At 35.8% G+C, this 482,519-nt stretch overlaps 22 protein-coding genes across 35 annotated transcripts; 10 read left to right on the top strand and 12 right to left on the bottom strand.

Annotated features, from left to right (window-relative positions):
- The first annotated feature begins 998 nt into the window (after positions 1 to 998).
- Positions 999 to 9,366, top strand: LOC137389492 (ankyrin repeat and SAM domain-containing protein 3-like). Its single transcript, XM_068075507.1, has 11 exons — positions 999 to 1,195; positions 1,399 to 1,594; positions 1,730 to 1,851; positions 2,364 to 2,445; positions 3,556 to 3,694; positions 3,940 to 4,053; positions 4,456 to 4,527; positions 5,546 to 5,826; positions 6,487 to 6,684; positions 7,272 to 7,444; positions 8,242 to 9,366. Exons 1-11 carry the CDS (start codon positions 999 to 1,001, stop codon positions 8,492 to 8,494), a joined length of 1,827 nt encoding a protein of 608 aa, XP_067931608.1. The 3' UTR covers positions 8,495 to 9,366.
- Positions 9,367 to 9,369: 3 nt separating this feature from the next.
- Positions 9,370 to 21,049, bottom strand: LOC137390779 (alpha-2-macroglobulin-like protein 1). The gene is made up of 13 exons (XM_068077097.1): positions 20,855 to 21,049; positions 20,081 to 20,194; positions 18,665 to 18,821; positions 17,935 to 18,011; positions 16,648 to 16,845; positions 15,191 to 15,409; positions 14,635 to 14,762; positions 14,189 to 14,357; positions 13,443 to 13,545; positions 12,022 to 12,158; positions 11,243 to 11,369; positions 10,565 to 10,711; positions 9,370 to 9,521 (listed from the first exon to the last, which is right to left on the bottom strand). Exons 1-13 carry the CDS (start codon positions 21,047 to 21,049, stop codon positions 9,370 to 9,372), a joined length of 1,923 nt encoding a protein of 640 aa, XP_067933198.1.
- Positions 21,050 to 22,244: 1,195 nt separating this feature from the next.
- LOC137390778 (pregnancy zone protein-like) lies at positions 22,245 to 56,486 on the bottom strand. The gene is made up of 20 exons (XM_068077096.1): positions 56,453 to 56,486; positions 54,878 to 54,930; positions 53,932 to 54,004; positions 53,058 to 53,256; positions 52,464 to 52,578; positions 51,786 to 51,912; positions 50,085 to 50,194; positions 49,398 to 49,565; positions 47,945 to 48,145; positions 39,554 to 39,675; positions 34,077 to 34,120; positions 31,999 to 32,177; positions 31,616 to 31,809; positions 31,001 to 31,061; positions 29,203 to 29,350; positions 26,560 to 26,701; positions 24,985 to 25,213; positions 23,960 to 24,103; positions 23,580 to 23,742; positions 22,245 to 22,519 (listed from the first exon to the last, which is right to left on the bottom strand). The coding sequence occupies exons 1-20, from the start codon at positions 56,484 to 56,486 to the stop codon at positions 22,245 to 22,247; spliced, it is 2,781 nt and encodes a 926-aa protein (XP_067933197.1).
- Positions 56,487 to 71,236: 14,750 nt separating this feature from the next.
- Positions 71,237 to 91,606, top strand: LOC137391202 (uncharacterized). Its single transcript, XM_068077593.1, has 24 exons — positions 71,237 to 71,409; positions 72,829 to 72,888; positions 74,016 to 74,079; positions 74,555 to 74,665; positions 74,884 to 74,988; positions 76,171 to 76,305; positions 76,598 to 76,725; positions 77,839 to 78,010; positions 79,470 to 79,596; positions 79,871 to 79,950; positions 80,143 to 80,247; positions 80,745 to 80,871; positions 80,980 to 81,056; positions 81,344 to 81,586; positions 82,124 to 82,234; positions 84,908 to 85,128; positions 85,492 to 85,645; positions 86,124 to 86,282; positions 87,019 to 87,191; positions 88,391 to 88,471; positions 89,502 to 89,579; positions 89,855 to 90,048; positions 90,137 to 90,223; positions 91,079 to 91,606. Exons 1-24 carry the CDS (start codon positions 71,237 to 71,239, stop codon positions 91,342 to 91,344), a joined length of 3,231 nt encoding a protein of 1,076 aa, XP_067933694.1. The 3' UTR covers positions 91,345 to 91,606.
- A 393-nt stretch (positions 91,607 to 91,999) lies between these two features.
- LOC137391203 (RNA helicase Mov10l1-like) lies at positions 92,000 to 171,648 on the bottom strand. 4 transcript variants are annotated; one of them, XM_068077594.1, is made up of 22 exons: positions 171,625 to 171,648; positions 171,196 to 171,393; positions 170,763 to 170,868; positions 170,221 to 170,455; positions 169,616 to 169,708; positions 165,974 to 166,159; positions 163,371 to 163,583; positions 149,764 to 149,875; positions 148,282 to 148,380; positions 146,954 to 147,100; positions 146,402 to 146,493; positions 144,528 to 144,586; positions 124,848 to 125,027; positions 124,000 to 124,109; positions 118,900 to 118,977; positions 112,148 to 112,303; positions 107,950 to 108,180; positions 101,705 to 101,875; positions 95,063 to 95,200; positions 94,507 to 94,617; positions 92,603 to 92,752; positions 92,000 to 92,350 (listed from the first exon to the last, which is right to left on the bottom strand). In XM_068077594.1, exons 2-22 carry the CDS (start codon positions 171,316 to 171,318, stop codon positions 92,228 to 92,230), a joined length of 2,913 nt encoding a protein of 970 aa, XP_067933695.1. In that variant the 5' UTR covers positions 171,319 to 171,393; positions 171,625 to 171,648; the 3' UTR covers positions 92,000 to 92,227. The 4 variants fall into 4 exon arrangements, with proteins under 4 accessions (XP_067933695.1, XP_067933696.1, XP_067933698.1 ...); XM_068077595.1 differs by having other exon boundaries at positions 148,282 to 148,350; XM_068077597.1 differs by lacking the exon at positions 92,603 to 92,752.
- Positions 151,339 to 159,314, bottom strand: LOC137391207 (glutathione S-transferase 1-like). The gene is made up of 6 exons (XM_068077608.1): positions 159,219 to 159,314; positions 155,244 to 155,384; positions 154,918 to 155,010; positions 154,639 to 154,754; positions 154,443 to 154,535; positions 151,339 to 151,792 (listed from the first exon to the last, which is right to left on the bottom strand). Exons 2-6 carry the CDS (start codon positions 155,377 to 155,379, stop codon positions 151,628 to 151,630), a joined length of 603 nt encoding a protein of 200 aa, XP_067933709.1. The 5' UTR covers positions 155,380 to 155,384; positions 159,219 to 159,314; the 3' UTR covers positions 151,339 to 151,627.
- Positions 171,649 to 172,996: 1,348 nt separating the features above from the next.
- LOC137390777 (homeobox-like protein HDP1) lies at positions 172,997 to 173,542 on the bottom strand. The gene has a single exon (XM_068077095.1). It carries the CDS (start codon positions 173,540 to 173,542, stop codon positions 172,997 to 172,999), a length of 546 nt encoding a protein of 181 aa, XP_067933196.1.
- Positions 173,543 to 181,441: 7,899 nt separating this feature from the next.
- On the top strand, positions 181,442 to 219,385 carry LOC137391205 (glutathione S-transferase 1-like). 6 transcript variants are annotated; one of them, XM_068077604.1, is made up of 6 exons: positions 181,442 to 181,580; positions 182,621 to 182,760; positions 182,938 to 183,030; positions 217,875 to 217,990; positions 218,110 to 218,202; positions 219,014 to 219,385. In XM_068077604.1, exons 2-6 carry the CDS (start codon positions 182,625 to 182,627, stop codon positions 219,176 to 219,178), a joined length of 603 nt encoding a protein of 200 aa, XP_067933705.1. In that variant the 5' UTR covers positions 181,442 to 181,580; positions 182,621 to 182,624; the 3' UTR covers positions 219,179 to 219,385. The 6 variants fall into 6 exon arrangements, with proteins under 6 accessions (XP_067933705.1, XP_067933703.1, XP_067933706.1 ...); XM_068077602.1 differs by lacking the exons at positions 182,621 to 182,760; positions 182,938 to 183,030; positions 217,875 to 217,990; positions 218,110 to 218,202; positions 219,014 to 219,385 and adding exons at positions 197,898 to 198,037; positions 198,269 to 198,361; positions 198,840 to 198,955; positions 199,077 to 199,169; positions 202,273 to 202,717; XM_068077605.1 differs by lacking the exons at positions 217,875 to 217,990; positions 218,110 to 218,202; positions 219,014 to 219,385 and adding exons at positions 183,177 to 183,292; positions 183,408 to 183,500; positions 184,402 to 184,834 and having other exon boundaries at positions 181,467 to 181,580.
- On the top strand, positions 215,282 to 297,994 carry LOC137391210 (probable glutathione S-transferase 7). The gene is made up of 6 exons (XM_068077610.1): positions 215,282 to 215,373; positions 217,273 to 217,420; positions 217,637 to 217,729; positions 295,719 to 295,834; positions 295,929 to 296,021; positions 297,549 to 297,994. Exons 2-6 carry the CDS (start codon positions 217,285 to 217,287, stop codon positions 297,594 to 297,596), a joined length of 486 nt encoding a protein of 161 aa, XP_067933711.1. The 5' UTR covers positions 215,282 to 215,373; positions 217,273 to 217,284; the 3' UTR covers positions 297,597 to 297,994.
- Positions 221,538 to 224,495, bottom strand: LOC137391204 (glutathione S-transferase 1-like). Of its 3 annotated transcripts, none has more exons than XM_068077599.1 (6): positions 224,384 to 224,495; positions 223,850 to 223,996; positions 223,528 to 223,620; positions 223,271 to 223,386; positions 223,050 to 223,142; positions 221,538 to 222,270 (listed from the first exon to the last, which is right to left on the bottom strand). In XM_068077599.1, the coding sequence occupies exons 2-6, from the start codon at positions 223,983 to 223,985 to the stop codon at positions 222,106 to 222,108; spliced, it is 603 nt and encodes a 200-aa protein (XP_067933700.1). In that variant the 5' UTR covers positions 223,986 to 223,996; positions 224,384 to 224,495; the 3' UTR covers positions 221,538 to 222,105. The 3 variants fall into 3 exon arrangements, with proteins under 3 accessions (XP_067933700.1, XP_067933701.1, XP_067933699.1); XM_068077600.1 differs by having other exon boundaries at positions 223,850 to 223,992; positions 224,384 to 224,486; XM_068077598.1 differs by lacking the exon at positions 224,384 to 224,495 and having other exon boundaries at positions 223,850 to 224,015.
- On the top strand, positions 259,896 to 264,200 carry LOC137391206 (glutathione S-transferase 1-like). Its single transcript, XM_068077607.1, has 6 exons — positions 259,896 to 260,042; positions 261,880 to 262,022; positions 262,236 to 262,328; positions 262,474 to 262,589; positions 262,684 to 262,776; positions 263,593 to 264,200. The coding sequence occupies exons 2-6, from the start codon at positions 261,887 to 261,889 to the stop codon at positions 263,755 to 263,757; spliced, it is 603 nt and encodes a 200-aa protein (XP_067933708.1). The 5' UTR covers positions 259,896 to 260,042; positions 261,880 to 261,886; the 3' UTR covers positions 263,758 to 264,200.
- On the top strand, positions 282,451 to 286,388 carry LOC137391209 (glutathione S-transferase 1-like). Its single transcript, XM_068077609.1, has 6 exons — positions 282,451 to 282,497; positions 284,143 to 284,285; positions 284,496 to 284,588; positions 284,733 to 284,848; positions 284,942 to 285,034; positions 285,805 to 286,388. Exons 2-6 carry the CDS (start codon positions 284,150 to 284,152, stop codon positions 285,967 to 285,969), a joined length of 603 nt encoding a protein of 200 aa, XP_067933710.1. The 5' UTR covers positions 282,451 to 282,497; positions 284,143 to 284,149; the 3' UTR covers positions 285,970 to 286,388.
- A 14,125-nt stretch (positions 297,995 to 312,119) lies between the features above and the next one.
- Positions 312,120 to 316,825, bottom strand: LOC137389980 (hematopoietic prostaglandin D synthase-like). 2 transcript variants are annotated; one of them, XM_068076182.1, is made up of 6 exons: positions 315,019 to 315,076; positions 314,617 to 314,753; positions 314,226 to 314,318; positions 313,674 to 313,792; positions 312,627 to 312,719; positions 312,120 to 312,503 (listed from the first exon to the last, which is right to left on the bottom strand). In XM_068076182.1, exons 2-6 carry the CDS (start codon positions 314,750 to 314,752, stop codon positions 312,339 to 312,341), a joined length of 606 nt encoding a protein of 201 aa, XP_067932283.1. In that variant the 5' UTR covers position 314,753; positions 315,019 to 315,076; the 3' UTR covers positions 312,120 to 312,338. The 2 variants fall into 2 exon arrangements, with proteins under 2 accessions (XP_067932283.1, XP_067932282.1); XM_068076181.1 differs by lacking the exon at positions 315,019 to 315,076 and adding an exon at positions 316,688 to 316,825 and having other exon boundaries at positions 312,122 to 312,503.
- Positions 316,826 to 318,927: 2,102 nt separating this feature from the next.
- On the bottom strand, positions 318,928 to 324,218 carry LOC137389981 (hematopoietic prostaglandin D synthase-like). Its single transcript, XM_068076184.1, has 6 exons — positions 324,061 to 324,218; positions 323,366 to 323,520; positions 322,803 to 322,895; positions 321,382 to 321,500; positions 319,570 to 319,662; positions 318,928 to 319,356 (listed from the first exon to the last, which is right to left on the bottom strand). The coding sequence occupies exons 2-6, from the start codon at positions 323,499 to 323,501 to the stop codon at positions 319,192 to 319,194; spliced, it is 606 nt and encodes a 201-aa protein (XP_067932285.1). The 5' UTR covers positions 323,502 to 323,520; positions 324,061 to 324,218; the 3' UTR covers positions 318,928 to 319,191.
- A 16,400-nt stretch (positions 324,219 to 340,618) lies between these two features.
- LOC137390162 (diacylglycerol lipase-beta-like) lies at positions 340,619 to 367,560 on the bottom strand. Its single transcript, XM_068076442.1, has 14 exons — positions 367,422 to 367,560; positions 366,464 to 366,617; positions 365,745 to 365,955; positions 364,155 to 364,315; positions 363,675 to 363,798; positions 363,226 to 363,388; positions 362,683 to 362,809; positions 356,886 to 356,969; positions 356,066 to 356,218; positions 354,564 to 354,697; positions 353,334 to 353,475; positions 345,938 to 346,087; positions 341,924 to 342,033; positions 340,619 to 341,105 (listed from the first exon to the last, which is right to left on the bottom strand). The coding sequence occupies exons 1-14, from the start codon at positions 367,514 to 367,516 to the stop codon at positions 340,904 to 340,906; spliced, it is 2,010 nt and encodes a 669-aa protein (XP_067932543.1). The 5' UTR covers positions 367,517 to 367,560; the 3' UTR covers positions 340,619 to 340,903.
- A 9,732-nt stretch (positions 367,561 to 377,292) lies between these two features.
- LOC137391613 (AP-2 complex subunit beta-like) lies at positions 377,293 to 394,823 on the top strand. The gene is made up of 20 exons (XM_068078130.1): positions 377,293 to 377,395; positions 377,535 to 377,640; positions 379,241 to 379,376; positions 380,048 to 380,161; positions 380,485 to 380,616; positions 381,418 to 381,542; positions 381,745 to 381,880; positions 382,274 to 382,428; positions 382,678 to 382,818; positions 384,294 to 384,459; positions 384,703 to 384,894; positions 387,520 to 387,699; positions 387,823 to 388,004; positions 388,606 to 388,786; positions 389,774 to 389,878; positions 390,302 to 390,447; positions 390,580 to 390,709; positions 391,673 to 391,844; positions 394,132 to 394,286; positions 394,492 to 394,823. Exons 1-20 carry the CDS (start codon positions 377,359 to 377,361, stop codon positions 394,564 to 394,566), a joined length of 2,766 nt encoding a protein of 921 aa, XP_067934231.1. The 5' UTR covers positions 377,293 to 377,358; the 3' UTR covers positions 394,567 to 394,823.
- Positions 394,824 to 394,952: 129 nt separating this feature from the next.
- LOC137390775 (uncharacterized) lies at positions 394,953 to 418,938 on the bottom strand. The gene is made up of 23 exons (XM_068077094.1): positions 418,732 to 418,938; positions 417,046 to 417,248; positions 416,597 to 416,658; positions 416,031 to 416,137; positions 415,673 to 415,801; positions 415,068 to 415,211; positions 414,312 to 414,461; positions 412,692 to 412,769; positions 412,417 to 412,515; positions 406,725 to 406,817; positions 406,333 to 406,404; positions 405,108 to 405,169; positions 402,623 to 402,720; positions 401,757 to 401,877; positions 401,352 to 401,493; positions 400,554 to 400,739; positions 399,961 to 400,177; positions 398,794 to 398,908; positions 397,492 to 397,692; positions 397,098 to 397,236; positions 396,098 to 396,350; positions 395,632 to 395,868; positions 394,953 to 395,058 (listed from the first exon to the last, which is right to left on the bottom strand). Exons 1-23 carry the CDS (start codon positions 418,936 to 418,938, stop codon positions 394,976 to 394,978), a joined length of 3,198 nt encoding a protein of 1,065 aa, XP_067933195.1. The 3' UTR covers positions 394,953 to 394,975.
- On the bottom strand, positions 408,563 to 412,253 carry LOC137392218 (uncharacterized). The gene is made up of 4 exons (XM_068078875.1): positions 412,230 to 412,253; positions 411,746 to 411,866; positions 410,753 to 410,956; positions 408,563 to 408,729 (listed from the first exon to the last, which is right to left on the bottom strand). Exons 1-4 carry the CDS (start codon positions 412,251 to 412,253, stop codon positions 408,563 to 408,565), a joined length of 516 nt encoding a protein of 171 aa, XP_067934976.1.
- A 261-nt stretch (positions 418,939 to 419,199) lies between the features above and the next one.
- Positions 419,200 to 432,330, top strand: LOC137389732 (ubiquitin-conjugating enzyme E2 variant 2-like). Of its 2 annotated transcripts, none has more exons than XM_068075813.1 (5): positions 419,200 to 419,250; positions 427,084 to 427,226; positions 427,759 to 427,881; positions 430,004 to 430,152; positions 432,015 to 432,330. In XM_068075813.1, the coding sequence occupies exons 1-4, from the start codon at positions 419,232 to 419,234 to the stop codon at positions 430,145 to 430,147; spliced, it is 429 nt and encodes a 142-aa protein (XP_067931914.1). In that variant the 5' UTR covers positions 419,200 to 419,231; the 3' UTR covers positions 430,148 to 430,152; positions 432,015 to 432,330. The 2 variants fall into 2 exon arrangements, with proteins under 2 accessions (XP_067931914.1, XP_067931915.1); XM_068075814.1 differs by having other exon boundaries at positions 419,208 to 419,238.
- A 3,829-nt stretch (positions 432,331 to 436,159) lies between these two features.
- LOC137391814 (ras-related protein Rab-7a-like) lies at positions 436,160 to 444,829 on the bottom strand. Its single transcript, XM_068078349.1, has 5 exons — positions 444,689 to 444,829; positions 441,338 to 441,400; positions 440,289 to 440,415; positions 438,625 to 438,843; positions 436,160 to 436,867 (listed from the first exon to the last, which is right to left on the bottom strand). Exons 2-5 carry the CDS (start codon positions 441,388 to 441,390, stop codon positions 436,643 to 436,645), a joined length of 624 nt encoding a protein of 207 aa, XP_067934450.1. The 5' UTR covers positions 441,391 to 441,400; positions 444,689 to 444,829; the 3' UTR covers positions 436,160 to 436,642.
- Positions 444,830 to 445,033: 204 nt separating this feature from the next.
- Positions 445,034 to 473,578, top strand: LOC137390774 (nischarin-like). Its single transcript, XM_068077093.1, has 19 exons — positions 445,034 to 445,114; positions 448,889 to 448,972; positions 449,706 to 449,885; positions 450,730 to 450,871; positions 451,869 to 451,933; positions 452,221 to 452,316; positions 453,291 to 453,386; positions 455,183 to 455,320; positions 457,114 to 457,258; positions 458,560 to 458,669; positions 460,038 to 460,166; positions 462,891 to 462,995; positions 465,205 to 465,384; positions 467,557 to 467,726; positions 469,035 to 469,265; positions 469,587 to 470,196; positions 470,655 to 470,762; positions 470,949 to 471,902; positions 473,084 to 473,578. The coding sequence occupies exons 1-18, from the start codon at positions 445,034 to 445,036 to the stop codon at positions 471,876 to 471,878; spliced, it is 3,600 nt and encodes a 1,199-aa protein (XP_067933194.1). The 3' UTR covers positions 471,879 to 471,902; positions 473,084 to 473,578.
- A 228-nt stretch (positions 473,579 to 473,806) lies between these two features.
- Positions 473,807 to 479,114, top strand: LOC137391446 (sodium-dependent glucose transporter 1-like). Of its 2 annotated transcripts, XM_068077925.1 has the most exons (6): positions 473,807 to 473,925; positions 475,516 to 475,615; positions 475,909 to 476,035; positions 476,899 to 477,063; positions 477,515 to 478,185; positions 478,614 to 479,114. In XM_068077925.1, exons 1-6 carry the CDS (start codon positions 473,885 to 473,887, stop codon positions 478,983 to 478,985), a joined length of 1,476 nt encoding a protein of 491 aa, XP_067934026.1. In that variant the 5' UTR covers positions 473,807 to 473,884; the 3' UTR covers positions 478,986 to 479,114. The 2 variants fall into 2 exon arrangements, with proteins under 2 accessions (XP_067934026.1, XP_067934027.1); XM_068077926.1 differs by lacking the exon at positions 473,807 to 473,925 and having other exon boundaries at positions 475,536 to 475,619.
- Positions 479,115 to 482,519: the final 3,405 nt, after the last annotated feature.

Genomic DNA, 482,519 nt, shown 5'->3' with positions numbered 1-482,519 from the left:
CTCAATTTCAAATAATTCTAGTGGCATGGATCATCCAAGTTAAATATTTACTTATGTAGTTTTTTGTATAGCAGCATCATACTGACATACTTTTGTGACATAGTATTTTGGAAGAAATTCAATTCTGTTAATGCCTCATCTTCATTTAGCATTGTCTTTCAGACAGTGATGGTTTACTCTTAATTCGATACCAATGTTATAGATCCTAATATATATAAAGTTTATAGAATGTAGAAATATACTCTTACATTAATTGAAAGTTAATTGGAAAATATTTTTGATGAAAAATCCCATGTGAATGTTATATTGCACTCTGTGTCTCTCACAACGTGTATTAGCACGTTGTGTCAGATAGATGTAGGTTCTACCTTCTAAAAGGTTCAGTACTAATACAGTAGTAATTCAATCATTTGATTTTTGTGCTGTAGTTTGATTTAAAAGAACTCAAATAATTGTAGAATCACCGTAGATATTCTAGGTTCTAATAGTGATCCGGTTAGCCGATCTTTGCTGACTTTGGTCAAGAATTATTGTGGTTGTTCTAGGTCAGAATGATTTTTAGTAGGCTAGTATGCGAGACTCTGCTGAGCAGCCAGCGTAGCTCAAATATTTTAGCTATTATAAAGGTTGATCACAAACCTATTACTAAGTTTTGTTGTTGCGGTCATTCTATTTTGCTACAGAGGAGTTTGTTTGGTGTTCTAAAACTAATGGTTTGGCATAATAAAATAGGAAGTTGTAAGATATTTGTTATCGATCTTAGGATATTGTCACTAAAATGTTAGCGGCTGCAAACCGGTATATCTTTTCCTGGAATATGAAACTATTCAACTGACAGTTTTTAACAGTGCGTAACAACATTTACTACATTTTGAAATTAAAACATAATCTTTTAGAAATGATGCTATATGATTAACCAGTTTCGGCTTGTGTTTCACCTCGAAAACAGCTATGTAATGGCATCATTGATCACTTGGATGATATGTTTTATAGCGACAATGAGTGGTGTGACGTCTGCTCAGATGGCAGCCGCTGGGTCGGATGACTCTGGAGATTCTGACTTTTTCAACAGTAGTCTGTCAATATGGAGAGGGCCACGGCATTCACTGGAGGGCGAGTATGACCCGGTGCCACTTGACTTGCACACGGCCTGCAGTATCGGCAACTTTGACGTTGTCAGAATGTATACAAATAGGTAGGTCTCCTAATGCGTGAGACGGACACACTCTACTTAATCCGGGTTCATTAATCATTAATCTGGCTGAAGACCTATTAATGAGTTATATTTTGGTGGTTGCTAGGCGGAGAGGGAATGTATTGCCATGGCTAGAGTCTTCCTGCTTAATCATTAGATTGTGCATGGTGCTTTTTGTTTAGTTTTACCGGTTTTTGTTATAGTGAGGAGGATTTAAATGCCAAGAACAGCGGAGGCTACACACCACTCATGTACGCTGCCTACATCGGGCATGACAACATAGTCAACATGTTGATAGATGCTCAAGTGGATGTAAATCTGTCAAACAGCAAGGGCCACACTCCCCTCATGCTTGCAGCCAGCTGCGGCAATGAAAGTGTTTGCGAGTTTCTCAAGGATGTAAGTTGTGAAAGAAATACGAGCAATGTATTTGTTCATCCGATTACTAGGTATTTTAGAGAGCAGGTAACTCTAAGATAAATGCATCTGAGTCACAATGTTTTACATCTTATGTATTTGTTGACTGTTTGGCAGGCTGGTGCTGACATAGAGGCTCGTGATAACAAAGGCTGGACTGCCCTTTTTCATGCTACCTTCAATGGACACCAGAATCTCGTCAAGTTCCTGCTTGAGCGTGGAGCCAACATTAATGCAGTGTGAGCATTCAGCTGCAATAGTTATTGCCGTAGTTTTCCGCAGAACAACAATGGTTCAGTTACCTCTATTTTCTGCTAAGAGAACATGAAATAATGATGGTCTAACCTCGATATACATGTATCAGTGCCATAGGTGCTCAGAAGTCATATCTTATCTCACTCTAAGATGTGTAAAAGAATTTTTTTTGCCACTTTCATAGACATGAGATCTGAGTGTTGCTTGCAAAATGATTAGAGAGTTGAAATAAAATATCTTGAGTTGCTCACTTTCCTTTTTCCATGAGTTTGCAATGTCGATCCTTTTCCTCTCCAAATCTTTTTGTTTAGTTTCCCTTATTTTTACAGTATAGTAGTCAAATGTGAAAAACTTTACCATACAATTTGATATTAAACTTTATATAGACAATTTTTTAAATCATTGTGCTGCCATAAACACTGGTGTTTTGAGTGTATCAGTTCTCCATTAAATATCATTTCTACATTGAGATTGCAAAGACTATCTTTTATTGCAGAGAAACCAAGTATGGTTTTACGCCACTCATGCAGGCAGCTATTCATGGGCACGAGATCATTGCGCAATGTTTGCTACAGCAGGTAGGCCTTAAGAAATCTGAAACTTTTATGAATGGGACGTGTTTTACTGTTTGTGTGACTCACATTATTGGTGGGTTTGAATAAACAGTTGGTATTTGCTAATGATGCCGTTCTTGCCATTCTTAGTCACCAGTCACATTTTCAGTCTCCACGTTTTTATAAGTTGCAATCTTTTGAGTATTAAAAAGGTTTGTATGAAAATCATGTAAACTTCTGGTTTCCTTTGACTAAAACCCAGTCAAGTATAGTTTGAAGAACATTTTGCATGTAAATTTCTTTATTAATTTTTTGTAACAAACTGAGTAATAACGAGTGACACTAAATATTTGTAAATTACCTTTATTTAATGCTTCCTAAATCATTTGGTAAATTTGAATTGTGTCACTCGCTGCCTCCAGAGTTTACCACATAATTACATTGAACGTATACTTTGACAGCGCTGATAATTCCAATTTTAGAAATATTTTGATTTTAATTTCCTATAAAAATGCAAGCAAATTTCAAATAGGTACTTAAAGACCAAATTGCAACAATAAAAATATTTTGCATTTACAGATTTAGTGAATTTCTCTGTTTATTCACCAGAACAATCAAACGCTGGGCGAAGTCTTTTCACAGACTATGATAATCTCTTGTATAATTATAATTTATATATATAATATATATATAAGTAATTTAATATATAATTAAATAGCATAATTTATATATATATAATATATATATAAATTATGCTATTTAATTATATATTAAATTATTATATGATAATCTCTTGTATAATTAATTTGTCCATAAACGGAAACTTGTTTTTATGTCATTGCAAAAGAGAGCTTGGCACAACTGTTAGATCCTTCTAAATTATTCACCTGTTACCTATTATTCACTTACACCTGTTTTAATACTAGCTATCCTGCTCGAATGTGAACTTTATTACTCTAGAGCTTTTGATTGATTTTTATAATTTGAGGTTGGTTAAGCTGGAAAACAATTAACCAAGCTTAAATAGTGTAATTATATGTTGAAACACCTGCCTTCGGTAACTGCCGAGCCTCCAGTCGAATGATTCAGCTCGCCTCATTGGCTCCTAAAGTTATCTCCCCCGACTTGTTGCAGGGAGCAGAAATGGGATTAACTAGTAGAATGGGAGACACAGCAAGATCTTTGGCTATGAAAAAGAACTTCATAAAGATTGTCAGTCTCATAGATAACAAGGCGCTGTCACGTGTCAACCCGCTGTCACACGCTAGCTTTGGTAGGTGTCTCCATTGTATCTCTTCCTGCATCATTTTGCATATATGATGCGGGAAGAGATCTGGTTATTGCGATATATAGTTGACTGACAAGGATAAAATATTTAGACGAACAGGAGGAATTGGAGAGGATTTGAGATTAGACTGGCATGTGTCGCTGTCTGTGGGTGTCGCTGTCTATGGGTGTCGCTGTCTATGGAACTCTAGTCTGAATATCTCAGTATCTTTGTTTGTCCTTTTTCTATAGGTTCGGATGACAGTAGCTCAGATGATAATGCAGCGAAGGGGCGAGGGAAGACACCCAGACACAAAAGATTAAACATTAATGAAGGACCTGAGGCTCTTTCAAACATGAAACACTGTATGTAAAGTTGCTGCCTTGTACATGTAATCTGTTGGAGTAGCCAGTTTGCATTCTCTGTTATTCTCAATAGCCTCTGGTAACTATCTCTTTCACTTATCGCCCAAGTAGTTTTACAGATGTTGGGTTTATGATATATTTATAGTATAGTTATTTTTACATTTTTGCTCTTTTTATATTCTTTTATGTTTGTTAATAATTACTTTTTTTATGGCTGTTAACTTTTACATTTTCCTTGCTACTCGCAAAAAAGTTGGCATAAGAAGAGAACGGTGATATGCATGAAACCATTTAGGATTTAGTACCAATTCTTAATTGTGAACTTCCGATCGTCGCAACTCATCAATAGCAGTTGTATATAGTTAAAGCATTTGTCTTTACTGTGGATAAAATTTTTTGTAGCTAGTAAAGGGTATGTGACCTTCAGTGATCCAGTGTGTACAGACACTGTGCCAGCCGCACAGCCACCGAGAGGTAAAACTTCTCATTTTTTCTTCTCTGTTTAGACAGTCATATCAAAGCGATGACTCATTCCTTATTGACCAGACCATTTACGAAATGCTTAAAGTTAATCCTTGTTACATATTTCTGTTAATATATTTTTCTGCTGATATTTTGAAATGTGTCATGACTCCATTAAACAGTCTAAACTGGCCAACTCACTCTGCAGCACCCACAAATTTCTACATAATAGACGAGGTGTGTAATATTATAAATTAAAAATAAAAGTTAAATGCGCTGTATTTCAATTAGATGCTCTGATTATGCTTTAATTAAAGGTTGACTTGCAACAAAATTCACATTACAGTTATTTGGCATCAAAAGATTCACCATGTCTTACTCTGTTGTGTTGTAGGTGCAAAATATGTGGAAATGTGATTACAAGCTCTTAAAAGCTCAAAAACGAACAGTTAATCCCAGCCACACCCTTGTTATCCAAATATTGATAAAAACTGTTTCTTACATTTGCTCTCTAATTTTACTTATTTTGCATTATTGATTGTGATTATTGATTGTGATTATTGATTGTGTTGTTTCGTGTCAAATAAGTGATCACTGGAAAGGGATTATCAAGGAGGCAAACTATCCGTACTCTGATCATACATTTGTTCAAACTTTAGTTTACGTTAAAACTGTTAAACTTATTTGAAATTAGATCCCTACATATTTATGGGAGTTATCTTATCAATTCAGATCCTGAGATAGCTATGCGAGTTAATAGTCTTTAGTTTGTCATCATAGAGCTTGTCGATAGGTTGTAGCAGTTTCGCCAGTGATCGCAGTTGCTCTATTTATGTTGATGGGTATTTTTAAAAGGAAGTTGTAGTCTTGTGTGTCATCTCAAAGCAAGAGTGGTGTCATACATGCGTATTCTTGTTTATAAGTTTAGCTTATTGTTTTTGATAAGGCTATCCTGAAAACAAGCTCTGTTGTAAGCAAGCTATTATCATTGTACTATAGAGCAGTATCTACAGGCTGTAAACATTTGTAGATGATGGGAGATTCATAAGACCAAATATACATGGTGGTGTTTCTGGGGCGATGAGTCATCTCAACATTGGCAGTGAAGAGATGAAATCGGCTACTTCACGAAAGCCACAGGCAACCGCTTTTAAGCAGGCTACCCTGCCACCATCTACTACTAAGGTCATGCAAGTCTCTCCAACACCCAAGACATCGGCAGGCAGAGTCACCAACTTGCATGACTTGCTTGTACAACTCGGACTGGAGCATTATGAAAAGAAATTCGTTGAGCAAGATATAGACCTGGAGGTAGGAATACTTGGGCCAGCGGGATGTAGTAGCTGGAGGTTTCGGGTCTTTATTTGTTAAACATTTGAAATGCGCCACTCACTCAATTGCAATTTGACTGTCGACTTTCAAGCGTTCAATGCAGTTTAAATATAAATTATAACTACCTCAAACCAATGTAAGGAGCTTAGTTTTGCTGCTGCCACTGCCAGAAATCAGCTCAAGAATAAGACTTGATAAGTTCGATATACCTCTCTGCATAACTTAGTAGCATGATAACAGCTGTTGCTAGTTGCGTAAAACTGCATTCATGCTGTCTGATTGCTATTCTTTGCTCAAATTCTCTGAGTTTCCTCATGCTTTCAGCTAATTGGATGCCCTGGCAGAATCATTCTGTAATACTGCGTAACAAAATATTTATATACAGTATAGTCAACGCTGGACGTTCACCTAGTATTCATATATATAGTCAAACAGTTGAATTTTACAGGAGAATATGTTCCTTCAAAGGAGCAAAATGTGCTTTAAGATTTATTTTATGCCTTTAGACTTATTTTACGTTAACTTAAATAATTTGAACTAATGAAGCAGCAGTTGACATTGTGATGAATTTACATGTTGAATTTCAATCTGATGACAGTAGTTTTCATTCATATCTAGACAAATTAATGCTTGCGCCAGGTTTTCCTGACTCTCTCAGCGGATGACCTCAAGGAAGTAGGATTGGATAAGTTTGGTCCTCGAAGAAAGATGACTAACGCCATTGAGGGTTGGCATAAAGAGCATAACTCCGTGCTATCATCCGATAGCAAAGCCCTTGTAAGCCATATTGAAAAGCTGGAACTTGAATTGAAAGAGAGAAACTCACAACTCAATCAGGTGATCATGTTTTCCTAAACAACCTAGCAATAATATCAACAATATTCTATGAAGCATCGAGAAACAGGTCTGTTGAGAAATAGGAGATAGTTGTAATCTTTCTAAAGATACAATGTGCTTCAAAGGATTGTAACTGCAGTATGTCTGTGTTGATCGGAATATCAGGTTATATTTCCATGTGTAATGGCTTGTTGATGGTAGCATAGTAGCGGTTTTATGCAGTGGCAGTCGGAAACACGAGACATCTGTCTTAATTTTGTAAACCGAAAACGAAGAAAATCTGTTGCATTATCAACTATTATATTCTGTTGATTATAGCCACTTATTTTTCTAGTTTCATTCTCTAATTATGGAAGTCATAAAACAAAAAAGTCTATTATAATAGTGAAGCTGCCTCATATGTAATGTAGCCTATATCTCCTCTGTCTTTGTATAGCTTGTTGCATATAACAAATCAATTACTCATTTATGATCTTTTCTAAGGCTTGTTTTATGATTTATTTGCTTATGAAAATCATTGATTTTTTAGTACGCTTCCTTGGTCCTAGTTTTCTCAGTTTTGATGACTGATTTGTTTTGGTTTGCAGACATACACACAGTTACACCACTATCACAAGGAACTTGAGCATGAGAAGAATATCCGCTCACTCACGGAGAGTTATCTGCTCACGGAGAAAGCCCGCATGGACAAGCTTGTAGCACAAAGCAAGGAAATAAGGAGCCACTGTGTGAAGGCCCTCAAAAGCCATGGAAAAGTCAAGTGAGTCACAATGTCATTTTTAGTTGTAGGGATATACACTGATTGTAGGTGTCAGAGCTACGGGGCTATAGGTTTGAGTCCCCCCCCGCTTTTGGATATATAGCAAAGACTATAAAGTAGGTTTTTAGCTATCATTTGTTGTATATGTTCAAATCGGGCTCCTTTAAGGATCCTGCCTGTAGAGCAGCAAGAATTTCAAGAGAAAATAATTAATGCTTTCTGATGTACATATCCAGCCTTAGGGACAAAACTGAAACAGTTTTAGAAGAGAAGTTGGCTAATGACAGTTGTCATCTTACAATGCTAATGGTATATAATGCATGAATGTTTTGACAGCTGTTAACTTATCGTGAGTGTCAGGTGATAATTTAACTAAAGTTGAACTAAAATAAAAGGCAAACAAGATTGGCAAGATCCCAAAAGCTTAATAAATCTTTGTAGTCTTTCATTTAGAGATTTCATATTCTCTAATATTAGCTATAAGCATATTATTTTTGTTTGCCGCCTCCTTCGTTCGAGCTAACATGTTTTCAATACATATTTACATGCGCTGATATACGATGCTTGTTAAAGCATAATTTTTATTCTTAGCTCATTTGAAAGCGACACATATTTGTGATATGACAGTTACCATCTGTGTCCTTAGGCCTCCCTGGTAACCAGCAATATTTTACAGGAATCTTTGCAGTTGATCAAATTCAAGCATTTTTTTTGCTGTTTGTTTCCTCAAGTATTTTTTTCAGCTATTATAAGATCTGCCAATGACTCCTTAATGCTCATTTAACACTTTATTGTAGAACAATCCACCAGTTACTAAGGTCACGACAGGAGGATGGAACGGTGGTAGGAGCTGTACCTCCTCAGCTTCATGAAGCCCAATCTAGACTGACGGATGAGGCAACCAAAAAGCAGATAGCGATACTGACTGCTATGCCAACTAGGGAATTATGGGACTGTGTACAGAAGTCACTGGCAGAGGGATCCACTTCGGTAAACATGGCCATATTTAACCTTGACAAGGTTGGCACTGAACAGGATACTGGCTACTAGTGGCATAGAGATAGATACTTACCTCCAATTTATTCCATTTATTGTCTTGGTTTTGTTTTGTATTTTTAAAGTCGATCTGCCAAAAGTAGCTCATCATTTTCAATATTTTGCTACCGGCAAGCATGACTGAGAAAGGATAGTGCAGCAGGTCTTTTTGGCGTCGTATATTCAGATAACGAAGGGAAAGCGTTTACTGCTCGAAGCATTGTTGCTGTTAGCTCAGCGCTATGCAAACATGCAAACGGTAACAATTATGTATTTTATGTGTTGTACATGTATTTCTTTTACTTACCCAATTATCAGATCTCTCTCTTTGCTTTCAAAAACTTTATCCTTGTTTATTTACTGCATTCAGCTGATGGTCGACAATAATATCTTTGATAAATTGATTTTTTTCATCTAATTCACCTAATATTTCACTTGTGCAATAGTGTTACGCGTTCTTATGCAAGGTGCTTGATATAGCTGCGCAATATTTGTAATACCAACACCGACCAGTTGGCTACCTGATAGTGGTACATGATACGCCTCATATTTCCAGTATTTATTTTTTACCTATTTATCACTTTTCTGTTTACACTGTTTTTCTACTGTTTGCAATAGAATTTCTCGATTTTTCTATAGTTTATATGAACAAGGTCGGTGCACTTTTTGCATAACTATTATGGTTTTATTGCTGTAATTGCATATTTAAAAGTGTAAATCACAAACAGTACTGCTTGATGCCATTAATTGATTTCATATGAGTTGGTACGCTACAGATAACTTTAAAATAGACATAGATTATCAAAGCCAGCACAATGATGGACTATTTGTTGATATGAGTGAAGATCACTGTTGATAACAACACCGAAGTCCTTTCTTTCTAAACAATCTTAGTTCAGACATTGCTTAGTTACGGTGTTGATCTGTTTTTCAACAGCCTTTGTTAATGGTAAGACTGTTGATTCTCCATTAATCAGAATCGTCTCTCCATTTTTTATCTCTTTTTCCCAGTCACCCAATATCAGCAACTTGTCTTTCGCCACTACAATCGAAGACTACTTATTTGCAGTATACTATTATACTTATCTTGTTTATACTAGTTTCCTGACCTTACATTTGAGTTTAGCCAAACTATCAGATTGTGGCAGTTTATAGTCAGCTTCGTAAGGCTAGTCACAGCAGCTCTTACATACATAAATAAATGGATTCATGGCATTTTTCTATTTTTCATCACAGAGAATTGGTTGGAAGCCTAAAATATCTGGCAATACATTAAGATAATACATTTTGAAAGTTCCCTTATAGATTCCTCATACCTGGACACAATGAATGAATCGAGCAGCTGTTTTATCAATATAACAATTAAAAGCCATGAAGAATTTGCTTTTCAAACCAACCATCAATCTGGTGTTACTCACCGCTAGTTGTGTACAAAAACTGAAAGGTTTTGCAGGAATAAATTTTTGTAGCTCAATCTGAAACGACGTATCTGTGAGAGGTTACTACATCAGTCAATCACAGAGAATTGAATCATTTTGGATCTATGAAGCTTCACAGCCTCATTGATGAAACGAATTGGTTAATTTTATGGTGTTGAAAAAATGGATTAGAATGAATTACATTTTAAACAGTATTATGTTATGCAACAAGAAGCAGCATCACAGGCTTATCACTAATATTGTCACTAATAAGGAGGTACCCTCACAGCCTTGTCACTAATAAGGAGGTACCATCACAGCCTTGTCACTTATAAGGAGGTACCTTCACAGCCTTGTCACTTATAAGGAGGCACCCTCAAAGCCTTGTCACTTATAAGGGGGTATCATCACAGGCTTGTCACTAATAAGGAGGCACCCTCACAGCCTTGTCACTAATAAGGAGGCACCCTCACAGCCTTGTCACTTATAAGGAGGTGTCATCACAGCCATATCACTAATAAGGAGGCGCGTCAGAGGCTTGTCACTAATAAGGAGCCGCCGTCACAGGCTTGTCACTAATAACCATGCAGGCACCCTCACAGTCTTGTCACTAATAAGGAGACATCATCACTGGCTTGTCACTAATATTGAATTTGCAGTGTCTTACCCGCACTAAAAAGAGTGATGCATGAACAGTTCTGTGGAAGGGCATAGTTGATGTGACGCTTTCTAAACTTAGTTCTGCCACTTGGTCGCAAGTTGGCCATCACAGTTAGACGATAATTTGCCTTGGCACGCCAACTCACTTTGTAAGCTGCAAGATCAGACGATATCTTGCTGAATTTATTCAAGAATAAGCTTATTTCAATTAATCCTATTTGGAAATGCTGTTTTTGTTTTATTGTATAAATGTAGAATAATTGAGCCAAAGTCAAACTTTTGTAATTGTGAAGACAACTCTAATGATTAGATTCATGGTTCGAGTTATCTCTACAAAGAGATGCATGGTTGAAGGTGCTACCGACATTTTACACTAAATTTATTTTATAAAAACCCAGTTAAACCAGACATTTTTGCCATAAAGCTAAATATCAAACAACATTTTAAACACAAAGGTAAAGCTTGCTGCCAAAAAGTTCGTTGCCAGAAAATATCACAGTGCTTCCCATGGACATATATTAAATATTCTGAACAGACATCGATATTACTAAGTTTTACATCGGTGATGACCAGCGCACATGGATACGGAACCAAGTCAAGTATATTATGTATGTAACATGGGATATTGTTTCAGTTAGCTTCAAGCAAGTCGATGAGCTAGTAAAAGCAAATATTTGAGTGTTACCTTTCTTATAATCACAAATGCTGCTTGACACGATGAACTCTTCTGTCGATTTGTGGCACACTGGACAATTCACGGTTGTGGGCAATTCAATGAATGGACTCAAAGTCCTTTTTGGAGGTCGTAACGACTGTAACAAGAATGTAATAAAACAAACACAAATCAAATACCTACCTGTTAAATGCACAGAATGACAAGCCATGTAAGGACGATTGATTGACTCACTAATTGATTCTTTCATAAATAATTAGGTTTTGGAGATTTGAACTCGCCAGATTTGGAGAGGAGAGGTCTTAATCAAAAGCGGAGTATATGTTCATAAAAAATGAATATCACTGATTTAAAAAACCATTACTTAATAGTTAATTAACCAATTAATAGTAACCTTACATCAGACTTTTCAGCAACAGCATCAAAAAGGTTTGATAAAAGTGTTTCACTATGAGAAGCGGGTATACCACAGATGGCCAGAAGACCACAGAATATGATTAAATTCTGCTTATGATGAGACAATTTCTCGGATAATTAGACTGCGAAGTGGCTCATACATTTTAAGGCAAATTGCCCCAAATGGAGCAAATGTCTGATGTTGCAGAGAAATAGTAGATTAAAAAAACTATCTTAGAATATTTGATTATTTACCAAGGAGCCTGATATACGACAGTGCACTGATTTTACAAGAAATAGCCACAACGAACATCTTCAACATCAAGCTACAAAGCAGTACATCTCATTTATTTAGACTTTCAGTCTTATAGCTATGAGCTACAACTTGAACATACCATAGGCTGTCTTGCCTGACTTATGGAGTTCTCGAACTCCTCCCAGCTAATAACAGGCAAATCCTCCTTGGTGCTCGGTCTATCACTGACAGAGCAAAAATCAGAAAGAATGGAGTACTCTGCATCAGAGCTCAACTCTGCAAAAGGTCAGCATGACAAATTATTCATGTCTGTCCTTTTTACAGCCAGCTAAGGAAGCTGTGTTTGCACATGATATTTCCTACAGCTAATTACAATAAATAATTTAAAAAAATTACTGAAATAGAAAAGTGCATTCTTGCATCAAGTACTAGCACCCTGACAGTCTAGTGTGCCGTGAGAGATCGGCAGGTGCTGATAAAGCACAGACAATAAGGATGTGCACAATTATTTTAAAACACCAAGTTGATTGGCACAAGTGTAAGCGTCAGTATACCAAGCTGAATGTCATGAGTTCGAGTCCTGTTAACAGCAATATTTCACTCTAACTCTAACACCCTGGCTTCAAACAAACGGGCAGACAAACACCACTTTTGTTATGGTGAAAATTATAGCATAGGTTGGCCAGTTTTTGTGCTGTTTTGTTTTATATAAATGTTTAAACAATATGAGTATGTATTTTATTGCTTGAGAAAACAAGCACTATATTGCTCCTTGATTTGCCAATGAATGGAAAGGGTCAGTACAAACTGATTAGTTTATACAGAGTAAACATGAGGCAATTTATTCATCATGAAATATGAACCTGCTCAAAGGCAGGTTAACCAATAAGCACTTGCTGTAAATGATCAACACATTTGGTAACTAGTAAAACAACAAACTAGAACCATAAAGTATTAATATGTACTGCTAGTTCCTGCGAATTGCCCTGGTCTAGTAGTCATGTGATCATGTGCAGCTATCATGTGATCAACAGGTTGGGGTTCAACTCCCAGAAATGCCACTAGCGATAATAGGAATGGCTTCCAACTTTAAATTACCATCTGCAAGGCGGCATGTCCAGTCAACAAGGTTTCTTTGCGATTGGTCTCAAACGTGTTTAGCCAAGATTGCAAGGCAACTGTTTGTAGGACAATGCTCTTAAAACAAGCACAGACTCTGATAGTCAGCAAAGCAGACATCACACTCGTTGTGCAAGGAATCGAACGCACACTACGCATTATACATGTACTTTGTTTTACTTGTGCTTTGACTTTGGTCTCACCTGTTACTACACTTCACACACAACTAGGAGCCTAAAAAAGGCTAGGACAGAGATAGCGACAGTCTCTCTGCATGTTGTTACTTGTATGCGTACACATTAACTTCATGTATAAACATGTTGTACAAATATATACATTACTTTCATTGATGATATACTCGGTGTAATTATTTTGGTGTAGAGTAAAGGGAACTGGCAGTTTCCTTTAACCCCACCCTAGTTCAGTTAAAAAAGAATTTACCCTTTTGGTAGTAGTCATATACAGTGACAACCGCTGGCTTGGCATCGTCTATCTCCATTACTCTCTGTATCTCTATATTGAAACAGAGGCGAATTCGTGAAATCTAAAAACACCAACGCGTACTTTTACACTCTTGAGAATCTAGAGTCCATACACGCTAATCAATTAATAAAAATTAGCTATAGAATCAAAGTATCTACATTCGGATGTTTTTGAGATTAGGATGATAAATATGGCCTAATTGGATTACAAATATTTGATGAATATTCAATAACATGAACCAAATAAAGTGTAGAATTGTGAAACAAGTTTGTGAAAATATTTCTTATACACATAGATCCAAGAAAACTTTTGCTATACGTGAAACTGCAAGTTTTTCAGGATCCACTAGCTAAAAAGGTTCAAATAATTTATCCCTTGCATGGCCTGAGAACACGATTACTATAGGTATATGGTACACAATGGCCCTTCAGCCCTCAAGGTCACATGAGCCATGGTCACTTCCTGTTCAACAAGTTATAAACAAGGAACCTGAGATGTTCCAGGCAGACTTGTTTTAATATGGCTGTGAATCATCAGTTTTTGATCATGTGACCGATTTTCTTTTTCTAATTATCTAATACAACCCAACTACATGTATAGTTGCTCCGTGTCGATTGTTATTATAGAAATTAAGTCTCTGTAAAAATTACAGACAAAAATTAACTTCAACGATTATCCTAAGGGTTGTTTGTGGCATAACAAACCTGATCGAAGTATAGTTGAACAGCATTGTTTTTCTCAACATCATATCGCTTTAGCTGTACCCGGCGATTAGTGAGCAGTGACTTCAACTCGGCTGGATCGGCAGCCCAACCAGAGACCATACTGACTTTGATGACAGCCATATTTGTTGATAGCCCACTGCCTTCATACCTGCACAACAATAAACAACTCTTTACCCCTATAGACTCGAGCTAAATTTCGCAAAGCCTAAAGACTTATAGCAATTTCTTTAATTTCTGGACAAAGAAAAGCAGTTTTTCTTCCAAATGTTAAAAAGTGGGCTATGCAAAAAAAGTAGCAAAATTCTTTAAGTTAGGTGAATAAATGGTACAAATATGGCCATCACAATTCTACATCATAATTAGATTTAAATAATTTATTTACTTTTTAATAAAATATGTAATTAATATTATTTGAAATAGTGAACCTTGTGCAGATGTTCAGCTTCCTTCGTTTGCAAGGATTGTTTGAAAGATCAGATGCGAAATCATCAATCGAAATGGAGAATGCTGACTTCCTTAGTAAATCCGCAAATACGTTATACTTCACATGTGCCTGCAAAAATTATAATCAAGCTGTTAAAATAAGACCACTCTTGATTTGATGACAGGCTAGTATATGCATTAATCTTGAGGGTTGCATTCCCACAACTTCATCATCAAATACCAAAAAAGGTAAACATATCTAGATAAAAGGACTTTTTTGCTTTACTACTTAACCATGAAAGAATTAATGTTATAGATTTAACCGAGTCATTATTAGTACGATTTTGTGGACACTTTTCTACTGATCACTCCCTATTATGGGTTCATAAAAACCAGAGAATGTCAAAGTGGCGTTCAAATACACACTCTACTTCTGCACTGAGCTAGTTTATATTAGCGCACAAACAATGTTTTAGCAGAGCAAAACTTTTACGCGTTGCTACACGTGCGCATGCACACGCATTCACATCAACACAAAACATTAGAGCATAATATTACCTGAAACAGGAAGCACCCAACTCCGGTTGACATGACGCTGATAGGTGCCAGACGAGACATGGTCTCACTTTGCTGCACAAGACTGTTCTCCGCTTGCACAAGAAATGTGGTGAATGGAATCAGGCTATCGTTGAATCTAACTGACACAGCAATGTCTAGTTCATCTGTATAGAGGTACGAGGCATACTTGGCTAGTGCCTGCAGCCCGATTACTGTGTCCTGTAAAATCATAAAATAATGCTTATACTGTAACTTAAATCAAACCTATATTATCTAAACAGACCTTCATATACATATAGAGAGCTACGACCTCTACTTTCGCCATATTGAAATTGCTGGATTATGGCTCCACTGTTCTATGTCTTAGACAATATTACAAACTGACACTCTCGTACCCATGCTCATTGAAATGCACCAGAACATGGTTTTTAACTGCTGAATGAATTATGAGTATTAAATGATAATCCATTGTGTGAAATTTAACAGTCACATGGCATGGCAGAGAGACAACTCCTCACAGACCTGTAACCAAAGATGTCTAGGATTTGTTACTTGTTTATTTTTTTCGCAATGGCTAATGAATTTCTTGCTATGGCTCAAACTAGTATGCAAGGCATTTTTCAAAAACCTCTAAAATTGAAAAGACCTTATTTTAAAGGTTTTTGAATTATGAATTTTTGAATCTCAATTATTGTGTGAACCAGATAAACAGTTGTTTTTGGTTCCACTTTTCTCTTTTATCTTGCTAAAGTTGGTTAACTTTGGTTTAAGCTGTTGCTGATATAAATGTTTGAGACCAGGGTTTACACAGACTATATTGTTTTGGAGTCAATAAACATGGTCGCTGACCATTACTTAGTGAGCAATACAGTGATAGCAGAACCATAGATAGAGTGCGGTTTTGGGACAATGTGAACTTACTATACTAATTGATGCTCTTTATGCCAGAGATTCATACAGCTCAGCTGATTACCACAAGCTTTTCTGCCTGAGCCTGTAGAAAACTTGCTAGGAATGCTGTTTTAATTTTAAAGAGTTTTAACATTATTTAATTTCTAAAATCAATTGCATTCGTCTTTAGATATCAACGCAAAAGATTTTGTAAATACAGTGAGTTGTCTGCAGTGACAGTGTTTAAACATTTTATCAAACTCTTCCCAATATTTTAGCTTTAAACTTGATTTTTGCTTTTAATGCGCATTAACAACTCATGCCGATCCTAGAACGACTAAGTGTGCTTGAGTCTATTGACAAACATGAAATGAAGATTAATTAATAGTATAACAGGTTTTAAATGAACTTGGGAAAACTGAAATAAATTTTTCAATCATACCAGTAAGAGAGTGAAATGTGACTGCTACATTAAAAAAACCAATTCATGAAATTCATTTCAAACATGAAGCAAGCGAAATCAACTAGTTTTAAGAGCTGGATATAGTAGAACATGACCGACTAACTTGTGTGGATCCAAAACCACCATAAGAGTTACGCTGCTGTGAGAGCCACTTGACAATCGGAAGTCCGAGCGATACTTTCTCAGCATCACTCTTAGTCATTTGCAGGAGGGCGAGAAGGGCATAAGAAGTTGTCTCAACATCGGCTGATTTAGGTTGGTACCACCAAGTGCCATCCCCATCTTCCTCACTAGAGCTCACCTTCCACGACATAGTTGCTCCATCTATTGCATGACCAACTCATACTCAGTATCTGATTGCACACGCAAATAAAACTTTTTTTTAACTCTTCAAAGTTCTGTTGGTCTATGTTTAGCTCGTACAATCAGTTTACACCTTGTTGTTAAGCTGAATCTTTTGTGTGTAGCCATCGAATTTCAGGCCATTTAAAAGAAAATGTTTTTTGTAACTGACAAAAATGTACACACATTTGGGCATGCCTTGAAAAACATCTACGATCTCGACCAGTCATGTGATGGCGTATAAAATGAATTGAGCATTATTGTTTATAAAAGTCTAGCCAGTGTTCCTAATTGCTTGCAATCAATCACTCAATCAATCAATCACACTCTATTTCCAGAAAAAAACATCTTTTGTATGGAATATTTCGGTGGTACAATCGCGCAGGCACCAATTCCTCTTAGTGAAACTAGTGTGAGAATTAACCTTGAACGACAAACTTCACCATCACACAACAAAAATATTTTACTTTTTAGAAGTCTGCAAACTCATTGACAAAGTGATATTATGTAAAAAAATCAGTATTTTATCTGTTTAGACAACTGTGCAGCTTTATTCTAACTGAGAAACTGGGATAACTGAGAAATTCAGTTATCAGTCTTTGGCAAACACCTGCGGCATTTGTCAATATCAACATCAGAAAGTACCATCTTTCATTAATAAATTATCAGCCCTGCTTTCATTCCTAACTAGAACTCTCCCTGACAGTCGTTGAAGATCATAAGGTGCGCTAACAGAGCACTGAGAATAGCTGCATATTTTCACAATTACCATAAATTCCTGCATATAAGACGATACCATGTATAAGAAGCAGTGGATATTTGACCCCACAAACAATAAAAAACTGTGTAACTGTGTATAGGACGCATCTTAATTTTAGTCCTAAATTTCTATTAATTTTTATAGAAATGGTGGTGTTTCATATGAAGTCTCATGAAATCATTCGACATGTCGAATGATTGGTGACAGCGATCGGTGCTGATGTTAGACGCTTTTCGATGCCGTACAACCAATGATGTAAAATCAAAATTGAAGCAACGCATTACAGACCTCAACTTCATCCCCGGCAGCGAGACCAATATTCTGCAACCGATGTATGTCGTTGCGAATAAGCCATTCAAAGCAGCCTTAAAGCAGAAATGGGCCGAATGGATGGTTAATGGTGAGCATACTTTCACCAAGGGCGGCAACATGAGGAAAATCGACATGCCTACGATCTGCCAATGGTGACCACGAGGATAAATATTGTCAGATTGAAATTTTCATAATAAATTTTCGATATTATGATAAATTCATAATTTTTATAATAAAAGTATCCAATAAAGAAAATGCGTCGTATACGCAGGTATTTACAGTATTCTGAAATGTTGGAAAGTGTTTGATTAGTGCAGGTGTTAGAGTGTTGGTCTGTCATGCTGAATGTCATGAGTTGGAGTGCAATTGAAAGCAACCTTTTATCCCAACTTCTAACCTTGGCTTTGGACAAACAGATGGACGGACAGACACGAGCCTTATTATAGCAGAAATTATAAAACATACATTTTCGCAAAACCGTACCTTCCTCATATGAAAGCGTTACCATGCTCAACTGTGCTTGTCAAATTATTCAGACTAATGCTAAAAGTTATGGGCAAACAATAATTCTCGGGGAATGTCAAGTTAAAGATGACATGACTGAAGTTAGCAATTACTTTGAAATACTTTCAGTTTCAACAAAGACATGCTGACAATACCTGCATATAAGTAATTCAGCATTCATTAGCTAGTAGGTGTCATATACCTTGTATAGCTGCATCTAGTAGTTGATCATAGAGTGTCATGGTGTCGGGATGGTCAGAGTCGACAAGTGACATGGCATAGGTTACGAGGGCTAAAGTGTAGTTATTGGTCAGCGGTTGAATGAAGAGACACTGCCAAGCTTTGTTAACTGTATCATTCTATAATAAGATAACAATGCTATGTTCAGCCATGACAAAAAAGTTGCTATTACAACCAACAAATCTACAACAGCTTAAAGACAGAATCCATAATGAGGCCTGAAACTGAGGATGTTATAGGATTAGTTATGAGCTAATAATAAACTCTTTTATTATTTTTCTTACATATTTTATTATCTCAAAAACTAGACCATCAACCCATGTTCTAATTCAGCTCAGAAAGATAGGTGTAAAACAATAAAGATAAGATAACAGAAAGATAAGAGTACAAAAAGGTCTATCACTCTTCTACCAGAATTGCATATTGTCCATTTTGCTTCATGCTGTTCCAAGCTGGTGTTCCTTTGTATCCAAAAATGATGAAAAAAATTGGAGTGTTTTTAAAAATTATGCTTCAGGGTTATCCTACCCAATGTGTCTTAATGCTTACTGCTTAACCCTTCAATGCTAAGGAGCTAAATGTGTTTTTAAATATTTGCTGTCTAAAATATTCAAATCATATCTCCAACCTGCCTGACCATTCATTACATTCCTACTTACCTAAAAGAAACACTACACCTTATACCATACACAGACACCTTGCTAATCCATGTTATAGAACAGAGTTTAGCAAAAAGAGCTTTTTGCATCAATACATATAATTTAACTTACTATTTGTTTGGTTTTTGTCTCATGGTCTAATTTGCTTCAAATGACATAGACCGGTGTGAATACAGGTTAATATCTTTCTATACAAAGATTCACACAATGTGAGACTATAGTATCGAAGATTTTTTATTACGAATGTTTTTTATTTATTTGTGATTTATTTTCAACAACGAAAATTAGTCAAGCAAAAGAAAAAGCTAGAAGAGTGATAAAGCTCATAATACGCGATAGCATAGCCAGTCGTGGCGTTGGGCTTGTCGTGTAATCGACGTCAATTTTTATTTGTAATTAGGTTTTACTTACACTTGTTTGTTTGTACCTGAAGTACATCACACACAAGCAAAATTCTACAAGAAAACGCATACTATAGTTATTTTTAAATACATGTACACCAACTTCCTAGCTCCAGTGTACAGTTTGACTAAAGGAGTAGGATGACTATAACGGTTACCTATAACAAAATTTTCAAGTATCTCAACGCACAAGGAATTGGGTGTAATACCTCAGCCATACATCTCACAGGAAGGTCCCCAACACAATCACTCCACTGGCTATCACAAACCACAAAAACTGTGCAAAGGCTACTTTAGCTTTAGAGTGATAGAACTTACAGAAGCGTCCATCCCAGCTTCTAGCATGCTTATCAGTATATACGCAGTGAGAGCGGTAGAGTCCTGCCTCCGTCCCATTCCTCCCTGCATATACTTGCTGTGCACCAAGCCGACCTACAAGTATTATTTTGTAACAGTTACTAGTGTTCATATTTTTCAGTGTCTCCCAATTATTAATATGCTTGCAGATAAAATACAATTCTTTTTATTAGCATCTCTCTAATTAAGTTATCATGTGACCGCCATCTACGACCACAAAATGGCAAACTTCTAAATCGTTGATCTTGGTAAAAGATAAAGTACCAATATTCGTCTATTTGTTCTTGACACTTCACAAGATCTAAGTGTTTTTAGTTTAATAAATGACGTTTCATTTTGTGTGTTGGTGAACATCAGAGGTATAACTGTATTGTGTCTGCAAATTGTCCACCATCTTTCCTGCTTTGCGACATCGCGTTTATTTTTGGCCATTTCATTTTTCAATGTCAACTTCCTCCCATGAGCAATAATTTGTAGACAGGATCAATCTTTTAAGTTGGGTCATCGTAATTGCGCTGATCTAATCTCTGCCGATTTCTGCTAATGCGATGTCAGTCTATGACTATATGTTCATCGATATCTTGATCTATCAATTCTCTATTGATACGATTTGTGTCATGACTGCAACTTAATGGAGACATTCATTGTGATGGATACTTTACAATGCAGAACTTAACTACACGAACTCTCTCCCAATTACGGTGTGGTACAAAATGTCTGTATAAAAAGGTTTACCTGAGGGAAACAGCCGTTAGAATTCTGCTTACTCTCGAAGTACTCGATGCTCTCCTGTTGGAGTCTCGGATCAATGTAGATATAAGCAGAAGCTTGAGCGAAACACTTCACTACAAATGCTGTCAGCCAAATGCTGCCTTCTTCTCTACCAGGTCCAAATGCGCTGTAAGAGCCATCATCATGTCTGTAATTCATTTCCCTCTGATACCCTGTATGCAAATGTATTCAAGAAGATAAAACATGGACAAAACATAAGACAAATAGTATTTTAAAATTTAAATTTTTCTAATTAAAATCAAAAATTTCTAAATTTAAAAATCTTACTTTGCTAAATGTTTATTTCACATCATTTATACGTTATAAGATTTTTCATGGTTTGTATCCTCAGTTTTTATATGACAATTACAGGTTTTCAGGTTATTTTAACTTACGAACTTATGAAAAAGTTGCATACAACCTCTAACAATTATTCGAAAATATTATTGCTAGCTGCTTTTACAATCTTCCACCTAATATCTGTCTTCTTAACAGAGTAAAATATTTAAACACTATGTGTCAAACTATTTCTTTGATTTGATCGACTAACTACTGCCCTTTTTATGATCCTTTTATGACATAATTTGGGAAACATTTTCATTTGAAATGAAATTATTACCAATAAGGTAATATAACAATATTATTATCTTACTTTATTCACTCATTTATTATTATTGGTAATAACTAATAATATATTAGTTATTACCAATAAAAATACATGACTGACGCAGCCTTTCAGGTAATTTACCTTAGCCAGTCAGCAGTGGAACAAAAAAACCTTGTCGCTAGGCCATCTTTTTTATGATCATATATATATAAAGGACTGCAAGTTTAAATTTTGTATCGGCAAGATAATTTTCAATGAAATAACACAATGGAGTAGTTTAAATTATTTGACAAAATATTTTAATGAATCAAATATCTAAACTGAAAGAATTTATTATGATGGTTGACTCCAGTCATTACTGCTCAGAGAACACCCTTACAGCATTCCAGAATACCTGCTCAAAAACCTGCTAGTCTTGATATACTATAAACCATTACTTCAAACAATGTTTAAATTTGAGAATCATCAGATATGGTTTGTTTTATCCCCCATTTTACGCGTTTTTCAAAAAACTAATAGTTTAAAACTTGCCAGTATTCCTTAAGGCAGTGATTAAATAACAAACCTCATACACTCAAGTAATTCTACACATAATTATCAATGAAAAGATAAAACTATGTAGAACAAACGCTTCACAGGACAGTTGCATATGAGTCGAGCTAAGAGAGTGTTTTAAAAGATGTAAAAGCTTTTGTAAGTTTGTAAAACATGACTATGTTTACAGTACTTGCACTAGCATATTAAATTTCACTTACCTGACTGCATGTGAGTAACAGCTCGCTTGCGAACCTCCTCTGAATCTCGACCTTGACCTTCTAAGTACTGTAGTACAAATACATTGGGTGAGAAACCAACCATGTTCTGTTCACCGCAGCCATAAGGCATCCTAAGTAGATCATCCACATTATCAAGTGCTGGGCCCATCAAGTCACCAACCACAGAAATACTGGATCTGACTGAGTCAGGGACAACGAGATTTGAGTCTGGCAACGGTAACTCCACGTTTTTCATCTGAGATGCACCTAATCAGAAGAGTAGTGAAATATAAACAAGCCTTCAATCGGGTCCAGCTTGTACTTTGATAGTGTTTTTACCGTATTGAAATACATTAATTTATAAATTTATCATCGTGAAATCCGACACCAACACATCAATGAGTAAAATTAGTTGCTGGACAACCAGCACTCCGCAGTTTCCTTCTAAACCCCAGAGATATGAAACATACGCTTCATTATCTTTAACGGGGTAGCTAAACTAAAACAACAGTTACAAATTTAGTTTTAGTTTTGTCATCTGTCATGGACAACAATATTGAAGAAATCAATTTTATGAATTTTAATTCATTTTACTGAACAGCCTATCAGAGAACGTTGTTTAAGCAGCCATCATTTTATGTTAAATACTGTTTAACAAAAATCATTAGTATGAACCTGAAAGAAATTAAAAAGATTTTAAAAGCCAGTCTCCTGCAACAATAAGATTATTTTCAATGCATTGCATTTAAAACAAATCCAGCAGTTCTCAACATTTACATTAAAACAAATTACATGCATTTAAATAAAAGTGAAGACAACTTCAGCGTGTTTGTCCGTAACCAAAATAAAATATAAATAATATAACAATGAAGTACATCGACTTTGTCTTTTTTTAATTTTACTAATTGGGATTGAATAAATCTGTTATATGTTCTAATTGAAATAAACTAGTAAAACAATTTAGTGTCTAATACAAATTTAAACCTTGATCAATTGTCTTACTAGCACTGCTTTTGCAACAACAATAACTGAACCCGTTCAATTGTCTTTCATGCATGCGGAGCTGCATTCTTGAATGCTCAGGAACCAGACAGAGTTTTAAAACCAAATATGTTTGGCGACAGAGAATTAGTGTGCGGAGTTTGGACAAAATCAGTCAAAAATGTAGAAACACGTAGCGTTTACAAAAACTAACACCCAAGCAAACGTGTTCAGAGAAAGTGGAATTTATAAATAGAAATTTAGTTTTTTCAACACTGCCATGCTACAAGCTGCCTTAATACATACGTAACAAAGCTCATAGTATCTACAGACAGGTAGAGCTTACCAGAAGCAGACTGACAAATAAACTCGCTGACAGTATAATCTCTTGGTGCTCCCTCTGGCTCAACGATGAGCCCCTTGATTATAGCGTCCCTCACCCCCACTAGAGACTCGTCTATTGTCTTGTTATCACTGCACAGATCCGGCTCATTCTGGATGATTGTTGCCTAAAGGGAATCATTGCAGGATTTAAATTAGTTAAGTCATTATGAACAACTATTCGATATTGACAGCAGTGATAACTCTTATTTTTAACAAGTTTGAAGAAAGAGCAAAAGGAAGAGGAAAAAAGCTACATCCTCAGTTATATCTTTATGGAACTACAATTCCTTCGCAGAGCATTCATAATTGCTGATGTTATAAAGAGACAAAAAAAACTCGTACCGTGGCTGTGAGATTGACCAGTCCAATACTGCTGAGTACCACAGGGAAGGTGTGAGTAGCGGAGTCTTTGCTGCACACACATGTATTAATGGTAGACACTCCTTCCACGGAATATTCAGCTGAAGATTTTAGTCTAAGCTGCACCTAAAAAGGCATCAAATGGAATGATTACTTTTCAGCATTATGAAATTTATGAACATTTACATGTACAGTATGGAATGCTAAGGTAACATATGCTTAAAAACAAATGAAAATTTTCAAATATTTTTTAATACGTTAAATATTTAATGTACATGTTTAAGCCAAAAAGAACTGATGCGCTCCGTCCTTGTTTATGCGGTGAAGCTCACTGAGCCTGTTTATGAGATATGCTCTCCATATAAATTGTAACTAATCCCTCTATATCTAAGGAAATGAAAAGTAGACAATTCAAAGATGAGAAGCTCAGACAGGAAACAACAAAGATTGAATAGGGTTGTTGGTAAATAAAGACTTACATGTCTAGGAACTAAAGCTAGATTCTGTTCAGCTAATGAATCAATTGGCTTGAGAGTATGGGAGTACATGGAGTATACATATTAATAATATGTATTGATGTATCAATAATATTATTATATCTATAGTATTGATATATCAATGGTATTGCTCATCAATAGCATAGATGAATCAATACTATAGATATACCAATGCTATTGATTTATTAATGCTACTGATATAGCAATAGCAGTAATATATCAATAGATCTATTGATATACCAATAGATCTATTGATATATCAATAGATCTATTGATATATAAATAGATCTATTGATATATCAATAGATCTATTGATATATCAATAGACCTATTGATATATAAATAGATCTATTGATGATGTGTATATCATCAACAGATAATATTATCAATATTATCAATATTATCAATTATAATATTATATATATCAACATTGATAATATTAATAATGTGTATCCGAACATTCTAGACTCTCACACCATTCTTAGACGTGTAGAGTATGAAGCAACTCACAGGCAGACATGTATCCAAATAGTTGAACACTGACAGGGCTACTGGAATCGTTTCCCCTCTGATGGCTGAATACGGTAGAGTAGCGGAGGTAAAGAATGATTGATAAGTCGTGACACTCTGAGAAGGTGATACACCTAAACCTTCTTCCTCATTCAGGCATATGGCACTACCGACCCACTCAGTTATAGTATGTGGAAGTTCACTTTCTACCTCTACAAGGCCTTCTGAGCTGTAAACACATATAAACCAACTGACAGTTGTCTACCATTAAACAACCATTCTGCATTTGAGCTAAGAATGAAGACAGAGATGGGTTCCAAGTTGATTCTGGCTGAGAAAAGAAAAGAGAGAGCTGGAATTATGTAAAATAATTTTGACTAGTGGCTGTAATATATAGGTTAAAAGGTTGCCATCTATATTCATAAATACCACTGTGTCATTGTGTCTGTCTGTTAGTCTACATAAATTCTATGCTTTTCCGCATTTTTTGGCTAATTTCATCCAAATTTCACACATATATGCTTTGTACTATTAAACAAATCAAAAAAAATATTCGGCTTCAAAACTCCATCAGGTTCCTGAGAACCAGCTCCTAAAACACCTACCTGCAAGATATCTGGTTGAAAATATAAGAAATACTGGTAATGCCAGGCGCAAGCCTGGCATTACCAGTACAATGGGCAGTACCAGGTAAAATGGTCATTGTACTGGCTTTACCAGTACAATGGCAAGGTCAAACATCAAACTTGTTCCAGTACACAAGTACCTCACGGAGTTGCCTGCTCTTCAACCCAGACAGCAATATGCTTTCACTAACCGTGTTCAATCCAGCCATTCATTACAATACTAATTGAAAAGGCACTTTCTCAATCTAGAAGTCACTCGGAGAGTATTAAATTTACTACATCTGTTCACTGTGATAATTTTCTTTCTAGAACCACAGGCTAGCCTAGTTGCTAAGACATGTCACATATTTGACTGCTTAAATTTAACCAAAGTGGTACATTAGTTTCAATCTTATTTATATAAATGCTAATTTGTAATTTTAATTCAATTAAATTTTAATTTAATTGTTTTTCAATTCTGTTGACAAGAAATCTGTGATCTTTTTAAGTAAGTTGACTTATTGCTTGTATTATATTTATTTCACCAATATAATAATGGTGAAATAAATATATATTTATTTCACCATTTATTTTTACTTGGTGAAACAAAGTAATTCTTGGCTGTCTCATTTATATATAAGGTAAGACATTTATAAACACATATGGAAACCTGTAACAAACTTCAAATGACAGTTTCTCTCAACTATGCAATTTGATATCAAAATAATGGAAGGCCTTTAAGTGTGTTTACGGTTCTGGCTTTGCAAACCCTTGGATACATCCTCCTACATTTAAACTTGGAAGTTTCAGGTCTGCAGGCGTACGCTACTCAAGTTACTTAGGCCACTCAAAATCATTAGGTAATTATTTTATTACCCGTACAACGCCGGGTATTCAGGTAGTATGTCTATAAATATAGCAGCAAGAGACGCAACTACGAAACCGATGACTCTGTGGAAAAGCTACTCACTCTATCTCGATGAGGTCCCAGAGCCAAGTCTCCGGAAAATAGTCTCTTACAGTCAGAGATGGCAATCTCTCTCCATACAGCCTCTGTGTCATCGCCACGCCTCCTGTTGACATCGCTACCGGTGGCATAAACCTTTGGAGATCTAAAAAGTGTTACAGTTTGTACGGAAATGGTGAATGACCAGTAGTTAGATGTTGGTGATTGCATAAAGACCTTGACATTCAGTAAATCTGTTTTTGCAAAACCATAAATGGGATGTTTATGTATCAACTACATATCATAATAGTAACTTCAGCGGATGTCTAGTTTTGAATAAAACTAGCAACTGTGTCATTTCCTCTACTGATAACCTTACATTGCCAAAATCTACAGACCTTGACACATTTTCTCCTCCCTGACCTAACAAGATTCCAACTACTTTACTTATGTTTATACTGACAATAGGTAAATGCCCGGTGTTGACTGGGTACTAACAAAATCTTTGCGCATAAAATTTATTTTTATTTAACATATACAACATTTACCATTATGAATTTCAAACTTCATATCATGTAAAAAGTGTTTCTGTGCTGTGCCAATCAAGTAAGAGAAAAACTATACAATGAGTACATGGAAGTGCGTGTAAAAAAAAGGTTCCTGTTGAGGCAGAAGCTCGTAGCATTCAAAGTTTTGATGGATGATACTGGTACCTCGCGATACTGGTGTAAACGTAAAAATGAGATGTCAGACTTTCTTTGTCTGATACTTTGTCTGACCGAACGGAGAGAGAATGTAGAGGCAATTCCTAGTCCAAATAATACAATTGTTCACATGAAAAGCATTTAGCTTTTACAGATTTAACGAAACCGGAAATATGAGTGTAATGGCCCATTTCAAATAGAAACGGAACAATTGAAAACTGCAAATTAGAAAAACGAGTTAAAAAAACAATCTTAAAAAACAAATGCAAAAGGTAAAATTCATTAATTAATAAAAAAAGTGCACATTTAGCGCGTTCAATCGCGAAAAGGATATACAGTATATGATAAAAGCGATGAGTGTAGTAAGAACGACTTAGCCTTGTGGTTACGAGCGCTTGTTAGTAGACTTGCAATTTAAATGGCGTGAGTCCAAATTCAGCACGAATATGATTTTTCGTCGGTAAAGCTTTATCACTGTAACTGGAGAGATGACAAACTGAGATATATATATATATATATATATAATAGGACCGAGAGCATTCAATGTAGTTTCTAGTCATTTGAGAACAAGCTATATTTTTAATCTATATATATATATATATATATATATATATATATAAAACTCGGTATTTGTGTGTTCATCTGTGATTTAGTCTGCCTAGCTACAGCTATTAGTACCTACCAATAATGAATTCTTATTGCAAAAGATTAGATCTCGAAACCTCCTGTACACAAGGCAATGAACTGACCCATTAAGCTACGCGAGATGCAATTGATTCATTGAGAGATATGAGTGGTTATCTAGGTTAAAATACACATAGCACTCTGTCTTACGCAACGTCACTGAAGCTTGCTCTCACCTTTTGCCTTACGAAGTAAAACACTGTTTTTTTTGTCCTCACCATATAAGGCCAAAAAAACTTTCCAATTTTTCGCGCCATACGATATTAACAAAAATTCTATCGAAATTAAAAGTTGGCAGTCGGTGTGGTGATTACGTAGAAATAACGAAAATGCTGATATGATATTCACCAAAATATCTCCCACCTGAAAGAGATACGAAGCACGCTCTCCATTTCAGTTCAGCGCTACTCATTATAAGTTATAATAAAAATGAAACTGAAAACAGATAGATGGTAAAGTTTTAGCCGTTGACCGAGTTGAAGTCTAGTAAATTACATACTAAAACTTTAACTTTATGTATGTGTTTAGTAAGCTAAATTCATTTAAGTTAAATTCAATGTTTGTGTTATACATGTACATCTGTCTCGAAGGTAAGAACTCTCCTCAGTACGTACTGCACCTAGTACATTATAATGCTACATTTTATTGCAGATCATAAGATCATACCCACTAAATACACTAAGTTACTGTAGGTAACTATGGTTACGAGAATTAACATATTTTGTTACTAATTTTGAATATGTATAGGACATATTTAAAATTTTGATGATTATTATCAGGGTGTGTTTGTATTAGATAATTACTATGGCTTTCTATACTTCTTACGATGCCAACAATGAAAGGAATTAAAATCATATAATTGTATACCGAATAATTTTTCATTGTAATCGTAGCAAAACAGACTATATTTAGTCATTACTTGCTAATGATTTCACATTTACACACCTTTACAGATGTTCTATTTTTTTCTTAATTTATTTCACCTCACAAAACACCTTTTTTATGTTAAGAAATTTAAAAGTTACAGTTGTTTGAGAACCTTTACAGGTGTTTTATTTATTTTTTCTTTATTTATTTGAACTGCCCAAAACACTTTACTCATAATATGAAGTTTGAAAGTTAGAATGGTAACTATTGTTACATGTTAAATAAAATAAATTTTCTGTGCAAATACTATTTTATTACTCGGGCAACGCTGGGCATTTAGCTAGTACTAAATAAAACAGGCGAACTACGGCTTATTTTGCACACTACTATAAATAAATAAAAAGTACATTACATTGTGAACGAGTCTTAGTGTCGCAAGGTCTTGTCTCCAATGCTAAGTCTGACATGACAACTACGCCAGCCAAGTCAAAAGCTGTCTTTGAATCTTTGAGCTCTCTGGAGTATCGTGGAAATATTACCATTGACCTCTTCCATCTCTCCTTTGTGATAAAAAAATGAATGGGCCTATCATGTTCACTGCACAAGATTCTTGGCTTCGTATGACAACCATCCATTATTGAGTAGCACCATACATGTATATGTATATTATAAGTATCGCATTACATATATATGTAGCCTATTACATATATATGTATCATATTACATATATATGTAGCGCACTACATATATATGAAGCATATTACATGTATATGTACTCACACATGCATATACTTATACATATAATACATAACCTGACATACCCAAGTTGATCGTTAGTAAGTATATACTGCCCTATAAGCTCAGATGTTTTGTTTGCTAATTAACTTACTCATCAGAGCATTGGCTTCAACCCTAGTTGACCGGAGCAGGCCCATCATGACCTGTACTGGCCCATGCTGCCCCACACTGGCCCATGCTGACCCATACTGACCCATACTAGCCCATGCTGATCCATACTAGCCCATGCTGATCCATGCTAGCCCATGCTGACCCATACTGGCCCATGCTGATCCATACTAACCTATGCTGACCCATACTAACCTATGCCGATCCATACTAGCCCATGCTGCTCCACAATGGCCCATGCTGATCCATGCTAGCCCATGATAATCCATACTAGCCCATGCTGGCACATGCTGATCCATACTAGCCCATGCTAATCCATACTAGCCCATGCTGATCCATACTAGCCCATGCTGATGAATACTAGCACATGCTGATCCATATTAGCCCATGCTGACTTGTACTGGCCCATGCTGACCCATACTAGCCCATGCCAATCCATACTAGCCCATGATAATCCATACTAGCCCATGCTGATCCATACTAACCCATGATGATCCATACTAGCCCATGCCAATCCATACTAGCCCATAATAATCCATACTAGCCCATGATGACCCATACTAACCCATGATGATCCATACTAGCCCATGCTGATCCATACTAGCCCATGCTGATCCATACTAACCCATGCTGACCTGTACTGGCCCCTGCTGACCCATACTAGCCCATGCTGATTCATACTAGCCCATGCTGACCCATACTGGCCCATGCTGACCCATGCTGATCCATACTAGCCCATGCTAATCCATACTAGCCCATGCTGGCCCATGCTGATCCATACTAGCCCATGCTAATCCATACTAGCCCATGCTGATCCATACTAGCCCATGCTGATGAATACTAGCACATGCTGATCCATATTAGCCCATGCTGACTTGTACTGGCCCATGCTGACCCATACTAGCCCATACCAATCCATACTAGCCCATGATAATCCATACTAGCCCATGCTGATCCATACTAACCCATGATGATCCATACTAGCCCATGCCAATCCATACTAGCCCATAATAATCCATACTAGCCCATGATAACCCATACTAACCCATGATGATCCATACTAGCCCATGCTGATCCATACTAGCCCATGCTGATCCATACTAACCCATGCTGACCTGTACTGGCCCCTGCTGACCCATACTAGCCCATGCTGATTCATACTAGCCCATGCTGACCCATACTGGCCCATGCTGACCCATACTAGCCCATGCTGCCCCACATTGGCCCATGCTGATCCATACTAGCCCATGCTGCTGTATGTAAAAAAGCCAAAATGAGGTGAAAGACGTAGCATGATAACTTACAAGCTTGTTCTTAGACCCTGCCAACTTTTTCTCACAGTAGTTGTTGACATCATTGTAAGATCTGTAAAATATGTAAACAGCGTATAATAGCTGAATAACAATGATTACCCAATCAAGAATATTCAATTCTGAACATTATATCAAAAACAGAACTCGAGTTGCTGTAGTAGAAAACACATGAAGCTGAAGATTCCAAAAACCAACTTTTCATACTAGTCTGTACTGCCAAATTGATGCATGTTATCCATGGCCCTGAGGCTACAATTTTATAAACATTTCAGCTTCTCATTCAAGAAATAATGCAGAGCAACTGGTGAGCACCAAGTTGATAGGATGTTTGAGAATAACTAAAAGCCTGAGACAACCGGACTTAAACATTTCTCATATATTTCAATAAGCTCCACTGTTTGGAATGCTCCATCCCCATTGATGCTGTGTCAGAACCTGAAGTTATTCTATAAACTCTGCCCTTACGCCAAAATCAATGGGCAGTGCTGAAAAGCAGCTAAAAAAAACTAACCGTCAATCTCTTCACTATTTCACTTACGGTAGCCAAAAAATTGTGTAAGAGTTTAATATGCAAGGCTGTTATATAGAGACAGAATGCTGACTCACCCAGAGTTCAGACCAAGTGTGTAGTAGTTACGAAGGTTGGCAACTGCATCCTGGGTTAAATCTTCACTGTCTCCTTTCAAATAAACACTTTTGTCAACAACTTTATACGAGCAGAGAGAAAGTGGCGCCGCCTGCAATGAGACCTTAACATCTTCTCCAGGGTTTCCTCTCCTTTTGCTAAACTCCATGGACACCTGCAAAGTTGTTAAGCAAATCGTATTATACAGTTTAGACGTCTTAATCATCAAGGTTTATACCGAAAATACCAGTGGATGACCTTTAAGTTTTTCTAATAAGCTGCATATTTCAAAGTACAGCCTCCTACATAAAGATACACATTACAAAGAATTCTCCATTGAAACGGAAGGGGGCTCTGTATTCACCTTATTTGCGGTACAATAACTGACATCAACTTTAACTTGGTCAGCAACGACTTCTCCATCAGCCTTAATATAGTAAACAAGGATGCTTGTTGAAGGGAACATACTGGCTGTGATACCAACACTGATGTTAAGATGGCCATAGAAGTATGCAACATTTGTTGTGTTTTCATCTTTGTTGTCTAAAACAAACAATCAGATGTTAGACAAACAGCCAAAACTTTATGAAGTGGAGTGAGTAGAAACTAGCTTACCATATTTAGGGCTTGCTTAGGAATCTGAATACTGAACCTAGACTAGAATACTGAACCTAGGCTAGAATACTGAACCTAGACTAGAATCTTGAACCTAGACTAGAATACTGAACCTAGGCTAGAATACTGAACCTAGGCTAAAATACTGAACCTAGACTAGAATACTGAACCTAGGATAAAATATTGAACCTAGGCTAGAACACTGAACCTAGGCTAGAACAATGAACCTTGGCTAAAATACTGAACCTAGACTAAAATCTTGAACCTAAACTAGAATACTGAACCTAGGCTAGAATACTGAACCTAGACTAGAATACTGAACCTAGGCTGGAGTACTGAACCTAAGCTAGAATACTGAACCTAGACTAGAATACTGAACCTAGACTAGAATCTTGAACCTAGACTAGAATACTGAACCTAGACTAGAATACTGAACCTAGGCTAGAATACTGAACCTTAGCCTGTCTTGACAAATTGTTGTTTTAGCGGAGTTGTCCTCCGTTGAGCGGGTCGAGCCAAACAACAGCTTGTCACAAGATGCACTGCACCTGATGCATCAGCTGCACTGAAAGGGAGTTGTTCTCTTCCATCTATGCGGCTTGGCTGCGATGTTATGTCGGTCGCTCCATCAGTAATCATAACGGATTTCGCGCAAAGATTTATGTAGAAAAAAATAACGTAAAGACGTTCAACCCGAGACCAGTCTCTGCGGTGAACTTGAGTAGAACTTAAGAACTTAGGCAACAACAGCAACTAAACATGGTGTTATTTGTGCGCTCAGTCAGTTTTTTTTGTATTTTTGTATCAGTCAGTTTTATTTGTTCTTATTGATTTTATTTTTAATTTATTTTATTCTCAAGTTCTACTAAAGTTTACCAAAAAGACTGGTTTTTGGTTAAAGGTCTTTATGTTATTTTTTCTACATAAATTTTTGCGCGAAATCCGTTATGATTACTAATGGAGCGACCGACGTAACATCGCAGCTAAGCCGCATAGACGGAAGAGAACAACTCCCTTTTAGTGCAGCTGATGCATCAGGTGCAGTGCGTCTTGTGACAAGCTGTTTTTTGCTGCCGCGCTCGCCGGGAGACAACTCCGCAAAAACAACAGTTTGTCAAGACAGGCTCACTAAACTTAGGCTAGAATACTGAACCTAGACTAGAATACTGGACCTAGGCTGGAGTACTGAAGATAGGCTAGAATACTGAGCCTAGGCTAGAATACTGAGCCTAGGTTAAAATACTGAGCCTAGGCTAGAATATTGAACCTAGGCTAGAATAGTGAACCTAGGCTAGAATAGTGAACCTAGGCTAGAATACTGAACCTAGGCTAGAATACTGAGCCTAGGCTAGAATAGTGAACCTAGGCTAGAATAGTGAACCTAGGTTAGAATACTGAACCTAGGATAGAATACTGAGCCTAGGCTAAAATACTGTGCCTAGGCTAGAATACTGAACCTAGGCTAGAATACTGAACCTAGGCTAGAATACTGAACCTAGGCTAGAATACTGAACCTAGGCTAAAATACTGAACCTAAGCTAAAATACTGAACCTAGACTAGAATACTGAACCTAGGCTAGAATACTGAACTTAGGCTGGAGCACTGAACCTAGGCTAGAATACTGAACCTAGGCTAGAATACTGAACCTAGGTTAAAACACTGAACCTAGGCTAGAATACTGAGCCTAGGCTAGAATACTGAACCTAGGCTAGAATACTGAACCTAGACTAGAATACTGAACCTAAACTAGAATACTGAACTTAGGCTGGAGAACTGAACCTAGGCTAGAATACAACCAGAGGACAGAATAAAATGAGAAAACTGACCTTGACCAGAAGAATTAGTCAAATCTGGAGGAGACCAACGATACCTGGAGGCAAAAAATAATTGAGTCATACACAGCACGCTTATCCATTGAGATCTACACTACATCTACATGTACGTATGCAGTGTGTCACAGAAATTCTGGGCACAGAATTATTAGTTAGTTGATATATTAGAATAACTATTAGTGTTGTAGTAAGACAACTGTTACACCATGCCATTACAGATTGAGTTTGGGATCAGGCCTGCCAACCCCAAAGTGGGGAAAGGAATGAGAGTCTATTTTGGGGGCAATGAAAAACGCGAGGATTTGATAAGTGGGATAAATTTTTTGTAGCGTATAATAACACCACACCGAAAAATATTATAACTCCATATGGAAACCACATGTTGTGGAGGATGTTGATAGATGAGAATGCCACAAATATGTTTATACAAGCGTAGTTGTTTATTAGTAGTAAGTATATAATTACTACTTGAAGATTGGGGCAAAAACAGGTTTGCTAAATTTGCTAGGGTAAAAGAGGCACCTGCATGCCAAAGGGGTGAGATGCGCGAGGCATCGGGCAATTGCGTGTTTCTCACGCTCAATGCGTGAGAGTTGGCAGGCCTGTTTGGGATCTATAGTAGCATGTAGAATGATACCAAGGATGATTTTCGATTCCCTATGCAAAAGGTTTTCGCTGAATAAATGTACACGATAAGTAATCGTTTCGGTCTATGTGTATCCGTATCCCTAAACTTGGAAATATCCGCTCTATACTGCTTTCAATGACATGCAATCAGCAAACTAATAGTTAATCAAATCAAGAATGACCAGCACACAAAACTAATAAAGAAATTTTAGCGCTTGCTGATCTCGTCTGTTATCTGACAAATGATCGGTTATTTGACTGTAACTATTTAAATAGATCTCAGGCAATAGTTTTTAATGACGGGTCGAAAAACATACCCAACCCTGTACCATGTAGGAGAGAGACACGTGACTAAAACAAAAAACAAATGTGCTAGTTTGCAAAAAAACAGGCAACACCCACTATTTCGATATAATGTGTAAGGGAGAGTCCACAAGATTAATGAACAAAAATACTTCCATTTGCTGTTGCTCTAAAATTGATTGCTGGTACTCAATTGACAGGTACTCTGTCACAACATAGCTTGCTTTATAAGAAACTAGCTGCATTACCCGCCTACAGGAACAGATTCACGTGCAGCATAAGGTTTATTGAGAGTTGTCTTTCGTATTGTAAAACAACTCCAAATATGCAGTCTACTGAAATCGTTGTCCTTATCAGAGTAGGCATGCACATATACATGTCAATGTTGAGGAGAACAATAGAAATCTGCAATGTGTCTTACAGCTAGATGCGTGTAAAATCTAGTAAATATTCTAGATTCATGTCTAGATTCATGCTTGCGTTCATACCCGTCTATATTTGCAGTTCATTTACTTCTGCCGCTGAGCCCCCGCCTCGGCTGACCAGTCTTTACCCCCCGAGCAGTTGACAATTGCGCTCTTGCACCCGCCTCGCAATCAATCGGCCTGCGCGCCTCGCAATCAATCGCCTTGCACTCTCCTCGCAATCAATCACCTCGCACTCGCCTTGCAATCACCTCCCACTCGCCTCGCAATCAATCGCCTCACAATCAATCGCCTCACAATCAATCGCCTAGCACTCGCCTTGCAATCAATCACCTTGCACTCGCAACCAATCGTCTCGCAACCAATCGCCTCGCACTCGCAATCAATCGCCTAGCACTCAATCGCTTTGCAATCAATCGCCTCGCACTCGCCAACTCATTCATCCGGAAAGCCGCGCCTGGAGACTCTCGCTGTACTCGGGGTGAAAAAGGTCTCCTGCACATCCCCGAGTGACGCCACGGCCCCAAGCCTAGCTGTGCTACCCGGCGTTGCTCGGGTAGTAAACAAAGTCTTTGCACACAAAATTGATTTGTATTTAACTTATAACAACATTTGCCATTCTAACTTTCAAACTACATACCATGAGAGAAGTGTTTTGTGTAGTTGAAATAAATTAAGAAAGAAAATAAAACAACTTTAAAGGTTTTCAAACTTTTTCAAACAACTACAACTTTCAAACTTCATATCATGAGGAAAAGGTTTTCTGCCAGTCTAATAAATTAGAAAAAATAAAACTGTTGCAAAAGGGATTAGATGTAAATTTCAAATAATTAGCAAGTAATAGCTAAATTAAGTCGGTTTTGCAATAATTACAATAAAAGATGATACGGTAATGATCAAATTAATACAAACTGAGAAAACAGAATAAAATTCGTGAATATGTTGAATCAATAATAAAAATTCTTGCATAGAAGTGTGTGGGTATAACAAGGTTACTGTCCCACCAGAAACTATCCATCAATTCTTTGAATACGACGATACTAAAAATATGACAGAATATCATAGTATTTTGTAGTTGAAATTTTATTAGAACAATGTCTGCCAAAAATGGTTGAATAAAAAAATAATATTAATAATAAAGATTGGAAACTAATCAAGTAATAATAACAGTGATAGGAAAATGAATAATGTTTTAACTTCAAACACGATACTCAATTTATGTTTGAAAGAATGCAAGTTGAAATAATAACAACGATAAAACAAACTTTAAAAAACTTATATTATAAATTCAAAAGTCATAAGAAGTTTATAAATGTAATAAGATAATTTAAATTTATATATATATATATATATTTCTCAAAATATGCAAATGTATGTAAATATACAGTAAGAGTGGAGAATAACTGATACTTGCAATCTTACACGATAAATCTTACAGTAATCTTACAAATGTTTGTTGTAAAATGTGAAATTATTTACGAAAAACTAATTGGTTAGGTTTAAAAGGAAAGATATGTAAGCAATGATATACAGCCTCCCAAGAATAGCCGACGTCTATTATATGGGCGGGTTTAATGATAGAGCTCTGTAAGGATTGTGCTAGCCTGGGTTTCGGAGCAAACACAACTCTCGCGGGGCGGTTGCGTTGCTTTGTTAGGTTTTAGAAAACACTACTCGCTGTTATCGTTTCATTAGCTCATTCAGTCAGTAAACCAGCGGTTCACAATAGCAAACCTTGATTTTCTACAATGTAAGGGTGATACCTAACCAAAATAATAGATTCATGCAAAATAAAACATTTCAATTTACCTACTTTTAGTAATTTTAAAATTGGTAAAGGTCGTAGTATACGATTAAAGTTGAATATAATTCACCCGAAATTATGCGAACAACGGCCTTTTTTTCTTAGTTTTTGATTAATATTTTGCCACCCCTGATATAAAATGACAAAGTCTTTCATCGTTGTCACATTGTTTTACCTGGCCAATAAGATGGGACAGCAGGCAAAGCTATGCAGTGTAGTTTTCATACTCAAAATCTAAATACAGAACCGAATTTTGACTATTTTACGATTGTGACTATTAATATCACGAATGCTTGCGAATGGCAACTGACTGATCATAACGGTGACAATATTGGGATACTATATTTATTTGACAACAAAATGAATTTAACAGATCAGTAAAGTAACCACTATAGTTCATAATATCTGTAAATTTACAACGGGCTTTATTCAGTATATCTGTTTGTTCGGGTGCCGTGTTCGGGTTCATCCCAACAGAGCTCCATCATTGAACCCCCGCCCATATGAGAGCCGTCGGCTATCCTTGGGGGGCTATATATCATTGGTGTAAGCTAATACATCTAGCTGTACAACCCAGCGTTGCCCGAGTAATAAAAAAACAGAACAGAAAACTGATTTGTATTTAACATATAACAACATTTGCCATTCTACCTAAAACAACTGTAAAGGTTTTCAAACTTACTTTGCCAAAATACTTTTAACTTCATATCAAGAGAAAAATGTTTCGTGCAGGTCAAATAAATTTTAGAAATAAAATGACTATAAAAAGGTTTAGATGTAACAGTGAAATAATTAGCAAGTAATAGCTAAATTGAGTCTGTTTGGCTACGATTACAATATGAGATGATTCGGTAATGATACAATTAATACAAACTGAGAAAACAAAATAACATTCGTGAACACAGGTGTCCTTTAACGGGATATTGCCGAAGCCGAGGCCGGGCCATAGTCTACACGCACAAAAAACAACAAAGGTCCACGTAGTTATGAGCAAAGACAAAAATATCCACCCAAATATCTCACCAATACCATGAGCAGCACACACAAAAACTAAACCGATCGACAGAGCCACCCATCATGTCACAATATTCCAAGTTTCAAGTCATGTCTTGCACAACTCACCTTATGGTTCCTCAAAACTTGTCACAAAGTCCCTATTAATATGAGACTGTCCAATTGCTGTTTTAGAAATGGTCGCCGCTAGCTTAACCTAACGTCCTAATTCAACATTTCAGTAATTATCGAAGCATTGCTGAGTGCTCCCGAACTCTTTGATTTCCTCTTTTATCAATGCCCCGATAGTTACTGAAATGTTGAATCAGGACGTTAGGTTATGCTAGCGGCGACCATTTCTAAAACAGCAATTGGACAGTCTCATATTAATAGGGACTTTGTGACAAGTTTTGAGAAACCATAAGGTGAGTTGTGCAAGACATGACTTGAAACTTGGAATATTGTGACATGATGGGTGGCTCTGTTGATTGGTTTAGTTTTTGTGTGTGCTGCTCATGGGATTGGTGAGATATTTGGGTGGATACTTTTGTTTTTGCTCATAACTACGTGAACCTTTGTTGTTTTTTGTGCGAGTAGACTACGGCCTGGCCTCGGCAATATCCCGCTAAAGGACACCTGTGTTCGTGAATATGTTGAATTAATAATAGCAATTCTTGCATAGAAGTGTGTGTATAAAAAGTTAGAGTTCCACCAACAGCTATCCATCAAAACTCTGAATACGACGATATGTTATGTAAAAATAAAATATTGTAGTGTCTTTGTCCGATCGAAGGTGAGAGAATCTAAATGCTATTCCTACTTGAGATAATACAATTGTTCGCGTGAAAAGTAGTGACCTTAACAGCGATTTAGCAATTGAACCTTTAAAAAAGCCAGAAATAGAGGTTCACAAAAACGGCATCGTGTTTCATAGAGTTAATAAAATTTAATCGCCAAATTCTAATATCGAGAGAGTCTATTGTCGATATCGTTTTGCCGAAGACAAAGTAGCCCTAATAAGTCGAGGACAAAAAAGCATCGCGTGTCATGAAGCTAAAAGAAAGCCATAGAGTTATTACGCCATTTTTGTGTGAAAACGGCAAACGATGAATAGGTTATGTTATGTATAGAGGCGTGTGTGTACTAACCGGAGATTCCCGTTAATGCGCCCTAGATTGCTAGTAGCGGCTAATAGTCCGAAAAGTACGGTACTCTATAAGGCGGACACTCAATATCACACGCAGACAGACAAACAGACAACGACTGCCGTTTATATAGTAGATCAGCAGATAAGATGTTTGTAAATTGCTAATAATCACCTGCTGCTCCTATCTTCCGACCTGTTCCATGAAAAGAATGACTCGCCATCTCCTACTCTCCGATCTGTTTCTAATGAGATATTTTCCTGCGAATAGCTGATTATATCAGCAGGTCCAACCACCTATCAACATGTCACCTGGTTGAACTTAGAGAAGGTGGTAAAGAACAAAGGAAAACAATTGCATATTAATGCTTCTATTGCCTTGCGATAATCTGCATAATCTGAGAAATAACACTTTTTCTGCTATGCTCATGTGACCTACGGCTCTCTTACATAACCTACAGTCAGTGAAATATTACCTTTTCTGCTATGCTCATGTGGCCCACGGCTCTCCTACATAACCTCCAGTCAGTGAAATATTACCTTTTCTGCTATGCTCATGTGACCTACGGCTGTCCTACATAATCTCCAGTCAGTGAAATATTACCTTTTCTGCTATGCTCATGTGATCTACGGCTCTCCTACATAACCTCCAGTCAGTGAAATAATACCTTTTCTGCTATGATCATGTGGCCTACGGCTCTGCTACATAACCTCCAGTCAGTGAAATATTGTAAAGGTTTTGTGTGACCTTCACTTTTCCTCCACTAGTACAAGACTCGGTGCATGAGTTTATACATATATTTCTGCTTAGTTCATAAGTTGTACAACAATCATCAAGTAACAGGCAATGAACAGGCCCAGAACAGCTCTGCTCTTCTACAAAAATGTTTGAGCTTATATAGCTAGTAAGCTACGCCTTCGTTCTACTTGGCTGGGCACGGCTCGGCTCAGTCTTCACTCGGCACGGCTCTGGCTTGACTGAACTCTGACCTCATTATTTTGCCTGACTGAGCATAGCCCAGCTCAGCTTAGCTCAGCCCTAAGCTCAGCTCTCAGTGGATCACATTCCACAACACTCTCCCCTCCATTGGTGACCACAGTCTCCAATCTAGACCTTGGGAGAGAGCTTATGGTAACCACCCGGCAGACCTCCTCCTCTCCTGTCAGGGTTCTGTCCAGGTCCTCGTCATCTGCTTCGGAGACAGCTTCTCCGGGGCAGCTCGTGCTGGCTTCGGCAGTCGCCTCCCCCCACTCCTGATCCCTCTTAGTGGCTGCCACAACTACCGGCTCCGGTGCACCCAGTGCTTCCTCAGCTTCTTTCAAGCTAGTTGTGACCGAAGTCAACAACTCTTGTAGCGAGGTGTTACCTTCTCTGTCCATCTTTTCGAGTGCTCTAATGTCGTCCAGAGAAAATGAGTGTTTTAAAAGGAAAGCTTTGGTCGCGTCCGTGAGGACCGTTTTGCTGCCTTCCTGTTCGACCTCCGGACCATTTTCTGACAATTCCATGGAGTAGCCTACTCCATCTCCGTACCGTTCCGGCTTCCAGGTAGTCTGGGCCGGCCTCGGATTGTGCCAGACCGGAGTTGATTGGATTGCAGAGTTGATAGGATCTGGTGTTGTGGTCTCTTCGGTCTCTACCGGATTTGCTTCAGGTTCTCTCGAAACTTTTTCTCGTGTGGCCGGATTGATTCCCTCGGAACTCGGAGGGCGTCTTTGGCTTTCTTCTTCATCCGGTCCAGCCGGATTTTTTCCCGAAGTTATCTCCGCCCTCGTTTTTCTGCAGCTTCTAGTAGCAACATTTCCCAGCTGGGAGGTGGCATTATAGGTACAGGGTCTATTCTGACCTCGTCCTGAATCTTCTCCGGCCTGCTGGGTCGAGCTCCTTTCATGTTAGGACCCCTCCTTGGCTCCAAGGTGACCGGGGCTTGCCCCAACCTTTCTGGTCAGGCATGATAAGGTTTCAGCTTTCCTTCGCTCTGAATGGAAAACTGGCCCTGTCGTTCCACCAGATGTGTGGTTCCCCCAGGTCTTCAGGACCTGGTATGGTCCCACGAACTTCGCCTGCAGATGGGAATTTCTCCCCGTCTCCGGCGTTTATTCGTGAGCATACTCAGTCGCCTGGGGCGCACAGCAGTGGCTCCTCCCGGTCCTCCTGTCTCACCTCCATCTGACTTTGTCGTAGCGCCTCGTGCACCGACTGCATCCTCCGCTGCACCTTAAGGGCGTGCTCGTGGGCAGGAAAGAACTCGGTCGGTGGTGGTTGGCCTTCCAGCTGGTCCGGCAACCTCAGCTCCTGTCCCAACATCAACATGTTGGCTGTCTCTACGGTTGCGGAGTATGGGCTGCCTCAGTATGCCCTCACCAGCTGGAGAAGCAGCAGGTCCAACTCGTCCTGTCCCCGGGTCAAAAGTAGTGCCTTCAAGGAGTCCCCGAATCCCCGATTGTTCAATTCAACGATTTTGTTGGCTTGTGGGTGATAAGGAGTCGTATGGGTTTTCCCCACGTTCCAGAGTTGGCACAGTTCGGCCATCAGTTGGCTTTCAAACTGCGCTTCCTGGTCCGTGTGGATCTGCTCGGGTAACCCCAGGTAGCAGAAGACCCACTCATCCAGTGCATTTGCAACCATCGGGCCGTGGCGTCAGATAGTGCCAGTGCGTCCTGCCATCGGGTGAGGTGGTCGGTGAGAACCAGCACCCACTTGTCCCCCTGGGCGTAACCAGAAATGGCCCCACCAGGTCTACGGCCACTTTCTGCCAGGGTCGTCTGGCATAGAGCCTTCTTTTCCCTCCGGCCACCTTTGTCCCTCCATGCTTTGCGGCCTGACACACCTCACAACTCTTGATGAGCCGTCTGACTGTGGCCGTCAGTCCGGGCCAGTACCAAGTCAGCTGGAGGCAGCTTATCGTTCTTCCCACCCCAGAGTAAGCCAGGGCGTGCGTTTGTCGCACCGTTGTCTCCCGCATGGCCGGGGAGCCGATGGCGCACCATCTGGCGTGGCCCTGCAGGGCCACGCATGCTTCCAGCACACCGTCCTGTCACATGCGCAAGGAGCCTCGCATATGATGCAGGATATCCAGCTCTCTGCTCCCGACTTCCAGGTGTTCCGCAGGCACCTCTTCCCCTGTGGCTATGGCACGATACATGATGGCCATGGGTCTTTGTCTGGTGGCCTGTGTCCTTGCCAGCTCGCCCTTTAGTCCTGTTATCCCTGGTTTGGCCGGTAGCCCCTCAGAGGAACCTCCGGCACCCAGATTCAATCCCGCCACTGTTGGGGTGGGAGTCTCGTGCGAGTTGCCGGCCGGCTCATTGGGATATGTGAAGTTGCCCAGGGTCAATTCCACCCTGTCGAGAGCGGGAGTCCCATCCAGGCAACTGACCGGTACCCACGAGGCTAACGGCCCTTGTTCCCTTGCCAACTCCTTACGTGAGGGGCCCCATCCCTCTGCTCAATGCTTGAGCATTGCTGGCAGTCCTCGCAGGTTTGCCTGCTCAACCCATCTCCGTTCCTGTGGCGAGTCTCTGACCGATGCTCCAGGACGTAGCGGAACTCAGCCAGGATCTTTAGCCACCGGACTATTTGGTTCAAGGGTTCCCTCCTCCTGAATAGCCACCAGAGTGACGCGTGGTCCTTCCGCAGGAGGAACTCTTGGCCATACAAATACGGCCGAAAGTGCTTCACTGCTTTTACCACCACAAGTAGCTCCTGTCGAGTGATGCAGTAACTGCGTTCTGAGGGGGTGAGGGTCTTGCTGTAGTAGGCAATGACTCTCTCGCAGCCCTCCTGTACTTGGGACAGCCTGGCCCCCACTCCACATCCGCTGGCGTCTGTGTCCAGGATGTACTGCCTCCGGGGATCCGGGTAGCCCAAGATCGGGGCGGTGCTGATACTATCTTTCAGTGCGTTGAAGGCGATCTGTTTTTCTTCCGACCATCTCCAGGGCTTTCCTTTTGCAGTCAGTCGGTGCAAGGGATGCGCTATAGTGGCAAACTCCGGGATATATTGTCGGTAGTAGCCGACCGTCCCGAAGAATCCTTAGAGTTCTTTCACTCCGCGCGGGCTCGGCCATTCCGTGACTGCCTTCACCTTGTCGGGGTCTGTAGAGACTCCGTCCTGGCTTACTATGTGGCTCAGGTAGCGGATCTGGGGTTGCAATAATTTGCACTTGGACGACTTTAACTTTAGTCTGGCTTTGTGGAGGCTCTGGAAGACCTCCTCCAGTCGGTGCAGATGCGTATCGAAGTTCGGGGCGATGACTCTAATATCATTCAGATACAGTAGCAGCGTTCTCCAGTGGAGGCCGTGTAGCACACGTTCCACGAGTCTTTGGAAGGTGGCGAGGGCGGGGGTCAGTCCGAAAGGCAACACCTTCCATTTCCATAATCCGGACCGTGTCGAGAAGGCCGACTTCTTCTGGGCCTCTGCATCCAGGGGTACCTGCCAGTACCCGCTCACCAGGTCGAGCGTGCTGAAATAGCGGCTGCCGGATAGGGCGTCCAGACTGTCGTCGATCCTGGGTAGAGGGTAAGCGTTCTGTTCGGTGACGGCGTTTTGACACCGGTAGTCGATGCAGAAGCGCCACTTCTCATCCTTCTTCCGAACCAACACCACAGGGGAACTCCAAGCTCCTCCGGCTGGCTCGATCAGCCCCCGCTTGAGCAGATCCTGGACCTGCCTTTCGCCTCGGCCTCCTTCTCCGGTCCGAGTCTGTAGGAGGGTTGCCGGATTGGTCGGGTGCCCTCCTTAAGTGGAATGAAATGCTCCACCTCGGTGGTTCTTCTTACGTCGTCATCACCTGTACTGAACACGGTGGCATATCGACTCAGCAAGGAGGCCAACCTCGCCGTTTGACCCGTCCCCTTACAGTTCGGCTGGGCCGCCTGGAACAGTTCCTCAAGGTGAGCCGGCACTCCATTGATTGAAGTCGGACCAGCGTCACACAGTAAGGGATCGTCCTCTTCGATCTGCGGAGTCTCCATTCCCGTGTAAATGCCGATAGTGACTCCGGACCGGAAAGTCAATAGCCGTTCCGTAGTTTCCATGCAGCGAGTGATGACCTGTCCCCTGGGTCCTGGCTGATTCAAGCTACTTGCTATCCGAGGTCCGTCGAGAAATCCTTCGATCAGTCCCATGGGACAGTAACTTCGCGTGGTGATGCGACAGTGTATTGCCATCTCTGTCCGGGCGAGAACCACTACCCGCCTTATCACCTGTACCTATCTCTGTAGCAGCCGCCCATGTCGATCCATGCAGACCAGCCATCTGCCATCCACTCGGACCACCGGCTGCTCAAACTTGAGAGAGCACTGATGGGCCATGAAGAATGGCATTCCGAGTATGGCATCTTCGCTCAGACGGCTAACCACAAAAACTTCCTCTGTCTTTACATTCTTAAAGCGGATGGCCAGACGGATTATCCCGTAGAAGGGGAGCCGTGTTCCGTCAACCAATAGTCCATGGCTGTCACTCTCCTCGAGTTGGTCCCGTATGGCTCCTGGCAATCGGTCAAAGACCTGCTTATTGATCAGGTTTGCGGTGCATCCTGTGTCTAGAAGAAACTGGATGGGCCGCCCCTCCACTCTTCCTGGGAAGAAATAGCTGGTGGAGTGAGGTCGGCTGAGGGCTTGCGCCCTAGAGGTGTTTTCCAAGACATATTCCGGGAGGCCTGAGAGCCTTCCTTTCTGCGGCGGGGCGGGGTCGGTCTCTCTGGCCGTCCTACGTCCGGGGTAGACCCACGGTTCCTGTGATTGCCATCCTCAAGGCAGAGAAGGGGTCAGCCCTGCCGCCTTTAAGGCAGGCTTCCGACCATCCGGTCCAGTGGGGGTGGTTCTCGCTGTCTGGGCTGGAGGGAATTTGGGGGTCACCCTCCTTCATTTCGGGCTACGTCTCTGCCGTTCGCACGGAGGGGCGTAGGCGGTATCCGAGACAGTGGGAATGTCCAGATTGGTCTCACTCAAAGACTGGTTGTAGTTTCATGTCTCTACAGGCCTTTCCGTGCACGAGCTTTCCTCAGCCTAGTCCTTGCTGGTTGAGACCAACCGTCGGCTGTCACTGAATCCCGTGTAATCCTATTGTGTTTCAGGGGTTGTTTGGCCTTGGTACAGCCAGTAGTCGGAGCTACTGCTGTGGCCGTGTTTCGTTTCCCGAAGCTGGTTTGGTGTAGCTAAGGCAATTTTTCCATTCGTGCCCCGGTTGCCCACATTCCCAACAAAAGGTAGCTGGCTGGCTCCTCCTCTCGGTTGGAGTGTGAACCTGCTCCTAGAGCCATTCCACCTTGTCCGTGAGAGTTTGAACCAGCCAGGCTAGTTGTCCTATAACATCAGTTTCGGCTGAGTTCACCTGGTCGGAGGTTCCTCCTTCCAGAGTTCGTACAGAAGATCCAATGGATTTACGCTTGCCTCCTTGGATCTGGAGGTAGTCATTCCCGGCCTGTACAGCGTCAGCCAGCGTGGGTGTATGTACGGCCAACAGATGTCGCTGCAAGGCAGGGTCTCTTAGTGAGCTGCAGAAGGTCTCCATAGCCATACTATTTCGGTGTTGATTCGGCAGGTCCTCGTACACAATGCATACCAACCTCTCGACCTCCATAGTATGCTCCTGATGTGTCGTCCTTTCCTCTCGCCTAACAGCCTTGAGCTGCCTTAGCGCCTTCCTGGCGGATAGCCCGAATCTAGCCTGGAGGGCATTGAAAATGGCCTCCTGGTCCTCGGCTCATCCGCAGTCCTCAGCCTGTTCGCCCAGTGCTTCCCGGAGGTGCAATAGGTTTGATCCTTCCGTCCACTGGTTGGCGTCAGCTACCTCCGTGAAGCGAGTGATGAAGTACTCCACATCTCCCTTTCCAGCGTACTGGGGAGTCCTAAAATGTGGTGCCGGTTTCTGAGCCCTTGGCATCAGTAGTACTCGCTCTAGTGCCTCGACTAGAGGTCGGGTCCTGGGTCAGCACTTCTTGCTCTCCTATTGGCCATGTCTGGCTTTCAGTAGGTTTCTGCTCTCTTTCCTGAGCAGTGCCACTACTGTGTCCGTGGCTGTCGGCTCCTTTCCGGGTTTCTTCTTGTAAGAAGTTCTTCCGGTAGGAGCTTGCTGCCTCCTTAGGCAAGTCCTGTCGGAGCCTTTAGTAGGTTTCTGCTCCCGGAGTAATACATCCACTGGGTCCGATACTGCAGGGCTTTCCGCAGCTCTCTCTGGGTTTCTTCCCGTAGGAAGTTCTTCCAGTAGGAGCTCGCTGCCTCCTCAGGTATGTCCTGTCAGAGCTTTCAGTAGGTTTCTGTTCCCGGAGCAGTGCATCTACTGGGTCCGATACCGCAGGGCTTTCCACAGCTCTCTCTGGGTTTCTTCCTGTTGTCAGGAAGTTCTTCCAGTAGGAGCAGCGTCGCCATTTTTCAGGCAGCCCAGTTCATCCAGAGTTTATTAATCCTCCCAGTGTCCAGTGATCCTGATGCGAGTCCTGTGGTGGAGTTCTTGGGATCATCAGCGATCTCACTGCTGCCACCAGTGTAAAGGTTTCGTGCGACCTTCACTTTTCCTTCACTAGTACAAGATTCGGTGCATGAGTTTATACATATATGATATAAATCATACAATCTGTTACTTGATATATGATCAAGTAACAGGCAATGAACAGGCCCAGAACAGCTCTGCTCTTCCACACAAATGTTCAGCCTATATAGCTAGTAAGCTCCGCCTCCGTTCTACTTGGCTGGACCCGGCACGGCTTGGCTCAGTCTTCACTTGCACAGCTCTGGCTTGGCTGAACTCTGACCTCATTATTCTGCCTGACTGAGCACAGCCCGGCTCGGCTTAGCTCAGCCCTAAGCTCAGCTCTCAGTGGATCACATTCCACAACAATATTTCCTTTCTGCTATGATCATGTGACATACTGCTCTCCTATGCAGCCTACACACAGTGATCTCTCATTTTTCATGGTTAATCGGAACTGGTGCACCCTGTGAAAAGTGACAATCTGTGAAATAGGAGCTAATGTTTAAAGTCTTTCTAAACTTATAATATTTATTACTCGTATTTGTATTCGTATATAAATAGATAAATTGAAGCTTTCTTAATTGGCTTTCAGCTTATATTTTAACATCATTCCTTGTATTTCAAGTCAGAGAATGCACCTATGCTTTACGTTTGTAGCTTAGACTTGATCAGGTCTGAATACTCGTGATTAAGTGGGTTCAATGTGAGAAGGAAGTCACATATTTGTAAATATGAGTGAGATTTACATATTTTGTGTATTTTAGTTTCTTTTTTACTTATTTTTTTAATTTTAAATTCTGTAATGGATTTTTGCACTCAGCAAAGTATTGAAGCATTAAAAGTTGAACCGTGAAGTGAATATGACTGTATATCTATGCTGTCATCACTCACAATGTTAACATACATGTGTATACACCCTTTTTGACATTGAATAAAACGATCTCCTAGCTTGAGGAAAGCGACTAAGCACACAGAAACAATCCTTCATGTAGCCAATATCAAGTATAAGGATCACAAGTGACTGCATTCGACAAATGTAACAAGGGAGAACATCATATGTCAGTTGAGTAAAGGTTCGCTAACACTCACCAATATCGATAGGCTAACATTCTCCCGTCTGTTGGTAGTGTACACTAGTCCTAACTCAGCTTGTGCGTTACATGTGAGCTTTTGCTGCGGAGTCAGGAACAGCAGGTAGCTGCCACTGGGAGAGTACCACATGTGAAGATTCTTACTAGTGGAAGGACGTTGAAAATTGTGAGATGTTGATGGGTAGTCAACTGCTTCTGCCTGAGAGATTCAGCAGGTAAACTGTGTATGTTATAGGAAGGAATGAGAAGGACTTGAATAAGCAAGAGAAAAGAGAACACATCACAGCAGCTTATCTATTTATAGCTAACACGTGGCAGTGATAACTGATCGTCACAAAACGAGAAACAGATGAAATATTCCTGGGGAGTATAACAACAATCATACAGCTAAATTTTCTTTATGTAATTGTGTAAATGTAAATCAGCTTACACATTTCCAGCATTGATTTCTACTAAAACTTATATATCTTTTGAGTCAAATATGTCATTCACAATCCTGATAATTTGAAAAGATGATTAACCACAATTAACTTGTGTTAACCACAATATGGCTGCTACAAAAATGCAGTAACATTGAGCTCGACTGAAAAACCACTAGAGCTTATTCAAATCGAATGAAAATACACTTTTTGGCTTTTATTAGCTTTTCCCCACTCATTGTGGTGTCACTGCCGCCAGCCATATCTTGTACTAGTACTGACACTATAGGTAGTTAGTACTTATAACACTACCTATAGCGCCAGCACTAGCTACTTAGTGCTTATACTAACTACTATATTTAGTAAGTTAGTAGGATGACAAGAACAACTGTGGTTGGATGCCTTTACTAACACCACCAATTGGTGTGTTAGTAAAGTTCTCACCAGTTGTGAGATTTTTATCGCTGCCCTACTGATCGTAAGCCGGTGTACTAACCACGGCTCCTCCTTCGACTGAAAGGACAGTGGAGTTATAAAGAATTCATAAACGTTTGCGAGTTTTAAAAAAAGCAACTGTTCGCATCAATCTTCATGATAAATATGTCTCTTCTTTTACAAGCTGTTAAGTTAACCAGCTAGTTTAAACAGGTAATACAACAGCCAGACTGATGCTGATGATCTGTGTAGCGCGTTATGAGCGGTGCTAGGGCATGTCATCTTAAAGTGACCTGAAAGAAGTCGTTTGCCATATTTTGAGACAATTTCTCTACGATCACTAAGAGTGACAACACCAACACACTTTTACGGTAATTTTTAAACTTACCATAAAACCAGAAAGTTGTAAAATTTTCAATTATTGTGTGTTTTAGTGTAATGACAATACTTTCACTCTAATATCTGATTATCAATACTCTGTTACATCATAAGCATCTCACACTGTTGCCAGCGAGGTAAGTATACCTTACTAATCTCAAAGGTTTATAGTAAGAAGTTAAAAAATGAAACAAGACTTTGGAAGCGTGAAACACTCACAGTTAGCTGCAGAGAAGAGACTTTCTGGTCCAGAGGAGGAAGTGTAAACAAAACTTCTCCTTTCTCGTCACTCGTGTAGTATTTTGTGTATTTATATGTTGCATCACTTAGCGAGATGCTTATGTTCTTTCCGGCAGCGAGAGCTTTATCTCGATAGATTGCTAAGACCTGCAATCAATAACAACACTTTCTTAGTGAAGTTAAGTGAATGTTTTTCACTACAAACTATGTAATCTATTCAAGTAAAACTGTTTGTTTCGGGTTGATTTGACCTTGAACAAAATAAACTGTGAGGATGTGAGGATGCAAAGCTATGAGATGTTCAGACAGAATTTACTTTAAAGTATTTAATAAAATATGAAAAAGTACAAAATTAACCAAACATAAATTCTTTTAAAAGTCAGATTTTTATTTTTTTTAAATTTTCAAATCATTATAACAAATTCACAGAGAGTATGAGATAGTTCTAAAGGTTTAGAGAGCTCTAAAATATAGCATATAAGCAATAAGGCATTGAAATGCTAAAGCCTGATAAAAATGTGTTATTGAAAACACAACATGCGAGAGTAAAATAATTTGCTAATTCTGGGAGATAATAAAATTCATCCCAACCATTCCGCTCTCAGAGCCACAATATTATAAATGTTGGAATGAAGCACCAGTGATTAACTCTGATGATGTACAAACCTTGCCACTGTACTCTATGCCAGGCTTACACGAATCGCTCCCTTCTATAGATAGCTTGAGGTCATTGACTGAGAAGGAGTTTGCGGTGCGGGTAGCATTGATCATAACATCTAAAAATCAAATATTTCACATTAAAATAAAGTGAAACAAAATTAATATGAAAGCTTTCGACTACCTGACAGCATGCAGTAATGAATATTATTGATAATATGGCTGTGTTTAGAGTGACATACAAGATGATGTTTACATATGACTACATTATGTAGTTTGATGGGAAGCCTCGGTATCTGGCACAAATAACATCAGATGATATTTTAGATACGTATTAAATATAATGGTTGGTATTTTTCAATTAAACTCCTTGGCCTTGCCCAACAAAAACGTCAATCATGTCAACCAAAAACCTTGATCTTGTCAACCAAAAACCTTGATCTTGTCAACCAAAAACCTTGATCTTGTCAACCAAAAACCTTGATCTTGTCAACCAAAAACCTTGATCTTGTCAACCAAAAACCTTGATCTTGTCAACCAAAAACCTTGATCTTGTCAACCAAAAACCTTGATCTTGTCAACCAAAAACCTTGATCTTGCCAACCAAAAACCTTGATCTTGTCAACCAAAAACCTTGATCTTGTCAACCAAAAACCTTGATCTTGTCAACCAAAAACCTTGATCTTGTCAACCACAAACCTTGATCTTGTCAACCAAAAAACCTTGATCTTGTCAACCAAAAACCTTGATCTTGTCAACCAAAAACCTTGATCTTGTCAACCAAAAACCTTGATCTAACTTGCTCAATTACTCTATATTTCCATATCACAGTGACACAAGGGTATGATAATGTTATAGTGAGTGTAGCAAAAATCTCTTAAAACAAATATTGTTCATATTGTGAGAGAAGGATCATGGCATCTGAGAAGTTGGTACTGAGCTTCACTTTTTCAATCACCATATTTGATCAGACATCAAAAACAAAAGGCAACAAAACCGAAACTTATTCACATTTTTGTGTTCCAAATGTTATAATTCAAACAACAAACTAGATCATAGATTATTCATATTTAGTTAGAGACCAAATCAGAAAAGCATTGAGTCAAAAGTTAAGCTGATTGTCAATGTGTGGATTTGTGAGCAGCAATTCGTTCTAAAATTGAAATTTAGTGTTACATGTATGTAATGCTCTGTTCCCAGTACCTCAACCATAGACATCGGCAAGAACATGCAGGACTCATCAAGACAGATACTTCATGTACACGTTGTAGATAGAGTCCCAGCTCACATGCCATTTTCACATGAACATACGCACATAGGTATGTGTATGCACACTAGTGAGTGCATACAAATGCACACATAAACATACGCATATAGACATGTACACACACAAGTGAGCGCATACAAATGCACACACAAACATACGCATATAGACATGTACACACACAAGTGAGCGCATACAAATGCACACATAAACATACGCATATAGACATGTACACACACAAGTGAGCGCATACAACTGTACACATAAACATACGCATATAGACATGTACACACACAAGTGAGGGCATACAAATGCACACATAAACATACGCATATAGACATGTACACACACAAGTGAGCGCATACAAATGCACACATAAACATGCAAACGTATCCTTAACCTAATAATCTAACACTACAAGTCTTTCAAAGAGCATTTATGCTTACCTGTGCCCTTCTCTACGACATAACCATCATAAGCTAACTGAAGTCCCATCCAGGAAATTCCTTCTTTATCATAGCCCAAGCTCTCTCGGCTGATGTTCATATACGCACACCCATCCCGGTTATCCAACTATTGAATAAAGGAAGAAAGGCTTGAGAATTTTCACAGAAAAAATCCAAGGCATTATGATACTTACCCAGCTGATTGATTTATCTCCCCAATGATGAAGAATTCTACCTATTGGGTACAAAGCAAGGATTTCCTTTGTCAGTACACAATTGGAGTTACCTACTCATTGTCACATATGACCACGGTTTTCTCAGACACACTTGTAACATAGGCAATGCCCAAACTAAAGGTCGAACCTATCTACCCCGATTTAAACACTTTCATTTGCAAACAGATCTGAAGTAGATAGCAGAAGACAGGGTACCCATAATAAAGTAAAAGCTACAGTAGAAAGTGTGTATCAACGCTTTTGTGCCAGCTTAGAACATGAAGTACAGAGAATTTGGTGCACAGGCTATGAACCACATAGAGGTACAACTCCTGCTATGGTCAGTAGTATTCAACAAATTAAGTGCAAAACAGTGCAGTTAGATTTATCACAAAAAGGTGACAAGTTGACATATTACAGTTTTCTGTAACATAACAAGAGCTAAACAAATGCACTAAAATACCTCCACACTTCCAAAATAGCAGATGTTCTTTTCTGAAATTCTGTAATACCACCTGTTCTCTAGGAGACACGCCGAGACATCTGCATAGCCGCTCACAGGCTCTCCATATGTATACCTGTGAAGTTAGGGGGATACAGCATTTTAGTCCGTCATTTTAAGTATTTAGTGGCCAATCTTAAATGGTTTTAATGAACACTTTACAAACAATGCAATCAGCTTAAATGCAATGATTTGAATTAGCAGCTTGCAAGAAAAATAATCAGATTTTAGCCATGAATCAAAACCACATTATATGCTTCTACTTAGTGCAGATATAGCAACCAAATGTATCAACTTGTGGCTAATTTAATGATTTTGCTAAAGAAAAGCCAGTCCATATATTTGCATTGTAGCTTTTAAAATGTGTTGAATACAAAAATTAAAACTTTAGTCACTTTTAATGAGTCTATTAACATGAGCACAATAAAACTAGCAAATTAAATGAAACGCCTTCCTCACAGACTCTAGACGATGCATTGCCACCTCAACCGAGTAAAAATTTGAACTGTCTTCACAACATAATGTACTCCACAGCCGATGCAAAGATAAACTTACTTAGCGCAGATCTCGAGAGTTATGTAGGGGGTAGACAAAGTGACGTAAGCTGGGGGATTAATAATAACTTGAAACTTTGGAAGAACATATTCGGCTACGGTGAAAGTGTTATCCACTTGATAGTTCCTTCTTGTAGTGCTAATCCTCCAGATACCCAGCTCTGGTTCATCTGACAGCTGCAGTTGGAAATCACCCAAACCTGAATAACAAAAAGGTAAGGATTATAATAGGCTCAACATAACCGGCTCATTCACAACCAGCTGAGTCCTTTATTGACGAATAGTATTGGAGAAAAGACAATTACCAACAAAAATGTAGTATTTACTATTTACACACAAACACACTATTTTTTAAATCTTATAAATTTGATATTCGCGATGATGATGAAATAAGGTTGTGAACGTTGAGTACAAGATATAAACATTAAGGTTTGTGGAAAATAGCTCTAATGTAACTATAGCAGGCTCATGTACACTTTTAAAACAAAAGCTTATATCACCTTGTTTGCTGTTATGCAAACCAATCTACAAAGTGAACAGCCAATACTATGAACAATTATAATATGTATGATAGCAATATATAGTGTCATAATGTGAGTGAAAAACTTAATGTTGAAACACGCTGGTCAGCCATATGAAAGTGTCCACAACAAATATTCTAGCAAATAAAATCACACTTTCAGAACGCGACTCCACAAAAGGATTTTTTACTAGTACAGTTCGTTCAAAGAATACTGAACGTTTGTTTGTACGCTGTAGTAGGTGCTGGATGTTTGGCATAATCATCACAAGAGCTTATCTGAAATGACATCAACACTCATAACTAAAAGAGGAAGTATGTATTGTCATCACTGGTGAACACTGTAGAGTCTGACCTTTGTGAGTAACCACCTGAGTCCAATGACTGACTCGGGTTCCACTAGGAGTTTCCACTAGCACCTCATCAATCTACAGGCATAGTACCATGGCGTTTTACTAAAGTCGCAGTGCATGATAGTAATGCATTCTAACTGCTCCAATAGTAATGCATGCTGTACTCTAATAGTAATGTATCGTTAGTGATCTAATAGCAATGCACTCTCACTGCTCCAATAGAAATGCGCTCTCATTGCGACAATAGTAACGCACTTTTAAAGCTACATTTGTAATAACCTTTTGGTGTCATAATAGTAATGCACTTTGAGTGCTACAACTGTAATTTAGTGCTACAATAGCAATGTACTCTTACCGCTCTAATAGTAATACATTTTAGTGCGGCAATTGTAATGCACTTTTAGTGCCACAATAATAATGCATTTTAGTGCTACAATAGCAATACATTTTGGTTCTATAATTGTAATGCAGTTTTAGTGCCACAATAGTAATACACTTTTAGTGCTAAAATGGTAGTGCTCATTCAATGTGCAATTTAAACTATTTGAACTATTAGTGCTATAACAGCAATGTATTCTTAATTTTATAATACTGATACACTATTATATATAATATATTATTATACAAAAATGTGAAATGCTAAGTTAGACTTTGGCAGCAGTTCCGTAAAACAATAGCAAAACAAATTAATGATGAAGAGAGAAGATTACCAGAACTGAACAAAGCACGGCATTAATACACCAGCTGAAATATGTATTTGTATATAATACAAGTATTTTATTTTAATACATGTAATAATGTATTTTTATATATTTTATATAATCAATATAACATGCTTTCATTTTGTTATTTGGAAAGTTTATCAAATTTGTTAAATTATGAAACATATCAATGTGAACATGGAATACTTATTCAAGCTATAATATAACATGTAACCTTTTTACTTACGGAAGAAAGTATTGGCCGTAGCCTGCTGTCCACATAGAGCACTCTAAACTTCACTGCAATGAACATAAGTTTGGGGTATAAAACAGGATCTAAACATACACGATTACTTACCAGGATGCACACATACGCGGATGTTCATATCATATGACTAACAATGATTAACTACTGAGCACACAATTTACTCCATTCTCTAATCCAGTCTAACAGCATGATGACACCTGCACTATCTAGGACTCTAGGAAGAAGCACATGATGATACCTCCACTGTTTACACAAAAGCGCATGATGACACCTGCACTATCTAGGCAAAAGCACACGATGACACCTGCACTATCTAGGCAGAAGCACTGATGACACCTGCGCAGTCTAGGCAGAAGCACATGATGACACCTGCACTATCTAGGCAGAAGCACATGATGACACCTGCACTATCTAGGCAGAAGCACTGATGACACCTGCGCAGTCTAGGCAGAAGCACATGATGACACCTGCACTATCTAGGCAGAAGCACATGATGACACCTGCACTATCTAGGCAGAAGCACTGATGACACCTGCGCAGTCTAGGCAGAAGCACATAATGACACCTGCACTATCTAGGCAGAAGCACTGATGACACCTGCACTATCTAGGCAAAAGCACATGATGACACCTGCACTATCTAGGCAGAAGCACATGATGACACCTGCACTATCTAGGCAGAAGCACTGATGACACCTGCGCAGACTAGGCAGAAGCACATGATGACACCTGCACTATCTAGGCAGAAGCACTGATGACACCTGCACTATCTAGGCAGAAGCACTGATGACACCTGCACTATCTAGGCAGAAGCACATGATGACACCTGCACTATCTAGGCAGAAGCACATGATGACACCTGCACTATCTAGGCAGAAGCACTGATGACACCTGCACTATCTAGGCAGAAGCACTGATGACACCTGCACTATCTAGGCAGAAGCACATGATGACACCTGCACTATCTAGGCAGAAGCACATGATGACACCTGCACTATCTAGGCAGAAGCACTGATGACACCTGCACTATCTAGGCAGAAGCACATGATGACACCTGCACTATCTAGGCAGAAGCACATGATGACACCTGCACTATCTAGGCAGAAGCACTGATGACACCTGCACTATCTAGGCAGAAGCACATGGCTTGTATTAATATCATATAGTAATACTGACTATTGTTTAAATAATCACTTGAATTCCATTTACTGCATGTACATTTCCGTTCACCCAGTAGAAATGACAACAAAGCTAACTTGTTTACACCCAGATATTTCCGCCCAGTTACTTCTACTTTATCACCCTCAACAAACCACACAAGTTTGATGACTTAGCAGTCGTGGAGAGTAAGTAATTTTTTACCTAAAAACTTGAAAAAATAATTTCAAAATCTTTGCAAGTGTTCCACGTTACTAGAAAGTTACTGAACACAAATACTAAAAACAAGCGCATTCAAGCAGCTGAGCTGACAAGAAGAAAGCCTGTTTGATTGCTCATTGCTGCAACAGAATCTTAGACCTAAAATGAAAGTGTATTATTGGATTCTCTACAAAACCTGTCTGGCCTGGCTGGTAAATGGGCTTATCCATCTGTATGAATCCAAGGCCATCATCTAGAGGATAGACAAGAATAGCGAGGGTGCGACTGTCATTGAACCGGTAAGAGGTGGACTCCTGTAGACCGGATACTTCCAGTTTAGCGTTATAGGCATTCTTCAAGTCATCAGAGTTTAGCGTCAGAAAAGTGCACTCTCTGTGATCTGTGTAATAAAGTCGTAAACCATAGAAATATACCCATTGACTAACATACAAAGCATAGTGATAAAATAACAATATATAACATAAATCACTCTGAAGATAACGTCTGAGAATACAATCGTTTTAGCTGTTAGAGTTAAATGCAAAAAGGTGAATTCTGGGCATGGATTATTTCTACGGCATTTGTAAAACCAGATGACCTTTTATTATGATATTCCGATGTCCTAAATCCTTACTCTAGTAAGAGCTGTGTTTGTCTGTCTAGCACCATGATTAGAGTTTGGGATGAAACATCGCTTCATACAGGATTTGAACATGTTACATTCAGCTTAGCAGCCCGGCGCTCTAACACATGGGCTAATCTTCCATCTTGTAGCATTTCAGAATAATTGTGTACACACTTATTCTCTGTGCTTTATCAATACACCTGACGGTCTCTCATGACACACTAGACTGTTAGGGTACTAATTTAGATATGTATAAAATCACTGACTAACTAGTGTGAACCCTACAATCAGCACCATGTTAACACTAGTTAAAGTGATATGGACCAAACAATCAGCACCATATTAACACTAGTTAAAGTGAAATGGACCAAACAATCAGCACCATATTAACACTAGTTGAAGTGATATGGACCAAACAATCAGCACCATGTTAACACTAGTTAAAGTGATATGGACCAAACAATCCGCACCATGTTAACACTAGTTAAAGTGATATGGACCAAACAATCAGCACCATGTTAACACTAGTTAAAGTGATATGGACCAAACAATCCGCACCATGTTAACACTAGTTAAAGTGATATGGACCAAATAATCAGCACCATATTAACGCTAGTTTAAATGATGTGAACCCAACAATCAGTACCTGGTTCAGAAAAGATAAATCACAACTTCTAGTAGAATGTAATCATCACTGACTATCTGGCCAATTACTCAAGAAAAACATCCTGGTTTCTCTATTCAAGAATATAATCCATGTTTTAATAGATGAGTTAAGAAGGGGAGTGTGTCTAGCCTGACTGTCAGTCTCCTCCATCTTTACAACTGCTCCGAGCACACAACTCATTGTCGTTGTGTATCCATAAATTCAACTATTATATACATCAACTTCAAGTATAAACTATAGTAAATACATTGAAAGTTACTAACGATTAAGTGAAGGTTGAAGAGTGACTTGAACAGTCTGCACAACTTTTTCTTCTTCTCTCTTGGGAACGTTGGAGGAGTGACGAGGCGTTCTCGACTTAACAGCCAGCCTGATAGTCACATCTACCGGTTCCAGAGACTCCAAGTTATGCAGAGAGACACACACAGACTCTCCTCTATTTGGAATGAAGCGATTCGGCGCTGTGATGATGTAACCTCTACAAGGTCAGGTGCGCTATAATTGTTAGTGTGTCTAATAAGTTCATCAGAAATGGTAAAGATTTCACCAGAAGTGAATTTAGACAGTTTAAACAGATAATCTGCAATCATACATAATTTTACTTATCTATTCGACTAGATTATGTTCAGACACCCTTGCCTTAACTTAGTATTGCTTCTTAGAAGGAAACTCGTTAATTCAACTCTTGCCTCAACCATTTTACAGCTAATATGCCTATATATGCAAAAACAATGCATGACCTGACTAATCAAGTTATGTTAAACTCATGTGTTAACTCTTTCATAGAGTGGCTGACTTCTGATTTGTGATACATCCTGTTCACAGACATGAGCACCCTGACTGTAATCACAATATTTTGTTTTCTTCTATAAAAATAAATAAAACCAGTCACATATTGGTAGGTTGGTTTGTGGATGCAGTGTGCCTTCTAGGGCCTTATACGCTGCTCGAGTTGATATACTTACAAACTGCTGTCGTTAACACAAGTTATAGGATGAAAAATTTAACATAAACATAGATTGTTTGTTGTCACCAATGCTTACGAACATGTAATTATTATAAACACTCCCCTTCCTTTCTAACAGATAATCTATTTTAATGGGAATATCGAGTAACAGAAAAGTTTAAAAGATATGGTGCCAGTTATAAAACCATCAAACTGTTTCAAACACTAACTGTTTATATATCCTAACACTAAACAGAAAAATATTTATATTGAAGATGAAACTACATAAGACATATATGACCTCGTTGAAACATCTCTGCTGAAGGAGGTAAACAAAGTGACTATTTATCAGCTCCAAAATGGCTCACACACCTAACACAGCAGGCCAGCAATGAAATCATTTTCATAATCATTTAGAGCTACGTACCCGAGCAGAAGGTTGCATTGAATTGCGACCAGCCAGATATATTTCACGAGAGTTCTCATGGCAGTAGTTTTCCAAGATACGACCTTCTAGTTGAAGCGTATTTGTGATTATATCGCTGTCTGAGGTGCTTAGTTGCTTAACAGGTCACCATAAGAGGTCACTGTATGCTGCCGCGATGGATGACCTCTTGAGGTCAACTGGGAACACATGTTTCTTTGATTAAACTGATGAGACACAGGCCCTCTTATGTTTACATAAAGAGAAATGCAATCAGGAAGATTCGATCAGAACGGAGAATTGAATTTCTTGTTGACCAAAACATCAAATATTTAACTGTAGCGAGTTAGTTGTGGCAAGCACCAACCAGTACGGCCGGTCGGTTTTAGACTCGGTTGCTCTAAAACAACCGCAAAGATTCTGTAATGCAAAGATGATTCAATGAATAAAATGCATTCCAATGAACGTTTCATAATCAGTGAAATGTGACCTGAAGCAGAGGTCATGTTTGATCAATTGAAATTTATCGTTATTTGAAATCCGATACAGACAAAGTATACACCTATGAGTCACCTCGCCAGACTAATGCCTTAAAATTTAGATAAACAAGTGCTGTTACGATTGGTAGTCCATAACAATGTTTATACAGACGTCAGCAAAATTGTGACGCGCTGCTATTGAAGACAGTAAAAACAAACTTGCCCGCTGCATGCATTTGGGAGTTTTGGGAGCGCTAGTTTTCTAAAGATAACTCTTCGACTATTATATAAATAAGAGATGACATTACAGAAATAAAAATGGTACCTTATAGGCTACAGAACTTTTAATACAAAATATCAGCTAATAAGATTTTGCATTATTTTTTTCAAATGTCTGCTTTGCTCCCAAAAACAAAACACAAATGACTTCATGAACCAGATAGTATCATATACTTGAAATTTTCATGCAACATTTTTCAATATTATAACTACTGAGTAACTAAACTAAGATTATGCATGTCGATATTCACAAGAATATCTAAAATATGACAATTCCCTTAATGCAACCGAGCTTCTGCCAACAAAAGCCTTTCTTATCTTAACGTTAAAGATCAAGGAGCAATTTGATATGAGTTATGTCACCCTTTGTTTATGCATGGAGTGCAGTATGTGTCTATCACAGAGATGTTTAGTTCAGTTTAGTCTGTAGCATACACTTAAAATTCACACTTGAGAAATAAGCAAACACACCAAACAGCAACTACAAACGATGAGGATGTCAACGGGAAATAGCTGAATTAAGTGGCCGTTCTTCTAAACAAAGTAGTACACTTCTAGACAAAGTAGTACACTTCTAGACAAAGTAGTACACTTCTAGACAAAGTAGTACACTTCTTTCAAAAGTAGTTGTAAGACGCATTAGTTTAAATTTGCAAAAGAACGGCACTTTAAAGATTTTTGGAAGGCCAGACATAGCAGATATACCAGTCTTTCCTAAGGTAACAGACATTAATACAAATCATACAAATACATATGCATATCATCAAATACAAAGATAAAATAAACTATTTTACAGCTATATTTTGCTAAAATTAATGTCTGTTCGGAATTTAGAAAATTATGACGTTTTGATGATTTAAAAATGAACTCATAATGATATTAAAAGAGCACAATTACTTAGGTGTATTTTAAGCATGTTAAGGGTGTTCCGAATGGTACAAATTTGTTGGAATCAATAGACTGTTAGATACAGCTACTCCATGTCTGAACAATACATGTACTTTAGAATGTGTTTATATCGATGGCAGCCTTGGAGACATTCAAAACACTTACAAATCAGTATCAATAGAAATTATAGATTTTTAACAACATTTAATGCTAATGCCTACTATAACTAGTTGAATCAGAGCGGTAAACACAAAGACCAATGAAAAACTGACATTTTGGAATAGTGGTGCGAATAAAACTAAGGTAATAAAATGGAAACACTCCATCAGCACTTTGTTTTTGCAAAAAATGCAGTATTAGAAATTGGCACTTATTACCATCTCTCCTGTGATATTTGATCTATGTGGGAATGGTATACCAAACAATAAGGCTTGAGTTTGAACTAACAACTGAAGAACTATTAAATGCAAGAAATATGTTTGCATGTTTTTTACAAACAAAACTACAACATATCAAGTCAACTGTAGTTTTTTACACAGCTGAGACATGATAAAATCCTCCCTCGCTTTACAGGTAACACATAAGAAGTCATTCGTGAGTGTTGGCCATCTCTACATCTCCATTGTAATATAGAGTAGTCTACTAGTTACCTAGAGATCAATAGCAAGCTTGCCTGCCCAGCGCCTATACATTCTTCAAGTACTTCAAAAAACTTTTCTAATTATTACCTAGATAACATCAGACATAACTATACTGTTTATTTTCCTCTTTGCCAATGATTTGGCTATACATAGGATGTCAGGTGTTAAATTGTGGTAATAAAACGGCTTATGTTCAGTGATGTTATAAAATGCAGCATCCAGTAGTGTCAGGAGAGATATTGATGCTTGTTAGAGATACGAGCATACTTACTGGAATTGTGCCAAATTAACAAGGTGTAAAGTCAGAGATAGCTATGCATGTATATGGCTGACGGCTGGCAGAGCATAGTAGCCTACTGCTTAAACTTTTCATCTCAATTAAAACACTTGCAGACTGCATAACCCACTTACAGTGAGTTTTACATTTGATGTCTTCTTTAGCGCACACCACAAAATGAATCAAAGATTCTGTGTCCATATGTTTGCAGCAGTGTTTAAACTTTGTATCAAAAGGATGTTCCTAAACAAACTGCCGGTAGATAGATTGCTGAGACTGCCACCAGCTGACACAAGTCACACTTTATGGAATGATTCCTATTGAAGTGTAGTTCCATTACATTGGTTGACACAACTCTAAAGAAGGCTAGATGTAGTTGCGTCAAAAAAGTCAATTTAATGAAATTAGGACCCATAAAAGGCTAAAACATCAGCTACAATTTGATGCCATTTTTGTCTTTGTAGACCAACCCTGTCCAGAGATATATGCGTTTGAATGAGGCCCTCTTTTAAAAAGCTCACGTTCCAGCGGGTGCCTATTTCGTGACGTCACAAGCAAGGTATCTGAAACGAAACCACGAGCAATAAATATGAGGTCGATTCGTTAGCCAATCATGCGTGCGAAATTTTTATATAGGCCGTAATAAATGTTATCACTCGTAAAACGCGTTGTCTGTGATCTCGAAGATTCTCCTAATTAGAGAATTCATTCTCATTACTCGTTACTGATTCAACGCGTTTCAACAATTACTAAGTTATACATAGTTTTAAAATGGCTTCAAGTTCGAGCGACCGCTACTCAGAGTTATCTGAGCAACTTTTAGTAAAAGATTAGAGTAGACAGCCTATGGCCAAAGCTGACAGGCGTCAGCAGCATTTTGCTGCAGAAGAAGACAGAATGGAGTTAAATTACTTTAGAGTCTTCTATACTTGAGTAAATGTAATATTTTTTATAGTCATAAATACATATACTAATTAATAAAATGATAATTCTTTGCTATCTCCAATCATCGTTTCATAGCTTATCTGCCGTTTTACCTAGCTATAATAATTTTTTCGAATTTTCTTTGGTAAATTAGAGTCATGATTACAAATTATTTTCACTCGTAGGAAGTGGGTAAAATCAATTGATCATTGCAAATCTTTAATTTCCAGAACCAAAGCTTCGAATCGTTGGCTTGGCGTACTTGTGCCTTTATTAAATGTTTATTCGTTTTTAAAATTACACTCGCAATCTATTTAACTCCCAATTTGGAAGCTGTCAATAGATACGCTTTAGAATGACATATCTATGAATGACATATTTATTGCATCTACTTTGTTTACATTTACTTGTTTTACTGATTACAGAATGTTTATGTCGTCCCACCAGCCGAAGAAGCTTTGTCAGTGTGGAAACTGCCATAAAGGAGAAAGCGAGACTTGAATGCATGCTGGATAAGCCATGATGTTTTGTTTGAGTTTGTTGCAGTAGATGAATTTGTCTTATTGTATCAGCTAATACTATGTGAGTGGCCACGACTTGATGAATACTTTTAATAAAAGCTTTATGCCGAGATGAAAATATTTTTGCTTGTAAAAATTATATAATAAAATAATATTGTTGAAGATAATGCAAAACATGATTTGCAGAATATTGTAGTGAATCGGATATGGTATATGGGTGTCCGCAGAACTGGAGAATGTGAGTTCAAATCCAGTTTGCAGCAGACTTCTCATCCTTAAAACTCTATCCCTATCTATATTCTTTTCAAAGAGGTGGCTTGCTTATTAGACTTATTTAGTATTCGGTAAGAATACTACTAGTAAGAAACTATTACGTAGGCAATAGGTAATAGGCGACATAATGTGGGCGGGGCTTATGGGAGGCTGTATATCGTTTGTATGGGTAGCTGCAGAAGTGTGCTGATACAAAGACCGCGTTCTACATAAGTGACTTGACAGAATTACCGTAGACCGGTAGAATTGGTAGTCGGTACCCAAATGTTTACACAACATTTGGAGAAAGTGAGTAGAACAAATTTTCAATTTTCGTTATTTGAGGCCTTTGAAACATTCATAATAATGCATCTGTAGCAGGATTTAAAATTTTATTCTAGCCAACATGAGCAAATACAAAATAAGATATATGCCAATAGAGCCGCGTAAGACTAGACTTTTATCGCAAATACCCGATGTGAATACGAGAGATAGAGACAGGTTGCCAAACGCGTGACATCATTTTGGGCAAGTCTGGGCACGTTTTGGTGGCCTGAGCGTTTTTACGGCAATCAGATTTTTTTGGTTTTAATCTTCAAATATCTTGGCAATGCGATCGTGTAACACAACAAACAACATATCAGCTGATAGAGAAAAAAAATGCTTTCTTTTAAGATCAACTTAAATTTGACGCAACTACATCTTTAATGAGATGGATGAAAGCACTACTAGTGGCAAGGTAAAACAGGTACTAGTGGCAAGGTAAAACAGGTGCATTGGCAAGTAATGCACCCGTTTTACAATCAGTTGGTGTTGCCTGTTTCAGCGCACGTCGCTGATAAACCAAAGCAAAATTGGCACCAGCTAACTTTCAAGGAGGCGATAAGTGGCCAGTCATTGAACCAGTAGCTGAGAATAAGTACGACAAAGTAAAAGAAGCATCAACACATCTGTAGTATTCAACAAAATATTAAAAGGCAAACAACTGTTGGCGAGACAGTTCTGTCTCAGCTACTATGGAAAGGGCTTGGCAGATTCACTACTCTTTCCAGCAACTTTCTGTCATCAGCTGGCAGGAATTTATTGATCAGCTGACCATGTTGTAAGCTAACTAACTTATACCAGCTCCTGAGAGCCTCATATCAAAATAATGCTTTAAATGCTTAACAGCCAGAAATAACTGAGCATCCAGGAGTACTTGCTGACTGCGCAACTCAAATGTCAGATACTAGCATTGTTTTGTGGATATTTTCACTCATGTGCGATTCTATTGTAGAGACATCCTCATCCAAAAGGTAATGTCATGCAGACCTCAATCAAATCAGTAATATACAAGTCATGTTAAATTGAAAGTAAAGCCGTTATAAAACAATAACTAAGAATTGATATGACTGTAACTGGGCCTGTGTGATAATACACACATTTTGCACACAGACTTTCCATTTTGCATAATACTGGAATCATATGCAAAACTGTATCGGCAGCTGTCGTGTGTGAAAATGCTCTTATCATTAAAAAAATATGTTTCTAGTATATTTGATGTGGTACTAGTTATAAATGTAGTTATAATAACATAATAAGGTTTGAAACTAAACATTCAATATTACAGGCTAGTGTGGCTATGAGTAGTGTGAACAGCAATAAATTTAACAGTTATACTGAATGTTTAACTGATTTCCCTTGCCAGCTGCACATATAATGAAGGTCTCAGGTACTGAGGCGATTAGCAAAGTAGTAAATAACTAGGTTTAGGACAAGTTCTTTAGTTCCATTAACTTTCACATATGACTTTATCTACTAATGATTAGAGTTATGAATACTAGGGTTTTGAGTCTTTATATAACCTTGGTTTACAACAACTACCACAACTGACTGATGTACTGAACTGCGGTTAAGCCGATCAGCTTTCTCAGTTCAGTACACCAGCCATCTTGTTTCAGATTAACTTGTCCCTCCCTCTCTTGAGCTAGTTAAAGCAAATCTCAATGCCCAAAGCAACAGTAGGTTGGTGGTAATAGTAACTAATATTATTAAGAAATAATATGCTTTAACTAATGTTTATGTTAAATTCTTAAATATTTTATTGCTAAAACTCTCAGATAAACAATACTATCCAGTCAACATAGTCAACAGTCAGCATAACGAGAACTATATTACAACCCTGAATTTTTAAATAAATTTAACAATGTTGGATATATGCTCATTGCACTCATTGATATGTTTACTAGAGTTTGCAACTGGCTTTTTATGTATAATAGGAGTTCTGGGGACCGATCCATCATAAGCCGAGTTAAAATATTGCTAAGAATGCTATCAAATAATATGCTATAAATTTGCAAATTTATAAGTTATATAATAATCTATTAAATACTACAAATATATATACAAGAACAGATTACATAAACAAACAATAGTTATAATACATGCCGAAACAAAAATTAACATTTTTGAAACAAAAATATTTGCATCGTTTGCTCGGCCAGTTGTATTCTGATTGTTGCTTGTTGTTCTTCTGGCTGTTCAATACATTCCGCAATGTCTTCTGACCTCAACTCACTTTCTGCATTGCTGAATGAGTCCATATTAGCATCCAAACAATTTTTTGGCAAAGCAAAACTTTTACGCTTTGCATTTCACACAAATATTGATAAATCTTTAGCTGGAGGGGCTCTAAGCACAACTTTTAGACTAAAACTAGCCGTACATACACCATCATAAACGTAAACCATTTTTCACATATCGAAGTACCAAGACCGGGTTAAACAAGGAACTACTATTAGCCTGGTACAATTATTAACTATTTCTATAGTTAATAATTTCTATAGTTAATATTTCTATAGTTAGTTGCTTACAAAGTTTTAATAAAAATAACCAAAAAGCTTTAGAGTTGGAAAACAGTCTTCGATACGAACTGAAACAACAATAGAATTAATTATAATTCATGTAACCAAATCATTATTAGTACGATTTAATAGACACTTCTCTAATGATCACATGCTACTATAGGTACGTAAAAATCAAAGAATGTCAAAAAGCCGGTCAAATGGAGGCGGTGTTCAATTAAAGAGTGGCGTGCTATTTTTCAGCCCTTCTCCTATAGGGGTGGTTAAATAGAGATGGCGTTCAAATAAATGTAGCATTCAATTAGAGGTTTTACGGTATATATATATATATCTATATAACTGTCTATATCTATAAGATATATATATATCGTGTATCTACATATAAAAATTTAAGTGTCTACATGTATCTGTCGTTTGCATGTCCAGTTATAGCAATAAAGTTTTAGTAACAAAAAACTGCTTTGCACTAGAATTGAACTCGGTAATCCCAATTCTGCAAACAGATGTGCCACTTTGCCACACAGCCTACTTTCTACACTATGGAATAGTTGTGCACACACAAATTACAGCTGCCAATCTTTATTATCTATGCTTTAGCGAGCAGCGCTTGAACTAAGTTCCTAAAAGAAACATTTTACGAGAAGAAAGATATGCGCCTAGACTTCCCCAAAATACACTAAGTATATATAACATAAACTTAAATAAACTTATAGCACACACAGAAATAAACAAACACCTTCATTTAAGAGTTAGAATGGTGAATGTTGTAATGTCGATTAAACATAAATATTCTGTGCAAAGATGTTTTTATTACCTGTGCAACACCGGTTATTCATCTAGTACAGTGGAACCTCGGTTTTCGAACGACTCGCAGTTCGAACAAATCGGAGTCCGAACAAAAAATTCAAGAAATTCTTGTTTCGTAGTTCGAACAAAAATCGGAGTTCGAACGCCGGTACGACGCGTGTGTGCGTACATGAGGGTGGGATGCTGAGCGGCGTACGGGTGTAGATCGCTATCTCCGTGACCAACTGTTGTCGCATTGTCCGAGATTAAACAAATGTGTAGCAAATGGGCCGAGTTACAGAATTTCGTTGAACTTCACCACCCCGATAAAGCTGCAGCCACCAGAGTCATCAATGACTTTAACGACACTATCATGAACCACTTCCAAAAAGTGCTAAAAAGAAGGCAGAAGCAAGTGTCATTGGATAGATATTTTAAGAGAAAAGAACATCCTGTAGCCGAGTAAAAAATCCTATTCATAATTCTTTTCTTTATCCTTTTTTATTTTTACATGTTCATGTTAGCGTAATCTTTCGTATAGAAGATTACGACAACGCGAACGTAGAATTAGCCTGGGTTACATTTATGTTTATGTTATTTGTGTCTTTGCCATTTTGCTTAACATTTTCTGAGATATAAATTGCTTTTTATGTGTTGGTCAGCATTTTAATGTGCAATTTCATGCATAAAATAATGTATAAAATACTAAAAAGGTAAACATTCAGGGTGTTGGAACGGATTAAAACTTATATATATTAATCCTAATGGGAAAACCTGTTTCGGATCTCGAACAACTCAGTTTTCGACCAACCTTCTGGAACGGATTGTGTTCGAGAACCGAGGTTGCACTGTATATATATCTGACAGATTTGAATATAATTATGAAAATTACATTAAATTGACTAAATAGAAAGTGCTCAACAGGTTAATGGTGCTTGTGATGAAGCATAACAAAGTTCAAGTGTCTACTTATCTTTATTTCCAGCTACTCTCAGTTTCATGCATTGGCATTTCTCAGGCTGTATTAGCGCGAATGCATACACCATGGCGTCCTTTTTTTCTAAAACTGAGTCATCAGAGATTCAGTTTTAAAGAAAAAGGGCAACATCACGGCTGCAATTTTGCAACTAAACTAGCTCCAAAATTTGGCCCTACATTACTCTATCCACGGCAGCAACTTCAAATTATTTATTTATTCCCAATGCGCCTTATCTTCATAAATCTTTCTAACCTTGACTTAGACTTGCTATGCCATTTCTGTTTTAACGGTCATCCAGATAAGTTCCTTCAATTCGCCAACTACCTAGCTTTTACAGTTTTTATTTAGGGAAATTATAATTGTGTAGAAAGCAAAAATTGAGTTAGCAGGAAATGCATGCTACTATCTAACAACCTGTGATATGCTTGATATTGTAAACGCTTTCATCTATATCCTTGGCTTGCCATTTGTGAAACTTGTATTTGTTGATATTTGGCTACATAATTCACATAAACTCTGCCATAAGAGTAATTTTCAAATTAACATATTTAGTTAAGCTAGTGATGAGCCACTCATACTTTTAATGTTTTTGCACAAAAATAATTAGCCATAATCTATAGTTCACCAATCACCATATTTTTAATTTGAATACTGTAACCTAACTGTTTTAGAATCTTTACTATATAAGGTGATGCTTGATAGTCAGAAAAATCATCAGCTCTAAAAACTAGCAAATCACAATAATTTTTTTTTATTGCTCAAGAACCATCCATTTTTAAGGCTAAAAATGAAAAGTAGTTTTAGGTGCTGTTCTGGCCTCCAGCAACATATATGATTCATGGAGCATTCATTAGTCACCTCCATGTGAGCTATAGCGTTTGGCCTAAACTCCACAATAATCGCTAATGTTAAACAGCATTGGTATTTCTGTAATCGACATTCTTACATCCTGTCAACTTTTAGTGGTTTTATTACACTGGGGCAATGCTAGAGAGGTATAGCAATTAATCTAATTAGCTTGAGCAGCCAAAGGTTGGCATAAGATAAGTGTTATGAAACTGGATTTTTCTGACTTGCTAGCAATAGTGTGTATTGTGTGAATACAGTTTTATTGAATTTATGTATGCTCATTGACACTAGTGCTACAACTCAGCATTTTTTTATTGAATTAAGTACAAATGCCTAGATGGGTGGTAATGCCTGAACCTAAATAGCTTCTAACACAGACTGACTTCTGTATGAGTTTTATAAAAATAAGTAGTGTGACCACAACCCTCAAGTTTGCATGTTACAAATGACCTCTATATTACATATTCAATCAACTGAAGGTGAACAAAACAGGAGACTTGTATTTAAAAAAAAACTGCTTGATGGGAGGCCTAAACATGTTGGCAAAACAGTTAGCAGTGTGAACACACGATTTCCTTTTTGTTATTGCTTTAATCTGTCTCATAAGTAGACCACGATTAGTAGTGATGAGAAGACTGTTAGTGCAGACCTGCTGAGTAATTCTCTATTAAGGGGGTTCCACAAATTAGTAGGATTAGTAGTCAATTTCTGGCTTCTCTTTGGCCATTATTACTAACATAGACACTATGAAATTAATATCTATCTCAATTAGAATAAAATGAGGAAGCTAAAAACGAAGCTACATTGTTCATTTGCTTTTCACCTAGAGCAATAAACTGTTTCAATAACAGCCATTCTATTAGCACTTATGGTATGGCCCAAAGGTCGTCTAGTAATGTATCATTTGCTGTGCAAGTTGACAGTCTCCAGAGGCTCATTGGTCAATTGTTATGATGCTTAAAACAGAAGATCAATTGCGACTCTTCAGTTTGCACTTTGCTAGTTATATTGACCAATTGAAAACATAGAAAATTGCACCACTGCCAATGAAACACAAATGGGCCTCTCATTTTTCACATAGTTTATCATGTGGCTATGGTAGCCACAGAAGTTTGGATTAGCTCACTTTCCTCAGCCAAGTAGCTTCTAAAGCATTAAAAATCGGAACAATTGTGGCTAACATCATTTTGTCTGTATCACTAATATGCATGGTTAATTACACTGTGACAAATTATTACCAAATCGCTAAACACACTGCAAACTCATTGCACTGCAAATTTCTAAAATCAACCAATCGATAAGATGTAACAGGAATTGCATAGACTTCTTTATTTCAGATAAAGTTTGAATTACATAAATCAATAGAAGCAATTAATCAATCATATACAATGAAGGGCAAAGAAAAGTTGAAAAAAGTAAGCATTTGACTTAACCTAGCATATGGTATGCATCCAATTGGCAAAAAGATACAATTAAAATGAGCTTTGTTCACTCGGCAGTGCATAATAAATATCATTAGCCAATATGGTGAATTATGAATGTCTAAAAAAATGATAGCTAACTATTAATTGTTACCACCCTGTATACAGCATGAGCTGGTGATGTGAAAAACCTAGCAATTGTGACGCTGTGAAATGACTCAGCAAATTCAAGTTCGGTCTTTTGTTTCACTATTTACGACTATATATGACCCTTTAGAATTTACTAGCGACTGCCCTGCTAGCCTTCAGTTAGTTTTAGCATAAGTCTATTCAATCAAAGCTAGTGCTTAGTAGTAGTACAATGGCTAGTTTGCAGTTTAAATTGTAGCTGTTCTTATAGATAATAGTTTTACATGCCTAACCAAAAAAGCCTGGCTTCTACTCAAATGCACTATTGCCGGTACACTGAGTTTGATTCACATAATATATGCTTGCATAATCATTTATGACTAAAACACCCAAGTGGTCAATCTTTTAAAGGTTGATATAGTCAAAAGTTATTAGCCAACAGCTAAAATGGATATATTTTCGCTAAAACTTACAACCATGGTAAAAATTTCAATTGTAAATAAAGTTGAAAATGGCACAATCAACCACCCATAACCGCTAGCTTCAAATAATGCCGTTGTGTATTAAATGAATAACAGCGTGTTCTTCGTTTCGTACTACTTTTTGTCAAATTTTGCTTTACGATTTCAACTTTGTAAAGCACCACGACTTTATCTAAGCAGTGCATGGTTGATTAGTATTGACAGTATGTATTATAAAACAACTATGTGCATTATGAAACAACTCAAAGCGGTCGACAGATAATACACCAAACTTATTCTAGCACCAAGCGCCATCACAAGTTAGACGAAGTTTCCTATCCGAAGAAAACGTTTAACTTGATACGCGGTTAGAGTACTGGCACTGAGATAAAGCCTGTGACAATTGGTCGATTTCATCGTGTGCGACTAGTAATTGGACGTCCTGTTGCAACGGATATGGTCGCTAAGCAAACTGCCAAGGAGAGAGGTTAGAATACCATGTAGATGAAATTCGATGCGCTATTGTCAAAACTTGAAAAACATTATGTTGTACTAAGTAGCGTCGATATCTTATACATACCTGATAATCATGTCTTTGCGGACACGTGTAAACGGGTTTACAGCATGGGTAAATTTGCGTATGAGAGAATACAACGTATCACTTAGCAATGTGATGCTAGATTTGATGAATGGAACAAACCTGAAAACTTTAGTTGAAAGCATGACAGGAAGAGACATGGCTAATGTTCAATCGTTTGATGGGTAATATTATACTTTTCTTCCTTGTTTATGGTATCGTCCGTTAGACTTTTGTGTCTCTCGGTCACCATCTCTCCTCCGATACACTCTCACCACCTTTCTCTGTCAGGAGTTGCTTTTTCAGTCGTCTGTTTATTAAAACCCGTTTTCATAAACCATTAGTAATGCATTTTTTGTTGCTGTAAATTTCTTAGCTGTTCTGTACATCTTAGTAGTTTTTCATAGGGTAGATCCAATGATAAAAACCACCATTGATGTAGGGGGTTTATATCATTGGTAGATCTAATGGGGTCTTTTTTCATGGGGTCTAATTCCATCAAATGTCCATATAGCCTAAGTCTTCTTTTCAAAGAGATCTAATTCCAAGGGTTTTTTTCAGTACGTAGTTTTACAAAATTCTTGGTTAGAATCTGTCAAGGGTTTCTTATGGTAACTATCAATCACCTCAGGTGTACCCTTATTGACAGTCCAGGTTTCATTGTTATGTAGAGAAATGCTGGTGGTGTACACATTGAATGCTAGGAGTTTGATGTTTTTAGATAGTCTGTGAAATGCCATTTATAATTCTTCTTATTAGTGCAATCTTGTCTTTATCTTGTTTGTGACAAGGTGAGTTGTGAAGTATTTTAATTTTTTCGATTGGAACTCTTCCCATTATGCTTAGGTTACTCGGGTTTCTCTCTAAAATTGCCGAGGTGTTTTTAATGATATGGTTGCAATTTGCCCTTAACCAACAAACACCATCTGCAGAAGAATCAGTGCTTCATTACTCAGATGGTTTGTTGAGTTGCTTGTAAGAGCCAGTGCAAGCGGCTGACAGAATACTATATTGGAAAAAGACAATAGCTCTGTTAGATTTCTATATTGGTCGTGAAGGGTCTTTCTATCTGGCATCACTGTTAGTTCGAGATCTTTTATTAAGTCATCACTAGGTTGAGTCTATCTTCTCCTTCAACTCCTCTAATAATGATCCCTTCTCTATTCTATCCAAAGTTTGGCTCATGTCCGTCATTAGCAATTCGTTATACTACCAGTTGTTAATTTATTTATTTGATTTTTATGAAATCACATTAAGTGTGTTCTTCTGTTCTAATAGTTTTAGACTCGTAATATCATTAGCAGCACAAGCAGGCACTGTTTCTTTTGATGGTGCAAGCAGTTTATTTATCATTTAAGATATCAATTAACCCCAACACTATTTAGCAGGATATTTGATTCCCTTAAATCCTAAAAACCTTTTTTACTGATTAATGAATAATGGTTATGCAAGATGTATATTCATTTTGATAGTCCTTGAAAGGTTAGATTAAACTTTAAAGAGAATGTTAAAGACATCCACTAAAGAAGTATGCAGCTCTTCAAGTTTTTATACCAAATTTTACTATAATTGATGTGAAACTCATCTAAACTTTTCTTATACAGGTTGACACAGCAACAGAAAGTGACTAGGGCTGAATGGATCATCAGAGAACTAAAACAATGGTATGTTCTGCTTTTGTTCACAGGCATTGGTTTGTAAGTAGTTCATTGTTTGACGTAAAAGCGACTATATATTGTAAAAAGTGGCTTTGTTGATTCATTTTTGTTTCATGAGCTCAGAAACTTTTTTCTGCAACCAGTGTAATCAGTAGATCAGTCAGTAACTATTATACAGGGCAATGCTTGATTTGAGTGTAAGGCCACCTTTAAATGTTTTCATGCTTGTAGTTGTTTTACGATGTTCCAGAAAAAAAAGATTATTGTTTTCTGCGCCTGGCTAAATGCTTATGTACAACAATGCTGTTTATGTTCATAGTTATTTTATGTTCATAGTATATTCATATGTTCATTTATTTATGGTCATATTCATTTAACTGCTGGTATCCAGTTTTACATATCTATATATCAATATTGTATTAGTTTGTGACCGCTGAACATAGCTTATATAATCAGTTCACTTGCAACTATAAGTGTCTATACTTTCATACTGCTACTGTAATAGTAGCTCAAATCAAGGGAAGGTGATTGTGATTAAGTGCTGATTTGGTTCAATAAAATGGGGACAAGTCTATTTTTCAAAAATTAACTTTTTATTAATTCTATTTGCGCATAGATACATAAAAGACTTATATCTCTGCACAATAGTCATTGTTTAGATTTGTTACTAATTACTGTGCTGATTAAGTGCTGATTTGGTTCAATAAAATGTGGGACAAGTCTATTTTTCAAAAACTAACTTTTTATTAATTCTATTTGCGCATAGATACATAAAAGACTTACATCTCTGCACAATAGTAATTGTTTAGATTTGTTACTAATTACTATTAAGTAACGAATAGCTTACAGAAAGACCTCATATATAGTATAGTAGCTCTTTTTGCAATGTGATATATCAAGTGTTTTAGAGCTAAATCATCCATTTCTATGTAGTCATTCCAAATCTATGAAGTCAGAATACCTGTACTGTAACATATATTTATTATGTATCGTGTAATGTCATAGGATTATATAGTATGTGGCTTTAGTCAAGGAAATAATATTATCTTGCTAACCTTTTAGCTCGCCTTTGAAAAAAGTTCAGCTATATTGCCATGTTTGTGGTTATGTTAACTACGACATGTTTTTTACAGCAATGTAATTCCCTCAGATACATATGTAGATGCAAGACTATTTGCGATGCGCAGTGCTGACCATGTAAGTGTCTCCTGTCAAAGTAATACTTATCTTCTTATTTAGTATGAGAGTGACTTACTCTCTCTCTCTGTCGATATAAGACCTGCTGTGTGATTATCTGCTGACTACTTCAATCAATGTTGCTAATGCTTCGTCTCTTACCAACCCAATACATGTATTATCACTTATTATGGATTTATTCTCTCTTTCCCTTTCTATCTCCATGCGTATCAGGATACATAAGGATCCGCTGATACCAGTCATATCAGCTGTTGCGAGTTTATCAGCTGGGCTATTCATCAAATGAAATACAGACTTTTTTGTATAAAATAGTAAAGTTAAATTATTAACTTTTGTATTGTGACCTAGTTGTAAGGTTTCTGATAGAGACATTGGAGAATCTAGAGCAGTCAATCCATTTTGTATTTTAACAGGCACTGTCAGATGAACATCAACAAAGATGACTTGCTGTACAGTCATATGACATGTTTTGCAGGTGTTTGACATGCTATGGCGATTGGTCTGTCATGACATTTGGTTTGTCTGGGAACGAGCTGAATATCTTCAGCACTCTGATCCCGCAGTGTTGGTGCAGGCTTCCTTTAAGGTAAATCACTGCCTTTTTTGTCAATTGTTTGTTCGTAGAAGTTAATTTTGGTAGCAGAAGCTGTGAAAAAATGTTTTCCGTTTTTTAGTACATACATCTAGTCACTTGAACCTGATTAGGAAGTGAGTAAAAAAGATTGTGAGTATGGTATTTTATGTTTGTTGATGGCATTTTATCAGCACATAAAGTAACATTATACTAACCACGTCTTATTGCAGTGGGTTCCAGAGACTATCATCAGAAGGTCTGCAAAAAAGAAAAAAAGTGAATCATTACTGTCCGGGTTTGGTAGCTCAACTGGATCTAGTCCTGGCCCACCATCTGTGAGTCTCATGCTTATTGGCTATGTCATTTGACAGTCTTTCTCATTTATGTTCTTGCATTCATAAAATGGAAGACTAGGTGTAAAACTTTTTTTTTTGAACATTTTTTGACGAATGCTAAATTTTCTTAAACAAAACTTGATCTCACCTGCATTATTCATGAATTATTCGGTAAAGTACTGTACATCTGTTCATGCATATTTTACATCCGTAAGAGATTAGTGTTTACATTTCTTGAGTGAGAAGTGAGCATATCAATGCTTGCAATTATTCCTCGATTTTAATTGGCAGTTGGAAAGCATTATGTTTCATTGATACCATAATCTTTTTTTATGTTGTAAACACAGAGAATATAGTTTTACGATGTTATTAATATTTTTCACTCTATCTTCTTTTAAGAAATACTGCCACCTTGGTTAGGTTTTAACATTGCCCCACAAATAGCCTCGTGTTTACACTGCATTTAGAGGAAACTAATATGACACATTTTTAATTTTCTTTATTTGAGGCGTTTGAGACATTTATAATAATGTATCTGTAACTGGATTGAAAATTTTATCTTAGCAATCATGAGCAAATGCAAAATAAAATATACGCTAATAGAGCTGCGCAGGAGTAGACTTATCGCAATAGCCGATGTGAATATGAGAGATAGAGACAGACTGTTTCACTATATACATCATTTTGGGCAAGTCTAGGCGCTTCTTTTGTTTCTGAGCATTTTTACCGCGATCAATTTTGTCAAATTTAATCTTCAACTATCTTGACAATGAGATCGCCTAAAACAACAAACGACGTATTAACCGATAAAAAAATCAATAGCTTCTGTTAAATCCCACTAATATTTGAGGCAATCACATCTTTAAGATCAGATCAGCCTCATACTGTTGCTTGCATTTTATTGTTTAATGTTGGGGCACATTTATGATAAGACAAGTTTTGAAAAGATTTGTATGCATAAAAAATAATTGTTTTCTCAAGTGTTTTGTTTGTGATTCTTTGATTTTTTTCTAGAACTTAAAACTATCTGTTTAGTAGAATTAATCGAGTGTGAACAAAATTTGGTTGAATATAGTTGTATTATTATGTTCAATATAATATAGCTAGTTTGTCTGTTGATAAATGGTGTTGGAGGCATAATCGATATGCAGAAATTCCAACAGAGTTATCTTTTACCGCTAGTCACTATCCTCAGCCATGGGCATTGTGTGGCCTGACAGCGAATTGGTGAAAAGTTACAAGGCGAAATTGCCAGACAGAGACAAGTACCCAAAGGCTGATGAGTGCATCCTCGAGCTTGTCAACACACACCTTAAGGTTTAGTAGTAATTCTCTCTGTTATTCATCTCAACGTATAGTTCTAAATGTTCTATAACACTTGTATTCTTAATTTAAATATACTAGGAGTTGTCCATCCATGCTACTTTATTTCAACATTTTTCTATGTGTTGACTATTCAAGTCATAAAAAGGCTTGTACATGTAAAAGAATAAAATAAAAGTCATATTTAGTTTCTTAGTTTGTTCAATTAATGGTTCTCAATTGTTTGGGCTAAACTATACAGAGTCTGCCACGCTACGCAGAGTATGACTGTCTTGTACATCTGTAGAAGACACAGGAAGGTCAGAAGTTACTAGTAACATCTGCGGATGACATGGCTGATCACAGGGTTCTTTGCTGTCTCATCAACTCATTTGTGCCATTTACCTTCACTTCTGAAGTTCTTCCCAATGACAGGTACGGACGGCAGCATGATCAGTTTTTCTCTTCACCTTGCATATTGTATTCTATACCTGAATTGAATCGGGTGTAATTATTTTAATTTTTGTTATTATTGTTGTCAAGTCTTTTGGTGACTGTCTTTTACTTGCTATGGAGCTGCAATCATAAATTTAGCCTGTTTGTTCTTATTACATAACATGTACTGACTAGTAGTGAACATAGACATAGATCTCTTCAACATAGACTTGATATAGTAGCTATTGTTTTACTATTGATATCTTGAACCTTGTTGGCCAATGAGAATAGACAGCATAATCATTGCTGTTTATATTTTCCTTTTTCTACGATTTTTTATGTAACTGATCTGTTGCATTTTTTTGCTGTTTCATCAATTTCTGCAATTTTTGTCATTGTAACCTTTAATGTTTTTGATGTTTTAAGAGCAAAACATAAGGAATGTTTACTTTTGTTTTCTTTTTCCATCATCATAAATAGAAAACCTTTTATTAAAATTAAACATGATCTACATCTACCCGTTTTTATTTATAGTATGCAGTGTACAGTACAGTTTATGGTGTAAAATGTAAAATATTTTACCAAAGTTGATTTCTCGCCTTGGAATGGATTAAAATTTACTTACATTCATTCTAATGGGAAAAATTGTTTCGGATCTCCAACAACTCGATTTTTGAACCGAGGTTCCACTGTACATTGTTAAAATATACGCTTCGCTAAAAGTTATGAAGTTTTAAATTTACAGTGGTTTGAAAACATTTACAATTGTTCTATTTATTTTTAATTTAGTTGTCCCTCACAAAACATTTTCCTCATGATATGAAATTTGAAAGTTACAGTTATTTGACAAAGTTGGAAAACTTTTACAGTTGTTTTTATTTTCTCTTTTAATTTATTTCAACTGCACAAAACATTTTTCTCACGATATGTAATTTGAAAGTTAGAATGGCAAATTTTATATATGTTAAATGCAAATAAATTTTCTGTGCCAAGACCTTTTTACTACCTGGGCAACGCCCGGGTAGCACAGCTAGTCATTATATAATAGGCTTATAGATGTATTTGTTTCTATTGGCATGGCATTCTATGGAAAGCATTTATGCATTGATTTAGGTGGACAATCAACATCTGCTTGGAGACAGTCAACAAGATGTTTCATGGTGAATCAAGTTTCAATTCTGCTGACCTGGTAGAGGGAGACACAATGGCTATCTGTGCCTATTTTTGCTACTTTTTTATGATCGCCTACAAGTATCGACAAGCCAAGGCTGTGGTTGAACGCGTTGTGAGTAAAGATTGTTAGAGAGAGTCCTATTAATTTGTCAAGATAGCTGTACACAGTTAGATCTCAAATTCAGTTATCATTTATTTTATTTTCACTTGAGTCTCATCTCCCCGTGACTATTACTAACATGTCCTATCTACAATGTCCACATGTCCTATCTACACTGTCCACATGTACTAGCTACATTGTCCACATGTCCTATCAACACTGTCCACATGTCCTATCTACACTGTCCACATGTCCTATCTACACTGTCCACATGTACTAGCTACACTGTCCACATGTCCTATCTACAATGTCCACATGTCCTATCTACACTGTCCACATGTACTAGCTACATTGTCCACATGTCCTATCAACACTGTCCACATGTCCTATCTACACTGTCCACATGTCCTATCTACACTGTCCACATGTACTAGCTACACTGTCCACATGTCCTATCTACACTGTCCACATGTCCTATCTATACTGTCCACATGTCCTATCTACACTGTATACATGTACTAGCTACGCTGTCCACATGTCCACATCTACACTGTCCACATGTCTTTTCTACACTGTCCACATATCCTATCTACATTGTCCACAAGCCTTATCTACACTGTCCACATGTCCTATCTACACTGTCCACATGTACTAGCTACATTGTCCACATGTCCTATCAACACTGTCCACATGTCCTATCTACACTGTCCACATGTCCTATCTACACTGTCCACATGTACTAGCTACACTGTCCACATGTCCTATTTACACTGTCCACATGTCCTATCTATACTGTCCACATGTCCTATCTACACTGTATACATGTACTAGCTACGCTGTCCACATGTCCTATCTACACTGTCCACATGTCTTTTCTACACTGTCCGCATATCCTATCTACATTGTCCACAAACCCTATCTACACTGTCCACATGTCCTATCTACACTGTCCACATGTCCTATCTACACTGTCCACATGTCCTATCTACACTGTCCACATGTTCTATCTACACTGTCCACATGTCCTATCTACACTGTCTACATGTCTTATCTACACTGTCCACATGCCCTATCTACACTGTCCACATGTCCTATCTACACTGTCCACATGCCCTATCTACACTGTCCACATGTCCTATCTACACTGTCTACATGTCCTATCTACACTGTCCACATGTCTTATCTACACTGTCCACATGCCCTATCTATGCTGTCCAAATGTCTTATCTACACTGTCCATATGCCCTATCTACACTGTCCACATGTCCTATCTACACTGTCCACATGTCCTATCTACACGGTCTACATGTCCTATCTACACTGTCCACATGTCCTATTTACATGTCTTATCCACGTGTCCTATTCACATTGTCCACATGACCAGAAGAATATATTAGCTGTCAGCATATAGAATTATTATTGTATCATAGCTTTATAATTGAGATCTATAGGAGTGTTATTTATTTTATAGGATTTGATACATCAGATGGTGAGAGAGTGCCGCCACATTATTAGCCAAGTTCCTCCTAAATCTACCGATTCTTCTCATGCCAAACGCCATGAGGAAATCAGCCAGAAAATTGACAATTTTCATGAAGGTTGGTCCTTGCTAGATGCCGACAGGTAGTATGGTCCGTGCTAGATACAATTTAAACCCAAGTTAATGCTTACAGGTAGTAGGGTCCCTGCTAGATACAATTTAAAAACAAGTTAGTGTTACTTATTGTAATTTTCCATTTTTTCGTGGATAGCTTGCAGAAACCAACGCATGAGAACACCAGTAAGATCACAATGAGGCTGCAAATAAACTCCTTAACTAGGCTTATTGTTGATGATCCATAGTTAAATGTGCCGCTTTACTTCGTGTTGCAGAAGTTAAAGTGATTGAAACCAAGTTTGACCTTAAGTACTGCAGGAATTGGGTCGACCACGTGCTTCTCACTCAGACTGAGGTAGATTATTACACAGCGATGCACATATTACCTAAATGGGAAATAATTTAAATGAGTGTAATTTTCTGCAAAATATCTCTGCATTACGCTTTATCAAATGCAATTGCTTGATTTTAAGCCTTGGATTTTTTTTCAAAAGCCTTAGCTCCGCAGAGTCTTAGACCACACTTGGCATGTTTTGCAACATTTCAGATACACAAACTTATCAAGGCGAAGATTGCTGAGAGATTTGACACCGTGGAGGTGCCACGAAGCATAACCATCAATGACCTCTCCCTTGCTATGAACATAAACCTTGTAAGTTTTGCCTTTTTATGTTCGATGACAGTAAATCATATGTAGTCTTATCCTAAAACTTCTATTAAAAGTGTAACACTCATATAAGATGCCAGGAGTGTTTACTCATTTTTATGGCAAGATGAGATAACTCTAGCTATAATGACTGTTGATTATCAGTTTGATATCAATTCCATCCTTTTTGAACGAGCATTATTCTATTGCTATACCCTAACACGAGTATTGCAGCTTATACTGTTTTCTAATTAATTGACAGTTGTCTGGTTATAACATATTAATGCCTTTACTTAGATTGTGCAGTATAAAGGGCATAGGGTGCTGAGAAGGCTTGGACACTAGATTTTAGTAGCAACAAATGTATTAAAACTATAAAACGGACAAGAAACAAGCCGGTCTCTTATATCAGCTTGAACTTTTCCAAGCAGCATGCTATAATGTGTTGGCCAGCATAACCTGAAGATGGTTGTTACTACATGACTTATTCTATGCCGTTGTAGAGCTTGACGGGAGGTACTGCCTTCTACCACAGTACAGATAAGGAGCAGTGCTCTGAGTACAGAAAGGTAGTGCTGAGGCACAAAGAAACCAAAGAATATGTAGATGATTTCACTGCCAGGAACAAAGGTACACTACTTCTAAGCCGCACATGACATAATTCTAAAATCTTACTTTGGAGTTGCCTTTCCACTTAGTCTAATCATCTCATAGTTACATGTCTTCACGCTTTTGTAGAGCCTGTTAGAAAGCTGTTGGGTTTGAAGTTATTTGATGTGGTGGACATAAACCCAAGTGACTACCCTCATTATGATGTGAGTAATTGTCTTGTTTTGCCTGTGGTACAGAACTAGATTACTTGTTGGCTAAAAGTAGAATGAGGTTAGGTTTAGCAATAGCGATAAGATCGGCTAAGAGTTGTCATACTTGCACGACTATAATATAAAGTATTATTATAGTGTAATCTTGTGCATATGGATTATGGCAATATGTATTTATTCATATGAAAATTCTATATTAATAAAGAGGGAACCACAGAAATTGCCAAGTATGTTCGCATTTATAAACAAACCTACCTTATTATTTATCAATATGTTTGCAGTTCTTCTTTGAGGCTTCATCTCGGAATAAGGTTCTGAAGTCGGGATCAGTGATGCTATACCAGGTCTTTCCTGGTAATCATATCGCCTGGCACAAGCAGTGCCTTAAATCCATCAAGGAGAATGAAATAGACACCGTAAAAAATATGATAACCTTTTTTAAAACACAGCTATCTTTCATCAATGCCAAGGAAACCAACACAGGAAACACTGCCTTGCACTATGCGTGCAAGAATGGCTGCTATGTTAGTTACACCACAATAGTAATATAATTTCCTAATTATACTGCTGTTCGCTATATTTATGGAGTTGCAAGCAATTTTTATGCATTTATTTAAAGCAAGAAAAGCAACTAAAATAAGATTTTTTTTCTTTCACTACTCTTTCCTATTCAAACTATTGCCAGTTGATAGTTAATAATTACAAGTTTATTGTAATTTAGTCCATATTCAGACACTCTCAGAGATGAATCTTTTAAGTTGGTATTCTCTTTTTCTCAAAGCAGTTGGATCTCAGTCTTGTCAAAGAAATCAGCTGTTCAGGAATCATTAGAATTGTAATATATATTGAAGTATACAAAAACATATTTACTTAATGATTTACTATTGTGTGATGCGTGTTTTATAAAGGAAACAATGATAGGTAGGGTTTTGTTACGGTTTTGCTAATTGATGACATAATGGACAAAATTCACAGCCAAATTTTAAAACAGAATTATTTAGAACATTTTATTGTTTCCATAACTTTTGTTAAGATGGTAACAAACTTTTCTAAAATTGTAGAGTATCGCTTTGTACTTGTTGGAGAATGGAGCAAACATAAATGCTCTGAATGGATATCGACAGAGTCCACTCTTCTCAGCTGTTGAAGGAATGCAGAGGAAGATTTGTCGTGTAAGTAAACACTTGTAGCTGCTAGCTATAGCTTGTGGTTAATATCATGCATACGCTAGAGATGTCTTTTAGCTTACAGATAATAATTGTAGACTAGTTACTCGACTCAAAATACTAGTTGCATTGAATTAATCATACAGCAATGATCTATGAAAGATTTTAGAAGTTATTCCTGGCACCATTAGCTTTTTCCAATTAGCCAATAGGAGGAATTGTGTGGTCAGCAGGCATGATCGATCAAGTCTAGTTGTCCATAATTACATGTCCATCATGGCCAATGGCGACGGGTCCTATTTCCATATCTGTTGTCCGTAAGCACCTGTTTTAGGATAAACCCTCCATGTGTACCTTCTCAGTGTTGTGAGCATAGACCTAACTATTAACTATTAGTATATTAACTATACAGTAATACTTCAACTTACGAGTGCTCCAACGTACGAGAAACTTGAGATACGAGCCAGCTTTTAAGCAAGTTTTAGCACTAACATACGAGCCATGTTTGAGATACGAGCACGTGAGTCAGTTGCCAAGTATGCCGGAGGTGTTTTATGAGAACAGCATCACTCTGTATTTTTCAACTGCTCAGGTTATACTTTTGTACTGTTTTTGTGCGCGATTTTCAGTGCAGAATTATGTGAATTAAAAGTACAGTGCGTAGACCGAAAGTTTGCCAGTAAAATGAAAGATGAAATGCAAAAAAAAAGCAAATAATAACAATTGATATTAAACGGAAAATTATTGAAAAATATGTGAAATGTGTATGTGTGATTGAGCTAGCTCAGCAATATGACAGAAATACATCCACAATTATCAAACAGAAGGATTATATTAAGGGCATTTATTTAGTTCGCAGAAGGACTAACCATAGTTTCTAAACGGCGGAGCGGTCTTCACGACCGCTGATGGAGAGACTGCTCAGGCATTGGATAAAAGATAAACAATTGGCCGGTAACAGCGTAACTGAACGATGCTATGTGAAAAGGCCGGTGCTATCTATCAAAACTATAAACACTTGGACAAGTTGGCTAGTGGTCGTACATTAACCGTTTGTGACGACACCTGTGTTCGTCCTAATCGCAACATGTTGAAAAGGCGACAAAGACAAACGTTCTCAAATAGTTTTATCTTAAAACGGCCGGTTAGTTGTGAAAGCGAAACAAACAAAAATTAGCTAACCAGCGAGAAACTTCTAACTATGAACGCCGAAGAAATTTTAATTACGTTAAGTTGAAAATGACAGTTTGCTTTTAGGTTTGCTTCTAAGTTTGTCTTTTAAAACTGATAAAATCCAAATTTATCAAAGTCAACTGTTGTAATGAAGTATAACTCTCTATATAACTCTCTAGAATATCTCCCTCTCTGGCAAATACTAGTGTTAGCTGCTATTGTATGTGTTTAATTTTACATTTTAATTAGTCACATTTCCTTGCATTATTTTTTACTTGATGCTTTTTAAAATTTTGTGGTAAGTTAGGACAATAACCAACATGTTCTTTCTGTTACAATATCTTGTTTTGCGTGTTTTATTTGCATTTTTTTAGAGTATGGAAACTAGTCAATATATATTTAATTGTTTTATATATAAATAATTTGCACCAACATGCGAGTAAATTAACATACGAGCTCAGTCTCGGAACGCATTAAGCTCGTAAGTCGAAGTATGACTGTACTTATAGTTAATAGGTCTATGGTTGTGAGTAAAGTAATAGATTTAGTAGGCTAATGTTGTCTCACCTGTTGACACCTGTCTATATGAAATGCCTACTGATGAGGATGTCACACACACATAATTGTTAGTGAAGTCACTTTGAGAATCTTTTCATCCAGTATCTGAACCGCCACCATTTGATTTTGAGTATCTGTGTGATCTTGCTCATCATATATGCACAGAGCTTTCGAGTCGTAGCTCTGTAGACCATCCATGATTCTTACTATAGAGAAAGGCCTAGAATACTACTGCTTTGTATATTACGCCTTTGGTTTTGATAATTATGGCTTTGTTAATTATAACTATTGTTATACTATATAGAACATGCAAATGTGTAATGTCCTCATTGTTGAGCTCAGGTTCTTCTGTGTTTGGAATAAAATATGAAGCATTTTATTCCTTTAGAGGCTGTGCCTTCATGGTTATGTGACGACCTCTAGTCGTATTTTCTCAAATAAGATGAAGTCTAGACAAAAAGAAGTTTAACTCACAACCATTGCTTTCTGAGCTTCTCTGGTGTTCATAAAGTGATAATAACAGATAACTAGTTTGTAGTGTCTTTTCTTATTGTTTTTATTACTGAATAGGTGATAAAACCATTTAATTATTTGCATGCATATATGCTTTTCTGTACATGTGCATGCTCCAGTAACCATTGTAACATGGCTACTATAATGACAATTCCTTCAATGAATTGAACATATTTATAACATAGCTTTAATTACGTTGCTAATTACTGTAAAAGCAAATCTGTTCCTGTCATTTTTTCCCACTCTCTCTCCCCTGCCTTCTTTTCTTGCTCTCTCTCCTCCACTCTCTCCCCTCCTGCCCTCCAAGCTCTATCCCAACTACTCTTTCCTTCTTCCCTGCTTATGCTTATCTATCAAGATAATTTCAGTAGCAGCTATGCAATACAACTACTCTTGCATTAATGTGCAATCACAAATAACCATTCACACCTACAGCTGTTGATCGAGTGGGGATGCAATGTGAACGTCAGAGGAATTCGAGGAAACACAGCATTCGAGTCAATAAAAAATGATGAGTTTCGAGAAGACTTGACTCGCAAGTATGAGAGGCTCGCGACTGCGGTACCCAAGATAACAGATGGTGACATAGACGCGCTTAAGTCCCTTATAAAGGACCATGTCAGTGGTGTGAGCTCTTTTTGTACCCTCCGTAGCAGGTGAGAAACTCACAAGTACTAAGGCTATGGTTATAACAAGTCGTCAAGCTGGCCCATTCTGTGCTACATGTAATATCTTTAACGGGTGATATACTGCTAGGTGCTACTGTACTAATAATTTACATAAATGTAGATTTCAACAAGCTAACAATTTGAGGTATGCTGTTTCGATAAACCACTCTCATACACTGTCACATGTTGGAGCCTTTTCTATCTTTTACAATCTGTTCTTACAACAAAATACTTGAAATGGCTTCCTTATGCTTATCAGGACTACAAACAGTTCAATTACTACAATTCTCTTAAAGCCACTTGTCAAGCCGAAATTGAGTATAATTTATGCTAAGGCTCACTTGTTTGTAGATGTATAAATGGCAGCACATTGCTACATACAGCTGCCTACTTTGGATCAGTCGAGCTTGTCAAATCATTGCTCAGTCACAGGGTCGACGTGAACCTCACAGACTACAAGGGAGCCACTCCACTGCACAGAGTCCGCAATGTTGAGTGCCTTAAGGTAATCTATAAGTAGTGGTGCTCTTTGATAAACTCATTTTGCGATTTAATAAGACGCTAAAAACATAGTCTTGCAAAAAGAGAAAATCTTTTGGAGTTGTCTGCTTGTGCAAAACATTTCTCATGGACAGAAAATTCCTCATATTGTGACTGAGATTCTTCCAAGTGTACTAGGAGCTGACTAATCACCTTCCCATGTTTGGAAACAGCCGCTATCAAAACTGCTTCCATAACCAAATTTAGTTTTAAACAAAATTAAATAATATCTACTATTTACAAAAACATTTTTAATCTTACATGCAGCACAAAACCAAAGTTAAAAGAATTTAACACCAATCTCTCAAACGATAATCAGCTATAAAACCACGGTATTAAATTTCAACCGAATTTTGTGTTTATATAGTCATTTTTAAAGGTTTGGAAATATTTTATTATCTCTGCTGGGTTTTATTCTGCATACATTTCATTTTAAATGTAAGGCACTGACGGACGCTGGAGCTTTGATCAACACCATAGATGACGAGGGCAACTCTCCACTGCATGTGAAATGTTTTGGAGAAACAAACAAGCCCACCCAGCTAGAGTGTATTGAGATGTTGATAGAGAACAGAGCTCGACTGCTGGCTCGCAACCAGCGGGTATGTTTTCTGTTGTTCTGTTGTAACCTGTAGTCACTTTTTCAGACTAACAGTTGTACACTGAGCATTGATCATTAAATTACAGGCATTCACTCAAAATGTTATACCATCATACTGCAAATCTATTTTGATCAAATAAATAAAATGCGGCAAATAATTTTACATAGTGTCTCTTTTTCCTATATAACCAGTCAGTTGTAATTGTTATGCATGCACTCACTTGCTTTAATATATCAATTAATCTTTTTATTACTTTATTGGCAATAATTAATTATCAATAAATAATTAATGCCAATACACGTCATACAGGAATCATGAAAAGGGCAGTAGTTAGTCAATAAAATCAAATGAATGGTTTGACATATAGTGTTTAAATATCTTACTCTGTTAAGAGAATGCATATTAGGTGGAGCATTGTTGAAGGAGCTAACCATAATATTTTATAGATGATTTCTAAAGGTTGTATGCAATTTTTGTTACATCACATAAGTTGAAATGAGCAATAAGTCTGTAATTTTTATGTAAAAATTACAACACAAACCATAAAAGATCTTAATTTAGTTAATAGTTAATTTATATTGTTACATGTTATTATTCATGTATATTAAAATTTTGACATTTGCAGAAATATATTTTTTAATATTTATTTATTTATTATTGATGGCTGCAACTTCAACTAGTTGGGCACAAGTCGTCAAAGATTCTTACAAGAACTGCTAACACTCTGTTCTTGCAGTCGCTGCTGCCGATCCACTGCTGCGCCATGCAGGGTAGGATAGATGGAATAGAGATGCTGCTTAAATATGGCAATGATGAGATTCGAGAATCACTGGCGTCTCAAGACAATTCATCTCCTCCAAGCCTAATTTATTTGGCCATATCTAGTGACCATCTAGAGTGTGCCAAATGGTCAGTTTCATATATCTGGAGTTGTCTCATTTTGATACATCGAAAATATTGACTGATTGTGTGAGAGCTGCTCTGATAGTACTCGCAGCTATCAGATGTATCAAAGCACCTGTCAAACATCTATTTCATCCCTTTTGCTAACAATACCAGCTTTTCTAATTGTATGAGTTAAACTGACAGAAAGTCAAAGATAAAAGTGACAAGGTGCTACAGGTTGTTTATATTTTCAATGTTATTTAGATGATGCAACTGTAGAAAATTAGGATCCACCTTATGCGTAACAAAGTGTTTCAATTTACATACATGTATGTTATTTTAATGCTGCCACATGCCAATCGTAACATAAAACTATAGATAACGCTAACGCTCTCCTTTGAATAATGCTGATGCTCTCTGTTGGCAGACCCTTCTAGGACAAACTTCACATTAAACCTTAAAGATCAAAAAGTGCCTCTATGTGTCTAACCAATGATTCACTTTTTGATCTGAAAGTTTTAAAATGGGCAAACCTACCATCATTATTTACCATTGTAAATATCGCCTTCCGTAAAACATCTACGTCATGGCACTCTGTTTTTCAACCCTTCTCCATAGTGGCGTTTAATTAGAGGTGGTGTTCAAATGAAGGGCGGTGTTTGTGAATAGTATTTACATTATTCATCAAAATGCTTTAAAGTCTTCAGGTAAGATTGTAAACCTCATTTTGGGTGAATCTGAAAACAACAGATATGATTTAGACCTTCGTAACTTTGAATCTGTGTGTCGCTCTAATGATTGTGATGATTGATCTTCTCAGGTACACCGTTACTACAATCATGGTAGCCATTACAGCAACAATGAAAAAATTAATTGTTATTGATGTAACTGAGTCATTATTAGTACTATTTTGTGGACACTTTTTTACTGATCACTTTTATTTTGGGTTTGAAAAGATCAACGAATGTCAAAGAGGCTGGCAAATAGAGGAGACGTTCAATTAGAAGGTGTATTTTTTAACCCTGCTGCTATAGTGGCATTCTAATAGAGGTGGCATTCTATTAGAGGTGGCATTCAAATAAAGGTGGCATTTAAATAGAAGTTTTCTGGTATATTGTTCAATGCAAACATCACTATCATTGATGAAAGTCAGATTATATATCATAAACTGTTAACTATGGAGACGCGGTTGCTACTTATTACCAAGAATGTCTGTTGTGTAGGCTGCAGCAAGCAAACTTTGAGCTGAAAGAAGGAGAAGCGAATGCTCTTGTTGAAAAGGTCCTTACAGAAGTCATTAAAAGGTAAATAAAGTTATGAGTTTGATTCATGGACTTGTGACTGTGTCATTTATATTAGTTGCCACTTCAGAATCACCTCTATCGAAGCCTTAGTTCCAGGCGAATCAATCACTAGATCACAAATGTAGTTTTAAAATGGGTAGACCTACCATCAATGGCTGACATCCTTATTGAAAATTTTTTGAGATGGTTACCCAAACGCACAGAATGTTACAAGACCGGCTTCCATGTTAACTATTATACCTATAACTATTATACTCGCAACTATGTGATGGTAAATGAAATCAAGGAAGACCTAGACTCTGATATAAAGATGTAGCTAAAAGGAATTCAAAATGGAGGCAGATCAATACAAACTCACTAGATGATCACTAGTAATCAAGCTGAGTGGCGATCCGCTATCATATGTAAGCAAAAACCATAGACTGTCTTAGTCTCTTCAGCCGACTGCAAGGGATAGGTTACCCAGACTACCCAACCTCCGAGCAGCGATGTAGATCTCCTACTAAATTTCAAAGTAAATGTGTTTGTGAATCTTGATTGGTCAAGCCCACTTGATTGTTATATCACTGTATGATACTAACTAAAACTTATGTAACCTCTTGCAAACAATCTCACACTTACTTAACTTCTATTGGCAGTAGTAATCATCCACAAAATTATGTTTTTAATGTTTTTTTCATGACTTTTTCAATGAGGCCAAATTCTTTAGTTTGAAGCTTGTTTATCTTCTATTTTTATATGAAGGTGTGATATGCTTATGTAGTTGTCTTCTTTACGCTCTATGATTTTATTTCAGACCGTCTATTTCATAACAAGCTTGTATCACGGCATCAATAGACAGAGCAACAAATAATTTTTTGCTTTCAACAGTTGCTGAGGTCTTTTTGGTTACATAAAACTTTCTACACCATAGCTCAAACATTTTGTAAGCATTAGGTAATAGTCATGGCTGCTTACATGCATATGGGAGTCATTCCAATTGATGATGACAATATTGAATAATCACTATTCACATGATTTATATTTGTAGCAGCGAACAAGCCAATGTTTTGGAGTTTCTATTCGAGTGTGGAGCCACAGTTAACCCTGAGTTCTCTGGAGGAAATACGTGAGTATCCATTCCTCATGTGAACATCGCAATCCTGATTAGATGAACACACTCAACATAAGACATGACCCCCACTTGAACATTTTAGTTTGTTGAATGAATATGGTACACGAGTTACGATGTACTGTCACGCTTGGTTTACCGTTGAAGAGCCATAAAATGTATATTTTAAAAGTCAGTATGTACATTAAATTGAAACTTACATGCAATATGTATAGATACAGTTCTGACGGTATATTACACATTGTTCATATGTGATAATGTATATTTGGCAGGGCTGTTCATTTCGCAGCCATGATTCCTGCGTCTACAGATGTCTTAGAACTCCTGCTAAGCTATGGGGCGGATATTGATGCCCCCAACTCAGAGCACAGTACTCCACTATTCTTTAGCTGCCAAACAGACAACATGTTCGCTGCTAGTGTCCTCCTCTCTCGCGGTGCAGACTTCAGAAAAAGAAATAACAAAGGTCTCTCTATACTTTCAATTTTAGCATCCGATCAAACTGCTTTGTCAACTTCATCGTACAGGAAGTATGACAAATATTTTTGCTTTAGGTTTGACAGCTCTTGACCTTATCAATGACTTTGATGAGTGGATAGAATGTGGATTCTTTACAGAAGAGATTGTAGCCAGACTCAAAGGTTCGTCTTCAATCGCTTGTATGAACTTCGTCAGTCGGAGAGATGACCTTACTGTAGTCATAACTATAAAATATTCCACTAGTTTATTTTTATTAGATTTTGAAAATTACAAATTTTTTGCTATTTTATAAATATTTTATGTGAAGTTTTATTGAATTTAAAATGTCAGTTAGTCAATTAAATTTATTTCTTCAACAGAGTAATGTGTGTGTGTATTTTATTTCATCAATTAGTAGAAATATAATATTAAGCAAAATAAAGATATAGTTATAATATTGATTAAGCTAAACAAAGTAAATGAACGATCAGTTCCTACTTGTTAAGGCGTGATGAGACCCACATGCGCAGTAGCACTGCAGCTAGTCGATGCGCTGGGCTCACAGGAATTGGCAAACTCAAACAGCAGGTCTAGATTAATCTAGACTTAACAAATGGCTTTTAACTTTAACTCTAAAACTAGTAAACGCAAAGGTTTTGTGCAAGTGTATTAGAAGACTGTTCTATTGTGATGGTACTTTGCATTCGATTGTTTTTTGACCTGAAGCAGTATAAAATAATAATAATGCAAGTCTTCGAGGTGATGAATTCTTTTGGAATACTCAGTGGGTAGATGCTTAATATCTATGCACTGAGCATACCTCAGTATGGATATATATTGAGCAAACTGAGGTATATCTTCGCTCAGTTTGCTCAATATCTGATCAAACTGAGCAAACTCAATATCTTTGCTCGGTATTTTGCTGCTGTGTTATTCAGCTATAGTTGTGTTAGAATTGATACGGTAATTAAAATATAATTCACTCTACCACTTTCATTTTATTTTTGAATGATGCATTTTCATTGTATTTATTGCAGCTTATAGCCTGAAGCATTCTAGAGATTTGGTACGAGCTATTGGACAGAAGGTCTTCACAGGCTATGGCTCAACATCAAGAGGTACCTCGAGAACAATGAACGTTAGCAAGTCTCTGCTCAAACCTATCAGCCCACATCCCCTTCCCAATAGGTCAACCCGTCCCTTTTACATCACCAAGTCACTGCCAACATTGTTAGCGCTGCCACCCAAACCTGTGAAAAAGTATCCTGAACTCCTACCAAATGGTGGTTACCTTATGTTTTAGCCATTAATACAAGGTCTTCCATGCGTCACCATGAAGGACATTTACCACAAAAGTAATTACATATTTAATGACACTAAATTTTAGGCAAAGCTCGAGAGAGAGAGAGTGAGGAGAGAGTTGATTAGCTTTGGCTTGAGTTTAGCCGGCTACGTTATGGGGCAAACCAACATAAACAATTAAACGATTTGCTATTGAGGGTTTTACCCACAGTTTGGTCTCATTTTAGCACAGATATTGTTAAAATCTGAGTTGCATCTATTACTTTCACCCATTTCTTGAGCATATAATGCCAATCCAAGTATAGTAGCTAAGGCTAGATTTGCCACTCTTTGCATCATATGTCAGCTTATGCTCCAACGCTTGCTCTGAGGAACACTGTTTTCAACTTTTTCATTTTTCTATTAAGCTCCCACTTATGTTGACCTTTAACCTACCTCTAATTTTCCAGTTTGAACCTTTTGATGTTTCTTGATATCTTTATATGACTGTTTGTTTGGAATTATTAGCCATACAAGGTATTGTCCCCTCGTGATATTTTATAGATTACTATTGTAAGACAATCGATGTAGCTGTATTTGGAAAACTTTAAAACTATGCTATTATTTATCAGTGGTGTATATTGTGCAAAGAAAGATGAGTAACGATGTTTATTTTTATTATATTTAATAAACAATTTAACAAAATTGAACAGCATCAACATTATGCAGAGTGGCGGGTTCTGTACAACAACAACATCTGCTGAGGATGCAAGGCTTTTAACAATCAACAGCTAGCGCTTGCAAACATAACTTATAGAACTTGGTACAAAGTGACTGCGGAGGGGTTATGGTAGCACCCGTGGAATGATGGGTTAGAGTGTGTGCATACAAAGGGTGTAGATGGATTACCTTTGTTGCATAGCTCCACCCAGTTCATTTCCTTCAGTGCTAATAACAGGTTTGTGCGGTTTTCCAATGTAGCATCCATTCATATAACTGTAGTCAATCAATTTTTTCCAATACTCATCCTGTGCAGAAAACAATAGCAATACTCTTGGTTAAGTGTAACAACCATTAGTCATAGCTTCATGGTCTCACGTAAGTAAGAAATCATAGCCTGAGATTTTAGGTAAATGTAGCAATAGTCATAGCTTCGTATTTTGTAACAACCAGTAGTCAAAAGTATAATCAAGTGACTTCTACTTAAAGGCAATCTAACAAGAAGTTCCATATTTGAAGGTTAAGGGAAACCCAGTATGAATTCACACTATGCTACTGACCTGCCCCAAAACAGTGGGGTTGCCAACGACAACCAACAGCCCCTGAGCGCGACTGATGGTCACATTAAATCTCTTGCAATTGGACAAAAATCCAAGACTTTCATGACTCTTCCTTCCTAGTGTGTCTAGCTCATCTGGCCTTGACCTTACCTGCAGGAGATGTTCTGTATTACGAATTGTCTAGCTTTTACGAATATTCAACTAGTTAAATGCCGGGCTAATAATAAAAAAATAATAATAAATATTATTCGTTGCACGAATAGTAAAAAAATGTTGCATACAAAATTTATTTTTAATCTGATAAGTTTCTTTAGCTAATGAATTGGAGTAACTTGAGCTAGTACAAACCTTTACTATAATAAGAGCCATTATTATAACATATGCCAGCATTAGGGAAGAAAATTGAATCATGATCTTAAAGCGTTCTAGCTGAAGGGTGAGTATTTTAACCAATTGGCATTAAAGATTAGCAAGTGTAATAAGTATGATGTGCACAATTATTCCATTATATATGGCAGTATAGCCGCTTGGCCTAGTGGTTTAGGACGCCTGTCTGCAGACCTGGAGGTCCTGAGTTCAATGCAGTGCGAAGGGCATTTTTCATTCCTAAAACTTCATCGCTAAAACTGGACACACGAATGACAGATAAACAAACAAACAACAAATGAGGAGATTTATGTATATAGAAAGAACAAAGATGATACTTAATCTCCGTGTGATTGACACCCAGCTACACTAAGGTTGGAAAAAAGAACTAAGATATTAATGATAAATCACATCCGACCTATTAACTAAATGGTTGCATTGATCAGCTGATATCACATAATCATGAACCTAATATGAGCACATGGCTTCTTTCTTACATGACAGCAGTAGCTCAGTTGCTGCATGTAATCTTTAAGTGATACACCTAGAAATATTGTGGAAAATAGCTGGACTAGAAAAGACTTGCAATATATTTTTGTTTATGCTGATTACTCTGGTGGCGCAACTGAGTAATCTAGAGTGTAGTAATCGTGGATAATCTCGTGCAGCAGATTATCACACTTGCAGCGCTAGTCTCGGCGGCTTATAGTCACATAAAGCTGCATCACTGATGATTGCATTAAAATGGCCCCTCGTCATGCCATTTCGAAAGTACCAACCTTCTCTGTACATTGCATTTCGGGAAGGTTTTGCCTGCGGCTTGTTGCGAAAGTTGAACAGCGCTGAACTCTTGCGTTGACTGCCGGCAACTACCAGCGATACTCAGTGCGTAGGTTCCCATTTCACCGCCAATAACCTTGCGATCCAGTCACCATTGCATGCGGCGTATACGGGAACTAGGCTTTACATCTGAATTACAAATCAACAAGTAGCTTCCATAGGAATATGGAATAGAAATATATTCAAAGTTAGTAATACAGAATTTGCATTGAGCTGCAAATCATATACTTCATTTTGTTAGTTTAAAATTTTATCAATTGTGGATTGGACGCAGCAGAGAGACTCAGAGTGTTGTGTCAGTTATATAGAATACAGACACTTGAAGACAAGTGTAACCTGTAGCTATAACAATACTGACAGATTACGTATACTTTTGTTGTTATTTCAATTGGTACTCTGGCCGTCTCGTGTGCCATAGAAGATTGTCAGGTGTGCCGATAAAGCGCAGTGTATTCATTGTCGGACATTCAGTGGACATGTCGGAGATGTTCGGAAATGTCGGAGCGCAGTTGATTGGTGCAGACGTTAGAGTGTCGGGCTCGAAAGCCCAATATCATGAGTTCCAATCTCATGTGGTGCAATTTTTTTGCAGCCTCCAACCGTGACTTCAAACAGATGGATGGATGCGGCTCCTATTATAGTAAAGATTTATTTTTGTGATGAACTAAAAGATAAGACAATCCTTGAATATAACCTACTGTTGACACGAGGATTGCCATTCGTTCTTGACCCTGAAACTCTTCTACTGACCCAACTTTCACATCTCTGCTAATTCCTACACAGTCCATGAGCTGACGGATCTTCTCAACCTGCACATACATGTACATATACATGTATACACATGTACACGATGTACATATTTAGAATATGACAGTCAGAGTTTAAGTGGCGAGGAACAATGGTTATAGATAGTACATTTTAGACTATGCTGTTTGTCACAGGTTTGTTTATGAAGGAATAAGCAGTTGAAAGATTGCTGTCAGACGCATTCATGATGCACAAGAGATATTTATGTACAGAGTTGTGCATGCATTCACATATCTACAGTATAAAAATAACATTAATATTATACTTTCAGATATACATGTATATCACTATGTAGATGCATAACTACATCACCACACACATCGGATTACAGATGTACAATAGTATAGATGTCTGCGAGTACCAAATGTATGTATACAGATTGATATACAAACAAATATAAAGAGTATATACATTTAGATGTACTGTGATATACATGAACATACAGACCTGCTTTCTGTAAGGGGTAATAACTCCAATTTGTTCTGCTTGGCAGTAAGCTAACACTGCTTGGAGGTACTTGACAATCTGCACCACCTCAACAGCATTAAACCATGAAGGATTGTTTCCATCTCTCAGCTCCTCTCCCTATACACCAACGCTTGTGCATATTTATGAAAAACATGCGAGCACGCAGATATCTTATATAAAAAGGTCGAATAATTCCAGGCAACATTAGTCTTTTTTGTCTGACACATATTAAAATCCACGAAAATGGCCAACAAATCACATACATGTACTTATGTATTACTAGCAGTACGCCATGGATTTCCTTTATTTATAATCAGATAGACCACACACGAAGCACTTGTGCATGAAGTTTGGATGAAATAGGTCAAAGAATGTGGAGACGCATGTTTACGCAGACTAACAGACAGACAATGACAAAAGATTTAACAATATATATTTTGTAAATAACATATATTTTAGTGATTCGGAACCTAATTGACATGTAGTCCTATTAGTCATGTAGGATATTTGCATGTAACTGCAATTATATGATTTCAAGGCTTTAAGGCTTTTTATGAAAGTCAGAGCACTGTAGGCATAAACAGCTTAATGTTATATAGCTATCTAAGCCATTCTGTCGTTTTTGCCTCAGTTATGTGTTAACTCTCAGACTGTGAACAACACACAATAAATACATTATTTCAAGCACTACTCAATAAGTCTATACTATTTGACATGGTGTCAGGAGTAGGATCATAAGATTGCAACCGTTTTATTACAAGTGTGACATGGCTGAAGGAGGCTTAAGACCGCCAGGCAATTTTATTGTACAACAGTCTACTGGCAATCCAAGTGAGTCAAGTCGCAACTGGTCAGCATGGCTACAGCAATTTGACCTCTATATGATAGCTTCAGAAAAATCTACTAAAGACGAAGAAATACAAGTGGCGACATTGCTCACACTGCTTGGAGCACAGGGACAAGAACTCTTTCGTACATTTAACCTATCTGCTGAGAAGGCTAAAAAAATAACACCGGTCAAAGAAGCTTTCACAAAACATTTCGCACCTAGAGTTCGTGAGGAATTTGAAAGGTACAAATTTTACAGTAGAGTCCAGCAAGAAGGTGAGCCTTTTGACAAGTATGTTACAGTACTGAGAGACTTGCGGTCAACATGCAATTTTCATAAGGCGGAGAGTGACAAGGCACTAAGGGATAGGATTGTATTTGGAATAAATTCTGAGCGAGTGCGTGAAGAACTGCTTGGCGTTGATGGTGATTTAACATTAGCCAAATGTTTGGATATATGCCAGAGAGCAGAGGCTACTGCGAAATACATGCAAAGTATTAGAAATACGCCACCTGGTAACATTAATGCAATAGTCAACTGTGAGTCAGATGCTGACAGAACACATACACAAGGGGAAATGCCTGATCTCACTGTAAACGCATTAACGAGCAGACACAGCACCAATAGAAATCGGTGGCACACTGCAGCTAGTAATAACAGCCCCATTACCATGTCACTGGAAATCAGAAACTGTAAGTTCTGCAAAGGAAACCATGCTCGCCGTAACTGTCCAGCCTACGGCAAGCGCTGCAAAGACTGCCGAAAAATTGGTCACTATGCAAATTCCAAGGCCTGCAATGCTGACATTAAACCTATAGCCAGGGCTAATGAGGTGATTATTGCTGATGACAATGCTGCCTACACAATCAACATTACAGACATAACTGGTGAGGAATGGTTTATTGACGTTAAGTGTGAAAATCGACTAATACAGCTTAAAGTTGATACAGGGGCTTTATGTAATGTCATGCCAAAGTCTGTTTATTATTCTTTACAAGGTCAAAGCTCAAAGCTTCAACTGAGAAAACATAGTCAATCACTTGTCTTTTAGTGGACATAAATTGCATGTACTAGGGGTAGTATCACTGTCTATTGAATATCGTAATGTTTTTTCGGCACATGATTTTGTGGTGACAGACCATGAACTGGTAGCTCTGTTGGGTTTGCCTAGTAGCAAAACATTGGGTCTGGTGTGCACAGCTGATAGCATTACAAATAGCGTTGCATCACAGTATCCCAGCGTTTTTGATGGGATAGGCAAATTGCCTAGTAAACACGCTTTGAGACTGAAAGATAATTGTAAGCCTGTTGTACAATCTGCTAGGCGCGAGCCATTCAGGCTCAGAGAGCAACTCAAGTGTACGCTTTCTGAGATGGAAGACAATGGTACTATAGCTAAAGTGAGGGTGTCCACCGACTGGGTCCATCCAATTGTCAATGTCCATAAACCAAATGGCTCTCTTCGAATTTGTTTAGACCCTTCAGAGCTAAACAAATGCATTCGTAGAGAACATTTTGCTTTGCTGACAGTCACGGAGATATTTGCTAAACTGTCAAAATCTCGAATCTTTACCAGCTTGGACTGCGCATCAGGGTTTTTGCAGCTTGAGTTTGACCATAGTAGTAGCATGCTAACCACTTTTGCCACACCTTTTGGCCGATATAGATTCTTGAGGCTTCCCTATGGCATTAGCTCTGCGCCTGAGGTTTTTCATAGAACAGTGAGCGAGTTGTTTGGTGACATTGAGGGTGTTGAGGTGTATGTCGATGACCTGCTCGTGCATGCTCCTACTAAATCTAAACATGACAAACTTCTGGCTGCAGTGCTTGAGCGATGCAAGGCTGTCAATCTGAAGTTGAACTTGTCCAAATGTTTCTTTGAACGCACTGAACTAAAATACCTGGGCCATATATTAGGCAATGGGGTTATAAAAGCAGATCCTGCAAAAGTAGAGGCCATAGTGGCTATGCCCGACCTAGTTTGCAAAGAAGATGTTCGGCGGTTTTTAGGAATGGTCACTTACCTTTCAAAATTTTGTGATAATCTAGCTACTTTGACTACTCCACTCCGGGAGCTCACTAAAAAGAATTCTGTGTGGGAGTGGTCAGAGGTTCATAAACAAGCCTTTGAGTGCATAAAGTCAGTAATATCAAAAGGGCCAGCTTTGAGAATGTTTGACCCGGAAAAACCAGTGACTGTTTCGGTTGATAGTAGCCAAAATGGTGTGGGTGCAGTAATTCTGCAGGAGGGACAGCCAATAGAGTTTGCTAGTTGTGCACTTACTGACACACAGAAGGCTTATGCCCAAATAGAAAAAGAGTTTTTGGCTGTACAATTTGGCCTTCAGCGATTTCACCAGTATGTGTATGGGCAGGCAGTGACAGTGCAAACTGATCATATGCCACTTTTGGGTATCATGAGGAAAGGCCTGAATGACTTAACAGCAGGGTTACTGCGAATGAGATTACGCATGCAGCTTTATGACTTTGAATTAGTCTACGTGCCAGGCAAATCGTTGATTTTGGCAGACACATTTAGCAGGGCATACTTGAACAGGGTAGGTGAAAATTATGAAATCTATGATTTGAGAAACAATGAGCAAATACAAGCTGTCGTATATGGAATTTTGCCAAATGTGTTTTTCAGAGATAGACTGGTAGATATCACCAGCAAGGACCCTTCTATGGAGGTTCTCAAATCATATATTACAAAGGGGTAGCCAGCACATCGGAGGTTTTGCCTAGATGGAGTCAAACCATTCTGGAATCTGAAAAACGAGCTCACATGTAACAATGGCTTGATATTACGCAACAACCAAATAGTTATTCCTGCAGGAATGCGGAAAGAAATTCTTGACATCCTGCACATTGGGCATCTGGGCACTGTTAAGTGTATTGAGCGTGCAAAGAATTCGGCCAATAATTGGCCTGGCTACCTCGCACATGTAAAAGACATGGTTGATTCATGCTTTAGCTGCCAAGAGCATAGCCGAGCCAAATCACTACCGACAGTTGAGCCTTTTGAAGTGCCTGAATACCCAATGCAGTATGTGGCCACAGACATTTTCAATCTAAATGGCAAAGAATACCGGTAACTGTGGATAGATACTCAAAATGGCCAGATTGTTACGAGCTCAAAAATTCAAATTCTAGAACTGTGATCGAACTATTGCAGCGCCAATTTGCAAACTTTGGTAAGCCTGAGATCCTGCTGAGTGATAATGCACCGCAATACAGTTCCTACGAGTTTAGGTGTTTTGTTGAAGAAAATGATATCGAACACATAACCAGCAGCCCCTACTTTTCAAGGGCTAATGGGCTAGCAGAGCGCATGAACCAAACCATAAAGAACAGCCTCAGAAAAGCTTTAGAAACAGGCCAGACATTGTTAGACGTTTTAATGACCATCGGTTCAACACCCTTAGGTGATGGGCTGCCCACCCCAGCTGTGCTGTTGCAGTCTAGGAATTTACGAAACAAATTACACTTTTGCACAGAGCAGCTGCGCTATAAAAATCTAAACGCAAAGAACATTGATATCCTTTTAAGGAAGCGCCAGGGTCAAGATGTTTTTGGTAAAGCTAGCGATAAAACAATTGCTATGTTTAGTGATGGGGAACATGTATGGTGCAGAGTGGGTCATAGGCAATGGCTTCTAGCAAAAGTCATTGGCCATGCTGGAACGCCTCACAGTTTCCATGTCGAGCTGGAAGTGGGAAAGGTGGTTAGAAGAAATCAGTCATTCCTCAGGGCAAGAAAACAAAACTTGCTTCGCTATGATGTACGCTCAATGCCTAGAGCTAGTGAAAATTCTGGCCTGAACCACGAATTTTATAGACCAGCAAGTAGTGCTCCAACAGCCACCACCAATTCAAGTGAGACTGTACCAACCAGTGCGGCACAAATTACACACAATGCAAATGTCACTGTGACTAGGTCTGGCAGGGTATCGAAACCACCAATACGATATGGTCAAGACACTTAACATTAGCTATGGTTCGCATTAAGGATGCTTTATTATATTACATTACTTCTACAAAAACTGCACACATACTCATTATATGCTTCTTGTGGTTTTAATGTATGGTTACTCTTTCTTTCAAATCTAATAGCAGTTTGAGGTGTACATGCTGTAATTCTGAACATATCTCTTGTTGTTTTCTTTGGGAAAAGTATGATGACATGTAGTCCTATTAGTCATGTAGGATATTTGCGTGTAACTGCAATTATATGATTTCAAGGCTTTAAGGCTTTTTATGAAAGTCAGAGCACTGTAGGCATAAACAGCTTAATGTTAATTATATAGCTATCTAAGCTATCACAAATGAATTAAATTGAATTGATTCTTTGGCATCTTTTACTTACTGTAGAATTGTATTGATTAGGAGCTATTGATTAGAATTGTATTGATTAGGAGCTATTGATTAGAATTGTATTGATTAGGAGCATCCTGCCAATAAGAATTGAAACGAGTCAAAACTGTCACTATGCAGGAATTGACTCGATTCTCTATTTTCAATAAGCAAAATGACTCGAGTCAAAATGCACCAATGTTTCTCTTTATTATTACCGCGTTGACAGAAAATCCATCATGACCATGGATATCCTAAGTAACCCAACCTGTTACTTGATGTGTGCCAGAGTGAAGATGCCAGTGCAGTCCCATGTTGCCAGCCACACACGTTTTTACAAGACCTCAATATTATTGCGTATATTTTATTGGTCATTAATATGCACTACTCAATAATATATTATAGCTCTATGGTTTGCTTGCGTACTTACAATGAGCTTATTTGTAAGCGTCATAACTGACCCACTTTTATACCTATACAAAAACATTGATTACAGATTGCAGTGTTAACAGATTCGCACAAACTTTGCAACAATAAATTTAGGAAGTTAGGTTATCATTGTGCCAAAAATGAACCAGTTGCATAGTCTTTCCTTTACTGATGAAACAGCATAAAATCGTAGTTTCAAATTTTTTAAATTTTCGGTTTAGGACGAATAAAAGAGATATTGTAAACCCAAACATATTTCTGCTAATGAAATCCTTCAACACTGGACCAAAGATATTTTTGGCCACTACATCTTCATATTAGATAATGTGTGTCTGTGTTTTGGTCAAACTGCAACAACGAAAACGTTTTTCTTTTACAGCTAGTTTTTATACTATACTAGTACTAATGCAAAAATATTAAACATTTCTTTTGTTTTTCAAATGCATTGAGTCTTGTGCAGAATTTTTTGGCTGATTTCAAAAAAACTTTAAATTGAATTTATATGATAGAAACTCTGCTTTTACAACAAAAATATCAAGTGTATGCCAGCAAAAAAACTGTAGGCATGACTTAATCCCATCTGGAATTTAGCAATGAAATCTCTAATGAAATTGTTGATATTTGCTATACAAACAGACAATAGACTGAGCTAATGCGTGTAGCTAAACTAACGATTGTGGGTTATCGTTATTTTGATATATTTTTATAGGTCAACTTTTTTTAAAAATTGAAAAAAAATTGATCTTTTTATTTGTGAGAATTGAATTGAGTCATTGAAGTTAAAATAACCAAAGAATTGAGAGCTGAATTATGATGTTTTGCAATGAATTGTGAATTGATACGATTCTTACATGACAAATGATGCAAAGGAATTGGAAATTAAATCGTTAATTTTTTGATGAAAATTGAAATGACTCGAGTCAATTCTGAAAACCTTATGAACATCTTTAGAAATTTCCATGCAGTGAAGCAATGTTTCCCACATATATGCTGATATATTAAATTTTTTACCTGCACGCCATGAAAAATGATTGGTTTTCCAGCATTAGTGAGCTCTTTGATGTTCTCAAGTGAGAAAGCGGGGCCAACTGCGGCCATCACCAACTCGTTATTGTAGAAAAGCTCTGAATAGAGGGAGAGGAGAAATGGGTGAGCTCGGTAGTTCTTGACCAGCTTTGTGACCTGAATGGAATCAGCAGCCATCTTGATATGCAGACAAATAGGTATAGCTCATGACAGCTTTAAAAGTTCTCTAGGCCCATAGTGGCTATGATGAATGTTTTTTAGAAATGTATATAATGTGAGACTGACCAAAGAAGTCATTATTTGTTCAGCGTATTATTGCTGAAAATTATGAAATGGAATATCAATTATACAAAAATGTGTATTTTAACAATAGTACGTGTATTATAACAAAAATACGTGTATTATAGCAAAAGTATGTGTATTATAGCAACAGTAGATGTATTATAGCAATATCATGTGTATTATAGCAATAGTAGGTGTATTATAGCAATAGCAGGTGTATTATAGCAATAATGTGTATTATAGCAACAGTATGTGTATTATAGCAATACATGTGTATTATATCGATAGCCTGTGTATTATAGCAATAGCATGTGTATTATAGCAAGAGCATGTGTATTATAGCAATACATGTGTATTATAGCAATACATGTGTATTATAGCGATAGCCTGTGTATTACAGCAATAACATGTGTATTATAGCAATAGCATGTGTATTATAGCAATACATGTGTATTATAGCAATAGTATGTGTATTATAGCAATAGCCTGTATATAGCATGTATATTATAGCAATAGCCTGCGTATTATAGCAATAATCTAAATTTTTGAGACATTATTTTGAGCGGTTAAAATTAAAGTTTTTTACGCATTAAATCTGCATCATATAATCTGTATTAAATCTGCATCATATAATCTGTATTAAATCTGCATCATATAATCTGCATTAAATCTGCATCATATAATCTGCATTAAATCTGCATCATATAATCTGCATTAAATCTGCATCATATAATCTGTATTAAATCTGCATCATATAATCTGCATTAAATCTGCATCATATAATCTGCATTAAATCTGCATCATATAATCTGTATTAAATCTGCATCATATAATCTGCATTAAATCTGCATCATATAATCTGCATTAAATCTGCATCATATAATCTGCATTAAATCTGCATCATATAATCTGTATTAAATCTGCATCATATAATCTGCATTAAATCTGCATCATATAATCTGCATTAAATCTGCATCATATAATCTGCATTAAATCTGCATTAAATCTGCATCATATAATCTGCATTAAATCTGCATCATATAATCTGCATTAAATCTGCATTAAATCTGCATCATATAATCTGCATTAAATCTGCATCATATAATCTGCATTAAATCTGCATTAAATCTGCATCATATAATCTGTATTAAATCTGCATCATATAATCTGTATTAAATCTGCATCATATAATCTGCATTAAATCTGCATCATATAATCTGCATTAAATCTGCATTAAATCTGCATCATATAATCTGCATTAAATCTGCATCATATAATCTGCATCATATAATCTGTATTAAATCTGCATCATATAATCTGCATTAAATCTGCATCATATAATCTGCATTAAATCTGCATTAAATCTGCATCATATAATCTGTATTAAATCTGCATCATATAATCTGTATTAAATCTGCATCATATAATCTGCATTAAATCTGCATCATATAATCTGCATTAAATCTGCATCATATAATCTGCATTAAATCTGCATCATATAATCTGCATTAAATCTGCATCATATAATCTGTATTAAATCTGCATCATATAATCTGTATTAAATCTGCATCATATAATCTGCATTAAATCTGCATCATATAATCTGCATTAAATCTGCATCATATAATCTGCATCATATAATCTGTATTAAATCTGCATCATATAATCTGCATTAAATCTGCATCATATAATCTGTATTAAATCTGCATCATATAATCTGCATTAAATCTGCATCATATAATCTGCATTAAATCTGCATCATATAATCTGCATTAAATCTGCATCATATAATCTGCATTAAATCTGCATCATATAATCTGTATTAAATCTGCATCATATAATCTGCATTAAATCTGCATCATATAATCTGTATTAAATCTGCATCATATAATCTGCATTAAATCTGCATCATATAATCTGCATTAAATCTGCATCATATAATCTGTATTAAATCTGCATCATATAATCTGCATTAAATCTGCATCATATAATCTGCATTAAATCTGCATCATATAATCTGCATTAAATCTGCATCATATAATCTGCATTAAATCTGCATCATATAATCTGTATTAAATCTGCATCATATAATCTGCATTAAATCTGCATCATATAATCTGCATTAAATCTGCATCATATAATCTGTATTAAATCTGCATCATATAATCTGCATTAAATCTGCATCATATAATCTGCATTAAATCTGCATCATATAATCTGCATTAAATCTGCATCATATAATCTGTATTAAATCTGCATCATATAATCTGCATTAAATCTGCATCATATAATCTGCATTAAATCTGCATCATATAATCTGCATTAAATCTGCATCATATAATCTGCATTAAATCTGCATCATATAATCTGTATTAAATCTGCATCATATAATCTGCATTAAATCTGCATCATATAATCTGCATTAAATCTGCATCATATAATCTGCATTAAATCTGCATCATATAATCTGCATTAAATCTGCATTAAATCTGCATCATATAATCTGTATTAAATCTGCATCATATAATCTGTATTAAATCTGCATCATATAATCTGCATTAAATCTGCATCATATAATCTGCATTAAATCTGCATCATATAATCTGCATTAAATCTGCATCATATAATCTGCATTAAATCTGCATCATATAATCTGTATTAAATCTGCATCATATAATCTGTATTAAATCTGCATCATATAATCTGCATTAAATCTGCATCATATAATCTGCATTAAATCTGCATCATATAATCTGTATTAAATCTGCATCATATAATCTGCATTAAATCTGCATCATATAATCTGTATTAAATCTGCATCATATAATCTGTATTAAATCTGCATCATATAATCTGCATTAAATCTGCATCATATAATCTGTATTAAATCTGCATCATATAATCTGCATTAAATCTGCATCATATAATCTGTATTAAATCTGCATCATATAATCTGCATTAAATCTGCATCATATAATCTGCATTAAATCTGCATCATATAATCTGCATTAAATCTGCATCATATAATCTGCATTAAATCTGCATCATATAATCTGCATTAAATCTGCATCAAATCTGCATCATATAATCTGTATTAAATCTGCATCATATAATCTGCATTAAATCTGCATCATATAATCTGTATTAAATCTGCATCATATAATCTGCATTAAATCTGCATCATATAATCTGTATTAAATCTGCATCATATAATCTGCATTAAATCTGCATCATATAATCTGCATTAAATCTGCATCATATAATCTGCATTAAATCTGCATCATATAATCTGCATTAAATCTGCATCATATAATCTGTATTAAATCTGCATCATATAATCTGTATTAAATCTGCATCATATAATCTGTATTAAATCTGCATCATATAATCTGCATTAAATCTGCATCATATAATCTGTATTAAATCTGCATCATATAATCTGCATTAAATCTGCATCATATAATCTGTATTAAATCTGCATCATATAATCTGCATTAAATCTGCATCATATAATCTGTATTAAATCTGCATCATATAATCTGCATTAAATCTGCATCATATAATCTGCATTAAATCTGCATCATATAATCTGTATTAAATCTGCATCATATAATCTGCATTAAATCTGCATCATATAATCTGCATTAAATCTGCATCATATAATCTGTATTAAATCTGCATCATATAATCTGCATTAAATCTGCATCATATAATCTGCATTAAATCTGCATCATATAATCTGCATTAAATCTGCATCATATAATCTGTATTAAATCTGCATCATATAATCTGCATTAAATCTGCATCATATAATCTGTATTAAATCTGCATCATATAATCTGCATTAAATCTGCATCATATAATCTGCATTAAATCTGCATCATATAATCTGCATTAAATCTGCATCATATAATCTGCATTAAATCTGCATTAAATCTGCATCATATAATCTGTATTAAATCTGCATCATATAATCTGCATTAAATCTGCATCATATAATCTGCATTAAATCTGCATCATATAATCTGCATTAAATCTGCATCATATAATCTGCATTAAATCTGCATTAAATCTGCATCATATAATCTGTATTAAATCTGCATCATATAATCTGCATTAAATCTGCATCATATAATCTGCATTAAATCTGCATCATATAATCTGTATTAAATCTGCATCATATAATCTGTATTAAATCTGCATCATATAATCTGCATTAAATCTGCATCATATAATCTGCATTAAATCTGCATCATATAATCTGCATTAAATCTGCATTAAATCTGCATCATATAATCTGTATTAAATCTGCATCATATAATCTGCATTAAATCTGCATCATATAATCTGCATTAAATCTGCATCATATAATCTGCATTAAATCTGCATCATATAATCTGCATTAAATCTGCATCATATAATCTGCATTAAATCTGCATCATATAATCTGCATTAAATCTGCATTAAATCTGCATCATATAATCTGTATTAAATCTGCATCATATAATCTGCATTAAATCTGCATCATATAATCTGCATTAAATCTGCATCATATAATCTGCATTAAATCTGCATCATATAATCTGCATTAAATCTGTATTAAATCTGCATCATATAATCTGTATTAAATCTGCATCATATAATCTGCATTAAATCTGCATCATATAATCTGCATTAAATCTGCATCATATAATCTGCATTAAATCTGCATCATATAATCTGCATTAAATCTGCATCATATAATCTGCATTAAATCTGCATCATATAATCTGTATTAAATCTGCATCATATAATCTGTATTAAATCTGCATCATATAATCTGCATTAAATCTGCATTAAATCTGCATCATATAATCTGCATTAAATCTGCATCATATAATCTGCATTAAATCTGCATCATATAATCTGCATTGAATGGGTAGATTTTGTTGTTATTTATATACGGTGAACCCTCGTCATATAACATTGATCCTTTCCAGGGTTGGCATTGTAAGGCGAATATGTCTTATAGACGGGTATAGAAACCCATAGCAAATATCTAATGCAAACACTCCTTCGTAAAAAATATAAATTTTACATACGTACTCTACATTTAAGTAATTAGTAACAAAATAGTGTGTTAACCTTAGTAACTTTAGTTACCTACAGTAACATCAGTGTATTTAGTGGTTATGATCTGCAATAAAATGTAACATTACAATGTGCAGCAGGTACCGTAGGCGGCTCTTACCTCTGACAGGCGTATAACATAAACTTTGAATCTAACTTAAATTAATTTAGGTCACTAAACACACACTTGAAACTAAGTTTTTAGCATGTATTTTACTAAACTAGACTTCAATTTTGTCATTGTTTAAACTTTTATAACATATTTGTTTCCAGTTTTGTTTTCACCATAACTTATAACAAATAACGCTGAACTGAAAGAGCATCGTATTTCTTTCATGTGTTTTGGGTATGATTAGGCAAATAGCAAATCAGCATCTTCGTTTTTTTGAAGTAATCAGCACACTGACTGCCAAATTTGAACTTAGGGAAACATTTTTGTTGATGTTGTATGGTGAAAAAAAGTAGTATGGCGAGGATGAAAAAACATTGTGTGTCACATCGTAAGGCAAGAAAAACTTAGCAGGGACATTGTAATGGGGGTGCACTGTACGTGTAGTTGAACAAGTAAACAGCCAATCAGGTGCTCTACATTAACTTGAATACAGATACAAATCAGGTAACTTCCTTCAATTAGGTAACTCTCTGAGGGACTACAGATTACAACACGCAAGTAATAAGTAAGATCACAAGTAATAACTCGTGAATTTCCATTGGTTTATAAGCAAAAATCCATTATACAGAGAAGCATAGAAGGTAGTAACTGCGCCAAGACCTCCGAAAAACTACCAGAAAACATTACCTGGAGCAAAAAGTCAGCTGATACCATGTATACAACTTACTAAATTGGGATCATAGTAGCCTGTATCTCTAAAACTATCCTTCCGTGCATACGAGGGATGGGACATTGTACGCTCCAATAATGACACAGTAAGACCACAGGCTTCTGCTATTCTGGATTTGATCACAGCACCTAATTGCTTGTGATCCCCAGCAAGAACAACAGATGCTTCAGGGTTTGCAGCAACTAGGGCTATAGGAATTAGACATTCGGGCTCGCTTGCTTGGCCAGCCTGAAAACAATGCAGAAGCAGTGCTGACAATAACTAAGGCTGTCTATGATTGACAGAGTGGGCCAGCTACACTTCAAAACATTCTTCCATTTCAAAATCAGTTTGTCTGTAAATAAACGGAATTGAGTTTAAAAATCAAATGACAAAGAATTGAACAGTATGGTGAATTAGCCACATCAAGTTGGCTGTGATAAATTCTTTAATATGGCAGAGACAAGCTGATTTTCTCTCTGACAGTGCTCCTTCTCATTGGACAAATCGGAATAAATTCGTTAAGACTATTGTCAATTTAACATAGATATAAAAAAACATCAACGATATTTAATTTCCTGAGATATATTAAACTTTTAAAAATCTTTTATATTGATAATATTGATATATTGATAATGCAACTGTCTAAACGCCAGTTTTGAGTAGGCTTTATTGAATTGACATTTTTGAAATTATATTTCTATGTTCCAAGAAGCACTTTGATAATAAGCCATCCCTGAGTTCATACAAACATATTTCTCTCTATGAAGTTAACTAAACTTACAAGATACAAAGAATTGGTACACCATTGCAGGATTACAAGTGTACATGTATGTGCAACACAAGCAAACATCAGCAGTCGGTTATAAACTTATGTTAGAGATACTTACAAGATACAAAGAATTGGTACACCATTGCAGGATTACAAGTGTACATGTATGTGCAACACAAGCAAACATCAGCAGTCGGTTATAAACTTATGTTAGAGATACTTACAAGATACAAAGAGTTGGTACACCATTGCAGGATTACAAGTGTACATGTATGTGCAACACAAGCAAACATCAGCAGTCGGTTATAAACTTATGTTAGAGATACTTACAAGATACAAAGAATTGGTACACCATTGCAGGATTACAAGTGTACATGTATGTGCAACACAAGCAAACATCAGCAGTCGGTTATAAACTTATGTTAGAGATACTTACAAGATACAAAGAATTGGTACACCATTGCAGGATTACAAGTGTACATGTATGTGCAACACAAGCAAACATCAGCAGTCGGTTATAAACTTATGTTAGAGATACTTACAAGATACAAAGAATTGGTACACCATTGCAGGATTACAAGTGTACATGTATGTGCAACACAAGCAAACATCAGCAGTCGGTTATAAACTTATGTTAGAGATACTTACAAGATACAAAGAGTTGGTACACCATTGCAGGATTACAAGTGTACATGTATGTGCAACACAAGCAAACATCAGCAGTCGGTTATAAACTTATGTTAGAGATACTTACAAGATACAAAGAATTGGTACACCATTGCAGGATTACAAGTGTACATGTATGTGCAACACCAGCAAACATCAGCAGTCGGTTATAAACTTATGTTAGAGACACTTACAAGATACAAAGAGTTGGTACACCATTGCAGGATTACAAGTGTATATGTATGTGCAACACAAGCAAACATCAGCAGTCGGTTATAAACTTATGTTAGAGATACTTACAAGATACAAAGAGTTGGTACACCATTGCAGGATTACAAGTGTACATGTATGTGCAACACAAGCAAACATCAGCAGTCGGTTATAAACTTATGTTAGAGATACTTACAAGATACAAAGAGTTGGTACACCATTGCAGGATTACAAGTGTACATGTATGTGCAACACAAACAAACATCAGCAGTCGGTTATAAACTTATGTTAGAGATACTTACAAGATACAAAGAGTCGGTACACCATTGCAGGATTACAAGTGTACATGTATGTGCAACACAAGCAAACATCAGCAGTCGGTTATAAACTTATGTTAGAGATACTTACAAGATACAAAGAGTTGGTACACCATTGCAGGATTACAAGTGTACATGTATGTGCAACACAAGCAAACATCAGCAGTCGGTTATAAACTTATGTTAGAGATACTTACAAGATACAAAGAGTCGGTACACCATTGCAGGATTACAAGTGTACATGTATGTGCAACACAAGCAAACATCAGCAGTCGGTTATAAACTTATGTTAGAGATACTTACAAGATACAAAGAGTTGGTACACCATTGCAGGATTACAAGTGTACATGTATGTGCAACACAAACAGACATCAGCAGTCGGTTATAAACTTATGTTAGAGATACTTACAAGATACAAAGAATTGGTACACCATTGCAGGATTACAAGTGTACATGTATGTGCAACACAAGCAAACATCAGCAGTCGGTTATAAACTTATGTTAGAGATACTTACAAGATACAAAGAGTTGGTACACCATTGCAGGATTACAAGTGTACATGTATGTGCAACACAAACAAACATCAGCAGTCGGTTATAAACTTATGTTAGAGATACTTACAAGATACAAAGAATTGGTACACCATTGCAGGATTACAAGTGTACATGTATGTGCAACACAAACAAACATCAGCAGTCGGTTATAAACTTATGTTAGAGATACTTACAAGATACAAAGAGTCGGTACACCAGTGCAGGATTACAAGTGTACATGTATGTGCAACACAAGCAAACATCAGCAGTCGGTTATAAACTTATGTTAGAGATACTTACAAGATACAAAGAGTCGGTACACCATTGCAGGATTACAAGTGTACATGTATGTGCAACACAAGCAAACATCAGCAGTCGGTTATAAACTTATGTTAGAGATACTTACAAGATACAAAGAGTCGGTACACCATTGCAGGATTACAAGTGTACATGTATGTGCAACACAAGCAAACATCAGCAGTCGGTTATAAACTTATGTTAGAGATACTTACAAGATACAAAGAATCGGTACACCATTACAGGATTACAAGTGTACATGTATGTGCAACACAAGCAAACATCAGCAGTCGGTTATAAACTTATGTTAGAGATACTTACATTTAATAGAAATATATTTTAAAAACGCGAAAATACAATATGATATAAAATCAGACAAAGTCTGTGAGCTATATTATAATCTTATAGTACATATACAATGTACATCCATAATGATATATATGGTTATGTTGATTCCAGTGGCAGACTAGTATGAAGAATTTTATCTATGATTGTTTAGCTATTATTCTAGATATCTGCCTTCCAACCTTGCCAACGCTTTTCATCTCCTAGTCCTTTTATTCTGAATTGAACAGAGGACGATATATAGCTCCTGGAACCTGCGCAACTTATTGAGTTTGGGTTACTAGATACTAAAAGCGTATACAGTCATCTGTTGATTTAGATTGCGTTTTAGCTCCTGATTTAAGACAAATCAAGTGGTTAGAATTGGTGCTTGCTGCAGTCAATCAGCAATCACTATCACTAGGAATTATGGGATGGATGAGGCACAATGCTAGTACTACCATGAACTTCTGATTGTGTCAGCAGTTCCATCTGTCTGACTAATCCTAGTTTCTCTTGGGATAAATTGGGACAGATTAAATGCAGCAGTACAACTAGCCACAGGCAAGTTCCCTCTCGCTGCTATAGGCTAGACATGAAATGCCAATTATGACTGAACTCAGACTATGATCATATTGTTAGACTACATACCATATTAATGTGTTCAATCAATGGCCACTGACCTTTATAATTGGTCTGCATGTAAATACTCAACTTTCTCAATATTAGCCATTAGCTAATGAAGATGTTGAGTATATATTGACCTTCAGGTATAATTTGAATAGAAGTTGTCTTCTCTCGTTTGCAATCCTCAAAACTATTCACAAAAGCTATTTGTACAGCATCTTGTAATGACAACCAAGAGTTGTATCAGACAATCCCTTCATGCTATGAATACTGCTTCATCACTAACATTTAGAAAAACATCCATATTTCCTGGAGTAATGTTCAGCAACATTAACACAAGTTTGTTTTCAAAGTTCAACTAATACAGCAAACAAAGGATGATACCATCCAATACATCCATATATTAGTCAAAGATGTATAAGGGTGACACTGCGCGTCACCACAGATATACTGTGGTAGACTGAACTGACCTCATCTATGAAGACATGACTGAAGTGAGTCGTAGAGAGCCCTAGAGATAGGAACATTCCGGCACTTGAGCATGTGCTGATAATAACCCTATGCTCCGAGACCAGTTGCAAGTCAGTACCGTCCCGGCAGAGGGAACGAATCTCATCAGGGAGTGACTAAAGCAAACCATAGTAGAGAAATACTTACACATAAGTATGCAGTCCGGATGTGTATCTAACATTGAAGGGAAAGATTAAATGATACTGGACGGAATGTGATGGCACCCAGATCTGAATCGAATAGCTAATGAGTAAATTTAAAGCTGAACGCAGGACACTGGTAGAAACAACTGGCTGTGAAGGTGGAAGAATAATCAACACAAAGCTAAAATGAAAAAAGTTGATTTGTACGTAAGCGCCAGAGCCAATGAAAAAGAGGAGATAATAAAACGTCATTGTTGATGCTATGGAAGAATTAGGCCGCATCATATCATATCAAGTCATAATTCCCTTTTGCATTTGTCTTGTCACATGCTCTAATACCATGTTAACTAAGATTAGATTACAGAGCTAAAATCTCTGTGCATCGACTTTGTAAAAGATGCCCTATAGACATTGATCCTTAGGGTGTACACTCCTTACAGCTGCTCTTGTTGTATGACTAAGTACCTACTACTCAGCCAACAAGTCTATGTTCCAGCCATATTATGCCGTCAACAGCATCAACTCATGAAAAATGTAGCTTTATACATTATTTACGCAGAGGTGGCTGGGTCTTCCCGCCCTTCACTATTTCAAAATAGTGGATAGCAAAGAGAGTCACTAGTAGAAATAACTTATGATCTGAAAAGCAAACAATGTGTTTGTTCATCTATTGGAAGGTAACTACATGTATATCAACCCAGGCCTACAGTAAATCATGCATAACATACTAATAAAAAGCATTCATGAACATGAATTGCTACCTATGCACATTTAGCTTCAGCATTCTACATGCCAACTAGTTCATTCATTTTTGTTATTTTTTATTCAAATAGCAGAGATAGCATATCTTTTAATGTAGTCAGAAAAAGGCATCCAGTCACTGTGTATGACCAAAACTTGATTGTTCCTGCTTAAACGTGAACTTGTGATATCTGTCGATTGGCTTGTAGTACTTCCTTCATAAGATCAACACTTATTAAAAACAATGATGCCTCAGTCTGTGTATCGATGAACATCTAAGTAGCGGCGATCAACTGTGTGATCGACAATAGCGATCACACAGTCGATCACACATAACATCTCAGGTTGATAGTGTGGGTTGCAAACTTAAAAAACTACATTTTTATTGAGAACCTTTATTTTTTAACGTTTTAAAAAATACATCTTTTCTGCGTGTCCACAAGTTAAGCACTATATTTATCGCTTTGTAATGCTATCGCTGCTTTTTGACAGTAATCAGATTTTTCAAAGACAACTTCCTTCCATATGTAATATTATCTTGACAGGATCGATTGTTCAATTTGTATCACAAGAACTGTATTGACCCAATTTCTATCGATCTTTGTTGGTGCGAGGTCAGTCCATAGCTGTATTGTTTCTCAGTTCATAGCCATTGTTATAAATCAAATTTAGATTATAAAAATTGGCTCACTGTCATTAAATTAACACCCACTCTCATCACTCAAGTAGCACCCGCCCCTTCTGACTAATGAAACGTTAATCTCCACCTTTACGACTGACTACTGACTCACTAACTACTGGTTTATCCACCCACTATCCACCCCACCTTCCACCCACTTATCTTTTATTAGGATTCAATGAATCAGACGGTTCTCATATTTGCCAGAATTTTGCTCAGATAATAAGAGAAGTTTCCTGTTTTAAATGAACATTGGTTCACCGATGCCAGCTCATGAATAATCAACAAAGTATGTAGTTCCCTAGACACTCATAGAATATTACGCCTGACCTAGTGTAACTTCACCATCACTGTAATGCTAAAAGGCTCAGGGCACTGCCAAACCTTTTCTCTCGGCTCTAACAATTCAATCGGTATCACCTGTCTGGTTGAAATGAAAGGATCAAAATAATTGACTTAATCCTGCTTCGTCAGGTCATGGCTGTTTTGACAGTTTTGAAAATTTTCTTCAGAATCTACATACACATATACGACAATAAAACTGTGCTCACTTTGAGAAATATGGAACTCGATCGTCCTGCATGTGTGTGCGTGTGATACAACGCATTCTTAGCTATGATAAGGGAATAACAGCACAACTAGATAAGCCTTGTATTTTAGTAGCATGTCTTATGAAACTATACAGCAAGCGAAAGCAATGCCCTTGTTGCCAATACAGCGTATTAAGAGAGGTGACTCGTCATACCCATGTGATATCAAGCGCTGCCAACTCACATGAGGAATATGAGTCACTGCGGAGATACAAAAGTAAATCTTAACAACTGCCTAGCAGAGCGATTATTACGATGGCAGATCCTCTCAAATGCTCACTTAATCACTTTTGTGGATATAATAGTGATTGATATGGTGCCAGTTTAATGGCAATTTCCTAAATTTTCTCTAGTGCAACCTGGAAATATAACCTGCCAAAACATGCTACAGATTCCTTGATAAATCGCTCCATCAACTAAGTGAAGGGTGACCTCATTACATAGCTAATGATAGTTACCAGCTATTGTGTAATCAACATGAGGGCTTCCTCTATAAAGGGTTGCTTTATAAAGGGTTGCTTTATAAAGGATTGCTCTACGAAGGATTGCTCTACGAAGGGTTGCTCTACGAAGGGTTGCTCTACGAAGGGTTACTCTACGAAGGGTTGCTCTACGAAGGGTTGCTCTACGAAGGGTTGCTCTACGAAGGGTTGCTCTACGAAGGGTTGTTCTACGAAGAGTTGCTCTACGAAGGGTTGCTCTACGAAGGGTTGCTCTACGAAGGGTTGCTCTACGAAGGGTTGCTCTACGAAGGGTTGCTCTACGAAGGGTTGCTCTACGAAGGGTTGCTCTACGAAGGGTTGCTCTACGAAGGGTTGCTCTACGAAGGGTTGCTCTACGAAGGGTTGCTCTACGAAGGGTTGCTCTACGAAGGGTTGCTCTACGAAGGGTTGCTCTACGAAGGGTTGCTCTACGAAGGGTTGCTCTACGAAGGGTTGCTCTACGAAGGGTTGCTCTACGAAGGGTTGCTCTACGAAGGGTTGCTCTACGAAGGGTTGCTCTACGAAGGGTTGCTCTACGAAGGGTTGCTCTACGAAGGGTTGCTCTACGAAGGGTTGCTCTACGAAGGGTTGTTCTACGAAGGGTTGCTCTACGAAGGGTTGCTCTACGAAGGGTTACTCTACGAAGGGTTGCTCTACGAAGGGTTGCTCTACGAAGGGTTGCTCTACGAAGGGTTGCTCTACGAAGGGTTGCTCTACGAAGGGTTGCTCTACGAAGGGTTGCTCTACGAAGGGTTGCTCTACGAAGGGTTGCTCTACGAAGAGTTGCTCTACGAAGGGTTGCTCTACGAAGGGTTGCTCTACGAAGGGTTGCTCTACGAAGGGTTGCTCTACGAAGGGTTGCTCTACGAAGGGTTGCTCTACGAAGGGTTGCTCTACGAAGGGTTGCTCTACGAAGGGTTACTCTACGAAGGGTTGCTCTACGAAGGGTTGCTCTACGAAGGGTTGCTCTACGAAGGGTTGCTCTACGAAGGGTTGCTCTACGAAGGGTTGCTCTACGAAGGGTTGCTCTACGAAGAGTTGCTCTACGAAGGGTTGCTCTACGAAGAGTTGCTCTACGAAGGGTTGCTCTACGAAGGGTTGCTCTACGAAGGGTTGCTCTACGAAGGGTTGCTCTACGAAGGGTTGTTCTACGAAGGGTTGTTCTATGAAGGGTTGCTCTGAGCGTTTGTAGCATCTAGAGAAGCTACAAGCACTACCTCGTCAAACTGATGAGGTCACGGGCTAGCCGGGTCACGCACTCAAGGATTTTCGCCACGCACATACAAAACAAAAACAACAGGGTAGACCCACTTTTCGTGGTCTTCCGCACGAATATTCAAAAATACTAACAAATGTCAATTCAACCGGCCAAACACAACCTACAATTTGGTGAGCAACCTATTAATGTATCCGAATATCTCATATAAAAAAGGCCAACCAAGTTGCATAATGGTTAATACCCATCTTTTCTCTGGAAAAATACCTGCCCGCGATTTTTGGCCAAAAATAACCAGGGTTCATTATACACCAAAATGTCTCTTACGGGTTCCGGAAGTAGTCCGTTATTTAACATTATTGGGTGGGTCCATTGTTCCCGTACCGAAACTTAAACTATTTTTAAGCCAATCAAATTCACGTGCTGAATAAATCATGAGCGCGTAAATGAACTACTACAACTAGCGCGTAGGTATTGTATTGTGATTGGTTTACTTGTAGCTTCTATTCGGGGCAGGGTGTTTATATGAATGCCCGAACTTAATAAACAGAACGGGCTACCTCTGGAACCCGTGAGAGACATTTTGGTGTATAATGAACCCTGGTTATCCTTGGTCAAAAACCGCGGGCAGGCATATTTCCAGAGATAAAATGGGTATTAACCATTATGTAACTTGGTTGGCCTATTTTATATGAGATATTCGGATACATTAATTGGTTGCTCATCCATTAGTAGGTTGTGTTTGGCCAGTTGAATTGACATCTGTTAGTATTTTTGAATATTCGTGCGGAAGACCACGAAAAGTGGGTCTACCCTGTTGTTTTTGTTTTGTATGTGCGTGGCGAAAATCCTTGAGTGCGTGATTCGGCTAGCCCGTGGATGAGGTAGTGCTTGTAGTTTCTCTAACACAGTCGGTGTTAATCCACAATACATCTGTGATCACCTGTGATAACATTGTTCACAAACCCATGTGAGTTTGCTTCAGCGAGTAGTTTTCATTATACAATGCGGTCACTAAAATGATGAAATACTAGTCCAGCACCTACTACTGTATAGTCCCGCACCTACTACTGTATAGTCCCGCACCTACTACTGTATAGTCCCGCACCTACTACTGCATAGTCCCGCACCTACTACTGTATAGTCCCGCACCTACTACTGTATAGTCCTGCACCTACTACTGTATAGTCCAGCACCTACTACTGTATAGTCCCGCACCTACTACTGCATAGTCCAGCACCTACTACTGTATAGTCCCGCACCTACTACTGTATAGTCCCGCACCTACTACTGTATAGTCCAGCACCTACTACTGTATAGTCCCGCACCTACTACTGTATAGTCCCGCACCTACTACTGTATCATGAAAGAAGATATAAATTAGCAATCCACGACAGTCAATCACCGTCACCGACTGTTGTACATGCATGGCAAAATATCGGGAAAGTTTGACAGAAGTAATGTTTCCCGACATACGCCATCGATCTACGGTGCACATTGACGGCGAATAATCGCCGAGAGGGCAATGCTGACGCAAGGCGATACAGTGTGACCCAGAGTTTAACTAACAGAAAGGAGCTAGTGAAAAGTGGCAAGCATATGAGAAGGTGCATGATCAGTGGGACCAGTAGATAAACCTTAAATTTGCATTCAGCTCGAGTGTTAAATGAATAAGAGAGGTAAAAGGTACTTGTAAATGAAAAAAGCCTATTTTTCCGAGAATATGATATACACATATTATTTTTATGCTAAGGAAAAGAACATGCTAACTATTATGAATGCTGTTTTGTATGATAGACTCCTTTAAGAAAAAAGAAAATTTTTCAAATAACTGACAGTAGCAAATTAACTGTTGTACATTGTAGTCTATGTAATACTTAAAACAGGCCTCGTTGTACACGTATATTTGGCTTGCTCAAACTCCAAACTGTCTATTGCGATCTTATCTTATGAATCACTGCTAGCAGGTGAATGAACTATGAGACCAGATAGCTGAGCTTTATGTTACGACTCAGTTTGTCTGTTCACAGTATGTCCTGTGAACAGCAACTGCTGACAAATCATCAAAGCAGTTTTTATGACTTGCAAAGCTTTTTGAAAGTGATAATAAAATCTGTGGCCCATCTCTAAGAACTCCTATAACTGATGCCAGACATTCATAAAACTCATGGCTAGATGAGTCAATGTGTGAGGGTAAGATACCATACAGCAGACACTCCTACTACGTGAATAATCCGTTGTGAGAACTTTCAGATTCAGCGAATTCTAAATTAAACGAAGCGTAAAATACATGTATAATGTATATAGCCTTTACAAGACCTTCTCACACAGCCAAGAGCATAAAAGCATACATACACTTTCGATGTCAATTTAAATCGATTTTATACTTTTTCCCAATAAAAAGGTTTATGCTGTAAAAGAAAACAAAAGGAAAAAATAATGTATGTCGAAAGTAACGCAAAAAATTAAATATCCAGATACCCCTATACATCGTTTTCTCTCTAAATGTGGCAAAAGAGAAAATGACACTCATTATTCAAATCGGATTTGAGATCTTACAACAGCTCAACACTTCACATTATATGAAATTTCTTACGTAATAAATCCTAATTAATCTTAAATAATATGGTGCAAAAACTTTACATAAATTCTTTATATTCAGCTGAATTTGGGTAAAAGGATGTTTACATTATCAGTACGTCTTCTGTACAACCTTGCATCATAATGTAGACGCCTTAGGCTAACATCCCCTCTAATAATAGCTATCATTTAATTTAAAACATTCGCACCTCCTAGCAGATCGGCTACTTAACTTTCGCGAACAGCCTGTGTGTCTAACATAACGACGGGAGTTAACAAACCTCCTCTTGTCTGCTATAAGAGATGAGTCTTACGATGCTGTTATTCGCCCATTCATAGCCCTTCCTTAGCTGAACAGTCTGTAAAAGGTACGAGATACTAAATCAGTTGTCATGGATACAGATAAATAGATTCCTTCGCATTAATGAATGCAAATGGATTACAGATGTTATCAGTTAGATAGCATAACATTAAATTACCATGTTCAGGCAGGTATATGAGCCTTTCCAGCTAGATAGTATAACATTAAACCATAACTGTCACGAACAACTTCTATCGTACTTACTAGGTAAATCAGACACGCTGATTCCGATTTTGTATTCAAAATAAAGATTAGTCCACTAACCTTCAAAGTCATTTAGTCTTTTGTAAAGCGTTGCAATATCCGTTTCGAAAACAACACATTTGGCATTACAAGCTCCGCCCATAGATATGTGACGAAACCTAGCTTTTTCAGGAACAGAAGTTAGGAACGTTTAGTCCGATTTAGAATAATAGAGATGGGTGTCCTAAAACCCATTATTATCTAAATCCAGCCTGTAAAATAATTTCAGTTTTTTATGAAAGGTATATAAACTATTTAAAATTGCTCGTAGCTTGTTACATGACGTTTAAATGGGCTGAACGCCGAGAAAAATGACTCAAAAAGCGCGGTTTTATCACAAGCTAGCGTTGTTATCATGCTTTTTAAATATGCAATGCTAAATAGCTCATCTACCTTTCAGAAAAGGTTGATATTATTTTTAAGATTGAATTTAGATATTAATGGATTTTAAAACACCCATCTCTATTATTCTAAATCGATCTAAACATCCCTAAGTAACTTCTGTTCCTAAAAAGCTAGATTACGTCACGTATTTATGGGCGGAGTTTGTTATGCCGATCGTGTTGTTTTCGAGACCGATACTAAAACGCTGTAAAAAAGCCTTCATTGCTCTGAAAGTTAGTGGACTAATCTTTATTTTGAGTACAAAATCGGAATCAGCGTGTCCGATTTACCTAGTAAATACAATAAAAGTTGTTCGTGACAGTTATGGTTTAAATTACCATGTTCAAGTAGCAGGCTTTCATAGCTTTAAACAGTTAGATAGGATAGCATAAAACTACCGTGTTCAGGCAGCTATAGGAGCTTTTTCGATAGATAGCAACAATAATGATGACAATGATAACACTAAGCTGGACTAATGGGAAATACTAGTACAGAACATGGCAACATGTAAACTAGGATTTGAAACAATCATCATGTTTGCAGGCCTGTATTCCCTGGTTGCAAGTTGGGGCGGCAAAAGTTAGGTGACTAGTTATGAACATCTGGGGGTTTGGGAGAGGTGTAATCCTTTCATAGAATAAGGACCTTATAAGCATCAACAACCCTCAAAATATGCATAAATGCAATCAATTGTTAGCATCAAAATTTACATAAACATATGGTTTATGGTACATGGAAGGCAAAACTTTTTCTTTATTCAACGAACGGTAATAAAATTACGATATAAAGCTCATGACACTACAGATTTCTGTAAGGGAAATTGACAGAACAAGAGAATAGAATTACTTTTTTATTACAATAGCTCTTGTTCTGTCAAAGTGTCCATGGCAGAAATCCTTTACAACTGATTCTGTATCCATTTCAACATCTTTATATATGTGTAATATTAGAAGATTATTTAGACGATCCTGTCCCATAGTGCTCCTCATCGATTTTTTGATTCGGTTATGCTATGATAAGGAAAATGCAAGTTTGGGCTCTTCTTCACACCCCCACTATAAGCAAAAAAGTCCAGTTTCCGAGTCTTAACAAAGTCTCACAAGATCACTCATTTGGCGAGACCACCACGGAGACAATATAGAACGCTAATTGCTAGTAAATTAGTTGTTGGAAATTCCAAATGAATGAGCTTAGACTGCAATTCTTAGTACTTAGCCGCCAAAAATCACTAAAAAGTTGGGCGGCTCAGCCGGCCAGCCACCCCAGGAAATACGGGCCTGCATGTTTGAACCACAATGAAGTGTCAAGTATATTAATCTACACTGCTGATAACTTTGCTTATAGGTTCTGAGACATGGATGTCTACAGCCTGAAAACTGATGACCTGTATACATATGTAATGAGGCATTTATGATCAATCATGAGCATCTCATGGGAAGATAAGATCACCAATCCTCAAGTATTGGAATGATCAGGAGAACCATGACTCAAATCAACCTTATCTAAATGAGTTCAAGGTGATTTGGACATGTTGGCTCATGATCATTTTTCTTAAGAACTGATGCACTTCTAGTAGTTCTAGTTGAAGGAAGGAGAACGCAATCAGCGGAGACCTAAATGAAATCTTAAAGACACCAGCAATAGGAATATAAAGGAAAGGAACTGTAACAAATGGTAAACATTGACAAGAAGTAGAGTAGGCTGGAGATTTTGATTAAACCAAAACGATGAAAGTAATTTATGACCTTCTCCAAACAGTGACTCCAACAACTATAGTTAAAAGTTGTATTTCAGCTTTAAAGTGTTACAGTTGTAGGCCTACAGCAGAAGCATACATTTCAACTAGGCAGAGATAGAAATGACCATATTTGAACTGTCAGGTTGCTATGATAATGGTGACTTTAATAATTTAGTATTGCAGATGGATTTATATAATGTATTTAATTTGATGTTATATATAATTATCTGAAGTATTTATCATTAAGTTTGTGAGCGAATCAAACAAAATACTGAGTATTCTAGAGAGGATATTTACTAGTTGAACATATGATGATTTAGTTGAACATACTACGGTTTAGTTGAACATATGACATTTTAGTTGAACATATGACATTTTAGTTGAACATATGACATTTTAGTTGAACATACGACAGTTTAGTTGAACATATGACAGTTTAGTTGAACATATGATGATTTAGTTGAACATACTACGGTTTAGTTGAACATATGACATTTTAGTTGAACATATGACATTTTAGTTGAACATATGACATTTTAGTTGAACATATGACAGTTTAGTTGAACATATGACAGTTTAGTTGAACATATGATGATTTAGTTGAACATACTACGGTTTAGTTGAACATGTGACATTTTAGTTGAACATATGACATTTTAGTTGAACCTATGACATTTTAGCTGAACATATGGCAGTTTAGTTGAACATATGATGATTTAGTTGAGCATACTACGGTTTAGTTGAACATGTGATGATTTAGTTGAACATATGACGATTTAGTTAAACATATAACCCTTTAGTTGACCATATGACGGTTTAATTGAATATACTACGGTTTAGTTGAACTTATGAGTTTAGTTAAACATAATAATACTATGATGGTTAAATTGAGCATACAACGGTTTATTTGAGCATATGACATTTTAGTTGAACATATGACTGATGACATAAACTTGACATCTCTCCAATCCTATCATCATAATTAAAAGCTTTTGATGCTTAAGTAAAGAGACAGTTCGTCAATATAGTAGTCAGCAATCGCTACAACTCACCAGGGATAACGTGTTTGTCACAATTTCCATTTCCATAACATTTCCATAATTCATTTCCATTTCCATAACATTTCCATAATTTATTTCCATTTCCATAACATTTCCATAATTCATTTCCATATTATTTCCATTTCCATAACATTTCCATAATTTATTTCCATATTATTTCCATTTCCATAGCATTTCCATAATTCATTTCCATATTATTTCCATTTCCATAACATTTCCATAATATTTCCATTTCCATAATTCATTTGCATAGTTTTTTCCATTTCCATAATTTATTTCCATATTATTTCCATTTCCATAATATTTCCATAATTCATTTCCATATTATTTCCATTTCCATAACATTTCCATATGTCTAAAATAAAATTTCCATATCCATTTCCATAAAATTATGGAACTATTTATGTTTATGGAAATGGATATGGAAAAGTAAACATTTTCATAATATGTTTAGCGATCCCTGGTGTGTACGTAGGTGTGCGCGCTTGCTTGTCAAATGACCGTGTGTGTGCAATCGTCAACTTTTCCCAAACATGTGATTAATTTATACATAATATGAATATGATATTTGCTTGCTAATATACTTTATTTAAGGTCCAGGCAACATCAAAGCCGTATGCTGCCATTGCCTATAATTAAGCCAGAGACGATTTGAGATAGTTTCTTTCAGACTCCCTTAATAGTTTCTGTAATACCACTGATGTTAGCTGGGTTTGCGTGTTACCATTGTCTGTACATGTAGCCAAGTCCAGAGACAATTTGAGTTAATTTCTTCCAGACCCCTTTAATAGTTTCTGTAATACCACTGATCTTAGCTGTTTGTGTATTACCATTGTCTATTCATGTAGCCTAGTCTATACAATATAACTCCCCTCTGTTTATATCATGGATTACGTGTGTATGTTACAATTTCTATAATTCATTTCTATATTATTTGCATTTCCATAAAATTTCCATAATTTATTTCCATAATTTCCATATTATTTCCATTTCCATACCCTTTCCATAATTCATTTCCATATTATTTCCATTTCCATAATTCATTTCCATATTATTTCCATTTCCATAACATTTCCATAATTCATTTCCATATTTTTTTTCATTTCCATAACATTTCCATAATTTATTTTTATATTATTTCCATTTTCATAACATTTCCATAATTTATTTCCATAGTTTTTTCCATTTCCATAACATTTCCGTAATTTATTTCCATATTACTTCCATTTCCATAACATTTCCATAATTCATTTCCATAGTTTTTTCCATTTCCATAACATTTCCATAATTTATTTCCATATTATTTCCGTTTCCATAACATTTCCATAATTTATTTCCATATTATTTCCATTTCCATAATATTTTCATAATTCATTTCCATTTCCATAACATTTCCATAATTCATTTCCATATTTTTTCAATTTCCATAACATTTCCATAATTCATTTTCATATTATTTCCATTTCCATAACATTTCCATATTTCTAAAATAAAATTTCCATATCCATTTCCATAAAATTATGGAAATATTTATGTTTATGGAAATGGAAAAGTAAACATTTCCATAATATGTTTAGCAATCCCTGCAACTCACCAAGAGATCGGCAGCACTGTTAGATGGAGTGCAGATAAGAATCCTACTGCCTCTGATATTAGTAAACACTTGCAGTACACTTTCTACCAGAGTAACAGTTTTGCCTGTGCCTAGAATATCATATACGTACATATGATTATGGTTATGGCACTGAGTACAATCAGCATTGCATATAGGTCTTCATGGCTTGTATTCATGGCATGGTACTACATATAAAACATAGTATCCATGCAATGTATTGTACTACCCATGTATTATAGCAATTATGCATAGCATGATAATTCATATGCACTTTACTGGATATTGACTGCGTGGCAATGCATATACATTATAAAGTATGATACACTACACATATGAATTATGATACGCTACAAGTATATACTATACAGTATGATACACTACAAATATACATTATACATTTACGATATACTACACATACATTATACAGTACAATATACTGCACAGATACATTATAAAGTACAATATACTACACATATACAATATACAGATATATTACACAGATACATGATACAGTATAATATACTACACATATACATTATGCAGTACAATATACTACACATATACAATATACAGATATACTACACATATACATTATGCACTATAATATACTATACAAATACATTATGCAGTACAATATACTACACATACACATTATACACTATAATATACTATACAGATACATCATGCTGTACGATAACCACAACAGAGTAACAGCAGTGATTAAACATGCAAGTTGTACATAGCATCGTGAACAAAACATTTTTTTAAAGAGACAAATCTTTACTCTATGCGACGAGCATTGTGCATAACACTGAGGTTGAACTAACCTGGAGGACCAAAAATTATATATGGAAAAGGTCGACACTTGGCCTGCATAACTCTCTTGACAGCGAGTCTTTGCTGCTGGTTGAGCGATTTATTCACTAACCAGCTGTCATTGCAAACCTCCAGGGAGTCAACAAACTCCTGACAGCTGGCCTTTATAAAAACATTCCCTGAGAAAAGACCTGCAAATAAATGATAGCAAACGATGACAAGCAACCAGAAATGGTGACCAGTGATGGCAAGCCATGACAAGTGATGAAAAGTGAATATCAGCAATGACAAGTGAATACCAGTGATGACAAGTGATGACAATTGATGGCAAGTGATAACAAGTGACCTAGTTTTTTATGACAATAGCATGCGCAAAATCTTGCAGTTTGAGCAATGCGGGTTTACTCCAGGGATAGTAAGTTAACGACGTGAGATGAAGGCATAGGGGGTCATGATAAACAACAGGATCAGATTTAGAGGGCTCAAGCAGCCATTTTAGGTCCACGTAGTGACTTTTAGTAATTCTAAAGATATTTTCAAGTCCAGTGTGCTTAGTATTTGATGCTATTGACTTTGAAAGCATTGAAAACTTTCATGTATAAATTTTAAAACAATTTCAATTATAAAACACAACTTTTTAAATTATCTCAACTGAACATGGCTAACAGGTTAAAAACCTTGGGAGATACAGTCAAACATGGATAACTCGTCCACGGATAGCTCGAACACATGATTAATTCGAACATTTCCTTTGGTTCGTTCCCACGTAATGATAAATTGCTATAGATAACTCGAACTCAACACTGTTAATTCGAACTGTTTTTTTGCCCAATGGCTACCGAAACGGTTGTTATCGCTTTAGAAAATCACTTTATTCAAAGCCATAGAGGTAAACTTCATCTTTTCGTAATTCATAAGCGTCGTTATTACCACCATCGGCAAAATATTTTTGTCAACGACTTTTCTAAAGGTTTGGTGAAATTTGATTTATACTGCTATACGATGTGTAGCACGGGCTAGCCGGGCCACGCGCGCAAGGATTTTCGCCACGCACATACAAAACAAAAATCGCATGTTGTTTTTGTTTTGTATGTGCGTGGCGAAAATCCTTGAGTGCGTGACCCGGCTAGCCCGTGATGAATAGTTTTCCGACGTTGATTCCGTGTTGAATCAACGTCGGAATGTTGAATGTTTAAAACGTCTTAAAAATTGTTGTAATTAAACTTTAACGTTGTCTGAGCTACAAAAAACTATTCATCGTTTGACCTAAACACAGAATACGTGTGTACATTCAATAAATATCTATTAAAAAACGTGAGTGATATAGAATGTACGTAAAACCTCGTAAAACTTCTAATTGAACTGCCTCGGAGTGTTGCTCTTAACGAATCCCAGGTAAAGTAAGATAATCTTTGCATAAACTTCTAGAAAAAACGGCAAAATTGATCGTGGGTAAAACCCCAAAAGAAAAAAATGTCTTTTCTTTTGAGCATTTCAACAACGATCAAGTTTTGCCAATGTCAATCTGAAAAACGTGATGGCAATAACATCACCTCAAACAACAAACCAATCTCAAGTGATAGAAAAATCTCTATACTTTTTCATAAAAACGTTTTAAACTTTACATTAGAAGCATTTAATTTGAAACAAGCCATTTGTGCTTTTGATTTATATTATAGTTTGTATATGTACATGTATCTACTAATAAATAAGTAAATACATGGACTTGTGACAGTGCTCTGATAACTTGAACGCTCTGATAATTCGAACACTTTTGCTCGGTCCCTTGAAGTTCGAGTTATCCATGTTTGACTGTATGTTAAAAAGTAATGTATCTGTAAACTTCAGCAGTTAGAGAACAACTTTAAAACTAACCAGAACAGCGGAGAGAATGAGAAAATATTAGTGCAAAACAAATTTAGTGAGCTCTGCAGCGACTCCTATAACCCCTTGAAGATGCCAGTGATAACCATTGGCTATTGAAATCAGCTGACATGCTCCTGTCATAATCACGTTTAGTGGGATGGTCAGGAAGCCCCTAGCTACTCATTGCCATATTATTCATCAGAGCTTAATGAGTATAGTAATAATCTTTAGCATTCTTCATCAACAATTAGTTAATATTTCTAAGATGAACAGCAGCAAGATGATTAGCGAGAACTGTTCCTAAATACTCTAATTGCTGGGGACCTAAGCATGTATCTATGTAACTGCGGGGAGGTGCTGCAGGTGTTGCAGTAGTTTTGTAGCGTTGATATACTGCTTGAAGGCTACTGATCAAAAAGATCTACAAGTAGCTAGTAGATTCCTTAGCCTCCACTTTCAAAGTGTTATACATATCGCTGATGTAAAGATCGTAGAAATATTCTGAATACTAAACGCACTAGCGTACTGCAGGCTCATGTGAGAGAGTGTTTGTATCGGGTCGGTTGAATCAATACTTTTGCCCTGAGACACAAGGATACATTTGGATGGAAACAAATCACTTCATGATATAGAATTTATGAGCTCCAATGTAAAGTCTGAACATGCCTTTAAAACATGAATTTAGATTCTAACAATGTCTAGTTTGCTACAACTTCCGGAAAAGTTCTATTTCAACGCCATGGCGCTCCATTATTCAACCCTTTTTCTATAGTGGCATTCAAATAAAGGTGGCATTCAAATAGAGGTTTTACAGTATGTTTTGTTATTCTAATCTTCCAAGTCACAACATCTGTTCATTTTCAAAGCTCCGAAGAACTTTCCTCAATTAAACAACTTTTCTAGTGAAACCTAACCTGCTTTACCATTTTAATAAGTTGATACATCCAAGTAGCTCTAAGAGTTCTAAGTTTGAAATCAATGCTAGGCATAGACCTATTAACTATACTAGACTGGGCAATGCCAAGCTACGGTGTCCTACATAAATAGCCACATTCTTCGCGACGTAACGTCAACGCTTCGTTCACTTGCAGCTGGTCAGGCAAGTGAGTCGTCATTGTTTACATTGAAAGAATGGCAGAGACAGCTTTGTTGCTACATGTAATTTGACATAACTACTAAAGTACACAAGATATTGGTTTAAAATTTTAGATGCAAAGCTTATACACTATGCATTTCCTACCCTGCAAATTTGTAAACATAAAATTGAATATTTCATATGTAAAGTGCCAGTAAAAATATATATTGATCTATTCAAAAAATATTGCAAAATTATCAATGTTGCCCTATGCTATGGGCTAACATGTCCGATAGCTAGGTGTACAAATTGATTTCAAAGGCATACACACTGGTACATCGTACACTGATCGCAGTTGCCATGAACATAAATGTTGGGTCTTAGGTGTTATGCAAACAGCATCAGAAAAATCGTAGAAAACAAACGACAAATGGTACACTTTCCTAAACATATTGTGACAGGCTACACATGACTAAAGACGACCAGTCGGCTGAGCTTTGATCTAAGATTACGCTTGTTAGCTGCTACCTTTGTAGCCTCATAGTGAATTCTAATTCTGACATATCTGGATGTGATAGTTTTAATTAACGCTGCGCTGTGACTTGAGCATGGAAATTCCTGATGCAAATTGCTTTGTAAAACCAATGAAAGAGTCTTCGTGACTACCAGCTTGTGTATGTCTGCAGTGATTCCTTGTAAGTTGACACACTGCCATATGATCTGTTCTGAGCCTAGACATATCTTTGTGATGACAGGATGAGGTGTAAACAGACCACCTCCATATTTTACACTGATTAGTATCGCATCATCCCTGGTGCGTAAATCTGGACAGAAGGCTATAAAGCTGGTGCAATCATTGCAGTTGAGTTTTAAGCTCTGTACCACATAACCTGCTAAATAAATATCATATGTTAATATTATTATAAAAAGTGTATGTATCAACCGTAAAATAAATTTACCTACATCTCACTGATTTGCTGCAGTATTATTTCAAGCCACTCTGCTACCTGTATATCTGTTCTATACACTAACAATAAGTGAAAATAGCTAATACCAAAATACATGTACATACCTAAATCATGTACCACAATATGGGCACTCATGCAGTTTAGCACATACAGCAAGGCTGCAATGTGTGCCAGATCTTTTGTTTTGTAAAAAATTAGGAGGAATTGGTTGTATTTACCTACCGATGTACTCCACTATGTCCGAGACAGATTTTGACAGATCGATTTCCAGCCGTTTGCTTGATTCCAAATAATCATGGAAGTTATCGTCACTTTCTACATGAATTCTTCTTTGTTTATATGAGAGAAGTAGGGAGCAGGAGCCATCTGAGCTATCACAATCAAGACAGTTAGCACTCTGCTAGGTGTGATGTCTGTTTTCACTAGTCGAGCTTTCAGTGCAGATTTGAAGCTACAGACATCTGGATTATTGTTGAAACCTCCCTTGGCCAGAATCTTTGAGGGCAGTGTTTCTATATGCTCCTGTCCAAGCTTGTACAGAAGTAGATACTTGGCCTTGCTAAATGTTAGAAAAATTTAATTCCCTATTCCAAGGTACGAGGTACGCTTATGTAGAGGGTCAGGAATGATCTCTTCAGATTGCTTGGCGGCTGTTGGCTCTTCATAGCAAAGTGAAGGTTCCAGGACTGGCTCATCTCGGTCTGGTGGAGATGATTTAGATAGTGTTGGTCGGCATAACAGTCAGCTATGCTTTAGTTGAGTCGGTTGTAAATATTTTGGCAGAGAATCAAATACTCTTGGTACAGCAGTAGGCTTTAGTATGGCAGCCATCGTCAGACCAGGAGGTCTGCAGGAGATCACTGCCGAGCGCAGAGTATTTGGAAGGCATCCAGTCCTTACGTTTCACGGCGTCTATCCACTTGTTACATATGTCTCGGTGTTTTTCTTCCGATGGAAAGGTGTGGAAACTGAGTTAACTGTCTTTTGCTGGAGTATTAGAACAACCAAATGCACAGCAAAAGTTTTTACTCTTGTCCTGCAAAATAATCAGTAAATAATTGCATTCTTATACTCATAATCATATTATGAGTATATTATCATATACTCATAACTCATATATTCATAATCATATTATGAGTATATTATCATATACTCATAACTCATATATTCATAATTTTATTATGAGACCATCATAAAGTAAAAATCTTTTCGTTGGGTTTAACTACACTTCTAAATATAGCACAGCCATCACCATACTCATTTACTAGCCTATGTCCACCTGCCACGGTGATGAAAAACTTCATGAAATGGGCAACACTTCGTCTACTTCGTGGTTGGCACCTCTTTGTGCGAAGCAACTTTTCAAATATTAGTGCCAGCAATGAACTATAAGAAAACATTTTGGAAAAAACTATTATTTGTATGCATATCTCGGAAAAATCCGCAAGATTTCTTGCTCTTCATATCTAGGTACCTCTCACAACCACACTTGATAACAATTGGAGTAAAATTTACCTTTGAATCATTTCCAGTGCTGGTAGTTGCTCCACTCTCCATGGCTTCCTACTTGAAACTATGGCCTGGACTAGGCAAAGTGAACAAAGCAACAAAGTGAACATAAACCTATTTTCTGATGCTGTTTGCATAACACCTAAGACCCAACATTTATATTCATGGCAGACTGCAATCAGTGTACGATGCACCAGTGTGTATGCCTTTGAAATAAATTTGTACACCTAGCTATCTGACATGTTAGCCCATAGCATAGGGCAACATTGATAATTTTGCAATATTTTTTGAATAGATCAATATACATTTTTACTGGCACTTTATATATGAAATATTCAATTTTATGTTTACAAATTTGCAGGGTAGGAAATGCATAGTGTATAAGCTTTGCATCTAAAATTTTAAACCAATATCTTGTGTACTTTAGTAGTTATGTCAAATTACATGTAGCAACAAAGCTGTCTCTGTCATTTTTTTTAATGTAAACAATGATGACTCGCTTGCCTGACCAGCTGCAAGTGAACAAAGCGATGACGTTACGTCGTGAAGAATGTGGCTATTTAAGTAGGACACAATGCTGAGCCGTGATGCATTGGATTGCCCAGTCTAGTATAGTTAATAGGTCTATGATGCTAGGTAACTGATTTTCAATCTAGTCAGTTTTTGAGCCGAAGCAGGCCACAACCCTACTATCATGCCATGCCAGCTACCTTTTGCACCAAAATATCATGCCAAGATGTATTGGCACACATTAAAAATATAGCAGTGTCACACAAATCAAGAAACTAAGACCAAACTGAATATACTGAATGATATAGCACTGTATTGAAAAATAATGGCACGCAAAGGCAAGGTAACACGAGCTCTGAGATAGGAAGAATAATGACAAAGTGACATAAAGAGAAGTAGAATATAAGAGGTTTAGAATCTGAGCTAACTATCAATACTACAGTTCCTGTATCTTAGACATACTCATATGGCGGAGAATATATTAATGTTTCCTGAGTGTACAGCAAAGAAACATTCAGAAACTAAGCACAACTTCTGTCTTCTTCAAAGTTGCATCGAGTTATTAAACGGGTTAAATCATCTTTTGAAACTTGGTTCAGTGGAGATACGTCCCATCTGGTCGGCATTGCCACTTCACGATGTCCTCCTTTAGTAATTAAAGCCTTCGACAGACTGAAAGAGCCGATGCGACCATGCCAAACACGCTCATCGCACATGAGACAGTGCTGAAAGTAATGAGAGTGATGTAAATATCTTTATTCTCCTTAGAGCATGACGGCGCGAGTGGATTAAAATCTTTTCCACATGAGTAATATTTCAAGGCATAAATCCACAACATGGCAGCTGTAGCGCTGGCAGCCACCGTAGCGCCGATCAAATAGAACACTTCCATCTTTTTATTGTCTCCGCAGCACAATGTCATGACACCGAATATTCCGTTGACGACAACTAGGATACCGATTAGCACGGGTCCGAAGTCATTAGCCTTCTCTGCTTCAGATGAAGACTTGTTAATCGTGTCAGAGAAGTCCTTACCCACAAGTCCAATAATAATTACGCCGGCAACGATTTGAAATATACCGACTATCAGAAGAATTTTCGCCATGGTATCTTCTAATCTTGCACCCGCAGATTAATATGCCTAACTGCTTTTTTCAATCGCACTAACTTGCTACAGAGCTGCACTTTCCTTATATCCAACTGCTCCAGAATAAAAAGCCTTGGAATACGCAGTGCACTCAAGATTAGTGTCAGATAGGCAAAACACACAAACCCATTGGAGCGTAAAATCTTAATCACATTGGATCCAAAGCTAACACAATCTCATTGGCTTCCAGCTGCAAGCTGATAATGCTCTAGCAAATAATAAATTAGTAGCTGATCTGAATAGCATTCAGTTAAAAAAAATAATTGAGTGCAAAAACAACTTGCTTGTGAGGTATAGAATGTTTGAGGTGGAAGACACTCTTGTACAGCACAGCGGTTGATAGCCAACATGAAGGCTGTTCCCTGCCTTACGGCTCTTAAGAAAGACAGATGATGCCTTTAAGCACTACAGTTCTCAGTTTAATATATGTTAGCGTATAGCAGTCATATAGCTACTTGCAACCTACGTTGACATACAGTATACATATTGCTAATTTGCTATATGAGTGCAATATGTGTTGGTGTACAGCACCCTTGTAGCTACTTGCAACATATGTTGACATGCAGTATACATATACAGTCAAACATGGATAACTCGAACTTCACAAGACCGAGCAAAAGTGTTCGAATTATCAGAGCGTTCAAGTTATCAGAGCACTGTCACAAGTCCATGTATTTACTTATTTATTAGTAGATACATGTACATATACAAACTATAATATAAATCAAAAGCACAAATGACTTGTTTCGAATTAAATGCTTCTAATGTAAAGTTTAAAACGTTTTTATCAAAAAGTATAGAGATTTTTCTATCACTTGAGATTGGTTCATTGTTTGAGGTGATGTTATTGCCAGGACGTTTTTCAGATTGACATTGGCAAAACTTGATCGTTGTTGAAATGCTCAAAAGAAAAGACATTTTTTTCTTTTGGGGGTTTACCCACGATCAATTTTTCCGTTTTTTCTTGAAGTTTATGCAAAGATTACCTTACTTTACCTGGGATTCGTTAAGAGCAACACTCCGAGGCAGTTCAATTAGAAGTTTTACGAGGTTTTACGTACATTCTATATCACTCACGCTTTTTTAATAGATACTTATTGAATGTACACACGTATTCTGTGTTTAGGTCAAACGATGAATAGTGTTTTGTAGCTAAGACAACGTATACGTTTAATTACAACAATTTTTAAGACGTTTTAAACATTCAATATTCCAACGTTGATTCAACATGGAATCAACGTCGGAAAACTATTCATCACGGGCTAGCTGGGTTACGCCACGCACTCAAGGATTTTCGCCATGCACATACAAAACAAAAACAACATGCGATTTTTGTTTTGTATGTGCGTGGCGAAAATCCTTGCACGCGTGACCCGGCTAGCCCGTGCTATTCATCGTATAGCAGTATAAATCAAATTTCACCAAACCTTTAGAAAAGTCGTTGACAAAAATATTTTGCCGATGGTGGTAATAACAACGATTATGAATTACGAAAAGATGAGGTTTAGCTCTATGGCTTTGAATAAAGTGATTTTCTAAAGCGATAACAACCGTTTCGGTAGCCGTTGGGCAAAAAAACAGTTCGAATTAACAGTGTTGAGTTCAAGTTATATATAGAAATTTATCATTACGTGGGAACGGACCAAAGAAACCGTTCGAATTAACCATGTGTTCGAGCTATCCGTGGGCGAATTATCCATGTTTGACTGTATCTAATTTGCTATATGAGTGAAATATACGTTAGCGTATAGCACTCATATAGCTAGTTGCTATATATATTAATATATAGTACATATGTAGCTAATTTGATATATGAGTGCAAACTATGTTCAGGCGTATAGTAGTCATACAGACAGCCGCTGTATGTATTCGTGTATAGTACTCATATAATTGCCATATGAGTGGTATATGTGCTAGCATATAGCACCCACATTAGTTGTTGCTATATGTGTTAGCATATAGCACCCATATTAGTTGTTGCTATATGTGTTAGCATATAGCACCCATATTAGTTGTTGCTATATGTGTTAGCATATAGCACCCATATTAGTTGTTGCTATATGCTAACACATATAGCACCCATATTAGTTGTTGCTATATGCTAACACATATAGCACCCATATTAGTTGTTGCTATATGTGTTAGCATATAGCACCCATATTAGTTGTTGCTATATGTGTTAGCATATAGCACCCATATTAGTTGTTGCTATATGTGTTAGTGTATAAAAATTTCCCACACCCGACTATCCTTAATACTCTGTACATGCGCTAAGCTTTATTTTCAGGATTTTAAAAATTATGTGTAAATAGTAATAATAGAAAATAAGTTTAAATAACTACACATTATGCATGTAACGAAATATAAAAACCCCAAGTAGGTGGGATGGATGACACGAAAAGATCTATTAATAGTGCGCTGACAACTTCGGAGTTGTCTGACCAGTACCTATGTGTATGTGACGAAATGGGGCAAATGCCTTCCGTGTTCAAAAAACTATTATTAAAATAAAGAATTCTATTAAGGTAAAGATAAATTTAACGGTAGATTTATTTAGAGTTCCTATAGATGTCTCAAGCAGCTTAGAGTCTTCCAACTAAAGAATGGCGTTAACAGAACAACCTGATAGTGATGCAGATAGCTACCATTGAAATGATGAGTATGTCAACACTGCGAGCCACTCAAACATTTGGACCATCCAAACTCAAATCCAGCAAATAATAGTGGAAAGACAACTCCATTTTTTATTTTTTAGCTTCTAAAAGATGCTGCAAGTAATGGTAGTAGATGGTGGTAGTCACTAGAACAGACTGTATACATCTTCTAGTTTAAACAATCAACATGTGACTGAATGAAGGTCAAATTGAGTGAATAAATACAACCTTCAAGCTACGCCTTACATCAGCAAGTCAGTGTACACATGTCATGTGACACATGAGTTTACTAGCTGTACCTCATCAAGTCAGTGTACGCATGTCATGTGACACATGAGTTTACTAGCTGTACCTCATCAAGTCAGTGTACACATGTCATGTGACACATGAGTTTACTAGCTGTACCTCATCAAGTCAGTGTACACATGCCATGTGACACATGAGTTTACTAGCTGTACCTCATCAAGCCAATGTACACATGTCATGTGACACATGAGTTTACTAGCTTACCTCAGCAAGTCAGCGTACACATGTCAAGTGACACATGAGTTTACTAGGTGAATCTCATCAAGTCAGTGTAGGCTTTATTTTTAACCCTTCTCCTATAGTGGCATTCAAATAAAGGTGGTGTTCAAATAGAGGTTTTATGGTATGTTCCGTTATTCTAATCATCTAAGTCACAGCATCTGTTCATTTCAAGGTTCCAAAAAATTACATAACTTTTCTAGCAAAACCTAACCTGCCTCACCACTTTAATAAGTTCACACATTCAAGTAGCTCCAAGAGTTGTAAGTTTGAAATCAATGCTAGTTAACTGATTTTCAATCTAGTCAGTTTTTGAGCGAAGCAGGCCACAACCTTATACTATTCTGCCATGCCAGCTACCTTTTGCACCAAAATATCATACCAAGATGTATTGGCACACTTGAAAAATATAGCAGTTTCGCACAAATCAAGAAACTAAGACCAAACTGAATATACTGAATAATATAGCACTGTATTGAAAAATAATGGCACACAAAGGCAAGGTAAGGCAAGGCAACAAGAGCTCTGAGATAGGAAGAATAATGACAAAGTGACATAAAAAGAAGTAGAATATAAGAGGTTTAAAATCTGAGCTAACTATCAATACTACAGTTCCTGTATCATAGACATACTCATATGGCGGAGAATATATTAATGTTTCCTGAGTGAACAGCAAAGAAACATTCGGAAACTAAGTACAACTTCTGTCTTCTTCAAAGTCGCATCGAGTTACTCAACGAGTTAAATTATCTTTTGAAACTTGGTTCAGTGGAGATGCGTCACATCTGGTCGGCATTGCCGCTTCACGATGTCCTCCTTTAGTAATTAGAGCCTGCGACAGACTGAAAGAGCCGATGCGACCATGCCAAACACACTCATCGCACACGAGACAGTGCTGAAGGTAATGAGAGTGATGTAAATATCTTTAGTCTCCTTAGAGCATACCCTGAATGTTTTTCCACATGTGTTATATTTCAAGCCATAAATCCACAACATGGCGGCTGTAGCGCTGGCAGCCACCGTAGCTCCGATCAAATAGAACACTTCCATCTTTTTGTTGTCTCCGCAGCACAATGTCATGACACCGAATATTCCGTTGACGACAACTAGAATACCGATTAGCACGGGTCCGAAGGCATTAGCCTTTTCTGCTTCAGTTGGAGAGATGATCCCGTTAGTCGTGTCATAGTAGTCTTTACCCACAAGTCCAACAATAACTCCGCCAGCAATGATTTGAAGTATACCGATTATCACAAGAATTTTCGCCATGGTATTTTCTAATCTTGCACCCGCAGATTAATATGCCTAACTGCTTTTTTCAATCGCACTAACTTGCTACAGAGCTGCACTTTCTTTATATATAATTGCTCCACAAAAAGCTTTAGACTATGCAGTGCATTCAAGACTAGGGTCGGATAGGCAAAACACACAAGCCCATTAAAGCATAGAATCCTTATCACATTGGATCCAAAGCTAACACAATCTCATTGTCTTACAACTGAAAGCCGATAATGCACTCGCAAATAATAGATTAACAGAATCTGATCTAGAATAATATATTAGCCTCCGAACTGAATAGAAATCAGTTTCGAAGAAAAACAATGGAGTGCAAAAACAACTTGCTTGTGGGGTATAGAATTTTTGAGGTGGAAGACACTCTTGTACAGCACAGCGGTTGATAGCCAACATGAAGGCTGTTCTCTGCCTTACGGCTCTTAAGAATGACAGATGATGCCTTTAAGCACTACAGTCCTCAGTCCCATATAGCTACATGCAACATACGCTGACATATAGGACACATATAGCCAATTGCTATATGAGCGCAATAAACATTTGCATTTAGCACTTATATAGCTAGTTAATATTTGCATTAGCGTATTGTACTTGCGTAGCTCGTTAGACGAGTGCTATATGTTTAACTGTATAGTAGTCATACAGATAGCTACTGTATGTATTAGTGTTTGTACTCATATAATTGCCATAAGAGTGATATATGTGTTACTATAAAGCACCCATATTAGTTGTTGCTATATGTGTTAATGTATAAAAATTTCCCACACCCGACTATCCTTAATACTCCGTACATGCGCTAAGCTTTCTCTTGAAGGTTGACTTGCAACAAAATTCACATTACAGTTATTTGGTATCAAAAGATTCACCATGTCTTACTCTGTTGTGTTGTAGGTGCAAAATATATGGCAATGTGATTACAAGCTCTTAAAAGCTAAAAAACGAAAAGCCGCCGTAGATTGGAATCATTTTATTTCTCTGACGCAGTCATTACATTTGGTTATTGTTTTGTCACGTGATGTTCTCACGTGAATTGAAAAGCCAATAAAAAGCTCAATATAAAACTTCTCGTAGCACTAGTTTATGACAAACACTTCGGGTTTTACCAAAGACCCCGTATCAAATATAGATACTCGCTACCTTACAGTTTTGTTTCGGCTTGGTCTAATCGTCTAGTCGTAATCTGATCATGTGACCCATACTTCGTGATTAATTTCTGCAGCATTTTTCGATTATCACAGGTGACCAACAGGCTCGTCATGTTTATCAGACAATGATATGTACTCCTTCGAGCTAAGGTTAAAAAGTTAAACGATTTTTTACGGTAGGTTATAAGATATCAGTGCTGAAAGTGACAACATTACAATGACGATGAAATGTCATGAACAATGACTGATGAATGAATGAAATGAACAATAGACGCGTAAGAACAATAGACATGGTTTTATTGAATGCGTGAAGTATATCTGTAAAAATATTTCGACGAATAAGGTTGCTTGAAAGTGTAAACAGAAGCCATCTCATACAACTACGCCCCATTTGAACCGTTTTGGAAAGAGAATCTAAACTACGGCAGTCTCGTGTGGCTGCGATTAACTGTTCGTTTTTTTAGCTTTTAAAAGCTTGTAATCACATTTCCACATATTTTGCACCTACAACGCAGCAAAGTAAGACATGGTGAATCTTTTGATACCAAATAACTGTAATATGAATTTTGTTGCAAGTCAACCTTTAAGGTTTTTAGAAAATTACATGTAAATAGTGATTATGGAAAATAACTACCCACTATACGTGTAACAAAATATAAAAACCCCAAGAAGTAGAGGTGGAACGAGACAGGCTTTTTAAGTTCGAGACGAGACTCGAGACACTGTCTTGTAAAAATTCGAGACTCGAGACACGAGACAGTAAAATAATGAGCATTTGGTGATGATTTCACTACACAAGGACTAGCGTACCTGATATATAAAATTGATAAACCTCTTTTTAAATTAAATTTTCACCTGGTGTAAACGATTTGAATACAACATTTTAATAGCAATATGCATGTATTTTTTGTAAACAAAAGTAACACAAACAGCTCTAAAACAGCGAAGTTATATATTTCTAAAAATTTTGAGCTTGATTGATAATAATTATTATAAACATATTGCTTTATACATGTATATTTTTACCATCTATTGAATAGGTTTTACTTTTTAACGTAATAAAATTTGCAATGAAACCGATAGCAGTCGCTCTACAAAGAAGTACCACAACTAAAAGAACACACGATAACACTTTCATTCTTATTGTTTCATTTATGTTAAGTTTTGTTTGTGTATTAACTGTAGTATGTGAATTATATTTAAATTGTACTCATGAAATTATATGAATTACGGTACCGTATATATTTTTATATTGAACTAACGAAAATGTCATTGTTCCCCGAACACGGACTATGGTCGACACGGCCTTTAGTTCGTTTCTCCGTGTCTGGGCAAGTTTTACCCGCAATTGGTAGTATATAAAAAAGGTCCGAATTTTATGATGGGCAGTTGGTATTTGGACACGATACGATAAAATACAGTCATCTTACCTGCAACAGTCTTATTTATTAAATCGATTATTCGGAGGGTAATTGGATACCACCCGGTATCTGTTTTAAGGACACCGAACCGGACTACAATATATTAACAGGGCCGTTGTCCGGACTACATGATTACATGTTAAAACATGACTTTTGCGCCTGCGCGAAAAGCTATGTTTTAACAGGCTTTTCGCGCAGGCGCTTTAGTTCTATTTCTTGTCTCGAGTTTGGCAATAGTTAGGTCGAGACGAGACCGATACGAGACAGGTCGATACTCGAGATGTCTCGTGTCTCGTTCCACCTCTACCAAGTAGGTGAAATGAATGGCATGAAAAGATCTATTAATTGTGCCTTGACAACTTCGGAGTTGTCTGACCAGTACCTATGTGTATATGCAATCCATCGTTTTTTTACGTCATCAAGCCGTTTGCACACGCGGTCATTCACGAAAAAGCGGCCATATTTGTAGAAAACGATCGTCATTTTCTTATTTAATAGTATTTTTTGGTGTTGTTTTGATTCTATAATAAAGAAATTGCAAAAAAGAATCGTTTTTAAAAATTCATTGCAAAAGCTTCGTGTTTTTAACAATGAAATTTGTCTACAAAGATGGCCGACAACGATAGAATGACGCAATGAAAAAATGAAGGGTAGGACGCAATAGGGCAAATGCCTACCGTGTTCAAAAAACTATTATTAAAATAAAGAATTCTATAAGGTAAATATAAATTTAATGGTAGATTTATTTAGAGTTCCTAGATGTCTCAAGCAGCAGAGAGTCTTCCAACAAGAGAATGGCGTTAACAGAACAAATTGATAGTGATGCAGATAGCTACCACTGAAATGATGAGTATGTCAACACTGCGTACCACTCAAACACTTGGACCATCAAAACTGAGTTAACACCCAGCAAACAATAGCTGAGAAAGACAGCTCCATCTTCGGGTAATAAGTCTTTGGACAGAAAAATTATTTGTATTTAAAATATAACAACATTTGTCATTCTAACTGTCAAACTACATATTGTGCAAAAAGTGTTTTGTGTAGTTGAAATAAATTAAGAGGGAAAATAAAAACAACTGTAAAGGTTTTCAGACTTTGTCAAACAACTGCAACTTTGAAACTTCATAACACGAGAAAAATGTTTTGTGCAGGTCAAATATGTTAAAAAATATGACAAAGAAAAAAGGGTTCAAATGTAAATTCATGTGAAATAATTAGCAAGTAATAGCTAAATTAAGTCTGTTTTGCTACGATTACAATAAAAGTTGGTTCAGTAATGATACTATTTATACGAACTGAGAAAACAAATTAAAAACCCTGAATATGTTGAATTAATAATAACAATTGCTTATTTGGTTCCTAAGGTTACTGTTCCACTAGAAGCTATCCATCAAAACTTTGAATATGAAGATACTGGTACCTCTCGATACTGGTACAAATGTAAAAAGGAGATATCGTGCTGTCTTTGTCTGACCGAACGGAGAGAGAATGTCGTGGCTCTTCCTATGAAGATGATACAACTGACCGAGTAAAAAGAATTGGCCTTGACCATAATATAGCAATTGAACCTTACAAAAAACCGAAATTAGAAGTTCAACAAAACACAAAAAAAGCATCGTATTTCATAGAGTTAATAGAATTCATAGCTTCAAATAACGTCATTTAGCGTGTGCATACGGTATATGGTATACGATAATGTCTTTAATCAATACGCCTTGTATAGCTCAGTGGTAGAGTGCGTGGATAAATAACTTCATTCGCCGTGAGTTTAAATCCATCGCAACGCGTAATTTTATTTCCAATATTTTAATAGCTATAGCTGGACAATCCCACGCACACCATGACCAACTTTGAAAAATATACATATATATAGATGCTGCAAGTAGTGGTAGTCACTGGGACAAACTGTATACTTCTTCTAGTTTAAATAGTCAACACGTGACTGAATGAAGGTCAAAATTGAGTGAATAAATACAACCTTCAAGCTACGCCTTATCTCATCAAGTCAGTGTACACATGTCATGTGATACACGAGTTTACTAGCTGTACCTCATCAAGTCAGTGTACACATGTCAAGTGACACATGAGTTTACTAGCTGTACCTCATTAAATCAGTGTACACATGTCATGTAATACACGAGTTTACTGGCTGTACCTCAGCAAGTCAGTGTACACATGTCATGTGACACATGAGTTTACTAGCTGTACCTCAGCAAGTCAGTGTACACATGTCATGTAATACACGAGTTCACTGGCTGTACCTCAGCAAGTCAGTGTACACATGTCATGTGACACATGAGTTTACTAGCTGTACCTCAGCAAGTCAGTGTACACATGTCATGTGATACATGAGTTTACTAGCTGTACCTCAGCAAGTCAGTGTACACATGTCATGTGATACATGAGTTTACTAGCTGTACCTCATCAAGTCAGTGTACACATGTCATGTGACACATGAGTTTACTAGCTGTACCTCAGCAAGTCAGTGTACACATGTCATGTGACACATGAGTTTACTAGCTGTACCTCAGCAAGTCAGTGTACACATGTCATGTGATACATGAGTTTACTAGCTGTACCTCAGCAAGTCAGTGTACACATGTCATGTGATACATGAGTTTACTAGCTGTACCTCATCAAGTCAGTGTACACATGTCATGTGACACATGAGCTTACTAGCTGTACCTCAGCAAGTCAGTGTACACATGTCATGTAATACACGAGTTCACTGGCTGTACCTCAGCAAGTCAGTGTACACATGTCATGTGACACATGAGTTTACTAGCTGCACCTCATCAAGTCAGTGTACACATGTCATGTGATACATGAGTTTACTAGCTGTACCTCATCAAGTCAGTGTACACATGTCATGTGACACATGAGTTTACTAGCTGTACCTCAGCAAGTCAGTGTACACATGTCATGTAATACACGAGTTCACTGGCTGTACCTCAGCAAGTCAGTGTACACATGTCATGTGATACATGAGTTTACTAGCTGTACCTCAGCAAGTCAGTGTACACATGTCATGTGATACATGAGTTTACTAGCTGTACCTCATCAAGTCAGTGTACACATGTCATGTGACACATGAGCTTACTAGCTGTACCTCAGCAAGTCAGTGTACACATGTCATGTAATACACGAGTTCACTGGCTGTACCTCAGCAAGTCAGTGTACACATGTCATGTGATACATGAGTTTACTAGCTGTACCTCATCAAGTCAGTGTACACATGTCATGTGATACATGAGTTTACTAGCTGTACCTCATCAAGTCAGTGTACACATGTCATGTGACACATGAGCTTACTAGCTGTACCTCAAAAGGGCAGGGCATACATGTGGTATGACAAGTTATTTTATTAGCAACATGCTACCATAACTTTGTGTTGATGTTAGCTTTCCATAAGTTTTCCATAGTTTTCCGTATGATAACTTCACATACTTACAAATAAGTGAAAATACTGCTGCATGTGTGGCTGTATCTGTACTTTTGGCATTACTAAAATATTTTATTTTTTTTCAAATTTCAAAAAATAATATTTTAACAAACTAATGTAACTCCATCAGTAAAAAAGGTCTGAGAATACTCTGTTAGGTATTGTATCATCTACTTTGCATTTACCAGACACTTTTTTACCTAGCCAATTGCGAAGAAAGACTGCTTAAAAACATTTTTCTAGCTACAGCTGAAGCGGTGATGCTAACCTAATCAATATAAGCAGGTATAAAATACTTTCACTATGGCAACGACCTTTTCCTGCCAGCTGGCCGACCCACGAACACCTCCATTGGCCATCGAGCAGTGTAAAACATTCTAAAATATGTCTTTATGTAGGCTCATGGTTACGCAATAGCTGCATAATTCCATAAATAGTGAGTTATACACAGCTATAGAGCAACATCGCAGTCTAGCTAAAAAATGGTAATGTATGAAATTGTTTCCTCACCCCAACGTTGCCTCAACCCATACTATACCACTACCAAAATGATTCTAACACCCTGAAACCTTGTCTCATGTCCATATGTATTTTTAGTCCCAAGTAGCACCCAGCAACTAAGCCGAAGCTTTCTTAACCCTTTCGCGGGCAAATTTTCAGGACTATATCAGACCCCCTGGGCAAATTAATTTTCCGGAAAATCAATTTCTTTTAAAAGGTTTATACACTCTTTTGTATGTTATTGTGTGCATATATCTATGTATAAACATGCAAATGTATACATGTATATGTCCAGATATATATATATAATATAAATGAATAAAAATGTATAACATAAAAATATTTATATATCTAGATCTACCAAGATAAATATATATATTGTATATCTTTTTATGATGCAAGTGTACACTTTAATAAGCACAATTTCTGTATAATATTTCCAGAAGCATTCTCCTTTAAAAAGGCCTACATCACAGTCTTTGGACCATGTGCTTATTCCTGTCTTTTTGTACCAATCACACAGCATCTACTGGGGTAAATACTGGACCTGTCACTACTACAAACTGATGAATGGCAGGAGATTTATCTATTTTTATATTGGTAATATTCTTCCAGGCACTGGCATCACCCCACCCACCTCATCATCATTACTGCTACCAGATTTTTCATCAATATCACTTCCAGATGTAAAATAATTACAATCACAATTTGAACCTGATTCATTGTCATCTCTGGCTACTAAATCTAAAAAGTCACAGTCAGCCGCGATTCTCTTAGTAACTCTGGTTACTAGTACTTGCTGTATTAGAATAATCACGGAGAGTTCTCTTAGAAGTCGTCATGACGATAAACTAAAATAAAACTTGCGAAGCTTTCAGTAAATAACGGCTAAAACAGAAGCAAAATGAAAAAAATAATTAAAAATTATTTAGAACGGTTTTCTAATTTTTTTTCCAATTTTTATTTATTTATTACTGCTAAAACGATCGTTTTGTGCAAATAGAAAATTTTTTTTAGAGACTAACCGAAGCCAATATATCGTAGCTTGCTATCGATCAAAAAAGTAAACAAAAAACGGCATTTAGTTAACCAAAAGCCGCAACAAAAGAAATATGTTTCTATGACGACAAAAATGTCGCCCTGCCCATTTGAAGGAGTATCGCGAAGCGACTAAAATGTCGCTTTGCCCGCGAAAGGGTTAATGTTCAAAACTAAAACGATTACTGACCGAAGTTCGAACTGAACAATAACCTTTGTAAACAAACAATGACAGTGAGAAAATGAGTGACGATGGCACTTGCTAGATAAAGCACTTATCCAACAAACTCCCCAAAGACTTAAGCAATCCCAGAAACAAACGATGTTTAGGGCCATTTTTACTTTTCAGCAACGAAACAAGCTGAATAAAATATGTCATGCTTTTGCTATTGAACCGAATTGAGCTCACGCTTTGGCAGCGGGTGAGTAAACTAAATTATGTAGCTCGAAGAGTTTTTATTCAAGCTTATCGATATTGGAAACTCTAGCTTGGTTGCCATGGTGCAATCTCTTAAACACGGAGTCGAGACTAGCTTTTCAATGGCTTCAAGAACTAACAAGAATTTTAATATTTCCAATGTTTTCATTTCTTACCTGGCCAATTCATCTCGTAAACTCGATTGACAGCAGCGTGCATTCTTCGAAACGTACTTCTACAAAAAAAAGAGGAAAAAGAGCTTTCACAGTCATACAAAGAAATCGACCAACCTCATAGAGACTCTACTCAATATGCGTGCAAGCCACTACTGTTGTATAAATGATTGGGGGCAAAATCTCCTGACAAAGGATGTAATACAAATAGAGGCATGCTGAGAGCCAGAATTTGAGCTCGCCCAACTCAGGGATGTTAGAGACCAGTTTATAGTGAAAGCAATTGAAGTAGTCGACACTATGTTTAACAGACATGTGTCTTATTTGGCTTACGTCGACTCTAACATATCGTTTAAGGCGATACAGAAGCCACATGCTTATCGGATAAGATTCTTCAGTAGCAAAAAACTCCATAACTCATAATGTTTGGGTTTCAATCACTATCTGGGAGCACGGAATCTACCAGTACATGTATTAATATTTGTCATAGTATTAATTTCCTAAAAACATAAATGATAACAACATATTAGAAATCAGCAATATGCATACAAGAATGAGACGATAAATACAAAAGAAATCGTGAGGTGTCTGAGTATGTTGACTACTTGCATACATGTACATGTATTTAACGGAGCCAGAGATGAAGATGCAGTACAAAATACAACATACAGCTAACGATGTTGACCACCCAGTCGAGTAGTGCAAGATCAATGACAGCAGAAATAACGACTTCACAGTGCAGTTTATAGCTTTGATAGCATGTTGAGAATTATACAATATATAGATACTGTACATGTATTTTTGGGTTTTTATGATTATTTTACCAAGTGTTCCAACTTGTGCATAAAAATACAATTTTTCCAACATACAGCATAAATTCTGTTCATTAGTTTTTGCGTTATTGACTCAAGGCTAGAAATACATCTCTCAGAAATACCAAAGTTCAAAGGGTTATATGATGTATTGCAGACTGCTGTTACAAAAGGAGTGATACACTAAAGTTCACCAAGTTTACCAAAGAATATTGTTCTATAAGGAACTTTAGAGCAACACATTTTCTACCAATAATCAATTGATTGGTCATTAACATGCATCGGAAACAGCTACTGCACCTCTTGTTTCCAACAGTATAAAAGCAATAGTTCAATAGCATACAGCTGAATTGTGCTCTTGGTGAGTGATAAGGTGGTGTATTCGATTACAGAATACGAAAGTGTCAAAGACAAATGAGGAAGTATTTGCGAACAATGTGTGAAAATGATACGCTCAAAAATCAACCAGTTTTATGCAAAACCCCCAACAAGCTAGCAGTGATTAAAGCAAAAGATTCCGGAATATAAATATCTAAACTGCAACAACCAGAGTTTGCGAAGAGCTACCACACGTGTTCAAACTGAATTTAGAAAATTAATATTGTTTGAGCTATTTTTTTATTACTGTCGCAAAATTCCATTTACAGCTTTCTGAATCACAATTGAAACAGCTGTTTATGAAGACATATATTGAACCAATTGAACATTCACAAATAATAAATCATCCAATCAAAAAGGTCTTAGTTTTTTTGTTCTTTAACTCTTCAATTCAATTCTTTGGTTGAAAGATCTTATGCCTCAGTTACTTGGGCTGCCTTGACCAAACAAAACCTCTGACTTGAGAAATTATACTTGCTTTGTAAACCCCTAAATTGACAGCAAGTTCTAGTCAGCAGCCACGCAGCGGTATTTTTTTTAGCTGTGTGAGCATGCAACGTTAGCATTACCAACTATACGCTTTGTAATTGTAGCATTGCATGCTGCCGCAATCCAAAATTAAAAAACGCTGAGCTTGAGCCAATTAATAGCAATGTTCTTACGATACCACATTTAACTACAACTCACCTACTGACATGAAAGATGACAGAACATTCATCCTCATTGTAGCTGTCATGAAAAGATGGATGAAACTTGACATAAATCATATCAGATCTGATCTGGAAATATAGTAAAGTATATTAAAACTATCACGGAAAACACAAAGCCTTATGATTACAAATATAGAAATGTAGAAATCTTCTGACAAGCTAATGAGCCAGTTACAACTTTGTTGTATTAATAGTTTCAAGTTTGTGAGTTGGCAAAGCATTCAGCTAACATTTTAAACATATAATATTTTCGGTATGTTCAAAAGCGTAACCAATAATATAAGTGTTTGAAGGTTAAAAGGAAATATTATAACAGTAGTCAAAAGTTAAACACAAAGAAGACAACTCCCAGTCCTGGTTTAGTTTTTTAATACGTGACAGCGTGTGAACAAAAGTTTATATCAATGTAAACCTAAAATAAACAACCTTTTAAATTTTTATATTTCCTTAAAATATATGAATAGATGTTTGCATCTCAGTTTTGAGTTACATAGACAGCTAATAGTCTGATGGAATATGTCCTACATACATCATGAATGTAGCCGTCATATGCAAGGTCCTGAATATGACTGTTGACTCCAGCTGAAAGTTTGTCTCCAACCATCAACTTGGGCTGCCCATCAGATAGCCCCTCAACCACTAAACACAGATAGCCTCCTTTCCTTTCGAATATCGCCTGAACACCCGCAAACAACATATTATTATTATTGTTATAATTGTTATACGTGCAGACCAAACAGCACTAACATACATGTAGTGCTGTTTGGTCCAATGAGTGAGGACACTCCTTCATACCTCAAATACTCTTAGCAAGACACACAAATGATGAGCTCAGTAGTGTACAGACTCTCTTCCCCTCATTCTAATACATATTCTGAGGTGGAAGTAGCACTAAGAAAGCTCTGATATTAAAATAGCCAAGTTGGGCAGTAGGTTAAAACCCATGGATTGTAGACTAAGAGACCTGCAGTCAAGGTCATTGTGACTCCTCGTCATAGTACACCGGTGCGTGTCATGTACACACAGAGGGAGCTGCTGCCATATCAGTAGAAATTTAAATTAGATTTTCAGAGTTCGAGCCTATGATTCAAGTTTATTGCCATGTTCAAAGTAAAATAATATAAAACAATGAATTTAGTCTATAAGTCAACCCTAAGCAACCAAAAAGGTGGTAATAAATGTATTAGCTACATGGTGTAAAACCTACATGTAAATTACCTGCCTAAACCCAGATATTTTAGCAATGCTATGAAAAGTTTGAGAATTCATGGCACCAGTTCTTAGCTACTTGGCTATCATACCAGTTTTGAGGGTTTCTATTCAAAAACACAAGTTATATCAAGGTGCCCTGACTTGGAATATTTTTATTAAAATAGATACTGTTCTGTTTGCCAAAAAGTTATTTCTTTTTTGTGATAATAGCAAGTAGTGACTTGCCTCATCTCAACCTACATGTACATGTATTTGTGATGCCTCAAAATATCTAGAACGGTCATCAATAAAATACATCATTCTACCAATGAAGAGTGGAAAGTGTGTGAGGTGATTGATAGTAAATATGTTAGAGTCAGAACTGTGAGTTTCATAGAGTAAAACTACTGCTATAGTATTTTAGACAAAAAGGTACAAGCAAGCATTAGGTCAATGAATGTTATGGTCAAACAAATTAATCCCTTCAATTGCAGAATCACACAAAATTTAACTTACTGCTTCCAATGTGCTATTACAGAGCTACATGTGTACATCATCAGATACATCATGCCGCACACCATTACAATCATCAGTTGATTAACACTAATGTCATGTACATTGTGACTACAGAGTGTTTGCCTAGCATCATCACAGCTAAATATTTACCTCGGGTATATCAAACATTCGAAGCTCGATTTCAGCATTGATCTCCTCCAAGAACAGTAGTACAGACATCTTGGATATATAATTATGATAAGATAACTCCTGTTAACATACACATATGCGGTATTAGAATATAATTTTACATAAAACAAACTTACATATATTATTAGCAGCCATATTGTCCGAAGTAAGAGTGGCTGCAATGATAAAAGCAGATTAGTAAACATACAATACAGCCCCCATATAAATATAACTGAATATACAAAATTTATCAAACCATGAGCTAGCAGGTTAAACAACCTTGAGAAAAATCATAATAGCCTGCAAAACCACCACAACCTTTTAGCAAGCTATTCAACACAAATATAAGGCAGAGCTATCATTCGCTTCATCTGAGTTATACAATTAAACATTTTTTACAACGAAATCAAGGGATTGACAGCGAAAAAATTTATGTATTTTGTTAGAATAATTATGACACAGATTTAATTTTAATCAAGAATGATTTTCTCATAAGTTATAATCATAATATTTGTAATTAATTTTTACTAAATGGTAATAATTCATAATTGTGCAGCATGCTTGAGTACGAGGAGTAGCGGGAGCCAAAGACAAATGGGAGTTATCATTGTATGTAGCCATCTAACTGAAGGCTGGTTCACACTATATCTCCATATGTCGGTGTTAATCACACAAAACTTCGATGATAGTGTGAATAATATCACAAACCTATTTGCGTTTACATCAACAAATAGTCTGTAGCATTTTCATTATACAATTCATTGCATGTATAGCATTCTTATTATGCAGTGCGGCCACGGAAACGATGATATACTAGTCCCGCAGCAATTGTCATGAAAGAAAATATAGATTGAGTGATCCATGAGAGCCAATCATCATTGCCGAAGTGGTACGCAATGCATAGGCTGTCAGGGAGGCTCGGCAAAGCCTCAAGAAAGTTTGACCGCTGCAAACTTTTCCGACGTATCAGCGTTGTTTCGACGATGCCATAGTTATCTGTCATAGTCATATGCACCACATAGTCGACAAGTAATCGCCGAGAAGACAATGCAGACATATAGCGATATAGTGTGAACCAGCCTTAAACCAGCCGAAGGCTACGCAAAAAACCCTAAAGCGATTTTTTTTCTGTAAGTATTTTGTAGAACTTATTAGTTTAAGAGATAGTTGAAAATTCATCATACAAACAAAACCTAGTACCAAAGTAATGATGGGTGCATTGCTATCACACCTAAATTTTTGGGTGCTTATTGCTGATAATTTGAGTATAACGTGTGGCATTGTGTATCGACAAAGCCAGCATTTTATTACATGTATTATACCAGTGTTGCAATAGCTTGAATGTCCACAAAGTTTTATAATACCCGCTACATGTGGTTCTATAACATTATGATGAACAGTTTAAAACAAGGGCACACGCCTAGTTTTTTATGAAACCCAAATGTGACAATATGTAGACCCTACATGTTCTAGTTGAGGATGCAGTTGACGTAGTTCCCTGGTTTCATTCAGAACACACTCTCTCAATACTCGAGGGACAGGATACTGAGGGAGGTTCTTGGGCAGCCTGCTTGCTCTACAATGAATGCAGGTAATATATTATGCACTTACTACTTTTTATGGAATAGTTATCTATTGGGAAAATTATGCGAGATGAACCAAGATTGATAGTTAAAACCGACATTGCAAAAATCGACATTAGCATACATTCTGCCAAAATTTACAAAAGATGCATGTCAGAACAGCATAATAAAATGCAGTGTTTCTGGTTGCTATACAGCCATAAGCTCTAATTTTGTTAAATTTTAAAAATTGGAATTGTCTCCCCTAAAATGTCATATACAAAAACTGCTGCATCAAACAATGACTTTTTGGGGTTAGTAAGTACCTAGTTTCCAAACACTGCCAAGTTTTAACTCACTACGCCTTTATGGAGCCGAATATGTTTTGTTTGAGTTTGACCTACGCAAGTGATATCCATACTACAATAAGTAGCCCCGGTATGCACAATACAGTCAAACCCATAATCATGATCACTGGAACATACGAATTTTCTACCGAATGACGCAAATTTTAACTCTATACCAGAAGCAAGGACTCTAGAAACAAAGGAGTGTTGTAAAGGATAGGGACTCAGAGAAATTAAAGAAAAACCCAGAAACCTACAAATAATTGCACAAGGCAAGTTTGTTTACACTGTTTGTTTTCCATCCTCACCTCCAAACTATTACTTCACCCAAGCCTACTCTTCAGTTTTACTGTCTCTAAATTAAATTAACTATAACAATTTTTTATTGATTATTATTGCTTTATTGGTTTGATTTTTGACATAGTTTTATATAATTTTTTACATTGGGTTAGATATAATTTATTTGCTCTAGTGCTATGTGTAATTATCTGAAGCCTTTAATGTTAGATTTTTGGGCAGTGGAAAAAATTAAATAAAACACAGCAAGCACTTATGGGGATATTTGTTCCAACATATGAAAGTATTGTCGCATAAAGAAATTCTCTGAACAAATTAGCTTCACGTTTGATTGAAAAAACAAAGTAGTCAAGTATGTGATGATTGCAATATTTATCCCATTTGACCTTATGATTAGATGGGGTCGATAAGTTTACTGGTTGCTATCAGAGCACAAAATGATAACCACAATACTAGTTACACCAATTTATACATCTCATTTCAAAGAGTTGTGACAAAACTTCATGCAACTGTCCTTGAGGCCAATAGCCTAATGTTCTAGTACAAGACTATCAGATAAGATAAGGGCCCCTAAAACTGCTGCCCAGTTAGATGGATTGCACCAAAATGGTGAACCAAACCAGCAACACTCTCCTAACAACCGATACTCTTTTGATAGTGTGGTGGAATTACATTTTATTTTTAAAAAGAAAATGTTTTCCTTGGCTAAAAAAGCTATGCTCAGTCAGTAAAAATCCAGTACAGTATTAAAATACTAAAATAACAATCAGTTCCATAAATTTATAGACTTAAATTATAGAGCAAAAAATATGAAATAAACGACTCGTGGATAATCCAGATGGTTTGAAGACCTACATCACTTTATTTGATAACATGGACATTAATATAACATCAGATAGATTAACAGCAACCGCTCACAGCAACCAGCCTCTCAACAAAATGACCAAAAAATCAAAATAAGGCATGTATACAGTTATTTAACGAAATCTCATCGAGACACTAACTGATGCTAAAAACAATGACTAGAACACATACATTCAGAGAAACAAATCTGCAAACAATCAAGTGAAAACATTTAGAAAACACCAGATTGTGCATTACGATAATTACTCTGCTAGTTTCTTATTTGTTGCTAGGCTTTGCCATGACCCAGTTTGCAATCGCAGGTATTTCAGCATAGTTCTTCACTACTTGACTAATTACAGGGTACAAGTCAACTTGGAAATCCTTTTTCAGTCTTTGTATTATTTCAAATACACTGAATAAAGAAGTGTCAGCCAGTGATGCCTGCAACATTAATAATTACAGACATTATTATCTATAATAATATACATTCTAGCATGCAAATTGAAAAAAATTGCTGCCATGGTAATAAATATACGATCTTCATTTCCAAACATCCCAAAATGAAAACAAAAACAAACACTTAAAATTTGGTCAACTCTATTAGATTAACGACAAATGTTTCTGAACATTTCTCTATGACTGCCAACAGATATTGTCAAAATTAATTACAGTAAAACCTTGACTTCGACCAACTCCTTGTAAAAGCTTTTAAAATGCAACAGAAAATTACAGCAAATATCTGTCTCAACGCGGTAAGTAAATTAACAGCAAATGATATCACAAGTTTTTTTGAAATGTTAAAATTATGTGAATCAGTGTATATGTGAAGTTTTCATCCAGAAAGTTTGGTTCTTGGTTCCTCAAATAATATTTGGTAGTGCTTTGTGCCTTTTTTTAGTTTATAAAGACTAATGCAAGTTAGTCTAGAAAAAATGAAAAAACAATGTTCTTTTAGAATTAAAAAAATGAGCACTCTTTGAATCAACTTTTTAACAAATTTCTGTAGTCATCTAGCCATGAATGTGAGAATGACTAAAAAAATGCTAAAAACGTGGAAAAGTAGATAAACTGACGGTTGTAATTACAGATAAAATTAACAAAAAAATCAAATATGAAAACAATTATATGAATGTGTAAGTCAATTTAAAGTTTACCTAATTTCAATTATACTAGCTTCCTACTTTTATTGCAACCCTTTACCTACTAACAGTCTGTTCCCTCTATCACCAAAGCCAAACCTTAATTCATCTAATTTCAAAGTAAATGTAACAATAAAAAAAATTCAGTTATCATGCTTTGTGTGCTTAGTTTCTTAAATATAATTTAGTTTTTACATTCTTTAAAGTTAAATATAGCCTAGTTTTTTATTGCTGTCTTTACCTGAAGCTTTTGTATCGCAGTTTTTCAACTGTGGAACAAGCTAAATAAAATACAACGTGTGCTTACAGAAATCTTTGCTCTAACATATGACATACAACATATGACATACAACATATGACATACAACATATGACATACAACATATGACATACAACATATGACATACAACATATGACATACAACATATGACATACAACATATGACATACAACATATGACATACAACATATGACATACAGCATATGACATACAACATATGACATACAACATAAGACATACAACATATGACATACAACATATGACATACAACATATGACATACAACGCAAGTATCTAAAACATTACTTTGTACACCAAGGATTGACTGCGTAGTCAAATGTCAATGTACAAAAATATTTATTTCAGAAATTTGCTTCACATGTCCAAACTATCTAGCAGCGGAGCAAATATTCCTATAAGAATACACTGTAGTTTTATTTAATTTGTTCAACATCTCAAAAACCTAACAATAAATACTTCAATCAATTAAATATAGTATTAAAACAAATGCATTACATAGAACTATGTAAACAACATATGCACATGACTAAATTAATGTAGTAATAATATAGAGAGGGTTTAAGTAAATTGAGGTGCAGGTTTTATGATATAAGAGATGAACAGTGCGCGTGTAGAGGGTGTGACAGAAATACTGAGCTAGGCTAACTTGAACTATAAGAACATTGAATCAACCTGCCTGATTTATGTAAGTATTTATGTTGCTAGATTTTATATTCTTTAAAATGCCATCTTTAGTTGTCACCTTCAGCCTCTAAACTTTCACTCGTTTCAGACTTATTATTCTTTGCAATCCATTTACTTTCCTTTTTCACAATAACTATCAACTAAAACTAATCACTAATAACTATCAACTAAAGCTAATCACTAATAACTATCAACTAAAACTAATCACTAATAACTATCAACTAAAACTAATCACTAATAACTATCAACTAAAGCTAATCACTAATAACTATCAACTAAAACTAATCACTAATAACTATCAACTAAAACTAATCACTAATAACTATCAACTAAAACTAATCCTTAATAACTATCAACTAAAACTAATCACTAATAACTATCAACTAAAACTAATCACTAATAACTATCAACTAAAACTAATCACTAATAACTATCAACTATAACTAATCACTAATAGCTACCAGATGCCTTCGTAGACTTTTTAAAGAATTAATCTAAAAATGTGTGCTCGCAATTTTTTATTTTCTCTTGTATCAATTCTAAACAAAGCTTTGACGTGTTTCTTTTGCATCACCATTCCCACCTCCGCTAGTCTTCTTGGGGTACATGATTTTAAAACTAACTGAACAAGGAAGTACTGTTCACTAGTATTTAACCGTCATAGAACCGAACTATGTGAATGAAAACTGACACTGTAGTGATTTACAAATGAAAAACTGTCGGAGAAACGTCATTATCTCCTTGGAAATCACTTAGATTTACTAGCATCTAAAATCAAAACACTTATACGTTAAGAAAACCATAAGTCAAGGTTTAAGTGCATTCTAGTCATCCCCAAAACATAAAACTATCACCTTTTTACAACCATAAAATAAACTGGTTCACAATGAGTGAGTGATACCCATATGGGTAAAAATCAACTGGCAAAATATATTACTTCGTTTTCACACTTAATTAAGATGATACTTACTTCACCACCAAGAATAAACTTTCCTTTTCTCAACTGAGCAACGAGCTTCTCTGTAGACTCAAGAAATGGCGTTAACTTCTTCATAGCTTCAGCCTGAAAAACAGGACTCCTTAGACAGTAACATATCACATCGTCTATTCTACAGAAACAATCCACACTAGAGCTGACCAGCATGACTCTGTTAGCTTAAGATTACCTTCTCTTCTTCAGTTTTTGCAAAGTACAGAGGAACACCCTGTTCAAAGATTTCTGCACAGCTGTCGACAATCATATCAGCAACAGCAGCTTCCCAGTTACCAGATCCATACAAATCTAAAAGAATACACAAAATAGTCCCATGAAATTGAAACTGCAATGCATAGTATATTAATCAAGTATATTAATATGGTATATTAACATAAATATTGGATAAGTTTATGATCGAAATCGATTAAAATGTACATGTATTGCATCCTTGGAGTTATGCTGCCCTTACTTAATTCTCTGGCAACATATCTGGCTATCGCATTACTTTCACATAGCATCTTTCCATCAACTTCTAAAACTGGGAGTTGTTCCTTTGGTGTAGCTAAAACAGTAAGACAACATTGATGTCAAAGATGATATTTATCAGCATATCTACTATATGAAGAAACATCTTCTGTTTATCATGTGTCTTTTTCACTCAAGTAGTATTTGTGTTATAAATGGAACAGAGAATTCACCATACGTGAACTACAAATACATAACATGGCAACATATATACACTGGGTATGTGTGATGTTTATAATAACTTTACTAGAGTAGGTAGAATATACCTACATGGCTTGAATGCTTCCCATTCTTCGTTTGTCAACCTGCAGTCAATAAAGTCTTTTCCTGCCAGTTTAAACAAAAGTCTAGTAACTTCAGCTCTTCCTTTGCCATCGAAATATGTAAGCTTCATCTGACTGGCCATTTTGTCTGAAATAAATTCCAGTCGTATGATCAGCCAAGACACACCAGCGACCCGTACGAGGATATGCCACAAAAAGAAACAAGTCCTACATGCAACTAAAGCTTTATGACAGTAGTACAATTGAAATTACAAAGACACTAACAACAACAATAAAAAATACAAAATCATTCATCTTGGAAACCGTTTATTAAGTGCACGATGAGTTAATGTGTTTGAACGTCGTATTTTGATTTAGTAATGAGTTTTAAAATATTAATGATCAGAAGGCAAGTCAGCCATGGATTTGCTAATCGGCTGAAACAACCAAAGTTTTCACCTAAGTCTAAGTCCTGATGATAATGAATAATGGCAAAAACATGACGTCCTTGCGGTTCCAGATGGACTATTAGATTTCATGGGTAAGTCGTATCTTTATCTCTGTGGGGAATGCTCCCTCCTTGGCTATGATAAGCATACTATTGGTGAGTGTAGCATAAGTTCTCCTTCCTCTAAACGGTATAGAGTTACCATTGCTAACACTGCTGATATACTCATCATTATTGAAGCTCGATGTCGACTAATACAGCTAACAGTTCTATTATACAATGATCAGACATTTGTAGATGATTGTATTGGAAGCTCTTCAAGTTTTTAGTAAAATCAACGGATAGTAAGATATATGTTCTGGTCTTTTATTAATCTTAGCACATCGTGCTGTCAAACATATTAGTAGTATTTACATGTAAATCGACAGAACAGTTAGAATTATAATATATTTCAAAGCTAGATAAAAATAAGTAACTTAGTTTCTACTTACAACAATTACTGGTCCTTTTAGAGTTCGATTTAATTAAGAAAACTGACTAACAGCTACTTACTAAGGCTTGATTATTTTAAAACTGAACAATGTGCGTACGTTCCGCTTTTCTTTCCACTTTAGCATAGTGTTGCTTCGATATGAACTTCCTATTCAAATTCTTGAGTTGCTGCGTACAATGAAGTCCTTATCCAATGAGAATGCTCACTAGCATCCTCCTTATCCAATGAGAATGCTCACTAGCATCCAACTCAATCGTGTTGCTAGGTGATGAGAACTCCGTCAATTGTAGATATTACTCATAATAGATGTAGTGACGATCGTACGCTTTGTAATAGGTACAGTGGACAAACTAAACAAAGCCCATAGTTGGCCTAATAAAAAATCCTCCCAATACAATGATCTTCTGAATTCCTTTACAACTGCTGACTCTGGTAGCTCCAATTGAACCCTTTCAAGGCATCTGCTGAACAGTAACAGATTTGACAGACCTTGAGGTCACTTCAGACTGTCAGTCATCTCCCAAGAAATAATTTAGTAACCGTTTAAGCTTCTTTTAACAACAGGCTCTACTGTAGTCTTGGACATTTTCCTTGATTGCCTTTCCCATATGCAACAGCATAGCTCGTTTTGTCACCAAAATGCCTTGACTTCTTTCAGAAATCATCAAACAAACTATTTAATAACCTTGAACTAACATCGCGGTTGCCCTACGTTGTGCGAATATTAGCTGTTTGAATCCATCTATTTACAGTAAAACCGCTATTTGAACGCCGTGGCGCTCTATTTTTTAATCCTTCCCCTATAGTGGCGGTCAAATAAAGGTGGTACTCAAATAGAGGCTAGCGGTGTATTTTTCAAATAGCTTGTCCGAATTTTGAGAAAATAGCTGTAACTCTTTTACGGGGGAAGTGAATGTCACTTATACTTTGCACTCTTTGTCGGGTGGAGCGGCATTAACCTTTTCAGATACAATAAATTTGCTAACTTACCTCCAACGTGTTGAAGATTTTGTAATAAATAGGCATTGAGAAGCTGAAAATATCTCTACCAGTTAATATCTATTGCTTGCAATTAACCCACAATGGTACTATAGCCCGTGTCCTGCTTTGAAATTTGTTGGAGCTTTTTAATTTTTTATTTCGTTCTAAATTTGAAGGCATATTTTTATTTTATGTTTATATTTAACAATGTTGCATAAAGGCTCATTCCCCTCATTGAAATGTTTGCTACAGCTAGCAGCAAAAACTGGCTTTTTATGTGCAATAGAAAAGGAGTTATGAGTGTCGAAACGTTGTAAGCCAAGTTAAGATAACCGTAAGGATGCTATCAAATAATATGATATAATTCTTCAAATTTGTTGATATTGATAATTATAATCTATCAAATGCTACAAATATATACTCAAGAACAAGTGACATAAACGAACCATACTCATAATATACGCAGAAACAAAAGTTGAGATTTTTGAAACAAGAACATTTGCTCAGCCATTTGCGTTCTGATTGTTGCTTTCGATGGAGCGAACATCTTCTGGTTGTTCAATGTCTTCTGACCTCAACTCCTCTTCTGCAATGCTGAGCTAGTTGATATTAACATCCAAACAATTTTTTGAGCAAAGCAAAAACTTCTACGCGTTGCATTTCGCACAAATGATAAACTTTATAGTTGCATGAGCACTGAGCACAGCCTTTATCCTATAACTAGTGGTTCATAAACCATTGTAAATGTAAACCGTTTTTCACATACGACGAAGTATCAAGACCACGTTATACAAGGAACTACTATTACTTGATAGAGCTTTCAATTATTTCTATGGTGTTGCTCTTGATAGAGCTTTCAATTATTTCTATGGTGTTGCTCTTGATAGAGCTTTCAATTATTTCTATGGTGTTGCTCTTGATAGAGCTTTCAATTATTCCTATGGTGTTGCCCTTGATAAAGCTTTCAATTGTTTCTATGGTGTTGCTCTTGATAAAGCTTTCAATTATTTCTATGGTGTTGCTCTTGATAGAACATTCAATTATTTCTATGGTGGTGCATTCAAAGTTTTAACGAAATAACTGAAAAGCTTTGGAGTTAAAAAACTGACTTTGATAAAAACAGAAACAACAAAAGAATTAATTGTTATTGATGTAACCTAGTTGTTATTAGTACGGCTTTGTAGACACTTTTCTACTGATGACTTGCTAGCATATGTTCGTAAAGATCAAAGAATGTCGAAGTGGCGGTCTAATAGAAGTGACGTTCAATTAAAGGGTGACGCTCTATTTTTAACCCTTCTCCTATTATGTCGGTAAAACGGAAGTGGCATTCAAATAAAAGTGGCATTCGATTAGAGGTTTTACGATATTTAAATAACAGAAGACAAATAGCTCTAAGTTTAGCATCTAAATCTCCTAAGTTTTAGGAGAACAGTGTTATTTGAATAAAACTAATTGTAAAAATTGAGGTAATTTGCTATAAAATGAAAGTATTACTAAGCATCAAACTAATTTTTAGTATAATTGCAGTGCCACCACAGATTGTCCTCCCCTTAGAGCACTGATAATGTGCCATATTCTGATGTTTTCTGGCCATTTTTAAAATATGGGAAACCTAAAAGTTTTAATATTAGCCATAGAACTATATAGTAACTAACTAAATAAAAAAACAATGTCATACAGCTGCTACTACAGATGTTCGTGAAGTTGTTAAAAAATCCACCAGCAAGATGGAGCCTTATATTTTATAATTTGACGCAGTGGTATCATATATCTAATTATCTATGTCAGCATTTTTATACAAAATATACTTCTGGGGACATCAACCCCGCAAGACCTCTAGAATAGTGTATCAAAAATGTATTCCAACAGTAAAGACCATAAAAAAAACAAATTGTGTATTTTTTCTGATCTTTCCTTGTTGTGACTGTTAGTGGTCCTGTACTTAGACACTTCCCACAAATAAGTGTTTGAAGCAGCTGCAAACCTACGTTGAACATTTGAGTCATTTTAATGGAGTTTAACAACTAGTAGAGAACAAATATTAATATGACACTCACCACTATTCCTTGAGTAGCTCACAAAGCTTTGAGAGACAAACTTCTATTGATATACTTGCGAGCTTGGCACAATACTTCAGATATGATTATGTATAGCGAACCAATTATTCAAAGCTGAACTCAGTCGAGCGTGAGATATGGCAACAAGCTGCGATTTGAAATTTTTTCAAACACTGAGGTGTCGCGCCATACGCTCCGCTAATTTTAATGCTTTGATGCTACAAACCATACTAAGAAAAATAAAACTTTGCGTTGCAACAAAAACAAAATAGTAAAACTTCAATTATGCACAGCGGTTCAAGAGTGCAAGAGACCACACTTTCCTGTTCCTATTTCTGCAAAGAAACTAGTTGCAATTAGTGATAGACAAACTTTCAGCAGGTTCACTAATGCCGCTAATTTAACTAGCAGTTTGATATGTAAGTGGTAAATATCTGTAAGTGCATAAAGGCTCATTCCATTCATTGAAATGTTTGCTACAGTTTGCAGCCAAAACTGGCTTTTTATGTGGAATAGAAGAGGAGTTATGAGAGTCGAATATCGATTACGTACATCTGTATATTACTGTTTATAAAGTACAAAATTAGGAGTAGTCCTCTTTTTCATTTTAGCCATTAAAATCAGACAGCAGGTGACTGCAGGTGACTGCAGTTAATCGAAAATACGCGAATAGATATAATAATATGTGATTTCAAAATATAGGTCGCCGAATTTACCAAATGTTATTGGGTAGTTCAACAAGTTTCTGCTGTCTCAGAGCCTCACCCAACTCTGGAGACCCTTCATTTCGACTCCAGCAAGTAACAGTATTACTTTGTTAAGGCTGAATAAAAAGACTAGCCATATGGAAACTCAAAGAAAAAATAGTATTACCTGTGTAATTCGATCTAGCCTAATTACCCTATTTTTGTAACTGATAACTAGCAAAGGTTATTTGATGTTCGATAAACTTATAGTAACTAATGCTATGCAGTGTAAGCACATTGACGGTAAAGTTCCAAGGTATACTATGCATATGAATGAAGGCTGAAATCGCCATCATCATCTACTATAACACTATTTTTCAAATTTTTGTCTGTCATCGATCTCTTTGAAAACAAGATATTCCTTTTCTTAAAAGCATCTAGACACATCATCCTTCCAGACTGTAAATATGCACACTACTATTTCTGACAGGGTAGTAGTACATTCTGGTTTCTCACTGAGGTCACAATGTAGCCAACAGGGATAATTAGTGAATGTAGCCAAGCCATGTACACGTACTGTGTTTGGCTAAAACAGGGTATGATTAGCTGTTTTTGTAGTAAGTTTATATAGAAGTAAATATGTAAAGTATATATGTAAAGATTTATATATAGAATATTACATATTCTACATATAAATCTCAGTCTGTCGTCGATCAGTCTGTTCAGACTATAGATATTAAAATCTAGGAATGAAAGATGTGCTTCATGCTGAATTCGATCCCAGAACCTACCATTCACCAGGCAGTAACCTGACCAATTAAGCCATGTGAGTAGCAATGGATTCAGTAGCAATATGAGTCAATATGTTGGCTATAATATGCTTAGCACTCTGCATTACGCAACGTGACTGAAGCTTGCTCTCACGGCTCTTATTAGTAAGTTTAGCAATACGGAAAGTAGTTTACTCAAATTAGTCATTGATAATGTACCAGGCTAATGGCAAGTGGCAGGCAACTACATTACTCGCCACTGTTTATAAGCTGTTTTTTAAAACCCGTGCAACACCAGGCATTCAGTTAGTAACCTCCATATATTCAAGCCAACCATACCATTAATTGCGTGTGCTCATAGATGAAACGCTCCAAAATAAATTTGTTGCAAGCTTACCTAAATCAGTTTTTATCAGTAACTATCATTCAGCTCAGCTATGCCTGAGATTTCTTTAATTTTTTAATCAGACAGCTCGCAGGTTGGTGTTTAAGAGGTTGTATAATATCTTTTTTATGTAGAGTTTGGATGAAATTGGGTAAAAAATAAAGGAGCACAGACTAACACGCACACATACACAATGACAAAGTGGGCTGTGCTGATACAGATTCCCAATGCTTAAACACACTTTTGAACAATCTCAATCAGGTAGACCCTACTATACACATTTCATTTCAAAAAATAATTTGACAAGATGGAACTCAACATGTAGCACATTTCGATGACATATAGACTCAGTTCTCATTCACAATCTGATAACACGAATGATGTACGTAACTGATTTACATTATTGAAATAAACAACACTCGGATTGTCTGAATGGCAAACTCCCTCCTCAAGGCCATGATCTAGTTGAATGTGATGATTTGACTAAGTTATTTTCTCGAGCTGGTCTGGTGGTAAGAATTTATTCAGGCTGTGGACTAAGATCTTATGAGACTAATCTGGTCTCATGGTAGTAATAACGCTGAGTCGGTTTGTCATTATTTCCTGGTCTACATTCAGTACAGCATCCCACACTCAACTGTCTACGATCTAGAATTTTCTATTATATGACTGATACAGAGCTAATTAGCATTGCGATGTCAGTTTACCAGCCAAGTTTAAGATTTATTATGTATGTGCAACTTGTAAACCTGTAGCTGAATGACAATTATTGAAGATTTGCTTGGCAAGCCTCACCCTGTATACACGCATAACAACACATATTCTTTTACTGCCAGAAACAAACAGCCTTTGTAGTTAGAATGGTAATGAATATCTCAAGCACATGAATAAGCATTTTTCAGCTAACTATAATATCCTAATACACCGAGTAGTATCCAAACAACTGCTTGATACTGAGGACATTCGGTTCAGTGAAAAAAATTGAAGAGACCATTTAAAATATTCAATAGTTTAATATTACTTTATTAATTAATATTTAATCTATGTATATAAATCTCAGTGTTTGCGTGTCATCTGTGATTTGGTCTGTCCAGCTATAGCTATTAAAATCATGGAATGAAGAATCCGTATCGCATAAGATTCGATCTCAGAACCTCTTGTTCTCAAGACGACTAGCTAACCAATTGAACTATGTGAGATGTAATGAATGCATTGGGCAATATGAGTCACTAATTGGGCCAAAATATGCATAGCGACTCTGCCTTATGCACAACGCAACGTCACGAAAGCTTGCTCTTACAGGTCTTTTCAGTAAGTTTAGCAATACAGATACATGTACTAGCTTGCTCAAATTAGCCATTGACAATGTGCCAGGCTAATGGCAAGTGGCAGGCAACTACACTACCCGCCCCTGTTTATAAGCTGGTTTTTAATAACCGTGCAACGCCAGGCATTCGTCTAGTTAAATATATTATTTACATTAGCTTGAGTTAATTCTACAACTTGAATTTACTTTTACACTTGGGTTGAGAAGAACCCAACAACAAGTAGGAGCAAATGTAGACAGGTTATAGCAAGTCACAAAACTGGGTATAAATGGGCAACATCTATAGTGCTGCCTCCTGCACTATAGATGGCATACGCTAGGATTTTGTATTCCTCTACAACTAAACTAATAAATACAAACTTACTGTCTCAGAGACAGGATTAGATAGCTACTCCTGCCGAGTGCTCATTGATATCTAGAGTTTACTAGTTTGTAATGTCTAAAACTGAGGACTGCATCACCCGTAGCAACAAATATGATACTTTGTGGCCACATAAAAACCAGGTGTTTACTAATTTGTCACCACGAACTGGTTTCCTCAGTGAGAAGAAACAAAAAAATTATCGTTTAATTTTGTCATACCAGTAACCATGTTCCCACCATGATGTACCAACTACAAGTGGCTAACTCAGCATGAGAAAAAACGTGGGAGCATGTACTATTAAAGTTATAAGCCAGTTCGTAGATGCAATAAGTATCTTTTTTCAGATCACAGTTGAAATTATTGTTTTCCAGACATCCAAAAAAAACCGTAAACATGATGGCACTACCTCATTGCAACAGGAAACAAGACTCACAGTGCACTACATATGTGAGAAGAATAACTTGCCAACTCCGTTACACTTTAAAAACAGCTCGCGCGAAAAGATTTTCCTAATTTCTAGTTCAGCCAGATATCAACTTGCCGACTCCCTCTTGAGAGAATTCCATCACATATTGCATCCAGTAACGGCATCTCTGTGTAGCTCAGAGAACTGCACATACCTGAATTGGGGACGAGTGCCTGGCATCACCGCTCCATTAGAGTCTGAAGGGCTGATGTTGTGCCGCACTTGCCGGAATATCTGCTGGTTTGCTCTGTTCACATTGACCTCCTTCTCGCCCTCTGCAGGCGCTACCGATGTTCCCACAATTGATCTCTTCAGCAGTAAATTGAAAAAGTGAAAAAGGAGGGTAAGCGAATCTCGTCCGACATATCTTAAAAAGAAAATTTGAGAAATCATGATCTTAAATTAATTTGGGAAAAAAGTAATCCCATCATGAGAAAGATATCTGTTGCCATTAACCAACCAAAAAGAAATAAAAATGATAAAATTGTTTATTGAAAGGCAAGATAAAACCATAAAACATGCCAAAAAGGTATGTTTAAGTAAAATACAACTTTTCGCACTTAAGACCATGTGACATTCTAACTGGTGAGAGAAAACATAACCACTGCATTTATATTCATCATAAATGGGTTTAGGCATCGTTTGATGCTGAGAAAGAATTAACCCTGCAAACCAAAGTACTTCTATAATATTTACTCTTCAAAGAGTAGGTCCTATGAAGAACCCTTTGATGAATAGAAATTATGATCTTCGAAAAATTTCACTGCTGCTTCAATTTATATTCCAAACCGTATACCACAATTGTTATACCACAATACCACAATTGTTATACCACAATACCACAATTGTTATACCACAATACCACAATTGTTATACCACAATACCACAATTGTTATACCACAATACCACAATTGTTATACCACAATACCACAATTGTTATCATGACCATCCATATCTGTTCGCAATAATAAAATTAAGTGAAGCGTAATTTTAACTTGATAACAAAATGCAAACACGGATTGCTAGTCCACATTTACACGTAAATAATTTGAAAAAAATAAATATGTACTGATACACAATCGCGATGAGTCAACACAAATATAAAATGCTCCCGTAAGTTTATTAGTCTGTGAACCTACTTTGATTTTAGTGTGGCAATTAACTAGACCCTTCGAAGTTTTATAATGTGTGATCTTCTTCAACTGTATGAAATGTGATTGCGATTAAGTTGTTGAAAGAATAGGGATTCTTGCCAAGGATAGCTTGAGGAGCATGGAAACTGACATTTGCCCTGGTGCTAGAAGAGTGATGAGTGTGAGGTATAACAGCAGGGCAGTCTATGGTGTGAATGTATTAACAGGGAGAAATAGTATTAAAGCTGAGCTTCTGATAGACTCCTTAAAAGCGGCCAATGATAACATGGTGGACAACTCCAAAGTATTCATAAACATTGCTGCTGCTTTATATACATTATACATCGTGATATATAGGCCTACATGCCATAATATATACCACGGTATACATTATTATATATATTATGATGTATATATATATATCATAATATATATTATGCTATATATATATGATATAAATCTATATATATATATATTCTGTGCAAAAAGTGAGAGAGAGAGTGAGCGAGAGAGTGAGCGAGAGAGTGAGCGAGAGAGTGAGCGAGAGAGTGAGCGAGAGAGTGAGCGAGAGAGTGAGCGAGAGAGTGAGAGAGAGAAGGGTAGGGAAGGGGAGAGAGAGGGGTAGGGAGGGGGAGAGAGAGAGAGAGAGAGGGAAGGGTAGGGAGGGGGAGAGGGAGGGAGAGGTAGGGAGGGGGAGAAAGAGGGAGGGAGAGTTCATATGCAGAGAGGTCAGTCATTGAATGTGTAAAGCAAATATTACTAAAAGGGATTTGTGCAACAATTTGTTTTTTACTTGTGCAGTTGTCCAGCGCCAGAAAAACAAATCATTTTTTTACAGATCTTTGATTTTATGCACACGGGTAATTGGTGAATGCTATTTGCCATGACTGAACAGGTAGCTTCGTGAATGTCCGCACTGAAATATTAATTGACTTTTTTTATTAACAGAGAAGAACTCCAGTTTGCAAACTATGACAAATCTTATGGGTATGTACAGGTGACATTATTTGAAGCCGTTAGAATATATTTCTTTCATATTTTTCATTTTATGTCATACTTTAATTGGGCTTCCTTTAGTTTCCATATATATTTGCTCAGTTCTGTTTAGGTTTTTGCTAGTTATTTTGATTGAGGATTTGTAGCTGTTGAATTTTTTTGTAGTAAGTCTATGAGAAACATAATTTAAGACAAATATAATATTAAATATAATAGTAAGCTTATATATATAATCTTACAATAAAGTTTCAAACATTATTATAATACGATATTGCTAGTAGTTTACAGAGAATAATGGTTGCAAATCAAACTCAATGCAACAAGCATTTGGTTAACGCCATATAGCTTCCTTATTTCTAAGTAGATTACTGTAGATACATCCCTGTTATTGAGCAAATACACCCAAAGATTTAGTAACATGAAACTAACCAGACTACTGAGTGTTTCAACAGGAGATACTTGTGAAAAATCGCTGCAGTAAAAAGGTTTCCCATGGAACTCTCACAACAAAGCAATAATGCATACAATTGGCACACTGCAAGATGAAACAGTTGAAACAATAGACTTTCCGTTACTGTCAAACACAGAAATAGGAGTAGAAATAAAATGACTAGCAAGATCCAACTACCTTGGTCGAAATGTGACATGAAAACACGCTGTCATCCCAGGGAGTAGAGAGATCGCTGCTGACTGCAATGCCTTGTTAGCATGATGACCTTCTAGAAGAATCTTAGGCGTTGATATGACAAACTGTGCAGCAACCGGATCATCTAAACTCAAAGAGTTCAGTTCCAGGCTATTCTTGCTACCATTCCTAAAGCAGAGATTATTTCTATAACAGAGTTTGGTCATGGCATTTTATACTGCTGTCCCAAATATGGCACTTACACTCTAAACTATCATAATGTTGAGTTCAAAACTTGAGACAGACACTCAAAATTATTCAAATAAACTGTTTCATAAACTTTTGCGATTTCTCAAAGAAAGTAATTCAACTAAACAATGTTTTTGAAAAAGATTCACTCAGCTGTAATAGAGTGTACAATGTAATCTTTTAGCTGTTTCCTAGTAATGTTCAGGTAACATTACCTCTCTATCTACTCATTTTGAACAAAATTATACAAAATTACAGTTTTTATATACAAAATCATAAATCAATAGCAACTTAAGTTTACTGTCATAACATGGTTGGCCAGATACAATGTTGGCTAAAAATGTGTTAACACATTCAGAATGAACTGATTTTTATCAAAATTTCATTTGCTGATTTTGATACATCTATGCAAACTAGCTGGATACCCGGCGTTGCTCAGGTAATGAAAGAGTTTTTGAACATAAAATTTATTTTTATTTAACATATACATATGTTTAACATATACATTTATTAATTTGATTTTTAAATACAGTTACTATTTTAACTTTTAAATACAGTTACCATTTTAACTTTTAAATGAAGATGCTTGTCTATATATTTAAATTTCAATGTTTGTCCGTCTGTCCTTTGTTTGTCCAGTTATAGCGATCAAGTTTTAGCAACGAAAAATCACTTTCGTACTGGATTAGAGCTCATGATATTCAAATTGCAAGTCTACTGACAAGTGTGTGTAACCACAAGGCTAAACCGTTCTTATCATTACCATCGCTCTTACCATATACATACCGTATGATCTTTTCAGATTACACACGCTAAATGTGCACAATTATTATCCCCTGTCGCGTTTGTTAGTTTGTGAATTTTTTTTAAAAGCTAAATTTTTTTAATATTACTTTTTGGATTTGTAATTTTCAAATGTGCTGTTTCAATTTCAAATGTGCCATTAGACTCATATTTCTGGTTTCCGTAAATCAGTAGAAGCTAAATACTTTTAATGTGGACAAATATATTATCTGGAGTAAAAACAGGCTCTACATTCGCTCTGTTCGGTCGGACAAAGTATCAGACAAAAAAAGTCCGAGATATCATTTTTATATTTGTATCAGTATTGAAAGGTACCAGCATCGTCCATCAAAACATTGAATACAACAAGCTTCTGCTGCAACATTAATCTTTTTTATGCACACACTTCCAACTACTCATTTTTTATTTTTCCTCTTAATTTATTTCAACTGCACTAAAACACTTTGTTCATGATATGAAGTTTAAAAATTAGAATGGTAAATGTTGTATATGTTAAATAGAAATAAGTTTTCTGCGCAGACTCATATTCATTGCCCATATTCATTACCTATGCATTCAGCTAGTTTTTTTTATATATTTGATTATTTTTATATTTGGCCAGTCTGTTTGAGCTGGCTGACACATAATTATGTCATTTCTAAACCACCCAGAAGGTAGACAAATGGCAAATTACCCATTTTTAAGGTGACAGTTTTTAAGGCTCATCAGTGGGCCTGTCAACCAATATCATTTATGATATTGAATTTTATATATGGTATTGGTTGAAATACCAATATGATATTTCGTATCAGCTAATATCAACCATAATCACATTTTACTATCATGCAAACAGCAACAATAAGAATTTCTATAAATCTCTATAAATGGCGTCCGTCACATTTTCTAGGTTAACCTCTGTTTCAGAAGTGCTTCCTCTATATATATCGGCTTGGTAGCCTTTTCCTTTGATCAATTTACCACGATTTTCTGCTCAGAGTGCTCAAAGCGCTTCGCCTTGCTGAGGGAATAGCGGCAACACGAGAGGTGCCACGTAACGAAACTGAAATGACTTTGTGGCGAAAGCATCTTTTTTACGAGGGTGATACTGAATAAACATGTCGAGAAAGTTCATGTGGCTATGCAGACATCGCAGACAAGACCAAAGTACACAAGCAGACAAGAAGAGAACGTTTTCTCCGAGGTCACGGCAGAGTGAGCACAGAAGACCGGTGCGGCGCCCAATGAACCCTCCTAAGGTAGCGCCTACACCCGTCAGAGAAGTTGCCTCTCGGATTGTCGCTATAAATCCTCAAGATCCTCTGGGGGCGACGTCCTTGGAACAAATAACATATAGATTGAATAACTCGAAGAGTTATTCAATCCTCCGGAGGAGGATAACTCCTCCGGGGGTTATTCATCCGGAGGAGGAATAACCTTTTGGAGTTATTCCTCCCACGGCCCTTTTCAGAGTCACCACTCCTTCTGAAGAGGTTGTTCTCTAGAATATCTCGCTCGATTTTTAGGTTCACTACATTCTCATGATATGAAGTTTAAAAGTTATAAACGGTAAAAGCTGTATGTCTTAAATAAAAATAAATTTTCTGTGTAAAGACACAAACCCGGTTTCAGTGTTCAATTCTAGTGTCATGCGGATTTTTCATTGCTAGATTATAATTGCCTTAACTGGACACACGAATGACAGATAAACAAACCAACAAAACAATAAACGCTGTATGACATTACGATTCTCAATTAGAAGGTTTGTAACAGACACTAATATGTTATCGTTTTGTTAGCTGTTTTGAAAAGGCTTTCCGTTGAAATATTCACATGTCAGAGCCGGCATAAGCAAAGGTACCAATTGTTAGCCGAGTGAGAATTTTTTGAAATAATGACTGGCAGAGACTGAACTATTATTTAAGAATTGTACAGCTGCATGCTCTACTACCTTTTACCACAAAATCATGTTTATAAATCTATCTCCAATCATCTCATACATGTCAATACTTATACCGAACATATGTGCCACAGCTTCCTTTGCTTTTACTAACTTTTTACTGAATATCACAAAATTAAATAATGGAATTTAATTTAAACAAAGGGTTATATCTTCTCTCATTTAATGTTCATAAAATGTCACGCGGGAAGACTTTAGATCCATCAATTACATCGCACATAATTTAAACTTTTGTTAAAATGAGAGTAAAAATACGAACCTTTTCATTCTATTATGATTTATTTACAACTTTATGTATGCCATACTGACTTTTATATGTGAAAGCTGTTCAAAAATTACACATGACATTTCAGTGACAAAAGCGGCATGAGTAGAACAGAGGCTAAATGGTCCTGAGGTATATACAGATAGAGGTACTGAGGCTAACTGGTCCTGTGGTATATACAGATACAGGTACTGAGGCTAAATGGTCTTGCGGTATATACAGATACAGAGGTTAACTGGTCCGGTGGTATAAACAAATACAGATGTTAACTGGCCCTGTAGTATATACAGATACAGGTGCAGAAGTGATTGGCCTTAGGGTATATACTATATACAGATGCAGAAGTGACTGGCCGCGGGGTATATACAGATACTAATAATAGCATACAAACCTTATGAAGAAGGTGTGAGTATCTGAACTTCCTACTGCCACATCATTGAACTCAAAGTTTCCTTCTATAAATACGTAGGCAGCGTTTATCTTCCTAAAGTATACATAAGGGTGCCCATTAGCCTAGAAGATAGACATGAAAACAGAAACTTTCGAACATAATTTGTAACAGAAGAAAGTTATTTGTGCTAATTCTGCTCTCTGCAGTGCTGCCAAGGTCTGTAGGCATCCCACAGTGGAACCGAAATTGTGCAAACATTAATAGCATGTTGTGAATAAATGAGTTTCCTAGCTTTAATCTAATAAATGAAACTTTGGAGTTATTTGCTTCTGCAAAGAATGCTAGTTGAGAAGTACAAATGTAACTTGGATACTATCGCAGAGATTAATATTGGAAATGAGCTGTACATTCTTTTGTGACAGAAGTTGTTTGCTCGTGCAAGCAGATGCGTTCTGTTCATACAAGATGACACAACTGCTCAGCAGTCCCAAACAATATGTCTAAACCCATAAAGATAATTTGATAGAATGTGCTCGCATTCATAGGCTGGTTAACTCTATTATTTCACAAGTTCCTCTCTTACCAATAGATATCTACAGACTTACTTCAGTTGATCTCCCTGAGCAGAATTTCCTTCCATCGCTGTGCTGTCCGGTTGGTCAGCGTTACATGAAACTGTAAGAGCTCTAAGGCCCCAGCGCTGACCCTGATCGCATTCTATCATTTGGCCAGATACTAGGTCACCCCTGCAGGGCGTGTATCTGTTGACGCAGCACGACCTTGTAAATGCTATGTTCCCATCAATGAAGCAGTATCTCTGCCCTACGTGAACAACTTTACCTAAAACACAACAGCTACAGTGAATACTGTACAATATGAGAATTTTGGGACAAAAGTAATATCAAGCAAAAATTTTATTTAGCTCACTGCTATTTTTATTCTCAGTATATTAAATATTTTTATTGATTTTTAAAACTATAGGCTACTTAATTCAGCCTCTTTTCATTACCTCAGACAGACTCAAGAACCCAGACAAGACAGTCATTTTTACCAATACAAAATGTACTAATATGGTGTGGTTTTCTATTCAACCTTGTGGGACAGCAACCTTTAATCGAGCACAAGGTGGTCACGCTTCCTCACTCACCTGAATACTTTTGGGGAGCGAACGGATGCAGAGCCTCAACAACCTCAGTGTATCCATTGCTTGCCAATGTGACAAGAACCCTGTCTCCTTTCCATGGATCATAGTCCTGTTTCAAATATTCATATAATAGGATCAGCAAGAAATGCATGCGCGTAAAACAAACAAATGAGAAAGTCAGTGATTGAGTACCTGACAGTGAATTACTACCGGACAACTATTGATTACCTGACAGTGAATGATTACTTGACAGTGATTGACTACCGGACAGTAATTAATTATCTGACAGCAATTGACTACTTGACAGTGATTCACTACCTGACAGTGAATGACTACCTGATAGTAATTGACTACCTGACAGCTATTGAGTACCTGACAGTGATTGAATACCTGACAGTAATTGACATTAATTAACTATCTGAAAGCGATTGAATACCTGACAGTGATTGGCAATGAAGTTATATTTGTAATCAACTGTGCCAGATCGTTCACCAGTCATGTTTGTCACTGCGCCGCTAGTTTGGTAGACCTCTCTAATGCTGTCCCAGTCATCACTCATAGTTTCAACTGACAGAGCACGCCAACCACTCTGCCTCGCCTGCCGCACAGCCACAACTTCTACCGGATCATCTACCTGCGAGGTATTATACAAGTCCTTTACTAAACAGCGTGCACTAAACAGTGATGATACGGTGAGAACTAGACATGACTGATTTCTTGCATACTTCAGATGTGTTGCCCTTTAATATAAGTGTAATGATAAAAAGAATAAGAGTAATAAAATGAAAATGATCTACATGTAAATGCATGATCAGAAGTATTTATAAGAGCATTGAGCAAAAAACATGGATAGAACCACACACACCTTTAGAGCATTTTTTGATTTAACACACTTGCTGTCAAAGTACACATATCCATCAACTAGGCCATAACTCTCATAGATGTGTGTTACTTTGCCTGTAATTTTTTGTTCCTCCTTCTCATAGTACTTGCTTGGCACTACAGTGTAACAAAAAGAATTGCAACAGACTCTACTTACATAAAGTATTGCAGAGAGCTTACTTTTCAAAAGAAGACAATGACTTTTATTCATTATGTCTTACAAGTAAAGCAACAAAAAATTGACAAATTCTTTCAGCTTTCACAGAAAAGCTACCAAACTACCAAAAGGTATGTATAAGTCTAGCTGTTCAATAAATTCCGCATATGGACTAATCTATATACATTATTACAATGCAATTGCAAACATTTTGTGAACTGCCTTTACCACTATCTTGTCAAATATGGATAACCTCATTTAATATTTTTCAACTAGATGTTCATGTATTTTGAGATGTAAATTCTAGCGAGTCTCTTCTTTCTTGTAATAGAATTTAACGGATGAAGATTTACAATAATCTAGAGACTTCATTGCTATATTCTATTTGAGTGCAACTGTGTTCACTAGTACTCAATGCAAACAAATTATAAGGCCACATCTTAGGAATTGTTCTTTCTCTCAGTTTAAGTGTTTGAAGGTAATCTTCAGTTATTGAGGTGCATTGAAGGGCTATTGATCACCTAAGACCCCATCCCTTTTCCATTTCATCTAACCCCTTAATTCGCAATTGGAAAACCTACACAAAATCCAAAAATACTATTGAGTTTTGACTTATTGACCACATATGACCATATTGTGAGAACGTTAATGTTACAACAGACTGCTTTACATCATATATTAATGTCACTAAGTTGATCCAGTTGTAATGTAAATGTTTTATCAAAAATTCTGAGTGAACAAACTAAAAAAACAAGGTTAACTAATAAAAACAAAATGAATGCTATTTGAAAAAACAAATGCATTCTTTGCTAAACCTAAGAGATATACGCCATGATTTGCAGCAGTTTGTTATTGTCACTAACACTGAGAGCATGTAAGTCCAGCACAGTTGAAAGCTTCAAAAGACTTCTGAGGCCTTCAGTACCGTCGCTCAATTGTTTTTAGCAGATATAATTAACAATCGTCTGGGCTTTACAGCGAACCACCATCTGGGCATTTTGCTAAATCTACACAATTTTACAACTAAAGAAAGCTTGCAATGTTTTTTTTTTCAATAAACTAATTCTCATCTCCAGCAATTGAGTTGTCATAACTTTGACGGAATAACTGTGCAGAATGTTTTGCCAAAAGTTAGTTTGTTCTTTTATTATTTCTAGTAAATAGGATTTTTTCGCATCAACTAGATATTTTAGAAAGTTTAATTTCTGCCAGCATCAATCATGTTCACAGCATCAATCATGTTCGCAGCATCAATCATGTTCGCAGCATCAATCATGTTCGCAGCATCAATCATGTTCACAGCATCAATCATGTTCACAGCATCAATCATGTTCACAGCATCAATCATGTTCACAGCATCAATCATGTTCGCAGCATCAATCATGTTCGCAGCATCAATCATGTTCGCAGCATCAATCATGTTCACAGCATCAATCATGTTCACAGCATCAATCATGTTCACAGCATCAATCATGTTCACAGCATCAATCATGTTCACAGCATCAATCATGTTCACAGCATCAATCATGTTCGCAGCATCAATCATGTTCGCAGCATCAATCATGTTCGCAGCATCAATCATGTTCACAGCATCAATCATGTTCACAGCATCAATCATGTTCACAGCATCAATCATGTTCACAGCATCAATCATGTTCACAGCATCAATCATGTTCACAGCATCAATCATGTTCGCAGCATCAATCATGTTCACAGCATCAATCATGTTCACAGCATCAATCATGTTCGCAGCATATGGTTAAGCTAAATATACATTCATGAATACAGATTTAAAGTTGGATACCTAAAACTGTATAAAATGATACAAGCAAGTATATAGTGCCACCTTTCAATTTTAGTAAATGGAGCAGTCAGCACATTTATATGGTTATCAGATGATAAACTTATCTATATTATATATATTGGCGATATATATCTATATTGCCAGTTTGACACGGCTAAAAATTTTGTTTCTTTAGCAAAAGATACTCTGAATAGCTTATATGACATTAAACGGTAAAAACAAAAGGCATTAATATATTAGCATTTGTTGATGTTCAATTAAAACTAGCACATCTTTCAAAATTTCTTGATTGGCGGGAGTTATCCAAACTTTTTTACTCCACGCCTGCCTGATTCCCATTTCCTGATGTTATCCAGAATTTTGGGATAACAAATCATAAACCTGATGGCCAAGCATTGATTTGCTTCAAGGCCTTAATGAGCACATGCCCAGTACAATGGCCCTGTAGCTGCTGAGTTCAATACCATTGTTCATCCCATGGTAACTTCAGCAAAACCTTATGAATGATTCAAATAGTAATAGTTTGTGAATGCAAGCTGCAAAAACAAGCAGTAAAGTAGCAAGGCTCAATAAAAACATTCATAGTTACTTTCTCAAGTGTAGCAAAACAAACAGAACATTAAGCAAATGATTGTAAGAAACAGTTACTAAAGTTTGCAGCTAAAATATAAAATATTTTGCTGAACTGCTAGAATTCTTGCAACATATAACCAACTTGTTACTACTCATTCCTGTATTTAACTGCTATTTTTAAAACCCTAACATGTAAAAACAAAGTAATAGAATGATCGCTTAGAATAGTTTATAGGCCAAGTTATATTTATGTGAAGTTACTAGGTCTATTAATTTTAGCAGGTTTAATCTAGAAACCTTTGTGATGAGTATTATCGAAAGATTTGTATTTAATAATGAAGATTTGTATTTCATAATGAGATACCAAAGTTATACAGTTATAACTATGACGGATTAGAGTGTCCCGGGTTTGCAACCCGAGTTGATAAACCGAGTTGCACGCCCAGTATCACAACCCGAGGTCACAAACTCCAGTTTGTAAATATAAGGTGCAATATACTGGTATTACAGTAGCATAACCGTAGATCCGGTTATATTAACAATATTACACCGACAGGCACCTGTTAGCTAATAAAAATTAAACTATGTATGTATATACTGTAAAGCTATGTATGTAACCATGTTTTCAACCCAATTTCAACAACTCAGGCTGAAAACATGGAACACTATAAGGCTCCATATATAACACTGTATTTTTAATTGACTCCATTGCTCATCACAAACCCTTCAACTCTCCATCAAATTTGGCAATAGCTATGGAGCCTTATAGTCCCCCGTGTTCCATGTTTTCAACCCGAGTTGTTGAACTTGGGTTGGAAACATGGTTACATACATAGTTTTACAGTACATACATACATAGTTTAATTTCTATTAGCTAACGGTGTACCATTGTTAATATAACCGGATCTACGGTTATGCTACCGTAATACTAGTATATTGCACCTTATATTTACAAACTCGAGCTTGTGAACTCGGGTTGTAATACTGAGCTTGCAACTCGGGTTGCAAACTCGGGACACTCTAATCCGCCATACAACAGCAGTAGGACATCTATAGCCCAGAGAGCGCTGCGATATTAAAATGATATGAACAATGCACTTTAGAATTGCTTCATGAGTACCCATTAGCGACATCCCGAGTTTAACTTTATTGATATCACACTTGATATCAACGCAAAAACGAGAGAAGTGATGTATTACCTCGTAGTTGTCATCACACTAGACCAATTAATGTGGAAGTGGTGTGCCTCATATGATTTAATTTATTTTGTCAGTGGTTTTCAATTTTCAAGTAATTGAGTTTTAATGTTAGTCAGTAGTGCAAGCTCAACTTGCTATATAAGTTTATAGTGCTTTAGCTGAGTGGTTATTTGTAGGATTTTTAATGTTTCTTATGGTTCTAGGTAGAAAGCTGTTAAAGTATTCACTTTTAGTGGCATGTACAGATGATGGTAGTCCTTTACTGTTTGCTCGAGTTTGAATGTGAGGCTCGGATTGGTTAATAAGTTGGTCGTATGAACTGTTCAGTGCTGAATGCTTATCCTCTTCACTAAGTATCCTCATTCAAAGTCGAAGTCTGATGTCACAACGTCTCTTTTGTAGTGGCTCAAGACAAAGCTTTTCTTTCGCTTCACTAACACTTTCTCATCCTTTAAGGTGGCTTATAAAACGTACAGCTTGATTTTGAACAGCTTCTTTATATGTTATGTGTTTTTTTTTAGAAACGGATCCCATATTGCTGCAGCATATTCAAGATTTAGACGAGAAAGTTACTTGTATGCCAGCAACCGAGCAGATTGTGGAGCCCAGTATAAGGCTGTTTTCATCATGCCTAGTTGTCGCTTTGTAACTACTGTTTTTTTCAGAAATACGCTTGTCAAATTTTAGGTTAGATTGCAACTGGACACCAAGATAAAGTGTGTCTTCCAAATGGTCTAGAGCCTGATCACCAAGAGCATATTTTGGTATTACTCTACTGTTGTTAAAGCCGATAACGTGACACTTAGTTGCATTGAAGTTCATTTTCCATTTATCTGCCCATCGTTGCAATGAATCAATGTTTTTTAAAACACGATTTTCATCGGTTGTATTGTTGACCACTTGGTAAATCAGAGTGTTATCTGCAAACAGACTTACTGAGCAGTCTATGCAATCTGGGAGGTCATTGATGTCCACTAAGAGAGTAGGCCCTAATACAGATCCTTGTGGTACTCCTGAAGTCACAGGCAGAACAGTAGATTTAATTCCATTGAGCATTGATTTCGCTCAGACAAGAAGTCATGTATCCATGTTAATAAATAACTGTCAATACATTGTATAGTGGAAAGTTTTTGCATTAGAAGCTCATGAGGTACTTGTCAAATTCTTTTGTGAAATCAAGTACAACCGCATGCATGTTGATTGATGCCTCAGCTAAGCATAATATGTCATGTAGAGTTCCACAAAGCTGGGTTTTGCAAGGAAGTCCTCTCCTAAATCCATGCTGGCGGTTATGGAGTATAGAGTGTAGTTTTAAATGTGCACTAATTACAAACGTGCCTTCTATCGGAAGTATCTTAAGATATGTAGTGCATGCTTCGCATTGTATGACATAAAATCATTTCAATAATGTTATAGTCTCGAGCAACTCGTTATTGAAATACTAATTCAATATTGCACTTTTTGAAACCCATTAAAACGATACACACCTTGTACTACATGAAAAGACGTTGAGGAACTGTCGTTTTGATTGGAGTAGACTTTTTTGTAATCATTTTCATCTGTAAGCTCTTCTGAAAGCATACGCGTCAAAAACCGAAATATTCGAAACATCATGTAGTTTTCTAATCAGTTAGCGCATGGCAGAGACAAACTAGTGAACGCGGCCAATGAGTCAGATCTGCAATGCCGCGTCGGGGACATCTAGCTCCTCCGGCCAATTTTTGGCATCGATGATATGGTTTGTAGTTGAATACTTAAATTGAGCAACATATTACGTGAACACAGGCTAGTTTACAAACCGGATACATTATCAGAAAATTGGATTTTCCAAAGGTTACCAAAATAAGTAGCGAAAAGACAACTTCAACATTACGAACATTACCTCATGTTACCGCCTCGACTCATCAACTCTATTAGCTCTGCCCACACACTGCCAAGTGATCAAGTGCCAAGCGCCATCATACAAGCACTATATATCGACAGCAAATATTGACCCTTCAGCTCATTGATGCTGGACTATAATGCCCTATAATGATGTTATTCTACTTCAGGCCAGTAGACTTACGGATTCAACCTACAAATAGATGCTATCGCACTATATGTAAGTACAGGCAAGTACAGGTGATTTTAGTAATTTGTGTTTATTCAATCATGGATTAATGTTATCTTGAAAATATATGAGCATACAACTCAATGAAACACAGTCGCGCATTTTTGCAGTCCGAAAAACATCAAAAAACCAACCTTTGGCTGAACCCCACCAAGTCCGCTAACTGTCAACTTTGAGGCTATAAAATCTATAGGCGACGGTTTGATAGAATTCTGTGTACTGTCCTTACGCTCCTAATTATGTATTTGTTTTGCTTCTTTTTATTAGTTCGATCATTTATGCTTGGCAACACATGTTACAACTAACTGACTAAGAAAAGCGTAATTAAACTTCTGCAAGAAGTAGTTCACATAAAGAATATAGATTTGAATTAGGTTGGCTTACAACTGGAGTACATCGTTGTTGCCACTGGCAAATGACTCAAATAGTAGACACGAAAGTCATAAAAAATAGATAAAAGGTACATGTATATGATTGCTTTATGGTACATGTATATGATTGCTTTATGGTACATGTATATAATTGCTCTATGGTACATGTACATGATTGCTTTGTGGTACATGTATATGATTGATTTATGGTACATGTATATGATTGCTTTATAGTATATGTATATGATTGATTTATGGAACATGTATATAATTGCTCTATGGTACATGTACATAATTGCTTTATGGTACATGTATATGATTGATTTATGGAACATGTATATGATTGATTTATGGTACATGTATATGATTGCTTTATAGTATATGTATATGATTGATTTATGTTACATGTACATGATTGAATTATGGTACATGTATATGATTGCTTTATGGTACATGTACATGATTGCTTTATGGTACATGTACATGATTGCTTTATGGTACATGTATATGCTTGATTTATGGAACATGTACATGATTGCTTTATGGTACATGTACATGATTGCTTTATGGTACATGTACATGATTGCTTTGTGGTACATGTATATGATTGATTTATGGTACATTTATATGATTGCTTTGTGGTACATGTATATGATTGCTTTATGGTACATGTATATGATTGATTTATGGAACATGTATATCATTGCTCTATGGTACATGTACATGATTGCTTTATGGTACATGTATATGATTGATTTATGGAACATGTATATGATTGATTTATGGTACATGTATATGATTGATTTATAGTATATGTATATGATTGATTTATGTTACATGTACATGCTTGAATTATGGTACATGTATATGATTGCTTTATGGTACCTGTACATGATTGCTTTATGGTACATGTACATGATTGCTTTATGGTACATGTATATGCTTGATTCATGGAACATGTACATGATTGCTTTGTGGTACATGTACATGATTGCTTTATGGTACATGTACATGATTGCTTTGTGGTACATGTATATGATTGATTTATGGTACATGTATATGATTGCTTTGTGGTACATGTATATGATTGCTTTATGGTACATGTATATGATTGCTTTATGGTACATGCATATGATTGCTTTATAGTATATGTATATGATTGATTTATGTTACATGTACATGCTTGAATTATGGTACATGTATATGAATGCTCTATGGTACATGCATATGATTGCTCTATAGTACATGTATATGATTGCCCCAAGGTACATGTATATGAAAGCTTTATGGTACATGCATATGATTGATTTATGGTACATGTATATGATTAGTTTATGGCACATGTATATAATTGCTCTATGGTACATGTACATGATTGCTTTATGATACGTGTATATGATTGCTTTGTGGTACATGTATATGATTGATTTATGGTACATGTATGTGATTGCTCTATGGTACATGTATGTGATTGCTCTATAGTACATGTATTTACAATAGTTGTAAATGAGGAACTCGATGCAACTTTATAGGTATCACAGATTCAATCAGCTGAATGACAATTGGTATAAAAAAAAACTTTGGCTATCTAAAATTACTAGCGATAAGAATGAAAACAGAACTACCAACAGCTCTGAGACAGGGCTTGATAGGCTGCTGCAGTTTTTTGTGATTTATAGTCAGAAGATAATTTTCTACGCTTCTTCTTTTTAGGAAATTTTTATTCTCTTGATAACCAGCTTGAATAACAAAAATTTCAAATTTTGTTTTTTAATTTAATTCATTATTTATTATTTTTCAAGTTTTTGTAAACCATTTTTGAAAGGAGAAAAGATATTTGGAAAAATGAAAAATTTTATTCATGACAAGTATCCTGATGACTTCATTGTCGTATGCCATGCATAATGAAATTTAAAAAAACCCATTTGAGATTGCTGATAGGTTTTGTGTAGCCGCACTCTACACAAACCTTTTTGATAGAGAGTTTGTGTAAAGTGCGTGCTTCAAGCTGGATAAAAAAACTGTTTGCCTCAACATGTGAATTACTTGCAAAATGTATTGATCATTTTTATTGATAACTAGTTTTAACATTGCCAATTTACTCAGACACAGTGGCAAAAATGTCATAGCAAAAGTTAAAAAGCTGAAGGTGCACCTGAATTTGATTCCTGAGAAATACTGTGCCAATGATACGGTAAGTTATAAGTGAGTCACCAGACATTCTAACTTCAGATCGATAAACTATCATTCAAGAATAGTTTTATTTTTTAAATACATTCAACTTAAAACTTAAAATCTAAACCCAAACTATAAACAGCCCGACCAAAACAACAAAATACTGATACTGAAAAGAGATACACTGCAATTCCTCTTAATCAAGCTGTTGATGAGGCAAATGAAACTTTGAGTTTAAATATAACCAATCCAAAAATTTTCTGGCAGATGTGCAAAAGAAGTTTGAACTAGTTTGTAACCTCAGCAGCAACATTTTAATGTATACAACATCAGGAATCTGAAATCTCTATTGACCATTCACGAAGTTGTTGCCTGATAACATGCCCTTCAACATCAAAAAACTATTTTTTTCAAATGCGCTAGTGGTTTTTAATTTAAATACAAGTGCAGTATGTAAGGATTAAAAAATTATTGTTTACTAGATAAATGTCTGGCATTGCCTAAGCAGTCAAAAAGTTTTTGCGCAGAAAATTAATTTTTATTAAACATATACAAAATTTAAAATTATAATTTTTAAATGAATGTGTTTGTTTATTTCTGTGTGTATCTCGGCAATGCATAATTCAAATGTTTGAAAGCTCGAGGCACAGCTAAAACAGATTGTTGAAAAACATTTCTCACTTATGCTACACATTTGCTTAAGATTTAAAACAGCTTATAAACAGTGGTAAGTAGTGTAGTTGCCATTAGCTGAATTTCTTTAAATATATATAATAAAGTGTTTGTCATTTGTAGTTTGTGTTTATATATTTGATTTATAAATTATGTTATTAAAAATATACAATACGAAGATTGCTAATCAGTATAATCAGTAAAAGGTTTTCTAGAAAATGAGTGATATGATATCTTGGCAGCTTGCTGTCAAAGATTTGAGTAGCACTTTCAGCTGAAACAGCTCTAGTTTGTTTAAAGTTGGATTGCCTGGAATATGAACGTTGGGATAACTCAAAAATAACAACCGCTAACACTTTTATACTTTATGGCTGAACTAGTATCAGCTCGTAAGCAAAAAAGAAAGGTTCATTTTGAATACAAAGGCATCTGATGAGTTTAGGTTTCTCATAGTAGAATTTAAGTTCTGTTCTATTTAAACACTACATTAATGCATAGTGAACTTTAAGTTTTGTCACAAATGCACCTATTTACTAAACCAGTTAGCTATACATGTATATTAGAGCCAGCAGCTAGTTATATAGTAATTGGGTCAAGTTTTCTATTTGACATTACTACGTGTCTATCTATTCTAGAATGTTCTACCATATGATAACCCACTACAGTAGGCCTATTAATATTCTAGCCCTGTTAATGCAAATATTTTTGTAAAGCACTGTATCAAGCTTTTCATCTAGTAACGAATGACTGAGCATAGCTCGAGCGCAAATATTGACAGTTGAGCTTATAGATACCTGCCAGGAGTTGATAAGTGATCATAGTTAGTGCGTCTTTTGTCGCTGAAGGTTGAAGTCCTCGCTACAACACAGAGTAGTCTGGTGAGAACATTTTAATCCTGTTTTGCAAACTCGCTAATGATTTAGTTACTAACTTACGTGGTGCTTATTAAATCTTTAGTTTTAGCTGGATGCGTGAAACATTGGCTGCAGTTGGAAGCAGACAAAACCTCTGAGAGAGTGTTTGTGTGGAGTGGGTGTGTTCAGCTGGACAAAAAATGCTTGCTTAAACAAGCAAGTTACTGGTAAAATGTATTGATCATTTTCATAAATAGCTAATCATACTGTTATTAATATACTTAGACACAGTTGCTGCAGAATAAATGAACAAAAATTTCTGCATTTGTAAAACTGGTTGGATCTTACAAAACTGGTTACTCATTCAGCATATCGATGGACTGTTCAAGACAAAGGGCTTTGCAATTAGAGCACAGTTGGCTAAGTTATTTCATGACTTAACCAATCAACAGAAGAAACATTAAGCCAGTCTCTAGCCAACGCCCATTTGTTAAAGCCAAAAGTAATGGGGTTAACTGAGACTAGGTCATGCTTACCCGGATAATATTACTTACAACACACTCAAAAACTGGTGAGTGTATTTATACTTTTAGATTGTACTTTTTTGTATTCTACTTACACTGAACACATACCTGAACACATCTACTTACACAATTTATATTCGTATAGTTTGTTAGCCCCTTGCAGTTCTGTTATTCTTTATATAAAAATGTTTAGTCAACTCAGCTAACTTAGATACTAAAATCGACTCTATTGGAAACTGTAAAGATGACCTACTAAAACAGATTGGCACACTTACTAAACATTAGACAGCAATCTCGTGTTTAACTAAAGATGCCTTTTTGCTATTTTCTTATTAAATGCTCAGTTTAAAATTGACTGCACCTTTTCCCAAACCTGATTGATGTTTTGTTATTCCTCATCACTGAACCCCTTACACCTGCATCAAATTATCCAATATAAAGCATTGTAAACAGTACAGAATTCTATTTCTTTCACTTGAGATGTTTGTGTTTTATGTTAAGTGTATTCAGCTTGATAAAGAATGGAGTGTTTTGTTTTAGCAAAATGGTGGGTCAGATGAAGCTTACATACTTTGATATCAAAGGAAGAGCTGAAGTTGTTAGACTCTTGTTTAAACTGGCAGGAAGAGACTTTATTGACTGCAGGTTGACAATGGAAGAATGGGCAGCATTCAAGCCATGTGAGTATATTCTACTTACTCTAGTGAACCTATTATAAAAGATACACATACCCAGTGTTTTATTTGTAAAACAAAACTCACTTGAGTGACAAAGACATCTAATAAGCAGATTATGTTATTTGATATAATTGATATGTTCACAATAGACATCAATGATGAGTTAAACTTGTCTTTCAGCTACACCAAAAGGACAACTCCCAGTTCTAGAAGTTGATGGAAAGATGATATGTGAAAGTAATACAATAACCAGATATGTTGCCAGAGAGCTGAGTAAGTGTAACATAACATCAAGTTTATCACATGATTACTATCCTTTTAAATTGACCTCTCTTACCACGGTCTCATCTACTCTCCTGTTAATATACATCACATAGTTTACTAGTTATTCCTCTGATGCCCTCCTTTTCCTTTTTTAGATTTGTATGGATCCAGTAACTGGGAAGCTGCTGTTATCGATATGATTGGCGACAGCTGTTCAGGAGTTTTTGAGCATGCTACTAAATCATACCATGCAAAAACTGAAGAAGAGAAGGTAACTCCAAAGTAACCAATCGTGTTGACAATTGCTATATCTTTCTCTGATTGAATACCATGTTGTTATTTATTGTGTGTGGGCATACCACTGAAAAATGAATGCTATTATTCAGGCTGAAGCGATAAAAAAGTTAACATCAAGCCTGGAGTCTACTGATAAGCTCATTGCTCAATTGAAGAAAGGAAAGTTTGTTCTTGGAGCTGAGGTGAGACCTTACGATCAATTAAAAATAAATTTACTTATTTTATTATACTATTTATATCGTTCATTCATTTTGTATATTATAATAAAAATATTTGTAATATAACATTTTCTTAAACATTGAAATGATAAATTGTATAAGTTGTTCTTTCATATATTCCGTAGATATACGTACTTGTGTGATTAGATATAAGAGCGTGATTTGTGTGTTATTTTGATATACATGGTCACGTAACTATTGAATAACCTAGGAATGCCTGAACTGAGGTGACAGAATTTCAATTACAATGTGCTGCTGTGTGACGGTCACCTATAATGTGTACGAATCAACTGTGCAAAACCTCCGACTAATAATTACCACATATAAGAAACCTTTGTATTTGTTTTTAAAATTGATGTGTGATGGTAGTAAGTCTTAACATAGTTGCACTATCAAGAAGCTTGTTTGTGTACACAACCCTAAAAAATTGAATGCCATTAAACTGTGCTTTTTATTTTAGGTTTAATTATCTTTATTATTAATTTAATGTTTTCTTATGTTATTGACCTGTAATACACTTGAAACGCTTGAAGGTTTAGGTACTAATATAATACCTTTAGTTGTTAAACGTTGTTTAGGTTGCTTTCAGTAAATTGACCTGAATCGAAAAATATAATTTTTAAGATTTAATATTTAATTTTAAAATTTGTTTGTTTTATAATAGCATCATCCCATTTGTTATTACTGCTGTCATTAACGCTGCTCTAAGGTTCTCTAACAGAACAAAATTCCACATATTTTTCACTTTTCATTTTTGAGCTGAACAAAAAACTGAAGACTTACCCAACAACCAAAATACTAATAATAATTGACATATATAAATACAAGTTTAGAGTTATTATATTATTAAATGGTGTTATTACAGGCATCGCTAGGTGACACTTCATTATACGCCATGACTGAGCTTCTCCAAGAGCACATGAAAGATTTAAAGCTGGATGGATATCCTACAATCTCTGAACTGGTAAAGAATTTTACAGAAATACCTGCAGTTGCCGATTGGCTCAAGACAAGACCTGGCAACTAATAAAAATAATGCTGCATGTACTACATAGACAGTGAAGTAGAAATAGGAACATTGCTATTTATCAACTTGGAGATTTTGTTGTCTCTGGTAGCAGCTAGTTGGCTGGCTAGAGTTGCAGACTATTAGATTACTCTACACCATTTTACATGTCTATGTTGTTGTTTCTGTATTGCTCACAGGTGATCTACAATGAAAAGCTGTCATTGAAACCTGATGTGATGTAACATGATTTTCCTCATCTATAATATATAAATAAATATATAAATCTCAGCTTTTGTTGGCTGGTTCATAGCGATCAAGTTATAGGAACAAACAACCTGCTTCACTCTAGAATTTGAATTTGGAGCCTCCAGTTCTGCAGACAGGTGGGCTATTTACTGCGCCAAGCGGCCACATTGCAACACAATGGAATAATTGTGGTCACACTCATTACACCGTTTAAGATATGCTCGCTTGAAGCGCTTGCAAAAATGCTATTGGTTACTACTAGGACGACTTTTATATATTTGTATATAGATATATATTATATATATTTGTATATAAATATATATTATATATATTTGTATATAAATATACATTATATATATTTGTATATAAATATATATTATATATATTTGTATATAAATATATATTATATATATTGTATATAAATATACATTATATATATTTGTATATAAATATATATATATGGGCTTATCCATAAATAAATGATTCTTCAGCTAAAATAATCTTTTAATATTTTTTTATAATTTTGAAAACTTTCCATATAAAAAGCTCTAAATGGCAAAGCTATAACAGCATACTTGTATATGAATATTTTTGTTGGGTCTATTCACCATCGAACTTCAAGGTTCTTTGAATCACCAATTAATTATAAATTTTTAGTTTTTCTCATGTATTGTAACAGGAAAGTAGAATGTCAAAACAGTCCTTTCTCTTGTGAACATCACTCAGACATTGTTTCTAGGTGAATATGTAAGATAACACTATGATAGCTGTATTTTAAAGTGTAGGGCAAGCATTATATAAGGCGCTGGTAGAAATGGCCTATCATTCATGAAAAACATACATACTCAGCTCAATTTGTGAATACAGCAAAAAAATTTATATGAAAAGTAGAAACAGTATCAACTTTATATACCATAAAATACAGCTCTCTACTAGTTGTCATATTTGATAGCTGTTGTGAATGATGGGACACCGCGAATGATGGGACACCCCATTCTTTGAGTTAAAAGCATTTTAGTCCATTGTTGTCCAGTTCTAGGATGTTTTTGAGATTAATACTTATTTGTGGATGTGAATGTAAGCTCTAAAAAAGGATTAAAATTTAAGTTGAAAGATTATAACTTTTGTCTAAACTAGCGGTTTTTAAACTTTTAGGTTTTATAACCAGGGGAATCCCCTTTGGTTAAGAACCACTGGTCTAGATTCACATAAGATTTTGAGAAGTGTCATTAAGTTTAAAGTACAATCATGGACTCTTTCTTAGTAAAGACCTTCAAAGGTGGTTCTACTGGCCTTTTGACTTTCACTAGTTGGAAAACAACTACACTCACTAACGTTAGCAAATATAAAATATAATTGAAAACAACCTATATCAGTATTCAGTGTAGTCTACCCAGCAACAACATGACCAAGACTCATAATGAGCGTACGAAGGAGTTTCAAAAATGGAAGCTGACGACAAAACTAAGACAGTATTTTTATCAGCACAAGCAGCTGCTTCAAAGAGATATCGCCAAAAGGAAAAGGAAAACGTGTCGGACAAGGAAAGAAAAATGTGAATACGAGAGAGAGACCGTAAACGTAAGCAAAGAGAAAAGAAAAAAGTGCTAACTGTGAAATTTTCCAATTGTAAGTACATCCATACATTAAATGTACTTATTAAATCACCAATATACATTAATTTGAAATTTATCTCTTGTATAGTATGTAGATTTTACATTCTTTGCAGACGTTTTTCTGCAATTTATGTATTTTATATTTATATACTATTTGTACAATTGTATATTTGGCAGCTTTTGTTTGCAACTTTAGAATGTGTACAAAATTTATTTATCATGTGCAAAACTTTAATTGTAGCTTGTGCCTTCGAAAACAGGCAGTCGGAAGGTAAAGCTGTCAAGAGACTGCAGAAAGCTCTACATATAACAGTCCTCATAGATTTAGACAAGCTGTGCGCAAGCTGACCCTTCATGTTGGAGTGCAGTTAGCTGGAGAAGTGACACTCATGAGAGACGTGGCAGGCAGCCAATTGCTAATGACAGTGTTAAGAAAGTTCAAACTTTCTACTTAAGAGATGATATATTCCGACAAGCTCCAGGTATGAAAGATTGTAGATGCGTCAATGGAGAAATGGTTCAGAAGCGCCATCTTTACCATAGCATCGGTGAGACACATGAGCTCTACAAGGCTAAGTACAATGGAACAAACCCTATAGGTAGAACCAAGTTTGCTGAGCTTAGACCTGCTCAAGTATGTTCTCTAGATGATGTGCCTCATAATGTTCGTGTGTGTTCAATACTTGAGAATACGTTGATGTGCGTTTCTGTGCTAGCTAAGAACAGTAGCTGACCATCTAGTGGTCATGAGTTAGTCAGTATCATTGTTTGGGATCGTACAAACAAAAAGTGTATGCACACGCTTGATACTTAACACTAAGTGTAGTGATTGTGAGTCAGTAAAGAATTTAGATTTGGTTATCATAGATAATGTGGACACGCAAGTAGTTTGGTTTCAGTGGGAAACAGCTGACAAAAAGGTTCAAAAGGTAAGGCATGAAGGTCCAGTTAATGAGCTCCTTGATTGTTTGGTGAAACGTGGGGTACTTTTTTGACTCACTGTTACATTGAAGATGTCCAAACCTCATATTATGAACAATTGAAAGGAAAATTGGGACCAAATGAAGAAGTTGTGCAAGTTGATTTTAGTAAAAACTACCAAACATTTCATCTGGATGAAACACAAGCTGCTCACTGGGCATACAACCAGGCGACATTGTTCACCTGTTGCACATGGACTGTAAATGGAATACATAGCGTTTGTTTTGTCAGTGACTACCTAAATCATGATAAGTATTCAGTTTATGTGTACATTGACAAACTGATATCAATGATAAAATCTGAAAATGAAGACATAGCTTCAGTCTGCGTGTTTTCAAATGGTTAGGCGGCACAGTTAAAAAAACGTTTCCTCTTTGCTAATCTTCACTGGTTTAAGGCGGCCCATGAACTTGAGCATTTTGAATGGAGCTTTTTGCTACCTCCCATGAAAAAGGGCCAGTCGATGGTTTGAGGTAGTTTGAAAAGATTAGTGCGTCGCTCTGTGTCAGGGCGTAAAGCTGTTGTAACCAATGCAGAGAGCTTTTCTCAATCATGTAAAAGCTCAACTGCTGCAGCTGTTTTAGTAAGACCTGATGACATTTTAGAGAAAAAAGAGTATCTGAACCAGCAATGGGAAAATATTATAGCTTACAAAGGCACACAGCTTATTAACCATCTTGTTCCAACAGGACTTTATAAAGTTGCACATGGTCGGGTTAGCCAGGATGAGAAATTGGTGTGTCATAGCTTTTTAAGATCTGTCCAAGTCTAAATAAACGGGAACAGTGTATTTTTATAGAAAACTTTGAACATGTTAAATAATTTTATTACTATGTTTCTCCCAATAAGACATATATATACTGCTTTGTAAATACATGCTGCATTTTTTCCTTGATAGTTTTAGTAGAAATATGTATTTTTATTATTTTACTACATATTGTCACTACAATGTATTACATAATCAATAACAATAGTATTTGTTGTATTATGGGATTTGTTAGGCTCAGGCTATATTGGTGTCTGAGCTCAAGGCAGTACAGGTGGTCTTGGTAATTACGGTGAGTGCATAAAGCTGGATAAAGCTAGTGGGTAAAGCTAGTAGATAAGCTAGTGTAAGGCAGTATAGGGGAGGATATAAGGCAGTGTAACGAAAGACGGAGGCTTCTTCATCTTCACATCAGTACATGTGAGTACATTGATTTATACAACAGTATTATACTCTTTTTCTTGTATAATTATGTGTGTTTTGTAATTACAATAAAAATAGACATAATTCTTCAAGTAACTTGATATTTGTAAATCGTTTTCAGACATAACCCATCATTCGCGGTTGTACTGTCCCATGATTTACCCATGCTGCACTTCATAGCTCTGGAACTACTTTTTAAAGGCAGTAAACATTATATTATCTGAAAGCCAAGAAAATACTGCATCAATTAATTTAAAGAATTGTGTAATGGGAACAAATGTGTAGTTGGCATCAAATAACTCTAAATATCCCATCATTATTTATGAACACGCCCATATAAAACTTGACCTTTAGTATTTAGCGACCTACTAAGTTTGGTCCCGCGGAGCAAAAGAACAACTTACTGTGCAAGAAGCCCACCGTGTTCTGTTCACTGCAGCCAGAGACTGTTTACTGACAACATCAGAGACAACCAGATTTAAGTCTGGTAATGGTAACTCCATGAATCTCATTGAAGATGCACGTGATTAGGAGAGTGATGTATGAACTAGCCTTCAACCATGTCCAGCTTATACATTCATAGTGTAGCGACTTCATCGTATTTATCGCATTCATCATACTTCATCGTATTTATCGCATTCATCATACTTCATCGTATTCGTCACATTCATCGTATTCGTCACATTCATCGTACTTCATTGTATTTATCATATTCATCGTACTTCATTGTATTTATCATATTCATAGTATTTCATCATATTCATCACATTCATCATACTTCATCGTACTTCATCGAACTTGATTGTATTTATCACATTTATCACACTTCATCATATTCATCACATTCATCGTACTTCATCGTATTTATCATATTCATAGTATTTCATCGTATTCATCACATTCATCATACTTCATCGTACTTCATCGAACTTGATCGTATTTATCACATTTATCGCACTTCATCGTATTCATCACATTTATCGTACTTCATCGTACTCATTTATTAATTTATCATCCTGAAATCCAACTCCAACTCTCCAATAAGTAAAATTATTTGCTGGACAATCAGCACTCAACAGTTTCCTTCTAAAACCAAAGAGATACTAAATTTACGCTTCATTATTTTTAACGAGTTAGCTGAACCAGAACAACAGTTACAAATTTAGTTTTAGTTTAGTCATCTGTCATGGACAACAATGCTGAAGTGATCAATTTAGAACTCTGCCAAGACATGAGAGCTCGCTTGGTTTTTACGTTTTCCAAAAGCTTCTTTCATTGGAAATCTCATTGATTAAAAAGATAGGCAGTGACTACACAGATGATAGTTGGTACTAGTGCAGGAACTACCAAATGAGAAACCCGTGAACAACATAGGCATCTTGAATGGATACCCAACTTCATTCGATCAAACAATCTATGATCAATGGTTTTCTAAAGAATTAAATCCTAACCTGTTATTAACAGATCAGGTGCTCTAGACCACTAAGCAGCTTTATGTAGATGAAATAGATGTGCCAAACCACAGGCTAAATAATAAACGTTTTCTTGTAAATCATTGATGTTTTGGTAAATGCATAAGTTCTATCCTACTGATTTATTGGCCAATAAAAATATATTTGAGTTAAAAGATGAGTCATGATTTGAAATTTTTATATCAGAAACTCAAAAAAAGAAAGTTAAGGTTAATTTGAGCTCTTAATAAATTTAACAAATATAATAAAATATGTTTAAATGGAATTGTTAGATGCGACGAGTAATCATCAACTGGCTATTACAAGGAAAGGACACCCAGAGTCCCAAAGGCACCTCATTATATAAAGTTACAAATAGTGTCTATGGAAGTTCCTTAAAGGTTGACTTGCAACAAATTTCACATTACAGTTATTTGGTATCAAAAGATTCACCAGGTCTTACTCTGTTGTGTTGTAGGTGCCAAATATGTGGAAATGTGATTACAAGCTCTTAAAAGCTCAAAAACGAAAAGCCTCCGTAGATTGGAATCATTTATTTCTCTGACGTTGTCATTACAGTTTGGTTATTGTCTTGTCACGTGATGTTCTCACGTGAATTGAAAGGCCAGTAAAAGGCTCAATATAAAACTTATCGTAGCACTAGTTTATGACAAATACTTCGGGTTTTACCGAAGGCCCGTATCAAATATAGATGCTCGCTACTTTACAGTTTTGTTTCGACTTGGTTTAATCGGCAAGTCGTAATCTGATCATGTGACCCAATACTTTGCAAATAATTTCTGTAGCACTTTTCGATTATCACGGGTGACCAACAGGCTCGTCATGATTATCAGACAATGATATGTACTCCTTCGAGCTAAGGCTAAAAAATTAAACGAATTTTTATGGTAAGTTATAAGATATCAGTGCTAAAAGTGACAGCATTACAATGACGATAAAACAGATGCGTAAGAACAATAGACATGGTTTTATTGAATGCGTGAACTATATTTGAGAAAATATTTTGACGATTAAGGTTGCATGAAAGTGTAAACAGAAACCATCTACCACAACTACGTCACATTTGAGCCGTTTTGGAAAGAGGATCCAAACTACGGCGGTCTCATGTGGCTGCGATTAACTGTTCGTTTTAGAGCTTTTAAGAGCTTGTAATCACATTTCCACATATTTTGCATCTACAACACAACAGAGTAAGACATGGTGATTCTTTTCGTATCAAATAACTGTAATGCGAGTTTTGTTGCAAATCAACCTTTAAGCAAGGAATCAAGAGTATGAGTATGCATCATGGAGTTGTCTTTTCTATACTAAATCTGTGTAATAACTCTTCTTTCGATGTAAGAGGACCTCTGACATAAAAGTTCTTTCATTTTAATATTTAGATACATGTGAGCCAAATATGTGAACAAATAAAAATGCCATATATGAGCCATAATGGACTATATATGAGCCAATGCATATTTTTAACTTTTACATGGGCTTCCAATGTATTGACCAATCATATTGCACGTAGTAGTTGCGCAAGAGACTGCTAAAGCATCTGGCCACATGAATGCCAAGGACAATAAAACAACCATTTTCTACTAGTTATAAGAAACAAACATAGACAGAAATAAAAAAAAATTAAGATGAATAAGGAATTAATTCTAAAATAAATTATATCCTTCTCTCGCAGATTGACTCCATACTAATTTGTACTATTTATATCTGTACTACGTATCCTTCTGATATAGTATGAAGTATAAAATCAATAAAACTTTAAATAAAACACTTTATTACTATTAAGTTATTAACTTGCTCTGATTTTATCACTGAGCACTGTGCTCGGATCTTACGCTTTTACTTATGTAGTATGAAGTATACATATTTTAATCTGTTTTCTTGCATTGCATACATATGCAACAGGTAATCACCAGGTACACAGGTATAAGGCAACAACAGACAACAGGTATAAGGCTTCATAAACATTGAATGACCTTGTTTAGCTGATATAACTGTCTCTTCAGCTTGAGATCAGTAGAACATTCACTAAGATTCCATATAGTAATAGTGTAGAGACACCTGAATGCATCAGCGCTCAAGTGCTTCACCGCATCCACAAGCAGATCATGTATTCATAGGGTGCTATAGTCGAAGGATGGTTGTGTAGCGCCACATGTCTGCATATGAAGCAACAGAAAAGTATGCCCAAGTGCTACCTATTGGTTACTCACAGTGGTTTCATTTCCAAACAGCAACAGGGAATCATGACAGAATGAGAGTGGCACGGCTGTTTCCATGATAACACTGCATCATCATATGGGGTGGGGGGGTGTTGCTACCCTATCGCTGTATGGGAACATTGTAATTGTAGCAAAAATGCAATCGCATTTAAAGAGCAAAAGTTGATAGCAAATTTCCCCACTCACATATTCTAACTTTTCCATGCCAAAACATGGAATACATGCCAATACTGTATATAAATATATTATATATACTATATAATACATATTACACATAATTTTATATACGAATAAAAGCTCTGCTTATCACCTCGGTCTTTGCAAGAATACTTGATCCATTGAACCAACCTACGTACACCAGCCATCCTAGGCATACGCATAGTTGCTATAGTAAGGTAACATAACTGCATAAGTTTCAGCTTACAGTAGATTACATAAATCATAGAAGCTACTTTCAAAGTATGCACTAATATGAGATAAACTTGTAGTTTGCCATGCCTGTGATAACGACACTAGTTATCAGTCACATGATAGAATGTTCTAGATGAAATACGCTTTCAAGAATAGTGCTTGGAGAAAAATTGAGCGGTTATAGGAAATGATTATGAATCTGTTTTAAACAAGTCTTCTATAAAATTGTGCTCTACGAGTAGTTGTCCTCCCATACCTAGTTAATTTATTAATGGCAGATGTAAAAAAGAGCCTTTGGTTTCCCAGAATTAAGTTAAGTTTTGGATGGATAAGAACTGCTAGCGTTATACATTCTTATTATTCTTTACTATTAATTATATTGTGTGTCAAGTCTCTCAGTGGCTAATGGGGATTAATAATTTATTGGATAACAGCTTGACAGGTCTGTAGTTACTTATCACTTAATAGAAGGTTCTAGATCAATGCATCTTAGTAGCTATTTTTAAAGTACTGTACTAGCACATTAAGATTAACCTGTAGTTTGACATGCCTGTGATAACGACACTAATTGTCAGTCACATGATAGAAGGTTCTAGATGAAATACGCTTCCAAGAATGACACGTGGAGATTGAGTAAGCTAAAAGGAATGGTAACAAACAATATATCTGTAGGAATAGCAGCAAAATTGGTAGAAATAATGTTGAATAGTCCAATAGAAACATCCAACAAATATTTAAATTTAATCTAAATACATGTATGTAACTATGCAACAATGATTTGCTGCATTTGTTAATTATTATGGTATTTACTTTAAAGAAATAGTGCTGAATAGCGCTTGGTCAATTTATAGCCACAAGACTAGCGTTGCCACTGGAATAAGTGATACCATATAGCTACCAAATATATAAATTGTATTGTACTTCATAGCTTTGTAATACTGTAATAATATTTGTACCACTTTTTCATCATATATACATGTATAATATTACACAATAATGGCATGCAATTTTATTGGATCTTTATATTTGCATACTGTTTTAATATATGATGTTATATAGTATTTCAAATTGCTCATTTTAGTAGTATAAAAAGTTTACTAGTTCAAGACTGACTACAATCTGACATTTTCCACTTGTTTAGTTTGTCAAAAAGCATAACTTTAAACTGTTTATTAAAATTGCATTAGGTCAGTCTGCCTGCTACCAGCACCGTGTGAGCCTGTGTCACTCGTTTCATGGTTGAACCACTAAAGACTAAACTGGTGAACCCACTTTCTGTTCTATACTACTTTCATATTTGAACAATATTAATCTTGACACACAATTTTTAAAAAACTGCGTATTTATTGGAACATCAACTTACTTCATCTCCAAGGATAAGTTCTCCTTTCTTCAACTCGACAGTAAGTTTCTCTGTAGACTGCAGAACTTCAGTTGTTTGTTGGCAGCCTCTGCCTTACTAATAGCATTCACTTATCAGTAATGTGTCATATTTGTAACATCTGCATAAGATTACATTTAAACACTTGCAAATCAATAGATATACGGTGATCATGAACTCACATTAGCTGTTTTCTCTTCTTCAGTTTTTGAATGGTACACAAAAACAAGTTGTTCAAAAACTTCTGAACAGCTGTCACCAATCATATCGATAACAACAGCTTCTCAGGTACTGGACCCATACAAATCTGAAAATGACAAGGAGGGCATCAAAAGAATAACAAGTAAACTATGTGATGTACATTAACAAGAGAGTGGATGAGATTTTGATAAGAGAGGTCAATTTAACAGTAAAGTATTTCTGTGATAAATTTGATGTTATGTTACACTTACTCAGCTCTCTGGTAACATATCTGGCTATTGCATTACTTTCACATATCATCTTTCCATCGACTTCTAAAACTGGGAGTTGTCCTTTTGGTGTAGCTGAAACAGTATGACAACATTGATGTCTATTAATCAGCATATCTACTAAATGAAGAAACATGCTCTGTTTATCATGTGTCTTTTTCACTCAAGTAGTATTTGTGTTATAAATGGAACAGTGAATTCACCATAAGTTAACTACGCATATATAACATGGCAGCATATATACACTGGGTATGTGTATTGCTTATAATAAGTTTGCTGGAGTAGGAAGAATATACCCACATGGCTTGAGTGCTGCCCATTCTTCCTTTGTCAACCTGCAGTCAATAACGTCTTTCCCTGCCAGTTTAAACAAAAGTCTAGTAGCTTCAGCTCTTCCTTTTCCATCGAAATATGTAAGCTTCATCTGACCTGCCCTTTTGTTTTGGCTGAATACAATAAGCAAATTACTTATAAATTCACTGCCCTATATATTTGGAGGCAAGAAAACACAGACTCACAAAAAATTCTAGCTCTAGATCGATAAACTATAATTCAATAACAGTCTATTTTTTAAATACATTCAACTTAAAATGTAAACTTAAACTATAAACAGCCTGACCAAAACAACAAAATGCTGAGATTGAAACAAGATACACTGCAATTCTCCTTAATCAAGCTGATGATGAGGTAAGTAAAATTTAGAGAGAACGACTCCAAAAACGTTCTGGCAAAAGTGTAAGAAAATTTAAACCGTCTAGTAACCTTAGTGGCAACATTTAAAGGCATACAACAGCAGAAACCTAAAATCGATATTTATTATTCACGGTTGTTTTTTCTCCCACAAGTGTGCAGGTGTTGTTTCATTTAAATAAAGTATGCAGTATGTAAGAATTTGAGAATTAATGTTAATTATCTTATTTGCGCTTTGAAAGAATAGGAAATATCAACATAGTGTAAAATCTTACACAACATAGTTTTTCATTTATAATGAGTCTCAGGTATGTCAGCCAATAAGAAGAGATCATTAATAATGATGCGATAGAAGACTATTAAAAAAACAGATGAAGTATTACTGAGTCAATATGCCATCAAACCTCCCTATGCGTATCAACGCCTTCCTCTTTTAGAGAGTTAGTTGCTCAATTCAACAATTTCATGTCACTTTATTTAATTATAACACAATTGTAACATGAACAGCATTCATGATATAACTAGTATTAACTAGTGCCTTGCTGATTTTGTAGCCAAAGGGTATGTATCCCCTCTGATGGAATGAATATTAGTAATGCATTAATAAACAAGTAAATGTATATGTAATTTATATTATACTGTCCTATATAAGCTATATCCTATTATACTACACCATACTATGCTATATTATAATATACTATACGTAAGATTGCTAATTAGTATTATTAGTAAAGTATTTTCTAGAAAAAGAGTGATTGAAATAGATACATACACTCTATACTTGCTTTGTTTTACAAAACATTTGTAAATAAAGGGAAAAGTTTCTAGTGATTTAAAAACCGGCATGAATAAAGTTTGTTTGATTTTGCACAATTTCTTTGATGTTGACGATAAGATGCAGCTATTAACATGTTTCTACAGATACGACACAACAATAAAGTTGAGCATACAAACTATTAGAGTATAAGAGGGAAGCATTCTGGGAGAATGTTTCTGACAGCTTGCTGTCAAAAATTTGAGTAGCACTTTCAGCTGAAACAGCTCTAGTTTGTTTGAAGTTGGATTGCCTGGAATATGAACATTGTGATAACTCAAAAATAGCAACTGCTAACACTACTATACTTTATGGCTGAACTAGTATCGGCTCAAAAGCAAAAAGGAAAAGGTTCATTTTGAATACAAAGGCATCTGATGAGTTTATAGGTTTCTCATAGTAGAATCTAAGTTCTGTTCTATTTAAACACCACATTAATGCATAGTGAACTTCAAGTTTTTGTCACAAATGCACCTATTTACTAAACCAGTTAGCTACCTACATGTATATTAGAGCCAGTAGCTAGTCATATAGTAATCGGGCAAGTTTTCTATTTGACATTACTACATTGCTATCTATTCTAGAATGTTCTACCGTATGATAACACACTATTAATATTCTAGCCTTGTTTCTACAAATATTTGTGTCTTAGCCTGGTTCCCATATCGAATAATAGTAAAGCACTACGTTATGGTTTTTATCTTGCAACGCATGACTGAGCACTACTTGCCAGGAGTTGATGAAGTGAACATACATGTGTAGCTAGTTCATCTTTTGTCGCAGAAGGTTGAAGTACTAGCTACAGCTCAAGGTAGTCTGGTGAGAACATTTTAATCCTGTTTTACAAAGTTTCTAATGATTCAGTAATTGATTTACTCGGTGCTCATTAAATTTTTACTCTTAGCAGGTTGCGTGAAACACTGGTTGAAATCGAACAAAATCTTTGATAGAGATTTGTGTAGAGTGGGTGCTTTCAGATGGACAAAAAAGGCTTGCTTAAACAAACTTAAGGCAAGTTACTGGCAAAATGTATTGATCATTTTCATGGATAGCTAATCGTACTGTTACCAATCTACTTAGACACAGTTGCTGCAGAATAAATGAACAAAAATTTCTAAATTTGTAAAACTGGTTGGATCTTACAAAACTGGTCATTCTTTCGGCATATCGATAAACTGTTCAAGACAAATGGTTTTGTAGTTAGGGCACAGTTGCCTAGGTTATTTCATGGCTTAACCAATCAACAGAATACACATTTAGCCAGTCTCTTGCCAACTTCCATTTGTTAAAACCAAATGGGGTAAACTGAGACTAGGTCATGCTTACCTGGGTAATATTACTTACAACACGCTCAAAAACTCGCGAGTGTATTTATACTTTTAGATTGTACTTTTTTGTATTCTACTTACACTGAACACATACCTGAATACATCTACCAACCCAACTTATATTCGTATAGTTCGTTAGCCCCTTGCAGTTGTGTAATTCTTTATATAGATATGTTTAGTCAACAAAGCTAACTTGGATACTAAAATCGACTCTAATGGAAATTGTAAAGATGACCTACTAAAACAGATTGGCACAGCTACTAAACATTAGACAGCAATCTTGTATTAACTAAAGATGCCTTAGACCTATTTGCTATTTTCTTATTAACTGCTCAGTTTAAAATTGACTGCACCTTTCCACAAACCTGATTGATGTTTTGTTATTCCTTATCACTGAACCCTTTACACCTGCGCCCAATTATCCAATATAAAGCATTGTAAACAGTACAGAATTCTATTTCTTTCACTTAAAATGTTTGTGTTGTATGTTAATTGTATTCAGCTTGATAAAGACTGGAGTGTTTTGTTTTAGCAAAATGGCCGGTCAGATGAAGCTTATATACTTCGATACCAAAGGAAGAGCTGAAGGTACTAGACTCTTGTTTAAACTGGCAGGAAAAGACTTTATTGACTGCAGGTTGACAAAGGAAGAATGGGCAGCACTCAAGCCGTGTGGGTATATTCTACCTACTCCAGTAAACTTATTATAAACATCACACATAACCAGTATATATATGTTGTCATGTTATGTATTTGTAGGTAATTTATGGTGAATTCTCTGTTTAACTTATAACACAAGTACTACTTGAGTGACAAAGACATGTAATAAGCAGAATTTACTATGCGGTGTGTAATTGATACGTTTATAATAGACATCAATGTTGGATTCATTCTATGTTTTAGCTACACCAAAAGGACAACTCCCAGTTCTAGAAGTTGATGGAAAGATGATATGTGAAAGTAATGCAATAGCGAGATATGTTGCCAGAGAGCTAAGTAAGTGTAATACAACATTCAAGTTTATCGCAGGAATCTTTCTCTCTCTTCTCTCCCCCTTCTCCTCCCCCTCTCTCCTCTTCTTCTATCCTCTTCTTCTCTCCTCTTTCTCTCCTCTTTGTCTCCTCTCTCTCCTCCCTCTCTCTCTTTTTTCTCTATCTTTGCTTTCTATTTTCTCTTTCTCTCGCAGTCGGTCGTTTCGACAATCCTGTGTTATGGTTTAGACTTTATCACTGATTTCCATCCAGCTCTGTCTTTCACCTTTACTTTCCATCTGTTTGTGTTTAGTTCCTTCAATGTCATGTTAAGCTTCACTACATCTTTGTATCTCAGTCCAAATCTGCCCTGATTTCATTTTCATGACAACAATACCATGCTGTTAACTTGACCTTGTTTGTGACAATTTCATTTACTCTCCTGGTAATATACATCACAAAGTTTACTACTTATTCCTATGAAGTTTTTCTTTTCTCTTCAGATTTGTATGGGTCCAGTAACTGGGAAGCTGCTGTTGTTGACATGATTGCGGAGAGCTGCTCAGGGATTGGTGAAAAGGCTTTTCATGCGCTTTATGCAAAAACAGAAGAAGAAAAAGTAATCTCAGACCTTCTAACTTGATCACCGCATGTCTATCTATTTAAAAGTGCTTAAATAAAATCTCAAAACAACTGCCACAAATTTAGCACATTACTGGCAAATAAATGCTGTTATTTAGGCTGAGGCTGCCAAAAGCGTAACTGAAGTTCTGCAAGCTACTGACAAACTTACTGCCCACATAAAAAAAGGAAAGTTCATTCTTGGAGATAAGGTGAGTGAAACTTTTCAATTACAGTGCACCCTCAGAATACGATTACTCTGATATACGATTTTCTCACCTTACGGTGTGGAAAATGATGATTTTCTCACCTCACTGTAGAAATCTTATTTCACCATACAATTTTGACAAAACTTTTGCCGGAGTTCAAATTTGGCAGTCGGTGTGCTTGTTACGTACGGCAAAATAACAAAGACACTGAAATACTGTTGTCGAAAAATTTTTCACAACACCTGAAAGAGACACGACGATTGATTTCTTTCAGCTCAGCAATTCTCATAATTATGTACTAGAAATTCCACTGTCATACAGCCCACGACCAAAGTGGTATTGGACAAAAGAAAGGGTACTGATGGTTGAGAAATGCAATATTATCAGTCAAATGGCACTGCAGTGCAATAGGATAACTGCAATGGTAGCTGTAATGTACTGGGTATGCGTGTTATTATGTACAACAAACAACAATAATGAAAGGAAAAGATTATATGTTTATATCTCTACCTCTGCAATAGGAGAAATGCAATATTAGAAGTAAAATGCACTGATATTATTAGAATAACCAATATTATTAATATAGTAATACAGTAATAATAGAAAACCAATGCACAATTTTGTTTACATTTAAAAACCTCATAGCTAACAATATCAAGAAGTTGTGATATTTACATAGATTTTTAGAAAATCTATTTAACAAAACTATTTAAAAAAGATAATAACAGTAACATATTGCCCATCATCGATGTTGTTAGTGTGACTATAACACTTCAATAGTCATCCAAACTCGACTGCTAATGTTGCCATTTGACTGCAATATTATCAGTCAAATGGCACTGCAGTGCAATAGGATAACTGCAATGGTAGCTGTAATGTACTGTGTATGCGTGTTATTATGTACAACAAACAACAATAATGAAAGGAAAAGATTATATGTTTATATCTCTACCTCTGCAATAGGAGAAATGCAATATTAGAAGTAAAATGCATTGATATTATTAGAATAACCAATATTATTAATATAGTAATACAGTAATAATAGAAAACCAATGCACAATTTTGTTTACATTTCAAAACCTCATAGCTAACAATATCAAGAAGTTGTGATATTTATATAGATTTTTAGAAAATCTATTTAACAAAACTATTTAGAAAAAATAATAACAGTAACATATTGCCCATCATCGATGTTGTTAGTGTGACTATAACACTTCAATAGTCATCCAAACTTATAATTAAATATTGTAATAATCTCATAAGAATAGTTAGAAAAAAATATCATCATTTTCTTTACTTTCACTGCTTTGGACATCAATTAGAATACCAAAGTACTCGAAAGTGTCCAAAATGTCAGTTACTTTGAAATCGGCAAAAAAGAAATGATTATATTTCAGTACTTCTACGTTAATTATAGCAACCTTTGGCAATTCGACAATGCTATAGACTGGTAAAATGTGCACGCTATTTTTTTTGTGAAATGCGCACGACTTAATGGTTCTATTCTCTGTCACTCGGCGTTTCATTTGCCGGTCTTAATTTTGATAAAAATAAGGCTTGGAAAGTTTTAATAACAATTTTCGGCCAAATTAATTGGTCTATTTGTGTATAATCCGATCAGATGGGTAAGTTTTAAAATATTATCAACAATTTACAAAGACTTGGTAACATCTTTAAATAGGTTTTTATGTGTTTTGTATCGTTGTTATACTTAAACAACTCTACACAAAAATGGTTAAATTTGTTGATGAGATTTTGGTACAAGGGTTTGCGACGTTGTTGATGAATAATTTTCGTGAGTTGTGTGCACATGCATTTATCATAAAACTCAAATATTCGCTCCGTTCGTGTTTGGTTGTGGGAAAATAATAATATTTTCCTCTTAAATCAACAGAAAAGTTAGAGTTGTGATCTCTTCATACAGAAGGTTTAGTAGTCAGACAACTTCTCTTAACCTGCTAACAAAAATCCACTTCGTTACAAAAACAACATCATTCTGATTTTCTTTCTTCGATTTAAGTTAAAAAATGTCTTAAACAAGTCCGCTAAAAGTTATAATGAAAGTGAAGACAGAAATTGGTAGGTGATAAAATTTTAGTGATAAAAAATTGAAATTCAGTAAAGTAGTTGAAAATACATACTAAAGCTTAGCTTTAAGTGTGTGCGTGCGTGCGTGTATTTTTTAGTAAGCTAAACTTATTTGAGGTGAATTCGAAGTTTTTGTTATACGTACCTCTATCTTGAAGGTAAGAACTTTCTACAGTACGCAGTACTGCTCATGGCACATTGTAACATTACATTTTAATGCTGATCATAACCAATAAATTCACTAAATATAATAGAGTTACTGTAATTAACTATAGTTAGTAAAATAAAGATACTATGTTATTACTAATTTTTAATATGTACAGCACTTATACAAAATTTTGACGGTTTTTGCCAGAGGATGTTTGCATTATACAATTACTAGGGTTTCTAAACCCCTACATACGATTTTTCACCGTACGATGCCAACCCTGGAATGGATCAAAATGGCATCGTGAGGGTGCACTGTATTTTAAATATAAAGTATCCATGTTTATACTTGATACTGTTTCTACCTCTGTTGAGTGATTGAAACACTGTCTATTTAATTCAAAACTCTCCACCTTAGTTTATCTTTTTGATACGAGTATTTGTAATATTATCACTTCATAAAGGCCCGTTGTATGAGTTATTTAGGGCATTTTTATATGTGTGCTTGATACAATGTGGCAATATGTTTAATAATAACACTTTGAATTAAGGTTAAAAAATGCTGTTTTAATGTCAATATTTGACCAACACTCTATGAATCAGCAATACTTACTAATCGACTCATAATAAACATTGCATTAGTTTCTAAAAGAGAAAGTTTATTGTCCAAAAATTTAAATTGTTATACCATAATAACTTGAGTAAAATGCTCTATCTTTCATTAAAATTTCAACATCATTGGGTGATCACAATGAGCACATTGAAAAACTCGTATAAAATTGGTTTTCAACATAATTTTATGTTATTAGAAAGTTAGATGCTGTTCTTTATGTGTATAAATAATAGTTTATTATAAGTATTGTTATTACAGGCATCATTAGCAGACACGGCTGTATACTCTATCATCGATCTGCTCCAGGAGCACATGAAAGAACTAAAAATGGATGAGTATCCTACAATCTCTGAGCTTGTAAAGAATTATACAGAAATACCTGCAGTTGCTGATTGGCTCAAGACAAGACCTGGTAATAAGTAGCACTCAGCACAAATATTGGAGATGTTAAAGATGGGAAGACTCTAGTTTAGTCACTAGTAGACTTCTGTTATACTGAATTACTGTAAACTAGTAACAACTGGTTGACTGGCTAGAGTTATAGACTGATATGTTATCTCATGATATTTCTCATCTCTATGTCTGTGAGTACATACTGTTGTTAACAGAGTCACAATAAGAGACTGGTGTCGAAATCTTATATGATTCAACATAAATGTAGGCTATATACTAAAAATAAAACAAAAAATGTTATTTAAAACCATTGGAATGAGTTATTCTATAACTGAGTCATTACTAACAGTGTATAATTTTCGGAAATCCTTCTTCTCTCTTTAGTGGTTGTCCTTTTTCTCTCAGAGCTTCTGACCTTTCCATCTTATGACTCTTGGTCCTAAACACTTGGTCTAAATACTTAGAGTTAGCATGGACATAAAAACGGCATTAATGAACATATATATGTATATATATATGTGTATATATATATGTGACTTTGAATAATATATATATATACATGTATTTCTCAAAGTCCGTGTGTCGTCGGAAATCCGGCTATAGATCTTTAAATCTTGGAATAAATATTCCGTACCGAAGAGGATTCGATCTCTGACCAAGCCATTCACCAGTCTGACGCCTTGCCCACAAGACTACAGAAGTCAAATTGCTAGGCTGCCAATATAAGTCATTATATCAGAGCAAAACCTAACTGCTTTGCGTGTGACGCGGGTCATAGCATGACGTCACGAGAAGCTGTTTACTCACATTATTAAACTGGCTAATAGCAAAACTCTCACTACTTCTCATTGTTTATAAGACAAAAAACTTTTCTCATGATATGTAGTTTGAAAGTTAGAATGGCAAATTGTGTTATATATTAAATACAAATCAATTTTCTGTCCAAATACTCTTCTCTACACGGGCAACGCTGGGTGGCACAGCTAGTATATATATATATTGTAGTATATGTATATTGTATAACTTGTAGCTCAGAGTAGTAACATAATCAAGCGGCACCTCATATTGGAACTTGAGGTAGATGAAATTAGGGAACAGTTCACCCAGGTAACCTCGACCAACGAGGAGTGCATATCAACACACACTGTCACACATACACGATCATGCGTTGACTCATGGGTTGAAGAAGACATGCACTTGGACCTTGACCCAAGGGTGAAAGAGCTTGCGGAAAATATCATCAACAAGATGCAAGCTGCTAATGATTATGGAAGCGGAAGAGTTAGCAAGGCCATACCTAAGAAGCTGTTAGAAGACATTAACTTGGCACTGGAGTCGATCTCAACTGGGTCAATCAGTGATACTAATGCCCTAATCTACAGTACAGCAACCGTCATCTTGGAGGAGATGGGTATTAAGCCACCACTGCCAACAGGGCTTCAAGCCATTCCATCCTGGCAGCTAAGGCTACAAAATAAGATCAAGAAAGTTAGTAGGCTCAGTGAGAGATCTAACCACAGTATGGAGCGTCCAAAAAGGGAAGCCACAATAGAAGCTCTAGAATCTGCCAGACAGCAGCTAGTAGCACTCTCGGCACGACTGAAGCGGTACACCAAAGAGCGGGATAACAAGAGAATGAACAAACTGTTCATCAATAATCCATCTAAAGTGTATTCTCAGTTCAAAGGTGAACTGCGGCAGCCGATGTCAGATCCTCCCCGATCCAGCACCTCAAAGTTCTGGAAGGACATCTGGGAGAAAGAAACTACTCATAACACTACTGCAAATTGGCTGAAGAGGCTTAAAGAGAGTCACACCGTGGCTCAGCAAGGACTCACCATCAGCAAAGTGGACATCAACTGCAGAGTGCAGCGTATGAACAACTGGGCAGCACCTGGCTATGACATGATTCAAGCCTTCTGGTTGAAGAAATTGAAATCACTTCACACTAGAATGGCTAAGCAGATGGAATGCCTAATAGAAGAAGGCGACCATCCGGAATGGCTGACCAAAGGACGAACTGTACTTCTGATAAAAGATCCAAAGCAGGGGCCGATTCCCAAAAACTATCGACCAATAACGTGCTTGCCCACCACCTGGAAACTGCTCTCAGGAATAGTTGCAGACAAACTGGAAAAGCACATGAGTCACTATATGACCAGTGCTCAGAAAGGAATTGGGCGCAACACCCGAGGAGCCAAACATCAGTTACTGTTGGATCGGACAGTCTGTCAAGACAGCAGGAGAAGGCAAACCAATCTTGCCATGGTTTGGATTGTCTACAAAAAGGCCTATGACTCAATTCCCCTTACTTGGATACTTGAGTGCCTCAGTATGTACAATGTTCACCCTGCTCTTGTGGCATTCATCAAGATGTCAATGACCAAGTGGAAGACGGAACTGGAGGCTAATGGCAAAAAGCTGGCGAATGTAAAAATTAAGCAAGGCATCTATTAAGGTGACTCTTTATCACCGCTGCTCTTCTGCATATGCCTAAACCCTCTAAGCAATATGCTCGAGGAGACTCAATATGGGTACCAGTTTAAGAGTAGCACCAAAATAAACCACCTCTTCTACATGGATGACATCAAGCTGTACGCTAACAAAGAAAGGGACATTGATTCGCTAATACACCTCACTCAGGTATACAGCAAGGACATCGGAATGACCTTCAGTATTGAAAAATGTGGAAGGCTAATTCTTGAGAAAGGCCATTCTATGCTCACAGATGGCTTAAGAATGCCAAATGGTACCATCAAAGATATAGAAGAAGGGTACAAGTACTTGGGGATTATGCAAAGCAACATCAACCACGAAACCAAGGTACGTCACAAAGCCATTACCGAATACAAGAAACGCCTTCGGCAGGTCTTACGAAGCCAGCTCAATGCCAAGAACCAAATCATGGCAATAAATACCTACGCACTGCCAGTAATAAGATATCCAGCAGGCATAATAAAGTGGACTGAGGAAGCCATCAAAGAAACAGATATAGCAACTCGTAAACTGCTGACCATGCATGGAGCCCTCCACCCAAAATCTGATACTACTAGATTTTATCTCGATAGGAAAGATGGCGGTAGGGGACTCAAAAGTGTACAGCAGACAGTGAAAGAGGAGGAGCAAAGCATCAAAGCATATGCAGCCTCCATGGCCACTTCAGATAAGTTGCTAGCTGAATTTCAATCGGCTGCTCTTACAACGGACCTACGCCCTGATGATGAGGAAATTGACTGGCACACGAAACCTCTTCATGGTGCTTATCACCAACAAATATCTAAGGTTGGCGATCTTCACCAGACATACATGTATATGTGGCTGAACAAAGGAAACCTAACGGCCAATACAGAGTCGCTAATCATGGCAGCCCAGGAGCAAGTGCTCCCAACAAGGCAACTCCAAACAAAAATCTATCACACTAGAGACGATCCTAGATGCAGACTGTGCAAAGATGCACCTGAGACCATCCAACACATCATCAGTGGATGCAAGCAGCTTGCAGGAAATGCATACACTGAGCGGCATAATCATGTCGCAGGTGTTGTGTATAGAAGTCTAAGTGATGAGTATGGCCTTAATAAACCACAACACTGGTGGGAAGTTCCTGGTAAGGTCAATGAAAATGACCGCGCTAAGATCCTCTGGGACTTCTACATCCGAACTGACAAGCATGTCCTAGCAAACCAACCAGATATAGTGGTGGTAGACAAGGAGAACAAGAGGGCTACTATAATATATATAGCAGTACCCAATGACTACAATATAGCCAGCAAAGAAAAAGAAAAGGTAGAGAAATATCTCCCTCTTGGAGAAGAGATTGAAAAATGCTGGAATGCAAGAACAACTGTAATCCCAGTAGTCATTGGGGCACTGGGCACAATAACACCGGCGCATAAAATGTGGCTTGCCCAAATACCAACAGCAATCAACTCAGGTGAGTCGCAGAAAAGTGCGTTATTGGGAATAGCTAAGATCTTGAGGCGAGTGCTCAAACTCCCAGGTCTCTGGTAGGAGACCCGAGTTAGAGCAGAATTTATCACCCATACGGGGTATCCAGGGTGAGGAAACAATTTTATATATATATATATATACAATGGAATTAAAGTTGAACTTTTGACATGCCCAAATAACTGACAAAGCTTCCTTTTTAATTTGCGTATATATCTTCTCAGTATCTAAAAGGTTGCTTGATGAGTATGATGCGGAAAACCTTCCTTCTCCCTTTTTCTGTAATAAAACTGCTCCTAGTGCATTCCTACTAGCATCAGCCGTAATCTAGTGATGTCTATTTAGGTCAAACTTTAATAATGCGGGAAAAGTAGTCAGTGCAGTTTTCAGATTTTTATAAGCTTGTTTTAGGGCTTGTTCTCAGCTCCAACCATTCTTATTACTCAGCAATTGTGTAATAGGTACCTTCACCTCAGCCATTCTAGGGTTGAATTTATGCATGTAGTCTGCCATACCATGCGATCTTTTCAGATTTTTTTTAAATTCTAGGGTTCTTTTCCATGTCAATTATTGCTTTAATCATCTTTGCCAGCACTAATACTTTTATCCAATTATTAAATGGCCCAAAAATTCAACACCACTTTAAACTGATACTTCTCCCTGTTCAATGTTAGAGTGCCCTTTTTAGGGTATTTAATGCCTGCTGTAACCGAAGATTATGATGTTCTTCAGATTTTTCGTAGATCAAAATATCATCCATATGATGTAGAACTTTTTTGATGCCACTCACAATCTAGGATATTTCTCTCTAGAGGTTTTGTGGTATCAAAGATATTCCAAAAGACATTCTGTTAAAGCAATATCTTATAAAATAAAAGATAAATGTCATCAACTCCCTAGTTTCTGGGCTTAGTTTGATCTGCCAGAATCTGCCATTTACATCAATCTTAGAAAAAAAATTGGCACTAGCCAAAAAAACTAAAGCATCATCTACCTGGGCCAAAGGAAACACTTCCCTTCGCACACTTTTGTTTAGCTTATAAAGATCCATACAAAAGCATATTTTTGGGAGCTACCACGACTCCTACACATGATTCAGTGTTTCTTTCTATTGGTGATAATACTCCAAGTTTTTCCATTCTTTCAAGTTCCTTTTTGACTTTATCTCTGAAAGTCAAAGGAAGGAACTCTTCTGGATACCGAAAGTTTGAAAGGACAACCACCTGAATTTAATTTGAAACGTGTCACCTACTGTACTCAAACTTTAAAAAAAAGAAAACCATCAGTAATACTGTTGTAATTGTTGTAACTGTTGTAAACACTGATGTAATTGGCAATATTATAATGCTCAGAGCAGAGATCTCATTCCTACCTAATAGGCTTTTAATCGCCCCTTTTATCACAAAAGCATATGCCTGTGTGTTATTCTTAGAAGTAAGTTCCAAATCAGTCTCACAAGCAACCTCCAACCATCAGTACCTTTTAGAACTTCAGTAGGTTCTGTTTCTGTAAGGTTACACTTCCTAAAGATCTCTTCTGTAAGAATGGTCACATTTGCTCTTGTGTCTAACATAAACATAGTCATGATCCCATTAGCAAACAGCCTTATAACAAAAATTCTTAGGTTTTGCTTTGATCTTGTATACTTGATTTTTTTGGTATAGTCAGAAGAACTCATCAGACTCTGATTCTTCTCTGTAGTCTTTACAACAGTTATTAGTTCTTATCTCTCTCGCTGTTCTTCCTTTGTTTCAGCAGTTTCTTGCTATGTCTTTCAAGACCCCATTTATAGCAAAGTAATCTCTGTTCTGGTCTCTTTTCACTTTTAATCTATGGACAATCTTTGAACCATTGACTTGCTGATTTACATATAAAAGCATTCCATTCTTGACCTTCTCTATTCTGTTTGTTATGTGGCGGTTTGCTTTCAACTGCAGCAACTGATGTTTCTGTCTTATCACTAAGAAATTTATTTGACTTCTCAGCCGTAGCAAATAGGTAACAAATGTTATAGACTTTTGCTATGTTAAGCTTATCAGTTGCTAACAAATCCTTCCGGAACTTATCATTACGTAAAACTTTGGTGACAATACGATGTGTTATGTTGTCCTATAATTCTTAAAATTTATAAAAATTAGCAGCCTTTGAAACACAATCGAATAATGTTTCCACTTTTTTCAGATAAAAAATGTTCCCACATTTTTGGATGAAAATTGTTCCATTACGAAGAATCTATGTTTAGTTATGAAAATATTCTGTTTTCCTGTAAACTGTTGATCGAATATTGCGACAAGATTTTAAATAGATTTTAACTGAAATGTTTTTTGCTGGAATGCTTAATTTAGTAAATATTCGGTAGCCCTCCGATTCTGTTGCATTTTATAGAAGCCCTCATCTTCTAAAGTTGAAATTCCTCTCTATCTCTCCTCTCTCCAAACCACTCTTTGATGACTCCAATTTTTGTACATCAGTAGAAAAAGAGCTAAAACAATCTTCATTTATGGAAAGGTTGGAGCTGATCAGTGCTATTTCAAAATACAAAATAAAGTCTCACCAACATTCCAGTTTCGAGCTTCCTTCAAGTCCTAAAAATATAATTCACACCTCAACCCCTTTCAGTGATGCCATTTTATCACCAGATATTAACTAAAAGTAATTGACATTTAGCAAACCTCAAAGTTATTTACACAAAACTTCATAACATTTAATACGATACGGGCACTCTACTGCCTACCTCTGACACCATGTAGTGTTTTTCCCTTATTTGTTAGTAGCTTTCTCCTGCTGTTGTGTTAGTGTATTTTTGTAACGCAAATTCGTGGCCTTCAGAAGCCTTTCCTCTCTTTTTAGTGGTATTTTCTTCTCTCGCCATGCTTTTGGCTTTTCCAACTCATAACTTTCAGTCCTTAACACTCAATCTAAATACTTTGAGTTAGCATAGATATAGAAAAGGCGTTAGTAAACATATATACAACATTACAAAAACATTACTAAGGAGACAGGCAACTGAAGCAGCTTTTTCTCTTTGAATAGTGCTGATTAGGTCAATTTTTTCAATTTCGTCAGTGTTTTAAAACGCTCAAAAGCATCTAATCAGGCCGAATTGAGCCTTTATAACGAGTTCGGTTGAATTCAGTGGTCAAATTTTTTCAATTTTGTCAAAGTGTTGTAAAACGCTCAAAATCATTTGATTAGGCCAAATTGAGCCTTTATAGTGAGTTTGGTTGAACTCAGGGGTCAACTTTTTCAATTTTTCAAAAAGGAGATTTTATAGGCACACATTGTCTGTCCTCATCAATTATTGTAAATCCAACAGGACCGATATGTATGTATGTGATTGAATCCCTAAAACACTTAAGTTGCTTGATATATGCCGTAACAAATGCACCCAGTTTGCTCCCGAAATAGATATCGTCTGCCATGAGGAGTCATTCATTTTCTTTACTATTGAATTGCCCAATACTATAGTCTTCATATCTGGAATACAACAGAAACAAACCTACTATGTACCTAAAACTAAAAGACAAAGTCATATGTTCAGCCTATTGAGTTTTTTTAACTTGTCTTCCGTATCGGGTCTTCTTTTCTGGAGTTCTCGATGATCTGCTTTCATTACTAAGCCTTTTGTGCTCCACGGGTTTCGTTATGACTAGACTTTGAAGTGAAGAAGTTCTGGGTACAGATTCAGCTCTGTCTTGAGTTACACTCTCATTACTTGCTCTGTAAATCCTCATATCTATTCTAGGTCTGCTTAGTGATTCAGAGTATTGTACACCTGAGCTATTTTCTAGGTCTTTCTCTATAGGTGATCTAGATACGATAGCTCTGTTTCTGCGCAGCAAGTTCTCTGATGATCCAACATCCACTATTTCTTTTCCTCGAGTTCTAATAACATTCTCCTGAGTTGAGCTCAGAAAGAGCGCAACTTCACGTTGGGCGCTATTTGGTGTATCTCCTGTTTGGTCACAGTAAAATGCAAATTTATAATTATATTTACTACTAGAAATTCCGCTGTCATACAGCCCACAACCAAAGTGATAATGGAAAAAAGAAAGGGTACTGTTGGTTGTTAAAAAACTAGTTCTCAGCAGGAATTGACAGAGCATAGTGTAAATGAGACTTGTTTGAGATGATATAAAATAAATTTGAGGGAGCATGACTCTAAAAAGGTGCAACTAACAATTTATTTTGGAGGTAAAGTTGGGTTGAAACCAGGTATACGAGTAATTGATTAATTGTTGATATTACAATATCTGTTATAAGTATACAGTATCTGTTAAAGGTCGCGCAGTCTAGTCTCCTCTCTTTTGCGTTGTAAGATTTGGTCATTGATAGCTAATCTAGTGATGCGCTCCCTAGCGAAGTTGTTAACAAGTAAGTCATTGATGTTTCAAACTCGAGAGAGCAACAAATGATATTCCAGCGGTCATTTCGTGGTGGCCTATATCGATGACAGCTTTAGCCATGGTAAGACCTTGACTCTTGTGTATTGTCAAACCCCATGCTAGATCGAGAGAAATGCCTATACAGCTAAGAGTGGCATGGCCAGCAGTCCAAGTACTCTTGATAGGTATAACTGGAAAACTGTTGGGGTGTTCGGGAAGAAATGTTGGACCAGTATAATCTGGAAATATGCAGACAACGAAATCAGGTAATGCAGGTGGGCCTTGATTTGCACAGTATATGATACGCAAGACAGTACCAATTGAACCATTGACTAATCCTTTCTCAACCCAAAGATTTGCTCTAAGCATAACTCACGAACCGACTGATAGAAATACAGTGCGTTGAAGACCGCATGCAAGATTAGAAGATGCCAAGTGAGCATTGCGGCCAGCGTGTTTTGAGTTAATATGTGCAATGGGATTGCCAAGTAGTAGAAGTCTGTTTGAGTAGTAGTCGTGGTCCAATGCACATGTTGGAAATAGACGAGCAGCAGTATTGAAGACGGGATCATGATCAGCAATGCCAGGAAATCAGTGCGACAGGAGTTCATAGTCTTGCTCGGTTGACTCTCCATCACGGAGTCTTAGTAATAGATCGCGGAAGATTAGATCATTTGCTTGACGCATACATTGGGCTAAGAAGAACGCAGTATCAAAGGTTTGGTAAGCTGAGTGGCCAAGCAAACAAACAGCACTCCTGACATTGGCTGAAACATTCTGGCATCTAAAACAGGCGGTAGTTGACCAGCATCGCCAAACGTGATTATGGAGCAGCCACCAAAAAGCTGGTCAGATTTTTCAGGGAAGGCTTGTCGTAAACGTTTATCAATTGCATTTATCAGGCAGCAGCCAATCATTGAAAGTTTGTCAATTATGATGTATTTAATTTGCAGACACTTAGCTTGAAGAATTTGCAAAGCAGGGCCATTTAGCTGCCGAGTGTCAGTAGGTTTAGCAAAGTGTAGGAAAGAATGAATGGTCGAACCAGAGATGTTCAATGCCACAACACCAGTAGGAGCCAAAAGTTTGCAACGTTGACCGAGCAGTTGATGCAATGCTTGAATTAGGAAGCTTTTACTTGTTCCAGCAGAACCAAGAACAAGTGCTTTGAGGGGAGGAGGATCGGCAAGTTGGGAATGGTTCTCTATGCGGTCATAGACTTGCCTTTGCTCATTGTTTAGTTGGGCAATATCAACAAGGGGTATTTCAATGGGAGGTGGGTTGTAATTGTTTTGAGCATCAATTAGAAAAGTAGGAGTGTGTGGGACAAGGTGTAGGAGATCTTGGCTATCGGCAACCCAGTCAAAATCCGGATTGGCTTGTAAAGCAGGTTGAGCAGGAGGCAAGTCGTCTTTTTGGTCAAGTAGGCCCATCCAGGGCTCACGTTCATGGGGAAAAATTTCAGGAATGTTTTCTGCATCTTGAAAAAGTTGGGCCGCCGCTTGTTCCACTGCATTTTCAAGTGGTTGATCTTAGTCAATGAGTAGGGGGTTTTCATGAATGAATTGTGTGTAAGCATCGATTGGGTTCTCAAAGCCTGCGAGCAATTGGTTCCACTGGGTGAAAGGTTTATGCAGAACTAAAAACTGCATGCAATACTTGGCAAATGTGCCACTTACTGGATCTGAGCTGTATTTGGGGAAGATTTGCATGATAGCATCACCACCGATATGGGCATGAGCTGTAAGGAAGTTTGCATTACGGTGTTGGATAAGTCTGAATGATTTTGTGAATGCAAAGAAAGACATGGCGTGGAAGGCAGGAGGACGGGCCATGTATTTTCGCTTATCAGAGTTTCCTTGACCAGGTAAATTGTCCTGTATTGTTTGACCACCAACTTTAAGAGTGACAAAGGTGCGTGATGAGTGATACAGAGGTAAGCTAGCAACGACATGAACTGCTTCTTGTGCGCAAACATCTCTAGCAATAGTGTTGAGGAGTACAGCAGTTGCAGTGCGTTGTATGTTGGTTTCAGGAGGAAGCTGTTGTGTGATAATTTGATGATAAACCTGCGTGTAGTCAGTACTTGCGGCTTTAGCTTTTGAAGTATATTTGGCAATATATTTGGCTGCATTGGTTATGTCAAAAGTCAATGAAATGTCATGATTTGCAGTCCATGTAACCATGCATCTGAGATTATAGTTGTTCAAGAGAGGGTCATTAGTAGCGGATTTTATAGCCATAGATGTTCTATGACCTTGTTCATCTAGAACAAAATCAACAGATGTTTGTGCTTGGAGTTTTTTTGGAAAGCCAAATCAGAACTTTTGAGTGCCATCTGGCTGTGTTCGCAAACAGTACCCCTGACTGCAACGTGTATGTTTTTGACAAATGTTGACGAGGTCTTTCAAGTGGTTTTTTAAAGTAGTTAATGTAGTTTTTTAAGTTATCTACATCTTGACCTCTTACTGAACATGGGTGGTTTTGAACATCCCAATAGAGGTTAACTGGATTTTGGTTATGTTCAATGGCAGGATTCCAAGTGCATACATATTTATCCCAATATGATGTTAGTTCAAGTTGTGTACAAGTTTGTGTGTTTGGGGCATTTTGTAACCAAGCTAGGCCATGTACATGCAAGCTGCCTCGATGTTGCCATTCAAATCTGTACCATTAGTCATCAATTAGAAAGTAAGGTGTAAGGAAATGTTTGAAGAACGTGTCAAATCTAACACCTAGGTATGAGTCAACAGTAAGAGGTGAGTGCGCAATTGCTTGAGCAATGATTTTATTGTCAGTGTCAAGAAAGCGTGCTAGATCGGGCCACTGCATGTCAGCAACTGAAAATGTGAAGAAAGCAGTAGCATTTCCAAGTTGTTTGTTCATTGCCAGAAGTTCATTGCGTCGGCTATACCAGTATTGAGCAGTACCCCTGATTTGGGAACCGAACCTAAGAATTTTGTTGCTCAAGTTTTGTTGATTTTTATTGACAAGTTGGCGAATATCAGCAACAGACATTTCACGCTCATTTGGGTTGTTCTGTACAAAGACTTGACCTACTTGAATAGATTGCCAGCGAAGTGAACTATTATAAGCAAGGAAAACAAATCTAGGATCAACTTGAAATCGACCATCTTTGTAGTAAAGAAGATGTTTGAAGTTATCACGCGCGGAAACAGGTTTAGCACGGGGTGCACGTAAATCCGCGACACCTCTCGGAAACAAAACAGGAAATGCTCTTGCTATGTAGCCAACAGTGTTGAACTCGTTGATAGTTTCACCTTGTCTTGCAGGCCAGTCAATTACATCATTGTTATCAGTTGCAGCCTGAATAGCTTGATGTTCATTTGGTGCGGGCCTTTGTGCAGGTGCAAATGTATTTGGAATGACATGGTCATTTGGAATATTTGGTTGACGTTGCAAGTTAGGTTCATTGTTGTTGGCTTCATTTGGGTTGTTGGCCCCATTATCTGGAATAGGTGCTGGAGGTAGGTCAGCATCTAACTCTTGTACTATATGATAGTCAGGTAATTCCACAATGTTATCAAGTGGCAAAGCATCTATGTTTTCCTGGATAATGTTTATGTTACGATAAAATTCATTGTTAGCTTTAAGCCAAATGAGCGTGGCAAGAACTCTTTGACGACGAACTGCAAAGAGATTGGCTGGCAAGGCAGTTTGGTCAATGCGTTGACGAAAGACAATGATCTCAATTTGTTGTACTTTGGCGAGGTAAATTCATAATAAAGTCATTTATGTTCTGAGGGAAATTGATGACATGACCTTCGAATAAATTCGATTACAAGTAAACAATGCCATAGACTGGTGAAATTAGCACGGTTTTCTCGTGAAATGCGCACTGTTACATAGTTCTACTATCTGTTGCATGGCTTTATTGGCGTATCGTAGGCCGGTCTTAACTTTTATTAAACCAAGATTTTCAAGCGTTTTGTGGTGATTTTCGGCCAAATTAATCTGTCTATTTGTGTATAATCCGATCAGATGGGTAAGTTTTAAGATACTGTCGACAATTTACCAAGACTTGGTAACATATTTAAATAGGCTTATATGTGTTTTGTATCGTTATTATACTTAAACTACTCTACAAAACGATAGTTAAATTTGTTGATGAGATTTTGAAACAAGGGTTTGCGACTTTGTTGATGAAAAACTTTCGTAAGTTGTGTGCACATGCATTTATCATAAAAACTCTCAAACTTCGCTCCGCTCCTTTGGTCATGAGTTAACTCAAGAATTTATAGATTTACCATAACTAGCAAGAAAAGTGATAAGATAACTTATTAACTAGTTTCTGTTTGAAATTTATTGTTTCTTTGCTCTGTCATTTAGTCAGCTACAGCATGTCTATTTATTCTAGAATATTCTATCACATGGCAACGCGCAGTTGGAATTTTATCATGATTTGCAAGATCTGTATTCTGCAATTGTAAAGCACTATGTCATGGATCCTACCACTGAATGTAATGCGTGACTTAACACAGCTTCAATGCATAGAGTGATCGATAACCACGCGGGTCTATTCGACTTGTATAAGCTGTGAACAGCAGAAAAACACACTATTAGAAGTCTATCCTTCAACTCTGAAACACTATCTGCAACACAAATAAAACTGGTGAGAACATTTTTTACATTTCTGCAATATTTTTTATTGATTGTCTAATGCTTACTAATGCTTAGCTGTTTCAAAGCAACCAAATTTTTAGGAAACCGATTTCTATTTTTTTGAGTTTGAGCTTAACTTAGTCCATTTAAAAGTTTAACTTACTCTCTTCAACTTACTCTGTTTAACTTACTCTGTTCCAAAGGCTGTAAGTACATAACTACACTATTTAAGGTCTTACGATCTGTTAACTTTTTGCATTCAATATAATATATTGAAAGTTATACATATTATGTATAACTTTGCAAGAATAAATTTTTATTGGTTTTTACATGGTTTTCATTATGCACAAAAAAAAATCAAAAAATCAATAGATAAAAATCAAGACTTATCAACTGAGTTGAACAAATGTGTTTTAACTTTTCACAGCTGAAATTAATTTTTAACAAAATTTATATAATTTATAATTTATATAAAATCATTCAAAACTTGAAAAGTAATTAGTATATTTTTAAACTGAAAATTGCATCTTATTTGACACAAATTTTTTTTTGATAATAATATTTCAGATAGCTAGTTTTACTAGTTTCAAGCGTTTTGTGGCGATTTTCGGCCAAATTAATCTGTCTATTTGTGTATAATCCGATCAGATCTGTCTTTCTTCTATTTCATAAAAATGTGGAAAAATGGTTTAGAGAAACAATTTTTAAACCTCTAAAATGCAGGAGATTATAGACTATAAGAACACGAAAATAGTGTTACTCATGTTTTGTGACCTCTCATGTTAGCCATGTTCATCATAGTGAGCGCTGAAACCTTGTCATCATAATAGCTTTATTATTTTTCACTATATACGTTTTATGAGGGGTTATGAGTAGGATTGTAGATGTTGTGTGGTCAATGCTCTTTTGTAATCGTTGAAGCTTAGATCGGGGAGGCTGTTTAAAAATTTGTATCAAACAAAAGCCTTGACTTCAGCTATTTCTCAGCAATTTCGAACAAAAAAGAATTTGTAGACCTAATACTTACCGAAAAACTTGCGAAACCAAAAGCACTTGTAAAAACGATATTTGGGTAATGGTAAGTAGCCTGTCAGATCGGTTGATCACAAACTTAGCTGAAACGCTTTGGACTGGTTGAAGCAGAATCAGAAACTCTTGGAAAATTCACATAATACATTTCACATTTATTGTGTCACTCGTTTCATTGGAAAAAAAAATTAATGTGTATACGTGGCTTCGACAATGCTGCCCTCTTTTTGTTTACCGATTTTAGGAAAAATATAGGACCACTCAACTTGGCTATATAGGATTTTACATAGGTTGCATGTTGTGGAAACTTTTGCAAAGAATGCAGCTAAAACAATTTTTAGATACTTTTAGTGGTTGCCATGCAACAAGCGAATGAACTGCAAAATGTCAGAATGACTTTTAAAAGCTAAAAGTTTGTAATGTAATAGTATTGCGAGGGAGTCAGGATAGTGAATTGAAGATTGTTGTAACATAAAGTTCATAAACTGAAACATATGATGGTGGATGTAGTATGTTAGTGTCATGAAATAGAAGCTGCTATACATAACAATATTTGTAGTGGAAATGTCTCCTTGTCAAAATTTGGCTTAAATGTAAACAGTAGAAACATTCATTTAAAGCTAACTTATCAATTTACTGAACCGATCGTGTCAGATAATGATCTGGTATTTAATTTAAAAAACAAATTTACTTTTTTTTTGCTACAGGCTTACTTATTTGCAAAGTATTTTGTTTACAACTGGATAAACTCCAAGACATACCCATACTACTTCCTAGCATATCTGTTTGCTACTAGAATGTTTAAAAAATGTATTTTGTGTTCTCTACATAACACCTTATAATGGGCTAATTTTATTACTTTTTCAATATTTGTACTTAGATTAGAAGCAGAATGGCCGGTCAGATGAAGCTTATATACTTCGATGCCAAAGGAAGAGCTGAAGTTACTAGACTTTTGTTTAAACTGGCAGGAAGAGACTTTATTGACTGCAGATTGACAAAGGAAGAATGGGCAGTATTCAAGCCATGTGGGTATATTCTACCTACTCCAGTAAACTTACTATAAACATCACGCATACCCAGTTTATACATGCTGTCATGTTATGTATTTGTTGAATTCTCTGTTTTACTTAAAGTGCAAATGTTACTTGAATGACAAAGACATCTAATAAGCAGAAGATGTTACTTGATATAGCTGATATGTTCACAATAGACATCAATGATGAGTTAAACTTGTCTTTCAGCTACACCAAAAGGACAACTCCCAGTTCTAGAAGTTGATGGAAAGATGATATGTGAAAGTTATGCAATAGCCAGATATGTTGCCAGAGAACTGAGTAAGTGTCACATAACATTAAGTTGATCACAGAAATACTATCCTGTTAAATTGACCTCTCCTATCAAAATCTCATCTACTCTCCTGTTAATATACATCCCATAGTTTACTAGTTATTCCTCTGATGCCCTCCTTGTCATTTTCAGATCTGTATGGGTCTAGTAACTGGGAAGCTGCTGTAGTTGATATGATTGTCGACAGCTGTTCAGGAATCTTTGAACAAGCTGTTCATGTATACTTTGCAAAAACTGAAGAAGAGAAGGTAACTCCAAAACGGCTAACTTTAGTTCATGATCACCATATGTCTAGTGATTTGCAAGTGCGTACATGAAGTCTTATGCAGCTACTATACGTTACTGACAAGTAAATGCTGTTATTTAGGCAGAGGCTGTCAAAAAAGCAACCAAAGTTTTGCAGTCTACAGAAAAACTTACTGCCAAATTGAAGAAAGGAAAATTTATTCTTGGAGATGAAGTAAGTTAACCCTTCAACTAATTAAGCGTAAGATATCCATGTTCGTTGAAGAGCTGCCAAAGTACAAGCAGCTTACTAACCCTGTTTCTTATTGTAAAAATACTTTTGTAATATTATGTGCTTATAAATATTGGCAATATTCATTGTTTAATTTTCGTTTGTATACGTGATATGTATTTAAATTGTTAATCTTTGATATAGAATAAATTTGTAACACCTGTACTGATGTAACAAAGGTCTTTTGTAATGCTGTAGTTTTAGACTATCTTTTATATGAATAAGTTGTACAGGTACAAAAGTATAGCAGCAAAAACTAGCTCTTATAGGGATAACAACAATTGAAAGAATGAGTTGTTTAAGGTATTCTTTTATGCGAAACACAAAAACTTAAAACAAAAAATATAACAAACTTAATATCTCCGTTTTTGTAATTGATGTATTACCAGCAAACATAAATTGATTAAAATCCTTTATATCCTAACAATAAAAGGGCTTATAAAATAAATATGTTTTATTCTAATTAATTAAATTTGTTTTAATTTATAACATGAGCTGTCTACCAAGCTTGTATATAATTGGTTTTTAACACAGCTTCATGAGATCAAGAGTGTTTCAAATTCTTCTGAGTTAATGTTCTCTTATATTGAACCGATTTTTTATGTTATAAACTTTGTTTATACCATTTTCTATGAATTTCAGCTAAACACAAGGTAGGTACACTTAACATTATGTACGAAAAATTACTAATCATAATTAATATGTAATAGTATACTAGTTTAAAATTATTATATTATTACACATTGTTGTACAGGCATCATTGGCTGAGACTACTTTATACTCCGTCATTGAAGTTCTCCAGGAGCTGCTAAAAGATCTAAAAATGGATGAGTATCCTACAATCTCTGAACTGATAAAGAATTATACAGAAATACCTGCAGTAGCTGATTGGCTCAAGACAAGACCTGATAATAAGTAGAACTCAGCACAAACATTATGTATGTTGAAGTAAAGATGGGAAGACTTTAGTTTAGTCACTAGTAGACTTCTGTTATACTGAATTACTGTAAACTAGTAACTAGTAACTGCTGGTTGAATGGCTAGAGTTATAGACTTGTGTGTAATTCTAACATATTTTTCATCTCTGTCTGTAAGTCCATGCTGTTGTTAGAAGTTCCACATTGAAAGATTGTTATCAAAACCTTATATAATTCAACATGAATTTATATTACAAATAAAGCAAAAATGTTATCTGAAACTATTGGAATTAGTTATTTCCATTACTAAGATTGTATAATTTTATTCATTTGTATACACACTATCACATGTGTTTACTTTTTGAGCTAATGCGATTTCTTTGAGCACAGCAAGCTGTACAATGTGATTGCATAAACATACATAATTCAACTTACTGTAGTGGAAGCATTCCCATCTCATGACTTCCAGTCCTAAACTTCTAGACTTCAGAACGTTCCTAGACTTTCAAGTGCGCTAAACCACTATGCACACTCATAGGATGACACAAAGGCAACTTGCTATTCACCGTATTCAAATTTAGTCATAATGAAGGAGGTCAGATAACACAAGTGAATTTCTGTTTCATCTATCACATTCCTGGCACCCTTTGCTGATCATAGATTTTGTCAAAAGGAGTTACTGATGTGATCATATGAGAGGCCAGTCTGCTGAACAATGTCTAGCTAGAGATGAAAATTTCATGTGAACAATTACTTAACATGCGAGAGCCAAAGTTACGCTGACTCAACAACCCAAGCTATATAAAACTATGTCTGACCTTTGTCTTGGGTCCCTAAAGAGGTTCTCTCACAACTTTTCTCCTATTACCACAGCTTTAGCTAAATGGTGTTTGCAGTAAGCCTCTAAGTGTCTGAATTGTATCTGCAGACTTAGGCTGTTGTGTACCAAAGTTAGTCTGTGAGAGATCGATAGGGGAGTTTGTCTTTAAATAATTATGGTCGATTTGTGTGAAAATTTACTGTCTTCTTCTTATAACCAGACTATCACTGCATGAGTTGTATCACCCATATTCGGTGGTTCTCACATCACACTACACGTTATATTGTTTATAATGCACAATAAACAACTGTTAGCTTATCTGATCGATGCTGACCCAAGAATAAACTAACAAACAAACACAGGCCTAACTAAGGAATTTTATTGCACTAGTGAGTCTGCTACGAGAATAAGCAGCAGTGTTTCCTGCACCTCAAACTTTTACAAAAAATATAATAATATTTAATTTAATAGATTGTACGAGTGATAGTTGGTTAAAATTTCAGCATCTTTACTAAAAGTCTGATCTATTAGTCAGAACCCCTCATCTGACATAACGATGGTTAGAATTCTGTTTTCATCTATATATATATATTTCTCAATTTTTATCCGTCTGTACATCTGTTTGTCTATTTATACATCTGTACTTTCGCCTGTTCAACTGTAGCAATAAAGTTTTAAGAATGAGATATTCGCTCCGCACTAGGTTTGAAATCATCACCTCCTGTTCGGCAGACATCCATCTATTCAATACACTACAGTGCCCAACTAGCCATACCATGGAATAAATTTGGCACATACATGGAATACTTGCCAATCTTTCATGGCTTCACGTTAAACACTGCAGCTAGCATTATGCGTAAAGCCATACCAGAGGAAAAATCTGTAAAACCATACCTGAAAAAAACTCTGTGAAGCCATACCAGAAGTAAAATTCATGCCTATAAGTGAAGAAAAATGTGTAAACTCGTATAGCCAACAAGACTATTGCAATCAGTATAGATCTGTGGTAGGCTGTGCAGCCAGGAGGGTATTAATTACACCTAAATAAACACAGTAAACATAAATAGCCCAGTACACAGAAATAAACAAACACATTGATTTAAAATTTAGAATGGTAAATGTTGATGATGAATATGTTGATTGAAAGTGAATTTTCCGTACAAAAACTGTTTTATTACCCGTGCAACGCCGAGCATTTAGTTAGTTTTAAAGATAATATAAAATTACTTGATATACTTGAGCCAAGTACTAGTAGGTCTATAAATATACTGAGATAGTACATAGAGTCTAAGAGGGAGTGAAGTATCAAACTTACATAGGAGGATAACACATGATCAAAGATCTTGCTGTTCTTTTGCTGACGGAGATTTTCATTGCAAATTTAATATGTTGACAGCAATAGAATTTCACTCCGCTAATAGAAATCTAATTGTCAGAAAGGAAAAATGAGCATTATGAAGTATTGCATGTATATAAATATTTAAAATTATACCTTACTGGGTGTGTGATGCTTTTAGTTGAAATAGAGAAATTGCTTAAAGTGTTCCAAAGGCTCAAAGTACCCTTTCAGTTTATTGTTTAATATAAACATTCATATTGAATTATATAAATGTTGACAACAATCTTTTATTGTGGATCCCCTAACCACAACATTGACTCACAGACAGAGATTGCCAAATTAAATATGTTGACAGCAATAGCATTTCACTCAGCTAATAGCAATCTAACTGTTAGAAAGGAAAAAAGGAAATTTATACCTTACTGGAAGTGTGACACTTTTAGTTGAAATAGATAAACTGCCTAAAGTGTTCCAAAGGCTCAAAGTTCTCTTTCAGTTTATTGTTTAAAATAAACATTCATATTGAATTACATGTATATAAAGTATATATATATATCGTTGATAACAGTCTTTCATTGTGAAACTCCTAACAACAACATGGAATTACAGACAGAGATGAGAAATATCATGAGATAACAAATCAGTCTATAACTCTTGCCAGTCAACCAGTTGTTACTAGTTCACAGTATATCAGTATAACAGAAGTCTACTAGGGACTAAACTAAAGTTTCCCATCTTTATTTCAACATCTATAATGATTGTGCTGAGTTCTACTTATTATCAGGTCTTGTCTTAAGCCAATCAGCTACTGCAGGTATTTCTATATAATTCTTTATCAGTTCAGAGATGGTTGGATACTCATCCATTTTTAGATCTTTTTGCAGCTCCTGGAGCAGCTCGATGATGGAGTACAACGCAGTGTCAGCCAATGATGCCTGTAATAACAACATATAATAACTAAAACTAATATTTATATATATTAACTTTCCGTAATACTAACATGCTAAATGCGCCTTCATTATTTTTACATAAGGCTAGGATTAGAAAGTGACAAAAACGTAAATTATCTTTTCAACTTGGTGAAAGCAGAGCAGAAAATTCTGTGTGACAGCCATCTGGAATCAACGGTTTCAATCTATATGTAGGATATGTATAAAAAATTATAAAAAGTTTTCACTCCTCCAATTGTGTTATACAACAAGCAGCTCTAATAAACTCAAGTGTGTCAATCCACAAAAGTACATTTAAGTTCTTAGACAATATTACTAACATGAATATAGAGAATGTATGATCAACTCAACTCTTTTTTTCACAATGTTATGATGATGACTAATTATATACAACTAATTTCATACCGACACAATATTAATCTTAGCAATTTTTGAAAGTTTGTTATTTATCATTATTCTGTAAACGCTTATCATAGCTACTTTAAAAACCCAATTTTTGCTCATGATAAATCCTTTTAAATAATAATGTACGAAGCGTTTTATAAGAAGTAGTTTTCAATACTTTAGTTTTGCACCTGTACAAATGATTGACAAAATGATAATTTAAAAATTATCACACTAAAAATAACATTTTATTACATCAGTACAAGGGCTGCAATATTATTTTATATCCAAAGTTTAATATTTTAAATACATATTAAATCCACATATTCAAAATAAATTAATTAAGAAATATTACCAATACTTATTTACGGGTAACTTACTTCATCTCCAAGGATAAATTTTCCTTTTTTCAGCTGAACAGCAAGTTTCTCTGTAGACTGCAGAACTTCAGCTGTTTTTTTGACAGCCTCCACCTGAATAACAACATTTACTTGTTAATAACGTGTCATATTTGTAACAGCTACATATAATTTCATTTAAGCTTTTGCAAATCAATAGACATACGGTGATCACGAACTCAAGTTAGCTGTTTTGGAATTACCTTCTCTTCTTCAGTTTTTGCTAAGTACACATGAACAGCTTGTTCAAAAATTCCTGAACAGCTGTCGACAATCATATCTACTACAGCAGCTTCCCAGTTACTGGATCCATACAAATCTAAAAAAGGAGGGAATCACAGGGATAACTAGTAAACTATGTGATGTATATTAACAGGAGAGTAGATGAGACTGTGATAAGAGAGGTCAATTTAACAGCAGTGTTAATCCTGTCATGAACTTAGTGTTATGTTACACTTACTCAGCTCTCTGGCAACATATCTGGCTATTGCATTACTTTCACATATCATCTTTCCATCAACTTCTAAAACTGGGAGTTGTTCCTTCGGTGTAGCTAAAACATAGCATGAATCCAACATTGACGTCTATTATAAACACATCAGCTATATCAAATAACACCTTCTGCTTGTTAAATGCCTTTATCACTCAAGTAGTATTTGTGTTATAAATGGAACAGAGAATCCATCATAACTTAACCACAAATGCATAACATGACAGAATGTATACACTGGGTATGTGTGATGTTTCTAATAAGTTTACTGGAGTAGGTAGAATATACTCACATGGCTTGAATTCTGCCCATTCTTCCTTTGTCAATCTGCAGTCAATAAAGTCTTTTCCTGCCAGTTTAAACAAAAGTCTAGTAGCTTCAGCTCTTCCTTTGCCACCAAAGTACGTAAGTTTCATCTGACTGGCCATTTTCCTTCTGACTAGCATAAAGTATGCAATACGAGTAAATAATATATTCGCCTCTACAAAATCGGAAGCAATGAAAAACGATAGACATACCAAACATTTCAACTCCAGATCGATAAACGATCATTCAAGAATAGTTTATTTTTAGATACGTTCAACTTAAAACCGAAAACTTGTCAAATAGGCTACTAGGGGATTGAGGGAAAGTCTGCTAATATTTTGTGAACTTCATTTCAAATCTCTATCTGGTTCACTCGGTCCAAGTCTGGCCACAGTGTGAGTTACAAGTATAAATCAATATGGTTCACATAAGTCAATAAGCTGAACATATGGCAAGCGCCATACAATCCACTAAGCAAAAAGTGACACAAAAATGTAACAAATGATAAATCTGCACTCACCGTACTCGCTATTTTTCAAATAATGCTTGAAATATGAAGGATAAACTTCTAATAATGAACATATAAGATGCTCCCAGCTTATATAGTTTAGGGTAGAACTGTGTGGCAACCAATCACGTGTTTAAGCTGTGTTCAGTAGGGCGTTACATACGAAGGTACTACGGTATGTGTGTGTGTGTGTGTGTGTGTGTGTGTGTGTGTGTGTGTGTGTGTGTGTGTGTGTGTGTGTGTGTGTGTGTGTGTGTGTGTGTGTGTGTGTGTGTGTGTGTGTGTGTGTGTGTGTGTGTGTGTGTGTGTGTGTGTGTGTGTGTGTGTGTGTGTGTGTGTGTGTGTGTGCGTGAACTTGTAAATGCATGCAATTGGGGACTCACACCGGAATTTAACAGACAAATTGGGGACGTTCGGAAATTGGGGACGTCCCCAATCTTTTAACCCCTTTTTTCTTATAAAAAACTAAAAAATATATAGTTTAATCCAACTCCCGACAAAATCTGAGCACTGTCCCCAATTGCCTGCATTTGTACGAGAACATCTGTGAGTGTGGGTGTGTGAAAAAATATGTAAGTCCCCATAAAGTTTGTTAAATTCTCACACACATTTGACTTGTTTCCATTTGTTAGTAGGCAAATATTTTCGGAGTTTTCTTCTCATAGAAACTTTTTACCTAACAATTGGGGACATTATATCTTATTGGGGAGCTAATTTCTACCTTGTAAAAACTCACAATATTTGCGAGTTTCTACAAGAATGAAATTACAAGAGATGAAAACTCACAATATTTGTGAGTGAAAAGTCACAATATTTGTGAGTTTTTTATAATGTAGCTTCGGAAGCAAATTGAGCGTTTACACTATTTTTGAACTTATGTTTAGCTAAAGGCTATATTTGCTCTTCTGCATTACAAATGTATTTTGTAGTTTAGCATTTGCAAAGTTTTTTTTACATTATAATGTATTTGGTCAGCAGTTATACACGCTCAGCAGACATTTGAAAGTGGGTCTCGTTTGCTTCCTTCAATAGTTCAGGCCTTTAATAATCCTTGAGAGCTCTTGTACTTTTTCAAATATTCTCACATATGCATCCTTCTTCACTTATTAGCTTTCATTTTAGTATGGTTGTAGTTTATATGCAATTAAAAAAAATTGCGCTTTATTATTCAAAAGATTTGTTTTAATTCATTACGTACATTTCTTACATAAGTTATAGCTGCATAAAATCTCAGGTTAATTTCACATAGTCTTAAAAAACTTTCGTTGCTACTAAAAGATCAGAGTCAATTACAAAGATTGACAAGGTAGTATATATTTTGAGAATGAAATAGCTAGATGGAAAATTCTGCAATACATTTATCGCTCCTCATTGAAAATACTTATAGTTGTTTTAGAAAAAATATATATTTCATCAAGTTTATATTGAGTATGTTGACAATACCAATCTTTTTATCTAAAGCTTGATTGTAATTTAACTCCTATGTCCCTATGCTTGCTTTTTATGTATGGCTTGAAAACAATGGAATTATACAAGTTTCAAGTTTAATCAATTGCGGTTATCAATGTGCAAAACTAAGCAGCAGTGCCAACATTTAATGAATATATTTAATTATTTTTGGCTTTTGGATTTTTGAAAAAGTGCTTGCCATCACCTCACTTGTTCTTTTTACTTTTGTTTATAATAGTTAACTCATGCTGACGCAATGTAAATATGTTGATGACTGGCATTGCTAGCAGTATAAAACGAGATACGGCAACAAAATTAATTCAGTAACGTAATTAAATTTGTTGTCTGTTTATGCCAATCGCTAATGGCCTAATGCTGAGTTATCCTTTGTACATCATACATGTGTAGAATTAATAGTTCCTAAAAGTAAATTAAAAAAGTGTCATAATATGTATATTTATTACTCAACAAAGATTTCATAGACAACTATGGAACTTTTGAACTGAGTTTGAAGTAGAAATGAAGTCATGCATAACTTTTAATAGCATAATTATGAAAGTGTGCACTTGAAATTGCACATGAAATTGTCCACCGAGCACATGAAATTGGCAAAAAGTTAAGTATACAAAGTTTTTTTGTATACTCGCAAACAATAAAAAGATTTTTTGGGGTGTTAAATGGGTATGAAATACTGAACGCAAAAAATCATCGACATGAATGATTTTTTTAATGTTTATTACTACTTCGTTCATGGGAATGCAAAAGATAAAAAATTTTTTAATTTTATTGTAGTATTCATCATATATAATTTTAGCTGGATTTCAGTAATGTATATGTGTAAGAGCCTAATACGGTTCAGTGAATGCATGAAACTTTGTTTGCTATACGATACAAAGCCAAATGCGCTTAGCTAACGTCTCAACAAATAAGCAATGCATACTGAAAATCTATATATAAATATCAGCGTCTTTTTGTCTTTTATTGTATGTTTATTTATAACAAGTATGCATTGTTTTAACATAACAATGCATAACTTACATGACTCTCTCATAAGCTTGATTGATATGCTAAGCAAGAATATTGCAATCAGTAGAGAGCTGTAGTAGGACTGAAACAGGCACAGTATGAATTACACAAATATATAAACAGTACACAGAAATAAATGCAGTACGCAGAAATAAAACAAAGCTTTATTTAAAAACGTCATTTTTATTACCCATGCAAAATCGGGCAATCTGCTTGTTTTATATAAAGCAAGAGAGGCTGCTACCTATTTGTAAAAATTCACAACAATAAAAAATCTAAAGAAGTTAGACCAATATAAAAAAAAACATTTTTTATAATTAAAACACAAAATGAAACCAAAAATTCTGTTGATCACCAAAAAAAAACCAAGTAGTAGATCTATTTGTAGTATTTGTAAATCTATAGTAGATGCTATTATTAATTTTGTTCCTAAAACTTTGCAATTATTTTTTATAGATTGCATTGTAACAAACTAATTTTAAATATCAATAGCGATAGGGCAATAATTTAATTATGGTGCTATTGTTATTGTGATTCCTAATTTGAAGTAAACAGTATTATGAGAATTATTCTATAGCTGGCCATTGACTACTTCTGTTAGAAAGCTTACCTACATTTTAATGTTTGAAAAACTGACTTTTTAACTTTTTGTTGGTCACAGTTGATTGTTTTTTTAATAGTTACTTTAAAAAACTCTCACAGCATTGGTAAAATTTTCGTGCTATCTGAGATTTATTTGAGCCAACGTGTTATCGCTTCTCAACCTTTGCCTGTCATACATTTAGCCTGTAGTGTCTTGCTTATGATTATGTAACATCGCAGAACCACAAGTTAATTATAGAGAACAAAGAAACTTATTCAGTACTGCTGGTCATCTGTAATAACAAGATTATAACATTGGATGCTTTACACACCAAATCAAAGACAAATAAGATGTTTACTTCCATAAAATTTGTGCTCAATAGCATATACAATTTACAAATATTCAATGAGTTTATTATTTTCCATTTACTCCATTTTATAATATTCTATTGGCACAAGGCTTTATTGTTAATTAAAAACCAAGCAGATGCAGTGAGTGAGACATGTTTTTAATAAAATAGTAGCTTGTAAATTTCACAGACACTGCAAATAATTTGTCAATAATTTACCTAGGCGCGGGATTTTGAACTTCCTTTGCAATATCACCCAGTTAGCCTCAAACAGAACAAATTGTATTTGTTTTGTATTATTGATACTCATGTTCACGTTCACTTTAAATCACATGGTTTTTACTATGCCAATCTTTTTAAGAAAATGCGTACTTATTTGCCAATATAAATAGCTTTCAAAATGCATCAAATTACTGCTCAGGCGCCAAAGAGTAATGTTATATGTTTTAAATAGAGAAAATAAAGTGAACCACCTGTAATAATCAAGCCGGATCATATTTGCAAAATATTACATCTGAATTGATGTTGCACACAAAGATCACTGTTGTCATAAACTATACAGACATAGATCAATGTTGTCAAATATTTCACATGGAAACATCCTATTTGACATTCGCAAGAATTTTTTATAGATTGCAGTGTAGCAAACTAATTTTAGATATCAATAGTGCAATAATTTACTTATTGTTCTATTGTTATTGTGATTGCTAATTTGAACTAATCAGTTTTATGAGAATTATTTTATAACTGGTCATTGACAACTTGGGTTGTAAATTTTATCTACAGTTTCAATGTTTGGAAAACCCATTTAAATGTACTTTGTGTTACTGATAGTTGCTCTTTTTTCCATAATTACTCTGAAAATGTCTCACGGCATTAGTGAAATTTTGATGCTGTTTGCGATTTGTCTGACCCAACATGTTATCGCTTCTCAATCTTTGCCTGTCATACCTTGAGCCTGTAGTGTCTTGCTTATGATTATGTAATATCAAAGAAGCAGGAGTTAAATCTGGAGAACAAAGAAACTTATTCAGTACTGCTGGTCATATACAATAACAAGATTATAACATTCGATGCTTTATACACCAATCAAAGACAAATCAAATGTTTACTCTCATAAAGTTTGCTCTTGCTAGCATATACAATTTACAAATATTCGATGAATTTAGTATTTTCTGTCTACTTTGCTCTACAATATTTTATTCTGCGCAAAGCTTTATGGTTAGCTAAAATGCAATCAGACTCAGCAAGTGAGACATGTTGTAAATGCTATGGTGGTTTCAAAATCTCCAGACACTGCAAATAGTTTTTAAGAATCTACCCAGGTGCCAGGTTTTAAACTTTATTTGCAACATCACCTAGCTAGCCTCAAACAGGAAATATTACATTTGTTTTGGATTAATGATAGTCATGCTCACGTTCATTTCAGATCACATGATTTTCACTAAGCCCATTTTTTAAGGAAATGCGTACATATTTGCCTATCTAAACAGCTTTCGCAGTGCATCAAATCACTGCATAGTTTCCAAAGAGTTATCACATGCGTCTTAAATAGAAAAAATAAAATGAACAAAAGCTAACAATCAACACAAATCATATTTTTAAAATGTTTCATCTAAATTGATGTTGTTCCCATAGACTACTATTATCATACGCTATACTGACATAGGGCAATATTGTCAAATGATTTATTTGATAACATTATGAAAAACAACCTGTAATATGGAACACAAATTAATTCTTTAATCAGACTATCGAATTTAAAAAGAGTTGAACAGTTATATTTTAAAACAAATATGAAGGATCTTTCTTATGAAACCTTTTTCAATTTCTCAAGAGAAATTTATTATTTTGACAATTTATATGCAATTTAACCATAAGCAACTTATACCAGAAGAAAATTATGATAGACAATAGAATTATATCACCTCCAACTATGGAAGGCTTGAAGTCATGTATTTACTGATTTGCTTTAGTTTTTAATTTAAATCGCAATTGGAAAAATATTTTAAACTCAAAATGCATGATTCTCAAGGTTGATTGTTGGAATATCACACTCACAAAGTTTTTTTCTTTTGCATCACATTAGATAGTTCGGTTGATGTAACGGCTTGCACAGCAAGAACTCTAATAGTGAGCGATTATTGCTAAGTTGTTTTCTAGTGCCAATGTTTTTCTAATAATTTTTGTTTAATATCCGTCGTTTTGGTATACTTTCAGTGTTGTTAGAGAATCTCCTGAACCAAGTAAATATTATTATTTTCCACTTATTTTCTGCTAAACATTAAGCAGCAAGGGCCCGGGTAATCATGATGCAACATCAAACAGCAACAAGATCTATTAATAGAACAAAGCAAGTTATGCAATACGGTTACTCGCAGGCAATAATAAGATTATATGGTTTGCGGCTTTTACACAGTCTCTCATCCAGAGAAGAAATTTGTTCTCTTAAGATATGCTCTCCATAACATACTACACTGAAAAATATTTAACAGTTTTAATTACAATGCTAATTTTATATGAAGCAAGAGAGGCTGATAATTGCTTATAAAATTCACAATAATAAAAGGTCTGCAGGAATGATACCAATTTGCAAAAATATTTCGGAAAATTTAGATACAAAATTAAACAAAAACTTGTGTTGAGCACCAATAATTACCAACTGGTAGATCCCTTGTTGAAAATTCGCAAAAGCACACTTGCAAAATTGCCTGAAGATCTTTGTCAACTGTTTTTATTACTGCTGACAAAGTTATTACTTTTGGTCTTTTATTCAAGGAAGCTCACGAGCCAAAATTCCTGTTTTGTCAATTTGTAATTTTATTTAAAAAACTACGCAAGCCTTTTTAGAAATTGCATTGTAACAAAATAATTTTAGATAGCAATAGCAATAGTGCAATAACCTACTTATTGTTCTATTGGGATCGCTAATTTGAACTAACCTTTTTTTTAGAAATATTCTATAGCTGGCCGTTGACTACTTTTGTTGGAAAGCTTACATATAGTTTTAAAGATTGGAAAACTCATCTCACTTTACTCTGCGTAGCTCATACATGTATATAGCCACCCCTTTTTATTAATAATTGCTTTGAAAAAGTCTCGCAGCATTGATAAACTTTCTGCGCTGTTTGAGATTTTTCTGAGCCAACATGTTTATCACTGTTGAAACTTTGCCTGTCATACATTGAACATGTCGTGTTCTGCTTATGATTATGTAATATTGAAGTAGCACCAATTAAACTCCGAGAACAAAGAAACTTATTCAATACTGCAATCAGTAAAATTCAGTACTGCTCATGCACAATAACAAGATTATAACATTTTATGCTTGTACACTACATCAAAGACAAATAAGATCCTAAACTCTCATAAAGTTTGTGCTCAATAGCGTATACACTTTTCAAATATTCAATGAATTTAATATTTTCTGTCTATTCCATTCTATAATATCCTATTCTGTGCAAGGATTTATGGTTAGCTAGAAACAAAGCAGATTCAGTGAGTAAGACATGTTGTTAATAAAATGGTTGCTTGTAAATCTCACATACACTGCAAATAATTTGTCAAGATTCTACCTAGGCGCAAGATTTTAAACTTTATTTGCAACATCAGATAGTCATGCTCACTTCTATTATATATCACATGGTTTCCACTATGCCCATTTTTTAAAGACATGCGTACATATTTGCCAATCTAAACAGCTTTCACGATCCATCAACTTACTGCACAATTGCCAAAGAGTTATGCCACGCGTCTTGAATCAAAAAAGTAAAGTGAACAACAGTTAACGGTAACGACGAATCACCTTTTCAAAATATTTCATATTATTAGTTGTTGCTCACATAGATGATTATCATCATAAACAATACTGACTTAGGAAAACATGGCCGAAGGTTTCACACTGAAATGTTATACTTAAAATTTTATTAAATACTTAAAGAATTTGATAGTTACTGTCTATTTTTATTTTTAAAAACTTCAATATGAATTAAAAGCCAAACAGGCATAGCAAGTGAAATGTGTTTGAAAGGTTGTATTCTGTTTCACAGGTTCTGAAAATAATCTGGCAAATATCTACTTAGTAGACAGCAATTCACCTTTAGTTGCAATATTGTCTTTTAGCTGTACACAAATTATATTATATTTGTATTGCATTAGTGTTGTTGTCTTGTTTACGTGTGCCAATTATAGGCTCAATAGTTTCTATCATGCTAATATTTGAAACAAATAAATATATTTTATTACACCCAATAATTTTCGTACAAGATTTAGTAAAAATCCCAAACTAATAGGTTATATGGCATACACACCCATGATAATAATTCCGAAACCGAAATGAGGATATGTGTTCAATGAATTTTTTACGGATGAAAGTATAATTAATTAATTCATCAATATTCTAAAAGTAATGGTTGTATTTTAATGAATGGTTTTGATAATATTCGTAGTTATTGAAATAGCATTGAGAAATTTTATGACTGTATGTACAGTTATGATATTTGCTTTATGTTTTCAAACCAATGGCCATACAAGCAAATGTTCATGCACTGATATTTTTACCATCAATTTGGGAAAATTTTATTACAAATGTTTTGAGATTGGTGGCGACTAATTCTGCTCTTATAATCATTGTGTAATGTTCGAAACTAATGGTTGTAATATAATAAGTATTTGTTGGGGTATTCGTCTTTCCAAATTAGAAATATTTTATTCTTTGTCATCAAATGTAACAACAAACTGAAGGAAACTTTTTATAACATCCTTGATATGAATTAATACTATGCATGCACCAGTAAATTTTGACAATTATTTCAAACCAATGGTTAAAAGGTTATGCAAACTCGTGGTTATATTGGAACCCTCAAATTAGCAACAACATAGCACAATGGCGTTGATATGCTATATCACTCAAACTGCTTTTGTAATAATTGCTCAATATCCCCGAGCAAATGGTTAAAAAATCATACACGCTTTGTGGAGATAATGGAGCAGGCATTAGGGACATTTTATTACATATGACTTCTACATATTTGTTTATACATATTTGTATGACTGTGAGCGGAGTTGCATCAATTGGCCAACTTCCCAGAATAGTTACATAATTATAAACACTGGTGATGGTATCTTAGCATCTATTTAAGGACATCTTGTCACAATAGCTATGAGATGCTTGATAACTGCGTGTAGATTGGTAATAATTGGTCAATGTTTCAAACTAATGGAAGCAATATCATTCACAGTTGCAATAATAGTTTTGCCACAAAATTGTTGAAATCTTCTCACACATTCGCTTTAAGATGGTTAACGAATAAGTGTGCACTTACAATTATAGATCAATTTTTTCAAGCTAACGTTTCAAATATAACAAAAACTTGCTGTGATATTTGTGCCATTAAATTAGAGAGATTTTACCACAGCCCAAATGCTTTGAAATGATTAGTGACTGTAAGTGAACTTACACAAAATTGTAAAGTCATATGCACATGTGATAATAGTTCTGTCATCAAATTGAGACATCTTGCCATGATGAATTTACATGGCTTAAAACTGTACATTCTTTTATCAGAATTGGTTAATGCGACCATACAAATGTTTAAAATAGCGTAAACATGTCTGAGATATTTGGCTGTCAAATTACGGCCATCTTACAGCAACAGTTTTTAGATTGTTCATGACTGTGAGTTCACACATAATAATTGTTCCATGTCCCCAAATTAATGATTAAAATATCATACACACCTGTGAGAATAATTTTACCATCAAATTGGGGACATATTGTTGCAATGGTGTTGACATTGTCTATGACTGACTGTGTTCTTTTGTTCTAATTGGTCAATGTGCTCAGAAAACTGTTTAAAAAAGCATATTTATTGGGGTTGATATTTTGGCATTAAAATTGGAACATCTAGCAGCAATGGTATTAATAATGATGATGACTGTGATTTCAAATAAAATAATCTGTCAACGTCCCCAAATCAATGGTTGAAATATCATACACACCTGTGAGAATGATTTTACCATCAAATTGGGGACATTTCGTTGCAATGGTGTTGACATATTCTATGACTGACTGTGTTGTTTTATTATAATTGGTCAATGTACTCGGGAAACTGCTTTAGAAGCATATTTACTGGGGTTGATATTTTGGCATTAAAATTGGAACATCTTGCAGCAATGGTATTATGAATGATGATGACTGTGATTTCAAATAAAATAATCAGTCAATGTCCCCAAATCAATGGTTAAAATATCATGCACACGTGTGAGAATAATTTTACCATCAAATTGGGGACATTTCGTTGCAATGGTGTTGACATATTCTATGACTGACTGTGTTGTTTTGTTATAATTGGTCAATGTACTCGGGAAACTGCTTTAGAAGCATATTTACTGGGGTTGATATTTTGGCATTAAAATTGGAACATCTAGCAGCAATGGTATTATGAATGATGATGACTGTGATATCAAATAAGATAACCAGTCAATGTCCCCAAATCAATGGTTAAAATATCATACACACGTGTGAGAATAATTTTACCATCAAATTGGGGACATGTCGTTGCAATGGTGTTGACATATTCTATGACTGACTGTGTTGTTTTGTTATAATTGGTCCATGTGCTCAGAAAACTGTTTAAAAAGCATATTTATTGGGGTTGATATTTTGGCATTAAAATTGGAACATCTTGCAGCAATGGTATTATGAATGATGATGACTGTGATTTCAAATAAAATGATCAGTCAATGTCCCCAAATCAATGGTTAAAATATCATACACACGTGTGAGAATAATTTTACCATCAAATTGGGGACATTTCATTGCAATGGTGTTGACATATTCTATGACTGACTGTGTTGTTTTATTATAATTGGTCAATGTACTCGGGAAACTGCTTTAGAAGCATATTTACTGGGGTTGATATTTTGGCATTAAAATTGGAACATCTAGCAGCAATGGTATTATGAATGATGATGACTGTGATTTCAAATAAAATAATCAGTCAATGTCCCCAAATCAATGGTTAAAATATCATACACACCTGTGAGAATAATTTTACCATCAAATTGGGGACATTTCGTTGCAATGGTGTTGACATATTCTATGACTGACTGTGTTGTTTTATTATAATTGGTCAATGTACTCGGGAAACTGCTTTAGAAGCATATTTACTGGGGTTGATATTTTGGCATTAGATTTGGAACATCTAGCAGCATTTTGGTATTAGGAATATTCATGACTGTTATATCAAATAAGATAACCAGTCAATGTCCCCAAATCTATGGTTAAAATATCATACATATGTGTGAGAATAATTTTACCATTAAATTGGGGACATATCGTTGCAATGGTGTTGACATATTCTATGACTGACTGTGTTGTTTTGTTATAATTGTTCCATGTCCCCAAATTAATGATTAAAATATCATACACACCTGTGAGAATAATTTTACCATCAAATTGGGGACATATTGTTGCAATGGTGTTGACATTGTCTATGACTGACTGTGTTCTTTTGTTCTAATTGGTCAATGTGCTCAGAAAACTGTTTAAAAAAGCATATTTATTGGGGTTGATATTTTGGCATTAAAATTGGAACATCTTGCAGCAATGGTATTATGAATGATGATGACTGTGATTTCAAATAAAATGATCAGTCAATGTCCCCAAATCAATGGTTAAAATATCATACACACGTGTGAGAATAATTTTACCATCAAATTGGGGACATTTCATTGCAATGGTGTTGACATATTCTATGACTGACTGTGTTGTTTTATTATAATTGGTCAATGTACTCGGGAAACTGCTTTAGAAGCATATTTACTGTGGTTGATATTTTGGCATTAAAATTGGAACATCTAGCAGCAATGGTATTATGAATGATGATGACTGTGATTTCAAATAAAATAATCAGTCAATGTCCCCAAATCAATGGTTAAAATATCATACACACCTGTGAGAATAATTTTACCATCAAATTGGGGACATTTCGTTGCAATGGTGTTGACATATTCTATGACTGACTGTGTTGTTTTATTATAATTGGTCAATGTACTCGGGAAACTGCTTTAGAAGCATATTTACTGGGGTTGATATTTTGGCATTAGATTTGGAACATCTAGCAGCATTTTGGTATTAGGAATATTCATGACTGTTATATCAAATAAGATAACCAGTCAATGTCCCCAAATCTATGGTTAAAATATCATACATATGTGTGAGAATAATTTTACCATCAAATTGGGGACATATCGTTGCAATGGTGTTGACATATTCTATGACTGACTGTGTTGTTTTGTTATAATTGGTCCATGTGCTCAGAAAACTGTTTAAAAAGCATATTTATTGGGGTTGATATTTTGGCATTAAAATTGGAACATCTTGCAGCAATGGTATTATGAATGATGATGACTGTGATTTCAAATAAAATAATCAGTCAATGTCTCCAAATCAGTGGTTAAAATATCATGCACACATGTGAGAATAATTTTACCATCAAATTGGGGACATTTCGTTGCAATGGTGTTGACATATTCTATGACTGACTGTGTTGTTTTATTATAATTGGTCAATGTACTCGGGAAACTGCTTTAGAAGCATATTTACTGGGGTTGATATTTTGGCATTAAAATTTTAACATCTAGCAGCAATGGTATTATGAATGATGATGACTGTGATATCAAATAAGATAACCAGTCAATGTCCCCAAATCAATGGTTAAAATATCATACACACGTGTGAGAATAATTTTACCATCAAATTGGGGACATATTGTTGCAATGGTGTTGACATATTCTATGACTGACTGTGTTGTTTTGTTCTAATTGGTCAATGTGCTCAGAAAACTGTTTAAAAAGCATATTTATTGGGGTTGATATTTTGGCATTAAAATTGGAACATCTAGCAGCAATGGTATTATGAATGATGATGACTGTGATTTCAAATAAAATAATCAGTCAATGTCCCCAAATCAATGGTTAAAATATCATACACACGTGTGAGAATAATTTTACCATCAAATTGGGGACATTTCGTTGCAATGGTGTTGACATATTCTATGACTGACTGACTGTGTTGTTTTATTATAATTGGTCAATGTACTCGGGAAACTGCTTTAGAAGCATATTTACTGGGGTTGATATTTTGGCATTAAAATTGGAACATCTAGCAGCAATGGTATTATGAATGATGATGACTGTGATTTCAAATAAAATAATCAGTCAATGTCCCCAAATCAATGGTTAAAATATCATACACACGTGTGAGAATAATTTTACCATCAAATTGGGGACATATCGCTGCAATGGTGTTGACATATTCTATGACTGACTGTGTTGTTTTGTTATAATTGGTCAATGTGCTCGGGAAACTGCTTTAGAAGCATATTTATTGGGGTTGCTATTTTGGCATTAAAATTGGAACATCTAGCAGCAATGGTATTATGAATGATGATGACTGTGATTTCAAATAAAATAATCAGTCAATGTCCCCAAATCAATGGTTAAAATATCATACACACGTGTGAAAATAATTTTACCATCAAATTGGGGACATATCGTTGCAATGGTGTTGACATATTCTATGACTGACTGTGTTGTTTTGTTATAATTGGTCAATGTGCTCGGGAAACTGCTTTAGAAGCATATTTTTGAGGTTGGTATTTTGGCATTAAATTTGGAACATCTTGCAGCAATGGTATTAGAAATATTCATGACTGTGATATCAAATAAGATAATCAGTCAATGTCTCCAAATGAATCGTTAAAAGATCATACACACTTGTGAGAATAATTTTACCATCAAATTTGGACATATCGTTGCAATGAGGTTGACATATTCTATGACTGACTGAGTTATTTTGTTATAATTGTTCAATGTGTTCAGGAAACTGCTTAAGAAGCATATTCATCGAGGTTGATATTTTGGCATTAAATTTGGAACATCTTGCAGCAATGGTATTAGGAATGATCTTAACTGTGATATAGAATAAGATAGTCAGTCAATGTCCCCAAATCAATGGTTAAAATATCGTACACACCTGTGAGAATAATTTTACCATCAAATTGGGGACATATTGTTGCAATGGTGTTGACATATTCTATGAATGACTGTGCTCTTTTGTTCTAATTGGTCAATGTGCTCAGGAAACTGCTTAATAAGAAGTATATTCATTGGGGTTTATACTCTGGCATTAAATTTGGAACATCTTGCAGCAATGGTATTAGGAATGATGATGACTGTGATATGAAATAAAATAATCAGTCAGTGTCCCCAAATCAATGGTAAAAATATCATACACACCTGCGATAATTTTTCTACAACCAATATAGGGATATCTTTTCTCAATAATATTTCTACTAATTTGTTAAACTAATGGTTACAAACTTGCTGATTAAAGTACCAAACATTCCCTTGTGCTCAAATTGCCCTCTAAATAGTTGAGGGTGAAAAGTACAGATTCCCTATTAGACTAGCATTGAGAGAATTTATGATATCGTGTGCACTTATAATAGTTGGTCAATTGTACCTAAATAATGAATATACTTGTATACTAATACAAAGACACTTTTGTTTTATGTTTACATCATACATCAGAAAAATTGTATGACAACATATTTGAGACTATTTTTGATGGTTTGCAGTTCCAATAACTGGCCAATTACTTCAAAAAACATTGACTGTAGTATCATACGTAATGTGGATGACGTACACGCCTTCAAATTGAACAAAGTTTATTTCAATAGTACCGAGATAGCTCAAATCAGTGTGTGCAGTGATAGTATTTATTTAACACTCCCAAGCTAATGGTTAAAATATTTAGCAAACTTTTGATCATATCTGCACTAAAAATTGAGTCAATCTTGTTATTAAACATTTGAATAGATTACAGTTAAATGTATGGCTTTTGCAAAGATGGGCAACTCAATATATTTTTAGGAAAATGTAATAGAAGGCAAATTTTTGGTACGGATAACACGATTTATTAAACATAAAGATATTTTTATAAGGTAAAGGTTTTTGGGCTTACATTAGGCATATTGGAGATACCAATGCTTCATTTCCAAAGCTTGATTCTAATATGTCTCCGTCTATGCTTGGCTTTTTATGCATGGCTTACAAACAAAGGAATTGCGCAAAAATTTAAATTAAAAGTGATAATCATCATGTGGAACCAAACAGAAAAGTACGACTAAAATTAACTATATCCAAATTTATTTGGCTTCCTGATTTTAAAAAATTACTCACATTTGCTGGCCTGGTTATTTTTACTTTTGTTTAAAAAAGTTAACTCATGATCGCGCAATGTAAATTTTCTGATGGCTGCTCTTGGTAGCGATAAAAATGAGATGTAGCAAAATACTTTATCGATTATAGTAATTAAATTTGTTGCCCAGATCTCAGGGCTTAAGAGTTCTATGAAAACTATGTTAAAATGTTTACCTTGAACATACTCGCGTTAAATGTTGAAAAGTAGTAAATCTAGATAGACATCAGCCTGCAACCTTGGCCTGGCTGTTTGCAATTCAAAACCTTAACTTGAACGGATCACCATAAATTCTGAGAAGCAATTGATTACACTGAATTTATTAATAAACATAAAAGTCTCAGGTCGATTCAACCTTTGCGCACCATACATGTGTAGAATTAGTACTTTAAATAGGTTTAATAAAGAACTATTAAACTTCTAAGTTGATATTTGAGGACAAAATTAAGTGATGGATAACTTTTACAACCACATTTACGAAAGTGTGGGAAGAATATCACATACCGACAACTCCAAAATGGTTGAAAAAAACAAAAATAAGATAGAGTTATCTTCTCTATGCAAAAGTCCCCGTTTATTAGATAAAAAATTCATACATGTGTGTGAGGTGAAGTCCCCAAAGTTAGTGTTAAATTCTCACGGGCTATAACTGAAAAACGGATAAGATGACAGCTCCAAAAATCAGTGCATTTGTAAACCCAACAAAAAATGTTTTAATATGTTGTTTTTTAAAGCTCTCAATGATAGATGAAAATTGTCCTCAAAGTGATGGTAAAAATATCGCGTCCCCAATTGCATGCGTTTACAAGACTGTGTGTGTGTGTGTGTGTGTGTGTGTGTGTGTGTGTGTGTGTGTGTGTGTGTGTGTGAACTTGTAAATGCATGCAATTGGGGACTCACACCAGAATTTAACAGACAAATTGGGGACGTTCGGAAATTGGGGACGTCCCCAATTTTTTAAACCCTTTTTTCTTATAAAAAACTAAAAAATATATAGTTTAATCCAACTCCCGACAAAATCTGAGCACTGTCCCCAATTACCTGCATTTGTACGAGAACATCTGTGAGTGTGGGTGTGTGTAAAAATATGTAAGTCCCCATTAAGTTTGTTAAATTCTTACACACATTTGACCTGTTTCCATTTGTGAGTAGGCAAATATTTTCGGAGTTTTCTTCTCATAGAAACTTTTTACCTAACAATTGGGGACATTATATCTTATTGGGGAGCTAATTTCTACCTTGTAAAAACTCACAATATTTGCGAGTTGCTACAAGAATGAAATTACAAGAGATGAAAACTCACAATATTTGTGAGTGAAAAGTCACAATATTTGTGAGTTTTTTTTTTAAATGTAGCTTCAGAAGCAAATTGAGCGTTTATACTATTTTTGAACTTATGTTTAGCTAAAGGCTATATTTGCTCTTCTGCATTACAAATGTATTTTGTAGTTTAGCATTTGCAGAGTTTTTTTTTACAATATAATGTATTTGGTCAGCAGTTATACACGCTCAGAAGACATTTGAAAGTGTGTCTCGTTTGCTTCCTTCAATAGTTCAGGCCTTTAATAATCCTTGAGAGCTCTTGTACTTTTTCAAATATTCTCACATATGCATCCTTCTTTACTTACTAGCTTTTATTTTTAATATGGTTGTAGTTTATACGCAATTAAAAAAAAATTGCGCTTTATTATTCAAAATATTTGTTTGAATTCATTACGTACATTTCTTACATAAGTTATAGCTGCATAAAATCTCAGGTTAATTTCACATAGCCTTAAGCATAAGATCTCTGTACATGTACTTTATTGACTTCAAATCTTGATCCATTGTATGACTTTGCAAGAACTTTACTACATCATCCTTCCTTGATATTTTTAGACTGAATAAAATATTAAAATAAAACATGTAGCCTCCAATGCTTTTTCTAACTCGTTTACATTTTTCCTATATCTATGAATAATAATGGTCAAAATTCTGATTTAAAATATATTTTAAAAGTTAACTTGAGTGTCTGATAATTTTGGTTCAAAACATTTAAAACAAACATTATTAAACCAATTTCAAGTGTCTCTGCAAATTTGTAATCTGAGATCTGTATGTTGTTAGAATTCAATGAAATTTTCTGTTTTTTCTTTCTCAGACCAACGGTCCATCATTGAACTTTTTTACTATGTAGTATTTTTTCATCAGCTCCACTAAAAAACTTTCGTTGATGTTTGACAAGGTAGTATATCTTTAGAGAATGAAACAGCTAGATGGAAAATTCTGCCATACATTTATCGCTCCTCATTGAAAATACTTATAGTTGTTTTAGAAAATATATATATTTCATCAAGTCTATATTGAGTATGTTAACAATACCAATCTTTTATCTAAAGCTTGACTGTAATTTAACTCCTATGTCCCTAGGCTTGCTTTTCATGTATGGCTTGAAAACAATGGAATTATACAAGTTTCTAGTTTAATCAATTGCGGTTATCAATGTGTAAAACTAAGCAGCAGTGTCAACATTTAATGAATATATTTAATTCTTTTTGGCTTTTGGATTTTTGAAAAAGTGCTTGTCATCACCTCACCTGTTCTTTTTACTTTTGTTTATAATAGTTAACTCATGCTGACGCAATGTAAATATGTTGATAACTGGCATTGCTAGCAGTATAAAATGAGATACGGCAACAAAATTAATTCAGTAACGTAATTAAATTTGTTGTCTGTTTATGTAAATCGCTAATGGCCTAACGCTGAGTTATCCTTTGTACATCATACATGTGTATCATCATTAATAGTTCCTAAAAGTAAATTAAAAAAGTGTCATAATATGTATATTTATTACTCAACAAAGATTTCATAGGCAACTATAGAACTTTTGAACTGAGTTTGAAGTAGAAATGAAGTCATGCATAACTTTTAATAGCATAATTGTGAAAGTGTGCACATGAGATTGCACATGAAATTGTCCACCAAGCACATGAAATTGGCAAAAAATTAGGTATACAAAAAGGCAAAGTGTTTTTGCATACTCGCAAACAATAAAAATATTTTTTGGGGTGTTAAATGGGTGTGAAATACTGACCGCAAATAATCGTCAACATGAATGATTTTTTTAATGTTTATTTTTACTTCGTTCATGGGAATGCAACAGATTAAAATTTTTTTAATTTTATTGTAGTATTCATCATATATAATTTTAGCTGGATTTCAGTAGTGTATATATGTAAGAGCCTAATACGGTTCAGTGAATGCATGAAACTTTGTTTGTTATACGATACAAAGCCAAATGCGCTTAGCTAACATCTCAGCAAATAAGCAATGCATACTGAAAATCTATATATAAATATCAGTGTCTTTTTGTCTTTTATTGTATGTTCATTTATAATAAGTATGCATTGTTTTAACATAACAATGCATAACTTACATGACTCTCTCATAAGCTTGATTGATATGATAAGCAAGAATATTACAATCAGTAGAGAGCTGTAGTAGAACTGAAACAGGCACAGTATAAATTACACAAATATATAAAAAGTACACAGAAATAAATGCAGTACGCAGAAATAAAAAAAACACCTTCATTTGAAACCGTCATTTTTATTACCCGTGCAAAATCGGGCAATCTGCTTGTTTTATATAAAGCGAGAGAGGCTGCTACCTATGTGTTAAAATTCACAACCATAAAAAATCTAAAGAAGTTAGACCAATATAAAGAAAAACATTTTTTATAATTAAAACACAAAATGAAATCAAAACTTTTGTTGATCACCAAAAAATACCAAATAGTAGATCCCTGGTCAAAGATTTTCAAAATCATACTGGCAAAACTGCTAGCAATTTCTTGTTAACTGTTTTTTTAATTATTCTTGACAAAGTTATTACTTGCGCTGTTTTAATTAAAAATGTTTACAGGTAAACGTTTGTTATTTTGCTATTTTTAATTTTGTTCCAAAAACTTTGCAATTATTTTTTATAGATTGCATTGTAACAAACTAATTTTAGATATCAACAGCGATAGGGCAATAAATTAATTATGGTGCTGTTGTTATTGTGATTCCTAATTTGAAGTAAACAGTTGTATGAGAATTATTCTATAGCGGGCCATTGACTACTTCTGCTGGAAAGCTTACCTACAGTTTTAATGTTTGAAAAACCGACTCATTTAACTTTTTGTTGGTCATAGTTGCTTGTTTTTCTAATAGTTACTTTAAAAAACTCTCACAGCATTGGTAAAATTTTCGTGCTATTTGAGATTTGTTTGCCAACATATTATCGCTTCTCAACCTTTGCCTGTCATACCTTGAGCCTGTAGTGTCTTGCTTATGATTATGTAACATCGCAGAACCACAAGTTAAATATAGAGAACAAAGAAACTTATTCAGTACTGCTGGTCATCTGTAATAACAAGATTATAACATTGGATGCTTTACACACCAAATCAAAGACAAATAAGATGTTTACTTCCATAAAATTTGTGCTATACAATTTACAAATATTCAATGAGTTTATTATTTTCCATTTACTCCGTTCTATAATATTCTATTGGCACAAGGCTTTATTGTTAATTAAAAACCAAGCAGATGCAGTGAGTGAGACATGTTTTTAATAAAATAGTAGCTTGTAAATTTCACAGACACTGCAAATAATTTGTCAATAATTTACCAAGGCGCGAGATTTTGAACTTCATTTGCAATATCACCCAGTTAGCCTCAAACAGAACAAATTGTATTTGTTTTGTATTAATGATACTCATGTTCACATTCACTTTAAATCGTATTGTTTTTACTATGCCAATCTTTTTAAGAAAATGCGTACTTATTTGCCAATATAAGTAGCTTTCAAAATGCATCAAATTACTGCTCAGGCGCCAAAGAGTAATGTTATATGTTTTAAATAGAGAAAATAAAGTGAACCACCTGTAATAATCAAGCCGGATCATATTTTCAAAATATTACATCTGAATTGATGTTGCACACAAAGATCACTGTTAACATAAACTATACAGACATAGATCAATGTTGTCAAATATTTCCCATGGAAACATCTTATTTGACATTCGCAAGAATTTTTTATAGATTGCAGTGTAGCAAACTAATTTTAGATATCAATAGTGCAATAATTTACTTATTGTTCTATTGTTATTGTGATTGCTAATTTGAACTAATCAGTTTTATGAGAATTATTTTATAACTGGTCATTGACAACTTTGGTTGTAAATTTTATCTACAGTTTCAATGTTTGGAAAACCCATCTAATTTTACTTTGTGTTACTGATAGTTGCTCTTTTTTCCATAATTACTTTGAAAAAGTCTCACGGCATTAGTGAATATTTGATGCTGTTTGCGATTTGTCTGACCCAACATGTTATCGCTTCTCAATCTTTGCCTGTCATACCTTGAGCCTGTAGTGCCTTGCTTATGATTATGTAATATCGAAGAATCAGGAGTTAAATCTGGAGAACAAAGAAACTTATTCAGTACTGATGGTCATATACAATAACAAGATTATAACGTTTGATGCTTTATACACCAATCAAAGACAAATCAAATGTTTACTCTCATAAAGTTTGCTCTTGCTAGCATATACAATTTTACAAATATTTGATGAATTTAGTATTTTCTATCTACTTTGCTCTACAGTATTCTATTCTGCGCAAAGCTTTATGGTTAGCTAAAATGCAAGCAGACTCAGCAAGTGAGACATGTTGTAAATGCTATGGTGGCTTCAAAATCCCCAGACACTGCAAATAGTTTTTAAGAATCTACCCAGGTGCCAGGTTTTAAACTTTATTTGCAACATCACCTAGCTAGCCTCAAACAGGAAATATTACATTTGTTTTGGATTAATGATAGTCGTGCTCACGTTCATTTCAGATCACATGATTTTCACTAAGCCCACTTTTTAAGGAAATGCGTACATATTTGCCTATCTAAACAGCTTTTGCAGTGCATCAAATCACTGCATAGTTTCTGAAGAGTTATCACATGCATCTTAAATAGAAAAATTAAAATGAACAAAAGCTAACAATCAAGACAAATCATATTTTTAAAATATTTCATCTAAATTGATGTTGTTCCCATAGACTACTATTATCATACGCTATACTGACATAGGGCAATATTGTCAAATGATTTATTTGATAACATTATGAAAAACAAAACGTAATATGGAACACAAATTAATTCTTTAATTGGACTCTCGAATTTACAAAGAGTTGAACAGTTACATTTTAAAACAAATATGAAGGGTATTTCTTATAAAACCTTTTTCAATTTCTCAAGAGAAATTTAGTATTTTGACAATTTTAATGCAATTTAACCATGAGCAACTTATACCAGAAGAAAATTATGATAGTCAATAGAATTATATCACCCTAACTATAGAAGGTTTGAAGTCATGTATTTACTGATTTGCTTTAGTTTTTAATTTAAATTGCAATTGGAAAAAATCTTTTAAACCCAAAATGCATGATTCTCAAAGTTGATTGCTGGAACGTCACACTTTCAAAGTTTTTTTCTTTTGCATCACATTAGATAGTTCGGTTGATGTACCGGCTTGCACAGCAAGAACTTTAATAGTAAGTGATTATTGCAAAGTTGTTTTCTAGTGTCATTGTTTTTGTAATAATTTTTGTTTAATATCCGTCGTTTTGGTATACTTTCAGTGTTGGTAGAAAATCTCCTGAACCAAGTAAATATTATTACTTTCCACTTATTTTCTGCTAAACATTAAGCAGCAAGGGTCCAGGTAATCATGATGCAACATCAAACAGCAACAAGCTCTATTAATAGAACAAAGGAAATTATGCAATACGGTTACTTGCAGGCAATAATAAGATCATATGGTTTGCGACTTTCACACGGCCTCTCATCCAGAGAAGAAATTTTTTCTTTAAAGATATGCTCTCCATAACATACTACACTTAAAAATATTTAACGGTTTTAATTACAATGCTAATTTTATATGAAGCAAGAGAGGCTGATAATTGCTTATAAAATTCACAATAATAAAAAGTCTGCAGGAATGATACCAATTTGCAAAAATATTTCTGATAATTTAGACACGAAGTTAAACAAAAACTTGTGTTGAGCACCAATAATTACCAACTGGTAGATCCCTTGTTAAAAATTCGCACAAGCACACTTGCAAAATTGCCTGAAGATCCTTGTCAACTGTTTGTTATTACTGCTGACAAAGTTATTACTTTTGGTCTTTTACTCAAGGAAGGTCACAAGCCAAAACTCTTGTTTTTTCATTTTGTAATTTTGTTTGAAAAACTACACAAGTCTTTTTAGAAATTGCATTGTAACAAAATAATTTTAGATATCAATAGCAATAGTGCAATAACCTACTTATTGTTCTATTGTGATTGCTAATTTGAATTAAACATTTTTTTAGAATTATTCTATAGCTGGCCATTTACTACCTTTGTTGGAAAGCTTACCTATAGTTTTAAAGATTGGAAAACTCATCTCACTTTACTTTGCGTAGCTCATACATGTATATAGCCACCCCTTTTTATTAATAATTGCTTTGAAAAACTCTCACAGCATTAATAAACTTTCTGCTCTGTTTGAGAGTTTTCTGAGCCAACATGTTTATGACTGTTGAAACTTTGCCTGTCATACATTGAACATGTCTTGTTCTGCTTATGATTATGTAATATTGAAGAAGGATCAATTAAACTTAGGGAACAAAGAGACTTATTCAATACTGCAATCAGTAAAGTTCAGCGCTGCTCACGCACAATGACAAGATTATAACATTTTCTGCTTGTACACTAAATCAAAGACAAATAAGATCCTAAACTCTTATAAAGTTTGTGCTCAATAGCATAGACGCTTTACAAATATTAAATGAACTTAGCATTTTCTGTCTACGCAGTTCTATAATATTCTATTCTGTGCGCAGCTTTATGGTTAGCTAAAAACCAAGCAGATTCAGTGAGTGAGACATGTTATTAATGAAATGGTAGCTTGTAAATCTCACAGACACTGCAAATAATTTGTCGAAAATCTACCTAAGCACAAGATTTTAAACTTTATTTGCAACATCTGATGGTCATGCTCACTTTTATTTTATATCACATGGTTTCCACTATGCCCTTTTTTTAAAGACATGCGTACATATTTGCCAATCTAAACAGCTTTCACAATTCATCAACTTACTGCACAGTTGCCAAAGAATTATGCCATGCGTTTTGAATCGGAAAAGTAAAGTGAACAACAGTTAGCGGTAAAGACGAATCACCTTTTCAAAATATTTCATATTATTGGATGTTGCTCACATAGATGATTATTATCATAAACAATACTGACTTAGTAAAATATTGCCGAAGGTTTCACGTTGAAATGTTATACTTAAAAATTTATTAAATACTTAAAGAATTTGATAGTTACTGTCTATTTTTATTTTTAAAAACTTCAATATGAATTAAAAGCCAAACAGGCATAGCAAGTGAAATGTGTTTGACAGGTTGTATTTCGTTTCACAGATTCTGAAGATAAATAATTCTGGCAAATACCTACTTAGCGGACAGCAAATCACCTTTAGTTGCAAAATTGTCTTTTAGCTGTACACAAATTATATTATATTTGTATTGCATTAGTGTTGTTGTCTTGTGTATCTGTGCCAATTATAGGGTCAATAGTTTCTATCATGCAAATATTTGAAAGAAAATAAATATTTTTTAATACACCTAATAATTTCCGTACAAGAATTGGTAAAAATCCCAAACTAATAGGTTCAATGTCATACACACCCATGATAATAATTCCAAAACCGAAATGAGGATATATTATCGCAATGCTATTTCTATTATTTGGTTAAACTAATGTTTGCAAAATTAATCGTTGAAACAACAAACACACCTCTAATTTCTCAATGTTTCATGAATTTTTTATGGATTAAAGTATACTTAATTTATTCATTAATATTCTAAAAGTAATGGTTGTATTTTAATTAACGGTTTTGATAATATTCGTAGTTATTGAAACAGCATTGAGAAATTTTATGACTGTATGTACAGTTATGATATTTGCTTTATGTTTTTAAATCAATGGCCATACAAGCAAATTTTCATGCACTGATATTTTTACCATCAATTTGGGAACATCTTATTACAAATGTTTTGAGATTGGTGGCGACTAATTGTGCTCTTATAATCATTGTGTAATGTTCCAAACTAATGGTTGTAATATAATAAGTATTTGTTGTGGTATTCATCTTTCCAAATTAGAGATATTTTATTCTTTGTCATCAAATGTAACAACAAACTGAAGGAAACTTTTTGTAACATCCTTGATATGAATTAATACTATTTATGCACCAGTAAATTTTGACAATTATTTCAAACCAATGGTTAAAAGATCATGCAAACTCGTGGTTATATTTGAAGCCTCAAATTAGCAACAACATAGCACAATGGCGTTGAGATGCTATATCACTCAAACTGCTTTTGTAATAATTGCTCAATATCCCCAAGCAAATGGTTAAAAAATCATACAAGCTTTGTGGAGATAATGAAGCGAGCAATAGGGACATTTTATTACAGATACTTTGAGCTGTTGTACGACTGTGAGCGGAGTTGCATATTGGCCAACTTCCCAGAATAGTTACATAATTATAAACACTGGTGGTGGTATTTTAGCATCTATTTGGGGACATCTTGTCACAATAGCTATGAGATGCTTGATCACTGTGTGTAGATTGGTAATAATTGATCAATTTTTCAAACTAATAAAAGCAAAATCATTCACAGTTGCAATATTAGTTTTAGCACAAAATTGGTGAAGTCGTCTCACACATTCGCTTTAAGATGGTTGGCGAATAAGTGTGCACTTACAATTATAGATAAATTTTTTCAAGCTAATGGTTCAAATATAACTAAAACTTCCTGTGATATTTGTGCTATTAAATTAGAGAGATTTTCCCACAGCCCAGATGCTTTGAAATGATTAGTGACTGTAAGTGAACTTACAAAAAATTGTAAAGTCATATGCATATGTGATAATAGTTCTGTGATCAAATTGAGACATCTTGGCATGATGAATTTACATGGTTTAAAACTGCACATTATTTGATCATAATTGGTTAATGCGACCATACAAATGTTTAAAATAGCGTAAACATGTCTGAGATATTTGGCTGTCAAATAACTGCCATCTTACAGCAACGGTTTTTTGATTGTTCATGACTGTGATTTCACACATAATAATTGTTCTATGTCCCCAAATATATGGTTAAAATATCATACACACCTGTGAGAATAATTTTACCATCAAATTGGGGACATATTGCTGCAATGGTGTTGACATTGTCTATGACTGACTGTGTTCTTTTGTTCTAATTGGTCAATGTGCTCAGAAAACTGCTTAAAAAGCATATTCATTGGAGTTGATATTTTGGCATTAAATTTGGAACATCGAGCAACAATGGTATTAGGAATGATGATGACTGTGATTTCAAATAAAATAATCAGTCAATGTCCCCAAATTAATGGTTAAAATATCATACACACCTGTGAGAATAATTTTACCATCAAATTGGGGACATATGGTTGCAATGGTGTTGACATATTCTATGACTGACTTTGTTCTTTTGTTATAATTGATCAATGTGCTCAGGAAACTGCTTAAAAAGCATAATTATTGGGATTGATATTTTGGCATTAAATTTGGATCATCGAGCAGCAATGGTATTAGGAATGAAGATGACTGTGATTTCAAATAAAATAATCAGTCAATGTCCCCAAATCAATGGTTAAAATATCATACACACCTGTGAGAATAATTTTACCATCAAATTGGGGACATATGGTTGCAATGGTGTTGACATATTCTATGACTGACTGTGTTCTTTTGTTATAATTGATCAATGTGCTCAGGAAACTGCTTAAGAAGCATAATTATTGGAATTGATATTTTGGCATTAAATTTGGAACATCGAGCAGCAATGGTATTAGGAATGATGATGACTGTGATTTCAAATAAAATAATCAGTCAATGTCCCCAAATCAATGGTTAAAATATCATACACACCTGTGAGAATAATTTTACCATCAAATTGGGGACATATTGTTGCAATCGTGTTGACATTGTCTATGACTGACTGTGTTCTTCTGTTTTAATTGGTCAATGTGCTCAAAAACTTCTTAAAAAGCACATTCATTGGAGTTGATATTTTGGCATTAAATTTGGAACATCGAGCAGCAATGGTATTAGGAATGATGATGACTGTGATTTCAAATAAAATAATTAGTCAATGTCCCCAAATCAATGGTTAAAATATCATACACACCTGTGAGAATAATTTTACCTTCAAATTGAGGACATATTCTTGCAATGGTGTTGACATTGTCTATGACTGACTGTGTTCTTCTGTTTTAATTGGTCAATGTGCTCAGGAAACTGCTTAAGAAGCATAAATATTGGAATTGATATTTTGGCATTAAATTTGGAACATCGAGCAGCAATGGTATTAGAAATGATGATGACTGTGATTTCAAATAAAATAATCAGTCAATGTCCCCAAATCAATGGTTAAAATATCATACACACCTGTGAGAATAATTTTACCATCAAATTGGGGACATATTGTTGCAATGGTGTTGACATTGTCTATGACTGACTGTGTTCTTCTGTTTTAATTGGTCAATGTGCTCAGAAACTTCTTAAAAAGCACATTCATTGGAGTTGATATTTTGGCATTAAATTTGGAACATCGAGCAGCAATGGTATTAGGAATGATGATGACTGTGATTTCAAATAAAATAATTAGTTAATGTCCCCAAATCAATGGTTAAAATATCATACACACCTGTGAGAATAATTTTACCATCAAATTGGGGACATATTGTTGCAATGGTGTTGACATTGTCTATGACTGACTGTGTTCTTCTGTTTTAATTGGTCAATGTGCTCAGAAACTTCTTAAAAAGCACATTCATTGGAGTTGATATTTTGGCATTAAATTTGGAACATCGAGCAGCAATGGTATTAGGAATGATGATGACTGTGATTTCAAATAAAATAATCAGTCAATGTCCCCAAATCAATGGTTAAAATATCATACACACCTGTGAGAATAATTTTACCATCAAATTGAGGACATATTGTTGCAATGGTGTTGACATATTCTATGACTGACTGAGTTATTGTGTTGTAATTGGTCAATGTGCTCAGGAAACTGCTTAAGAAGCATATTTATTGGGATTGATATTTTGGCATTAAATTTGGAACATTGAGCAGCAATGGTATTAGGAATGATGATGACTGTGATTTCAAATAAAATAATTAGTTAATGTCCCCAAATCAATGGTTAAAATATCATACACACCTGTGAGAATAATTTTACCATCAAATTGGGGACATATTGTTGCAATCGTGTTGACATTGTCTATGACTGACTGTGTTCTTCTGTTTTAATTGGTCAATGTGCTCAAAAAACTTCTTAAAAAGCACATTCATTGGAGTTGATATTTTGGCATTAAATTTGGAACGTCGAGCAGCAATGGTATTAGGAATGATGATGACTGTGATTTCAAATAAAATAATCAGTCAATGTCCCCAAATCAATGGTTAAAATATCATACACACCTGTGAGAATAATTTTACCATCAAATTGGGGACATATTGTTGCAATGGTGTTGACATTGTCTATGACTGACTGTGTTCTTCTGTTTTAATTGGTCAATGTGCTCAGAAAACTTCTTAAAAAGCACATTCATTGGAGTTGATATTTTGGCATTAAATTTGGAACATCGAGCAGCAATGGTATTAGGAATGATGATGACTGTGATATCAAATAAAATAATCAGTAAGTGTCCCAAAATCAATGGTAAAAATATCATACACACCTGCGATAATTTTTCTACAACCAATATTGGGATATATTTTCATGATAATATTTCTACTAATTTGTTAAACTAATGGTTACAAACTTGCTGATTAAAATACCAAACATTCCCTTGTGTTCATATTGACCCCTAAATAGTTGATGGTGAAAAGTACAGACTCCCTATTTGACTAGCATTGAGCGAATTTATGATATCGTGTGCACTTCTAATAGTTTGTCAATTGTACCTAAATAACTAATATACCTGTATACTAATACAAACACACTTTTCTTTTATGTTTACATCATACATCAGAAAAATTGTATGACAACATATTTGAGACTATCTTTGACGGTTTGCAGTTACAATAACTGGCCAAGTACTTCAAAAAACATTGACTGTAGTATCATACATAATTTGAATGACGTACACGCCTTCAAATGGAACAAAGTTTATTTCAATAGTACCGAGATAGCTCAAATCAGTGTGTGCAGTGATAGTATTTATTTAACACTCCCAAGCTAATGGTTAAAATATTTTGCATACTTTTGGTCATATCTGCACTAAAAGTTCAGTCAATCTTGTTATTAAATATTTGAATAGATTACAATTAAATGTATGGTTTTTGCAAAGATAGGCAACTCAATATATTTTTAAGAAAATGTAATAGAAGGCAAATTTTTGGTACGGATAACACGTTTTATTAAACATAATGATATTTTTATAAGGTAAAAGTTATTGGGCTTACATTAGGCATATTGGAGATACCAATGCTTCATTTCCAAAGCTTGATTCTAATATGTCTCCGCCTATGCTTGGCTTTTCATGCATGGCTTACAAACAGAAGAATTGCACAAAAGTTTAAATTAAAAGTGGTAATCATCGTGTGCAACCAAACAGAAAAGTATGACTAAAATTAACTGTATCCAAATTTATTTGGCTTCCTGATTTAAAAAAACTTACTCACGTTTGCTTGCCTGGTTATTTTTACTTTTTAAAAAAAAAGTTAACTCATGATCGCGCAATGTAAATTTTCTGATAGCTGCTTTTGGTAGTGATAAAATGAGATGTAGCAAAATACTTTATCGATTATAGTAATTAAATTTCTTGCCTATTCAGGGCTTAAGAGTTCTATGAAAACTATGTTAAAATGTTTACCTTGAACATACTCGCGTTAAATGTTGAAAAGTCTTAAATCTAGATAGACATCAGCCTGCAACCCAGGCCTGCCTGTTTGCAATTCAAAACCTTAACTTGAACAGATCACCGTAAATTCTGTGAAGCACTTGATTACACTGAATTTATCACTAAACATAAAAAGTCTAAGGTCGATTCAACCTTTGCGCATCATACATATGTAGAATTAGTACTTTAAATAGGTTTAATAAAGAACTATTAAACTTCTAAGTTGACATTTGGGGAAAAATTTAGTGATGGATAACTTTTACAAGTACATTTACGAAAGTGTGGGAAAAGTATCACATACCGACAACTCCAAAATGGTTGAAAAAAACAAAAATAAGCCAGAGTTATCTTCTCTACGCAAAAGTCCCCGTTTATTAGATAAAAAATTCATACATGTGTGTGATGTGATGTCCCCAAAGTTAGTGTTAAATTCTCATGAGCTATAACTGAAAAACGGATAAGTTGACAGCTCCAAAAATCAGTGCATTTGTAAACCCAACAAAAACTGTTTTAATATGTTATTTTTAAAGCTCTTAATGATAGATGAAAAATGTCCTCAAAGTGATGGTAAAAATATCGCGTCCCCAATTGCATGCGTTTACAAGACTGTGTGTGTGTGTGTGTGTGTGTGTGTGTGTGTGTGTGTGTGTGTGTGTGTGTGTGTGTGTGTGTGTGTGTGTGTGTGTTTTATTTCACCTTTAAAGATTACACAATTGAATTAATACTCGAGACAAAATATAATTAACCAATGCGTGAAAAAATAACAATAAGTAAGAAATGATGATGGGGCCCATTGCGAAATGGCAAAGCCAGTGGTACGCGAGCCCGAGTCAGCAGCACAAAAACCAGACCGTAACACTCACTCTCCAGACTGGAGATGGTGCCTCAGTTCCACCTTATATTTACCGAGACATTTTATTGATCTTATTGAATTAGGTAGTCGATTCCACAGCGCAGGTGTTGCAAAGTTTGAGGATCGTTGACCGGCTAAAGTTAGATGATTAGGTACGGGAAGAGAAAGTAATTGATGACGAGTATTATAAAATGGTAGTGCTGGATCACATTTTGAGTAAAATAATTTATGGGCTTGAATAAGCAACTTATATTTATGCAATTTATCAATAGTTAAAATATCAGAGGTTTTAAATAAATCGTTTGTTGGAAATCCAAATGGCTTACGGTTAATGATTCTGACAATTTTCTTTTGAAACTGTATTATTTTGCTAAGATGAATTTTGGATGCATTGCCATAAGTTTCTATTGAATAGCATAATTTGGAGTGAATAAGTGTGTAATAAAGCATAATCAGCAATTTTTTTGGAATGAAAGCACTTATGCGGTAAAAGATGCCTGATATAGGCCGTAAATCTAATAAAAGCTTACGAGCGTGGGAAGACCAGTTCAAATTTTTATCAATTGACACTCCAAGAAATTTGACTTCATCAATGAAGTCAAATTTCTTGTCACCATGTCACCATGACACAGCACTTTACAATTACAAGCCAATGAATGTGGGGGAAATCGTGATGAAATATTTACTGTGTGTTGCCATGTGATGGAATATTCTAGACTAAATAGACATTTTGTAGTCAGTTGACCAAATGATCCGTACAAGAAGAACAAAATTCAGACAATTAGTTACTTAGAAAAATGAATAATTGATGGAGTTCAAAACATTGTTACTACTGCTACTAATCTATAGGCATAAATCTCATTGCTTATCTTTTTGTAACACTCTGTGTTCAGTTATAGTAATTAAAATCTACCTTAGCAATGAAAAATCTGCACAACAATGGATTTGATCTCAGGACCTCCAGACCTAGAGGCAAAATACAATAGAATCCTTGTGCAAATAGTATAATTACATTGGTTAAGATAATCATGCTTAAAGCGCTTACTTTGGTTAATAACTAGCACTGTTGACTGCTATGCGTAGCGATTGTTAAGCTGACCCAAAAAGTGGTAAAGATTTTAGTAAAGCGATAGATTTTCAGGTAAGTTACTCAAATTCGTTAGGTAATTATTCTATTTGTAATAAACTTTTTTGAGTTTCAACTTGACAATTACAAATTCAACTTTGGCCTAATTAATATTACTATATTTGCAACCATTTTAATATTTTTATTAAGCTTCGTAGCTGTTTATTTCATCAAGTAGTTACACAGATCTTGTTATACACCTTTATCATTTGTTTCTGCTGCCACAGGCCTATTTATCTGACCAATAGGAACGAGCCTGCTGAGTAGGAATGTAATAACACAATGCTGATCTCTTACTTCTAAATTTATGACACAGCGTAAGCTTGATGCAATACTACCTAGATGTACAGTTAAGTTGTCAAAGAGTTACATGCATGTTTGGATTAAATAGACGCACAAGTCAGTATTCTATTTTGCTTTTCTGAACATTTTGTCATCCTTTTTTAATTATGCTATTCCAAGAATTGTTTAATTTATTAATTAGTTAATATTTTGTGAATTACTGAATTAATTGTCAGTTGATTAGCAATTTTATTGTGATAGGTTTCAAGGTGTTTAGAACTAATAAAAGATAAATAGAAAGCTCTAACTTCATCCATTTGTAATCGTCCTCGCTCTAATCGTTGAAAGAGTTTTACAGTTTGTTTAAAACTGTGCAATGTTACCCGTGCAACACTGGGCATTTGGCTGGTTTATATACATGTATATATATAAAGGTGCTTGTCTGTCTGTCCAGTTATAATAGCCATAATGTTTCAGTAATGAAAAATTGACTTCGCTGAAGATTTCATCTCTGAACTCAAAGTTCTGGAGACGTTGAGCTCATCAAGTTATATGTAAACAATGTACCTTTATATATTATACATTGTTATATGTTGATATTAGTATCAGTAACAGCAAACAAAGTGTCTGTATAATAATTGTCTTCTCGCTGTGTAGACGATTCCTCAGAAATGCTATTTACAATTTTTTTCTCTTGCTCACAAAATTTAGAGCCGGCGTAATGTCCTTTCTTTTTGCATGTCTTGCAAATTCGGTCTCTCGCTGGACAGTCTTTCGATGATGCCAGATGCTTTGGAGACTTGCATCTGTAGCATATTCTGTTACCATCACTACTAACCGAACCAGAAAATTGTTGTCGAGATTGAACGCGCTTTTTATGGTTTTTACCAGATTTACTAAAAATTCTATTCACAGTATTGTTACCACCACTACTGGAAATAGAACTACTTCTTTGTGCCTGGATTTAATCTGCATGTTTAACTACAGACTATTCCGTGCTTGCTAAAGCTAATACAGTGTCCAAGTCTAGTGTTGAACCTCTCTCCAACAACTTTCTCCGAAGCGTTAGCGAAGGGCATTTCTCAATTACTTGGTCCCTAATTATTGTGTCTCTTTCTTGAAACTCACAGGTAACAGCTAATTGTTTCAGCCTAGTGAAATATGAGGCAACAGTTTCACCGGAGTTAAATCCAGCCCGTCTGAATACAGACCGTTCATACAGTAGGTTCGTCTTCGGTGTGAAATATAAGTCAAGAGCTGCCATAGCCTTAGTATATGCATCACCGTCTGTTCCTACCTGAAGAGTATCGTATATATCCTGTACTTCCTCTCCAGAACAGTCCAACAGAATGGCACGCTTTCGCTCGGCATTTGTTACACCACGCGCCTCAATGTGATACTGCAGAGATCTCCTCAATTTCTTCCACCTCGAACCAACAGTCAAGGGCTCAGTAGACTCAAAAAACGGCTTAACAGTACTGTCAGAAACCATTACAAAGTTCCTTTAATCCTCGTCGCCAAATTGTTATATGTTGAGAATTTGAAACACTGGTCTACTACAATAGGCTTACAAATCTTGACTTGCTTTATTGGCAGCTGAAGCTGAACTGAAGATATGGACATTATGCGATATGACAAGTATACGATTGTCTTACACTCAAACAAGTGCACTCAAAAAGGTGCACATAAAACAGATACACATAAAACAAGTACACATAAAACAAACGCACATAATACAGGTGCACATCATAACATGCATGATATGTTATATCATGTATATATATAAAGGTGCTTGTCTGTCTGTCCAGTTATAGCCATAATGTTTCAGTAATGAAAGATTGACTTCGAAGAAGATTTCTTCTCTGAACTCACAGTTTTGGAGATGTTGAGCTCATCTATTTGACTGCAGCATTCAACTGAGCTCAGCCAACAATAATGTTGTAGATATTCATTACATCGGTTAAAATACCCATTGGGTCTCACTAGGTGAATGTCCGCCGTTGCAGTTGCACAGGTAAAAAACCAGCTTATAAACAGTTGCAGGTAACGCAGTGTAAAAGTAATGTAGTAGGTAAGATAAGGGAGGTAATGTAATGTTTATAAGCTGTTTTATAAGCTGTTTTATAAGCTGTTTTATAAGCTGCCATGCAACGCAGGGCACTCCACTAGTACTATCATAAAAAGGCATTATTAGCAACAATAGTAGTAATAGTAGTAGTTGTGGTATCAGCAGTCACTAGTGGTACTTATTAGTAACACTAGTAGTAATAGCAGTGGTAGTAGTAGTAGTAAAATGTGTAGTAGTAAAATGTGTAGTAGTAGTAGTAGTAGTAGTAGTAGTAGTAGTAATAGTAGTAGTAGTAGTAGTAATAGTAACAGTAGTTGTAATAGTAGTAGTAGTAGTAGTAGTAGTAGTAGTAATAGTAGTAGTAATAGTAGTAATAGTAACAGTAGTTGTAATAGTAGTAGCCAAGAGTAAATAGTAGTAGTAGATTTACGTCATCACATAATCATTATCTTCAATTATCAAGTCATTCACTTTATCAAGTCATACTACCTCATGTGGCAAGTAGACCTTATCATTCATACTGTCACCATCATAATTATACATGTATTGTAATAGAAACACTAGTATGACTTACCTTCCTTTGTAGTTGGAGGTTGCATAACTTTAAAAGGTCTAAGTGGACACAAACGTCAAATGATCTACTTGTGTCAACCATAGACTTATTAACTATAATTTAGTTGATATGTATAGTATATAGTATATGTATAGTTAATAGGTCTATGGTGTCAAATGTCTACAAGAATGTATAAGGCGCGTTTCTATGAAAAGTTTCTGTAACACACTGTCAATTTTTTGTATCACGCGGCTGTTTTGTTTCATGTCTGTATTAAGTAAAAAGGTCTTGCTGACATTCTGGTAGGAGAGCAGGCTTAGATTTCACTCAAACTCGTCTTCTATAGGCCTCATCAACACATATAACTTGTATTTCATCCTTCAGAAATGTTGGGTCTGTTGCCAATACACAATCTGAGGTACCTGCATAAATAGCAATGGTATCAACAAATATGACCTGTATTTCATTCCTGATAACTCCTCGTGCTCTCAACTATGCCATGAATACAAGCTTTACAAGATAGCCATGATTGATGCTTACCAAAAGTGCAAGACGACTCCTATCTAATGGGTGTGACACACGCAGCTCAGCAATGAGCACAGGTTGGAGTTGTGCCTTTCTGGGAAGGCATTGCTAATTTTAGTCATTTAGAAAACTTTGTAGCCTGAGATTTTAGGTATCTGTTGGACAACACCCTAGTAGTCATTCCCCTAAATAGCGATGAACTGGTTCACTGGTGTCATATAATACATATCTTATAAGTGTGATCAGTAGTTGTTCTGCCGCCGTTGGTTCTATGTATAAGCATATACATGTACAATTATATTGACCATTTGTTCTTAACAGTTATAAAAATCTTCGCTTTACCGACTTTATTGTATTTTAGTTGTAGTTTATTTATAGCATATGCAACAAACAAGGACTTGTGGTTTTCTATAATATTTATTATATCATGTGCTAGTAAGTTTTAGATGAATAGGAACTACTAGTGTTATACATTCTTATTATTCTTTACTATTAATTTTATTGTAATAGTCAAGTCTCTCAGGAGGATTAATAATATATTGGGTAACAGCTTGACAGGTCTGTGGTTATTTATCACTTAATGGAAGGTTCTAGATCAATGCATTATAGTAACTATACCACATTGAGATTAACTTTTACATGTAGCTTGACATGTCTGTGATAATTATCAGTCACATGATAGAATGTTCTAGATAAAATACGCTATCAAGCATGACATGTGGAGATGGAGGAGGCTAGAGGAAATGGTGACAAACAATACCTCTGTAGTAAGAGCAGAAAAATTGATAGAAATAGTGTTGAATAGTCCAATAGAAATGTTCAACAAATATTTAAATTTAATCTAAGTATGTAATTATGCAGTGATGATTCATAGTACTTGTTAATTATTACAGTTTTTGGTTTAGGGCATTTTTACAACATAGTAATGATGGACAACTTTACTAAGCAATGTCTTTGTGAGTATGAGCCATCACTCTGTGAGCCAATTCCTCGAAGATCAAGTTTGATGTCTGCTTAGCTTATTGCAAGCAGAGGCTGCGCAAGATTTTTAAAGAGCATTTTTACCTAAACGTCGTTATGATCTCACCCGGACATGACGGAGTTTTTGAAGTTTCTGAACCAGCTATGGTCTATTTACTAGTAAATTTCCTGGAGACAATAAACATTGATTTATTTATAACTGTATTTATTGTAAATCAATCATCTATAGATTCACCATAACTAGCAAAAGAAGTGATAAGACAACTTATTAACTAGTTTCTGTCTCAAATTTCGCTGTTTCTTTGCTCTGTCGTTTGGTCAGCTACAGCATGTCTGTTTGTTCTAGAATATTCTATCACATGGCAACACAGTTGAGATTTCATCATAATTTGCAAGAGCTGTAGTCTGCAATAGTAAAGCGATATGTCATGGTTCATACCACTGAATGTAATGCGTGACTGAACAGCATAGACTGAAGAGCATAGATGGATAACCACGCAGATCTATTCAACTTATATAAGCTGTAAACAGCAGGAAAACACACCATTAGAAGTCTATCCGTCATCTCTGAAGCACTATCTACAACACAAATAAGACTGGTGAGAATATTTATTACATTTCTGCAATATTTTTAATCAATTGTATGATGCTTGCTAAATGCTTAGCTGTTTCAGTGCAACTGAATTTTTAGAAAGCCCACTTATTTCTTTTGAGTTTAGGCTTGACTAAGTCTAGTTAAAAGCTTAACTTACTCTGTTTAACTTACTGTGTTTCAAAGGCTGTAAGTACATAACTACACTATTTAAGGTCTTACGATCTGTTAACCTTTTGCAGTCAATGTAGGTATAACTTTGTATGTATGGATAAGTTTTTACTAGCATTGGTAAACAACAACAAAATGATGTTTTTGGTTACATGTCAAAAAAGAAAAAAATCTTAGGATAGAAATCAAGAACTATCAAGTGAGGTGAACAAACGTGTTTTAACTCTTCAAAGTCAAAACTAGTTTTTAAAAAAAATTTCCCAAGTTGACATGGCTATATACATGTAATCTTTTAGAACTTGAGAAGTAATCGGTATATCTTTAAACTGAAAATTGCATTTTATTCGGCACAAAGTTTCTTTTGTAATAGTATCTAAAATAGCCAGCTTTAGTAAACTCTTTCTTTCTAGAAAAATGGTTTAGAGAAATAATTTTTAAATCTCTAAATTGCCTCTAAAATGCGGGAGATAATAGGCTATAAGAATACAAAAATAGTGTTACACATGTTTTGTGACTTCTCAATGTGAGCTTTATAACCTTGTCATCATAATAGCGTTATTATTTGCACTACCGAGGACATGTTTCTATATCAACCCCGGTGAGGAGTTAAGAGTGGGATTGTAGAAGTTGTTTAATTAATGCTTTCTGGTATTCGTTGAAGTTTATAGTGGGGAGGCTCTTTGGAAACTTGTTCAAAATTAAATCATTGAGCTGGGCTATTTCTGAGCAATTAAAAAAAATTCATTCGCAGACCAAATATGTGCTTACTGAAAAACTTTCAAAACCAAAAGCGCCTGTAAAAAGCGATAGTTGGGTAAGGTCAACTAGCCAGTTAGATCGATTGATCACAAACTTTGTTACAACGCTTTGGATTGGTTAAAGCAGTATCAGAAACTCTTGGGGATTTAACATAATACAATTCATGTTTATTGCGTCACTCATTTTGTAGCAATAAGAAATATTAAAGTGGATACTTGGCTTCGGCAATTTTGCCTTCACCTTTTTTCCACTTTTGGACAAATATAAAACCTTTCAAGTTGGTGATATAGGATTTTACATAGATTGTATCTTGTAGAGAAATTGCTCAGACGGAACACAGCTAAAACAATTATTTAGTTACTGTTAGTGGTTGCTGTGCAACAAACAAATAAGCTACGAAATGTCAGAATTATTTTTAAGATCTAAAAGTTGGTTATGAAATAGTATTGCAAAGAAGTCGTGATAGTGAAGTAAAAGTTGTAGTAACAGAAAGTTCATCAACTGAAACATACGATGGTGGATGTAGTATGTTAGTGTCATGAAATAGAAGGAGCTGCTATACATAACAATATTTGTAGTGAGAATGTCTCCTTACCGAAACTTGGCTTAAATGTAAGTAGTAGAAACATTCCTTTAAAACTAACTTATTAATATAATGAACAGATCGTGTCAGATAATTATCTGGTATTTAATTAAAAAAGAGAATTTTTATTTTTTTTGTTACAGGCTTACTTATTTGCAAAGCGTTTTGTTTACAACTGGATAAACTCCAAAAAATACCCATGCTACTTCCTAGTGTATCTGTTTGCTACTAGATGTTTAAGTTATTATTTAAAAATGTATTTTGTGTTCTCTACATAACACTTTATAATGGACTGATTTTATCACTTTTTCCATATTTTCACTCTTATTAGAAGCAGTATGTCTGGTCAGATGAAGCTTATATACTTTGATGTCAAAGGAAGAGCTGAAGTTACTAGACTTTTGTTTAAACTAGCAGGAAAAGACTTTATTGACTGCAGGTTGACAAAGGAAGAATGGGAAGCATTCAAGCCATGTGGGTATATTCTACCTACTCCAGTAAATTTATTATAAGCAGTACACATACCCAGTATATATGCTGCCCTGTTATGTATTTGTTGAATTCCTTGTTTTATCAAAGCACAAATACAACTTGAATGACAAAGACATCTAATAAGCAGAATATGTTACTTGATATATTTGATATGTTCACAATAAACATCAATGATGATTTAAACTTATGTTTCAGCTACACCAAAAGGACAACTCCCACTTCTAGAAGTCGATGGAAAGACGATGTGTGAAAGTTTTGCAATAGCCAGATATGTTGCCAGAGAACTGAGTAAGTGTCACATAATATCAAGTTTATCACAGAAATACAATTCTGTTAAATTGACCTCTCTTATCACAGTCTCATCTACTCTCCTGTTAATATACATCACATAGTTTACTAGTTATTCCTTTGATGCCCTCCTTTGCCTTATTAGATTTGTATGGATTCAGTAACTGGGAAGCTGCTGCAGTTGATATGATTGTGGAGAGCTGCTCAGGGCTTTTTGAACAAGTTGTTCACGCGTACTATGCAAAAACTGAAGAAGAGAAGGTAATTTCAAACTAACTCAAATTGTGTCCTTAAATATTTTTGATCAAATATTACATAGTCGGCGATTACTAACAAGTGAATGCTGTTTATTTAGGCAGAGGTTACCAAAAAAACAGCTGAAGTTCTGCAGTCTACAGAGAAACTTGCTGTCCAGCTGAAAAAAGGAAAATTCATCCTTGGAGATGAAGTAAGTTAATCATTCAACAAATATAAGCGTAAGATAACCATGTTTGTTGAAGAGCAGCCAAAGTACAAGCAACTTACTAACCCTGTTTCTCATTGTGAAAATACCTTTGTAATATTATGTGCTTACAGCTGACAGTAGCAATTATTTAATTTTCTTTTGTATACGTGATATGTACTTAAATTGTTAATCTTTGATATAATAATTTGTAACACCTGTACTGATGTAACAAAGGTCATTTGTAATGCTGTAGTTTTAGACTATCTTTTATATGAATAAGTTGTACAGGTACAAAAGTATAGCAGCAAAAACTAGCTCTTATAGGAATAACAACAATTGAAATAATAAGTGGTTTAAGGTATTCTTTTATGCGAGACACAAAAACTTAAAACAAAAAATATAACAAACTTAATATCTCAGTTTTTGTAATTGATGTATTACCAGCAAACATTATTGATTAAAATCATTTATATTCAAACAATAAAAGGGTTGATAGAACAAATATGTTTTATTGTAATTTATTGAATGTCAACATTAATTTGTATTAATTTATAAAATTAGCTGTCTACCAAGCTCATATATAACTGGTCTTTAACACAGCTTCATGAAATCAAGAGTGTTTCAAATTTTTCTGAGTTAATGTTCTATTTAGTTGAACAAATTTTCTATGTTATAAACTTTGTTTATACTATTGTCTATGAATTTCATCTAAACACAAAGAAGGTTCACATAACGTTATGTATGGGAAATCCCTAGCAATAATTAATGTATGATTAGTGTACTATTTTAAAGTTATTCTATTATACATTGTTATTACAGGCATCATTGGCCGATTCTGCTTTATACTCCACCATTGAAGTTCTCCAAGGGTTGCTAAAAGATCTGAAAATGGACGTGTATCCAACAATCTCTGAACTGATCAAGAATTTTACAGAGTTACCTGCAGTTGCTGATTGGCTCAAGACGAGACCTGATAATAAGTAGAACTCAGCACAAATATTGAAGATGTTGAAGTGAAGATGGGTAGACTTTAGTTTAGTCACTAGTAGACTTTTGTTATACTGAATTATTGTGAACTAGTAACTAGTAACAGCTGGCTGACTGACTAGAGTTATAGACTGATTTGTTATCTCATCATATTTCTCATCTCTATGCCTGTGACTTCATGCTGTTGTTAGGAGATCCCCAATGAAAGACTGTTATCAACACTTTATATAATTTAACATGAATTTATATAAAAAGCAAAACAAAAATGTTATTTGAAATTTGGAATTAGTTATTTCCATAAGTGAGTCATTACTACGAGTGTATAATTTTATTCATTTGTATACACACTATTACATGTGTTTACTTTTTAAGCTAGTGTGATTTCTATGAGTGCAGCGAGCTGTACAATGTGATTATATCAATATACATAATTCAGCCTACTGCAGTAGAAGCTCTGCTAAGGAGACAAGCAACTGAAGCAGCTTCTTCTCTCCGAATAGCACTAATTAGTTCTTTCTACAGAGAGAGTACAACTTTCTACAGAGAGAGGGCACAACTTGGTGCATCTACTTTCACAAAAATTACTATCATTAGCATTTTGACCATTAGTGTCTTCAGATCCCATAGTAACTGCTATGGTTTCTTGAGACATCTTGAGCTGTGTGAACTCTGACTCATGCTGACAATATACCAGCTTAATCAAGAATTTCTCCAATCCTGAGGTTTCCTGATGCGTTTCCTGATTCCTGATGGTTGAGTTGACCCCAACCGTCTGTTCACCAGTCAGGTGCACTAAGCCACTATGTGAACTAGTAGGATGACATCTGATATTACACAAAAACGACTTGCAACTTAGCAATATTTAATCATAACAAGGAGGTCAGATAGCACAAGTAAATTGCTGTTTTATCTATCACGATGCCGGCACCCTTGCTGATCATAGATGGTGCCAAAAAGGGTTGCCCGTGTGACTTCTTGAGAGGCCAGTCTGCTGAACAATGTTTATAGATGACAATTTCATATGAACAATTATTTAACATTGCGAGAGCCAAAGTTACACTGCCTCAACAACTCAAGCTATACAAAACTATGTCTGACTTTTGTCTTGGGTCCCTAAAGAGGTTTTCTCACAACTTTTCACCTATTACCACAGCTTTAGCTAAATGGTATTGGTACCGAGCCTCTAAGTATTTGAATTGTATCTGTGGATCTGAGCTGTTGTATACTAGAGTTAGTCTGCGAGATATCGGTACAGGAGTTTGTCTTTAAATAGTTATGGTTGATTTGAGTGAATATAAATTTGCTGTCTTTTTCTTATAACCATAAGATCACTGCATGAGTTATATCCATATTCGGTGGTCCTCATATCACAGCTTGTGTTATATTGTCTATAATGCACAATAAACAACAGTTACTTTATCCAATCTATGTTGACCCAAAAATAAACCAACAAACAAACACAGGCCTAACTAACGAATCTTACTACACTAGTGGGTCTGGTATGAAAAACAAGCAGCGGTGTGTCCTGCACCTCAAAAATGTTCTTGACCTTACAAAAAGGTCAAGAACACTTTTAGAACATGGCTTTTCGGTTTCCCTGACTTTTGCGGTTTAAATAACGTAACGTTTCTTGTAGTCATTAGAGCACTGTACACTTTATAAAATGGGTTGTACCAGTGTTGGTAGTTGAAATGTTAGCATCTTTACTAGAAGTTTGATCTATTTGTTTCAACACCTCATGTTACATAACAACTATTAGGATTTAGATGAATAGGAACTACTAGTGTTATACATTCTTATTATTCTTAACTATTTAATTTATTGTAAGAGTCAAGTCTCTCAGGAGGATTAATAATATATTGGATAACAGCTTGACAGGTCTGTGGTTATATATCCTCAATAGAAGGTTCTAGATCAATGCATCATAGTAGCTATTTTTAAAGTACTACCACGTTGAGATTGACTTGTAGTTTGACATGCCTGTGATAATGACACTAATTGTCAGTCACGTGATAGAATGTTCTAGATGAAATACGCTTCCAAGAATGACACGTGGAGATTGAGTAGACTAAAGGAAATGGGAACAAATAATACATCTGTAGAAATAGCAGCAAAATTGGTAGAAATAATGTTAAATAGTCTGATAGAAATGTCCAAAAAATATCTAAATCTAATCTAAATATTCAATTATACAGAGATGATTCATAGTACTTGTTAATTATTTCGGTATTTGGTTTAGGGCATTTATATAGCATAGTAATGATGGGCAATTTTATTAAGCATCGTTTCTATTTGGTGAGCCAATTACTCGAAGATCAAGTTTGATGTCTGCTTAGCTTATTGCAAGCAGAAGCTGTGCATGTTTTTTAAAGAGCACAAACAACGTCTTTATGATCTTGCCTGGAGATGTCCGAGTTCGTTGCCAATGGAAACTTGACAACGGAAAACATGCCCAGTGACAGAGAGTAATTTGAGGATGGATATCACTCCCGTCACCACCATTGGCCTTTTTGATAATGGAACTCAGGCCGCTATTCACAGTTCAAGCAATCTAAACCACTGGGCCACGACTTTTCAAGCAATGTCTACATTATCTTAAAGGTTGACTTGCAACAAAATTCACATTACAGTTATTTGGTATAAAAAAATTTACCATGTCTTACTGTGTTGTGTTGTAAGTGCCAAACACGTGGAAATGTGATTACAAGCTCATAAACGCTCAAAAACGAAAAGCCGCCATAAATTGGAATCTCTTTATTTATTTGACGTATTCATTACAGTTTGGTTATCGTCTTGTCACGTGATGTTCTCACGGGAATTGAAAGGCCAATAAAAAACTCAATATAAAACTTATTGTAGCACTAGTTTATGACAAACACTTCGGGTTTTACCGAAGACCCCGTATCAAATATAGATGCTCGCTACTTTACAGTTTTCTTTCGGCTTGGACTAATCGCCAAGTCTTAATCTGATCATGTGACCCAATACTTCGAAAATAATTTTTGCAGCACTTTTCGATTATCACAGGTAACCAACAGGCTCGTCATGATTATCAGACAACGATATGTACTCATTCGAGCTAAGATTGAAAAGTTTAACGATTTTTTACTGTAAGTTATGAGATATCAGTGCTAAAAGTGACAGCATTACAATGACGATAAAACAGACGCGTAAGAACAATAGACATGGTTTTATTGAATGCGTGAAGTATATTTGTGACAATATTTTGACGAATGAGATTGCATGAAAGTGTAAACAAAAACCATCCTGTAACAAGTACGTCCCATTTGAGCCGTTTTGGAAAGCGAATCCAAACTACGGCTGTCTCGTGTGGCTGCGATTAACTGTTCGTTTTTTAGCTTTTAAGAGTTTGTAATCACATTCCCACATATTTTGCACTTACAACACAACAGAGTTAGACATGGTGAATCTTTTCATATCAAATAACTGTAATGTGAATTTTATTGCAAGTCAAGCTTTAAATTTATTGCATGTTTCTAATAATAATTAAATGCTGGCTATTCAACGACCAACTAAAATTATACTCTCCTTATACTCACCCTGTCATATAAGTGTCAACTTACTACAGATATTAAACCTTGGAATAAATTAGGTTTGCTCCAGTTTTTAGCAAAACAAAAAACTATTGCATTACCATTAATGCAGACTTTAAGATGCAGCTATTACCATGGTTACACAGAAATAAACGTTAGCTTTCTCATTTAGAGTATGAAAGTTGAAGTTCTGTAAAGGATGTTTATGGCTTTTTGCTGACAAAGACCTTAGTGTTTCTTTCTACTGAAACTGTTATAGTTTATTTACTAGTAAATCTCCTAAAACAGACATGGGCAATGTGCGGCCTTCAGGCCACACATTGCCCTAAGTACACTATTGATAGTACCACTATTGATATTAACACTATTGATATTGCCACTATTGATGTTACCACTATCGATATTACCACTATTGATGTTACCACTATTGATATTACCACTATTGATGTTACCACTATTGATATTAGAACTATTGAAATTACCACTATTGATATTACCGCTATTGATGTTACCACCATTATATTACCAGTATTGATATTTACTGGTAATATAATGGTATTTTCGCCGCTTCAATGCAGTCTTTTTTTTGCCGGCTAAAGAGAAAAAAGTTGAATGTATTTTTTAATCTGCATATTGCAAAAACCGATTGTCAGTCTGACATAATAAAGACCATGAAAAAACAATGTAGAGACACATTTCAAAGCTAAGCATAGAGCAGTATATGAACAGATATCTAATGATGCTAAAAAGGCAAGAAATGTGACACAACTCAGAAAATGAAGAACACAGCAGAATATGATGAAGATTCCTACTGAGAGTAGCCAAAAGGCCAATTTAGCAAGCATGAAGATAGTTTACCGAATCAGCAGGTGCAACAAGCCGTTTATGGATGGGGAGTTAATCAAAAAGTGTATTGAAGATGCAGCTGATGTTATATGCTGTTAGAAAAAACCAAAAACCTTTAAAGATATACCCTTCTTCTGTCGTACAGTAGCTCATCGAACTGAAGTCTAGAGTCAGGAGGTGCATCGACAGCTACAAGATCAATTGCAAGGCTTTGTAGCATATTTTATTGCACTCGATGAAACGACAGATGCAACAGATGCAGCCCAGTTACTGTAGCTGTGTTTATTTGTGAAGTAGACAAAATGCTCACAATTACTGAAAATTTTCTTGCTCTGCGCAACATGCAAGGCCATACAACAGGAAAAGATATGTTGGCTGAAATACAAAAGGTGCTAGAGCAGAAAAATCTTGATCTCAGCAAAATATGTTTTGTAGCAACAAATGGAGTCTGTGCTATGATTGGCCGTGCCAATGGTTTGGTTAGTTTTCTAATGAAGGTGCTCAAGAAAGATAGGATTAATCCACCTCTCTTACAATTCCACTGCATTCTACATCAACAAAACCTGGCTGCTAAAGCAATGAAACCAAATCATGTTGTAAATGTTATCAAAGATGTTGTCATCTATCTGCAACAGAAGGGTTGAGGCATCGTCAGTTTTGCCAGTTTCTCAATGATAGCAAACCAGAACTCAAAGATGTTCCATATTTTGCTCAAGTGCGCTGGTTATCAACGGGAAAGATGTTACGCCGAGCGTTCAACCTGTAAACTGAGATAATACAATTCTCCAGATTGCAAGAGAAACAGCTGCCTGAGTTTCATGGTGTTCTAAATTTGGATGACTCTGTCTTTCTTGTGGAGATGATGCTGCACCTGAATAAACTCAACACTAAACTGAAACTTGAAAATCAGCTGATTAGCAACATGTATTAGCTGTTGGTGGTTTTCACGGTTGACTTGAAATGTGAGAACCACAGTTGAGAGAGGACAACGTTGATGTACAAAAATTTCCAGCACTTTATGATCTGCCAAGTGAACCACAGCTAAATAGGTATGCTGATGTTGTGTGTGATCTAAGGCAAGAATTTGAAGCCCAAGTTTCATGTCTTCAAGAATGTAAAAAGAGAGCTCCATCTGTTCTCAGCTGTGCTAATTGTAGAAGATATTCCACCTTATCTTCAACTAAAAGTGATTGATTTTCAAAATGATCTCATCTGTTCACCGCTTTTTAACCCTGGCCAAGATCTCACCAATGCCTATCATATGCTTCCCTGTCAGAAATACGCACAACTGAAGGGCTTTGTGGCACGAATCATGGGCATGTTGAGAAGCACATACAGGACTGAACAACTCGTAAACATCATTTGGCTGTTATCCTGCTAACAATATCTTATTTTTGCTTTCTATATATACTAATTCATGTTTATTTGCATTCAAGGAGAGTTAAAGGTGAATAATACAGAAATTGCAATGACTGGATGAAGTTGAGTTTCTTCCAATTTCCATACATTTCTAAAATTTCATGTTGAAGCAACATCTGAAAAGTCAAGCTAAGAGCATTGACATTTTGAAAAACTGTGATATAGGGAAGTAAAGATTATTTTGCCTACACTGGTTGTTAAAAGTTATAAGACATAGGTGATGGTGGCCTTTTAACAAATTACTACCAGTTCTGAAAATAGCCTTATGCCCAAAAAGGTTGCCCACCCATGTCCTAGAACAGGCATGTCCAACAGGCGGCCCTCAGCTTGGTTTTTTGTGGACCCCCGAAGGCCAGCATATTTTAAAATTTTTTTACTAGTCTATCTTTGTTCTTAGGTTATAGTTAGCAAACATCGCAGCTATGGGTATTGCGCATAAAAATGCACCAACTAATATTATTGAATATTTCGAATTCCCTATCTGCTTTTTGGAAATTCTCTTACAGCCTTTATTTCTATATTAGCTGATTGAACATCTTAAACGGGAATCCCCAATCTGAGCTGGGAAATGTTTGGCAGCTTGCTGGATGCTAGCTCAATACTGTGGAGGACCGGGACATGCCTGTGTACTATTTACTGCACTCATATATATATCCGCACTATCATTTAACCGAACCTCTCGAACTTCCCTTATTGCATACTTGAACTGCCTTTTTATTATTATATAACTGTATTACTGAACTGCCCTTGTATTACTGAACTGCCTTTTTATTATTATATAACTGTATTACTGAACTGCCCTTGTATTACTGAACTGCCTTTTTGTTACATAACCATCCTGTTATATCTGGCATGTCCTTTGTGATATAAATAGATCAGTAGGCGGAGTTAAACGATAGGCGCTGGCTATATAAGCCAGCGCGGTAGACAGGCAGAGTTGTGCTTGATTCCACTCATACTTGTGCATACTTGTATTAAAGATATCGATAATAAACTGCTATATACTCATACAAACTGCTTCTATTGACGCCTGCCTGGTTGGCTCACCGATTGTATAAGCAGGCTCAGTGCAACCAACAGACGGAACTGCCAGGGTGACTCTAAGAAGGCTAGGAGGCGATCCACGGCCTTGTCTAGACTCGATCGGGTGTGCCATGGCACTAGAGATCCAGTCTTAAGACCAGCCATTAGTGGATCCAGACTAGCCTGGGATAGAGATCCAGAGGCAGGCCGGGGGTTTGGTTTCGAAGCAAGCCTGACTACTAGATTCTTGTCTTGGACTGACTTGACCGCCACAGGCAGGTCAATCAGGCCTCGGACAAGGTCAGCCAGTAGCCCAGGTTGCGACTCCCTTGTTAGGACGTAAAGCTGACTCAGCTACCGAAGTCAGATCCTTTACACTGGTGGCAGCAGTGGGATTTGCTTAACCCACAACAGGACGACTAACAGGGACTAAAAAGACGACGCAGGTATGACCAGACGGACTCGCAGCGCGGAAAGACCGGAAGCTCTCCGAACGGAGGGACTAGGAGGTCTAGAGCAACTGACAGGTGTCTTGGAAAGACTGCTCGTCAACCAGGGAACACAGGGACCCCCTGCACCAAGAGAAACATTCAGAGCCCCAGAATATGACGGGAATAGCGATGTAGAGGCCTTCATCAGGCAGTTCAACGATGTAGCCGTTGCAAATGACTGGGGGCCAGGGTCCGCGCTGTTACACATCCGAGAGAGACTGCGAGGGCAGGCTAAGGACTGTGGACACGGGCAGACCATACACAGCGTATTTAACAACCTCCGGGCCAGGTTTGGACTGACACCCAAAGAAGCCAGAGCCAAACTGCAGGGCCTAAAAAAGGACCAGCAAGCAACGCTATTTGAGCACGCCACCCAAATAGAGAAGCTGACCGACATCGCGTTTGGGGAAATGTCAGATCGCCTAAAAGAGGAGATGGCCGTGGACACGTTCTGTGGTACGCTGGGCAATGTTTATTTGCAGCGACATCTGCTAGCGGTGCCTACTCCTACGTTGGAGGCAGCCGTGAGAGCAGGGAACGAGTACTTACAGGTTCGACCTAGTATGGCGTCTCACCAAGCCCAACCCTTCAAGTCGGACGTCAGGGCAGTCCAGCCAGACGAGACAGGACAGGGCGAGGGAGAACAGGGCCCCAAAGAGCCGATTGTGGTGGCTAGGACTACCCCGAATACCCTCGAGCTGCTGTTGACCTCGGTGACGGACCTAGCCAAAGAAGTGGCCAAGTTAAAATTGTATATCCATCGACCGCAGTCTATTACAGAAAGCGGGACGAAGAAAAAGGAAATGGCGAGATGCTGGGGGTGCAACCAGGAAGGCCACCAGAGGAGAAGTTGTCCGCGGAAGCAGGCAAATCAGAGGACACCCTATAGGCAGGACCAGGGAAACGCCTACGGCCCGCAGCAGTAGGTCTACCTGCTGGCTGCACAAGGGCACCCGGACACGAAAAACACAGACAACGTAACAATACAAGTCGAAGGGAGTCTGGAGTTGATCCGGAGGGTTGGCAGCATCCGACTAAAACGGCGGCACCGGTCAAGAGACCCCCGGTAGAAACGATTCCCATCTACAACCCATACCAAAGTCTATGGGAACTGGACGAGGAGGAAGAGGGATGCGAGGCGAGCCCCCGGGACTCACCGCGGGCGGCCAAACAGGCGCAGCGGCAGTACCTCCACCAGATCCAGAGACTGGACAAGAAACGAAGAGTTTATGGACGTACCAGAGAACCAGAGAGGCCAGGGCGGAAGAGAGGTCCCACTAGGGCCGAGCACCCCGAGCGATCTGGACAGCAAGGGTCGGGACAGAGAGCGGATTCAGGGGTAACTGAAGCTCTCGAGAGACCAACGCTGTACAGATCAGGAAGGAGGGAGCTTGCGACTCAGATGGAACCCCGCCGTAAGCCTAGACAGGTTAGGTCAGAGAGAGATGGCCCCACCGGCGCTGATCCGTTCAGGAGATCCGTATCAACCGGATCAGGATGAAACGAGGACCCAGCAATGGTGGAGCATCTCCAGAGACCGAAGTACCATAGACCCAGAGACGAAAAGGGCTGGAATGAAGCCGAACCCCCGAGACGGGGGCCGACCCGAGGCGGCCATCTCCGAGGAGGGAATCTGGGCCAACCCACGAGTCCGGTGTCGGGTCCGACAGGCCGGTACGGGGAGAGCACAAGGCCAGCTACTCCCGAGGAAAGCCTGGAGGACCAGCTCGAAAAGAGTCCACCACCGGACAGGCCTAGGGGACGTCCGAGGAGGAAAAAATCGGAAGAAATGCTCGATACCGCCGCAACGGGGGAAGGGTTGCCAAGGGTTGGAGCCTTAGAAAAACCCCATAGGTCGAGCTACTTCCTACCGGGGAAGGTAGAGAGGCAAGACCTCCTGTTCCTCATAGACACCGGCTGCAACACTAACCTACTCTCCAAAAAGGTGTTCGACAGAATGCCGGAGCGAGTGAGGGTGCAGTTAGAAGAGAATGACCGGAATGGACTCATGGCAGATGGTAGCAAGCTCCAGTTTTATGGACTGATAAGGCTAACCGGAAGGATCAGGGACGTGGTTATAGAGGAGAACTTCCTCGTAAGCCAGATCAGCGAAGACGCTATTCTGGGTATGCCTTTCCTGATCTCCCACAAGTGTCAGATTGAATTCGGCCGACCCGTCATTTCCCTAGGGAATAGGCAACTTACTTGCACCGACAAATACGAGAGGATAATGGTGTCCAACGTTCACGCCTGGAAGAAAGTTACTATCCCTCCCTTGTCAGAGGTAAGAGTGACGGGGAAGATCTCCGCCAGAAATTACGTGCCGATGGGCTTGATAGAGGGCTCTGATCCACACCTACCCGTGGCATGCAGCCTGAACAGGCCTGGAGAGGGGGGTGATGTCACCATACGATGCCTGAACCCCGGACGTCAACCGATAGAGTTGGGCGCCGGACACGTCATTGGCTCATACACGGCTGTGGAAGAAGAGGACATACAGACGGATCTCTGGTCTGGGCCGGAACACGGGAGCCTCGACGAATCAGGAGTGGGGTGTGCCACTGTAAGGACGGGGGAAGCCGTCCCGGGTCACCTGGTTGAGCTATATCAGCAGGCCCTCCCAGGATGCCGGCACGAAGGAGAGAAGCAGAGCCTGGCCCATCTTCTGACCAGGTACCAGGACGTGTTTAGCAAATATGATGGCGACGTAGGAAGGACCGACCGAATCGCCCACAGCATACCCCTGATGGAGGGTGCCAGGCCGGTCAGACAACCCCCCCACCGGTTGGGACCCCTCAAGGAGGCAGAAGCGGACAAACAAGTACAGGAACTACTGGAAAAGGGTTTGATCGAGCCTGCCAATGGGGCATGGAGTTCCCCAGTCGTCATGGTGAGGAAGAAGGATGGCGGATGGAGATTTTGTATTGATTATCGACAGCTGAATGCGGTCACCCAACAGGATGCGTACCCCATCCCTAGGATTGATGAAAGCCTGGACGCCCTGGCAGGAAGCCGATTTTTTAGTACGTTGGATCTGACCAGTGGATACTGGCAAGTACCGCTAGATCCGGACGCTCAAGAGAAATCCGCCTTTGCCACGAGAAGCGGGTTGTGGAAGTGGAAGGTACTGCCCTTCGGATTGACGTCGGCCCCCGCCACCTTCCAAAGACTGATGGAGTCTGTACTTCACGGGCTCCATTGGAAAACTCTCTTGCTATACTTGGACGACATCATCGTAATTGCTCCAGACTTCGAGACCCATTTGGCCCGTTTGGGAGAGGTCTTCCAGAGACTCGCCGCCGCGCAGCTGAAACTGAAGCCCTCTAAATGCGAGCTCCTCCAGAGGAAAGTGAGGTACCTTGGCCATGTGGTGAGCCCGGAGGGAGTGTCCACGGACCCAGAAAAGGTAAAGGCAGTGGCCGAATGGCAGACCCCTCGAAATATAAAGGAACTGCAGGCCTTCCTAGGGACCACGGGGTACTACCGACAGTACCTACGAGATTACGCCACTATTGCCAAGCCACTCACGATCTTGACTAGCAAAGGGAAGCCTTGGAGGTGGGGAGCAGAAGAGCAGCAGGCATTCGAGACCCTTCGACAAGGCCTGATCTCGGCACCAGTGCTGGGGTACCCCAACCCAAAGAGTCAATATACTCTGGACACCGATGCCAGTAATGTGGGAGTGGGGGCCGTCCTGTCCCAGAACCAGGGGGGCAGGGAGACCGTAGTGGCATACTACAGCAAGACCCTCAGCCCAGCCGAACAAAATTACTGTGTAACGCGCCGAGAGCTCCTGGCAGTAGTAAAAGCCGTCAAGCACTTCCGGCCCTACCTGTATGGTCAACAGTTCGTGCTCCGCACGGATCATGCCTCCCTGAGATGGCTGTGTAGGAGGAGGGAGCCGTCGGCTCAAGTAGCTCGGTGGCTGGAGATTCTGTCAGAATTCTCGTACCTACTGGAACACCGAGCAGGGGTCAAGCACGGGAATGCCGACGGCCTGAGTCGACAGGTCTGCCCAAACGACTGTCGACAGTGTATCCGAATAGAGGAGCGAGACGGGGGCCCTAGCAAACAGGCATTGCTGGAAGGAGAGTCCGACACCGTGGCCGCAATTAAACTACCAGGAGACCGAAATTTTCGACAGCTGGTACAGAGCCAAATGGAAGGGACACAGGCTGTGGCCAGGATGTACTGGGCAGTAAAAAATGATCAAGAGCTACCAGAGGAGGAGCTGACTCGAGGGAGTAACGAGCTCCGGGTCCTACACAAGAGACGGGAGGCTCTGAGGTTATCCCCAAACGGCGTCCTGGAGGTCAGACTAACGACGGACGGCCACCCCAGATGGTGTACCCTATGTCCTCGGGCGAACCGGAGCCGGGTCATGTGGGACACGCACAGGCTTGCCCACGCGGGGGTTCACAAGACGGTAAAAAGATTACTACTCAATTGGTATTGGCCGGGACTGAATGCCGACGTGAGACGACTCATCAAGACGTGTGAGATCTGTCAAGTGGCAAAAACCGGCGGGAATCACGCAACTAGGAGCAGACACCGATTGTACGCCGGGCGACCATGGCAGAAGCTAGCGGTCGACCTGGTGGGACCAATGCCAGTGACTAACCAAGGGAACAAGTGGATCTTAGTGATTAGCGACCATTTCTCCAGATGGCAGGATGCAATAGCGATCCCGGATGCAACTGCCCCGGTGGTAGCCACAACCCTGGACGAAAGGGTGTTCTGTTATTTTGGCCTACCCGAGGAATTACACTCCAATCAAGGGGCTCAATTTGAGCTTAAACTCATGGGAGAATTATGTAGTCTATGGAACGTAGACAAAACACGGACTACACCATACCACCCCCAGGGGAATGGCATTGTAGAAAGAAACAATCGGAGTTTGGGAGATTCCTTAAGAGCCTTGCTCCTGCGCCGTGGGCCTACAGAGTGGGACTTGTTGCTGCCACAGATAATGAGGGCTTTCCGGGGCACTCCCCACTCCGCCACGGGAGAAACCGCGAATTACATGATGATGGGCAGGGAACTGCGATTGCCAGATCAGCTCTCAGACCCCGTTGCAGTCACTGGCCAGGCGGTACAGCCCTACGTACTGGAACTGGCCAGCCGGCTGGAGGAAACGTATGAAATTCTCCGAGACCGCCAAATGAAGATCCGGGTGGAGGACGACGAAGAGCCCCCATCGTTTGGGACCGGTGACTTGGTGCTGCTGGTCAACAAGAGACGTAGACGTGGAGAAAACCCCAAGTTACAGCCCAAATATGTGGGACCCTATACAGTCACTAGGTGTAATCCCAACCATACGTACCAGGTAGAGAGACAAGGACAAATCTCAGTACAAAACGAAGAGAGATTAAAACCATACTACGTGTGTCCAGAGGCCGATGGGAGGGCCCCGGCCACTAAGGAACCCTCCAGGAGGCCAAACATGAGAGGTGCCACTGGACGAAGAGAGAGGAGGCTGGAGGAGCTAGGAGAGATGCTGCCCGCAGTAGAGTACACTGGAAGGGAGCCTCCCCCGCCAACACGGCGGGAGAGGATGGAACCTCCCCCGGAGATGGACAGTAACACGTTCAGGAGACGACTTCTGGAGGTCCTGGCCAGAGAAAGAGAGTCTGCCTCGGGCAGTCACGATCCCGCCGGAGGGGTTAGGGAGGCAACAGAGCAAACTGGTATATCCAACGCAGAACCAGAGGAACCAAGTCTCGGGCCCTGTTCCGAACCCCGGGTGGAGCCCCCCGGACAGGAGTTGACAGAAGGAGAGACAGACAATACCGCAGTCGATGAGGCCTCCGACTCCGGGGTCACCGAACAAAGGGATCCGCCCCAACCCGAAATTCCTACACCAGCACCAGCTGAAGAAGAGGTGCGAATGAATGCAGAACCAAGGAGAACAGAAAATGGCATGGGAGAAAGACGAGACGGGAGACCCCGGCGAATGGGGGGTCCTCCTATCAGATACGGCGAGACTGTGTGCCACCAAATCGACCCTGAAGAAGAAGGACCGGAAGCCAGAGAAAGACAGGGCGAACTCAAGGAACGGTATCAGTCTACCAAAGCTATGGTGGAACAACTAGAGACCTTGATAGAGAGGGAAGGTCTGAGGACAAACATAAAACTGATGTCTCAATATACAATTCTAAAAGAGTCGGTTGCCGAACTAGAAGAAATGATGGCCGCGAGCCGCCACGGAGGAGAGCAACCAGATACAATCATACTTGACCGAAATATCCCGGGAAAGGGGACAGAGATGGAGGCAGACGAAGAAAACCAAGCGGGAGAGGAACCATCCGGCAACGAAGGCCTTCGACAGCAGACTCCGAACGGCAGAACAATTCAGGAACAAGAGCACGGCAGGACCGGAAAGCGGCCATCTTATGAAACTGAGACAGCCTCCAGTCACTTCAACCGTTGCGCACTAACGAATAACCAGCTCTCTCCACAAACCTATATCACGAATATGAGACCAACTTCAGATGAAACCAATGCCATCGAGGATCCAGAACTGCAGGAATTGTTAACAGAATTGGATGAGATCTTGGAGGAAACTGAGATAACGGCAGGGAACCAAGACGTCGATCAGGTAAAACTACCTGGGAATAACATAGCCAAGAAAAATATCGCACCCATTGCCTATAAGGGAGCGAGGCTGGTAGAACCGGCGATAACCACTACCAGGATGGTGCAAATGGTAGGGACCAGGGCGTCCCAGGACAAAGCCAAGCCAAAACAGGCCAGGCAAAATTCTGAGGGCCAGAGTTTCCAAGTCAGGAGCGGAGGTAAACCACTCCAGGGTGGCCCTCCGCTAGAGACTAGCCAGAGGCACCGACTGGATACTCGACCACGACCAGGACCAGTACAAGCCTGCTCGATAAACCTACCCACGATTCCGGTCGACCAGAAAAAAGAGAAGAGGACCAATACCAACGTTACATCCGGATGGCCGAGGAATGCCGTATAGAAGCTCAGAGGTTGAGAACACAAGCGCGGCGTTTCCACTGAGAACACTTAATTGTTCACCCCTGGCCAAACAATTGGGGGGGAGAGTGTGGAGGACCGGGACATGCCTGTGTACTATTTACTGCACTCATATATATATCCGCACTATCATTTAACCGAACCTCTCGAACTTCCCTTATTGCATACTTGAACTGCCTTTTTATTATTATATAACTGTATTACTGAACTGCCCTTGTATTACTGAACTGCCTTTTTATTATTATATAACTGTATTACTGAACTGCCCTTGTATTACTGAACTGCCTTTTTGTTACATAACCATCCTGTTATATCTGGCATGTCCTTTGTGATATAAATAGATCAGTAGGCGGAGTTAAACGATAGGCGCTGGCTATATAAGCCAGCGCGGTAGACAGGCAGAGTTGTGCTTGATTCCACTCATACTTGTGCATACTTGTATTAAAGATATCGATAATAAACTGCTATATACTCATACAAACTGCTTCTATTGACGCCTGCCTGGTTGGCTCACCGATTGTATAAGCAGGCTCAGTGCAACCAACAGACGGAACTGCCAGGGTGACTCTAAGAAGGCTAGGAGGCGATCCACGGCCTTGTCTAGACTCGATCGGGTGTGCCATGGCACTAGAGATCCAGTCTTAAGACCAGCCATTAGTGGATCCAGACTAGCCTGGGATAGAGATCCAGAGGCAGGCCGGGGGTTTGGTTTCGAAGCAAGCCTGACTACTAGATTCTTGTCTTGGACTGACTTGACCGCCACAGGCAGGTCAATCAGGCCTCGGACAAGGTCAGCCAGTAGCCCAGGTTGCGACTCCCTTGTTAGGACGTAAAGCTGACTCAGCTACCGGAGTCAGATCTTTTACAATACGTATTGCTCAGTTACAATTATGGCCACACGCCTGAAGGTTGACCGCGGAGGGAAGAGTTGCAGTTGGACATTGCAATAGGCCTACCTTGTCTAATACCACGGGTGAGCCAAGCAATCTGCGTCATATGCAATCAGGTAATTGCTGCGCTAAAAGAGTACAACATAAGGCGGCATTATACAACTCGTCATGGCGCGTATGAGTAATACTTAGGTCGTGACAGACAAGAGAAATACGACTCGCTATCATCCAATCTGCAGCAACAGCAGCAACATTTTACAAGATATGCAGAGATTAGTGAAAAAGCAACAAAATGCAGTTTCGCCATTGCTCAACTAATTGGTCAAATTTCACTCATTGGTCACTCATTGATCACTCATTTCACAAATTGGTCACTAATTTCAACATGGAGAATTTGTTAAAGAGGTGAGCAATTGAAAAAAATTTATGTCAGATAAGAGTTGCATAAAACAACCATAGGTGAGGAGTTGTAGACCTTAAAAAACAGAGGCAAGTTTTAACTCCTTGCATAGCCTGATATACCTAAAGCTAAAATAAAAATTTCAACAAAAGTTTGTGTGGTTTGCCAATGTCATTGTTATTATATTTTAGTAACTACCAATTACATTTATTTTAACCTTGCTTTATTATTTTTAGGCACTGGCAGTGTTTATGGATGAATTCTGCACTGATAAAAAGAGCAATTTAGAAAGTGTTGCTCTGTCAAGAAACACCATTGCAAAAAGATTGGAAAATCTGAGTAAGGACATTGAGCAAACAATGAAAGCCCAGATTAAGAAGTTTGTTTATTTCAGCATAGCATTAGACGAGAGCACAGATCTGTCTGACACTTCTCAGCTTGCAATTATGATACGGGTTGATAATGTGTTCAACGTTACTGAGGATTTCCTAACAATGAGTAGTCTTCATGGCACAACAACTGAAAAAGATGTCTATGAGAGTCTATTAAAAGAACTTGCTGAGTTCAGCCTACCACTGGAGAAGATGTCTGGCATTTTTACTGATGGAGCACCTGCAATGGCAGGAAAAAACACTGGACTAATTGGTCTTTTTCTCAGCTCTCACTGCTGGGATGTTCCTCTTGTGGTGTACCATTTTGTCATACATCAAGAAAACTTAGCAGCGCACTCTGAGGATGGATCATGTTATGGGTCTGGTTGTATCCACTGTTAACTTTATTCGATCACGAGCATTGAACCATCGACAATTTAGAATTATGCTTGAGGAGATAGAATGGGAATACAAAGATGTAGCACATTACTGTTAAGTCAGGTGGCTCAGCAGCGCTAAAACACTGTGAAGGTTTTACAGTCTGCTACCAGATATTGATTTATTAATGAGAAACAAGGGCCGTGAGTGTGATGAGTTCAAAGATCAATCTGAATCACTGATTTGGCATTTCTAGCTTATATCACAGAGCATATGTCAGTAGTGAACCTTCTGCTACAGGGAACGAAACAGGACATATCTCAACTCTGGAGATACATCACTGCATTCAGGACAAAGCTTCAGCTGTGGGAGCGGCAACTTCGAGAGGAGAATTATGCTCACTTCAAAACTCTGTCAGAGTGTCAGCAGAATGGCCAATGCGTTGAGGTCAACTCGGAGCAATACGCCAACATCGTGTCAAATCTATCAGCTGAATTTGCAAGAAGATTTTTTCAATTCGCAGAAACTGAAAAGAAGGTAAAGATATCTGCCGATCCATTTTCTGTCAAGCCTAGCAGTGTAGCAGCAGAGTTACAAATGGAGCTCATTGACTTGCAGGCTAACAAACGTCTCAAACAAAGGCATCTCAGCCATGAACTCATAGAGTTTTATCATGATTTCTTTCTAGCTGGCAGATATCCAGCTCTACATAAACATGCTCTTTGAATGGCCAGCCTCTTCAGCTTTACCTACTTATGTAAGCAGTTCTTCAGCCGCATGAAGTATACCAAAAGCAAATATCGCACTGGACTAACTGATGAGCATCTATAGCTCAGCAGCTCAGGATTTCATTTTCAAACATTAAACCTGACCTAGACAGGATTGTACGAGAGATGCAGTACCAAGTGGGTCACTGAGAGTAGTATGCTCAGTACCATTACTAGTGAAAACTTAGCACCGCAGTATCTCTTCAACAAGGACACTGCACATGAATTTCATATGATGCTTTTAGTAATGACATGCATATGTATTTACAACCAATAATTTGATGCATTTGTGATTTTGTAATCACATGTAATTAAAGCCAATATTTTGACGCATTTGTGAGTATGTAATTACATGTAGTTAAAATAAATATATTGACTGTGGAGAATGAGAATTACACGTGATGGATGGAATCATGTTTTGCAATATGTAAAATTACTAGCTGTGCCTCCTGGCGTTGCCCGGGTATCAAAAATCAACTTTTAAACAATGAGAAGAACACGAGTTGCCTGCCTCTTGCTATCAGCCTCGCACATTGCCAATGGAAAATTTCAGTAAGCTTGCTAATAAGCGCTAGGCTTCTAATGAAGGTAAGCCATGAAGTTGCATCAGCATTGTCCAGCTACGCTATTCTAACAATAGCTATAGCCGGAATGCGTACACACATACGACATACTCTGAGAAATATATATATATATATATATACATATATATACAATGTATATATATATATATATATACAATGTATATATATATATATATGTATATATATATGTATATGTAGCCGAATGTCTGGTATTGCTCGAGTAATAATTGCCTAATGAATTTTAGTAACTCACCTGGAATGTTAGATCTTTACTAAAACAATACTCGCATTTTGGGACAGCTTAACAATCATTAACGTAACGATCAACGTAATGGTCAACAGTGCTAGATCCAGATATTTTAAGATCTATAGTCGGAATGACACAGTTACATACACACATACTTTGAGAAAAATATATAGATGGTAATTCAATTATTTGTGATATACGTAGCAGCTATGTGTGGCTCCAGCCTATGCTTGACTTTACATAATGGGCCCCACTCTAAAAAGGTTGGACACCTCTGTCCTAGAATATAAATGCTATGATACATTAAAAATTCATTTATTTATTGTTCTGCTAAAAATTGATTTAATTATTGTAACTTACTATAACTCAATCATCTATAGATTTACCATAACTAGCAAAAGAATGATAAGATAACTTACGTATTAACTAGTTTCTGTATAAAATTTATTGTTTCATTTCTTCGTCATTCGGTCAGCTAAGCGGTTGAATGCTATAGCGTGTCTGTTTATTTTAGAATATTTCACCCCATGACGACACACTATTGAGATTTCATCATGATTTGCAAGATCCGTAGTCTGTCATTGTAAAGCAATATGCTGTGGCTCCTACCATTAAATGTAATACATGACTGACCACAATTTCCATGCATAGAGTGATTGATTGCCCCACAGGTCTGCTTTCAACCTATATAAGCTGCTGTGAACAGCATAAAAACACACCATTAGAAGTTTATCTTTCATCTCTGAAACACTATCTACAACACAAATAAGACTGGTGAGAAAATTTTTTACATTTCCGCAATATTTTTTGTCAATTGAATTTTTTATCAATGAATGCTTAATGATTTCAGAGGAATCAAATCTTTAGACAACCGATTTCTACTTCTTTTGAGTTTGAGTCAAGTTAAAAGGTCTGACGATATGTTAACCTTTTGCAGTCAATGTGTGTATAACTTTGTACATATGGATAACATTTTACTAGCATTGGTAAACATCAACAAAATGATGGTTTTTGTTACGTGCCAAAAAATAAAAAAATCAATAGATAAAAATCAAGAATTATTAAGTGAGTTGAACAAACATCTTTTAACTCTTCAAAGTCGAAATTAGTTTTTTAAAAAAATTTCCCAAGTTGACGCGGCCATATACATGTAATCTTTTAAAACTTGAGAAGTAATCGGTACATCTTTAAACTGAAAATTGCATTTTATTCGGCACAAAGTTTCTTTTGTAATAGTATTGAAAATAGCCAGCTTTAGTAAACTCTTCCATTCCAGAAAAATGGTTTAAAGAAATAATTTCTAAATCTCTAAATTGCCTCAGAAATGCGGGAGATTTTAGGCTATAAGAACACAAAAATAGTGTTAAATATGTTTTGTGACTTCTCAAAGTGAGCTCTAAAACCTTGTCATCATAATAGCGTTATTATTTGCACTACCGAGGACATGTTTCCATCAACCCTTGTGAGGGGTTATGAGTGGGATTGTAGAAGTTGTTTGATCAATGCTTTCTTGTATTCGTTGAAGTTTAAAGTGGGGAGGCTATTTCTGAGCAATTAAAAAAATTCATTCGCAGACCAAATTTGTGCTTACTGAAAAACTTTCAAAACCAAAAGTGCTTGTAAAAAGCGATAGTTGGGTAAGGTCAACTAGCCAGTCAGATCGGCTGATCACAAACTTTGTTACAACGCTTTGGATTGGTTGAAGCAGAATCAGAAACTTTTGGGGATTTAACATAACACAATTCACGTTGATTGTGTTACTCATTTCAAAGCAATAAGAAATATTAACGCGGACACTTGGCTTTGGCAGTTTTGCTTTCGTTTTTGTGTTTTGGAGATTTCTGTGGAAAACACAGCTAAAACAATTATTTAATTACTGTTAGTGGTTGCCATGCAACAAATAAATGAACTACGAAATGTCAGAATGGTTTTTAAGATTTAAAAGTTAGTAATCTAATAGTATTGCGAGGGAGTCTTGATGGTGAATTGAAGGTTGTAGTAACAGGAAGTTCATAAACTGAAACATATGATGGTCGAGATAGTATGAGTGTCATGAAATAGAAGGAGCTGCTATACACACCAATATTTGTAGTGAGAATGTCTCCTTGCCAAAATTTGGCTCAAGTGTAAATAGTAGAAACATTCCTTTAAAACGAAGTTATTGATGTACTGAATGGATCGTGTCAGATACTGATCTGGTATTTAATTAAAAGAAACAAATTTATTTTTCTCTTTGCTATAGGCTTACTTATTTGCAAAGCGTTCTGTTTACAACTGAATAAACTCCAAAACATACCCATACTACTTTCTAGTGTATGTGTTTGCAACTAGAGTGTTTAAGAAACATATTTTGTGTGTTTTACATAACACCTTATAGTGGGCTAATTATATTGCTTTTTTATATTTGTACTCCTATTAGAAGCAAAATGTCTGATCAGATGAAGCTTATATTCTTTGATGTCAAAGCAAGAGGTGAAGTTACCAGACTCTTGTTTAAACTAGCAGGAAAAGACTTTATTGACTGCAGGTTGACAATGGAAGAATGGGCAGAATTCAAGCCATGTGAGTATATTCTACTTCAGTGAACTCACTAGAAGCAGTACACATACCCAGTATATATGCTGCCCTGTTATGTATTTGTTGAATTCCCTGTTTTACAGATAACACAAATACTGCTTGAATGGCAAAGATATCTAATAAGCAGAACATGTTACTTAATATAGTTGAAATGTTCACAATATACATCAATGACGATTTGAACTTATGCTTCAGCTACACCAAAAGGGCAACTTCCACTTCTAGAAGTCGATGGAAAGGTGATATGTGAAAGTTTTGCAATAGCCAGATATGTTGCCAGAGAACTGAGTAAGTGTAACATAACATCAAGTTTATCACAAAAACACTATCCTTTTAAATGACCTCTCTTGTCTCAATCTCATCTAATCTCCTGTTAATATACATCTCATAGTTTACTAGTTATTCCTGTGATTCCCTCCTTTTCCTTTTCAGATTTGTATGGGTCTAGTAACTGGGAAGCTGCTGTAGTTGATATGATTGTGGAGAGCTGCTCAGGGCTTTTTGAACAAGGTGTTCGCGCGTACTATGCAAAAACTGAAGATGAAAAGGTAATTTCAAACTAACTCAAATTGTGTCCTTAAATAGTTTTGATCAAATATTACAAAGTCAGCGATTACTAACAAGTAAATGCTGTTATTCAGGCGGAGGTTACCAAAAAAACAGCTGAAGTTCTACAGTCTACAGAGAAACTTGCTGTCCAATTGAAGAAAGGAAAATTTATCCTTGGAGATGAAGTAAGTTAATCATTCAACAAATAAAGCGTAAGATATCCATGTTTATATTTGATAATTCTTTGTTGAAGAGCTTCCAAAGTACAAGCAGCTTACTAACTCTGTTTCTTATTGTGAAAAGTGCCTTGGTAATATTATGCGCTTACAACTGATAGTAATAATCATTTGTATATGCGATAGTGTTAATCTTTGATACAGAATACCTTTGTAGCAGCTGTACTGGTGTAAAAAAGGTCATTTGTAATTCTGTAGTTTTTTATGAATAAGTTGTATGTGTACAAAATTATAGCAGCAAAGACTACCTCTTATAGGATAACAACCAGTAAAAGAATGAGTTGTTTAAGGTATTCTTTATGCGAGATATAAAACCATAAAACAAAAAAAAATATCGAAAACTTAATGAATGTTATTGATTAAAATTCTGTATATCCGAACAATGAAAGGGTTTATAGAATAAATATGTTTTAGGTAATTGAATGTCAACATTAATTTGTTTTAATTTATAAAATAAGCTGTTTACCAAGGCTGTATATAATTGGTCTTTAACACAGTTTCATGAAATCAAGAGTATTCCAAATTCTTCTGAGTTAATGTTCTCTTTTGTTGAACCGATTTTCTGTGATATAAATTTTGTTTATACTATTTTTATAAAATTCAGCTAAACACAAAAAACGGTACACTTTATACTATGTATGGCAAATCCCTAGTAATAATTAATGTATAAATAATATGCTAGTTTAAAGTTATTATATTATTACACATTGTTATTACAGGCATCATTGGCTGACACTGCGTTGTACTCCATCATTGAAATTCTCCAAGAGCTGCTGAAAGATCTGAAGATGGATGAGTATCCAACAATCTCTGAACTGATAAAGAATTATACAGAAATACCTGCAGTAGCTGATTGGCTCAAGACAAGACCTGATAATAAGTAGAACTCAGCATAAACATTATTGATGTTGAAGATGGGACGACTTTAGTTTAGTCACTAGTAGACTTCTGTTATACTGAATTACTGTGAACTAGTAACTAGTAATAACTGGTTGACTGGCTAGAGTTATAGACTGATAGGTCATTCTAACATATTTCTCATCTCTGTCTGTAACTCCATGTTGTTGTTAGGAGATCCACATTGAAGGACTGTCATCAACACTTTATATAATCTTACATGAATTTATGTTAAAAGTAAAACAAAAACTTTATCTGAAACCATTGGAATTAGTTATTTCCATAAGTGAGTCATTACTAAGAGTGTATAATTTTATTCATTTGTATACACACTATTACATGTGATTAATTTTTAAGCTAGTATTATTTCTATGAGCGGAACATGCTTCAATGTGTGATTGCATCAATATACATAATTCAACCTACTGCAGTAGAAGCTCTACTAAGGAGACAAGCAACTGAAGCAGCTTCTTCTCTCCGAATAGCACTAATTAGCTTTTTCTACATAAAGAGTGCAACTTTCTACAGAGAGAGGGCACAACTTGGTGCATCTACTGTCACAAAAATTACTACCATTAGCATTTTGACCATTAGTGTCTTCAGATACCTATGGAGTGTCATTTGTAAAATTTTGTGATATCCACAATATAAAAACTTTTTTAGTATATAAGTTCACATGTTTAATATGTGAAGATTCATGTTTAGTATGCTAACTTACATATTTAGTATGCCAACTTACATGTTTAGTATGTGAAAATTCGTGTTTAGTATGTCAGTTCACATGTTTTATATGGCAAGATTCATGTTTAGTATGCTAATTTTCATGTTTAGTATGTGAAGATTAGTGTTTAGTATGTCAAAATTCATGTTTGGTATGCTAACTTTAATGTTTTGTATTGCGAAACGCGCATGTTCGCTATTCCGCTGCGATCCTGTTTGATATGCCAATACGCATTTTTGTTATTCAACTTTTATTTTATATGCGATCTCCTTTTTATTACATTTCGAAGAAATGCTCCTAAGTCAATCGCGGCCTGTTTTACACGTAGCCCGCGGCCCATCGATAAACAGTTGGCAAACGTGGAGAATTTCCATCAATAACCCTTGAGAGCGAAGACACTATAGCGAGATTTCCTCACTTGCGTACATCCGAAGCTCGCTTTGCCACACTCGTTTAATAGAAAATTCTTTCAAATTCAAAAGTTGCTTGACTTTGAAAAAATGTAAGAGTCAAGATTCTATTAAGACTCAACTTTCTATATGTGATTTTTATCACAGCTAGTGAGTATTGTATGTTACTGTTCTGTTTTGTAGTAACAACGACGTAGATTTCTTCAACGACATTTTTTATAATATATTGAGGAAGTTAGTAATTAGATGTTATTAAAAGTTAGACAGTTATTGAGGAATTCTCCAAGTTTGCCAACTATTGGTCGATGGGCCACAGGCTACATGTAAAAAAGGGCGCGATTGACTTAGGAGCATTTCTTCGAAATGTAATAAAAAGGACATCGCAAATAAAATAAAAGTTGAATAACAAACATGCGTATTGGCATATCAAACAGGATCGCAGCGGAATAGCGAACATGCGCGTTTCGCGATACAAAACATTAAAGTTAGCATACCAAACATGAATTTTGACACACTAAACACCAATCTTCGCATACTAAACATGTAAATTAGCATACTAAACATGAACCTTGCCATATAAAACATGTGAACTGACATACTAAACACGAATTTTCACATACTAAACATGTAAGTTGGCATACTAAATATGTAAGTTAGCATACTAAACATGAATCTTCACATGTTAAACATGTAAACTGATATACTAAAAATGTTTTTATAGTGTGGATATCACAAAATTTTACAAATGGCACTCCATAGATACCATAGTAACTGCTATGGTTTCTTGAGACATCTTGAGCTGTGTGAACTCTGACTCATGCTGACAATATACCAGCTTAATCAAGAATTTCTCCAATCCTGAGGTTTCCTGATGCGTTTCCTGATTCCTGATGGTTGAGTTGACCCCAACCGTCTGTTCACCAGTCAGGTGCACTAAACCACTATGTGAACTAGTAGGATGACATCTGATATTACACAGAAACGACTTGCAACTTAGCAATATTTAATCATAACAAGGAGGTCAGATAGCACAAGTGAATTGCTGTTTTATCTATCACGATGCCGGCATCCTTGCTGATCATAGATGGTGCCAAAAAGGGTTGCCCGTGTGACCTCTTGAGAGGCCAGTCTGCTGGACAATGTTTAGAGATGAAAATTTTATATGAACAATTACCTAACATTGCGAGAGCCAAAGTTAAGCTGACTCAATAACCCAAGCTATACAAAACTATGTCTGACTTTTGTCTTGGGTCCCTGAAGAGGTTCTCTCACAACTTTTCACCTATTACCACAGCTTTAGCTAAAGGGTATTGGCACTGAGCCTTAAAGTATCTGAACTGTCTCTGTAGGTCTGAGCTGTTCTATACCAAAGTTAGTCCATGAGAGATCGAGATGAGAGTTTGTCTCTAAATAAGTATGGATGATTTGTATGAATATAAATTTGCTGTCTTCTTATAACCAGACTATCACTGCATGAGTTATATCCAGATTCAGTCACCCTCACAGTTAGCTTATTCGATCTCCGTTGACCCAGAAATAAACCAACAAACAGACACAAGGTTAACTAAAGAATCTTACTACACTAGTGAGTCTGGTAAGAGAACAAGCAGCGGGAGTGTCCTGCACCTCAAAAATGTTCTTGACCACACAAAAGGTCAATAGCGTTTTTTTCAAAACACTTCCTGGCTATTATGTTTGAGCAACGTAAGGTTTGCTGTAGTCATTAGAGCACTGAACACTTTATATAATGGGTTGTACTAGTGATAGTTGGTTGAAATTTCGGCATCTTTACTAGAAGCCTGATGCATTTGTTTAAACACCTAAGTAACATAACAATTATTAAGATTTGGATAAATAGAAACTACCTATGTTATACATTCTTATTATTCTCAACTATTTATTTTATTGTAAGAGTCAAGTCCCTCAGCAGGATTAACAATATATTGGATAACAGCTTGACAGGTCTGTGGTTATTTATCACTCAATGGAAGGTTCTAGATCAATGCATCATAGTAGCTATTTTTAAAATACTACTACATTACCACATTGAGATCAACTTGTAGTTTGACATGCCTGTGATAACGACACTAATTGTCAGTCACATGATAGAATGTTCTAGATGAAATACGCTTCCAAGAATGACACGTGGAGATTGAGTAAGCTAAAGGGAATAGTAACAAATAATATATCTGTAGGAAGAGTAGCAAAATTGGTAGAAATATTGTTGAATACTCTGATAGAAATTTCCAACAAATATTTAAATGTAATTTAAATATTTAATTATGCAGTGATGATTCACAGTATTTTTAATTCTTACAGTATTTGGTTTAAGGCATTGTTCTATCATAGTAATAATGGGCAATTTTATTAAGCAATGTCTTTGTGAGTGTGAGAAATCCCTATGAGATCAAGTTTGATGTCTGCTTAGCTTATTGCAAGCAGAGGCTGGGCATGTTTTTGAAAAAGCATTTTTGCACAAACAACGTCTTTATGATCTTGCCTGGACATGACTGAGTCTATTGCTAATAGAACCTCGACAACTGGAAACATGCCCAGTGACAGAAAGCAGTTTGAGGTTTGATATCACTCCGGTCACCACCAGTGGCCTTTTTGATCATGGAACTCAGGCCGCTATTCACAGTTCAAGCATTCTAAACCACTGGGCCACGACTTCTCAAGCAATGTTTACATTATGTTAACTTTATTGCATGTTTCTAGTAAGAATAAAATGCTGGCTATTCAACGACCAACTAAAATTATACTCTCCTTATACTCACCCTGTCATATAAGTATGAACATACTACAGATATTAAACCTTGGAATAAATTAGGTTTGTGTTACATGTGCACTAAGTATGTGTGACCTTGCAGCAATGTTATGGGTAGTCCAGGTGTGATTTTTATGACTCATCAGTACTGATTAAGTAGCCGAGCTAAGCAGTCGCAATAAATTATATCTGCCAACATTCATACAAGCCACCTGGTGGAAACTCCACTTTATAACAGTTTGCTCCAGTTTCTGGTAAAACGAAAACTTATTGCATTACCATTAAAACAGACTTCAGGATGCAGCTATCACCATAGTTACACAGAAATAATTGTGAGCTCACTCACGTAGAATATGAGATGGGAGTTCTGTAAAGGTTGTTTATGGAATTTTGCTGACAAAGACTTCAGTGTTTCTTTCTACTGAAACAGCTATAGTTCATTTACTAGTTAATTTCATGAAAATATAGATGTTATGAGACTTTAAAAACTGATTTATTTATAATGTTATTTACTATAACTCAAGCATCTAATAGATTTACCAAAACTAGCAAAATAAGTGATAAGATAACTTGAAGATGTGATTGCGACAAATTTTAGTTAATTTTAAAAGAAAGCATTTTTTTGGTCTATCAGTTGAGATGTTGTTTGTTGTGTTAGGCAATCTCATTGTCAAGATATTTGAAGATTAAATCGACAAAAATTGGTCATGGTAAAAGCGCTCAAGAAAAAAGACCATGCCCAGACTTGCCCAAAATGATGTAAAGCGTGATACAACCTGTCTCTATCTCTTGTATTCACATCGGCTATTGTGATAAAAGTTTAGTCTTACGCAGCTCTATTGGAACATATTTTATTTTGTATTTGCTCATATTAGCTAGAATAAAATTTTAAATCCAGCTACAGATACATTATTATAAATGTATCAAACGCCTCAAATAAGGGAAATTAAAAACTTATCATATTAGCTTCCTCTAAATGCTGTGTAAACATCTGAGTACCGACTACGATTCTGCCGGTCTACTGTAATTAGGTCGTCGAGTTAACTTATTTCATTGCGGCCTTTGTATCAGCGGAGCTCTCAGTTGCTAACCACACCGGAAACTAGTTACTAGTTGAAATAAGCAAGCCGCATCTTTGAAAAGAATATTTTCGAATACATGGCGAAACGGGGGCAAAACCAACTGCATCTCTAAAAAGTCATTTATAGTCAACGTTATCTAGTCATTATTACTATCAATTTGTACAAAAAAATTACTAGTCACATTAGATTATCTGGTCGAGTACTAAACAAATGGTTTTATGAGTTACCGTAGTGAAAATAGTGTTACAGTGTTAAAATTAGTGAGTTACTGAAACAGTAAACGTAACACGCCAATTTCTATGAAATGAAATCAATTAACCCACCGATTCTGGCAAAGGGTTAATAAAGCCATTGTTGCACCTGGTTGGCGATTCGTAGACTCACCTGTTTTCACTCAGTAGCGTAAAAATTTTTGAGCTTTCAATATTTGGTCCATTGGAATTGAGTCGAGCTATGCAAAAGTACCTGTCAATACAGCTCTGATTACACTTCATAGACCCATCTATCAGACAAGATTTTTGCACAGGTGGAAACGGGGCTATGATGTATTCAATATGTTCTGTAAATCATGTTTTGCATCATCTTCAACAATATTGTTTTATTATATAATTTTTACAAACCAAAAAATTTTCACCTCAACATAAAGTTTTTATTAAAAGCGTTCATCCAAGTCGTAGCCACTCATATAGTTTCAGTTCATATAACAAGACAAATTAATCTACTGCAGCAAACTCAAACAAAACATATCATGGTTGGTGCAGCACAAATTCATGCCTCTCTTTTCTGTGTGTGGCAGTTTCCACACTGCCGCGAATGCACCACTGGTGTTGCAACATAAACATTTTGTAACCAATAAAACAAATGTAATAAATATATGTCATTCATAGATATGTCGTTCTAACTCATATCTACTGAAAGCTTTCAAATTGGGAGTTAGATAGAATGCGCGCGTAATTTTAAAAAGGAAGAAATGTTTAACACAAGCATAAGCATACCAAACCAACAATTCAAAGCTTTTTTTCTGGGAGTTAAAGATTAGCATTAATCAGTCGATTTTCCTCATTTTCCACAAGTGAGAAGTGAGCAAAAGTTCTAATTATAAATCTAATTTACTAGCTAAAACTACCAAAAAAACTTGAAGCAAATATTACAGCTAGATGAAATGATAAAAAAGCTATGAAATGATGATTAGTGATGGTAAAAATTTATAATTTTATTAATTAGTAAATGTATTCATGAGTACTAAAACTATCACCTTTAGTATATTTTACACTTGTTCATCAATCTAAACCATTATATTGCTAGATGCTATGGATTAATTTAGAAGACGTCAATTTAACAATCAACATCGTTTATTCCGTATCACGCACGCGTGCACAGGAAGTTACATTATAGTCTCAAACAGGGAAATATAATCTGAAGGTAAACACAACAGTATACATGTACATATTGGAGACTCAAAGTCAAAGATAAATTTACCTCCGTTCTCCTACCTTCCTTTGCCGCATAACTCTGCTGATGCCTGTCATCTCTAACCATATGCTGTCTGCCCCAAACTTTAACCACCTGATGCTCAGAAAACTTTTGAGTCACCTTCGCGGGAACGGGAAGAATTGTTACAATTCTGTTGTTCGTCAATAAAACGTGTTGATTGAGTAATTCAGTAAATTGCCGTTGTCAATTAATTTAGTGAATATCAATGTCCTGAGTAAACATAAAAAAAGTAATAAAATCAGTCCATTATAAAGTGTTATGTAGAGCACACAAAATATGTTTCTTAAACACTCTAGTAGCAAACAGATACACTAGGAAGTAGTATGGGTATGTCTTGGAGTTTATCCAGTTGTAAACAAAACGCTTTGCAAATAAGTAAGCCATTAAAAAAAGTTTCTTTCAATTAAATACCAGACCATTATCTGACACGATTCGTTCAGCAAATCAATAAGTTTGCTTTAAAGGAATGTTTCTACCGTTTACATTCAAGCCAAATTTTGGCAAGGAGACATTCTCACTACAAATATTGGTATGTATAGCAGCTCCTTTTAATTTATGAGTGAGCAGGTCTAATCTAGTAATTGAGCAAAATCCGTAACTTCAAAATCATGGACAACACGTATTACTTGCGATAACATTCATTATGACCTATATAAAAAATTCGTGCTGAAGATTGGCTTAAGAAAAGATCTTATATTTGTCGCTCGTGGACTTTTTTCACCTGCTCGAATCTGAGCATTTTATAAGATGGCCTTATTCAAACGCTTACATCTCTGGACAGGGTTAGTCTAAAAAGACAAAAATGGCATCAAATTGTAACTGATGTTTGAGCCTTTTATTGGTTTTTTTCATTTGATCGGCTTTTTTGAAGCAATCACATCTTTAACTGGTTCCTGTCTAAAATTTATTGTTTCATTTCTCCGTCATCTGGTCAGCTAAGCGGTTAAATGCTACAGCGTGTCTGTTTATTTTAGAATATTTCACCACATGGCGACACACATTTGAGTTTCATCATCATTTGCAAGGTCCGTAGTTTGCAATTGCAAAGCGCCATTTCATGGTTTATACCACTGAATGTAATGCATGACTGACCACAGTTTCAATGCATGGAGTGATTGATAACCACGCAGGTCTATTCAACCTATATCAGCTGTGAACAGCATAAAAACACACTATTAGAAGTTTATCCTTCATCTCTGAAACATCTACAACACAGAAAAAACTGGTGAGAATATTGTTTACATTTCTGCAACACTATTAATCGATTGTATGATGCTTACTGAATGCGTAGCTGTTTCAGTGCAACTAAATTTTTAGAAAGCCAACTTCTATTTCTTTTGAGTTTAGGCTTAACTAAGTTCAGTTAAAAGCTTAACTTACTCTGTTGAACTTACTCTGTTTCAAAGGCTGTAAGTACATAACTACACTATTTAAGGTCTTACGATCTGTTAACCTTTTTCAGTCAATATGTGTATAACTTTGTATGTATGGATAACATTTTAGTAGCATTGGTAAACACCAACAAAATTATGGTTTTGGCTACATGTCAAAAAAGGAAAAAACCTTGAGATAGAAATCAAGAATTATTAAGTGAGTTGAACAAACATGATTTAATTCTTCGAAGTCGAAATTAATTTTCAAAAAGATTTCAAAAGTTGATACAGCTATATAGGCCCTATATGTAATCTTTCAAAACTTGAGAAGTAACTATTATATTATATTATTATATTATATTTTTAAACTGAAAATTGCATTTTATTCGACACAAAAGTCCCTTTATATTGGTATTTATAATATCTAGCTGTACTAAAAAGAAATAATTTCTAAACCTCTAAATTGCCTCTAAAATACAGAAGATTATAGGCTATAAGAACACAAAAATAGTATTACACATGTTTTGTGATCTCTCATGTTAGCTATGTCCATCATAGTGAGCACTGAAATCTTGTCATCATAGTAGCTTTATTATTTATCGCTACATATGTTTTATGAGGGGTTATGAGTAGGATTGTAGATGTTGTGTGGTCAATGCTTTTTTGTATTTTTTGAAGGTCAGAGTGGGTAGGTTCTTTGTAAGGGTGTACAAAATAAAAACGTTGAGTTGGGCTATTTTTAAACAATTTCGAAGAAAAACAATTCATTTGTATACCTAATGGCTAATGTTTCCTGAGAAACTTCCGAAATGATATTTGGATAAGGATAACTAGCCAGTCAGATCGATTGATCACAAACTTTGTTAAAACGCTTTGGATTGGTTGAAGCAGAATAAAAAACTCCTCAACAATTCACGTTGATTGTGTTACTCGTTTCATTGTAAGAAAATATTAAAGTGGATACCTTGCTTCGTCAACTTTGCCTTCGTTTTTGTTTACCGATTTCGAAAAAATAAATAATGTAAATGTAAACAGTAGAACATTTTAAAGCAAACTTATTGATTTACTGAACGGATCGTGTCAGATACTGATCTGGTATTTAATTGAAAGAAACTTATTTTATTGGCTTACTTATTTGCAAAGCCTTAGTTACAACTGGATAAACTCCAAGACATACCCATACTACTTCCTAGCGTATCTGTTTGCTACTATAGAGTGTTTAAGAAATGTATTTTGTGTGCTCTACATAACACCTTATAATGGACTGATTTTATTACTTTTTCCATATTTTTACTCAGGTTACAAGAACAATGGCTGGTCAGATAAAGCTTATATACTTTGACTCCAGAGGAAGAGCTGAAAATATTAGACTTTTGTTTAAACTGGCAGGAAAAGAGTTTATTGACTGCAGGTTGACAAAGGAAGAATGGGATGCACTCAAGCCATGTGAGTATATTCTACTGACTCCAGTAAACTTAGTATATATAGATAATACATACATACCCAGTATATATATGCTGTCACGTTATGTATTTCTGTATAACACAAATGCTACTTGAATGAAAAAGACATCTAATAAGCAGAATATGTTACTTGATATAGTTGATATGTTCACAATAGACATCAATGATGATTTAAACTTATGTTTCAGCTACACCAAAGGGGGAAATCCCAGTTCTAGAAGTTGATGGAAAGATGATATGTGAAAGTTATGCAATAGCGAGATATGTTGCCAGAGAACTGAGTAAGTGTAACATAACATCAAGTTGATCACAGAAATACTAACCTGTTAAATTGACCTCTCTTATCAAAATCTCATCTACTCTCCTGTTAATATACATCACATAGTTTACTAGTTATTCCTGTGATTCCCTCCTTTTTCTTTCTAGATTTGTATGGGTCCAGCAACTGGGAAGCTGCTGTAGTTGATATGATTGTCGACAGCTGTTCAGGAATTTTTGGACAAGCTGTTCATGTATACCATTCAAAAACTGAAGAAGAGAAGGTAATTCCAAACTAACTCAAATTGTGTCCTTAAATAGTTTTGATCAAATATTACAAAGTCAGCGATTACCAACTAGTAAATGCTGTTTATTCAGGCCGAGGCTGCTAAAAAAACAGCTGAAGTTCTACAGTCTACAGAGAAACTTGCTGTCCAACTGAAAAAAGGAAAGTTTATCCTTGGAGATGAAGTAAGTTAATCCTTCAACAAATTAAGCGTAAGATATCCATGTTTATATTTGATAACTCTTTGTTGAAGAGCTTCCAAAAGAGTCAATGGCTCAATGAGTTAGTTGATCGCCCGGTCAATGGGAGGTTCCGAGATCTAGTCTTCTGCAATACGGAATCTTCATTGTTAGATATTAATCAGCTATAGCAGGACGACAGACTGACTGACTGACTACAAACGACAGACTAAGATCTATATATATAGATAATAATTGTTTAATTTCCTTTTGTATGTACGATAGTGTTAATATTTGATATAGAATAACTTTGTTGCACCTGTACTGATGTAACAAAGGTCATTTGTAATACTGTAGTTTTTAGACTATCTTTTTTTGTAAAAAACAGTTGTACAGGTACAAAAGTATAGCAGCAAAAAGTACCTCTTATAGGATAACAACAATTGATAGAATAAGTTGTTTAAGGTATTCTTTTATGCGAGATCTAAAAACTTAAAACAAAAAACAATAAATTTAGTGTCTCAGTTTTGATAATCGATGTATCACCAACAAACATTATTGATTAACATCCTTTATATACTAACAATGAACTGGTTTATAGAATAAATATGTTTTATTTCAACTAGTCGAATGTCAACATTATTTGTTTTAATTTATAAAATAAGCTGTCTACCAAGCTTGTATATAATTGGTCTTTAACACAGCTTCATGAAATCAAGAGTATTCCAAATTCTTCTGAGTTAATGTTCTCTTTCGTTGAACAAATTTTCTATGATATAAATTTTGTTTATACTATTTTCAATTTCAGCTAGACACAAGAAAGGTACACTTAACGTTATGTATGGAAAATTACTAGTAATAATTAATATATAAATAGTATACTAGTTCAAAGTTATTTAATTGCTAGATGAATGCCTGGCGTTGCACGGGTAATAAAATAAGTTTTAGTACAAAACATTTACTTTTAATCAACATATTCAGCATCAAAGTGTACTATTCTAACTTTTAAATCAATGTGTTTGTTTATTTCTGTGAACTGGGCTAGTTCTGTTTACTGTGTTTATTTCTGTGTAATTCATACTTTACCAGCTGCAGTGCCTATTACAGATCTATACTGATTGCAATACTCTTGTTGGCTATATGAGTTTACTACGCATTTTTCTTCAATTACGGGCATGCATTTTACTTCTGGTATGGCTTCACAGATTTTTCTTCTGGTATGGCTTCACGAATTTTCTTTTGGTATCGCTTTACACATAAAGTTAGCTGCAGTGTTTAACTTTGAGCCACGAAAGATTGGCATGTATTCAAAGTATGGGCCAAATTTATTCCATTATATTGCAAGTTAGACAGCGTAGTGTATCAGATAAATAGATGACCACAGAACTGGAGGTTGTGAGTTTAAATCCAGTCTGTTGCGGATTTTTCATTCTTGAAACTTTTTCGCAATAACTGGACAGACAGAAGTACAGATTGGCAAACATTGAGAATATATGTATAGATGTATATATAGATTACAAATTGTTATTACAGGCATCATTGGCCGACTCAGCTTTATACTCCGTCATTGAAATTCTCTAAGAGCTGATGAAAGATCTTAAAATGGATGAGTATCCAACAATCTCTGAACTGGTAAAGAATTTTGTAGAGCTACCTGCAGTTGCTGATTGGCTCAAGACAAGACCCGACAATAAATATAAGTAACTCAGGATAAACATCATAGATGTTGAAGATGGGAATACTTTAGTTTAGTCACTAGTAGACTTCTGTTATACTGAATTACTGTGAACTAGTAACTAGTAATAACTGGTTGACTGGCTAGAGTTATACACTGATGTGTTATCTCATCATATTTCTCATTTCTATGTCTGTGAGTCCATGTTGTTGTCAGAAGTTTCACAAGGAGAGACTGTTATCAACACTTTATATAATTCAATATTATTGATTATAATCATCAATAAACTGAAAGAGTACTTTGAGTCTTTAAAATAATTTAAACAGTTTCTCCGCTTTAACAAAAAATAAGACAGCACTGACAGAGTGTATTGTTAATTCTATTACACATGTTCTCTCTTGGTTTTAAGAGAAATAAGCTATGCTATTTCTGTAAGTTTTACATAGATTTATATAGTAAATAAACAACAAATACGCTTGATTCTTGAATACTTCATTAGATATCAACATTTTGACTAAGTAAACAGGGTATTTTTATATTTGCTTTGGCTTTAACAACTAGATAGATTTCTGTTAACTCTTAGACCAAAGTTTTGTGTTTTGACAAGTCAGTCAGACGTCCTGTAAAGAAGCTGATATTAGCCAACCAATCACCGGCACTATCTATAATGTTGCTTAAATTAGCCTTAGGTCATAGGAAACATAAAACAAGCGGGGGAAGATTACTGAAAGCCTGGAAGGAGTATCGCATTTTCATTACAAACAAACAGATACATTCATAGCATTAGGTGTATATTGGTTATTTTATTTGACTGGAGACATTTCTGGTGTCAACATTTACTCATCAATTCAAAAACCACAAAACTTTCCTTCGCTATCTAGATTTAAAATGGATTCTATTGTATCATGCTTGTCTATATAAATTCCGCACATATTGAGCTTATTGGTTTACATTATTGAGAGCAGCATTAATGCATTTGTCAGAACAAAGGGCTTTCAATCTCCTGTCAATATCTTCAGTTACGCCTGCTGCACATCTATCTATCAGTAACGGTCTCTTTCTTATCCATTCAGCAAAAGGGGTTTACTCTTCAAACTGTTTAGCAATTCCTACAAGAGTTGGATGGTCTTCAGCTTTGAAATCTGGTATAGCAGGTAAAATTTCCATTGTGTATTGAATTGCAGCGTCCCTGACCAATGCCTAAAGGTTTAGCATAATAGTACGAAATAATAAACCCAAATAGCATAAACGTGTAACTCTTATATATCTTTTGAGTTTTCACATCTAATTAGGGTAACTTTGTTTTCAAAATGAACATATCAATTTTATTATAAAACTAAATGTATAATTTAAAAGGTTTCTGACCTCTTGTTGCAAAGTTATACACTGCAAATTCATAAATTCAAGTCAAACACCCAACTATTTGTTTTAAACTCGACACACCTGTTCCAATCATTTTGCTCCAATACAAGCCACTGCTAATAAAACTGAGCAGTTCAAAAAACAGGCAAAAGTACGCAAGATCCAAAGACAATGGTTACAGCACTTGAACAAGCTCTATCTTGTCTCCAAGTAAGAAAGGTCTTTTATTGAATGACTTGGTTAGTCTTTCAAGGAATGCCATGTTAGTTTGAGCACTCTTGGAAGCATCCGCCTACAACATTACTAAGCTTGTGACCAAAGTCTATTATCTGTTGATACATTATTACAGCTTCCTGCATACAATTGTATTGTTACAGATGTGTATGGATTAGTATAGCTAAGGGCTACACCAATCCATACACATCTGTGTAGGGATAAGTGTAATAATGAGTAAAGGGGGCTGCCGTTATCTTTAAAATTGGCATTCTTTATCTTTAACCTAATTTGTAGACCGAGTATTCATACATGGTCTATAAGCTGATTTTTATCAATGAAAAACTGGTACAAGGCGCTGCATGAACTTTCATAATCATTTTAGTTCTTGCAGTTCGGTTGAGGAACTATGTAAGCATATATACAAATTTCTTAAATACACTATTCAAAATTAGCCTTTTCTAATCCTTTGAAATTAGGTATAAATTGAATTCTTTAAAAAGGTATAAAATTAGCAAAAAACAACACGTTGCTGGCTGTTATTAAATCCTTCATCACTCTAATTTAAGCTCACGGAAGTTTCTATAAGATATAAGATATATACTTATATCTATATTTATTATATTTATATTTATATATATATATATATATATATATATATATATATATATATACATAGCTAAGATCTTGAGGCGAGTGCTCAAACTCCCAGGTCTCTGGTAGGAGACCCAAGTTAGAGCAGAATTTACCACCCATACGGGGTATCCACGGTGAGGAAACATTTTTTTTTATATATATTGTTTCCTCACCCCGGATACCCCGTATGGGTGGTAAATTCTGCTCTAACTCGAGTCTCCTACCAGAGACCTGGGAGTTTGAGCACTCGCCTCAAGATCTTAGCTGTTTCCAATAGCGCACATTTTTGCAACTCACCTGAGTTGATTGTTGTTGGTATTTGGGCAAGCCACATTTTATGCGCCGGTGTTATTGCGACCAGTGCCCCAATGACTACTGGGATTACAGTTGTTCTTACATTCCAGCATTTTTCAATTTCTTCTCCAAGAGGGAGATATTTCTCTACCTTTTCTTTTTCTTTGCTGGCTATATTGTAGTCAATGGGTACTGCTATATCTATTATAGTAGCCCTCTTGTTCTCCTTGTCTACCACCACTATATCTGGTTGGTTTGCTAGGACATGCTTGTCAGTTCGGATGTAGAAGTCCCAGAGGATCTTAGCATGGTCATTTTCATTGACCTTACCAGGAGCTTCCCACCAGTGTTGTGGTTTATTAAGGCCATACTCATCACATAGACTTCTATACACAACACCTGCGACATGATTATGCCACTCAGTGTATGCGTTTCCTGCTAGCTGCTTGCATCCACTGATGATGTGTTGGATGGTCTCAGGTGCATCTTTGCACAGTCTGCATCTAGGATCGTCTCTAGTGTGATAGATTTTCGTTTGGAGTTGCCTTGTTGGGAGCACTTGCTCCTGGGCTGCCATGATTAGCGACTCTGTATTGACTGTTAGGTTTCCTTTGTTCAGCCACATATATGTCTGATGAAGATTGCCAACCTTAGATATTTGTTGGTGGTAAGCACTATGAAGAGGTTTCGTGTGCCAGTCAATTTCCTCATCATCAGGGCGTAGATCCGTTGTAATAGCAGCCGATTGAAATTCAGCTAGCAACTTATCTGAAATGGCCATGGAGGCTGCATATGCTTTGATGCTTTGCTCCTCCTCTTTTACTGTCTGCTGTACACTTTTGAGTCCTCTACCGCCATCTTTCCTATCAAGATACAATCTAGTAGTATCAGATTTTGGGTGGAGTGCTCCATGCATGGTCAGCAGTTTACGAGTTGCTATATCTGTTTCTTTGATGGCTTCCTCAGTCCACTTTATTATGCCTGCTGGATATCTTATTACTGGCAGTGCGTAGGTATTTATTGCCATGATTTGGTTCTTGGCATTGAGCTGGCTCCGTAAGACCTGCCGAAGGCGTTTCTTGTATTCGGTAATGGCTTTGTGACGTACCTCGGCTTCGTGGTTGATGTTGCTTTGCATAATCCTCAAGTACTTGTACCCTTCTTCTATATCTTTGATGATACCATTTGGCATTCTTAGGCCATCTGTGAGCATAGAATGGCCTTTCTTAAGAATTAGCCTTCCACATTTCTCAATACCGAAGGTCATTCCGATGTCCTTGCTGTATACCTGAGTGAGGTGTATTAGCGAATCAATGCCTCTTTCTTTGTTAGCGTACAGCTTGATGTCATCCATGTAGAAGAGGTAGTTTATCTTGGTGCCACTCTTAAACTGGTACCCATATTGAGTTTCCTTCAGCATATTGCTTAGAGGGTTTAGGCATATGCAGAAGAGCAGCGGTGATAAGGAGTCACCTTGATAGATGCCTCGCTTAATTTTTACACTCGCCAGCTTTTTGCCATTAGCCTCCAGTTCCGTCTTCCATTTGGTCATTGACATCTTGATGAATGCCACAAAAGCAGGGTGAACATTGTACATACTGAGGCACTCAAGTATCCAATTATGGGGAATTGAGTCATAGGCCTTTTTGTAGTCAATCCAAGCCATGGCAAGAATGGTTTGCCTTCTCCTGCTGTCTTGACAGACCGTCCGATCCACCAGTAACTGATGTTTTGCTCCTCGGGTGTTGCGCCCAATTCCTTTCTGAGCACTGGTCATATAGTGACTCATGTGCTATTCCAGTTTGTCTGCAACTATTCCTGAGAGCAATTTCCAGGTGGTGGGCAAGCACGTTATTGGTCGATAGTTTTTGGGAATCGGCCCCTGCTTTGGATCTTTTATCAGAAGTACAGTTCATCCTTTGGTCAGCCATTCCGGATGGTCACCTTGTTCTATTAGACATTCCATCTGCTTAGCCATTCTAGTGTGAAGTGATGTCAATTTCTTCAACCAGAAGGCTTGAACCATGTCATGGCCAGGTGCTGCCCAGTTCTTCATACGCTGCACTCTGCACTTGGTGTCCTCTTTGCTGATGGTGAGTCCTTGCTGAGCCACAGTGTATTGATGGCTCTCTTTAAGCCTCTTCGGCAATTTGCAGTGGTGTTATGAGTAGTCTCTTTCTCCCAGATGTCCTTCCAGAACTTTGAAGTGCTAGATCGGGGAGGCTCAGACATCATTGGCCTCTGCAGTTCACCTTTGAACTGGGAATACACTTTAGATGGATTATTGATGAACAGTTTGTTCATTCTCTTGTTATCCCGCTCTTTGGTGTACCGCTTCAGTCGTGCCGAGAGTGCTACTAGCTGCTGTTTGGCAGATTCTAGAGCTTCTATCGTGGCTTCCCTTTTTGGGCGCTCCAAACTGTGGTTAGATCTCTCACTGAGCCTACTAACTTTCTTGCGCAAGTCCTTGATCTTATTTTGTAGCCTCAGCTGCCAGGATGGAATGGCTTGAAGCCTTGTTGGCAGTGGCTTAATATCCATCTCCTCCAAGATGACGGTTGCTGTACTGCAGATTAAGGCATTAGTCTCACTGATTGATCCAGTTGAGATCGACTCCAGTGCCAAGTTAATGTCTTCTAACAGCTTCTTAGGTATGGCCTTGCTAACTCTTCGTAGTGGTACCCTGCTTCCATAATCATTAGCAGCTGACATCTTGTTGATGATATTTTCCGCAAGCTCTCTCACCCTTGGGTCAAGGTCCAAGTGCATGTCTTCTTCAACCCGTGAGTCAACACATGATCGTGTATGCGTGACAGTGTGTGTTGATATGCACTCCTCGTTGGTTGAGGTTACTTGGGTGAACTGTTCCTTAATTTCATCTACCTCAAGTTCCTATATGAGGTGCCGCTTGATTATGTTACTCCGCTGAGCTTTAAGTTGCTTAGTGGTTAGTGGCAATTCAGGGCGCATGTTTATCCACAGTTGACGCATCCTTCCCATGTAGCCCCACTTTTGAGGTTCACTCATAAAGTAGCACTGCATGAGGTCCGTGTTATCAGTCCGAGTCCATTTCATCCGTTTTGAACCAGTAGCCCATTTTTCACTGCCTTGTCCTGGTTCAGCTACAGGTAGCGCGGACCTTGTTTGACCGGGCGACGTCCGACGTCCGAGCCGGCATGGCGTTGGTTATTGGACTCATCATAGAGGTTGTAGACATTATACAAGCAAGGGTCTTGTCTAAGGACCACCAGAAAAGTGCAGTTGTTGGGGTTTGAACCGAGGACCTAATGATCACGGTCCCGATACCTTACCAACTGCGCTATCTGTCCTGTATATGTATATATATATATATAAAAAAATTGTTTCCTCACCCCGGATACCCCGTATGGGTGGTAAATTCTGCTCTAACTCGGGTCTCCTACCAGAGACCTGAGAGTTTGAGCACTCGCCTCAAGATCTTAGCTGTTCCCAATAGCGCACTTTTCTGCAACTCACCTGAGTTGATTGTTGTTGGTATTTGGGCAAGCCACATTTTATGCGCTGGTGTTATTGCGCCCAGTGCCCCAATGACTACTGGGATTACAGTTGTTCTTACATTCCAGCATTTTTCAATTTCTTCTCCAAGAGGGAGATATTTCTCTACCTTTTTTTTTTTCTGGCTATATTGTAGTCATTGGGTACTGCTATATCTATTATAGTAGCCCTCTTGTTCTCCTTGTCTACCACCACTATATCTGGTTGGTTTGCTAGGACATGCTTGTCAGTTTGGATGTAGAAGTCCCAGAGGATCTTAGCGCGGTCATTTTCATTGACCTTACCAGGAGCTTCCTACCAGTGTTGTGGTTTATTAAGGCCATACTCATCACATAGACTTCTATACACAATACCTGCGACATGATTATGCCGCTCAGTGTATGCGTTCCCTGCTAGCTGCCTGCATCCACTGATGATGTGTTGGATGGTCTCAGGTGCATCTTTGCACAGTCTGCATCTAGGATCGTCTCTAGTGTGATAGATTTTCGTTTGGAGTTGCCTTGTTGAGAGCACTTGCTCCTGGGCTGCCATGATTAGCGACTCTGTATTGGCCGTTAGGTTTCCTTTGTTCAGCCACATATATGTCTGGTGAAGATCGCCAACTTTAGTTATTTGTTGGTGGTAAGCACCATGAAGAGGTTTCGTGTGCCAGTCAATTTCCTCATCATCAGGGCGTAGGTCCGTTGTAAGAGCAGCCGATTGAAATTCAGCTAGCAACTTATCTGAGATGGCCATGGAGGCTGCATATGCTTTGATGCTTTGCTCTTCCTTTTTCACTGTCTGCTGTAGACTTTTGAGTCCCCTACCGCCATCTTTCCTATCAAGATACAATCTAGTAGTATCAGATTTTGGGTGGAGTGCTCCATGCATTGTCAGCAGTTTACGAGTTGCTATATCTGTTTCTTTGATGGCTTCCTCAGTCCACTTTATTATGCCTGCTGGATATCTTATTACTGGCAATGCGTAGGTATTTATTGCCATGATTTGGTTCTTGGCATTGAGCTGGCTCCGTAAGACCTGCCGAAGCCGTTTCTTGTATTCGGTAATGGCTTATATATATATATATATACATGTATATATATGTATGTATCTATCTATCTGTTTCAAGTGAAACGCTCTGCACATGTTAGCAGTTGTTTACATGAAGCTTTGTTAAAGATCATTAAAATCAGCTTGTTTTGAATATGAATAAAATAGAACCAGGACCATGTTTATTGAGAATCAACTCTTGCCTCCAAAGACATGCATTTTTACACACAATGTACACTTGTCGAGCAACTATTGGCCATGCATCATCTCTGTATGTAGCCATGACTTAACACTAGAGTTTCACGATTTCCAAAAATCACCAGAAGATTTGATGCTACAGATTTGCAATATCGAATCATGATATTTAAATTATTTGGTGGTGATTTTTCAATCGTCTGACTTCAAATAATTAAAGCTCTACTCAACACTGGCATCAAGTTTTGAGTGTCAAGGATGAGTTCAAGAGCAAAGCCTAATTCAAGGGAAACAATCGACAAAAACTACTAATCTTTTAATATTATTCATAAAAGACCTTGTTTGACCTTGACCTTGTTTCCAATAGACAGAGATTCGTTGAAGGGCCAATGCCAGAACTCTAAGATTGCATACAATCTCCAACAAATGTTTTTAAAATATCATTGCTAGCTCCTTCAACAATCTTCCACCTAACATTCGTTACCTTGGCGGAGAAAGATATTTAAACGCCATATATCAAACCATTCATTTAATTTTATTAGCAAACTGTTGCATCCTTTTGTTTTATGATTCTTGTGTGGTGAAATCTAGAAAACATTTCTGTTTGAAGCTAAATTATTGGCAACAAAGTAAGGTTGGGCAAAAATAAAGGTTAGGGAGCCTTCAATATAGCATCGTATCCTAGAAAATTACAGTAGCTGACTACTGTCCTTAAGTTTTTATATATGCTAACAAAAGAATTTCAATGATGAAGCCTTGACCTGAGCTCAACAGCGACTTACTTGGTTTTAACTGATCTCACTCTTCTCCTTTCTCAACTCGCCTGTCCGTAAACGCCTCACCAGCAAGTTTCATAAGCAGACTGAGCACCTCTGCACACCTCAGAAATTGAAATATGTTAGTCTCAGTTCACTGTCCATCTTGTCTGTGCCTCTGTGCGTATATCTATTTTGAAGGCAATGTGAATACCGAGTTTCTTCCACATTAATAAAAAGCTTCCTCAATCTATATAAATCTAAGCATTTGTTTTTTGTATGTCCAGTCATAGCGATTTATTTTTTGGAACAAAAAATCGCTTTGCACTTGAATTGAACCTAAAAACACCGGTTCTGTAGACAGGTAGGCTATCCACTACACCACATAGCCTACTTGCCCTACTATGGAATAATTGTGTATATACTTGTTGTACCTGCCAATCTTTAAAGGCGATTGGCTAAAATAAGCTTGCTTCAGCTAGAAGTAAAATACTACTTGGAAAAAAATATGTGCTCAGATTTCCCAAAAATGCTATAAATATACATGTATGTATATATAGCAGAGATTCAAAACATAAATAAATACCTTCATTTTAAATGTTAGAATGGTGAACGTTGTATATGTTGATTAAAAATAAATTTTCGGTGCAAAAACATTTTTGTTACCCCTACAACAGCAGGCACTCATTAGTTTCATTATAATAGCAATTATATGCTACAACCTTCAATCACATTCATAGAATAACCAAATATTTTATATCATATAATAACCAAATATTTTATATCATATAATAACCAAATATTTTATATCATATAATAACCAAAGAATTATGCAAGCTGTTCATGCGTGTTAAACAAGATGTATAATTTTTTTATGCACGTTGTTTAACAATTGTCATAGCACACTTGATTTTATTATGTATTCAAATTTTTCTGTTCTATGCCACAGATGGCTATAGTGGACTTTATAGGTATAAGTGCACTTGAATCAATAAATTTAGCTTTTTCAATGGAGTGGCAGTATTTTATCATAGTTGAATCACAATCTGGAAACTATAATCATTCATCTTAATTGAAGAGTGATGATGTGTTCAACTCCTTCCGTAAAGGTTTTACTATGGGCAATAGAGGTTAATCTTGAAAGTGATGATGTATTCAACTCCTTCCGTAAAGGTTTTACTATGGGCAATAGAGGTTAAACTTAAGACGCGAATGTTATTTTTTAAGCCACCTCAATATTTTCTCTCATATAAAATAGGGTTTAGGGGGAATTTAGGAAACAGGACAAAGGGTGCTTATATTCTTATATTGATCGCTTGGATTTGCTTAACATTTTTCTCATAGAGTCAAAATACAGTTGGAATGTTATAGTATACCCTTGTATAGTTATAACTCGACATACGATTGTCCCAACGTCTGAGTAATTTGAGATGCGAGAAAAATTCCGAACAAATTTTTGCCTTGAGATACAAGACAAATTTGAGATACGAGCATACGAGACGGTTCAAAAGGTTGCTGAGTATGCGAGAGGCCGCTAACAAAAGCAGCATCATTCAGTTTTTCTTGTTGGATCAGTTAAAAGAGTTTAAAAAGGGCGGCTAAAAGTGAAAGTGAAAGCGAGGCAAAAAAAGTCAAGCCGAAAGAATATAATTAAAAAGTAAATGAACACAAAAGTAGAATTAAGTTTAGCGTAAGATTAAAACTTATGTTTAATCTTATGTGAAAAGCATTTAGCTTTCACAGATTTATCAAAACTGGAAATATCAGTGTACCGGCACATTTGAAATTGAAATGGCACATTTGAAAATTACCAATTAAACATAAAGGTAATGGTAAAAAAAACAGCTTTCAAAAAAGCAAACGCAAACAGTAATAGCAATTAATAATAAAAAGGGCGCATTTAGCGTGTGCAATCTAAAAAGATATACCGTAAATGGTAAGTGAAATAGAACAGCTTAGCCTTGTGGTTACACTCGCTTGCTAGACTTGCGATTTGAATGTCGTAAGTTCAAATTCAGTTTGAATGTGATTTTTCGTTACTGTAACTTTATCTCTATAACTAGACAGGCAAACGACAGAGAGACACCAAGATTTATATATATAGGTTAGGAAAGCTACCCAGGCCCGCAGTTCGTTGGCTATTTTATAGCAGTAGTTTCTCCACTTAAACATAAATGCTAGTTGAGGGGCTGATCAGAAGCTAAGTAAGGTTGGTGTCACGTAGTACCATATGCACTAGTAGTGTACTGAGATGAGCCATACAGTGTGTTTCTCAGAATCTTTGATCATCATTGCCAATGCTGATGAAATATCTGTTAATGAAATGTGCCAATAAAAATCTCGCCGGTGAAAAGCAGCCACATTTTGGCACAGTGTGGAATTTTGAAACAATCATAGTCAATAAGTATAAACTTTTGTGGTCGTATTCTTGGAAGAATGAAATGACAGTGCATGATGACCTCAATTGTGCTGTTTGATAACAGTCAGACAAAGCCTGGTTTCCTCTTAATGCTTTTTCAGAACTGACAAAAATTGACTGAATTTGATTGTGAAAATTGGCAGGATAACCGTACTCGTTGCTAAGTCGAAATAGTCTAGCTCGATGAAACCAATTCCGCTTCACATGACGAATTAGAACTATGAGAGCGTTAGATAGCACCTCAGTAAGCTAAGTTACATTTTATTTGCTAAACTAAAATAAAATTCAAAAATTTTAAATAAAAATTTAAAATATGAATATAGAAGATTTGTTTATAAAGAGTTCGTGTTAGTTTAGCCGTTTAATTATTTTCTTGCATTTCATATCCAATCAGAACTCAACAGATACTCAAAACAGGTTGGGATGGCTGATTATTAGCCCTGAAGGTCGACTTGAGGTTAAAGTGTTGAACAATAATGTGCAACACTAATCACTCTCAATACTTGCATACATATATAATATCTGCTCCAAAGAAACAAAAAAATGAACCATTTTAGCTATTCCATTTATATACTAGTTCACATAATTATCATTGTGTTTACAATGTTATTCATTGTCAAGGAAAGTTGAATGTGTCATCTTAACTTGTACTTTATAATTAGCAATAAAATAGGAAACTAGTCATCACTGAATGTTCAAGGTCACAGGAAAAATTAATTGATTGACTTTGCTATACGATGATTGTGCTTATTTTCAAAGATTCTGGGTTTTCCGTGCCGTATCACAACCGATCATGGCAGCTTTGTGGATGTATAAAAAGCAAACAGCTATGAATATCTTAGACTACTCTACTCAGCATTTATCCTCACTCATAAACATTGTCAGCCGAGAACAGTATCATCCACTGAAGCATAAACTTAAAAATTGGTCATTTGTTATCAGCAGTTGGCTCTGGTGAAATCCTTGCCAATCTTGACACCTAATTTGTCAAAGAGGGTTAATTATGAGCCATTTAAGACTGTGACTTTGCAGCAGAGACTTCAAGAGGTTTCTACGTATTCTTCAAAAACAGCAGAGTTCAAATGCAACGGAAACTAAATAGGCCTACAGGATGATGAAAAACTGAAGTCTGTAAACTATTTTAGTAGAAGCCGATCAGCGGAGTTAGAGAATCTAAAGGATGTTTTCATAACAGTTCCACTCGACTAGCTGCAGCGCAGACTCGTCTATATTCAATTACTTTTATTAGTTGCTATAGCAAACCTACTTTATGTAGTCAGCTAGTAGCTAGGATATTTGAACTTTCAACTATTTGCAAAATTAACTATGCACAGACTTATACTGTGAGAGGTAGACTTGTTGACCATATTTATAGTTTTTCATTCACAATTCTTTGGATATCATCACTTTTTTATAAAAAAAAAACAACCTTGACACTTATCTTTGTCTTTTTTTGTACCAACTGCTCATCTATTTTCAGCATCAGCTAACTTATCTACTGAAAATAGATATACAGTGTATCGCTTTTAGCAAACGACAAGAAAATAGAAACTCCAAACTCTGCTGCGACTGGTGTGTACCTCCTTCAATGCAGCAAATGTAGATGAAGTAAAATTATAATTTAATAAGAGTGTAATTAAAAGTAACGTAAAAATAAATTGCCAAGCAGCGACAGAAAGTAGGAAAAACTAATTTTAACCAATGACATTTCTTTGTTGAGGGAGAACTCTTAACCTTCAATTTAATAGGCTAACAATGGGAGTTTGTAAGTGCTTGCTAGTGCTTGCAGGCGGTTTATTTTAAATATTGGCTGCAAATGCTCTTTCTGTAGAAAAAAGTATTTTTGCAACTTGAGTATTAAAAATTAAGAAAATGAGTAAGCTATAAGGATATTTTTTGCCATTTGACCTTAAAAATTAACTAGATTACAGATCTGGTCAGCATTATTTAAGATGAATCTGATCATCAGAGATAGTCTTCGGTGTATTCCTGGCATCATAACTGTGCTTTTACTCTTGCATGCCTTTACTACGCAATACTACAGTGTAGTTTGCTAATGTTAATAGTTGTGAAAAAAGTAAACCAAACGATACATATACTAACAGTTTTCCTGCCTGAGCAGAAAAAGTTGCGCAGCACCATGGGTACTAAGTCTGTGTCATCTATGTCTACATGTCACGTCTATGTCTACATCTGGTACTATGTCATGAGTCATGGGATGTAATGAGTTTCTCAAGCACTATTAAACTCTCAGGTATACAATAGCCATTATGTATGTAGGCATTATATATGTAGCCATTATATATGTAGCCATTATATATGTAACCATTATATATGTAGCCATTATATATGTAACCATTATATATGTAGCCATTATATATGTAGCCATTATATATTTAACCATTATATATGTAGCCATTATATATTTAGCCATTATATATGTAGCCATTATATATGTAGCTATTATATATGTAGCCATTATATATGTAGCTATTATATATGTAGCCATTATATATGTAGCTATTATATATGTAGCCATTATATATGTAGCTATTATATATGTAGCCATTATATATGTAGCTATTATATATGTAGCCATTATATATGTAGCTATTATATATGTAGCCATTATATATGTAGCTATTATATATGTAGCCATTATATATGTAGCTATTATATATGTAGCCATTATATATGTAGCCATTATATATGTAGCCATTATATATGTAGCCATTATATATGTAGCCATTATATATTTAGCCATTATATATGTAGCCATTATATATGTAGCCATTATATATGTAGTCATTACATATGTAGCCATTATATATGTAGCCATTATATATGTAGCCATTATATATGTAGCCATTATATATGTAGCCATTATATATGTAGCCATTATATATGTAGCCATTATCTATGTAGCCATTATATATGTAGCCATGTTGAACTGACTCCTTTTCAAAAAACTATGAATACAGTACACTCTGACGGTTTGTGATAGTTTACCTTTACTTCTTCAGAGCTTCTTCAGCCAGATACCTTGTACACAAGTGTGGTTTATCACATGTTTCTGTCAGGTATTGTCAGTAGCTGCCTCTTTAGGCTGAGAAAAACTATCTATTCAACCATAGCGGTGAGAGAACTACAATAGACACTCACAGCCTGATTGCAAGTTCGTAGACAAAATAGCTTTATCCGCAAACAATTGGAATGTAACCAGTGTTAAATAGGATAAGAGTTCACTGTGGGAGGTTTCGCATACCCTTCCTTCTGATATTTTCTTAACTTCATTAGTTGAAACTGAAGCTCGCAGCCTATATATATATATATATCACAGCCTATTATATATTCTTTTTGTTGCGTAACATATTAATTAGTCTATTTCTCCTAGTCTTATGTTAACTTTTAATAACTCTTGTTGCACCTCACATTCCGTGTGAAAAAAAAGTGTCGCGTACCATTGCTATGCAGTTTATGTGCTAGTTTTGATGACTACTGAATGTCAGTTTTTGTTTGCGGTCACAATTGAAGGACTAGACTTGGTAGCCCAAATAAATACTACTAATACTGCTCACACTATAATTGCCCCAGTGCTTGAGGCTTATAACAAGAATAACTCTGCCTTATAAGATTTAGTAGTTATCTGCTCATGTAAAAGTTTTCCAATCGGTAGTATGGTCACAGATCTGTTACTTGGTGTTCCCCGAGAATTCCATGTAACAATGGTTGCATCAGGCACTCTTTACCTATACGTAGAGCTAGTATTTCTCTTTAGATGAATAAACTTAAAGTTCAAGTTTTAACTTTTAGCATTTTTTACATTGGCATTATGCTATGAAAATTATTCACCCGTACCGTACCAGGCACAATGGCACCCCTGGCAACTTCTCATTGCAGTTTCCTATACACAAGGTAATATAACTCTTAATAATTACATCTATTAAAGTTGATTGCAAAAATATTATGTCTGTGTGTTGCTGCTGTATTGCATGCCACTGCAGTGATGCAGATGTTGATTTTTAAAAAAAATCAAATGCGTAAAAGCATTGCATTGTATTAACATTTAATAGTTAAAAGTTAAAATGAGAGAGAAATGCTATGCTCAACTACATCTGTTATTTAAAAGGCTGAAGAATTAGCTAACAGCTACACTCTATTTGTAAGACAAAGAACTCATGGTTAATTATTCAGAGATGGCACACGTCTCTTTACATGCTCGACTCAGGCCTTGTTTTGATCCACTCAGCTATCGCAGGTATCGCCGCAAAATCTGTAGCAATTGCGTTAATTGTTGGGTAGGCTTCCAATTTAAAATCTGGAAGACCAGAGCAAAACTCGGTTGAGTTCTGAATAGCCGCATCAGCCAGAGATGCCTGAAATAAAATGCAATCAGTGGTTTTGATACTATAACAATGTTTATTATTATGAAATGCTTTTGCAACAAATTAAGAATAATTTGATAGATAACATAATATTGGCAAGCATTTGAAACTTACATTGTCTCCAAGGATGAATTTTCCTTTTTTGAAAGAAGAAGCTAGTTTTTCTAAACCTTCCACATGAGATATAGCCTTTTTAAGACACTCCGCCTAAAATTTCAACAAGCATATGTAATAGCAATTATGCAAAAAATGGAAATCAAAGCCTTTCAAAACTGGTATTCAGCCGTTTGTTTGTAACTTTTTAGCGAATAGATCCTGAAGCTATTCCTGTGTTGAACTAAAACATGTAAAACCGATAATCATGATGCTAAAAATATTCAATAGTTTAAAGTGTCCCTAAAGTATTGATATTTTTTCTTTTGTTTGATGTTTTATTTAATTTGGTTGCTAGAATGTTTCAAGATTAAAGTCAACAAGCTTGATTGTAGTGAAAACTCTCAGAAGAAAAAGACGTGCTCAGACTTCTTCTCAATAGTCATACGTTCAGTTTGTAGCTCTAGCTATGACATTGGCTCTTTGCATTGTTACACCCCTCTTTTAGCATATATTTTATTTTGTATTTCCTCTATATTTGCTCCATATGCTCTATATGCTTTTTATTCTTCTATATATCTCTCTATGCTATCGATGTTTCAAATGATTTGAAGATAGGTTGATTAAAATTTGTCCAATTTTTCATCCTTAAAATGCTGTCTAAACAAAAGTACCAGATGCTGATGAAACTGTATATTTATCATTTATAAACAATATGCATGACTGTTGACTTCATTTTTTATGGAAGACTGGGCACGTCTTTTTTGCAATTAAGTTTTTTCGATTTCAATTTGAAACATTCTGACAGTTAGATCACCTAAAACAACAAACAACATTTCAAACGATACAAAAATGTTTATACTTTCTGATAGAATCTTTCAAAAATTGACGTGAGTGAACTTTTAACAGAAATTGAGTAGTCATTAAAGTCAACATACATGACAGGTTAGACAGTGTTTATACTAAAACTTATTTGCTAGCATAGTTTACAGTCTGTCAATCAAACTTAAGGTGAAGAGACTAAATACAGAAATATATAAATATCACATCAAAGGTACATATGGATACCTTGTCTTCCTCAGTTTTTGCAGAAAATTTGAGTTGAACAGCGCTCTGGACGATGGCCGCAATCGTTTCAAGAATCTGGTCACATATGGCTGCCTCCCAGTTGTTTGACCCATACAATCCTGCCAAACACCATATATCTTTTAACCACAAACTTTCTCTGCACAAAGTTAGCATGACAAATACAGATATAATGTTGACATTATTTAAACAAGGCAGAAAACTGAATGGCTGAAGTTTTAATTATAAACCATTAAATACAACATTAAAACAGGAAAACCACTAAGCAATACATTATGTCGAGGTGTCCAGAAAAATCAGTACATATCAGAATATACTATACTGTATCAAAGTGACAAAAATAATTTACTATGCCAAAACAAATCAGATAATATAGCAATGTGACCAAAAATCAGCTCATACCAGAACATGCTATGTCAAAGTAACCAGAATAAATCAATGCAAAGCCACAATATGTTACGTCAAGATAAGCAAAAAGTTAATGTATATGTCCATATGTTCTGATATGTTAAGGTGGTTAGAATAAATGCTTACCAAATTCTCGAGCGAGGTATCTGCAAATAGCATTACTCTCACAGATCATCTTTCCATCCACTTCTAAAACTGGGACTTGTCCTTTTGGAGCAGCTGTAAAGAAAAGAGATTTACCACATGCTCCTGTTATAAATATTACATAGCTGCTGTTTTACCGAAGCGATCAATTTGTAAATAGAATGCAAGCAACAAGGGTGGAGAGGTAAAGAGAGACTGCAACTCCAATAGGTTAACATCTGTAACCAGTAAAGAGAAAACCTTAACAGTTTAGATGTACCTATATAGCAAAATCATGTGTCTGAAAGGAACACAGAAAACTGTACAGTTCTGAGCTGTAGAGAGTCGTAATATGCAAACCCTTTACTTAGAGTAAAAAAGAAACGGTCCTTACTAGGTTTGAACTGTTGCCATGATTCACCAGTCACTCTGTTATCATTGAACTCCTTTCCAGCCAACTTGAATAGCAGACGAGAAAGTTCCGCTCTTCCTCGAAGGTGGAAATAGGTCAACTTCATCTCTCCAGGCATTCTTCAACAAAGTAATCACTTAACAACGTCTGCAGTATATCAGGTTATACTTTTTTTAGCTTTGTATCAAAGATGCAGCTAACAGGGGCATGAACAAGGAAAGTCAGGTCATATGGTTACAAATAAGAGACAATCTTCTGATATATCATGATATGAAGTGGCCTGATTTTACTCAAAACAACTGTGACTAGAGGCCAGCTGACAGCCATTCAAATAATCCTAACAGAGCTGAACTACAGATGGCAACTCAAATTTAGCCAACTCACTTGAATCTCGTCTTAGAAAATACTTTTCAGGTTGATCATAGTTGAAACAAATTATTTTGTTTAGTGCTTGAGACAGTGACTGCAGGAGGAGCAAAGGTCTCCCATTGCTAATTTCTATAGAAATAAAACTATTTATGTAAATTAGCTAATATTTAGGCACTAGCAGCGAATACAGGAAATTTCTTTACCTTTAGCAGTGTCATATTGACCCCCTCCCCCCCCCCCCCCCTTCGGAGAGGATATAAACAGTTTTTGTGCTTCGCCAGCCCCTGATGCATGTATCTTGACTAAACACGGTGTACACTTTTCACCTTGAGCAACCAATGACAAGAAGATAAGGATGCAATCTAGCACCATAATTGAAGTGATTAGAATAACTGCATGCATGATACGACGTACCTCCTACAATTGCCTCCTTGCAGATACCTAATTGATACTGCACAGTCGTTAGTATGTATCCAAACATGAGAGCTTACTACTATAATGTACAGGCAAATGAGAAACATTCACTAGGTTACATTTAGTCATTATTTATAGCACTTTTAGGATATGATGCTGTGGCTCAAATTACATGTAGTTCTAGCTAAATCTATTTCTTGGCCCAGACATGGTCTGTGATAAAACTATAATAGAACGAGAGAGCACAACTACAATGTCTACATTGTTAATCCGAATCTTTTGAAATGTTTTGTGAGCAGCTCTTTGTTCACAAAGTTTTGCTTCTTCATGCATTTGTTATCTCGTCTAGCCTGTTGTTATTCACGGATGACATATTTGCGTTCAGTGCCGCTGAAAAAGTCTCATGTACGGTCATCACTTACCCACTTTCCATGACCAAAGTTTGAGCAAACTTCTTTGTAATTATTAAATTTAAAGATGTGATATTGGTCTGTCTTGACTCTTCACAAGTTTAATGTTTTTTCAGCTTCGTTTTGTGTGTTGCATGTCAGTAGTAATGACTCTCATGGTCACAAACACTGTGTCAACAATGGATGTCTCAGACTTATGTCTGCAAAATTTCAGTCGTATTTAGTGTTTTGTGACATTTCACCTACTTTTTGGCACAATTTAGTTGATCTGTCAGAACCGGCTTTCTTCCATGAGTAACTTATTCTCAACAAGATCGATCGTTCGAGTTGTATCGGTCTAATGTAATGTCTGTCGATCTTTGCTGACATAATGTCAGTCGATAGCCATAGCTTTGCAGGTCGTCTAATGTATCGACCTTTTGTTGATCCTATTCATCTCATAGACAGTAGCTTACAGGTTACAATTAAAAATAAATACTATAAAAAGCTGTGTACTTACTCTGTGTTAAAGAAAATGACACCCTCTGGTTGCATTTTTTATTAAAAAAATTATTTGGCTGCAGTAACCATGACAACCATTTTAAAAGTTCTTCCAATCTAACACAGAAATGCAGATATGGTTGGTGCCAGTGTACATGTATAGACATATTCTAAAAATGATAAATTAAAAAATGTACATGTTAGTTGCTTAAATAGGCTTGAATTACTAAGTTGATAAACCAAACGGATAGTGTATATACTTGCACACCGAAAGAAGCTTGAAATTTTTTATATGGCAAGCTACTGCGCAAATAAGAAACTGTTGTGTATTGTAAGTAAGAATGTTCTACAGATGACAAAAATACACAAATGATTCTTACTTGTTCCTTTTTCTGTGTTTCAAATATGCAGCGTTAACTGGCGTGTTATTCTGCTCATGAGCTGTCGACAGATAAGGCACTCGAGAGCCGGTTTAGATTAGAATGTTGACAATGCAATAGATTAGCATCACACGTGAAGTTGTCTGATTGGTAGACTGAGCGGAACAAGCAATTCTAATTGTACGTCTTGTTGTATAAACACTATAGCCTGAGAATAAAAACTAATAACGGCTATAAGAAATATTGTAAGCAGATATAATGCTGTCTCGCTATGAATACATGATCAAACAAAGGAATGTCTTTTTATCGACTTTTCTATTATCCCTTAAGCTTGGTCTGGCTTTGAATGGCTGATATGACGATAATGACGATATTATGGAGTCATTATAGAGGACTCTGATGTTTGCAGCTTTGAAGGAGCAGCTTTGTCAAGGCTACCAGTCTTAGATAAAAGTAAAAAGAGAAACCAAAAACTATTCAGCGAATGGATGTGGTGTAACTTGACAATCTGGAAGAGCGTTTATGACCTTCAATCTCAGAAGTTACTCATTGCGTTTTTTACGGTTTCATAATTTAAAATCGACTATTTCAAAAATCGAATGTTTGAACCATGAAGTCAAGTCATGAGTCGTACTGACTACTCTAAAAATAATCGCCAGCGAGCAATTTAAACCTACGATGAGCAAATATAAAAGAACCCAGCCGATTGACCGATACCGAATAGTGATTCTTGTATAACCCAGATTAACGATTGATATTTGGCAATTATGTCTTTTCTTGGTTAGTGTTATCATGTTAAAATTTGTATTCACTGCTTCTCATCTTGCTAATAAGTAATTTCTAAATTGAAGCAGATGTGCAGGGTATTAATTTGCTATTATAATGGTTGGTAGTATTATCTGTTCTCTAATGGAATATATTGCTGAAACAAATGGCTGGTACAAACAAAGAGAATCATGTGGTAACTTGATGTTTGCGTATTATTATTTCTCAAGAGATCAGACTGCAAAAGTTGCATGTTAGATTTGTTTAGTGGGAATACACCTTTAGAGTATAACTTCAAGCGTCCAAAAGACACATAAGTTTTGGGAGAACCATAACTTCAGAAATATGTTCTCTGTATTGTGCTAACTGCTATTGCGTCTAAATGCCCTTAATGCTGATGAGCTAACTGTGTAATTAGATATTTGCTGTCTAAAATACTCAGATTGTATCTAAAATCTGCCTGACCATCCATTACATTCCTACTTCCCTAAAAGAAACACTACACATTATATCAAACACCAACGCCTTACCAATCCACGTTCTAGAACAGCATTATGCAAATAGAGCCTTTTCTTCTAATACGCATAATTTACTTTATTATTCTTTATTTTTTGTCTCATTGTGTAATTTACGTTGAACAGCATTGACCAGTGATAAAAAAGTTTATATCTATATATACATGTAATTACATGTGATAAAAATAGAGCTTTGTAGCTTATTACCAACAGCAGTGATTGGTACCCTCCACCTTTCTTAATGATGCATCTGTCTGTAAACAGTTGGCAAAGCATTACTATGTTAACAGATGATTGAACCTGGAGAAGATAACCCTTGCAAATTCATAATTGAGTTGCTCATGTTTAGTCAACATGCAGGTCCTTATTTGCTTATAGAAATATGTTGGACTCAGAAACTAGAAACTAGTAGGCTAGTAGCCAAGTTGAGATACAAAGCACCATAGTCCTGTGTAAGCCTGTATGGGACATCTCACATTCACATAGGCGTATGTTATGGACATCTTACACTCACATAGACTTATGTTATAGACATATGACAGTCACAAAGGCTTATGTTATGGACATCTCACACTCACATAGGCTTATGTTATGGACATCTTACACTCATATAGGCTTATGTTATGGGCATCTCACACGCACATAGGCTTATGTTATGGACATCTCACACGCACATAGGCTTATGTTATGAACATCTCACACGCACATAGGCTTATGTTATGGCCATCTCACACTCACATAGGCTTATGTTATAGACATCTCACACTCACATTAGCTTATGTTATAAACATCTCACACTCACAAAGGCTTATATTATGAACATCTCGCACATAATGTATCTGAACCACAACTAAACTACAACTAATATTTCACTAGCGGTGCGTCTACAGTGTTGCACTTTCTGTTTACACATACGCGACACAAAGTCTGAGAGAAATTAGCAATGAAAGTATTGTTTGGAGATAAACTGTTATATTTGCTGATCTACCTAACTAACACCATTAGTGTCACTGTAAACTCCAGAGTGAGTCACTCGAGAAGCTATCACAAAACAATCATGTTTCTTGAAATGGCAAACTACTGCGCAGTAATCGTAGGATGTATTTGTTAATTAATGCAACGTACACACATATACAGTTCAGGTCACGACACGCAGTTGCAGGTGCCTTAAAAAAACTTTTGCTTTTTTAGTGATTTCATGGTGTGGTGTGATGCGGTAGCATTTTACATGTTTGTCTCTGGTCTGGTTTTGATCCACTCAGCAATGGCAGGTATTGCTGCAAAGTTGCTAGCAATCGCCTTGACTGTTGGGTAGCTCTCTAACTTCAGTTCAGGAAGAGCAGCAAAATATTCTGTAATGTTTCTGATGGCTGCATCAGCTAATGATGCCTAAAAATATATAAGTTATTACAAGCTCATACAAGATGGTGGACAAGCAACCATGATTTTTGCTGTAAAGAGCAGACAAAGTATTTACAAACTCAAACGTATAAACTTGCTATGCTATCTATAAAAAATAAATCTTATGAGCATAAAATTATAGACTTTTTTATTTTGTTCCAATAAACACACAAAAATTAGTGACATTTTTTAAAATGCTACCTTCTCTCCCAAAAGGAAAGCTCCTTTTTTAAATGAATACACGAGCTTCTCCAGGCCTTCTATGTTGGACACGGCGTTTTTCATAGCAGTTGCCTAAAACAGGGTTCAGTATTAGAACTCTAGTATACATGGTAGTTACACGGACTATGATGAGCAAGCCAGGTCAAGCCAGCCAATGAGAATCCCATGTTAAAGGAAAGTTTTCACAAGGCCTCTTCAAGTACTCCGGCGTCTAGCGCAAGAGGGAAGAGGGCACCAATAGTGAGCTGTAGTGTGTGAGAAAATCATAGTGATGTCTGCTGTTCTTTAGCTACTAAGGCAGTTTTGTCAACAACTACAATCGTTTTCATTCATAATTTTGATCAAATTTCCAGTAGTGAAAAAACAGTGAAACTAGAAATAAAGAGAAGCGAGCTAGGGTGTATCAACCTGCAGTATCCAACCTTTATAATGAGAACAGCTCAGTTTATTCTGAATCAATACCTAAAATTCACACTATAATTTAATAATGGTCTACTCCATGTTTTCATAATTCATGAAACAGCTTCTTATCTGCCATTCGGTGCTCCATCAAAAGGTCTTCATGACAACCATAATGTTGGTTTAGCAAGGCTTGCAGTGAATTCTGAATATCGACAGCAAGGGACACTTGGTATTTGGGATTTGACTGATTGGGCGGGATGTTTGCGGCATTGGGTTGGCATACACATATAGAAGCTATGTGAACTTCATGTCCTCATTTATTAGCACCCACTGCCAGTTGTCTTTATCTGTAGTAACAGGTGCATCAGCACACAGCTTGACATCAGCATTTTAACCTTGCTGTTTTTACATGCATGTATCAAGGTTAGATCAGTTGTGTATCAACTGTATAGAGACAAAAATACGCTTTCTAGCTCAAGGTCAAAATGCCAGCTGAGGTCGTTTGACACCTAAATCTTAATGACCAAAACGTAGCACTTAAGCAAAGAAAAATTAACTAGCAGGCATGAAGATGCGTGCACTATATTGAATACATTTATTGAATACATCTATTGAATACATCTATTTGAACCTAATATCTGTGCTGCTAGAAAGAAGGCTTATCCTTATAAAAACAAAAAGTGATTGCATAACCCACAATGCTTGCAACACAGGAACAATAGTCTATATCACATTTCAATATTACAGGACCACCAGCATTCTCGTGGCAGAAAAGCCTAACTGCTTCTTGTTTGCATAGTCATATTGAAATAACTTGAGAGATATTGTAGTTAGGGCCTGCTGGTGGTTGGAGGTTTGAAATGTTTTGATTGAAGATGCGTGAACATAAGGTTTGTTTTTCTGGGTGTAATCAATCAAACAAATATCTTGTGTTTAGCAGCATTTCCAAATTCATGATATTCTTGTACCCACATTTCAGTAAAACTGTCAGTGTTGTACTATGAGGGGTTCATCTGGGATTGTGAGGTGTTCACCTGTGATTGGACAGTCTTTGCACTATCTGTTTACTGTGTACGCATAAAGCATACAGGCTTTTAGCAAAAATTTTTACTGGCTGCCAACACAGAAAGATCATGGGTGATGGCGGCCATTTGTCTATGAGCAGAACAGTTGCCGACGATGACTAGCTTACATGGGGTTAACTCACAGGTCATCTGTTCAATGTAAAAATCTCATCCCAAATTCAAACTTGGAAAAGTATTAGTAGTTGCTAAGAAACCAAACAGAGACAAACACTTTCAGAGCAGCAATAATGACGTATACATGTATGGAGGTTTCACCGTCAGACTGACATTTATAAAACATGTTGTGAACTATCTATTGCTATACCTTGGCTTCCTCAGTTTTGGCAGTAAACTTTATTTGAACGATATTCTGGAAGACCGAATCGACCGTATCAAGAATCTGATCACAGATAGCAGCCTCCCAGTTGTCAGAGCCATATAAGCCTGTAGAATACATGATATATTCTATTAGTCAACAATAAAGTGGCATAAGAAAAAAGCAAAACGCGATACTGCAGTTAGTGACAGAAACATATTCTAGCGTATTGAAAGTGAAATATTTACTATAATAAGAGCCATGTCTGTCTGTCTGTCTGTCTGTCCAAAGCCACGGTTGGAGATTCGGTAAAAAAATTGCATCGCATGGAATTCAAACAGATGGCTTTTGGGAGGGTAAACCAGCACTCTAACGACTGTGCTTACCAACCACCACTTTAGCATAATTGTGTGTACAGTTATTACACCTGACAATCTCTTATGGTACACTAGACTGTCAGGACACTAGTAATCATCATGGTGAAAAACACAATCAGAATACTGCAAGAGTTTTATTGAGTCTATGAGTGTTATGAGTCTATGATATGCACTTTTATATTGATAGCCCGACAGCTCCCCTATTGCCTATCAACGATAAACACTTTATCAACTAATTTGTCAGTCGTACACTGCAAAATGGCTTGTCTAGGATATAACTCTATTTAGTCATTTTTGCTGAATCATAATTTTTGCAATTTTTTCTTGATTTTCGGGATTGGTCCTTCATAACATCTTGCCATGCATAAAACCTCGGAAAAATATGAAGATTTCAATCCATCTCAAGCTGTTGTTACAATGCTTATTTTTGAAGAACTCGTCCTAAAAACGATTCTTTGACCAATAAAATTGATAATCTGTGAAAAACAACTACTAACAGTTTGTAATTGCTAAAGTGGCCATTTATATCACTTTTATGTAATTAATTTGAATTTCAAAAATTTTAAAAATTAAAACTTAAACAACTTATCACTGTTAAGTTACTAAATAGAAATAACCTCAAAACATTGTGTCAATACCCTTATACATGTTACAGATGTTTATTATACGTAGCAATAAGCAACTAGATTTTTCACTTCACTGGAATACAGACTCAGTTATTGCATAAGCTGAGAACCTCGCGTATCTAATGGTTGTAATCATAAGTAGGTTAAGAAGTTTTGTTACGTATGACATTTGGTTGCGACCTTTTTATTTGCTGGAGTAGCTATTTTTACAAAAACACACCGAAACCATAGAAACGAAATATGTGTGGAAGTCTTGTTCGACAGGACTATTATTGTGCAATCTGTTGAGCCTTTAAAAGCCTTATGAACTAAGTATCATATCTTTCAAGGGCAGGCAAATGTGTTCTTTTTTAACATTAAACAAGTACAGGTTACAAGAAGTACCAGGCAGCAAATATCAGATAATAAACAGAGTTACAATACATACCAAATTCACGAGCCAAATATCGACAAATGGCACCACTCTCACACATCATTTTCCCATCAACCTCTAAAATTGGAAGTTGTCCTTTCGGTGTAGCTGCAAACAACGTAGGAGCTCAACAAAAATGTTATATAGCAGCATTATCTTAGTGAGAGAGAAAATTAAAAAGATGAATTAACATGTAAGGTGCTGATGTATTTACAGAGAATATTTAAATGGTTGCCAATAAAAACAATAAACATTGAACTATAATATAAAATTGGTTTATTATATTATGCTATTTTTATGTACATTAAAGAGAGCAAAGATTTTTATGTGACAAAGAAAATATAGCAATGCTGTTGATAGCCTTTTGATATAAAAATCAGGTAAAGCTGTAACTCTGCATCTCTTTGGAAACATTGCTTATGGGATCTATTCTCCTTCGAAGGGAACATAACTCCTACACAAATTCATCTTAATAAGCCATCATGGGCCATCACGGTGCATAAATTGGAACATAGAAAACAAATCAAAACATATTTTTACATTTGATATGAAGAAGTAATTACAAATTTTTCACTTACATGGCTTGAGAGCAGTCCACTCTTCTCCTTCAACTCTTCTATCAGTGAACTCCTTGCCAGCGAGTTTGAAGAGCAGCCTTGCCAGCTCAGCTCTTGCACGGGCATTAAAGTAAGTGAGTCTCATCTCGCCTCCCATATTGACTGTAGAACTTGAGCTAAATATTTTGTACAGTTGCATTATTTTTAAGTTCAAAAGTAGTAAATATGATATTTTCATTTACAATGTTAATTATAATAAAATCTACTGTAATACCATGACTTTGCTACAACCAATCAGCATCTTATTATTAAAACCATAATAAGTTTTAGATAGATTTTAGTTTCATAATAGATTCCAGGAAATAGGCTAAAATTTGGCATAAGAAAGACATGATGTTGGTAACTTTTACTATTCTTTACTATAAAACTAATTACTATACTTTTACAAACTCTTGTTTGAAAATAAACTTCTTACAAAACAAAACGACCTCTAGCATGATGTGAGCATAAATTGTTAACTTCTTTGAAAGTTAACAGTTTTATTATATGTTATTGATTGTTTTTCCTCATGTGCTACAGAAGTAGGACACTTTACAGACATGAATAGAAGTCACTTCACGACGTGATCGCTAAAATAGGTACATACTATAATAATACGTGCATCTTACATAGTGTACTCTTAAGAGCATTGCAACAGCTTTAACACTATGTCTTACCTTTGATCTATACACTATGTCTTTACCTGTCTCCAACCTTAGATCAACTTGTGCTACAGCAAACGAATGTTACTAGGGCAGGATGACAGAGCTCTTTTGACAAATCAACAGATTAGCAAATCAGGTGGAACACTTGGATTGGCAGAGAGCGATGCCGCTAAAGCCATTTGGTAAACATAATGACTAAACGCTTTGGGTTACTTTACTATTTTTGTAAATGGGAGGGATTAATCTGTTTGATTAAACCATTCTCAAACAAACTTTAGCTTTTTATCTCTCGCAAAAAGGCAAATATAGATGATAAGGCTATTTCTGTGTAAATACATGTATGTAAGATTCCCATAATATAAGGGCAGTTGCACTGGCACTCAATATCATTTACATTGTAGCTTGCAATATTAAAGGAGTTGTTTGCTCATGTTATTTCATGACTAAACAACTCCTTGTTAATTTCAAGTAAAACTAATTCCATGGTACAAAGTTGTTTTTTTAAAAAGTCATGGTAGTAATTTAAAAGTTTCTTTAGCTATGAGACTACCAATTATTTTGTTAATTATTTCAAACAGACTTCTAGATTTTGGAGAAGGCAAAGATAAATATTGTTTAGCAATTATCCTTGTCATAGAGTCCACAGCTTGTGTCTAGACCGTAGTAACATTTTTGGGCTCAACTCTAGCAGGAATATTAACTACTAAAAAGCATAGTCACTGACTTAACCAAATTAGGAATTACAATATGACTAGTAATTGGTCTTGTAGAATCTCTTCTTGTTCTTCTTCGGAAGCTCAGAATAAAATTACTGACAACAAGCTAAGTGTGAACTGATAAATGCTATAATTAGTGTAGCAAACACTCCAAGCATATTTGCCTTCAACAATTACAAGTATAAAGTGAGTATTTTTACTGCCTATGAATAGGGTTAGAGCAAAGCAAACTGCACAACTCCTAACTTGTTTCAACCTGTCGCTTTGACATTTAAAAAAAACATAAGCATGTTTTGTTTTATGTAATCATTCAATGTTATGCTAAATCTTAATAATAAAAACTACAATAAGTATCAATAATTGAAAATAATTTAGAATAATAATTAGAAATCATAATAAAAAATGATAAATTACGAAAACTTGTTCAATTCACTGAAGCAGAAATTAAAAAAATAGACTGACTTGATGAGGCAGTGGAAGTAAAAGCCTTCAAGGGCATGTTATGCATATAAGAAACGTTGGGAAGTTGAAAAAACTAAAATCAGACCATATTTTTTCCCTGTTTGTTGTTCAACATTCTAAGTAAGAAATTATAGCTAGGTGTTCAGTAATTTAATTACTTTTTAATCACGCAAGTTCAGAAACTTTGAGTTAACGTTGTTAAAGATATTGGTTAAAGAAAAAGAGTCCAAATAAACACTTACGTGATTTTCTACCTAAATTATTGATTGTTAATCCTTAATTGAATGAACTTAATTGAAAGCTGCAAGTCCAATGCAATGAGTTGTCTGCCCTTTTCATTGTCACCCATTAAGCAAGTTACTCAAGTAACTTGCTTAAAGGGTGACAATGAAATAAAGTAAACAGAGGAAATGTTACATAGCCAATAATTATTCACAAAACATGGAACTATAGCAGTTGCTTTACTCATTTTTTCCTCGTGATAAGAATTACAGCATAACTGCTACTATGCTGCAAGAAAGTTTATTATTTTGGTAAGAATAATAGGGGAGTCTGAAAATGCAGCAATACATTACTACTTTGGAGAATTGAACAGGTATTTATAGTTTATTAGTTTACTAAAAATTTAGTACAACTTGTCATGTTTACATAAACCATCCAAATTTTTACATGTTTTAAATTTTTAAGCAACAGGATCAACAAAGTTAGGAGTTGTTTACCTCTTTCATAGTAACTTCTAGAATAAAACATTCTATTGTGAAAAATAGGAATGTTGCATGATTAGTATTATATAAATTTACAGCTCTATGACAGTATCTTTTCACTCCATTTTCATAGTATAAGAAGCTAGCAAACCAGTTAGTCTTGTATAATGTTATAGAAAACTAATAAATGTCCCACAAAAACTAGCAAATGTTGGTATTTTCTGATGCATATTATAATACATAAATGCTGTGTTTAATAGCTTAGCTAAGGCGCTCCTTAATATAAAAAAAACTATGCCTTGTCATAGCTGACAAGCACTACAGTAAAAGTGAGAAGTGCGCGAGGAAAGATAGAAAGAGGGATAATAAAAAGAGGAGAGTTCGACATCCTTACCTAACACCAGCAGTAGGCGGTTTTACAGCTTTTTGGAGACACATGCGATTTCAAAGTTATCTTATTTCACAAAGTAGCATTTTTATGATGGTAACCATGGTGTGAACCTTTTGAATGATTTTAAATTATGTTTTCAGAAGCCACTGCTTTCTGTCCTGCAACTAACTGTTGTAAAAACCTTGCAAAACACTTTATCTGCAACACTTGAGACTTACTTGGAGTAGACCTTAAAAGCCTTTATACGCAAGAAAATCTTTGCGCAGGCGGCATAGCATTCTGGAGTGAATACCGAAAAGAAAAGCTACATTGATGACATGGTTAGCTGGTTGAAAACTCTAAATCCGAGTCCAGATGCTGGTGTCAATGAAACAAAAGCCTTGTGAGCTTCTCTATCTCAGACGATGTGCAGCACTAAGTTAGACAATTGATACTAACCATGATGAGTAGTAGTCATAGAGTGACATCATAGTCACTCCACAAAACATTAACAAATTTTATTCCTCAAACTGCATGATTGACTAGACCAGAACACAATACTTACTGATAATGTATGACTGTCAATTATACACTGCTGTGGAAAGGCTTATGGAAGTATTATTGATATACGCTGCTTCAGATTATCAATTTTCCATAACACAGCATTCTATTACATATCATATTGTCATGGAAGCATATTGGTTCATAATTCTCCATTCTGATCGCAAACAAGTTTTTCGCTAATTTACACTATTTTCTGTTTCTGTTCTAATAGCACTGTTAATCTCTGACTGTAATACCTTTGCATTATAAAAAAATGCTAGCTCTTAAAATACAATTTTAATATCAGGTTTGTTTGGTTGACTGATGTACACTCCAAGTTAGCAAAGTTCGTCACAACATAAAAATATTTAAATACCATCATTACACTTTGCCTTCATCAAACTCTAATAATAAATAAACTATAATATAGTATATTATAATGAATATAATATACTAATAATATAACACATTGAAAACACAATTTAATTTTCCATCGCTTAAAGCGGTGTTGATGTGAAAATGTCACTAACAGAAAATCTTTAAATTATAAAAAAGTTATAAAAATGTGTTTCAGAACTGTAATAAACAGTTTATTGAAATAATAACATTTTCAAAGAAGGTTATGGGAGAGGTGACTTGGTTCAATCCTAGTTTATGTACTTGGGTAGTTGTTTAATCTCTCGTACTAACAAACCTTTTTAATCATAGTTCGTTATTGTATCACAACTGTTAATACTACTTAAAATGTATTTGCTCTATTATTAAAAAACATTTTCATATAGTTGCTAGTGCGAAAATAGTCAAAACTATTATAGATTTGGAAGGTTATACGCAAATCACTAGTTTTACAGATATATATATATATATATATATATATATATATATATATATATATATATATATATATATACTATATATGTACTATATATACATATATATATACTATATATATACTTATAGTATATGATTTGACTATAGTGATGATTTGTTCATACTCTGCTCTTCACTGGATCCTCGCTTCAAACTCGTTTGGTGTACCGGTAAGTCTTATACATCATACATGTAATACAATGCTATTATACTTTATATTTTGACCTTGTTTTTCACAACCAAATTTAGTATTTGACAGCAACAGCTGTATATCTATTTTTGCATGCTGATGCAGCATAGATATTGGAATTTTTAAACAAGTGGCAATAACCCCTCTTTGATAATAGTTGATTTGTCTTCGGGGCACACATGTTTTATGCATCTGGGTGTTTACAATATTGCTAGAAACAAAAAGTGAATACGGTGAAACATTATTGAAGTCAAAGATAGAAGATCTAGTAACACTACCAAGTCCGTCAAATGACGCCACAGAAGCTCCAGCTGCAAAAAAGACGAAAGGTCTGTTTTCAACTATTTTGAAAGTTTTTTAAAAAAAAATCTTTCGAAATTTTTCAAAATTTCAAAAGATTTCGGGCCAAGCTATTATTGACAGAGAAGTAAAGGAGTACTTAGCAGAGGATCTTGAGCCAAAGTTGTCTTTGCCAAATGTATACTGGAAGAATTGTCAAGCCTATCCAAATTTGAGACATTTGGCTGAGCTACATATGCCTGTATTAGCATCATCTGCTCCTGTAGAGCGTTTGTTTAGCCAGGCTGGTCGAATCTTCCGTGCAGATAGATCTAAACTGACTGACGCCAACTTTGAAAGGCTAATGTTCCTTCGGTCTAATAAACATCTTCTCTGAACAATATTGCTTATCAATTTTGCCATCAATATGACTTACTGTTTACATGATACTGGTTTATCCAAGGGTAGATTTTCTTGTTGTACATAGTACATTTATGTAATAAGAAGTGAATTCTTCCATTCCATGCTTGCTTAGTATATTTAGTTATTGTAATTGTAATACATTGCACTATTTGATATCTGTTGTCATCTGCACTATTTAATATTGAGCATTATTGTAGGTCTATGGTTTGTTTGAAATTTTAGGTGAGGCTAGTTTATTTGACAAATACATGGCTGACATCCTTTGCACGGCTATAATTATACTATTGCAGTGGATAGCAGTAGATATTTGTTGATTAGCAAGCAATTCTTGCAGCCGCTATAGCAAAAAAGCTCATTGGTCTAGTGCCTAGTGAAGTTTAATAGTGAAGTGCCTAGTGCATTTATGATTTTACACTGCACTAGTGCTAGTGCAATGTCTAGTGCACAAGAATTTTTGCTATTGCAGTGCCTAGTGCATTTTTTACTTCACTTTTCGATGCACTAGTGCTAGTGCAGTGCCTAGTGCACAAGAATCTCTGCTAGTGCAGTGCCTAGTGCATTTTATATTATCACTATGCTAAGCACTAGTGCTAGTGCAGTGCCTAGTGCATCTTACTGTCGTCTAGCCAGCAAATAGTGCAGTGCGCTCAATACTCACTAGTGGCCCCAAGCCTGTATACTATATATATATATACTATATATATACTATATATATACTAAAACTTGAAAAATTGTTTCCTCACTCCGGATACCCGGTATGGGTGGTAAATTCTGCTCTAACTCGGGTATCCTACCAGGGACCTGGGAGTTTGAGCACTCGCTTCAAGATCTTAGCTGTTTCCAATAGCGCACTTTTCTGCAACTCACTGAGTTGATTGTTGTTGGTATTTGGGCAAGCCACATTTTATGCGCAGGTGTTATTGCGCCCAGTGCCCCAATGACTACTATGATTACAGTTGTTCTTACATTCCAGCATTTTTCAATCTCTTCTCCAAGAAGGAGATATTTTTCTACCTTTTCTTTTTCTTTGCTGGCTATATTGTAGTCATTGGGTACTGCTATATCTATTATAGTAGCCCTCTTGTTCTCCTTGTCTACCACCACTATATCTGGTTGGTTTGCTAGGACATGCTTGTCAGTTCGGATGTAGAAGTCCCAGAGGATCTTAGCGCGGTCATTTTCATTGACCTTACCAGGAGCTTCCCACCAGTGTTGTGGTTTATTAAGGCCATACTCATCACATAGACTTCTATACACTACACCTGCAACATGATTATGCCGCTCAGTGTATGTATTTTCTGCTAGCTGCTTGCATCCACTGATGATGTGTTGAATGGTCTCAGGTGCATCTTTGCACAGTCTGCATCTAGGATCGTCTCTAGTGTGATAGATTTTCATTTGGAGTTGCCTTGTTGGGAGCACTTGCTCCTGGGCTGCCATGATTAGCGACTCTGTATTGGCCGTTAGGTCTACTTTGTTCAGCCACATATATGTTTGGTGAAGATCGCCAACCTTAGATATTTGTTGGTGGTAAGCACCATGAAGAGGTTTTGTGTGCCAGTCAATTTCCTCATCATCAGAAGAAGAACAGCGGTGATAAGGAGTCACCTTGATAGATGCCTCGCTTAATTTTTACACTCGCCAGCTTTTTGCCATTAGCCTCCAGTTCCGTCTTCCATTTGGTCATTGACATCTTGATGAATGCCACAAGAGCAGGGTGATCATTGTACATACTGAGGCACTCAAGTATCCAACTATGGGGAATTGAGTCATAGGCCTTTTTGTAGTCAATCCAAGCCATGGCAAGATTGGTTTGCCTTCTCCAGCTGTCTTGACAGACTGTCCGATCCACCAGTAACTGATGTTTGGCTCCTCGGGTGTTGCGCCCAATTACTTTCTGAGCACTGGTCATATAGTGACTCATGTGCTCTTCCAGTTTGTCTGCAACTATTCCTGAGAGCAGTTTCCAAGTGGTGGGCAAGCACGTTATTGGTCGATAGTTTTTGGGAATCGGCCCCTGCTTTGGATCTTTTATCAGAAGTACAGTTCGTCCTTTGGTTAGCCATTCCGGATGGTCACCTTGCTCTATTAGGCATTCCATCTGCTTAGCTATTCTAGTGTGAAGTGATGTCAATTTCTTCAACCAGAAGGCTTGAATCATGTCATGGCCAGGTGCTGCCCAGTTCTTCATACGCTGCACTCTGCACTTGATGTCCTCTTTGCTGATGGTGAGTCCTTGCTGAGCCACAGTGTGTTGATGGCTCTCTTTAAGCCTCTTCAGCCAATTTGCAGTGGTGTTATGAGTAGTTTCTTTCTCCCAGATGTCCTTCCAGAACTTTGAGGTGCTGTATCGGGGAGGATCTGACATTGGCCGCCGCAGCTCACCTTTGAACTGAGAATACACTTTAGATGGATTATTGATGAACAGTTTGTTCATTCTCTTGTTATCCCGCTCTTTGGTGTACCGCTTCAGTCGTGCCTAGAGCGCAAGAAAGTTAGTAGGCTCAGTGAGAGATCTTTGGAGCGTCCAAAAAGGGAAGCCACAATAGAAGCTCTAGAATTTGCCAAACAGCAGCTAGATCTCTCACTGAGCCTACTAACTTTCTTGCGCAAGTCCTTGATCTTATTTTGTAGCCTCAGCTGCCAGGATGGAATGGCTTGAAGCCTTGTTGGCAGTGGCTTAATATCCATCTCCTCCAAGATGACGGTTGCTGTACTGTAGATTAAGGCATTAGTCTCCCTGATTGATCTAGTTGAGATCGACTCTAGTGCCAAGTGTCTACTAACAGCTTCTTAGGTATGGCCTTGCTAACTCTTCGTAGTGGTACATTGCTTCCATAATCATTAGCAGTTGACATCTTGTTGATGATATTTTCCGCAAGCTCTCTCACCCTTGGGTCAAGGTCCAAGTGCATGTTTTCTTCAGCCCGTGAGTCAACACATGATCGTGTATGCGTGACAGTGTGTGTTGATATACACTCCTCGTTAGTTGAGGTTACTTGGGTGAACTGTTCCCTAATTTCATCTACCTCAAGTTCCGATATGAGGTGTCGCTTGATCATGTTACTCCTCTGAGCTACAAGTTGCTTAGCGGTTAGTGGCAATTCAGGGCGCATGTTTATCCACAGTTGACGCATCCTTCCCATGTAGCCCCACTTTTGAAGTTCACTCATAAAGTAGCACTGCATGAGGTCCATGTTATCTATATATATATCAGCGGTGATATATATATATATATTTAATATATATATATATAATAGTCCCACCAAGCATTCTACTATATAAACGGCAATCGTTGTCTGTGTACCTGTGTATGTGTCCGCCTTATAGAGTACCGTACTTTTCGGACTACTAGCCGCTACTAGGTATTTAGGGCGCATTAACGGGAATCTCCGGTTAGTGCGCCTTTATACATAACCTATTTATCATTTGCCGTTTTCACACAAAAATGACGTAATAATTTCAACTCTATGGCTTTCTTTTAGCTTCATGACACGCGATACTTTTTTGTCCTCGACGTATAAGGGCTAAATTGTTTTCGGCAAAACGATATCGACAATAGACTCTTTCGATATTAGAATTTGGCGATTAAATTTTATTAACTCTATGAAACACGATGCCGTGTTTGTGAACCTCTATTTCTGGCTTTTCTTAAGGTTCAATTGCCAAATCGCTGGTCACTACTTTTCACGCGGACAATTGTATTTTCTCGAGTAGGAATAGCATCTAGATTCTCTCACCTTCGATCAGACAAAGGCACTACAATATTTTATTTTTACATTACGTATCATCGTACCAGTATCGTCGTATTCAGAGTTTTGATGGATAGCTGTTGGTGGAACAGTAATTTTTTTTATATTCACACTTCTATGCAAGAATTGTTATTGTTAATTCAACATATTCACAAAATTTATTTTGTTTTCTCTGTTCGTATTAACTGTATCATTACCGAATCACCTCATATTGTAATCATAGCAAAACAGACTCAATTTAGCTATTACTTGCTAATTATTTCGCTGTTACATCTAAACCCGTTCATAATCGTTTTATTTTTAAAATTTATTTGACCTGCACAAAACATTTTTCTCGTGATATGAAGTTTAAAAGTTGTTTGACAAAGTAAGTTTGAAAACCTTTACAGTTGTTTTAGGTAGAATTGCAAATGTTGTTACCCGTATATGTTAAATACAAATCAATTTTCTGTTCACAGTTTTTTTTTATTACCCGGGCAACGCTTGGTTGTACAGCTAGGTGTATTAGCTTACACATCTTTCCTTTTAAACCTAACCAATTAGTTTTTTGTAATTAATTTCACATTTTACAACAAACATTTGTAAGATTACTGTAAGATTTATCGTGTAAGATTGCAAATATCAGTTATTCCCCACTCTCTTATATTCACCTACATTTACATACTTTGAGAACTATATATATATATATATATATATATATATATATATATATATATATATATATATATATATATATATATATATATATATATATATATATATATATATATATATATATACATATATATATAAATTATCTTATTACATTTATAAACTTCTTATAACTTTTTAAGTTTATAATATAAGTTTTTTAAAGTTTGTTTCATCGTTGTTATTATTTCAACTTGCATTCTTTTAAACATAAATTGAGTATCGTGTTTGAAGTTTAAACATTATTCATTTTCCTATCACTGTTATTATTACTTGATTAGTTTCCAATCTTTATTATTAATATTATTTTTTTATTCAACCATTTTTGGCAGACATTGTTCTAATAAAATTTCAACTACGACATTCTATGATATTCTGTCATAATTTTTAGTATCGTCGTATTCAAAGAATCGATGGATATTTTCTGGTGGGACAGTAACCTTTTTATACCCACACACTTTTATGCAAGAATTGCTACCATTAATTCAACATAAATTATTCATGAATTTTTTTTCTCAGTTTGCATTAATTGTATCATTACCGTATCATCTTTTATTGTAATTGTTGCAAAACTGACTTAATTTAGCTATTACTTACTAATTATTTGAAATTTACATCTAATCCCTTTTACAATTGTTTTATTTTTATCAATTTATTAGACTGGCAGAAAATCTTTTCCTCATGATATGAAGTTTGAAAATTACAGTTGTTTGACTAAGTTTGATAAACTTTACAGTTGTTTTTATTTTCTCTCAAATTATTTCAACTACACAAAACACTTTTTTCGTGATATGTAATTTGAATGTTAGAATGGCAAATGTTGATATATATGTTAAATACAAATAGATTTTTTGACCAAAGACTTTTTTATTACCCTGGTACAAGTACAGCTTATGGTGTAAAATAGCAACTACAAGTACAAGCTTAGCAAGTACAGCTTATGGTGTAAAATGTTGAAAAAATACTTTACCGAAGTTGTTTTTTCACCTTGGAGCGGATTAAAATTTACATTACTTTATTTTAATGAGAAAAATTGTTTCGGATCTCGAACAACTCGGTTTTCGAACTACCTTCTGGAACTGATTATGTTCGAGAACTCAGGTTGCACTATACGTTATCAAAAGATATAGGTCGCTGAAAGTTATGAAATTTTAAATTTACATTGGTTTGAAAACCTTTACGGTTGTTTTATTTATTTTTAAATCAGTTGTCCTGCACAAAACCCTTTCCTCATGATATGAAGTTTGAAAGTTGTAATTGTTTGAAAAAGTTTGAAAACCTTTACAGTTGTTTTATTTTCTCTCCTAATTTATTTCAACTACACAAAACACTTCTTTCATGATATGTAGTTTGAAAGTTAGAATGGCAAATGATGTTATATGTTAAATACAAATCAATTTTCTGTGCAAAGACTTTTTTTACTACCCGGGCAACACCAGGTAGCACAGCTAGGCTTGGGGCCGTGGCGTCACTCGGGGATGAGCAGGAGACCTTTTTCGCCCCGAGTACAGTGAGAGTCTCCAGGCCCAGCTTTCCGGATGAATGAGTTGGCAAGTGCGAGGCGATTGATTGCAAAGCAATTGAGTGCTAGGCGATTGATTGCGAGGTGATTAATTGCGAGTGCGAGGCGATTGGTTGCGAAACGATTGGTTGCGAGTGCAAGGTGATTGATTGCGAGGTGATTGATTGCGAGGCGATTGATTGCGAGGCGAGTGGGAGGTGATTGCAAGGTGAGTGCGAGGCGATTGATTGCGAGGCGATTGATTGCGAGGCGAGTGCAAGAGCGCAATTGTCAGCTGTTCGGCGAGTAAAAACTGGTCAGCCGAGGCGGGGGCTCAGCGGCAGAAGTGCGCGATCGTCAACTGCAAATATAGACAGGTATGAACGGATGCATGAATCTAGAATATTTATTAGATTTTACACGCATCTAGCTGTAAAACACGTTGTAGATTTCCATTGTTCTCCCCAACATTGACATGTATATGTGTATGCATACTCTGATCAGGACAACAATTTCGGTAGACTGCATATTTGGAGTTGTTTTAGAGTATGAAAGACAACTCTCAGTAAACCTTATGCTGCACGTAGATCTGTTCCTGTATGCGGGTAATGTAGCTAGTTTTACTATAAAACTACTGAAAATGGTACTTGTAATACATACTTTTAGCCGTGGTTGTTATCAGTGGGACTACAAAATAAATTTTGAAGTATTTTGGAGTTGTCCTTTCAAAGAATATGGGTTTTTATGACTAAGGAGTGGGGCCATCACTAAGGAATCACATCTGTTGGGACGTTTCTTTGAACTGATTTTTTTTAATTGGCTGAATTAGGTGAATGAATAACTGTCATTGGCTGAAGAAACTTGAACTCAATTAATCAGTTACCTATGTAGTTGTACTAAGGTAATTACAAGTAGGGAAAAATAGACACTTGCAGAGATTAGTGCTGGCTGTACAAATTAAAGATTCAAGTAAGAGGATATGCAGGCTGATATCTTGTTCTTTAACTTTTGAACCCTGGCTGTCAATGTCAATGTGTGTTAATTGTCGATTTGGGCAATTGGTCAATTTGGGTAAACATACGTTCATCATCATTTCATGAGTCAAAATAAAATAGCAAATTATACATGTAGCTGGTATCATAAAATTTTTTAATTGCATCACAATCAACTTGATATATACAAAGCATGCATTGTATATATCAAATTTTGCCATGCAGCGTATACTGGCAAAACTTAATATATACAATGCATGCATGGTATATATCAAGTTTTGCCACTATACGCTGCATGACAAAACTTGATATATACAATGCATGCGTTGTACATATCAAGTTTTGTCACTATACCCTGTGTGGCAAAACTTGATATATACAATGCATGCACTGTATATATCAAGTTGATTGTGATGCCAGTGAAAAATTTTATGATACCAGCTTTAATTTGCTATTTTATTTTCTGTTGATAATATAATCCAATTATTGCAGACAAACATCTGCTTTGCATAATTTATTTTGTTAAACTTGTAACTCTTTGATGTTGCGTAATAATTAGCAGGACTCTCCCTGTTGAACGTATAGCAAGACCCTCTCCGTTCAACGTATAGCAGAACCCTGTCTGTTCAACGTATAGCAAGACCCTCTCTGTTCAACATATTGCAGGACCCTCTCTGTTCAACATATAGCAGAACCCTCTCTGTTCAATGTATAGCAGGACCCTCTTTGTTAAACATATAGCAGAACCCTCTCTGTTCAATGTATAGCAGAACCCTCTCTGTTCAACATATAGCAGGACCCTCTCTGTTCAATGTATAGCAGGACCCTCTCTGTTCAACGTATAGCAGGACCCTCTCTGTTCAACTTATAGCAGGACCCTTTCTGTTCAACGTATTGCAGGACCCTCTCTGTTCAACATATAGCAGAACCCTCGCTGTTCAACTTATAGCAGGACCCTCTTTGTCCAACATATAGCAGAACCCTCTCTGTTCAACGTATAGCAGGACCCTCTCTGTTCAATGTATAGCAGGACCCTCTCTGTGCAACGTATAGCAGGACCCTCTATGTTCAACGTATAGCAGGACCCTCTCTGTTCAACGTATAGCAGAACCCTCTCTGTTCAACGTATAGCAGGACCCTCTCTGTTCAACGTATAGCAGGACCCTCTCTGTTCAACGTATAGCAGAACCCTCTCTGTTCAACGTATAGCAGTCTCAAACTGACCATCTTTTTAGAAATTCTATTAAAGCTCTGTTATACTGGCATGCCTTAATTAACTATCAACATAGGTTTTCCGTTCTGCATTGTAGCTTTTAAGGTTTTCTATTGTATTAAAATATGTTCAACATTGTGATGGTGCAACTCGTGTGTTGTCAATTAAAAATGCCCAATCAACCACCTTCAAATAATTTTTCCACAAATCCCCAAATTTACAAGAAACTGGAGTAGCAGTCATGCTGGAATGTCATTGTGACCCAAACTGATTGACTTGGCAGTAATCTAAGAGGTCAATAGTGACTTATCTACCGCTCTTCCACAGATTGGAAACTTCAACAATTTCTGAAGGTTATTCTTAAAACCCATTTGTAGAAATGACATTGCTTGTGATTTGACAAGAAACTGCATGTGTGGCATTACTGTTGCCAACCCTTGAACTACGTATAAAACTAGAAATTCCACTGTCATACAGCCCACGACCAAAGAGATATTGGAAAAAAAGAAAGGGTACTGATGGTTGAGAAATGCAATATTAGCAGTCAAATGGCACTGCAGTGCAATAGGATAACTGCAATGGTAGCTGTAATGTACTGGGTGTGGGTGTTATTATGTACAACAAATAGCAATAATGAAAGGAAAAGATTATATGTTTATATCTCTCCCCCTGCAATAGGAGAAATGCAATATTAGAAGTAAAATGCACTGATATTATTAGAATAACCAATATTACTAATATAGTAATAATATGAAACCAATGCACAATTTTGTTTACATTTCAAAACGTCATAGCTAGCAATATCAAGAAGTTGTGATATTTATATAGATTTTTAGAAAATCTGTACTAACTAGTTATTGTTCTGTAGTCATCCAAACTTATAATTAATTATTGTAATAATCTCAAAAGAATCATTAGAAAAAATATCATCGTCATTTTTTTTACTTACACTGCGTTGGACATTAGTTAGAACACCAAAGTACTCAAAGTGTATAAAATGTCAGTTACCTTGAAATCGGCAAAAATGAAACGATTTCAGTACTCCTACGTTAATTACAGAAACCTTCGGCAATTCGACAATGCTATAGACTGGTGAAATGTGCACGTTATTTTTTCGTGAAATGAGCACGACTTAATCGTTCTATTCTCTGCCGCTCGGCGTTTCAATTTCCGGTCTTAACTTTGATAAAAGTAAGGCTTAGCAAGTTTAATAACGATTTTCGGCCAAATAAATCTGTCTATTTGTGTATAATCCGTTCAGATGGGTAAGTTTTAAGAGACTGTCGACAATTTACAAGAACTTGGTAACATATTTAAATAGGCTTATATGTGTTTTGTATCGTTATTATACTTTAACGACTCTACAAAACGATGATTAAATTTGTTGATGAGATTTCGATACAAGGGTTTGCGACTTTGTTGATGAATAATTTTCGTAAGTTGTGTGCACATGCATTTATCATAAAAACTCTCAAACTTCGCTCCCGCTTGTTTGGCCGTGGGATGATAGAATGTACATATATAAATATACACTCAAAAATCTGTCTATTTTAAGGATTTTAGAAAATGGTTCTTTTTGGGACTTTTTGAAAGCTAAGTAAATTACAATTAATATATACATGTATACAAATATTAAATGCCAAATAGTCAATGTTAGTTACCCATATATATATATTGTTTACCTATGTATATATATACAATGTAAATATGTTTAAAGAACTTTGACTATTGGATAGTATATTATACATATATCAATTGTAATTTAATAGCCCTTAACAAAGTCCCAATATAAGGTGTTTTTCAAAATCACCACTAAAAGGCAAGTTCTGGGTGTATATATATATATACTATATATATACTGTATATATATACTTTATATAAATATATGTAGATATATATATAGTATGTGTGTACTATACATATTTATAGATATACATGTATATATATACTAGCTGTGCCTCTCGGCGTTGCATAGATAATGTACATGTATATATACTATTATACTACTACATATACGCTAATCACTAGTGCTGAAGTTATAAGTTGTAGTGAGGGTTTTTACTATGCTTAAATGTAAAATAGAAAGTAGGGATTATTGAAAATGGATTTTAAAATCATTCAAAAAGTTAGCGCAATGAGCATTTTCATACATTTTACTATGTAAGAGCGGATAACTGCTAAGTTATATTTCACTGGTAGAAACCAGAGTAGTGTCCACATGAGACAATTCTTTGTGAAACTTATAAATAAGCTATCAATTCAGGATATCTGAAAACATACTTTGTGGCCTGTAGGCTAGCGGGCTTCTTAGAAGAACTGGTTGCGAGGAAGATGACCTGCAATCACTTTTTATAGCTTTGATGTTGAAGGCTGCAGACTCGATGTAGTTACAGTTTGTTAAGATTTTTGAAAACTAGCAAATTAGGTACGTATTGTATTTTCTACTATTGACATAAAAGAATTGTACAATCATCCGTAGATATAATATAACACAGAATTGATTAAAACACCATGTTCTTGGTTTTGTGGGAATGACCAGTGTCTGTTTGTATTCATGAAAGTTTAAAAGTTACGTATGATATTATCAAGATATTTACTAGAAACAGGCCCTTACTATCCACATGTGCTCCCCAAGGTTTTAGCACGCCCTGATAGAGAAGAGCATTTCTAGACAGATACCTTGAAGTTAATATTTTCTATAAGAATGCTGTGTCCGTCTGTCCATTTGTCCGTCTGTTCATCCGAAGCCAGGGTTAGAGCTTAAGATTAAAGATTGCTTCTGGCGAAAGTCAAATTCATGACGTTGAGCTCGGTAGACAAACACTCCAACACCTGCACTAACCAGCGTCCTACCAGAACTTCAAAACAACTGTGCAAATAGTTATTCTTTACGCTTTATTAGCACACCTGACAATCTCTCATGACACCACGCTAGACTGCCAGGGTAGTTTTTATGATAATGGGTTCGTCTATCATTCACTGTTCTCAATGTGCATAGCTGTCTCTTCGTATAAAAGCTCATGTTCTACTTTTGCAGGCAGCATAGTGCTTTCATTAAAGTTAATTATGAATATAACAATAGTTTACTTCTATGCTTTCCTAGAGATGTTAACTATGGTTATACCAATAGTTTACATCTATGGTTACCTAGATATGTTAACTATGGTTATACCAATAGTTTACATCTATGGTTACCTAGATATGTTAACTATGGTTATACCAATAGTTTACATCTATGGTTACCTAGAATGTTAATTATGGTTATACCAATAGTCTAAATAACATTCCGTCCACACTGTTAACCTTACATACCACCTGTTAACCTGTCCAATCTGTTAACATTATATATGATTTCTCCTAAAAATGCACTGAAGTATTTTACTTGCTTGTTTAGTGCCACCAATGTGGTTATTTACAAGTGCTATGTGGAGCCGGTCATTTGATTCAAATGAAAAGATAGCGTCGGGTTACCATAAGTGTTAGGGCACACCGATCTTGTTCATGGCAGACATGGAGATACGGTAGAAAAAAGCAGTAGTCACACTAAAATGGCTAAATGAAAAGCACTCTAAAAAGCCTTGATCAATTCCAAGCTGATTGCCAGCATATCTGGTTGGTTCTAATCACGATGATTACCTTACAAAACCAGATTATGAGTAAAGCTGACAGGCATAAATTTGCAATGTCAATAAGATAAATCTACACCAAACCTTTTTCAGAAATCAGCATAAAATGAAGGGTAAACTACAAAGAAGGGTGGCGGCAGCCGAGAGTGCGGTGCATGTGGTATTCCTAATGTACCAATTACGGTATTCAAAGATACCCAAATATTTCAAATCATTGCGCATAAAATTTCAAGAAACTATTTGCATTAAATCTTTTATTGTTTCACAAAAAATGTATGCATTACAAAAAATATCAAAAAAATATGTTAGTAGCCAGCGGTTTTCCCATAACTAATGCGCAAGTGATTTTGTGAGTCAAATAGAGAGGAGGCTATAAACTATGATGAAATAAATATTAGCTCACAGTAGATACAAGCATCCTAGAAAAATAGTATCAAAATAGCTTTAAAATAGTCAGTAATTCCTACGTTCCTTCAAGTCGAAATGAATGCATGAGATAAGAAAATGTGCTCTAAACACACTACTTATGAATCGACACTAGAAAGGTGGTTACTTCTCCCTTCTATGATAATATCCTGAGGAAAGTCTGGCGCCAGTATGTCTAAGACTTCAAGAACCTTATTGGGCATGTGATCAGCTCCCATCTTTGGTGTCACCTTGAGAGTCAAGAACTCAGTCTGATCAGCCCATCTCCACGTATATTCTGTATCGTTGAAGCAGCAGTTTCTACAAGAAAGACAACTACTACAGGAATGTATTAAATATTTAAGGACACGCCTACCTTTGCAAAACTTTAAATGTATTTCTTTGTATTAGCTGATAATAACAGTGATGTGATTTGTGTGGCTGATTTTTGGAGTCACCTAAAACAATTCCCACACCAAAAACATGCTTACCTGGATGATGCCTGCCATAAAATTGTTCTAAAAATGTGTTAGTGTGTTTAAACTTTTAAATATGAGAGATTATATGTTCCATACATGCCAAATTTAAAATCTATTCCACCCATTATGAATATTAATGACCCGCTATTCCTGTGAGTAATACCGGATGAGATACTATTGTTACAAGAAACGCTCAAGTGCATGCCAACTTGTAGAAAAGAATCCTGTGTGGCACCGGCCATTAACAAATTTTATGCGAGCAGTGCGAATGACAGAAACCTTATTGTAAAGGAGAGCTCATTGCTGGCTGCCATGCATCACTTTCTATCACAATAAGTCAATAATATAAGATCGTCGTTTTCACTATTTCTTCAACTACCAGAAATCCAGTTCTTGATGCAGACGACAAACACAAAATGGTGTAAAGTCGCTGCTAAGCATATCATATTATCAAAAAGGTAATGAATAATACATAGCACTTTTATATTCCCACATGAGGCCCATTAGTGATCTACACTTAAGGGTTCCAAAACTGTCCACACTAATTGAAACCTGAGTATTCTATTATACAATAGTGACAGGAATGACTCCAATAAAATGCTCAGCTTTATAACAACAGTAACTATTAGAAAGGGTCTACTCAGATTGGTCAAAATGTACCTTTCAGAAGAATTGGATGCTGGAATGAGGTACATAATGCAACCAGGAGCATAAAATGGTGGCTGTATTCGTAACAAATCCCGTGACTCAATGGCCTCTCGGAAATCATTCTACAAAAAAGGCCAGCCATACATGAGTAAGTTAAAGGTATTGAAACACTTTCACGGAGAACAATAATATGAGTCAAAACCATTGCATTCATACCAGATTATTTATTCTAATTATCTATACCAACTTTATGGAAATAAACTAAACACAATTCCATATAAAACACTCTAAAGAAAAATACAAATCAGAGCATATTGTCTACAGCCATTACATGCCATTAATCTAAATGCAGGGCTACACCGTAAATAATGCATTCCGACAACGTTTACGTTATATACGAATAGTGAAATACATGTACATTGCCTAATCTATTCCAAAATCATCCCAAATAGGAAAAATAGAAAAAAATAAGAGAAAACTAAATAGCTTTTTTATTGAATGACTGTACAACCAATAACTGCGGTGTTATTGCTTTGTATCAACAACTTTTCTCTTTTTACTCAATACTTGCACTTGGTTTCAACTTCATGGTTACGATAATTTTATGTTAAGTTGAAGAAAGTGCACACCTTTCATGTCAATATGAATCCCATTTTTTTCGCTTTTATTTAGACAGCAAGGTCTATGGTAAGAAGAAAAAAACATTGTATATGTCTAAAATAAAGTAAAACTAAAAATATTTACTATCGTAAGAGCGGTGTTTGTCTGTCCGTTTTACCAAAACCAAAGTTAGATGTTAGGATAAAAGATTGATTTTACCGAAACTCCAATTGATGACATTTAGATTGGTAAACTGAGAGTCTAATGCCTGCACCAATTGACTGCCTTTAGGTATTTCTGAATACTTGTGCAGCTACTTATTCCCTTTGCTTTATTGGCATATCTGATGATCACTTACAGCACACTGGACTGCGACAGTACTAGTATATGTAATAGATATAGGTTACCACTATACGTGGTTTCTTCTCCAGAGTGCAGCAAAAAAGAATACAGTGTTTTTAAAGCTAACTATAGCACTCCTGTTATACAAAGCAAATTAGAGAACTTAGATCGGCTTGACGCATCATTTTCCCGCGATCAAACACGAGCGAAGTGATTGTTTGGGAGATCTATGATAATTGCATATGCGCAAACAACTCCCGAAAATTATTCATCAACACCCTCACAAACCCTTGTACAGAAATCTCATCAACAAATTTAACCATTTCTCAATGGAGTCGTTTAAGTATAATAACGATACAAAACACATAAAAACCTATTAGAACATGTTACCAAGTCTTTGAAATTTGTAGACAATATCCTAAGCCTTACCCATCTGATCGGATAATACATAACTAGACAGATTAATTTGGCCTAAAATCGCTAATCAAACCTGATGAGCTTTTTATAATCAAAATTAAGACCAGCCAACGAAACGCCGATAAAGCCGTGCGACCGAGAGTAGAACCATTAAGTCATGCGTATTTCACGAGAAAAACGTACACATTTCACCCGTCTAAAGCATTGTCCAATTGCCGAAGGTTTCTAATATCTTTCCGTTTTTAATATCTTGCGAAAATATTTAATTATAAGAATAATTATTCAATTTTATAAAATTATTATAAGATTTAATTATAAGAATAATCATTCGCATTTATTTCTCCGAAGGTTTCTGTAATAAATGTAGACCGTTTGACGCGTAGACCGATTTACAGGTACGAAATTGTGGTACACATAGGCACATCAGCCTATGTTTTTTTGTCCAATTACTGAAGGTTTCATTAAATTATTTAGAACGTTAGCCAAAAATCTTTACCTCTTATGTACAAGCTAGAGCCGAACTACAATGCCCGTTTATGACGAGAACATTTTTTTATTTTGCTCCAGTTTGCAGAAAACTTCCGGACGCGTTAATGCTAATGCTTGCTTTCTGTTACATATCGCTGTCAAAACCATTCTACATTCAACACAACCAATTTTCAAACTGTGTATATTACACAGCAGCTCACCATTTTGCTTCTAATATTGCATTTCAGAGATATAATAAACATATTTCATTATTGATGTTGTTAAATTAGATACAGTACAGTAGGTTAGGCCTAGAGCTTTAATTAATATTTATTTTATTGTTGTAAAACATAGTTTTGAGATACCACACAAAATCACACCTAATCTACTACTGTGTGATTTTTATACAACCTTTTGTTTTGCATAATTGACTTTTTGAATTTAGTTTCAAAACAACTTGACAACTACCATGGACATACAACGTTCCAGAACACCCCGTCATCGCCGATGCAGTGGCCGTCCACATGTCGCTCAATTATTACAGCTCAATAAGAGGATAAATAAAGGTCGTCACAGCAACCATCAACATCAAATGCTCAACAACACGCTACTCAAATTAATAACAACAACTCATCTGATTCAGAGAATTCTTTAGTAGATGTTGTAGGCGATGTAAATGACATGGACTTGGCAGCCCCTTTGTTTCCAGATGATGATGATGCTCCCTCAAATTTATCCCACGTCCAAACACGAGCGAAGCGATTGGTTTGGGAGATTTATGATAAATGCACATGTGCACACAACTTCCGAAAAATTATCCGTTAACGGCTGTCACCAATCCCTTGTAACGAAATCCTATCAACAAATTTAACTATTTTTCAGTAAAGTCGTTTAAGTATAATAATGATACAAAACGCATACAAACCTATTTAAATATGTTACCAAGAATATGAAAGGTTACCGCAAATTCCTAAAACTAACCCATCTGATCGGATTATACATAAATAGACAGATTTATTTGGACGAAAATCGTCATTAAAACTTGCTAAGCCTCACTTTTATCAAAGTTAAAACCGGAAATTAAAACGCCGAGCAACAGAGATTAGAACGATTAAGTCGTGCGCATTTCACACAAAAAATAAAGTGCACGTTTCACCAGTCTATAGCATTGTCGAATTGCCGAAAGTTTCTGTAATTAAGTTAGGAGTACTGAAATCGTTTCATTTTTGCCGATTGCAAAGTACCTGACATTTTAGACAATTTTGAGTACTTTGGTATTCTAACTGATGTCCAACGCAGTGTAAGTAAAGAAAATGACGATGATATTTTTTCTAACGGTTCTTATGAGATTATTACAATAATTAATTATAAGTTTGGGGGACTACAGAACAATGACTACGTAGTACAGAATTTCTAAAAATCTATATAAATATCACAACTTCATGATATTGTTAGCTATGACGTTTTGAAATGTAAACAAAATTGTGCATTGGTTTTGTATTATTGCTATATTAATAATATTGGTTATTCTAATAATATCAGTGCATTTTACTTCTAATATTGGCCAATATTGCATTTCTCCTATTGCAGAGGAGAGATATAAACATATAATCTTTTCCTTTCATTATTGCTATTTGTTGTATATAATAACACCCACACCCAGTACATTACAGCCACCATTGCAGTTATCCTATTGCATTGCAGTGCCATTTGACTGCTAATATTGCATTTCTCAACCATCAGTACCCTTTTTTTTCCAATATCACTTTGGGCGTGGGCTGTATGACAGTGGAATTTCTAGTTTAATATCATCTCGAACAACTCTCATTTACACTATACTCTGTCAATTCCTGCTGACAACTACTTTTTCAACAACCAGCTGTACCCTTTCTTGTTTCCATTATCACTTTGGTCGTGGGCTGCATGACAGTGGAATTTCTAGTATATAGAATGTCTTAGGCAACACGAAACAAAATTTGACATAAATTCTTTACATCAAGTGGAATTTACGTTATTGGAGCATCTACTGTACTGAGAATGACCTTGTTCTAAACCTAGTAAGCATAAGCAAGCAAAAACCCAAAAAGAACCAGAAATACCTTATTATAGGGTGTCAATTACTGTCGATGAACAAACCATACAGTTTTAGTGACAGTTTCAATACTCACATCGATGCGCGTGAAACGAAGAAAATAATACCTGTAGGTAATGGCTGGCTTCCGCAGTATAGAGATTGTGCTGGTTTTGTTCAGAGGTGACTAAAGGCCTGTTCAGCGACTCCGCTTCCTCATCCAAAACACAGCATTGACAGTTGGCAGCGCGCAGCGGTAGAGAGCCAAATATCTGATACTGTAAAAGAAGTGTAGACGAGTCTGCACGTGTTCTTCTCCCAGAGAGTAGCTAGTAGCAGCTATTATAGAAACACACCTACTCATGTCTCAATGAAAAACTTTAGGCAATCGCCACTCTGATCTCCTCGACAAAAAAGAAAAATAGTAAATAAGTTTAAAGAAACAGGCAGAGACAAGTTATAATTTTTATTATTATAGTAAAATTATAACTTGTCTCTGCCTGCGCTTTTAAATTTATAATAAAAGCACGGGCAGAGCTTATTAAACTATAATAATATATAATAATATTATTATAATATATAATAATAGTGCTTGCATAAGGGGATACCAACTTTTTATATAATGTTATAATATGAGGGCCATTCAAGAAATAAGGTGAATGTATTAATAAAAGTAGTTCTCATTATAAATAGAAGCCTAAGTTTGTTTGGTTTATATAGTAATCTGTACTGAGGCTCACATAGTTTTTCTTGGAGATTATAAGTGGTCGCGTTATCTTTTTTGAGGTTTTCTAGAATGGCCCACCGAGATACATGCTACAGGATTGAACAAAAATTAGTTATCTGATTTTGGGTAACTGAACGGTGAAAACCCGGTGAGACTTACAGGAGAATGGTGAATGTTTGTGCAGACGAGAGTTTAAGCCAAAAAAATTTCTAAAAATGAGCAAAATGGTTTAGACAAGGCAGGAAAAGTATTGATGATGGAGAGAGATCAGGTAGACCTGTTGGTATGAGAACGTCTAACGTGGTTGAATCAATCAAATGAGTTTGTTCAGTCGGAGAGAAGGATAACAGAGGAAGATGTTGCACAGAAAAACGCACAAAGAAATTTGGTATGCCAGAAAAAGTCAACTTCTGCTGAATAATTTTGTGTGCTGTACCAACTGGCATACCAAATTTCTTTGTGCGTCTTTCTGTGCAACATCTTCCACTGCTATCCTTCTCACTGTTTAGAAAAGCTGACTTTTTCTAAAGTCAGCTGCTGCCGGCTTCCAAAACAGCTGACCCAAGAGCACAGGCAGAAGAGGGTTAATTTGTGCCAACAGAACCTTTCTCAGTATGAATGGAAGAGTGATAAGTTACTTAGAAAGATTGTCACAAGTTTGTGATGAGACCTGAATATGGCACTATGAACTGAAACCCTAGCATCAATCAATGCAATGTAAACATGGTGAACTCCGTATGAAGAAAGAATTTAGGTCTCACAACGGTCTATCCGTATAGTCATGCTTACTGTTGCTTTGGGACATGCAAGGGCCTATCACTATTTTTCATCTTAAAAAAGGCAGCACTGTCAATAGTACCACCTACTGCCAAATTGTAAAGCAGGTTAAGAAGGATGTAAAGAATAAACGTAGAGGTTTACAGTCAAATGGGGATCATCTTTTACCAAGACAATAGTTGGCCTCATACAGCAGTCGAAACAATAGAAACAATCTACAAACTTTATTGGGAATCGCTACCACGTCCTCCTACAGTTCTGATCACGCAACACCTGACTTCTACCTGTTTGGGTGTTTCTGAGAGAAACCCACTTCGATAGTGCTGACCACATAAAGAGCCCTTATGAGCGACTTTAAAAAGCCAATTTATAGATTTCTAAGCTGAAGGCCTTCACAATCTGGTACCTCGATGACCAAAGTGTGTCATTGCATGGAGATTACGTTGAAAAATAAAAAAATTGTAAGCTTCTTTTTATAATAGAACTTGTTTATAAATCAATTACCTCATTTATTGATAATTAGAAAAGCATCCACAGAAAAACGGTTTGAAAGCATAAAGCAGTCAAGAACAAGTGAGACTAGAATGCAAGTTGATAAGTTGATACTATAGGAGTTATGTGAGGCGAAGGCATAGGATTGTTAGAATGGGAGTTTTAGGCATGCCAATTGAAAAATTAATCTTATCATTGTATACTCTCTGGTCAAGTGTCAAAGGTCCATGCTACTCGATCAGCTACTGATACAATTCACAGCTACTGATACAATTCACAGCGGGGGCACATGGGATGATAGAATTTAGATATAAGAAAACTGTAACCAATCAGATCTTGACATGAATGTCAGTAAAGCACAAGATGAGGCTAGGCGTGTTTAGTGTTTATACAAGTGAGTATTTGCTGTGCTGAGTCTGAGCTCAAAAGCAGAACTAACAGCTAGATTATAATGGAGAGTAATGATCTAGAGTCGTGCAAGAGAAAAACGAAGGAGATCACCCAAGAGTATCCGATAGCGGGAACACTACGAGAGCAGATGATAGACAGCTGGATTGAACAGAGGCTATTAAAGGGAAGAATACGGATCTATAAAAGCTTGACATATATCTTATTAATATTTAGTTTCATACTGAGCATGCTCTTCCTGACCTCTGAGTGGGGCAGAGAAAGGCCAGCGTGTGGAAAAGTATAGGACTACAGAGGAACACAATTCCAAGCTAGAAATGATAAATTATCAAGGATAAAGACTAAAGAGACAATATTAGTGGCGAGTCAAAGAGAATTCTGGATGAAAACAGTTGAAATCAGAATTCTACTTGATGAAAACAGCTGCTACATGATCAGGAGCTTCAACAGCAAAGTTCAAAGAAAGGGCAACTCCCCTTGAAACCACAGACAATGAATGAGTTTTTTTTAATACCTGCCGGCTCGGAGAAGGTATGGCCACCAACACCTTATAATAATTTTGATATAATTTCTGTTTAATAATAATATTCTACAAATCGGTTTTTAACCATGCTGTGGCAGTTCTCTATGTTGAATAAAGGCGGTAAATCTGATATCATGTATAACACAATGGCAACGCTATGAGCAAACAGGGTGTCTAAGAACGCATGATAACAATTCAAACTTTAAACAAGAGTTCAAATCACCTGCAGTATACCATAAGTGCGTATCGTCATACTAAAAGCTCAGCATACAAACATTATTTACTTACAACAACTGCATTGCTTGCCTTGCATTCACTAAACAATTAGCAAGATGACTATCATTTATTTTAAGACTGTTTGCAATCTTATCTCTGTTAATATTGTATGCAAATATATATGTCAACTCTGTCGCGTGAGTGTTGGAAACTTTTCTTAGAGCAACATCACCATTCTAATACAGCGAGACAAATAGAACAAATCTTATGACTACTATATTATGGGTAGGTCCCGTCACAGCACCACTTGCTGTAATTCTAAGTCAGTGCTAAAAATTTGAAGTCTATTGACTGCCAGCACAAGCAATATTATATTGATATTATGCTAAGTCAAAGGTCAGCCAAATTTAATATAGCTTAATTTCTTGTTTTGCATTAACCAAGAGCGGCTGAATGCTTTTGAAATATTTGCACAAGCTGAATAATTGCTGAATGCTATTTTTAGCAGCACTAAAACAAAGAGAAAGCTCACTTTTGCTCTAAGTACACATGTACTAAGTGTTACATAATCACATCAACACTTCAACAAAGGCTACAAATCTATAATTGGGTTTGGCATGAACTCAAGCTTGAATAGGTTAGTGCCATACAAATCTATTGAGATTCTTGAATCCCACATCTGTTATAACAATACGTACTTAATCAATTTTTGTTATGAGAAAATCATTATTGGTGTGAATACTCCATGATGCACTATTGGGAGATAAATAATATTACTTTCGCTGACCAAAAAACTTCTAGCAAAACCTTGGCCAAATATAATGACCCAGGACATTGCTTAGGCCTACGACTAAACCTAAAGACTAAAGTAAGGCTTAAAACTTGGTCTATTTTTTCACTTGTCACACAAAGTTGTCAAACAGCAAAATTCTTGGAACACTTAGTGTGGACACTCACGCCAGACAGACCTTTGCCCACCAGAGTCACATGATATCCTAGCTCGCTGATGACTATTGCTGTCTTTTCTTTACAAGACTCCACTAAACAATTGACAGCTGTGTCATTCCTGATACACATTGTTTAAATTTAGTCATTATAAATTTTTAGTTGTACACAAAACCCAGGAATACAAAATTGATTATAACTAATGATGTTATTAAAAACATTTTATAGCTTTGCCCTTCTGATTAAATTTGTGAAGTTTGACAGAAAGTCAAATTATTTTGTTATGTAAAGACGCGATACGATGAAATCTGAGATTTTGCATGCCATTGCATCATCTCAACTGACCTTCCATAGAATAAGCATTTGTATAGTGAAATTTTCAACTTGAACATGCTTTCAGATATAAAAACAAAATTGTCAAATTTTATTACCTTCTAAGAAGTTTCAAACTTTATATAGGTAACAGTGCTTATTTTTTCAATATATCATGACTTTGATAGGTAATATATTGTTAGTGTTTATAATTATAATAATACGCATATCTATTCGGAACATGTAGACTTTTAAAGCTGTACTGATATTAGATGTTCAGGTCGAACTAATTATATTCTATTAAATGAATAGTAGAAGGGTCGGCAAGCAGAGGTAAAACCATGCACAAGAATATTACAATACAAAATAAAACTTCGATCCGACCAGCATTCAGAACGCATGTTTATGTAGCGATACTCGTGACCTTTCTACGCCAGCCAGAGCTCTGAACAAGTAATCCACAGTAAGGCATCAACTGCGTTTAAACATAAGCTGATGATTGCCTACAGAAAGTGCTAGTATAAAATGTCATGGTCTTTCCTAATTGGTTGGAGTAACAAGATGGCTGGCTAAAAATTGAAGTTCAACCGTTGATTAGCAAGTTTTGATAAAAGGATTATCAAGTTTTCCAACGATTGGCAGATCAAGTATTAAATGAGCTTTGCTTGGAACAACCAAACAACATATTTAATGATTTTGGTTTGAAGACCAAGACATCTCACCACGTTTTTCAATATTCAACAATTGTAACCGTAGTCATTTATAGCAGACCCCTCCTCTAAAATCCTTCGCTGTCACATAAACCTCTCATCACTAAGAACATCTATCAGCAAAAAGCAGGGGAGATAACATTGTAACATTCGTGATATGAAAAGATGGGGAGGCTCAGTTGCTAAGCGAGCGATTTAGATATATAAAAATGTACTTGCATAGAAATATAATTATTAGTGAGGATTTCTCTATGCTATGGAGAACATCAGTAAGCAGTCAACAAGAGAGAAAGATTAAATCTAAACAGAGGGCAAGTTATTACAAGAGCTTGCTGACTAACTAACCACTCAATTTTTCTATAGAGTGTACAAAGATCGAAGGGTACATTTTGTTGACAACTGAACTAGTTATTGCAGGCTACAAGAGTGATACAGTGCCCTTTGTTTGACGTTTTGGAGTGAAACTGTTTACAGTGATGCCACGCTGATTTTGAAAATGATCCTGTCAGAAAGAGCAAAGAGCTAATTTAACATATTTCCATCAAAACAGTAGCAGTTTATGCTGGATTCCAACAGCTTGTCAAAACATTGACTTTGCACAACACTGTATATTAGGTATCATTTCAACATAAACTGCTTAGCTCATTGCTATTATGGTTGACGCTTTATAATTCAACAGTATATTGTCAATGAGCATGCTTTTTTCCTCATCAGCTTTATTCTGACATCATGAGGACAAAACAGGAAATGACATTGTGCTCGCCGACATGGTTTCTGCTAAGCTTAATTTACACGTACATGGTAGGAAATAGGATGGTTAGACAAAGGTTGAATGAAGGCATTACATCATAAGTTATGTTAACATCACATAACAGTTTTGTTAGCATTACATCATAACAGTTCTGTTAGCACTACATCATAACAGTTATGTTAGCATCACATAACAGTTTTGTTAGCATTACATCATAACAGTTATGTTAGCATCACATAACAGTTTTGTTAGAATTACATCATAACAGTTATGTTAGCATCACATAACGGTTTTGTTAGCATTACATCACAACAGTTCTGTTAGCATTACATCATAACAGTTATGTTAGCATTACATCACAACAGCTCTGTTAGCATTACATCACAACAGTTATGTTAGCATTACATCACAACAGTTATGTTAGCATTACATCACAGCAGTTATGTTAGCATTACATCACAACAGTTATGTTAGCATTACATCACAACAGTTATGTTAGCATTACATCACAACAGTTATGTTAGCATTACATCAAAACATTCATGTTAGCATTACATCACAACAGTTATGTTAGCATTAGATCACAGCAGTTATTTCAGCATTACACCACAACAGTTATGTTAGCATTACATCACAACAGTTATGTTAGCATTACATCAAAACAGTTATGTTAGCATTACATCACAACAGTTATGTTAGCATTAGATCACAGCAGTTATGTTAGCATTACACCACAACAGTTATGTTAGCATTACATCATAACAGTTTTGTTAGCATTACGCCACAACAGTTATGTTAACATTACATCATAACAGTTATGTTAGCATTACATCACAAAGTTTATAGCGGTTAAAGCAGTGAAAGAAGAATTCTGGAAGCGATGCACAACCATAACAGGAAACAAGTAATTTAATCCCAGGTTTTATGTCCAATATGAATATTAGCAAAACAAATATGGCAGCTTTGTCGTTAGCCACCTTCCTTTTTCCGACAAAAGTCACTGCATAGTTAAGTTTGTTCTTTGTTTTCTCGAGTGCGCACCACAACTTCCCCGTAGCTATTGTACATTGCGTCAATGCAATAGTGCCAAGTGTCAATATGCTATTATGAAAAGCCAGTCGCAATCTGATACCAGCCTTCAGTGTAAAAATGACCCAAGAGACAAGACTATGTAAACTTACAGAGTAAAACACAAAAGCTCTATAAATCACATTTCAAACTACCTCCCAAAAGGCTTCAAAACTTTGGAACTTTTGGGAGGCAGCAGAGCAGCGGTCACCTTCTTCTGCAACTCTGTTTTGAAACATTACACAAAACGATTATATATTAAAACTTACTGACATGCCATGTATCACTGAATATTATATAACATTAAAGCTATCAATATATGAATTGAGTTTAAATGTATGCAAAGACCTTCCAGGCAGAACAAAAAAGTCAGAAAACTAGTATATGGCTGGTACAGACAGTACACGCTGCGTACTGATTGTACCAATACATAATATGGTACAGACAATATGTACAACAGTCCGACTAAACCTAAATTTTCAACTATTCCAGGTACATCAACCAATCGCTAGATAGAGAGTAGTATGATGTACGCCTACCATCAAAACCACATCTATCTCCAGAGCTCAAGAGCAGAATGACTGGAAGAACTCACCTTGGGATATGAGCAGTTTTGGAGAGCTGTCATAACATTGACCTTAAGATCCTGCATAGTCTGTATGGATAGCCTTGGAACCAAGTCATCCCCAAGAACAACGGACATTGTGTACTCCTTAGAAGCTTTGTACGCTTCCTTACTGTAGGGTGCAAATACATTAACAACTTCAATAAAACTTGTCACTAGAAGATTTGGTCAACAGAGAGATCAAACAGCTCACTTCAGGTGTGCAAACAAAGAGTTCTATTCTAAAAAAATCAATTGGGCTGCCAAAAGATGACCCAGAAGTAGGACTTTTGTATTCGAATCTCTCAAATTTTTTTTAATGAAAATCATTGGTGTGATGCCTTTGCGAATGTGATTTTTTGTGCTTTTGAGATTGTCCAATAGAATTCATTTTGAAAAAATCAATGGTAATAGCAAGTTAGGGCTCAAACTCCTAATATATGTTTTGAAAATTTTTGTTAGCAATTTAACATACACGTAAATAAAATAGTCTGTGAGTAACACTAACAGGCAAACACTAATACTAGCAGGTGGGCATCATCACAAACAAGTGAAAATCAATTACCATCTGTCAGTGAATAATCGCCTGCAACAAATCGCTTCAACCCGGTACATAAAAATTGCTGGCACTTTCTAACACGACAATCCTTACAGCACACCACTAGCTCTTCTCATATGTAATTTAAACAGTGAATTCAAGATTACTAATTGTAAACACACCTGCAATATTTGCATAGATGTGGATTTGAGTAAAACTGATGACGTGGAGACATTTTCGTTGTCTGGCAAAACAACAAGGTATGATGAAAATTGGATTTGAACAAAAATACAAGTGGAAGTGAAAATGGTTTTCAGGCATTAATTCCATTTATCAAATAAATGAGTTAATTACACTGAGGGCAGACAACTCTAAACAAAGACAGTAACGATAGGATACATGTATGTAATACCATAGGAGTTATGCTTGATAAATATCTTACCATAAAAACTAACGGTTAGCATCGGTAGTGAACTGCTAGCGACAGACTTAGCTAAGTACCCCTACTTTAGTGAAAGAAAAGTGCCTAAAATTCAGTTAGCAAGGTACACATGCTAATAAAACATGTACATGTATGAGTTGCAAGTTCTACAACACAATTATTAGTAACAATAGCACAGGACAGTTAAGCATTGACAAATGAAGAAGCATAAAAGATGTTATGAAAATGATAATATTGGTACCTGAGGAGACCACCAGGAGGGGAGTATGATATACATCTCAAGTTAGAGAATTCTTCTTTCAGCAGCATCGATAAAATAGCCGCTACTCCTGCACCAAGACTGTGACCGCATATGATGAAGTCGTAGCCCGCACCCTGCACAAATACAAAAAATGTGGTGATGGCATTCATCATTATCCGATAAAATCAGACTACTTTGAAAGAAACATGGTTAGTAATCATAGAAAACTTAGGCTAAAACACATCTCCACAATCGGTTGAACTGAAAGTTGTCAACTCCAACTGGGTTAATCAAGGTGATTACCACATGATCTCTACAAACAATTGTGTCATGATCACAGAAACCATGGTCAAGTCGAGATTATAAGATTCAGAGTTATCTGCATTAACAGAAGGAGAAAATTCTCAGTTATTTTGCAAAAAAAATTTTGATTCTAGCTTAAATACAGCAGATTTTATGGTCAATAAACTGACTGCATGCTTACCATCAGTGCGAAAACATAGTTCCGAGAAAACTGGTGTTGAAGTCTGAGAAACGAAAACCGATGCACAGTTTTGTTTACATTTCAAAACGTCATAGCAACCAATATTAAGAGGTTGTGATATTTATCTAGATTTCTGTCTTTATATCAAAAACATTATGCTGAATTTAAAAATCTAAACAGATTTTGGCTGGTTGTCATAGAAATGGCTGTATATCTATAAGAAAATGCATTACCTAATTTTGCAGATATTAAAAACGGCTTGGCAGTGCCGCGATATTGAGCACAACCGTAGTATGATCAACAAAATGTTTCAAAAAATAATAACAGTAACATATTGCACATCATCGGTCAGTCTATACTTTGATCTTGCAAATTCGAATAATTTTTCTTATAATCAAATCTTATAAAATCGAATAATTATTCTTATAATTAAATATTGTAAAAATCTTATAAGAATGGTTAGGAATATATCATGGTCATTCCCTTTACTTACACTGCTTTTGGGATCAGTTGGAATACCAAAGTACTCATTATAAGTGTCCAAAATGTCAGAATTATCCTTCAAATCGGCAAAAAAGAAACGATTACGTTTTTCGGACGCCATTTTTTAGTACTTCCTGTTTAGCATAGCAACGGTTTTAAGGGTTTTTTCTGAGGTTTTAAGACATTTATTATCTAAACTGACTTCAGATTTAGAAAGATCACTTTTTGATTGGTCCAGAAGCACATGTTACAAAAATCCTTACCAAAATTATAAATTCAGTTAGTGCAACTTTAAAGTTGAATAACTCAACTTCGTGATTTGCGACTTAACCATGGTTTCTGTGACCGCGACCCAATTTCCCTGGCAGCTTCATCAGCTGATGTTGAAATGAACATTCAACTATTCCTACTATTTGACTACTTGCAGGTTAATGGTAAGAGAGGGTAAGTAGCAGGTGTATTAAGGGTTGACTATAATCATGAAACAGCTAGCAAAAAAAACGGTACAGAACACAATAGTATACAAAGATCGTACCTGTCCAGTAAATGCATTGAGCAGAAGATCATTATCCTTCAAACGCTGAGCAAGATTTCGGGCAGCCTTTATCATGCCCTTATGCGCTTTATAAGACTTGGGGAAGCTCTCATGTATCTCCTCACTAAAGGCTGTTACATCCACCAAAGCATCCTTTAAACATAACATTAAATCAGTGGATGCAAAAACAACTAATGCGCAAACCGAAGGCTGTTGAGATACCATCACAATTTAACATCACCAACAGATTTTATGGGTATGCTGCCCCGCTTGGTGTGATTACAAACTGAAAAGATTACCTATTGAAAAAGGTAAGCTGATTAAAGAGAAGATGTGGATGTGTCACACTGAGATAAGACAGTCATCTCTTTGTGTGTCAACAACTAATCTGAGAATAGCCAGACCAAATCATTCGCCAGCCATAGCGCTGAATTAGGCTATTATAGGCTTCAGTTTCAGCTCCGACACGAGTAAAAGCATTCGTGATTCAAAGTTACAAACATTCAATAAAAGTTCAACTCTGGTTAATTGGATCTATTCAAAGAGAATAACTGAAAAACAGCTCTAGAAGTCAGCAATCTTCTGCAAAGTTTTTAGCCTTTTGGATTATTGCGTTCCGACTCAGTGACAAAAATGGGCAACTGAATACAACAACTACAATATACGAAGCTACAAAAACTTACACGCCTAACAAGACATATTAAAATTGAAAACTCCAATTACATAGCTTTACATAGTTAAACAACTTGTCTGATGGTAGATTTAGCTGGTGTTATTATCGTAGCACCTGTTGTCCAGATGTTTTGTATAACATAAATACCTTGAGTGATAGGGTTCCTCTGATGGCAAGAACGACTGAGCGATGCTCATGGTCCAAGAAGATAACAAAGGGGTTTACAAATAACTAAAACAGAGAATGCATACCCTTTAACTTGCAAATAAACTGCTCAACTAATCGAACAGTAACACCATAACAACTGTGATTGATGAAAGGATTCAAAACTTGATTTGCTTATAAACAGTTCTCATATGATATAGTATTATGTGTAGAGTTCTCATATGATATAGTATTATGTGTAGAGTTCTCATATGATATAGTACTAGGTGTAGAGTTCCCATATGATATAGTATTATGTGTAGAGTTCTCATATGATATAGTATTATGTGTAGAGTTCCCATATGATATAGTATTATGTGTAGAGTTCTCATATGATATAGTATTATGCGTAGAGTTCTCATATGATATAGTAATATGTGTAGAGTTCTCATATGATATAGTCTTAGGTGTAGAGTTCTCATATGATATAGTATTATGTGTAGAGTTCTCATGTGATATAGTATTATGTGTAGAGTTCTCACATGATATAGTATTATGTGTAGAGTTTTCATATGATATAGTACTAGGTGTAGAGTTCCCATATGATATAGTATTATGTGTAGAGTTCTCATATGATATAGTATTATGTGTAGAGTTCCCATATGATATAGTATTATGTGTAGAGTTCCCATATGATATAGTATTATGTGTAGAGTTCTCATATGATATAGTATTATGTGTAGAGTTCTCATATGATATAGTATTATGTGTAGAGTTCCCATATGATATAGTATTATGTGTAGAGTTTTCATATGATATAGTACTAGGTGTAGAGTTCCCATATGATATAGTATTATGTGTAGAGTTCTCATATGATATAGTATTATGTGTAGAGTTCCCATATGATATAGTATTATGTGTAGAGTTCCCATATGATATAGTATTATGTGTAGAGTTCTCATATGATATAGTAATATGTGTAGAGTTCTCATATGATATAGTCTTAGGTGTAGAGTTCTCATATGATATAGTATTATGTGTAGAGTTCTCATGTGATATAGTATTATGTGTAGAGTTCTCACATGATATAGTATTATGTGTAGAGTTTTCATATGATATAGTACTAGGTGTAGAGTTCCCATATGATATAGTATTATGTGTAGAGTTCTCATATGATATAGTATTATGTGTAGAGTTCCCATATGATATAGTATTATGTGTAGAGTTCCCATATGATATAGTATTATGTGTAGAGTTCTCATATGATATAGTATTATGTGTAGAGTTCTCATATGATATAGTATTATGTGTAGAGTTCCCATATGATATAGTATTATGTGTAGAGTTCTCATATGATATAGTATTATGTGCAGAGTTCTCATATGATGTAGTATTATGTGTAGAGTTCTCACATGATATAGTATTATGTGTAGAGTTTTCATATGATATAGTACTAGGTGTAGAGTTCTCATATGATATAGTATTATGTGTAGAGTTCTCATATGATATAGTATTATGTGTAGAGTTCTCATATGATATAGTATTATGTGTAGAGTTCTCATATGATATAGTATTATGTGTAGAGTTTTCATATGATATAGTACTAGGTGTAGAGTTCTCATATGATATAGTATTATGTGTAGAGTTCTCATATGATATAGTATTATGTGTAGAGTTCTCATATGATATAGTATTATGTGTAGAGTTTTCATATGATATAGTACTAGGTGTAGAGTTCCCATATGATATAGTATTATGTGTAGAGTTCTCATATGATATAGTATTATGTGTAGAGTTCTCATATGATATAGTATTATGTGTAGAGTTCTCATATGATATAGTATTATGTGTAGAGTTCTCATATGATATAGTATTATGTGTAGAGTTTTCATATGATATAGTACTAGGTGTAGAGTTCTCATATGATATAGTATTATGTGTAGAGTTCTCATATGATATAGTATTATGTGTAGAGTTCTCATATGATATAGTATTATGTGTAGAGTTTTCATATGATATAGTACTAGGTGTAGAGTTCCCATATGATATAGTATTATGTGTAGAGTTCTCATATGATATAGTATTATGTGTAGAGTTCCCATATGATATAGTATTATGTGTAGAGTTCTCATATGATATAGTGTTATGTGTAGAGTTCTCATATGATATAGTATTATGTGTAGAGTTCTCATATGATATAGTATTATGTGTAGAGTTCTCATATGATATAGCATTATGTGTAGAGTTCTCATATGATATAGTGTTATGTGTAGAGTTCTCATATGATATAGTATTATGTGTAGAGTTCTCATATGATATAGTATTATGTGTAGAGTTCTCATATGATATAGTATTATGTGTAGAGTTCCCATATGATATAGTATTATGTGTAGAGTTCTCATATGATATAGTATTATGTGTAGAGTTCTCATATGATATAGTACTAGGTGTAGAGTTCTCATATGATATAGTATTATGTGTAGAGTTCCCATATGATATAGTGTTATGTGTAGAGTTCTCATATGATATAGTATTATGTGTAGAGTTCTCATATGATATAGTATTATGTGTAGAGTTCTCATATGATATAGTATTATGTGTAGAGTTCTCATATGATATAGTATTATGTGTAGAGTTCCCATATGATATAGTATTATGTGTAGAGTTCTCATATGATATAGTATTATGTGTAGAGTTCTCATATGATATAGTATTATGTGTAGAGTTCTCATATGATATAGTATTATGTGTAGAGTTCTCATATGATATAGTATTATGTGTAGAGTTCCCATATGATATAGTATTATGTGTAGAGTTCTCATATGATATAGTATTATGTGTAGAGTTCTCATATGATATAGTATTATGTGTAGAGTTCTCATATGATATAGTATTATGTGTAGAGTTCCCATATGATATAGTATTATGTGTAGAGTTCTCATATGATATAGTATTATGTGTAGAGTTCTCATATGATATAGTATTATGTGTAGAGTTCTCATATGATATAGTATTATGTGTAGAGTTCTCATATGATATAGTATTATGTGTAGAGTTCTCATATGATATAGTATTATGTGTAGAGTTCTCATATGATATAGTATTATGTGTAGAGTTCCCATATGATATAGTGTTATGTGTAGAGTTCTCATATGATATAGTATTATGTGTAGAGTTCTCATATGATATAGTATTATGTGTAGAGTTCTCATATGATATAGCATTATGTGTAGAGTTCTCATATGATATAGTATTATGTGTAGAGTTCTCATATGATATAGTATTATGTGCAGAGTTCTCATATGATATAGTATTATGTGTAGAGTTCTCATATGATGTAGTATTATGTGTAGAGTTCTCATATGATATAGTATTATGTGTAGAGTTCCCATATGATATAGTATTATGTGTAGAGTTCTCATATGATATAGTATTATGTGTAGAGTTCCCATATGATATAGTATTATGTGTAGAGTTCTCATATGATATAGTATTATGTGTAGAGTTCCCATATGATATAGTATTATGTGTAGAGTTCTCATATGATATAGTATTATGTGTAGAGTTCTCATATGATATAGTATTATGTGTAGAGTTCTCATATGATGTAGTATTATGTGTAGAGTTCTCATATGATATAGTATTATGTGTAGAGTTCCCATATGATATAGTATTATGTGTAGAGTTCCCACATGATATAGTATTATGTGTAGAGTTTTCATATGATATAGTACTAGGTGTAGAGTTCTCATATGATATAGTATTATGTGTAGAGTTCTCATATGATGTAGTATTATGTGTAGAGTTCCCATATGATATAGTATTATGTGTAGAGTTCTCATATGATATAGTATTATGTGTAGAGTTCCCATATGATATAGTATTATGTGTAGAGTTCCCATATGATGTAGTATTATGTGTAGAGTTCTCATATGATATAGTATTATGTGTAGAGTTCTCATATGATGTAGTATTATGTGTAGAGTTCCCATATGATATAGTATTATGTGTAGAGTTCCCATATGATATAGTATTATGTGTAGAGTTCTCATATGATATAGTATTATGTGTAGAGTTCCCATATGATATAGTATTATGTGTAGAGTTCCCATATGATGTAGTATTATGTGTAGAGTTCCCATATGATATAGTATTATGTGTAGAGTTCTCATATGATATAGTATTATGTGTAGAGTTCTCATATGATATAGTATTATGTGTAGAGTTCTCATATGATATAGTATTATGTGTAGAGTTCCCATATGATATAGTATTATGTGTAGAGTTCTCATATGATATAGTATTATGTGTAGAGTTCTCATATGATATAGTATTATGTGTAGAGTTCTCATATGATATAGTATTATGTGTAGAGTTCTCATATGATATAGTATTATGTGTAGAGTTCTCATATGATATAGTATTATGTGTAGAGTTCCCATATGATATAGTATTATGTGTAGAGTTCTCATATGATGTAGTATTATGTGTAGAGTTCCCATATGATATAGTATTATGTGTAGAGTTCCCATATGATATAGTATTATGTGTAGAGTTCCCATATGATATAGTATTATGTGTAGAGTTCTCATATGATATAGTATTATGTGCAGAGTTCTCATATGATATAGTATTATGTGTAGAGTTCTCATATGATGTAGTATTATGTGCAGAGTTCCCATATGATATAGTATTATGTGTAGAGTTCCCATATGATATAGTATTATGTGTAGAGTTCTCATATGATATAGTATTATGTGTAGAGTTCTCATATGATATAGTATTATGTGTAGAGTTCTCATATGATATAGTATTATGTGTAGAGTTCTCATATGATATAGTATTATGTGTAGAGTTCTCATATGATATAGTAATATGTGTAGAGTTCCCATATGATATAGTATTATGTGTAGAGTTCCCATATGATATAGTATTATGTGTAGAGTTCCCATATGATATAGTATTATGTGTAGAGTTCTCATATGATGTAGTGTTATGTGTAGAGTTCTCATATGATATAGTATTATGTGTAGAGTTCTCATATGATATAGTATTATGTGTAGAGTTCCCATATGATATAGTATTATGTGTAGAGTTCCCATATGATATAGTATTATGTGTAGAGTTCTCATATGATATAGTATTATGTGTAGAGTTCTCATATGATATAGTATTATGTGTAGAGTTCTCATATGATATAGTATTATGTGTAGAGTTCTCATATGATATAGTATTATGTGTAGAGTTCCCATATGATATAGTATTATGTGTAGAGTTCCCATATGATATAGTATTATGTGTAGAGTTCCCATATGATATAGTATTATGTGTAGAGTTCTCATATGATGTAGTGTTATGTGTAGAGTTCTCATATGATATAGTATTATGTGTAGAGTTCTCATATGATATAGTATTATGTGTAGAGTTCTCATATGATATAGTATTATGTGTAGAGTTCCCATATGATATAGTATTATGTGTAGAGTTCTCATATGATATAGTATTATGTGTAGAGTTCCCATATGATATAGTATTATGTGTAGAGTTCCCATATGATATAGTATTATGTGTAGAGTTCTCATATGATATAGTATTATGTGTAGAGTTCCCATATGATATAGTATTATGTGTAGAGTGCCTGTTAACCAGCAATTGAAGATTTCAAGGATTATTATGAGCTTGTACAAAATATAGTCATGAGCAGAGCATAGTGAGGACAAGTTTGTCAATGATTGAGAGATAGTAAACCAAAGCTATATTGTACATTCAGAACATCACCAGATACAAATGTGATACGTACCTCATTAGTGAAGGATGCATAGTATATCTCTGCATTCAGATGATGATCGTCCATATGTTTCTCTATCGAAACGAGATTACAACTGCAAGTATCACTTCCCTCAGACTCTGAGCTTGATAGTCGCTTTCTGCAAATATAGTCATGGCGAATATTATGGTCAGATACAGAAACAATGATAACCGTAGAATATATTCACTATTCCTTCTTTTTTGTGATCAGTGACCTCAACTTACAACTTCGATAAAAGTGGTTTAAAAGTAAACTCACACCATTGGTGTATGTTCATTCTTGTTCCACCAACCCTCGTCTTATTGTACAAACCATCGGGCTGTTAAGAATTTATTTCGTAGACTTTGCTGCTACATGCATATATAGCCAGTGCAATTTTTATCTCTACCTTTCTTCAGGCTTATGTTATGATTTATAAAACAAAATTCACAAATTTCGCTCTTTATAGTAATCAATACCTTGCGAATAAAGTTATTTTGTTCAAAAAATTTCAAACCTTGAAATAGATTTAGCAAACGCTACTAAGTCATCTACCTTGGAAAGGTACAGCAGAGCTGACAGCAACCGCAAGGCATGTGAGAGAAAGAATAAAATGGCCAGCCATAGACCGCCAGAGCGTAACGGGCTATCCTTGCAGCCTTGTACACCGTCATCCACTCAGGCACGCTCTCACTCGGAAGCATGGAGTCTGTGATATCTGAAACATTTATAATCCTAATCATCTATTAGGCTAATAGATGAGCTCCCAATCGAAATAGAATTAAGCATCTGCTTTCTTCTAAGCAGCAATTGACAAAAGTTCCGAAAGGAAAGTGAACATTGTTTGCATTTGTGATTAATATTATGCAAAGAGCTTAAAACAAAAATATGTAACCATGAGCCATATTGATTAAAAAACCGTGTAATTCTCTTTCTTTGCTGGATTAGTTAAAGCTGAGCGGATTACAAATTAGAACAAAGTGTGAAAAGGGACACGAACTAACCAATGGCGGCATGTCTATCTCCAAAGGTTTGTCGAGGGGTGGAGTCATTTGAGCTGGCCATAGCCTGCTCACGACTCACAAGCACTAGTCCAGCAGCGATATCTGAGGGCACCAGGTCCACATCCTACCAATACAAGTGAAAAGTTATAAAGAAACCAATAGCAGTTCAAGTTGTGTTTGTTTAGCATTTTCAGCATGACGCTAGGCTTTTGCGAAATGAAAATGTGAGATTCACACGAATACATCAGAAATTTCAATTCAATTTGAGCGTCACAATAATTAAAACGTTGAAAGAACAATTAAGGCGAAAAGTGAATGACAATAAACATGATTTGGCCAGTGTAAACATTCTATGTATGAAAATATTTCTCATTTAGAAGAGCTTTAGAATAGATGATGAAGGGATTGAAATGAAGACTTACAATAATACTTCACTATCTCCTGGTTCAATAGAACTAAAGCTGGCACGTTTAACTTTACCTGAAAAAAGGTGGAAACGAGGCTAGCTGTCTCTGAGAAGGCATCACTAGTTGTTGCATCCTCACTGCGGCAGGTGCAGCATATGAGCTGACACCGACGCTTCCATATGGTAGAGGCAGCAACAGCTGTTGAGTCATTACCCAAGGGGCTGAACAGGAAAACTTCAACAACAAAAACAGCTACGGAGATAGGAGCCCTTGCTAGAATTTTGATAGATTTTGCTAGAATTTTGATGCACAGTACATTTAAAGAAAATATATTTCAATTTTAAACATAGAAAATTATGGTCTAACTGATCATTAATATAGGAACGTAGGATATGATTGTATTGTCTAAAGTTGAACACAGCTAAATTATTTTGGAATTTTTTCTCAGTTATACAGACACCTGTTTCTTGTATTTTCAGACTATGTTCTAGCTATTCCAGTTTGGCCTTCTTGTTTGTCTGTTTGCTAAATTATGCCGAGTCACTTTTGCTAATGTCATTCAAATAGTATTAAGCTTAATTAACGCTAAAAGTCCATATGTGATTAGAATAGATTTACAGATATCCAGATAGCTTGTTTAGTATAACGTCATCATGTAAAATAACATTTTACTTTAACTATACTATATACATAGATCCCATGACAAGAATCTATTACATGCTGGTATAAGCAGATGTTCGATGCGATCTTCAATATAAAAGCTAAGCAAACATTAGTAAAGGATTATCATATCTCTGTAGTTGACTAACTCGTCATTCTTTATTAATAAGGGGTAGTATTTTAACACAGAAACTTCATGCCTTTAATATTCATAATACAGAATTAAAAAATTTCCTCAACACATTTAAACTTTTGTTTAATTGAGTACACAATGTCACCGGCATAAGCCTTGTGTCATTCCTTCACAAAAATTACTTTCATATTTTCATGTCAACATCTAGAATTGCACTATTAAACAAACTGGTGGAACTCTGTTGAGTATGTGTTCTGTATCGAGGCTACCAAGTGCACAGGTGCCATGTATCGAGGCTACCAAGTGCACAGGTGCCCTGTATCGAGGTTACCAAGTGCACAGGTGCCCTGTATCGAGGCTACCAAGTGCACAGGTGCCCTTAATCGAGGATACCAAGTGCCCAGGTGCCCTGTATTGAGGCTACCAAGTGCACAGGTGCTCTGTATCGAGGCTACCAAGTGCACAGGTGCCATGTATCGAGGCTACCAAGTGCACAGGTGCCATGTATCGAGGCTACCAAGTGCACAGGTGGTCTGTATCGAGGCTACCAAGTGCCCAGGTGGTCTGTATCGAGGCTACCAAGTGCCCAGGTGCTCTGTATCGAGGCTACCAAGCGCACAGGTGCTCTGTATCGAGGCTACCAAGTGCACAGGTGCCTTGTATCGAGGCTACGAAGTGCACAGGTGCCTTGTATCGAGAATACCAAGTGCACAGGTGCTCTGTATCGAGGCTACCAAGTGCCCAGGTGCCCTGTATCGAGGCTACCAAGTGCACAGGTGCTTTGTATCGAGGCTACCAAGTGCACAGGTGCTCTAACTACAATACAACAATGAAGCTCGTGGATGCGGATGTGTAAACTATTCAACTCACCAACCATAAGAATAAAGATAACAGCTCCGATCCAAGAAAGAGCGACAAGAGCCCTGATCGCTTCAACCACTACCAAATTACAGTGCTTGTACTCCGCTGTGGACCAGAAGGAGCCAACGACAAGCCAAACAATCTCTAATAAAAATAGGGTGAGCTTGAAATAGAGCACTTTGGGAACAGCACGCCGTGCCCCACACTCTTTTATACTGCCCTGCAACAGATTCAATTATTACTATATTACTATGATAAACAGCAATATCAATGTCTGTAAGAAGAGTTTAACAGACATGAACAATGAGCCCTTACTTTATCTGCTTTTGTAAACTGAATAATGTTCAACATTCTGAACAAATATTAGTTTTCTTTTGCAGAAAACATAAACTCATTAATTATGCAACTGGAACTTTTGACATATTCTGAGTAGACATCTCAAAATATACTCATAGGAAACTTTAGCTAAGACCTGGAGTTGGAAGGTCATAGAAAAAAGCATAGGGTTAGAAAGTCATAAAAAGAAACCTGAGTAAGGCACAGAGTTCAAAGGTCATAGAACAAAAACCTAAGCTAAGACCTAAAGTTCAAAGGTCATAGAAAGAAACCTAAGCTAAGACCTAGAGTTCGAAGGTCATAGAAAGAAATTTAAGCTACGACCTAAAGTTCGAAGGTCATAGAAAGAAACCTAAGCTAAGACTTAGAGTTGGAAGTAATAATTAACATACCCGAGAACTGTGGTAGATGAGCAGTATATTAATCAATATTTTGAGGAAAAGGAGACAGAGCATTCCAATGAAGAAAACTTCCAACACCTTGGCATCTTTACAGCTAGCTAGTTGGTCAAAATGACTGATGTAGACGATTCCAATGGTCACAAACCTGCGACATAGCCAATCAACTCTCTGATCATAACTACTTATGAGATGCATGACATTTTTCATCTTAATATCAGTAAGAGCGATCCCTTACAACACTGTTTGACAGATACGGAAACCTTCATAATGAAAATTGACTTGCATAGCATTTCATAGAGTTGGATAACCTGCTAAATTTTTGCACTATTTACAACTTGTCAGGCACCGAATGATGCTAACATCGAGTTGCTCAGTGTAACAGCCAAACAACGCAGCAGGTGATATATTGGTTGATTTTATATGTAAAAATTTAATACACTAGGTTATGGTCTTTAGATTCTTAAAACATGTTCCAAAATTTGTTGCATTTACACGTTTAAAATAGCTACAAAATTAAAACTTAGTGGGTTTTCTGCAACTAATGAAAACAAAATAATTTGGAAAAACTCTTATCCTAATAAATTGAACTATGCAACAGTTAATTTCAATCTCGCTAAGGAAACACTGTAAACAATCAAGTGTCACTGTAAACCTTGCAAGTATTGCCAAAAGCAAGTTCTACTAGCTGGGTATCCTACTAGATAAATTAGGCTTTCGACTTCATTATCTAAATACAAATAGTATTTAAACTTGTTATTTTAAGTAGACTTGGCGTTTTTCGCTATTCATGCTTTTGCTTGTTACACAATGACAATAAGGGGTAAAAGAACATCAGCATAACTATCAGAGAATATTAAAAACTAAAATCCGGTGAGTTAAAAGGATTCTCACAAATTTTGAAAATCTATTAGCGAGCTAATTTTGGCTCATTACTGAAGAACCAGTATACCATGCAGTTCTGATGAAGAGCATTGTAACGCCGGGGAAGACAAAATCATCACTGCTGATATTCCATTTCCTCCTAAAAGCCACTATCGCAGGCATTCTAGCAGCCTAGTTTGTCAGTTTTCCTGTAGTCTTCACCAGTCAGCAACTAAAAAACGAAGTACACCAAGGTTTGGTTTGAACTACAGGTTATCTCATTCATGCGTATTGATGTCATGCAGTATTAGCAGCTTTTAACAAAATTCCAACATCTCTAGAATTGTCTGAATATGTTGTCATACAACATTTCAATCCATTTAAATTGAATTAAAAACTACAAGAGTTAACCGCCTATGAATTATATCAATTCATAAAAGTTTCGGTACCTTTTTGTTAGAGCATTTCAACTATTACTTGCTATTTTTTAAGTAATTTCTGATAGACCAAATGGGATTTTTGAATTTGAACTTGTTTGACTTGACTATGATTACAAGAATGACACCATCCAAAACCATAAATACTATATCAGTTGTGAACCTTTAGGACTCTTTGTTCAAAATCACTTCAAGCTCAAAACTTCATGACATTTACTGTGTGTATTTAGATTTTGGTTGCATATTTGGATTTTGGTTCTTGCTATTTGGATCATATCATAGATATAATGCATAGTAGAATGCTGGATCAATTAATGTCAAATCATTTCTTTATGCACATTCGTCAGAGTTAGCAAGAGAGACAAGAAAGGGTTAAGCACATGTCTAAACACAAACTTCACTATGTCTCAAGTTTCAAATCAGAGTTCATAGGCATTGCCACAGACATGAAAAGCATATTCACAAAACTTGCAGAATAGAATGAATCCTTAGCAAATACACTAAAGCTTGACTACTTCATGATTAAAGTCATATACAGTGTAGTAACTTTCAAATTCCAGAATATTTGTTTAAAAAATAACAGAATAAATAAATGTTAATTCGTAAGACTAAGCATGTGAAATTAAATATCATAGCCGATTGCTTAATTTCATTTCAGTATCTAAAAGAACCAGTAGCAGGATACTGGTAATGTGTTATCATTTTAAATAAAAGTCTAAAGCAAAAATATAATATACGTAGTTTAAGAAAATAGTGATCCTACATTTAGCACAAAGAACACCAAAAACTAACTATTAATACTGACCGATTGAACCAAGTATAGAGAGAACCTACAGGAAGCTATCAAGTTATGGGTAAAATCTATGAACAGACAAAAAACGCAAAAGAACTGGTGCCATTTTCTTTGTTTTGTAATGCATGCCAATATAAAAAAACAGGTTTAACAGGTTTAATTTTAACACTTTTGATCATCGATATTTTTATTTTTAAACAACAGCAGTTTTTAATTTTGAGCAAAATTCTAAACTCTGTTGAACTTTAATCGTCTACAGTAATTACTAGTGTGTGATAGTCATGGAGAATACACAATAACCTAATAACTTTACATAAATATTATTATGTCTTGGTGAAAAAGGATGATATATCAATATATTTTAAATAACCGTGTCCAATACAGCTATCATACAGTGTGTATAATACCTGAAAACTTTTAAATTCATGTTGATATGAACTAACTAAATTCCATACCAATTTAATACAACAACGAGTGAATTAGTTTTATCTAGTGGTGAGGAAGGTCTCCGTTAGATCAGATTAAAAATGTTCCAACTAAAATTGAACAAAGCGTGTGTCAAAATATAAGAAAGGAACAACTATAAAAATGTATGTGGCTTAACTTTTCTTGTAATGGACGTAATTTATTGAAGTGATTTACAACCTATAAATTTGTTAGCAACAGCCAGAATTCTAAAAAATGCTTTGAAAACAAATAATAATACATAGATTAAGTAGTTCAGGTTATAATATTTTATTGATTAATATGTTATCGGTATCAAACTGCCGGCTAGAAAAAATCAGCGATGCAAGGCATTATGAACGTTGTTTCATTTTTCTCTGCACTAATATTTAGGTATTCAACTTATGATCTCAAAAAATCTTGGCAAGAAAAGCATAATAAAATTAATACGTAATTGTGGTGCAAAAGTATTGAAACAAGTTTTGTGTCGATCACTTTATTAAAATCCATGCATGATACCAGTACTTGATTATCATCAAATTAGACTAATGAAGGTTGTCTTCAATACCAAAGATGAAATGTGAAAAACGGTTTTGTACGCAAGAATTTTTTATAGGACACCTACACCGTGTAAGCACATTGTAATGTTCGCTTTACAATAAAACAATAAGCAAGATTTTTGTTTAAGTCAATAGATTTGCCAAATTGTTGACTCAATCCCGATCCCTGTGCTGCTCAAGATACTTTAAACACAATTCACATTCCCACTTCACCTTCAGATTGTGAATGCATCTCCACCTCTGGAAGCCACCTAGATAAGCAAACTGTATTAAATTTATTCTAATATTTTAGTGGGCCCAAAATATTATTTATTCTAATAATTTGGGTTGATCTAAAAATCAACGTACTATAACATGTTTCATAATTTCAAATATTAGCGCTTTTCCAGAGAGGAAAGCAACTCGAACTCTCACAGATGTTGACTGATGTAACTACTATTGATGTAATGACTACCTATGCTTAGTCACCCTACTATTTGAAGAAAAAATACCAATTTCTTTTGACAGCCTGCCTACTTGCTGTGAGCAGAGAGCAGAACATAGCTTGAACTAACACGCTTGGGCAATAAACCAGATGTAAAACTTAGACAATTCCTGCCTTTTTAGCGTGCTTTAGCATATAATTGAATGGGCAAAAATCCAAAACAGCTGCTAGAAGGAGAGACAGAACAAATGTGCACAAGTCTATTTGGAACTAGGTTGAATGAGATTCTATGTGGCTTTGCTGCTACTTTGCCCGTAGTGCATTATAGAATATATCATCAAACACGTGAGCACACATTTATGCTTAGATCTCTCGGTAAACTACACTAACTTTATATATATATATATATATATATATATATATATATATATATATATATATATATACATATATATATCAGAGAATAAACAATGTGCATAGCATCAACGCACTTTCATAGTGGAGACCTATGTACCACACAACTCATTCGCCAAACCTATGCACATAAAATAGAAATTATTATCTAATTTTGTTATAGCGAGCAGTATTAACACTGCCTAAAAGAACGTATTATTTTAGCAAAACGTGATCAGCTATTTCTGTCCAACTCTTGGGCAGAATTGAAACACTTGCAAAACACAGGTAAAGCATTCACTAGTGACAATGTTAGCAAACAGATGACAGAGCAGTTAGGTTAGCCAATGACGCCATGAAATTATATTAAAGCGAAGTTGAGCCATCATTAAATTTTGAAGAGCCAACAATCTCGTAGTTTAACAGGAGATAGTAACTAACAGTAGTGCTGTATTCAAAAATTGCAGTTCATCCTGAAATGAACTTTCCATTTAAGCAACAAGGAATTTTAAATTTTTAAACCAAAATGTACAGGTTTTAAAATATGTATTTACGATGAGCAGTTTAGAAATTTCAAAAATAATTGTTTTGAACAGCCTTGGTCATAACAATAGAAAATGTATCCAATCGCACAAATTAGGTGTGATTCCTTAGTCTCACATGATCGTCTCACATATCTAATAAGGAAAAATCTAGTTCCTATCCAAATAGTCCTAGGGGAGAGCCACGGTATGCGGCATATACGGTAGAAAAACTTGCGTTCCTATCCTAAAAGTCTCACTTCCCATTAACTCGCTACAACCCGCGAAATTCGTTCTCGTTGCCATTCCGCTAGAACCTTGATGAGCAAATAGGTAATAACTAATGATTATTTATTGAGAATACTCGGAATACACAGTGCATCATCTTCATTGTTAATTAAGAGTTGTATGTTGTTAACGTTGAGTGGTGTATTGTTGACATAGAGTGGTGTATTGTTGACATAGAGTGGTGTATTGTTGACCTTGAGTGGTGTATTGCTAACTTTCAGCGGTATAATTATTGTCGGCTTTGAGTGGTGTATCGTTAACTTTGATTGGTATATTGTTAACTTTGAGTAGTGTATTGTTAACTTTGAGTGATGTATTGTTAACTTTGAGTGGTGTATTGTTCACTTTGAGTGGTGTATTGTTCACTTTGAGTGGTGTATTGTCGACTTTCAGTGGTGTACATACCTGCCAACTCTCACGCAATCACCCCAAAGAAAAAATGAAAATGCTTGAGATTTTTACCCCAATTTCCACAATTTTATATATACTATCATTGATATATCAATTGCCCCAAAACCAAATCTCACGCATTGCCCCACTCTTGGGTTGGCAGGTCTGGTGGTGTATCGTTGACATATGATGATAGAGTGGCGTATTGTGGACTCAGAGTGATGTATTGTGGACTCGGAGTGGTGTATTGTTGACTGAGTGGTATATTGTTAAGTAGTATATAATTATATAAGCATTTTGCCACCATCCTGAGCTGAGTACTTTATTATTATTACTGCACAGGTTTATTAAGACTAAAGGCTAAAGGTTGACTTGCAACAAAATGCAATGTAACAGTAATTATACCCTGCACAACATTACCCACTTACTTTAAACGACTGCAGCTGTACCTTTTTCACTTGTCAGCATCACTCTTTAGAATAAGATCGCATTGGTCAGTACATATGCAATAGGCTTTGATGTTTGTTAGTAGTAGTCTGAGCCAAATATCGGTATTATTTCCTAAACTACTGTTACAATACTCATTCTATTTGTTTACAGCTAAAAGACCAGTGGGTACTCCATTACCATGTACACGGTACGTGCGTTCAGCAATTTAGATGGTCTTCAAGCATATATAAAAGAACATGAGCTGAGATACACAGTGAAATATGTGGTCATAAAGCAAGACAAGAGCTTCACTGCTCCACTCAATGCTGGTACGCTCTTAACGCTCTGAAACTCGTTACTTACAGGCTTAAATATGTATATATATCTAAATATATATATATCTAATGTTCAATCAGGCCTGTCTGAGCTAGAATTGAGTCTCGGGTGATAGATTTGAGAAGATATTGGCCTATAGATCGTGACATTGCCAATCACATGCATTCTGCATTCTCTTCCATCATGTTAGTATTGAATTTCAGTAGTATTCATTCCACAGCTGAGATTCTCATTGGGTGTTTGCATTGATTTTTTATGACAATGCTTAAAAGTCACATAATCGATAATTTTTCTTTTGTATTTGCTAACGATCGAATTAATTTGTGCTGAAAATAGCCAGGCTTTATATATGTACTTTATATTTTCACTAAATTGAATCTCATATGATAGCTACTGTTTTTGTTGCATAGGAGCCAATTCTACCACTACAGTTTGTGTGGGACAAATGTTTCACTACTTTACGATGGTCTCTTTGAAGGCTTAGAGGAGTTGGCATTGGCAGTTGAATCAGTTCAAGCACAAAATGGCTCCACCGATTGTGGCCTCTTTGCAGTTATGTACTTGGTCGAAACCTTATTTGGAACTAACCTCCGCAAAACTGCATTCGATCAGCAGAAACTCAGGGCACATGTTGTGACCTGCCTCCAGCAGGGTGAATGGACACAGTTCCCTCGATTACAACTGCCATCAAAGGTCAGACGGACCCGGGCCCACACCATCCGTGACAAGGTAAGAAATCATTGATACAACCACGTGAATAATCACACAATTCTTTTGCATGTCAACAAACCTCTTGGTGTCGATAACAAAATTCATGAAACACACCTTGGGGTTCACAAAACACACCTGGGGTGTTTCAATTATCCTGCAAAACGTCCAGTAAACGGTTTTCTCCTCGTTAAAACTTAGTGGAAGGGGTGTTTCAAACAGACTTTTTGCAAACTTTCCGCTCTTCAAAAATTTTATATACACAATGCATTGGTTTAAAGAAAAGTTAACATCTGGTCTGAGTTGCCGCTATCAGTTTTAGTTTGCGGGAAATGAGAAAATAATGGAACTTCTTCATTTGTTGGAACACATTGGATGGTGGCAATTTATTATTCATAGTAAATGGTCAATTCACCGGAAAAGTATTTCGATGATGATGAAAGAAATATTTATGATAGGATTTCTATACTTTCTGTTAACAAGCCAGCCTATGTTCATTTTAGTTATTCTGCACATGTCGAAGACCTCATGACAACACCGATTTCGATGCGCCTGGCGGAGGGATGGTACTGTGTGACAGTTGCAACGAATGGTTTCATCGTCGGTGCATCATTATCAAACCTACAGATTTGGAGCCTTTCACTGGAGCTGTGGATAATGAATAGCAATGTAGAAGGTGTGATCTTCTAGGTTAGACTTTTACTTATTTACATACATGATGCAAGATTAACGTGATGGCATATGTATAGAAATGTATAAACTTGTTCTACAGTCTACATGTAAGTAACAGTTTTAAGTTTTACAAACATGTATACACTCATGATGAAGCGTGCTTGTGTCAACAGCCACTGTTTCAGTTTATATTTTGTAACGTCTCATTTATATGCCATTTATATTTTATGAGAGAGATGCTTTTTTCTGTTTTCCTTATGGCCAATTAGCACCACAAGCCATCAGGGTGGAATGTTTTTATGTGTTTCTAGTATGTACATGTTGAGAGATATTTGAATACTTGTTTATAAATTTATTAATATTTTAATTTATAATGTATTTTGAACTTTTTATGAGTGAGGTAGTGAATAAAGCATTTCTTTTGATATCAAAGATAATGTGGATATAACACAGATCTTGTGTCAGTTACGCTGGCCTAACATGCATATTCTATTTCAAAGCGACTGGTTTTGCATATTGTGCGTGTGCACAAACAAGAAAGAGACAATGTTAAGTTGTAGACACTGTACAGTAAAAACATTTAGCTGTTGATGATGATATTGTGGGTCCCAGGTGCTCACTAAACCTATCGTTTGGCTATGGGCCACAATGACTCCTCTGTAACTTTTGAGGAGCACAATTCTGACTTATTGTCAATCTGTCAGTGCAATTATCTTTATCGCATCCTTAACCAGATTTCGCCGTTTCCTCACTGATGGATGATCAGAATTAATCTCTTTCTACAACACAGATAGATATTTTATGACCCAACTAAGCATGAAATCACTGAGTGAAGCAGATAAAAGATTACACTGAAACCACAAATTATAATTTGGGTAAGAAAAAAGCAGACGAGCCTGATACATGTAGGAAAGTAGCATTGCTATTGACATCTACCATGAGTGCAGTACGTCAGCCCTATACACAAAGATATCGCTGTCACTCACCTGCACTTTGTCTTTGTATTGCTGCTTCTTCCTTCTGTTGATATCTCAGCCATGTTTGCATAGTATTATCTTCGAACCAACAATCGCACTCGGAATCTTTCTGACGAAACGCCTGGACTTCTTTGCAAGACTTTCTAAAGATTAACGAAATAGAAAAAATTATAGCACACCAAACAGAAGAAAAGTTTATATATATATATATACGTGTATATACATATATATATATACATATATATATGAAGGTCTTCATATATATATATATATATACATATATATATGAAGGTCTTCATATATATATACATATATATATGAAGACCTCAACGAAAGAAAGATCAATGTCACATTTTCTCAAAATACTAGGTTTATTTTCCATTAGATAGTTCTGGTCACAAAGTTTAGTCTCTGACAAACTTTCAGCAAAAACGATCCAGGTCTAGGGATATCCCTACTTAAAATAAACCTCTTTGCAAAACTGATCAATGTCCTAGTTTTTAAACTTTAAAATGGCTATATCTCATGCTTGAGCATTGTGACATTGATCGTTCTTCCATTGAGGTCTTCATATATTATGTAGTCTTTCAAGGATTCATACCGTATTAGTAACTAAACCGAAAAACCTAGTGTAATATCCCTAAACAAAAACTGAAAGCTTGTTATACATGCAATAAAATCTGTCACTCCAGACTCCCTGCTAGCCCGGGCAGGCCTAATTGAACATTATATATATTTATATATAAATATATATAATGTTCAATTATATTTATTATCAATATTTATATATAAATATAGATAACATAAATATATTTATATATACACATTTAAGCCTGTAAGTAACCAGTTTCAGAACGTTAAGAGCGTACTGGCATTGAGTGGAGCAGTGAAGCTTTTGTCTTGCTTTGCGACCACATACCTCATCGTGTGTCTCAGCTCATATTATTCTATGCGTGCTTGAAGACCATCTAAAGTACTGAGCGCATGTAGCCTACTGTGTACATGATAATGGAGTAACCACCGTCTTCAAGCTGTAAACAAACAGAACGGGTACTGTAACAATAGTTTAGGAAATAATACCAGTATTTGGCTCAGACTACTACTAACAAACATCAAAGCCTATTGCAAATCTACTGACCAATGCAATCTTGTTCTAAAGAGTGATGCTGACAAGTGAATAAGGTACAGCTGCAGTCGTTTAAAGTAAGTGGGTAATGTTGTGCAAGGTATAATTACTGTTACATTGTACTTACTTTTGCCTGGGCCTGTACTGATTATTGATTGACTGAGATTTATGTTAACCTTTAGTCCTAATAAGTCTACAGAGTCACGATCAAAAGTTCGCCACTACAATCAGTCTGTCACACAAAAAGCGATAATATTAACAAGGAAAAAGAGGGTGGGTGTTTGGGATGTTGACGTAAATGTTACGTCATATAATAATTCTTAAGATAAATAAGCCTAGTAAATAATAATACCACTCAAGAGGAACTAGCTATCACAGAAGGAAAGCACCAAGCTCAATAACAAATGTTGTTGAACTTTCTGCTCTCCCTCTGTGGATGGTCTAGCCCCGGTCTAGCCTGTATGCAAGCCAGACTTGGTGTTGGTTTATTATTTTACAACAAGGCTCCACTCACTAACTACTTATCTCACCTCAGGCTAGTAGCAAAATGAGGATGGTGCACTATTCTGAATAAATTACAGTTATTTATTACTTCCTATATCAATTACACGCAGGATTGGAGTGAGAGAGATTAAGCGGGTTGTTGCGAGACTTTTAAGATAGGAAATTCTTCTACCGTATATACCGTATATCGCGCACCGCGATCGCAGGACTTTTTGGATAGGAACTAGATTTTTCCATCTAATAAAGGCCTTGAATTACTGGAAAGATGGGACAACGGTATAGACAACTCGCTTCCCATTTGAGTTTACGGAGATAAAACTAAGGCGGCCTAGACCCGGATAAATTAGTCGAGGAATATGGGCGAATCAGTAGTAAAAAGAATTTCATGGGATGGTTGAATGTCCTTGAAAGTTCTTAAAACAAGTTCGAGTACAAGCAAATATAGTTCTTATTAGTAAAGATCTCAAACTATACTCATACTTCCGTTCGTTTTCCGATATTGAAAAACCTATTCGGCGTAAACGTATTTGTTTCGTCGCTCTGTACTCTGCATGGTTAGACGCCGTAACAATTACTTATGTTAAACTAGTTAAACCAATTTCAACAAAACTCTTTTTGATTATAAATTGTTTTATTTGCTATAAATTTTTCCACATGTAGTTTTTCCAGTTTTAAACAATGCATTTGTCTTAATGATTTACATGATCATTTGAAGCAATTTTTGCTGTTTTCTCATGTGCTTAGATTGGCTATTAGCCTATAAATTTTGATATGTTTGCTGTCATTTACTGTAAAAAGCATTGTCTGCATATTCTATCTGCTTAGCCAATAGCACAACAATATAACATCAGTTGGTTGCAGACACATATTTCAGAGTAGTATAGGTGATAAACGGCGTTCCCAGGGTCCTAGTGTTTGCTTCGCGGTTGGTGCAAACAATTTTGACAGGCAACCTTTTTGTCAATCATATCCTATTTTAGTAATTTTTTTGTTTGTAGAAATTAGGCCTAAAAGTGTGCAAGCATGTCGGATGCTAAATATTTTACAACCACCAAAAAAGGTAAGAGGATGAAATATATTTCTCAGCACTAAAAATTGCATTAATAAATATAATTTGCTATGGTAATAAGCTTACTCAAGCTCAGAATAGGTTTTTGCAAATAGTATGTTTCACAGTAATCTGATGCAATTCAAACTAGGTGAAATATTTGAGCTAAAAGCTGAGCTCAATAATGAGAAGAAAGAAAAAAAGAAAGAAGCTGTGAAGAAAGTGATTGCTAGCATGACCGTTGGAAAAGATGTCAGGTTGGCATAATCTGCTATTTCTAGATCTTTACTTTTTCTCAGCTTAGTTGTTTTGATATCATAGGATACCGTAAAACCTCTAATTAAACGCAATGATGCTCCATTTTTCAACCCTTCCTCCCAGGTGGCGTTCAAACAGAGGCTGGCGGGGTATCTTTCAAATTGCTCGTCAGAATTTTGAGAAAATAAATTGAGCCCTCTTTTTGGGCGAAGCGAATGTTGTCTATATTTTGCCATCTTTTTTCGATGGAGTGATGTTAAGCCTTTTGGATGCAATAAATCTGCTAACTTTACTCTAACTTGTCAAAGATCTCTAGATAACATATGCAACGGAAAGACGAAAAATATCTCTACCAGTTGTTATCTATCGCTTGCAATTAATCTGCGATGATAGTATTGCCTGTGCTTTGCAATTTGTTAGAGCTTTCAATTTTTTATTTCATTCCAAGTTTGAAGACGTATTTTTATTCGATATTTATATTTAACAATATTAATTAAAAGCTCATTGCATTCAATAATATTTTGGCTACAGTTTGCAGCCAAAACTAGCTTTTTATGTGTAATAGAACAGGAATTACAAGCATCAGTCCATTGTAAGTCTTGTTAAGATAACCGTTAAGATGTTATTAAATAATACGCTATAAATCTGCAGATTTATAAGTTATATAATGATAATCGATCAAAAGCCACAAACATATATTCATGAACAAGTGACATAAATGAAACATACTTATATTACATGCAGCAACAAAAGTTATCGTTTCAAAACAAAAATATTTGCATTGTTTGCTTGGATAGCCGCGTTCTGATTGTTGCTTTCAATGGAACTAGTTTTTTCTAGATGTCCAATACCTTCCAAAATGTCTTCTGACTTCAACTCTTCTTCGGCACTGCTGAACTAGTCGATATTAGCGCCCAAACAATTTTTTGGCAGAGCAAAACTTCCGCGTGACATTTAGCACAAGTGCAACGCGTAAAAGTTTTGTTCGCTAAACGTAACCTCTGGCCTAAAACTAGTCGTTCATCTACCATCGCAAATGTAAACCATTTTTATGTACATGTACTTTGAAATATCAAAACCGCGTTAAACAAGGAACTATTAACCTGAGACCATTATTAATTATTTCTATGGTGTTGCTTTCAGTTTTAACAGAAAAAAATGGAAAGCTTTGGAGTTGGACGACGAGAGAATTAATTGTTATTGATGTAAACGATTCATTATAAATATAATTTTGTGGACACTTCTACTGATCAGTTGATATTATGGGTTCATTAAGATCAAATAATGTCAAAGTGGCGGTCAATTGGAGGTGGCGTTCAATTAAAGGTTTTACGGTAATCTGCTATTTCTACATCTTTCCTTTTGTCAGCTTAATTGTTTTGACGAGTCATACTATGAATTTCAGTCATAGTATGATCATGAGTGATTAAGACTGTTAAAAATGTTTGAAAACACAGAGTAATCTGAAAAATGTTCTTAATTATTTCCACATACGTAAGTTTATTTTTTATGTCAGTAATTTTAACAACGGTGGACAGGTTTTTGGCTTTTTACTGCACGTCCCAATCGTTACAGTTACTAACGCTTGTTTATTTTTAGCTCGCTGTTTCCTGATGTGATCAACTGCATGCAAACAGACAATCTTGAGCTCAAGAAGCTTGTCTACCTTTACTTGATGAACTATGCCAAGACCCAACCGGATATGGCCATCATGGCTGTCAATACATTTGTGAAGGTCTGTACTTATGTCTTTAGCACATTCGACAGAATAACTTATTCTAAGTGTTTTAAACCTTCAAAAAATTCATTGTCATGTTTATGTGAATGATGAAATAAAAAACAAAAGTTTATAGTATCAGAGGATGCTGAGATAGTTATCTCTAGGCGAAGTATTAAATTATTCAACAAAATATTTGTCTATACAAATCTTCTCATTCCAAATCTCCAAAATGCTCATTTTGGATTTTAATTTATTCTCAATTTTTATTGTTCTCTTCCAGTTTCTCAACATATCATCCAGAATAGATTTAATCTGTGCTAAAAATGTTTATTCCTTGTTGTCACAATCCAAATATTGTTGTGTCATTTGTAAATCATATAGAAAAAGAGGATAGCATGTCTGATCTTAACTTTTTAACGTTTTTTTGTCTGTTCAATCTTGGTACCTCAATAGTTTGTTTTTCTAATTGTAAGATGGCTTTATATTTGCTTGAAAGCATAATCATGTTTTATCATTTGAAAAGTATAAGGAATACAAATAATTCGTTTTTATTCAATTATAAAGTTTTTAAAAATAAGTTTATTGTTAGTATTATCATTTTGTATTTGCATTTGGTAAATTGTGCATGAATATAAGCTGAATGTTGAGAGGTTGAGTTATTTCATTTTGGTTGCGTTTTATGACAGGACTGTGACGACCCCAACCCACTTATCAGGGCTCTGGCTGTTAGGACCATGGGCTGTATCCGAGTTGACAAAATAACTGACTACTTCTGTGAGCCTCTGAGAAAGTGCCTCAAGGTAGAACACTTGCACTTCTTTCTTATAACATGCTTACCTCTGTCCTATTACATGCTACCTCTGTCCTATTACATGCTACCTCTGTCCTATTACATGCTACCTCTGTCCTATTAGATGCTACCTCTGTCCTATTTCATGCTACCTCTGTCCTATTACATGCTACCTCTTTCCTATAACATGTTCATTTCTCTCCTATTACATACATTTCTCTGTCTTTTATCAGTTGCTGTTGGCATTCTAGCTTTCAAGTTCGCTTATAACACCTAAGAATATTACATGGTCGGCCCTTGTGTTGAATACTCGTGTTTGTGAATATTACACAGGATGAGGACCCATATGTAAGAAAGACGGCTGCAGTGAGCGTTGCTAAACTACACGATATCAATGGACAGCTTGTGGAGGACCAGGGCTTTCTTGACCTTCTCAGGGATTTGTTGTCCGACAGCAATCCAATGGTAATCGCTCGTCTACATGTGTTAAGTTTTGCTCATGACCTCATTGTCCTGGCTACAGTTATTAATTATTAATTATACATTATATGTTCATACCTAACACATCATGGTAACTAGAATACACAAGTGTTCGCTTCATTAGTTGTATTAGCGGCTTTCCCTTGCTAGGCATTTGGCAAAATGACTTCGATGTAAGTGAGTTGAAGTTGATTTTGTGAGAAAAAAATATATATGCAGACAGAATTTAAAGAGCTAATAATTATTCTGTAATTAACGTTTGCATGTGCATATAAATGCAACAATTATGATCACATGCATGCAATATGTGTACTGAAGATATGCTTACAAAGGGTTTGTGAATTTTATTACTTTAAATTAACGTGTCTATTGATGCTTCGTGTTTCAAATTGACATCTGACTATTACACATCAACTTCTCCATGAATGCATTTGCTATAGTGGCAAATATAGCAGGACTGATGCCAAACCATCGATTCTAAACAAATCTTTAGCTGCGTTTGAACAGTTTTCAGATCTGTGCCAAGTTTTGTAGATGATCACTTTCACAAGATTTAAACAGCTAGATTTTAAGGTTGATCTCGTTTCTCAACCAATCCCATGAAAGGATTATCATGGGATTATCATGAAAGGATTATGATGGGCTGCCAACAAATTCACGAGCTGATTGCAATAAAACCTATGCTCTTCCCTTTTTCTGAAAGTATTATTGCTTTTCCATATACACCAGCAGGTATTATCACTGTTATGGTATAATAGACATGTGGGGTTCACTGTTGTTGTACAGGTGGTGGCGAACGCTGTGGCCGCTATCGGAGAGATCATGGAGTCTTCTCCATCTGCCAGAGACATGCTTGAATTTAATCAGCAGACGGCTAACAAACTACTGACAGCTTTGAACGAGTGCACTGAGTAAGTCATTTGTGTCTTTTTTTCAATCAAGTGTTTTATTATCACGTCCGAGTCAGACTGGTTTATGTTTTGTAAAAAATTAAAATGCTTGTTTGTCTCGAGGAAATGAGCATTTTTATGTTTAGATATGAAGCTGTTACTGGAGGTAGAGCTAGGCAAAAAGTAACAGATCGGCGTTAGCATGCATATTTATATATGACAGGTGGGGTCAGGTGTTCATTCTTGACTCTATCTCTACTTACACTCCTGCTGATGATAGAGAGGCTCAGAGTATCATAGAGAGAGTAACTCCTCGTCTAGCGCATGCAAATGCTTCCGTTGTTCTCTCTTCTGTCAAGGTAGGACTTTAATTCACTTGTTTCAGTGGCAAAGGTGTGAGTGTAAATTGTTAAACTTGCTCGCTATTTGTCAATTAGAAAACACATCTGACAATCAATGCCTGGTTTGCTTTTACCAAAATGAACTTGTGTTAATTTGCATTTGTAATTTTAATCCTACGGTTTTGTAATAAGATATAATTTGTTTTGAGACAAGTTATAGCTTTATATTTTTAGTCATTGATGTGTGCATCCAACTATCATGGCGTTTCCCACATCTGCACGATAATCTCATGGAGGGATTACGAAATTTTTATGGATATATCTTACCTCTCTAGGTTGTTACGAAATATTTTGACCTAGTCAATCTCTCTATGTTGTTATAAAATACCTTGACCTAGCCATTTTCCCTAGGTTGTTATGAAATACCTTGAGCTCTTGGATAAGACCAGTGAATATGTAACCACACTGCTCAAGAAGTTGTCTCCTCCTTTGGTCACACTGCTATCGGCTGAGCCAGAGATACAGTATGTCGCTCTGAGGAACATAAACATTGTCGTCCAGAAAAGGTTTGATATTATTGCGAATATTATCCTTGTTCTTCTATTGCTTCTGTTGCTTTGTATGCAATGACTTTGTTGGATTTGAACACCCGCCTACCGATACCAATGTAGACGTAAGGATTCTGGTGGAGCTGTTAGTTGCTGGTTAAACTGGCTAGTTTGTTAAAGTGCACCTTACGGCCTCGTCACTTTTACTCATTTGGTCATCGTGAGGGTCTGTTGGTTGCCTACATATCATGCATTCACACCTCGTAGGCCTGACATACTCAAACAAGATCTCAAGGTATTCTTCGTCAAATACAATGATCCTATTTATGTGAAGCTGGAGAAGTTGGACATCATGATACGCCTGACAAACCAGGCAAATATAGCCCAGGTTCTGGCTGAACTTAAGGAGTGAGTATCACATATTTATTCTTGTACTACAATCATAGTTTTGTTATATTTCTGTATATAGAGAAGTATATTATAAAAGATTGATAAAAAATTAATAATAGATAGATATTTATAAACACATTCTATAGCAATTCTAACTTGATAAAACACTTTTATCAGTATTTGGCAGAGGAAATTGTGAGGAAGTAGTTAACATCCTGACTAGGACCAAAAGGAAGAATTTTGCCTCTTAACTTTTTTAAAAATGTTAAAAGTTGCCAAGTTTGAAAACACTTATTCGTTTTTGAGATTAATATTTTTTATTGACACATTGTTCTATTTGGAATTATCACATTAAATTATAGTGAAGATGTAAGGGAATGTGTAAACATATCTTAAAACTACTGTAACCAATTTGGAGATTGAATACATATTTTGTGGTTCCAAGACATTTGCAATGGCAATGAAATAGTGGCAGATTCATAAATAACATGCTCTAATATGTCAATTATATGTTTATAATTGACTTTAGGGAAGCGTAAGGCTTTGACACATAAGGCGCAACTTGTAATTTGAGCTCATTTTAAAAAAATCGTATCACAAGCAAGACATTCTCTAAACATAATTTTTGTGTAATTTAATTCTTTATACTGTTTACAAGTATGTCAAGTGACTGCAGCATATCTTAGGCTTTTGCCAGCAATATACTTTATTAATACAATTGGCATCAGAATGACAATAGGAGCACACAAGTTCAAGGGTGCAAGACAGTACATGCCGTCAATTGTCAATGCTAGCGCTGTAATTGTGATTTAATTCTTGTTTGCTCCAGATATATTGCTGCGGGGTGAATGTAGGCTAAGCATACAGCTATTGATTCAAGTAGTTCCAGCATTACAAGTATGTAGCGCTTATAATCCTCATAGATGCTACCTTATGACAGCTGTCATTGCATAGATGCAGCTGGTGCTGAATAGGCTCGACCCGTGTTTTAGAAAAATAAAATTCCCATTTACAATATTGTCACTCATTGTGAATTTAATCAATGGCTATAAATTATATATTAAATTAATTCTCGTTTTGTCATGATTTCAAATATGTAAATCAAAGAGCTGTAAAATTATGTTTTTGAATGATTATGTAGGCTAATTTCCGAACATTTCATTTTTAATGGTCGAAGATCACAATCTGTACAAATATGTTCATGGCAGATAGATTTTTTTGTATATTTCTAGTCATATAGATGTATATTACTTGAAGAGTTTCAGTGTTCCTACGAGGTTGGTCAAGTTTATCTCGCGCACCACCGTAGTTATTGAATCTAAGCTTCACTTGTAATTCCAGTATTACAAGTGAAGCTGATAATTCCGTACGTACTACTTTACGACAGCTGTCATTGTGTAGATATATTGTAAAAGTGTCTACTTTGTACAAAAGATTTCAAGATGTTGTGACCTATGTATGTTGGGCATCACATGACTTCAATACCATTGTAGATACGCAACCGAGGTTGACGTAGACTTTGTGAGGAAGTCTGTGAGGGCCATAGGTCGCTGTGCAATTAAGGTAGATGTGGCTGCAGAGAAGTGTGTCAGCACACTTCTTGACCTCATTCAGACCAAAGTTAACTATGTCGTGCAGGAAGCTATTGTCGTCATCAAGGTTTGCATTACATTCAAGAACAGTATTATTATTATTACTACATCTATTATATATGCTCTTTTTGTCGTAGGTAACAAATGTCTATGTGGCGGTTTCACATTTATGTTTGGTATGACAATTTAATTTTTTATAAAAAACAGTGTGGCGTTGGTGAATGCCCCTTGTTTTTTTCTGGACACTTTGTTTACTTCTTGCACATGTTTGTATGGTTGGTGACAAGGTGCTGTTTTACCATATTCATAGGACATATTCAGGAAGTACCCTAACAAGTATGAGTCAGTTATAGCTACCCTCTGTGAGAACCTTGACACTCTCGATGAGCCTGAGGCTCGTGCAAGTATGATATGGATTATCGGAGAGTATGCAGAGAGAATCGACAATGCTGACGAGCTGTTAGAGAGCTTCCTTGAAGGATTCCAGGATGAAAATACAATGGTAGGCTCTAACTTTACTCACCCACTCTCCTTTTCACAAGAGAGCTGTTAACATCTTGTCTCAAGTTTGTCATCAGTTCAGTCACTCGCCATATTAGCATCATGCTAAGCGCAGTGTATCTTAAAACAAAAATATTTTGTTGTCTGACTGAGTATCAATGGTAGGCATAACGAAGATAAGTTACTAATGCTGCAATGCTTAGGCATACCAGCGCAATATGCTATTTATAAAATGAGTAAAGATGAATCGCTATAATGACAAGGCATACCAGCACAATATACTATTTATAAAAGGAATAAAGATGAATCGCTATAATGCTGGGGCATACCAGCACAATATACTATTTATAAAATGAATGAAGATGAATCGCTATAATGCTGAGGCATACCAGCACAATATACTATTTATAAAAGGAATGAAGATGAATCGCTATAATGCTGAGGCATACCAGCACAATATAATATTTATAAAAGGAATGAAGATGAATCGCTATAATGCTGAAACGTAACAGCACAATATAATATTTATAAAAGGAATGAAGATGAATCGCTATAATGCTAAGGCATACCAGCATAATATAATATTTATAAAAGGAATGAAGATGAAGCGCTATAATGATGAGGTGTACCAGCATAATATAATATTTATAAAAGGAATGAAGATGAAGCGCTATAATGATGAGGTGTACCAGCACAGTATACTATTTATAAAAGGAATGAAGATGAATCGCTATAATGCTGAGACGTAACAGCACAATATACTATTTATAAAAGGAATGAAGATGAAGCGCTATAATGCTCAGACGTAACAGCACAATATAATATTTATAAAAGGAATAAAGATGAAGCGCTATAATGATGAGGTGTACCAGCGCAACATACTATTTATAAAAGGAATGAAGATGAATCGCTATAATGCTAAGGCATACCAGCGCAATATACTATTTATAAAAGGAATGAAGATGAATCCCTATAATGCTAAGGCGTACCAGCACAATATACTATTTATAAAAGGAATGAAGATGAATCGCTATAATGCTGAGGCATACCAGCACAGTATACTATTTATAAAAGGAATGAAGATGAATCGCTATAATGATGAGGTGTACCAGCACAATATACTATTTATAAAATGAATGAAGATGAAGTGCTATAACGCTAAGGCATACCAGCACAATATACTATTAATAAAAAGGAATGAAGATGAATCGCTATATTGACGAGGCATACCAGCACAATATACTATTTATAAAATGTATGAAGATGAATCGCTATAATGACAAGGCATACCATCACTAGATATCATGCGTAAAATAGTTAATGATAAATTATTTCAAAGACAGGATGGCATCATTGTTGGTCACCTGAACTAATGCTGTTTAGGTTATATCTCTTCTTTGATCCACTGGTAGTTCATTTTCTCCCAAGTGGAATTTGCCAAATTAGTAATCATACTACATAAAGAGAAAGTCTCAGGGCAATTTTAAAGTAATGATCATACAATGGTCATGGGAATCTGCTCTCATTATCTAGGTATACTTATAACAGTGATATGTGTATGTGATGGACTGTTATTGACTACTGAGGACCTTGGCTTCCAAGAAAGTTAGCAAGGGACGTATTTTTAGATTTTCTGGCATCTGCTAGGATGGGACAAATTTGTTGTTTATTGTATTGTGATCCCAGTACATTGGTTTGTCTGAGAATGTTTGCTTTATTTTCTCACCCAATTTAATTCAGGTTTCATACAATGCAACTCGATAGCATACTTAGTGGTCTCGAATGCATTTCCTAGACATGACAGTTTGGGGTTAAGTTCCAGAAAAGTCGACTGGTAGGAACAGGAAGGGCATCCGACCTTGATTGCTCTCTATGTGAAGTTCAACAATGCTTATTAGTCTACAGTACTGTGGGCTATACCAAACAACGGGGTAACTAGCGACATGATTTTAATGACGGTTACTCAAGGATTATAGATAGATATGAACATTGTTATCACCGATTAACGCCGTTCCAAGCGAATTATACCATGAGACAAAAATAAAATAAAGACTAAGTAAAATTATTCGTATTGGAAGAAAAGGCTCTATTTGCATGAAGCTGTTCTAAAGCATGGATTGTCAAGAATCTCAAGATGTTGGTGTCTGGTATAAGGTGTAGTGGATTTTCTGGGGAAGTAGGAATATAATGGATGGTCAGGCAGATTGGCAGTATAATTTGAGTATTTTAGACAGCGAATATCTCATTACACAGTTAGCTCTTCAACATTGCGGACACTTATACGCTAATCATAACTGTCCACTATGAATTTGAAAAAATGTTTTTGTTAATGTAGTCAAAGGCCTTCAACACTAAATGGGATGTAATAATATCTCATGCTAAATTTTGGCTAGTTCTTTTGGCAGTATGTTTAATAAAGGAGTATGCCAAGGTGCCACTCCCACAAATATGATATGTCTGTTGTTGGTCCAAGAAGATAAGACAATTGCAATTTACTTTGCAATTTACTCATTATATCACCTGATGCCAAGATGTTCCTATCGAACATTCAAACCTTATTTTCAGTATCCTTCCCTCACCAGGGCCAAACTGCTTGCTCTGTCAACACTTACCATGTCATCTGCAGGTGCAGCTTCAGCTGCTTACAGCTATCGTCAAATTATTTCTGAAACGGCCGAATGACACCCAGGAGCTAGTGCAGCAAGTGCTAGCATTAGCTACACAAGATAGTGATAACCCTGATTTGAGAGACCGGGGCTACATCTACTGGCGACTTTTGTCTACTGATCCTGCAGCTGCCAAGGAGGTGAGTGTGCCAGAAAATGTACAATCCATCTCTAATTTGTCTGAAGAGCTGTACGTTGTTTAGTAAATACATAGTTTAAATGATTGTTGGAATTGTGGCCACATTTCTTTTGCTTTTTTGCAGGTTGTACTCGCTGAAAAGCCCTTGATATCGGAGGAGACAGATTTAATAGAGCCAACCTTGCTAGACGAGCTAGTCTGTCACATTTCAAGTCTTGCCTCTGTGTACCATAAACCTCCACTAGCTTTTGTCGAGGGTCGGTCAGCATATGGGGCGAGGAGAGCGCTGCCCGGCAGAGCTGCCACGTAAGGCTTATGTTTTACTAAGGCAGCTTGAGTCATCAGCTGCATGCCAAAAGGATTTGGCTGGTGGTGTCTGCATAACAGATCAATGCATTTGATCTAGCTTTAATCGAGTCTGTAATGGATTAACTAGGATTCGCATATCTTTGTTAACGATCTCTTAGACTTTAGAAAAACATCAATTTTTAATAATTTATTTTTACAAACACTAAATGCGCTAAATATTTTGAATTGCTGCTAGCTGCTATAATCATTTTTCAGCAATACCCGATGTAAAATAAGATTATGTTTAGACAACGTTCCTTGCATGATGATTAATCCGCTGAATGGCCAAGTGTTGTGAAGATTATACAAGCCATGGCATCATTTCTATGTGGTGTTTGGAGCCATCTGTTGCATTACATTTAACTTTTGAGTAATATATTTGCATCTTTCACTACTAGATCTTAGTTTTTCTGGGTATCATTCTGTTATCATGTAAAAGACATGATTATTGATGAACTGGTAACTTTAGAGTGTCATTTAGCTACTAGTTGTACATCAATTACGTCAAGTACGGCAATTGTTCATCGGAGTATATAAGTTCAATTGCAACTGTGTGTAGCGGAGAAGCTGAAGTAACCCAAGCGGACGAGCCTAGTGTGATTACTCAGCAGCCAACAGTCATACCTACCCAGGATTCCCTCATAGTCACTGACGATCTGCTAAACATGAGTCTCGGCCCGAGCATGCCCACAGCCGCCCCTCAGGTGCAGGACATCCTTGGTACTGACCTCGACAGCATTGTAAGTGGAGGCCCTTTTTTTTTAGTTTAGACTTTTATTCGTCTGATTGGCTTTCTGGGTTTAGATCATCACAAAAATCAAAGAACAATCTTCAGGAACTAGTCTTATATATATGGCTACTAGCTGTTCTACCCAGTGTTTATATATGGCTATATAGTCTAAAGTTTGGAGGCCAATATTTTTCTGTCTACAGAACTTAAAAGAGAAGTAAATATGAGTAGCTATATCTGGTGCCACTTAGAATGGCTGCAACACCACAACAATCTCATGACTCTCGTTACTGAAAATGTTTATTTGCTCTATACTATGCAAATCTGTTTACCTCATCACTGGTGCATTTGCTTAATTAAAACAACAGATGATGTCACAAGATGATGATTTTTTGATGTTTTGTTGAATTTTTGATAAGTTTTTAAATATTGTCTTCTCAGTAATAAAATACCCAGTGCAATGAATATCGCTAAGATTATAAAGGTTGCTGTTTATTACGTGGTTCTTATGCAAGACCTACAGTGACTTACATCTATTACATCAGCTATGTGTACAGCTACACACATGTATCATAGGGGCATAGTGACTTACGTACCATAGGGTCTATATACAGTGACCTAAATGTATGTACCATAGGGCCTCTATACCGTAACTTACATGTACCATAGGGCCTATATACAGTGACTTACATGTACCATAGGGGCCTATATATATAGGGACTTATGTACCATAGGGCCTATATACAGTGACTTACATGTACCATAAGGCCCATATAAAGTGTCTCACATGTACCATCGGGCCTAGATATAGTGTCATACTTGTAGCACAAGACCTATATATACAGCGATACATTCGGTGCTAGGTGTAGATATATACCTTACATATATATATATATACTCTGACATAGATTTTGTGCAACTTTCAAGTGGTTACTGGAGGTTGTGCTCTGAATGAGTGATTTAATTATCTCTGTTAATTTTACCAATCCATTTGCAGCTTAACATCAACCCTCAGCCAGATCCTGCCAGCTCATCAGGATTCGTGGGGCTCTCTGACATATTTGGCTTTCAATCGTCAACATTCTTTACTCCACCGGCAGAGGTCTGTTTATGCCCTTTTATACAGACTCTTAGATCAGTCGAGAGTTCAGCTCTGAGCACATTGGAGCGTGTCGTAACACATTCAGCTTATTAAGATTGATAGTGTCCATTTCAAACACACATATGTTCAGTGTAGTGGTTTGTGTTTTCTTTCTAATCTTGTTATATAGTTCCTCAGCCATACAATTAGAAGTTGGTGATAGTTTAACTAGCTAGTTTGTGTTGAACCTTCTTGAAATGTTAATAACTGCACTACAATCAATATTAAAGGAAATTCATAGCAGTAATCTACTTCACAGCATGAGAATATCTGTCAGTTTGCATTATTTAATTTACATAAATTTAAAATAGGTTTTAAATTTTACAATTTATAATTATACCTATTAGCTAGACACCACGGTTTATGTTTTGGGTGTCTGTATAGACATGGCTAATGGCTAAGAATGCAAAGGGATTGGAAGTGACTGGAACCTTCTCACGAAAGAATAACCAAGCCGTGATGGAAATGACGGTCACAAACAAGGCTATGCAGCCATTGACAGGATTCGCTATACAATTCAACAAAAACAGGTGAACGTTTGCTAGATTAACGAGTTTTTAATTTTTACTCTGTAAACTATTTCTGAAAGTCTAATCGCTGCAAATAAAATATGGTGTTTTTGTCAAGTGTGTCTTCACGAATTTATAAAGCATTATTTGCAGCTTTGCATTAACCCCTGGCGGCGCGCTTCAAGTTCGTTCACCTCTTCCACCGAACCAAAGCAGCAGTGTGTCACTGCCTATGGGCACCCATGGAAATGTCATGAAGATGGACCCACTGAATAACCTGCAGGTAATCTTTCTCTCATTTTTCTTTTTGTCTGCAAATGCATTCATGTTAGTTTTATTACTCGCCATATGATGTCACTGATGAGAATGTCTCTTCTATACCTTTGCCTGTTTGAAATTCTTTGGTTAAAGTATATTCTCTTCGAGGTTTAGAGTTAATGTGTATTTGCCCTACAAGATGAAATTATTCGCAGAGTTGAATTTTGCAAAAATTGTTTTTTCAAGCATATTCGCGGACCAAATTATTCGCGGATGAACACATTCGCGAATAAATTAATCCGCGAAAACTAGCAATAGAGTAAAACTTTCACTTGTGTATACCACGTGGTTAGGTTTCTGTTTAGCTAAGAATTTTATGTCGATCATGCTAAACTATAAATTTTTGGATTCATCCAGAGGCTATCTTGAATGTTCATCGATTTGGAGGCCTTTGGTGAACCAACAACTTGTGGTAAGTTTCGAGTTTTTTCAATGTTAAGAACTGCAGGAGATTTTTTTCGATGATGATACCGTGCAGATTTCTAAATAAGAGTTTGGAACTCAGCCACGTTTACTAACTCTGCCTAGCGGCTAGTTTTTAATTTGAGGTGGTAGTTATTTCCCTTGTGTTAAAAATAAAACTGATTCGCGGATTTTTATAATTCGCGGATTTGACCATACGTGAACTCGCGAATTATTAAATCCATCGAGTATTTTCATCCTGTAGGGTAGTTATATTATAAATAGTTTGTTTTTGACATTTAAGATAAATGATAAGCATATTGATTGATGAAATAAAGTAAACTTTAGGCTCCAAAATGATCTTTTGTCTTATTTTGTTTCGCGGCATTTATTGCAGTTGATGCTGAAGCTGCTTGTGAGATTGAACTTTTTTGTTCGACTGCGAATTTTTTCATTAAGACACCTCTGCTATTCATTCCTTTCTTGAGGACATGTTTGTATTTTCCACTGTTGTCTACATCTATAGGTGGCTCTTAAAAACAGCATAGACGTCTTCTATTTTGCCTGTCTTGTCCCCATGCATGTTCTCTTCACTGAGGATGGAGAGATGGAGAAGAGAGTGTTTCTAGCCACTTGGAAGGACATTCCAGCACAGAATGAGCTTCAGAAGACTATCTCAAATGTAGATCACAGCGGGGGTAAGTGCGGCATTACAGGCTATTGTCACTGTGGGTATAAGTACAGCATGATGGGCTTTTATCACAGTAGAGGTAAGTACAGCATTACAGGCTATTATTACAGTAGAGGTAAGTACAGCATTACAGGCTATTATCACAGTAGATGTATGTACATCTTCACAGGCTATTGTCACAGTAGAGGTAAGTACAACATGACTGGCTTTTATCACAGTCGAGGTAAGTACAGCATTGCAGAATGCTCCATCGCATAGTCTCTGCTCCACAAGAATTGCAATATTGCGCCCTGTCACTTTCTACTCCTGAATGGCTTCAGCTACATTATTGCCAAATGTTATTACATCATATTAGTTTATTTTTAATATGTTTATTTCAATAATTTGATAGCTCCACAATTCCACGATTGTCAATAACGGGAAAGCCGAAAGATATGTTCTTTACACACTGTCAAACTTTTTTGCAAAGTAGCACAATTGAGTTATTTACTTCTGCCTGTTTCTGAATGTCCTGTTTCAGTTGTCAGCAATTATCCAACATAGTGTAGGCATCTTAGGTTACAGTGAGTTTTCACCAGCTATTGCTTTGTTTATCTCTTAAAGTCCTTTCAAGGCATGTTTTGGTGGTTTTGTAAGTCACTGTAAAAGTTTTAATCAAGAAAAATCATTACGTGAGAACTAAATTACATGTATGAACTAGCTAAAACGCATAACATTAAACATACAAATTGTGAGATATATGATGAGTTGTTAATTTTATCGTGATAAAAAAATAACTGCAACTTAAATGTTGCAGCAGTAACAACAATGCTAATATTCGTTGGATAGTTTAAATCGAGAATTAAGATGTTATATATTGACTAATATCATTAAAGCTTTATGCATGTATTGAACATTCTCAGTCTCCAAGGTTCATTCTGCACTCTTTCATGGAAAAGATAGTGTTTCATTTATCAATACCTCCTTTCAAAAACTGTTTGTTTGCAATTTGTTTACAATATTTAGGGATTCTAGCTTGATACACCCATATTTTTAGTAATGTCAAGTTTACAGTAATAATAATAATAATTTTTGTGTTTGAAAATGGTTATTCAAGAAAATGTATTATATTTTAAGATTGGTATTTTTCATTTGTGTATCTCAGTATTAAATTTTCGTTTGCCTGTATCTAAATGCTGCATGTTACACATCTATATCTCAAAGTATGTGTATATATCTTTCAGTATGTCCGGCTATAGCTATTAAAATCTTGGAATTAAAATCTCGTATCATGCTGGATTTGAACTCACGGAGATTGCAACTGCAAGTTTGTAATCCAATTGTCTAACCGCGAGTCTACAAAGACTCTTATCATTCATAGCTCTTACTATATACTATATACACCGTTTTCTCGATTGCACGCTAAATGGCAATATTAATTGAAACTCTATGAAACATGATGCTTTTTTGTGCTTTCGTGAACTTCTATTTCTAGTTTTTGGTAAGGTTCAATTGCTAAATCAGCAAAGGCTAATACTTTTCACGCGGACAATTGTATTATCTTGAGTAGCAATAGCCTTTATATTCTCTCCATTCGATCAGACAAAGACAGTGCGATATCTCTTTTTTACATTTTTACCAGTATCGAGAGGTACCGTATCGTCGTATTCAAAGTTTTGATGGCTAGCTTCTGCTAGAATAGTAACCTTTTTTATACACACACACTCTATGCACGATTTGTTATTATTAATTCAACATATTCAGATTTTTATTTTGTTTTCTCTGTTTGTATTAATTGTATCATTACCAAATCATCTTGTATTGTAATTGTAGCGAAACAGACTCAATTTAGCTATCACTTGCTAATTATTTCTCATTTACATTTAAAAACTTTTATAGTTGTTTTATTTTGTTTATTAATTTATTTGACCTGCACAAAGCATTTTCCTCATAGTATGAAGTTTGCAAGTTACAGTTGTTTGACAAAGTTTGAAAAACTTAAGTTGTTTTATTTTTTCTCTTAATTTATTTAAACTGCACAAAGCACTACTTTCATGATATGAAGTTTGAAAGTTAGAATGGTAATTGTTGTTATATGTTAAATAAATTTTTTGTGCAAAGATTTATTACCCGGGCAAGGTCGGACATTCACCTAGAATACTAATATTTATAGGTACATATTTTAGATTGCAAACTCACGTTAAATAACTGCACAAACACTTCAAGATATGTTCATCAATAATCTATAGACAGTAGAGACATACAGTACATCTTAAATAAAATCAGCAAAGTAGATGTTATTGTATACATTACAGATACTGTGTCACAGAAACTCAGCAACAACAATGTGTTCACGATAGCCAAGCGTAATGTTGAGGGTCAGGACATGCTCTACCAGTCTATGAAACTGACTAATGGTATTTGGTGTCTAGCTGAGTTGAAGATACAACCAGGGAATAACACCGTTACAGTAAGTATCACTAGCTAGATTGTTTTTCCTTTGCTCTGTGGCGCCGCGTTGTGTCAAATCCAGAAACTGCAATACTCACAGCGTATTGTTATGAAGTAAAAGTTGAAAATAGCCTGCCTTCATACTTCAAGGAATTTTGTGTATAGTTTATTAATTATCTGCGTAGTAACTTTCACAATTTTGAACACTGTATCTACTCTTGTAGTTGTCTTTGAAATCAAGAGCTACCGAGATCTACCCAGGTGTACAACAAGCTTATGAACAGATACTACATAATTGAAAAGGAGTTGTACTCACTGTCATAGAAGCGTAATATTGTAGAGATTCCAGTCTGCTCCAACTGCAGCACAAACATCTTGTATTTATTTCCTTCCGTTTATACCATATCATATTAGTTATCGTTGTTTATTTTTGTAACATCTGCATGTGCAATTGTTATATGAATGGTATTTGGGGCTGCATTTTTGTTTGAAATGTCTATTCTATCTAGTTCGATGAGATTCTAGCAAAAATATACTACATCCATGCAGACATTCATATCGCAAAATATGGTTGCACTTATTTAGAACTGGCAAAAGTATTCAAAACAAAATTATATAAATATTAGCTTATCTAATAAATAGAAATGAGAAAAATAAATTGACGAGCAGAAAAACTTTCATAAGTTAATAAAACTTTTTTACTGCATCTCATATTTTCAGAAGCGATTTGATGAGCCTTGTCTCACTCTGAGGTAGTTTCTTGAGCACTGTGTGAAAGTCATCTACTCGTCCTGCAACAAAACAAGGAATTAGATTTTAGTTAAACAATAATTGCTACACTAAACCTTGCAAGCATTCATAATCTATAAATACTTGTTAATCTAAGCGTTATATGCCTAGGTCTATGCATTATAGGTTTATGCGCTAAAGGTCTATGCGCTATAGGTCTATGCGCTATGTATATATTATAGTCTAACCCTTGTTTAGTTTGTAGGTATAAATAACTAAAAGTAAGCTGTCACTTTGACTCTGCCGGGAATGTCGGTCTAGAGCGATTCCTTGTAAACCTTTGCTGTGATTACAAGATGCTTCACCTCAGAATACATGATAGAAGCCTGATCCTACTTAACGTAGCAGCATAACTGGAATACTACCTGAGCGAGTATAATAGCACTGAAATAGTCTCATGTTTTAGCTAATAATGTGTATGAAAAATGTTTGATTGGTTATTTCCATTGCCGTAGGAGCGAATCTCTGCATAGAAAACTATCAAAAAAGTTGAGAGAAACACTAATACAATAATATCCGTTCTCATAAGATTTGCATTCGTTGTTTTGTAAAAAAAAGTGCAATTACTGACTAACCTTGGCTTTGAAACATTTCATAAATTTTCTGCAGAAAGTCATGAAACACGGTTTCTTTATCATACGTTTCCTCTTCCTGCTCGTCCCAGCTATCCCAATCGCTGTCACCTTCAGACTGGAGAGACAACTGCCCCGCACTAGTCTCTCCCACTGACCTCTGAGAGAGACCACTTTGTCTACCTGATGCTGCTGTTCCTCCGCTGTTGGTTAAGGCCAAGGACTCCTGATGCTCAACTTCTACAAATGTGGAAACTGCATGAAAATTGGCATAACAGTGCAGGAAGTGTCTCAGAGATGTTTCTGATTACAATGTCAGCAGAATAGAGGGTAATCGCCTTGCTATTAGCGCAGAATTCACCGCTAGCACATGCACTAAGTCTGTAAAAAAAGGAAAGGTTGACATGACATTAGAGCTCATCTCTTTCAACAGCCGTTTATTGTTTGTGAATATAGTATGATGATGTACCAAGTAAAACAGCTTCCTCATCATCTGTCTCGCTGTCATCAAAAGGTTCCAGCTCTGCTGACTCTCTGATGTCATTAGACATGATTTCTAGACTGTCTGCGCAGACCCGGCTCTGACTGCACGAGTCTTGGGAGGAAGAAAGCTGGCTACAGATAGCCTTACACAGTGGCAGTATGTATCTGCAGCTGTCAGCGTGTTGCAACAGACTCGCCAAACAGTCCAACGCTAAGTGTAGTATATGCTTATCGACATTCTGCAACAGTTAAATATCATCGATCTGAATCTCTAAGTTTTATTATAAAATATCAATGATACAAAACCTTTAACTCTGGTAGACATTAATAAGGTGAATACGCAGAAAATATTGATGTTAACTTGATGAACATTTGCAGATCTGTCTAGAAGTCATATCTGGCCTTCACCGTTATTAGGACATAAAATCATAACTTGAAATAATTAAATTACGCAGTGCCCTGTTATTACCATCTTTATTATATTAAAAAAGCGTACAACTAGCAACCTTCTGATCATGTGAATGAACAGAGATCCAAATGGGTGAAAATTTAACTTTGCATCTTAATTTCATAAAATTTTCTTTATTAAAATTTTGTCGTGACGACCTGTTGTAGATGCAAACTTTATGATAAAATATATCATAAAACCTTTAATATAATTCAGGATATAACTGCCAAAAAGTGGATACTGACTTAGCCTCAACAAGTCTAAAAACTATACACTTTTTAGCTATGGTTTTTATTGATTTAAATGAGACTGAAGAACTTGTAGTTTTGAGCACAACAATACATTATTATTGACTAATCTGTTTTTCAATATGATATTAGTTCACACCTCCTATCAGCACTTTGCCTATTTCGAAGCTAGTTAGCTGATCACCTCGCATTATCGGTTGCAAGTTTGTGATAGTTACCAATTTAGTCAGTTGCACAAATGTTTCAGTTGTCCTATTACTTATGGGAAAATATTTTTGTGGTTGTCCTACCTTGTCAGTTAGGCACAGCATTAGCTCGTAGAAACTGTCATTTTTCACTTCATACACCTTTTTTCTCAAGCTCAGATCTATCTTCTCCTCTGCAGAATCGGTTATGAGAGGCGAAAGTTTGTCCAAGATGATAATGGCGCTATAAAACCACAGAGAGTGAGGTTGGTGTAAACAAATTTTTATTTGGACTAATGTATATATGTACATATATGCTTTCCTTGTTGATAACGTGTCTATCAATTTACCATACCTGTAGCATAACTAATACTGTTAACTGCCTAATTAACATGGCTGTTATCATTGTTTTGTTTTAGCACTGTTAAGAGCCTTCAGTATGCTTAAGCTATTAAAAGATAACAGATTTACCTTAGGGTGTTCTTTGTCAACACCTCACCTGTCAGAAAAAGACCTATTGGTATGGGCAGAGGAATACTGCCCCTTTAAAAACTTGATTAGACAGGGCAGCAAAGTGTAAGTTCCAGTAACTTGATTTTGCCGTACAAACTCTGTCAGCAAGAGATGAATATGTTCCAGCATGTACTTCTGCAGGTTGTTGAGCGTCATATCAAGTTGGTCAGAGGTCAAAGCGTTGCAGCTGAAATTGTAGCAAAATAGCAAGAATGAACCAGGAACATTGTTGCTGCGCAACAATGCGCAGATAGATGAAACATTGCAAAGAAAATAGAGAACGGATGATGTAATTAGATGGGAGATGACATGAATACATAGAAATGGTATGATTAAAAGGCATAATGCGCATAGATATATTGCGCAACTATGTAGATGCCATACATATGTCAGGAGATGGCATGAGTACATAAGAATGGCACAAATATTTTTAAAGTATAATTATAAAGAGAATACATGAAAGCACAAAGAGTGAGTATAAAAATTTAAACATATGGCATGAACACATGAGATGGAAAGAATTTGTAACAAAATGACATGAATATTTTTGGAGATGACAAGGTCCCATCAAGATTATATGTGTAAGTTATTACATAAATATAGAAGTATGTAGAGATGGCATGAACACATATGAACATAAGATAAAATGTTATATGACATAAATATAATGCCAGTATGAATTTTTTATAGATGTAACGAAATACGATTATTCCTTTAAACCTTCAAGCTTGTTTTGTAAAAGATTTTTCAAAAAATGAAATATTTCATCTACATATATATTTCTCAAAGTATGTTTTATGTCTGTATGTCGTATGTCTGTCTGCATTCCAGCTATAGCTATTATTAGAATAGCCTAGCTGGGTAACAATGCTGACACAATGTCATTGCCTACCGACATTTGAAGCTTACTAACTAGGTTAGTGAAATTTGCCATTGGCAATGTGCCAGGCCACTTGGCAATGGCCTGCCATTTGCTGGAGAGTTGCCTGCCAGCAAGTGGTAAGCAAATCTCATCACTTCTCATTGTTTGTAAGCTGATTTTTAATACCCGGGCAACGCCGATAGACACAGCTAGTTTCACTATAAAACTGTGAATTAAGTTTCATAGCATTCACTTGTATACAAAGTAAGTGATAATAAAGTTCATATACATGTATATTAGCAAAAAAATACAGACTATAAATAGACAACTAAGCTTGAAACTTGAAATCTTAAACATACAGACGTACTTGTATGCATTTGTGTTTGAGTAAAGAAAAAAAGGAGAATATAAAGCCTTGCAGATCACCTGAGAAAACCACTTGCAGGAAGAAGGATTCTGTGTGGCATGTTGGCAGGTTTGTACTTCTGTATCCTTGCTCCAGGATTGTTCAACGCAGTCACATTTTTGATACAGTCAGAAGCTGCCAACAATGCTGCTGAGTGCTCATCCTGTTAAACAGCGTGTCAGATGTCAGCTCACCAAACTCAACAGTCACGCATAAAACCACTTAATGCTATAAATGCTGCCATGTAACATAGCAAACTTATGTCAATCTCTGAATTCAACTTTATAATAATGTTGCAGTCTATAGCCAATCAGAACAATTCTAACATTATCACATTTGTCATGTAGGTAAGCATTGGCCTAAAAAATGGCTGTGAAAATCTTTCCCTAAAGACTTGCCAATCAGTGTTAAACAGTCAGATACTGTTGCGACAGTCATGACACAAATAATATCATGTTGAACGCAAAGCAAGATTTTTGATGGTTCCAGCTGTAGTGTAGAAAATATTGATGCTAAGACTCACATATTTACATTTTTTCTGTAAAAGTATTATTCAAGGGAACTAATTGGTAGGATGATTGTTAGCGTACTTGAGCAGGAAACATGGGCTTGAGTACTTTGTGGATGGAAAAAATATATGAGTTTATTTACTGTTGATATCTTCATCTAATTTCAAAACAGCTCTTGGACATTTTGTAGCGCCTTACACAAAACAGCAGTAACTATCAGATCTCCAACTTTTCATGAGAATAGCAGAACATATTTTAGTGCTACAAGCAGCTACACACCGACTAAATCAAATGTAGAAATAGAGATTTCATTACTGAAATGGTTTAGAAGTATTTGCAGGATGGCCATGACTCATTCATCATTCAGAAGCCTTGACATAAGCAAACACCCTTAAAGCTTACCAATGCTGTACATATTACCTATGATAGCATAACATTTTACTAGATATTAATATTTGTGTACAAATTTGGGCCAAAGGTTTGTCTTATAGTTTACATTCAGATCAAACAACACAGAGCATTTACGGCGCATATAATAAGACTTTATAATAAAACTAAAAGCAAATCGCAACTGCAAATACTGAGCAACAACTACAACAATGATGTGGACCCATCAAAAAGGTAGGAAGGTCAAATTTCAACTTGCCATAGCTTCCATGTTAACAGAATAACGAAGACAGCTTGCACTTATATGTTCGGATATTCGACTCACCTCAACTGAGGATGCAGATACCATAAAGGTGGATGAGGTAAGAAGAACCTCAACTGCTATCACCGTCAGCTTGTCCATGGTCGGACGTTTTATGATCTCAACAAAAATTGGAATGTAGTGAGAGAGTTCAGCAAGCATGCAATCGACTATCTTCCTTACTTCTCTCTTGCATGCCTCCAGGTCCTAGCAACAGGCAGCCTAGCCTACACACACTTTACACATTTATAGAAATTTCATGTCTACTAGCCTCAAAATATCAAAAGAAAGTTCATTTTTCAGAGATAAATTTCAACCTAGGAGTCACTCAAATTATGTAAAACTACTTTTTGGTGAATCCAGTATCTTCATTTGTTTAGAGTTATTAACTGACATAAAATGAAAGACTGTCTTGTGGTTTTAGCTGTGGTATAGCCACCAAAAATACATAGAAAAAAAATGAAAGGCCTATTTTTAAGCTCCAATAATAATTCAATATTTTCATGTATCAACAATTAATAATCCCCATTTGAACTCAATAAGATGATTTTAGTTTATTTTGAAGACATGGAATGAGCCATACCTGCCAGTTGTCTGGAGGATCATTTAAAAGGGAAGAAAGCTTAGCAGCATGGGTTAGAGAGTAGAGAAAGGAAAGAGAAGCGCCATAGCTCCTCACACTAGTTTCGGTCGATAGATTGTTCTTCCAGTAGGAGACCAACAGTGACATGTCATACCATCTTAAAACCTCCACTAGTCCTGGAAACACCTGCAACAATTAAAAGTGGAACAGAATAAGAAAACATTGCATTACCTGCAGCCCTGTTGATGGGTAAACTAAGTACCGCTGCATGTCGGAATTTAAGCAAAATAGGATAAAGACCAAATATGTAAATGAGCATTGCAAGATAACGGCAAAATCTGAAATAAAAATAACAAAACTATACAGATTATGCAGGAGTAATCCAATAGATTAACCAAGTGCTTTGAAATAAAAATATATTCAAATGTATTAGAATAAGATCTTATGAGTATATAATTACATTCTGGAAAACCAAATAACAAAGGATATTTTCTATACATATCAACCAATCAGGATCAACCAACCAAGATCTATTGCAATGCCAGCGGTAGGAGCGTAAGACATTTACGTCTGATAGATGTGCTTTAAGGTTTTGTAAACAGCAATAAATTAAAACTTAAGGTATCCAATTCAAGCCAACACTAATGACTAATTCGAAACAAGACAAGTTCTTGTTTACACTAGCAAATGCAATATTCAAATGTAATGTTGTATGGCCTAATTTGAAAAACATTTTTATTTTAAATGAAATTGTTGCCAATAAAGTGATATATATTCATGCTACTGTTAGAGACTGACCTGTTGAGACATGCGCTTCAGTTCCCAGTTACCACTATTGAAGCATTCCACAGTTTGAAGGAGAATGTTTTGTAACAATTTTGAGAAAGAAAGCTTTCTTGCATTAGCAAGGAGTTTTCGTCTCTCAATCTCTATTGATGGGCTGCAGAGAGAATAAAAATGCATAAAGAACTAAATATAGAGAGCTAAAATAATACCTGTGAAATTTTTGCTACATAATTTAATTGATCTAAGGCAATTCTCTCTCTTCCTCAGAATTTTACATTTCCAATTTTTTCTTGAGCATTTATTTCAGCCACTCCCCAATATGTGATCCTATTCACTTCCTTACATTACCATAATATTAATTCTCGCTGTTGAAGAAGCTCAAAGATCTATCATTTCTCAGGATACAGTAATACTCACTCCGCCTCTTCAAAATGTTGAAATTTCGAGTCATCAGATTCAGATGGAGTCTCTCCAAGTGACTCATCAAATCTTCTCACGGCGGTCAGGAGTGGCAGGGCGTTTATACCATTCATTCCATCTAAAAAGTCCAGTCAATAGTCTATAGCTATAATCACTGTAATTCCAGACTTCAAATGGGTTTGGAGTTGCCTGCTGCCGACGAATTTGTGTCCTACCGTTTCAACAATTCGGTTTTGCATATTAGTGTCATGCGTGCTGAGAGCAATCTTCAAATAAAATGTTTCTACCAGTTTTGGTTACTATAGCTACTAGCTAAAACTATTAAAACTACTGAGACTTTGTAGCTTGATGATTATGCTCATTGAAGGCGTCATAGAAACACCAGGTTTCAAAATTGGACAGTATGAATTTGTTACAGGTGTCAACAGGTCCTGATAAAATCATTACGTTTGTTCAATGATGCTAAGTATGGCCTGTATATGATATAGAACTTTTTTTTTAGACGTAGCCTAAGGCACAGTTTTTAGAGCCATTAGTTAGAGGGATGGACTGCTTCAGTATTCTCCAGGTGATGGAATACTTGGTGTAGTCGGTCTCATCAGCGCCTGTAGACACGCTAGCAAATTTCTACTATCAAATTTTAAACCTTATGTTTCTATGAAGCCTTTAACGATCATAATCATCCAGCTATGAAGTTTTAGTGGTTTTAATAGTTCTAGCTATATATAAAGTAACCAAAACTGGTAGAAACATTTTATCTAAAGATTGCTCTCAGCAAGCACGAAACTATTAGTAATGAAATTTTTTATCAAAAGTTATAGTCTGTTTTACTGATTTTGTAAAACAGCAGATTTCTCACTCACCAGCAGATCTCTGCGCAGTATTAGTTCCACCATTCGGGAGAAAATATCGAACTGGAATGGGTTTAGATACCGGATTGAGATGATCAATGGTCGCCCGCCTATAAATGCACAAGTTATAATTTGCTTCATAAGGACGAGTGACTAGACAATAGTTTATGAGTTAGCAAAATGTTCTATAATGCTGTGAATGTTAAAGATATAGCTAATCCTAGAAGCACTAGCTACTAAAGATGCTATAATGCTACAAATGTTAAAGGCATGGCTCATCCTAGAAGCAGTAGCTACTACAGATGATATAATGCTATGAATGTTAATGGTATAGCTCATCCAAAAAGTACTATTTAATAAAAATGCTATAATACTACAAATGTTAAAGGTGTATCTCATTCTATAAACGTAGGCTACTAAAATCAAAGCAAAACATAATACGATTGCATCACAGCTTGTTAACAAAACACATGGCCATTACTAAACAATCAATTAAGATATCACATTGCTTGTACAAGAGATTGGTAAACTGCGTATAGATAGTCGAAGAACTAAACTGAGCCTGTACGATATGTCTCACTAAAGAATCAGAATCTTTGAGCAGTTTAACACAAAAGTAGATTTGTACAGAAAGAGTGAGCAATGACAGCAGGGCAGTATGCATACTCAATGAAGTCTAATATGCCTGCATGCTTACTGCACACTAGATATCAGTGCAGACCTGAGAAGCATGTTTTATACCAGTTTAGCTATAAGATGAAGGAGGACTATAATCAAAGGCATGTTCAGAGCATAAACATCTAGAGCATATTAGAAACAAGCTAGCTTCCTGTGCTTAGCTACAATCTAGAGCGTTGGGATAAACGAAGCACAAATCATAGCTACAACAACGGTATACCTTCTGAGAGACTTGCGTGGCTGCCATGACTGGGCTGATCGATCCACACTATCGATAAAATAATATAAAAAACCAGTACAGTAGCTATTTGTAATTAAAATGCTTACATATCTAAAAGCGATGCTTAATAGACCGTTAATTAAATCACAGAAACGTCCAATGCTGGTGCTCAGAAACAGCAAGATTACAGTGTGAACAATACAGGTACGGAAACAAACTTGGGCTCAGAAAACTGTCTATGCTGCACCAGAACTCGGTGTGAGTTGCCAACTCGTTTCAAAACAAGCAGAACGGAGAAAGTTAGGTAATGGCAGCACTGAATGGTAACTTCTCAGGTAACACCAATGCTCACTCCACAGTGCCATTGTTACCAACTTGTTCACAAACGGAAAGAAAAATATACAAACATTTTATTAAGCTGCCAAGCTGTTAAACAAGAAACACGTCCCCCTTTCTATGGGGGGGATCCCTATAAAAGGGAACCCCTATAGATGGGGCCTTCATTGACGTCCCTTTCTCACTTTATAGGCAAGCGCTATATGTTGAATAGCTAAACTATTTTTAACAAATAGATAGAAAGAGCTGGGTAAAGCGTAAAATCATATGGATGGCTAACAAAAATAACATAAACCTAAGCAAGTTGACACACGCGGAAGGTGGTGCACAAGTCAATACAAAGTGCAATGGGATAGACCACAAGTACCATCTACCAACTATATTGTAGGTCATTTACCCCAAATGGCGCTTTTGTTTCAGTTGAGGAGACAGGCTACCTCTTGGTAAGCTAAACCTATTGTGAGAGAAAATGCAAATAAATCAGCTCTATTAAGGTAGTGGCAGCAGCTATAATAAGTATATAGATGATGACAGCAGCTATAATAAGTATATAGATGATGACAGCAGCTACAATAAGTATATAGAGGATGACAGCAGCTATAATAAGTATATAGATGATGGCAGCAGTGATAACAAGTATATAGATGATGACAGCAGCAATAATAAGTATATAGAGGATGACAGCAGCTATAATGAGTATATAGATGATGACAGCAGCTATGATAAGTATATAGATGATGACAGCAGCTATGATAAGTATATAGATGATGACAGCAGCTATAATAAGTATATAGATGATGACAGCAGCTATGATAAGTATATAGATGATGACAGCAGCTATAATAAGTATATAGATGATGACAGCAGCTATGATAAGTATATAAATGATGACAGCAGCTATAATAAGTATATAGATGATGACAGCAGCTATAATAAGTATATAGATGATGACAGCAGCTATAATAAGTATATAGATGATGACAGCAGCTATAATAAGTATATAGAGAATGACACCAGCTATAATAAGTATATAGATGATGACAGCAGCTATAATAAGTATATAGATGATGACAGCAGCTATAATAAGTATATAGATGATGACAGCAGCTATAATAAGTATATAGATGATGACAGCAGTGATAACAAGTATATAAATGATGACAACAGCTATAATAAGTATAATGATTTGCTACTGTAGATAGCCTCAAAACAATGCAACAGCATATGCAAATTCATATATTGTTTGAGCAGATTATACTGTACCTTGGTCGTAATGAAGTGTCTCGTAGACTTCCTGACATTTGGAATTGCTGCTGACGTTGAAGCTAAAATGTTATTATTGGCACATTTAATAAAACTTATCCTGGAGTGTACTGACTCAGTTAAACATCAGTTACTGTAAAACTAGAGAGACGACTACGTATTCATCAGCACGCAATATTTATAGCCATAACTAATAACTGCTACAAGTAACTATCACTACTAGCTAATGGTAGTGATAGTTACCCATAACCGAATGTAATGATTTGAACTGATAATTGATCACTAACTTATAGTAAGGACTGTCACTGGCAACTGATAATGGTGCCTGCCACTCGTAACTGATAGTGGTGACAGTCAGTAATAACCATCGCTATTGATCACTATTGATAAATAGATAACAAGCATTAACAACAAACAATAAAGGTCATGTAACTACAGTCAAACATGGATAACTCGAACTTCACGGGACCGAGCGAAAGTGTTCAAATTATCAGAGCGTTCAAGTTATCAGAGCACTGTCACAAGTCCATGTATTTACTTATTTATTAGTAGATACATGTACATATACAAACTATAATATAAATCAAAAGCACAAATGGCTTGTTTCAAATTAAATGCTTCTAATGTAAAGTTTAAAACGTTTTTATCAAAAAGTATAGAGATTTTTCTATCACTTGAGATTGGTTTGTTGTTTGAAGTGATGTTATTGCCAGGACGTTTTTTTAGATTGTCATTGGCAAAACTCGATTGTTGTTGAAATGCTCAAAAGAAAAGACATCTTTTTCTTTTGAGCGTTTTACCCACGATCAATTTTGCCAATTTTTCTTGAAGTATATGCCAAGATTACCTCACTTTACCTAGCTTCCGAAGGGTGATTGCTAAGCGGATGTTTGGTATAAATCAAATTTCACCAAACCTTTAGAAAAGTCGTTGACAAAAATATTTTGCCGATGGTGGTAATAACGACGCTTATGAATTACGAAAAGTTGAGGTTTACCTCTATGGCTTGGAATAAAGTGATTTTCTAAAGCGATAACAACCGTTTCGGTAGCCGTTGGGCAAAAAACAGTTCGAGTTAACAGTGTTGAGTTCGAGTTATCTATAGCAATTTATCATTACGTGGGAACGGACCAAAGAAACCGTTCGAATTAACCATGTGTTCGAGCTATCCGTGGGCGAGTTATCCATGTTTGACTGTATAACTAATAAAGTGTGTAAAACATACTGAAAGTGCAGCAGAATCAGGAGACTGGCAGCGACGGGTAATAGCTATCGGTGTAGATGCTGAGGTGGCATCCTAAGAAATGTGAGAGGAAAAAACAGATAAAAGTAGAAAAAAACACATTTATTGATTTGCGGGTAAAAATAGATTGATGATAAGATTACTAAAATATTGGCAGCATATTTAACACTGATGACTCGGTGAATGAAAAATCTCAAAATGAGGTGATTTAATAAATTCATTGTGGCTTACTAAATACTATCAGCTGTAGCTACTATTTGTTTATTTTGATAATTCTCTTGCTGCATAAATTCAGTTCAAACAGCTAAAAACTCAAATAAAGGATGACAAAATGATGGTTTTAGAGGAGTTGTCACCACGATCATAAGACTCACTTCTCGAAGGTTGAATGACCTGTTATAGACACCACTAACTGCCGTTGCTGACACAGAGGCACTGGTAGCCTGTAAGGATATTCCCCCATACGTCTGTCCAGCCTTGAGCTCGTGATAGGATGGAGAGTATGACCTGAGCAGCAGAAGGAAAAATACTATGTTGCTATCATTACTAGTGTTACTATAGTACTAGAGTGTCATTACTAGGGTTACTATGGTGCTAGAGTGTCATTACGAGGGTTACTATAGTACTAGGGTATCATTACTAAGGTTACTATTTAGTACTAGGGTGTCATTACTAGGGTTGCTATAGTACTAGGATATCATTACTAGGGTTACTAATAATAGTACTAAGGTGTCATTACTAGGGTTACTATAGTACTAGGGTGTCATTAATAGGGTTACTATAGTACTAGGATATCATTACTAGGGTTACTAATAATAGTACTAGGGTGTCATTACTAGGGTTACTATAGTACTAGGGTGTCATTAATAGGGTTACTATAGTACTAGGATACCATTACTAGGGTTACTAATAATAGTACTAGGGTGTCATTACTAGGGTTACTATAGTACTAGGGTGTCATTACTAGGGTTACTATTGTACTAGGATATCATTACTAGGGTTACTAATAATAGTACTAGGGTGTCATTACTAGGGTTACTATAGTACTAGGTATCATTACTAGGGTTAGTATAGTACTAGGGTGTCATTATTAAGGTTACTGCGGTACTAGAACTACTCAAGTATTAGTTACTGAAAAAACATTATTTACCAACATTTAGATGGTTGAAAATATTGCTCCATTATTAATATTTCCTGTTTATCCACTGTTGTACTTTTGGTAGCTTCCTTCCAAAGAAAACTAAATGGACTCATTTTGAAATAAAAAAATTAAATTAAAATTACGATCTACAGTATCCTTGTCTACGTACATATATGTACATAGACATATATGTCTATGTACATATATGTTTACGTACATAGAGAATTTAGAATATTCTAGAATTACTAGTCAAACCACTTCATAACTACTCTAGTAAGGCGCCACAATGCCTAGAATTAATTAACACCATTTTATTTCTTAAACACTTGTAGAAAGGGAATATACATTACTTTATAATGGCCATCATGCCAGCAATAGCCCTGGGATCTTAATAGCTAATGTACTCTTACTGCAGAGCTACAATGAACACAGAGTCACAGATATCCATAAGTAAGATTTGATTAAAGCCGTGAACAACATCTCTTGAATATTTCTCAAACTGCTTTCATTGTGCTCTCAAACACCAGGATTCAACCAACGAATCATACAAAAGTTCAGATTTTCCTAAGCACAATATCAGATAAGCCAATACTGATCCTATATACGATTGATCTCAAATTCCATGGCTTGTGCATTGGGTTAAGTGAGTGACAGTTAAAGGTCGGAGGTCAATAAAACTTTGGCAGCGCTTCAGCAGCTCTTAGATATTTTGCGGTATTTTAGACACAAAACACCGAAATAACTATCAATCTTAAACGTTTAAAAAGTTCAGGAAACCAGCATAACATAATTAATACCACTCACAACTGTCCAGATTCAAGTGCATCAGTTTTCGCCTAAAAACTAACGTCTATGGAAGACACACTGTGTTAATATTAGTTGGTACCTACATAAAAACAGGTTGAAAAACAGCAAACTAGTGGATATAAAAATGTTTATGGTGCTCGCAGAAGTCAATGATACAAAAATATATGTATAGCTATTGGTATATAGCCTTTCAACTGTATAGTGTGATTCAGCATAACGGACCACAACCATCACAAGTCTTTGCTTGAATATATAAGAGAGAAATTACCGTTTGTATTCGTCCCCACAACTATGAGCGTTTCGAGTGTACACCCCAAATGTGTATAGCCAGTGATTCTTCACAAGAAATTGAAAGATCAATTCATAAGCTAGTAGCCTCCCCTCTCTCCACTCCCAAGTTTTTGAGACTTGAGAATTTAAAATGATGTCTGCTACAAAATAGATAATAAACTAAAGGGATCATCATTGTAAGGATGTACAACCTGAAGTCAATAATGTGCTAGCAAGCATTGACCACATCTAAAAATACTGTATTTTCAACTATCTGAAGAAAATTCCAAAACAAGAGCACAGTTTAACAAATTAATTATTATTAAATGAAAGATATAATATTAATAAAACACCATGTTTAATAATGAATTTAGCAGTGAGAAGAAAACAAGACAAATGGAACAACTAATAGAGATAACGTTTTCAACTTAGTATCTTAATAAACTAACCAAGTAAATGATCTTTATAATATCATGTTGATCAGATAAGTCCATTTGCTGCTTTCGAGACTCACAATACCATCATGACTTATCCCGGTGACTTACCACCGTGTCTTACCGCTGTGAGTTACTATTGTGATTAGCAATTTTATCTTACAAGTTTTGGCACCGACAGCATGTAGATACATATAAACATGTATATCTTCTCAAATAAACATTCTCCAAGTTTATTTAGGATTCTTTCAGAGACAATTGAAAACCAATAGCATGCTTGTGATTGTAAACAATCTCCTAACTTGAGGATTAAAATAACATGCAGCATGACATAAAATGTGCCTGCTGATTTAGCAAATAAAAATTTTGTTACTTTCGTCTGAGACTAAAAGTGTAAAAGAAGAGTGTTAACTTGAAGCAGTTTTTTGATTCAAGACAATTTATAATAACTTTGGCCAGGAAACAAAGGATAAATCCTTTGTTCGAAGAGATCGACTGTAGAAAATTGTAGAGATATGACCGAAATAGAATTTTGTTTGCCTGGTTAGAAGGTGTACCCACATGAATATTACATGTCTGCCTTGCTTCGTAAACTCAGCTGACAAGTACATGATCTCTATTTTATAATTGACTTTTTAATAGTGAGCCAAATATTCTGGTTTCAACTTTTCCCACTGTTATCAGGGCATGCTACAGAAAGCTCACCATCCCAAGTGCCCAAGATTTCCATCCCATAATTTATTTCTCTCTCACGCATACTGTCACCTTTCTTCCGATGCTGAAGCTGACGATTTGAAGGTTGAAGCACATAAATTACTTTTTTTTTTATTGTATATTTCAATACATCAGTCTTGGCTTTCGAATGAGCTATTGTTTGCCATGGTGAGACAAACATTGTTTGGTGTTTATAGGATTTCCCCAGAGCTCTACCGCGAAAAAGTTTACTGGCATAGTCTCGAAAATTGTGACGTCACAATTCTCATATTCGTTGTTGTGTGCTCTTACCGCTTATTTATCAACTACGAAAGTGACGATAATGATGCTAGTGGCAGGCGAAGGTAGGACAACTCCAGAGAACGAATGAAGATGACAAAGGAATCCGTGTCATTAGTTCTCCATGTACATATTATTTCTATGATAAATACCTCAGACTCCAAGAACCATGCTATATTTTCCCGATGATATTATGCACTAGCTCTTTATTTTTAATGCGATGTTAAGGGTGACGACTGAAACTAATTAATTTCAAGCATTGCGTGATCTCGCGAAAGTGCGATTGATATTTAGTCCTAGGGCCACGCAACCGCAGGTCATAATTTAATCGATGTGATTTCATTATCTTTATCAACGACAGTACATTTATTGAAGCATTTTTAATTAACCCAGAACATGTGTTTGTATTGGTTGGGCGTTAGCACGATCGTGGGCATTGTTGATTATCTAGAATCTTAGTTTATTATTAGCGGTCTCCGGGTTTAACAGCACCGAACGTCACAGAAAAACGCAGCCTCAATAGCAGCGAAAGGGATCGACGACCTAAGGCTAAATGAGAATTATGACGCCACATTTTGAGTACCTGAGCCAAGTGTTTTTTTTTGCAGGACGTACTTTTGACACCCCGTTTTTCATAGTTCTGTTATTCTTTGTGTATTGAATATAGGCTCATTCGATAGCCAAGACTCTGATGTATTGAAATATATAATAAAAAAATTATGTAATTTATGTGCTTTAAACAAAGTGATGTAGTCACCTGATGGATTGTGAGAAAGAAGAGAAGTGATGGAAACATTCTTAGATTCATTTGCATTGAGATAGAGTTGTGTGCTCTCCGGAAGATGGCTGTAATTCTCAGGCAAACAGTCCTGTGAGAGCAGGTCAGCATTTACAGACCAGTGGCAGCTGAGGGAATTGAGCACAAGCTTGAGTATAGCTGGGTTACTTGTGTCTCTTGCCACTGTAACAGTTACGAAAATAACAATAAATTATTATTATTATATGTATGAACTAGCTAATTGAGACACGTGTGATAAAGGGAAAACTACTATAGCAACAATTGAAATTTATCCTGATAAATAAAACTCTGACACAACTCTTCTTCTTTCAAGGTTTATAATAATATGCATGTGCAATTTTCTGATTAATTAATTTTTAACAACAAGCTTAAAGTAATATTTTTTTAATAGTTATTTAATTACTAGGAACTGTACAAAACGTTAGAGCAACTGAACCTAGGAAAAATATTTTTGTAATTCAGAGAATACAAAACTTTTAATAATAATGCTGCCTAAACCCAGCCACAGTTCAAAACTAAAAATATAAGAAAAAGTAAAATTTTTGCTCAGTCAAATTAATTATTGAATACTTCATGTAATATACTTGTGCGCCATGGCTTAAACAAACCTGTAGTGTTGACAGCGTGTAACGATGCTGCAATGAATTGAAGGACTCGGAAGATGAATTTTTTTAAGGTAATTATTTTTTGGACTAGCAGATTATTTTTCGATTGAATACCATTTGTCAGTGACCAAAAATTGGACTAAACATTTTTGCTTGAGTTTTTCCGTGCTCGCCTCCTCTATTTCTAGTTTTGCCATCATATTGAACTAAGGCTAGCTTGAAATCCTTACCATATCAAGTTTTGCAATTTTTATTACAGAATATTACCATTTTTCAATAGCCAGAATAAATTTAAAGGAGCCTTGCTAGCCAAAAATGTGAGACAGCACAGAAGTAGATGTCATACCTATAAACTTGATGACTTTGCTAGTAGCCTGACGAACTGTAGATGCTGGGTGCATAAGGTAGAGAGATAAAGTATTCATGCACAATGTCCATTTAGGTATCAAACTATCTGAGGGCACAAGCTACAAATAAATATGATGTCAGATATATATGAGATGAATTCACAACAAGTAAGTCCACGTTCATGGATGATGTTGATAAGTGCGACATTGTCATCTAACACTGGTATAATTTAGCTTCACTCTTTTTAAAAAGTCAGAAAGTGTATCAGCTGAAAAAATCAGAGTAGATTGAAATCAGAAATATGTAAAAAGGACGTCAACACCCAAAACAACAGAACACATCCGAGCCAGTTTTGGTGCAAGCTTCAAATAGACTTGATCCTTTGCTACATGACATTCTACTTTTAAACATTTGTCAACTTGCGCAAAATATTAAAGTAATTCTTTCTAGAGAATAATGGTGATAATAATAATACAACGAACACTGAACTCTTCTAACTTTGCCATTAGAACTTTCATTGGTCAACAAATACAACTGCCTGTCTTACCTAAGAGCAATGATATACAGCCCCCATGGGGAGCTGTATATCATTGCTAAGAGTCATGTACTGATGCACCAATTGGATGCACTAGCTGCATCTACATGTATGTAAGAGTTGTCATCACTTACCTTGACAAGGAATATAAACATGCCAAGCATCCCCTCAGCCAGGTAAGCGTCCATCCAAGAGAACTTAGGTGAGAGCACTACCTGAGACATTTCAGTCAGCTGAAACAGGTGGTCTACCAGATAAATTTGTACAATACTAAACACATAACTATATAGCTTTTTTATTTATAAAAATGCTGAGTAACTCCATTCTAAGTACTGGGCACCAACCAGTCGTTAGTTCTCGATAATATTGCATTGCGGAGAGTAAGGAATACTTATACTGAATGCCTCACCTGTGCCACCTGGTCAGTAGTGAGACTGGCTCCCTTGGACAATGCAGATATGACCTCGTTAAATAGAGACATGGTACTCTGCAACAGTAATCACAATCAGTACACCAGCTGAAATGTTCGGCGTTGTTTGGGTGAACTTAACTTCAAACTTATTATTTCAACACCTTTCTACATGTCTAACTATCAATTTAACTCATAGGACACATGTATGTGTTTGACATGACAGAACATGTTTAATGATAAACCTGGTACCATTGTACAGTTTAAGAAGATCAAGGTTCCACACCGGCATGATTAGGGCTCCAATGTTTAGCTTTAAGCTGTGTGGAAACATTTCTGGTAGTTCTAGCAAATTCAGAAACTCAACTAGACATTCAATCCTTGCGAATTAATTTAGGGAGACCAACAATAACCCAGAATGTAATGAAAGTTTGAACATGAATGAACAATGTAAATATAAAGCAGACGACATTCCACTTCTTTTTCAAATTCATTTGAACCTTACTAACCTGTTTGAATCAATTGAGCATGTTTTTGATAATTCAGAGCAGCCTAATTAGCAAAATTAGTCATTTGAATTTTGCTACACAGTTGTAAGAATTCGAGAAGGCGATTCATAGAAATTTTATTGTAATTTAACTGAGTTGAATTTTTGTAAATACTTTCAAAATTTTGAAAAAAAATCCTAAAGCCTACACTGATAAGTTGGCACTCTACAAAAAAACTTTCAAAAGATTTGGTTCACTGGTTCAGCAGTCTATATGATCAAAAGAGCTTACTGACAGACATTTACGTGATCAAAAGAGCTAACTGACAGACAAGAAGAGAGTTACGATTTTATATGCTGCGATAAGTACACAAATAGTTGGAAAAACTATCCGATCAGAAAAAACAGTCTGATCATTCTGGAACTGTGTGTTCACAAATGAAAACTTATAGATCTACTAGATGAATGCCCTGCGTTGCACGAGTAATAAAAACAGCTTATAAGCATCACATTACCTCACCTCTTACTACCTACATCTACCTGGAACTGTTTATAAGCTGTTTATATTCCCCACGCAATCACCTAGTGAGGCCAGTTAGTAATCATGTTAACATCATTATGGTATTCTAATTGATGTAATGAATGTCTTTATTGATTCATCTTATTGATTGCTATACTCAGTTAAACATTGTAGTCTAATGGATAAGATCAATATCATTGGCTAGAGGATTTGATCTGAGATCAAGTTCTCTGTAAGGCAGACTTTTCGTTATTATAACTCTATCACGAACAAACGACAGACACTGAGATTTATACAGATGCATGCATTAATAGAGTTATCCAAATCTATTAAATCTAAGCAGCTTATGTCTCACTTATACCATCGCTATGGATAGCTTCGTGACCTGGATATCACAAATGACTTCAGCACTCTTAGACAGTCAGAATATTGTATCTCTACTAGATTACTAGTACAGAAGTTGTACATGTCACAAGGAATTATTCATACCACTGTCGGTATTAATAGCTCACAGTATTGAGAGTCTGTGGCATGTATAACTTCTGATCTAGATCCAACATCCTACTGAGACACTGAAGCATCACATGACTAGTAAACACAGGTGTCCTCCTACCTGGAGCCCACAGCGGGATAGGTATGAAGAAAAGGTCTTGATTGCATTTTCCCTTATACTGAGCTGAGGGTGAGCTAACAGTAAAAAGATTACATCATGCAGCGTTGAGCTGATGAATTCTGGGATACTCGGTAGAGCCTCCTTGCCAAACTACAAAACAGAAAGATGTATAGTCCATTTAACTCACTGTATATTTTGAAGGTCATATAACTTGAATAAACGCATGGATAGACTAATAAATTTTAGTTTTACTTTATTGTAGACATATAAAATATTTATTATTTATCCTTTGCAGAATAGACTTTGCTGTCTAGAAAAAAATGAACAAATTATTGTAATTTGACATTGGAAGTGTTCCCTCCCCCTAACTTATTGTAAAATTACCGCAAGCAATTTTGTAAGTGAAAGTGGCAAAAAAAAGAAAAGTTGTCAATACAAATTAATAATACTACAGTTGTGGTACAGCCAATAAATTAAAAAGTTTAGTCTAGTTTTTCCTTTTTTAAGGTCTAAATGGGTGAATTTTGAAAAACAGTGTAATGGATTAGGCAATATACATGCATTGTACTGTTCGCATAATATAAAACACCTATAACGTAAACGTTCCTGGAACAGATCGTTTACGTTGTAGGAGTGTCTACTGTACATCTAGGTTATCTACCTATGTTCAAAGTTTAAGGAATACAATATTCAATGTTTTGATGCGATGTTCAACTCAGTAAAATATTCACATTATAACTAACATTTACATTTTACCTTGACATAATACTCAGTAGATGAGGAATCTGAAACCAGAAGACCATCTTCTGCTCCTACCCATTGAAATCGTCGGACTATAACATTGAGTCCCATAACAGCACCTTCTTTGGCCTGCCAGCTGCTCTGTTCATCTTTGCATATCTACCATGAAGTTGTAATGAACTACCATTGCCATGACAGGACGTTTAATATGCAAAGATCGCCAAACATCAATAATAGTTGAGAAAAACTAATAGCATTAGCTCCTGAGACTTTGAAGGTCGACTAAAGGTCAAATAATTTCAAACTTTACTAATTAGAATCTTTAGATTTTTTACATTGGAATAAACCAAAGAATGTTAATTAGGCAGAGTTTTAAGTTTTAAATCGTGATCCAAAAACATGAATGTTTTGTAAAACTGTTGAAACTAATGATGAAAGCCAAGATAAAGGTAAGCGTTTCTATTTTATTAAAGCTATTTATTTGGTGCAATAAAGAAATAATATTTTTGTTTAAGTAAGGAAGAGCTGGTATCAGGAGTCATATCAAAACTATTAAAGATCTGCTCGAGCAGCTTTGCTTCCTTTATTTACACATCTAGTAAAGGTAGACAGGTACATACCTGAACTAGGGTAGTGTAGAACAACTCCAGCTGCTGGATGCTAAACTGATCGGCTATTGCATTTAGTCTTGAGGAACATGCTGACCTAATGGCTGACCAGACATCTGTGAGGCCAAGGATAATCAAACTCTATAAAAACCATTAATATTGATTATAGATTGATATTGAATATATTGAATATTGATATTATTGAATATTGATTACACCAGATAAAACACTAACAAACAAAATGTATTGAATACACTGCAAACACATACTACTACACTAACCTTGACATCCGACACTATACTTTTCCAAAAAGTAACAACTTCGCATTTACGAAAGTCGATTCTAAGGCAGGGTACAAGACGCTGCTTACCTTTGACGACTCAAAGAAAAGTTCTTCCTCAAACTTAGTGCAGGCGTTCTTAAACCACTCGAGAATGTGTATGAAGGCTTGCTTCCTGATCACTGGGTAACTCATGGCTAAATGCAAAAATATTCATCCTTATGCGATGTCACAAAACTGTTTCATGCCAACTTATAATAAATTTAAGCATTTATGTTGCCCGAATATTGTTTGAGCATTCAAATCAAGCTACTTAATAAGAAATTTGAGAGATAAATGTTAACCTGTTAACCTTATCTTGCAATAAACATGATGAGGTTAACAGCTTGAAGAGTGCTCTTTCTGCGTTGCATCTGCAAACAAAGGAAGCTGCTAGAACTGTAAACTATAGTCTAGCATTAAACTTCCTTTTGTTCTTAGATATCCTTAACTCCCTTTTATTCATATTGGAGACCATTTATCAAAGACTGATAATACAGCAAATACACAGCCGACTAGCCAGAGTGAGAAAAAAATATTCACGAACAAAATTAAATTAAGGGGGAAAAAGAACAGTATTGAAACCAATGACTGGAGAGAGAGCAAATTCAACCTACCAAGGTGTACTGTATGACCAAGACTAGATATTAGCTCATGACTGAACCTCTGGCAAAGTAACCTGCAATTGATTAAGTGTGATTAGTATCAAGTGGTCAGAATTTTAAAACAATCCAGACAAGTACCACAATATTGTAATAAAATAATTATGTAAGCAGAAAGCGAATAATATTTTAAGTGTTATTATCGTTAATATTATTTTAAGTATTATATTTGAATAAGAGTAAAGTGTTACGTAGATTAACGCTAACTACTATATAGATTCATATATACAAAAGTGTACTATTTATTAACAGACTTGTAATAAAATCTCGTGTATGAATAATTATATATACAGTATTTTAATACTTGTACAGCAACAAAAACAATCAATAAAAGAAAAGTGTTAGATTATGGAATGACACTGAATAGTTTTATGAATACTAAAGTCTACTTCTTATTAACAAACCATTTTAGAAATTCATCCAAAAGTTCTATAAGACGAGATTTCATGAGACTCTCATCTTTCGAGTATGACCCAATACTGGAAATTCTCTGCACAGTGAGTGTCTGCCCTGTACCGGCAACCTCTGACCAACCATATCGTCTCTTGAAGATATAGTGCACAAAGTCTTTGAGAGTAAATGGCTCTGGAAACTTCAGCTCTGTCACCTGATAAGCATAGAAAGAACTTTTACATCTTATCCACTGAACAATGACAGCAGGAGAGAAGAAAAGTAGAGCTTTATTTTTAGTCTACCATCTAGTCCTCATAACCACAAAAGCCCGTTTTATTGTATTGACCATAAGCAGTAAGTATAACTTACAACAAAAGTAAGTTTATGCCCATTATGCATACACATAGTGAAAACAAATGTATAAAATTGCAGTATTTAGTATTAGTATGTTTTACAATTTATTCATTAGTTGATAATTCTTGCTTGATATATATAATCAAAACGTGTCGCTGAGAGTGATGACACTTCTGCTCTGAAAATGCTAATACATCTTAATTTTGTTTCTATTTTTAATTTTTACGAGTGATAAATTCACTTTTAAAATCGAGAAGTTTAAATGTACCTCACAAATCACTACTTTGTTTGTTCATAACTTGCACTGCTATAATAAGAATAGGCTGTCTCGTTGGCATCAAATGAAAGAGGATCACAGGTGATTAAAGTAATTGAAACCAATAGTCAACGGTTGGCTACAATATTAGCAAGAAATAAAAACACAGATCAATGAGTGGATAAAAAGTCTCACAATTTCTCATGGTATTTTACTAAAAAAGATCGACTTGCTGATAAATTTTTAAACTTCATAACTCACTTGAACTATAACAGATATCTTATCAATTTTGTAAAACCAAAATTTAATATAGACCCTTAAGAAAGAATTTGTTGTCGATCACATATGATTTTCAGTTAAGCCAGCACTTGAAAGTTCGAGAAATCATTTTGAAAAAATCAAAATCAATTTTTTAAACAGTATTTAAAACTATTCTTTAAATGTACATCAATTGAACTCATACACTAACTCCTTATCATAAACTTGATTCCAAATTCTAGGGAAGTTAGACATAGTAGGCCTAGTAAGTAATTACAGAAAATATCTGAGCATTTCCCTTGGAAGTGGTAATTGTGGGTTCCAGCAATACTTAGCATGTATGTTGAAAGCTCACATGGCACACTTAATTTTATCGCACAATAAATTTTAACTGTTTATCTTAATAAATTATATCTTATACTAGCGCCACAAAAGATTACTACTTATAATAATAATTGTAAGCCTTCTTTTGCTACAGCTGTATTCAATGAATTAAAATAAGTCATTTAGACTAGTTTAGTTTATACTTAGTTCTGGTTTAATATGCATTAAGACAAAAATCAAAATGATTTTCTTGTAATCATAACCGAGTTCAAAATTTGGCAATGAGCCCGGTAGTCATTAAACGATAAGTATGTTGTGACTACAACATATAGTTGCTAATGCCCAACACAGAAGCTGAGCCATTCTTGACAAAATTAAAAGCAGATAATGGATTAAAACTAGTTACATATCTGTTTCGAAGACTTATTTAAAGCGTTCCTACATCATTGCACTATTGCAGAATTTTAGTTTATCTGCCTTTGCAAACAAACGAAAGTATGCGTACCTCAAAATATGGATATGGATTGCCTTCTTCTAAAACAGTTTTGCTTTGTGTGAGATATTGCTTTTCAATAAAATCGGGATCGCAGTGACTAACATGCAAATTAGTTAAATGTCGATGGAGCAGTCCCAAAGCTTCTAACTCTTGTTCTGTCGTTTCAGCATTGCATAACGCCGCTATATGCATAGTAATAACCCTGCTGTTGTCCATTTTGCACAAAAATTAGCATGAATTGTAAAATGTAAAATTATGGGTGTGATGCGTTCGTTCTTATCAAGGTTTACATAGTTTCTCAATCAGCCCGGCTTTTCCAATTTTCATCTATGATTCGCCATGTTGTTAGTAAACCTCCCCAAATCGCACATTACCGCAACTAACCAAAAATTTACTCGGAGTAATATACCTTAGTGTTGCTAATACAAACTTAACGCAACTTTTCCGCAGGTCTATGAATTCCGGAAACCACCAATTTACAATTTCAAGGAAGAAACGGAGCGGCGATCATGGCAGGTCAAACAGCGGGTATAGCTATATTATATTTGCTGTTTTAAACGCGCAGATTGTACGCGCTCCGTGATTTTTTTTAAAGATTTTTGTTTAGTAATAAAATTGTTTTATCGAGTTAGACATGTCAAAATACTCTACAACTGGTCTATCCATTCTAGTAAAACTATTGAATTATGCGAGATAGTTATGCGTTTTGAATTGCTAACTAGTCCTTTCTAGGTTAGTCAGCCTTAATTTTACCGCAGTTTGTGTATAAATAAATTACGAATGATTAGAAGATGTATTTAAGTTAATTTTTGCATATCCTACTAGACACGGAATGTATCGTCTTAGATGCAAAACGATATGTAGAAAAAAATGCCACGCTAAATGATCCAAGCACAGACACCGCTTAGTTTCAGACTTATTACCAAAATAACCGTTGTTGTAATTTTCAAATGCTTGTTGAGGTTCTTGTGGTTTGCTCAAACGTTGTAACTGATTATGTGTTACCATTTTAGGAGATGTTTATAATACTTAAAATTACTCGATTCAATTTTCATGAAGAAAATTAATAATTCAATTCCCAATTCTTTTGCATCATATGTCGTGGAAGTATCGATTCAATTCACAATTCTTTGCAAAACACACCGACTCAGTTTTATAGCTAACCTAACTTTAATGACTCGATTCAATTCTCTCAAAAAGCCAAATCAGTTCTCTATCAATTCTTACACAAAATTAACTAGGGCAAGACATATATTAAAATGACAGTAACCCTCAATTGTTACTTTAGCTACATGCATTTACTCAATTTTGACTATTTGTATAACAAATATCAACTATTTAACTACGGATTTCATTTCTTTTTTGGTGGAATTAAGTCATGCTTACCGTTTTTTGCTGGTATATACTCGGTATTTTTCTTGTAAAAGCAGACTTTCTGTCATATAACTCCGATCAACCAAAAAATTAAGAATCGGCAATTGGAAAATCAAGAGTGTTTAATATTTTTGTAGTTGAGTGAAACCAGACTGCAAAAGAAAAATGGTATCATTTTGCAGTTTGACCAACACGCAAACACACATTATTTAATATAAAAATGTAGTAGTAAAATACAGTCAAACATGGATAATTCAAACTTCTCGGGACCGAGTGAAAGTGTTTGAGTTATCAAGGTGTTAAGTTATCAGAGCACTGTCATAAGTCCTTGTATTTATTAGTAGATACACGTACATATACAAACTATAATGTAAATCAAAGGCATGAATGGCTTGTTTCAAATTAAATGCTTCTAATGTAAAGTTTAAAACCTTTTTATCAAAAAGTATAGGAGATTTTTCTATCACTTGAGATTGGTTTGTTGTTTGAGGTGATGTTATTGCCAGGACGTTTTTTAGATTAAAATTGGCAAAACTTGATCGTTGTTGAAATGCTTAGAAGAAAAGGCATATTTTTCTTTTGAGCGTATTAACCGAGATCAATTTTGCCGATTTTTCTTGAAGTTTATGCAAAGGTCACCTCATTTTTCAATGCTTCCGAAAGGCGATCGCTAAGCGGATGTTTGGTAAAAATCAAATTTCACCAAACCTTTAGAAAAGTCGTTGACGAAAATATTTTGCCGATGATGGTAATAACGACGCCTACAAACTCCTAAAAGTTGGGGTTCGTCTCTATGGCTTGAAATAAAGTGGTATTCTAAAGCGATAACAACTGTCTCGGTAGCCGTTGGGCAACAAATTGTTCGAGTTAACGAAGTTGAGGTCGAGTTATTTGAAGCAATTTATCATTGCGTGGGAACGAACCAAACAAAACCGTTCGAGTTAGCCATGTGTTTGAGCTGTCCGAGGGTGAGTTATCCATGTTTGACTGTATGTTCAGTCCAGTGTGGAAGAATTTCACTAGCATAAGTATGTTTAGGTCATTGTTTACAGTATTTCTTTTCATCTTGAACCAAAAATTTAAAACCACGATTTTATGCTGTTTTGTGGGTAAAGGAAAAGCTGTATAAATGTAGCCTAACTGGTATGGTTTTTTAACAAAACGATAACCTAACTTGATAACCTAAATTTATTGAGTCAAAATTTTGGGTGGATCTGGTAATACTGAGCAGTGATGAATGCTTTCGTATAGGTACAAAGGCAAGTCGTTATAAAGGCTTTTCGGTAGAATGAACGATATTTGCGACCAGCTTATAAATAAGCTTGTTTTCAGCTTGGTGCAAACCATAGAGCTATACTATATAGACCAATAAAATATACTCAGTGATATCGAAGTCTTTTAAAAACGTGTGTGGCTTGCAACATGGGACTGCACTGACATCTTCATTTTAGTGCACATTAAGTAACAGATTGTGTTACATTGGACATCGCTGTTTGTGATGGATTTTCCGTCAACGCGGTAATTATGACGAGAAGGATTAGTGCATTTTGACTCGAGTCATTTTGCTTACTTAAAATATAAAATTGAGTCAATTCTTCTATGGTGACAGTGAAGACTCAATTCAATTCTTACTGATAGGATGCTCCGAGTCGATACAATTATACAATAGGTAAAAGATAAGATACAAGAAAATCGATTATTTTCCATTCATTTGTGAGATGAGCCTTGAGGCTTTCTTGAGCAAACATGTTAACTCGAGTGCCCATCTCTAACCATTTTATAGGACTATATTTTGTACATGCTCACATATTAACAAAGTTTTCAAGTACAGTAGCCTTTCGCCATATGATTTTAATTTGCTCTAGTGTTGGCATTGTAAGATGAAAATGTTCTATTGGGGGATATCTAATGCAAACTCCCCTGGTAAAAACATGAAAAATGTACTGCACAAAGATGAGTAACAAAATAGTATGTTAAAATTAGTAACTATAGTTACCTAGTCAATTTAGGTATTATGATCTGCAATAAATGTAACATTTCAATGTACTGTAGGGAGTTCTTACCTTCGAGACAGACGTATAACATAAACATCGAATTTTGCTTAAATGCAAATTTAGCTTACTAAACACAAACTTTAAAGGTTGACTTGCAACAAAATTCACATTACAGCTATTTGGTATGAAAAGGTTCACCATGTCTTACTCTCCTGTGATGTAGGTGCAAAATATGTGGAAATGTGATTACAATCTCTTGAAAGCTCAAAAACGAACAGTTAATTGCAGCCATCACGAAAACGCCGAAGGTTGGATTCGATGTTGTTTAAGGAAATTCAGGTTTTTATCACGGTAAATAGTTTCAGCAACTTGGCATGCAAAATTCTATTGTTTTAGTTTTTGCAATATCTAAGAATAAATCAGTTAAAAGTCACTAATCATTTTTTAGGTTTGCTAGTTTGTAGAGCATTGCAGTAACAACATGAACATTGTGGGGCTATCCACAATGAAGCACAATTGCCTACAATTATATATGTTGCCTGCATTGGTAAATAAGTTCTATACATTTATGTGTACGTATTCTTGTAAATAGTTATCTAGAAGTTAGCCATTGTAATGTTATCATTACTATAATTATTGATTGATTAATTAATAATAATTATTAAAATTTATATAATAAATATGTCAAAAACTATTTAATTGTTAAAAGTTGATATTAAGAATGTGGTTTACATATAACTTGTCGCCACTTGCCTTATCGAGTTCATTGCTGATGTGATATCTATGAGGGAATGTATACTTCATTAGGGCAAAAGCTTCATTTCACCAAAATTGATTGAAAATGTGACCACATCTCTTTTAGATACATTATATGTATATGTATGTACATGAAGCGCTTGTTTATAAATCATTATTTTAGAGTTGCAAGTTTTTACATTTTCAAGAATGTTCAATAAGTTGGATTATGTAAAAAACTGATGAAAGGTTATGTTCTAAATGACAAAGGGCAAACAACCGATTATAAAATGTTTATTCACAGATATGCTTTGTATAAAATGGTACATTGAATCATAAAACTGGCTAGTACATAATTTAAATCATTATTTACTACAGTTGTTTGAGTAGACTTGTTTATTATCATTAAAAATAATAATCTTTATACCGTTTGCAGCGATCTCAGACAGTTTTTTCAGTCATTCTTTCGAGTATTGCAAATTTATTGTTCTTTCAGTTTAATTATAAAAGTAGTTCTAAATGAAAAAGTAAAATCTTGAGTATTAATCCAAATTATTCATCAAAAACATTCAAGATGTAATAAGGCATTAATCCCTTGAAATAAAAGTTTTCATTTTTGGATGTTTTCAAATTATTAAAGCAATCTTAATAGTTAAAAATTTTTGGCATTTGGCAAGAACATTTCATTCTGTAAAACAGTTGACTTGGTGTGTTTTAGTACATGTTAACTTTGTTTATTTGGAGACAAATAACAAATAGTTTTAAAAAGTTACTTTTGTTTAGTGAATAATTAGTTTCTAAAAATGTAATGCGCTGCTTTGGAGGGGCTCAGTTATCGTAAAACCTATATTTGAACGCCATGGCGCTCTATTTTTTGACATTCTATAGTGGCATTCTATTAAAGCTGGTATCAAATAGTGTCACGCAGTATTTTTCTACTAGCTCGTCAGAATTTCGGGCAGATAAATTTAACCTTTTTACGGACTAATGTCGTAAAATGGTTAAATGTAATAGGCGATGCTAATGTCACCTATACTTTGCACTGTCCTTCGGGCGAATCAACATTATGGCTATCGGCATTTTTGCTAAACTGTTTTTCATATACGTCGAAGTATCAGACTGAGTTAAGCAAGGAGCTACTTTGATTATAAATTATTAATGGGATACAGTTATTTATTATTTTGATAGTGTCGCTCGCTTTCAAAGTTTTAAAGAAAAAACTAAAGCTTGAGAGTTGAAAAACTAGTATGACGTTTTAAAGTTTCAAATACGTTTTCAAGTTGGAATACGCCATAACAATGCTTGCTATTACATAGTACGGTGTCCCTTAAGAGTATTCTCATCGTTCATTAAAATGTTTTAAAGCCTACAGGTAAGATTGTTAACTACATAGAAGTCGAATCTGAAAACAATGGATAAGACTTAGACCTTATTGACTTCGAATCCGAGTGTAGTTCTGATGAGTCAGGTCCACCATTACTAAAGTCATGACAACCACTACAGCATCAACAAAAGAATTAATTGTTATTGATGTAATCGAGTCATTATCAGTACCATTTCGTGGACGCTTTTCTACTGATCATCTTTTTTGAGGGTTCATATAGATCAAAGTGGCGGTCAAATACAGATGACAATTAATTAAAGGCTACTGCTGTATTTTCAACCTTTATACAGTGGCATTCTATTAGAGGTCGCGTTCAAATAGATGTAGCATTCACATAGAGGTTTTACAGTATACTAATGCAGTAATATATTTATAATAATTGCGCAGTCTTCATTAGCTACAAATGCTCAAAAATTTCTGTTTTTTCTAACCTTCACCGAAACTCATCTGATTTAACTCAAGCAGTTTGGGAATGTCATTATCTACATGTATAATTGCTAAAACAATCTTGGACTGGATTTCCGTAAAACTCGTCTTTAGTTATCTTCATCGATCAAGCTGAAAGATAGCTAATCTTTTTGCAATGTGTGCTGCACTAATTAATACTCTATTCTCATAACATGAAAGGTCACAGTCCAGTATGATAAGTGATCACGCCAGAACCATCGGGTTAAAGATATCCTGTTCAATTGTTTAGCAATACAGTTTTGTTTTCGCAAGCTGATACAGGCCGATAATACGCCTTCATGTCTTCTGAAATAGTGTTTGATTCAATGAGCATAATTTTTTATCTGTTGAATGGATTTCTCTTAGGTTTTGTTAGTACATTCATAAGCTATCCTATCTTGTGAATGCTTTACTTTGTTGCAGCAGCTTTTGACAACGCTTCTTTAATTTCCTTCAATGCAACAAATTACCAATTCTGACAAATAATTTTTTCACCAGCAAGGTAACATTTTGGACCTTCATTAGCACTAAAGAGGTTGTCGCTGATCAAAAATCATTAAAAAGAGCTCATATTTTGAGCAACATCATATTTTGGCAATAAGTTAACACCTCCAGCCAAGTTTTTTATTCAATAAACTATTAAAAACCTGTGACGTTGCCTATTCAAGGCAAGGTCCTTTTTAATAAACAGTGATAGTGAAATAAAAAAGTTCAAGTTCTGCTATATATTAAATCTAATCAAACTGTCGCAAAACATTGCCATCGCAATGAAATTACATAACTTCTGTTATATCTTATTTAATTGTTGTATGATTCCATTATAACAAATGAACAAGGTGAATTAACTGATAGTCGAAAGATGAATAGACTATTGCATTCACTGGTAATTTATTAGTCACTCATAACAGTCCAGTTCTAATACATAACTCATGTTCGTGTTGTTTCAAGTGTTCATCAGTCATGCCTGTGTTGTTTTGTTTTGAACGTATATCCAGTGCGCAAAGAACTTTTTTATTTTTACTGTACGTATTGTAAAGGAATTTGCCAGCCTTCACTTGGCACAATCTAGACTAATAAATAAAGAGAAGAGAGTGCGTGTAGTTTCATTCAGCTTTTTATTATCGAAGGAAATTTCACTAGCCGAGGAGTGTACGGCTATCTGCTCTGCTCAACTAAGTGGACGCGCTCCTTTATATACAATAATATCAACTGTTCCGGCTAATGGCAAACGGTAAGAACACCGGCTAACAAGGTGAATAAATAGGACCGCTAATGCGTTGGTATGACAACAATATAAGTGACGATAAGTGATAGCATAACGAGTGAAACAACGATATAATAAAAGGACAACACATACAATAAAATAAGACAACAACGATAAGTGATGATAGCATAACGAGTAAAACAACGATATAATAAAAAGGACAACACATACAATAAATAAGAAATGCAGTGTCATGGCCCGGCGTCCGCCACAGTATTCTCTCCATTTTATTAAATGTTTTTTCATTACAAACCATTACAGGTTACTTATACAAACCTTAAACATATTTATATAAACCTTCAATATACTTATATAGGCCTTAAACAAATTATAATACAAAATATAGCACTGAAGCAACTTACGAACGATCGTTCGGAACGTAACTCGTTCGTAAGTTGGGGAGCGTCTGTAATCAGGGAAAAGACAGTAACTGTTGTGGAAAATTGTCACTTAGTGATGGCCCTGAAAAGGTTCCCATCGTGGAGTGATTTTTAAGCTGACTGCTCAAAAGGTAAACTACATATTAGTTCAAGCGTATTAGCTTTTCTCAAGTTTTTAAGAAGATTTGTAAATTGAAACTGTACAAGTGTGATGGCCATCTCATCATTTGAAGTGATTTTTTCTGATTAATATACTTATACTAATGAATTTTACTGAACCTCTTTTATTCGTTACATCAACTTTTCTCCGTCAATTAAATGACAAACTTATGCAATAATAGGTTTACTATCTGGCTAAAGGGTTAGCTGTACAGATTGTTGTCTTGAGACCAGCACGGTACTTTTTTTTGGAAGCGCTTTTGCATCATGAGTGTTTGTCTCGTTAACTAGTTCTGTTGGTAATGCACATGCTTTTTGCAATTTGGAAAGTTGCTGAAAATAATGTGCTAGCTATTGCAAAAATATTTCTGCGGCTGGTAGAATACGTAAAGGATAGTTTAGCATAACACAGAAATGTAACATAATTGACTGATGAATGACCGTCGTAGGCATTATTACAAATAGTGTGTATGAAACTTATCAGAATCTCAACTATTGGCTCAATATTTATTCCCAAATATTGATGCCTTTGAAGATTCTTTTGCCTAGCCAACCCTTGACTGCTCAACTTATAGGTAGTCATTTGAGTACTTTGTTAAGTCATCGTTATATTCATCTTTGCAGTTGTTCCAAGAAACTTTGTGCTATTAGAAGAACTGGAGGCAGGTCAAAAAGGTGTTGGCGATGGTACAATTTCATGGGGCCTCGAGAGTGATGATGATAACACATTAACAAATTGGACTGGTACAATAATTGGTCCACCTAGAGTAAGTTGGCTTTTGTCTAAGGTGATCCTGCTGATTTAGAGTACAAGTATGGGAACTCTGCTACAATTGATTGACATTCTTACTATGAAATAGCTGCTTGTGTTCTGTGCAGCTATTTCTATAATAAAATCTGTTTGATCAGAATGATATGTTTGATTAGAAAGCTTACTGATGTTCTGAGTTCCGAGTTCTGTAAGTTGAACAAAAATATCCGCTGTGATTGGACAGGTTCTTAATTGTCATACATTAAAGCAAATCACATTTTAAGTAAGTTTTGTGTCTGATATAGCTTTAATTCTTCTTTGGATTTTTTAAAAAGTTGTTTAAAGTGATGCAGGTGTCTTTACTACGTCTGTTTCAGTTAAAACCATTGTTAAGCCTTTTTAAGCATGATCAGCTATGTGAATTTGACAATATGTATTTTTGCATTATTTGAATGCGGTATTGAAGCATTGCGTTAAATTATAATCTAACATATCATTTCACAGCTTTTTTTCATCATATAATCTGTTTATATTGTTGTTTATTACAGACCCCTTATGAGAACCGAATTTATACATTAAAAATAACTTGTGGTCCTCATTATCCGGATAGAGCACCAACGGTTAGATTTAGGACAAAGGTTAATATGTGTGGTATTGACAGCAATGGACAGGTAATTACCATTATCTTCTTTTGATTATAGTTTTGGTTAAAGGTTAACTGACAGCTCGAAATATCATTGCATTAACAGTGGCAGTGAACATTACAAATTGGTGTTTAAATAATATTTTGGTGTAATTTCGACCATGTATCAGGCGCTCTACATTCAAAATGGTAAAATAAAAATTTATTTGATCCTGCGATCATTAGTGATTTTTATTCTGATCAGTATAAAAAATAATTCAGATGATATAAGTGATGTAAACTTTTAGGTCTTTTGAATGCACAGACAAAAGTGATCGTTATGGTAGCTCGCACAGCTACGATGTAGCGGTGGACTCTACCGAAAGGAATGCTTTCAAGCATTTCATACAGGGACAACTGTACATAGTTGTTGCTTTTTTGTAGTAGTACGTATGTAACTGAATGTTTATGTACAAAATATTTTTTTAATAGAAATAAATTTTAGTTTGAGCTATGCATGTTCATAAAATACCAATTTTATTGAATTTTCAAAAATAAATTACACGATTTTCGGGTGTTTTTGCGAGGTTTTAACCCAGCCAAAGGGTTAATATTTGCTTCGCAAATTATAGCACTAATTAGCTTCGCAAATTATCTAAAGACTTGTAAAGCAACACCCAAGAATTTTTTATTCAGCTGTTGTTGCAGCCTCTGTGGGGGTTTACAGTTGGCCCTAATTAAAATTGGCCCCGTTAGTCCGGCTGGTTAGTCCAGCTGTCGGATAAGACGGACAAATTTAAGCATAAGTAAATAATCAAAGTTTGGTTAAGTTTAAGCGTTTCATAATCGGTATCTAATAGTTAGCAAATTTATAAAAATGTAAAAAACACTTGTCTATTGGAGCTGTTGATTTAGATTACTTACACGAGTGAAATATTTTTCAATCACTTTGTTTGTGCACTGTTCGACTTTCATGACGGTGAATTATGATTTATAAATATGCTATAAAATTGCGATGCAAGTTTGAGAAAGTAACTTATTTATTATTCCGTAAATAATACTTTACGAGAATGGAGATTTTTTATTTTTACAAATCATTTGTTGTCACAGGAATTGTCTAATCTTCGTTGCTGTTTTTAAGGATTTTTGCAGTTTGGAATTTTTTTTCTTATTGACAGGATAGGTTAAGTATATAACATACAGCATAGTGTACAGTATATAGTGCAATGTATATAGGTCATAATTATGTGATTTTCCGATATAGACTTATTTGTAGGCACAATGATTCAAGCAGACAGTCGGCTAAACTGCACCACCCATTAGTTTATTTTAACAAAGGTTGACTGTTTTGGGTCACATTTGAGGTAGCTGTGTATGTTCTACAAATTGAGCGTGTAATTGCTCATAGTTGAATAAATATGGAGTGATGTTTCAATTATTAGCAACTGCACTAAATATAAAATATTGTTTCTTGATAAACAGTGCTGGACTTGATTTACTTGGTGTATTGGAAATTTAGTATTGCTTTGTGAAGTTTTAGACAAGACTGTATTTGTGTAAGCTCGGTATGATTCATTGCTGGGAGACAACTCTAGCGCTATAAAGGTTTTCTTATGTTGATAGGAGGCATTGGGTGCTTTCGTGTTCCCTATCTGTAGCGGCTACATAATTGAGATACACTCGAGGCATTCGCATTCAAACGCCTCACAATTGTATGAGAAGTTCTTTGGGTTTTCTTTGATTGGGGTTCATGGTGATATGCAATATCTCTAAAAGCCACGGCCTGAGATCTTTAAAAATAGTTGATGAATTTTGGGTTATGGTAACCAACTGCTCGATTTATAACAATGTTAAAAATGTTTTATTGGAGTCGCTAAAAAAGGTATATGAAAAATATTATTAAATTTTTGGAAAAGCATAGAATTGAACGAATGCTTATTGCGTTGCCCACTCCAGGAGTTTTGTTTTTCGGAATGTTGCCTTGCGTGCCCGTGATATTACACTTAAAGAATCTGAAGCCACTATAAATTATCTATTTGGAATATTAATTTGACATGAAGAAAATAATTCTCACTTTACTGCAGGTGACATGGATTTGTGGTATTCTTATAAGCCTAGTGACTACAAAGCCGTTGTTATTATCATGCCCATTGTTGGTTTATTATTTTTAGATAAAAGAAGGTAAAGATTTTCCCATGTATTCAGGATGGCGCCGTAATTATACTATTAAAGAACTTTTAGGAGAGGTTCGAAAAAATATGGCATCATCAGCCAATAAAAAGTTATCACAACCACCAGAAGGTTCCTTTTACTAGCAGTTGTAAGTATTAGGAAGGCTCTGATACCTCAATGCGCACCCTGTGCTATCTCTTTAGAAGGTATTCTTTGGAATCATCACCCACTTATCCGGAGAATTTTTCTTATGGCCATATCAAGTTTGGAAGATTGTGAATAGGTCTCTTATTTTTCTAAAATGCTAAATATACAATAAATACAGTCATAAGCTCTGAAGCCATGTCGTAGTTTATCTCTGTGTTAGTCCATAACTCATAGTTATTTTCCAAGCCATTGGGCTACGGTAACCTTGACCTGCATGTTGCTGTTTTATATTATAGTTGTCAAGCGGAATGGCCGATTATCATTTGATCAACTGTGTATCTATTGTGAGGCAAGATGTCACAATAGATATCATTACAGTTTAGATAAAAAAGGGCTGGTCGGACGAAAGCCTGAGTTTTAATTTGTCCTCTCAAAAATCACTGTAGAAGCTTAATACTTGGTTGTATAATGTACTTGTACTAATAAAGTAATATATACAATAAAAATATTTAATAAATATTATAATATTAATGATATATAATGTAATTGTACTATATAAATTAAGAGTATTGTGCCATGATATAGCTCAACAATGCTGTCATAAGTTAATCCAATCGTTTGGACAACTGACAGAATTCTAGTTGTTTTCTTTTGTTTTGCTTGTTCCTTTGATGGTGTTTTTTGTTTCAGTGCACTTAATTTACTGTGCTAAAATCTAAAGGTGTGGCCACACGTGCTAAAATCTAAAGATGTGGTCACATGTGCGAAAATTTTCAGAAGTTGCAACTGATTAGAAAGGGTGTCATCTCCCGCAATCTAATCGATTGCATCGTATTGGCTATGTTGAATTGCAGTGGTATTTTTCTTGCGTGTCGTTACGAGTCTCGAATTATACCAATCACGGAAGCTGCTAAAATAGCGCTCACTAATAATTGGTTTGTTCAATTGAAAGTGTTTCATCTACAATTTTGGTGTGCGTTCACAGCTTTGACAATTTTGTGAGTTTTGGCAAAATATTCTCGTGTTTTTCGTAGATTTCATAATTTCGACCAAAACTTCTAAAAATTTCAGCTTTGTCGGGCAATATTTTAAGAATGGCTAGCCAACAGCAGGCTAGTTACAGCTTTTCATGTAAGGTTGGTCAGAGACCTCTGAAGTGGTGTCATCATGGGACGCACGTTATCCTATGACATTATCAACACAAATCTGCAGAGTTTATAGAAATTCACTATTTATAGAAAAGTTAGCTTAGCAACTTGTATGAAATAATTAAACTGGCTGGCTATGCCTTTACTATGACCTCACAGTTCCTAAAGCCCCACTAATCAGTTACCACCGTCTTTATGGCCTCACCGATTAGCTACCCTATTGCTGGCCCAATCTGTCATTGTTACCAGAATAGCTCCACCATAAGTTTGTTATACACTATTTATGATCCATCTCCAGCATTTGCGGACATCGTTTTAGTGGACTTTATAAATCAGGTGAAATGTCGTCTCACAAAATTTGCTCGCTTGCATTGAGTCTATTTAATTTTCCACAATGTATTTATCCTTCCACACGGATAAATGTCATTTTATATTCCATGACACCAACATACTGCATCCACCATCGTATGTTTCAGTTTAGGAACTTTCTGTTATTGTAACTTACAATTCACTATCCTGACTCCTCTGCCATGCTTTTAGGTTATCAACTTTTAAAACACGTTTTTTCTACTTGCTCCATAGTTCCTGATTTTGTCTTCTCATTTTTCTGTTTGTTTGTTTTTAGCATGTCAAGAAAAACATCATTTTGTTGATCCGTTACCAATGCCAATACTGTTCTACTTACAATGTCTAATTGCATTTATCATCTTTGCAGGTTTGAGTATGCCTGCCATCTTGCTAGGACAACATTAAAGAAGGCAGCTTCATAAGCTCGTGCGAAGATATTCTTATAGTGGGTAAATGCGATGAGTTCGCATTGCTACCTTTCATTAGCACGTGTTAGTATATATACTTATATAAAATCTTTTCTTTGTATTTTCTCAAATCGGGTGGTAATACGAATTAAATGGAACAATGCCTAGCTGCTTATTAGATTAATACACTTGTCTTATTGTTGATCTTTATGTATGAAGCAGCTTGCTTCAGTTAAAAGCGTTTGAATATTTGTAAATAAAGGTCTACAATCAATACTAGTGTGAAGTTCTTTTGGATTTTCTTCTGAATAGCCCTTTATTGATGTATATATTGTAAAAGTAAATTGGTTAAATACAGTTCAATAGAAATAGCAATTCAGTGAATGAAAGAACGACAGTCAAAACCATATATAAAGATTCATGAAAACCTTGAGCATTAATTTGTTTGCTGCCTGTTCTCATATCCAAGAAAACTACCATGGCTTCTCAATGTTCTCAAACGCTTAACTCACTCCCTTTATGAACCAGTTTCAGGAATACCGCTTAAAACATGTCTTTGAAATAGTTCAAACATTTTCAACAGACTTCAGTGATGGACTCGACAAAGATCTGTTTTACATGTACATGTCTGGTTGTAAAGGTGAGTGGACTGCTTGCGGCTGGTCCATGTTGAATGCCAAGCTAGCTGTACATGGTGTGTAGGAAGGAGAAGTGTCTGTGATAGGTCCGAGGATCTGGGCATTATGTGTAAGACAGGGCCTGTGGTAGAACTATGCTGAATGTCAGGCTATCTGTCATTGGTATATCTGGGAGTAAAATTCCTGTGTCAGGTGCACATAAAACATTAGTTTTCCTCTGCTGGATACGAGTATGGGAGGGTGGAATACCTGAATCGGGTTCATAGGAAATGTGAGGCAATACATACCTAATGCATAAGAGTAGAATACTTGGGTAGTCGAACGCTTTCTGTATTTTGTGTACAACTGGAGTGTCTGTGGTGGGCCACAGCTGAATATCAGTAGTACGATAAGGTAGGTGGTTCAATAAGTAAAACATCATTGACTTCATAGAAATGCTATTTAGATACCACAATAGTGCTTGGAGCACAATTCAACTGCAGGCTTTGGCTATCTCTGCAAGTAAAGACAACTCCTAACAATCACCTTTATTCTTGTGGTCACGTAACTAAGATGGCCACCCTTGAACATATATAGTGTACATAGTTCATGGAGTAGCGTACTTGTGATAGGCAATGTTGACTGTCAGTCACTCCAATTACATGTATATATATATGTATATACAGTCATTTGCAAAAGTTTAAGACCACCTTTGATTTTTCCGAAAAATTACGATTTTCGGTATTACACCAAATTTTTTCTTTTTTGTTTACGCTATGGTGCAAGTTAGAGAATACATAGTCTATACTGTGCAACAGTTACTCCAAATGCTGCTAATGTCAATATTTTGTATGTCGTCCCTCATTTTCTATTATAGCTTTAAGTCTCCTTGGCGTGCTCTCAATAAGTTTTTTACAATAGTCATCGGTGATCTCAGTTATCAAACTGTCCTAATTGCTTCATATACAGCTTAAGCATTTGGGGCTGCTCTTTTGCTTATTTGTCCTTGACTTTGCTTCACAGATTCTCAATCAGGTTGAGATCTGGGCTGTTACCTGGCCAAGCAAGAACTTCGACTTTCATCTTTTTCAGATAATCTATCACCAATCTGTTCAATCTGTGGCAAGGTGCTCCATCATGCATAAAGACAATGCATTCACGTACTTCATATATAAAGCTATTATATTGTGTTCAAAAAGTTTTTTTTCCTTCTCACCATTCATAGTGATGTTTTTATCTAAAAAGTACCAGCCTGCAGTCTCTTTGACGAACATCGTGTTCCATGCCATATGACTCGGTGCATGTTTCATTCTTATGACAGCTTTATCTGTCATCAAAGCAAGTTACTACTGGTCTACAAACGTGTCTCTTGCGTAATTTAAACTACAACAAATTAGACATCTTAGAATATCACGTTTGACCAGTCTTGAATGGTCCAGTGGCTCTACCTCTTGGTTACAAATATTTTGGCTCTAGCAGTCGGTGCCAAGGCCTGTTTTTACCCATTTTCACCATGTTGTTTAAATTAATATTTGCCACAAAACTGAGCCAAAAATTAAGTAAAGCATCAATCTTTATGCTTGGCAATAAAGAACCGACTTAAGGAGCGACTGATAGGGTTACAAGAACAACCGAGGAGATTAACTGAAGCCAGCAGCTAGTAACATCCTTTCATAGAAAATTTTTTCAAATTTACCAAGTGGTCTTAAACTTTTGCAAATGACTGTAGCACTTTATTGGCATGAATTTCATGCCAATTCATGTACTTTATGTATGAACTTCATTTGCGTGACTATGACTATATTTTTCTTATGAATAAAACTTTCTAACCACTCATGATAAGGTTGGTCAGTCTTTTCTGTTCATCAAGTTAATGGCTAAAAAATGACTACATAATATGGCCATGATACATTGAGAAAATATCCATAGTTGCGAAAACTACCATACAACTTCAGTTTTAAAAATCTTTACCAACAGAATGCCACAACCTACAACAACATGAAATCAACATAACTGCAATAGCAACACACTGCAATATACAAACCACTATCCAGTGAACAATGCAAAGCTTTGTTTGCGCCCATACCTTTGCAGCTAAGCAAAGGTATGGGTGCTGAAACGTTGCAATTTGCTTTAGCCAAGGTTTCAGCATTTCGCCAGTAGCTGAAAAATTAGTATAGCAGCAAGCGAGACTTGTTATTCCTTGAAGATCAGGTTTACACATTTCAATATTAATAAACTCTTGTTCTTGGCTAGAAAGTCGTTGCTGATAAACAAGATGTTGAGATGCACAGCAGCCGTAAGCACCAAAACTAGGAATTTAAGCCTTTCACCAATGAATCCGGTCTATCTATAGAACATATTATTCAGTGTATGAAAATTAAATATAAAAGAACCATAAAAATTTCAATTATCCCCAAGTGCAGGAATTCTTTGTCATATCATATTATGTAACTCTAAGGCTGGCACCATCACTGCAATTGTCCACACTGTTACATAATCTCTAGTAATTATGTTTGCAAATCCCTTGCAAACTATATTGCACTTAGCTTGCTCTCCGCCTACATATGAGTATATAGTACCTTTTGGATAGAAAGGCCCCATTCAACTCTTTGTTGTAGTATTTATATTACCAGTATTCATTCTTTGTGGCAAGAGTTAGTCTCTGGTGGAAGAAACTGTTATTTTCATAGCCTGTGTACATCCTTTCATTGTGCAAACATTAGATGTATTTGTAGCTCTTTCTCGCAATTCATCTTATTTACCGCTAATCTTCACTGGTAATTGAATAATTACGAGCAAACTACTCAGGCGGAAGCCATGATCTGTTACCCAGTACATATATCAAACCTGTACCAATACTGGCCTTATTTCTTTAATTTCTCCAGTCAAGTGAAGTAAAGCCTAGGGTTAGCTTTGTAGGAGAGGCTTATGCCTAAACAATGGTGTGACATCACATTACAAAGGATCAGCGGTAGAGGTAACAAAAATAGCTAGCAAGATATTCTACATGTACAAGTATTATTAGCATTTAATACCATAACTTTCTAACATGATTTGCGAGATAGCCTCTAGTGTAGCTGGGACCACCAGATGGTTGTACTATGACCAATTAATCATGGTACAACCATCTGGTGGTCTCACACTAAAGGCAGTAATATAGCCCAAAAGAACAGAATTGACAGATTGCCAGAGCTGAAAGCAATAAATGCTAACTATGTGCGATAAATATCAGTTACAGTTGAGAGTGACCGAAGCAAATATGTTAGGAAAGGTATTGTAAGTTCCTGCACTGGCAGGTAAAACTTAACACATCCAGATACATACACTGCTACAAGTTTTGCAACAGATGGTATTATCATATAACCAATCGAGCTCCTAAACTTTACGAGTGGACTATTTTGAAATGGTTACGCAACTGATTTTAGGCATCATGGCGAACAGAAGCTATTTTCAAAAATAGATCAGCAGCAAAGATGAACTATAGATTTGTTATTGATGGTCTATATTATTTAATCACTGTCTGAATATTTCACCAGGCTTATCATTCATTGATTTTTAGAAAAAATTCAAAGTTCAATTGAACCTCTGTAAAACCAATGCTGCGATGCATGATATTGAAATTGATGAGAACAAAACATTGCAGACAAGAACAAATAAGGCAAATGAAGCAGCTTTGCTAATCCAAAAAATATGTAAACCAATCGACTTTGCTAGAGCTAACAATAGATGTGATAATACTAACAACTGAGGTCAGTGATTGGTAAAATCTGTGGCCTCGTTCGCGAGTAATAACTGAACATAATTAAATAGAAAACATGCTTGAGAATGTACAAAGATGTTCCGAAAATTCGCCATGGCGACTCTAAAAATGTTACTGACAGTCACTCGACATTAGAACTTTCGGTCTAGCGCTGCGACACTTATTGGGTATAATTGTATAAATCTCGGTTGTAGGGTCCTAAGGTACTTTAACAACCGCATCCCGATTTGCTTTGTGGAGCAGTATCCGGTCTGTTAAGAGTAATGGCTGTAGGGAATTCATTATAATTATCCGTATCAGATTCCTGAGCAAGAGCATTCTTGGCCACCGTCTGGAAAGCCTGTTCTACATTGATGGCCTCCTTCGCCGAAGTTTCAAAGTAAGGGATATCTCCTTTAGTGTGGCACCATCCTTGCGCTCGCTTGGTCGACACCTGACAAGACACAACAGGTTGTGTACAAAAAATGTGCGTAAATTCAAGCTCGGCATCATTGGAGATATACTCGCAATGCACATCAAATTTTTAATGAATATTCAAGATATGCCCATATTTATTTGACAGTCCACCCACTAAGTAACACACTTCTACTTTAAAACAAACACAACTAGACAACAGCCCTTACAGAGTAAGTAGTTACGATCTTCATTTTGCTAATCATTGGCTCAAACTGTGCTCGTCTTAAGAACATATTTACTGCGAATGAGATTACCTGTGAAACTGACTTTAAGACTTCAACTAGTCATTAGCTATCATATATTCATCAGTTTGTACAAGCAAAAATAAAAACAGGTCATTTTGCAACTACATAGCAGACCTTGTCTTTACTTCCTCTCTATATCTCTCAACAGTCAAATATAGCCACTGCGTTGGCTTCATGCACACTAGACCTCCCACTTAGTTTCGTATTATGCTTGTACCTATGACACTGATACAAGTATGCGGCAACTCGTCTTCTCAAACCAGGAACTATTGTTGTTTTGTGTATTAAATCTTAGACCGGCGCTACAATTACTTGAATGCAAACGCATATAACATTCATCCCAAAATTAGAAGAATATGAATGGGACATCAACAACATGCTGTAACTACAAGACAACTTGTGCAATGATGTTTGCAACAGGTAGATAACTGTCATTAGAACTTTGAATGAATTCTGGTGGAGACATTCATATTAACACAATGATAATCTATTATTTGAACGACCAAGTGAGCGCAACATTAAAGCTGTATATTATCAGATAACTGCACTACGTGTTATGCTCCTATCATTGTCTGCTGTCCAGTCATGGCTGATAACAATGGCAATCACTAGCGCCTGAATCGGAGTGATACTCAATTATCAGTTGCTAGTGTAGGTAAATTTAAAGTCATTCCATCATATACTGTTATGTACTTATGTACACGCTGACCAGTCATGCAGTGATTCCTTCAACATATGAAAACCAGTTAACGGTACATCTCCATCGGGACACGCATTGGCTACTACTTACAGAATAGTAAAAAATCAAACAGATGGAAAACACTGAACAGTTCACTTGACTGCTCTTTAACACAAATTTACCAAGAGTAAACTTGGATTCCTCCAACTGAGTTTCAAAGGTTGTCTGCTTACACTAATTTACCTATTTGACCTGTTTAGTTTGACCTGTTTAGTTTGGTTACGGTATTATGCATAGATAGGAATATTAGAGAGCAGCTTAAACACACTTCCCTTTATCAGCTGTTTCCATCTTCACTTCTAATGCTATGTCATGAGCAATATAAATCATCTGTTTGCACTTTATGTATTATTACTTTAAGCACCAGAGCGAATTCATTACCTAATGATATCAATTTCTAATGGAACTTAACATAACCTATTTTAAGAATCACCCTAATGGCCAAGGAGGATTATTTTGCCATCAACATTAACTGAACAAATATTTTCTAGTGACAACATTTCTAGGTGATCTAAGTTTTGACAACTCTCCTAGAACTACCCAAAAAACTTTTATCAATCGAATTTCTTACTCAAACAATGAACCATTGACACCCTTCTGAGCAATTACTGCAATAGTTCATCCTATGCCACTTATTCTACTGACTACCAATTTGCTAGAAATTCTAATAGCAGATTTCAGTCAATCTTCAACTCAACGATGGGTTTAGCAACGCTAAACCAAGTAATACCGGAAGGAAAGATCGCTTACTGCTCGGTTGTCAAGGTCAATTTTGTTGCCGATGACCACGAAGGGAAAGTTCTCTGGATCTCGAGGACTGGCTTGTATAAGGAATTCATCTCTCCAACTGTCTAATGTTTTAAATGTATTTGGCATAGTGACATCAAATACTAGCACGCAGCAATCTGCACCACGATAGAAAGCAACTCCAAGAGATTGAAATCTCTCTTGCCCAGCCGTATCCCAAATCTGCAAACAGAACATCCAAAAAGTTAAATGACTGCATTTGACCACAACCGTTACATTTGACCACAACGCTGCTAGTTGCAACAAACAGTGAAATGGAGCAACAGCAGTCACTAATGTAGAGCTGCGCTGAAGTACGGCCAAGAAATACAACTTGTACGCACAGCTGACAGCCAATCAATCTCTAGTGACAGTTTAACACATCTGCCCACATACCCTACATTATATATCAGCTGGCTGTCAGACTTGAAGCACGTGTATACCAGGCGACTGTTACATGCAATTCGGCAGCGAAATATCCTGCCAAATTGCAACTCAAGATGGCATATGATTAGTTTATTCATACCAATGAATTGTAACAAAAATTTTGCTAAAACTTGATAATTACTGGTATACATTCTGCAGATGCATGCTCCTAGATTTTAATGCAAAATCTCAAATGTATTTCTTGTTCAAAACCAGAACACAGCAAAACAAAGTGGTTCAACCCAACAAAACGAAATTGTCAAAAGCGTGTGAAGCATTATATATTTTTTACGCATGAATTTTTGCAGATATTTTTAACGGCAAAACACCTCTTAAATTTGTTTAGTGCACAAGCATCTAAGATACAACCAGAAGTAGACATTAGCATTAAAGAACAATGAATCTGTGTGAGTGCATTTGCCAATAGCTGATCTATATTATGTCACAAAGAAAATGTAAGTAGAATTTTGGATTCCACCTGTCTCAATGAGGTATGGCATGAGAGCTGTTGTGTCAACAAGGTGTCAACCCATAACACTACACAACTACTAATAACACACTGTGTTGTGTTGAGAATCCTTTCCCTTCAATTTATTCATTAGTTGACCAGTTGTTGGCAACATAAACTAGTACACACGGAGAGAACTGGCTCAAGGAATAAATCTATTTGCGATTAAGCGCTTAATTGTGTCAATGACTAACTAAAACTGACAAATACAGGCAGTCCAAATATTGATAAACATCAGTGATGGGTGAACGCGTCTTCACCAACGTAAAACGGTGAAATAATTCACAAGATCAACTATTTATAACCCAGATATAGCATGAAAAATGTAGTTCAAACTACCGCATGTATATAGAAGGCAATAGAGTGATGTAATTTGAGGGATTTTAGTTAGTCACACAGCTTAGGCTACTAGTAGGTCACATAGACACTTACTAGTAGAGTCACATGGACAATTACTAGTAGGGTCACATGCACACTCGGAAGCTCCGGTTGAATGATAATCAAGTCATGTGAAGATGAAAAGATAAAAAATGACCTCTAGCACATAGACCACGCCAAGCTCAATAATATTAAGCATTGTATATTGGGATACAACCGATATAAGACTTCTAGTTCCTCACCCGCTAGAATAGTATCCCTTCTCAAGGGTTCTTGCCATGGTCAACAATTGCAGAAAGTGATATGGCAAACTTACCTGCATTGTAACCAGTCTGTCATCTACCATAACCTCTTTCGTTAGAAAGTCGGCACCTATTGTCGCTTTATATTGGTTGCTGAACTTCTTGTTCACAAACTGATTCATGAGTGAAGTTTTGCCAACCCTGAATGAGCAGACCAGATGAAAGAGCAAGCATTTTTAAAGAGTGAGCAGCGTATATAAAATTCAATAGCCAAAGGGTAAGCATCGAATAACTTGATGTCATATTTGACAGTAATACCAAAAACAAGTTTCATGTCTACATGTTAACATAGTAACAGGTTGTCAGTTGTAACAGCAAACAATGAAGATATCGCTAGGACAGAAGTGCACCAAATGTACTTTCCCTTGGGCTGCTCGAATTGCTGTAATGTAATAATGTAACCAGGCTAATTTTGGCTAGCAGTTGATAGCAAAAAACATCCATATGGTAAGGGGAGGAAATGCACATCGCCAATCTATTACGAATGATCAAAAGGAACTTATCAAGGCATCCCAAAAAATTATTAACAGATCGTAAGAAAACCATCTCTACACGCAACTTGGTCACATGTCATGACTATAAAACAAGCAGATAATTTGTGAGCTTTCATATTAGGAGGATTATGCCAGCATCTTTTGCAGAAAGTAGCCACAATGTTGGTTGAAATGTAGAGCAAGCCATCAAGTGGTTGTGGTAAGTAGAAAACTCATGGAAAAACAATAGAGTTAGATGTCAATACAAATACGTTATACAAAACTGATAAGGCAAAATCAGTATAATTCAAACCCGAGTCATCTTGAGAGTAACTACACTTCATATCATATACAGATGAAAGTTGTCTCTTATAGGCATATCATAAAATAAGAGCTACCTATTGCAACTACTGCAAGAGATTTTATTGGTGTCCTTCCAGAGCTGGATGGACACAATGAAGGGATGTTTTATTCCTCTTCCCATCAAGCCACATTCACTGCACACCGAGCAGTTCCTATGAGGAAAAACTGCTAACAATTATAGCAATTGTCAAGAAGGTACTGATTGATATGATATGCGACATACTGACCCGCTATCCCCGAGTATGATAACCTTCAACAACACCTTCCTTCTTGACGACATGCTTTCTTTTCTGTAATAATAAATTCTCAGTGAGTAACCATGAAGATTGCAATCAGAAAATTTTCTATCACCACCGGTAATATAGAGCCGCTCGGCCCTGTCAAAAGGTACGGCAGCAGTCAACGCCATCCGGGCAAAGAATGCAAGTCGTAATAACATATAAGAATAATAACAGAAGAGAGCTGCTCCAGAATTATTTGCTCATCAGCTAATAGAGGATGGGTATATAAGATTGGTTGGTAATCCTATACGTGAAGCTAGAGAGGAGATTCCATACATAGAACACTTAGCACTTTTGGACTGGATAATCCTAGTCTCAACTTACAAACAGACACAATGTTAGTCCATGCTGTCCTTGTTGAAAAACGGATGTTTGCTGGCAGCTTGCCCGAGCGACGAATGAGTGTTTTTCTTGAGTTAATAAAAATATGAGTGAGCTTGTAATGTAGTCAACTTAGGAATTTGAACAGAAAATTTTCGATAAAATTCTTTATATAAGTATTTATTTAACTTTCAGTTCTTCAAAGTTGAATGTTTGAAACCGTATCATTGAAAAAAGTTGAAGTTGTAATAATAAAAATAGTAACACAAAGCTGCATTTAAATATCATATAGAAAACAAATCATCAATACCAGCTTTTTAAAGTACGTTTAGCAAATTTTATCGATGGGAACTCGTAAAGACTGCCACATGTTACCTCTTTTTTACCTCTTTCCACCAGATTGACATATATGTCTTCTTTAAATACTTTTAACAGTTTCTTTTTAGTTTCAAGACAACGCATAGGTTTTCCATTAAGTTTATGGACATCAACAATTTTTCACACAAAATCAAAGAAGGCAGCAGATACAAAATTACCTATCAGGTTTTCATTAGTAAAGCCTTTGGATCTAGTAGCAGTAACTAGCAACAACCATACCAGAAAATCAAACTACAGTAATCTCTTTTACGTCGGGCTTCAACTAACATGACTTCACAGTATCACAGGTTTTCAATTTCATTTAGATGTGTATTTAAATGCCAGGCTCACTGACAAAGCATGAATGCTGAGCACACAGTCTCTTAATATAAAAGTCCCCTAACGACGAGCTGGTTCATCTCAGCAATTACAATAGAATATCTTACAATGATAGCCAGTCTGCTTTTTAAATTTTAGAGTGAAATTTGACCATGCTGCCTCCATCGACTAAAGCGAATCAACTATAAACACCATTGATTGACTTAAAAATATTTAGCAATGACTTCCTCGTTAATACTTGTTCCAGTCACACTTTGCCGTTCACACATCTAATTAACATCCTGGAGACCTTAGCATTGTATATAGAATATATTCTACAAGTATGCCTCGTGTAGGGCATGTACATGTACTAACATGCACAGTAATTGGAACAGTAATTTAATTTAGAAAACAGTTTAAGTGTTAGTTTCTTCAGTTACACGAAAATAATAATTCAAAGAGACAATCATTAACTTCAACAAATTTTATAATTATACTTTACAAAAACAACTTGGGTCAGAATTCTGAAGATGAGTTTGACAAAAAATGTGAACTGGCTTGTGGGTACATGTAGTCATACTTACACATGTTTCACAGCAAGTTATCTAATCTGGTATTCTTGGCTGGAACGCCTAGAGCAATACTTATTTTAAAATATAGGATTCAGAATTTAGGCATTGTGTTGTACGAGAAGCAAAGTAATTGAAAGGTGTCAACACGCAATATAAACCTTGTTTAATGTAAATGTTCTTAAAGAATGATTTGTACTAAGAGCCCAATAATAAAACTTGTCAAATAATAGTATAATCATTCACTTTTAGACTTGAGCTTATGTAAAAAGTAACCAATGCTGATACCCTTAATATTCTTAATTTGACAAAGGTCTATTGAGTGTGCAGCCCTCGACACACATACAAGCGGTAGACTGACTGTGTGTTGGGTGTGTCATTTATCTAGTAGAAATAATGACAGATTCTTTACTATTTATCTCAAAACCTTGATTTCAGAATACTAGAATAATTTTTTAATGCCTTTGAAAGCAAAAACCATTGGCCATGTAACAGAGTAGAGTTTAAAAGATTCTGGGGTCATTTCAATTCAAGCAAAGCTAAAGAGCTCGGCAACATTAAACCGCACCAACATTCACTACAGCCGCAGCTATAAAAAATAATTGTCCATGGGCACAAATTTGTAGCTTCGTTAGTGTCTAGTACTTTGATGGAATGAAGAGTAAATACTTAAAACTGCTATTAAAGGTAAAATAATGTAAAATGGCAGACTAAAACTTTGTGTTGAAATGAGTTTAGAAGTAATACAGCAAACACTAAATATAATGAACTCTTAAAGTCCAAATGCCTCGAGTTTGGCACCATTCAAACTTGGACAAAAGATCTTGAGCCACAAATGCCATATAAGATGCCAAATGAAATATATGGTCATACCATATGTGCGAGCAACAAGAATTACTTATTTTATGTAGCACATTTAAACATAATGAGCTTTTTATCTTAACAAAAATGGCAAAGTCCAATTTCGTTGAATTATTTTGATACGCCTTTTAGATAGACCCCATGGATATTGAAACATACAAAGCGGAAATGTCAATAAAAACCGCTAGCCCTAACATGCCTTGAACAAACGCTGACAAAATCACAGCCAGTGGGTTACAGTATTATCTTAGTATATATTTCACCGATTCTAAATTGTCAATGTAGAAAACTCATGTTATATGTACTTTTGTTTGGGCGACTTGAAGTGTAGGTAAAAATAGATTGAAAATTACAACCTAATGGCTTTTTCATAATTTCGACAAAAATGACACTGCTGATATACTGTATTTTGCTTTATTTAGTAGGCCTAGTTCGATTATTACTGCCAAACTTGTAGAATCAAGACTGTAAATCGACCGAACGGCAACAAGCAAAAACAAAATTGTATACTTAATACGAGAATCAGAACTGACATAAGTATATAGTAAACACGCCAGCAAACAATAGTTCAATATTTAAAATCAACTTGTTCCAATCCACGTTCGTATCTAATTCCAAATTTATACCAGTATGAAATTAATTAGCTTTAGAAAATAGTTCAAAAACGTGAATTTTAAAATAAAAATCGATTATACTACTCTTCAAAAGATTTCAACTTCTCTTCGTATTCGAAAGATACAATAACATGTTCTGTCCCATTAGTTCAAGCTTTGACTAATAGATTTTGTAGTCGGTTAGAATGGAAAAAATTACTAAACGAACTGTTGGAATTTACACTGAGTTAAATGAAATAACGTTATAGCTAGTATACCTTGAAACAAAAACTAGTTGTATATAATAGAAACAGCTAATTCGCTCAAATTGATGGCGTTTCCTTCCCGAGAGTATGTTACCACTTCGAGGGCTGTACCTCAATAGCCAGAAACTAATAAACTGTCGCGGCTAATACGATAATTTCTATTAAATCGACGCGAGAATAAAACAAAGATTGATAAATCAGGCTACGAACCTCGTGATCAATGATGTAATGTTGACCTTAATAATAACCTTTTAGCGAACACCGTAAAGACTTTTATGGGATTGTAAGAAGCAGGAACATTACTTTCAAAACCAATGTATTTTCTCTAGTTTTATAAAAGTATTGCTATGTTTGTTTATGGCTTGTTATAATCGAGACAGTTCCGACAACGCTATTCGTATTTTAAAAGCTGAACTATTGGAAAATAACGCATATGTGGTTGGTATCGGTTCTTCTTTCGCTTCAATATCAGTCTTGCTGTCTTACTAATCCTAGTCGTCTGCTGTATCATTTGAACGACAATTCTTAATCGTTATTGAGGAAATATTATTATAGATTTTTTAAATTTCAATATTTAAACTGATTTTATGTTGAGATGAAACAAAAGTTCAGAGGAATTGTGCGTTATGCAACTGTAGCATTATTACCGGTTTTTCTATTATGCTTAGTCGATCAATTAGAAATTTCTATGCAAATTATTTGAATCATAAGTTGAATAAAAAGACAATTAGTGTTGAACCGGTGCAAATAGTTTTCACTAGTTTCATAGCTCCTTTTTACTAATCAGACTTATCTGTGAAAATTTGTGTCTTTTTTCAAACCAGTAATTTAAAATATGTTATAATACTATCAAATTGCAAAGAAATTACAGCTTCTTTAAATTTTAGATGTTTTTTTGTTAGCGAAAATGTAACTGGGAGTGCAGTATATGTAAAATATAAATATAATTGTTGAGATTGTCTGCTTCTTGTGTAGGCTAGCAACGTTTCGTTTGAGTTCAATTAAACTGTTGAAAAGTTATAAATATATTACATAATTATACTTTTGGGTTGTTATAACTTGCTTAAATTTGATGTGTTTCAAGCCCTGCCAAGCTAAAGTCATGTATTGCATAAAATTTTTCAAACAGTATGAATCTTGAGCAGTGTTTTATGTTAATAGCTTTTATGAGGACATCCATCACTGAATTTTGTGATTTAGTTTGACTAATTCATGGCCAATATAATCAAACAGTATCAGTCATCGTGATGCCAAAAGTATATATTTTAAGGATTAAGCATAGAACACAAGTATTTGTGTAGGCACTGTCATAAATCTATTTAGGAAAGGCATCTTAAGTTTTTACATATATTTTAAAATTCAATTTTAGTTTTAAAAAAAATCACAACCTAATTTATGGCTAACAATTAACAAAGATTGCAGAAGAATGCTTTAGATCAGTCATAGCTCGATGCATGTGAGTTAGTTTGTGTCAGGAATTTTACATAGAATTAAAATATTCGCTCATTGTACTAGTTCACCTTAAAAAACTTGTGTTTGCTTAAATTCATCTTTTCAAAGATAAGGGAACCGCTTCTGCTTGATAATACAGTCAAAGCAATTATTATGCATGTCCTTCACCTAAGTAGTCTTTGGAAAACAGCAAGCAGTTTTAGCAAATTTATTTTGCCAAATCTAGTTTTCAATGTAAGAAATTTGTAGACTAATAACTTGTTTTTATGTACAGACCATTGTTGAGTTTCTTTACCTTCTTACTTTAAGAACTGTGCTGCAGCTAGTAGTAACTTAGAAACATATCCGCAGTTGCTTTGCATTTGACTGCTTATGGTTGGGCAAGCAATAGGCGATTTTTGATTTTTAAGAATCGCAGAGCTCTGTAAATTATCAATGGCTATTAAAGCCATAGCGGTGCTGTATTCATACGAAAGTTTCAGTTAGGAAATAAGCCTATTCTACATTATGCAGGGTTATTTTGGAATTGGGAAATTATGTAAACAAAAAGATCCTATAAAATATTATATTCAAGGTACAGTAATAAGTAGAAGCGAGCTAATGAAACATTCTGATTTAGAAGTTTACAAATGATGGAAATAGTACGAAGGTTGAAGGTGATGATAAATAACATTGCACTAGGTGAATGTCTGGCGTAGCACAGCAACATCCATGCCTGAAGGGACAGGCAACGCCGGTGTCTGAAACCAGCTTAATGATCGTTACGTTACATGCAATGGTCTCTCATGCAATCATGATCTTAAAGCGTGCTAGTAGTAACCAATAGTATTGGTGGGTGTGTACTTTAACCTATGTAATGAGTATGATTACAATTATTCCATTGCCTTCAAATCCTGTCTCAAATCCAATGCAAAGTGAATTTTTCGCTCCTAAATTTTAAATGCTGTAACTGGTGAAACGACAGATGACAAACACTGAAATTAATCTATCTATATTTAGATAAATTTCAGTGTTTGTTTGCATTGATGTACATGTATATATATATATATATATATATATATATATATATATATATATATATATATATATATATATATAAACTATAAATTCCTAAGAATTATGAACTAGTATTACTAAAATTAGAGTGCTCAACAATATATTGGAGCAGCTATATACTAATAAATTATTTAAAAGCAATACTTATCTTTTTTCTCAGCTACTGTCAGTTTCATGACTTGCTCATTCATCAGGCTGTGTTGAAATCCAGCCTGATGAATGAGCAAGTCATGAAACTGACAGTAGCTGAGAAAAAAGATAAGTATTGCTTTTAAATAATTTATTAGTATATATATATATATAAATTGTTTCCTCACCCCGGTTAACCCGTATGGGTGGTAGTTTCTGCTCTAACTCGGGTCTCCTACCAGAGACCTGGGAGTTTGAGCACTCGCCTCAAGAACTTAGCTGTTCCCAGTAACGCACTTTTTTGCAACTCACCTGAGTTGATTGCTGTTGGTATTTGGGCAAGCCACATTTTATGCGCTGGTGTTATTGCGCCCAGTGCCCCAATGACTACTGGGATTACAGTTGTTTTTACATCCCAGCATTTATATATATATATATATACAGTAAAACATGGATAACTCGCCCACGGATAGCTCGACCACACGGTTAATTCGAACGGTTTCTTTGGGCCGTTCCCACGTAATGATAAATTGCTATAGATAACTCGAACTCAACACTGTTAACTCGAACTGTTTTTTGCCCAACGGCTACCGAAACAGTTGTTATCACTTTAGAAAATCACTTTATTCCAAGCCATAGAGGTAAACCTCAACTTTTCGTAATTCATAAGCGTCGTTATTACCACCATCGGCAAAATATTTTTGTCAACGACTTTTCTAAAGGTTTGGTGAAATTTGATTTATACCAAACATCCGCTTAGCGATCGCCCTTCGGAAGCAAGGTAAAGTGAGGTAATCTTTGCATAAACTTCAAGAAAAATCGGCAAAATTGATCGTGGGTAAAACGCTCAAAAGAAAAAGATGTATTTTCTTTTGAGCATTTCAACAACGATCAAGTTTTGCCAATGTCAATCTAAAAAACGTCCTGGCAATAACATCACCTCAAACAACAAACCAATCGCAAGTGATAGAAAAATCTCCATACTTTTTGATAAAAACGTTTTAAACTTTACATTAGAAGCGTTTAATTTGAAACAAGCCATTTGTGCTTTTGATTTATATTATAGTTTGTATATATACATGTATCTACTAATAAATAAGTAAATACATGGACTTGTGACAGTGCTCTGATAACTTGAACGCTCTGATAATTCGAACACTTTCGCTCGGTCCCGTGAAGTTCGAGTTATCCATGTTTGACTGTATATATATATATATATATATATATAGATTAATGCTACTCTATATAAATAATTTGTGCTATAGGCTGTTGCCAGTTAGGTTGTGCATTAGGCCAATGAGAAGGAACAACGTGCTACTTATTAGCCAACGAAAGATTACCGAATCTTCTGTCTCCACTACAAGCGCTGCTGGTTTGATTGATTTTATTAATACTCGGTTAATATCTTCAGAACTAAACTCAGAATTATAAAGATATTAATAGAGGCCTTGTCCATTGCTTATGTTAGTCATTTTGCTGGAATTTTGTAGTTACAAAATACTAGTTTACTTGGATGTTTACTGTTAAATGTTATGCATTTTTACTTGTTCACATTTTTTGTCCCTGGTTACTTAGGAGTATGTAATCGAGGTGGGTCTCAGCGACTATCAGTGGACAGTTCGACACCGGTACAGTGAATTCCATGAGCTCAATGAGATCGTGAGTATTTCTATGCATTGCCAATATTATTACACTATAAAACTATAATACTGTTATATAAATTTTTTTTAAATAGATAGCCTCAGGTTTATTGCTGTGTTAATTGCAAATAGAGATATGCGACGCATACCAGGTTGGTTAGAGAGAGAGAGAGTGTTTGGGTTAGAGATTATAGCCTTGGGTCACTAACCAGCAGAGTGTTGGATAATCATAAAATCTCAGAATGAGCATTTGGTCATTCTTCCTATCATAACTTCTATACTCTTTATAACTTTTGTACCTTTCTATACCTTTTATAATTTCATACCCTTATTGAAAAGGCAATTGAAAAACCTAGTGTCAAAAATAATGTCATATTTGGTTAAAAAATTGTAAATTTCATTTTATAAATGGCTATGGTAGCAGTACATTAGTCCGGTGGGCACTTTAATATGAAAAATTTGTCTACGAGAATTGAAGTATTTGTTTTTATTTTTATTTATTTAATTTTTCTCAAGGATGTGATTCACGTCTTATTAGCACTGGGTTTTTCCAACTGCGCTTTCTCATTTTCGGTTAATAGTGAGAATTAAAATGGTACATTAGGGTTTTATATATATATGGTAGAATTGTTTTCTGGACAGGCAACCGTTGAATTGTTAAGTATTATCAATAATGAAATGAAAAACTTTCACCGTTATTGTATAGATGTGAATGCATCTTCACAAATGCATGCTTTGTTTTGACTCACTAGTTGGTTTCTAACCATGGTTTGGACAAGAAGCTTCTTCCGCCAAAGAAGACATTTGGCAACACTTCAGAATCCTTCATACAAAAGCGCCGAGTGGCTCTCGAGCGGTACCTCGACAGCCTATTGAGGAAGTTTGACAGACTCCCTTACGAGCTGGCCACATTCCTCAAGTTCCAGCACTATGTAAGCATATGATCATTAGACTATATCACATGTTTCCGAATTGCTTCTTTTAATTGTCGCAAGACTGTCAGAGACTCCCTATCTTGACAGCTAGGTTTTTTTAATTCACATTTAGTTATAAGTAAGTCATAGAACAGGTAATTTCATACTTAACTCACTTCATAATATGTTCTGCGTATCACATGACATACTTTCGTGAGTCACAACCAAATAAACTTTTTTTTAACCAGTAATTATAATAATCGAGCCAGAATATATGTATTACCAAGAATATGGGTCTAATGCTTACAGTTTTTTGTTTTATTATTGTTGTATGGCATAATTTAAAACACATTCCTATTTGAAATGGAATTATTGCCAATAAAGTATACAGTATATTATTAAATTATTTATTAAATTATGTATATGTATAATGCATCCAAACTTTTCGAAACTTCCATTTTTGTTTGGCTGCTCATGGAAATCAGTATTGTAACCATAAATGTATTTGTCTCGGGTTACCTAGTGAATATAAGGGCAAAACTGCTGCTGATTACGACTCAATTTCACTGAGACTGTTATACACATCTGAACAAGGTTATGATAATAGTGACAGTCATTTTGTTTTGCCTGTTCACAATGGCTGACACAAGTTAATGTTTTACAAAATGTTTTTAATATCGTTCACAACAGCCCTCTGCTTAATTACTATCAAGGACCTAGTAGCTGTATTGCTGCTTGTAGCAAAAACTACATGTAGCCTTATGATCAGTTCTGTAGCTAAAAAATAAACATTTCTTTCAAGTCATCATGGTTTTTAGACCTAGATTCATTTGGTGATGAGTTGCCAAATTATTTTTTACAGGAAATAAATGGCTTGACACAGATTCTGGCTGAGACTTTGTTCAATAAAGGTGATACTCTCCTCGAGCAGTCTTCCATATGCTTAATGGATCCACTGCAGCTGTACGCTGTCACAAACCGGATGACCAAGCCTGAATCCGTTGGTATGAAGCATTCATCTCTTGGGAGTTGTCCAATTGTTTAATTGTACAGGAACTTCATATCTATTCACCGACATTGTGTCCGTATTTCAGCTCGAGCTTCACAATATGGTGATTTAATTGTTTGGTGGCAATTTTTAAGGTAGACGATCTGATAATCGTCACTCTTTATGGAGATATTGCTAATCATATAAACGATATGATTGTGTAATGACGATTTATCTCACACCTGACGATTTGATGATCTCACATCTGATGATCACGTATGATACTGGAGCTAAAACACACGGACCTTATAGTCTTATAATAAGCTCTTTCCATGGCCTTCCACACACTCAGTATTTATTAAATGTTTCTAATTATCACGAACACCATATGGTTTCGTTTTGAGTTTAAGTTTACAAATAAATTTAAAGTTTACAAAAATTTACAAGTTTTTCACGTAGTAATTATATCGTCATTGTTAATATTATTATTACGCCTATTAGCATATTAAATCCTTCGTCTTTTCGTGACGTCATTTTATCGTTGTCGGCCATCTTTATGGACAATTTTATCGTTAGAAACACGAAGCTTTTGCAATGATAATTTGAAAACAATGTTTTTGTTTGCAATTTTTTTATTATAGTATCAAAACAACATTTAAAAGTACTAATAAATCAAAGAAAAACAATCGTTTTCTACAAATATGGCGGCTTTTTCGTGAACGAGCGCATGTGCAAACGACTTGATGACGTAAAAAAAAAACGATGGATAGAGTCTAATGATTTTTGAAACTCGTGAATCTCTAATTGCAGCATCTTTCACGCAGTCATAGAATCCTGTCTATTCTATAATTTCTCATATACATATGATAGTCTGTGGTCCTATCATTCCTTCAGTACTTCATAGACTCAAAGTTGAAATAATTCAATACTATGGGTTGTCACAGAATGTTTCTATTTTGTAAAAGAGGATGTTCTGCTCTATACTGTTTAGTGTTTTGTAACAACATTTGTAGTGAGCACTCAACAGAGAGATATAGGTCATATCCTCGATTTTGCCACAAGATTGAAGAGGTTGAAGGTGGGTTGTTAGCTTGATGTTTCAGTATTTATTTTTAATTTCATAGCATGGGAGTGATAGCACATTACCTAATGCGTTTCTCTAATTCAGTCTCTCCGTAAGTTGACATTCGCAGAAGAGAAGTAAACTGTCAGACCAGTGCATTTCTTTAGGAATGATGCAGGCTTTCGCATTTCTATGTTTACAACTGTTAATCTCTATGTGTTTGCTAAATTCTCAAACCTATGTTGTTCACTCAGTTTTAACCATATGTATGTTTTGTCCATAATCTTGCCTGTCTCTTCCAGGTTGTAAGCGCAGTAAAGGAGGTTGGCACAAGCAACATAAAAATGAACAATCTGGAATATAGTTTGGCTATATTTAAAGCCATTACATATCTGGAGGTATGTCACCGGCGCTTTATTTTAACATGTATGATATGCTAGCATTGGTAGTCGGCGTTGTCTGGGTGGTGGTTGCAGTTACAATCATATACGGCAGACTATTCATTTACAAAAAAAGACTTGCAGATATTTAGGTAAAAGCAATCAGGTGTGTCTTATACAATTTTTTTGGAAAGCAACTCAAGCTATTTTGATCAAGGTTCCATGGGGGGTCAATCAGCCCACTTTTAGGACCATTTTATACTGCATCCTCTGAATACAAATATAAGGGAACTGGGAGTTTTCTCCACCTACCCGTAAAATAGCACGTAAAAGGTTTTCGGAACACGGTACCAAATTCAGGGGTCTTCCATTCCACAGCTTACGGCTTAATTAATTGCACTACTACTACAATAACTAGGTACAAGGTGAAGCCTATAGTCTAATAGCTCTTTCGATTTGTGTTTATTGTTTACAGTATATAACGGCCAAAAAATCGGCCTGTTGAACGCCAAGGTGACCCCTGATCTAAATCAAAATACCGTAATTAGCTTCCAACTTTCAAACAAAATTTCCAACTAAAAATAAAACTTTTGTATTTTATACAAAAGTTGTATAAAATCCATGTTTGCTTTTACCTAAATATTTAATTCAAGTAATGTGCATAAATATTTATGTAGTTTAATTTCATGAAGCACACAGACACAAGAAGCCAAGCTTGGTGTATTATGTATATCTACAGATGTTGCGCTTGTGTTGAAAAAAGTATAATTGGAAATGGACACGAAATGACCTGAACAATTGGCCCGCCATAACCAAGCTACAGAGAGATTGTTATAGCCTTTGCAACTGGTTGTATTTTGATTAGTCCTGATTGGTTGTTCAACTTAGATTCATTTACTGTATCTGTTTGTTATTAAGTCTTCGGTTTGTCTGTTTTGCAACTCTTTACAAACTCGATGGAAGAAGTTGTGGCAGCATCTGATTGGTTGTAGCTCACAGAGTGTGACTTGACTAAATTGAAGGGCTTGGACCATCTTAGGAAAAATTTGACGAAGTTGAAGATAAAGAGATCTGTATCTAGTATTCAGGTAATGTCTGATCTAAGGCTAACCTTCAAGAGATCTATCTAGTATTCAGGTAATGTCTGATCTGAGGCTAACCTTCAAGAGATCTATCTAGTATTCAGGTAATGTCTGATCTGAGGCTATTCTTCAAGAGATCTGTATCTAGTATTCAGGTAATGTCTGATCTGAGGCTAACATTCAAGAGATCTGTATCTAGTATTCAGGTAATGTCTGATCTAAGGCTAACCTTCAAGAGATCTATCTAGTATTCAGGTAATGTCTGATCTGAGGCTAACCTTCAAGAGATCTGTATCTAGTATTCAGGTAATGTCTGATCTGAGGCTAACATTCAAGAGATCTGTATCTAGTATTCAGGTAATGTCTAATCTGAGGCTAACCTTCAAGAGATTTGTATCTAGTATTCAGGTAAGGTCTGATCTAAGGCTAACCTTCAAGAGATCTGTATCTAGCATTCAGGTAATGTTTGATCTAAGGCTGACTTTCAGTGCTAATTTTCGATTACCATCAATAAGCATCTTGAGATTTTAATCCATAACTGCCTTTAGATTCTAATCTACAATCACTTCTGGATTCTACTCGATAACCTTTTCAGTCTCTGGTTCATAACCTATTTTAGCTCCTACTAAACATTTAAATGATCTGACATATACAGGCTCTGTTATTTGGCTGCTGAAACATGAACTACATGTCTGACATATACAGGCTCTGCTATTTGGCTGCTGAAATATGAACTACATGTCTGACATATACAGACTCTGTTATTTGGCTGCTGAAACATGAACTACATGTCTGACATATACAGGCTCTGTTATTTGGCTGCTGAAACATGAACTACATGTCTGACATATACAGGCTCTGTTATTTGGCTGCTGAAACATGAACTACATGTCTGACATATACAGGCTCTGTTATTTGGCTGCTGAAACATGAACTACATGTCTGACATATACAGGCTCTGTTATTTGGCTGCTGAAACATGAACTACATGTCTGACATATACAAGCTCTGTTATTTGGCTGCTGAAATATGAACTACATGTCTGACATATACAGGCTCTGTTATTTGGCTGCTGAAACATGAACTACATGTCTGACATATACAGGCTCTGTTATTTGGCTGCTGAAACATGAACTACATGTCTGACATATACAAGCTCTGTTATTTGGCTGCTGAAATATGAACTACATGTCTGACATATACAGGCTCTGTTATTTGGCTGCTGAAACATGAACTACATGTCTGACATATACAGGCTCTGCTATTTGGCTGCTGAAATATGAACTACATGTCTGACATATACAGACTCTGTTATTTGGCTGCTGAAACATGAACTACATGTCTGACATATACAGGCTCTGTTATTTGGCTGCTGAAACATGAACTACATGTCTGACATATACAGGCTCTGTTATTTGGCTGCTGAAACATGAACTACATGTCTGACATATACAGGCTCTGTTATTTGGCTGCTGAAATATGAACTACATGTTATTGCCTTTATTAAATTTAATAGTTTTTTGCTTCATCTTTACCAATGATTTTAGGTGTCTTCTGTGCATTGTCTATCATTTCTAATGTAATTTTTTTCTGATTTTATGCCATTTTGTCATTTTCAACTTTCATGGACGGAACTAGCGCAGTGCAAATTTTACAAATTTGTGTTACGTTTTTTTAATTATTCATGTTTTATCAATATGATGCTAAAAAGTAGTTTTCTTTACGATTTGTCTGTATTGCTAAGATAATTATGAAAATTAACACTCGTTGTATCAAGACCAGCTTTCCCTCCATGTCTGCAGGAATTTCTTACACGCAGAGATGTTCATTGGGAACCGGAAGGAGATGGAGCAGACGGCCTGAACGAAAGCCTCATTTGGCCCGAGCTCACTTCAGTTGACTTCAGTAAAAGCAACTTGCACGAGTTACCTGAGGCTATGGTAAGAGGGTGGTTGATGATCTGCATCTTTGATAGCCTAACAAGTATGTCCTTAGTTACCGTAATACCTCTATTTGAACGCCATGGTGCTCTATTTTTCAACCTTTTTCTATAGTGGCAGTCAAATAAGAGTGGCGTTCAAATAGAGACTGGCGGTGTATTTTTCAAATAGCTCATCAGAATTTTGGGAAGAAAAAATTTAACTCTAACGGCTTAAGCGAATTTCACCTATATTTTGCACTCTCCTTCAAGCGGACTGACATTAACCCTTTTAGAAACAAGAAATCTGTTAACTTACCTCCAACTTGTCATAGATCTCTACATAAATATGAATTGGGAAGCCAAGAAAGATCTTTACCAGTTGAAATTTTGCTTGCAATTAACCTGCAATGATATTATAGTCTGTGCCCTTTTTTGCAGTTTGTTGGAGCTTTCAATTTTTTATTTCATGCTAAATTTGAAGGCATATTTTTATCTTATAACTATATTTATTAATGGTGCATAAAATCTCATTGCACTCATTGATATGTTTGCTAGTTTGCAGCCAAAACTTGCTTTTTATGTGCAATAGAAGAGGAGTTATGAGCGTCAATCCATTGTAAGCCGAGTTAAGATAACCACAAGAATGGTATCAAATAATATGCTAGAAATCTCCAAGTTATAAGCTACATAATATTCAATCAAATGCTACAAATATATATTCAAGAACAAGTGACATAAACTAAGCATACTTGTACTACATGCCGAAACAAAAATTAACATTTCTGAAACAAAAATATTTGCACCGCTTGCTCAGCCAGTTGCGTTCTGATTGTTGCTTTTGTTTAGAATGATTTAATCTTTTGGCTGTTCAATACCTTCCACAATGTCGCTGACCTCAACTCTTCTTCTGCACTGCTGAACTAGTCGATATTAGCGTCTAAACAATTGGCAGAACAAAAAGTTTACATGTTGCATTTCGCACCAATAATGATAAACCTTTTGCCGTAGGGTACTAAGCACAACGTTTAGCCTAAAACTAGTCATTCATATGCCATCATAAATGTAAACCATTTTTCATATACCTTAAAGTATCAAGAATGCGTTAAACAAAGAACTAATATTAGCCTGATACATTTATTAATTGTTGTTATGGTGTTGCTTTCAAAGTTTTAACGAAAAAGCCAGAAAAGCTTTAGAACTGGAAAATGGACTTCGATACGAATAAAAACAACGTCAGAATTAATTGTTACTGATGTAACCGAGTCATTTTTAGTACAATTTTGTGGACACTTCTACTGATCACTTGCTATTATGGATTAAGAATGTCATAGTGGCGGTCAAATGGAGGTGGCATTTAATTAAAGGATGGCACTGTGTTTTGGAGGGGCTTGAGGTGGCTTTTGGTCAAATAGAGGTGGCTTTTGAATAAAGGTGGCGTTTAAATAAAGGTGGCGTTTAAATAAAGGTGGCGTCCAATTAGAGGTTTTACAGTATGTGCTATCTCTATAATCTTAAATCTGGGTTTAAACTCTATATTCCAGTTTATAACCTTTGAATTCTAGTCTATAACCTTTGGATTCCAGTATATAGCCATTTTCAGTTCCCGATTCGTTGTTTATCAGTACATTCTGTGCATCTAGCTTGCAATGAGACTTCATAAAAGATAATTCTATTCGCATGCCTATTATGTGGGAACAAGTATTTTATTCTATCACATCCTTCTTGTTTTTTTTGTTTTGCAACCGCACATCTCTTACCTGTTTTTTTCAGCCGATCATAATATAGAGACTGTATTATGTTGAGGTCTTGTAGAAATATCTTGTGAAGGTCGAGTACGTTGATCTGCATGACAATTACATTGCCGAGATCCGCCACTTGGAATCATCCAGCTATCTCACACATATTGACCTTTCTCTTAACAAGATATCAGCTATCTCTGACCTGCATATGAGACTAGGTTAGCACCATCGTTGCTTCTAGCTTCTCTTTTTTGTATTGCTAGCGTTAATACAACATTCTTGATGGACAATCGTTTGAAGTCTAATGAGGTTTGTTTTAGCTATCAATATCAAATGCAATCAAACCTCCCCTTATGGTTGCCCTAGCATAACAGTTTTTCAACATCTGACATCAAATTGCAGCAAACATTTTACATTTTCTTTGAAGTAGTTTCTCTCGTACGGCTTGAAAGTTTCTTGAATTATCTGAGTTTCCCAGTGAACGCAAAGAGGATCAAGAAAGAACGCAAAAATTGTATAAATAATTGACAATCTGTGAGATAAATTAGTTTAGACTTTACCTGGTGTAATTCAAGATAAATTATGCCATATACTGCCATTATTTCCTCTGCCGCCAAACCTACGCGTTACTGAGCACAGACTTTGATTTCCATGCCTCTAAGTAAGGTCTTTTGTTGCTTATTTTTTCATTGATTCAGGTTTTCACAATTGAGTTACACAGTTACATGTTTACACAGTTTGACATAATATATTATAATAATATAATATATTTGTTCTAAAGATTAACTTGCACAAAATTTTATTGAATTTTATCAGAAAGTGTCGGTATTTTTCTATGATTTGCGATTGTTTTTGATGTTTGGGGTGATCTGACTGCCTGGATGTTTCAAGATTAAAATCGACAAAACTTGATCGCGGTTCAAACGCTTGGAAGTAAAATACGTCCGAAATGACGTCACTAGTTGTTACCGATACAATAGTTGATATCGGCTATTGCGTTCAAGGTGAAGTGTTACACGTCTCTGTTCCTTTGGTCTTTTTGCAACTGTAGGCGTCACAATCGTACTTTTACTTGATCTGAGCGGTTTAATCAACAATACCGATACATTTTAATAAAATTTACTGCAAGTTCATCTTTAGAACAAATATGTTATGTCAAACTGTGTAAACATCAAACTCAATTGTGAAAACTTACATCAATGAAGAAACAAGCAGCAAAAGACCTTACATAGAGGCATGGAAATCAAAGTCTGTGCTCAGTAACACGTAAGTTTGGCGACAGAGGTAATAATGGAAATATATGGCATAATTTATCTTGAATTACACTAGGTAAAGTCTAAGTCTAGATCACTGGGTGAGGTGATCTGTCAGAAAGGTTTGACAGATCACCTCACCCAGTGATCTGAAAAGTTCTATAGCAAAGCTTTAATGATTTTCTTGGAATGTACCAGTTTCCTGTGTACCTTTTGGTTTTGCTCATGATACGAATGAGGATTATATTGTATTGGTGATTTCGCAGGCAACATAAAAAGCATAAACCTATCTGGCAATTATTTGGAGACGTTAACCGGTTTCAGCAAGCTCTACTCTCTTGAGTACCTGGATGTTAGTAACAACCAGATATCTCAGGTGAGCATTTACTGCTTGGTTACACTCGGGTTGTTTGTAGGAATTAATGAACTCGGTAAAAGGTCACTTGTGAAGAATGCGTGACGTGGCCTTTTGTCATAACTGTCATGCCAATATTTTCATTTAAGTTGATGAGCATTCATGCGTAAGTTGAAAATATAGCTGACAACTTTAGACAAGTGCTATAATCAATTCTGTTGCAAGCTCTACACATTTTGAGAGAACGGTTATGGGTAGACAACTTTGCTATAATCTGCAGTGAAGAATTTATTCAGAAGGTCTACCCACTAGCAATAGTGCAGACCAATGAAGCAATGAAATTATTGTCTTCATAATGTTTCTATAATTATATATAATATACAGATATGATACTAATATAATTATTTATATAAATTTAAATATATATATGATTAAGTTTATATATAAATAAAATATAAATACTTATTATAATATTAATAATAATTGGAGTAATAAAAACAACACACTAGGCAAAATGAATGTATTTATGCTATAGGAAACTCATTATTGTGACATTTTCTTGTTTTTGAGACTGTTGTAGAGCTTAGTCTAATAACTGTTTTGAAAACAAATTTTTTACCTGCATGCATGTAGCTGCATTGTTATCAAGCCTAATTTTTTATGTACACATTGCTGGAGAATTTAGTTTTATACTGTGTTTCTGTTTCTCATGATAAGCAAGGCTACACTGCTATACAATACAAGGCAACACTGCTATACAATACAAGGCTATACTGTTATACTAATCATGTGAAAAATCAACATAATTCATTATCATTTTATTGTTGGTTTTTATCTAATTTACTTCAACATTACTACTAAAGTACATGCAAAATCTTTTACTTTTGGCCATTGCAAAATGTTCTGCTTTACACACTTTTATGCAATGTTGTATAGGCAGCAGAAAAATTACGAATTTGACAGCATTTGAACATATCACGGCTCAAAGGGTGGACTGAGGGAAGCTAATCTAATTTTGGTGTTGTCAATTTTGTCATAAGCCAAATTTTTCAAAAAGTATACAATATATATCTTATTATATATAAAAAGAATATTTTAGTTTTTAGTGGATGTGAGGTTATAAAATGGCCATGCTAGTTTTTAGTTTTTAATAGTGAATTAATTGTTAAACCCAGAAATAATATTTTTTATTCTAAGTTTGCAGCTCTTTTATGACCATTTGCTTTACTGTAAAAGACATGTATTGTGTTACTTAAAGTAGATTCTCTACCATATTTTGCATCTTTCCTGTTTGGGTATTGCTGTCATGATCGTAAATGAGAACAAATAGCCTGTGAGTCTGGCTAATGCGATAACAACCTTCACATTGAGTGTTCACTTTGAACTCAGGTTCTGGAGCTCAATCATGTTGGATCTCTCCCTTTGCTGGAACATCTGATTGTTCAAGGCAACTCCGTAACTGTAATTCCAGATTACAGAATACAGGTCTTCAAAATTTTCGAAGGCAGAGCTAAAGAGGTTTGTCTTTTCCTTGATGTTTATTTTGCCAATGCAATTTAGAATACTTTCTACATCTCCACGTTTTGTTTTAAATTGTTTAAGAGCATGACAAGAGTTTTATTATAGTGTTTACACTAGAAAAAGAGACTATGTAAAAGCATAGGGTATATATGGTAGTAATTGAATTAAAAATTATTAGTTTTCAATTGAATTTCAAAAGATTATTTTTAAAAAAGATCTTCGCAGAAGTAAAGAAATCCTAAAACGTAGTGTTGTAGACAAAAAGTAATGAAAAATGATCTTTCTGTTTTTGTTCTTTGGTGTCAGGCAATTCTCTGTGCTGTTTTGTGTTATTGAACATTTAACACTACAGATATTATGGACGTTGTTTAACATTTAAGGCTGAATTGGAAATTTGGTCTCACTAAGATTTAATAAAGGCTAGTTCGATTATCCCTTATGGTATTTTCATAATTTTGTTTTAAAAAATTTGTGTTGAAGTTCTCTTCGTAAAATCAATGATATACAGCCCCCCAAGATTAGGCGACGGCTATCATATGGGCGGGGTTTAATGATCCGCGCTCTGTTAGGATTGTGCTAGCCTGGGTTTCGGAGCTAACACAATTCTCGCGTGGCGGTCGCGTTGCCTTGTTAGGTTTTGAAAAACACAACTCGCTGTTATTGTTTCATTAGCTCATTCAGTCAGTAGGCCCCGTGGTTCACAATAGCAAACCTTGAATTTCTACAGTGTAGGGGTAACACCTAACTAAAAAGATGGATCCATAGAAAATAAAACATTTCAAATTATTTACTTTTACCAATTTTGAAATTGGTAGGTGTCGTAGTATATGCGTAAAGTTAAATATAATTTACCCAAAATCACCCGAACAACCGTCTTTTTTTCCTAATTTTAGATTAATATTTTGCCACCCCTAATATAAAATGACAAAGTCTTTCATCGTTGTCACATTGTTTTACCTGGCCAATAATATGGGACAGCAGGCAAAGCTATGGAGTGTAGTTTTCATACTCAAAATCTAAATATAAAATCGAATTTGAGCTATTTTACGATTGCGACTATTAATATCGTGAATGCTTGTGAATGGCAACTGACTGATTATAACGGTGACAATACTGGGCAACTGTATTTATTGGAAAACAAAATGAAACCAACAGATCAGTAAAATAACCACTATTGTTCATAATATTTGTAAATTTACAAGAGGCTTTATTCAGCATATTTGTTTGTTCGGTTGCCGTGTTTGGGTTCATCCCAACAGAGCTCGATCATTAAGCCCCGCTCACATGATGCCCGTCGCCTATCTTTGTGGGGGCTGTATATCATTGGTAAAATTCACAACCGTCAGTCTAAATTGTGAGGTACTAGCCGCAGGGAAACATGAAAGGTGAAAAACATGTTAATGGACAATGAAAGGCTTTTTGTAAAAAGCAAGCCACTAAACACCTTGCTGACCTAGTAGTGCTAATTTTATAAAATAATCTTTGCGTGTGCTTGAGTAGATATTGACACGCAACGCTTGGAGTCGTCTCTCCTAGGTTAGTAGAGGCTGAGTCTGTGTGTTGGCTGTCTCATCAAGCCTTTATGTGTGGGGCTAATTCAATCTTACATTTGCTTTGTCTGTCAAATTGTTGTACTTTAGAAAAAATAATTTAATAGCAAAACATTTTATTCTGTTTGAGTCATTTGCCAGCCCAAAAGCTTAACAACAAGTAGGTAGTTTAGGTAATTGTGTATGGTGTTAAAATGAGTGTATTGTATGTAGCTTTGTAACAAACCATATGTAAAATACTACTATAATATATTTAGAAAATTAAATTAATAAAGTAATAATAATAATCAATAAGAGACCTTTTTCATCACTTCAAGAAGAGACTCGAAAACAGTAGTGTAGGCTGTTTGCTAATGTTGAAGGGCAGAAGAACCGGCAATAAGAATTTGCACCAGATGTTAATTTCAACTCGAACTAGGCAAATTTAAACCAACCATTGAACTATACATTTTTGTTTGCCATTTTGACAGTTTTTACATTACATCCTTCAATTTCCACCATCCTGTTTGCATTTACTATTAAATAAGAGCTGAAAGAAACAAGACATGAGTAGAATTAGATAGGAACTCATGAAACAAGACATGAGTAGAATTAGATAGGAACTCATGAAACAAGACATAAGTAGAATTAGATAGGAACTCATGAAACAAGACATGAGTAGAATTAGATGAGAACTCATGAAACAAGACATGAGTAGAATTAGATAGGAACTCATGAAACAAGACATAAGTAGAAATAGATAGGAACTCGTGAAACAAGGCATAAGTAGAATTAGATAGGAACTCGTGAAACAAGACATGAGTAGAATTAGATAGGAACTCATGAAACAAGACATGAGTAAAATTAGATGGGAACTCATGAAACAAGACATAAGTAGAATTAGATAGGAACTCGTGAAACAAGACATGAGTAGAATTAGATGAGAACTCATGAAACAAGACATGAGTAAAATTAGATAGGAACGCATGAAACAAGACAAGTAGAATTAGTTAGTAACTCAAAGAGTGAAGTCATGAAATCTGAATAAAAGAAAGTTAAGTTTTAGGTTCCAAACTTATCTCTGATCTTCTGTTTTGCGTGTTAATTGTGAGGTTTTATTCTCTGACAAATCCTTTAAAAATTTTTATAGACTAGAGGCCTAGCTTTATTATTTGTCTCATATGTTTTTCAGCTGTCTCTAGACAATGTGAAGGCCACTGAGCAGGAGTTGTCTACCGTAGCTGTTCTCATGGCTTTAGACCGTGCCAAGCGCCCCTCCAGCAATTCTTTACAGCGGGTATATTATGTACCACTATTGCCTTTACCACTCGAAATTCATGGCTAGTTTGACCATTCAGTTGCAACTAGCATAAACATTTTTAGACGATGGATTCAATCATTCAAACTAGTCATTTAGTGAAATAGTTGAAGAATCTGGTAGGTAAAAAAGTTATCAGGGTCTAACGATGTTATACTGCCAACAATCAGTAAGCCTTACCATGTCCGAGATTGTTTTCTTTTTCAATCTGATAGCCTGCGGGTGGGTGTTTAAGAGGCTGGTTATCAAGAACCCGACGGAGTTTCAAAACCAAATCTATTAGTGACCTGCTGAAGGCCCAGAGCATATGCATGTCAAGTTTGGATAAAATTTGCCTAACAATCTGGAAACTCAGTGTTTATGCGAACGAACAGACACGCACGCACGCACACACACAGTGTCAAAATGGGATTTAATAATATAGATATGTTTCCAGCAGAGATTTGATCCAATTTTTAGTTTGAAGGATGTACTAAACACAAATTACCTTAAAGCACATCAATTATATCAGTACTTTTATAATATATTTTTGTACTTCAGAGTCTTGGCTTTCGAATGAGCCTATATTCAATACACAAAGAATAATGGAACTATGAAAAACAGGGTGTCAAAAGTATGTCCTGCAATAAAAAAAAAACACTTGGTTGTGGTTCCCACAATGTGATGTCATAATTAGCATTTAGTCGTCGATCCCTTTCGCTGCCATTGAGGCTGCGCTTTTCTGTGACAATCGGTGCTCTTAAACCCAGAAAGCGCTAATAATAAATGAGGATTCTAGATAATCAACAATGCCGGGGGATCGTGCTAACGCCCGACCAATACGAATACATGTTCTGGGTTAATAGATTGTGGAAGTAGTCGCTGTTGTAGTAGTATTATTATCTGAAGAATTCGTATCATTTTTCATGTTGCTTTCTAAATATGACTATGCTTCAATAAATATACTGTTGTTGATAAAGGTAGTAAAATCACATTGATTAAATTGTGACCTGCAGTGGCGTGGCCCGAGGACTATATGTAAATTGCACTCTCGCAAAATCGCGCGATCCCTGAAATCTATTAGCCTCAGCCATGCTACTCAACATCACAATAAAAAGAGAGGGTTAGCGCATAATATTGACGAAAAACATAGTATGGTGCTTGGAATCTGAGCTATTTATCATAGAAATAATCTGTACATGGAGAGCTAATGACACTGATTCCTTTGTCATCTTTATTGGTTCTCTTGAGTTGTCCTACCTTCGCCTGCCACTAGCATCCTTATCATAGTTGATAAATAACTGGTTTTCATTTTCAACACCGAATATGAAAATTGTGACATCATAATTGGTTAGCCTACACCGTTGAACATTTCTGTGGTAGAGCTCTGGGGAAATCCTATAAACACCAACCAATGTCTGTCTCACCATGTCAAACAATGGCTCATTTGAAAGCCAAGATATTGAGGAACTGGAATAAGCTGAAACAGTACTGATATAATTGATGTGCTTTAAACTTAGCCTGTTTGACTAGATGACTCAACAGACAGTATGACTGGGTACAACCTAAATGTACAAGCTTGTTTGAGATCAATTTTGTCTATCATATGGTTCATATAGATATCTGATCGATTTAAGTATGCTCGTGCGGTTGCAGTAGAAATTGCATACCTATATTATAAAGGCTGATGTCAGTTCTCTCAAATATGTTGTAATTATGAGAAGTTAATCTTTCTGGTTAGACGTAAAGTCCAGTTTCGAGTGCTAGCTAGCTGGGTGTTTTTGTATAAAATTATAGCAGTGGATGATGGATGTGTTTGGGTTGTTTAGTAGGTGGGTTTTCGGTCAGTACATCTTCAAGATGTACATCCCATCAGTACATCTTCAACGGGTGTACATATGATCAGTACATCTCCAACAGGTGTACATATGATCAGTACATCTTCAACGGGTGTACATATGATCAGTACATCTCCAATGGGTGTACATATGATCAGTACATCTTCAACGGATGTACATATGATCAGTCCTTCTTCAACGGGTGTACATATGATCAGTACATCTTCAATGGGTGTACATAGGATCAGAACACTTCTTGCAAGTGTGTGCGTGGTCAGTATATCTTTGATAGAGTCATCAAACAGGTGTGCTCTACCATTTTTTCACATTGGCCATGGTTTGATGTTAGTCTGGCTTAATATAATATTTAGCAGTCGGATGAAGGGGCGGGGACCTCGACTCAAGGGGCAGAAACATCAGCTCAAGAAGCGACAGCAGAATCTCGGCTGACAGATCTGAATACTAACAGTACAAAGGTTTTGGATTCATCTGCTCTGACAGATAAACTAGAGCATCTAGACCAGCAGGCAGAGCAGACCAACTCTTCCACGGTAAGCCAAGGATGGTTCCCAGATGGCTTAAGACAGTAATGATTGCTAATCATGTAGATTATCTTTTAATTATCTCTGTAGGTTATCCTTTGATTGTACACGCTTTTACAATGCAGGCTATTTATGGCAAATGCTATCTCATTACTAGTAGCTGTGTTGATTGTTGCCTGGCTACAAACATTGTGAATATCTGCTGTAGCTATCGACACCTACATCTTTCATCAAAAATTCGATTGATCAAAGAGACTCGACCTTAGTCGTGTGAGAGCCAAGATTTTTTGTCATGTTTTTTGTTGCCGTTTAAGTATTCTCAGCGTATTAATTATCTGCTATGGATCACCAATAATGTGCGATTTCCATAATGTTTGTGCAGCTATTTGTGCTGTTGATTTCTAAACACATTCAATAAACACTAGACATTGATGATACAAATTCATCAAGTAATTAAGATTTAATTTATTGGAATGAATCAAACTAGAGAAAAACGTTGTGTTGCAACAGATTTAATTAGCTACAAGATTATCTGAAAGGTTCCATAGACAGTTTTAGTTTACAAAAATAGTCCTGACATATTTGTTACAAATTAAAATATTTTCGTTATCCCACGACCAAACACGAGTGAAGTGAATGTTTGAGAGTTTTATGATAAATGCATGTGCACACAACTCACGAAAATTATTCATCAACAACGTCGCAAACCCTTGTACCAAAATCTCATCAACAAATTTAACCATTGTTCAATGGAGTCGTTTAAGTATAATAACGATACAAAACACATAAAAACCTATTTAAATATGTTACCAAGTCTTTGTAAATTGTCGACAATATCTTAAAACTTATCCATCTGATCAGATTATACACAAATAGACAGATTAATTTGGCCGAAAATCATTATTAAAACTTGCCAAGCCTTATTTTTATCAAAATTAGGACCGGCAAATGAAACGCTGAGCGACAGAGAATAGAACCATTAAGTCGTGCGCATTTCACGAAAAGTAACTTGCACATTTCACCAGTCTATAGCATTGTCGAATTGCCGAAGGTTTCTGTAATTAACGTAGAAGTACTGAAATATAATCGTTTCTTTTTTGCCGATTTCAAAGTAACTTGACATTTTCGACACTTTTGAGTACTTTGGTATTCTAACTGATGTCCAATGCAGCGAAGGGAAATGATGATGATATTTTTTTCTAACGATTCTTATGAGATTATTACAATATTTAATTATAAGTTTGGATGACTATTGAAGTGTTATAGTCACACTAACAACATCGATGATGGGCAATATGTTACTGTTATTATTTTTTCTAAATAGTTTTGTTAAATAGATTTTCTAAAAATCTATATAAATGTCACAACTTCTTGATATTGTTAGCTATGACGCTTTGAAATGTAAACAAAATTGTGCATTGGTTTTCTATTATTACTATATTGCTATATTAATAATATTGGTGATTCTAATAATATCTGTGCATTATACTTCTAATATTGCATTTCTCCTATTGCAGGGGGAGAGATATAAACATATAATCTTTTCCTTTCATTATTGCTGTTTGTTGTACATAATAACACCCAGTACATTACAGCTACCATTGCAGTTATCCTATTGCACTGCAGTGCCATTTGACTGCTAATATTGCATTTCTCAACCACCAGTACCCTTTTTTTTTTCCAATATCACTTTGGTCGTGGGCTGTATGACAGGGGAATTTCTAGTTATATCAATAGTTTTTTGTCTGAAACTCTGTTATTGTTATTCAAAAGAAAACTAGAAATAAAATCTGCCCACGCTAAAAATGAATAGAATGGAATTGAGAATAAGCTTGTTGGGCATCAACTCTTTCAACCAATCATAGATCAGTTTTTTCGCTACTTAAACAGACCAACATTTAAAGACGTTAATTTAACACGTGTCGATGTGTCGAAATTGTACTGGTTATGCAAATGATACATTTAGTTGGTGTGTAGCCACCCTATTGGTGCTGGATGCTGACTTGAGTCGGGGCTTTAGTGCATCAATACTAAAGCTCCTGCTGCTGTTGTAGCCGATTCAAGCGCATTGTTGTTGCTTCGCGTCAAACCTGCTATCTTTGCAGTGCTCCAGCAACTCCTATATAGAAAAAGGAGACTTGTCTTCTGGAAAGGCAATTTCTAAATGAGTTATTTTTTCAGGCTGCGGTTAACATTCGATTTGATTCCCCTTTCAACTCTCCAACGCGTTCTTCATTTGAGAGTGATCAACATTTCCACAGTGTTGGCTCGACACCTAAAGACCCGGCATCATCTGCCCACAGCGATATCAGTGGAACCTCAGCAGGTCCCTCTTCAGTTACTCATGAAAGGTAGCATGTTTCACAGTGTTTCATCTCTCTTCCATCAAATACGCATATTTGATGGATATTATTTTAAATGGATAATATTGCTAAATGATTCTGTTCTTGGATATTTTAGTTTTTGACAATATAAATTTGTTCATGCCATAGACATGGCATAATAACTCCTTGTTTTAACTTCTCAGTGCATTTTTTGTTTCAGTAATAAGATTATTGTTATTCCGCGACCAAACACGAGCAAAGCGAGTGTGTTTGGGAGCTTTATGATTAATGCATATGTGCACACAACTCTCGAAAAGTATTCACTGACAGCCATACCCAAACCCTTGTACCAAAATTCCATCAAAAAATTTAACCATTTTTCTTAGGAGTCGTTTAAGTATAATAATGACTCAAAACACCTATACACCTATTTAAATAGGTTACCAAGTCTTTGAAAATTGTTGACAGTATCCTAAAACTTACCCATCTGATCGGATGATACATAACTAGAAAGATTATTTTGGCCTAAAGTCGCCATTAAAACCTGACAAGCCTTTTTAATCAAAATTAAGAACGGCCAACAAAACGCCCATAAAGCCGTGCGAAAGATAGTAGAAAAACGTGCACATTTCACCAGTCTATGGCATTGTCCAATTGCCGAAGGTTTCTGTAATAAACGTAGACCGTTTGTTTTACTTTCAGTAAATAGTAACATTATGACATTGCAATATTGATTTACAGGTACGAAAATGTGGTACACAGTTTATCAGCCTATGTTTTTTTGTCCAATTACCGAAGGTTTTATTAAATTATCTAAAACATTAGCCAAATTTCTTTGCATCTTATGTACTAGCTAGGGCCGAACTACAATGCCCCTTTATGACAAGAACATTTCTTTATGTTGCTCCATTTTGCAGAAAACTTCCAGACACACGTGAACGCTAATGCTCGCTTTCTGTTACAGATCACTGTCAAAACCATTTTACATTCAACACAACCAACTTTCAAACTGTCTATATTACACAGCAGCTTGCCATTTTACTTCTAATATTGCATTTCTCCTATTGCAGGGGAGAGATATAAACATATAATCTTTTCCTTTCATTATTGCTGTTTGTTGTACATAATAACACCCAGTACATTACATTACAGCTACCATTGCAGCTACTATTACAGTTCTCCTATTGCACTGCAGTGCCATTTGACTGCTAGTATTGCATTTCTCAACCATCAGTACCCTTTTTTTTCCATGATCACTTTGGTCGTGGGCTGTATGAAAGGGGAATTTCTAGTTAATATGATTCATGTTAACTCATAGCTATTGTAATTCTGTAGTAGTCAGCAAGTGGAAGGTTCAGATCGAGGGGTCATCAACCCAAGCACAGAAAATGCTGAAAATCATTCTGCTTATCCTAAAACAGATTCAGCTGAAAATAGGTTGAATAGAGATCATGAAGAGCAAGCAGATTCATGTTCTGACAGCGCCAGCGAGATATCTTCACCTTCGGCATCCTTTTCTGTCAACAGCGATGCAGCCGATGGAGACGATGAGGATGAGGATGAAAGGTGAAAAATTGTTGATAGATTATTGTAACCTGAGCGCTGACTTTCTCTCAGTACCAACTCCGTCATGGCCGTATCGTAGCGTGTGATTGTTGTTCATATTGTTAACCTCTGCCAATTTAGATGTTTATTATTTCTAAGCCGTCTATCATCTTGTTATAATTACTCGCTATAATAAGTTTCATATGGCTGTTATATTAGGTTTAGTTTTGTATCTCATTTGTGTTTGTTTTTAATAATTATTTTGTTTGTTTCTGAATGGTTATGTAGTTCTGTGGCAATCAACAGTCGCTCTTGTATGATTACCCTGCGGTGTTTTAACAGTGTGATGGCAGATTCAGCTAAGGAAGACAGTTTGGTAGTGGACACAGCAAAGGAAGACAGTTTGGTAGTGGACACAGCTAAGGAAAACAGTATGGTAGTGGACACAGCAAAGGAAGACAGTATGGTGGTGGACACAGCCAAGGAAGACAATGTGGTAGTGGACACAGCAAAGGAAGACAGTGTGGTAGTGGACACAGCTAAGGAAGACAATGTGGTAGTGGACACAGCTAAGGAAGACAATGTGGTAGTGGACACAACTAAGGAAGACAGTGTGGTTATGGACACAGCTAAGGAAGACAATGTGGTAGTGGACACTGCTAAGGAAGACAGAGTGGTAGTGGACACAGCAAAGGAAGACAGTGTGGTATTGGACACAGCTAAGGAAGACAGTGTAGTAGTGGACACAGCTAAGGAAGATAGTGTGGTAGTGGATGCAGCTAAGGAAGACAGTGTAGTAGTGAACACAGCTAAGGAAGATAGTGTGGTAGTGGACGCAGCTGAAGAAAACATTTCGGTGGTGGACACAACTGGGAAAAAAAAACATAAAGGATCTTGTGAGGATGTGACCGGGGATGTTATACATGCCACCTCTCTCCTAACTCCCATGCAGGTACACACACAGCTTCTACACCAGTTAAGAGCAATGCTAACGTATTTTTAAAGTGAATTATTTATTTGGATCAGCCTTGTGGCGAGGTTTGATGGTACTCATTTGTTTTTGTTGTTACGTCCAGCTGATGTCATCACGTTGTGCGCTTTTCAAAAACAGGGTGAGATTTAAGCAATGAGAAGTTTTAATTTTGGTCGTGCTCTGATGGATCACAGTATTAAGGAAGTATGACAGTGGCTACGTTTTCTTATTTTATGAAACTGTTTACAAGGCAGACATTTTATTTCCACCTGGAGAAATCTCTTTTGGAGTATAATTGTTTAGTCATCAAATTTTAATATTAAAAACTTGCACTGCTGTTTGGTTTGTAATCATTCTACATATTGTTATTTTAGCGATAGGAGATGGATGGAATATTGACAAGTGTATAGTATGAGTTACAGCTGAACTGTTTACAGGTGTGTGGCAATCCAGAGATGACTTGTTCAGCCAGCCCTGTTAATGTCAGCATTGATGTTGTTGATCATCTAGAACAGTGTCTGGCAAACATTCCTAAAACTATACAGGTAGGTTTTAATCGTTCAAACCTTCATTTTTTCGTGGATCATATTTTAGTTTTGACATGGGGTTTCATCATAATTCTTTGTCAGCCAGGTCTGTCGTCTAAAACTGAGTTTTACCTGTAGATCCCGTATTATTACTATTTCTGTTAACAGATGAATCTGTTGTTTAGCTGCTACTACTCATTGCAGCTGGTCGGTACACTGCAGAGACTTACTCAGATGGACGGGGAGGAACTCCTCAATCTCTTCTACCACGGCGCAGTCATTACGCAGGCAGGCGACAGCAAAGAAGAGCTGTGTCACGCCATGTGGACTAATCTGATAAAATATAACACCGCTGACCCTGAGCAGCCCTGCCTGGTCCTTCTCAGTAACCAAGCAACCTATTTTATCACAGCTAAATCCGAAGACGACAGATATAATGTTGGAAACATTCGACATGAAAATCTCGAAGAGGTTTGCATAGGTCCATACCACCAGTACGTTCGTTTGGGGGGCTCGACTACCAGCGATTATTATTGTTGTGTGACGCGTGATCCTAGTCTAGTGCATATTTTCATCACTCGTGTCACTTTTATTGTTGACACAGATTTTGCCAAAGCACCGCAGGCCGATCTCGAACTGAATGCGGACTCAGAAGAGGAAGTTAGCATTTATGATGTACCGGAAGATTCAGCGGAGCAAACAGACCACCCAAGTGGTGTCCGGTTTATCCATGATGAGGAAGGAAGTCTGGAATCCATTCGAAACTTCATAGTCGATTGCTGCAAGTCGGATGAATCTGACGTTAAACCCGTTTCTATCGATTTGGTACATAGCAAAGCTGATTCACAGCTGCTACCGTTGACTCTTTGCCTTACCGAAACAGCGCTTTATTTTGTGAAGGAGTCATATGCTGACCATCCTGTCCCAAAGTGCTGTCATGAGAACCTTAATAGACAAGCCTATGCAATGGACCGCTCGATTAACCTTACCGATGTAAGTAACGTGTCTCTACAGGAACAGACACTCACGCTTGACGTGATGATTAAGGAGAGTGAAACACTGTCTGTGGTCTTTTGCTCTCTGGCAATGGCTCAGTCCTTCCTTATGAAATGCTCACAGCTGCTGACAAATTGAATATGTTTTCCTGCACTTAACCAGGTAATGTCACTGCACCCTGCATGCATAAAATAATACTGTATGTTTCTGTTGTGCTAAAGTCTCGTAGACACTAGAGCGATAAAAAGTTGTTGTTAGTTATTATGTTTTATAACTGAGATATTATTGCTAATATAATTTTTACTTTGGATTTTAAATATATGCCATGCATATGCTTAATTGGATATGATATCTTATAGCTTGCTTGAACGCAGTTATGAACTATGACGGTTTCCATAGAGTAATCTCGCTTCATCCGCCCATTTGGAAAGTTTATCGTAATCTGAAACAACTTTTTTTCTTGAGGTGCGTTCACACCAGGCAGATTTATCGGAAATGTTTCAACTCTGATAAAATCGGCCTGGTGTAAATGCTTCTTTAGTACATAAACAAAAGTTTTTATCTGTCTATAAAATTAAAGTCCTGAAAATCATACATCAGAATTTGTTTATTTTTGGTCAACAAAATATGCTTTCCTTGTTAGCTAGCTCAAAGATTGCAGCTTTTTAATCCAAGAACAACAAAAAATACCGTTTGTTAATAATTGTATAAATCATCAAGATCTAAATGAAGTAGTTTAAGTAGGTATGATGAATGGCTTAAAGCTGTAGGAGTTGTCTTCTTTGTCTCATCGCACATGTTATAGCATGTTACACTATTAAGCAGGTGTCACACATAGGTCAAGTTTTATGCCAATCGCTAAATTGTCATGGCTAAAGTGTGTCAAAGATTCGCTCATGCAATGATGTATCGACCAATGCAGTGAATTTCCGTATACAAAGCATTGATCAATGTACGGCCTAAGAATAGCCAATGGTTGGTGACAACAGTTTTAGTTTAGAGTGTGGACAATTCTGTTAGAGATAATCAGAATGGATAGTGTAAACAAATGTAATGTTTGCCACATAATGTCATTTCGGGTACCTCCAGTTGGTGAGAGTTCGGCGCAAGACTAGAGCGACATGACTTTTTGAACACAGAATGCATGACAATACATCAATCAACGTAATTTTTAAAGCGCCTCAGTTGAACTATGGTATATTGATGGACTATTCATTAGTTCTCTGCTTCAAGCCATACATCAACCTGTGGCAGCTGTAACAACATCAGGAAGACTGTGTGGTTGAGTTTTTCCTCAGATGAGCATCTTGGTCTTGTGCTATTGGTACTCTTTGCTGTTTCAGGAAGGACGCTATTGGATGATCAGATGCTATTCTCTGCTGAGTCACTGTTGATTCTCCGTTGAGATTTGAGTACAAGATAGTGATTATTTTTCGCAAAGCCACAATCAGTCAAGATTGTGGCAATGTTTAATTTATATTATGGATAAACATCAGCAAAAATGGGTTTTGGCTACCTGCTATTTTAGTGGTGCAATTATCTATGTTTATCTTGTCAGTTTTAATGATTCCGGTATAATGTGCCAGTATATTAGAATGTCGCACGTGTATGTAGGACCTGCACTAGTTTTTAGATACCTTGATAGGTTTTCAGTACTTATAATGCATAATTTATATACTCTGTTGGTTAGGTATGCGCATCAGCAATAAATATAATTTTTCGTGCATGGAAATTGTTTACCTTATGGTTTTGTGTTTACTGTTTCATCAGTCTAGTTTTCAACGTTTGTCACTAAAACTTTGGCATTTCTAAAATAATGAAAATAAAGTACCTGTCTAATAGCAAACTTATGTAATAGATGTACACTACACAACAAGTAAACATCAGATGATACATAGGGAGTGGCCTGCTCTCACCATTTGTTACAGTTTATACAATAGCCCATCGTACTCTTAATTGTTGGCAAGTCATCAGCAGTTCTAATGGTTAAAACTTATATCATGTGACATTACTCCCTGTGTCAAGGAGCATAACAGTTGTTAGCGGGCATCGACACAGTTAGATAAGAAGCCTAAGATAACACAGCACGGAGCTTATGAGAGTGTGTGCAGGCATTCGTTAGCGGACACTAACAATTCTGCATTATGGGTGAGGAAGAGAGGGATGACAGCAATGGTGAAACTAAGTGAGTATTAAATAGAAATTATTTGCCTATAGGCATCGATATTGGCATCACATCATGCCGAGCACCTGCAGCACATGTCATGATATGCAGAGCACTTGCAGCGTACCTCACAATATGCAAAGCGTTTGCAGTGTATGATTGCTGTGGTGCCTATCACATGGTGTCACCTCCATGCATCTTAGTTTGAATCTGTGGCATATGGTTGTTAGAAAACTGGGATGAGTGGTGGAGTATGTGCAGTGCTGTCAAACATAGCAACCTAGTCGGATGAGGTCGTTTTGTAAAGCGTTCCTTGTTATTTCGCTCAGACTGAGCTGAATGTAACAAGCTCTTCATGCATAACATTTTGAAAAATTCATTGATTTGTCTAACAATTGAGCTTTTTAATAGCCCTAGTCTTGATTTTGCTCTAGTCTTGTGTTTTGTTAATTAAGGGTCATTCTGTAACCTGTTTGATAGCTTCAGAATAGCACCAGATTTTATTAATTAATTAGTATTACTGGGTCAGTACAAATCGTCCACAGATACTGCTTAGTTAGAACACAAAATTTGTAGAAGCATCATACTTGTTCATTTTCTTTTAGACTCAAGCTTAGGGTGTCAGAGAAACAGTCATCAATAGCATTTGATTTTGCTCTCCTCCCTGCGCGGATGTTCTACTCTGTACTCACATTGTTAGCAGTTTTATCATGCTTGGCTGTAGCGCATGTACAATGCAGTATGTATAATACTATGATAATCAGTATGTACTATGTACAGGTGTGCAGCGTGTAAAGTTCTGTTGTAGAAAGTACATATGATGCTGTCATAAGGAACACTTGCAACATAAACTGTATCTGCATGAATGGAATTGCGGGTGGTTGACAGTTTCTCTGCATACCTGCTTTTACGTAGCATACTAATCTTTTTTTATTGATTCAAGTTAGCTAGTTGCTTTGAACATGAATCCCTCTGTAACTTGTAATTAAATGCTCCATTGCCATACGTTCTTCCTAAAGATCAGCCATTTTGAGAATTTTTTTTCATTAACAAGTGTTCCATCATTCTGTTTGACTAGGTCAACATTCAGATATCACCTCAGATAGCTTGGAGATTAGGTGATAAAGAAGGAAAACTGGGAACGAGTAACTAACTACTTATGGCGCCAGAGCTTTACATTGATTAAACAACTCTTTCTTCACACTTTATACTGTACACTATATAAACCTGAGTTTTTTGCAACATTAAACAACTTTTTCTAAAGTGTTTATTATTTTTCTAACATACTATTGGCTTTACAGGACCAACTCCATTAAGTCATTTGTAAAGCAATGAGAGAAAGGTCTAGCTTAGATGTAGCCCAAAAGGTTTTTACCTGCTGATAAGATAAACTGCGAGTGGTGAACTGTCTTTCAACTGTTTTACGATTTCTCAGTCTAAAATATGCATTATAAAGTTTAATCAAAAAAAGATTTTGTAAAATAAGAGAAAACGGTAACCTTTGAGTTAATTAACCATTTGTGACCTAAAATTCTACAATCTACCGACCTTTCCTTGGCTCACTCAATAGCTAAGGCCAGATGATCACAAAAACTTCCACGTCTGCTGCAGGTGGTTGTTGGGAGGAAGTACTGAGAAGTCATTGCTCCCGACCTCTAGACACTACAAGGTCATACGAATAGTTGTCTTATTTGGCCTTTGGATATGCTTTGTAAGTAAGTGGCTATTCGGGTATCTAGTTTTAAGTGAATTGTAAACAGTTTACATCATTTCTTGCAGGGGCGTACGATCTATAATGTACAAAATAGTTTTTTGAAATTTTCAACAAAGAAAGCTTTTTCATATTGAGGGTATGCATACCAGCTCAACGTTGATCTTTATGAATGTTGGCGACAGCTTGCTGCTATTATCAAAAACTTGATTGCCATCTTGCGGATGTTATGGTTTGATGTTATCTTCAAACAAAATAGATTACGAAATGTAAAATACTTTGTCAATACATAGGGGGCATTCTCAGAGATTACTGGACCCGCCCTTCCAGAACTTATTGCCCAGACCCACTCAGACTATCAACTGATAGCTCAGTCTGTATCCATGAGAGGGGCTGGACATGCCTTCGGAGGAGTTATTGGTAAGCACTTATTAGAATATGATCTGCTGCATTGTCTATGGCTGATAGTTTTGCGGTTGATTCAATTATTCTACATGTAATGTTTATTTACAGGTACGTTTGTTTTCTCCAGTAACATTCTAACGCAGGCCGTATAAATGTGAGCTTAAAAACATGTACAAACTTTCATCAAATTAATTGATATTCAATAGTAATGTTTACAACTTGTGTATATATATTTACTTTATATTTTTAAAATGTATTTTATACTTTTCTCTGTATATACTTTATATATGTATAAAGTATATATATACTATATACATATATACATATATATATATATATATATATATATATATATATATATATATATATATATATATATATATATATATATATATATATATATATATATATATATATATATATATATATATATATATATATATATATATGTATGTTTTTACATATCTTTACATTTATTTTATATTCACATACTTTCTATATATTTATATAGATTTTTTATGTATTCTATATATATATGCTTGCACAACTATTTCATATATAGGCCTACTCGTATGATTATGTTTTTTGATATATACATGTATGTTTTTTGATATATGTTGTTAGAGTTTCTTTATAATGTTTATATTTACAGTACATATAATATATGAGTGTATATACATATATATGAGTAACTATGATGTATAAACATGCAAAAAGCTCTGGAAATAGTCAAATGAGAAGTGCAAACCGCCAACTGTAGGCCCAACAACTATGATTCAAGAGTTCAATACTTGATTGGTTGACCTATTTCTGTCTTGAGTGACTAGCTGTATCTAGCCGTAACCTTGCTACTGACTACTACCGTCATACAATTGTAGGAGGACTGACTGTTGATCGATGGATTCGTAATATTGATCTGCTCTGCTTCTTCATTTTGCTGCTTTATACAGCTGTCAGTGTCAGCGCTGCCTATGTGCGGAGTATTCAACTACTATTTGTTGTATTCTTTCTACAAGGAAGCATAGAGACTTGGCTTCAGACAGGTAATTCTATGAGTCATGTAGAAACTTTCATGTTTGTCCTTGCACACCCAACCATCTATGTAATACTTGTGGAGTTGTGCCCTCCTTCATTAAAAGCTAACCAAAAGACGTACATACTACTTTTTTCATATTTTGTTGCAAATGAAATGCAAACGTAGTAGAATTTTACTAAAGTAAATGATAGTATTTTTTTGTTATACAATTTAGAAAGTTCATGAAGTTCATCTCGCTAAGAGTTAATGTTCATGCAAGTAGCCAGTTATTTTTGACTATCTTTGTGCCCATCAGATATCTAATGTCATTCCTTCTACAATCTAGTATCAGTTACACAGTGTGGTAATTTTTTTGGTTCTCACAAATAGTCGCTTGATTGATGTGTCGAAAACAGAAGTGGCCAAATACATTTTTAGCTCTTGGAGTCTAAAATATGTAGCAAGTTGAAATGTTGCAGCGGGATACCGGATCGCTTTGGTGTTATGGAGGGAAAAGTCAGCTGGGCCATTATACGCGCTGCATATGGGCTATGGAATAGGAAGCATCATTGCCCCACAGCTAGTAGCACCATTTCTTGATGCTCGATTTTCTGGAGGAGTCATTGAAACTGGATTCAATAGCTCATGCAGGGTAGCTCCGACGACCCCATCAATAAGCAACAATGTTACTACGACAGCATTTCAAGAATCTATCACTCCGAAATATCCAGCCAATTTCGTGAATGCCTACTGGATATTGTCAGCTATAAGTTTTAGTATAGCGCTCGTATTTTTTGTGTATTTTGTTCACACTCAGATCACTGGTATTCGGATTGGCAACGATGAAAAAGAAAAACTGATTAAAACTGCAGACCACACCTTTAAAAAATTCTTTTCAGCGAGGAGTTGCTCTCCCAACCATCCAACATATGCAGCCTTGATCATTCTACTACTATTCTTTTACTACGTGGTGTCTGTGCCATTAGGTCGAGCTTTTTCTAAGTTCATATTTTCCTATGCCAGAGACGGACCGTGCCTATCTGTGGAAGCATCAACTAGCCTCGAGTCTGCGTACTTCGCCGCTTTAACCGTGGGGCGTCTGTGCGCTTTCTTAACATCTTCTGTGATGCACATAAAGTATATCCTGCAGGTAAATGTAGTTATTTACTTTGCTCATTATTTCTGTATATAGCATGCTATGGCAAGTTACTTGCGTTTCAGACACTCATAACTGCAGTTCAGTGTCTACCTGTAGATTAGGACTTTATAGGAATTCAACTAAAGTTGATATCTCCTTTTACAATTTTTCTTTAATAATGTAACTTATTATGTGATAAATCTTTTATTAAGCTCAAGATTACGCTTTTTCGATATAATAGTTTACTAAAAATTTAAATATAGGCTACAATGAGTGTATGTTGTTAGATCAAGGAGTTAGTTGACTCGATATATTCTTGTGATCCGATAAATCAAAAGGATTGATGAAAGGGCAATTCCAAGTTATAGTATCGCATACCTTTGCAGAAATTTTATCCATAACATCTTTGACATTTGTTTAACATTGTTTAACGTTGCCAGGTGGAAGTCATCGGGGTGCTGGCATCCACACTGGTCTTGTTCTTTCTTCGTGATAACATCACCATACTCTGGATATTCTGTTCCGCTCTTGGCTTTTTTACTGGACCTATTATTCCATCAGCTTTTGCATGGGCCAACAGATACATAGAAGTTACCTCTACAGCGCAGATAGTGCCACAAATTGGAGCCGCAGTTGGAGATGTAGGCTTTCTCATGGCTGTTGGATATAGCTATGAAAGCTATGGACCATACACTCTCTGGTCATACCAGTTGGCCTTGGCCTCAAGCATTTGCCTCGTTTCTTGGCTCTTGCAGATTATTGGTTCTCTACACGGCGATAGGTACAAGGACACTCAACCGGAGACAAACTGAGATACTAACTGGTTCATTAGCTTTTATATTATTTTGTTTCAATTCAGACAATGTCAGTAGCCACTAACTCCTCTGTTTACATGTGGTTTTTAGCACTCTCCTTTGTATTATTTATGCTTGTACCTTGAATGGTCAACCAGCAAATCTTAATCTTACAAAGATAAAATATATTTTTATGTAATAAATTAAGTTTCATTGTTCAAAAGCTGACAATGCAACTCTTGTAGGCGTAATGTACTGTTTGTAATAGGGTTTTCTTAGAATACAGAGCATGATGAGGATTATAGTGCGTAAAAGTCTGTAGATTTGTTAAGATTTTGTTAAGCTAAAAGCAAATTTTTCCTTATTTTCGCACAAATGTATATATTATTTTAATAATATCACAAGATGATGACGAACAATTCACCTACCTAACTGGCAAACGATGATAGAAATTTTTACATTACTAGTTTATGTCTGATCTGCATATTATTAAAAACTCGGTAACCAGTTTTGATGCAAGAATGCTCCCTAGACCGTAGCCTGCATGAAGGCATTGAATTCCAGCAGCTGCTTTCTCTTTCCACATTATGAGAATCACACGACTGCCAGCTACAAAGATACAATGTTACGCAGAATATACATTATACAATATTAAAATATATAATAATACAGAATATTAAATAATTATGCATTGTACCAGTATAAAAATCTGATAATAATATAACTAGAAATTCCCCTGTCATACAGCCCACGACCAAAGTGATATTGGAAAAAAGAAAGGGTACTGATGGTTGAGAAATGCAATATTAGCAGTCAAATGGCACTGCAGTGCAATAGGATAACTGCAATGGTAGCTGTAATGTACTGGGTGTGGGTGTTATTATGTACAACAAACAGCAATAATGAAAGGAAAGGATTATATCTCTTCCCCTACAGTAGGAGAAATGCAATATTAGAAGTAAAATGCACTGATATTATTAGAATAAGCAATATTATTAATATAGTAATAATATGAAACCAATGCACAATTTTGTTTACATTTCAAAACGTCATAGCTAGCAATATCAAGAAGTTGTGATATTTATATAGATTTAAAAAAAATCTGTACTATGTAGTCATTGTTCTGTAGTCATCCAAACTTATAATTAAATATTGTAATAATCTCATAAGAATCGTTAGAAAAAAATATCATCATCATCGACAGGCAAGGAAGCTAGATAATGGGTGTGGCAAGTAAATGAGCCGGGCAACTGTTTTAACACGTGGAGTCACTAACACAAATGCCATGTGATGAAAAACTCTGACACACAGTTTTGTTACCATGGTAATATTCCGTGTTTCACAAAAGCTTTTAAATATTGCATTCCTGGCAAGACCATTTTTTGCGCTTTCATTCAAGAGCAATTTGACTCAAGTGGAAAATCCGCAACTGTTAAATCTGGTGTTGAAGCTAATGGTATTGTAATTAGTAAAAAACCTGAGAGACAAGGACTAGGCATCCGCAAGGTTGCAGATGCCATTCTCAGTCCTATTACCTTATCAATGTTAAAACGAAATAAAGCTCAGTTATAAATGGATCAGTTTAGAGGGAGGGAATAGATACTTCCAACACCGTGGTGCCTGCTAGCTGTTCTTACTGTTCTGGTGCTAGATATGATACACTTTACCAACGACCAACATTTTTAACCGGTCCAATAATTCCCGTGTTTGTGCTAATAAAATGCTGTGATAGAATGAAATGGTGCATAGCGCTCCTCAACACTGATAGGTTTATGTATCATTAGAAAGAAGGGGTCATGCTCGCTGAACGGTGGGAAAAATATTTTACAGTTAAAAAACTTCATCTTTTTGTGTATAATGATAGGAGTGAAATTGCATCAGCTTGCTGACTTGTTTGCAGGTATAGGATATGACAAGCGTACTACTGTTATATATATTTACCCCATAATTATTCCGCATGAAGTGTCGTTTTCAGAGAAACTTCCTACTTTTTAATTCTTCAAGCACATCAACAGTTCTCTTACAATTGTACAGTAAATTGTAAATTATTGTTATTACTGTAAAGTATTACTAGTTGCTTGACATTTTTACTGTTCCAACCTTTCTCCTTTTGTATAACGGTGAAAGTCCCTGAAAGTGTTCCTGAAATACATACTGTCTAACTTTAGACATTTCTTCTCGAATAATTACAAGCACACAACATATGTTTGTGAAGATTTTATTTTTGTTGTAATGAGATCGAACCAATAGATTTCCACATATTGAACCTGAGCTCATATATTACCAATATAATATTGGAGTTGTGCCCACATCTGTACATGTAAACACTGCATATATGGTAGTCCTCTTTCAAGCATATATAACCAGTTAACTGGAACTAAAAACAACTGATAGTTTACTTAACTCATGCAGGCATGATGATCAAAGTAAGAGTATTTCAGCCCTCTCAGTTTCTTCGTGTGCAAGGCATATTGCTTGTTCATACTTGCCAATCTTTACTATTACCGTAGATTAAACTACTACCCTGAAAGTCCCGTGAGTCGTAAGAGATCATCATGTGTAATAACTATGCGCACAATTATTCTTAAACGTAGAAAGGTGATCAAGTGGTGAAGATGGTAGCTTGCATGGCTGGAAAGTAGAATATCAATGTTCAATTCTTGTGTGATACAGTCGCTTTTCCTAACGCTCTTGGCATGGTTTTAGACGGCTGGAGACGACTCTTATTATAGTAAAGATTGTAGTGACGATTAATTGTTAACATCTATGAAACAATCCTACAATTCTGACTAGAAGAAAGGTGCCAACTTTGTCAACCTGGACAATGAAGCTGTTATAAAGAATTTTATGATTTTCTGCTAATAACGTTTCTTTATTCAAAGTAACACATTGCAAACTCTACAAATCTACAAGTACATCAACTAAATGTAAAATTTGACAAATACAATATAATATACCTTGTTATAATTCTCTTTATTAACTGAGTACAGAGGTATACGTCTAACATGTATTTTTTATTAAAAAATAAACAAGAGGAATGAGCAGAGCATTGTGTCAGCCTAAAATGTTTGCTTTTGTGCAAATAGTGGAAATAGTGCATCTATGCTTTGATTTGCTCTATAGATGCTTTTGTGCATCTCTAGCTCAAATGAAATAGCGGAAAAAAAAGCTGGCGATCGAGCAGCAGACGATACTGTAGTTGTCAAGCAAATATTTATACGAGAAAGTTAGCCACGACAAGATAGATCTATATAAAACTTACATTATGAATCATATAATAAGTAACACAGTAACAATTTAACATTTGAGTACATTAAAACAAAAAAATTATTTGTTGATAACTTAAATGTTTGTTCTAAATGTGAGTAGACAGAAGAGCTAGCCTGTCTCACCTATCACATGCACAACACAGAATTGGCTTAAACAAGCTACAACTACTGCAAAGTTTCCAGACGTTCGCATGTAAGTGTAGGCAAATATCACAGGTTAGGCATAGATTGAAGTTTATTTTTTTAATGTACAAAAATAATTTACTGAACAAATCTTACTTAA

The sequence above is a fragment of the Watersipora subatra genome, chromosome 3 (assembly GCF_963576615.1).
Source record: "Watersipora subatra chromosome 3, tzWatSuba1.1, whole genome shotgun sequence".
Lineage (NCBI taxonomy): Eukaryota > Metazoa > Bryozoa > Gymnolaemata > Cheilostomatida > Watersiporidae > Watersipora > Watersipora subatra.
Note: the sequence above shows the minus strand (reverse complement) of the source record. Positions and strands in the feature narration are given on the sequence as shown.

Coding starts and splice junctions, on each gene's coding strand:
- LOC137389492 (XM_068075507.1), top strand. CDS start 999: ATGAGTGGTGTGACGTCTGCTCAGATGGCAGCCGCTGGGTCGGATGAC. Junction 2,446..3,555: donor CGCAATGTTTGCTACAGCAG/GTAGGCCTTAAG, acceptor GACTTGTTGCAG/GGAGCAGAAATGGGATTAAC. Junction 5,827..6,486: donor AGCAAGATATAGACCTGGAG/GTAGGAATACTT, acceptor TGCTTGCGCCAG/GTTTTCCTGACTCTCTCAGC.
- LOC137390779 (XM_068077097.1), bottom strand. CDS start 21,049: ATGAATTACAGACATGATGATGGCTCTTACAGCGCATTTGGACCTGGT. Junction 18,012..18,664: donor ACTAGATGCAGCTATACAAG/GTATATGACACC, acceptor TTCTGCTTTAAG/GCTGCTTTGAATGGCTTATT. Junction 14,763..15,190: donor TTGGGTGCTTCCTGTTTCAG/GTAATATTATGC, acceptor TAATTTTTGCAG/GCACATGTGAAGTATAACGT.
- LOC137390778 (XM_068077096.1), bottom strand. CDS start 56,486: ATGGATAAGCCCATTTACCAGCCAGGCCAGACAG. Junction 32,178..34,076: donor GACTAATTCTTCTGGTCAAG/GTCAGTTTTCTC, acceptor TGTTTGTTTTAG/ACAACAAAGATGAAAACACA. Junction 29,351..31,000: donor CAGGGTCTAAGAACAAGCTT/GTAAGTTATCAT, acceptor TTTATCACAAAG/GAGAGATGGAAGAGGTCAAT.
- LOC137391202 (XM_068077593.1), top strand. CDS start 71,237: ATGTCTTTGCGGACACGTGTAAACGGGTTTACAGCATGGGTAAATTTG. Junction 76,306..76,597: donor TTGTCAACACACACCTTAAG/GTTTAGTAGTAA, acceptor GTACATCTGTAG/AAGACACAGGAAGGTCAGAA. Junction 87,192..88,390: donor CATCTAGAGTGTGCCAAATG/GTCAGTTTCATA, acceptor TCTGTTGTGTAG/GCTGCAGCAAGCAAACTTTG.
- LOC137391207 (XM_068077608.1), bottom strand. CDS start 155,379: ATGGCCAGTCAGATGAAGCTTACATATTTCGATGGCAAAGGAAGAGCT. Junction 154,755..154,917: donor ATATGTTGCCAGAGAATTAA/GTAAGGGCAGCA, acceptor GTATTCTTTTAG/ATTTGTATGGATCTGGTAAC. Junction 154,536..154,638: donor CAAAAACTGAAGAAGAGAAG/GTAATCTTAAGC, acceptor CCTGTTTTTCAG/GCTGAAGCTATGAAGAAGTT.
- LOC137391203 (XM_068077594.1), bottom strand. CDS start 171,318: ATGAGTGATGACTGGGACAGCATTAGAGAGGTCTACCAAACTAGCGGC. Junction 170,869..171,195: donor TCATTGCCAATCACTGTCAG/GTATTCAATCGC, acceptor TATTTGAAACAG/GACTATGATCCATGGAAAGG. Junction 146,494..146,953: donor ATGACGGCTACATTCATGAT/GTATGTAGGACA, acceptor CTATATTTCCAG/ATCAGATCTGATATGATTTA.
- LOC137390777 (XM_068077095.1), bottom strand. CDS start 173,542: ATGATTGATGCTGTGAACATGATTGATGCTGTGAACATGATTGATGCT.
- LOC137391205 (XM_068077604.1), top strand. CDS start 182,625: ATGGTGGGTCAGATGAAGCTTACATACTTTGATATCAAAGGAAGAGCT. Junction 183,031..217,874: donor ATATGTTGCCAGAGAGCTGA/GTAAGTGTAACA, acceptor TGTCATTTTCAG/ATCTGTATGGGTCTAGTAAC. Junction 217,991..218,109: donor CAAAAACTGAAGAAGAGAAG/GTAACTCCAAAA, acceptor GCTGTTATTTAG/GCAGAGGCTGTCAAAAAAGC.
- LOC137391210 (XM_068077610.1), top strand. CDS start 217,285: ATGGCCGGTCAGATGAAGCTTATATACTTCGATGCCAAAGGAAGAGCT. Junction 295,835..295,928: donor CAAAAACTGAAGAAGAGAAG/GTAATTCCAAAC, acceptor CTGTTTATTCAG/GCCGAGGCTGCTAAAAAAAC. Junction 296,022..297,548: donor AGTTTATCCTTGGAGATGAA/GTAAGTTAATCC, acceptor TTGTTATTACAG/GCATCATTGGCCGACTCAGC.
- LOC137391204 (XM_068077598.1), bottom strand. CDS start 224,003: ATGCTAGTCAGAAGGAAAATGGCCAGTCAGATGAAACTTACGTACTTT. Junction 223,621..223,849: donor ATGGGCAGAATTCAAGCCAT/GTGAGTATATTC, acceptor GCTATGTTTTAG/CTACACCGAAGGAACAACTC. Junction 223,387..223,527: donor ATATGTTGCCAGAGAGCTGA/GTAAGTGTAACA, acceptor CTCCTTTTTTAG/ATTTGTATGGATCCAGTAAC.
- LOC137391206 (XM_068077607.1), top strand. CDS start 261,887: ATGTCTGGTCAGATGAAGCTTATATACTTTGATGTCAAAGGAAGAGCT. Junction 262,023..262,235: donor ATGGGAAGCATTCAAGCCAT/GTGGGTATATTC, acceptor CTTATGTTTCAG/CTACACCAAAAGGACAACTC. Junction 262,777..263,592: donor AATTCATCCTTGGAGATGAA/GTAAGTTAATCA, acceptor TTGTTATTACAG/GCATCATTGGCCGATTCTGC.
- LOC137391209 (XM_068077609.1), top strand. CDS start 284,150: ATGTCTGATCAGATGAAGCTTATATTCTTTGATGTCAAAGCAAGAGGT. Junction 284,589..284,732: donor ATATGTTGCCAGAGAACTGA/GTAAGTGTAACA, acceptor TTTCCTTTTCAG/ATTTGTATGGGTCTAGTAAC. Junction 284,849..284,941: donor CAAAAACTGAAGATGAAAAG/GTAATTTCAAAC, acceptor GCTGTTATTCAG/GCGGAGGTTACCAAAAAAAC.
- LOC137389980 (XM_068076181.1), bottom strand. CDS start 314,752: ATGCCTGGAGAGATGAAGTTGACCTATTTCCACCTTCGAGGAAGAGCG. Junction 314,319..314,616: donor ATGGCAACAGTTCAAACCTA/GTAAGGACCGTT, acceptor TTTTCTTTACAG/CTGCTCCAAAAGGACAAGTC. Junction 313,793..314,225: donor ATACCTCGCTCGAGAATTTG/GTAAGCATTTAT, acceptor GGTGTTTGGCAG/GATTGTATGGGTCAAACAAC.
- LOC137389981 (XM_068076184.1), bottom strand. CDS start 323,501: ATGGGAGGCGAGATGAGACTCACTTACTTTAATGCCCGTGCAAGAGCT. Junction 319,663..321,381: donor CCAAAACTGAGGAAGCCAAG/GTATAGCAATAG, acceptor ACCCTGTTTTAG/GCAACTGCTATGAAAAACGC. Junction 319,357..319,569: donor CTTTCCTTTTGGGAGAGAAG/GTAGCATTTTAA, acceptor ATATATTTTTAG/GCATCATTAGCTGATGCAGC.
- LOC137390162 (XM_068076442.1), bottom strand. CDS start 367,516: ATGCCTGCGATAGTGGCTTTTAGGAGGAAATGGAATATCAGCAGTGAT. Junction 363,799..364,154: donor TCGTTTCCACCTTTTTTCAG/GTAAAGTTAAAC, acceptor TTGTATTGGTAG/GATGTGGACCTGGTGCCCTC. Junction 354,698..356,065: donor TCAATGCATTTACTGGACAG/GTACGATCTTTG, acceptor GTATTTGTGCAG/GGTGCGGGCTACGACTTCAT.
- LOC137391613 (XM_068078130.1), top strand. CDS start 377,359: ATGTCGGATGCTAAATATTTTACAACCACCAAAAAAG. Junction 377,641..379,240: donor ACCGTTGGAAAAGATGTCAG/GTTGGCATAATC, acceptor GTTTATTTTTAG/CTCGCTGTTTCCTGATGTGA. Junction 380,617..381,417: donor TGTCCGACAGCAATCCAATG/GTAATCGCTCGT, acceptor GTTGTTGTACAG/GTGGTGGCGAACGCTGTGGC.
- LOC137392218 (XM_068078875.1), bottom strand. CDS start 412,253: ATGGCAAAGTTAGAAGAGTTCAGT. Junction 411,867..412,229: donor CAAAGTTAGAAGAGTTCAGT/GTTCGTTGTATT, acceptor ATTTATTTGTAG/CTTGTGCCCTCAGATAGTTT. Junction 408,730..410,752: donor TCTTTCTCACAATCCATCAG/GTGACTACATCA, acceptor TCTATTTTGTAG/CAGACATCATTTTAAATTCT.
- LOC137390775 (XM_068077094.1), bottom strand. CDS start 418,938: ATGGACAACAGCAGGGTTATTACTATGCATATAGCGGCGTTATGCAAT. Junction 401,878..402,622: donor TACTGCGCAGAGATCTGCTG/GTGAGTGAGAAA, acceptor TGGACTTTTTAG/ATGGAATGAATGGTATAAAC. Junction 400,178..400,553: donor ATCCTCCAGACAACTGGCAG/GTATGGCTCATT, acceptor GCCTGTTGCTAG/GACCTGGAGGCATGCAAGAG.
- LOC137389732 (XM_068075813.1), top strand. Junction 427,227..427,758: donor CAATAATTGGTCCACCTAGA/GTAAGTTGGCTT, acceptor TGTTTATTACAG/ACCCCTTATGAGAACCGAAT. Junction 427,882..430,003: donor GTATTGACAGCAATGGACAG/GTAATTACCATT, acceptor TATTATTTTTAG/ATAAAAGAAGGTAAAGATTT.
- LOC137391814 (XM_068078349.1), bottom strand. CDS start 441,390: ATGTCGTCAAGAAGGAAGGTGTTGTTGAAGGTTATCATACTCGGGGAT. Junction 440,416..441,337: donor ATCATACTCGGGGATAGCGG/GTCAGTATGTCG, acceptor CTGCTCATTCAG/GGTTGGCAAAACTTCACTCA. Junction 438,844..440,288: donor ACAGACTGGTTACAATGCAG/GTAAGTTTGCCA, acceptor TTCTGTTTGCAG/ATTTGGGATACGGCTGGGCA.
- LOC137390774 (XM_068077093.1), top strand. CDS start 445,034: ATGGCTTGTTATAATCGAGACAGTTCCGACAACGCTATTCGTATTTTA. Junction 450,872..451,868: donor GACCAAGCCTGAATCCGTTG/GTATGAAGCATT, acceptor CAACATTTGTAG/TGAGCACTCAACAGAGAGAT. Junction 467,727..469,034: donor TCTTCAGTTACTCATGAAAG/GTAGCATGTTTC, acceptor GTAATTCTGTAG/TAGTCAGCAAGTGGAAGGTT.
- LOC137391446 (XM_068077925.1), top strand. CDS start 473,885: ATGGGTGAGGAAGAGAGGGATGACAGCAATGGTGAAACTAA. Junction 476,036..476,898: donor TGCCTTCGGAGGAGTTATTG/GTAAGCACTTAT, acceptor ATACAATTGTAG/GAGGACTGACTGTTGATCGA. Junction 477,064..477,514: donor AGAGACTTGGCTTCAGACAG/GTAATTCTATGA, acceptor GAAATGTTGCAG/CGGGATACCGGATCGCTTTG.